Source organism: Mobula hypostoma, chromosome 2 (assembly GCF_963921235.1).
Source record: "Mobula hypostoma chromosome 2, sMobHyp1.1, whole genome shotgun sequence".
NCBI classification, from domain to species: Eukaryota; Metazoa; Chordata; class Chondrichthyes; order Myliobatiformes; family Myliobatidae; genus Mobula; species Mobula hypostoma.
In genome coordinates, this window is record NC_086098.1 from 164,210,622 (window position 1) to 164,738,569 (window position 527,948).

Consider the following 527,948-nt stretch of genomic DNA (forward strand, 5'->3'; position numbering starts at 1 on the left):
TTGCTTACACTCCATGGGCACCTCTTTTGTTCCCACCTGCCCACTCCTTCTTTCCCTTAACCAGGGCCTCAATATCTCTTCAAAACCAAGGTTCCCTACACTTGTTATCTTTGCCCTTTACTCTGACAGGCACATACAAGCTTTGTACTCTCAAAATTCCATTTTTCAAGGCCACCCACTTTCCAAGTACACCTTTGCCAGAAAACAGCCTGTCCCAATCCACACTTGCCAGATCTTTCTGATACTGTCAAAATTGTCTGTATTCCGATTTGGAATGTCAACCCACAGACCAGACCTATCTTTTTGCATATTTACTTTGAAACTAATGGCATTGTCGTCACTGGATGTGAAGTGTTTCCCTACACAAATGTTTGTCACCTGCCCTATCCCCTTTATAACAGATCCAGTATCACACACTCTCTCATTGGGACCTCTACATACTGATGAGGGAAACTTTCCCAAACACACTTGACAAACCCTGTCCCATCTAGACCTTTTACAGTATGGGATTCCCAGTCAATATTGGAAAGTTAAAATCACCTACTATAACAACCTCATGTTTCTTGCAACAGTCTACGCTTTCTTTACATACTTGTTCCTCTAAATCCCTCGGACTGTTGGGTGTCTATAATATAGCCTCATTAATGTGGTCATACCTTTCTTATTTCTCAGTTCCACCCATAACACCTCACTAGTTGAGTTTCCCATTCTGTCCCAATGAAGAACTGCCACGACATTTTCCCCAACTGGTAACACGACCCCTCCTGCTCCATCACATCTAAAACAATGGAACCCTGGAATACTGAGCTGCCTGTCCTACCCCTCCAGCAATGAAGTCTCACTAATGGCTGCAATATCATAATTAGATTAGATTAGATTAGTTTATGAGGACACACAGTCCTCTTTTATTGTCATTTAGTAATGCATGCATTAAGAAGTGATACAATATTCCTCCGGTATGTTATCAGAAACACAGGACAGACCAAGACTGAAAAACTAAAAAAAACCACATAATTATAACATATAGTTACAACAGTGCAACAATACCATAACTTGATGAAGAACAGGCCGTGACACAGTAAAAAAAGTTCAAAGTCTCTCGAATGTCCCACAGCTCACGCAGACGGGAGAAGGAAGAAAACTCTCCCTGCCTTGCCTGACCACAGTCCAACTCTGAGTCATCTGAAAACTTCGAGCCTCTGACCAGCCCTCCGACACCAAGTACCGAGCACCATCTCTATCCGAACGATTTTTTGGGCTGAAAGATGGCAGATGGAGTTTAATACAGACAAGTGTGAGGTATTGCACGTTGGAAGGACAAACCAAGGTAGAACATATAGGGTTAATGGTAAGGCACTGGGGAGTGCAGTAGAACAGAGGGATCTGAGAATACAGATACAAAATTCCCTAAAAGTGGCGTCACAGGTAGATAGGGTCGTAAAGAGAGCTTTTGGTACATTGGCCTTTATTAATCGAAGTATTGAGTATAAGAGCTGGAATGTTATGATGAGGTTGTATAAGGCATTCGTGAGGCCGAATCTGGAGTATTGTGTTCAGTTTTGGTCACCAAATTACAGGAAGGATATAAATAAGGTTGAAAGAGTGCAGAGAAGGTTTACAAGGATGTTGCCGGGACTTGAGAAACTCAGTTACGGAGAAAGGTTGAATAGGTTAGGACCTTATTCCCTGGAGCGTAGAAGAATGAGGGGAGATTTGATAGAGGTATATAAAATTATGATGGGTATAGATAGAGTGAATGCAAGCAGGCTTTTTCCACTGAGGCAAGGGGAGAAAAAAACCAGAGGACATGGGTTAAGGGTGAGGGGGGAAAAGTTTAAAGGGAATATTAGGGGGGGCTTCTTCACACAGAGTGGTGAGAGTATGGAATGAGCTGCCAGACGAGGTGGTAAATGCGGGTTCTTTTTTAACATTTAAGAATAAATTGGACAGATACATGGATGGGAGGGTGTATGGAGGGATATGGTCCATGTGCAGGTCAGTGGGACTAGGCAGAAAATGGTTCGGCACAGCCAAGAAGGGCCAAAAGGCCTGTTTCTGTGCTGTAGTTTTTCTATGGTTTCTATGGATTCGACATCAACCTTGGTCACCAGCAGCAGGTGAAGCCGGGGATTTTGGGGCCTTCCCTCCAGAAGATTCTCGATCGCCCAGTAACAGTGGCAGCGAACTGGGCATTTCGGAAATTTCTCCAGATGTTCCTCTGTGCTTTCACATCTGTCTCCATCAAATCAGAATTGTCCACGGCCCCTATTTAACAGAAACGATGCATGTGTTTATCCATGGCCTGAGCTGAGCTCATCTGCCTTTACTACAATAATTCTCACATTGAAATATATGCATCTCAGGACACTAGTCACACTACACTCAACCTTTTGATTCCTAACTTTGTCTTGAGGTCTTACCAACATCTGCCTCCACAACCTCACCACTAACTGCCCTGGCACTCTGATTCCCATCACCCTGCAACTCTAGTTTAAATCCCACCGTGCAGCATTAACAAACCTTCCCATCAGGATATTAGTCCCCCTCCAGTTCAGGTGCAAAACTGCCTCTTCTGTACAGGTCCCACATTCCCTGGAAGAGAGCCCAATGATCCAAAAATCTTCTGCCCTCCCTCCAACACCCTTATTAAGCTGTATGTATAATCTTCCAAGTTCTGGCCTCACTAGCACGTGACACGGGTAGCAACCCTGAGGTCACAACTCTGGAGGTCCTGCACTCCCTCGTCACTTGTGTTCTATGGACCACAACCTCTGGCTCTTCCACCCGGGAGGCAACACACCATCCGGGAATCTTGTTCTCACTCACAGAACTTCTTCTCTGTCCCTAACTAACAAATCCCCTATCACCACAGCATGTCTCTTCTCCCCCCTCCTTTCCTCCTGAGACACAGAGGCAGACTCAATGGGCTGTGGTACCCGTACTATTTTCAACAAATTTCAATTCAGCCAACATAAAGTTATCATCCATGGCAATCTCAAACACCTCTTGTTTCTCACAATCCTTCCCTTTGTCCATCAAAATAGGCTGTCATTAACATAATCATCCCTCAAATTGTCTAGTCTAGGTATTTTTGAAAACTTGTTTCCCAGACATTCAGCCTTTTCTTTGTCCATTGTAGCTAAATTTCCATAATCCACTAACACTGGAATCTGGTGATCAGCTCCGATACCATTCATTTTCTATAGCATTCTCCTCGCCACTCTCATGCACTTTCCATTAGACTAAAAACCATAAGGTATAGGAGCAGAATGAGGCTATTTGGCCCATCAAGACTGCTCCACTATTTAATCACAGCTGATCCTTTTTTTCTCTCCTCCTCAACTCCATTTCTTGGCCTCCCCATAACCTTTGATGGCATGTCCAAACAAGAACCTACCAATCTCTGCCTAAAATATACCCAACGACCTGGCCTCCACAACTGCATGTGGCAACAAATTCCACAAATTCACCACCATTTGGCTAGAGAAATTTTTCCGCATCTCTGTTTTAAATGGATTCCCCTCTATCCTGAGGCTGTTCTCTCTTGCCCTAGACTCTCCCATCATGGCAAACATCCTTTCCACATCTACTCTGTCTTGGCATTTCAACATTCGAAAGGTTTCAATGAGATCCCCCCCCCATCCTTCTAAATTCCAACGAGTACAGACCCAGAGCCATCAAATGTTCCTCGTATGATAACCCTTTCATTCCTGCAATCATCCTTGTGAATCTCCTCTGGACCTTCACCAATGCCAGCACATCTCTTCTAAGAAGAGGAGACCAAAACTGTACACAATACTCAAGGTGAGGCCTCACCCGTGCCTTATAAAGCCTCAGCATCACATCCCCGCTCTTGTATTCTAGACCAGGGGTCCCCACCTTTTTGCACTGCGGACCCGCCGACGGTGGGGGGGGGGGGGGCGGGGGCGGGTGGTGGTTAATCATGACCGGAATATAGGTGATAAGTCAACTATAAGTCACTTATCAGTGGCCAATACACTGAATTTCGTTTCTAAAAGGGTTTATCTAACAAATTTAATATTAAACACAGCGCATATTTTCCTCGCATGAATATAATGATAAGTCAATTATCAGGGGGTTCCTTATGTCCAGTCTATTCCGCAATTTAGTTTCCGTTGCATTCATTGCAGAAAACTCCGCTTCGCAGAGATATGAGGTTGGAAATGGAAGCAGCGTTTTCAGTGCTTTCGTGGCTATCTCAGGATATTCAGCCTTGACTTTGATCCAGAATGCCGGCAGACATGTTATGTCAAACATACTTTTCAGCCCGCCATCATTTGCAAGCTCGCGGAGTTGATCTTCTTCCTGCGCTGACATGGATGATTCACCGGGGACATTCACAAATGGATCACGGACCCATTCCTTTGCACGTCTTGGATCATTTGCAGTTAGGAAGTAACGCTCGCATTCTGTCAACAATGAAGATAGGTGATCGCCCACCAGCTGTGAGAAAGACGGTGCAGCCTCAGTCTCCCCCAAAATCCCAGCTAATGTTGGGAACATGTCAAATATGCCCCTGTCCACTCGCCATCCCCACAGTTCCAGTCTGGCTTTGAAAGCAGACACTTTATCTGCCAACCTGAAGACAGTTGTCATTCTCCCCTGAAGTGACAAATTGAGTTCATTGAGCAGGTTGAAGATGTCACACGGATAAGCCAGTTTTGCTATTCACTCCTCGTCACTGAAGTGTGCTGCCAGTGGTGACTTTTTTCCTGAAAGAAATCTCTGTAGCTGCTCTCTTATCTCAAAACTCCTAGCCAGGGCTCTCCCCCTTGATAGCCACCTGACTTCAGTGTGTAAGAGAAGCATTTGTGCTCTGCATCCAATTCCTCGCAAAGCTGCTCAAACAGACGTAAGTTCAGGGCTTTTGCTTTGATGTGATTGATAACTTCAACAATGTCACTCAATACGCTGTAAGTTCAGGTAACATTTTTTGGCTAGCCAGCATTTCCCTGGCATTTGACTGGCATTCAGGAGCTACCTCTCTGACTCGGGTAGTGAAACCAGACTCGTTAAACCGTTCCAACAGCTGTGCTTCGATGTCCTCCGCTATGTCATCAATTGTCCCTGAAACTCTGCTAGCTGAAAGAGAAACCTGTGCCATCTTGTTAGCTGCAGCTTCTCCCAACAGTTCACGGCACATGTCCTTGGCAGCAGGCAGAATCAATTCTTCACCAACGGTGAAGGGCTTCTTAGCCTTAGCATTACGGCTAGACACTAAGTACGACGCTCTCAGAGCAGCAGCATTTGTGGAGGTGGTGACTCTCAGCACTTGCTTCTGTCCCGCTTGCTCATGTTTTTTCCGCTCAGAAAACTCAACAGGTTTGTCTTTAAGTGCAGAGTGCTTGGGCTCAAGGTTCTGAAGCAGTTTTGAGGGCTTCATTGTCTCATTAGACAGCTTGTCTCCACATATCACACACAGGAGGCTTGGAGTGTGCGAGTCACCGGTCGCAATAAAGCCATATTTTATGTACGACTCGTCGTATTTTCTGTTAAAGGAAGCTTTCTTTTATTTTGCAGTCTCAGCCTCAGCTGCCTCTGAGTTATCATCATCGTTGGGCCTTTTATGTCCCCTACCATCTCTTCCAAAGAAACTCTCAAGCAACGTTTGTTTTTTACTCATCGAGTAATTGCAGGTTAATGACCGACTGATGACCTCGTGTGCATTCAAGTTCAACAGTGGGCGCAACTGGGAATGAGGAAAAGTGCAGCTGACTCATACCGTTTCATATCACCAAATCATATTGTTTCCTCGTGGCCTGGTAGCACATACTTTGCCGTCTGGTACTGGTCTGCGGCCTGGTGGTTGAAGACCATTGTTCTAGACCTCTTGAAATTAATGCTAACATTGCATTTGCTTTCCTCACCACCAATTCAACCTGCAAGTTAACCTTCAGGGTGTTCTGCACAAGGACTCCCAGATCCCTTTGCATTTCAGATTTTTGGATTTTCTCCCCGTTCAGAAAATAGTCCCCACATTTATTTCTACAACCAAAGTGCATGACCATGCATTTTCCAACATTCTATTTAATTTGCCACTTTCTTGGCCATTCTCCTAATCTGTCCAAGTCCTTCTGCATTCTACCTGTTTCCCCAATACTACCTGTCCCTCCACCAATCTTCGTATCATCTGCAAACTTGGCAACAAAGCCATCTATTCCATCTTCTAAATCATTTATATAAAAAGAAGTGGTCCCAACACCAACCCCTGCAGAACACCACTAGTCACAGGCAGCCAACCAGAAAAGGATCCTTTTATTCCCACTCGCTGCCTCCTACCAATCAGCCAGTGCTATAACCATGCCACTAACTTTCCTGTAATACCACGGGGTCTTAACTTGGTAAGCAGCCTCATGTGTGGCACCTTGTCAAAGGCCTTCTGAAAGTCCAAATATACAACATCCACTGCATCCCCTTTATCCATCTTGAGGACATGTCATCTCCTCAAAGAACTCTAGCAGGTTCGTCAGGCAGGATTTTCCCTTAAGGAAACAATGCTGACTTTGTCCTTTCTTGTCGTGTGTCACCAAGTACTCCATCACTTCATCCATAACAATTGACTCTAACATCTTCCCAACCATTGAGGTCAGACTAACTTGTCTATAATTTCCTTTCTGCTGCCTTCCTCCTTTCTTGAAGAGTGGAGTGACATTTGCAATTTTCCAGTTCTCTGGCACCATGCCAGAGTCCAATGTTTTTTGAAAGATCATTTCTAATGCCACCACAATCTCTTAACACTACCTCTTTCAGAAACCTAGAGTGCAGTTCTTCTGGTCTGGGTGACTTATTTACTTTCAAGTCTTTCAACTTTTTGAGCACCTTCTCCCTTGTAACTGCACCCACTTCTCTTCCTTCACACACTACAACATCTGGCACACTGCTGGTGTTTTCCACAGTGAAGACCGAGCAAAATACTCATTTAGTTCATCTGCTATCCCCTAGTCCCCCGTTATTATTTCACCTGCCTCATTTTCTAGCGGTCCTATATCCACTCTCATCTCTCTGTTATTTTTTACATACTTGAAGAAGGATTTACTATCCACTTTGATATTATTTGTTAGCTTGCTTTCATATTTCATCTTTTCCTCATTGCTCTCTGTAGGTTTCTAAAATCTTCCCAATCCACTGTCTTCCCACTAATTTTTGCTTTGTTGTATGCCCTCTCTTTTGTTTTGACATTAGCTTTGACTTCCCTTGTCAGCCACAGTTATACTATTTTCCCATTTGAGTATTTCTTCATTTTTGGAATACACGTGTCCTGCACCTTCCTCATTTTTCTCAGAAACACACGCCATTGCTGCTCTGCTGACATCCCTACCAGCAGCTCCTTCCAATTTACTTTGGCCAACTCCTGTCTCATACCACTGTAATTTCCCTTACTCCACTGAAATACTGCTACATCAGACCTTACTTTCTCCTTATCAAATTTCAAGTTTAACAAAATCATATTGTGATCACTGGTTCCTTTTATCTTAAGCTCCCTAATCGCCTCCGGTTCATTACATAACTAGCTGATCCCCTAGTAGTGACAAACTGCTCTGAAAAGCTATCTCTTAGGCATTCAACAAATTCACTCTCTTGACATCCATTACCAACCGAATTTTCATAATCTACCTGCATGTTAAAATCTCCCATGACTATCATAACATTGCCCTTTTCACACATCTTTTCTATTTCCTGCTGTAACCTGTGGTCCATCTCCCAGCCACTGTTGAGAGGCCTGTATATAACTGCCATCTGGGTCCTTTTACCCTTGCTGTTCCTTAACTCAAACCACAAGGATTCAACATCTCCCGATCCTATGTCACATCTTTCTACTGATTTGATGCCATTCTTCACCAGTAGAGCCATACCACCTCCTCTGCCTACCTTCCTATCCCTCTGATATAACATGTAACCTTGGACATTCCGCTCCCAACTACAATCGTCCTTCAGCTACGATTCAGTGATGGCCACAACATCATACCTGGCAATCTGTAATATTGCAACAAGATCATCCACCTTGTTTCTTATACTTTGCACACTGAGATACAGCACCCTCCCAATTGATGAGCAAAGTCCCCTCCAAGTCACCCTTTTAGCATTCCTCATAACTCACCTTGCTATTGCTCCTTTTTTTCCCTGAAAATTTAGCAAGCCTCTTCTGTTAACCTACGTCTCCAGTCTCTGCTGGCCTCTGTACATTCCTGTGTCCGCCAAGGAACACATTTCTTACCAACTCACCTAGACACCAAAGGAATGGCCTGATGGGTTGCCCCACACAAATCAGAAATTATACTCTCATAGTCGTCTTCCGTGGTACCACCTAGACAATTCATCAAATGACTTATCACACTCATCAGAACATTTTCTCCAGTTTGCCCTCTTAAAACACCATTTAGTACCAGAACTCAAATTCTGACAGTGAACTTTGTTCCCTAAAATAAACAGGACTGGGAAATGATCACTCCCAGTACAATCAGCCATTTCATGCCAGCTACTAAGTCAAGCAAGTGGAGCAGAGATAAGAGTGAAGTCCTGACAAGAGACCCCACCTTTAGCAGTGTCCACCCTTGTCTTTCTTCCATCATTCAAACAAACCAAATCATGTTCTTCCAGAAATTCCTCTACTGTGGCCCCATTAGCATCTGTAATCTTACTGCCACACTAACTACTATCTGCATTAAAGTCACCACGAAAAAACAATTTTACCAGAATAGGTTCCCACCATTCTCCCCAAACTTTCCACAGACAGTTCCCAACCTGGATTATAAAAGTTCACAATTTTGATCCCTCCCTGTGGATATAATAATTCAATAATTACACATTCAGTATTCTCTGGAGAAGCAGAATAAACCCTCCTTCACAAAGGTGGCACAGCCTCCCATTACAGCTGTACATCTATCATATCTCACAATCTCATAACCCAGAATCTGAAATGAAAGATCTCATCACAACCAAGTAACACTCAAACCTGAAACATATGCTTTAAGTTCTTGAATTGCTGGAACTCAGCAGACCAAGCAGCATCTATGGAAAAGAGTAATCAATCAGTCGACATTTCAGGCCCAGATCCTTCATCAGGACCGGACAGAAACAGAAGTCCGAGTAAGAAGGTAGGGCGAGGGGAGGACAAAGTACAAGGTGGGTAGGTAAGAGGTGAAACCGGGAGAGGTGAAGTAAAGAGCTGGTTGAAGAGATAAAGGGTTGGAGATGGGTGAATCTGATAGGAGAGGACCAAAAGTCTTATAAGAAAGGGAAGAGGGGGAGCACCAGAGGGAGGTGATGGGCAGGTGAGCAGATGTGGTGAGACAGGCAAACAGGAATGGGGAATGGTGAAGTGGGGGGTTGGTAATTACCTGAAGTTCAAGAAATCAATGTTCATGCCATCAGGTTGAAGGCTACCCAGACGGAATATAATGTGTTTCAATCTGAGTGTGGCCTCATCAGGGCCGTGGAGGAGGCCATGGACTGACATGTTGGAATAGGAATGGGAATAGGATTGAAGTCGGTGTCTACTGAGAAATCCCACTTTTTCTGGCCTATGGCTCAGCAAAGCTGTCTCCCAATCTATGTCGGGTCTCACCGATACAAAGGAGGCCACACTGGGAGCACCAAACACAGTAGATAACCCCAACAGACTCACAGGTGAAGTGTTGCCTCACCTGGTAGGACTGTTCGGGGCCCTGAATGGTAGTGAGGGAGGAGCTGTAGGAGCAGATTTGGCACTTGTCCCGTTTGCAAGGATAAGTACCAGGAGGGAGATCAGTGGGAAGGGACAAGTGAATAAAGGAGTGCTCCCTATAAAGTGTGGGGGGAGGGGGTGAAGGGAAAGATGTGTTTAGTGGTGGGATCCTATTGGAGATAGCGGAAGTTCCAGAGAATTATGTGCTGGGTGCAGAGGCTAGTGAGGTGGTAGGTGAGGACAAGAGGAACCCTATCCCTGGTGGAGAGGCGGGAGGATGGGGTGAGGGGAGTGTTGATAGCAGAGGAAGGGAAGCCCTATTCTTTGAAAAAGGAGGCCATCTCAGGATTTGTGGAATGAAAAGTCTCATTCTGAGAGCAGATGCAGCGGGAATAGAGGAAGTGAGATAAGGGGATGGCATTTTTACAGGTGACAGGGTGGGAAGAGGTACAGTCCAGGTAGCTGTGAAAATCAGTGGGTTTATAAAAGATATCAATAGATAGGTTGCCTCCAGAGATGGGACAGAGAAATTGAGAAAGAGGAGGGAGGTGTCAGAAATGGACCAGGTAAATTTGAGCGCGGAATGTGAGTTGGAGGCAAAGTTGATGAAGTCGATGAGCTCAGCATGGGTGCAGAATGCAGCACCAATGCAGTTGTCGATGAAGTGTAAGAAGAATTGGGGAGCGATACTGGTGTAGGCTTGGAACAGGGAATGAGCAGTATAGTGGACAAAAAAGCAGGCATAGCTGGGACCCGTGCAAGTACCCATTCCTGTCTGTTGGCTAACAGACTTCTCACGTTCCACTAAAGAACTGTAAGTTGAGTGGAAAAGATCAATGTGTAGCACCCTGTGTACAATCACTGTCCACCACCAGCCCGTTCCCTCCACTACCAATCCCCAAATCTACTCTCCGAATTTCTTCATGTACCTGTTCTGCAGTAATTCCCACTAATCCCACTGCATCCACCACTGTTCAGTCTATCAGATTTCTTTCCCACCTGTACTGTTCCATGAACCACAGCACATAAAAACACAAGAATTTTTGTTAATCGATGCCTTACTAGAAGCCTCATATCCCACACTTCACACCAGCACAACCTCACCTCCTGGTCTTCCTCCATTTGCATCCCTGTTTTAACCCAATTCCCATCAGATGGAGAGGAATTAAATCTTCAGTATAAAAATATTATTCACTATCTTCGCCTTCTGAATTCCCAAGACATTTGTAAAGCTGCACTTTGAGCACCCCCACAATTGCAGCGTCTTGCCTTAGTACCAACTTCACAATTCCCATATTCATGTTCACCACAATGTTTTGCACATCGCAATTTCCCCTGCAAGGATCAGCAACATGACCCATCCTGAGTCCCAACATCCCCCCACCCCCAAATTGGGTTCAGGTGCAACCCGCCATTTTGATCAGCTGATACCTCCCCCAGAAAAGATCCTAATGATCCAGGAACCTGAAGCCCTGACCCCTGCACCAGCTTCTCAGCTACGCATTAAACTGCAAAATCATCCTGTTTCCATCTTCACTGGTGCGCGGCACAGGCAGTAATCCAGATATTACTACCTGGGAGGTCCTGCTTCTCAGCTTTCTACCTGGACCTCTAAATTCTCTTTTCAGAACCTCTTTGCTTTTCCTTCCTATGTCATTGTACCTATATGTACCAAGACTCTCCCACCCCCTCCAAAATGTTGTGGACACGATCTGAGACAACCCTGACCCTGGCACCTGGGAGACAACATACCATCCAGGTGTCCCATTCACGTCCACAGAATCTCCTGTCTGTTCCCCTCACTATTTAGTCCCCTATCACTACCACTCCCCTCTTCTTCCTCTTTTCCTTTTGCACCACAGATTACGCTCAGTGCCAGTAACCTGGTCTCTGTGGCATTCCTCTGGGAGATCCTCCCCCACAACAGTATCCAAAACAGTATACTTATTTTTGAGGGGAATGGCCACAGGGGTGCTCTGTGCTAACTGCCTATTCACATTTCTATTCCTCCTGACAGTCACCCAGCTACTTGCATCCTGCAGCTTAGGTAAAAGCAAAAGAGAGGGCACACAACAAAGCAAAAATTAGCAGGAGGACAGAGGTTTGGGAAGCTTTTAAAAAAAACTACAGAGAGCAACTAAAAGAATCATTAGAAGGGAAAAAATGAAATATGAAAGCAAGCTAGAAAACAATATCAAAGTGGATAGTAAAAGCTTTTTCAAGTATGTAAAAAATAAAAGAGAGATGAGAGTGGATATAGGACCACTAGAAAATGAGGTGGGAGATGGACAAGGAGATGGCAGGTGAACTAAATGAGTATTTTACATCAGCCTTCACTGTGGAAGACGCTAGCAGTGTGGCAGATGTTGAAGGGTGTGAGGGAAGAGAAGTGAGTGCAGTTACTATTACAAGGGAGAAGGTGCTCAAAAAGCTGAAAGACTTAAGAGTACATAAGACACCGAACCAGATGAACTGCACCCCAGGGTTCTGAAAGAGGTAGCGGTAGAGATTGTGGAGGCATTAGTAATGAACTTTGAAAAATCATTGGATTCTGTCATAGCGCCAGAGGACTGGAAAATCGAAAAAGTCACTCTTTAAGAAAAGAGGAAGGCAGCACTGTGATCTTCTGGTACAAGACCATAAGTCATAGGAGCAGAATGAGGCCATTTGGCCCATCGAGTCTGCTCCACCATCCAATCATGGCTACACATCAAAGTTGCTGGTGAACGCAGCAGGCCAGGCAGCATCTCTAGGAAGAGGTACAGTCGACGTTTCAGGCCGAGGCCCTTCGTCAGGACTAACTGAAGGAAGAGCTAGTAAGAGATTTGAAAGTGGGAGGGGGAGGGGGAGATCCAAAATGATAGGAGAAGACAGGAGGGGGAGGGATGGAGCCAAGATTGGCAAAAGGGATATGAGAGGATCATGGGACAGGAGGCCCAGGGAGAAGGAAAAGGGGGAGGGGGGAAAAACCCAGAGGATGGGTAAGGGGTATAGTCAGAGGGGCAGAGGGAGAAAAAGGAGAGAGAAAGAGAAAGAATGCGTGTATATAAATAAATAAATAAATAAATAAATAACGGATGGGGTATGAGGGGAAGGTAGGGCATTAGCAGAAGTTAGAGGAGTCAATGTTCATGGATATAAGGTGTTGTTCCTCCAACCTGAGTGTGGCTTCATCTTTACAGTAGAGGAGGCCGTGGATAGACATATCAGACTGGGAATGGGATGTGGAATTAAAATGTGTGGCCACTGAGAGATCCTGCTTTCTCTGGCGGACAGAGCGTAGGTGTTCAGCAAAATGATCTCCCAGTCTGCGTCGAGTCTCGCCAATATATAGAAGGCCACATCGGGAGCACCGGACACAGTATATCACCCCAGCCGACTCACAGGTGAAGTGTCGCCTCACCTGGAAGGACTGTCTGGGGCCCTGAATGGTGGTAAGGGAGGAAGTGTAAGGGCATGTGTAGCACTTGTTCCGCTTACAGGGCTATGTACCAGGAGGGAGATCAGTGGGGAGGGATTGGGGGGGACGAATGGACAAGGGAGTCGCGTAGGGAGTGATCCCTGCGGAAAGCCGGGGGGAGGGAGGGAAAGATGTGCTTAGTGGTGGGATCCCGTTGGAGGTGGCGGAAGTTACGGAGAATAATATGTTGGACCCGGAGGCTGGTGGGGTGGTAGGTGAGGACCAGGGAAACCCTATTCCTAGTGGGGTGGCAGGAGGATGGAGTGAGAGCAGATATGCATGAAATGGGGGAGATGCTTTTGAGAGCAGAGTTGATGGTGGAGGAAGGGAAGCCCCTTTCTTTAAAAAAGGAGGACATCTCCCTCGTCCTGGAATGAAAAGTCTCATCCTGAGAGCAGATGCGGCGGAGACGGAGGAATTGCGAGAAAGGGATGGCATTTTTTCAAGAGACAGAGTGAGAAGAGGAATTATTCCGCTAATGCCCCACCTCCCCCTCGTACACCATCTGTTATTTATTGATATACACACATTCTTTCTCTCTCTCTCCTTTTTCTCCCTCTGTCCCTCTGACTATACCCCTTGCCCATCCTCTGGGTTTTTTCCCCCCTCCCTCTTTTCCTTTTCCCTGGGCCTCCTGTCCCATGATCCTCTCATATCCCTTTTGCCAATCACCTGTCCAGCTCTTGGCTCCATCCCTCCCCCTCCTGTCTTCTCCTATCATTTTGGATCTCCCCCTCCCCCTCCCACATTCAAATCTCTTACTAACCCTTCCTTCAGTTAGTCCTGATGAAGGATCTCGGCCCAAAACGTCGACTGTACCTCTTCCTAGAGATGCTACCTGGCCTGCTGCGTTCACCAGCAACTTTGATGTGTTGCTTGAATTTCCAGCACCTGCAGAATTCCTCGTGTTTACGCTTTTAAATCCAATCATGGCTGATCCTTTTTCTCTCCTCCTCAGCCCCACTCCACGGCCTTCTCCCTGTAACCTTTGATGCCATGTCCAATCAAGAACCTATCAATCTCTGCCTTAAATATACCCAACAACCTGGCCTCCACAGCTGCACGTGGTAACAAATTCCACAAATTCACCACCCTCTGGCTGAAGAAATTTTTCCATATCTCTGTTTTAAATTGACTCCCCTCTATCCTGAGGCTGTTCTCTCTTGTCCTAGACTCCCCCACCATGGGAAACATCCTTTCCACATCCACTCTGGGCATTTCAATATTTGAAAGGTTTCAATGAATTCCCCCCATCCTTCTAGATTTCAGCAAGTGCAGACCCAGAGCTATCAATGTTCCTCGTACAATAATCCTTCCATTTCCAGACTCATCCATGTGAACCGCCTCTGGACCTTCACAAGTGCCAGTACATCTCTTCTAAGATGAGGAGCCCAAAACTGTTCACTATACTCAAAGTGAGGCCTCACCAGTGCCTTATAAAGTCATTGTTTTCTTTGTTTTGTGTCTGTCTCCAGCACAATTGGCAACAGGAACACCAATACCCTCACACAAAAAAAAACAAATCACACGATCAGTAACAGGAAAGAATGAATGAAAACACAGAATGTAAAACACAAAATCGAAAGAATCCATATTCAGTTCAGCTCAGTGCTCATTTTCCGATTCAAAGTCGCCCACAATAGCAACAGAAAAAGGAGCGACCAGGAATCAGAGTCCAATCCACAAACCGCAGACCCAGAACTTTGGCAGCATCATCGGACAGCATTGAGGGAGAGAGTCGTATTCCCTCAGGAGCAGCGAGCGGAGAATCATACACAGACAGCTTCTGCCAATGGCAACAAGTGAGAGACTGCTAAACAACACTAAACACTCGCTCACTTTCCACACTCACCTCAATATTTTCAATCTTCCTCCCTGCTTTATTTGGCAAGAAATGTAGTTAATCTTAGGCTCACACCTGATCTTTAAGCCTCTTGACTTTGGGGCCGCTTGGCTCATGTAACCCTCTGGAAGACAGCAAAGTGCCAGATTGCTCAATCGGCCCAAAAACACACCATCAAACTGTCGATCGCAGGTTCCTGCAGTATTAGACTCACATCGGAAAGAAAAAGAAGTGAAAGAAACAGTTTTGTGGACCTTCTGAAGAACGTCGTCCGTGGTAGTGTCGTTCGTTGGTTCCACCATTGGGCGATGCTGGCAGCACTCACCAGAGCACCCATCTCACACAAGAAGTGTCGCACTGAAAGGGTGTCTGTAATGAACAGTAGACTAGCCACGGTATTCACAGACCTCTGATGACCCGGTGCACTGGTGAAGCTGCATAACGGTCATCACCTCTTGGCGTTTGTGCCAAAGTGTTCATGGTGAAAACATAGACCCAGCATTATCTGGTTTGGAGCCACGAGCGTGAGTCTGCTGGAGGCTCTGCTGACAGGGCTTATTGATTTTTTATTATATATTTATTTATTTGGCCTGTGCATCTGCGCGTGTGTGTCCGTGAGTGTGTGATGTTGGTGGGACGATGTCTTTTTCATGCCTTTACAAGGCGCAGAGCGAGAGAGAGAGAGAGACTGTGTGGTGCGCAACTCCTCAACAGACATTTAGCAGTTTTTTCCCCTTTATTTTACGAGGTCGAGTTGCGATCTCGACACTCAACCGGGCACGGATGGAAAACGTACTCGGGAGCAGCCCCGACTGGGTTTGAACCTGGGAAACTCCGTTTCAGAGTCCGGCGCTGATGTCATTGTGCCACCAGCTTACTGAGACAAGGAAAGGAGGAGGAACGATGCGCCTCTGCCTGTCTGAGTGTAGACTATCGGCCATTTTAGCAGACTCCCTATAGTTGGCATTAATGAAGGTTATATGAACTCGATTAGGCACTTGCAGCATGAAAAGTACTTTAAAAATAAAACATGGATAGTGATTTCCCAGGAGAGACATCATGTGGTTAACTAGTTCTGAAGCCCTAGTGTCAGCCAGGCTGGGAAAGGAGAGCAACTGTTTGGCATGCTCACACTCAGACAGCCCAAAGGAGTTTTCAGCGTTTATATATTTATCATATACAGGTGGGTCTGGGTCCTCCAGTAGGTTCACCACTCTGGCTGCGACTTAGTGGAATGACTTAATGATGCTACAACATAGAAAAACTAGGTATTATCCATGGTGATTTCTCACTGCACAGACTGGGCTTCTCCCTGCGCAAACCATGCGGGAACATGCTGCTACCTGTGTAAACCATGCGGGAACATGCTGCTCCCCACGCAAACCATGCGGGAACATGCTGCTCCCTGCGCAAACCATGCGGGAACATGCTGCTCCCTGCGCAAACCATGCGGGAACATGCGGCTCCCCACGCAAACCATGCGGGAACATGCTGCTCCCCGCGCAAACCATGCGGGAACATGCTGCTCCCTGCGCAAACCATGCGGGAACATGCTGCTCCCCGTGTAAACCATGCGGGAACATGCTGCTCCCCGTGTAAACCATGTGGGAACATGCGACTCCCCACACAAACCATGCGGGAACATGCCGTTCCCTGCGCAAACCATGTGGGAACATGCTGCTCCCCACGCAAACCATGCGGGAACATGCCGCTCCCCACGCAAACCATGCGGGAACATGCCGCTCCCCACGCAAACCATGCGGGAACATGCTGCTCCCCACGCAAACCATGCGGGAACATGCCGTTCCCTGCGCAAACCATGCGGGAACATGCTGCTCCCCACGCAAACCATGCGGGAACATGCTGCTCCCTGTGTAAACCATGTGGGAACATGCTGCTCCCCACGCAAACCATGCGGGAACATGCCGCTCCCCACGCAAACCATGCGGGAACATGCCGCTCCCCACGCAAACCATGCGGGAACATGCCGCTCCCCACGCAAACCATGCGGGAACATGCCGCTCCCCACGCAAACCATGCGGGAACATGCCGCTCCCCACACAAACCATGCGGGAACATGCCGCTCCCCACGCAAACCATGAGGGAACATGCCGCTCCCCACGCAAACCATGCGGGAACATGCCGCTCCCCACGCAAACCATGCGGGAACATGCTGCTCCCCACACAAACCATGCGGGAACATGCCGCTCCCCACGCAAACCATGCGGGAACATGCCGTTCCCTGCGCAAACCAAGTGGGAACATGCTGCTCCCTGTGTAAACCATGTGGGAACATGCTGCTCCCCACGCAAACCATGCGGGAACATGCTGCTCCCTGTGTAAACCATGAGGGAACATGCTGCTCCCAAAACTCTTGCAGCTTCAAAGTGACTGTGTTGGTTGAAATGTTGTTGAGTAACTCTGAATTGTCCAAGATTGCTGGAGTCACCAATACATGATTTTGTGAATAAAACATGTGAGAGTTGTTTCATGTGCTTAGACAATAGCCGTACCCTTTACTTCCATTACGAAGCAGTCACCTTCTCCTGTCCCTAATCGATGATGCAAAGATCATCGCCAGAGGCTCAGCAGTCTCCTTCCTTGCTTCTCACAGTAGCCTGGTATATTTTTACCATTCCCAGTGACTTATCTAAATGCTTTTCAAAAGCTCCAGCACATCCTCTTTCTTAAAGTCTATATGCTCAAGTGTTTCAATCTGCAGTAAGTCCTCCCCAGAATTACCAAGGTCCTTTTCCCTGGTGAATACAGAAGCACTTTGTAATAGCAATACTGCTCCCTGACACTTGTGAACCTCTGGAATACAGCTAGTGTCTTCCACTGTAAAGACTGAAGCAAAGTACTTATTAAGTTCATCTGCCATTTCTTTGTCCCCCATTGCTACCTCACCAGCATCATGTTCCAGTGGTCCAATATCAACTCTCACCTCCCTTTTATTCTTTATATAACTGAGAAAACTTTTAGTATCATGCTTTATATTTTTGGCTAGTTTGCCCTGATATTTCATCTTTTCCCTTCTTATAGCTTTTTTAGTTGCCTTTTGTTGGATTTTGAAAGCTTCCCAATAATCCAACTTCCCACTCACTCTTGCTAACTTATATGTCCTTTCCTTGGCTCTTATACAGTCTTTAACTTCCCTTGTCAGCCATGATTGCCTACCCCTGCCTTTTTGCGAACTTCTTCTGTGGAACATACCTACCCTGAGTCTGAACTATTCCCAGAAACTTCAGCCACCTCTCTTCTGTCATCATCCCTGCCAGTATCCTCCTCCAATCCACCTGGGCAAGCTCCTCTCTCATGGCTCTGTAATTTCCTTTATTCCATTGTGATACTGATACATGTGACTTATGCTTCTCCCTCTCAAATTGCAGTAATTCAATCATATTATGATCACTGCCTCTTAAGGGTTCCTTTACCTTAAGCTCCCTAATATGATCTAGGTTATTACACAACACTCAATCTAAGATAGTTTTTCCCTGAGTAGGCTCAAGCACAAGCTGCTCTAAAAAGTCATCTCGTAGGCATTCAACAAATTCCCTCTTTAATGATCTGACACCAACCTGATTTTCGCAATCTGATTTTGCATATTGGTCCCCCATTACAATTGGGTCATTACCCTTATTACATGGCTTTTCAAGCTCCCTTTGCAATCTCAACCCTACATCTTGACTACTATTTGGAGGCCTACATTTGATTCCCATAATGCTTTTTTCTACCCTTGTAGTTTCTTAACTTCACCCACAAAGATTCAAAATTCTTTGTCCCAATGTCATCTCTTTCTAAAGATGTAATTCCATCTCTTATCAACAGAGCCACACCACTGCCTCTGCCTTCCTGCCTGTCCTTTCGATACAAAGCACATCCTTTGATGTTAAGCTCCCAACAATGGTCTTCTTTCAGCCATGATTCAGTGATGCCCACAATACCATACCGACCAATCTGTAATTGCTCCATGAGTTCGTCCACCTTATTCCAAATGCTACACACATTTAAATACAACACCTTCAGTCCTGCATTCTTTGCCCTTTTGAATTTTGCCTCTGTGGTACAATCTAACTCCTTGCTCTGTCTGCATCTGTACCCAGTCATTGGCTTGTCCTTCCTTACATTCACATTACACCCATCATCTATTTGATGGGGTTGTAAAGAAGTTTTTGGTACGTTGGCCTTCAAAAATCAATGTATTGAGTACAAGAAAGAAAATGTATAAAGTTGTATAAGACGTTTCTGATCCCTAATTTGAAGTATTGTGTGCAGTTTTGTTCACCTACCTACAGGAAAGATGTAACCAAGGTTGAAAGAGTACAGAGAAAACTTACAAGGATGTTGCCCGGTCTGCAGAACCTGACTTATAAGGAAAGATCAAATAGGTTAGGACTGTATTCCTTGACACATCAAAGACTGAGGGGAGATTTGATAGAGGTATATAAAATTATGAGGAGTGTAGGGTAGATGCAAGCAGACTTTTTTCCCACTGAGATTGGGAGGGACTACAACCAGAGATTATGGGTTAAGGGTGGAAGATTAGAATTTTAAGGGGAACATGAGGGGAAATTTCTTCACTCAGAGGGTTGTGAGAGTGTAGAACAAGCTGCCAGCACAAGCGGTGCATGCGAGCAAGATTTCAACGTTTAAGAGAAATTTCGATAGATACATAAATGGTAGGGGTATGTAGGGCTATGGTCTGGTTGCAAATCAATGGGAGTAAGCAGTTTAAATGGTTTGGCATGGACTAGATGGGCCAAAGGACCCGTTTATCTGCTGTACTTTTCTATGGCGACACTTGCGGGCTGCTCCCAGCATATCCTCAGATTGATGCAAGTGACGCATTTCACTGTAGGTTTGATATACGTGTAAGAAACAAAGCTGATCTAATCTAATAACCAGTACTGACCACTGATGTAGGTGAAGTTGGACAAATTCTAGGGTGACATTGCCACTTTTCCTGTGAAAGACATCTAGACCATGGGATAAGCCGCCTCTGCTCGCAGGAAGAGGCTTTTCATTCTAGAATGAAGGAGATGTCCTCCTTCTTCAAAGAAAGGGGCTTCCCTTCCTCCACCATCAACGCTGCCCTCAACCGCATCTCTTCCATTTCACTCACGTTGGCCCTCACCCCATCCTCCCGTCACCCTACCAGGGATAGGGTTCCTGTCTCACCCTTCACCCCACCAGTCTCCACATCCAGCACGATTCTCCGTAATTTCTGCCACCTCCAACTGGAACTCACTATCAAACACATCTCCCCCCGCCCACACTTTCTGCTTTCCACAGGGATCGCTCCCCATGTGACTCCCTTGTCCATTCGTCCCTCCCACTGATCTCCCTCCTGGCACTTATCCTTGCAAGCGAAACAGGTGCCACACCTGCCCCTACACCTCCTCCCTCACTACCACAGGGCCCTAAACAGTCCTTCCAGGTGAGGCAACACATCACCTGTGAGTCTGTTGGAGTCATTTACAGTGTGCCGTGCGGTGTAGCCTCCTGTTTATTGGTGAGACCTGGCGTACATTGGGAGACCATTTCCCAGAGCACCTACACTCCGTTTGCCAGAAGATGTGGGATCTCCCAGTGGCCACCTATTTTAATTTCACTTCTCATTCCCATTCCAATATGTCCATCCACGGCCTCCTTCACTGTTGTGATGAGGCCACATTTAGGTTGGAGGAACAACACATTATGTTCCGTCTGAGTAGCCTCCAACCTGATGGCATGAACATCGACTTCTCGAACTTCTGGTAATGCTTCCACCTTCACCATTCCCCATCCTGTTTTCCCTCTCTCACCTTATCTCCTTGCCCGCCCATCACCTCCCTCTGGTGCTCCTCCCCCTTTTTCTTTCTTCCATGGCTTTCTGTCCCCTTCTATCAGACTCCCCCTTCTCCAGCCATATATCTCTTTCACTGGGGTGTATGGGGTGTCAGGGAGGGGTAGCACCTCCGGTGGGGGAACATGTCGCATCCTTCTCAAGGCAGTTAGTCCACCTCTGGTCCCCACCTGGCACTCAGCTCTCACCTGTGTCTCCCCGTAGCTGTTTGCATGCGACAGCGGCCACACCCCGGGCAACGGCTTCGACAAGCCGGCTAAACCAGGTGAGGGTAGCTGATGGGTCTCAAAACTTCGGTGAGATAGGGAGTTGTCTATCACAGCATGTGAACACAGATTCCAGCGGATTGAGCGGACGAGACCAATGGAAGGTCCAACGGTCAAGAAGGCGGTCTCTGCAAGCATCATGGAACGTGTAGAGCAGGACAAGACGCAGAAGCTGTCCTGGTCATGCACTGCGCCTAGTTCCATCTCCAGCCATCTTGACTCTTGACTTGCCACTGGATCCAGATGGAATTGCAAAGAGAGAGTGAGTCTGACGCTGTGCAACTCTCCCTCACTTAAATCCAAATCAAGCGCTAGTCTCAACACCATCATCATCACCATCATCACCCTCAACCTTTGAAGTCCTGTGGCGATGGGGGAGCGACGAAGCAGCAGGTGTGGATACACTGGGAGCTGTAGTCACGGACCTGCACACAGGCGGCTCAGGTCTAATGGTCGCTTTACGCTGACCGAAGCAGCAGTGAATCTCGGCTTCTACCTGGACGACTGAGCAGCCCTCTTTAGGAACGCACTGCTCACCCCTGTAGTATGAGGAAGCAGCTAGAAAAGTTGCCCTAAACATTGCCTGCTTCATTACACCCTGGCCAGTTTACCGCGGCTGGTGGGGATCCTGTCTTGGTGGTCGAACAAACACAACAAAACGCAAGGTGACACCATTCATCATTGGCACTTGGAATGTGCACACGCCATTGGACAACCCTAGAGTGACCAGACCAGACAGAAGAACAGCCTTCGTTGCCAGAGAGCTTGCAAGATACAACATTGACATTGCAGCCCAGAGTGAGACTCGTCTTGCCAACAAAGGTTAGCTGACTAAAACTGGAGGTGGATACACTTTTTTTCTGGAGCGGTCGTGGCAGCGATGAGCGTCGTGATGCTGGAGTTGGATTGGCCATCAGGAGTCACCTTGTTCAGAAACTTGCTAGTCTCCCCAAGGGTGTGAACGACCGGCTCATGAGACTGCAGCTTCCGCTACAGAATAGAAGTCAAGCCACCCTGATCAGCACCTATGCCCCCACGATGACCAGCCCGGATGAGATGAGAGGTTCTATGAAGAACTAGACGTCCTACTATCAGCAGTGAGCAGCACCAAAAAGCTGATCTTGCTCGGCAACTTCAATGCAAGAGTAGGGCGCGACTCTGCAGCCTGGCAGGGAGTCGTTGGGAGTTATGGAGTGGGCAAATGTAACAGTAATGGCCTACTCTTACTGAAGACCTGTGCAGCACATGACCTGCTCATCACCAACACAACTTTCCGCCTGCCTACCCGTAACAAGACCTCCTGGATGCACCTCCGCTCTAAGCATTGGCATCTTATTGACTATGTCATTTATCATGTGTGACGCCCAGCAGAGCTACCAGACGGATGATGCTAATGAGAGAGATAAGAAAGACAATGGAGAAACATTCAAAATGCTAATAAGAGTGAAGAGAGGGATTAACGCGAAAGAAACACAATTCAGATATTGACAGACCGGTTGCTTTGAACCTGAACTGTTTGAAGTTTGATGGACAGGTAATACCCCAGTGGGGGATAAAAGGAGCAGGTTTGCTAAGGCACGACACCACGAGACCCTGGAAAGAGCAGTGTGCCCCCACAAGTTGGTGCGAGTTTGGAAGACTGGTTTGCGGGAACCGATCAGAGGCTCACAGGGTGTAAAGGTACAATCGGTGGGAACCTGGGGTGTGTGTCCGCCCTTGCCTGGGTGCCGGGTTCACCGCGGAAGAACGATCGTATCCAGAACGGAGGAGTCACAGTCGGGGACCACAGCAGGATTAAAAGACATCAAAAGGTCTGCCCGAAACCATATTGCATCTCCCTCTCTCTCTCTCTCTCTCTCTCTCTCTCCCCAACGGTACAACAACAGCGATTACTGCGAACTGCACTAATCTGAACTGAACTCTGCTTCACTTAAGACTGATTATTTTACCCCTAGACTGCGATAGATCTTGGCTGATTCCTATTACCCTATTTCTGTGTATATGTGTGTATTATCATTTATATCCTTGCGATTAGTGTACTGTATTACTTATTTCTTTAATAAAACATTATTAATTCCTAGTAATCCAGACTCCAATGAGCGATCCATTTCTGCTGGTTTGGCAACCCAGTTACGGGGTACGTAACATAATTTGGGGATCTTGTCCGGGATTTTGAACACCAACTTTGGGACTGGGTAAATAGATTGGATTAAAATTCCTGAAAGAAAGAAAGGGCAAACAGCAGAAATAGAGATTGAGGAATTTCTAAAGGCGCCAATCTTGGAGGCATTGGAGGATGCCAGGAAATCAGAATTGGCGACTGTTGCAAAACGGTTGAATCGTTTTAAGGGGAAGCCGACAATGAGGAGAGCAGAGATGCACAGAGCTATCATTGAGCATTATGTATCTAAATGTAGCCCCCCTGGCCACCCTCAGGGTCGCTCGGCTCGCTGTCGTCTAGGGAAACAGCCTCGGCCCCGGTAAACTGGGTAATTCGTTTGTGTGGATGCTGTGTGAGGTACCCCACCCTGCCCAAATAACAGACAATACACCAGATGCAATTAAATGACATACAGTTTATAGAGGTGCAGTCGACGTTTCAGGCCGAGACCCTTCGTCAGGACTAACTGAAGGAAGAGTGAGTAAGGGATTTGAAAGTTGGAGGGGGAGGGGGAGATCCAAAATGATAGGAGAAGACAGGAGGGGGAGGGATAGAGCCAAGAGCTGGACAGGTGATAGGCAAAGGGGGATACGAGAGGATCAAGGGACAGGAGGTCCGGGAAGAAAGACAAGGGGGGGGACCCAGAGGATGGGCAAGAGGTATATTCAGAGGGACAGAGGGAGAAAAAGGAGAGTGAGAGAAAGAATGTGTGCATAAAAATAGGTAACAGATGGGGTACGAGGGGGAGGTGGGGCCTAGCGGAAGTTAGAGAAGTCAATGCTCATGCCATCAGGTTGGAGGCTACCCAGACGGAATATAAGGTGTTGTTCCTCCAACCTGAGTGTGGCTTCATCTTTACAGTGGACGAGGCCGTGGATAGACATGTCAGAATGGGAATGGGATGTGGAATTAAAATGTGTGGCCACTGGGAGATCCTGCTTTCTCTGGCGGACAGAGCGTAGATGTTCAACAAAGCGGTCTCCCAGTCTGCGTTGGGTCCCGCCAATATATAAAAGGCCACATCGGGAGCACCGGACGCAGTATATCACCCCAGTCGACTCACAGGTGAAGTGTTGCCTCACCTGGAAGGACTGTTTGGGGCCCTGAATGGTGGTAAGGGAGGACACGGATAAGTGCCAGGAGGGAGATCAGTGGGGAGGGATGGGGAGGACGAATGGACAAGGGAGTTGTGTAGGGAGCGATCCCTGCGGAATGCAGAGAGAGGGGGAGAGGGAAAGATGTGCTTAGTGGTGGGATCCCATTGGAGGTGGCGGAAGTTACGGAGAATAATATGTTGGACCCGGAGGCTGGTGGGGTGGTAGGTGAGGACCAGGGGAACCCTATTCCTAGTGAGGTGGCGGGAGGATGGAGTGAGAGCTGTTGTAGTCTGGCGTACTGACCTCTACCTTGCCGAGGCACAGCGACAACTCGCGGATACCTCCTCTTATTTACCCCTCGATCGTGACCCCACTAAGGAGCACCAGGCCATTGTCTCCCACACCATCACCGACTTTATCCGCTCAGGGGATCTCCCATCCACTGCTACCAACCTTATAGTTCCCACACCCCACACTTCCCGTTTCTACCTCCTACCCAAGATCCACAAACCTGCCTGTCCTGGCCGACCTATTGTCTCAGCTTGCTCCTGCCCTACCGAACTCACTTCTGCATACCTCGACACTGTTTTATCACCCCTTGTTCAATCCCTTTCGACCTATGTTCGTGACACTTCTCACGCTCTTAAACTTTTCGATGATTTTAAGTTCCCTGGCCCCCACCGCTTTATTTTCACCATGGATGTCCAGTCCTTATATATTTCCATCCCCCATCAGGAAGGTCTCAAAGCTCTATGCTTCTTTTTGGATTCCAGACCTAATCAGTTCCCCTCTACCACCACTCTGCTCCGTCTAGCGGAATTAATCCTTACTCTTAATAATTTCTCCTTTGGCTCCTCCCACTTCCTCCAAACTAAAGGTGTAGCTATGGGCACCCGTATGGGTCCTAGCTATGCCTGCCTTTTTGTTGGGTTTGTGGAACAATCTATGTTCCGTGCCTATTCTGGTATCTGTCCCCCACTTTTCCTTCGCTACATCGACAACTGCATTGGCGCTGCTTCCTGCACGCATGCAGAACTCATTGACTTTATTAACTTTGCTTCCAACTTTCACCCTGCCCTCAAGTTTACCTGGTCCATTTCCGACATCTCCCTCTCCTTTCTAGATCTTTCTGTCTCTGTCTCTGGAGACTGATGTCTACTATAAGCCTACTGACTCTCACAGCTATCTGGACTATTCCTCTTCTCACCCTGTCTCTTGCAAAAACGCCATCCCCTTCTTGCAATTCCTCCGTCTCTGCCGCATCTGCTCTCAGGATGAGGCTTTTCATTCTAGGACGAGGGAGCTGTCCTCCTTTTTTAAAGAAAGGGGCTTCCCTTCCTCCACTATCAACTCTGCTCTTAAACGCATCTCCCCCATTTCACGTACATCTGCTCTCACTCCATCCTCCCACCACCCCACTAGGAATAGGGTTCCCCTGGTCCTCACCTACCACCCCACCAGCCTCTGGGTCCAACATATTATTCTTCGTAACTTCCGCCACCTCCAACGGGATTCCACCACTAAGCACATCTTTTCCTCCCCCCATCTCTCTGCATTCCGCAGGGATCGCTCCCTACACAACTCCCTTGTCCATTCGTCCCCCCCATCCCTCCCCACTGATCTCCCTCCTGGCACTTATCCGTGTAAGCGGAACAAGTGCTACACATGCCCTTACACTTCCTCCCTTACCACCATTCAGGGCCCCAAACAGTCCTTCCAGGTGAGGCAACACTTCACCTGTGAGTCGACTGGGGTGATATACTGCGTCCGGTGCTCCCGATGTGGCCTTTTATATATTGGCGAGACCAGACGCAGACGGGGAGACCGCTTTGCTGAACATCTACGCTCTGTCCGCCAGAGAAAGCAGGATCTCCCAGTGGCCACACATTTTAATTCCACATCCCATTCCCATTCTGACATGTCTATCCACGGCCTCCTCTACTGTAAAGATGAAGCCACACTCAGGTTGGAGGAACAACACCTTATTTTCCGTCTGGGTAGCCTCCAACCTGATGGCATGAACATTGACTTCTCTAACTTCCGCTAGGCCCCACCTCTCCCTCGTACCCTATCTGTTACTTATTTTTATGCACACATTCCTTCTCTCACTCTCCTTTTTCTCCCTCTGTCCCTCTGAATATACCTCTTGCCCATCCTCTGGGTTACCACCCCCCCTTGTCTTTCTTCCCGGACCTCCTGTCCCATGATCCTCTCATATCCCCTTTTGCCAATCACCTGTCCAGCTCTTGGCTCCATCCCTCCCCCTCCTGTCTTCTCCTATCATTTTGGATCTCCCCCTCCCCCTCCAACTTTCAAATCCCTTACTCACTCTTCCTTCAGTTAGTCCTGACGAAGGGTCTCGGCCTGAAACGTTGACTGCACCTCTTCCTACAGATGCTGCCTGGCCTGCTGCGTTCACCAGCAACTTTTATGTGTCTTGCTTGAATTTCCAGCATCTGCAGAATTCCTGTTGTTTACAGTTTATAGATATTACTGGAATTATATAATTAAGAGAGAATAAAATATAAATGGAAAATAAAAGGTGCCACACTTATCAAAGTTCAATCTCTTCGTGCACAAAATCCGTTGGAGCTCAAGGACCTTCTTCTTCACCCTGCGACCCCTCGGACCACCTCGACCGGCAGATGGGACCAACAACGGTGGTCGACCAGACGATCCACACGAATCCGTCTCTGTCTCCTTGCCGAACGTCCCGCTCGGGGTCCGACCCCGTTAGCGGACTCACAGCACCTCGTCCATCCTCTGTCTCGCTCTCCCGCTTTCTGCCCCCAAAACCGCCTCGCAAACAGTATCTTCAAATACACCAAAACCATAACAACTATCCCAATTGGTTAATAATATATTTCTTATCACCCTCTAAACCACAACAAGCTGCTAGCGCAAACTTTCTCAGCGTTTAAGACAACAAAGCTGTATTCCCCAGATTAACATAACAAAGACGCCATTTTAATTAGCCTCCGCAGTAACATAAAAATCGAAACCCCCTTACATAAAGGTGTGTTTCCCCAAGGGGAGCTGGAGGTGGTGTCTATGAGCAAACCTGGTGGAGAAGCAGTACAGCTGCAGATGGAAAAATTAAGACTCGAGCATGAGTTCTGAGTCAAGCAATTAGAACGAGAAGAGAAGCAGTTAGAATGGGAGGAGAGAGTAAGGCTGTTAGAACGAGAAGAGAGAGAGAAGGAAAGGGAATTTGAGCTGGAGAAGTTAAGGATGACGCTAGAGAGGGGCCACATGCCAAACCAAGGTGGAGGGTTCAGGGCGACCCAGGAGGTTAGGCTGGTTCCCCCATTTGAGGAGGCCAATGTTGATCGGTACTTTCTGCATTTTGAAAAAGTCACTGCAAGTCAGGACTGGCCGAGGGATAAGTGGGCCGTTTTGCTTCAGAGCGTACTTAAGGGGAAGGCTCAGCAAGCTTACTCTGCTTTGTCCGCAGAAGATGCCCAGAGGTATGATATGGTGAAAGAGGCTATACTCAGGATTTATGATTTGGTCCCAGAGGCATACCGGCAGAGGTTCTGGAACGTGAGGAAGCAGTATTTAGAGTCTACCCTTAATAGGCTGATCTGATGTGACAACAACATCATGTACCGTCCCCTTGCATCGCCTCAGGACATCCGGACATACATCTGCATGCCGGTTAATTAACTTTATCAGCGGCTCACTCTGTTCAGGGTTTAAGTGAGAGACCTTATCAGCAAAGTTGGCCAAAACAACAGAGCTCTCCAATCTGGTCGGCACCATATTTATCAGTATTAAGCACGTATTTAGAGTTTGCCCGTGAGATGCAGATGTATTGTGAGCGTTGGTGCACCTCGAAAGGGATCCGTGGGGATTATGACAGACTGCTACAGCTAATACTGATTGAGCAGTTTAAAAGTTGTGTCCCTGAAGGTATGAGGCCCTATCTAGATGAGAAAGAGGCAGAAACCTTGGCCGCAACTGCTAAGTTAGCGGATGAATACACATTAACGCACAAAGCGAAGTTTACCCCGAGTAAAAGCTACCAGAAGGGTAGTCAAGAGGGCGAAGAAAGTCCGCCAGAAAAGCCAGAAAGTAAGCTGGGGACTAGTGAGAAGGATACGGAAGACCGGGAGCAGTTTGGTAGGAAGTCTCCTGGGGTCGTATGCTATAATTGTGGGAAAGCCGGTCACTTTGCGTCCAGGTGCTTTGCCCCAAAGAAGGAGACGGGGAAAGGAAAAACGACGAGCTGGTAAACAAACCGCTAGGGGAGAAGAGGTCTGATAGAGTTCAGGAAGGGCGCAAGAAGTTTATTTCAGCTGGATTGCTGTCGGTAAAGGAGGGGTCAAACCCAGTTCCAGTACGGATCTGGAGAGACACTGGGGCTTGTCAGTCATTGATCTTAAGGAGGATGTTAGACTTTAGTTCAGAGACCGAGACTGGGGAGGTCAGTGTGATAAAAGGCATTGGGAAAGGGACTGAAGCAGTACCTTTGCACCAGATACACCTAAAAAGCGACTTGGTCTCCGGACCGGTCACGATCGGGGTGAGGCCCGAATTACCGATGGAGGACGTGGAGGTCTTACTCGGTGATGACCTTGCAGGCGGAAATGTGTACCCAACAGTAAAGCTGACGAGCAAACTTGCCAGGACTGAGTACCCGCCCATGGACTCACAGGTTTATCCCATTTGCACAGTAACTCAACGCATGTCCAGAAAGGCTGCCGAAGTGAATATAGATTTAGCTGAGACGTTTTTACCAGCCTTGTACCAGGAGGGGTTAGAAAGTGAGAAGAAGGAGCATAGTGGAGCGGAAGGAAGTGAGGGAGTTGAGGTAGATTTATCATTAGCGAGGAAGGAATTTATACAGGCACAGGAACGAGATGAGGAGCTGATAGTTTTGAAGGAGACAGCTCTCTCTGAAGCAGAAATAAAAAGGGAACCATTGGGCTATTATGTGAAGGAGGGAGTACTGATGAGGAAATGGAGACCAAGTACCGTGCTTGCAGATGAGGAGTGGGGGGCGGTACACCAGGTGGTAGTGCCGAAAATTTACAGGGATGAGATTTTTAACCTGGCCCACAAGATACCCCTCGGTGGACATTTTGGGGTGAGGAAAGCAGTCGATAGAATTATGAAAGAGTTTTACTGGCCGAACATGAGGGAGGATATTATTGAGTATTTTAGACATGAGCGGACACAGTTAGAGCCTATTAATATGTTAAAAGCTTACCACGATCAGAAAGCAGATCTAGTCGGTGTTATCAGGAAAATTAATGAGGTTGGGGTGCCAAATGATAAGGGGAAAACCCATCTTGAAAAGATAAATATGGTGCCGACCAGATTGGAGAACTCTATTGTTTTGGCCAACTTTGCTGATAAGGTCTCTCACTTAAACCCCGAACAGAGTGAGCCGCTGATAAAGCTAATTAACCGGCATGCAGATGTGTGTCTGGATGTCCCGAGGCGATGCAAGGGGACGGTACATGGTGTTGTTGTCACATCAGATCAACCTATTAAGCAACATCCCTATAGGATGATTAATTCAGTGATTAAAAAGGTTAAAGAACGTAGAAGTGAATATTGACGATTTAGTGGTCTGGAGTAACACGTGGGAGGAGCACATTGTGGAACTGTTTAAACAGCTGTCTGAAGCCAACCTGACAGTGAACCTCGCGAAAAGTGAGTTCGGCCACGCGAAGGTCACTTGTCTGGGGTATGTGGTAGGACAGGGGCAGCTGGCACCGATCCAGGCTATCTCTGAAGTCCCCACCCCGACAGACAAGAGAGCCCTGAGAAGGTTCTTGGGGATGGTGGGGTACTATCGGAAGTTTTGCAAAAACTTTGCGGATATTTCCCCCCTTCTTACTAAGCTCTCGCCGAAGAATGCGAAGTTTGTGTGGAACGACCTTTGTCACCAAGCCTTCGAGAGTCTGAAGGCGATTCTGTGTCACCACCCTGTATTGAATGCGCCTGACTTTTCAAAGCCCTTCTCCCTAGCAACAGATGCTAGCGACGAAGTGGCAGGGGCGGTGCTGTTGCAGACAGACAAAGAGGAAATTGAACACCCAGTGGCTTATTTTTCTAAGAAGTTTAATGTGCACCAGAGAAGTTATTCCACTGTGGAGAAGGAATTACTGGCAATCATACTGGCATTACAACATTTTGAAGTTTATATTTGTCCGGCACGGAAACCACTGATAGTTTACACTGATCACAATCCATTAGTGTTTTTGGCCACAATGAAGGATAAAAACAAATGCTTACTAAGTTGGAGCCCGGTCTTACAGGAATTTGATATTAAGATAACACATATAAAAGGAACGGACAATGTGATTGCTGACTGTCTGTCAAGGTGTTAAAACTTAAAGTTCTCTGTAATAGCCGAATAGCTGATGACTACCTGTATATTAGTGTGTATCTAATAATGTGCATTCATGCCCATAATTTTTACCCCGGTAAAAATCCTTTTAAGGGTAGGGGTGTCATGTGTGACGCCCAGCAGAGCTACCGGACAGATGATGCTAATGAGAGAGATAAGAAAGACAATGGAGAAACATTCCACGAGACCCTGGAAAGAGCAGTGTGCCCCCACAAGTTGGTGAATGTTTGGAGGACCGGTTCGCGGGAACCGACCAGAGGCTCAAAGGGTGTAAAGGTACGATCGGTGGGAACCTGGGGTGTGTGTCCGTCCTTGCCTGGGTGCCGGGTTCACCGCGGAAGAACGGTCGTATCCGGAACGGAGGGGTCACAGTCGGGGACCACAGTGGGATTAGAAGACATCAAAAAGGTCTGCCTGAAACCAAATTGCATCTCTCTCTCTCTCTCCCCAACGGTACGACAACAGCGATTACTTCGAACTGCACTAAACTGAACTGAACTCTGCTTCACATAAGATTGATCATTTGACCTCTAGACTGCGATAGAGCTTCGTTGATTCCTATTACCCTGGTTCTGTGTATATGTGCGTATTATCATTGCTAACCTGTTACATTTATATCCTTACGATTAGTGTACTGTATTACTTATTTTTTTAATAAAACGTTATTAGCTCCTAGTAATCCAGACTCCAATGAGCGGTCCATTTCTGCTGGTTTGGCAACCCAGTTACGGGGTACGTAACACATTGTTAGGAGAAAAGACAGGCAGGATGTCAGTGACCAAAGCCATGTGGGGCGTTGATCGCTGGACAGACCACAGGCTCATTGTCTCCAAAATGAAGCTCCGCATCAGACCCAAGAGGCGACCACAAGGAAGCAAGGCTATGAAAAGAATCAATGTGGTCGGGCTGAAGAACCCCAGCATTGCTTCAGCACTGGCTGAAGATTTAGAAACCAAGCTTGCTGACCTACAGTTTGCAGGCAGCGCTGTGGACGACTGGGAACGCTTCAGGGATGCTGTCCGTTCATCTGCACTGAAGATGCCAGGTCTCTCTACCCACAAGCAGCATGACTGGTTCGATGAGAATGATGAGGAGATACAGGCTCTGCTTGTTGAAAGGCACTGCCTTCATCGTGTCCAGAACGACCCATCATCAGCTGCCAAGAAAAACGCCTTCACCAGTGCTCGCAGGACAGTCCCGAATAAACTGCGTATGATGCAAGATACCTGGCTGAGCGCCAAGGCAGATGAAATACAGGGATACGCTGACAGAGACGACTTGAAACGGTTCTATGAAGCCCTCAACACTCTCTACGGACCTCAGTCTCTCGGGAGTTCGCCCCTCCTGAGTATAGATGGTACAACTCTCATTACAGAGAAGGCGCAGATCCTGCAGAGATGGGCTGAACACTTTGAAGCCGTCCTCAACCGACCGTCATCTATTAATGATAAGGCGATAGACAGTATTCCACAGGTCGACATCAACAGCGGCATGGATGACCTACCGGTAGTAGCCGAAGTCACAGAAGCTGTCAGCCAGCTAACCAGCGGCAAAGCCCCAGGGGCAGGTGCCATACCTGCAGAGATCTACAAAGCCGGTGGTCCTGTACTTAAAGAGAAGCTCACCGAGTTTTCCAGTCTTTCTGGAAGCAAGGATCCATTCTTCAGGAACTTAAAGATGCATCCATCGTACACCTCTCCAAGAGGAAGGACAATCGACAAGTATGCGACAACCACCGAGGAATCTCGCTGCTCTCCATCGTAGGAAAAACCCTTGCAAGAGTGCTGATAGATCGTCTGGTCGCTCATCTGGAGCTGGGCCTGCTGCCAGAGTCAGAGTGTGGCTTTCGCAAAGGTCGTGGGACTATTGACATGATTTTTGCCGCGCACTAACTCCAGGAGAAGTGTCAGGAGCAGAATCGCGAACTCTGCACAACTTCTGTTGACCTCACGAAAGACTTCGACACTGTCTGCCGACAAGGCCTGAGGAGGATCATGTCAAAGTTCGGCTGCCCCGCCAAATTCATTCAGATGGTATGCCGTTTCCGTGATGGCACGATAGCCAGAGTGCTGGGTGGCGGAGGCGTTCCCAGTCACCAATGGCATCAAACAGGGCTGTGTGCTCGCACCCTCACTGTTCAGCATGATGTTTTCTGCCATGCTGAATGTTGCCTTCCAGGACAGTGATGCTGGAATCAGCCTCAAGTACAGAGTGGATGGGAAGCTCTTCAACCTGAGGAGACTTCAAGCTATTACCAAAGTGAAGGAGACTGTTCTGAGAGACTTCCTCTTTGCCGATGACTGCGCCCTGTGTGCTGGCTCGGAGCCAGAGATGCAAGTCAATATGGACAAATTCTCCGCGGCTTGTGACAACTCTAGACTCATCATCAACACCAAAAGAACCGAAATCATGCACCAGCCTGCCCCCCATGCACTGTACACAGAACCGGAAATCACAATCAAAGGACAGAAACTACGGGCAGTTGACCTTGGCAGCACCCTCTCCCGAGCAGTGACTATCTTTACAGAAGTTAACTGCAGAATAGCGAAGGCAAGTTCTGCTTTCGGTAGACTGCTCCCCACTGTATGGGAACACCGAGGAATCAGCCCAGCAGCAAAACTGAAGGTCTACAGAGCCGCGGTACTGTATGCCTGTGAAACGTGCACTGTGTATCGAAGGCACGTAAGACAGCTCAACCATTTCCACATGACTTGTTTTTGTTGAATATTAGGCATCAGATGGCAAGATGAAGTACCAGACCCTGAAGTTCTCTCTAGGGCAAGTCCACACACTACTGATGAGAGCACAGAGCCGCTGGGCAGGTCATGTCATCCGCATGCCGGACGAGCGTATACCCAAGCAGCTCCTTTTTGGGACCTCTCTACAGGAAGACGCTCGTATGGAGGGCAGAAGAAACGTTACAAAGACACACTAACGGACTCCCTGAAGTCACTTGACATAGACACGACCTCCTGGGAAACGCTGGCACAAAACCGCCCTACCTGGCACGGCCTCATCCACAAGGGCTGTCAAGCTTACGAGGCAAGGCGCATTGCTGAGGCACAATATAAGCGCGAGTTGCGTTAAGTCCAGAGCCACCAGCGCAACTACTGCAGTGCCTACAGACATCTGCCCAACATGTGCCACGACATTCCGTGCCCGATTGGCCTGACCAGTCATCTTCGGACACACCGCGTCCAGTCTCAAAGTGACTAATGGTGTCGAGGTCTTCATCGACGACGATGATGGATGAACAACAATCTCTTTTACCAATCAACTTCCCAGCTCTTTACTTCATCCCTCCCCCTCCCGGTTTATCCTATCACCTGGTGTTTCTCCCTCCTCTTCCCCCATCTTTCAAATCTATTCCTCATCTTTTTTTTCTCCAGTCTCGGCCCGAAACGTCAACTGTACTTTTTTCCATAGATGCTGCCTGGCCTGCTGAGTTCCTCCAGCACTTTGCGTGTGGATTTTCTCTTGTCATGGGAAAAGAAGCTGTTTAACCCGTGATCAGTGCTGGAGAGACAATCAATTGTACAGTCAACAAATGAATGAACACCCATCAACTGGATACAACCTGGATCACCTAATCAGCCCCTAGCCCCTGACATGATTATGGGATCCACTTGGACGATCTTCTCTGCCCTCTGGTGGACAAATCAGGAGCTACAGTAGGGTCTGTCCTGCGTCTCCATACAGCATGGCAGATCAGGAATTCAATTGCAGTCACCTCACCCACCTACAGCACAAGGTCACAACGAGGGAGAGGGGAGCAGTATATCTAATGTACACCACTCATGGACCTTCATACAGTTGAGAGGGGACTGGAAGTAAACAGACTGAGCTAGTGTTCAAGTTCCTGGGTGTCAAAATCTCTGAAGATTTATCCTGGGCCCATAATATTGATACAATTACGAAGAAGGCACGAGAGCAGGTATATTTTATGAGGAGTTTGAGGAGATTTGGTATGTCACTAAAGACACTTGCAAATTTATACCGATGTACTGTGGAGAGCATTCTAACTGGTTGCATCACTGTCTGGCATGGAGGGGTCACTGCACGGAATTGGAAAAAGCTGCATAAAGTTGTAAACTCTCTCAGCTCCATCATGGGCACTAGCCTCCCTCCTCCTCAAGGACACCATCAAATGGTGATGCCCCGAGAAGACAACATCCATCATTAAGGACCCCCATCACCCAGGACATGCCCTCTTCTCATTGCTACCATCAGGGAGGAGGTACAGGAGCCTAAAGGCACACACTCAATGATTCAGGAACAGCTTCTTCCCCTCTGCCATCTGATTTCTGAACAGACAATGCCCCTATGAACACCACCTCATCATTTTCCCCTCTCTTTTAGCAGTAATTTAATTTTTTGAAAAATATATTCTGCTTACAGTAATTTATAGTTTTGATGTATTGCACTGTACTGCTACCACAAAATAACAAATTTCATGACATTTGTGTGATATTAAACCTGATGCAGGTCCTGACCAGCTGCCCGTATCTGGAGAGATTTGGGAAGGATGGTGTGGACTGGGGGGAGGGGATTAGCAGAGGGGGTGTGCTGGACCATGATCACACTGTTATGTACCCCTAGGGGTCATATTTTTTTATGGACTATACCTTTAAAGAGAGAGAGAGAATTGTTCAACACAAGCACCTTGTTATTAAGAGAGAGAGAGAGAGGCAAAGACTGCTTTGAGATGGTGTTATCATTTCTCTGCAGCATGTTTACACTTTTGCAAGGACACTGCCAGCTTCTGATTTCCTGCAGAGCGAGAGAAAGGAGGCGCTACTTGATGGACGGCTGGTGTTCAGCGTGGTGAGATAAATAGAAGGTCAGCTGATAGACTGACAGACACATGGTTTTGGACACTGGATGAACTTTGTTGTGCCCGAAGAAAAGGGTAGGTTTTTGGAGGATCGATCAGTGGCTCTCACAGTGTGAAAAAGGATGTGACCGGTGGGGAGTTATTCTTGTGTTCAACCCTTGCCTGGGTTGATAATTCCACTAATTCCACCACAGAAGAATGGTCCCCTTTGTTGTGGTCATATTCGGTGACTTCTAAAGGATTTCGGAGGACAACAGGAAGATTGATGACATCAGCTCACCTGAAGACTCAAACCTACCTCTCTCTCTCTCTGTCCATCACTACCCAACTCAATACCATGAACTGAACTGAACTTTGCTCATCACCATAAGACTGTATCTATTTACCCCGAGGCTTGAAGAGGCTTGGTTTTTCTATTTCCACACTTATATACATATAGTCTCTGCTAACCTGTTTTAATATATCTGAATTTATATTACTGTATTGTGTAGTTACTAATAAATAATATTAGTTAATAGCAATACCAGACTCCAAAGTGTTTCCCATTTCTGCTGGTTCTTGAACCCGTCACGGGGTACGGGACAAAATTAACTACCATTGTGGATCAGCAGGTCACCCACATCACAACAGTACCCACACTCGCCAAAGAACTTCACAACATGACTTGATGGAGGTGTATAAGATGACCAGAGACTTTTTCCCAGAGTGGGAATGGCTAGTACCGGGGGCATAATTTTAAGGTAATTGGAGGGACATAAAGCAGGGGGTGGGGGGGGGGATATCAGAGCTAAGTTCTTTACAGAGAATGGTGGGTGTGTGCAACACCCTGCTGGGGAGGGGGGGAGGTGGTTACAGACAGATACACTGGGGACATTTAAGAGACTCTTAGATAGAAAAATGGAGGGTTATGTAGAAAGGAAGGGTTAGATTGATCTTAGAGTAGGTTAAAAGGTCGGCACAGCATTGCAGGCTGAAGATTCTGTACCGTGCTGTAATGTTCTATCTAGCAGCCTGTCTGAGAGTGGGGGTCTGTGCATTGAGCAAGAGTTGCCCCATTAAAGAAATTTGTATTTATAGACCTTCCTTACAACTCCAGGATATTTCAATGTGTTTTTCTGCCAATGAGTTGCTTTGGAAGAATAGTCAATGTGGCAAGGTGGGAGCAAAGTACTTCCTAGTGGTACACTGAAAGATCCCACAAGCAGTGACAATCCCACAAGCCTGTTGGAGGGAAGGTTTTGGCTAGCACACCCTCACTCCCATTTGTGGGCAAGTAAGACCCCAACGCCAGCAGATCCTTTCTTACATAAGGGGTCCAAAACTGTTCTCAATATTCCAAGTGTGGTCTGACCAATGCCTTATGATGCTTCAGTATTACATGCTTGCTCTTATGATAATGATCCTGAACTCTCTGCACACTCCCAGGTTACTGAATAGTGACAAGCAGAGTTTATGAAAAAAGCCAGCAGTGGGGAGGGTCACTGAAATCTCACTGCAGCCTGGTTCCTCCTGATGTTCAAAACTGATGAATGGGCCATGGAATGTGTCTGGCTTATGAGAACAGGAACACAGAGGCACTGTCAGTGTAGACAAGAGACTGCAAAGTAGAAGTTTTATTGGTGCAGAGTATAGGACAGTAGATTGAAGTACAGCAGAGAGGGAGATAGGTTACAGATGGCTTTGCCTCTGAACTGAGCCAACACCCTCACACCACACCATCATCTCATTCAGCTGGGGGACATTCCTTTTCAACAAGGATCGAAGGTGTAGTTACCGGCAGCTCAAAGGGCAGCACTCTTGAGTCAGAGGTCTGTCCCAGACTCCAGTATGACACAAAAGAGACTGCAGCAGTTTGATCTGGGCTGTTTTAAAGTGGGAAGGTGAGCTCTGCCATACTTTTCATAAAGCTAAAGTTATTTCTGTATAAAGCCTGTGTTGTCTCAAAAAATGCATTTAAATCTTGGACAACACTACTAATTGACAGAAGGAAATTTAACTAATTTTCCCATAACTATTCATTGTAGTCCTTCATAGAAACATAGAAAACCTACAGCACAATACAGGCCCATTGGCCCGCAAAGCTGTGCCGAACATGTCCCTACCTTAGAACTACCTAGGCTTACCTGTAGCCCTCTATTCTTCGAAGCTCCATGTATCTATCCAGGAGTCTCTTAAAAGACCCTATCACTTCCGCCTCCACCAATGTCACCAGCAGCCCATTCCACACACTCACCACTCTCTGCGTAAAAAAAACTTACCTCTGACATCTCCTCTGTACCTACTTCCAAGCACCCTTAAAACTATGCCTTCTCGTGCTAGCCATTTCAGCCCTGGGGAAAAGCCTCTGACTATCCACACAATCAAAGCCTCTCATTATCTTGTACACCTCTATCAGGTCACCTCTCATCCTCCATCACTCCAAGGAGAAAAGGCTGAATTCACTCAACCTATTCTCATAAGGCATGCTCCCCAATCCAGGCAACGACCCTGTAAATCTCCTCTGCACCCTTTCTATGGTTTCCAAGTCCTTCCTGTAGTGAGGTGAGCAGAACTGAGCACAGTACTCCAAGTGGGGTCTGACCAGGGTCCTATATAGCTGCAACATTACCTCTCAGTTTTTAAACTCAATCCCACGATTGATGAAAGCTAATGCACCATATGCCTTCTTAACCAGAGTCAACCTGTGCAGCAGCTTTGAGTGTCCTATGGACTCAGACCCCAAGATCCCTCTGATCCTCCACACTGCCAAGAGTCTTGCCATTAATGCTATATTCTGCCACCATATTTGACCTACCAAAATGAACCACCTCACACTTATCTGGGTTGAACTCCATCTGCCACTTCTCAGCCCAGTTTTGCATCCTATCAATGTCCCGCTGTAACCTCTGACAGTCCTCCACACTATCCACAACACCCCCAACCTTTGTGTCATCAGCAAATTTACTAACCCATCCCTCCATTTCCTCATCCAGGTCATTTATAAAGATCACAAAGAGTAGGGGTCCAAGAACAGATCCCTGAGGCACACCACTGGTCACCGGCCTCCATGCAGAATATGACCCATCTACAACCACTCTTTGCCTTCTGTGGGCAAGCTAGTTCTGGATCCACAAAGCAATGTCCCCTTCAATCCCATGCCTCCTTACTTTCTCAATTAGCCCTACATGGGGTACCTTGTCAAATGCCTTGCTGAAATCCATATACAGTACATCAACTGCTCTACCATCATCAATGTGTTTAGTCACATTCTCAAAAAATTCAATCAGGTTCATATGGCACGAGCTGCCCTTGACAAAGCCATGCTGACTATTCCTAATCATATTATACCTCTCCAAATGTTCAAAAATTGTGCCTCTCAGGATCTTCTCCATCAACTTACCAACCACTGAAGTAAGACTCACTGGTCTATAATTTCCTGGGCTATCTCTACTCCCTTTCTTGAATAAGGGAACAACATCCGCAACCCTCCAATCCTCTGGAACCTGTCCCGTCCCCATTGGTGATGCAAAAATCATTACCAGGGGCTCAGCAATCTCCTCCCTCGCTTCCTACAGTAGCCTGGGGTACATCTCATCTGGTCCTGGTGACTTATCCAACTTTATGCTTTCCAAAAGCTCCAGCACATCCTCTTCATCGATATCTACATGCTTAAGCTTTTCAGTCTGCTGCAAGTCATCCCCACAATCACCAAAATCCTTTTCCGTAGTGAATACTGAAGCAAAAGTATTCATTAAGTACCTCTGCCATCCTCTCCGGTTCCATACACACTTTTCTACTGTCATGTTTGATTGGTCCTATTCTCTCACATGTTATCCTCTTGCTCTTCACATACTTGTAGAATGCCTTGGGGTTTTCTTTAATCCTGTCCGCCAAGGCCTTCTCATGGTCCCTTCTGGCTCTCCTACTTTCATTCTTAAATTCCTTCCAGCTAGGCTTATAATCTTCTAGATCTCTATCAAGAGGACTACAACCCCGTTGTTGGATTTGGAGGCTTGCATGCTTCAATGACCCAGTCAGGGTTACCTATGCCAAACAGGTCAAAGGTCAGACTAAGTGTGGTTCTGATTTGGGGATTTAGCTCAGAGTTAATAACCATAACTGGTCAAACAAAACTGTTATGTAAACAGCTTCTACTGAGTGCAATGGTATTCTTGAGTCTCCATCCAAGACTTGCATGACTAACAGTAGTGAAAAACTGAGACGAAGCTTCTGACATAATGAAGGAAGACCTGAACACCGTCAGGGACGGAGGACCTTCATTGCTGCCCTAGATGCCAGTGGCTTAACAAGCAGTAAGTAATTCATTGTAGTCTTTAAGCTGTGAAATGGCTGAAATATGGTTAGATCATTTCAGTTAATTGACCCAGGGTAGACAGGTGGCAGATTCATCAAGGCAAGAGATTCCTCTCCAGCACAGGATGAGGATTTGGAGACGTAAAACTGCAATGCTCCCACGCACATAGCCTTCGTTGCCACACAGCTGGAATTTTCTTTTGCATAATGTTTTATTAAAGTGCCATGCAGTTTTCAGGTTGTGTAAAAACTTCCTGCTCAGAGTACAGCTGTAAAAAACAATTAGAGGGGACATTGATTGCAGTAGTCAGCTTTCAAAATAACATTTTTCTGTTCAGGCAATTGTAGATTCAGCTAAGAATCCTTAATAGGAATGTTTCAGGGAGAAGGTGGAACAGGGGAATAAATCAGCCATGATGGAATGGTGGAGCAGACTCTATGAGCTGACTGGCCCAATTCTGCTCCTATGATCTTGATCTCCAAGGTCCAGTGCTGAGCGAGTGCCCCACTGAGGGACAGTCACTTTATCAGAGGTACCATACCAAAGGAATATTTCACTGCATGTTTTGACGTACATGTGATAAACCTATCTGTATCAGAACTTGCCCTTCCAGTTTGCTGTTCAACGTCACCAGTCCACTGTGGTTTGAAATAGATTTCAGGACAAGTGAAATGGGAAGTAGCTGTACGTAAGACCATTGTTTGAGTGCGCTCCACCAATAGGTATGGTAAAATAAATACCTTGTGTGGACGATGCGGTAGTGTAGCGGTTAGCACAATTGCTTTACAGCACCAACAATCATCAACCAGGGTTCAATTCCCAAAGTAGTTCTGTAAGGAGTCTGAATGTTCTCACCGTGGCTGCGCGGGTTTCCTCCTGTAGTCCAAAGTCGTACGGGTTAGGGTCAGTGAGTTGTGGGCATGCTATGTTGGCACTTGTGAGCTGCCCCCAGCTCATCCTTGGTAGTTTGATATGATGCAAACAATGCATTCCACTGTATGTTCAGATGTACATGACAAATAACTTTCTAATCTTTAAAATCACTAACCATCGATGAAATCTGCATCAGTGCAGGATGTAGACTCTACACGTTAACTCTGGTTCTACGGTGAAACACCAGGACTTGAACTGCCTTGAGTTGTATTCCAGGAGGTGAAATGTTAACAGCACCAGTGCATATGGGTTATGAAGAGAAAATGGTATTGTTTCCAGATACAATGACTATGTTTATGAGGTATTTAGACAGAGGCTGAGCCTGGATGGAGCCAGGACAAATAGGTACAAGAACAGTTTCTTTCTGTATCCATCAGTCTTTATGAACACTTGAATTTTAGTCTATTATAAACCAAGTCCACCTGTACATACACAGGTATACCTCATTGTATATAGTTCATGGTTATTTGCACTATTGTTTTGTTTGCTTTTTTATTCTGTACAGCGAGAGCTCAGGGAAACGGGCATCAAATTCCCTGTATGCGTCCACATACCTGGGGATAATAAAGGATTCTGATTCTGAAATGGGATTAGCAGAGATGGGACACAAGATTAACATCGGGACGATGGGCCAAACAGCCTGTTTCTGTATTGGGCCTGTATGTGATGGAGTTCGGGGGAGGGAAGATCTCATCGAAACCTATGCAACACTGAAAGGATAGAGTGGGTGCGGAGAGGATGTTTTCATTAGCGGGAGAGTCATGTGCCAAAGGGCATGGTCTCAGAAGAGCAGGACATCCATTGGGAATGGAGATGGGGAGGAATTTCTTTAGCCAGAGGGTGTTGAATCTGTAGAATTCATTACCATGCGCAGCGGAGAGGCCAAGTCATTGGGTATATTTAAAGCTGAGGTTCGTGGGTTCTTGATTAGCAAGGGCGTCAAAGGTTACAGGGAGAAGGCGGGAGAATGGGGTTGAGAAAAGTCAGACATGACTAAACGGTAGAGCAGACTTTTGACAGGCTGAATGGCCTAATTCTGCTCCTGTACCTTATGATCTATAATTCTAAGTGAATTTCACATGGACATTCCCAGCCAGATATCACCAAGCTGGTTTTAATTAGAAATTATTTTTAAAAAACCACACACAAATACATTCACAACTAGAAGTGAAGAGACAATTGAACAATTACAATAGGCCAAAATGGAAACACCTTCCCTCAATCTCCCCCCACCCCCATGGGTCCAGCACAGTTCCAGAAATTTGGGAATGTCTGCCAGAAGGCATTGAACATCACATCTGATGGCCTGGACAGGGTGGAGTGCAACAGAATGGGGGCTGAAGAATTGAACAAAGATCTGACAGATTAACAAAGCCACCTTTGAGGGACAATGGGGCATCTGCCCCGTGGCTGGCCTGCTGGGGTTACAGACCTCGTGGTCACTGTCCCTCCTTTCCTCAGTCTTGCTGCTGGACAGCTGGAGATTCCAATCCTGCGGATCTTACACCCGCCTGCGCTTGGCACCGCTGGGGCTCGCTGGATTACTGTTCACACTCAGGAGGCTGGCTGTGGATCGGTTTCTCTTCCGCTTGTCGATCACTTCCTTGGTGCCTGCCTCGCCTGCCACGGACATCTTCTCTTTCACCATCAGCTTCTCTGCCACCTTGGCGTTACCTGTGTGGGGGAGAAAGAGTCTCAACAGATCACTAGTAAAGTGGGAAGGAATTCTCAGAGCTAACCTTGGGTTCAGGCATCACAGCACTGAACCAGACGCTGAATCCAGCCACACATTGGTTTGACTCCAGTCTCCAACTGGACTTCCCCACCTCCCCACTTTACACACTCCCACCCTGAGCTCTGCACTATAGGCACTCATGGTTCGACGGAAGACTCCATTGTTAAAGATGCTGTTTCAGGGTACTTGGAGACACATGATAAAACAGGTCAAAGTCAGCATAAGCCAAAGAAATAACAGGCAAGTCGGACAAAGGAGAGTCAGTGGATGTTGTTCACTTGATTTTCAGAAGGTGCTGCACATGAAGCTGCTTAACAAGCTACGAGCTCATGGTATCACAGGAAAGGTACCCGCAGGGATGGAAGATTCACAGGCAGGAGACAAAGAAGTTTCCTGCCAGGGTCGGTGTTGGGGCCGCTTCTTTTCATGTTACACAGCAACGATTTGGATGAGGAATTGATGGTGTTGTGGCCAAATTTGCAATAGACAATAGGTGCAGAAGGCTATTTGGCCTCTCGAGCCAGCACCGCCATTCACTGTGATCATGGCTGATCATCCACTATCAGTATCCAGTTCCTGCCTTATCCCCATAACCTTTGATTCCGCTATCTTTAAGAGCTCTATCCATCTCTTTCTTGAAAGCATCCAGAGAGTTGGCCTCCATAGCCTTCTGGGGCAGAGCATTCCACCACTCTCTGGGTGAAAAAGTTTTTCCTCAACTCCGTTCTAAATGGCCTACCCCTTATTCTTAAACTGTGGCCTCTGGCTCTGAACTCGCCCATCAGCGGGAACATGCTTCCTGCTCCAATCCCTTAATAATCTTATATGTTTCAATCAGATCCCCTCTCCACCTTCTAAAGTCCAGAGTATACAAGCCCATTCGCTCCAATCTTTCAACATATGACAGTCCCGCCATCCCAGGAATTAACTTTGTGAACTTACGCTGCACTCCCTCAACAGCAAGAATGTCCTTCCTCAAATTCGGAGACCAAAACTGCACACAGTACTCCAAGTGTGGTCTCACCAGGGCCCTGTACAGCTGCAGAAGGACCTCTTTGCTCTTATACTCAATTCCCCTTATTATGAAGGCCAGCATGCCATTAGCTTTCTTCACTGCCTGCTGTACTTGCATGCTTATTTTCAGTGACTGATGTACAAGAACACTTAGATCTTGTTGTACTTCCCCTTTCCCTAACTTGACTCCATTTAGATAATAATCTGCCTTCCTGTTCTTACCACGAAAGTGGATAACCTCACATTTATCCGCATTAAACTGCATCTGCCCACTCACCCAGCCTGTCCAAGTCACCCTGCATTCTCATAACATCCTCCTCACATTTCACACTGCCACCCAGTTTTGTGTCATCGGCAAATTTGCTAACGTTATTTTTAATTCCCTCATCTAAATCATTAATATATACTGTAAACAGCTGCGGTCCCAGCACTGAACCCTGTGGTACCCCACTGGTCACCACCTGCCATTCCGAAAGGGACCCGTTAATCACTACTCTTTGTTTTCTGTCAGCCAGCCAATTTTCAATCCATGTCAGTACTCTGCCCCCAATACCATGTGCCCTAATTTTGCCCACTAATCTCCTATGTGGGACTTTATCAAAGGCTTTCTGAAAGTCCAGGTACACTACATCCACTGGCTCTCCCTTGTCCATTTTCATAGTTACATCCTCAAAAAATTCCAGAAGATTAGTCAAGCACGCTTTCCCCTTCATAAATCCATGCTGACTCGGACCGATCCTGTTACTGCTATCCAGGTGTGTCGTAATTTCACCTTTTATAATTGACTCCAGCATCTTTCCCACCACCGACATCAGGCTAACCAGTCTATAATTTCCTGTTTTCTCTCTTCCTCCCTTCTTGAAGAGAGGGACAACATTAGCCACCCTCCAATCCACAGGAACTGATCCTGAATCTATAGAACATTGGAAAATGATTACCAATGCGTCCACAATTTCTAAAGCCACCTCCTTAAGTACCCTGGAATGCAGACCATCAGGTCCCGGGGACTTACCAGCCTTCAGACCCAACAGCCTATCCAACACCATTTCCTGCCTAATATAAATTTCCTTCAGTTCATCCATTACCCTAGGTCCTTTGGCCACTATTATATCTGGGAGATTGTTTGTGTCTTCCCTCGTGAAGACAGATCCAAAGCACCTGTTCAACTCGTCTGCCATTTCCTTGTTACCCATAATAAATTCACCCGATCCTGTCTTCAAGGGCCCAATTTTGGTCTTAACTATTTTTTGCAGACAATACGAAGACGGGAGGAGGAGCAGGTAGTGTTAAGGAAGCAGGACTGAGACAGATTGGGAAAATGGATAAAGTGACAGATGGCATATAGTGTAGGGAAGTGTATGGCCATGCAGTTTTGGTATAAAGAATAAAGGTGTATACTTTTTTTTATATAAACATGGAGAAAATTAAAAAACCAGAGGTACAAAGGGACTTTGGAATCCTTGTGCAGGATTTCCCAAGTGTGCAATGTTAGCATTCATTTCCAGAGGACTAGAATATAAGAGCAAGGATGTGATGCTGAGGCTTTATAAGGCATTGGTCAGATCACACTTGGAGTACTGAGAGCAGTTTTCTGCCCCTTATCCAAAAAAGAATGTGCTTGCATTGAAGGTCTAGTGGTTCATGAGAATCATCTCAGAAAGAAAAGGTTAATGTATTACGAGTGTTTGATGGCTCTGGGCCAGTACTCACCGGAGTTTAGAAGAATGAGGGGGAATCTCACTGAATCTTACCAAATATTGAAAGGCCAAGATAGAGTGGATGTGGAGAGTGTAGGACCAGAGGGCACAGTCTCGGAATAGGGGGATGTCCATTTAGAGCAGAGATTGGGAGGAACTTCTTTAGCTAGAGGGTGATGAATCTGTGGAATTCATTGTCACGGATGGTTGTGAAGGCCAAGTCACTGGGTATATTTAAAGCAGAGGTTGACAGGTTCTTGGTTAGCCAGGCCATCAAAGGCTACAGGAGAAGGCAGAAGAGTGGGGGTTGAGAGGGATAATCTATCAGCCATGATGGAATGACGAAGCAGATTTGATGGGCAGAATGGCCTAATTCTGCTCCTATGTCTTAAGATCTCCTGGGGTCTTGAAGGCAAAATCAATGAGAACAGCTGTAGCAAGGAGTGCCGCAGAGTCAGGAGTGAGGTGTTCAAGCAAAGAACCATCTACCAGCTCAGGTGCAGTTACAAGCTCACCCGTGTTTCACTCAGTGTCCAAGATGACATGTATTCCCTAACCAACTTCACCCGATCCAGAACACAACACATTCTCTAGATGCCGGAAATCCAGAGCAACACACAAAAAAAATGCTAGACAAACGTGGAACTATGATGTTGTGACCATTACAGAGACCTGATTGTGAGAGAGACAGGAATGAGTGCTTAATGTCCCAAGGTTTTGATGTTTTAGAAAGGATAGAGAGTGAGGTGGGGGGGGGGGGAGTTGCGTTACTAATCAGGAACCTTATCACAACTGCACTCAGAGGGGAAATAAAGCAGGGCTTATCCACGGAGTCTATATGGGTAGAACGGAAAAACAGGAAGGGTGGAATCACTCTGATGGGATTGTACTACAGATCCTCCCAAATGGCCACTGGGACATTGAGGAAAAGATACATGATTAAGAAAAGATATAAAAATAATAGGACTGTTGTTATGGGGGACTTCAAGTTACCTAATATAAACTGGGACCTTGTGAATACAAGAGATTTAGATAGGGCAGTTTGTTACGTGCATAGGTGCATCTGGGAGGGTTTATTAAATCATTACATTTTATTAATCTGTATTACATTAAATTAATTACATTTTATTTTATATAACATTTGTCTTTACTTATGATTTTTAATTGTCTTTTTATGACTATATTGATTTACCTTTACAATCTATGTATAGCACTTTGAGCCTGCATCATAATACATTGGTGCTAGAAAGTTTGTGAACCCTGTAGAATTTTCTCTATTTCTGCATAAATTTGACCTAAAATATGATTGGATCTTCATGCAAGTCTTAAAACTTGATAAAGAGAACCCAATTAAATAAAAAACATCATATCTGCTCATTTATTTATTCGGAAAAATGATCCAATATTATGTGTATTTGTTGGAAAAAGTATGTTAACCTTTGCTTTCAGTAACAGGTACAGCGATAACTTCAGCCAAACGTTTCCAGTAACTGTTGATCAGTCCTGCACATCGGCTTGGAGGAACTTTAGGCCATTCGTCCTTACAAAACTGCTTCAACTCTGGGATGCTGGCAGGCTTCCTTGCCCGAACTGCTTCCACAACATTGCTATAGGATTAAGGTCAGGACTTTGACTCGGCCATTCCAAAACATGAATTTTCTTCTTTTTAAACCATTCTGTTGTCGATTTACTCTTGTCTTTCAGATCGTCTTGTTGCATTATCCAACTTCTATTAAGCTTCAGGTTATGGACAGCTACCCTAACATTCTCCTGTCTTAATACAAGTTCGAATTAATTGTTCTCTCAACAATTGCAAGTTGTCCAGGCCCTGAGGCAGCAGAGCAGCCCCAAACCATGATGCTTCTTCCACCATGCTTCGCAGCTGGGATGAGGTTTTGGTGTTGGTGTGCAGTGTCCTTTTTCCTCCAAAAAGTTCAACTCTTGTCTCATCTGTCCACAGAACTTTGTCCCAGAAGTATTGTGGAACATGCGTGTGGTCTTTTGCAAACTTGAGATGCACAGCAATGTTGTTTTTTTTGGATAGCAGTGGTTTCTCCGTGGTGTCCTTCCATGAACACCATTCTTGTTCAGTGTTTTTCTTGTAGCAGACACATGAACAGAGACTTTAGCAATATCTAGAGATTTCTGCATGTCTTTTGCTGTTACCCTCAGGTTCTTTATCACCTCTTTCAGCATTGCACATTGGGCTCTTGGTCTGATCTTTGCAGGATGCCCACTCCTAGGCAGAGTTGCAACAATTTCCTCTGTTTGTAGACAATTTCTCTTACTGTGGAGTGATGAACACACAGGTTTTTAGAAATGCTTTTGTAGCCTTTTCCATCTTCATGCATCTCTACAATTCTTCCTCTAAGGCCCTCTGAAAGTTGTTTTGATTGAAGCATGGTGCACATAAACAGATCTTTCTTGAGAAGAGCAGGCTCTGTGAGTAACCTGACTTTGTGTGTCTTTTTTAATAGGCAGGGCACCTCTACAACCCACACCTCCAATCTCATCATCTCATTGATTGGAACACTTGACTCCAAATAGCTTTTGTAGAAGGTTCACATACTTTTTCCAACAAATACATGTAATATTGGATAGTTTTTCGTCAATAAATAAATGAACAAGTATAATGTTTGTTATTTATTTAATTGGGTTCTCTTTATCTAGTTTTAGGTCAATGTGAAGATCTGATCACATTTTAAATCACATTTATGCAGAAATAGAGAAAATTCTACAGTCAAGAAGAAAAAGGGAAAGTATGTAAAACTTAGGAAGCTAGAATCAATGACAGCCTTTGAGGATTATAAAGAAGCCAGAAAAAGAACCCAAAGAGAGAATTAGGAAATCAAGAGGAGCCATGAAAAGTCCTTGGCAAGTAGGATTAAGGTGAATCCCAAAGCATTTTATACATACATCAAGAGCAAATGGGTAACTGGGGAGAAGGCAGGAACACTCAAGGATAAAGGGGGGACCATTTACTTGGATGCAGAGAATGTGAGCAAGGTCCTTAATGAGTACTTTATGTCAGGATTTTGTGTGGTGCGGTCTCTACCAAAGGAGGTGTAAGGCACTCCTTCCCCCTGCTAGCCTTCAGGTCACCCTGGGCAAGGTGAAGCACCTGCTTAGCTCCCCGATCAGGGTCACGTGTAGCCATGGGAGCAGCTGGTGCAGATCACAAGTCCTGGTTATGTGACCACTGACACCAGGCAGACAGTCTCTGAAGGGTATTGATAATGGCAAACCACTTCTGTAGAATTTGTCAGGAACAATCATAGTCATAGACCATGTTCAACCATGGCACACAATGATGATGACAACGACAACATCAGTCTTTATCAAGGAGAAGGATGTGGAGAATAGGGATATGCAAGGGCAGTTCGAGGTAGTGTTGGGTCTCTTAAAGAGCACTGAGGTGCAAAGTCCCCAAGTCCTGATAGGATATACCCCAGGTTATTGATAGGCAAGAGAAAAGATCTTTGGGGTCTGTGCCAATATCTTTGTGTCCTCCCTAGCCCCAGGATAGATCCCCAAGGACTGGCAAATAGCTAATGCTGTTCCATTATTCAAGAAGGGAACTAGGGATAATCCTGGAAACTAATCCAGGTGAGTATCATGTCAGTGGTAAGGAAGTTATTGGACAGAATTCTTAGGGTTAGGATTTTTGAGCATTTGGAAACCATGGCCTAATTAGGGAGAGCAAGCATGGATTTGTGTGGGACAAGCTGAGTTTTACTAATTTAATTTTTTTGGTGAGGTGACAAGGTTTGTCCATCGAAGTCAAAGGGTAGTGATCGAAGAGACACTGTAACTAGTGATGTTCCGTAGGAACCTGCACTGGGACCTCTGCTGTTTGTGACGTATATAAAAGACCTGGATGTGTGGGTTAATAGGTTTGCAGATGATACAAAGGTTGGCGGTGTTGTGGATAGTGTAGAAGACTGACAAACAGTACAGTTGCAGATACTGGTGGAGAAATGGCAGAGGGACCTGGCCAAATGCAAGGAGACAGTACACTGTCATGGGCAAGATCCTTAACAGCGTTGCTGAGCAGAGGGACATTGGAATCCAAGTTCACAGCTCCCTGAGAGTGACTACACAGGTTGATAGGGTGCTGAAGATGGCTTATGCCATGCTTGTTTTTATTAGTTGAAGCAATGAGTTCAAAGTTATGTTGCAGCTTTATAAAGCTCTAGTTAGGCCACATCTGGAGTACTGCATACAGTTCTGATTGCCCCATTGTAGGAAGGATGTCGAGGCTCCAGAGAGGGTGCAGAAGAGGGATGCTGCCTGGATTAGAGAGCATCTTTTTCCCAGGGTTGAAATGTCTAATACCAGAGGGCATGCATTTAAGGTGAGAGGGGGTAATTTCATAGGAGAGGTGAGGGGCACGTTTTTTTACCACGCAGATTGGTGGGTGCCTGGAATGTGCTGACTAGGGTGGTGGTCAAGGCAGAAACATTAGAGACTTTGAAGAGTCACTTAGGTAGGCACATGGATGTGAGGGAAATGGAAAGATATGGACATTGTGTAGTCAGAAGAGAGAAGATTAGTTAGCTATTTGATTACTAATTTAATTGGTTCGGCACAACGTTGTGGACCGAAGAGCCTGCTGTGTGCTGTACTGTAGTGGGGGATTCCATGCACACACCTTCCTCAGTCACTGCCAGCTCCGGCAACTCCTCCTTCAGCTCGGCCTTCAGCTCCTCCTCTGCCCCAGCCTTGCCTGTGGTGGAAGAGTATCAAAGGTTACACGGGGGACTCACCCGACTCCAAGCCCACCGGTCAGAGAGACTGCAAGGCCAGTGAGTGACTGGACCCCTGGGGAACAGGCCACAACCGGGTCCAGAGACACTTTATTGCCTTACTGGGACAAGCTGGGTCACAGGCAGACAGGGTGGTGAATGTGGTCCTCGGTCAGGGAATTGAGTGCAGGTGGGATATTACACTGCACTGCGGGTGAAGCCAAGGCTGGAGGACTTTAGTTTATCTGGAGATACTGCACGGGAACAGGCTTCTCTGCCCCCAATGAACTCACTCTGCCCAATTACCCCCCATGTGACCAATTACCCTGCCAACCTGTACATCTTTGGAAGGTGGGAGGAAACCCGCGTGGTTGCGGGGAGAGCCTATAAACTCGCGCGGTCGCGGGGAGAGCGTACAAATCCGTGCGGTCGCGGGGAGAGCGTACAAACCCGTGCGGTCGCGGGGAGAGCGTACAAACCCGCGCGGTCGCGGGGAGAGCGTACAAACTCTTTACAGACAGTGATGGGAATTGACGCAGAGTTGCTGGCACTGTAAACTGTTACGCTGAGCCATTTAGATTGCATACAGTTCTGATCACCCTGTTATAGGAAAGGCATTATTAAGGGCAGAGAGTACTGCCAGGACTTGAACAACCTTAGATGTCTGCAAGGCAGAGGGAGGCAGAGTACAGATTCTCACTGAGGAAGGTTACAGGTGAAAATGTGTAGATGCGGTTACAATAAGGGATTGGATAAGACAGCGGGCACAACCTCCCCCTCCGGCGCCTGCGCAATCACAGCTCCACACCTTCCTTCACCTCGTGGATGATGTCTTCAGGTAGAACAAAATTCCGCTCACCGTTTGGAAAAGGCAGGATTTCTGACTCGTGCTGGAAAACAAGGAAGAGTTAGGGGACTCTGGACACATTAACAATTCCCCGGTCTTAGAACGCTGAAAGAATGGTGCACAGAGTTTGATTTGCGATGGCGGGGCAGGGGGGAATAAAGTGGAAAGCAGTGGGTTTAAGCAGCCAGCCTCAGAGATGCACAGGGAATGTAGGATGTGAGTGGCAGACTGTGGGACTGTGGAGGAGGTGGGGTCCGAGGGTGAGAGAAAACCAAAATGAGGTGTATATAATTGAAGGGCCTCCAATACATATTTATTGATGTACATTGGAGGATGTGACTAGAAAAACAATGGACAATCCAGGACAACAACGAAGTGTCAGCAATGTGTAGGTGGAGTTTATTGTCCAGCAGCGTTTTGTTTCACAAACAAGAGAAAATCTGCAGGTGCTGGAAATCAGAGCAACACACACAAAATACCACAGGAACTCAGCAGGGCAGGCAGCGTCTATGGAAAAATGTACAGACAATGTTTTGGGCCAAACCCCTTCCAATTTATTCGAGTGACAGTGTGTCTAAATATTTGAAATACCTGAATTTTCCAAATTACATAAAACAAAAAACCTCTCCAACCTGAATTGAATTGAAATTCAAAGTTCATGTTCTAGTAAGTGCTCCTACTGAGATACAATATGGCCAGGCAGCTCCGTAACGAGGTGGTTAGAGTAACACTTTACAGAGCCAACAACTCTGGTTCAATTCCGCCTCTGCCTGTGAGGAGTTGTACGTTCTCCCCATAACCGCATGGGTTTCCTCTGGGTGCTCCGGTTTTCTTCCACATTCCAAAGACGTATGGGTTAGAAGGTTAATTGGTCACAGTGTAACGTTGGGACAAAAGGGCTCTAAATAAAGTAAGATGCCAGGTTTAAATAAACAAAAAAATCCGTATACGCTGGAAATCCAAAGCAACACACAAAATGGTGGAGGAACTGGAAAGGGGGCAGAAGCCAGAATAAGGTGGTGGGAGAAGGGGAAGCTTGAAGATGAAGGTGAAACCAGGTGAGGGGAAGGTAGACGGTTGAGCAAGGCCCTTTCTAGTCCTGATTAAGGGTCTCCGCCTGAAACATCGACCGTTTATTTGCTCTCCGAGATGCGGCCTGACCTGCACAGTGGATATGATCAGCTTGAAGGAGTACACACCAAACTTACACTGTTAAATGGGAACCAGTGGACAATGGACTTTGCCACAATAGCACCCGTTCACCTGGAGATCAGTGATGGTTGTGTGTAGGCTGCGGTAGTGAATAGATCTGAGATTGTGACTATGTCCGTTATTACACCAGGTTGACGTGGTGCAGTGGGCTGAGATTACCAGGACTTTGCCTGGCCTGAGAAAAGCAAACAGTATCTAGAGAAATTGGGAAGACCGTTTATCTTATTTGCATTGCTTGAAATTCCAGCATCTGCAGATTTTCTCGTCATTTACAGAGCACCTCCTTTCGTGTTACAAACAGGAAGCTACAGTTATGTGTGGTTGTCTAGAGGTACTGTGGGTCATCAGATTCTCCACCGTAAGACTCAAGAGCAGAAACTGGCCATTCAGCCCATCGAGTCTACTCTGCCATTCCATCATGGCTGCTTTATTATCCCTCAACCCCATACTCTTGCCTTCTCCTTGTAACCTTTGACTCCAAATGATCAAGAACCTCTTTAAATACACCCAATGATACAGCCACTTGTGGCAATGAATTCCGCAGATTCACCATCAATGGATGTGTGCCTGGTTTCTTCAGCTGCTGAGAGTTTCAGAGAGAACTTTACATACTCTCACTGCCTTGGAATTGTTATCGTCAAACGCCACCTCAATTTCATCCAAACTCTTGATCCTGAGATTTTGTGGGGACCACGGTCCGGGATTTCGGATGCTGTGTACCTGCTGTTTTAGAGCTGATTAAGCGGTCTGTGTATTTAAGCCTGTGTTTTAAACTAGTGTCAGGGAAAGTGATAAAGATACTTTATGATGGACACAAGGTTTGGTGCGAGTCAAAGAGAATATCCACAAATAACGCTCAGGTTTTGAGCAGGCTAGATGTCTGAATTCCTGATGAAGAGTTACTCAGAATACTGAGTTCTGTAAAAGTTTTGGGGAAAGTTACACTGATTAAGCAGCATTTTGACCAATCGGTTGGTAAGGATGTCATGTTAGTCCAAGCTAGCAGTGATGTGAATTATTTCACACTACCTGATAGGCTGGGAGATCCTGGAGAGGCGAGGACATGGGCAGTCCCTTTTTTTTTAAAAAGAGAAGGAGGGAATGTAGCTGAGTGTGAAGACTTTAACGACAAGTTGTTGTTCCTGTGAAGTGAGGGAAAAGAGTTGTCTGATGTGAAAGGTCTAACGGGTCCTTCAGCAGTTGATTTAAATTCTGAGCTAGTTTCAGCAATTACATCACTGGTTGATAAATTAAGCAGCCAAAGTTACTGTGGGCTGGGGGTGTTCTCTGGAGTCAAGCCCCCACCCGATGAGAAAGAAGACCATGAGGTTTGGGCTGAGCAGACGTCTCAGTTACGGATGAATGGCAGTGCTCAGATAATATGAGAAAACAGAGCCTGGTAGGGAAATTAAAGGGTCCAGCAGCTGATAGGGTGAGGCTCCTAAAGGCAGAAAACCCAATTGCCCCCATTTTTCCTGCGGGATTAGTGTCCGGTTTTCAGGGAAACAGTCTCCCGGGTTGAAGATGTTGACATCAAAGTAATTCTGGTGACTCACTGATACCCGAGAAATGGAACTGAGAAGTTGTTGGAACGGGAAGACGTTTTTTCTACTGATGAGTCTGATGCTGGTTGCTCCAAGAGGACTTGCCACATTATTCGAGTAAATGAGGACACCCCTGAGAGAGGTCTCACCAGTTCGCACCCATGGAGGTTGAAGACGTTCAGCAGCATCTGCTTAAACTGAAGGAAGCCAAGTTCAGTAATGGGCAGGGGAACCTGAGCCACCGGAAGGTACAAGTGGTAGACAGGGGGAGGCATCCTCCCGTGGACAGGAAAGGTCACAAGGAGTGGCTGAAGATGAGATAAGGACATCTGAGACAGTCAGGAAACCCTTAGCTCAGCTGGCAGAGGATGCACCTGGGAAACAGTTATGTCCATTCCCATGGTGAGATGTGCTACTTCCATTTACAAATGGATTGGGGTCCTGAAGTCACGAAATTCATTTGAATACTGTGTTATTAATAATGGTTTAATAAATTACAAAGTCACAAGGACATGACTATTTTTGGTGGGTGGGAGAGCAGAATGCCCTGGTTAAGATTTATACTGCTATGTTGTAGGTATTTCATTTCAGCAGTTTTCTGTAAAAGCAGTGTGTCCTGCTGCTACAATGTTTTGGTTTCGGCTAAGATAAGAGCCCTGCTGTTCCACTTAGTAATGTTATGTCAGCCAATGAGGATGGTGAATCGGGCGAAAGATGTAGCGAGAGTGGGGCAGAGGAAGTTTTTGGCAACGGACAGTGTGTTTCGTGTTTTTTGGCGGGAGCTGCTGAGAAGACAGGAGGGAAGATGGCTGTGGCACGGTGCTATATGTGGCTCTACATACGAGGAAGGGCCAATACTCCCGACAGATGCAAACACGAGGAAATCTGCAGATGCTGGAAATTCAAGCAACACACACAAAAATTGCTGGTGGAATGCAGCATTTTTTGTGTGTGTTACTCCCCAGAGAGCCCGTTTGAGATTGATTTTGAGCAAAGTTTGGAATGTGGTGTGCTTCCACGCAGACTATGGGTCCAGCACAGGAATAACAAAACAACTCCAGGATGATCTCCAACCTTCTGTGCACATTTAACTGTAATGGGCCCTTTTTTTTCTCTTCACCGCTAACTGTTTGATAAAGCTGGAATTGGTAAATATACTTTCTTTATAATTTAATACGGTGTACGATCTGTTATTTCTTGCTGACCAACAATTGTGTATAGGCAGTATTTTTGCAGCATTCGCTCAAATCAAGGTTTCTATAATCAGAACATCACAATGTTCCTGTTTGGTTGAACCCCAATTCATACCGACCCTAGACATACATTGTTTACAAACGGTGGCCTCTCACCACCAGGACCCGCGGCCATGAGCAGAGCCTGGTGGTGGGGGGGGGGGTGACATGTGAGTTAGAATAAGCTTCCTAGTTTATTAGTTGTGAGAATTCTGATTGGCTGTAGAGCCCAGCTGATGATGACAAGATTGCATACGAGCCTGGTGGTGGGGGGGGGGGGTGACATGTGAGTTAGAATAAGCTTCCTAGTTTATTAGTTGTGAGAATTCTGATTGGCTGTAGAGCCCAGCTGATGATGACAAGATTGGTAACAACCAACCATGGGCAAAAGTGGGAGGTGATTGGCCCTTTGATCATGGTTATATTTCATTTAGAGATACAGCAAGGTAACAAGTCCTCAGCCCATTAACCTACCAACTTACAAGTCTTTGGAAAGTGTGAGGAAACCAATGCGGTCACGGAGAGCATATACAAACCCCTTGCAGACAGCAGAGGGAATTAAGCCTGGGATGCATCACACTGACCATTACACTACTGTGTCACCCTTAACTTATTTCACCACCAAGTTCAAAAAGTTCCAGGAGGCCTTGTGGGCGACTGAGAAGGAACCTCCTGGTCTGGAGAGGCAGGTAGTGACATCAGTGTGAGGGAGCAGACTTCTCCCCGAGGCAAGAGCCCAATCCAAGAGCAAATCTGAGGACCAGCGACATACCAGTGCTTGCATGTCGTACATGACGTTGAGGTGCTCCCAAACTATCTTGGAGGAGATTTGGCGGCCGATATTCTGGCTGAATTTGTCCCGGATACAGATCATGTGGAAGTGTCGGTTAACCCCTGTGGACAAACAGAGAGGGTATTTATTCACCATTACTCTGCTTGTTAGTATGGTACAGGAGCCTGAAAACACTCAATGTTTCAGGAACAGCTTCTTCCCTCCACCATCAGATCTCTGAACGCTTTGAAGTTCAAACTACATTTATTATCAAAGTATGTACCCTACACACAACTTTGAGATTCGCCTCCTCACAAACAACCACAAGACAAAGAAGCCCAACAGAACCCGTTAAAAAGACTATCAAACAGCCAATGTGCAGAAGAGAAACAAAGTGTCCAAACAACAAAAGCAGGCTAACAACTGAAGCTCACGAGTGGGTCGAGGGGAGAAGCCAGCCAGCTACAGGCCACAGCCTTGATTCATCGCAGAGATGAGTAAACCTTGAGAAGAGTGAGCTGAACACCTATTTGTCCCAGACACCCTTAAGTGAGAGGTACAGAAAGGGGTTTCTGTGGCAACAGGCGAGATTTAAGGATGATGTGTTGCCTCCCTGGTGCCGGGATCCAAGATGTCACAGACCGATTGCAGGGAATCCTCAAGAGTGAAGGTGAACATCCGGAAGTGGTGGTGCATGTCCGCACAAATGACGTGAGGAGGAAGAGGAAAGACATTCTACAGTGCGACTTCAGAGAACTCGGAAGAAGGCTGAAAAGCAGGACTTCCAGGGTGGTTATCTCCGGTTTGCTTCCAGTTCCTCGTGCTGGAGAGGGCAGGAACAGGGAGATAATGGATCTGAATGTGTGGCTGAGGAACTGGTGCAGGAAGCAAGGATTTACATTCTTGGACCACTGGGGTATGTTTTGTGGTAAGGATGAATTGTACAAAAGGGAGGGGTTGCACCTTAATAAGCGGGGGACCAGCATTCTGGCAGGCAGGTTTGCCTCTGCAACACGGGTGTGTTTAAACTAAGTAGTGCGGGGGAGGGGACAATCTGGAAACATACGGATAGAGATAAAGGGAAAGTGAGAATAAGAAAAGTTAAGAATGACAGCAGAATCAACAGAGCAGAATGCTCAAGAAGGGATCGTACAGTATGGCCAAGTGAAATAGGAATTGATATGGGAGGTGAGGGGAGTAATGAATTAACAGTATTGTATATGACTGCACGGAGTATAAGAAATAAAGTGGATGAGTTTGAGGCACAGTTGGAAATTGGTAAGTATGATGTTGTGGGAATAACAGAGACATGGTTTCAAGTGGACAGGGCCTGGGAAATGAATATTCAAGGGTATACGTCCCATTGAAAGGACAGACTGATGGGCAGAGAGGGTGGGGTGGCTCTGTTGGTGAGGAATGATATTCAGTCCCTTGAGAGGGGGGACATAGAATCAGGAGACGTAGAGTCAGTATGGATAGAACTGAGAAATTCTAAGGGTAGAAAGACCCTAATGAGAGTTATCTACAGGCCCCCAAACAGTAGTCTGGATGTAGGGTGTAAGTTGAAGCAAGAGTTAAAATTGGCATGTAGCAAAGGTAATGCTACAGTTGTTATGGGGGATTTCAACATACAGGTAGACTGGAGGAATCAGGTTGGTACTGGACCCCAAGAGAGGGAGTTTGCGGAGTCCCTCCGAGATGGATTCTTAGAACAGCTTGTACTGGAGCCTACCAGAGAGAAGGCAATTCTAAATTTAGTGTTGTGCAATAAACCAGATTTGATCAGGGACCTCGAGGTAAAGGAGCCATTAGGAGGTAGTGACCATAATATGACAAGTTTTAATCTACAAATTGAGAGGGAGAAGGGAAACTGGGAAGTGTCAGTATTACAGTTGAACAAAAGGAACCATGGTGCTATGAAGGAGGAGCTGGCCAAAGTTCAATGGAACAATACCCTAGCAGGGATGACAGTGGAACAGCAATGGCAAGTGTATCTGGGAATAATGCGGAAGGTGCAGGATCAGGTCATTCCAAAGAGAAAGAAAGATCCTAAGGGGAGTAAGGGGAGGCCGTGGTGACAAGGGAAGTAAAGGACAGTATAAAGATAAAAGAGAAGTATAACATAGCAAAGATGAGGGGGAAGCCAGAGAATTGGAAAACTTTTAAAGAGCAACAGAAGATAACTAAAAAGGTAATACGCGGAGAAAAAATGAGGTACGAAGGTAACCTAGCCAAGAACATAAAGGAGGATAGTAAAAGCTTCTTTAGGTATGTGAAAAGGAAAAAAATAGTTAAGACCAAAATTGGGCCCTTGAAGACAGAAAAGGATGAATTTATTATTAAGGAAATGGCAGACTAGTTGAACAGGTACTTTGGATCTGTCTTCACTAGGGAAGACACAAACAATCTCCCAGATATAACAGTGGTCAAAGGACCTAGGGTAATGGATGAACTGAAGGAAATTTATATTAGGCAGGAAATAGTGTTGGATAGACTGTCAGGTCTGAAGGTTGCTAAGTCCCCGGGACCTGATGGTCTGCATCCCAGGGTACTTAAGGAGGTTGCTTTAGAAATCGTGGACGCATTGGTAATCATTTTCCAATGTTCTATAGATTCAGGATCAGTTCCTGTGGATTGGGGGGTGGCTAATGTTGTCCCTCTCTTCAAAAGGGAGGAAAAGAGAAAACAGGGAATTATAGACCGGTTAGCCTGACGTCAGCGGTGGGAAAAATGCTGGAGTCAATTATAAAAGATGAAATTATGACACATTTGGATGGCAGTAACAGGATAGGTCCGAATCAGCATGGATTTACGAAGGGGAAAGCGTGCTTGACTAATCTTCTGGAATTTTTTGAGGATGTAACTATGAAAATGGACAAAGGAGAGCCAGTGGATGTAGTGTACCTGGACTTTCAGAAAGCCTTTGATAAAGTCCCACATAGGAGATTAGTGGGCAAAATTAGGGCACATGGTATTGGGGGCAGAGTACTGACATGGATTGAAAATTGGCTGGCTGACAAGAAACAAAGAGTAGCGATTAACAGGTTCCTTTTGGAATGGCAGGTAATGAGCAGTGGGGTACTGCAGGGTTCAGTGCTGGGGCCGTAGCTGTTTACGATATATATTAATGATTCAGATGAAGGGGTTAAAAGTAACATTAGCAAATTTGTAGATGACACAAAGCTGGGTGGCAGTGTGAAATGTGAGGAGGATGTTATGAGAATGCAGGGTAACTTGGACAGGCTGGGTGAGTGGGCAGATGCAGTTTAATGTGGATAAATGTGAGGTTATCCATTTTGGTGATAAGAACAGGAAGGCAGATTATTATCTAAATGGAGTCAAGTTAGGAAAAGGGGAAGCACAACAAGATCTAGGTGTTCTTGTACATCAGTCACTGAAAGCAAGCATGCAAGTACAGCAGGCAGTGAAGAAAGCTAATGGCATGCTGGCCTTCATAACAAGGGGAATTGAGTACAAGAGCAAAGAGGTCCTTCTGCAGCTGTACAGGGCCCTGGTGAGACCACACCTGGAGTATTGTGTGCAGTTTTGGTCTCCAAATTTGAGGAAGGACATTCTTGCTATTGAGGGAGTGCAGCGTAGGTTCACAAGGTTAATTCCTGGGATGGCGGGACTGTCATATGTTGAAAGATTGGAGCGACTGGGCTTGTATACTCTGGACTTTAGAAGGATGAGAGGGGATCTGATTGAAACATATAAGATTATTAAGGGATTGGACACGCTGGAGGCAGGAAGCATGTTCCCACGGATGGGCAAGTCCAGAACCAGAGGGCACAGTTTAAGAATAAGGGGTAGGCCATTTAGAATGGAGTTGAGGAAAAACTTTTTCACCCAGAGAGTGGTGGATATGTAGAATGCTCTGCCCCAGAAGGCTGTGGAGGCCAAGTCTCTGGATGTTTTCAAGAAAGAGATGGATAGAGCTCTTAAAGATAGCAGAATCAGAGGTTATGGGGATAAGGCAGGAACTGGATACTGATTGTGGATGATCAGCCATGATCACAGTGAATGGCGGTGCTGGCTCGAGGGGCCGAATGGCCTACTCCTGCACGTATTGTCTATTGTTTACAACCTGGCCCAGATTAAATCGTCCATCCTTGGGTTGCTCCTTGCTCTTCAACCTGGGTCCAGCTGCTTCAATTTGGTGTGGCACTTAAATCAGTCAAAGCCAGAGTCAATGCGTGCTCTCGGACCTGGGCACAATCTCATTACTTCGCACCATTTATTTTTATACATGCTCATTTCCACTTACAGCATTTTTATGTATTGTTTTACCACTGCCACAAAAGAAATTTCACAGTCAACAGTGGGTCAGTGATTCTGAAACAAGTCAGGAAGGTCATGCTGGTCTTTACAGAGAGTCTTTGCCCCCGGCTCCCTGAAGTGGTATCTGAGGAGGCAATGTCCCTCCTTCTGTAACACTGGGTAAACCATGCTGAAAAAAGGGTTCCACATTGGAGTGCCAGTGGTGGCTGGGTGGTGGGGACAGGGGAAGAGACAGAATTGTTGACTGAGACATCAGGAAATGTTGATTTGGAGAGTAAGGTCACTGGCCTATGAGTCTGCTCTGCCATTTAATGAGAACACGGTTGATCTGACTGTTCATTATTGATTTGGTTTATTATTGTCACACGTACCAGGATGCAGTGGAAACCTTGTCGTGCATACTGTTCATACAGATCAGACCATTACACAGTGCATTCCACCCAGGCAGTTCAGATTGGCAACAACATCTTCTCCACAATCTCCTTCAGCACCACAAGGCATTGTGCTTAGCCCCCAGCTCCACACTGATGACTGTGAGGCCAAGCACAGCTCCAGTGTCATATTTAAGTTTGCTGAGAACACCACTGTCAATGGCCGAATCAACGTACAAGAGGGAGACTGAGAATCTGGCTGAGTAGTGTCACAACAACCTCTCACTCAATGTCAGTGAGACAGAGGAGCTGATTATAGACTTCAGGAGGAGGAAACTGGACAGCCATGAGCCAGTCCCCAGTGGAGGGTCAGCAACTTTAAATTCCTCAGTGTTATCATTTCAGAGGACCTGCCTGGGCCCCGCACAATGCAATTACAAAGAAAGCCCAGCAATGCCTCTACTTTCTTCGAGGTTTGCAAAGATTTGGCATGTCATCTAAAACTCTGACAAACTTCTATAGATGCAGAGTGGAGAGTGTATCGATTGGGTGCATCATAGCCTGGTATGGAAACACCAATGCCCCAAATGGAAAATCCTACAAAAAGTAGTGGATACAGCCCAGTCCATCACAGGTAAAAACCCTCCCCACTATTGAGCATGTCTACATGGAATGTTGTCACAGGAAAGCAGCATCCATCAAGGACCCCCACCATCCCACCCACACTCTCTTCTCACCCCTGCCATCAGGAAAGAGGTACAGGAGCCTCAGGACTCACACCACCAGGTTCAGGAACAGTTATTACCCCTCAACCATCAGGCTCTTGCACCTAAAGGGATATCTTCACTCATCCTAACAGCGAACTGATTCCACAACTCACTTTCAAGAACTTCATAAATCAAGTTCTTGACTTTTTAATTATTGTTTTGTATGTGCACAATTTCCACTGCAGTTGTTTGCCCATAGTCTTTCATTGATTCTATTGTCTATTTTTGTATTTACTATGAATGCTTGCAAGAAAATGAATCTCAGGGTTGTATACAGAGAAATTTACTTTGAGCTACAATAAGGTTACAATATAATAAATAACAATGCGGAATAAAGTGTAAAAATCTAGCAAAAAAGTGCAGTGCAGGTAAAAGATAAAGCACAGATCATAATGAGGTAAATTTTTAGGCCAAGAGTCCGTCTTGTTGCACAAGAGTCTGATGACAGTTCATGGGCTCATGAAGTTTTGGGACAAGAGCAAAGTTGACAAGGCTGGTATTTAGTGTGGTTCTTGAACTCCTCTCCAGACTGAAGCAGTGAGCCCATCCACACACTAAGGGCTGCAGTCCTTGTGTAGAAGGTGAGCACCCCACCCAGTGTTGACTGGGAGGGATTTACACCCACAAATTAGGGTGTGCACGGGTGGGGGTGGGGGTGGGAGGGGGGAGCCTGTAGGTGCTGGTGCTCACAGCTACCGCTCACGTATCTGCTGGTGGGTAAAGCTCTGGAGCATTCTGGGGAGAAATGTGTACAAGGAGGACACTTTGTGTTCGGTACACACCACAATGCGTGTGTCTGTGTGAGACAGTGTCTCTCTCTCTCTGTCTCCGGTCCTGTTCACTTGCAAGTCAATTAGTCCACCCCAGGACATCGGTGGAGACGATGATGACACCAGGGAGTGTCAACAGTAGGCATATTTGAGAATATTTGTGCCTTGCACCAGATCTGGCTGCTGGGAGCCATGGTCCACATCGTGCGCTGGAGACTGAAAGTTGTGCACGGGAACAAGACCCAGGAGTAGAAATAGGCCGTTTGGGAGTCTGTTCCGTTATTCCATCATGACTGCTTAATTCCTCTCAATCCCATTCTGTCTTCTGCCTGACATCCTGACTAATCAAGAACCTACCAACCTCCGCTTTAAATATACCGAGTGAAACATCTCAAATCCGCTGACGGAGGGAGGGTCGCGGGGCCGAGGACATTCCCCCGAGCAGGGGCTCCCAACCTGACCCCTCGGTTAACAGCAGGGGTCCATAGCATAAACAAGTTAGGTAACCCAGTCCCCAGTCTGACCCCTCGCTGTCACATCCAGTCGGTGTGGGAGAGGGGAGAGGGGAGAGGCCTCGGCTAGTGCAGAGAGACAGAAGCGGAAGAAGGGCCTAAGCCCCCCGTTCATCGCCTCAGACTCACCTACGGGCTTGTGACCTAGCATGGCGTGAAAGAGGCAGACCTCGACCTCGGGAGTCCACGACACCGACTCCTCCTCACGCTCCTTCTCCGCCGGACCCGCCGCCACCTGAACCTCGGCCATTGCCGCCGGGATCCAACGATGGCGGCGCAGCCGCGGTCCTCCTTACTCCCGCCAGGAATACCATCATTCTCCGCGCCGCCAAAGGCCCTCCACAGTTCTGCCAAGAATCCCATCACTCCCCGCGCCTCATGCACCGGCTCCTGACCATAAGGAGGCAGAGTTTCTACTTTGTAAAGTTAAGTGGCCGGTTGGCAGACTAACACAGGTGCGCTACCGAGTTGTAATATGGAGCAAAGAGACAGGCATTATTCCTACTAAATCCCCCTAAAAAGCTCAAATACTATCAAAAATGTAATGCTTTGTAGGGAGTCAAATACATATTGGAGGAGAAAGTCTCCTCCATTTCCCAGCCATCCACACTCACCCCATCTTCCCACAGCTTTAGTGAATCAGATTTAATATCACCAGCATGTGTCGTGAAATTTGTTAACTTTATGGTAGTAGTACAATGTAATACATGATAAATGAAGAGAAAAATGACCGAATTATATTTTATATAAATATAAATATTAAGTTAAACAAGCAGTGCAAAAATAACTAAAAAAGTAGTGAGGTAGTGCCCAACAGTCCAAAGATTCAATGGCCGTTTAGGAATCAGATGGCGGAGTGGAAGGAGCTGTTCCTGAATTGCTGAGTGTGCGCCTTCAGGTACCTGCTTCCTGATGGTAACAGTGTGAAGAGGGCACGTCCTGGGTGGTGGGGATCCTTAATCATGGACACCACCTTCTGCAGGGACCACTCCTTGAAGATGTCTTAGATACTACAGAGGCTAATACCCAAGCTAGAGCTCCTCTTGTCTTTACCTTACCATCCCATTAGCCTCCACATCATTCTCCCCAGCTTCTGCCACCTCTAAAGGGATGCGACAACCAAACACATCTTCTCCCTCCCCCCAACCCCCACTATCTGCAGGGATCGCTCTCTCTGTGATTCCATTGTTCATTCACAAAGGGATCCTACCACTGAAGAGATCTTTACCTCCCCACCCCCACTATCTGCAGGGATCACTCCCTCTAGGATTCCATTGTTCATTCATCCTTTGCCATTAATCTCCCTCCTGGCACAACCCTGCAAGTGGACAAAGTGCTACACTTGTCCATTGAGGGCCCTAAACAGTCCTTCCAGGTGAGGCAACACTATCTGGGATTGTCTGTTGTATCTGGTGCACTGTGTTCTACAGTGGAGAGACCCATAGTGTGTATATATACACACACACACACACACACACACAGTGCATTACCCTGGCAGTGATATCCTTACAAACTTTCCATGTTAAGCTGTGTCTGTCCCAAAGATCACAATTTCGCAATTAGATGTTCCCTTCACACCTCATGCTGCATCGTTTCTTGTTAAATAAAAGGTCCACATCATACACATTTCATTCTGAACTGGTAGTTATTCAGCCTAGTACATTCAATCCATAAATGTGTAAGTAATAACCTCTTCCCTCCTTTTGTACTCACCTCAACAACCTCTGAATTTTCCCTAATCCCAGCTTTGGCTCAAAGGTTCATTATTAAAGTATGCAACTCAAATTCTTCTCCGGATCATCACGAAACTAAAAGAACAGCAGCACAATCCTCAACCCCCCAAATCCCTCTCCCTGCACCAAGAAAATGAGAAAGGTTGGGCAAAAACACAACATAAAAGACGAAGACTGGAAAAATTCTACAGTCTAAGTCCATCTCCAAAACACCAAAAACCTGGGTAAAAATTTCCAGGCCTTTCCCTCTGCCGTACAGAGCAATCCCACCAGTGATCAGAAGGCAGTCTGTCATAGCGGGGGCACTAGGAGCAGACCCAAATGCAAGACACAGACACTGAAGTACTAGGAACAGGACTAGGTGAGTCAAGCAAGCAAGGGAAGTGGAGAAGAAAGGACACTGGACAAGACACAGGCCCTGGACGAGGCTAGGATTCAGGGCCTGGGCTAGGACTAGACTAGGAAAGCAGGACCTGGACAAGGAACTAGGAGCCTGGACAAGGACTCCAAGCCAGAGACTGGACAGGGACCCAGAACCTGGGTCTTGACTCGGGCTTGGACTCCAGATCTAGGCGAGGACAAGACATGGCAAGGCAACAGGTCTGGACATGGGGGCAGGATGAAGTACAAGAACAGGGCAAGACCCCAAAGCCTTGACTTGGTCTTGAAAGAACAGGAAACACAGAGACTCAGTCTTGGCAGGACTAGAACACAGAACCTTTGTCTTGGGAGACAGGACATAGGGCCAGGACTCATACACAGAATGCTGAACACAACAAGACAGTTCCCAGCACAAGGTAGCAGCAAAACAGCTAGACCTACCTAGCAAAGGCATGGACACAGAGAGAGTTCCAAACAACAAAAGACAGTTCCAATCTAGACACAGCAAGGCTCTGGTCTTGCTCCAGCAGAAGAACTTGACAGCAAGAATAGGTGAGGTTGCAGGCAAGGCTTCAGGAGGCAGGGGCAGAGAAGGGTTTCAACAGGAATAATCCAGCAGCCAAGCACTGGTCTCCGGAGGTATTTATGTGTCTGCCCAAACAAGAATCATGTGCCTCAATTAGAGCACCCAACAGAACAATGGAAAACCTGGAATACGGATTGACGGACCAGACCGTGAACCGGAATGCGAACCTCACAGACCGGACCATGACACAGTCTCTCCTCTCTCTCCGGTTTCAGAGCAATCCCATAGTCATCAAAAGGCAATCTCCTCTCTCCGGTTTCAGAGCGATCCCAACAGTGATAAAAGGCAGGCAGCCAGTGTTCATCTTCTGCATTCGCCTCAATGTTTCAATCTCCCTTGTCACTTCAATCAGCAAAATGGAGTCGCACATCAGCTCATGCCTTCTCACCACAAGGTTCCTGCATGCTGCTTCTGCCTCCAGGAATCCTGTTGGAAACTGCAGAGCTGGAATACCCAAACGATCTCCAAACAGCAAATCTCAGGGTCCAACAGCTCCAAAATCACATCCATGTTGGAAATCAAACGTAAAGACACAGTTAAATATGTGGTTTCATGATTTATCCAGATGTCAACCAAAGGAGAATTGTATGCAGGCACCATCTTACCAGTGATCGAATAGACCTTAATTACGGACATCTCAACGTCTCCGATGGAAGAGCTTGTCAGTTTCCTCTTGCGTCCTGGAAGATTGTCCCTTTCAAACATTTTTCAGTTCCTCATCTCCGTTTACCTGCTTTTAAGAATCCTGTTTACACCAGAGGAATGTCTTGGTCAACAATCAGACAGCCCCTCTTGTGTTAGCCATTTCAGCCCTGGGAAAAAGCCTCTGACTATCCACACAATCAATGCCCCCGGTCATCTTATACACCTCTATCAGGTCACCTCTCATCCTCCATCGCTCCAAGGAGAAAAGGCTGAGTTCACTCAACCTATTCTCATAGGGCATGCTCCCCAATCCAGGCAACATCCTTGTAAATCTCCTCTGCACCCTTTCTATAGTTTCCACATCCTTCCTGTAGTGAGGTGAGCAGAACTGAGCACAGTACTCCGAGTAAAACTCATCAGCCTCTCTTTGAAAAAGTTGTTCCCATACAGGCAATTTTGGCTGATAACAACCTACAAAGTTACATGCAACATGCGTTCACCAGCAACTTTTATGTGTGTTGCTTGAATTTCCAGCATCTGCAGAATTCCTGTTGTCCACAGACTAAGAGATTAGGTTTTCAAAATGGTGACCATGAGACCATTGCATATGCATCAAGCAAACGTTAAGCTAATGGGGATGTGCTAATTGGCCTGCATCAATCCAGGCAACTACAGTATAGGTTTAAGCAATTTGGGCCATTGTTAATAAATTCAAATTAGCTTGCAAACCAGACTTCCTATCACTTAGCACATTAAATAGCTGATCTATTGTGTACTTACCCACCACCCAGGCTATGCTCTCTTCTCACTGGTGCCATCAGGAAGGAGGTACAGGAGTCTCAGAACTCACACCACCAGGTTCAACAAACAACAGGAATTCTGCAGATGCTGGAAATTCAAGCAACACACATCAAAGTTACTGGTGAACGCAGCAGGCCAGGCAGCATCTGTAGGAAGAGGTGCAGTCGATGTTTCAGGTCGAGACCCTTCATCAGGACTAACTGAAGGAAGAGTGAGTAATGGATTTGAAAGTTGGAGGGGGAGGGGGAGGGATAGAGCCAAGAGCTGGACAGGTGATAGGCAAAAGGGGATACGAGAGGATCATGGGACAGGAGGTCCGGGAAGAAAGACGGGGGGGCGGGGGGGGGACCCAGAGGATGGGCAAGAGGTATGTTCAGAGGGACAGAGGGAGAAAAAGGAGAGTGAGAGAAAGAATGTGTGCATAAAAATAAGTAACAGATGGGGTACGAGGGGGAGTTGGGGCCTTAGCGGAAGTTAGAGAAGTCGATGTTCATGCCATCAGGTTGGAGGCTACCCAGACGGAATATAAGGTGTTGTTCCTCCAACCTGAGTGTGTCTTCATCTTTACAGTAGAGGAGGCCATGGATAGACATGTCAGAATGGGAATGGGATGTGGAATTAAAATGTGTGGCCACTGGGAGATCCTGCTTTCTCTGGTGGACAGAGCGTAGATGTTCAGCAAAGCGGTCTCCCAGTCTGCGTCGGGTCTCGCCAATATATAAAAGGCCACATCGGGAGCACCGGACGCAGTATATCACCCCAGTCGACTCACAGGTGAAGTGTTGCCTCACCTGGAAGGACTGTTTGGGGCCCTGAATGGTGGTAAGGGAGGAAGTGTAAGGGCATGTGTAGCACTTATTCCGCTTACACGGATAAGTGCCAGGAGGGAGATCAGTGGGGAGGGATGGGGGGGGACAAATGGACAAGGGAGTTGCGTAGGGAGCGATCCCTGCGGAATGCAGAGAGATGGGGGGAGGGAAAGATGTGCTTAGTGGTGGGATCCCGTTGGAGGTGGCGGAAGTTACGGAGAATAATATGTTGGACCCGGAGTCTGGTGGGGTGGTAGGTGAGGACCAGGGGAACCCTATTTCTAGTGGGGTGGTGGGAGGATGGAGTGAGAGCAGATGTACGTGAAATGGGGGAGATGCGTTTAAGAGCAGAGTTGATAGTGGAGGATGGGAAGCCCCTTTCTTTAAAAAAGGAGGACATCTCCCTTGTCCTGGAATGAAAAGCCTCATCCTGAGAGCAGATATGGTGGAGACGGAGGAATTGCGAGAAGGGGATGGCGTTTTTGCAAGAATTGCGAGAAGGGGATGGCGTTTTTGCAAGAATTGCGAGAAGGGGATGGCGTTTCAGGAACAGTTATTACCCCTCAACCATCAGACTCTTGAATGAAGGGGATAACTTGATTCAATTTCACCTGCCCCATCATTGAAATGTTCCCAGAATCAATGGATTCACTTTCAAGGACTCTTCATCTCATGTTCTCAATATTTATTGCTTATTTATTTACTATTAATTTTTTTGTATTTGCGCAGTTTGTTGACTTTTGCACATTGGTTGTTTGTCCTGTTGAGTGAGGTCTTTCAATGATTGATTGTGCTTCTTTGTATTTACTGTGAATGCCTGCAAGAAAACGAATCTCAGGGTGCTTGATGGCAACATTTATGTTTATTTATTTGTTTGTTATGTGCTGCTTCGAATAATGTGGGCGATCATGGTCTTTCCATGACCATAATTGTTCTTGGCAAATCTTTCCACAGAACTAGTTTGCCGAATTCAGTGTGCCCGGGGTGGGGACAAATCTCCCTAGCAAGGCGAGGGAACGGGTTGTCGAGTACCCAGGTTGGTGGTGGTCTGTGAGTCCCTTCGGGAATATTCAGAGGGTTCAGCAAGTGCATGTTCGGCCTGTCGTGATGCCAAAGTATTATGAGTATTATGAGGACAAAGAGGAGGACGGTGCACCTTGTTCGGGGGTGGAGGAAGACCTGAGGTCTTGGTTACTGGGACTCGGCTGTGTGCTCAAGGAAGGAAAGACACCAAAGCAGTGCATGAAAGAAGGACATTGGCAGGCTTTACAGCTAACTTTCTTTGAATGTAAGAAGTCAATGCTGGTTAACAGAACTCGTTTCAGAGGAAAAACAGGATATTAGCAATCCAACTCTAATGGAGCAATGATACAGAACTTGCATATACTGCAGAAATAATGACAATACATACACCTTAGAAAATTAGTGTGGTATCAAATATTTATTAAGTGATAAATGAAGAGGTTTTAAAAAATTTAATTTTACTTGTGTGCAATGTCTTGTTTGATCCTTTTACCTTCTGAAATCATTTTGCAGTTAAAGAGGTTCTGTGGGCACCAGGCGAAGATAAAGTTTCCAGATATTTTCACATCAATTTTGAGAAATTAATTTTATTTAAGGGTATTTACAATACAAGGATTTGTGTTGTTACAGAATTTAACAATTGGGGAAGTGTCTTTCATTGTGTACAAGACACACTAATGAAGTTCACATTGATGGTGTAATTCAATAAAATAATAATAGGCATGTTATGAAAATAAGTAAATGTATTTCAAGTTTTGTTTAAAAAAAGTGGTTTGCCATTGCCTTCTTCTTGTCAGTGTCTTTAACAGACAGGTGACCCCAGCCATTATCAATACTCTTCAGAGATTGTCTGCCTGGTGTCAGTGGTTGCATAACCAGGACTTGTGATCTGCACCAGCTGCTCATGTAATCATCCACCACCAGCTCCCATGGCTTAATGTGACCCTGATCAGGGGCTAAGCAGGTGCCACACCTTGTCTAAGGGTGACCTACAGGTTAGTGGAGGGAAGGAGCACCTTACACCTCCTTTGGTATCTCCACCCAGACATATTGGTATTTTAGTAATAATTTTACTTTGAACGTTTGGCTCATCAAATTGGCAGCTTTAAGCCACTTAAGATATGATTCTCTTTAATATCTGCTTTAATTCATGGTCAAATCTCTTTTCCTGATGAGGAAAGTATATTCGTTGTAGCCTCTGTAACTCAGATTCTGCCAACACCTGTCCTCCATCAATGGAGGTTCCCAACATGTGTCCCTCACACCCTCATACCTTCCCTGGGGTCAGACTCAGCAACGTGTTGCTGTCAGCCTTTCCTAGTGTCCCTTTCAACAGTCCAGCCAGCCTCCTTCTGGCATTGAATGGAGTCTGGTCCACAACACACTGATCCACAAATCCATCCCGGGAGACTGCAACAACTCACCCTTGTTGGCATCTGGGTCAATGCTGGTGTTCTGCCCACCATTTTTCTCGACATCCTGACTGAGTCCAGGATAGAGAATTCCAATGATTCATCACCCTCCAAAGATATTCCTCTTCTCTATCTGGGGGACCCTATATTCTAAGGAGGTGATTCCCAAGTCAAGACTCAGCTTTGAAACATCCCGTCACTCCTCCTCATCTTTTTGTTAATGAGGTTTCATTCCCTGCCCTCTCAACGGCCAGAACCTCTCTAGGACCTGCAGACCCATGGGAGATAACCAGACATTTAAAAGCCACGGGAAGGGACAACTCATCATTGGTACTTCAGATTTGACCCACATGGGATTCAGTCATGGTTGTCTTTTTGCCCTCCTGTTTATTTTCTTGAGAATTCTCTTGCAATTCTTGTACTCCATAAGCACTTCATTTGTTCCTATCTGCCTATATATGCTATGCACCTCCTTTTTATTTCTTAACCAGGGCCTCAATATCTCTTGAAAACAAGGTTCCCTACACCTGTTATATTTATCTTTTATTCTGAGAGGTGAAGCCTTCCACTTACCAAGCACACTTTTGCCAGAAAGCAGTTGGTCCCAATCCATACTTGTCAGATCCTTTCTGATACCACCAAAACTGGTCTTTCTCCAAATTAGAATCTCAACCCTTGGAGCAGACCTACCTTTTTCCGTATTTTCTTTGAAACTCATGGCATAATGATTACTAGATGCAAAATGTTTCCCTACACAAACTTCTGTTACCTGCCCTGCCTCACTCCCTAAATACAAATCAAGTCACACACCCTTTCTTTGGGACTTATATGACTGATGAAGGAAACTTTCCTGAGTTCATTTGACAACCTCCATCCCATCTAGTCTTCCTACAGTATGGGAGACCCAGTCAATATGTACTACCTGAGTCAAAAGTCTTCAGCACATGACTGAGGGAACGATGTTCTGTAATAGACAATAGAACAGCTATTTGACACTAACACACACAGTGAAGACTGTTCCTCAATATAATCACAGTATGCATAGGGGCTGCTATGCACTAAATCAGTTAGTTCCCACAATGTTCACAGAGCCTGCTGTACTCAGTGACATGTACAGAGGGCGCTCTCCTCTCTAACACCCATGGAGCAACACTCCCACAGTGAACAGAGACCAATATTCCCAGTGGGATTCACAGGGATTGCTATTCTTAGAATAAGCATGGAATTTGCCAATCCCTGTGGGATACACTGCAGTTCCCAAGAAGAATTTGCAGTTGCCTGTTGTACAGACATGGTGAAAAAGATTCTGGTAATGTACACAAGGGTTTGGAGGACAAGTCTTTATGTATATTTAAGACAGAGGTTGATAGATTTTGATTGATCAGAGCATGAAGGCATACAGGGAGAAGGCAGGAGACACCGGCTGAGAGGAAAATTGGATCAGCCATGTGGAATTGGCAGAGCAGACACAATGGGACAAAAGGCCCAATTCAACACCTAATATAGTTTCAGTGTAACTGTACAACATGGGCACTATGTTAAACAGTAATGTATATTTCCAGGATGCAGTGCTGTATACTACAGTGGAGATAAAGTCTATAGAATCTGTGTACATACATCTATTGATGCTTCTGGACACATCTTCAGTGATGTTCCTGGAATCATCGGGTGTTTCGGGTCTTTCAACATCATACAACCTCCTCCAGGTGACCCAGCCGGGGCTGATCAGACCCCAGCTTGTGTCCAGATGGCTAGCTACTTATGAATCCATGGCTCCCCTCTTTTGAGCCACAGCCATCTTGAGGCCCTCTCTGCCGCATTGGTGGTACTGCGGATGGCTCTCCTCTTCCTCTCTCCCTCGATGCCCAAACTGCTGAAGGCCCTAACTAAAGAACGGGCTATGAATCCCCTACAACCAACCTCCACTGGGAGACACCTCGCTCTCCATCCAGCCTGCTGACAGTTGCTGACCAGTCCTGCGTACATGGACAGCTTCCTTTCAAAGGCCTCTTCCAAGCTATCTTCCCATGGGACTGTCAGCTCCAGCAGCACCACTTGCTTAGTAGACTCAGACACTAGGACAATGTCTGATAGCAGGGTGGTGGCTGCGATATGGTTGGGGAACTTCAGCTGCCCTTCGAGGTCCACCAACAGCTGCCAGTTCCTTGCAGAGGTCAGAATGCCTGCAGATGTTCTTTTGGCAGGTATTGGCTGCTCCCCAGCTCTGACAAAGGCAATGGTCTGCTTGGAGGGTTGGGACCGCTTCGCCCACTCAACTCCTGCACTGACGGCTTCAGCAATGGTCTTCAGGACCTGATCATGCCTCCACCTGTACCGTCCTCACCAAGTGCCCTTGCACAGCCGCTGAGGATGTGCTCCAGAGTTCCTCACTTGGAGCACAGTGGGCACACAGATGACTCTGCCTTGCCCCATGTGTGCAGGTTTGATGGGTTGGAAGCACATCATACACTGCCTGGATGAGAAATTGGATGCGGTGTGGTTCGGCTTTCCAAAGATCAGCCCAGGTCACTTTCCTCTCAACTGCATTCTCCCATCTTGTCCAAGCTCCCTGTTGCTTCATTCCCACCGCCTTGCAGGCTATCTCCTCCACTACTGCTCTCACCTCCTCCTGAACTAGACGACACCTTTCCTACAGACTGTAGATGATATAGGGGTTACAGTCTGTAGATTATGCAGGGGACAGTCTGTAGATTATGCAGGAGTTACAGTCTGTAGATCATACAGGGGATACAGACTGTAGATTACACAGGGGTTACAGTCTGTAGATTATACAGGGGTTACAGTCTGTAGATTATACAGAGGATACAGACTGTAGATTATACAGGGGTTACAATCTGTAGATTAAGGAGGGACAGTCTGTAGATTATACAGGGGTTACAGTCTGTAGATTAAGGAGGGACAGTCTGTAGATTATACAGGGGTCAGTCTGTAGATTATACAGGGGTTACAGACTGTAGATTATACAAGGGTTACAGACTGTAGATTATATAGGGGTTACAGTCTGTAGATTATACAGGGGTCATTTTGTAATGGACTAAAACAACTGTGGTGTTCCAAAGAGTGCTATTTGTGGTCATTCTTACCTTGGCCATTGGGCTTCATAATGAGTCAACCGGTAGCTGGGGAAGTGATGACACCCTCCTGTTAAGACTAGTTGAGGTAATTTATTTATTTATTTTTTCTTACTTCTCTTTTGTGCACATATAATGCTATTGTGACACAGCAATTACTTTTGGGATCAATAAATTATTTATCTATAAATGACAATATCTGGGGTTACTACGAAGTTTTTGTCAATCATTTGCCGCTATGTCCTGTAATAAACAGCAGCCGATTATCTGCAATAACAGGGGCTTCTAACATGAAGGTTACACTGCCACCTTTTAACTGCAGTGCTCCACACCTCTTGTTCAATCCCTCTGTTCCCCTCCCTCGCCTGTCTGCTCTCTGCTCCTCCTCCCCTTCCCAACTCCATCTCTCTCCTGTTCCCCCTTCATTCCTCATTCATTTCCCCTACTCCTTCACCCTCTCTCCCTCCCCTGTTCTTCTTCCACCCCCCACTTCCTTTCCCCTTGCCCCTCACATCCCTCTTCCCCCTCCCTCCACCATTTCCCCTTTATCCCTCCACATCTTCCCTACTCCCCCTCACCCCTCCTCCCTTTCCCCTCCCCACTCTTCTCTCACTTCCACCCATGGCTTCCCTCTAACCCCCTCCCCCATCTGCTCACTTTCCCCTATTTTGCCCTCTGCCAAGCACCTATCTCCTCTTCTCCCTCCTCCACTTTCCCCTCTTCCCACCTCTCCCCATTTCCACTTTCCATTCTCTCTTTGCTATTCCATTCTCCTTCCTCATTCTCTTCCTCGTCTCCCCGAACCCTATTTCCTCTCCCCGTTCCTCTTTCCCACTTCGCCCACCGCATTGTTTCCCTCTCCACTGACTTCCCCTGTCCCTTTCACTCCCCTCACTCTCCACATTTCCCCTTCCCCATTTGCTCCTTACTCTCCCCATTCCCATCTCCCCCTCTCTCTGATCCCCCTCCCCAACTTCACCCTCTCCCTCTCCTGATCACCCACCCTCCTGCTCTCTCTCCCCCACCCACCTCTCACCCCTCCCTTCTACTCTCTCCCCTTCACCCCTTCATCTCCCATTCCCATCTCCCTGTTCCCCCTTATCCCGTCCCTTTCTCCCAGTTTCCCTCTCCCCATTCCCCTCTTCCCTTCACCCCTCTCCCCCAACCCCCTCTCCCCTTCACCCCCTCCCTCTCCCCGATCCCCTGTCACTCCTCATTCCCCTCTCCCCTTCACCCCTCCCTCTCCCCAATCCCCTCCCACCCTTCAATCCCCACTCCCCTTCTCTCCCTAATCCCCTCACACTCCTCATTCCCCATTCCCCTCTCCCCTTCACCCCTCCCACTCATTCCCCATTCCCCTCCCCTTCACCCACTCCCTCTCCCCAATCCCCTCCCACTCTTCAATCCCCTCTCACCTTCACTCCCTCTCTCCCTGATCCCCTCCCACACATTCCCCATTCCCCTCTCCCCTTCACCCCTCCCACTCTTTATTCCCCTCTCCCCTTCACCCCCTCCCTCTCCCCAATCCCCTCCCACTCCTCATTCCCCATCCCCCTCCCCTTCACCCCCTCCCTCTCCTCAATCCCCTCTCCCCTTCACCCCTTCTCTCCCTGATCCCCTCCCACTCTTCATTCCCCTCTCTCCAATCCCCACACACTCCTCATTCCCCATTCCCCTCTCCCCTTCAGCCCCTCCCTCTCCCCAATCCCTCCCACTCCTCATTCCCCATTCCCCTTCACCCTCTCCCTCTCCCTGATCCCCTTCCACTCATTCCCCTCTCCCCTTCACCCCCCCACTCCTCATTCCCCTCTCCCCTTCACCCCCTCCCACTCATCATTCCCCTCTCCCCTTAACCCCTTCCTCTCCCCAATCCCCTCCCACTTCTCATTCCCCATTCCCCTCTCCCCTTCACCCCCTCCCTCTCCCCAATCCCCTCCCACTCTTCAATCACCCCTTATCTCCCTGATCCCCTCCCACTCTTCATTCCCCTCTCCCCAATCCCCACACACTCCTCATTCCCCATTCCCCTCTCCCCTTCAGCCCCTCATTCTCCCCAATCCCTCCCACTCCTCATTCCCCATTCCCCTTCACCCTCTCCCTGATCCCCTTCCAATCATTCCCCTCTCCCCTTCACCCCTCCCTTTCCCCAATCCCCTCCCACTCCTCATTCCCCTCTCCCCTTCACCCCCTCCCACTCATCATTCCCCTCTCCCCTTAACCCCTTCCTCTCCCCAATCCACTCCCACTTCTCATTACCCATACCCCTCTCCCCTTCAACCCCTCCCGCTCCCCAATCCCCTCCCACTCTTCAATCCCCTCTCCCCTTCACCCCCTCTCTCCCTGATCCTCTCCCACTCCTCATTCCCCATTCCCATCTCCACCCCCTCCCACTCTTTATTCCCCTCTCCCCTTCACCTCCTCCCTCTCCCCAATCCCCTCACACTCCTCATTCCCCATTCCCCTCTCCCCTTCACCCCCCCACTCCTCATTCCCCATTCCCCTCTCCACCTCCTCCCACTCTTCATTCTCCTCTCCCCTTCACCCCCTCCCTCTCCCCAATCCCCTAACACTCATTCCCCATTCCCCTCTCCTCTTCACCCCTCCCTCCCCGATCCCTGCCCACTCCTCATTCCCCATTCCCCTCTCCCCTTCACACTCTCCCACTCATTATTCCCCTCTCCCCTTCACCCCTCCCACTCCTCATTCCCCATTCCCCTCTCCCCTTCACCCCCTCCCACTCTTTATTCCCCACTCCCCTTCACCCCTTCCTCTCCCCAATCCCTTCACACTCCTCATTCCCCATTCCCCTCTCCCCTTCACCCCTCCCACTCCTCATTCCCCATTCCCATCCCCTTCACCCCCTCCCTCTCCCCAATCCCCTCCCACTCTTCAATCCCCTCTCCCCTTCACCCCTCTCTCCCTGATCCCCTCCCACTCCTCATTCCCCCTTCCCCTCTCCACCCCCCCACTCATTCCCCTCTCCCCAATCCCCTCACACTCCTCATTCCCCATTCCCATCTCCCCTTTACCCCCTCCCTCTCCACAATCCCCTCCCAGCCTTCAATCCCCTCTCCCCTTCACCCCCTCTCCCTGATCCCCTCCCACTCATTTCCCATTCCCCTCTCACCTTCACCCCCTTACACTCTTTATTCCCCTCTCCCCAATCCCCTCACACTCATTCCCCATTCCCCTCTCCCCTTCACCCCTCCCACTCCTCATTCCCCATTCCCCTGCCCTTCACCCTCTCCCTCTCCCCAATTCCCTCACACTCCTCATTCCCCATTCCCTTCTCCCCTTCATCCCTCCTAGTCCTCATTCCCCATTCCCCTCCCCTTCACCCCCTCCCTCTCCCCAATCCCCTCCCACTCTTCAATCCCCTCTCTCCTTCACCCCCTCTCTCCCTGATCCCCTCCCACACCTCATTCCCCATTCCCCTCTCCACCCCCTCACACTCTTCATTCCCCTCTCCCCAATCCCCTCACACTCCTCATTCCCAATTCCCCTCTCCCCTTCACCCCTCCCACTCCTCATTCCCCATTCCCACCCCCTTCACCCCCTCCCTCTCCCCAATCCCCTCCCACTCTTCAATCCCCTCTCCCCTTCACCCCCTCTCTCCCTGATCCCCTCCCACTCCTCATTCCCCCTTCCCCTCTCCACCCGCTACCACTCTTCATTCCCCTCTCCCCTTCACTCTCTCCCTCTCCCCAATCCCCTCACTCCTCATTCCCCATTCCCCTCTCCCGATCACCCCCCCCACTCCTCATTCCCCATTCCCCTCTCCCCTTCAGCCCCTCATTCTCCCCAATCCCTCCCACTCCTCATTCCCCATTCCCCTTCACCCTCTCCCTCTCCCTGATCCCCTTCCACTCATTCCCCTCTCCCCTTCACCCCTCCCTTTCCCCAATCCCCTCCCACTCCTCATTCCCCTCTCCCCTTCACCCCCTCCCACTCATCATTCCCTTCTCCCCTTAACCCCTTCCTCTCCGCAATCCACTCCCACTTCTCATTACCTATACCCCTCTCCCCTTCAACCCCTCCCTCTCCCCAATCCCCTCCCACTCTTCAATCCCCTCTCCCCTTCACCCCCTCTCTCCCTGATCCTCTCCCACTCCTCATTCCCCATTCCCATCTCCACCCCCTCCCACTCTTTATTCCCCTCTCCCCTACACCTCCTCCCTCTCCCCAATCCCCTCACACTCCTCATTCCCCATTCCCCTCTCCCCTTCACCCCCCCCACTCCTCATTCCCCATTCCCCTCTCCACCTCCTCCCACTCTTCATTCTCCTCTCCCCTTCACCCCCTCCCTCTCCCCAATCCCCTCACACGCATTCCCCATTCCCCTCTCCTCTTCACCCCTCCCTCCCCGATCCCTGCCCACTCCTCATTCCCCATTCCCCTCTCCCCTTCACACTCTCCCACTCATTATTCCCCTCTCCCCTTCACCCCTCCCACTCCTCATTCCCCATTCCCCTCTCCCCTTCACCCCCTCCCACTCTTTATTCCCCACTCCCTTTCACCCCTCCCTCTCCCCAATCCCTTCACACTCCTCATTCCCCATTCCCCTCTCCCCTTCACCCCTCCCACTCCTCATTCCCCATTCCCATCCCCTTCACCCCCTCCCTCTCCCCAATCCCCTCCCACTCTTCAATCCCCTCTCCCCTTCACCCCTCTCTCCCTGATCCCTCCCACTCCTCATTCCCCCTTCCCCTCTCCACCCCCCACTCATTCCCCTCTCCCCAATCCCCTCACACTCCTCATTCCCCATTCCCCTCTCCCCTTCACCCCTCCCATTCCTCATTCCCCATTATCATCTCCCCTTTACCCCCTCCCTCTCCACAATCCCCTCCCACCCTTCATTCCCCTCTCCCCTTCACCCCCTCTCCCTGATCCCCTCCCACTCATTTCCCATTCCCCTCTCACCTTCACCCCCTTACACTCTTTATTCCCCTCTCCCCAATCCCCTCACACTCATTCCCCATTCCCCTCTCCCCTTCACCCCTCCCACTCCTCATTCCCCATTCCCCTGCCCTTCACCCTCTCCCTCTCCCCAATTCCCTCACACTCCTCATTCCCCATTCCCTTCTCCCCTTCATCCCTCCGAGTCCTCATTCCCCATTCCCCTCCCCTTCACCCCCTCCCTCTCCCCAATCCCCTCCCACTCTTCAATCCCCTCTCTCCTTCACCCCCTCTCTCCCTGATCCCCTCCCACACCTCATTCCCCATTCCCCTCTCCACCCCCTCACACTCTTCATTCCCCTCTCCCCAATCCCCTCACACTCCTCATTCCCAATTCCCCTCTCCCCTTCACCCCTCCCACTCCTCATTCCCCATTCCCACCCCCTTCACCCCCTCCCTCTCCCCAATCCCCTCCCACTCTTCAATCCCCTCTCCCCTTCACCCCCTCTCTCCCTGATCCCCTCCCACTCCTCATTCCCCCTTCCCCTCTCCACCCCCTACCACTCTTCATTCCCCTCTCCCCTTCACTCTCTCCCTCTCCACAATCCCCTCACTCCTCATTCCCCATTCCCCTCTCCCGATCACCCCCCCACTCCTCATTCCCCATTCCCCTCTCCCCTTCACCCCCTCCCTCTCCCCAGTCCCCTCCCACCCTACAATCCCCTCTCCCCTTCACCCCCTCTCTCCCTGATCCCCTCCCACTCCTCATTTCCCATTCCCCTCTCCCCTTCACCCCCTTCCACTCTTTATTCCCCTCCCCCCAATCCCCTCACACTCATTCCCCATTCCCCTCTTCCCTTCAACCCTCCCACTCCTCATTCCCCATTCCCCTCCCCTTCACCCCCTCCCTCTCCCCAATCCCCTCCCACTCTTCAATCCCCTCTCCCCTTCACCCCCTCTCTCCCTGATCCCCTCCCACTCCTCATTCCCCATTCCCATCTCCACCCCCTCCCACTCTTCATTCCCCTCTCCCCAATCCCCTCACACTCCTCATTCCCCATTCCCCTCTCCCCTTCACCCCTCCCACTCCTTATTCCCCATTCCCCTCCCCTTCACCCCCTCCCTCTCCCCTCCCACTCTTCAATCCCCTCTCCCCTTCACCCCCTCCCTCTCCCCAATCCCCTCACACACCTCATTCCCCATTCCCCTCTCCCCTTCACCCCCCCACTCCTCATTCCCCATCCCCCTTCTCTCCCCAATCCCCTCCCACTCTTCAATAACCTCTCCCCTTCACCCCTTCTCTCCCTGATCCCCTCCCACTCTTCATTCCCCTCTCCCCAATCGCCACACACTCCTCATTCCCCATTCCCCTCTCCCCAATCCCTCCCACTCCTCATTCCCCATTCCCCTTCACCCTCTCCCTGATCCCCTTCCACTCATTCCCCTCTCCCCTTCACCCCTCCCTTTCCCCAATCCCCTCCCACTCATCATTCCCCTCTCCCCTTCACCCCCTCCCACTCATCATTCCCCTCTCCCCTTAACCCCTTCCTCTCCCCAATCCCCTCCCACTTCTCATTCCCCATTCCCCTCTCCCCTTCACCCCCTCCCTCTCCCCAATCCCCTCCCACTCTTCAATCCCCTCTCCCCTTCACCCCTCTCTCCCTGATCCTCTCCCACTCCTCATTCCTCATTCCCATCTCCACCCCCTCCCACTCTTTATTCCCCTCTCCCCTTCACCTCCTCCCTCTCCCCAATCCCCTCACACTCCTCATTCCCCATTCCCCTCTCCCCTTCACCCCTCCCACTCCTCATTACCCATCCCCCTCCCTCTCCTCAATCCCCTCCCACTCTTCAATCCCCTCTCCCCTTCACCCCTTCTCTCCCTGATCCCCCCACTCTTCATTCCCCTCTCACCTTCACCCCCTCCCTCTCCCCAATCCCCCCACACTCCTTTCCCCATTACCCTCTCCCCTTCACCCCTTCCTTCTTCCCAATCCCCTCCCACTCCTCATTACCCATTCCCCTTCACCCCCTCCCTCTCCCTGATCCCCTTCCACTCATTCCCCTCTCCCCTTCAACCCTCCCTTTCCCCAATCAACTCCCACTCCTCATTCCCCTCTCCCCTTCACCCCTCCCACTCTTCATTCCCCTCTTCCCTTAACCCCTTCCTCTCCCCAATCCCCTCCCTCTCCTCATTCCCCATCCCCCTCCCCTTCACCCCCTCCCTCTCCTCAATCCCCTCTCCCCTTCACCCCTTCTCTCCCTGATCCCCTCCCACTCTTCATTCCCCTCTCTCCAATCCCCACACACTCCTCATTCCCCATTCCCCTCTCCCCTTCAGCCCCTCCCTCTCCCCAATCCCTCCCACTCCTCATTCCCCATTCCCCTTCACCCTCTCCCTCTCCCTGATCCCCTTCCACTCATTCCCCTCTCCCCTTCACCCCCCACTCCTCATTCCCCTCTCCCCTTCACCCCCTCCCACTCATCATTCCCCTCTCCCCTTAACCCCTTCCTCTCCCCAATCCTCTCCCACTTCTCATTCCCCATTCCCCTCTCCCCTTCACCCCCTCCCTCTCCCCAATCCCCTCCCACTCTTCAATCCCCTCTCCCCTTCACCCCTTATCTCCCTGATCCCCTCCCACTCTTCATTCCCCTCTCCCCAATCCCCACACACTCCTCATTCCCCATTCCCCTCTCCCCTTCAGCCCCTCATTCTCCCCAATCCCTCCCACTCCTCATTCCCCATTCCCCTTCACCCTCTCCCTCTCCCTGATCCCCTTCCAATCATTCCCCTCTCCCCTTCACCCCTCCCTTTCCCCAATCCCCTCCCACTCCTCATTCCCCTCTCCCCTTCACCCCCTCCCACTCATCATTCCCCTCTCCCCTTAACCCCTTCCTCTCCCCAATCCACTCCCACTTCTCATTACCCATACCCCTCTCCCCTTCAACCCCTCCCTCTCCCCAATCCCCTCCCACTCTTCAATCCCCTCTCCCCTTCACCCCCTCTCTCCCTGATCCTCTCCCACTCCTCATTCCCCATTCCCATCTCCACCCCCTCCCACTCTTTATTCCCCTCTCCCCTTCACCTCCTCCCTCTCCCCAATCCCCTCACACTCCTCATTCCCCATTCCCCTCTCCCCTTCACCCCCCCACTCCTCATTCCCCATTCCCCTCTCCACCTCCTCCCACCCTTCATTCTCCTCTCCCCTTCACCCCCTCCCTCTCCCCAATCCCCTCACACTCATTCCCCATTCCCCTCTCCTCTTCACCCCTCCCTCCCCGATCCCTGCCCACTCCTCATTCCCCATTCCCATCTCCCCTTCACACTCTCCCACTCATTATTCCCCTCTCCCCTTCACCCCTCCCACTCCTCATTCCCCATTCCCCTCTCCCCTTCACCCCCTCCCACTCTTTATTCCCCACTCCCCTTCACCCCTTCCTCTCCCCAATCCCTTCACACTCCTCATTCCCCATTCCCCTCTCCCCTTCACCCCTCCCACTCCTCATTCCCCATTCCCATCCCCTTCACCCCCTCCCTCTCCCCAATCCCCTCCCACTCTTCAATCCCCTCTCCCCTTCACCCCTCTCTCCCTGATCCCCTCCCACTCCTCATTCCCCCTTCCCCTCTCCACACCCCCACTCATTCCCCTCTCCCCAATCCCCTCACACTCCTCATTCCCCATTCCCATCTCCCCTTTACCCCCTCCCTCTCCACAATCCCCTCCCACCCTTCAATCCCCTCTCCCCTTCACCCCCTCTCCCTGATCCCCTCCCACTCATTTCCCATTCCCCTCTCACCTTCACCCCCTTACACTCATAATTCCCCTCTCCCCAATCCCCTCACACTCATTCCCCATTCCCCTCTCCCCTTCACCCCTCCCACTCCTCATTCCCCATTCCCCTGCCCTTCACCCTCTCCCTCTCCCCAATTCCCTCACACTCCTCATTCCCCATTCCCTTCTCCCCTTCATCCCTCCTAGTCCTCATTCCCCATTCCCCTCCCCTTCACCCCCTCCCTCTCCCCAATCCCCTCCCACTCTTCAATCCCCTCTCTCCTTCACCCCCTCTCTCCCTGATCCCCTCCCACACCTCATTCCCCATTCCCCTCTCCACCCCCTCACACTCTTCATTCCCCTCTCCCCAATCCCCTCACACTCCTCATTCCCAATTCCCCTCTCCCCTTCACCCCTCCCACTCCTCATTCCCCATTCCCACCCCCTTCACCACCTCCCTCTCCCCAATCCCCTCCCACTCTTCAATCCCCTCTCCCCTTCACCCCCTCTCTCCCTGATCCCCTCCCACTCCTCATTCCCCCTTCCCCTCTCCACCCGCTACCACTCTTCATTCCCCTCTCCCCTTCACTCTCTCCCTCTCCCCAAACCCCTCACTCCTCATTCCCCATTCCCCTCTCCCGATCACACCCCCCACTCCTCATTCCCCATTTCCCTCTCCCCTTCAGCCCCTCATTCTCCCCAATCCCTCCCACTCCTCATTCCCCATTCCCCTTCACCCTCTCCCTCTCCCTGATCCCCTTCCACTCATTCCCCTCTCCCCTTCACCCCTCCCTTTCCCCAATCCCCTCCCACTCCTCATTCCCCTCTCCCCTTCACCCCTCCCACTCATTATTCCCTTCTCCCCTTAACCCCTTCCTCTCCCCAATCCACTCCCACTTCTCATTACCCATACCCCTCTCCCCTTCAACCCCTCCCTCTCCCCAATCCCCTCCCACTCTTCAATCCCCTCTCCGCTTCACCCCCTCTCTCCCTGATCCTCTCCCACTCCTCATTCCCCATTCCCATCTCCACCCCCTCCCACTCTTTATTCCCCTCTCCCCTTCACCTCCTCCCTCTCCCCAATCCCCTCACACTCCTCATTCCCCATTCCCCTCTCCCCTTCACCCCCCCACTCCTCATTCCCCATTCCCCTCTCCACCTCCTCCCACTCTTCATTCTCCTCTCCCCTTCACCCCCTCCCTCTCCCCAATCCCCTCACACGCATTCCCCATTCCCCTCTCCTCTTCACCCCTCCCTCCCCGATCCCTGCCCACTCCTCATTCCCCATTCCCCTCTCCCCTTCACACACTCCCACACAATATTCCCCGCACCCCTTCACCCCTCCCACTCCTCATTCCCCATTACCCTCTCCCCTTCACCCCCTCCCACTCTTTATTCCCCACTCCCCTTCACCCCTCCCTCACCCCAATCCCTTCACACTCCTCATTCCCCATTCCCCTCTCCCCTTCACCCCTCCCACTCCTCATTCCCCATTCCCATCCCCTTCACCCCCTCCCTCTCCCCAATCCCCTCCCACTCTTCAATCCCCTCTCCCCTTCACCCCTCTCTCCCTGATCCCTCCCACTCCTCATTCCCCCTTTCCCTCTCCACCCCCCACTCATTCCCCTCTCCCCTATCCCCTCACACTCCTCATTCCCCATTCCCCTCTCCCCTTCACCCCTCCCATTCCTCATTCCCCATTATCATCTCCCCTTTACCCCCTCCCTCTCCACAATCCCCTCCCACCCTTCAATCCCCTCTCCCCTTCACCCCCTCTCCCTGATCCCCTCCCACTCATTTCCCATTCCCCTCTCACCTTCACCCCCTTACACTCTTTATTCCCCTCTCCCCAATCCCCTCACACTCATTCCCCATTCCCCTCTCCCCTTCACCCCTCCCACTCCTCATTCCCCATTCCCCTGCCCTTCACCCTCTCCCTCTCCCCAATTCCCTCACACTCCTCATTCCCCATTCCCTTCTCCCCTTCATCCCTCCGAGTCCTCAGTCCCCATCCCCCTCCCCTTCTCCCCCTCCCTCTCCCCACTCACCTCCCACTCTTCAATCCCCTCTCTCCTTCACCCCCTCTCTCCCTGATCCCCTCCCACACCTCATTCCCCATTCCCCTCTCCACCCCCTCACACTCTTCATTCCCCTCTCCCCAATCCCCTCACACTCCTCATTCCCAATTCCCCTCTCCCCTTCACCCCACCCACTCCTCATTCCCCATTCCCACCCCCTTCACCACCTCCCTCTCCCCAATCCCCTCCCACTCTTCAATCCCCTCTCCCCTTCACCCCCTCTCTCCCTGATCCCCTCCCACTCCTCATTCCCCCTTCCCCTCTCCACCCGCTACCACTCTTCATTCCCCTCTCCCCTTCACTCTCTCCCTCTCCCCAAACCCCTCACTCCTCATTCCCCATTCCCCTCTCCCGATCACCCCCCCACTCCTCATTCCCCATTCCCCTCTCCCCTTCAGCCCCTCATTCTCCCCAATCCCTCCCACTCCTCATTCCCCATTCCCCTTCACCCTCTCTCTCTCCCTGATCCCCTTCCACTCATTCCCCTCTCCCCTTCACCCCTCCCTTTCCCCAATCCCCTCCCACTCCTCATTCCCCTCTCCCCTTCACCCCCTCCCACTCATTATTCCCTTCTCCCCTTAACCCCTTCCTCTCCCCAATCCACTCCCACTTCTCATTCCCCATTCCCCTCTCCCCTTCACCCCCTCCCTCTCCCCAATCCCCTCCCACTCTTCAATCCCCTCTCCGCTTCACCCCCTCTCTCCCTGATCCTCTCCCACTCCTCATTCCCCATTCCCATCTCCACCCCCTCCCACTCTTTATTCCCCTCTCCCCTTCACCTCCTCCCTCTCCCCAATCCCCTCACACTCCTCATTCCCCATTCCCCTCTCCCCTTCACCCCCCCACTCCTCATTCCCCATTCCCCTCTCCACCTCCTCCCACTCTTCATTCTCCTCTCCCCTTCACCCCCTCCCTCTCCCCAATCCCCTCACACGCATTCCCCATTCCCCTCTCCTCTTCACCCCTCCCTCCCCGATCCCTGCCCACTCCTCATTCCCCATTCCCCTCTCCCCTTCACACTCTCCCACTCATTATTCCCCTCTCCCCTTCACCCCTCCCACTCCTCATTCCCCATTCCCCTCTCCCCTTCACCCCCTCCCACTCTTTATTCCCCACTCCCCTTCACCCCTCCCTCTCCCCAATCCCTTCACACTCCTCATTCCCCATTCCCCTCTCCCCTTCACCCCTCCCACTCCTCATTCCCCATTCCCATCCCCTTCACCCCCTCCCTCTCCCCAATCCCCTCCCACTCTTCAATCCCCTCTCCCCTTCACCCCTCTCTCCCTGATCCCTCCCACTCCTCATTCCCCCTTTCCCTCTCCACCCCCCACTCATTCCCCTCTCCCCAATCCCCTCACACTCCTCATTCCCCATTCCCCTCTCCCCTTCACCCCTCCCATTCCTCATTCCCCATTATCATCTCCCCTTTACCCCCTCCCTCTCCACAATCCCCTCCCACCCTTCAATCCCCTCTCCACTTCACCCCCTCTCCCTGATCCCCTCCCACTCATTTCCCATTCCCCTCTCCCCTTCACCCCTCCCACTCCTCATTCCCCATTCCCCTGCCCTTCACCCTCTCCCTCTCCCCAATTCCCTCACACTCCTCATTCCCCATTCCCTTCTCCCCTTCATCCCTCCGAGTCCTCATTCCCCATTCCCCTCCCCTTCACCCCCTCCCTCTCCCCAATCCCCTCCCACTCTTCAATCCCCTCTCCCCTTCACCCCCTCTCTCCCTGATCCCCTCCCACACCTCATTCCCCATTCCCCTCTCCACCCCCTCACACTCTTCATTCCCCTCTCCCCAATCCCCTCACACTCCTCATTCCCAATTCCCCTCTCCCCTTCACCCCTCCCACTCCTCATTCCCCATTCCCACCCCCTTCACCACCTCCCTCTCCCCAATCCCCTCCCACTCTTCAATCCCCTCTCCCCTTCACCCCCTCTCTCCCTGATCCCCTCCCACTCCTCATTCCCCCTTCCCCTCTCCACCCGCTACCACTCTTCATTCCCCTCTCCCCTTCACTCTCTCCCTCTCCCCAAACCCCTCACTCCTCATTCCCCATTCCCCTCTCCCGATCACACCCCCCACTCCTCATTCCCCATTTCCCTCTCCCCTTCAGCCCCTCATTCTCCCCAATCCCTCCCACTCCTCATTCCCCATTCCCCTTCACCCTCTCCCTCTCCCTGATCCCCTTCCACTCATTCCCCTCTCCCCTTCACCCCTCCCTTTCCCCAATCCCCTCCCACTCCTCATTCCCCTCTCCCCTTCACCCCTCCCACTCATTATTCCCTTCTCCCCTTAACCCCTTCCTCTCCCCAATCCACTCCCACTTCTCATTACCCATACCCCTCTCCCCTTCAACCCCTCCCTCTCCCCAATCCCCTCCCACTCTTCAATCCCCTCTCCCCTTCACCCCCTCTCTCCCTGATCCTCTCCCACTCCTCATTCCCCATTCCCATCTCCACCCCCTCCCACTCTTTATTCCCCTCTCCCCTTCACCTCCTCCCTCTCCCCAATCCCCTCACACTCCTCATTCCCCATTCCCCTCTCCCCTTCACCCCCCCACTCCTCATTCCCCATTCCCCTCTCCACCTCCTCCCACTCTTCATTCTCCTCTCCCCTTCACCCCCTCCCTCTCCCCAATCCCCTCACACGCATTCCCCATTCCCCTCTCCTCTTCACCCCTCCCTCCCCGATCCCTGCCCACTCCTCATTCCCCATTCCCCTCTCCCCTTCACACTCTCCCACTCATTATTCCCCTCTCCCCTTCACCCCTCCCACTCCTCATTCCCCATTACCCTCTCCCCTTCACCCCCTCCCACTCTTTATTCCCCACTCCCCTTCACCCCTCCCTCACCCCAATCCCTTCACACTCCTCATTCCCCATTCCCCTCTCCCCTTCACCCCTCCCACTCCTCATTCCCCATTCCCATCCCCTTCACCCCCTCCCTCTCCCCAATCCCCTCCCACTCTTCAATCCCCTCTCCCCTTCACCCCTCTCTCCCTGATCCCTCCCACTCCTCATTCCCCCTTTCCCTCTCCACCCCCCACTCATTCCCCTCTCCCCTATCCCCTCACACTCCTCATTCCCCATTCCCCTCTCCCCTTCACCCCTCCCATTCCTCATTCCCCATTCCCATCTTCCCTTTACCCCCTCCCTCTCCACAATCCCCTCCCACCCTTCAATCCCCTCTCCCATTCACCCCCTCTCCCTGATCCCCTCCCACTCATTTCCCATTCCCCTCTCACCTTCACCCCCTTACACTCTTTATTCCTCTCTCCCCAATCACCTCACACTCATTCCCCATTCCCCGCTCCCATTCACCCCTCCCACTCCTCATTCCCCATTCCCCTCCCCTTCACCCTCTCCCTCTCCCCAATTCCCTCACACTCCTCATTCCCCATTCCCCTCTTCCCTTCATCCCTCCCAGTCCTCATTCCCCATTCCCCTCCCCTTCACCCCCTCCCTCTCCCCAACCCCTCCCACTCTTCAATCCCTTCTCCCCTTCACCCCCTCTCTCCCTGATCCCCTCCCACACCTCATTCCCCATTCCCCTCTCCACCCCCTCCCACTCTTCATTCCCCTCTCCCCAATCCCTTCACAGTCCTCATTCCCAATTCCCCTCTCCCCTTCACCCTTCCCACTCCTCATTCCCCATTCCCACCCCTTCACCCCCTCCCTCTTCCCAATCCCCTCCCACTCTTCAATCCCCTCTCCCCTTCACCCCCTCTCTCCCTGATCCCCTCCCACTCCTCATTCCCCCTTCCCCTCTCCACCCCCTACCACTCTTCATTCCCCTCTCCCCTTCACTCTCTCCCTCTCCACAATCCCCTCACTCCTCATTCCCCATTCCCCTCTCCCCTTCACCCCCCCCACTCCACATTCCCCACATTCCCCATTCCCCACCCCCTTCACCCCCTCCCTCTCCCCAATCCCCTCCCACTCTTCAATCCCCTCTCCCCTTCACCCCCTCTCTCCCTGATCCCCTCCCACTCCTCATTCCCCCTTCCCCTCTCCACCCCCTACCACTCTTCATTCCCCTCTCCCCTTCACTCTCTCCCTCACCCCAAACCCCTCACTCCTCATTCCCCATTCCCCTCTCCCGATCACCCCCCCCACTCCTCATTCCCCATTCCCCTCTCCCCTTCAGCCCCTCATTCTCCCCAATCCCTCCCACTCCTCATTCCCCATTCCCCTTCACCCTCTCCCTCTCCCTGATCCCCTTCCACTCATTCCCCTCTCCCCTTCACCCCTCCCTTTCCCCAATCCCCTCCCACTCCTCATTCCCCTCTCCCCTTCACCCCCTCCCACTCATTATTCCCTTCTCCCCTTAACCCCTTCCTCTCCCCAATCCACTCCCACTTCTCATTCCCCATTCCCCTCTCCCCTTCACCCCCTCCCTCTCCCCAATCCCCTCCCACTCTTCAATCCCCTCTCCCCTTCACCCCCTCTCTCCCTGATCCTCTCCCACTCCTCATTCCCCATTCCCATCTCCACCCCCTCCCACTCTTTATTCCCCTCTCCCCTTCACCTCCTCCCTCTCCCCAATCCCCTCACACTCCTCATTCCCCATTCCCCTCTCCCCTTCACCCCCCCACTCCTCATTCCCCATTCCCCTCTCCACCTCCTCCCACTCTTCATTCTCCTCTCCCCTTCACCCCCTCCCTCTCCCCAATCCCCTCACACGCATTCCCCATTCCCCTCTCCTCTTCACCCCTCCCTCCCCGATCCCTGCCCACTCCTCATTCCCCATTCCCCTCTCCCCTTCACACTCTCCCACTCATTATTCCCCTCTCCCCTTCACCCCTCCCACTCCTCATTCCCCATTCCCCTCTCCCCTTCACCCCCTCCCACTCTTTATTCCCCACTCCCCTTCACCCCTCCCTCTCCCCAATCCCTTCACACTCCTCATTCCCCATTCCCCTCTCCCCTTCACCCCTCCCACTCCTCATTCCCCATTCCCATCCCCTTCACCCCCTCCCTCTCCCCAATCCCCTCCCACTCTTCAATCCCCTCTCCCCTTCACCCCTCTCTCCCTGATCCCTCCCACTCCTCATTCCCCCTTTCCCTCTCCACCCCCCACTCATTCCCCTCTCCCCAATCCCCTCACACTCCTCATTCCCCATTCCCCTCTCCCCTTCACCCCTCCCATTCCTCATTCCCCATTCCCATCTCCCCTTTACCCCCTCCCTCTCCACAATCCCCTCCCACCCTTCAATCCCCTCTCCCCTTCACCCCCTCTCCCTGATCCCCTCCCACTCATTTCCCATTCCCCTCTCCCCTTCACCCCTCCCACTCCTCATTCCCCATTCCCCTGCCCTTCACCCTCTCCCTCTCCCCAATTCCCTCACACTCCTCATTCCCCATTCCCTTCTCCCCTTCATCCCTCCGAGTCCTCATTCCCCATTCCCCTCCCCTTCACCCCCTCCCTCTCCCCAATCCCCTCCCACTCTTCAATCCCCTCTCCCCTTCACCCCCTCTCTACCCGATCCCCTCCCACTCCTCATTCCCCATTCCCCTTCACCCCCTCCTTCTCCCCAATCCCCTCCCACACCTCATTCCCCTCTCCCACACTTCTCATTCCCAATTCCCCTCTCCCCTTCACCCCTCCCACTTCTCATTCCCCATTCCCCTCTCCCCTTCACCCCCTCCCTCTCCCCAATCCCCTCCCACTCTTCAATCCCCTCTCCCCTTCACCCCCTCTCTCCCTGATCCCCTCCCACTCCTCATTCCCCATTCCCCTCTCCACCCCCTCCCACTCTTCATTCCCCTCTCCCCTTCACTCTCTCCCTCTCCACAATCCCCTCACTCCTCATTCCCCATTCCCCTCTCCCTCACTCCCGATCACCCCCCCACTCCTCATTCCCCATTCCCCTCTCCCCTTCAGCCCCTCATTCTCCCCAATCCCTCCCACTCCTCATTCCCCATTCCCCTTCACCCTCTCCCTCTCCCTGATCCCCTTCCACTCATTCCCCTCTCCCCTTCACCCCTCCCTCTCCCCAATCCCCTCCCACTCCTCATTCCCCATTCCCCTCTCCCCTTCACCTCCTCCCACTCATCATTCCCCTCTCCCCTTCACCCCTCCCACTCCTCATTCCCCATTCCCCTCTCCCCTTCACCTCCTCCCACTCTTTATTCCCCACTCCCCTTCACCCCTCCCTCTCCCCAATCCCCTCACACTCCTCATTCCCCATTCCCCTTCACCCCCTCCCTCTACCCGATCCCCTCCCACTCCTCATTCCCCATTCCCCTTCACCCCCTCCCTCTCCCCAATCCCCTCCCACTCCTCATTCCCCTCTCCCCTTAAACCCTCCCTCTCCCCAATCCTCTCACACTCCTCATTCCCCATTCCCTCTCTCCTCATTCCCATTCCCCTCTCCCCTTCACCCCCCCACTCCTCATTCCCCATTCCCCTCTCCACCTCCTCCCACTCTTCATTCTCCTCTCCCCTTCACCCCCTCCCTCTCCCCAATCCCCTCACACGCATTCCCCATTCCCCTCTCCTCTTCACCCCTCCCTCCCCGATCCCTGCCCACTCCTCATTCCCCATTCCCCTCTCCCCTTCACACTCTCCCACTCATTATTCTCCTCTCCCCTTCACCCCTCCCACTCCTCATTCCCCTCTCCCCTTCACCCCCTCCCACTCTTTATTCCCCACTCCCCTTCACCCCTCCCTCTCCCCAATCCCCTCACACTCCTCATTCCCCATTCCCCTCTCCCCTTCACCCCTCCCACTCCTCATTCCCCATTCCCATCCCCTTCACCCCCTCCCTCTCCCCAATCCCCTCCCACTCTTCAATCCCCTCTCCCCTTCACCCCTCTCTCCCTGATCCCCTCCCACTCCTCATTCCCCCTTCCCCTCTCCACCCCCCCACTCATTCCCCTCTCCCCAATCCCCTCACACTCCTCATTCCCCATTCCCCTCTCCCCTTCACCCCTCCCATTCCTCATTCCCCATTCCCATCTCCCCTTTACCCCCTCCCTCTCCACAATCCCCTCCCACCCTTCAATCCCCTCTCCCCTTCACCCCCTCTCCCTGATCCCCTCCCACTCATTTCCCATTCCCCTCTCACCTTCACCCCCTTACACTCTTTATTCCCCTCTCCCCAATCCCCTCACACTCATTCCCCATTCCCCTCTCCCCTTCACCCCTCCCACTCCTCATTCCCCATTCCCCTGCCCTTCACCCTCTCCCTCTCCCCAATTCCCTCACACTCCTCATTCCCCATTCCCCTCTTCCCTTCATCCCTCCCAGTCCTCATTCCCCATTCCCCTCCCCTTCACCCCCTCCCTCTCCCCAATCCCCTCCCACTCTTCAATCCCCTCTCTCCTTCACCCCCTCTCTCCCTGATCCCCTCCCACACCTCATTCTCCATTCCCCTCTCCACCCCCTCACACTCTTCATTCCCCTCTCCCCAATCCCCTCACACTCCTCATTCCCAATTCCCCTCTCCCCTTCACCCCTCCCACTCCTCATTCCCCATTCCCACCCCCTTCACCCCCTCCCTCTCCCCAATCCCCTCCCACTCTTCAATCTCCTCTCCCCTTCACCCCCTCTCTCCCTGATCCCCTCCCACTCCTCATTCCCCCTTCCCCTCTCCACCCCCTACCACTCTTCATTCCCCTCTCCCCTTCACTCTCTCCCTCTCCCCAATCCCCTCACACTCCTCATTCCCCATTCCCCTCTCCCGATCACCCCCCACTCCTCATTCCCCATTCCCCTCTCCCCTTCACCCCCTCCCTCTCCCCAGTCCCCTCCCACCCTACAATCCCCTCTCCCCTTCACCCCCTCTCTCCCTGATCCCCTCCCACTCCTCAATCCCCATTCCCCTCTCCCCAACACCCCCTTCCACTCTTTATTCCCCTCCCCCCAATCCCCTCACACTCATTCCCCATTCCCCTCTTCCCTTCAACCCTCCCACTCCTCATTCCCCATTCCCCTCCCCTTCACCCCCTCCCTCTCCCCAATCCCCTCCCACTCTTCAATCCCCTCTCCTCTTCACCCCCTCTCTCCCTGATCCCCTCCCACTCCTCATTCCCCATTCCCCTCTCCCCTTCACCCCCTCCCACTCTTTATTCCCCACTCCCCTTCACCCCTCCCTCTCCCCAATCCCTTCACACTCCTCATTCCCCATTCCCCTCCCCTTCACCCCCTCCCTCTCCCCTCCCACTCTTCAATCCCCTCTCCCCTTCACCCCCTCCCTCTCCCCAATCCCCTCACACACCTCATTCCCCATTCCCCTCTCCCCTTCACCCCCCCACTCCTCATTCCCCATCCCCCTTCTCTCCCCAATCCCCTCCCACTCTTCAATAACCTCTCCCCTTCACCCCTTCTCTCCCTGATCCCCACCCACTCTTCATTCCCCTCTCCCCAATCGCCACACACTCCTCATTCCCCATTCCCCTCTCCCCAATCCCTCCCAGTCCTCATTCCCCATTCCCCTTCACCCTCTCCCTGATCCCCTTCCACTCATTCCCCTCTCCCCTTCACCCCTCCCTTTCCCCAATCCCCTCCCACTCATCATTCCCCTCTCCCCTTCACCCCCTCCCACTCATCATTCCCCTCTCCCCTTAACCCCTTCCTCTCCCCAATCCCCTCCCACTTCTCATTACCCATTCCCCTCTCCCCTTCACCCCCTCCCTCTCCCCAATCCCCTCCCACTCTTCAATCCCCTCTCCCCTTCACCCCCTCTCTCCCTGATCCTCTCCCACTCCTCATTCCTCATTCCCATCTCCACCCCCTCCCACTCTTTATTCCCCTCTCCCCTTCACCTCCTCCCTCTCCCCAATCCCCTCACACTCCTCATTCCCCATTCCCCTCTCCCCTTCACCCCTCCCACTCCTCATTACCCATCCCCCTCCCTCTCCTCAATCCCCTCCCACTCTTCAATCCCCTCTCCCCTTCACCCCTTCTCTCCCTGATCCCCCCACTCTTCATTCCCCTCTCACCTTCACCCCCTCCCTCTCCCCAATCCCCCCACACTCCTTTCCCCATTACCCTCTCCCCTTCACCCCTTCCTTCTTCCCAATCCCCTCCCACTCCTCATTCCCCATTCCCCTTCACCCCCTCCCTCTCCCTGATCCCCTTCCACTCATTCCCCTCTCCCCTTCAACCCTCCCTTTCCCCAATCCTCTCACACTCCTCATTCCCCTCTCCCCTTCACCCCTCCCACTCTTCATTCCCCTCTTCCCTTAACCCCTTCCTCTCCCCAATCCCCTCCCCTCTCCTCATTCCCCATCCCCCTCCCCTTCACCCCCTCCCTCTCCTCAATCCCCTCTCCCCTTCACCCCTTCTCTCCCTGATCCCCTCCCACTCTTCATTCCCCTCTCTCCCCAATCCCCACACACTCCTCATTCCCCATTCCCCTCTCCCCTTCAGCCCCTCCCTCTCCCCATTCCCCTCTCCACCTCCTCCCACTCTTCATTCCCCTCTCCCCTTCACCCCCTCCTTCTCCCCAATCCCCTCATACTCATTCCCCATTCCCCTCTCCTCTTCACCCCTCCCTCCCCGATCCCAGCCCACTCCTCATTCCCCATTCCCCTCACCCCTTCACACTCTCCCACTCATTAATCCCCTCTCCCCTTCACCCCTCCCACTCCTCAGTCCCCATTCCCCTCTCCCCTTCACCCCCTCCCACTCATCATTCCCCTCTCCCCTTCAACCCCTCCCTCTCCCCAATCCCCTCCCACTCTTCAATCCCCTCTCCCCTTCACCCCCTCTCTCCCTGATCCTCTCCCACTCCTCATTCCCCATTCCCCTCTCCACCTCCTCCCACTCTTCATTCCCCTCTCCCCTTCACCCCCTCCCTCTCCCCAATCCCCTCACACTCATTCCCCATTCCCCTCTCCTCTTCACCCCTCCCTCCCCGATCCCTGCCCACTCCTCATTCCCCATTCCCCTCTCCCCTTCACACTCTCCCACTCATTAATCCCCTCTCCCCTTCACCCCTCCCACTCCTCATTCCCCATTCCCCTCTCCCCTTCACCTCCTCCCACTCTTTATTCCCCACTCCCCTTCACCCCTCCCTCTCCCCAATCCCCTCACACTCCTCATTCCCCATTCCCCTCTCCCCTTCACCCCTCCCACTCCTCATTCCCCATTCCCATCCCCTTCACCCCCTCCCTCTCCCCAATCCCCTCCCACTCTTCAATCCCCTCTCCCCTTCACCCCTCTCTCCCTGATCCCTCCCACTCCTCATTCCCCCTTTCCCTCTCCACCCCCCACTCATTCCCCTCTCCCCAATCCCCTCACACTCCTCATTCCCCATTCCCCTCTCCCCTTCACCCCTCCCATTCCTCATTCCCCATTATCATCTCCCCTTTACCCCCTCCCTCTCCACAATCCCCTCCCACCCTTCAATCCCCTCTCCCCTTCACCCCCTCTCCCTGATCCCCTCCCACTCATTTCCCATTCCCCTCTCACCTTCACCCCCTTACACTCTTTATTCCCCTCTCCCCAATCCCCTCACACTCATTCCCCATTCCCCTCTCCCCTTCACCCCTCCCACTCCTCATTCCCCATTCCCCTGCCCTTCACCCTCTCCCTCTCCCCAATTCCCTCACACTCCTCATTCCCCATTCCCTTCTCCCCTTCATCCCTCCCAGTCCTCATTCCCCATTCCCCTCCCCTTCACCCCCTCCCTCTCCCCAATCCCCTCCCACTCTTCAATCCCCTCTCCCCTTCACCCCCTCTCTCCCTGATCCCCTCCCACACCTCATTCCCCATTCCCCTCTCCACCCCCTCACACTCTCATTCACCCTCTCCCTCTCCCCAATCCCCTCACACTCCTCATTCCCCATTCCCCTCTCCCTTTCACCCCCCCACTCCTCATTCCCCATTCCCCTCTCCCCTTCACCCCCTCCCTCTCCCCAGTCCCCTCCCACCCTTCAATCCCGTCTCCCCTTCACCCCCTCTCTCCCTGATCCCTCCCACTCCTCATTCCCCTTCATTCCCCCTTCCCCTCTCCACCCCCTACCACTCTTCATTCCCCTCTCCCCTTCACTCTCTCCCTCTCCCCAATCCCCTCACTCCTCATTCCCCATTCCCCTCTCCCCTTCAACCCTCCCACTGCTCAGTCCCCATTCCCCTCTCCCCTTCACCCCCTCCCTCTCCCCAGTCCCCTCCCACCCTTCAATCCCCTCTCCCCTTCACCCCCTCTCTCCCTGATCCCCTCCCACTCATTTCCCATTCCCCTCTCCCCTTCACCCCCTTCCACTCTTTATTCCCCTCCCCCCAATCCCCTCACACTCATTCCCCATTCCCCTCTTCCCTTCAACCCTCCCACTCCTCATTCCCCATTCCCCTCCCCTTCACCCCCTCCCTCTCCCCAATCCCCTCCCACTCTTCAATCCCCTCTCCCCTTCACCCCCTCTCTCCCTGATCCCCTCACACTCCTCATTCCCCATTCCAATCTCCACCCCCTCCCACTCTTCATTCCCCTCTCCCCAATCCCCGCACACTCCTCATTCCCCATTCCCCTCTCCCCTTCACCCCTCCCACTCCTCATTCCCCATTCCCCTCCCCTTCACCCCCTCCCTCTCCCCAATCCCCTCCCACTCTTCAATCCCCTCTCCCCTTCACCCCCTCCCTCTCCCCAATCCCCTCACACTCCTCATTCCCCATTCCCCTCTCCCCTTCACCCCCCCACTCCTCATTCCCCATCCCCCTCCCTAATCTGCTCCCACTCTTCAATCCCCTCTCCCCTTCACCCCTTCTCTCCCTGAACCCCTCCCACTCTTCATTCCCCTCTCCCCAATCCCCACACACTCATTCCCCATTCCCCTCTCCCCTTCAGCCCCTCCCTCTCCCCAATCCCTCCCACTCCTCATTCCCCATTCCCCTTCACCCTCTCCCTCTCCCTGATCCCCTTCCACTCATTCCCCTCTCCCCTTCACCCCTCCCTTTCCCCAATCCCCTCCCACTCATCATTCCCCTCTCCCCTTCAGCCCCTCCCACTCATCATTCCCCTCTCCCCTTAACCCCTTCCTCTCCCCAATCCCCTCCCACTTCTCATTCCCCATTCCCCTCTCCCCTTCACCCCCTCCCTCTTCCCAATCCCCTCCCACTCTTCAATCCCCTCTCCCCTTCACCCCTCTCTCCCTGATCATCTCCCACTTCTCATTCCTCATTCCCATCTCCACCCCCTCCCACTCTTTATTCCCCTCTCCCCTTCACCTCCTCCCTCTCCCTAATCCCCGCACACTCCTCATTCCCCATTCCCCTCTCTCCTTCACCCCTCCCACTCCTCATTACCCATCCCCCTCCCTCTCCTCAATCCCCTCCCACTCTTCAATCCCCTCTCCCCTTCAACCCTTCTCTCCCTGATCCCCCCCACTCTTCATTCCCCTCTCCCCTTCACCCCCTCCCTCTCCCCAATCCCCTCACACTCCTTTCCCCATTACCCTCTCCCCTTCACCCCTTCCTTCTCCCCAATCCCCTCCCACTCCTCATTCCCCATTCCCCCTCACCCCCTCCCTCTCCCTGATCCCCTTCCACTCATTCCCCTCTCCCCTTCAACCCTCCCTTTCCCCAATCCCCTCCCACTCCTCATTCCCCTCTCCCCTTCACCCCCTCCCACTCTGCATTCCCCTCTTCCCTTAACCCCTTCCTCTCCCCAATCCCCTCCCACTCTTCATTCCCCTCTCCCCTTCACCCCCTCCCACTCTTCATTCCCCTCTCTTCTTCACCCCTCCCTCTTCCCAATCCCCTCACACTCCTCATTCCCCATTCCCCTCTCCCCTTCACCCCCTCCCTCTCCCCAATCCCCTCACACTCATTCCCCATTCCCCTCTCCACTTCACCCCTCCCTCCCCGATCCCTGCCCACTCCTCATTCCCCATTCCCCTCTCCCCTTCACACTCTCCCACTCATTAATCCCCTCTCCCCTTCACCCCTCCCACTCCTCATTCCCCATTCCCCTCTCCCCTTCACCCCCTCCCACTCTTTATTCCCCACTCCCCTTCACCCCTTCCTCTCCCCAATCCCTTCACACTCCTCATTCCCCATTCCCCTCTCCCCTTCACCCCTCCCACTCCTCATTCCCCATTCCCATCCCCTTCACCCCCTCCCTCTCCCCAATCCCCTCCCACTCTTCAATCCCCTCTCCCCTTCACCCCTCTCTCCCTGATCCCCTCCCACTCCTCATTCCCCCTTCCCCTCTCCACCCCCCCACTCATTCCCCTCTCCCCAATCCCCTCACACTCATTCCCCATTCCCATCTCCCCTTTACCCCCTCCCTCTCCACAATCCCCTCCCAGCCTTCAATCCCCTCTCCCCTTCACCCCCTCTCCCTGATCCCCTCCCACTCATTTCACATTCCCCTCTCACCTTCACCCCCTTACACTCTTCATTCCCCTCTCCCCAATCCCCACACACTCATTCCCCATTCCCCTCTCCCCTTCAGCCCCTCCCTCTCCCCAATCCCTCCCACTCCTCATTCCCCATTCCCCTTCACCCTCTCCCTCTCCCTGATCCCCTTCCACTCATTCCCCTCTCCCCTTCACCCCTCCCTTTCCCCAATCCCCTCCCACTCCTCATTCCCCTCTCCCCTTCACCCCCTCCCACTCATCATTCCCCTCTCCCCTTAACCCCTTCCTCTCCCCAATCCCCTCCCACTTCTCATTCCCCATTCCCCTCTCCCCTTCACCCCCTCCCTCTTCTCAATCCCCTCCCACTCTTTATTCCCCTCTCCCCTTCACCTCCTCCCTCTCCCCAATCCCCTCACACTCCTCATTCCCCATTCCCCTCTCTCCTTCACCCCTCCCACTCCTCATTACCCATCCCCCTCCCTCTCCTCAATCCCCTCCCACTCTTCAATCCCCTCTCCCCTTCACCCCTTCTCTCCCTGATCCCCCCCACTCTTCATTCCCCTCTCACCTTCACCCCCTCCCTCTCCCCAATCCCCTCACACTCCTTTCCCCATTACCTTCTCCCCTTCACCCCTTCCTTCTCCCCAATCCCCTCCCACTCCTCATTCCCCATTCCCCTTCACCCCCTCCCTCTCCCTGATCCCCTTCCACTCATTCCCCTCTCCCTTCAACCCTCCCTTTCCCCAATCCCCTCCCACTCATTCCCCTCTCCCCTTCACCCCCTCCCACTCTTCATTCCCCTCTTCCCTTAACCCCTTCCTCTCCCCAATCCCCTCCCACTCTTTATTCCCCTCTCCCCTTCACTCCCTGCCTCTCCCCAAACCCCTCCCACTCCTCATTCCCCATCCCGCTCCCCTTCACCCCCTCCATCTCCCCAATCCCCTCTCCCCTTCACCCCTTCTCTCCCTGATCCTCTCCCACTCTTCATTCCCTTCTCCCCTTCATCCCCTCCCTCTCCCCAATCCCCTCACACTCTTCAATCCCCTCTCCCCTTCACCCCTTCTCTCCCTGATCCCCTCCCACTCTGCATTCCCCTCTCCACTTTACCCCCTCCCTCTCCCCAATCCCCTCACACTCTTTTCCCCATTCCCCTCTCCCCTTCACCCCTTCCCTCTCCCCAATCTCCGCACACTCCTCATTCCCCATTCCCCTTCACACCCTCCCTCTCCCTGATCCCCTTCCACTCATTCCCCTCTCCCCTTCACACCTCCCTTTCCCCAATCCCCTCCCACTCCTCATTCCCCTCTCCCCTTCACCCCCTCCAACTCTTCATTCCCCTCTCCCCTTAACCTCTTCCTCTCCTCAATCCCCTCCCACTCTTCAATCCCCTCTCCCCTTCACCCCCTCTCTCCCTGATCCCCTCCCACTCCTCATTCCCCATTCCCCTTCACCCCCTCCCTCTCCCTGATCCCCTTCCACTCATTCCCCTCTCCCCTTCAACCCTCCCTTTCCCCAATCCCCTCCCACTCATTCCCCTCTCCCCGTCACCCCCTCCCACTCTTCATTCCTCTCTTCCCTTAATACCTTCCTCTCCCCAATCCCCTCCCACTCTTCAATCCCCTCTCCCTGATCCCCTCCCACTCCTCATTCCCCATTCCCATCTCCACCCCCTCCCACTCATTAATCCCCTCTCCCCTTCACCCCTCCCACTCCTCATTCCCCATTCCCCTCACCCCTTCACCTCCTCCCACTCTTTATTCCACACTCCCCTTCACCCCTCCCTCTCCCCAATCCCCTCACACTCCTCATTCCCCATTCCCCTCTCCCCTTCACCCCTCCCACTCCTCATTCCCCATTCCCATCCCCTTCACCCCCCACTCCCCAATCCCCTCCCACTCTTCAATCCCCTCTCCCCTTCACCCATCTCTCCCTGATCCCCTCCCACTCCTCATTCCCCCTTCCCGTCTCCACCCCCTCCCACTCTTCATTCCCCTCTCCCCTTCACCCTCTCCCTCTCCCCAATCCCCTCTCACTCCTCTTTCCCCATTCCCCTCTTCCCTTCACCTCTCCCACTCCTCATTCCCCATTCCCCTCTCCCCAGTCCCCTCCCACCCTTCAATCCCCTCTCCCCTTCACCCCCTCTCTCCCTGATCCCCTCCCACTCATTTCCCATTTCCTTCTCCCCTTCACCCTCTTCCACTCTTTATTCCCCTCTCCCCAATCCCCTCACACTCATTCCCCTCTCCCGTTCACCCCTCCCACTCCTCATTACCCATCCCCCTCCCTCTCCCCAATCCCCTCTCCCTTTCACCCCTTCTCTCCCTGATCCCCTCCCACTCTTCATTCCCCTCTCCCCTTCACCCCTTCCCTCTCCCCAATCCCCTCCCACTCCTCATTCCCCATTCCCCTCCCCTTCACCCCCTCCCTCTCTCCAATGCCATACCACTCTTCAATCCCCTCTCCCCTTCACCCCCTCTCTCCCTGATCCCCTCCCACACCTCATTCCCCATTCCCATCTCCACCCCCTCCCACTCTTTATTCCTCTCTCCCCTTCACCCCCTCCCTCTCCCCATCCCCTCACACTCCTCATTCCCCATTCCCATCTCCCCTTCACCCCTCCGACTCCTCATTCCCCATCCCCCTCCCCAATCCCCTCCCACTCTTCAATCCCTTCTCCCCTTCACTCCTTCTCTCCCTGATCCCCTCCCACTCTTCATTCCCCTCTCCCCTTCACCCCCTCCCTCCCCCCAATCACCTCACACTCCTTTCCCCGTTCCCCTCTCCCCTTCACCCCTTCCCTCTCCCCAATCCCCTCCCACTCCTCATTCCCCATTCCCCTTCACCCCCTCCCTCTCCCTGATCCCCTTCCACTCATTCCCCTCTCCCCTTCACCCCTCCCTTTCCCCAATCCCCTCCCACTCCTCATTCCCCTCTCCCCTTCACCCCCTCCCACTCGTCATTCCCCTCTCCCCAATCCCCTCCCACTCTTCAATCTCCTCCCACTCTTCAATCCCCTCTCCCCTTCACCCCCTGTCTCCCTGATCCCCTCCCACTCCTCATTCCCCATTCCCATCTCCACCTCCTCCCACTCTTTATTATCCTCTCCCCTTCACCCCCTCCCTCTCCCCAATCCCCACACACTCCTCATTCCCCATTCCCCTCTCCTCTTCACCCCCTCCCTCTCCCCAATCCCCTCCCACTCCTCATTCCCCATTCCCCTTCACCTCCCTGATCCCCTTCCACTCATTCCCCTCTCCCCTTCACCCCTCCCTTTCCCCAATCCCCTCCCTCTCCTCATTCCCCTCTCCCCTTCACCCCCTCCCACTCTTCATTCCCCTCTTCCCTTAACCCCTTCCTCTCCCCAATCCCCTCCCACTCTTCATTCCCCTCTCCCCTTCACCCCCTCCCACTCTTCATTCCCCTCTCCCCTTAACCCCTTCCTCTCCCCAATCCCCTCCCACTTCTCATTCCCCATTCCCCTCTCCCCTTCACCCCCTCCCTCTCCCCAATCCCCTCCCATTCTTCAATCCCATCTCCCCTTCACCCCTCTCTCCCTGTTTCCTTCCCACTCATTCCCCTCTCCCCTTCACCCCCCCACTCTTCATTCCACTGTCCTCTTCACCCCTCCCTCTTTCCAATCTCCTCCCACTCCTCATTCCCCATTCCCCTCTCCCCTTCACCCCTCCCACTCCTCATTCCCCATTCCCCTCTCCCCTTCACCCCCTCCCTCTCCCCAATCCCCTCCCACCCTTCAATTCCCTCTCCCCTTCACCCCCTCTCTCCCTGATCCCCTCCCACTCCTCATTCCCCATTCCCCTCTCCCCTTCACCCCTCTCAGTCCTCATTCCCCATTCCCCTCTCCCCTTCACCCCCTCCCTCTCCCCAATCCCCTCCCACCCTTCAATTCCCTCCTCATTCCCCTCTCCCCTTCACCCCCTCCCACTCTTCATTCCCCCTCCCCTTCACCCCTCCCTCTCCCCAATCCCCTCACACTCCTCATTTCCCATTCCCCTCTCCCCTTAACCCCCCCACTCCTCATTCCCCATCCCCCTCCCTCTCCCCAATCCCCTCCCACTCTTCAATCCCCTCTCCCCTTCACCCCTTCTCTCCCTGATCCCCTCCCACTTTTCATTCCCCTCTTCCCAATCCCCACACACTCCTCATTCCCCTCTCCCCTTCAGCCCCTCCCTCTCCCCAATCCCTCCCACTCCTCATTCCCCATTCCCCTTCACCCTCTCCCTCTCCCTGATCCCCTTCCACTCATTCCCCTCTCCCCTTCACCCCTCCCTTTCCCCAATCCCCTCCCACTCATCATTCCCCTCTCCCCTTCACCCCTTCCCACTCATCATTCCCCTCTCCCCTTAACCCCTTCCTCTCCCCAATCCCCTCCCACTTCTCATTCCCCATTCCCCTCTCCCCTTCACCCCCTCCCTCTCCCCAATCCCCTCCCACTCTTCAATCCCCTCTCCCCTTCACCCCTCTCTCCCTGATCCTCTCCCACTCCTCATTCCTCATTCCCATCCCTCATTCCTCATTCCCATCTCCACCCCCTCCCACTCTTTATTCCCCTCTCCCCTTCACCTCCTCCCTCTTCCCAATCCCCTCACACTCCTCATTCCCCATTCCCCTCTCCCCATCACCCCTCCCACTCCTCATTCCCCATTCCCCTTCTCCCCCCACTCTTTATTCCCCTCTCCCCTTCACCCCTCCCTCTCCCCAATCCCCTCCCACCCTTCAATCCCCTCTTCCCTTCACCCCCTCTCTCCCTGATCCCCTCCCACTCATTCCCCATTCCGCTCTCCCCTTCACCCCTCCCTCTCCCCAATCCCCTCAGACTCCTTATTCCCCATTCCCCTTTCACCTTCACCCCCCACTCCTCATTCCCCATTCCCCTCACCCCTTCTCCCCCCCACTCTTTATTTCCCTCTCCCCTTCACCCCTCCCTCTCCCTCTCCCTGATCCCCCACACTCCTCATTCCCCATTCCCCTTCACCCCTCCCTCTCCCTGATCCCTTCCCACTCCCCATTCCCCTCTCCCCTTCACCAGCTCCCTCTCCCCAATTCCCTCCCAGTCCTCATTCCCCATTCCCCTTCACCCCTCCCTCTCCCCATTACCCCTTCCCTCTGCCTTTTCACCCCACCTGTCTCCCTCTTCCAATTCCCCCTCCCCTTTTACCCTCTCCCTCTCCCCTTCACCTCATCCTCGTTCCACCTCTTCCCCCTCCACCATTTCCCCCTCCCCTCTTTCCCCTCCCCCTCCGCTCCCGTCCCGCCCTCTCCGCAGTCCCGGCGCTCTCACCAGCCGCTTTACCGCATTGCTGTAGAGGCGGAGGGCGGGTCGCGGTTGCGCAGCGCCGGCGCTCTGACACCGCCCCCACCCCGGCGATAAAAAGCGGCGAGAGGCAGCGCCGTCTCCCCGGCACCAGCGCCAGGTGAGCCGCTGTGTGCGGTCCCGGTCGGAGCGCTCAGCGAGAAGGAGGGAAGGAGGAAGGAGGAAGGAGTGAAGGAAGGAAGGAAGGAAGGAAGGTGGAAGGGACTGAGGGATGAAGGGTGAAGGGGGAGGAGAAGAGGCTCAGGGAGGAGAGAGGTGGTGGAGGCTTAAAGAGAGAGAGAGGGAGACGGTAGGAGAGGAGGAGGATAAGGGAGGGAGAGGGAGGGAGACGGGATGAGACGGGGAGATGAATGGGGAGGGATCGGAGATGGGAAAGTGAATCGTAAGGTTAATGGAGAATGGGATAGACAGATAGTGATAGCGACAGGTGGAGAGAGAGAGGGGGAGGGGTGCGGGCGGAGATATATCGGGAAGATACGAGTCTGAGATGGTTCTGGTGGGGTGTTGGGGCGGTTTGTTTTTGAACGCGTTAATATTTCGCAATGACCCCTTGACCGGGCACTGGGGGTTCTGGATGTGTCCGGCGCTACCCCGCCCGTTTCTGCCCACAGACTGCTGCAGCCTCCCACCATGGGCAAGGAGAAGATCCACATCAACATCGTGGTGATCGGCCACGTCGACTCTGGCAAGTCCACCACCACCGGCCACCTCATCTACAAATGCGGCGGCATCGACAAGCGAACCATCGAGAAGTTTGAGAAGGAGGCGGCAGAGGTAATCGAGAGTTCTGGGCGGGTTCCAGCCAAGTGACGTCAATCCCAGCACAGTAATGTAAATCCCAGCACAACAACCGTAGTCCCAGCATGGTAACCACATTCTCAGCACAGTAACTATAATCCCAGCAGGATCCCAACAGAGTATCGTTAATCCCAGCAGCATCCTAGCACAGTAACAACCGTTCCAGCACAGTGGCTATGGTCCCAGCACGTTAATAATTCTCACAGAATCCCAGCAGAACATTGTCTGCTCAGTATACGTGTGAAAGTAGGTCAAGCTTCTGAGGGGGGTTACACGCAACAGCGGACCAGGATTATTTCCCATCAGCAGGAGGTGTGGGCTTCTGGAATGACTTGGACTGCCACCACTCCAGGATTTCCGGAATGATCTCAGGGATTACTGGGATCCTGGGAATAATGGATCAGCTCTGGTATTATTGGGATCCTGGGAATGATGGATTGACTTTGCGATTGCTGGTATCCTGGGGATGGTGGATGTCTGTGGGATTCCAGGGATCTCAGGAATGGTGGGTCAGTCTCTGGGCTTACTGGGATCCTGGGAAGGGTGGGTCAGTCTCTAGGATCAGGAACCTGAGTGAGTGGCATTGCAGTGCCAGGGAACACTGTAATGGGAGCAGAAGCTGCTCTGGTGGGCATGGTGGTCAGTGCCTCTTCAGGAGGGGTCCCCCACCGCTGGGGAGCCACTGACAAACTTGACATTGATTAGGTAGTGATGGGCAGCTGGTGGGTGCCATGGTTTGGAATTGGCCACTGGTGGTGATTTGACCCCCCCGCCCCCAACACCTTCCCTTTGCCTTCCACCCTCCAAGTGCTGGCTGGTCTGCCTCCTACCACTGACCCCTGACCCATGCCCTCTCACATCCTGGCAACTTTAAAACTCTCAGCCTTCTTTTCAACCCCTGCCCCCCCCAAACCTCCCTGTAACCTGCCAACCAACCACACTTCAGTTTCCAGCCGCCTGCTCCCATCTCTCACTCCTCATTCAATCTTCTCAGTATCTCCTCTGTCGACAGAAGGTTTGGCTGCTTGCCCTCATTTCACTTCCATTGGCTCAGAGCCAAGCTTGATTCTGAGAAATCTCCCAAGGTAGCTTATCACGTTAAGAAAGAGCCATATAAATGCAGGTTGCTGCTGTCCTTGGTTTCAATGGTGACTCTTTCCTGGGCTCATCTCTCTGCTGAACCTATGGTTTATCAGGCCACCCCCAGTTCCTGACCTGCAGACCTAGTAAAATCCTTCAGCAATGTTCTGGAGGGGTTTACGGTGAATTTATACCCCTGCGCCCACTGTTGAGGGCAACGTTGCCTCTGGTTGCTGGGAAGGCTGAGAAGACATTCCTTTTGGATATGGCGGTATCTACTCAGAATGATCAGTTTTGTTGTGTCTGGAAACCCTCAGCACTCCATACTCTCTGTCTCCCTGTACTGGTCAGGGTTTAGTCACTTGCACTCCGAGGGATGGCCTCAAACTCTCTTTGAGAGCTGAAATTCTCCTGGGCCACACAGAGAGAGTGCTGAAAGGTAAAGATTAGCTTTAATTGTCAGATAGATAGCAAGACACACAGTGAAATGCATCATTTGCATCAATGACAATCACAGTCTGGGGGCAGCCCGCAAGTGTCACCATGTTCACGGCACCAACATAGCATGCCCACAACTTACTAACCCTAATCTTTGGAATGTGGGAGGAAACCAGAGCTCCCAGAGGAAACCCACATGGCCATGGGGAGAACATACAAACTCCTTACAGACAATGGTGAGAATCGGAGACTGCTGGTCTGTAAAGCAATCTGCTACCTGAGCTAATATTAAAGGTGTGGCGTTAATTACCAGGACCTTAATTTTCACAGACTGATCCAACCAACTTGGAAAAGAGGGCCCAGAGGATTGATAGAGTATATTCTGGTACTGGTATTGGTATTAGTTTATTCATGTCACTGGAAATACGGTGTTCATGCAGATCAAATCAGCACACAGTGCACCGAGGTAAAACGCTCACAGTGCAGAACAAACTGTAGCAGCTACAGACAAGATGCAGTGCAGGTGAACAATAAAGTGCAAGATTGTAACGAGGTAGATGGTGAGGCCAAGAGTCCATCTTATCACAGAAGAGGTTTGTTCAGGAACTTGATAACTGGGGTAGCAGCTGTCCTTGAGCCTGGTGGTACGAACGTTCAGACTGCCCAATGTGAGAGGGGAGGAGAGAGAATTTCTGGGATGGGTAGGGTCTTTGACTATGCTGGCAGTTTCACCGAGGCAATGGAAAATACAAAACTGTATTGTCTCGTAGAGCTATAGGTCTGACTGGCCGTCCATGGTTAATATGGAACCCAGCAAGTCGGGCAGCATCTGCAGAGAGGGAGCAGGTCAAAACCGAGGCTCAGCTGGGGAAGAGTGATCATAATGTGAACGATTGCTGTCTGCTCCCTTTCAGATGGGTAAAGGTTCCTTCAAGTACGCCTGGGTCCTGGACAAACTGAAGGCAGAGCGAGAGAGAGGGATCACCATCGACATCTCTCTGTGGAAGTTTGAAACACCAAAGTACTACATCACCATCATCGATGCTCCAGGGCACAGAGATTTCATCAAGAACATGATCACTGGGACCTCACAGGTCAGTGGAATTTCCAGGCGAGGTACTTCATGATCTAACCTCTCCTGCTCCCTCCCAAACAATTCCCAGGGCATGTTGAGGGAATGTGATCCAACAAAGCCTGCCAAAGGAGGGGATTGGATGAGAGGGAGTTCCATAGGTTGATACATACAATGTATTCTTCACTTGAAGATTGATTCTCTCTACGTTGGGGAGATGATGAATCTATGTCAAATGCTGTCTGTCTCTGCCCCAGAAATGAGCAATGAAGCTGATGTATTTTATTTAGTGGGTAAACTGGTGTGTAGAATTGACAGTTCAATCCTTTTGTTCTGCATTGTTCTGATCAAATGCCTTCCTGGTCCATTCAACAGAGTGGAGCAACAGAGGGATTTTGGGCTCCATGTCCAGAAAACCCACAAAGTTTCCATGCAGGTTGCTAGGGTGTTTAAGAAGATGTATGGTGTGTTGGCCTTCATTCGTCAGGGGACTAAGTTCAAGAGGCACAAGAACCCTGGTTAGACCAAACTTGGAATTTTGTGTTTAGTTCTGGTTGCCTCATTAAGAAAGGATGTGAAAGCTTTAGAGAGGATGCGGAGGAGATTTACCAGGATGCTGCCTGGGTTAGAGAGTGTGTCTTATGAGAAAAGGTCGAGTGAGCTAGGGCTTTTCTCTCTGGAGCGAAGGAGGATGAAAGGTGACTTGATAGAGGTGTACAAGATGATAAGAGGCATAGATCGAGTGGACAGCCTGTGAGGGGGTGGGAATTGTCTAATACAAGGACATAATTGGATTGGAGGAAAATATAGGTGGGTATCAGAGTGTGTGGAATGCCCTGCCAGGGGTGGTGGTAGAGGCAGACACATTAGGGATATTTAAGAGACTCTTAGATAGGCACATTAGATAGAAAACTGGAGGAAGGAATGGGTTGATTGATCTTGTTAAAGATAGTATAACACCATGAGCCACAGGCACTGTATTGCACTGTGTTGTAGTGTTCTCTGTTCTAAAGCAGAGTTTTCCGTAAATTCTGTAGAACCTGGAGAGGTTGAGTGTGGGAATTCCAGAGGGAGCTGAAGGCACGGTCGCTGGTGACGGGGCAGGAAGTGGTGGAGGGGGTGGATGTGGAGGGGTTCGGGGATGATGGACAGCTGAGGGCTGGGGCCTGTCTGTGGATTATACACACACGTCAGTGCGGTGATGGAACAAGACCGCGTCCTCCTGTGGAACCAGAGTGAACTTCAGCTGACCCTTCCCACCTCCTGACTCAGGGATGTCCTGTTGTTAGTGAGCCTCATTCCTTACAATTGATGAGGTGACACTGACACTGACGTTCCACTCCCAGGCTAACTAAATCCAGCTTCAAAATCTGGCAGTGAACGCCCAGAGGTGGTAAAGTATGAGATTGTTCTGGTGACAGCTCCCTTACTGCAGTGTTGACCCAGCCTGACCAATACCTGTCTTACACAAGCAGTTCTACGGATGCTGGAAATCCAGAGCAACGTGCACATGTATACACAGACAGACGAAGTGCTGGAGCAGGTCAGAGGTCAGGCAGCATCTATGGAGGGGAATAGACTGTCAACGTTTCAGGCTCAGGACCTAATGAAGGGTCTTGGCCCAAAACACGGGCTGTAGACCCCTCACCATAGATGTTGCCTGACCTGCTGAATTCCTCTGCAGTTCGTGTGTGTGTTATTCTACCCATGTTGACACAGTTCTGGAGGATGCAGAGGTCCCTCGGTGTGTCAGTCTGTGTTTGGACAGAACGAGTGGGTACTGAAGTGAAGTTCTGGGATGGTAATGGCTGTGAGGTGTGGAGCAGTGTGGATCTTCCACCTCTGCTCTGTCCCTCGATTCCCTGAATACACAACGTCTCCCAGTCTCTCCAACACCTCCCTGGTTAGAGAATCCCAATGGTTCACAAGCCGCTCTGACCCCTGATTCTGATTGAGAGGCTCCGGGTTGCAGAGACCCAGAGATCCCCAACCTGCGGAAACATCTCACTCGGTCATTCAGAAACTCCAGAAGGAGGGGGTGAAAGCATAGATCACACGAAAGGGAATAGGGGGAGTGAAGTGAGGGAGGTGGACAGGCAGATTGCGAGCCTAGGATGGAGGGGTTAAGTTGTGGGGTTAGAGGTTGGGGGTCAGTTGGGGTTATGGTGTGGGGGTTGGAGTGTGAAGGCAGAGGAGATCAGAGGGTGTAGGATTGGTGAGTCGGTGTGTCAGAGGTGGAGGGTCAGCACAGAGGTCAGAGGGTGTCAGAAAGGGAAGAGTTTGAGGGTGTGGAGTCATGGGATGAAGGTTAGAAAGGAGGTTGTTGGAAGGGTAACAGAGCATAGGTGGAAGTCAGAGGAGAGGGGTGAAGGGGTGTGGAGGTCAGAGATCATAAGTTAGTGAGGAGAAGTGGGGGATGTGGGGGTTGGAGTGAGGGTTCAGAGGGGTTAGGGCAAGGCATTGGAGTGCGTGGAGGTCAGAGACTGTGCTTCCCACTGTTGAATCCCTTTTCCCTCTTCACAGGCGGACTGCGCAGTGCTGATCGTGGCAGCGGGTGTGGGTGAGTTTGAGGCGGGCATCTCCAAGAACGGGCAGACGAGGGAGCACGCTCTCCTGGCCTACACGCTGGGCGTGAAGCAGCTCATTGTGGGCATCAACAAGATGGACTCCACCGAGCCCCCCTACAGCGAGAAGCGCTATGATGAGATCGTGAAGGAAGTCAGTGCCTACATCAAGAAGATCGGTTACAACCCAGCTACCGTCCCCTTTGTCCCCGTCTCCGGTTGGCATGGTGACAACATGCTGGAGGCCTCACCCAACGTGAGTATAACTACCTGTTACCAGGCAATGGCACCTGCCCTGTCCGCAGTGAGAGGGTGTCCTGCCTGTCCCTGGAGGGCAGCTCCCAAATTCACCCCACCGTCTGCCAAGGTCAGGGTGGACATGAGGCAGACGGTTAGTGATACAGCTCTATTGACCCAGACGGTGTGAGGATGGGGCAGACAGTCCTGCTAAGTCCACAAGATGCAGAGCTCGGGCAAAAGGTGCTGAAGGCGGGCAGGTGCCTGGGGGCAGACGGGTCTGCTCTGCTGACCCAGTCAGTGCAGAGGGTGTGCCGATAGTGTAGGAGTGGGCTGAATGGTTGTGCTGACCTGACGGCCAGGATCCAGCGGGTTGGGGTCCCAGTGACCCAGGGATCAGATGATGAGAGAGGCGGAAGCATCTCCTGGTCGTTGGGGAGGGTGGTGAGGTGTTGAAGACCCCAGCCCCTGTCTCCTGGAGATGGGAGGGTCACCCCCGAGTCTGGTAAACTAGTGGTCCCAGTGTGAAGGGGGGTTCTTAGTGACAGGAATTGGTGGAATGATGGTTGGGTCATGGGGGACAGTGAATTGGGGGGTTGAAGTCGTGTGACTGACTAAGCACCACACAGGAACCACTCAGCCCATCGGGTCTCTGCCAGCTCCCAGTAGAGCATTCCCATCACTCCCATCCCCCTACACTCCTGCAACGCTTCCTCTCCCACACCTGGCCCCTTCTTACACTGGGGGCAATTTACAGTGGCCAGTTATATAACCCGGGTGTCAGTGCGATGTGGAGGAAACCAGAGCCCCAGGGAAAACATGTAAACTCCACCCAGAGGAGGGAATTGAACTCGGGTCACTGGAACAGCACTAATTTACTGCCCCTCTGTCCCAACAAATGATCAAGTTTCACGGCAAAGTGAGATGGTTGGCTGGTGCATGCATGTGTGTGTACACATGTGTGCCTGTGCATGCATGTCTGTGTGTGTTGACTTCCAAAGGCCATAATTGGAATCACTGTTTTATATGATGTCAAATTTGTTGCCATTATAAAATTACTATAAATAATAAAATAAGTAAATAGTGTAAATTAAAATAACTCAGTAACGTACGCAGAATGCTGGAGGAACTCAGTGGATCAGGGAGAATCTAAGGGGAGGAATAAGCGGTCGATGTTTCAAGCCAAGACCTTTCATCAGGACGGGAAAGGAAGGGGGAAGATGCTGGAATAAGAAGGTGGGTGGAGGACTCGCTATACAGTGATAGGTGGAGGTAAAGGGCAGGAGAAGAAGGAATCTAATGGGGGGGGAGAGTGGACCATAGGAGAAGGGGAAGGAGGAGGGGCAGCTGAGGAGAAGATGTAAGAGGCCTGAGTGAGGAACAGGAGGAGGAAGAGGAATGGAAAGGAACTGGAAGCAGAAATTGATGTTCATGCCATCAGGTTGGAGGGTCCTTCGATGGAATATGAGGTGTTGCTCCTCCACCCTGAGAGTGGCCTCATCGTGGCAAAAGAAGAGGCTATGGACCAACATGTCGGATGGGAGTGGGATTTGGAATTAAAATGGTTGTCCACCAGGAAATTCTGCTTTTGGTGGATGGGATGCCTGATGATGCAGTCCCCCAATCTACGCCAGGTAGTAACGCATACAACAGACAATCCCAACAGATCTGCAGGTGAAGCGTTGTCTCTCTTGGAAGGACTGTTTGTTAAAACCTCTACCCCTTTAAACTCTTTCCTCTCACTTTAAACCACGCCCTCTCTTCCACAGCGAAGAGTCGAACTGTTTACCTTTTCGATGCCTTTTCCAATTTTGTGAACCTCTCTCAGGTCACCCCTCTGCAGGTACAGCAATCCCAACCTATCCAATCTCTCCCGATAACCAAACACTTCCAATCCAGGCAACGTGGATCTCCTCCGCCCCCTCCCCAGTGTAGCCATATCCCACAGTGAGGTGGCCAGAATCGTACACAATACGCCAAGTGTAGTCCAACCAGTGTTTTGGGAAACTGCAACATGAAGTCCCAAGGTTAATATTGATTTAAGCAGCTGAAGAGGGAGCCGGCAGTCACTGGAGCGTGATTGTTGAAGAAAAGGGATCAGGGACGTGAAGGGAGAGCAGCAGGAGGGAAGGGCTGAATGGCCTCTCTCCAGGAGTGTGTTGCCTGATGGTGTGGCGATGGACTGAGTTGCCAGAGGAAGTGGTTGAGGCAGGTACATTGAAACCTATTGAAAGGCCTCGATAAAGTGGATGTGGAGAGGATGATTCCGATAGTGGGGTGTGTAGAACCCGAGGGCACAGCCTCAGAACAGAGGGACAGCCATTTAGAACAGAGATGAGGAGCAATTTCTTTGGCCAGAGGATGGTGAACCTGTGGAATACATTGCCACAAACGGCTGTGGAGACCGTCATTGGGTATATTTGCAGCAGAGGTTGATAGATTCTTGGTTAATCAGGCTATCAAAGGCTACGGAGAGAAGGCAGGAGAATGGGATTGAGAGGGATAATAGATCAGCCATGATGGAATGGCAGAGCCTAATTCTGCTGCTGCGTCTTATGGTGTTATAAACAACATTTAAAAGGTGTGCAGATGGGTACGTGCATCGGAAAGGAGAGGAACGTGGGTCAAACACGGCGAGGTGGGGCTGGTTCGAAGCCCTCTGAGCCGGCAGGGATGGGTTGGGCAGATTCATGCTGTCTGACGGTTTGACTCTGTGACAGGTTGCAGGGGTATTTTTATCCACAAGACTGTGGTGAAGGTTCACCCTCGATCCTTACATGGGGCGGCTCCAGCATGGGTTATTTTTATCCGCTCAGGAATCTGCCATCACCGGGCCCCTGGGAATCTGGCCCACCGTCCCAGGGGTTATTTCTGTCTTCAGATTGTCAGAGGCTGCTGCTGTGCGGAGTGACACAGTGGGGTGGGGGAGGAGGAGAGTGAGGTGTGAGTGTGTGTGGGGGTGTGAGTGTGTTTTTTCTCTTTGGTGAATGTGGGGGTGTGTATAGGAGATGAGGTGTGTGTTGTGTGTGTGTCATGAGGGATGTGTATGTGAAATCTCAGTCCTCACAAGGAGACCCTCCACGCTCCCGGGACACTCCATTCCCCTCCCCAGTGCTATAAACAGACAGGCTGTGCTTGGTCATGCGGGAGAGGGAATGTTCTAGAAGCCTGGCTGGTGACTGGAGTGGCAGCATGCCAGACTCAGCACGATGGTGATGGTCCTGCGATCAGGAAGGACCACGTTACCACAGCAGAGTCAGGTTTATCAGCCCAGACCAACAAGTTGAAATTTGTTGTTTTTGCAGCAACTATCCAGTGCACAGACATAGAATCACTAAAATAAAAATCACCTATCAGGTCAGTACGGCTCAAATCTGCTGATGACACTGCTACTGCTGCCAGACTTTCAGATGGGGACGAGGAGGGTCAGAGGAGTGAAATCAGGTTTAATATCACTGGTATATGAAATGAAATTTGTTGTGGCAACAGCAAGTGCAATACATAATAACAAACTGTAAATTACAGTAAGAAATATATTAAAAAATCAAATTAGGTAAGTAGTGCAAAAAGTGGGTGGCGAGAGGGAAGGTGCTCATTCCGTCTGTTAGCCTGCAGGGCACCGTTCTCATTCTGCCTGTTAGCCTGCAGGTCACCCTTCTAATTCCGCCTGTTAGCCTGCAGGTCACCCTTCTAATTCCGCCTGTTAGCCTGCAGGTCACCCTTCTCATTCCGTCTGTTAGCCTGCAGGTCACCCTTCTAATTCCGCCTGTTAGCCTGCAGGTCACCCTTCTAATTCCGCCTGTTAGCCTGCAGGTCACCCTTCTCATTCCGTCTGTTAGCCTGCAGGTCACCGTTCTCATTCGGTCTGTTAGCCTGCAGGTCACCGTTTTCATTCTGCCTGTTAGCCTGCAGGTCACCGTTCTCATTACGTCTGTTAGCCTGCAGGTCACCGTTTTCATTCCGTCTGTTAGCCTGCAGGTCACCCATCTCATTCGGTCTGTTAGCCTGCAGGTCACCGTTCTCATTACGTCTGTTAGCCTGCAGGTCACTGTTTTCATTCCGTCTGTTAGCCTGCAGGTCTCCGTTCTCATCCTGTCTGTTAGCCTGCAGGTCACCCATCTCATTCCGTCTGTTAGCCTGCAGGTCACCATTCTAATTCCGTCTGTTAGCCTGCAGGTCACCCTTCTCATTCCGTCTGTTAGCCTGCAGGACACCGTTCTCATTCCGTCTGTTAGCCTGCAGGACACCGTTCTCATTCTGTCCAATAGGCTGCAGGTCACCCTTCTCATTCTGTCTGTTAGCCTGCAGGTCACCCTTCTCATTCCGTCTGTTAGCCTGCAGGTCACCGTTCTCATTCTGTCTGTTAGCCTGCAGGTCACCATTCTAATTCCGTCTGTTAGCCTGCAGGTTACCATTCTCATTATGTCTAATAGCCTGCAGGTCACCCTTCTCATTCCGTCTGTTAGCCTGCAGGACACCGTTCTCATTCCGTCTGTTAGCCTGCAGGTTACCGTTCTCATTCTGTCCAATAGCCTGCAGGTCACCCTTCTCATTCTGTCTGTTAGCCTGCAGGTCACCATTCTAATACCGTCTGTTAGCCTGCAGGTTACCGTTCTCATTCTGTCTGTTAGCCTGCAGGTCACCCTTCTCATTCTGTCTGTTAGCCTGCAGGACACCGTTCTCATTCCGTCTGTTAGCCTGCAGGTTACCGTTCTCATTCTGTCCAATAGCCTGCAGGTCACCCTTCTCATTCTGTCTGTTAGCCTGCAGGACACCGTTCTCATTCCGTCTGTTAGCCTGCAGGTCACCGTTCTCATTCTGTCCACCAGCCTGCAGGTCACCCTTCTCACTCCGCCTGTTAGCCTGTAGGTCACCCTTCTCACTCCGCCTGTTAGCCTGTAGGTCACCCTTCTCATTCCGTCCACTGGCCTGCAGGTCACCATTCGCATTCCATCCGTTAGCCTGTAGGTCACCGTTCTCATTCCGTCTGTTAACCTGCAAGTCTCCGTTCTCATTCAATCCGCTAGCCTGCAGGTCACCCTTCTCATTCCGTCCGTTAGCCTGGAGGACATCGTTCTCATTCTGTCTGTTAGCCTGCAGGTCACCCTTCTCATTCCGTCTGTTAGCCTGCAGGTCACCCTTCTCATTCCGTCTGTTAGCCTGCAGCTCACCCTTCTCATTCTGTCTGTTAGCCTGCTGGTCACACCTCTCATTCCGTCTGTTAGCCTGCAGGTCACCCTTCTCATTCCGTCCACTAGCCTGCAGGTCACCCTTCTCATTCCGTCTGTTAGCCTGCAGGTCACCCTTCTCATTCCGTCCACTAGCCTGCAGGTCACCGTTCTCATTCCGTCCACTAGCCTGCAGGTCACCCTTCTCATTCCATCCACCAGCCTGCAGGTCACCCTTCTCATTCCGTCTGTTAGCCTGCAGGTCACCCTTCTCATTCCGTCTGTTAGCCTGCAGCTCACCCTTCTCATTCCGTCTGTTAGCCTGCAGCTCACCCTTCTCATTCCGTCTGTTAGCCTGCAGGTCACCGTTCTCATTCTGTCCACTAGCCTGTAGGTCACCGTTCTCATTCCATCCACTAGCCTTCAGGTCATCGTTCTTACTCCGTCTGTTAGCCTGCAGGTCACCCTTCTCATTCCGCCTGTTAGCCTGCAGGTCACCCTTCTCATTCTGTCTGTTAGCCTGCAGGTCTCCCTTCTCATTCCATCCACGAGATTGCAGGTCACCGTTCTCATTCCGTCCACTAGCCTGCAGGTCACCCTTCTCATTCCATCCACTAGCCTGCAGGTCACAGTTCTCATTCCATCCACTAGCCTGTAGGTCACCGTTCTCATTCCATCTCTTAGCCTGCAGGTCTCCATTCTGATTCAATCTGCTAGCCTGCAGGTCAGCCTTCTCCTTCTGTCTGTTAGCCTGTAGGTCACCGTTCTCATTCTGTCTGTTAGCCTGCAGGTCACCCTTCTCATTCCGTCTGTTAGCCTGCAGGTCACCCTTCTCATTCCGTCTGTTAGCCTGCAGCTCACCCTTCTCATTCCGTCTGTTAGCCTGCAGGTCACTCTTCTCATTCCATCTGTTAGCCTGCAGGTTACCGTTCTCATTCTGTCTGTTAGCCTGCAGGTTACCGTTCTCATTCCGTCTGTTAGCCTTCAGGTTACGGTTCTCATTCCGTCTGTTGGCCTGCAGGTCACCCTTCTCATTCCGTCTGTTAGCCTGCAGGTTACCGTTCTCATTCCGTCTGTTGGCCTGCAGGTCACCCTTCTCATTCCGTCTGTTAGCCTGCAGCTCACCCTTCTCATTCCGTCTGTTAGCCTGCAGGTCACTCTTCTCATTCCATCTGTTAGCTTGCAGGTTACCGTTCTCATTCTGTCTGTTAGCCTGCAGGTTACCGTTCTCATTCCGTCTGTTAGCCTGCAGGTTACCGTTCTCATTCCGTCTGTTGGCCTGCAGGTCACCCTTGTCATTCCGTCTGTTAGCCTGCAGGTTACCGTTCTCATTCCGTCTGTTGACCTGCAGGTCACCCTTCTCATTCCGTCTGTTAGCCTGCAGGTTACCGTTCTCATTCCGTCTGTTAGCCTGGAGATCCCTATTCGCATTCCTTCCGTTAGCCTTCAGGTCACCCTTCTCATTCCGTCTGTTAGCCTGCAGGTCACCCTTCTCATTACGTCTGTTAGCCTGCAGGTCACCCTTCTCATTACGTCTGTTAGCCTGCAGATCACCCTTCTCATTTCGTCTGTTAGCCTGCAGGTCACCCTTCTCGTTCCGTCTGTTAGCCTGCAGATCACCCTTCTCATTTCGTCTGTTAGCCTGCAGGTCACCCTTCTCGTTCCGTCTGTTAGCCTGCTGGTCACACCTCTCATTCCGTCTGATAGCCTGCAGGTCACCCTTCTCATTACGTACACTAGCCTGCAGGTCACCCTTCTCATTCCGTCCACTAGCCTGCAGGTCACCGTTCTCATTCCGTCCACTGGCCTGCAGGTCACCGTTCTCATTCCGTCCACTAGCCTGCAGGTCACCGTTCTCATTCCGTCCACTAGCCTGCAGGTCACCCTTCTCATTCCATCCACTAGCCTGCAGGTCACCGTTCTCATTCCGTCTCTTAGCCTGCAGGTCTCCATTCTCTTTCAATCTGCTAGCCTGCAGGTCACCCTTCTCATTCCGTCTGTTAGCCTGCAGCTCACCCTTCTCATTCCATCTGTTAGCCTGTAGGTCACCGTTCTCATTCCGTCTGTTAGCCTGCAGCTCACCCTTCTCATTCCATCTGTTAGCCTGCAGGTTACCCTTCTCATTCCGTCTGTTAGCCTGCAGGTTACCCTTCTCATTCCGTCTGTTAGCCTGCAGGTCACCCTTCTCATTCCGTCTGTTAGCCTGCAGCTCACCCTTCTCATTCCGTCTGTTAGCCTGAAGGTCACCCTTCTCATTCTGTCTGTTAGCCTGAGGTCACCCTTCTCATTACGTCTGTTAGCCTGCAGGTCACCCTTCTCATTCTGTCTGTTAGCCTTCAGGTCACCCTTCTCATTCTGTCTGTTAGCCTTCAGGTCACCCCTCTCATTCCGTCTGTTAGCCTGCAGGTCACCCTTTTCATTCCGTCTGTTAACCTGCAGGTCACCATTCTCATTCCGTCTGTTAACCTGCAGGTCACCGTTCTCATTCTGTCCACTAGCCTGTAGGTCACCGTTCTCATTCCATCCACTAGCCTTCAGGTCATCGTTCTCACTCCATCTGTTAGCCTGCAGGTCACCCTTCTCATTCCGCCTGTTAGCCTGTAGGTCACCCTTCTCATTCCGTCTGTTAGCCTGTAGGTCACCCTGCTCATTCTGTCCGTTAGCCTGTAGGTCACTGTTCTCATTCTGTCTGTTAGCCTGCAGGTCACCCTTCTCATTCCGTCTGTTAGCCTGCAGGTCACCCTTCTCATTCTGTCTGTTAGCCTGCAGGTCACTGTTCTCAGTCTGCCCACTGGCCTGCAGGTCTCCCTTCTCATTCCATCCACGAGATTGCAGGTCACTGTTCTCATTCCGTCCACTAGCCTGCAGGTCACCCTTCTCATTCCATCCACTAGCCTGCAGGTCACAGTTCTCATTCCATCCATTAGCCTGTAGGTCACCATTCTCATTCCATCTCTTAGCCTGCAGGTCTCCATTCTCATTCAATCTGCTCGCCTGCAGGTCACCCTTCTCATTCTGTCTGTTAGCCTGTAGGTCACCGTTCTCATTCTGTCTGTTAGCCTGCAGGTCACCCTTCTCATTCCGTCTGTTAGCCTGCAGGTCACCCTTCTCATTCCGTCTGTTAGCCTGCAGGTCACCGTTCTCACTCCGTCTGTTGGCCTGCAGGTCACCCTTCTTATTCCGTCTGTTCACCTGCAGGTCACCCTTCTCATTCCGTCTGTTAGCCTGCAGGTCATCCCTCTCATTCCGTCTGTTAACCTGCAGGTCACCCTTCTCATTCTGTCTGTTAGCCTGCAGGTCACCCTTCTCATTCCGCCTGTTACCCTGCAGGTCTCCCTTCTCATTCCATCCACGAGATTGCCGTTCACCGTTCTCATTCTGTCTGTTAGCCTGCAGGTCACCGTTCTCATTCTGTCCACTAGTCTGCAGGTCACCCTTCTCATTCCGCCTGTTAGCCTGCAGGTCACCCTTCTCATTCCATCTGTTAGCCTGCAGGTCACCCTTCTCATTCTGTCTGTTAGCCTGCAGGTCTCCCTTCTCATTCCATCCACGAGATTGCAGGTCACCGTTCTCATTCCGTCCACTAGCCTGTAGGTCACTGTTCTCATCCATCTCTTAGCCTGCAGGTCTCCATTCTCATTCAATCTGCTAGCCTGCAGGTCACCCTTCTCATTCTGTCTGTTAGCCTGTAGGTCACCGTTCTCTTTCTGTCTGTTAGCCTGCAGGTCACCCTTCTCATTCCGTCTGTTAGCCTGCAGGTCACCCTTCTCGTTCCGTCTGTTAGCCTGCAGCTCACCCTTCTCATTCCGTCTGTTAGACTGCAGGTCACTCTTCTCATTCCATCTGTTAGCCTGCAGGTTACCGTTCTCATTCTGTCTGTTAGCCTGCAGGTTGCCGTTCTCATTCCGTCTGTTAGCCTGCAGGTTACCGTTCTCATTCCGTCTGTTGGCCTGCAGGTCACCCTTCTCATTCCGTCTGTTAGCCTGCAGGTCACCCTTCTCATTCCGTCTGTTAGCCTGCAGGTTACCGTTCTCACTCTGTCTGTTGGCCTGCAGGTCACCCTTCTCATTACGTCTGTTAGCCTGCAGGTCACCCTTCTCATTCCGTCTGTTAGCCTGCAGGTTACCGTTCTCATTCCGTCTGTTAGCCTGCAGGTTACCGTTCTCATTCCGTTTGTTAGCCTGCAGCTCACCCTTCTCATTCCGTCTGTTAGCCTGCAGGTTACCGTTCTCATTCCGTCTGTTAGCCTGTAGGTCACCGTTCTCATTCTGTCTGTTAGCCTGCAGGTCACCCTTCTCATTACGTCTGTTAGCCTGCAGGTCACCCTTCTCATTACGTCTGTTAGCCTGCAGATCACCCTTCTCATTTCGTCTGTTAGCCTGCAGGTCACCCTTCTCATTCCGTCTGTTAGCCTGCTGGTCACACCTCTCATTCCGTCTGTTAGCCTGCAGGTCACCCTTCTCATTCCGTACACTAGCCTGCAGGTCACCCTTCTCATTCCGTCCACTAGCCTGCAGGTCACCCTTCTCATTCCGTCTGTTAGCCTGCAGGTCACCCTTCTCATTCCGTCCACCAGCCTGCAGGTCACCGTTCTCATTCCGTCCACTGGCCTGCAGGTCACCGTTCTCATTCCGTCCACTAGCCTGCAGGTCACCCTTCTCATTCCATCCACTAGCCTGCAGGTTACCCTTCTCATTCTGTCTGTTAGCCTGCAGGTCACCATTCTCATTCCGTCTGTTAGCCTGCAGGTCACCCTTCTCATTCCGTCTGTTAGCCTGCAGGTCACCCTTCTCATTCCGTCTGTTAGCCTTCAGGTCACCCCTCTCATTCCATCTGTTAGCTTGCAGGTCACCCTTTTCATTCTGTCTGTTAACCTGCAGGTCACCATTCTCATTCCGTCTGTTAGCCTGCAGGTCACCCTTTTCATTCCGTCTGTTAACCTGCAGGTCACCATTCTCATTCCGTCTGTTAACCTGCAGGTCACCGTTCTCATTCTGTCCACTATCCTGTAGATCACCGTTCTCATTCCATCCACTAGCCTTCAGGTCATCGTTCTCACTCCATCTGTTAGCCTGCAGGTCACCCTTCTCATTCTGTCCGTTAGCCTGTAGGTCACTGTTCTCATTCCGTTTGTTAGCCTGCAGGTCACCCTTCTCATTCCGTCTGTTAGCCTGCAAGTCACCCTTCTCATTCTGTCTGTTAGCCTGCAGGTCACTGTTCTCAGTCTGCCCACTAGCCTGCAGGTCTCCCTTCTCATTCCATCCACGAGATTGCAGGTCACTGTTCTCATTCCGTCCACTAGCCTGCAGGTCACCCTTCTCATTCCATCCACTCGCCTGCAGGTCACAGTTCTCATTCCATCCATTAGCCTGTAGGTCACCATTCTCATTCCATCTCTTAGCCTGCAGGTCTCCATTCTCATTCAATCTGCTAGCCTGCAGGTCACCCTTCTCATTCTGTCTGTTAGCCTGTAGGTCACCGTTCTCAATCTGTTTGTTAGCCTGCAGGTCACCCTTCTCATTCCGTCTGTTAGCCTGCAGGTCACCCTTCTCATTCCGTCTGTTAGCCTGCAGCTCACCCTTCTCATTCCGTCTGTTAACCTGCAGGTCACTGTTCTCATTCTGTCCACTAGCCTGTAGGTCACCGTTCTCATTCCATCCACTAGCCTGCAGGTCACCCTTCTCATTCCGTCTGTTAGCCTGCAGGTCACCCTTCTCATTCCGTCTGTTAGCCTGCAGGTCACCGTTCTCACTCCGTCTGTTGGCCTGCAGGTCACCCTTCTCATTCCGTCTGTTCACCTGCAGGTCACCCTTCTCATTCCGTCTGTTACCCTGCAGGTCATCCCTCTCATTCCGTCTGTTAACCTGCAGGTCACCCTTCTCATTCCGTCTGTTAGCCTGCAGGTCACCCTTCTCATTCCGCCTGTTACCCTGCAGGTCTCCCTTCTCATTCCATCCACGAGATTGCAGGTCACTGTTCTCATTCTGTCTGTTAGCCTGCAGCTCACCCTTCTCATTCTGTCCACTAGTCTGCAGGTCACCGATCTCATTCTGTCTGTTAGTCTGCAGGTCACCCTTCTCATTCCGTCTGTTAGCCTGCAGCTCACCCTTCTCATTCCGTCTGTTAGCCTGCAGGTCACCCTTCTCATTACGCCTGTTAGCCTGCAGGTCACCCATCTCATTCCGTCAGTTAGCCTGCAGGTCACCGTTCTCATTCCGTCTGTTAGCCTGCAGGTTACCCTTCTCATTCCCTTTGTTAGCCTGCAGGTCACCCCTCTTATTCCATCTGTTAGCCTGCAGGTCACCCCTCTTATTCCGTCTGTTAGCCTGCAGGTCACCCTTCTCATTCCGTTTGTTAGCCTGCAGGTCACCCCTCTTATTCCGTCTGTTAGCCTGCAGGTCACCGTTCTCATTCTGTCTGTTAGCCTGCAGGTCACCGTTCTCATTCTGTCTGTTAGCCTGCAGGTCACCTTTCTCATTCAATTCACTAGCCTGCAGGTCACCGTTCTCATTCCGTCCACTAGCCTGCAGGTCACCTTTCTCATTCCGTCCACTAGCCTGCAGGTCACCCATCTCATTCCGTCAGTTCCCCTGCAGGTCACCCTTCTCATTCCGTCAGTTAGCCTGCAGGTCACTCTTCTTATCCTGTCTGTTAGCCTGCAGGTCACCCTTCTCATTCCGTCTGTTAGCCTGCAGGTCACCCATCTCATTCCGTCCACTAGCCTGCAGGTCACCCTTCTCACCCTGTCTTTTACCCTGCAGGTCACCGTTCTCATTCCGTCTGTTAGCCTGCAGGTCACCCTTCTCATTCTGTCTGTTAGCCTGCAGGTCACCCTTCTCATTCCATCCACTGGTCTGCAGGTCACCCTTCTCATTCCATCCACTAGCCCGCAGGTCACCCTTCTCATTCCATCCACTAGCCTGCAGGTCACCCTTCTCATTCCGTCCACAAGCCTGCAGGTCACCGTTCTCATTCCATCCACTAGCCTGCAGGTCACCCTTCTCATTCCAACCACTAGCCTGCAGGTCACCCTTCTCATTCTGTCTGTTAGCCTGCAGGTCACCCTTCTCATTCTGTCTGTTAGCCTGCAGGTCACCCTTCTCATTCAATTCACTAGCCTGCAGGTCACCCTTCTCATTCTGTCTGTTAGCCTGCAGGTCACCCTGCTCATTCCGTCCACTAGCCTGCAGGTCGCCTTTCTGATTCCGTCCACTAGCCTGCAGGTCACCCATCTCATTCCGTCTGTTAGCCTGCAGGTCACCCTTCTCATTCCATCTGTTAGCCTGCAGGTCACCCCGCTCATTCCGTCTGTTAGCCTGCAGGTCACTGTTCTCATTCTGCCCACTAGCCTGCAGGTCACCGTTCTCACTCCGTCTGTTAGCCTGCAGGTCACCCTTCTCATTCCGCCTGTTACCCTGCAGGTCTCCCTTCTCATTCCATCCACAAGATTGCAGGTCACCGTTCTCATTCCGTCCACTAGCCTGCAGGTCACCCTTCTCATTCTGTCTGTTAGCCTGCAGGTCACCCTTCTCATTCCGTCCACTAGCCTGCAGGTCACCCTTCACATTCCATCCACTAGCTGCAGGTCACCCATCTCATTCCGTCCACTAGCCTGCAGGTCACCCATCTCATTCCGTCCACTGGCCTGCAGGTCACCCTTCTCATTCCGTCCACTAGCCTGCAGGTCACCCTTCTCATTCCATCCACCAGCCTGCAGGTCACCCTTCTCATTCCGTCTGTTAGCCTGCAGGTCACCCTTCTCATTCTGTCTTAGCCTGCAGGTCACCGTTCTCATTCCAACCACTAGCCTACAGGTCACCCTTCTCATTCCGACCACTAGCCTGCATGTAACCCTCGGGCAGGCATAGCTGTTGCTAAGCCCCCCCTCCCCCCACTGAGCAGGGTCACATGAAGCCATCGAGCAGGTGGTGGATGGCCATGTGAGCAGCCGGTGCATGTCACAAGTCCTGGTTATGCAACCACTGACACCAGGCCGACAATCTCTGAAAGGTATTGATAATGGCTGGCGTCACCCGTCTTATAAAGACACTGCCCCGAAGAAGGCACTTCATTGATAGACCATGATCGCCCACTTAATACAACACGGCACATAATAACGATGAGTGGAAAAAGGGAGCAAAAGGAAAAATAGTGAGGTGGTGTTCATGGGTTCCTTGTCCATTCAGAAATCTGACGGTGGAGGGGAAGAAGCCGTTTCTAAAACATTGAGTGTATGTCTTCAGGCTCCTGTACTTTCTCCCTGACAGAGGGATCCTTACTGATGGATGCTGTGTTTTTGAGCAATGTTCCTTCTAATTTAGTTTACAGCTGGGTGACACAACCAGTGCTCTGAGCCTAAATTTTTACACGGTCTGAAAACTGCTTGGCACTTTGAATTAACATAATGCAAAATAAAATTTACAACTGCATGGCAACAAAGGCTGTGTGCGCGGGAGCATTTCCGTTACTGCGCCGCCGTGCACCCACGCAGCTTAGAGGGAACAGAGGTTGTGACGCATCACCTTTTGAAGGTGTTTTCAAAACTGGCATCACAGCCAACTGCTGAGCTGACTTCTGACCTGCGCCCTGTTCCGACAGATGCCATGGTTCAAGGGTTGGAAGGTCGAGCGTAAGGAGGGAAATGCCAATGGGGTGAGCTTGCTGGAGGCACTGGACACCATCTTGCCCCCTACCCGGCCCATCAGCAAACCCCTGCGGCTGCCCCTGCAGGACGTCTACAAGATCGGAGGTGGGTATGGCTGGGGTTGGGAATGGGGATAGGTTGGGGATAGGTCTTTGGGTTTGGGCGATGAGTGTCACTCTGCAGGGTTGGGAGGAGCGGGTGGAGGTGTCATTGCCAAAAGTAGATTAACTAAAATAACTGACACAGTACATATGCACTCTCGACTCAGACAAACTTTATTTTACTTGTACACAAGAGAACAGCATGGGCCTGACACTCACACTGTTCTGATGTCAGAACAGAGAACTGCTATTTTTAAACAGAATTGGCCTATCCATTACAGATATTAACCCTTCGGTAAATTGTGTATGTTTGAATTAGAAACAACGAAACACACTGTCTCAGTCTCCCTTGTCCGGGTTTGACCCCGCACGGTCACAGTCTCCCTCGTCCGGGACCGACCCCGCACGGTCACGGTCTCCCTCGTCCGGGACCGACCCCGCACGGTCACGGTCTCCCTCGTCCGGGACCGACCCCGCACGGTCACGGTCTCCCTCGTCCGGGACCGACCCCGCACGGTCACGGTCTCCCTCGTCCGGGACCAACCCCGCACGGTCACAGTCTCCCTTGTCGGGGCTTGACCCCGCACGGTCACAGACTCCCTTGTCTGGGTGTCACCGCGGTCCCAGTCTCCCTTGTCCTGGTTTGACTCCGCACGGTCACGGTCTCCCTTGTCCGGACTTGACCCCGCGCGGTCACGGTCTCCCTTGTCCGGGTGTCACCCCGCACGGTCACAGTCTCCCTTCTCCGGAACCGACGCCGCGTGGTCACGGTCTCCCTTGTCTAGGACCGACCCCGCGCGGTCACGGTCTCCCTTGTCCGGGCTTGACCCCGCACGGTCACAGACTCCCTTGTCTGGGTGTCACCGCGATCCCAGTCTCCCTTATCCGGGACTGACCCCGCGGGGTCCCAGTCTCCCATGTCCGGGTGTCACCGCGCACGGTCACATCCTCCCTTATCTGGGTGTCACCCCGCACGGTCACAGCCTCCCTTGTACGGGTGTCACCACGCACGGTCACAGCCTCCCTTGTCCGGGTGTCACCCCGCACGGTCACAGTCTCCCTTGCCCGGGAGTGACCCCGCACGTTCACACAGTCTCCCTTGTCCGGGTGTCACCCCGCACGGTCACAATCTCCCTTGTCCGGGACTGACCCCGCACGGTCACAGCCTCCCTTGCCCGGGACTGTCCCCGCACGGTCACAGCCTCCCTTGTCCGGGTGTCACCACGCACAGTCACAGCCTCCCTTGTCCGGGTGTCACCCCGCACGGTCACAGTCTCCCTTGCCCGGGACTGACCCCGCACGGTCACAGCCTCCCTTGTCCGGGTGTCACCCCGCACGGTCACAGTCTACCTTGCCCGGGACTGACCCCGCACGGTCACAGTCTCCCTTGTCCGGGTGTCACCCCGCACGGTCACAGTCTCCCTTGTCCGGGACTGACCCCGCACGGTCACAGCCTCCCTTGTCCGGGTGTCACCCCACGGTCACAGCCTCCCTTGTCCGGGTTTCACCCCACGGTCACAGCCTCCCTTGTCCCGGTGTCACCCCGCACGGTCACAGCCTCCATTGTCCGGGTGTCACCCCGCACGGTCACAGCCTCCCTTGCCCGGGAATGACCCCGCACGGTCACAGCTTCCCTTGTCCGGGTGTCACCCCGCACGGTCACAGCCTCCCTTGTCCGGGTGTCACCCCGCACGGTCACAGCCTCCCTTGTCCGGGTGTCACCCCGCACGGTCACAGTCTCCCTTGTCCGGGTGTCACCCCGCACGGTCACAGCCTCCCTTGCCCGGGACTGACCCCGCACGGTCCCAGTCTCCCTTGTCCGGGACTGACCCCGCACGGTCACAGCCTCCCTTGCCCGGGACTGACCCCGCACGGTCACAGCCTCCCTTGCCTGGGACTGACCCCGCACGGTCACAGCCTCCCTTGCCCGGGACTGACCCCGCATGGTCACAGCCTCCCTTGTCCGGGTGTCACCCCGCACGGTCACAGCCTCCCTTGTCCGGGTGTCACCCCGCACGGTCACAGTCTCCCTTGTCCGGGTGTCACCCCGCACGGTCACAGCCTCCCTTGCCCGGGACTGACCCCGCACGGTCCCAGTCTCCCTTGTCCGGGACTGACCCCGCACGGTCACAGCCTCCCTTGCCCGGGACTGACCCCGCACGGTCACAGCCTCCCTTGCCTGGGACTGACCCCGCACGGTCACAGCCTCCCTTGCCCGGGACTGACCCCGCATGGTCACAGCCTCCCTTGTCCGGGTGTCACCCCGCACGGTCACAGCCTCCCTTGTCCGGGTGTCACCCCGCACGGTCACAGCCTCCCTTGCCCGGAACTGACACCGCACGGTCACAGCCTCCCTTGTCCGGGTGTCACCCCGCACGGTCCGAGTCTCCCTTGCCCGGGACTGACCCCGCTCGGTCCGAGTCTCCCTTGCCCGGGACTGACCCCGCACGGTCCGAGTCTCCCTTGCCCGGGACTGACCCCGCACGATCCGAGTCTCCCTTGCCCGGGACTGACCCCGCACGGTCCCAGTCTCCCTTGCCCGGGACTGACCCCGCACGGTCCCAGTCTCCCTTGCCCGGGACTGACCCCGCACGGTCCCAGTCTCCCTTGCCCGGGACTGACCCCGCACGGTCACAGCTTCCCTTGTCCGGGTGTCACCCCGCACGGTCACAGACTCCCTTGTCTGGGTGTCACCGCGATCCCAGTCTCCCTTATCCTGGACTGACCCCGCGGGGTCCCAATCTCCCATGTCCGGGTGTCACCGCGCACGGTCACAGCCTCCCTTGTCTGGGTGTCACCCCACGGTCACAGCCTCCCTTGTCCGGGTGTCACCCCGCACGGTCACAGCCTCCCTTGTCCGGGACTGACCCCGCACGGTCACAGCCTCCCTTGCCCGGGACTGACCCCGCACGGTCACAGCCTCCCTTGTCCGGGTGTCACCCCGCACGGTCACAGCCTCCCTTGCCCGGGACTGACACCGCACGGTCACAGCCTCCCTTGCCCGGGACTGACCCCGCACGGTCACAGCCTCCCTTGTCCGGGTGACACCCCACGGTCACAGCCTCCCTTGTCCGGGTGTCACCCCGCACGGTCACAGCCTCCCTTGCCCGGGAATGACCCCGCACAGTCACATCTTCCCTTGTCTGGGTGTCACCCCAGACGGTCACAGCCTCCCTTGTCCGGGAATGACCCCGCACGGTCACAGCCTCCCTTGCCCGGGACTGACCCCGCACGGTCACAGCCTCCCTTGTCCAGGTGTCACCCCACACGGTCACAGCCTCCCTTGTCCGGGTGTCACCCCGCACCATCACAGCCTCCCTTGTCCGGGTGTCACCCCACGGTCACAGCCTCCCTTGCCCGGGACTGACCCCGCACGGTCACAGCCTCCCTTGTCCGGGACTGACCCCGCACGGTCACAGCCTCCCTTGTCCAGGTGTCACCCCACGGTCACAGCCTCCCTTGTCCGGGTGTCACCCCGCACCGTCACAGCCTCCCTTGCCCGGGACTGACCCCGCACGGTCACAGTCTCCCTTGTCCGGGTGTCACCCTGCACGGTCACAGCCTCCCTTGCCCGGGACCGACCCCGCACGGTCACAGCCTTCCTTGCCCGGGACTGACCCCGCATGGTCACAGCCTCCCTTGTCCGGGTGTCACCCCGCATGGTCACAGCCTCCCTTGCCCGGGACTGACCCCGCACGGTCACAGCCTCCCTTGCCCGGGACTGACCCCACACGGTCACAGCCTCCCTTGCCCGGGACTGACACCGCACGGTCACAGCCTCCCTTGTCCGGGTGTCACCCCGCACGGTCCCAGTCTCCCTTGCCCGGGACTGACCCCGCACGGTCCCAGTCTCCCTTGCCCGGGACTGACCCCGCACGGTCCCAGTCTCCCTTGCCCGGGACTGACCCCGCACGGTCCCAGTCTCCCTTGCCCGGGACTGACCTCGCATGGTCACAGCCTCCCTTGTCCGGGACTGTCCCCGCACGGTCACAGCCTCCCTTGTCCGGGACTGACCCCGCACGGTCACAGTCTCCTTTGTCCGGGACTGACCCCGCACGGTCACAGCCTCCCTTGTCCGGGTGTCACCCCGCACGGTCACAGCCTCCCTTGCCCGGGACTGACCCCGCACGGTCACAGCCTCCCTTGTCCAGGTGTCACCCCGCACGGTCACAACCTCCATTGTCCGGGTGTTACCCCACGGTCACAGCCTCCCTTGTCCGGGTGTCACCCCGCACCGTCACAGCCTCCCTTGCCCGGGCATGACCCCGCACGGTCACAGCTTCCCTTGTCCGGGTGTCACCCCGCATGGTCACAGCCTCCCTTGTCCGGGACTGACCCCGCACGGTCACAGCCTCCCTTGTCCGGGACTGACCCCGCACGGTCACAGTCTCCTTTGACCGGGACTGACCCCGCCCGGTCACAGCCTCCCTTATCCGGGTGTCACCCCGCACGGTCACAGCCTCCCTTGCCCGGGACTGACCCCGCACGGTCACCGTCTCCCTTGTCCGGGACTGACCCCGCACGGTCACCGTCTCCCTTGCCCGGGACTAACCCCGCACGGTCACCGTCTCCCTTGCCCGGGACTGACCCCGCACGGTCACAGTCTCCCTCGTCCTGGTTTCTCCCCACACGGTCACAGTCTCCCTTGCCCGGGACCGACCCCACACTGTCACAGTCTCCCTTGCCCGGGACTGACCCCACACGGTCACTGTCTCCCTTGTCCGGGTGTCACCCCGCACGGTCACAGCCTCCCTTGCCCGGGACTGACCCCGCACGGTCACAGCCTCCCTTGTCCGGGTGTCACCCCGCACGGTCACAGCCTCCCTTGTCCGGGTGTCACCCCGCACGGTCACAGCCTCCCTTGTCCGGGTGTCACCCCGCACGGTCACAGCCTCCCTTGTCCGGGTGTCACCCCGCACGGTCACAGCCTCCCTTGTCCGGGTGTCACCCCGCACGGTCACAGCCTCCCTTGCCCGGGAATGACCTCGCACGGTCACAGCTTCCCTTGTCCATGTGTCACCCCGCACGGTCACAGCTTCCGTTGTCCGGGTGTCACCCTGCACTGTCACAGCTTCCCTTGTCCGGGTGTCACCCCGCACGGTCACAGTCTCCCTTGTCCGGTTGTCACCCCGCACGGTCACAGCCTCCCTTGCCCGGTACTGACCCCGCACGGTCACAGCCTCCCTTGCCCGGGACTGACCCCGCACGGTCACAGCCTCCCTTGTCCGGGTGTCACCCCACGGTCACAGCCTCCCTTGTCCGGGTGTCACCCCGCACGGTCACAGCCTCCCTTGCCCGGGAATGACCCCGCACAGTCACAGCTTCCCTTGTCCGGGTGTCACCCCAGACGGTCACAGCCTCCCTTGTCCTGGTGTCACCCCGCACGGTCATAGTCTCCCTTGTGCGGGTGTCACCCCGCACGGTCACAGCCTCCCTTGCCCGGGACCGACCCCGCACGGTCACAGCCTTCCTTGCCCGGGACTGACCCCGCATGGTCACAGCCTCCCTTGTCCGGGTGTCACCCCGCATGGTCACAGCCTCCCTTGCCCGGGACTGACCCCGCACGGTCACAGCCTCCCTTGCCCGGGACTGACCCCGCACGGTCACAGCCTCCCTTGCCCGGGACTGACACCGCACGGTCACAGCCTCCCTTGTCCGGGTGTCACCCCGCACGGTCCTAGTCTCCCTTGCCCGGGACTGACCCCGCACGGTCCCAGTCTCCCTTGCCCGGGACTGACCCCGCACGGTCCCAGTCTCCCTTGCCCGGGACTGACCCCGCACGGTCCCAGTCTCCTTTGCCCGGGACTGACCCCGCACGGTCCCAGTCTCCCTTGCCCGGGACTGACCCCGCACGGTCACAGCCTCCCTTGTCCGGGACTGTCCCCGCACGGTCACAGCCTCCCTTGTCCGGGACTGACCCCGCACGGTCACAGTCTCCTTTGTCCGGGACTGACCCCGCACGGTCACAGCCTCCCTTGTCCGGGTGTCACCCCGCACGGTCACAGCCTCCCTTGCCCGGGACTGACCCCGCACGGTCACAGCCTCCCTTGTCCAGGTGTCACCCCGCACGGTCACAACCTCCCTTGTCCGGGTGTTACCCCACGGTCACAGCCTCCCTTGTCCGGGTGTCACCCCGCACCGTCACAGCCTCCCTTGCCCGGGAATGACCCCGCACGGTCACAGCCTCCCTTGCCCGGGAATGACCCCGCACGGTCACAGCCTCCCTCTCCTGGGACTGACCCCGCACGGTCACAGCCTCCCTTGTCCGGGAGTCACCCCGCACTGTCACAGCCTCCCTTGTCTGGGTGTCACCCCGCACCGTCACAGCCTCCCTTGCCCGGGACTGACCCCGCACGGTCACAGCCTCCCTTGCCCGTGACTGACCCCACACGGTCACAGCCTCCCTTGCCCGTGACTGACCCCGCACGGTCACAGCCTCCCTTGCCCGGGACTGACCCCGCACGGTCACAGCCTCCCTTGCCCGGGACTGACACCGCACGGTCACAGCCTCCCTTGTCCGGGTGTCACCCCGCATGGTCCCAGTCTCCCTTGCCCGGGACTGACCCCGCACGGTCCCAGTCTCCCTTGCCCAGGACTGACCCCGCACGGTCACAGCCTCCCTTGCCCGGGACTGACACCGCACGGTCACAGCCTCACTTATCCGGGTGTCACCCCGCATGGTCCCAGTCTCCCTTGCCCGGGACTGACCCCGCACGGTCACAGCCTCCATTGTCCGTGACTGTCCCCGCACGGTCACAGCCTCCCTTGTCCGGGACTGACCCCGCACGGTCACAGTCTCCTTTGTCCGGGACTGACCCCGCACGGTCACAGCCTCCCTTGTCTGGGTGTCACCCCGCACGGTCACAGCCTCCCTTGCCCGGGACTGACCCCGCACGGTCACAGTCTCCCTTGTCCAGGTGTCACCCCGCACGGTCACAACCTCCCTTGTCCGGGTGTTACCCCACGGTCACAGCCTCCCTTGTCCGGGTGTCACCCCGCACGTTCACAGCCTCCCTTACCCGGGACTGACCCCGCACGGTCACAGCCTCCCTTGCCCGGGACTGACCCCGCACTGTCACAGCCTCCCTTGCCCGGGACTGACCCCGCACGGTCACAGCCTCCCTTGCCCGGGACTGACACCGCACGGTCACAGCCTCCCTTGTCCGGGTGTCACCCTGCACGGTCCCAGTCTCCCTTACCCGGGTGTCACCCCGCACGGTCACAGCCTCCCTTGCCTGGGACTGACCCCGCACGGTCACAGCCTCCCTTGCCCGGGACTGACCCCGCACGGTCACAGCCTCCCTTGTCCGGATGTCACCCCGCACGGTCACAGCCTCCCTTGTACGGGTGTCACCCCGCACCGTCACAGCCTCCCTTGCCCGGGACTGACCCCGCATGGTCACAGCCTCCCTTGTCCGGGTGTCACCCCGCACGGTCACAGCCTCCTTTGCCCAGGACTGACCCCGCACGGTCACAGCCTCCCTTGCTCGGGACTGACCCCGCACGGTCAAAGTCTCCCTTGTGCGGGTGTCACCCCGCATGGTCACAGCCTCCCTTGACCGGGACTGACCCCGCACGGTCACAGCCTCCCTTGTCAGGGTGTCACTCCGCATGGTCACAGCCTCCCTTGTCCAGGTGTCACCCCGCACGGTCACAGCCTCCGTTGCCCGGGACTGACCCCGCACGGTCACAGCCTCCCTTGCCCGGGACTCACCCCGCACGGTCACAGCCTCCCTTGACCGGGACTGACCCCGCACGGTCCCAGTCTCCCTTGCCCGGGACTGACCCCGTACGGTCACAGCCTCCCTTGTCCGGGACTGTCCCCGCACGGTCACAGCCTCCCTTGTCCGGGACTGACCCCGCACGGTCACAGTCTCCTTTGTCCGGGACTAACCCCGCACGGTCACAGCCTCCCTTGTCCGGGTGTCACCCCGCACGGTCACAGCCTCCCTTGCCCGGGACTGACCCCGCACGGTCACAGCCTCCCTTGTCCAGGTGTCACCCCGCACGGTCACAGCCTCCCCTGTCCGGGTGTCACCCCGCAAGGTCACAGCCTCCCTTGTCCGGGTGTCACCCCGCACCGTCACAGCCTCCCTTGTCCGGGTGTCACCCCACGGTCACAGCCTCCCTTGCCCGGGACCGACCCCGCACGGTCACAGTCTTCCTTGCCCGGGTATCACCTCGCATGGTCACAGCCTCCCTTGCCCAGGACTGACCCCGCACGGTCACAGCCTCCCTTGCTCGGGACTGACCCCGCACGGTCACAGTCTCCCTTGTGCGGGTGTCACCCCGCATGGTCACAGCCTCCCTTGACCGGGACTGACCCCGCACGGTCACAGCCTCCCTTGTCAGGGTGTCACTCCGCATGGTCACAGCCTCCCTTGCCCGGGACTGACCCCGCACGGTCACAGCCTCCCTTGCCCGGGACTGACCCCGCACGGTCACAGCCTCCCTTGCCCGGGACTGACCCCGCACGGTCACAGCCTCCCTTGCCCGGGACTGTCCCCGCACGGTCACAGCCTCCCTTGTCCGGGACTGACCCCGCACGGTCACAGTCTCCTTTGTCCGGGACTAACCCCGCACTGTCACAGCCTCCCTTGCCCGGGACTGACCCCGCACGGTCACAGCCTCCCTTGCCCGGGACTGACACCGCACGGTCACAGCCTCCCTTGTCCGGGTGTCACCCTGCACGGTCCCAGTCTCCCTTGCCCGGGTGTCACCCCGCACGGTCACAGCCTCCCTTGCCTGGGAGTGACCCCGCACGGTCACAGCCTCCCTTGCCCGGGACTGACCCCGCACGGTAACAGCCTCCCTTGTCCGGGTGTCACCCCGCACGGTCACAGCCTCCCTTGTCCGGGTGTCACCCCGCACCGTCACAGCCTCCCTTGCCCGGGACTGACCCCGCATGGTCACAGCCTCCCTTGTCCGGGTGTCACCCCGCACGGTCACAGCCTCCCTTGCCCAGGACTGACCCTGCACGGTCACAGCCTCCCTTGCTCGGGACTGACCCCGCACGGTCACAGTCTCCCTTGTGCGGGTGTCACCCCGCATGGTCACAGCCTCCCTTGACCGGGACTGACCCCGCACGGTCACAGCCTCCCTTGTCAGGGTGTCACTCCGCATGGTCACAGCCTCCCTTGTCCAGGTGTCACCCCGCACGGTCACAGCCTCCCTTGCCCGGGACTGACCCCGCACGGTCACAGCCTCCCTTGCCCGGGACTGACCCCGCACGGTCACAGCCTCCCTTGCCCGGACTGACCCCGCACGGTCCCAGTCTCCCTTGCCCGGGACTGACCCCGTACGGTCACAGCCTCCCTTGTCCGGGACTGTCCCCGCACGGTCACAGCCTCCCTTGTCCGGGACTGACCCCGCACGGTCACAGTCTCCTTTGTCCGGGACTAACCCCGCACGGTCACAGCCTCCCTTGTCCGGGTGTCACCCCGCACGGTCACAGCCTCCCTTGCCCGGGACTGACCCCGCACGGTCACAGCCTCCCTTGTCCAGGTGTCACCCCGCACGGTCACAGCCTCCCTTGTCCGGGTGTCACCCCGCAAGGTCACAGCCTCCCTTGTCCGGGTGTCACCCCGCACCGTCACAGCCTCCCTTGTCCGGGTGTCACCCCACGGTCACAGCCTCCCTTGCCCGGGACCGACCCCGCACGGTCACAGTCTTCCTTGCCCGGGTATCACCTCGCATGGTCACAGCCTCCCTTGCCCGGGACTGTCCCCGCACGGTCACAGCCTCCCTTGCCCGGGACTGACCCCGCACGGTCACAGCCTCCCTTGCCCGGGACTGACCCCGCACGGTCACAGCCTCCCTTGTCCGGGACTGACCCCGCACGGTCACAGCCTCCCTTGCCCGGGAATGACCCCGCACGGTCACAGCCTCCCTTGCCCGGGACTGACCCCGCACGGTCACAGCCTCCCTTGTCCGGGTGTCACCCCGCACGGTCACAGCCTCCCTTGCCCAGGACTGACCCCGCACGGTCACAGCCTCCCTTGCCCGGGACTGACCCCGCACGGTCACAACCTCCCTTGTCCGGGTGTCACCCCGCACGGTCACAGCCTCCCTTGCCTGGGACTGACCCCGCACGGTCACAGCCTCCCTTGTTAGGGTGTCACCCCGCATGGTCACAGCCTCCCTTGTCCAGGTGTCACCCCGCACGGTCACAGCCTCCCTTGTTCGGGTGTCACCCCGCACAGTCACAGCCTCCCTTGTCCGGGTGTCACCCCGCACGGTCACAGCCTCCCTTGCCTGGGACTGACCCCGCACGGTCACAGCCTCCCTTGCCCGGGACTGACCCCGCACGGTCACAGCCTTCCTTGCCCGGGACTGACCCCGCATGGTCACAGCCTCCCTTGTCCGGGTGTCACCCCGCATGGTCACAGCCTCCCTTGCCCGGGACTGACCCCGCACGGTCACAGCCTCCCTTGCCCGGGACTGACCCCGCACGGTCACAGCCTCCCTTGCCCGGGACTGACACCGCACGGTCACAGCCTCCCTTGTCCGGGTGTCACCCCGCACGGTCCTAGTCTCCCTTGCCCGGGACTGACCCCGCACGGTCCCAGTCTCCCTTGCCCGGGACTGACCCCGCACGGTCCCAGTCTCCCTTGCCCGGGACTGACCCCGCACGGTCCCAGTCTCCTTTGCCCGGGACTGACCCCGCACGGTCCCAGTCTCCCTTGCCCGGGACTGACCCCGCACGGTCACAGCCTCCCTTGTCCGGGACTGTCTCCGCACGGTCACAGCCTCCCTTGTCCGGGACTGACCCCGCACGGTCACAGTCTCCTTTGTCCGGGACTGACCCCGCACGGTCACAGCCTCCCTTGTCCGGGTGTCACCCCGCACGGTCACAGCCTCCCTTGCCCGGGACTGACCCCGCACGGTCACAGCCTCCCTTGTCCAGGTGTCACCCCGCACGGTCACAACCTCCCTTGTCCGGGTGTTACCCCACGGTCACAGCCTCCCTTGTCCGGGTGTCACCCCGCACCGTCACAGCCTCCCTTGCCCGGGAATGACCCCGCACGGTCACAGCCTCCCTTGCCCGGGAATGACCCCGCACGGTCACAGCCTCCCTCTCCTGGGACTGACCCCGCACGGTCACAGCCTCCCTTGTCCGGGAGTCACCCCGCACTGTCACAGCCTCCCTTGTCTGGGTGTCACCCCGCACCGTCACAGCCTCCCTTGCCCGGGACTGACCCCGCACGGTCACAGCCTCCCTTGCCCGTGACTGACCCCACACGGTCACAGCCTCCCTTGCCCGTGACTGACCCCGCACGGTCACAGCCTCCCTTGCCCGGGACTGACCCCGCACGGTCACAGCCTCCCTTGCCCGGGACTGACACCGCACGGTCACAGCCTCCCTTGTCCGGGTGTCACCCCGCATGGTCCCAGTCTCCCTTGCCCGGGACTGACCCCGCACGGTCCCAGTCTCCCTTGCCCAGGACTGACCCCGCACGGTCACAGCCTCCCTTGCCCGGGACTGACACCGCACGGTCACAGCCTCACTTATCCGGGTGTCACCCCGCATGGTCCCAGTCTCCCTTGCCCGGGACTGACCCCGCACGGTCACAGCCTCCATTGTCCGTGACTGTCCCCGCATGGTCACAGCCTCCCTTGTCCGGGTGTCACCCCGCACGGTCACAGCCTCCTTTGCCCAGGACTGACCCCGCACGGTCACAGCCTCCCTTGCTCGGGACTGACCCCGCACGGTCAAAGTCTCCCTTGTGCGGGTGTCACCCCGCATGGTCACAGCCTCCCTTGACCGGGACTGACCCCGCACGGTCACAGCCTCCCTTGTCAGGGTGTCACTCCGCATGGTCACAGCCTCCCTTGTCCAGGTGTCACCCCGCACGGTCACAGCCTCCGTTGCCCGGGACTGACCCCGCACGGTCACAGCCTCCCTTGCCCGGGACTGACCCCGCACGGTCACAGCCTCCCTTGCCCGGGACTGACCCCGCACGGTCCCAGTCTCCCTTGCCCGGGACTGACCCCGTACGGTCACAGCCTCCCTTGTCCGGGACTGTCCCCGCACGGTCACAGCCTCCCTTGTCCGGGACTGACCCCGCACGGTCACAGTCTCCTTTGTCCGGGACTAACCCCGCACGGTCACAGCCTCCCTTGTCCGGGTGTCACCCCGCACGGTCACAGCCTCCCTTGCCCGGGACTGACCCCGCACGGTCACAGCCTCCCTTGTCCAGGTGTCACCCCGCACGGTCACAGCCTCCCTTGTCCGGGTGTCACCCCGCAAGGTCACAGCCTCCCTTGTCCGGGTGTCACCCCGCACCGTCACAGCCTCCCTTGTCCGGGTGTCACCCCACGGTCACAGCCTCCCTTGCCCGGGACCGACCCCGCACGGTCACAGTCTTCCTTGCCCGGGTATCACCTCGCATGGTCACAGCCTCCCTTGCCCAGGACTGACCCCGCACGGTCACAGCCTCCCTTGCTCGGGACTGACCCCGCACGGTCACAGTCTCCCTTGTGCGGGTGTCACCCCGCATGGTCACAGCCTCCCTTGACCGGGACTGACCCCGCACGGTCACAGCCTCCCTTGTCAGGGTGTCACTCCGCATGGTCACAGCCTCCCTTGCCCGGGACTGACCCCGCACGGTCACAGCCTCCCTTGCCCGGGACTGACCCCGCACGGTCACAGCCTCCCTTGCCCGGGACTGACCCCGCACGGTCACAGCCTCCCTTGCCCGGGACTGTCCCCGCACGGTCACAGCCTCCCTTGTCCGGGACTGACCCCGCACGGTCACAGTCTCCTTTGTCCGGGACTAACCCCGCACTGTCACAGCCTCCCTTGCCCGGGACTGACCCCGCACGGTCACAGCCTCCCTTGCCCGGGACTGACACCGCACGGTCACAGCCTCCCTTGTCCGGGTGTCACCCTGCACGGTCCCAGTCTCCCTTGCCCGGGTGTCACCCCGCACGGTCACAGCCTCCCTTGCCTGGGAGTGACCCCGCACGGTCACAGCCTCCCTTGCCCGGGACTGACCCCGCACGGTAACAGCCTCCCTTGTCCGGGTGTCACCCCGCACGGTCACAGCCTCCCTTGTCCGGGTGTCACCCCGCACCGTCACAGCCTCCCTTGCCCGGGACTGACCCCGCATGGTCACAGCCTCCCTTGTCCGGGTGTCACCCCGCACGGTCACAGCCTCCCTTGCCCAGGACTGACCCTGCACGGTCACAGCCTCCCTTGCTCGGGACTGACCCCGCACGGTCACAGTCTCCCTTGTGCGGGTGTCACCCCGCATGGTCACAGCCTCCCTTGACCGGGACTGACCCCGCACGGTCACAGCCTCCCTTGTCAGGGTGTCACTCCGCATGGTCACAGCCTCCCTTGTCCAGGTGTCACCCCGCACGGTCACAGCCTCCCTTGCCCGGGACTGACCCCGCACGGTCACAGCCTCCCTTGCCCGGGACTGACCCCGCACGGTCACAGCCTCCCTTGCCCGGACTGACCCCGCACGGTCCCAGTCTCCCTTGCCCGGGACTGACCCCGTACGGTCACAGCCTCCCTTGTCCGGGACTGTCCCCGCACGGTCACAGCCTCCCTTGTCCGGGACTGACCCCGCACGGTCACAGTCTCCTTTGTCCGGGACTAACCCCGCACGGTCACAGCCTCCCTTGTCCGGGTGTCACCCCGCACGGTCACAGCCTCCCTTGCCCGGGACTGACCCCGCACGGTCACAGCCTCCCTTGTCCAGGTGTCACCCCGCACGGTCACAGCCTCCCTTGTCCGGGTGTCACCCCGCAAGGTCACAGCCTCCCTTGTCCGGGTGTCACCCCGCACCGTCACAGCCTCCCTTGTCCGGGTGTCACCCCACGGTCACAGCCTCCCTTGCCCGGGACCGACCCCGCACGGTCACAGTCTTCCTTGCCCGGGTATCACCTCGCATGGTCACAGCCTCCCTTGCCCGGGACTGTCCCCGCACGGTCACAGCCTCCCTTGCCCGGGACTGACCCCGCACGGTCACAGCCTCCCTTGCCCGGGACTGACCCCGCACGGTCACAGCCTCCCTTGTCCGGGACTGACCCCGCACGGTCACAGCCTCCCTTGCCCGGGAATGACCCCGCACGGTCACAGCCTCCCTTGCCCGGGACTGACCCCGCACGGTCACAGCCTCCCTTGTCCGGGTGTCACCCCGCACGGTCACAGCCTCCCTTGCCCAGGACTGACCCCGCACGGTCACAGCCTCCCTTGCCCGGGACTGACCCCGCACGGTCACAACCTCCCTTGTCCGGGTGTCACCCCGCACGGTCACAGCCTCCCTTGCCTGGGACTGACCCCGCACGGTCACAGCCTCCCTTGTTAGGGTGTCACCCCGCATGGTCACAGCCTCCCTTGTCCAGGTGTCACCCCGCACGGTCACAGCCTCCCTTGTTCGGGTGTCACCCCGCACAGTCACAGCCTCCCTTGTCCGGGTGTCACCCCGCACGGTCACAGCCTCCCTTGCCTGGGACTGACCCCGCACGGTCACAGCCTCCCTTGCCCGGGACTGACCCCGCACGGTCACAGCCTTCCTTGCCCGGGACTGACCCCGCATGGTCACAGCCTCCCTTGTCCGGGTGTCACCCCGCATGGTCACAGCCTCCCTTGCCCGGGACTGACCCCGCACGGTCACAGCCTCCCTTGCCCGGGACTGACCCCGCACGGTCACAGCCTCCCTTGCCCGGGACTGACACCGCACGGTCACAGCCTCCCTTGTCCGGGTGTCACCCCGCACGGTCCTAGTCTCCCTTGCCCGGGACTGACCCCGCACGGTCCCAGTCTCCCTTGCCCGGGACTGACCCCGCACGGTCCCAGTCTCCCTTGCCCGGGACTGACCCCGCACGGTCCCAGTCTCCTTTGCCCGGGACTGACCCCGCACGGTCCCAGTCTCCCTTGCCCGGGACTGACCCCGCACGGTCACAGCCTCCCTTGTCCGGGACTGTCTCCGCACGGTCACAGCCTCCCTTGTCCGGGACTGACCCCGCACGGTCACAGTCTCCTTTGTCCGGGACTGACCCCGCACGGTCACAGCCTCCCTTGTCCGGGTGTCACCCCGCACGGTCACAGCCTCCCTTGCCCGGGACTGACCCCGCACGGTCACAGCCTCCCTTGTCCAGGTGTCACCCCGCACGGTCACAACCTCCCTTGTCCGGGTGTTACCCCACGGTCACAGCCTCCCTTGTCCGGGTGTCACCCCGCACCGTCACAGCCTCCCTTGCCCGGGAATGACCCCGCACGGTCACAGCCTCCCTTGCCCGGGAATGACCCCGCACGGTCACAGCCTCCCTCTCCTGGGACTGACCCCGCACGGTCACAGCCTCCCTTGTCCGGGAGTCACCCCGCACTGTCACAGCCTCCCTTGTCTGGGTGTCACCCCGCACCGTCACAGCCTCCCTTGCCCGGGACTGACCCCGCACGGTCACAGCCTCCCTTGCCCGTGACTGACCCCACACGGTCACAGCCTCCCTTGCCCGTGACTGACCCCGCACGGTCACAGCCTCCCTTGCCCGGGACTGACCCCGCACGGTCACAGCCTCCCTTGCCCGGGACTGACACCGCACGGTCACAGCCTCCCTTGTCCGGGTGTCACCCCGCATGGTCCCAGTCTCCCTTGCCCGGGACTGACCCCGCACGGTCCCAGTCTCCCTTGCCCAGGACTGACCCCGCACGGTCACAGCCTCCCTTGCCCGGGACTGACACCGCACGGTCACAGCCTCACTTATCCGGGTGTCACCCCGCATGGTCCCAGTCTCCCTTGCCCGGGACTGACCCCGCACGGTCACAGCCTCCATTGTCCGTGACTGTCCCCGCACGGTCACAGCCTCCCTTGTCCGGGACTGACCCCGCACGGTCACAGTCTCCTTTGTCCGGGACTGACCCCGCACGGTCACAGCCTCCCTTGTCTGGGTGTCACCCCGCACGGTCACAGACTCCCTTGTCTGGGTGTCACCGCGATCCCAGTCTCCCTTATCCTGGACTGACCCCGCGGGGTCCCAATCTCCCATGTCCGGGTGTCACCGCGCACGGTCACAGCCTCCCTTGTCTGGGTGTCACCCCACGGTCACAGCCTCCCTTGTCCGGGTGTCACCCCGCACGGTCACAGCCTCCCTTGTCCGGGACTGACCCCGCACGGTCACAGCCTCCCTTGCCCGGGACTGACCCCGCACGGTCACAGCCTCCCTTGTCCGGGTGTCACCCCGCACGGTCACAGCCTCCCTTGCCCGGGACTGACACCGCACGGTCACAGCCTCCCTTGCCCGGGACTGACCCCGCACGGTCACAGCCTCCCTTGTCCGGGTGACACCCCACGGTCACAGCCTCCCTTGTCCGGGTGTCACCCCGCACGGTCACAGCCTCCCTTGCCCGGGAATGACCCCGCACAGTCACATCTTCCCTTGTCTGGGTGTCACCCCAGACGGTCACAGCCTCCCTTGTCCGGGAATGACCCCGCACGGTCACAGCCTCCCTTGCCCGGGACTGACCCCGCACGGTCACAGCCTCCCTTGTCCAGGTGTCACCCCGCACGGTCACAGCCTCCCTTGTCCGGGTGTCACCCCGCACCATCACAGCCTCCCTTGTCCGGGTGTCACCCCACGGTCACAGCCTCCCTTGCCCGGGACTGACCCCGCACGGTCACAGCCTCCCTTGTCCGGGACTGACCCCGCACGGTCACAGCCTCCCTTGTCCAGGTGTCACCCCACGGTCACAGCCTCCCTTGTCCGGGTGTCACCCCGCACCGTCACAGCCTCCCTTGCCCGGGACTGACCCCGCACGGTCACCGTCTCCCTTGTCCGGGTGTCACCCTGCACGGTCACAGCCTCCCTTGCCCGGGACCGACCCCGCACGGTCACAGCCTTCCTTGCCCGGGACTGACCCCGCATGGTCACAGCCTCCCTTGTCCGGGTGTCACCCCGCATGGTCACAGCCTCCCTTGCCCGGGACTGACCCCGCACGGTCACAGCCTCCCTTGCCCGGGACTGACCCCACACGGTCACAGCCTCCCTTGCCCGGGACTGACACCGCACGGTCACAGCCTCCCTTGTCCGGGTGTCACCCCGCACGGTCCCAGTCTCCCTTGCCCGGGACTGACCCCGCACGGTCCCAGTCTCCCTTGCCCGGGACTGACCCCGCACGGTCCCAGTCTCCCTTGCCCGGGACTGACCCCGCACGGTCCCAGTCTCCCTTGCCCGGGACTGACCTCGCATGGTCACAGCCTCCCTTGTCCGGGACTGTCCCCGCACGGTCACAGCCTCCCTTGTCCGGGACTGACCCCGCACGGTCACAGTCTCCTTTGTCCGGGACTGACCCCGCACGGTCACAGCCTCCCTTGTCCGGGTGTCACCCCGCACGGTCACAGCCTCCCTTGCCCGGGACTGACCCCGCACGGTCACAGCCTCCCTTGTCCAGGTGTCACCCCGCACGGTCACAACCTCCATTGTCCGGGTGTTACCCCACGGTCACAGCCTCCCTTGTCCGGGTGTCACCCCGCACCGTCACAGCCTCCCTTGCCCGGGCATGACCCCGCACGGTCACAGCTTCCCTTGTCCGGGTGTCACCCCGCATGGTCACAGCCTCCCTTGTCCGGGACTGACCCCGCACGGTCACAGCCTCCCTTGTCCGGGACTGACCCCGCACGGTCACAGTCTCCTTTGACCGGGACTGACCCCGCCCGGTCACAGCCTCCCTTATCCGGGTGTCACCCCGCACGGTCACAGCCTCCCTTGCCCGGGACTGACCCCGCACGGTCACCGTCTCCCTTGCCCGGGACTGACCCCGCACGGTCACCGTCTCCCTTGCCCGGGACTCACCCCGCACGGTCACAGTCTCCCTTGCCCGGGACTGACCCCGCACGGTCACAGTCTCCCTCGTCCTGGTTTCACCCCACACGGTCACAGTCTCCCTTGCCCGGGACCGACCCCACACTGTCACAGTCTCCCTTGCCCGGGACTGACCCCACACGGTCACTGTCTCCCTTGTCCGGGTGTCACCCCGCACGGTCACAGCCTCCCTTGCCCGGGACTGACCCCGCACGGTCACAGCCTCCCTTGTCCGGGTGTCACCCCGCACGGTCACAGCCTTCCTTGCCCGGGAATGACCCCGCACGGTCACAGCCTCCCTTGCCCGGGAATGACCCCGCACGGTCACAGCCTCCCTCTCCTGGGACTGACCCCGCACGGTCACAGCCTCCCTTGTCCGGGAGTCACCCCGCACTGTCACAGCCTCCCTTGTCTGGGTGTCACCCCGCACCGTCACAGCCTCCCTTGCCCGGGACTGACCCCGCACGGTCACAGCCTCCCTTGCCCGTGACTGACCCCACACGGTCACAGCCTCCCTTGCCCGTGACTGACCCCGCACGGTCACAGCCTCCCTTGCCCGGGACTGACCCCGCACGGTCACAGCCTCCCTTGCCCGGGACTGACACCGCACGGTCACAGCCTCCCTTGTCCGGGTGTCACCCCGCATGGTCCCAGTCTCCCTTGCCCGGGACTGACCCCGCACGGTCCCAGTCTCCCTTGCCCAGGACTGACCCCGCACGGTCACAGCCTCCCTTGCCCGGGACTGACACCGCACGGTCACAGCCTCACTTATCCGGGTGTCACCCCGCATGGTCCCAGTCTCCCTTGCCCGGGACTGACCCCGCACGGTCACAGCCTCCATTGTCCGTGACTGTCCCCGCACGGTCACAGCCTCCCTTGTCCGGGACTGACCCCGCACGGTCACAGTCTCCTTTGTCCGGGACTGACCCCGCACGGTCACAGCCTCCCTTGTCTGGGTGTCACCCCGCACGGTCACAGACTCCCTTGTCTGGGTGTCACCGCGATCCCAGTCTCCCTTATCCTGGACTGACCCCGCGGGGTCCCAATCTCCCATGTCCGGGTGTCACCGCGCACGGTCACAGCCTCCCTTGTCTGGGTGTCACCCCACGGTCACAGCCTCCCTTGTCCGGGTGTCACCCCGCACGGTCACAGCCTCCCTTGTCCGGGACTGACCCCGCACGGTCACAGCCTCCCTTGCCCGGGACTGACCCCGCACGGTCACAGCCTCCCTTGTCCGGGTGTCACCCCGCACGGTCACAGCCTCCCTTGCCCGGGACTGACACCGCACGGTCACAGCCTCCCTTGCCCGGGACTGACCCCGCACGGTCACAGCCTCCCTTGTCCGGGTGACACCCCACGGTCACAGCCTCCCTTGTCCGGGTGTCACCCCGCACGGTCACAGCCTCCCTTGCCCGGGAATGACCCCGCACAGTCACATCTTCCCTTGTCTGGGTGTCACCCCAGACGGTCACAGCCTCCCTTGTCCGGGAATGACCCCGCACGGTCACAGCCTCCCTTGCCCGGGACTGACCCCGCACGGTCACAGCCTCCCTTGTCCAGGTGTCACCCCGCACGGTCACAGCCTCCCTTGTCCGGGTGTCACCCCGCACCATCACAGCCTCCCTTGTCCGGGTGTCACCCCACGGTCACAGCCTCCCTTGCCCGGGACTGACCCCGCACGGTCACAGCCTCCCTTGTCCGGGACTGACCCCGCACGGTCACAGCCTCCCTTGTCCAGGTGTCACCCCACGGTCACAGCCTCCCTTGTCCGGGTGTCACCCCGCACCGTCACAGCCTCCCTTGCCCGGGACTGACCCCGCACGGTCACCGTCTCCCTTGTCCGGGTGTCACCCTGCACGGTCACAGCCTCCCTTGCCCGGGACCGACCCCGCACGGTCACAGCCTTCCTTGCCCGGGACTGACCCCGCATGGTCACAGCCTCCCTTGTCCGGGTGTCACCCCGCATGGTCACAGCCTCCCTTGCCCGGGACTGACCCCGCACGGTCACAGCCTCCCTTGCCCGGGACTGACCCCACACGGTCACAGCCTCCCTTGCCCGGGACTGACACCGCACGGTCACAGCCTCCCTTGTCCGGGTGTCACCCCGCACGGTCCCAGTCTCCCTTGCCCGGGACTGACCCCGCACGGTCCCAGTCTCCCTTGCCCGGGACTGACCCCGCACGGTCCCAGTCTCCCTTGCCCGGGACTGACCCCGCACGGTCCCAGTCTCCCTTGCCCGGGACTGACCTCGCATGGTCACAGCCTCCCTTGTCCGGGACTGTCCCCGCACGGTCACAGCCTCCCTTGTCCGGGACTGACCCCGCACGGTCACAGTCTCCTTTGTCCGGGACTGACCCCGCACGGTCACAGCCTCCCTTGTCCGGGTGTCACCCCGCACGGTCACAGCCTCCCTTGCCCGGGACTGACCCCGCACGGTCACAGCCTCCCTTGTCCAGGTGTCACCCCGCACGGTCACAACCTCCATTGTCCGGGTGTTACCCCACGGTCACAGCCTCCCTTGTCCGGGTGTCACCCCGCACCGTCACAGCCTCCCTTGCCCGGGCATGACCCCGCACGGTCACAGCTTCCCTTGTCCGGGTGTCACCCCGCATGGTCACAGCCTCCCTTGTCCGGGACTGACCCCGCACGGTCACAGCCTCCCTTGTCCGGGACTGACCCCGCACGGTCACAGTCTCCTTTGACCGGGACTGACCCCGCCCGGTCACAGCCTCCCTTATCCGGGTGTCACCCCGCACGGTCACAGCCTCCCTTGCCCGGGACTGACCCCGCACGGTCACCGTCTCCCTTGCCCGGGACTGACCCCGCACGGTCACCGTCTCCCTTGCCCGGGACTAACCCCGCACGGTCACCGTCTCCCTTGCCCGGGACTGACCCCGCACGGTCACAGTCTCCCTCGTCCTGGTTTCACCCCACACGGTCACAGTCTCCCTTGCCCGGGACCGACCCCACACTGTCACAGTCTCCCTTGCCCGGGACTGACCCCACACGGTCACTGTCTCCCTTGTCCGGGTGTCACCCCGCACGGTCACAGCCTCCCTTGCCCGGGACTGACCCCGCACGGTCACAGCCTCCCTTGTCCGGGTGTCACCCCGCACGGTCACAGCCTCCCTTGTCCGGGTGTCACCCCGCACGGTCACAGCCTCCCTTGTCCGGGTGTCACCCCGCACGGTCACAGCCTCCCTTGTCCGGGTGTCACCCCGCACGGTCACAGCCTCCCTTGCCCGGGAATGACCTCGCACGGTCACAGCTTCCCTTGTCCATGTGTCACCCCGCACGGTCACAGCTTCCGTTGTCCGGGTGTCACCCTGCACTGTCACAGCTTCCCTTGTCCGGGTGTCACCCCGCACGGTCACAGTCTCCCTTGTCCGGTTGTCACCCCGCACGGTCACAGCCTCCCTTGCCCGGTACTGACCCCGCACGGTCACAGCCTCCCTTGCCCGGGACTGACCCCGCACGGTCACAGCCTCCCTTGTCCGGGTGTCACCCCACGGTCACAGCCTCCCTTGTCCGGGTGTCACCCCGCACGGTCACAGCCTCCCTTGCCCGGGAATGACCCCGCACAGTCACAGCTTCCCTTGTCCGGGTGTCACCCCAGACGGTCACAGCCTCCCTTGTCCTGGTGTCACCCCGCACGGTCATAGTCTCCCTTGTGCGGGTGTCACCCCGCACGGTCACAGCCTCCCTTGCCCGGGACCGACCCCGCACGGTCACAGCCTTCCTTGCCCGGGACTGACCCCGCATGGTCACAGCCTCCCTTGTCCGGGTGTCACCCCGCATGGTCACAGCCTCCCTTGCCCGGGACTGACCCCGCACGGTCACAGCCTCCCTTGCCCGGGACTGACCCCGCACGGTCACAGCCTCCCTTGCCCGGGACTGACACCGCACGGTCACAGCCTCCCTTGTCCGGGTGTCACCCCGCACGGTCCTAGTCTCCCTTGCCCGGGACTGACCCCGCACGGTCCCAGTCTCCCTTGCCCGGGACTGACCCCGCACGGTCACAGTCTCCCTTGCCCGGGACTGACCCCGCACGGTCCCAGACTCCTTTGCCCGGGACTGACCCCGCACGGTCCCAGTCTCCCTTGCCCGGGACTGACCCCGCACGGTCACAGCCTCCCTTGTCCGGGACTGTCCCCGCACGGTCACAGCCTCCCTTGTCCGGGACTGACCCCGCACGGTCACAGTCTCCTTTGTCCGGGACTGACCCCGCACGGTCACAGCCTCCCTTGTCCGGGTGTCACCCCGCACGGTCACAGCCTCCCTTGCCCGGGACTGACCCCGCACGGTCACAGCCTCCCTTGTCCGGGTGTCACCCCGCACGGTCACAACCTCCCTTGTCCGGGTGTTACCCCACGGTCACAGCCTCCCTTGTCCGGGTGTCACCCCGCACCGTCACAGCCTCCCTTGCCCGGGAATGACCCCGCACGGTCACAGCCTCCCTTGCCCGGGAATGACCCCGCACGGTCACAGCCTCCCTCTCCTGGGACTGACCCCGCACGGTCACAGCCTCCCTTGTCCGGGAGTCACCCCGCACTGTCACAGCCTCCCTTGTCTGGGTGTCACCCCGCACCGTCACAGCCTCCCTTGCCCGGGACTGACCCCGCACGGTCACAGCCTCCCTTGCCCGTGACTGACCCCACACGGTCACAGCCTCCCTTGCCCGTGACTGACCCCGCACGGTCACAGCCTCCCTTGCCCGGGACTGACCCCGCACGGTCACAGCCTCCCTTGCCCGGGACTGACACCGCACGGTCACAGCCTCCCTTGTCCGGGTGTCACCCCGCATGGTCCCAGTCTCCCTTGCCCGGGACTGACCCCGCACGGTCCCAGTCTCCCTTGCCCAGGACTGACCCCGCACGGTCACAGCCTCCCTTGCCCGGGACTGACACCGCACGGTCACAGCCTCACTTATCCGGGTGTCACCCCGCATGGTCCCAGTCTCCCTTGCCCGGGACTGACCCCGCACGGTCACAGCCTCCATTGTCCGTGACTGTCCCCGCACGGTCACAGCCTCCCTTGTCCGGGACTGACCCCGCACGGTCACAGTCTCCTTTGTCCGGGACTGACCCCGCACGGTCACAGCCTCCCTTGTCTGGGTGTCACCCCGCACGGTCACAGCCTCCCTTGCCCGGGACTGACCCCGCACGGTCACAGTCTCCCTTGTCCAGGTGTCACCCCGCACGGTCACAACCTCCCTTGTCCGGGTGTTACCCCACGGTCACAGCCTCCCTTGTCCGGGTGTCACCCCGCACGTTCACAGCCTCCCTTACCCGGGACTGACCCCGCACGGTCACAGCCTCCCTTGCCCGGGACTGACCCCGCACTGTCACAGCCTCCCTTGCCCGGGACTGACCCCGCACGGTCACAGCCTCCCTTGCCCGGGACTGACACCGCACGGTCACAGCCTCCCTTGTCCGGGTGTCACCCTGCACGGTCCCAGTCTCCCTTACCCGGGTGTCACCCCGCACGGTCACAGCCTCCCTTGCCTGGGACTGACCCCGCACGGTCACAGCCTCCCTTGCCCGGGACTGACCCCGCACGGTCACAGCCTCCCTTGTCCGGGTGTCACCCCGCACGGTCACAGCCTCCCTTGTACGGGTGTCACCCCGCACCGTCACAGCCTCCCTTGCCCGGGACTGACCCCGCATGGTCACAGCCTCCCTTGTCCGGGTGTCACCCCGCACGGTCACAGCCTCCTTTGCCCAGGACTGACCCCGCACGGTCACAGCCTCCCTTGCTCGGGACTGACCCCGCACGGTCAAAGTCTCCCTTGTGCGGGTGTCACCCCGCATGGTCACAGCCTCCCTTGACCGGGACTGACCCCGCACGGTCACAGCCTCCCTTGTCAGGGTGTCACTCCGCATGGTCACAGCCTCCCTTGTCCAGGTGTCACCCCGCACGGTCACAGCCTCCGTTGCCCGGGACTGACCCCGCACGGTCACAGCCTCCCTTGCCCGGGACTGACCCCGCACGGTCACAGCCTCCCTTGCCCGGGACTGACCCCGCACGGTCCCAGTCTCCCTTGCCCGGGACTGACCCCGTACGGTCACAGCCTCCCTTGTCCGGGACTGTCCCCGCACGGTCACAGCCTCCCTTGTCCGGGACTGACCCCGCACGGTCACAGTCTCCTTTGTCCGGGACTAACCCCGCACGGTCACAGCCTCCCTTGTCCGGGTGTCACCCCGCACGGTCACAGCCTCCCTTGCCCGGGACTGACCCCGCACGGTCACAGCCTCCCTTGTCCAGGTGTCACCCCGCACGGTCACAGCCTCCCTTGTCCGGGTGTCACCCCGCAAGGTCACAGCCTCCCTTGTCCGGGTGTCACCCCGCACCGTCACAGCCTCCCTTGTCCGGGTGTCACCCCACGGTCACAGCCTCCCTTGCCCGGGACCGACCCCGCACGGTCACAGTCTTCCTTGCCCGGGTATCACCTCGCATGGTCACAGCCTCCCTTGCCCAGGACTGACCCCGCACGGTCACAGCCTCCCTTGCTCGGGACTGACCCCGCACGGTCACAGTCTCCCTTGTGCGGGTGTCACCCCGCATGGTCACAGCCTCCCTTGACCGGGACTGACCCCGCACGGTCACAGCCTCCCTTGTCAGGGTGTCACTCCGCATGGTCACAGCCTCCCTTGCCCGGGACTGACCCCGCACGGTCACAGCCTCCCTTGCCCGGGACTGACCCCGCACGGTCACAGCCTCCCTTGCCCGGGACTGACCCCGCACGGTCACAGCCTCCCTTGCCCGGGACTGTCCCCGCACGGTCACAGCCTCCCTTGTCCGGGACTGACCCCGCACGGTCACAGTCTCCTTTGTCCGGGACTAACCCCGCACTGTCACAGCCTCCCTTGCCCGGGACTGACCCCGCACGGTCACAGCCTCCCTTGCCCGGGACTGACACCGCACGGTCACAGCCTCCCTTGTCCGGGTGTCACCCTGCACGGTCCCAGTCTCCCTTGCCCGGGTGTCACCCCGCACGGTCACAGCCTCCCTTGCCTGGGAGTGACCCCGCACGGTCACAGCCTCCCTTGCCCGGGACTGACCCCGCACGGTAACAGCCTCCCTTGTCCGGGTGTCACCCCGCACGGTCACAGCCTCCCTTGTCCGGGTGTCACCCCGCACCGTCACAGCCTCCCTTGCCCGGGACTGACCCCGCATGGTCACAGCCTCCCTTGTCCGGGTGTCACCCCGCACGGTCACAGCCTCCCTTGCCCAGGACTGACCCTGCACGGTCACAGCCTCCCTTGCTCGGGACTGACCCCGCACGGTCACAGTCTCCCTTGTGCGGGTGTCACCCCGCATGGTCACAGCCTCCCTTGACCGGGACTGACCCCGCACGGTCACAGCCTCCCTTGTCAGGGTGTCACTCCGCATGGTCACAGCCTCCCTTGTCCAGGTGTCACCCCGCACGGTCACAGCCTCCCTTGCCCGGGACTGACCCCGCACGGTCACAGCCTCCCTTGCCCGGGACTGACCCCGCACGGTCACAGCCTCCCTTGCCCGGACTGACCCCGCACGGTCCCAGTCTCCCTTGCCCGGGACTGACCCCGTACGGTCACAGCCTCCCTTGTCCGGGACTGTCCCCGCACGGTCACAGCCTCCCTTGTCCGGGACTGACCCCGCACGGTCACAGTCTCCTTTGTCCGGGACTAACCCCGCACGGTCACAGCCTCCCTTGTCCGGGTGTCACCCCGCACGGTCACAGCCTCCCTTGCCCGGGACTGACCCCGCACGGTCACAGCCTCCCTTGTCCAGGTGTCACCCCGCACGGTCACAGCCTCCCTTGTCCGGGTGTCACCCCGCAAGGTCACAGCCTCCCTTGTCCGGGTGTCACCCCGCACCGTCACAGCCTCCCTTGTCCGGGTGTCACCCCACGGTCACAGCCTCCCTTGCCCGGGACCGACCCCGCACGGTCACAGTCTTCCTTGCCCGGGTCTCACCTCGCATGGTCACAGCCTCCCTTGCCCGGGACTGTCCCCGCACGGTCACAGCCTCCCTTGCCCGGGACTGACCCCGCACGGTCACAGCCTCCCTTGCCCGGGACTGACCCCGCACGGTCACAGCCTCCCTTGTCCGGGACTGACCCCGCACGGTCACAGCTTCCCTTGCCCGGGAATGACCCCGCACGGTCACAGCCTCCCTTGCCCGGGACTGACCCCGCACGGTCACAGCCTCCCTTGTCCGGGTGTCACCCCGCACGGTCACAGCCTCCCTTGCCCAGGACTGACCCCGCACGGTCACAGCCTCCCTTGCCCGGGACTGACCCCGCACGGTCACAACCTCCCTTGTCCGGGTGTCACCCCGCACGGTCACAGCCTCCCTTGCCTGGGACTGACCCCGCACGGTCACAGCCTCCCTTGTTAGGGTGTCACCCCGCATGGTCACAGCCTCCCTTGTCCAGGTGTCACCCCGCACGGTCACAGCCTCCCTTGTTCGGGTGTCACCCCGCACAGTCACAGCCTCCCTTGTCCGGGTGTCACCCCGCACGGTCACAGCCTCCCTTGCCTGGGACTGACCCCGCACGGTCACAGCCTCCCTTGCCCGGGACTGACCCCGCACGGTCACAGCCTTCCTTGCCCGGGACTGACCCCGCATGGTCACAGCCTCCCTTGTCCGGGTGTCACCCCGCATGGTCACAGCCTCCCTTGCCCGGGACTGACCCCGCACGGTCACAGCCTCCCTTGCCCGGGACTGACCCCGCACGGTCACAGCCTCCCTTGCCCGGGACTGACACCGCACGGTCACAGCCTCCCTTGTCCGGGTGTCACCCCGCACGGTCCTAGTCTCCCTTGCCCGGGACTGACCCCGCACGGTCCCAGTCTCCCTTGCCCGGGACTGACCCCGCACGGTCCCAGTCTCCCTTGCCCGGGACTGACCCCGCACGGTCCCAGTCTCCTTTGCCCGGGACTGACCCCGCACGGTCCCAGTCTCCCTTGCCCGGGACTGACCCCGCACGGTCACAGCCTCCCTTGTCCGGGACTGTCCCCGCACGGTCACAGCCTCCCTTGTCCGGGACTGACCCCGCACGGTCACAGTCTCCTTTGTCCGGGACTGACCCCGCACGGTCACAGCCTCCCTTGTCCGGGTGTCACCCCGCACGGTCACAGCCTCCCTTGCCCGGGACTGACCCCGCACGGTCACAGCCTCCCTTGTCCAGGTGTCACCCCGCACGGTCACAACCTCCCTTGTCCGGGTGTTACCCCACGGTCACAGCCTCCCTTGTCCGGGTGTCACCCCGCACCGTCACAGCCTCCCTTGCCCGGGAATGACCCCGCACGGTCACAGCCTCCCTTGCCCGGGAATGACCCCGCACGGTCACAGCCTCCCTCTCCTGGGACTGACCCCGCACGGTCACAGCCTCCCTTGTCCGGGAGTCACCCCGCACTGTCACAGCCTCCCTTGTCTGGGTGTCACCCCGCACCGTCACAGCCTCCCTTGCCCGGGACTGACCCCGCACGGTCACAGCCTCCCTTGCCCGTGACTGACCCCACACGGTCACAGCCTCCCTTGCCCGTGACTGACCCCGCACGGTCACAGCCTCCCTTGCCCGGGACTGACCCCGCACGGTCACAGCCTCCCTTGCCCGGGACTGACACCGCACGGTCACAGCCTCCCTTGTCCGGGTGTCACCCCGCATGGTCCCAGTCTCCCTTGCCCGGGACTGACCCCGCACGGTCCCAGTCTCCCTTGCCCAGGACTGACCCCGCACGGTCACAGCCTCCCTTGCCCGGGACTGACACCGCACGGTCACAGCCTCACTTATCCGGGTGTCACCCCGCATGGTCCCAGTCTCCCTTGCCCGGGACTGACCCCGCACGGTCACAGCCTCCATTGTCCGTGACTGTCCCCGCACGGTCACAGCCTCCCTTGTCCGGGACTGACCCCGCACGGTCACAGTCTCCTTTGTCCGGGACTGACCCCGCACGGTCACAGCCTCCCTTGTCTGGGTGTCACCCCGCACGGTCACAGCCTCCCTTGCCCGGGACTGACCCCGCACGGTCACAGTCTCCCTTGTCCAGGTGTCACCCCGCACGGTCACAACCTCCCTTGTCCGGGTGTTACCCCACGGTCACAGCCTCCCTTGTCCGGGTGTCACCCCGCACGTTCACAGCCTCCCTTACCCGGGACTGACCCCGCACGGTCACAGCCTCCCTTGCCCGGGACTGACCCCGCACTGTCACAGCCTCCCTTGCCCGGGACTGACCCCGCACGGTCACAGCCTCCCTTGCCCGGGACTGACACCGCACGGTCACAGCCTCCCTTGTCCGGGTGTCACCCTGCACGGTCCCAGTCTCCCTTACCCGGGTGTCACCCCGCACGGTCACAGCCTCCCTTGCCTGGGACTGACCCCGCACGGTCACAGCCTCCCTTGTCAGGGTGTCACCCCGCACGGTCACAGCCTCCCTTGTACGGGTGTCACCCCGCACCGTCACAGCCTCCCTTGCCCGGGACTGACCCCGCATGGTCACAGCCTCCCTTGTCCGGGTGTCACCCCGCACGGTCACAGCCTCCTTTGCCCAGGACTGACCCCGCACGGTCACAGCCTCCCTTGCTCGGGACTGACCCCGCACGGTCAAAGTCTCCCTTGTGCGGGTGTCACCCCGCATGGTCACAGCCTCCCTTGACCGGGACTGACCCCGCACGGTCACAGCCTCCCTTGTCAGGGTGTCACTCCGCATGGTCACAGCCTCCCTTGTCCAGGTGTCACCCCGCACGGTCACAGCCTCCCTTGCCCGGGACTGACCCCGCACGGTCACAGCCTCCCTTGCCCGGGACTGACCCCGCACGGTCACAGCCTCCCTTGCCCGGGACTGACCCCGCACGGTCCCAGTCTCCCTTGCCCGGGACTGACCCCGTACGGTCACAGCCTCCCTTGTCCGGGACTGTCCCCGCACGGTCACAGCCTCCCTTGTCCGGGACTGACCCCGCACGGTCACAGTCTCCTTTGTCCGGGACTAACCCCGCACGGTCACAGCCTCCCTTGTCCGGGTGTCACCCCGCACGGTCACAGCCTCCCTTGCCCGGGACTGACCCCGCACGGTCACAGCCTCCCTTGTCCAGGTGTCACCCCGCACGGTCACAGCCTCCCTTGTCCGGGTGTCACCCCGCAAGGTCACAGCCTCCCTTGTCCGGGTGTCACCCCGCACCGTCACAGCCTCCCTTGTCCGGGTGTCACCCCACGGTCACAGCCTCCCTTGCCCGGGACCGACCCCGCACGGTCACAGTCTTCCTTGCCCGGGTATCACCTCGCATGGTCACAGCCTCCCTTGCCCAGGACTGACCCCGCACGGTCACAGCCTCCCTTGCTCGGGACTGACCCCGCACGGTCACAGTCTCCCTTGTGCGGGTGTCACCCCGCATGGTCACAGCCTCCCTTGACCGGGACTGACCCCGCACGGTCACAGCCTCCCTTGTCAGGGTGTCACTCCGCATGGTCACAGCCTCCCTTGCCCGGGACTGACCCCGCACGGTCACAGCCTCCCTTGCCCGGGACTGACCCCGCACGGTCACAGCCTCCCTTGCCCGGGACTGACCCCGCACGGTCACAGCCTCCCTTGCCCGGGACTGTCCCCGCACGGTCACAGCCTCCCTTGTCCGGGACTGACCCCGCACGGTCACAGTCTCCTTTGTCCGGGACTAACCCCGCACTGTCACAGCCTCCCTTGCCCGGGACTGACCCCGCACGGTCACAGCCTCCCTTGCCCGGGACTGACACCGCACGGTCACAGCCTCCCTTGTCCGGGTGTCACCCTGCACGGTCCCAGTCTCCCTTGCCCGGGTGTCACCCCGCACGGTCACAGCCTCCCTTGCCTGGGAGTGACCCCGCACGGTCACAGCCTCCCTTGCCCGGGACTGACCCCGCACGGTAACAGCCTCCCTTGTCCGGGTGTCACCCCGCACGGTCACAGCCTCCCTTGTCCGGGTGTCACCCCGCACCGTCACAGCCTCCCTTGCCCGGGACTGACCCCGCATGGTCACAGCCTCCCTTGTCCGGGTGTCACCCCGCACGGTCACAGCCTCCCTTGCCCAGGACTGACCCTGCACGGTCACAGCCTCCCTTGCTCGGGACTGACCCCGCACGGTCACAGTCTCCCTTGTGCGGGTGTCACCCCGCATGGTCACAGCCTCCCTTGACCGGGACTGACCCCGCACGGTCACAGCCTCCCTTGTCAGGGTGTCACTCCGCATGGTCACAGCCTCCCTTGTCCAGGTGTCACCCCGCACGGTCACAGCCTCCCTTGCCCGGGACTGACCCCGCACGGTCACAGCCTCCCTTGCCCGGGACTGACCCCGCACGGTCACAGCCTCCCTTGCCCGGACTGACCCCGCACGGTCCCAGTCTCCCTTGCCCGGGACTGACCCCGTACGGTCACAGCCTCCCTTGTCCGGGACTGTCCCCGCACGGTCACAGCCTCCCTTGTCCGGGACTGACCCCGCACGGTCACAGTCTCCTTTGTCCGGGACTAACCCCGCACGGTCACAGCCTCCCTTGTCCGGGTGTCACCCCGCACGGTCACAGCCTCCCTTGCCCGGGACTGACCCCGCACGGTCACAGCCTCCCTTGTCCAGGTGTCACCCCGCACGGTCACAGCCTCCCTTGTCCGGGTGTCACCCCGCAAGGTCACAGCCTCCCTTGTCCGGGTGTCACCCCGCACCGTCACAGCCTCCCTTGTCCGGGTGTCACCCCACGGTCACAGCCTCCCTTGCCCGGGACCGACCCCGCACGGTCACAGTCTTCCTTGCCCGGGTATCACCTCGCATGGTCACAGCCTCCCTTGCCCGGGACTGTCCCCGCACGGTCACAGCCTCCCTTGTCCAGGTGTCACCCCGCACGGTCACAGCCTCCCTTGTCCGGGTGTCACCCCGCAAGGTCACAGCCTCCCTTGTCCGGGTGTCACCCCGCACCGTCACAGCCTCCCTTGTCCGGGTGTCACCCCACGGTCACAGCCTCCCTTGCCCGGGACCGACCCCGCACGGTCACAGTCTTCCTTGCCCGGGTATCACCTCGCATGGTCACAGCCTCCCTTGCCCAGGACTGACCCCGCACGGTCACAGCCTCCCTTGCTCGGGACTGACCCCGCACGGTCACAGTCTCCCTTGTGCGGGTGTCACCCCGCATGGTCACAGCCTCCCTTGACCGGGACTGACCCCGCACGGTCACAGCCTCCCTTGTCAGGGTGTCACTCCGCATGGTCACAGCCTCCCTTGCCCGGGACTGACCCCGCACGGTCACAGCCTCCCTTGCCCGGGACTGACCCCGCACGGTCACAGCCTCCCTTGCCCGGGACTGACCCCGCACGGTCACAGCCTCCCTTGCCCGGGACTGTCCCCGCACGGTCACAGCCTCCCTTGTCCGGGACTGACCCCGCACGGTCACAGTCTCCTTTGTCCGGGACTAACCCCGCACTGTCACAGCCTCCCTTGCCCGGGACTGACCCCGCACGGTCACAGCCTCCCTTGCCCGGGACTGACACCGCACGGTCACAGCCTCCCTTGTCCGGGTGTCACCCTGCACGGTCCCAGTCTCCCTTGCCCGGGTGTCACCCCGCACGGTCACAGCCTCCCTTGCCTGGGAGTGACCCCGCACGGTCACAGCCTCCCTTGCCCGGGACTGACCCCGCACGGTAACAGCCTCCCTTGTCCGGGTGTCACCCCGCACGGTCACAGCCTCCCTTGTCCGGGTGTCACCCCGCACCGTCACAGCCTCCCTTGCCCGGGACTGACCCCGCATGGTCACAGCCTCCCTTGTCCGGGTGTCACCCCGCACGGTCACAGCCTCCCTTGCCCAGGACTGACCCTGCACGGTCACAGCCTCCCTTGCTCGGGACTGACCCCGCACGGTCACAGTCTCCCTTGTGCGGGTGTCACCCCGCATGGTCACAGCCTCCCTTGACCGGGACTGACCCCGCACGGTCACAGCCTCCCTTGTCAGGGTGTCACTCCGCATGGTCACAGCCTCCCTTGTCCAGGTGTCACCCCGCACGGTCACAGCCTCCCTTGCCCGGGACTGACCCCGCACGGTCACAGCCTCCCTTGCCCGGGACTGACCCCGCACGGTCACAGCCTCCCTTGCCCGGACTGACCCCGCACGGTCCCAGTCTCCCTTGCCCGGGACTGACCCCGTACGGTCACAGCCTCCCTTGTCCGGGACTGTCCCCGCACGGTCACAGCCTCCCTTGTCCGGGACTGACCCCGCACGGTCACAGTCTCCTTTGTCCGGGACTAACCCCGCACGGTCACAGCCTCCCTTGTCCGGGTGTCACCCCGCACGGTCACAGCCTCCCTTGCCCGGGACTGACCCCGCACGGTCACAGCCTCCCTTGTCCAGGTGTCACCCCGCACGGTCACAGCCTCCCTTGTCCGGGTGTCACCCCGCAAGGTCACAGCCTCCCTTGTCCGGGTGTCACCCCGCACCGTCACAGCCTCCCTTGTCCGGGTGTCACCCCACGGTCACAGCCTCCCTTGCCCGGGACCGACCCCGCACGGTCACAGTCTTCCTTGCCCGGGTATCACCTCGCATGGTCACAGCCTCCCTTGCCCGGGACTGTCCCCGCACGGTCACAGCCTCCCTTGCCCGGGACTGACCCCGCACGGTCACAGCCTCCCTTGCCCGGGACTGACCCCGCACGGTCACAGCCTCCCTTGTCCGGGACTGACCCCGCACGGTCACAGCCTCCCTTGCCCGGGAATGACCCCGCACGGTCACAGCCTCCCTTGCCCGGGACTGACCCCGCACGGTCACAGCCTCCCTTGTCCGGGTGTCACCCCGCACGGTCACAGCCTCCCTTGCCCAGGACTGACCCCGCACGGTCACAGCCTCCCTTGCCCGGGACTGACCCCGCACGGTCACAACCTCCCTTGTCCGGGTGTCACCCCGCACGGTCACAGCCTCCCTTGCCTGGGACTGACCCCGCACGGTCACAGCCTCCCTTGTTAGGGTGTCACCCCGCATGGTCACAGCCTCCCTTGTCCAGGTGTCACCCCGCACGGTCACAGCCTCCCTTGTTCGGGTGTCACCCCGCACAGTCACAGCCTCCCTTGTCCGGGTGTCACCCCGCACGGTCACAGCCTCCCTTGCCTGGGACTGACCCCGCACGGTCACAGCCTCCCTTGCCCGGGACTGACCCCGCACGGTCACAGCCTCCCTTGTCCGGGTGTCACCCCGCACGGTCACAGCCTCCCTTGTCCGGGTGTCACCCCGCACCGTCACAGCCTCCCTTGCCCGGGACTGACCCGGCATGGTCACAGCCTCCCTTGTCCGGGTGTCACCCCGCACGGTCACAGCCTCCCTTGCCCAGGACTGACCCCGCACGGTCACAGCCTCCCTTGCTCGGGACTGACCCGGCACGGTCACAGTCTCCCTTGTGCGGGTGTCACCCCGCATGGTCACAGCCTCCCTTGCCCGGGACTGACCCCGCACGGTCACAGCCTCCCTTGTCAGGGTGTCACCCCGCATGGTCACAGCCTCCCTTGTCCAGGTGTCACCCCGCACGGTCACAGTCTCCCTTGCCCGGGACTGACCCCGCACGGTCCCAGTCTCCCTTGCCCGGGACTGACCCCGCACGGTCCCAGTCTCCCTTGCCCGGGACTGACCCCGCACGGTCCCAGTCTCCCTTGCCCGGGACTGACCCCGCACGGTCACAGCTTCCCTTGTCCGGGTGTCACCCCGCACGGTCACAGCCTCCCTTGTCCGGGACTGTCCCCGCACGGTCACAGCCTCCCTTGTCCGGGACTGACCCCGCACGGTCACAGTCTCCTTTGTCCGGGACTGACCCCGCACGGTCACAGCCTCCCTTGTCCGGGTGTCACCCCGCACGGTCACAGCCTCCCTTGCCCGGGACTGACCCCGCACGGTCACAGCCTGCCTTGCCCGGGACTGACCCCGCACGGTCACAGCCTCCCTTGTCCAGGTGTCACCCCACACGGTCACAACCTCCCTTGTCCGGGTGTTACCCCACGGTCACAGCCTCCCTTGTCCGGGACTGACCCCGCACGGTCACAGCCTCCCTTGTCCGGGACTGACCCCGCACGGTCACAGCCTCCCTTGCCCGGGACTGACCCCGCACGGTCACAGCCTCCCTTGCCCGGGAATGACCCCGCACAGTCACAGCCTCCCTTGTCCGGGTGTCACCCCGCACGGTCACAGTCTCCCTTGCCCGGGACTGACCCTGCACAGTCACAGCCTCCCTTGTCCGGGTGTCACCCCGCAAGGTCACAGCCTCCCTTGCCCGGGACTGACCCCGCACGGTGACAGCCTCCCTTGTCAGGGTGTCACCCCGCACGGTCACAGCCTCCCTTGTCCATGTGTCACTCCGCACGGTCACAGCCTCCCTTGCCCGGGCATGACCCCGCACGGTCACAGCTTCCCTTGTCCGGGTGTCACCCCGCATGGTCACAGCCTCCCTTGTCCGGGACTGACCCCGCACGGTCACAGCCTCCCTTGTCCGGGACTGACCCCGCACGGTCACAGTCTCCTTTGACCGGGACTGACCCCGCCCGGTCACAACCTCCCTTATCCGGGTGTCACCCCGCACGGTCACAGCCTCCCTTGCCCGGGACTGACCCCGCACGGTCACAGGCTCCCTTGCCCGGGACTGACCCCGCACGGTCACCGTCTCCCTTGCCCGGGACTAACCCCGCACGGTCACCGTCTCCCTTGCCCGGGACTGACCCCGCACGGTCACAGTCTCCCTTGTCCTGGTTTCACCCCACACGGTCACAGTCTCCCTTGCCCGGGACCGACCCCACACTGTCACAGTCTCCCTTGCCCGGGACTGACCCCACACGGTCACTGTCTCCCTTGTCCGGGTGTCACCCCGCACGGTCACAGCCTCCCTTGCCCGTGACTGACCCCGCACGGTCACAGCCTCCCTTGTCCGGGTGTCACCCCGCACGGTCACAGCCTCCCTTGTCCGGGTGTCACCCCGCACGGTCACAGCCTCCCTTGTCCGGGTGTCACCCCGCACGGTCACAGCCTCCCTTGCCGGGAATGACCTCGCACGGTCACAGCTTCCCTTGTCCATGTGTCACCCCGCACGGTCACAGCTTCCGTTGTCCGGGTGTCACCCTGCACTGTCACAGCTTCCCTTGTCTGGGTGTCACCCCGCACGGTCACAGTCTCCCTTGTCCGGTTGTCACCCCGCACGGTCACAGCCTCCCTTGCCCGGGACTGACCCCGCACGGTCACAGCCTCCCTTGCCCGGGACTGACCCCGCACGGTCACAGCCTCCCTTGTCCGGGTGTCACCCCACGGTCACAGCCTCCCTTGTCCGGGTGTCACCCCGCACGGTCACAGCCTCCCTTGCCCGGGAATGACCCCGCACAGTCACAGCTTCCCTTGTCCGGGTGTCACCCCAGACGGTCACAGGCTCCCTTGTCCTGGTGTCACCCCGCACGGTCACAGTCTCCCTTGTGCGGGTGTCACCCCGCCCGGTCACAGCCTCCCTTGTCCGGGACTGACCCCGCACGGTCACAGCCTCCCTTGCCCGGGACTGACCCCGCACGGTCACAGCCTCCCTTGTCCGGGTGTCACCCCGCACGGTCACAGCCTCCCTTGCCCGGGACTGACACCGCACGGTCACAGCCTCCCTTGCCCGGGACTGACCCCGCACGGTCACAGCCTCCCTTGTCCGGGTGACACCCCACGGTCACAGCCTCCCTTGTCCGGGTGTCACCCCGCACGGTCACAGCCTCCCTTGCCCGGGAATGACCCCGCACAGTCACATCTTCCCTTGTCTGGGTGTCACCCCAGACGGTCACAGCCTCCCTTGTCCGGGAATGACCCCGCACGGTCACAGCCTCCCTTGCCCGGGACTGACCCCGCACGGTCACAGCCTCCCTTGTCCAGGTGTCACCCCGCACGGTCACAGCCTCCCTTGTCCGGGTGTCACCCCGCACCATCACAGCCTCCCTTGTCCGGGTGTCACCCCACGGTCACAGCCTCCCTTGCCCGGGACTGACCCCGCACGGTCACAGCCTCCCTTGTCCGGGACTGACCCCGCACGGTCACAGCCTCCCTTGTCCAGGTGTCACCCCACGGTCACAGCCTCCCTTGTCCGGGTGTCACCCCGCACCGTCACAGCCTCCCTTGCCCGGGACTGACCCCGCACGGTCACAGTCTCCCTTGTCCGGGTGTCACCCTGCACGGTCACAGCCTCCCTTGCCCGGGACCGACCCCGCACGGTCACAGACTTCCTTGCCCGGGACTGACCCCGCATGGTCACAGCCTCCCTTGTCCGGGTGTCACCCCGCATGGTCACAGCCTCCCTTGCCCGGGACTGACCCCGCACGGTCACAGCCTCCCTTGCCCGGGACTGACCCCACACGGTCACAGCCTCCCTTGCCCGGGACTGACACCGCACGGTCACAGCCTCCCTTGTCCGGGTGTCACCCCGCACGGTCCTAGTCTCCCTTGCCCGGGACTGACCCCGCACGGTCCCAGTCTCCCTTGCCCGGGACTGACCCCGCACGGTCCCAGTCTCCCTTGCCCGGGACTGACCCCGCACGGTCCCAGTCTCCTTTGCCCGGGACTGACCCCGCACGGTCCCAGTCTCCCTTGCCCGGGACTGACCTCGCATGGTCACAGCCTCCCTTGTCCGGGACTGTCCCCGCACGGTCACAGCCTCCCTTGTCCGGGACTGACCCCGCACGGTCACAGTCTCCTTTGTCCGGGACTGACCCCGCACGGTCACAGCCTCCCTTGTCCGGGTGTCACCCCGCACGGTCACAGCCTCCCTTGCCCGGGACTGACCCCGCACGGTCACAGCCTCCCTTGTCCAGGTGTCACCCCGCACGGTCACAACCTCCATTGTCCGGGTGTTACCCCACGGTCACAGCCTCCCTTGTCCGGGTGTCACCCCGCACCGTCACAGCCTCCCTTGCCCGGGCAAGACCCCGCACGGTCACAGCTTCCCTTGTCCGGGTGTCACCCCGCATGGTCACAGCCTCCCTTGTCCGGGACTGACCCCGCACGGTCACAGCCTCCCTTGTCCGGGACTGACCCCGCACGGTCACAGTCTCCTTTGACCGGGACTGACCCCGCCCGGTCACAGCCTCCCTTCTCCGGGTGTCACCCCGCACGGTCACAGCCTCCCTTGCCCGGGACTGACCCCGCACGGTCACCGTCTCCCTTGCCCGGGACTGACCCCGCACGGTCACCGTCTCCCTTGCCCGGGACTAACCCCGCACGGTCACCGTCTCCCTTGCCCGGGACTGACCCCGCACGGTCACAGTCTCCCTCGTCCTGGTTTCACCCCACACGGTCACAGTCTCCCTTGCCCGGGACCGACCCCACACTGTCACAGTCTCCCTTGCCCGGGACTGACCCCACACGGTCACTGTCTCCCTTGTCCGGGTGTCACCCCGCACGGTCACAGCCTCCCTTGCCCGGGACTGACCCCGCACGGTCACAGCCTCCCTTGTCCGGGTGTCACCCCGCACGGTCACAGCCTCCCTTGTCCGGGTGTCACCCCGCACGGTCACAGCCTCCCTTGTCCGGGTGTCACCCCGCACGGTCACAGCCTCCCTTGTCCGGGTGTCACCCCGCACGGTCACAGCCTCCCTTGCCCGGGAATGACCTCGCACGGTCACAGCTTCCCTTGTCCATGTGTCACCCCGCACGGTCACAGCTTCCGTTGTCCGGGTGTCACCCTGCACTGTCACAGCTTCCCTTGTCCGGGTGTCACCCCGCACGGTCACAGTCTCCCTTGTCCGGTTGTCACCCCGCACGGTCACAGCCTCCCTTGCCCGGTACTGACCCCGCACGGTCACAGCCTCCCTTGCCCGGGACTGACCCCGCACGGTCACAGCCTCCCTTGTCCGGGTGTCACCCCACGGTCACAGCCTCCCTTGTCCGGGTGTCACCCCGCACGGTCACAGCCTCCCTTGCCCGGGAATGACCCCGCACAGTCACAGCTTCCCTTGTCCGGGTGTCACCCCAGACGGTCACAGCCTCCCTTGTCCTGGTGTCACCCCGCACGGTCATAGTCTCCCTTGTGCGGGTGTCACCCCGCACGGTCACAGCCTCCCTTGCCCGGGACCGACCCCGCACGGTCACAGCCTTCCTTGCCCGGGACTGACCCCGCATGGTCACAGCCTCCCTTGTCCGGGTGTCACCCCGCAAGGTCACAGCCTCCCTTGCCCGGGACTGACCCCGCACGGTCACAGCCTCCCTTGCCCGGGACTGACCCCGCACGGTCACAGCCTCCCTTGCCCGGGACTGACCCCGCACGGTCACAGCCTCCCTTGTCCGGGTGTCACCCCGCACGGTCCTAGTCTCCCTTGCCCGGGACTGACCCCGCACGGTCCCAGTCTCCCTTGCCCGGGACTGACCCCGCACGGTCCCAGTCTCCCTTGCCCGGGACTGACCCCGCACGGTCCCAGTCTCCTTTGCCCGGGACTGACCCCGCACGGTCCCAGTCTCCCTTGCCCTGGACTGACCCCGCACGGTCACAGCCTCCCTTGTCCGGGACTGTCCCCGCACGGTCACAGCCTCCCTTGTCCGGGACTGACCCCGCACGGTCACAGTCTCCTTTGTCCGGGACTGACCCCGCACGGTCACAGCCTCCCTTGTCCGGGTGTCACCCCGCACGGTCACAGCCTCCCTTGCCCGGGACTGACCCCGCACGGTCACAGCCTCCCTTGTCCAGGTGTCACCCCGCACGGTCACAACCTCCCTTGTCCGGGTGTTACCCCACGGTCACAGCCTCCCTTGTCCGGGTGTCACCCCGCACCGTCACAGCCTCCCTTGCCCGGGAATGACCCCGCACGGTCACAGCCTCCCTTGCCCGGGAATGACCCCGCACGGTCACAGCCTCCCTCTCCTGGGACTGACCCCGCACGGTCACAGCCTCCCTTGTCCGGGAGTCACCCCGCACTGTCACAGCCTCCCTTGTCTGGGTGTCACCCCGCACCGTCACAGCCTCCCTTGCCCGGGACTGACCCCGCACGGTCACAGCCTCCCTTGCCCGTGACTGACCCCACACGGTCACAGCCTCCCTTGCCCGTGACTGACCCCGCACGGTCACAGCCTCCCTTGCCCGGGACTGACCCCGCACGGTCACAGCCTCCCTTGCCCGGGACTGACACCGCACGGTCACAGCCTCCCTTGTCCGGGTGTCACCCCGCATGGTCCCAGTCTCCCTTGCCCGGGACTGACCCCGCACGGTCCCAGTCTCCCTTGCCCAGGACTGACCCCGCACGGTCACAGCCTCCCTTGCCCGGGACTGACACCGCACGGTCACAGCCTCCCTTATCCGGGTGTCACCCCGCATGGTCCCAGTCTCCCTTGCCCGGGACTGACCCCGCACGGTCACAGCCTCCATTGTCCGTGACTGTCCCCGCACGGTCACAGCCTCCCTTGTCCGGGACTGACCCCGCACGGTCACAGTCTCCTTTGTCCGGGACTGACCCCGCACGGTCACAGCCTCCCTTGTCTGGGTGTCACCCCGCACGGTCACAGCCTCCCTTGCCCGGGACTGACCCCGCACGGTCACAGTCTCCCTTGTCCAGGTGTCACCCCGCACGGTCACAACCTCCCTTGTCCGGGTGTTACCCCACGGTCACAGCCTCCCTTGTCCGGGTGTCACCCCGCACGTTCACAGCCTCCCTTACCCGGGACTGACCCCGCACGGTCACAGCCTCCCTTGCCCGGGACTGACCCCGCACGGTCACAGCCTCCCTTGCCCGGGACTGACCCCGCACGGTCACAGCCTCCCTTGCCCGGGACTGACACCGCACGGTCACAGCCTCCCTTGTCCGGGTGTCACCCTGCACGGTCCCAGTCTCCCTTACCCGGGTGTCACCCCGCACGGTCACAGCCTCCCTTGCCTGGGACTGACCCCGCACGGTCACAGCCTCCCTTGCCCGGGACTGACCCCGCACGGTCACAGCCTCCCTTGTCCGGGTGTCACCCCGCACGGTCACAGCCTCCCTTGTACGGGTGTCACCCCGCACCGTCACAGCCTCCCTTGCCCGGGACTGACCCCGCATGGTCACAGCCTCCCTTGTCCGGGTGTCACCCCGCACGGTCACAGCCTCCCTTGCCCGGGACTGACCCCGCACGGTCACAGCCTCCCTTGCTCGGGACTGACCCCGCACGGTCAAAGTCTCCCTTGTGCGGGTGTCACCCCGCATGGTCACAGCCTCCCTTGACCGGGACTGACCCCGCACGGTCACAGCCTCCCTTGTCAGGGTGTCACTCCGCATGGTCACAGCCTCCCTTGTCCAGGTGTCACCCCGCACGGTCACAGCCTCCGTTGCCCGGGACTGACCCCGCACGGTCACAGCCTCCCTTGCCCGGGACTGACCCCGCACGGTCACAGCCTCCCTTGCCCGGGACTGACCCCGCACGGTCCCAGTCTGCCTTGCCCGGGACTGACCCCGTACGGTCACAGCCTCCCTTGTCCGGGACTGTCCCCGCACGGTCACAGCCTCCCTTGTCCGGGACTGACCCCGCACGGTCACAGTCTCCTTTGTCCGGGACTAACCCCGCACGGTCACAGCCTCCCTTGTCCGGGTGTCACCCCGCACGGTCACAGCCTCCCTTGCCCGGGACTGACCCCGCACGGTCACAGCCTCCCTTGTCCAGGTGTCACCCCGCACGGTCACAGCCTCCCTTGTCCGGGTGTCACCCCGCAAGGTCACAGCCTCCCTTGTCCGGGTGTCACCCCGCACCGTCACAGCCTCCCTTGTCCGGGTGTCACCCCACGGTCACAGCCTCCCTTGCCCGGGACCGACCCCGCACGGTCACAGTCTTCCTTGCCCGGGTATCACCTCGCATGGTCACAGCCTCCCTTGACCGGGACTGACCCCGCACGGTCACAGCCTCCCTTGCTCGGGACTGACCCCGCACGGTCACAGTCTCCCTTGTGCGGGTGTCACCCCGCATGGTCACAGCCTCCCTTGACCGGGACTGACCCCGCACGGTCACAGCCTCCCTTGTCAGGGTGTCACGCCGCACGGTCACAGCCTCCCTTGCCCGGGACTGACCCCGCACGGTCACAGCCTCCCTTGCCCGGGACTGACCCCGCACGGTCACAGCCTCCCTTGCCCGGGACTGACCCCGCACGGTCACAGCCTCCCTTGCCCGGGACTGTCCCCGCACGGTCACAGCCTCCCTTGTCCGGGACTGACCCCGCACGGTCACAGTCTCCTTTGTCCGGGACTAACCCCGCACTGTCACAGCCTCCCTTGCCCGGGACTGACCCCGCACGGTCACAGCCTCCCTTGCCCGGGACTGACACCGCACGGTCACAGCCTCCCTTGTCCGGGTGTCACCCTGCACGGTCCCAGTCTCCCTTGCCCGGGTGTCACCCCGCACGGTCACAGCCTCCCTTGCCTGGGAATGACCCCGCACGGTCACAGCCTCCCTTGCCCGGGACTGACCCCGCACGGTAACAGCCTCCCTTGTCCGGGTGTCACCCCGCACGGTCACAGCCTCCCTTGTCCGGGTGTCACCCCGCACCGTCACAGCCTCCCTTGCCCGGGACTGACCCCGCATGGTCACAGCCTCCCTTGTCCGGGTGTCACCCCGCACGGTCACAGCCTCCCTTGCCCAGGACTGACCCCGCACGGTCACAGCCTCCCTTGCTCGGGACTGACCCCGCACGGTCACAGTCTCCCTTGTGCGGGTGTCACCCCGCATGGTCACAGCCTCCCTTGACCGGGACTGACCCCGCACGGTCACAGCCTCCCTTGTCAGGGTGTCACTCCGCATGGTCACAGCCTCCCTTGTCCAGGTGTCACCCCGCACGGTCACAGCCTCCCTTGCCCGGGACTGACCCCGCACGGTCACAGCCTCCCTTGCCCGGGACTGACCCCGCACGGTCACAGCCTCCCTTGCCCGGACTGACCCCGCACGGTCCCAGTCTCCCTTGCCCGGGACTGACCCCGTACGGTCACAGCCTCCCTTGTCCGGGACTGTCCCCGCACGGTCACAGCCTCCCTTGTCCGGGACTGACCCCGCACGGTCACAGTCTCCTTTGTCCGGGACTAACCCCGCACGGTCACAGCCTCCCTTGTCCGGGTGTCACCCCGCACGGTCACAGCCTCCCTTGCCCGGGACTGACCCCGCACGGTCACAGCCTCCCTTGTCCAGGTGTCACCCCGCACGGTCACAGCCTCCCTTGTCCGGGTGTCACCCCGCAAGGTCACAGCCTCCCTTGTCCGGGTGTCACCCCGCACCGTCACAGCCTCCCTTGTCCGGGTGTCACCCCACGGTCACAGCCTCCCTTGCCCGGGACCGACCCCGCACGGTCACAGTCTTCCTTGCCCGGGTATCACCTCGCATGGTCACAGCCTCCCTTGCCCGGGACTGTCCCCGCACGGTCACAGCCTCCCTTGCCCGGGACTGACCCCGCACGGTCACAGCCTCCCTTGCCCGGGACTGACCCCGCACGGTCACAGCCTCCCTTGTCCGGGACTGACCCCGCACGGTCACAGCCTCCCTTGCCCGGGACTGACCCCGCACGGTCACAGCCTCCCTTGCCCGGGACTGACCCCGCACGGTCACAGCCTCCCTTGTCCGGGTGTCACCCCGCACGGTCACAGCCTCCCTTGCCCGGGACTGACCCCGCACGGTCACAGCCTCCCTTGCCCGGGACTGACCCCGCACGGTCACAACCTCCCTTGTCCGGGTGTCACCCCGCACGGTCACAGCCTCCCTTGCCTGGGACTGACCCCGCACGGTCACAGCCTCCCTTGTTAGGGTGTCACCCCGCATGGTCACAGCCTCCCTTGTCCAGGTGTCACCCCGCACGGTCACAGCCTCCCTTGTTCGGGTGTCACCCCGCACAGTCACAGCCTCCCTTGTCCGGGTGTCACCCCGCACGGTCACAGCCTCCCTTGCCTGGGACTGACCCCGCACGGTCACAGCCTCCCTTGCCCGGGACTGACCCCGCACGGTCACAGCCTCCCTTGTCCGGGTGTCACCCCGCACGGTCATAGCCTCCCTTGTCCGGGTGTCACCCCGCACCGTCACAGCCTCCCTTGCCCGGGACTGACCCGGCATGGTCACAGCCTCCCTTGTCCGGGTGTCACCCCGCACGGTCACAGCCTCCCTTGCCCAGGACTGACCCCGCACGGTCACAGCCTCCCTTGCTCGGGACTGACCCGGCACGGTCACAGTCTCCCTTGTGCGGGTGTCACCCCGCATGGTCACAGCCTCCCTTGCCCGGGACTGACCCCGCACGGTCACAGCCTCCCTTGTCAGGGTGTCACCCCGCATGGTCACAGCCTCCCTTGTCCAGGTGTCACCCCGCACGGTCACAGTCTCCCTTGCCCGGGACTGACCCCGCACGGTCCCAGTCTCCCTTGCCCGGGACTGACCCCGCACGGTCCCAGGCTCCCTTGCCCGGGACTGACCCCGCACGGTCCCAGTCTCCCTTGCCCGGGACTGACCCCGCACGGTCACAGCTTCCCTTGTCCGGGTGTCACCCCGCACGGTCACAGCCTCCCTTGTCCGGGACTGTCCCCGCACGGTCACAGCCTCCCTTGTCCGGGACTGACCCCGCACGGTCACAGTCTCCTTTGTCCGGGACTGACCCCGCACGGTCACAGCCTCCCTTGTCCGGGTGTCACCCCGCACGGTCACAGCCTCCCTTGCCCGGGACTGACCCCGCACGGTCACAGCCTGCCTTGCCCGGGACTGACCCCGCACGGTCACAGCCTCCCTTGTCCAGGTGTCACCCCACACGGTCACAACCTCCCTTGTCCGGGTGTTACCCCACGGTCACAGCCTCCCTTGTCCGGGTGTCACCCCGCACGGTCACAGCCTCCCTTGTCCGGGACTGACCCCGCACGGTCACAGCCTCCCTTGCCCGGGACTGACCCCGCACGGTCACAGCCTCCCTTGCCCGGGAATGACCCCGCACAGTCACAGCCTCCCTTGTCCGGGTGTCACCCCGCACGGTCACAGTCTCCCTTGCCCGGGACTGACCCTGCACAGTCACAGCCTCCCTTGTCCGGGTGTCACCCCGCAAGGTCACAGCCTCCCTTGCCCGGGACTGACCCCGCACGGTGACAGCCTCCCTTGTCAGGGTGTCACCCCGCACGGTCACAGCCTCCCTTGTCCAGGTGTCACTCCGCACGGTCACAGCCTCCCTTGCCCGGGCATGACCCCGCACGGTCACAGCTTCCCTTGTCCGGGTGTCACCCCGCATGGTCACAGCCTCCCTTGTCCGGGACTGACCCCGCACGGTCACAGCCTCCCTTGTCCGGGACTGACCCCGCACGGTCACAGTCTCCTTTGACCGGGACTGACCCCGCCCGGTCACAACCTCCCTTATCCGGGTGTCACCCCGCACGGTCACAGCCTCCCTTGCCCGGGACTGACCCCGCACGGTCACAGTCTCCCTTGCCCGGGACTGACCCCGCACGGTCACCGTCTCCCTTGCCCGGGACTAACCCCGCACGGTCACCGTCTCCCTTGCCCGGGACTGACCCCGCACGGTCACAGTCTCCCTTGTCCTGGTTTCACCCCACACGGTCACAGTCTCCCTTGCCCGGGACCGACCCCACACTGTCACAGTCTCCCTTGCCCGGGACTGACCCCACACGGTCACTGTCTCCCTTGTCCGGGTGTCACCCCGCACGTTCACAGCCTCCCTTGCCCGTGACTGACCCCGCACGGTCACAGCCTCCCTTGTCCGGGTGTCACCCCGCACGGTCACAGCCTCCCTTGTCCGGGTGTCACCCCGCACGGTCACAGCCTCCCTTGTCCGGGTGTCACCCCGCACGGTCACAGCCTCCCTTGCCGGGAATGACCTCGCACGGTCACAGCTTCCCTTGTCCATGTGTCACCCCGCACGGTCACAGCTTCCGTTGTCCGGGTGTCACCCTGCACTGTCACAGCTTCCCTTGTCTGGGTGTCACCCCGCACGGTCACAGTCTCCCTTGTCCGGTTGTCACCCCGCACGGTCACAGCCTCCCTTGCCCGGGACTGACCCCGCACGGTCACAGCCTCCCTTGCCCGGGACTGACCCCGCACGGTCACAGCCTCCCTTGTCCGGGTGTCACCCCACGGTCACAGCCTCCCTTGTCCGGGTGTCACCCCGCACGGTCACAGCCTCCCTTGCCCGGGAATGACCCCGCACAGTCACAGCTTCCCTTGTCCGGGTGTCACCCCAGACGGTCACAGGCTCCCTTGTCCTGGTGTCACCCCGCACGGTCACAGTCTCCCTTGTGCGGGTGTCACCCCGCACGGTCACAGCCTCCCTTGCCCGGGACCGACCCCGCACGGTCACAGCCTTCCTTGCCCGGGACTGACCCCGCATGGTCACAGCCTCCCTTGTCCGGGTGTCACCCCGCATGGTCACAGCCTCCCTTGCCCGGGACTGAACCCGCACAGTCACAGCCTCCCTTGCCCGGGAATGACCCCGCACAGTCACAGCCTCCCTTGTCCGGGTGTCACCCCGCACGGTCACAGTCTCCCTTGCCCGGGACTGACCCTGCACAGTCACAGCCTCCCTTGTCCGGGTGTCACCCCGCAAGGTCACAGCCTCCCTTGCCCGGGACTGACCCCGCACGGTCACAGCCTCCCTTGTCAGGGTGTCACCCCGCACGGTCACAGCCTCCCTTGTCCAGGTGTCACCCCGCACGGTCACAGCCTCCCTTGTCCGGGACTGACCCCGCACGGTCACAGCCTCCCTTGTCCGGGACTGACCCCGCACGGTCACAGTCTCCTTTGACCGGGACTGACCCCGCCCGGTCACAGCATCCCTTGCCCGGGACTGACCCCGCACGGTCACAGACTCCCTTGCCCGGGACTGACCCCGCACGGTCACAGTCTCCCTTGCCCGGGACTGACCCCGCACGGTCACCGTCTCCCTTGCCCGGGACTAACCCCGCACGGTCACCGTCTCCCTTGCCCGGGACTGACCCCGCACGGTCACAGTCTCCCTTGTCCTGGTTTCACCCCACACGGTCACAGTCTCCCTTGCCCGGGACCGACCCCACACTGTCACAGTCTCCCTTGCCCGGACTGACCCCGCACGGTCCCAGTCTCCCTTGCCCGGGACTGACCCCGTACGTTCACAGCCTCCCTTGCCCGGACTGACCCCGCACGGTCCCAGTCTCCCTTGCCCGGGACTGACCCCGTACGGTCACAGCCTCCCTTGTCCGGGACTGTCCCCGCACGGTCACAGCCTCCCTTGTCCTGGACTGACCCCGCACGGTCACAGTCTCCCTTGTCCTGGTTTCACCCCACACGGTCACAGTCTCCCTTGCCCGGGACCGACCCCACACTGTCACAGTCTCCCTTGCCCGGGACTGACCCCACACGGTCACTGTCTCCCTTGTCCGGGTGTCCCCCCGCACGGTCACAGCCTCCCTTGCCCGTGACTGACCCCGCACGGTCACAGCCTCCCTTGTCCGGGTGTCACCCCGCACGGTCACAGCCTCCCTTGTCCGGGTGTCACCCCGCACGGTCACAGCCTCCCTTGTCCGGGTGTCACCCCGCACGGTCACAGCCTCCCTTGCCGGGAATGACCTCGCACGGTCACAGCTTCCCTTGTCCATGTGTCACCCCGCACGGTCACAGCTTCCGTTGTCCGGGTGTCACCCTGCACTGTCACAGCTTCCCTTGTCTGGGTGTCACCCCGCACGGTCACAGTCTCCCTTGTCCGGTTGTCACCCCGCACGGTCACAGCCTCCCTTGCCCGGGACTGACCCCGCACGGTCACAGCCTCCCTTGCCCGGGACTGACCCCGCACGGTCACAGCCTCCCTTGTCCGGGTGTCACCCCACGGTCACAGCCTCCCTTGTCCGGGTGTCACCCCGCACGGTCACAGCCTCCCTTGCCCGGGAATGACCCCGCACAGTCACAGCTTCCCTTGTCCGGGTGTCACCCCAGACGGTCACAGGCTCCCTTGTCCTGGTGTCACCCCGCACGGTCACAGTCTCCCTTGTGCGGGTGTCACCCCGCACGGTCACAGCCTCCCTTGCCCGGGACCGACCCCGCACGGTCACAGCCTTCCTTGCCCGGGACTTGACCCCGCATGGTCACAGCCTCCCTTGTCCGGGTGTCACCCCGCATGGTCACAGCCTCCCTTGCCCGGGACTGAACCCGCACGGTCACAGCTTCCCTTGCCCGGGACTGAACCCGCACAGTCACAGCCTCCCTTGCCCGGGAATGACCCCGCACAGTCACAGCCTCCCTTGTCCGGGTGTCACCCCGCACGGTCACAGTCTCCCTTGCCCGGGACTGACCCTGCACAGTCACAGCCTCCCTTGTCCGGGTGTCACCCCGCAAGGTCACAGCCTCCCTTGCCCGGGACTGACCCCGCACGGTCACAGCCTCCCTTGTCAGGGTGTCACCCCGCACGGTCACAGCCTCCCTTGTCCAGGTGTCACCCCGCACGGTCACAGCCTCCCTTGTCCGGGACTGACCCCGCACGGTCACAGCCTCCCTTGTCCGGGACTGACCCCGCACGGTCACAGTCTCCTTTGACCGGGACTGACCCCGCCCGGTCACAGCCTCCCTTGCCCGGGACAGACCCCGCACGGTCACAGACTCCCTTGCCCGGGACTGACCCCGCACGGTCACAGTCTCCCTTGCCCGGGACTGACCCCGCACGGTCACCGTCTCCCTTGCCCGGGACTAACCCCGCACGGTCACCGTCTCCCTTGCCCGGGACTGACCCCGCACGGTCACAGTCTCCCTTGTCCTGGTTTCACCCCACACGGTCACAGTCTCCCTTGCCCGGGACCGACCCCACACTGTCACAGTCTCCCTTGCCCGGACTGACCCCGCACGGTCCCAGTCTCCCTTGCCCGGGACTGACCCCGTACGTTCACAGCCTCCCTTGCCCGGACTGACCCCGCACGGTCCCAGTCTCCCTTGCCCGGGACTGACCCCGTACGGTCACAGCCTCCCTTGTCCGGGACTGTCCCCGCACGGTCACAGCCTCCCTTGTCCTGGACTGACCCCGCACGGTCACAGTCTCCTTTGTCCGGGACTAACCCCGCACGGTCACAGCCTCCCTTGTCCGGGTGTCACCCCGCACGGTCACAGCCTCCCTTGCCCGGGACTGACCCCGCACGGTCACAGCCTCCCTTGTCCGGGTGTCACCCCGCACGGTCACAGCCTCCCTTGTCCGGGTGTCACCCCGCAAGGTCACAGCCTCCCTTGTCCGGGTGTCACCCCGCACCGTCACAGCCTCCCTTGTCCGGGTGTCACCCCACGGTTACAGCCTCCCTTGCCCGGGACCGACCCCGCACGGTCACAGTCTTCCTTGCCCGGGTATCACCTCGCACGGTCACAGCCTCCCTTGCCCGGGACTGTCCCCGCACGGTCACAGCCTCCCTTGCCCGGGACTGACCCCGCACGGTCACAGCCTCCCTTGCCCGGGACTGACCCCGCACGGTCACAGCCTCCCTTGTCCGGGACTGACCCCGCACGGTCACAGCCTCCCTTGCCCGGGAATGACCCCGCACGGTCACAGCCTCCCTTGCCCGGGACTGACCCCGCACGGTCACAGCCTCCCTTGTCCGGGTGTCACCCCGCACGGTCACAGCCTCCCTTGCCCGGGTCTGACCCCGCACGGTCACAGCCTCCCTTGCCCGGGACTGACCCCGCACGGTCTCAACCTCCCTTGTCCGGGTGTCACCCCGCACGGTCACAGCCTCCCTTGCCTGGGACTGACCCCGCACGGTCACAGCCTCCCTTGTTAGGGTGTCACCCCGCATGGTCACAGCCTCCCTTGTCCAGGTGTCACCCCGCACGGTCACAGCCTCCCTTGTTCGGGTGTCACCCCGCACAGTCACAGCCTCCCTTGTCCGGGTGTCACCCCGCACGGTCACAGCCTCCCTTGCCTGGGACTGACCCCGCACGGTCACAGCCTCCCTTGCCCGGGACTGACCCCGCACGGTCACAGCCTCCCTTGTCCGGGTGTCACCCCGCACGGTCACAGCCTCCCTTGTCCGGGTGTCACCCCGCACCGTCACAGCCTCCCTTGCCCGGGACTGACCCGGCATGGTCACAGCCTCCCTTGTCCGGGTGTCACCCCGCACGGTCACAGCCTCCCTTGCCCAGGACTGACCCCGCACGGTCACAGCCTCCCTTGCTCGGGACTGACCCCGCACGGTCACAGTCTCCCTTGTGCGGGTGTCACCCCGCATGGTCACAGCCTCCCTTGCCCGGGACTGACCCCGCACGGTCACAGCCTCCCTTGTCAGGGTGTCACCCCGCATGGTCACAGCCTCCCTTGTCCAGGTGTCACCCCGCACGGTCACAGTCTCCCTTGCCCGGGACTGACCCCGCACGGTCCCAGTCTCCCTTGCCCGGGACTGACCCCGCACGGTCCCAGTCTCCCTTGCCCGGGACTGACCCCGCACGGTCCCAGTCTCCCTTGCCCGGGACTGACCCCGCACGGTCCCAGTCTCCCTTGCCCGGGACTGACCCCGCACGGTCACAGCTTCCCTTGTCCGGGTGTCACCCCGCACGGTCACAGCCTCCCTTGTCCGGGACTGTCCCCGCACGGTCACAGCCTCCCTTGTCCGGGACTGACCCCGCACGGTCACAGTCTCCTTTGTCCGGGACTGACCCCGCACGGTCACAGCCTCCCTTGTCCGGGTGTCACCCCGCACGGTCACAGCCTCCCTTGCCCGGGACTGACCCCGCACGGTCACAGCCTGCCTTGCCCGGGACTGACCCCGCACGGTCACAGCCTCCCTTGTCCAGGTGTCACCCCGCACGGTCACAACCTCCCTTGTCCGGGTGTTACCCCACGGTCACAGCCTCCCTTGTCCGGGTGTCACCCCGCACGGTCACAGCCTCCCTTGTCCGGGACTGACCCCGCACGGTCACAGCCTCCCTTGCCCGGGACTGACCCCGCACGGTCACAGCCTCCCTTGCCCGGGAATGACCCCGCACAGTCACAGCCTCCCTTGTCCGGGTGTCACCCCGCACGGTCACAGTCTCCCTTGCCCGGGACTGACCCTGCACAGTCACAGCCTCCCTTGTCCGGGTGTCACCCCGCAAGGTCACAGCCTCCCTTGCCCGGGACTGACCCCGCACGGTGACAGCCTCCCTTGTCAGGGTGTCACCCCGCACGGTCACAGCCTCCCTTGTCCAGGTGTCACCCCGCACGGTCACAGCCTCCCTTGCCCGGGCATGACCCCGCACGGTCACAGCTTCCCTTGTCCGGGTGTCACCCCGCATGGTCACAGCCTCCCTTGTCCGGGACTGACCCCGCACGGTCACAGCCTCCCTTGTCCGGGACTGACCCCGCACGGTCACAGTCTCCTTTGACCGGGACTGACCCCGCCCGGTCACAGCCTCCCTTATCCGGGTGTCACCCCGCACGGTCACAGCCTCCCTTGCCCGGGACTGACCCCGCACGGTCACAGTCTCCCTTGCCCGGGACTGACCCCGCACGGTCACCGTCTCCCTTGCCCGGGACTAACCCCGCACGGTCACCGTCTCCCTTGCCCGGGACTGACCCCGCACGGTCACAGTCTCCCTTGTCCTGGTTTCACCCCACACGGTCACAGTCTCCCTTGCCCGGGACCGACCCCACACTGTCACAGTCTCCCTTGCCCGGGACTGACCCCACACGGTCACTGTCTCCCTTGTCCGGGTGTCACCCCGCACGGTCACAGCCTCCCTTGCCCGTGACTGACCCCGCACGGTCACAGCCTCCCTTGTCCGGGTGTCACCCCGCACGGTCACAGCCTCCCTTGTCCGGGTGTCACCCCGCACGGTCACAGCCTCCCTTGCCGGGAATGACCCCGCACGGTCACAGCTTCCCTTGTCCATGTGTCACCCCGCACGGTCACAGCTTCCGTTGTCCGGGTGTCACCCTGCACTGTCACAGCTTCCCTTGTCTGGGTGTCACCCCGCACGGTCACAGTCTCCCTTGTCCGGTTGTCACCCCGCACGGTCACAGCCTCCCTTGCCCGGGACTGACCCCGCACGGTCACAGCCTCCCTTGCCCGGGACTGACCCCGCACGGTCACAGCCTCCCTTGTCCGGGTGTCACCCCACGGTCACAGCCTCCCTTGTCCGGGTGTCACCCCGCACGGTCACAGCCTCCCTTGCCCGGGAATGACCCCGCACAGTCACAGCTTCCCTTGTCCGGGTGTCACCCCAGACGGTCACAGGCTCCCTTGTCCTGGTGTCACCCCGCACGGTCACAGTCTCCCTTGTGCGGGTGTCACCCCGCACGGTCACAGCCTCCCTTGCCCGGGACCGACCCCGCACGGTCACAGCCTTCCTTGCCCGGGACTGACCCCGCATGGTCACAGCCTCCCTTGTCCGGGTGTCACCCCGCATGGTCACAGCCTCCCTTGCCCGGGACTGAACCCGCACGGTCACAGCCTCCCTTGCCCGGGACTGAACCCGCACAGTCACAGCCTCCCTTGCCCGGGAATGACCCCGCACAGTCACAGCCTCCCTTGTCCGGGTGTCACCCCGCACGGTCACAGTCTCCCTTGCCCGGGACTGACCCTGCACAGTCACAGCCTCCCTTGTCCGGGTGTCACCCCGCAAGGTCACAGCCTCCCTTGCCCGGGACTGACCCCGCACGGTCACAGCCTCCCTTGTCAGGGTGTCACCCCGCACGGTCACAGCCTCCCTTGTCCAGGTGTCACCCCGCACGGTCACAGCCTCCCTTGTCCGGGACTGACCCCGCACGGTCACAGCCTCCCTTGTCCGGGACTGACCCCGCACGGTCACAGTCTCCTTTGACCGGGACTGACCCCGCCCGGTCACAGCCTCCCTTGCCCGGGACTGACCCCGCACGGTCACAGCCTCCCTTGCCCGGGACTGACCCCGCACGGTCACAGTCTCCCTTGCCCGGGACTGACCCCGCACGGTCACCGTCTCCCTTGCCCGGGACTGACCCCGCACGGTCACAGTCTCCCTTGTCCTGGTTTCACCCCACACGGTCACAGTCTCCCTTGCCCGGGACCGACCCCACACTGTCACAGTCTCCCTTGCCAGGGACTGACCCCACACCGTCACTGTCTCCCTTGTCCGGGTGTCACCCCGCACGGTCACAGCCTCCCTTGTCCGGGTGTCACCCCGCACGGTCACAGCCTCCCTTGTCCGGGTGTCACCCCGCACGGTCACAGCCTCCCTTGCCCGGGAATGACCTCGCACGGTCACAGCTTCCCTTGTCCATGTGTCACCCCGCACGGTCACAGCTTCCGTTGTCCGGGTGTCACCCTGCACTGTCACATCTTCCGTTGTCTGGGTGTCACCCCGCACGGTCACAGTCTCCCTTGTCCGGTTGTCACCCCGCACGGTCACAGCCTCCCTTGCCCGGGACTGACCCCGCACGGTCACAGCCTCCCTTGCCCGGGACTGACCCCGCACGGTCACAGCCTCCCTTGTCCGGGTGTCACCCCACGGTCACAGCCTCCCTTGTCCGGGTGTCACCCCGCACGGTCACAGCCTCCCTTGCCCGGGAATGACCCCGCACAGTCACAGCTTCCCTTGTCCGGGTGTCACCCCAGACGGTCACAGCCTCCCTTGTCCTGGTGTCACCCCGCACGGTCACAGTCTCCCTTGTGCGGGTGTCACCCCGCACGGTCACAGCATCCCTTGCCCGGGACCGACCCCGCACGGTCACAGCCTTCCTTGCCCGGGACTGACCCTGCATGGTCACAGCCTCCCTTGTCCGGGTGTCACCCCGCATGGTCACAGCCTCCCTTGCCCGGGACTGAACCCGCACGGTCACAGCCTCCCTTGCCCGGGACTGAACCCGCACGGTCACAGCCACCCTTGCCCGGGACTGACCCCGCACGGTCACAGCCTCCCTTGCCCGGGACTGACCCCGCACGGTCACAGCCTCCCTTGCCCGGGACTGACCCCGCACGGTCCCAGTCTCCCTTGCCCGGGACTGACCCCGCACGGTCCCAGTCTCCCTTGCCCGGGACTGACCCCGCACGGTCCCAGTCTCCCTTGCCCGGGACTGACCCCGCACGGTCACAGCTTCCCTTGTCCGGGTGTCACCCCGCACGGTCACAGACTCCCTTGTCCGGGACTGTCCCCGCACGGTCACAGTCTCCTTTGTCCGGGACTGACCCCGCACGGTCACAGCCTCCCTTGTCCGGGTGTCACCCCGCACGGTCACAGCCTCCCTTGCCCGGGACTGACCCTGCACCGTCACAGCCTCCCTTGTCCAGGTGTCACCCCGCACGGTCACAGCCTCCCTTGTCCGGGACTGTCCCCGCACGGTCACAGCCTCCCTTGTCCGGGACTGACCCCGCACGGTCACAGTCTCCTTTGTCCGGGACTGACCCCGCACGGTCACAGCCTCCCTTGTCCGGGTGTCACCCCGCACGGTCACAGCCTCCCTTGCCCGGGACTGACCCCGCACGGTCACAGCCTCCCTTGTCCAGGTGTCACCCCGCACGGTCACAACCTCCCTTGTCCGGGTGTTACCCCACGGTCACAGCCTCCCTTGTCCGGGTGTCACCCCGCACGGTCACAGCCTCCCTTGTCCGGGACTGACCCCGCACGGTCACAGCCTCCCTTGCCCGGGACTGACCCCGCACGGTCACAGCCTCCCTTGCCCGGGAATGACCCCGCACAGTAACAGCCTCCCTTGTCCGGGTGTCACCCCGCACGGTCACAGTCTCCCTTGCCCGGGACTGACCCTGCACAGTCACAGCCTCCCTTGTCCGGGTGTCACCCCACGGTCACAGACTCCCTTGTCCGGGTGTCACCCCGCACGGTCACAGTCTCCCTTGTCCGGGTGTCACCCCGCACGGTCACAGCCTCCCTTGCCCGGGACTGACCCCGCATGGTCACAGCCTCCCTTGTCCGGGTGTCACCCCGTACGGTCACAGCCTCCCTTGCCCAGGACTGACCCCGCACGGTCACAGCCTCCCTTGCTCGGGACTGACCCCGCACGGTCACAGCCTCCCTTGTGCGGGTGTCACCCCGCATGGTCACAGCCTCCCTTGCCCGGGACTGACCCCGCACGGTCACAGCCTCCCTTGTCAGGGTGTCACCCCGCATGGTCACAGCCTCCCTTGTCCAGGTGTCACCCCGCACGGTCACAGCCTCCCTTGCCCGGGACTGACCCCGCACGGTCCCAGTCTCCCTTGCCCGGGACTGACCCCGCACGGTCACAGCTTCCCTTGTCCGGGTGTCACCCCGCACGGTCACAGCCTCCCTTGTCCGGGACTGACCCCGCACGGTCACAGCCTCCCTTGTCCGGGACTGACCCCGCACGGTCACAGCCTCCCTTGTCCGGGACTGACCCCGCACGGTCACAGTCTCCTTTGACCGGGACTGACCCCGCACGGTCACAGCCTCCCTTGTCCGGGTGTCACCCCGCACGGTCACAGCCTCCCTTGCCCGGGACTGACCCCGCACGGTCACAGTCTCCCTTGCCCGGGACTGACCCCGCACGGTCACCGTCTCCCTTGCCCGGGACTAACCCCGCACGGTCACCGTCTCCCTTGCCCGGGACTGACCCCGCACGGTCACAGTCTCCCTTGTCCTGGTTTCACCACACACGGTCACAGTCTCCCTAGTCCGGGTGTCACCCCGCATGGTCACAGCCTCCCTTGCCCGGGACTGACCCCGCACGGTCACAGCCTCCCTTGTCAGGGTGTCACCCCGCATGGTCACAGCCTCCCTTGTCCAGGTGTCACCCCGCACGGTCACAGCCTCCCTTGCCCGGGACTGACCCCGCACGGTCCCAGTCTCCCTTGCCCGGGACTGACCCCGCACGGTCACAGCTTCCCTTGTCCGGGTGTCACCCCGCACGGTCACAGCCTCCCTTGTCCGGGACTGACCCCGCACGGTCACAGCCTCCCTTGTCCGGGACTGACCCCGCACGGTCACAGCCTCCCTTGTCCGGGACTGACCCCGCACGGTCACAGCCTCCCTTGTCCGGGACTGACCCCGCACGGTCACAGTCTCCTTTGACCGGGACTGACCCCGCACGGTCACAGCCTCCCTTGTCCGGGTGTCACCCCGCACGGTCACAGCCTCCCTTGCCCGGGACTGACCCCGCACGGTCACAGTCTCCCTTGCCCGGGACTGACCCCGCACGGTCACCGTCTCCCTTGCCCGGGACTGACCCCGCACGGTCACCGTCTCCCTTGCCCGGGACTGACCCCGCACGGTCACAGTCTCCCTTGTCCTGGTTTCACCCCACACGGTCACAGTCTCCCTTGCCCGGGACCGACCCCACACCGTCACAGTCTCCCTTGCCCAGGACTGACCCCACACGGTCACTGTCTCCCTTGTCCGGGTGTCACCCCGCACGGTCACAGCCTCCCTTGCCCGGGACTGACCCCGCACGGTCACAGCCTCCCTTGTCCGGGTGTCACCCCGCACGGTCACAGCCTCCCTTGTCCGGGTGTCACCCCGCACGTTCACAGCCTCCCTTGTCCGGGTGTCACCCCGCACGGTCACAGCCTCCCTTGCCCGGGAATGACCTCGCACGGTCACAGCTTCCCTTGTCCGTGTGTCACCCCGCACGGTCACAGCTTCCGTTGTCCGGGTGTCACCCTGCACTGTCACAGCTTCCCTTGTCTGGGTGTCACCCCGCATGGTCACAGTCTCCCTTGTCCGGTTGTCACCCCGCACGGTCACAGCCTCCCTTGCCCGGGACTGATCCCGCACGGTCACAGCCTCCCTTGCCCGGGACTGACCCCACACGGTCACAGCCTCCTTTGTCCGGGTGTCACCCCACGGTCACAGCCTCCCTTGTCCGGGTGTCACCCCGCACGGTCACAGCCTCCCTTGCCCGGGAATGACCCCGCACAGTCACAGCTTCCCTTGTCCGGGTGTCACCCCAGACGGTCACAGCCTCCCTTGTCCTGGTGTCACCCCGCACGGTCACAGTCTCCCTTGTCCGGGTGTCACCCCGCACGGTCACAGCCTCCCTTGCCCGGGACCGACCCCGCACGGTCACAGCCTTCCTTGCCCGGGACTGACCCCGCACGGTCGCAGCCTCCCTTGTCCGGGTGTCACCCCGCATGGTCACAGTCTCCCTTGCCCGGGACTGAACCCGCACGGTCACAGCCTCCCTTGCCCGGGACTGACCCCGCACGGTCACAGCCTCCCTTGTCCGGGTGTCACCCCGCACGGTCACAGCCTCCCTTGCCCGGGAATGACCCCGCACGGTCACAGCTTCCCTTGTCCGGGTGTCACCCCGCACTGTCACAGTCTCCCTTGTCCGGGTGTCACCCCGCACGGTCACAGCCTCCCTTGCCCGGGAATGACCCCGCACGGTCACAGCTTCCCTTGTCTGGGTGTCACCCCGCACTGTCACAGTCTCCCTTGTCCGGGTGTCACCCCGCACGGTCACAGTCTCCCTTGTCCGGTTGTCACCCCGCACGGTCACAGCCTCCCTTGCCCGGGACTGACACCGTACGGTCACATCCTCGCTTGCCCGGGACTGACCCCGCACGGTCACAGCCTCCCTTGTCCGGGTGTCACCCCACGGTCACAGCCTCCCTTGTCCGGGTGTCACCCCACGGTCACAGCCTCCCTTGCCCGGGTGTCACCACGCACGGTCACAGCCTCCCTTGCCCAGGACTGACCCCGCACGGTCACAGCCTCCCTTGCTCGGGACTGACCCCGCATGGTCACAGCCTCCCTTGCCCGGGACTGACCCTGCACGGTCACAGCCTCCCTTGTCAGGGTGTCACCCCGCATGGTCACAGCCTCCCTTGTCCAGGTGTCACCCCGCACGGTCACAGCCTCCCTTGCCCGGGACTGACCCCGCACGGTCCCAGTCTCCCTTGCCCGGGACTGACCCCGCACGGTCACAGCTTCCCTTGTCCGGGTGTCACCCCGCACGGTCACAGCCTCCCTTGTCCGGGACTGACCCCGCACGGTCACAGCCTCCCTTGTCCGGGACTGACCCCGCACGGTCACAGCCTCCCTTGTCCGGGACTGACCCCGCACGGTCACAGTCTCCTTTGACCGGGACTGACCCCGCACGGTCACAGCCTCCCTTGTCCGGGTGTCACCCCGCCCGGTCACAGCCTCCCTTGCCCGGGACTGACCCCGCACGGTCACAGTCTCCCTTGCCCGGGACTGACCCCGCACGGTCACCGTCTCCCTTGCCCGGGACTGACCCCGCACGGTCACAGTCTCCCTTGTCCTGGTTTCACCACACACGGTCACAGTCTCCCTAGTCCGGGTTTCACCCCACACGGTCACAGTCTCCCTTGCCCGGGACCGACCCCACACCGTCACAGTCTCCCTTGCCCGGGACTGACCCCACACGGTCACTGTCTCCCTTGTCCGGGTGTCACCCCGCACGGTCACAGCCTCCCTTGCCCGGGACTGACCCCGCACGGTCACAGCCTCCCTTGTCCGGGTGTCACCCCGCACGGTCACAGCCTCCCTTGTCCGGGTGTCACCCCGCACGTTCACAGCCTCCCTTGTCCGGGTGTCACCCCGCACGGTCACAGCCTCCCTTGCCCGGGAATGACCTCGCACGGTCACAGCTTCCCTTGTCCGTGTGTCACCCCGCACGGTCACAGCTTCCGTTGTCCGGGTGTCACCCTGCACTGTCACAGCTTCCCTTGTCTGGGTGTCACCCCGCATGGTCACAGTCTCCCTTGTCCGGTTGTCACCCCGCACGGTCACAGCCTCCCTTGCCCGGGACTGACCCCGCACGGTCACAGCCTCCCTTGCCCGGGACTGACCCCGCACGGTCACAGCCTCCCTTGTCCGGGTGTCACCCCACGGTCACAGCCTCCCTTGTCCGGGTGTCACCCCGCACGGTCACAGCCTCCCTTGCCCGGGAATGACCCCGCACAGTCACAGCTTCCCTTGTCCGGGTGTCACCCCAGACGGTCACAGCCTCCCTTGTCCTGGTGTCACCCCGCACGGTCGCAGTCTCCCTTGTCCGGGACCGACCCCGCACGGTCACAGCCTTCCTTGCCCGGGACTGACCCCGCATGGTCACAGCCTCCCTTGTCCGGGTGTCACCCCGCATGGTCACAGCCTCCCTTGCCCGGGACTGAACCCGCACGGTCACAGCCTCCCTTGCCCGGGACTGACCCCGCACGGTCACAGCCTCCCTTGTCCGGGTGTCACCCCGCACGGTCACAGCCTCCCTTGCCCGGGAATGACCCCGCACGGTCACAGCTTCCCTTGTCCGGGTGTCACCCCGCACTGTCACAGTCTCCCTTGTCCGGGTGTCACCCCGCACGGTCACAGTCTCCCTTGTCCGGTTGTCACCCCGCACGGTCACAGCCTCCCTTGCCTGGGACTGACCCCGCACGGTCACATCCTCGCTTGCCCGGGACTGACCCCGCACGGTCACAGCCTCCCTTGTCCGGGTGTCACCCCACGGTCACAGCCTCCCTTGTCCGGGTGTCACCCCGCACGTTCACAGCCTCCCTTGTCCGGGTGTCACCCCACGGTCACAGCCTCCCTTGCCCGGGTGTCACCACGCACGGTCACAGCCTCCGTTGCCCGGGTGTCACCCCACGGTCACAGCCTACCTTGCCCGGGTGTCACCCCGCACGGTCACAGCCTCCCTTGCCCGGGTGTCACCCCGCACGGTCACAGCTTCCCTTGTCCGGGTGTCACCACACACGGTCACAGTCTCCCTTGCCCGGGACTGACCCCGCACGGTCACAGCCTCCCTTGTCTGGGTGTCACCCCACACGGTCACAGTCTCCCTTGCTCGTGACTGACCCCGCACGGTCCCAGGCTCTCTTGCCCGGGACTGACCCCGCACGGTCCCAGCCTCTCTTGCCCGGGACTGGCCCCGCACGGTCCCAGCCTCTCTTGCCCGGGACTGACCCCGCACGGTCCCAGCCTCCCTTGCCCGGGACTGACCCCGTACGGTCCCAGCCTCCCTTGCCCGGGACTGACCCCGCACGGTCACAGCCTCCCTTGTCCGGGTGTCACCACGCACGGTCACAGCCTCCCTTGTCCGGGTGTCACCTCGCACGGTCACAGTCTCCCTTGCCTGGGACTGACCCCGCACGGTCACAGTCTCCTTTGCCCGGGACTGACCCCGCACGGTCACAGTCTCCCTTGCCCGGGACTGACCCCGCACGGTCACAGTCTCCCTTGTCCTGGTTTCACCACACACGGTCACAGTCTCCCTAGTCCGGGTTTCACCCCACACGGTCACAGTCTCCCTTGCCCGGGACTGACCCCGCACTGTTACAGTCTCCCTTGCCCGGGACTGACCTCACATGGTCACAGTCTCCCTTGTCCGGGACCGACCCCGCACGGTCACAGTCTCCCTTGTCCAGTTTTCACCACACACGGTCACAGTCTCCCTTGTCCGGGTTTCACTCCGCACGGTCACAGTCTCCCTTGTCCGGGTTTGACCCCACACCGTCAGTCTCTCTGTCTGGGTTTGACTACAACCCTTGCCCTGCAGTCTCCCCCTGTGTCCTGATCCCATGACCTTTACTCCTTGACCCCTTGTTTTTGCAACTTGAACCATGACCTTTGCCGCTGCTACGCTTGCCCCTCTGACCTGACCCCTTACCTTTGCGTCTGAGATCCTTCTGTGACCCCTGCCCCACTGTGTGACCCTGACCCTTGCCATGCGACCCTCAGTTGGCGTGTGTGTGCTCACCGGCAGGGATTGGCACGGTGCCAGTGGGCCGGGTGGAGACGGGTGTGCTGAAGCCTGGGATGGTGGTCACCTTTGCCCCGGTCAACATCACCACGGAGGTGAAGTCTGTGGAGATGCACCACGAGGCCTTGTCTGAGGCCCTGCCTGGAGACAATGTCGGCTTCAACGTGAAGAACGTCTCTGTCAAGGACGTCCGCCGTGGCAACGTGTGTGGGGACAGCAAGAACGACCCCCCCATGGAGGCCTGTACCTTCACCGCCCAGGTATGCGGGCAGGCAGAGAAATGCTGAGGACAGGAAACGGGGGAAGGTTTAATGAGGGGGAGCGAGTGGAGTGTGGGAGGAGGGGAGTGAGGGGAGGGGGTGGGGTGGCGAGGAGTAAGGGAAGAGATGGAGGGCTTGGTGACGGGGACAGAGGTGTGTGAGGAGTGAGTCTTGTGACTAGTTTTGGAGCATCACCTGGGAACTGCGGTCAGGGGTCAGGGTCTCATGCACATACTGGGAGAGTTCCCCACCGAGGAATTTGAGGGTGAAGATGTCATTGTCGTTAACCCTGGGGGGAGGTGGATGTCTCATTCCTCCTGGGGTGATGAGGTGTGGTGGGATGAGGAGGATGTGAGCATGAGATGTAGGGACAGCAACAGTTTGATAATGGCAGAGTATTCCAGCAGACTAACTCTGACACCGTACATCAACAAAACTGAACCCAATCAAGGGTCTCTCACCAGACCTGAAAATGTTTGAAGAGATGTAGACTCCATTTCTTTCCCCACAGATACTGACCGATGTGTTGACTGAAATAGGGGTTTTGGTCTTGGGCTGGGATCCAGAGAGGGGTCAGGCTAATGCAGGCAGCAGGAGAACCAGGAATGGTCGTAGTTATAGAGCACGACAGAACAGGGACAGGCTCTTGGGTCATCTAGTCCGTCCTGCATTGTTAATCTGCCCAGTCCCTCTGGCCCATACCTGGACCACGTCCCTCCATACCGTCCTATCCACATACCTATCCAAACTTCTCCCTAGTCCCATCGACCCACACCCGGACCATATCCCTCCATACCCTCCCATCCATGTACCTATCCAAACTTCTCCCTAGTCCCATCGACCCACACCCGGACGATATCCCTCCATACCCTCCCATCCATGTACCTATCCAAACTTCTCCTTAATCCCATCGACCCACACCCAGACCATAGTCCTCCATACCCCTCCCATCCATGTACCTATCCAAACTTCTCCCTAGTCCCATCGATCCACACCCAGACCATAGTCCTCCATACCCCTCCATTCCATGTACCTATCCAAACTTCTCCCGAGTCCCATTGACTCACACCCAGACCATAGGCCTCCATACCCCTCCCATCCATGTACCTATCCAAACTTCTCCCGAGTCCCATTGACTCACACCCAGACCATATCCTTCCATACTCTCCATTCCATGTACCTATCCAAACTTCTCCCTAGTGAAGTGCCTCGATCACTGGGCGTGGGACACGAGGGTGAAGCTTCCTCAGTCAATATCCATGCTGGAATCTCAACCTGCAGAAAGCCAGCGGGCAATGGCCATCTGACATGGGAATCTCACCTGGGTGGGTGGTTGAGAAACTATTCCAACGTGGAAATCAGGAGCTGGAAAAGCTGTGACCATTGATGGATGCAATCGGGAATCCAGTGGAAATGCCCAGGGAGGGTGTGGGATGCTCTCTGAGGGAGGAGCTCAAGGTGTGATGGGACAGTGGTCCAACGTGGAGATCAGGAGCTAGATACACTATGAATACAAATGAATCTGATGGGAAATCAGTGGGACTGTCTCTCAGGGAGAGGGTTGATGTGTGGTGGATGACCGACTGTGTTTGGGGGGTGGTCCTCCCACATCCACAGGTTATCATCCTGAACCACCCGGGGCAGATCAGTGCTGGCTACTCCCCGGTCATCGATTGCCACACCGCCCACATCGCCTGCAAGTTCGCTGAACTGAAGGAGAAGATCGACAGGCGTTCTGGCAAGAAGCTTGAGGATAATCCCAAGACCCTGAAGTCCGGTGATGCCGCCATTGTGGAGATGACTCCAGGGAAGCCCATGTGTGTGGAGAGCTTCTCCAAGTACCCACCCTTGGGTGAGTACCTCCTCATGTCCCCAGACCACAGCTGGGGGGTGGGGTAGGGTGGGGGAAGAAAATGGGCAGAGTGAAGTCCATTGCAAAACAGCAGGTGTGTGCGCAGCAAGTCCCACAAAATGCTTGGGAACTCAGCAGGTCAGGCAGCATCTATGGAGAGGAATAAACAGACGCTGTCTCAGAACTGCAAAGGATGGGGGTGGGGGGGATGCCATATGAGGCCAAAGTCAGGTTGGAAGAGCAAAACCTTTATTGCATTTGGATGGTCTCCAAACTCTTCCCATTCCTCACTCTGGTTCCCGTCACCACTTAGTTCTCCTCGCCTACCCATCACCTCCCTCTGCTGCCCCTCCTCTTTCCCTTTCTCCCATGATTCACTCTGTTCTCCAATCAAATTGCTTCTTCTTCAGCCCTTTACCTTTTCCACCTATCACCTCCCAGCTTCTTATTCCATCCTACCTTCCCCTCCACCCCCACTTGGTCTCATTTATACCAGCCAGCTTGTACTCACCGCCCCCCAACCCCAAACTCCTTGTTCTTCTGCTCCCTTTCCAGTCCTGACAAAGGGTCTCGGCACGCAACGTTGACTGTCCTGGGATCCCCTGTGTTCCCTTCCAAGGGCAGACTGGGGCCTGAGAAGACCCTTGTTTGACAAGCGACGCCTCAGGTCCCTCACCATGGTGGGTGGGTGGGTGAGAGTAGATCCCTCTCCCTGGCCACTGCCTCCTTCTAATGGGCCCTCCACCGTCTGGTTCCAGGTCGATTCGCCGTGCGTGACATGCGTCAGACCGTGGCCGTGGGCGTCATCAAAAACGTGGAGAAAAAAGCCAGCACCACCGGGAAGATCACCAAGTCTGCGCAGAAGGCCCAGAAGGCTCAGGGCAAGTGAATGGGATGTCCTGGGGAGGTCAGCACCAAGCCAAGCCCCCTCAACCTCTACCCTGTGGCCAAGGGGCACGTGTGCGCATGTGCCGGTCAGAGCTCGCTGGTCAACGACTGGATGTTAACTATTAAAGTCCAATGGAAGTTTTTTAAAAGGAAAAGTGTGTTGGTGGGGGTCTTGGTTTTCTCAATAAACAAAAGCAGAGACGTGGAGCTGGTGTCAGTGTCTTCCTCAGGTCACACGACATGTCGCCGTCATTTTTTATAAAAATATGTTTATTACAAATTACAGTACCAGCAAACAAATTTAACATAATCCCATCCCTATTAAGGATAATATTTGTATCCAAACAATCCTGGAACACCTCCGTGGACATTGCATCTTCCTTCTCCATGGTAACTCAGGGACGGACATACCCCAACAACGTTGCCAGCAGTCAGGCTGGGTGGAGCCTCTTCCATCTGCCCCCTTCCCTTCCAGTCCCGAAGAAGGATCTCCACCTGAAACCTTGACAGCAGGTCAGGCAGCATCTATAAATTGAGTTCCTCCAGCATTGTGTGTGTGTGTGTGTGTGTGTGTGTGTGTGTTACCCTGGATTTCCAGCACCTGCACTATCTCACACCTTCTGCTTTATTGCAGGTTTCTGGCATCTGCAGTGCTTTATTTGCCTATACCCTTGACTCTTGACCCTGGTGGAATGGGGCTGCCCCTGTTCTGCCGGGCTGTTGGTATGGGGCTCGATCAGTCAAGGCTCTGGGCCTGCCCAGCTGACAGCAGGCCCAGGAAGTGTATGCTCCCGCTCGGGATCAGACTGTGTGCTGAGGGAGAGGGATAAGGTGAGGGGGAGGGTGGACCAGCAGCTGGTGAGGGGCAGTGACAGCTGCCTTGAACAGGCGCCAGGAGTCACACACCCTCTCTGTGCCCCGGGACAGTAATAACTCAGTGACGCCAGAGTCAGGAGTTAACTGTGAGTCTGTGTCCCCACCCTCCGGCCAAGCCGTCCTGCTGACTACCTGCCCCGGTGCTGGCAGCTGCCCTCTAGTCTGTCCTCCCACACCCCCCCCCCCCACAGCATGTTCCTCCTGCCCTCCTGCTGTCATTTCCCCCCCACCATCTCTCATGTCCATGCTCCAGTGGGGGCCTCACTCCTGTGATCTTGGAGAGAGGCTGGAGGTTGAACATAGACTGTCAATCCCAGCATGGGGTAGATGGGATGAAGGGCCTGTCCTTAGCTCTGTGTCTGTCCCACAATCCAGGATCCTTTCTTTTACTGAGACACAGTGTGGAACAGGCTCTTGGTCCTCTGAGCACCACTGGTAGTTAACCACCTATTTAACACTGACCTAGTCAGCAGACAATTTATAATGACCAATTAACCTACATCTTTGGCCTGTGGGAGGAGACCGGAGCCCCCAGAGGAAACCTGCAGTTCACGGGGAGGACATACAGAGTCCAAACTCCGAGTGGCCCGATCTGTAACAGTGTCATGCCAGCCAGGACCCTACCCTGGCACCCATGTGGGAGGGCTGCAGAGGACAATCCCGGGCCCACTGTCAGCTCGGAGCCGTGACTGTCCTGAGCCGAGCCCCACCCCACCCACTGGGTTCAGAGCTGAAGGGAAACCAAATCACCGTACGTGCTGGAATCCTGAAATGAATGCAGGAGACACGGGATTCAGGGGATGCTGGAAATCCAGAGGACGTGGCAGCACTCCAGAGAGAGTTCTTGGATACAGGGATGTACAAGATGGGGAGAGGGCAGTTCAGACAGTGTGGGCTGGTGGCAATCTCCCCCACCCTGTCACTGCATGTGCTGAGTGGGCCTGGCACCGTTCGCTGATCCCCACCCACAGGAGTTTTCAGACAGCCTGCTCTCACAACAAGCACTCTCATTGAAGGCCAGCACATCATCATGGGCCAAAGGGCCTGTACCGTGCAGTACCGCTCCAACTATCCCGCGTTCTCACTGTGAAACAGGACACATGAAATGAGGGCCTGAATGCAGAGGAAAGCATTGTACGGCGTGCCCTGTCACACACTCTGGGGAAGAGGGTTAGATCAGACTGTCTCTGGGCCTAGGGAGAGAGAGCGAGGCTGTCAGCAGGAGGGAGGTAATGATTCAGGCCTGTGTCAGTATTGAGGTTGGGGAGGGAGGCAGGAGGGAAGGAGATGTGGAGTACATTCACTCCCAGTTGCTGTTTCATTGGTGGGGGGGGGAGTAGAGGGGGTTTCTAAGGTAGTGAAGTAGTGTAGTGACCCCCTCTGTGTGTTGCTGGTTCACTGGGGGGGAGGAGATGGACCAGAGGGGTTAGAGGCAGGCTTGGGGGGGGGGGGTTTAAATGAGAGAAGGAACCTTCCTGTGTGTTGCTGGTGTGAGGGGTGTGGTTAGAGAGGTTATTCACAGTGTGGAGTACATGCCTAGTTCATCTCTGGAACTGATTGGTCCCCAATCCGGCATTCCCCTTCCAATACGCTGAGAATGTGATTCGTGTGATGTGGTTCTCAGCTCCGTTGACCTTCCTATAGACACTGTGCGAACCCCATCTCCACCACTCCCTGCATCTGCTGAGCAACCCCTCAGGGTCTCGCTCCGCACATAGGATCTGCGGTGACCTGGTAGCCTCCTCGTGGGTGACTGAGGGCAGCGCTGGAGACCGGAGACCTGTGACCGGTGGTGTTCCACAGGGATCTGCGTTCAGGGATGTAAAGGACCGGGCAAAAGTCTGAGGCACATACATATAGTTAGTTAGAGTGCCTAAGCTTTTGCACAGTACTCTATCGACTAAATATTTATTAATATTAACAATAACTTATTGATATTGCAGTGTCAAGGGTGGAGATCATAGTCTTTACACTGTGTGCTCCAAATCAAATCAGAATTAAACCACGCAGGAAATAAAGTGAAAAACAGCCTACAGGACTGTGAAGAGGTCTTAGCCACCTGAGCTATATATACAGTACATCCGTGAACTGGACACTGGTCTGATTAGGAACGTGTGAAAAGTAGACTTGTGGATAGGGAGGACATTTGTCAGTGGGTAGGTCGGCTGGTGAAAGAGCAGTCGGAGGTTAAGTGGAAGGTCGACTGTAAGAGGAGACCAGACAGTGAACAGTGGGACCTCAGGGGCACTGATGTACACAGCGATGGTGGAATCCAAGTCCACAGATCCCTGGAAGTGGTAACACAAGCAGGCAGGAGGGTAAAGAAAGCGGGCCTTCATTGGTACAAAAGACGGGAGGTCATATTGTATAGATATCGATTTAGCTGCACTTGGAGTATAAATTGAGTTCCTGTCACCCTATTACAGGGAGGATTTTGAGAGACAGCAGAAGAGATTCACCTGAATTAGAGGGTTTGAGATTTGAGGTTGACCAGGATTAGAGAGTTTGAGAGTTGAGGCTGACCAGGATTAGTACGTCTGAGATTTGAGTCTGACCAGGACAGTTGCTGTGGGACAGAGGAGAGTGATAGGAGGTGGTTCCTTCCCTGTGATCCCACCCGGCGAGGGTGGTGGCCGACACAATGGACTCCTCGGCCCAGAGGCAGTGAGTGGGGCTGTCCGCAGGGGGTGATGGCTCTGTAGGCCTCAGCACCCGCATCTTCAGTCCACCTTCCAGATGATGGTCTTGCTGTCCTCAGTGGCGCTAAGCACGTAGCGGTCCTCGGCCGGACACAGTGCCCTGACTGGGCCGCAGGTCACCTCCAGCTCCTTCTGTAGCGAGTGGGTCTCCGTACTGATGATGTATATCCGGCCTCTGCTGCCGTCCGCCGTCCCCCCACCAACCCACACCTGGGGACCAGCAAACAGATACATCACAGCAAGGGGAGCTGGGAGTCACAGCTCCGGTTGGGGCAAGGGCCAGGTTGGGATGAGGGTCAGATTTCGGGATGGAGTGAGTAGGAGGTGGGGTTGGGGATGAAGGTCAGAGGTTGAGTGGGGCAAAATCAGGGTGATGGTCAGAGGTCGGGTCATTGGGGTGAGGGAGAGGGTTGGAGGTTGGATTGGGACGAGAGTTAAGGGTCAGGTGGGTGAGGTCAGGTCGGGGTTAGGGTCAGGGGTCAGGTGGAGTGAGAGCAGAGGTCGAGTGGGGTGAAAGTCAGGGTGATGCTCAGATGTTGGGCTGAGGGTGAGGGTTGGAGGTTGGATTGGGACGAGAGTTAAGGGTCAGGTGGGTGAGGTCAGGTCAGGGGTCAGGTGGGGTGAGGGCCCAGGGTCGAGTGGGGTGAGGGTCAGAGTCAGGGTTAAATTCAGATAACACTTGGGAAGAGGATTTGATGCCTGCAGCCTCCTTACCTGCTTCTTGACGTGGATCATGCAGCTGAGGTGTATGCCAGCCGGGAGGGGGATCTCTCTGACCAGATCACTCAGGGTGTCGGTGCGATACACGTACAGGCTGCACCCCTGTGCACACAGCATCCACACCTCCCCCTGCGGAGCCAGCAGGCAGAAGCAGCATTAACCAGCCATCCCCCGACCTGGCCCATGGCCCCTAGCCCGGCTCTACCAGCAGCTGGCAGAGAAGAGCCTGCACGCGTATCAAGCCCTTCACACCCCTCTGTGGCAGGAAGAACGAGCTGCCGAGACACCAGGCCTGCGGCTCAGCTGGCCCATGCCGACCAAAACTGCTGTCTGAGCTCGCCCCTAACGCCTGACTTGCTGCTAACCCTCTCTACCAGGGGTGGTGGTACAGGCAGATATATTAGGGGCATTTGAGAAACTCTCAGGCAGATGTGGGGTTGAAATTAGAGTAGGTTAAAGGGTCAGCACAACATCGTGGGCTGAAGGGTCTGTACTGAGCTGTAATGTTCCATGTTCAACCTTCCCTGTCCAATGTTGTTACTGCACCAGACATCCCACCTCTCCCGGAAGTTCCGGGAGTCTCCCGCATATTAATAGTGGCTCCCTGATGCCTGTAAATTATATACAATGTCCCAGAAATCAATTTGTTTGAGAGTGAGCGAGAGAGAGAGACAGAGCGAGAGCGCGCCATGGCAGAGTGTTCCAAAAAAAGAAAATATAAAATGTACGTCACCCCAGACTACCCTAAAGTGTACCTCTGCCTAATAGGGGTCAAAAATAATGACAGTGTTGCTCGCTGCACTGTTTGCAACAGTGACTTTTCTATTGCCCATGGTGGGTTAAGACTGTAAAAGACGTGTTGAGGTGAGTTTAACAGGTGTCATTTGTTCATTAGCATAGCTAACATTATTTAAACTGGCTGGCTAGCTGCTAAGGAGCTACTCTATTGCAGACATCCCACCTCTCCCGGAAGTTCTGGGAGTCTCCCGCAAATTGATGGTGCTACCTCCCCGAAGTGAGTTTTTGCGGGGTGGGATGTCTGCTGTACTTTGGCAGCTTGATCCAAATACAAGCTGTTTTCCCTCTGGTTTCACCAAAACATACTTTATACTTGTCCCTCAGGTCAACCTCTCCCCTCTCACCTTCAACCTGTGCCCTCTGGTTCCAGTTTCCCTGACCCCGGAAACTGTCCCCTGTCACCTTCGGCCTGTGCCCTCTGATTCGAGATTCCTCCACCCTGGGAACTAAACTATCCATTCACCCTGTCTGCAGCCCTCTTGCGCTCCGCAGAGTAAAGAAACAGCCTGTCCAAATGGTCAAGAGCGCATCAGCAACGTGAAAAGTAATGGGAGAAACCCACTGACCCTTGATCTCTGAACCCTGAACCCCTCGCACCGCACCCCCAAGCCTAGCCTGACCCTGACAGGACCTACCTGAGGAAGAATGAGGAAGTAACTCAGCAGAATAGAGCCTCCTTGGGGAGTGAATGTTCGAGTCACCTTCCGCAGCTGGTTCCCGTCCCGAGCCACAATCACCAGACTGTTCTCCACACCTGAGTAGTAGGGGGTTTGCACGTTAACTATCAGTGACTCGGATAAAAGAACTGATGGCTTTGTGCCGAGTTTGCTGACGATACGAAGGTGGGTGGAGGGACAGGTAGTGTTGAGGAAGCAGGGAGATTGCAGAAGGATTGGAACAGATTTGGAGATTGGGCAAAGAAGCGGCAGATGGAACTTTCTGTAGGGAAGTGTATGGTCATGCACTTTGGCAGAAGGAGTTAAAGTGTAGAAAGTGGAGAGAAAATTCAGAAATCAGAGGTACAAAGGGACCTGAGTCCTCGGGCAGGATTCAGAGCCACTGGAGTAGCCAAGCCCCATAGCTAATGAGGCGCTTATGGTGGGGATAGTGTACAGAACGGCAGCTGGGGTGGCCAACGCATTATGAGGATTTGAACAGGTTGGGACGACACTCAAAATTTAAAGGAATGGGTTGGGGGCAGCCCGGCTGAGACAGGTTGTGAGGCAGGGTGGGAAGGTAACGGCGAGAATGTAGAGGCATGATTCTCCCGGATGGGGGGGGCGCAGACCCTGGGGCAGAGTTTCTGCACACAGGGTGGCCTACCCTAGAAGTGGGGAGGGGTTTCTGCTCTTGGGGGATGGTTGTTACGTCTGGAATTCCATCCCCTTGAGAGTGGAGAAGGTGGACACACTGAATTTTGAGTGAAGGTTGACGGATATCTAAATGTGGGAGGGAGGGGCTGCGATCTGTGCCGTTGGAAAGTGTCCTGAGGTCAAGACTGGATCAGCCATAACCTCGCTGGGCGGTGGGAGACTCGGAAAATGGAGCAGCCTTTGACACATCTGGCTTCACCGGGGAAGGACTGCAGGCAGTATCCACGGGCGCATGGGCTGTTGACAGAGGTTCGGACCCACGTACAGCCCCCACCCCACGCTCCCCCCCACACTCACAGCACCAGACGTGGTTGCGGTGCAGGGCGATGGACGTCAGCTGCCAACACTGCTCTAGCTGGAACTGACTCTTCATCTCCATGGAGACCGGGTCCCACACAATGATGGTCCCATCCAGACTGCACGAGTACACCTGGCTGGGACAGCGAGAGCCACAGTTACTCACCTGTCACTACACAACCGTAACTCAACTGTCACCTACTGGTAAATGCACACCAGTCATCGCAAACCCATCACACACCCGTTACCACACACCTGTCACACACCTGTTACCACACACCCATTACTACACACCCATACACCTCTGTTACCACACACCCAAATACACCTGTCAGTGCAAACCCATCAACACACCTGTTACCACACACTCATCACTTACCTGTTACCACACCTGTTTCCATACCCGTCGCACACCCGTACACACCTGTTACCACACAGCTGTCTGCCTGTCACACCTGTCAAACACCTGCCCACACATGTCACTGCACAACTTCACATACCTGTCAAAGCGTGCCATCACACACTCTTCTCACCTAACTATACACGCGTCACACAGGCTGTGCCCGGCCACTGGATGCAGACACTCACCTGGCACCCCCCTCGCCACCGGGCAGTATCTCTTGGCGCATCCCTGTCACCTGGTTGCGATGTGCGACCAGGCGTCGGTGACAGGTGAGGTGTCGGGCGCTGACGATGTAGATGAAAGAATCTTCGGAGCCAATCCACACCTGTTCCCGGCCAACCCCGATCATACAGTTCTGGTGGTGGGGAGAGACAGAAGGTATCAGCAGGTAGCAGCCAAGGCTAGAGCTGGGTAGCCCAGGCTGAAGACCGTCCCCACCAGCTCTTCTCCCATCATGGCAGCAGACAGAGCCAGTATTGGCCACAGCGGTCAGCAAACTCACCAATGGTCTCTCACAGGGAGCCAGGGGTGTCTGGGGATGGTCAGATTCAAGAGCAGTCACGTCTGTCTCTTCCCCTGGGAGGGAAGGGCGCAGGGGTGTGGGTGAGTTAGGGAAATGGCAGTGGCTTCTGTCAACACTGCCTCAGGGACAGTGCTGATGGGACTCAGGGAGACAGTCAGAGGCAGCTGAAGTTCTGGTGGGTAGGAGAGACATTGGGACAAAGTTGGGGGTAGGAGGGGCAGGAGGGGGGAGATAGAGGTTTGGGGACGTAAGGAGAAGGGGGGAGAGACAGGTTTGGGGGTCATAAGGAGAAGAGGAGAGATAGAGATTTGGTGATGTAAGGAGAAGGGGGGAGATAGAGGTTTGGGGACGTAAGGAGAAGGGGAGAGATAGCGGTTTGGGGACGTAAGGAGAAGGGGAGATAGAGGTTTGGGGAAGTAAGGAGAAGGGAGGAGATAGAGATTTGGGGAAGTAAGGAGAAGGGAGGAGATAGCGGTTTGGGGACATAAGGAGAAGGGGAGAGATAGAGGTTTGGGGACGTAAGGAGAAGGGGGGAGATAGAGGTTTGGGGGATGTAAGGAGAAGGGGGAGATAGAGGTTTGGGGATGTAAGGAGAGGGGGAGAGATAGAGGTTTGGGGACGTAAGGAGAGGGGGGAGATAGAGGTTTGGGGATGTAAGGAGAGGGAGGAGATAGCGGTTTGGGGACATAAGGAGAAGGGGAGATAGAGGTTTGGGGATGTAAGGAGAAGGGGGAGATAGAGGTTTGGGGATGTAAGGAGAAGGGGGGAGATAGAGGTCTGGGACGTAAGGGGAAGGGGAGATAGAAGTTTGGGGACATAAGGAGAAGGAGAGAGATAGAGGTTTGGGGACATAAGGAGAAGGGGGAGAGAGAGGTTTTGGGGTTGTAAGGAGAAGTGGGGAGATAGAGGTTTGGGGATGTAAGGAGAAGGGGAGATAGAGGTTTGGGGATGTAAGGAGAGGGGGAGATAGAGGTTTGGGGACGTAAGGGGAAGGGGAGATAGAAGTTTGGGGACATAAGGAGAAGGGGAGAGATAGAGGTTTGGGGACATAAGGAGAAGGGGGGAGAGAGAGGTTTTGGGGTTGTAAGGAGAAGTGGGGAGATAGAGGTTTGGGGATGTAAGGAGAAGGGGAGAGATAGAGGTTTGGGGACATAAGGAGAAGGGGGGAGAGAGAGGTTTTGGGGTTGTAAGGAGAAGGGGAGAGATAGAGGTTTGGGGTTGCAAGGAGAAGGGGAGAGATAGAGGTTTGGGGACGTAAGGAGAAGGGGAGATAGAGGTTTGGGGACATAAGGAGAAGGGGGGAGAGAGAGGTTTTGGGGTCGTAAGGAGAAGTGGGGAGATAGAGGTTTGGGGATGTAAGCAGAAGGGGAGATAGAGGTTTGGGGTTGCAAGGAGAAGGGGAGAGATAGAGGTTTGGGGACGTAAGGAGAAGGGGAGAGATAGAGGTTTGGGGACATAAGGAGAAGAGGGAGAGATAGAGGTTTGGGGACGTAAGGAGAAGGGGAGATAGAGGTTTGGGGATGTAAGGAGAAGGGGTAGATAGAGGTTTGGGGACATAAGGACAAGGGGGGAGATAGAGGTTTGGGGACGTAAGGAGAAGGGGAGAGATAGAGGTTTGGGGACATAAGGAGAAGGGGAGATAGAGGTTTGGGGACGTAAGGAGAAGGGGGGAGATAGAGGTTTGGGGACATAAGGAGAAGAGGGAGAGATAGAGGTTTGGGGACGTAAGGAGAAGGGGGGAGGAGGTGAAGGGTGAGGAAAGGGGTGTAGATGTGTGAGGAGAGGGGGGAGATGGGAGTGTGGAAATTAAGGGAGAAGAGATGTGTGCTGTGCAGACTGTAGCTGGTCTGATCTGCCTCAGTGGGTATGGAGGTGGGGAACAGTGAGAGCTGAACACATGGTGACCCTCTAAACCCAGATCAGTATTGCGTCTCATTGGTGAGGAGTTTCCCCTGTGAGGCTCCCAACTGCCTCAGATGTGGTTGGAGTTGTCCGGAAGTCCCCAGTAACTTTACACCCCTCTGCGGCCTGCACCACCCAACCATCACCACTCACCAGCCTGGAGCGTCCGGCCTGGATGGGCGGCTGTTCCTGGAGCCAGGAGGCAGCATTGTAGATGAGGAGCCTTCCATCAGTCAGAGCACACCACAGTGCTGGGGGGGTGTCTACACTCTCGCACGGGTCCAGGCTTCCTGTCACAGACAGACAACGGGTCAGTCACTGGGTCTTTCAGTTGGTCTATCTGTCTCTCTCTCTCTCTCTCACACACAGACACACACACACACACACACACACACACGCACACACACACACACACGCGCACACACACACACACACACACACCCACATACACACCCACACACCCCCACACACACACACCCCCACATACACACCCACACACACACACACCCACACACACCCACACCCACACACACACACCCACATACACACACACACATACACACACACACACACCCACACACCCACACACACCCACCCCCACATACACACCCACACACACACACACACACACACACACACACACACATCCACATACACACACACACCCACACACACACCCCCCCACACACACACACACCCACCCACACACACACACCCACACACACACACACACACACCCACATACACACATAAGACACACATAAGACCATAAGACATAGGAGCAGAATCAGGCCACCTGGCTCATCGAGTCTGCTCCGCCATTCAATCATAGCTGATCCTTTTTTTTCCTCCTCTTCAACCCCAGTTCCCAGCCTTCTCCCTGTAACTTTTGATGCCATGACCAATCGAGAACCTATCAATTTCTGCCTTAAATACGCCCAACGACCTAGCCTCCACAGCTGCATGTGGCAAGAAATTCCACAAGTTCACCATCCTCTGGCTAGAGAAATATTTCCGCATCTCTGTTTTCAAAGGGTGCCCCCCTATCCTGAGGCTGTTCCCTCTTGTCCTAGACTCTCCCATCATGGCAAACATCTTTTCCACATCTACTCTGTCTGGGCCCTTCAACATTCGAAAAGTTTCAATGAGATCCCCCCTCCGCATCCTTCTAAATTCTAGCGAGTAGCAACTCAGAGCCATCAAATATTCCTTGTATGATAACCCTTTCATTCCTGGAATCACCCTTGTGAACCTCCTCTGACTCCTCTCCAATGCCAGCACATCTTTTCTAAGATGAGGAGCCCAAAACTGTTCACAATACTCAAGGTGAGGCCTTACCAGTGCCTTATAAAGCCTCAGCACCATCTCCTTGCCTTGTATTCTAGACCTCTTGAATTGGATGCTAACATAGCATTTGCCTTCCTCACCACTGACTCAACCTGCAAGATAACCTTCAGGGTGTTCTGCACATGGACTTCCAAGTCCCTCTGCATCTCAGATTCCTAGATTTTCTCCCCGTTTGGAAAATAGTCCGCACCTTTATTCCTATAACCAAAATGCATAACCATGCAATTTTCAACATTGTATCTCATTTGCCACTTTCTTGCCCATTCTCCTAATCTGTCCAAGTCCTTCTGCATTCTACCTGTTTCCCCAACACTACCTGTCCCTCCACCAATCTTCGTATCATCTGCAAACTTGGCAACAAAGCTATCTATTCCATCTCCTAAATCATTTATATAAAAAGAAGTGGTCCCAACACCAACCCCTGCAGAACACCACTAGTCACTGGCAGCCAACCAGAAAAGGATCCTTTTATTCCCACTCGCTGCCTCCTACCAATCAGCCAATGCTCCAACCATGTAAGTAACTTTTCTGTAATACCATGGGCTCTTAACTTGCTAAGCAGCTTCATCTGTGGCAACTTGTCAAAGGCCTTCTGAAAGTCCAATACAACATCCACTCCATTCCCTTTATCTATCCTACTTGTAATCTCCTCAAAGAACTCCAACAGATTCGTCAGGCGGGATTTTCCCTTAAAGAAAACCATACTGACTTTGTACTATCTTGTCCTGTGTCATGAAGTACTCCAACACCTCATCCTTAACAATTTACTCTAACATCTTCCCAACTACTGATGTCAGGCTAACTGGTCTATAATTTCCTTTCTGCTGCCTTCCTCCTTTCTTAAAGAGTGGAGTGACATTTGCAATTTTCCAGTCCTCTGGCACCATGCCAGAGTCCAATGAATTTTGAAAGATCATTTCTAATGCCACCACATACACACACACACACACACACACACATGAACACAGATACAAACACACCTACCCACACAGACACACCACATATATATATATATATATATATACACACACACACACACAAACACTATACACATCCACCCACAAAGACACATATACACCCAGTCACACACACAGGCTCAGGCACAGGCACAGACAGAGAGACACACACAAAGTTTAAAAGCATCAGTCACTGGACAACAACCTTGCCAAACCCTCCCCTGATCGGGACAGAGGACGGAACAATGTCTAAAGGTCTGAGGTGCCACAACTTCTGAGTGGGCACACAGATCATGGGGGAGAGGGTGTGGGGGTGTAGTGAGAGGTGAGGGAAGGATCAGAGGGCAAATTGCATTGGCTTGTAGGGTGGGAGGAGGGGAGAGAGGGATGAGGAGATGGGGAGGGAAAGGGGCTGAGGGGAGATGGAGAGAAGGATGGCAGAGTGGAAGGGAGATGAGTGAATGGAGGGTGATGGGAAGGGACATGGAGCTGATGGGTGAGGAAGAGGAGAGGGTTGAGGAGATGGTGAGGGTGAAGGAAGGAGTGGAGAAGGAAGTGGGTTGGGGTGGGGGGAGGGAGAGTGAGGGTGGGGAACATTTGGAATTCTCTTTCTTGGACAGAGGTGGTGACCTGAGGTCGAGGTAGAGAGAATTTCAGAGTCTGAGAGAGGCGAGGGGGTCAGGGAAAATGCAGGAATGGAGGGGTCAGGCACAGACGTAAACCATAAGACCATAAGACAAAGTAGCAGAAGTAGGCCATTCGGCCCATCGAGTCTGCTCCGCCATTTTATCATGAGCTGATCCATTCTCCTATTTAGTCCCACTCCCCCGCCTTCTCACCATAACCTTTGATGCCCTGGCTACTCAGATACCTATCAATCTCTGCCTTAAATACACCCAGTGACTTGGCCTCCACTGTTGCCTGTGGCAACAAATTCCATTGATTCACCACCCTCTGACTAAAAAAATTTCTTCGCATCTCTGTTCTGAATGGGCACCCTTCAATCCTTAAGTCATGCCCTCTCGTACTAGACTCCCCCACCATGGGAAACAACTTTGCCACATCCACTCTGTCCATGCCTTTTAACATTCAAAATGTTTCTATGAGGTCTCCTCTCATTCTTCTAAACTCCAAGGAATACAGTCCAAGAGCGGACAAACGTTCCTCTTATGTTAACCCTCTCATTCCCGGAATCATTCTCGTGAATCTTCTCTGTACCGTCTCCAACGTCAGCACATCCTTTCTTAAATAAGGAGACCAAAACTGCCCACAGTACTCCAAGTGAGGTCTCACCAGCACCTTATAGAGCCTCAACATCACATCCCTGCTCCTATACTCTATTCCTCTAGAAATGAATGCCAACATTGCATTCACCTTCTTCACCACCGACTCAACCTGGAGGTTAACTTTAAGGGAATCCTGTACGAGGACTCCCAAGTCCCGTTGCATCTCAGAACTTTGAATTCTTTCCCCATTTAAATAATAGTCTGCCCATTTATTTTTTCTGCCAAAGTGCATAACCATACACTTTCCAACATTGTACTTCATTTGCCACTTCTCTGCCCATTCTTCCAATCTATCCAAGTCTCTCTGCAGACTCTCCGTTTCCTCAGCACTACCAGTCCTTCCACCTATCTTCGTATCGTCAGCAAACTTAGCCATAAAGCCATCTATTCCATAATCCAAATCGTTGATGTACAATGTAAAAAGAAGCGGCCCCAACACTGATCCCTGTGGAACACCACTGGTAACCGGCAGACAACCAGAATAGGATCCCTTTATTCCCACTCTCTGTTTCCTGCCAATCAGCCAATGCTCTATCCACGTATGTAACTTTCCCATAATTCCATGGGCTCTTATCTTGTTAAGTAGCCTCATGTGTGGCACCTTGTCAAAGGCCTTCCGAAAATCCAAATATACAACATCCACTGCATCTCCCTTGTCTAGCCTACTAGCCCATAGGAACAGTGTTTCCAGGGAAAACGTCGGTGACTTACCGGGCAGGTACAGCAAGACAGTAACAGAACAGGGGGAAGATGCGGAGTCCGAGAGGTGCAGGGTATGCTTCAGGGCGTCCATGGTCACCTTCGGGACGTTGGGCGACACTGAGGGGAGAGAGTATGAATGGTCACTGTCCATGAACGTCAGCCCTCGGTCCGCACACTGAACTCACCACAGCTGTGACAACTGCAGGTCATCGCTCTGTGCGAATGGCAGTACTGAGGGAAGGTCACACTCTGCCAGGGGCGCTGCCTGCAGAAGGACACGCAGATCCCAGCGGACAGCGTCGGCCCTGCCGCTCTGAGGGATCTACCCTGCTTCTGTTGGGAACTGTGGAGGGTTTGGGGTCTGGCCTCGTCAGGGCAAGGTGCTCCTGCGCCGTTGGGGCATGATGCCCTGGTTGCTGGGTGACTGGTCCTGTTCACAGTACGGTGGGTGTCGGGAGGGTGCGGGGTGGTGGAGGGGCTCCAGCTGCACCACCGCTTGATGTGCGCGTCGGACCCAGGCTTCGGGAGACCACGAGGGAGAGGGTCCCGCACAGCGTGAGCCGTCTCACTGGGATGCCCATCGTGCTGTTCCGCAGTGCTTCTTGTGTGGTTGCTCCTGCGCACCTTCCACTTCCTCGCCTTGGTCTGCCAACCGGACACGCCAACTGACAGCGGAGGAGGTCCCCGGTGCAAGTCTCTTTATGCAGGGGTGCTTCCCCTGTACGTTGGGGACCTGGGCTGGAAGGTGTTGCATTGGGCAGTCCCGTACAACAGATTCCTGAGCAGGTTCAATGACACCCCTTCCAGCTTTTCCATTCTGCGGGCGGGAGGAGTCGGGTACCACGTGTACACGGAATGTAAGAGGTTGCAGCCGCTCTTTGAGTTTCTCATGGAGCTGCTTCTGAGGTTCTGGCTGCACTTTAGTCCCGCACTCTTCATCTACGGGCACCCAGTTCGGCAGGGGACGGGTGAGAGGAGGATCTCCTGGTGGGCTTGGTCCTGGGCCTGGCCAAGATGGACATTCACGGGTCTAGGCGGCAGAAGGAGGAGGGTGTAGCCGGGCCGACTGCCTGGCCCTTTTCCAAGGATATGTTTATGCCCAGCTGTCCTGGAGAGGAAGCACATGGTCGCGGCAGGCACTTTGGGGGATTTCCGGGAGCGGTGGACCCCCTGTGCTATAGATGGTAGTAACCATATTTTATTTTTTATTTTTAATTTGAGTGTACTCACTTGTCTGGCAAATACTGAATGTTTGTACCTTGTGTATTTGTGATATAAATAAACTTGTATAGTTTTGTAAAAAATATGGGGATGGGTCAGAGTCAGGCCAGGCTGTGACAGGCAGCATGTAAATGAAGCCGTTTGCTGTGCTCAGTCAGTGGTGAGGGGGAGTTTGGGGTCTCAGAAACTCACCCTCGGAAATGGTGCGGTCAAGCTGGGCCAGCATGTGGATGGCGTGGCTGGTTCGCGTGTGGAGGTCGCACTTGGACAGAGCGTGGATCAGCCGGATGTTACTGAGAGCTTGTTGGTCATACTGAGGGTCCTGAGGGAGAGAGGGAGAGAGTCTGTCAGACAGCACAACACAACATCCCCCCTGCCCTCAGCATTCCCCTCCTCAAAAAGCCCCTCGGCCTCACCTTGTGCCGCTCAGCCAGCAGCTTGCCAGCGTGCAGCTCACGGATCAGGACCTTCCAGAGGTCGCGCTCTGACTTCAGGTTTACCACAAACGGCTCCTTCTTGCCCCGGGCCTTAATCCTCAGGCTGGTCATCTTGCGGGGGAGGCCGGTCGTGGGCAGAACTGGCTCCACCTCCTGAGGACACACACACATCAGGGGAGGGGTCACCCAGACAACAACCCTCACCCTGTATATGTATGAACGGGGAAACGTGTGCACATCTGTGTATGTGTACATCTGTGAGTGTACGTGTACACATCTGTGTATATGCACGTATGTGTATAAGTACATATGTTGGCCCATATACACAAACATATATATATATATATATATATATGTATGCATGTGCATGGCTATGTCTGTCTGTGTATAGCACTTAACCACCTTCTTTCAGGGTATAAATGTGTTAGAAACAGTGTGGAGGAAACTTATTAGACTAATCCATGGGGTTAGTCTAATAAGGAATGGTCAGACCGCATTTGGAGCAGCTCTAGGCCCCTCATCTTAGAAGGGACGTGTTGGCATTGGAGACGGTTCAGAGGAGGTTCACAAGGATGACCTCAGGATTGAACAGGTTAACATAGGAGGAGCATTTGAGGGCTCTAGGCCTGTGCTCACTGGAGTTTAGAAGAATGAGGGGGGATCTCATTGAAACCTATTGAGTATTGAAAGGCCTGGATAGAATGGATGTAAAGAGGCTGTTTTCTATAGTGTGGAAGTCTTGGACCAGCGGAAACAACTTCAGAATAGAGGGAAATCCATTTAGAACAAAGATGAGGAGGAATTTCCTCAACCAGAGGGTGGTGTATCTGTGGAATTAACTGCCATAGACGGCTGTGGATGCCAGGTCATTGGGTATGCAGTATTTAGAGCAGAGGTTGACGGGTTCCTGATTAGCCAGGGCATCCATAGTTACAGGGAGAAGGCTGGAAAATGGGGTTGAGAGGGATAATAAATCAGCCATGATGGAATGGCAGAGCAGACTCGATGGGCCGAATGGCCTAACTCTGTTCCCATGTCTACAGTCTTATACAGTCCCGGCAACATTGCTGTCAATTGTTCCCATACCTTTCCAAGTCAAGGTGCCACCTAGCTGAGATGTGCATTGTGTCGGGTCTGAGAGTCTGGGGCGAAGGACTCTTGGATCTGGTGTGTGCGTGTGTTCACGTGCCCGCGTGTGTGCAAGACAGAGAGAGAAAGAGAGAGAGAAGGGCTTGTTTTGCTGTTGTTTGTGTTGTTCTGACAAACATTGTGAACACGCTTTGTTGGTGATGGAATGTGTGACACTTGTGGGCTGCCCCCAACACATCCCCAGACTGAGCAGAAGGCAGCACCGAGCGAACACCGGAGAGCAGCACCGAGCGAACACGGGAGAGCAGCACCGAGCGAACACGGGAGAGCAGCACCGAGTGAACACCAGAGAGCAGCACCGAGCCAACGCCGGAGAGCAGCACCAAGCCAACGCCGGAGAGCAGCACCGAGCGAGCACGGGAGAGCAGCACCGAGCGAGCACCGGAGAGCAGCACCGAGCGAGCACCGGAGAGCAGCACCGAGCGAGCACGGGAGAGCAGCACCGAGCGAGCACCGGAGAGCAGCACCGAGCGAGCACCGGAGAGCAGCACCGAGCGAGCACGGGAGAGCAGCACCGAGCGAGCACCGGAGAGCAGCACCGAGCGAGCACCGGAGAGCAGCGCCGAGCGAACACCGGACAGCAGCACCGAGCGAGCACCGGAGAGCAGCACCGAGCGAGCACCGGAGAGCAGCACCGAGCGAGCACCGGAGAGCAGCACCGAGCGAACACCGGAGAGCAGCACCGAGCGAGCACCGGAGAGCAGCACCGAGCGAGCACCGGAGAGCAGCACCGAGCGAGCACCGGAGAGCAGCACCGAGCGAGCACGGGAGAGCAGCACCGAGCCAACGCCGGAGAGCAGCACCGAGCCAACGCCGGAGAGCAGCACCGAGCGAGCACCGGAGAGCAGCACCGAGCGAACGCCGGAGAAAAGCACCGAGCGAACGCCGGAGAGCAGCACCGAGCGAGCACCGGAGAGCAGCACCGAGCGAGCACCGGAGAGCAGCACCGAGCCAACGCCGGAGAGCAGCACCGAGCGAACACCGGAGAGCAGCATCGAGCGAGCACCGGAGAGCAGCACCGAGCGAACACCGGAGAGCAGCACTGAAAGGTAATCACTCGCTCCATTTGTCAGATTGTCACCACAAGTCCCGGGAACAACACAACAATGACACAATAAGATGAGCTGCATTGCTGATGATCACTCCTGCAGTACCAGCAGTGAAAAAACACTTGCAACACAACAAAATGCACCTTTGATCGGACCCCGAGTGGCTGCTGTGCCTGAGCATGGCGCCATCCTGTTGGAAGATTCATGAACAACAATCTCTAGAGATTATAGGGGAAGGTGTGAAAAACAGAAACTATCCAGTGAGTGGCAGTTCGGTGGGTGAAAATGCCTTGTTCATGAGAGAGGTCAGAGGAGAATGGCCAGACTGGTTTAAACTGTCAGGAACTCAAATATCCATGACTTTCAACAGCGGTGTGCAGAACAGCATCTCTGAATGCACAACACGCTGAACCTTGGTGAATAATGTACAGCAGCAGAAGGTCACCAATATACACTCTACCTAATAAACTGGCCACAGAGAGTACATGGGATATATAAATAGGAACCGGAAACTTGTAACTGCTCCGCAGTCTGGGGTCTGAGGCTCCAGCTTCACCCTGAGTCCTACCTCAATATCCCGTAAACGCACAATCTCCTTGAAATGGGGTTCTGCATCCTTCAGGAAGCCGAGCCGTTTCTGACTCAGTACCAGGCGACCCTGCCCATATTTGGTCTTCACCGGGTTGGACACCAGAGACACCTGCTCACTCTCCAGCAGCTCCATGGCTACATCAGGATCCAGCATGATGCTGTCCACCTCTGACTTCATCTTATTCCAGTGTGAGTACAGCTCGTTGAACACCTTTGGCTCCACCGTCTTCGGCTGCCCTGCAGAGCAAGCAAGGAGATGTCTCAGAAGAATGGGTCGAATTGGACATCACTCGGCCCCTGGGGCCCAAGGATCAGGGATCAACTTTGCTCACTATATACATTTACATGCATTGGAAACACAAAATAATCTACAGATGCTAGGGTTAAAGCAACACTCACAACACGCTGGAGGAACTCAGCAGGTCGGGCAGCATCCGTGGAAACGATCGGTTGACATTTCGGGCCGGAACCCTTCGTCAGGACTGAAGAGGGAAGGGGCAGAGGCCCTATAAAGAAGGTGGGGGGAGGGTGGGAAGGAGAAGACTGGTAGGTTCCAGGTGAAAAACCAGTAAGGGGAAAGATAAAGGGGTGGGGGAAAGGAAGCAGGGAGGTGATAGGCAGGAAAGGTGAAGAGAGAATAAGGGAAAACACAATGGGTAGTAGAAGGAGGCGGAACCATGAGGGAGGTGATAGACAGCTGGGGGAGGGGGCAGAGTGAAATAAGGATAGGGGAAGGGAGGGGGAGGGAATTACCGGAAGTTGGAAAATTCGATGTTCATACCAAGGGGCTGGAGACTACCCAAACGGTATATGGTGTGCTTAGTGGTGGGGTCCTGTTGAAGGTAGTGGAAGTTGTGGAGGATAATGTGCTGGATCCGGAGGCTGGTGGGGTGCTTCCGCCACCTACAACAAGACCCCACCACTAAGAACATCTTTCCCTCTCCACCCCTCTCCGCTTTCCGCAGGGATCATTCCCTCCGCGATCCCTGTAAGCGCAAGTGCTACACCTGTCCTTACACCTCCTCTCTTGCCACCATTCAGGGCCCCAAACAGTCCTTCCAGGTGAGGCAACACTTCACTTGTGAGTCTGTTGGGGTCATCTATTGCATCTGGTGCTCCCAGTGCGGACTCCTCTACATCGGTGAAACACGACGCAGATTGGGGGACCGCGTCGTCGAGCACCTCCACTCCGTCCGCCACAACAGACAGGATCTCCCGGTAGCCACCCACTTCAACTCTGCTTCCCATTCCCATTCAGATATGTCCATACATGGCCTCCTCTACTGCCATGATGAGGCTAAACTCAGGTTGGAGGAGCAACACCTCATATACCGTCTGGGTAGTCTCCAGCCCCTTGGTATAAACATTGAATTCTCCAACTTCCGGTAATTCCCTCCCCCATCCCAGTTTCACTCTGTCCCCTCCTCCAGCTGCCTATCACCTCCCTCATGGTTCCGCCTCCTTCTACTACCCATTGTGTTTTCCCCTATTCCTTCTTCACCTTTCCTGCCTAACCCCTCCCTGTTTCCCCTCCCCCACCCCTTTATCTTTCCCCTTACTGGTTTTTCACCTGGAACCTACCAGCCTTCTCCTTCCCACCCTCCCCCCTCCTTCTTTATAGGGCCTCTGCCCCTTCCCTCTTCAATCCTGACGAAGGGTTCTGGCCCGAAACGTTGACTGATCGTTTCCACGGATGCTGCCCGACCTGCTGAGTTCCTCCAGCGTGTTGTGAGTGTTGCTTGCATTGGAAATGTGCTGTGATGCATTCGCACAAAGAACAACATTCAACAATCACAAAGGTTCAAGGATGGATATGGAATACAATGTGCAAAGATACATCAATACCAACAAGTACTTACAACGGAAACAGCATGAAAAATTCCACCGAGATGCAACACAGAGCGTCATAGGAAGTCATTCCTGCCTGTGGCCATCAAACTTTACAACTCCTCCCTTGGAGGGTCAGACACCCTGAGCCAATAGGCTGGTCCTGGACTTATTTCCTGGCATAATTTACATATCACTATTTTAATTATTTATGGTTTTATTACTATTTATTATTTATGGTGCAACTGTAACGAAAACCAATTTCCCCCGGGATCAATAAAGTACGACTATAACTATGACTATAAACAGTGCTTTAAAGTGCTTACAGTGAAGTGATGGGGGAATAGAAAGGGGAGATTGGGGGGTATTAACTGGAATGGTTGAGCAGATTAACTTGTTAGGAAGGAAACTTTTAAGATGGTGTGAAGTTTTTGCTTTAATAACCCGATAGCACTTTGCAGAAGGGAGCTTTTGGAAAGGGTGGTCTGCAGGGTGGGTAGTGTCCACAGTGGTTTTTCCTGGTCACCTCTTTCTCAGACACATACAAGTCCTGAAGTGACGGTAGACTGCAGCCGGTGACCTTTTCAGCTGACCTGACTGTTCACTGTCGTTTCCGTAGCTTGTGAGAGGATGCTGCACCAAACCAGATGGTAATGACTGATGTGAGGATGCCAGTGTAGAATTGCACCAGGATGTTCTGGGGAAGGTGGAATCAGTAACCAGACGGTGCTGGTTGAGGTGAGGATGCTCCCTGTGATGCCAGTGTAGAATTGCACCAGGATGTGCAGTAAAATACAGAAGCAGTAAGAGCTCATTCACTCACTTGTCTATTAGTCAAGGCACTGAGTTCAAGAGTCACCTTGGGAGGTCAAATGCAAAGAGACAGTACACTGTTACAGTGTTGATGAGGAGAGGGATCTTGGATTCCAGGTGCGTAGCTCCCTGAAAGTGGCTCCACAGGTCCACAGGGTGGTTAAGATGGCATATGCTATGCTTGCTTTTATTAATCAAGGCATTGAGTTCAGTTGTATTGCAGCTTCATAAGACTTCAGTTAGGCCTCATCTGGAGTGTTGCAAACAGATCTGGTTGTCCCACTACAGGAAGGATGTTGAGGCTTTGGAGAGGGTGCAGAAGAGATTTACCAAGATGCTGCCTGGATTAGAGAGCATGTGTTCTCATGAGAGGTTGGACAAATTGGATTGTAGTTTCTGGAGCAATGGCAGCTGAGGGGAGATCTGATAGAGGTTTATCAGTATGACAGACAAACAGAGTGGACAGCTGTCATCTTTAACCCAGGGCTGGAATGTTTCGTACCAGGGGAATGCATTTAAGGTGAGAGGGGGTAATTTCAAAGGAGATGTGAGGGGGTAGTGGAGGCAGATACTATCGAGGTGTTTAAGAGGCTCTTAGACAGACACATGGAGGTGCTGAGAGTGGAGGGATATGGACACTGGGTAGGCAGAAGAGATGAGGTATCATTAGCTTAGTTAGATCAGGACATTGTGGGCCAAGTGGCCATTTTCTATGCTGTAAGTGCATGTTGTAAGCTCTAACAGAGGAGAAAGAAGCCATTCAGTTCCCCCGGGTCTTCAGAACTTTCCACTCTGGGTCACAGGGACACAGGAGGACACTGCCCCTCAAACCTGTTACACAGGAACAGGGCTAGGTCATTCGGCTCAATCATGAATGTACCTTAAAATTGTTTCTTCCACAATTTCCTGTCCCCACCTCCATGGGAGAACTTGTGTTCCCCAATATCCACAGCATTTTCGGGGTGAGGGATCTAACCACCTCCCCCTTTATCTGTGAGAGCCAGCTTCTTTGACCACATGGACAGACTGTGCTTGGAGGCTAATCTTCAGCCCCGGATCTATGATCCTTCATCACTCAGCACAGGAGACAGCTCCTCTCTCTCCAGCCAATCCTCCATTGAAGAAGACAGCTGAAATAAAAATAGGAAGTGCGAGGAATTGCCAACAGGTCCGAGAGCAGCAACGGGGAAAGGACCAACTTCTCACTCTTCCACTGCTGAAGGAGTCACCAACATGGAAAGTAAGCTCTGCTTCTTTCCCCAAGGATGCTGCTTGACCTGCTGAGTATCACCTCCACCTTCTGCTTTCAGTGCCTGACTGTTTGACAGCAGTAAGCAGCATCATTCACCAGACACAGGAGACATTCCCCAATCCTTTACAGAGCAGAAATTGAGAGCAAGCTCTGCTTGGTTTGAGGGGAAACTTTTCCACCTTGTGGAACAGGCTACTAAAGGAAATGGCTGAGGCAGACATAGTACATTAACAGGTATATGGATAGGAAAGGTTTAGAGGGATACTGGCCAAGTAGGACTAGAATATAGAACATTCCAGCACAATACAGGCCCTTTGGCCCACAGTGTTGTGCCAGGCCTTTAGCAAACACTAGGATCAATCTAGCTCTTTCCTCCCACAAGGTTTCCATCTTTCTATCATCCACGTGCCTATTTAAGTTTCTTAAATGCCCTGAATGTATCTGCAAGCTGGGGTGGGAATCTTGGTCAGTATGGACCAGTTGGGCCGAACTGTCTCTTTCCCCACTGTATGACTCTGGGACGGTAAGGCTGGTGTGTGTGGAGTGGTGCTCTGTGAGAGAGGCAGCTCTAACAGTGACTCGGGCAGTTGAGGGCACAACCACCAGTGGTGGTGTGGAGGGAATCTGTAACACATAACTGGCACGGCTGGTGGTATTAGACCATAAAATACAGCAGCAGAGTTAGGCCACTTGGCCCATCGAGTCTACTCTGCCCTTCCGCCTTGGCTGATTTATTATCCATTTCAACCTCACTCTTCTGCCTTCGCCCCGTAACCTTTGACACCCTGATTAATCAGGAACCTATCAACCTTCACTTTAAATATATCCAATGACTTGGCCTCCACTGCCAACTTTGGCAATGAATTTCACAAATTCACCACCCCCTGGCAAAAGACATTCCTCCACATCTTTGTTCTAAAGAGACATCCCTGTGTTCTGAAGCTCTGTCCTCTAATACGAGACTCCATCGGCCTCCCTGGTATTGGGGGAAAATGGTGGACACCAACCACAAGCCCTGACAGCTCTCTCCCTGCTTGGAACAGGCTGCCACTCTGGATGCATCCAACGCTTTTTGATTATCAAGTGCCAGCAGGACATTTACAGTGAATGGCAACACAGACACAAACTCAGCAGGTCAGGCAGCATTGGTGAAATGAATGAACAGTCAACGTTTCAGGCCGAGACCCTTTGGAGTGGGGCGTGTGGCAGAAATTACCAGAAGTTGCAGAGATCAATGTAAATCCTCTCAGGTTGGAGGCTACCCAGATGGAATGAGGTGTGGCCTCCCCCCAACCCAGCCCACCCACTTCCTTTCCAATCCTTGGCCCAAAAAGTTGACTGTTTATTCATAGATGCTGCCTGACGTGCAGGGTTCCTCCAGCATTTTGTGTGTGTTTCCATGATTAGGGTCAGGGTGTGTGGACGGACACAGGGACCCAGTTTATGGTCCCTGACACAGGTCGGTCGGGCAGCGAAGGGTTTTCTGCACGATCGCCCTCATAGTCCAAGGTACTGAGGCTGGGAGGTGACAGCCCTGTTGACATTGTACAAAGCACTCGTCAGACTGCACTGGGGGCACAGTGTGGTTCCAGTGAGGGACGGGCTCAGGAATTACGCTGACAGCATCTGTGCCTGAGCCCTGGTTCCGTCAGTAGTCCTGGACGACCTAGCTAGTCTCCAAACTGATGGCATGAACATTGATTCCTCCAACTTCTGGTAATTTTTTCCTCTCCCCCTTCCCCCTTTTCATTTCCCCACTCTGGGCTCTTACCTTTGCCCCTTATCTGTGATCATCTCCCCCTGGTGTGCTCCTTTTTGGCTTTCTCCCATGGTCAACCCTCCTCTGCTGATTCCTCCTTCTCCAGTTTTACCTTTTCCACCCATCACCTCCCAGCATTTTACTTCACCGCGCCCCCCCCCCCCATCCATCTGGCTTCACCTATCAACCTATCACCATCCAGCTTGTTCTCCTCCCCCCTCACCTTCTTATTTGGGCATCTTCCCCCTTCCTTTCCATTACGGAGAACGTCTCTGCTTGAAGTGCTGGCAGTTTACTCCTCCCCATAGATGCTGCCTGACCTTCTGAGTTCCTCCAGCGCTCTGTGTGTGTTGCTCTGGATTTCCGGCAAACGCAGAATCTCTTGTGCTGGAACTGTGAGAGAGACCTCCGTCTGTCCTGAGGCTCAAACCCCATCAACAGCACTGGCCTTCAGGTGAGGTGAGAGACACTTTTCTGCCCACACCAGCCGGGACATCCCCTCCCTGCCCAGTGACACTTCCTCCCTACACGCACTGCTGATGTGCTGTAGTGTGCATAGCAGGATCCTACGAACATCAATGATTGGTGGCTGGTAGCAGGAAAGAGTAGGGGGAGGGGATTGGGAAGGAATCTTGGAGTAGAGGCAATGGAGGGAGAGGAAGGGGCACCAGGAGCAAGGATGGAGGGGCAAACGGACAAGGAAGGGGGGCATAGTGGAGGAGAGCGGAGGGACAATGGAGGTGAGGGAGAGAAATATGGGGGAGGACCTCAAGGGGGCAGAAGGAAGGGGCAAGTAGAGGGAGGGGCTGCACCCTGATTCAGGACATCAGATGTGTTCCTGGGGAACAATCTTCATGGAGAGTGAGGAGAGGTCACACGGACAGGGAGGAGGGGAGGGAGAGGTTATAAGGAGAGGGAGGGAGAGAAAGGAGAAGGAGGAGAGGAGGGAGAGGTCACATTGAGTGGGAGCAGAGGAAGGAGAGGAAAGAGAGGTCACATGGAGATGGAGTAGTAGAGGCGGATGGAGGGACAGGTCACACGGAGAGTGAGGAGAGAAGGGAGAGGTCACACAGAGAGTGAGGAGAGGAGGTCAAATGGAGCGGGTGCAGGGTGAGGTCACAGGGAGAGGGAGGAAGGGAAGGAGAGGTCACACAGAGAAGGATTGGAGGGACAGGTCACATGGAGAGTGAGGAAGGAAGGGAGAGGTCACTCAGAGAGGAGGGAGAGATCACATGGAGAAGGAGGTTCAGACCACACACAGAGGCACAGAGAGGTCGGCAGCTCTGGCTTTACAGAAGTTTGCTGACACTTTATTTTATTTATTTTTTCTCTTTTCCTTCGTGGATTTTCCCCGTTTGGGTGTCTCTGCACAGAGTGAAAGAACAGATGGCCAATCAGTGCTGAGTCCATCTTTAGCATGTCCTGCTTCTGGTGACTGAGGCATATTGCTCTCGAGTATCCCCCACCCACCCCCTGTGATCGAGGCACCCTCACCCTCGAGTGTTACATCCCTCGTGATTGAGGCAGATCACCCTCGAGTGTCATGTCCCCAGTGACCGAGGTACATCGTCCTTAAGTGTCCTATTCCTGGTGATCGAGGCACTGTCACCCTCAAGTGTTACGCCCTCCCCCCACGGTGATCGAGGCACCTCACTCTCAAATGTCCGGCCTGGTGATTGAGGCAACCTCGCCCTCGAGTGACCCCTCTAGAGACAGCCTGTGATCAGGCTACACCTGCACCCCTAGCCCTCCCCCACCAAATGGAGTGAATACAGAGCAAAAGGACAAACAGACACGCCCCTGACTATATTGAGATGTTATAAGACCATAAAGCATTGGAGCAGAATTGGGCCACTGGGTCGATCGAGTTCATTATCCCTCTAAACCCCATTCTTCTGCCTTCTCCCCAAAAAGTGGCTCACCTGAGGACTGGGAGAAATTCAGAGTTCAGCAGAGGAAGACAAAGGGCTTAATTAGGAAGGGAAAAAAGTTTATGAGAGAAAACTGGCAGGGAAAATAAAAACTGACTGTAAAAGTTTTTATAGAAATGTGAAAAGAAAAAGATTGGTTAAGACAAATGTAGGTCCCCTACAGACAGAAACAGGTGAATTGATTATGGGGAGCAAGGACATGGCAGACCAATTGAATAATTACTTTGGTTCTGTCTTCACTAAGGAGGACATAAATAATCTTCCAGAAATAGTAGGGGACAGAGGGTCCAGTGAGATGGAGGAACTGAGGGAAATACGTGTTAGTAGGGAAGTGGTGTTAGGTGAATTGAAGGGATTAAAGGCAGATAAATCCCCAGGGCCAGATGGTCTGCATCCCAGAGTGCTTAAGGAAGTAGCCCAAGAAATAGTGGATGCATTAGTGATAATTTTTCAAAACTCTATAGATTCTGGACTAGTTCCTGAGGATTGGAGGGTGGCTAATGTAACCCCACTTTTTAAAAAAGGAGGGAGAGAGAAACCAGGGAATTATAGACCGGTTAGCCTAACATCGGTGGTGGGGAAACTATAGAGTCAGTTATCAAAGATGTGATAACAGCACATTTGGAAAGCGGTGAAATGATCGGACAAAGTCAGCATGGATTTGTGAAAGGAAAATCATGTCTTACGAATCTCATAGAATTTTTTGAGGATGTAACTAGTAGAGTGGATAGGGGAGAACCAGTGGATGTGGTATATTTGGATTTTCAAAAGGCTTTTGACAAGGTCCCACACAGGAGATTAGTGTGCAAACTTAAAGCACACGGTATTGGGGGTAAGGTATTGGTGTGGGTGGAGAATTGGTTAGCAGACAGGAAGCAAAGAGTGGGAATAAACGGGACCTTTTCAGAATGGCAGGCGGTGACTAGTGGGGTACCGCAAGGCTCAGTGCTGGGACCCCAGTTGTTTACAATATATATTAATGACTTGGATGAGGGAATTAAATGCAGCATCTCCAAGTTTGCGGATGACACGAAGCTGGGTGGCAGTGTTAGCAGTGAGGAGGACGCTAAGAGGATGCAGGGTGACTTGGATAGGTTGGGTGAGTGGGCAAACTCATGGCAGATGCAATTTAATGTGGATAAATGTGAAGTTATCCACTTTGGTGGCAAAAATAGGAAAACAGATTATTATCTGAATGGTGGCCGATTAGGAAAAGGGGAGGTGCAACGAGACCTGGGTGTCATTATACACCAGTCATTGAAAGTGGGCATGCAGGTACAGCAGGCGGTGAAAAAGGCGAACGGTATGCTGGCATTTATAGCGAGAGGATTCGAGTACAGGAGCAGGGAGGTACTACTGCAGTTGTACAAGGCCTTGGTGAGACCACACCTGGAGTATTGTGTGCAATTTTGGTCCCCTAATCTGAGGAAAGACATCTTTCCCATAGAGGGAGTACAAAGAAGGTTCACCAGATTGATTCCTGGGATGGCAGGTCTTTCATATGATGAAAGACTGGATGAACTGGGCTTGTACTCGTTGGAATTTAGAAGATTGAGGGGGGATCTGATTGAAACGTATAAGATCCTAAAGGGATTGGACAGGCTAGATGCAGGAAGATTGTTCCTGATGTTAGGGAAGTCCAGAACGAGGGGCCACAGTTTGAGGATAGAGGGGAAGCCTTTTAGGACCGAGATTAGGAAAAACTTCTTCACACAGAGAGTGGTGAATCTGTGGAATTCTCTGCCACAGGAAACAGTTGAGGCCAGTTCATTGGCTCTATTTAAGAGGGAGTTAGATATGGTCCTTGTGGCTAAAGGGATCAGAGGGTATGGAGGGTAGGCTGGGGCGGGGTTCTGAGTTGGATGATCAGCCATGATCATACTGAATGGCGGTGCAAGTTCGAAGGGCCGAATGGCCTACTCCTGCACCTATTTTCTATGTTTCTATGTTTCTATGTAACCCTTGAACACCCTTATTAATCAGGAACCTATCAACCTCTACTTCAAATAGTCTCACTGACTTGGCCTCCCCAGTTGCCTGTGGCAATGAATTCCACAGATTCAATACCCTCTGGTTGAAGAAATTCCTTCTCATCTCTGTTCTAAATGGACGTCCCTCTATACCAGAGTTCCGAACCTTTTTTATGCCACGAACTCCCACCATTAACCAAGGGGTCCTTGAACGCCAGGTCGAGATCCCCTGATCTGTTCTGAGGTTGTGGTCCTGGACACTCTCCACATCCACCCTATCTTGGCTTTTCAATATTTTATAGGTTTCAGTGAGATCCACCCCCCCCCACCACCTTAATTTTCTAAATTCCAGCAGACCCAGAGCCATCAAACACTCCTCATATGTTAACCCTTTCATTCCTGGAATTACTCTCATAGAAACATAGACATAGAAAACCTACAGCACAATATAGGCCCTTCAGCCCACAATGCTGTGCCAAACATGTACTTTAGAAATTACCTAGGGTTCCCATAGCCCTCTATTTTTCTGAGCTCCATGTACCTATCCAGGAGTCTCTTAAAAGACCCTATCGTATCTGCTTCCACCACCATCACCAGCAGCCCATTCCATGCACTCACCACTCTCTGCGTAAAAAACTTACCCCTGACATCTCCTCTGTACCTACTTCCAAGCACCTTAAAACTGTGCCCTCCCGTGTTAGCTATTCCAACCCTGGGAGAAAGCCTCTGACTATCCACATGATCAATGCCTCTCATTATCTTATACACCTCTATCAGGTCACCTCTCATCCTCCGTCGCTCCAAGGAGAAAAGGCCAAGTTCACTCAACCTATTCTCGTAAGACATGCTCTCCAATCCAGGCAACATCATTGTAAATCTCCTCTGCACCCTTTCTATGGTTTCCACATTCTTCCTGTAGTGAGGTGACCAGAACTGAGCACAGTACTCCAAGTGGGACCTGACCAGGGTCCTATAAAGCTGTAACGTTACCTTTCAGCTCTTAAACTCAATTCCACGGTTGATGAAGGCCAATACACCATATGCCTTCTTAACCACAGAGTCAACCTGCACAGCAGCTTTTAGTGTCCTACGGACTTGGACCCCAAGATCCTTCCGATCCTCCGCACTGCCAAGAGTCTGACCATTAATGTTATATTCTGCCATCATATTTGACCTACCAAAATGAACCACCTCACACTTATCTGGGTTGAACTCCTTCTGCCACTTCTCAGTCCATTTTTACATCCTGTCGATGCCCGCTGTAACCTCTGACAGCCCTCCACACTATCCACAACACCCCAAATCTCGAAACATCTTCTGGATCCTCTCCAACACCAGTACATTTTTCTTAAATAAGGGGCCCAAAACTGCTCACAATACTGGTCTGACCAATGCCTTATAAAGCCTCAGCATCTCATCGCTATTCTTACATTCTAGTCTACTTGAAATGAATTTAATACTTCATTTGCCTTCATCACCATTCAAACTGCAAGTTAACTTCTTGGGAAACCTGCAAGAAGGATTCCCAAGTCCCTTTACACCTCCGAATTTTGAATTTTCTGTGTTCAAAAAATAGAGTTGATGTGGAGAGGATGTTTCCCATGGTGGGAAAGTCTAAGACAAGCAGACACAGCCTCAGAATGGAGGGGCGTCCTTTTAGAATGGAGATGGGGAGGAATTTCTTTAGCCAGAGAGTGGTGAATCTATGGAATTCTTTGCCACAAGCAGCTGTGGAGGCCAAATATTTATGTATATTTAAGGCAGAGTTTGATAGACTCTTGATTGGTCAGGGCATGAAGGGATACGTGGAGAAGGCAAGAGGTTAGGGCTGAGATAAGCCCTGATGAAATGGCAGAGTAGACTCGATGGGCTAAATGGCCCTATTCTGTTCCTATATCTTACGGTCTTGTCTGCCACTTCTTTGCTCATTTTCTCAATCTGTCTGAGTTCTGTTTCCTTAACACCACCTGCCCCTCCACCTATCTTCACATCATCCGCAAACTTGGCCACAAAGCCATCAATTCTTTCATCCAAATCTTTGACATACAATGTGAAAAGAATCAATCCCAACGCCAACCCCTGCAGCACACCATTAGTCACCAGCCTACACCTTTGGCTTACTTTATCATGTGCCTCCAAGTCCCGTGAAACCTCATCCTTAATAAGGAACTCCAACATCTTCCCAACATATATCAGCTAACTGGCCTATAATTTCCCCTCTTCTGCTTCCTTCCCTTCTGAAGAGTGGACTGACATTTGCAATTTTCCAGTCCTCCGGAACTATTCCAGAACCTAGTGATTCTTGAAAGATCATTACTAACCTCTTCAGCCAACTCTAGGGTATAGTCCATCTCATCCAGGTAACTTACCTACCTTCAGACCTTTCAATGTTCCAAGCACCTTCTCTTTATGAATAGCAACTACACTCACTTTTGTCCCCTGACACTCTTGAATATCTGGCACCCTGCTAGTGTCTTCCACAGTGAAGACTGAGGTAAAATACTTACCTAGTTTGTCTGTTATTTCTTTGTTCCACAACACTATGTCTCCAGTGACTTACCATCAGAAAGGATGTCAAAGAGCGTGTCAATGGTGCTGGGGTTGCTGACGAGACCAGCGGCCTGGATGTGGACAGCGAAGTCCTGCTCGTTGAGGGGGACGCGGGGCAGCTCAAAGTCCTTGACGCTCTGCTCAGGCTGCGCCTGGTCCCAGTGTTTCTCCATGATGTCGTGAAGCAGACCCTGCAGTTTCTCGGTCTCCTGCACGCCACGCAGCTCCTCCGCACTCATCTGCTCCAGTGTCTGTTTTACCAGCTCCAGTGGGAAGGCGTTCATGTCGATCTTCTCCAGGTTCTGGAAGTCCAACAGGGCCTGGAAACACTGCCCCTGAGCCAGCCGGACGATGCCCCTCAGGTACAGGCAGACGGCCAGCGTCTCCGTGTCCTCACTGGCCGTCTGCTCCATGTATCTGGTGATCTGGACAACCAGCTTGGTGTAGTACAGTGACACACTGAGGGGTTCCAGTGGGTCACTGGGGAAGGAAGGCAGCTGAAGACTCTGGAGTGACAGCTTCTCCTTGACTTTTCCTCCTGTGAGGTAGTGAAAGGACAATTAGAAAGCAAGATTCTGACTTCCACCCCCTTCCTTTCCAGTCCTGGTGAATGTTTTGACAAAGATGCTGCCTGGCCTACTGAGTTCCTCCAGCATTTTGTGTGTGTTGCTCTGGATTTCCAGCATCTGCAGAATCTCTTGTGTTTATTAAGGATCAACTTTACTTGTCACATGTACATCGAAAGATACACAGAAATGGGTCAACATCAACACTATTTGACGGCGTGCTGGGGGCAGCCACAAGCGTCAACACAGCTTGTCCACAACTGGCCAACCCGTAATCCAACGCCTTTGGCATCCGGAGCATGCAGAGGAGAGCCGTGCGATCCCGGGGAAATCAAACAAACTCCCTGTAGACATCGGAGGAACTGACCCTGGGTCACTGCTGCTGTGACAGGCTACGTTGGTGCCGGAAGCCTGGCAACACTTGCCGATGCCCGCAGCATAATCCTTGGACTGTGTTGGTCGTTCATACAAAAGATACATTTCATTGTAAGCTTCAATATTCTAGTGTACATGTGGCAAATAAAATTGATCTTTAAAGCCTTACTCTGACCACTATCCTACTACACTATTAAAAAAACAGAATCAGGTTTATTATCACCGGCATGTGACGTGAAATTCATTAACTTATCAGCAGCAGTTCAATGCAATGCATAATTCAGAAGAGAAAAAAATAATAATAATAAATAAATAAATCACAGTATACGTGTATTAAATTTATTTATTTATTATTTGGGAATGCTTCCCGAATCTGCGCATTATCCTTTCATGGCATTACCAACACAGCGAGGATCAGAGACAACCAGACCAGCCTCTGACAGGCCATTCAGTCCATCGAATGCGCTGAAACAAGAAACTGCAGAGAGTGAAGTGCTCAGCCCATCACCAGCACTTCCCTTCCCACTATCAGTCAAACCTACAGGAGGCGCTACCTCAAGTGGGCCACGTCCATCATCAAAGATCCCACCATTAGGGCCACACCACCTTCTGGCACCTCCCATCGGGCAGGAGGTACAGAATCCTGAAGTCCCACACCACCAGGTTCAGGAACAGCTGCTTCCCTTCAACCATTCGGTTCTTGAACCAAACAGCACAACCCTAATCACCACCTCAGCACAGCAACACTCTTTAACAACTATGCATTAAAGGACAGGTACATGGAGCTTAGGAAAATAAAGGGCTATGGGTAACCCCAGGTAATTTCTAAGTTACAGCTTTGTGGGCCGAAGGGCCTGTATTGTGTTGTAGGTTTTCTATGTTTCTATGATATCTTGTTTGAATCAAATTTTGTCCCTTCTTGAAAATCGTGTGTATAGTTTATATTTTAATTTTTTATTCAATTTTCAAATTTAATTACATAGAATAATATCTATCTCCCCCCTTAACCCTTCCCCCGTAACAAACCCCTACCTAAAAAAAAAACAGAAAAAAAAGAAAGAAAGAAAGAAAGACTGCCTGGATATTCACAAACATGAGGAATTCTGCAGATGCTGGAAATTCAAGCAACACACATCAAAGTTGCTGGTGAACGCAGCAGGCCAGGCAGCATCTCTAGGAAGAGGTACAGTCGACGTTTTGGGCCCAGACCCTTCGTCAGGACTAACTGAAGGAAGAGCTAGTAAGAGATTTGAATCTCTTATCTCTTAATAGCCCTTCCTTCAGTTAGTCCCGACGAAGGGTCTCAGCCTGAAACGTCGACTGTACCCCTTCCTCGAGATGCTGCCTGGCCTACTGCGTTCACCAGCAACTTTGATGTGTGCTGCCTGGATATTGGAAGGTCTCCACAAGCTCCATGGGATTCAAAATAAATTTAATATATGTTTATGAAATGAGAAAGCCAGGGGTGGGTCTATGAAATGGGAAAGTCGGGGGGTGGGGTTACTTGGCAAGTAAGATTAAGGTGAATCCCAAGGCATTCTATACAAACATCAAGAGCAAAAGATAACTAGAGAGATAGTGGGGCCACTCAAGGATAAAGGGGGGAACATCTGCTTTGATGCAAAGAATGTGAGTGAGGTACTTAATCAGTACAGTGCTTCAGTATTTGCCAATTAAATGGAAGACCAGGAGATCAGTGTTGAGTGTATAACTATGTTAGGATGTTTAGTGGTCAATGAGGAGCAAGTTTTGGGGCTCCTAATGAATGTAAGGTGGATAAGACCTCAGGGCTTGATGGACTTACCCCAAGTTATTGAAGGAGGCAAGAGAAGAGATTGCTGGGCCCTTTCTAGCCATAGGCCTTCATCAATCGTGGGATTGAGTTTAGGAGCCGAGAGGTAATGTTGCAGTTATATAGGACCCTGGTCATACCACACTTGGAGTACTGTGCTCAGTTCTGATCGCCTCACTACAGGAATGATGTGGAAACCATAGAAAGAGTGCATAGGAGATTTACGGGGATGTTGTCTGGATTGGGGGGCATGCCTTATGAGAATAGGTTGAGTGAACTCGGCCTTTTCTCCTTGGAGCGTCAGAGGATGAGAGGTGACCTGATATAGGTGTATAAGATGATGAGAGGCATTGTTCGTGTGGATAGACAGAGGCTTTTTCCCAGGGCTGAAATGGCTAACACAAGAGGGCCCAGTTTTAAGGTGCTTGGAGGTAGGTACAGAGGAGATGTCAGGGAAGTTTTTTATGCAGAGAGTGGTGAGTGCATGGAATGGGCTGCCAGCGATGGTGGAGGCGGATACGATAGGGTCTTTTAAGAGACTCCTGGATAGGTACATGGAGCTTAGAAAAACAGAGGGCTATGGGTAACCCTCGGTAATTTCTAAGGTAAGGACATGTTCGGCACAGCTTTGTGGGCCGAAGGGCCTGTATTGTGCTGTAGGTTTTCTATGTTTCTATAATAATAAAAGCTATAAATTATGGTAAGTATATATTAAAAAAATAAACTAAAGAAGTATAGCAAAGAGAAAGGCCAGGAACACTGGGGTAGTGTTCGTGGGTTCATTTCCCATTCAGAAATATGATGTTGGAAGGAAGAGGCTGTGTCTGAATCGTTGAGCGTATCTTCAGGCTTTTGTACCTCCTCCTTGAAGGTAGCAATGGTAAGAGGGCATATCCTGGGTGTTGGGGCCCTTAATCATGGATGCTGTGTTTTTGAGGCATTGTGTTTAGAAAGTGCCCTGGATGCTGAGCCGGCTAGTGCTCATGATGGAGCAAGCTGAGCTGCCAAAATTCTGCAGCTTTCTCCAGTCCTGTGCATTGGCCTCTCTATACTAGACAGTGATGCAACCGGTTACAATGCCCTCAACAGTACATCTGTCAAAATCTGCGAGTGCTTTTGGTGGCATACCAGATCTCCTCAAAATTGTGATGAAACAAGACCGCAGTCGTGCCTTCCATGTAACTGCACCAATATGTTGTGCCCAGGATGGACCTTCAGAAATGTTGACACCTGGGAACTTGAAACTGCTCACACTTTCCACTGGTGACCATGCTAACATCCTTCAAGATGTGTAGGAGCCTTTAGTCTAATCATTTCGGTTTTGGTAGCTGTTTCCTTGGCCACAGGGACTAAGTTCTGGAATTCCCTTTCCAAATTTTGCTGTTTATGTTTTGTTTTCTTCTACAACGCACACAAATGGTGACAAATCAGCATACAGGAGGGAGATTGAGAATCTGGCTGAGTGGTGCCATAACACCAACCTCTCACTCAATGCCAGCAAGACCAAGGAGCCGATTATTGACTTCAGGAGGAGGAAACCAGAGGTCCTTGAGCCAGTTCTCATTGGATCAGAGGTGGACAGGGTTAGCAACATGAAATTCCTCCGTGTTATCATTGCAGAGAATGAGTCCTGGCCCAGCCCATAAGTGCAATTATGGAGAAAGCATGGCAGTGCCTCTACTTCCTTAGGAGCTTACGAAGATTCTATAACTTTGATCAACGTCTATAGCTGTGAGTTGGAGACTATACTGACTGGCTGGAACAGAAGCACCAATGCTCTTGAATGGAAAATCCCACAAAAATAGTGGATATGGCCCAGTCTATCATGGGTAAAGCCCTCCCAATCATTGAGCACAGCTGCACAGAGCACTGTCGCAGGAAAGCAGCATCCATCATCAGGGATTCCCACCACCCAGGTCATGCTCGTTTCTTACTGCTGCCTTCAGGAAGGAGGTACAGGAGCCTCAGGATTCACACCACCAGGTTCAGAAACCTCAATCATCAGGATCTCGAACCAGAGGGAATAACTTCATTTAACTTCACTTGCCCCATCATTGAAATGTTCCCACAATGGGCTCACTTTCTAAGACACTTCATCTCATGTTTTCGATATTAATTGCTTATCTATTTATTAATTATTTCTTTCTTTTTGTATTTGCACAGTTTTTTGTCTTTTGCACACTGGTTGAACACCCAAGTGGTCTTTCATCAATTCTATTATGGCTGTTAGTGTATTATGGATTTATTGAGTATGTCTGCAGGAAAATGACTCTCAGGGTTATCATGGAGACATGTATGTACTTTGATAATAAATTTATGTTGGACTTTGAAAGTGCTGGAGAAACTCTGCAAGTCAGGCAGCTTCGAAAGAGGAGAATAAACAGTCAAGATTTTGGGCTGAAAGGAGGTATTTTGATGTCATTTGAACAATTAAAGAATAAACATAAAATATCAAATAACACTTTTTTTTGTTTTTTTCAATTAAGGGCTTACTTAAGAGATAAACTGGGTCAAACAATGTTATTGCCAAAACCTGATGAAATTGAAACTTTAATTTAAAAAGAAAAAATTTAAAAAATTACTTCTTTTATGTATAATCTGATTCAAAAACAGACACTTAAACAAGGAATCCATAAGTCAAGACAAAAATAGGAAACAGATTTGAATATTAATATTGATGAAACAAGTTGGTCAAGACTATGTCTTGACAGTATGACAAATACAATAAATGTTCAACTCAGATTAGTACAATATAATTTTTTACATCAATTATATATTACATGGCAAAAAATAAATAGATTATTTATTTATAAATAAATAGATTATTTATCTGCAGTGCAGCGCGGCAGATTTAAAAGGGCAGACATCTTGCTTCGGGTTTGATTCGAAGAAGGAGTCTGAGAGTCTGAGTGGGAGTGCCGAGAAAGAGATTTTTGAAATTTTCGTTATTTTTTTTCTCCAACGGCTTTCTGAGAGGCGGGACTGCGCAGGCGTGTGACGTCGGGCAGTGCAGCGCGGCAGATTTAAAAGGAACAGAGCCTCATAGAGCGGGCAGCGTAGTTTGCGGGCGGCGGAGTGAGCCGGGAGCAGAGTGAAGACTTAAGGGCTTCGGCTCACCGGGCTTAGGCGGAAGCGGGCGAGGCGAGGAAGGTTTGACATTCATTTTCTGTTGCTATTTGAGGAGAGGGGCATTATGACTGTGAGGGCAGTTTGCTGTTCTTGGTGTCGAATGTGGGAGGCCCTGGAGTCTCCAAGCCTCCCGGACGTCTACATCTGCGCCAAGTGCATTGAGATGCAGCTCCTAAGGGACCGCGTTACGGAACTGGAGCTGCAGCTCGATGACCTTCGTCTGGTCAGGGAGAGCGAGGAGGTGATAGAGAGGAGTGGAAGGCAGGTGGTCACGCCGGGGCCACGGGAGGCAGACAAGTGGGTCACAGTTAGGAAGGGGAAGGGGAAAAGGCAGGTGATGGGGAGTACCCCGGTGGCTGTGCCCCTTAACAACAGGTACTCCTGTTTGAGTACTGTTGGAGGGGACAGCTTACCCGGGGGAAGCGACAGTGGCCGTGCCTCCGGCACAGAGTCTGGCCCTGTAGCTCAGAAGGGTAGGGCAAGGAAGAGGAGGGGACTCGATAGTAAGGGGGTCAGATAGACGATTCTGTGGACGCAGTCCAGAGACCCGGATGGTAGTTTGCCTCCCTGGTGCCAGGGTCCGGGATATTTCTGATCGTGTCCAAGATATCCTGAAGTGGGAGGGTGAGGAGCCAGAGGTCGTGGTACATATAGGTACCAATGACATAGGTAGGAAAAGGGATGAGGTCCTGAAAGAAGAATATAGGGAGCTAGGAAGGGAGTTGAGAAAAAGGACCGCAAAGGTAGTAATCTCGGGATTACTGCCTGTGCCACGCGACAGTGAGAGTAGGAATGCGATGAGGTGGAGGATAAATGCGTGGCTGAGGGATTGGAGCAGGGGGCAGGGATTCAAGTTTTTGGATCATTGGGACCTCTATTGGTGCAGGCGTGACCTGTACAAAAAGGACGGGTTACACTTGAATCCTAGGGGGACCAATATCCTGGCAGGGAGATTAGCGGGGGCTACTGAGGTGACTTTAAACTAGAATGGTTGGGGGGTGGGAATCAAATTAAAGAGGCTAGGCGTGAGGAGGTTAGTTCACAACAGAGGGATGGGAACCAGTGCAGAGAGACAGAGGGGTGTAAAGTGAGCGTAGAAGCAAAAAGTACAAAGGAGAAAAGTAAAAGTGGCAGGCCGACAAATCCAGGGCAAGCATTAAAAAGGGCTAAGAGAGTTGTAAAAGAGCGCCTGAAGGCTTTATGTGTCAATGCAAGGAGCATTCGTAATAAGGTGGATGAATTGAAAGTGCAGATTGTTATTAATGATTATGATATAGTTGGGATCACAGAGACATGGCTCCAGGGTGACCAGGGATGGGAGCTCAACGTTCAGGGATATTCAATATTCAGGAGGGAGAGACATGAAGGAAGGGGAGGTGGGGTGGCGTTGCTGGTTAAAAAAGAGATTAACGCAATAGAAAGGAAGGACATAAGCCGGGAAGATGTGGAATCGATATGGGTAGAGCTGCGTAACACTAAGGGGCAGAAGACGCTGGTGGGAGTTGTGTACAGGCCACCTAACAGTAGTAGTGAGGTCGGAGATGGTATTAAACTGGAAATTAGAAATGTGTGCAATAAAGGAACAGCAGTTATAATGGGTGACTTCAATCTACATGTAGACTGGGTGAACCAAATTGGTAAAGGTGCTGAGGAAGAGGATTTCTTGGAATGTATGCGGGATGGTTTTTTGAACCAACATGTCGAGGAACCGACTAGAGAGCAGGCTATTCTGGACTGGGTTTTGAGCAATGAGGAAGGGTTAATTAGCGATCTTGTCGTGAGAGGCCCCTTGGGAAAGAGTGACCATAATATGGTGGAATTCTTCATTAACATGGAGAGTGACATAGTTAATTCAGAAACAAAGGTTCTGAACTTAAAGAGGGGTAACTTTGAAGGTATGAGACGTGAATTAGCTAAGATAGACTGGCAAATGACACTTAAAGGATTGACGGTGGATATGCAATGGCAAGCATTTAAAGGTTGCATGGATGAACTACAACAATTGTTCATCCCAGTTTGGCAAAAGAATAAATCAAGGAAGGTAGTGCACCCGTGGCTGACAAGAGAAATTAGGGATAGTATCAATTCCAAAGAAGTAGCATACAAATTATCCAGAGAAAGTGGCTCACCTGAGGACTGGGAGAAATTCAGAGTTCAGCAGAGGAGGACAAAGGGCTTAATTAGGAAGGGGAAAAAAGATTATGAGAGAAAACTGGCAGAGAACATAAAAACGGACTGTAAAAGCTTTTATAGATATGTAAAAAGGAAAAGACTGATAAAGACAAATGTAGGTCCCCTGCAGACAGAAACAGGTGAATTGATTATGGGGAGCAAGGACATGGCAGACCAATTGAATAATTACTTTGGTTCTGTCTTCACTAAGGAGGACATAAATAATCTTCCAGAAATAGTAAGGGACAGAGGGTCCAGTGAGATGGAGGAACTGAGTGAAATACATGTTAGTAGGGAAGTGGTGTTAGGTAAATTGAAGGGATTGAAGGCAGATAAATCCCCAGGGCCAGATGGTCTGCATCCCAGAGTGCTTAAGGAAGTAGCCCAAGAAATAGTGGATGCATTAGTGATAATTTTTCAAAACTCGTTAGATTCTGGACTAGTTCCTGAGGATTGGAGGGTGGCTAATGTAACCCCACTTTTTAAAAAAGGAAGGAGAGAGAAACCGGGGAATTATAGGCCGGTTAGCCTAACATCGGTGGTGGGGAAACTGCTGGAGTCAGTTATCAAGGATGTGATAACAGCACATTTGGAAAGCGGTGAAATGATCGGACAAAGTCAGCATGGATTTGTGAAAGGAAAATCATGTCTGACGAATCTCATAGAATTTTTTGAGGATGTAACTAGTAGAGTGGATAGGGGAGAACCAGTGGATGTGGTATATTTGGATTTTCAAAAGGCTTTTGACAAGGTCCCACACAGGAGATTAGTGTGCAAACTTAAAGCACACGGTATTGGGGGTAAGGTATTGGTGTGGGTGGAGAATTGGTTAGCAGACAGGAAGCAAAGAGTGGGAATAAACGGGACCTTTTCAGAATGGCAGGCGGTGACTAGTGGGGTACCGCAAGGCTCAGTGCTGGGACCCCAGTTGTTTACAATATATATTAATGACTTGGATGAGGGAATTAAATGCAGCATCTCCAAGTTTGCGGATGACACGAAGCTGGGTGGCAGTGTTAGCAGTGAGGAGGACGCTAAGAGGATGCAGGGTGACTTGGATAGGTTGGGTGAGTGGGCAAACTCATGGCAGATGCAATTTAATGTGGATAAATGTGAAGTTATCCACTTTGGTGGCAAAAATAGGAAAACAGATTATTATCTGAATGGTGGCCGATTAGGAAAAGGGGAGGTGCAACGAGACCTGGGTGTCATTATACACCAGTCATTGAAAGTGGGCATGCAGGTACAGCAGGCGGTGAAAAAGGCGAACGGTATGCTGGCATTTATAGCGAGAGGATTCGAGTACAGGAGCAGGGAGGTACTACTGCAGTTGTACAAGGCCTTGGTGAGACCACACCTGGAGTATTGTGTTCAATTTTGGTCCCCTAATCTGAGGAAAGACATCTTTCCCATAGAGGGAGTACAAAGAAGGTTCACCAGATTGATTCCTGGGATGGCAGGTCTTTCATATGATGAAAGACTGGATGAACTGGGCTTGTACTCGTTGGAATTTAGAAGATTGAGGGGGGATCTGATTGAAACGTATAAGATCCTAAAGGGATTGGACAGGCTAGATGCAGGAAGATTGTTCCTGATGTTAGGGAAGTCCAGAACGAGGGGCCACAGTTTGAGGATAGAGGGGAAGCCTTTTAGGACCGAGATTAGGAAAAACTTCTTCACACAGAGAGTGGTGAATCTGTGGAATTCTCTGCCACAGGAAACAGTTGAGGCCAGTTCATTGGCTCTATTTAAGAGGGAGTTAGATATGGTCCTTGTGGCTAAAGGGATCAGAGGGTATGGAGGGTAGGCTGGGGCGGGGTTCTGAGTTGGATGATCAGCCATGATCATAATAAATGGCGGTGCAGGCTCGAAGGGCCGAATGGCCTACTCCTGCACCTATTTTCTATGTTTCTATGTTTCTATTAAACCCAAACTTATCTGATCAATGTTTTCGGTGTAATCAAGAAATTGATACTTTCTTACATTCTACTTGGTCTTGTTTTAAAATTCAACCTTTTTGGATAAATTTAAGAGTTTTATTGGAACAAATTATTGGAACACAACTTCCACATAATCTAAGATTATTTTTATTTGGTGACATGGAAGGGATAAAACCAAAACTTAAATTGAATAAATATCAGAAAGAATTTATAAAAATTGCTTTGGCAGTAGCCAAAAAGGCTATTGCAGTTACTTGGAAATCGGATTCGTATTTAAGTATGGATCGTTGGAATAATGAACTCTTTAGCTGTATTCCACTTGAAAAAATTACTTATAATTTAAGGAATAAATCTGATCGTGTGTATAGTTGATGTTTCTCTTGTGGGTGTTGCTTCTCTGATGCTCTGTGCCCGTGACGCTGCTCATGACAGTGACCTCACTCGCACAGTGACCCGTTTACATGCACCATGACACTTCACTCCACTCCACTGCCAGTTAACTTCTTTAGCAATACACCGCAGAGTAGACCCTTCAGGCCCTTCGGGTCATTCTGTCCCAGCAAAGACACTACACCGATTAACCCGAACAAGTTACAGTGACCTATTAACCTACCCCGTATGTCTTTGGTGTGAGCATCTTTTGTCTCTGCCCACGATCTAGGCAGGCATACAACATCATCCCTCTGGGAAACTGCATATCCTCCAAATTTCCAATGCATGATGGGACAGTGTGGAGGGAGCTTAACTCTGTGTCTGACCCTCGGAGTGGGTGATGGGATGGTGTAGAGGGAGCTTCCCCCTGTGTCTGACCCTCGGAGTGGGTGATGGGATGGTGTAGAGGGAGCTTAACTCTGTGTCTGACCCTCGGAGTGGGTGATGGGATGGTGTAGAGGGAGCTTAACTCTGTGTCTGATCCTCGGAGTGGGTGATGGGATGGTGTAGAGGAAGCTTCCCCCTGTGTCTGACCCTCGGAGTGGGTGATGGGATGGTGTAGAGGAAGCTTCCCCCTGTGTCTGACCCTCGGAGTGGGTGATGGGATGGTGTAGAGGGAGCTTCCCCCTGTGTCTGACCCTCGGAGTGGGTGATGGGATGGTGTAGAGGGAGCTTCCCCCTGTGTCTGACCCTCGGAGTGGGTGATGGGATGGTGTAGAGGGAGCTTAACTCTGTGTCTGACCCTCGGAGTGGGTGATGGGATGGTGTAGAGGGAGCTTCCCCCTGTGTCTGACCCTCGGAGTGGGTGATGGGATGGTGTAGAGGGAGCTTCCCCCTGTGTCTGACCCTCGGAGTGGGTGATGGGATGGTGTAGAGGGAGCTTCCCCCTGTGTCTGACCCTCGGAGTGGGTGATGGGATGGTGTAGAGGGAGCTTCCCCCTGTGTCTGACACTCGGAGTGAGTGATGGGATGGTGTAGAGGGAGCTTCTCCATGTGTCTGACCCTCGGAGTGGGTGATGGGATGGTGTAGAGGGAGCTTAACTCTGTGTCTGACCCTCGGAGTGGTTAATGGGATGGTGTAGAGGGAGCTTCCCCCTGTGTCTGACCCTCGGAGTGGGTGATGGGATGGTGTAGAGGGAGCTTCCCCCTGTGTCTGACCCTCGGAGTGGGTGATGGGATGGTGTAGAGGGAGCTTCCCCCTGTGTCTGACCCTCGGAGTGGGTGATGGGATGGTGTAGAGGGAGCTTCCCCCTGTGTCTGACCCTCGGAGTGGGTGATGGGATGGTGTAGAGGGAGCTTCCCCCTGTGTCTGACCCTCGGAGTGGGTGATGGGATGGTGTAGAGGGAGCTTCCCCCTGTGTCTGACCCTCGGAGTGGGTGATGGGATGGTGTAGAGGGAGCTTCCCCCTGTGTCTGACCCTCGGAGTGGGTGATGGGATGGTGTAGAGGGAGCTTAACTCTGTGTCTGACCCTCGGAGTGGGTGATGGGATGGTGTAGAGGGAGCTGAACTCTGTGTCTGACCCTCGGAGTGGGTGATGGGATGGTGTAGAGGAAGCTTCCCCCTGTGTCTGACCCTCGGAGTGGGTGATGGGATGGTGTAGAGGGAGCTTCCCCCTGTGTCTGACCCTCGGAGTGGGTGATGGGATGGTGTAGAGGGAGCTTCCCCCTGTGTCTGACCCTCGGAGTGGGTGATGGGATGGTGTAGAGGGAGCTTCCCCCTGTGTCTGACCCTCGGAGTGGGTGATGGGATGGTGTAGAGGGAGCTTAACTCTGTGTCTGACCCTCGGAGTGGGTGATGGGATGGTGTAGAGGGAGCTTCCCCCTGTGTCTGACCCTCGGAGTGGGTGATGGGATGGTGTAGAGGGAGCTTCCCCCTGTGTCTGACACTCGGAGTGAGTGATGGGATGGTGTAGAGGGAGCTTCTCCATGTGTCTGACCCTCGGAGTGGGTGATGGGATGGTGTAGAGGGAGCTTAACTCTGTGTCTGACCCTCGGAGTGGTTAATGGGATGGTGTAGAGGGAGCTTCCCCCTGTGTCTGACCCTCGGAGTGGGTGATGGGATGGTGTAGAGGGAGCTTCCCCCTGTGTCTGACCCTCGGAGTGGGTGATGGGATGGTGTAGAGGGAGCTTCCCCCTGTGTCTGACCCTCGGAGTGGGTGATGGGATGGTGTAGAGGGAGTTTCCCCCTGTGTCTGACCCTCGGAGTGGGTGATGGGATGGTGTAGAGGGAGCTTAACTCTGTGTCTGACCCTCGGAGTGGGTGATGGGATGGTGTAGAGGGAGCTTCCCCCTGTGTCTGACCCTCGGAGTGGGTGATGGGATGGTGTAGAGGGAGCTTCCCCCTGTGTCTGACCCTCGGAGTGGGTGATGGGATGGTGTAGAGGGAGCTGAACTCTGTGTCTGACCCTCGGAGTGGGTGATGGGATGGTGTAGAGGAAGCTTCCCCCTGTGTCTGACCCTCGGAGTGGGTGATGGGATGGTGTAGAGGGAGCTTCCCCCTGTGTCTGACCCTCGGAGTGGGTGATGGGATGGTGTAGAGGGAGCTTCCCCCTGTGTCTGACCCTCGGAGTGGGTGATGGGATGGTGTAGAGGGAGCTTCCCCCTGTGTCTGACCCTCGGAGTGGGTGATGGGATGGTGTAGAGGGAGCTTCCCCCTGTGTCTGACCCTCGGAGTGGGTGATGGGATGGTGTAGAGGGAGCTTCCCCCTGTGTCTGACCCTCGGAGTGGGTGATGGGATGGTGTAGAGGGAGCTTCCGCCTGTGTCTGACCCTCGGAGTGGGTGATGGGATGGTGTAGAGGGAGCTTCCCCCTGTGTCTGACCCTCGGAGTGGGTGATGGGATGGTGTAGAGGGAGCTTAACTCTGTGTCTGACCCTCGGAGTGGGTGATGGGATGGTGTAGAGGGAGCTTCCCCCTGTGTCTGACCCTCGGAGTGGGTGATGGGATGGTGTAGAGGGAGCTTCCCCCTGTGTCTGACACTCGGAGTGAGTGATGGGATGGTGTAGAGGGAGCTTCTCCATGTGTCTGACCCTCGGAGTGGGTGATGGGATGGTGTAGAGGGAGCTTAACTCTGTGTCTGACCCTCGGAGTGGTTAATGGGATGGTGTAGAGGGAGCTTCCCCCTGTGTCTGACCCTCGGAGTGGGTGATGGGATGGTGTAGAGGGAGCTTCCCCCTGTGTCTGACCCTCGGAGTGGGTGATGGGATGGTGTAGAGGAAGCTTCCCCCTGTGTCTGACCCTCGGAGTGGGTGATGGGATGGTGTAGAGGGAGCTTCCCCCTGTGTCTGACCCTCGGAGTGGGTGATGGGATGGTGTAGAGGGAGCTTCCCCCTGTGTCTGACCCTCGGAGTGGGTGATGGGATGGTGTAGAGGGAGCTTCCCCCTGTGTCTGACCCTCGGAGTGGGTGATGGGATGGTGTAGAGGGAGCTTAACTCTGTGTCTGACCCTCGGAGTGGGTGATGGGATGGTGTAGAGGGAGCTTCCCCCTGTGTCTGACCCTCGGAGTGGGTGATGGGATAGTGTAGAGGGAGCTTCCCCCTGTGTCTGACCCTCGGAGTGGGTGATGGGATGGTGTAGAGGGAGCTTCCCCCTGTGTCTGACACTCGGAGTGAGTGATGGGATGGTGTAGAGGGAGCTTCTCCATGTGTCTGACCCTCGGAGTGGGTGATGGGATGGTGTAGAGGGAGCTTAACTCTGTGTCTGACCCTCGGAGTGGTTAATGGGATGGTGTAGAGGGAGCTTCCCCCTGTGTCTGACCCTCGGAGTGGGTGATGGGATGGTGTAGAGGGAGCTTCCCCCTGTGTCTGACCCTCGGAGTGGGTGATGGGATGGTGTAGAGGGAGCTTAACTCTGTGTCTGACCCTCGGAGTGGGTGATGGGATGGTGTAGAGGGAGCTTCCCCCTGTGTCTGACCCTCGGAGTGGGTGATGGGATGGTGTAGAGGGAGCTTCCCCCTGTGTCTGACCCTCGGAGTGGGTGATGGGATGGTGTAGAGGGAGCTTAACTCTGTGTCTGACCCTCGGAGTGGGTGATGGGATGGTGTAGAGGGAGCTTCCCCCTGTGTCTGACCCTCGGAGTGGGTGATGGGATGGTGTAGAGGGAGCTTAACTCTGTGTCTGACCCTCGGAGTGGGTGATGGGATGGTGTAGAGGAAGCTTCCCCCTGTGTCTGACCCTCGGAGTGGGTGATGGGATGGTGTAGAGGGAGCTTCCCCCTGTGTCTGACCCTCGGAGTGGGTGATGGGATGGTGTAGAGGGAGCTTCCCCCTGTGTCTGACCCTCGGAGTGGGTGATGGGATGGTGTAGAGGGAGCTTCCCCCTGTGTCTGACCCTCGGAGTGGGTGATGGGATGGTGTAGAGGGAGCTTCCCCCTGTGTCTGACCCTCGGAGTGGGTGATGGGATGGTGTAGAGGGAGCTTAACTCTGTGTCTGACCCTCGGAGTGGGTGATGGGATGGTGTAGAGGGAGCTTCCCCCTGTGTCTGACCCTCGGAGTGGGTGATGGGATGGTGTAGAGGGAGCTTCCCCCTGTGTCTGACCCTCGGAGTGGGTGATGGGATGGTGTAGAGGGAGCTTCCCCCTGTGTCTGACCCTCGGAGTGGGTGATGGGATGGTGTAGAGGGAGCTTCCCCCTGTGTCTGACCCTCGGAGTGGGTGATGGGATGGTGTAGAGGGAGCTTCCCCCTGTGTCTGACCCTCGGAGTGGGTGTTGAGATGGTGTAGAGGGAGCTTCCCCCTGTGTCTGACCCTCGGAGTGAGTGATGGGATGGTGTAGAGGGAGTTTCCCCCTGTGTCTGACCCTCGGAGTGGGTGATGGGATGGTGTAGAGGGAGCTTCCCCCTGTGTCTGACCCTCGGAGTGGGTGATGGGATGGTGTAGAGGGAGCTTCCCCCTGTGTCTGACCCTCGGAGTGAGTGATGGGATGGTGTAGAGGGAGTTTCCCCCTGTGTCTGACCCTCGGAGTGGGTGATGGGATGGTGTAGAGGGAGCTTCACCCTGTGTCTGACCCTCGGAGTGGGTGATGGGATGGTGTAGAGGGAGCTTAACTCTGTGTCTGACCCTCGGAGTGGGTGATGGGATGGTGAGAGGGAGCTTCCCCCTGTGTCTGACCCTCGGAGTGGGTGATGGGATGGTGTAGAGGGAGTTTCCCCCTGTGTCTGACCCTCGGAGTGGGTGATGGGATGGTGTAGAGGGAGCTTCCCCCTGTGTCTGACCCTCGGAGTGGGTGATGGGATGGTGTAGAGGGAGCTTAACTGTGTCTGAACCTCGGAGTGGGTGATGGGATGGTGTAGAGGGAGCTTCCCCCTGTGTCTGACCCTCGGAGTGGGTGATGGGATGGTGTAGAGGGAGCTTCCCCCTGTGTCTGACCCTCGGAGTGGGTGATGGGATGGTGTAGAGGGAGCTTAACTCTGTGTCTGATCCTCGGAGTGGGTGATGGGATGGTGTAGAGGGAGCTTAACTCTGTGTCTGACCCTCGGAGTGGGTGATGGGATGGTGTAGAGGGAGCTTCCCCCTGTGTCTGACCCTCGGAGTGGGTGATGGGATGGTGTAGAGGGAGCTTCCCCCTGTATCTGACCCTCGGAGTGGGTGATGGGATGGTGTAGAGGGAGCTTCCCCCTGTGTCTGACCCTCGGAGTGGGTGATGGGATGGTGTAGAGGGAGCTTCCCCCTGTGTCTGACCCTCGGAGTGGGTGTTGGGATGGTGTAGAGGGAGTTTCCCCCTGTGTCTGACCCTCGGAGTGGGTGATGGGATGGTGTAGAGGGAGCTTCCCCCTGTGTCTGACCCTCGGAGTGGGTGATGGGATGGTGTAGAGGGAGCTTCCCCCTGTCTGACCCTCGGAGTGGGTGATGGGATGGTGTAGAGGGAGCTTCCCCCTGTGTCTGACCCTCGGAGTGAGTGATGGGATGGTGTAGAGGGAGTTTCCCCCTGTGTCTGACCCTCGGAGTGGGTGATGGGATGGTGTAGAGGGAGCTTAACTCTGTGTCTGACCCTCGGAGTGGGTGATGGGATGGTGTAGAGGGAGCTTCCCCCTGTGTCTGACCCTCGGAGTGGGTGATGGGATGGTGTAGAGGGAGCTTCCCCCTGTGTCTGACCCTCGGAGTGGGTGATGGGATGGTGTAGAGGGAGCTTAACTCTGTGTCTGACCCTCGGAGTGGGTGATGGGATGGTGTAGAGGGAGCTTCCCCCTGTGTCTGACCCTCGGAGTGGGTGATGGGATGGTGTAGGGGGAGTTTCCCCCTGTGTCTGATCCTCGGAGTGGGTGATGGGATGGTGTAGAGGGAGCTTCCCCCTGTGTCTGACCCTCGGAGTGGGTGATGGGACGGTGCAGAGGGAGCTTAACTCTGTGTCTGACCCTGGGAGTGGGTGATGGGATGGTGTAGAGGGAGCTTAACTCTGTGTCTGTCCACAGGAGTGCGAGATTGGATAGTGTGGAGGGAGCTTCACTTTGTGTCTGACGCCAGGTATGTGTGAAGGATGGTGCATTAAGCACAATTAGGTTAATTAGGGAAGGACCCTAAGTTAATGGAGCAGAATTAGGCCATTCAGCCCATCAAGTCTGCTCCACCATTCCATCATGGCTGATCCCAGATCCCACTCAATCCCTTACATCTGCCTTCTCGCCGTACCCTTTGATGCCCTGACCAATCAGGAAACAATCAACTTCCACCTTAAATGTACTCACAGACTTGGCCTCCACCGCAGTCGAGAAACATAGAAAACCTGCAGCACAATACAGGCCCTTCAGCCCACAAAGCTGTGCCGAACATGTCCCTACATTAGAACTACCTAGGCTTTACCCATAGCCCTCTATCTTTCTAAGCTCCATGTATTCATCCAGGAGTCTATTAAAAGACCCTATCGTTTCCGCCTCCACCACCGCCGCCGGCAGCCCGTTCCACGCACTCACCACTCTCTGAGTAAAAAACTTACCCCTGACATCTCCTCTGTACCTACTTCCAAGCACCTTAAATCTATGCGCTCTCATGCTAGCCATTTCAGCCTTGGGTAAAAGCCTCTGACTATCCACGTGATCAATGCTTCTCATTATTTTATACACCTCTATCAGGGAACCTCTCATCCTCCATCTCTCCAAGGAGAAAAGGCCGAGTTTACTCAACCTATTCTCATAAGGCATGCTCCCCAATCCAGACAACATCCCTGTAAATCTCCTCTGCACCCTTTCTATGGTTTCCACGTCCTTCCTGTAGTGAGGCGACTAGATCTGAGCACAGTACTCCAAGTGGGGTTTGACCAGGGTCCTATATAGCTGCAACATTACCTCTCGGCTCTTAAGCTCAATCCCATGATTGATGAAGGCCAATTCTTAACCACAGAGTCAACCTGCTTTGAGTGTCCTATGGACTCAGACCCCGAGATCCCACTGATCCTCCACACTGCCAAGAGTCTTGCCATTAATGCTATATTTTGCCATCATATTTGACCACCAAAATGAACCACCTCACACTTATCTGGGTTGAACTCATCTGCCACTTCTCAGCCCAGTTTTGCATCCTATCAAAGTCCCGCTGTAACCTCTGACGGCCCTCCACACTATCCACAACATCCCCAACCTCTGTGTCATCAGCAAATTTACTAACCCATCCCTCCACTTCCTCATCCAAGTCATTCATAAAAATCACAAAGAGAAGGGGTCCTAGAACAGATCCCTGAGGCACACCACTGGTCACCGACCTCCATGCAGAATATGACCCATCTACAACCACTCTTTGCCTTCTGTGGGCAAGCCAGTTCTGGATCCACAAAGCGATGTCCACTTGGATCTCATGCCTCCTTACTTTCTCAATAAGCCTTGCGTGGGGTACCTTGTCAAATGTCCTGCTGAAATCCATATACACTACATCTACTGCTCTACCTTCATCAATGTGTTTAGTCACATCCTCAAAAAATTCAATCAGGCTCGTAAGGCACAACCTGCCTTTGACAAAGCTATGCTGACTATTCCTAATCATATTATGTCTCTCCAAATGTTCATAAATCCTGCCTCTCAGGATCTTCTCCTATGGCAGAACATTCCACAGATTTGCTACACTCTGGCTAAAAAAATTCCTCCTTACCTCGTTTCTAAAAGGTCGCCTCTCAATTTTGAGGCTGTGCCCTCTAGTTCTGGATAACCCCACTCTCCATGTCCACCCTATCTAGACCTTTCAGCATTCGGTAGGTTTCAATGAAATACCCCTGCATTCTACGAAATTCCAGCTCCTCATACGTTAACCCCTCCATTCCTGGAACCAGCCTCGTGAACCTCCTGTGGACTCTTTTTGATGGCAACACACCCATTCTGAGAAATGGGGCCCAAAACTGTCGACAATACTCCCAAGTGCAACCTGATTAGAGTCTTATAAAGCCATTACTCTATCAATGCCAGTCTCTTTCCTGTAACAGGACGGTGTGGATGGAGCTTCACTCTGTGTCTGCCCCGGGAGTGTATGATGGAACGGTGTGGAGGGAGCTTCACTCTGTGTCTGACCCCGGGGTGTGTAACGGGACGGTGTGGAGGGAGCTTTACTGTGTGTCTGACCCTGGGAGTGTATGATGGAACGGTGTGGAGGGAGCTTCACTCTGTGTCTGACCCTGGGAGTGTATGATGGAACGGTGTGGAGGGAGCTTCACTCTGTGTCTGACCCTGGGAGTGTATGATGGTACGGTGTGGAGGGAGCTTCACTCTGTGTCTGACCCTGGGAGTGTATGATGGTACGGTGTGGAGGGAGCCTCACTCTGTGTCTGACCCTGGGAGTGTATGATGGAACGGTGTGGAGGGAGCCTCACTCTGTGTCTGACCCTGGGAGTGTATGATGGTACGGTGTGGAGGGAGCTTCACTCTGTGTCTGACCCTGGGAGTGTATGATGGAACGGTGTGGAGGGAGCTTCACTCTGTGTCTGACCCTGGGAGTGTATGATGGAACGGTGTGGAGGGAGCTTCACTCTGTGTCTGACCCCGGGGTGTGTAACGGGACGGTGTGGAGGGAGCTTCACTCTGTGTCTGACCCTGGGAGTGTATGATGGAACGGTGTGGAGGGAGCTTCACTCTGTGTCTGACCCCGGGGTGTGTAACGGGACGGTGTGGAGGGAGCTTTACTGTGTGTCTGACCCTGGGAGTGTATGATGGAACGGTGTGGAGGGAGCTTCACTCTGTGTCTGACCCTGGGAGTGTATGATGGAACGGTGTGGAGGGAGCTTCACTCTGTGTCTGACCCTGGGAGTGTATGATGGTACGGTGTGGAGGGAGCTTCACTGTGTCTGACCCTGGGAGTGTATGATGGAACGGTGTGGAGGGAGCTTCACTGTGTCTGACCCTGGGAGTGTATGATGGAACGGTGTGGAGGGAGCTTCACTGTGTCAGACCCTGGGAGTGTATGATGGAACGGTGTGGAGGGAGCTTCACTCTGTGTCTGACCCTGGGAGTGTATGATGGAACGGTGTGGAGGGAGCTTCACTCAGTGTCTGACCCCTGGGAGTGTATGATGGAACGGTGTGGAGGGAGCTTCACTCTGTGTCTGACCCTGGGAGTGTATGATGGTACGGTGTGGAGGGAGCTTCACTCTGTGTCTGACCCTGGGAGTGTATGATGGAACGGTGTGGAGGGAGCTTCACTCTGTGTCTGACCCTGGGAGTGTATGATGGAACGGTGTGGAGGGAGCTTCACTGTGTCTGACCCTGGGAGTGTATGATGGAACGGTGTGGAGGGAGCTTCACTGTGTCTGACCCTGGGAGTGTATGATGGAACGGTGTGGAGGGAGCTTCACTCTGTGTCTGACCCTGGGAGTGTATGATGGAACGGTGTGGAGGGAGCTTCACTCTGTGTCTGACCCTGGGAGTGTATGATGGAACGGTGTGGAGGGAGCTTCACTGTGTCTGACCCTGGGAGTGTATGATGGAACGATGTGGAGGGAGCCTCACTCTGTGTCTGACCCTGGGAGTGTATGATGGAACGGTGTGGAGGGAGCTTCACTCTGTGTCTGACCCTGGGAGTGTATGATGGAACGGTGTGGATGGAGCTTCACTGTGTCTGACCCCTGGCGTGTATGATGGAACTGTGTGGAGGGAGCTTCACTCTGTGTCTGACCCTGGGAGTGTATGATGGAACGGTGTGGAGGGAGCTTCACTCTGTGTCTGACCCTGGGAGTGTATGATGGAACGGTGTGGAGGGAGCATCACTCTGTGTCTGACCCTGGGAGTGTATGATGGAACAGTGTGGAGGGAGCTTCACTGTGTCTGACCCCTGGAGCGGGAGTGTGTGATGGGACAGTGTAGACTGAGATTCACTCTATGTCTGACTCTGGGAATGTGTGATGGGATGACATAGAGGGAGATTCTTTCAGTATCTGACCATGAGAACGTGTGATGGAATGGTGTGGTGGGAGTTTCATTTTGTGTCTGACCCTGGGAGCGTGTGATGGGATGGCACATAGGGAGCTTCTCTCAGTGTCTGACCGTGAGAGTGTGCAGTGGGATGATGTGGTAGCAGTTTCACTTTGTGTCTGATCCTGGGGGTGGGAGAGAGAGAGAGAGAGAGAGAGATATTAAGATTGAACAGTGCGGAGGTAGCTTCACTCTGTGTCTGACTCCTCAGTTGTGTGCAATGGGACAGTGCGGAGTGAGATTCAATCTTTGTTTGACATCGGGAATATGCGATGGGATGGTGTGGAGGGACTATCACTCCGAGTCTGACCCCTTTGTTTTAACAAAATATCTTTACTATAAATTCAGTGCTACAATATATACAAACTAGTGACTAACACAATTGCTAGACTAACAACATTAAGCTAAAATGTTTGTATTTCTGTCAATGATGGTAATGACCCCTGTGGAGCCTCTAATGGTCCCAGAACACCTCTATGGTCACCATAGGAGCAGTCTGCCCAGACAGATCCCTCTGATACCAGCTTCCAAGACCCAGCAATGGCTGTTATCGCCATCCCCAAGAGCAAGTTGACAAAGACTTCCTCATCCCTCCATTACCCCCTCCTTACTGGATGACCATATATAGATAGGGTAGGACTAAAGTATAACCAGAAGGTGAGGATATAAGTGAAAAGGGGATGTAGCCCTCGTACACTCCATGAACACAGGGTACACTGTCTCCTCCAGCCCGCAGAAGTGACATACTGGGGAGGTCTGAGGAACTTGTTACAGGGCACTGCTCTATGAAGCAGCCTCCATCCCAGATCCCCAAGGTACATGGGAAGAACTCCCTTGTAAAGGGACTTCCAGTGGGGATCCCCCTCATCTCAGCCTGGAACGATATCTTAGACTTTTACGATTTCTGGCTGGAAGTTTGGGCCAACAGGATCACCACCCAACTAGCATTGGAGCTAAGGTGGCTCCTGTAGACCCCTCCCTGCCACCCCAGGAACTAAGTGGACTCATCTCCTGGGATGGTATGGGTTTCCTGTAGGAAACTCATCGTATACCTGCCATCCCCAAGGACTGAGGTATTATTAAACCCCTTTAGGGGTAGAGAGAACCCCTGCTACCATTCACATTTAGACCAGCTATGGTAAGCTTCATATCTTCATATCTGCAGTACTCTAGGTCTCTGCACCAGCACCCTTCCCAGTGAGAGCAGAGGCACCTAAAACCACACTTTCCCGAAAAAAAAAAGCAAGAATGCCCTTTGCTCTCCAGGCTCAAGTGGTACCAACATCACCCTGTGACCTGCCATTTCCCCAAAGGAGTGTGGCTGCTTCCCTCTCTGATGTCCCTCAGCAGGTCATCCAGGAAGGATTTAAGTTGTCGCCTATCATTCCCAGACACAGCATTCTTCTTCCCCTTCTCTTTCCATCTGAGGATGACACACAAGGACTTAACCCGTCCTAAGCATTTTAGACTAGAGTAGGGAGGCTAGTTTCAGCCAATGCTTTGCACCCTCAGAGGTGAGAATAAACTCTCTGATTTCCTCAACAGGGATCAACAGGGACTTCTCAGGAGGGGTGAGGATGTCCACCGTCTCACTATCAAATGAGTCTCCCTCCACCCTACACAAAGACCCCATCTTCTTCCCCGTGTGTACTAGCAGAAGGCAACACTTCTAACCCACGCTTGACAGCGGGTGCCTCACTCATATCCGCTGACTCCACTTTCTCATCAGCCCTACCCCCCACCCTGCCCCAAGAACAAGGGAGGGGTCATCCCTCTCCTCAGGAGGCAGGCATGAGGTGGACCTGACAACGCCGGATGTAGGGGTCCGCCGGGAGCCTGATCCTGAGATCAAAGAGGCTAGCCAGTGCTTTGCCAACGTTAATCTAGTGCACTTGCCTCTAGGGAGGCACTAACTAGTAAGTCCTGGTTGGAGGGCTCCAGGGCTATCACAGGGGCAACACCACCTTCGACCACATCTTTCTGCACACACACTCTACCTACCACAGGGCTGGAGGCTACATCTGGGGATTCGGGTTTAGGACTGACCCCTAGCTGAATTCCCGCCGCCCCCCAGTGACCTCCCCCGCCCCAGTACATCCTCAGCCCTTTCTGAGAAGAGCTGCTTCTCCTCTTTAGGATGGAGGAGCACACGGATGCAGGGTCCCGGGTCACTGATGCAGCGACTCTCTCCGCTTCCATCACCCTGTCTGCCTGTGCACTTCCCTGAGTCCCCCGCTCAACATCAGGACAGTAGGCTCCTAAGGAACAGGACAGAGGAGTGGCTGTGAGCTCTGCGCTCTCAGGGGCCTTCTTCCTAGGATGTTTGGATTTCTTCTTCGCCTTCCTGTCCTGCAGAGGCTCCTCTCCATTCCCTGTCATATCTTCTCTGCATGTAGCCTCAAGTTTCCTCATTGAACCACAGGGACAGGGGCAGGGGCAGCTGGGGGCACTGGTGCCAGAGGTGGCCTTCTTGGGCCCTGTATTGGGACAGTCCTTCCAGAATGCCCCACCTCCTGGCACACATTGCACTGTGGCAGTCCTCAGCACTCACTGTGAAGAGATGGCACTGGAAAGAGGATGCATCTCTTAAATTTGTGTTTTATGGCAGCATTCTCTGACCTTACTTGTCTCAAGACATGGGGAGAGAGGGTGAGACGAGGAGGGAGGGCGAGATGGGGAGGGAGAGACAGGAAGGGAGAGAGGGCGAGACGAGGAGGGAGGGCGAGACGAGGAGGGAGGGCGAGACGGGGAGGGAGGGCGAGACGGGGAGGGAGGGCGAGACGAGGAGGGAGGGAGAGATGGGGAGGGAGGGCGAGACAAGGAGGGAGGGCGAGATGGGGAGGGAGGGCGAGACGAGGAGGGAGGGAGGGTGAGACGGGGAGAGAGAGAGGGCGAGACGGGGAGGGAGAGAGGGTGAGATGGGGAGAGAGAGAGAGGGCGAGACGGGGAAGGGCGAGACGGGGAGGGAGAGAGGGCAAGACGAGGAGGGAGGGCGAGATGGGGAGGGAGGGTGAGACGAGGAGGGAGGGAGGGTGAGGCGGGGAGAGAGAGAGGGCAAGACGGGGAGGGAGGGCGAGACGGGGAGGGAGAGAGGGCGAGACGAGGAGGGAGGGCGAGACGGGGAGGGAGGGCCTCATTGGGAATGAAAGGCTTGACGTGCTCGAGGATGATTCATTGCCTGTAAAAAGATGTCTTTGACCAAGATCCATCTACTGAGAGCCTGGTGAACCAGCTCGTCATTACGCAGATAAAACATCCATTCCTGAACTCTTTCAAAACACTGCCCTCCCCAACCAAGTCATCCATGGCCTCTGTGCACTGTTTAAGAATTATTCAAGGGCACAAAATACATTGCACCACGTGTTTATTCTCTACCAATTGAAACAGGGTGTTGTCCAAGGGTGGAGAAGTAGCCACCTTTGCATAACTCCAAGGTCTGCGACTCCCAGGAGACTGGTCCAGCACGGTGCTGGTGGTAAAGAACTGGAGAAAGTCGAGTTCACGGATGGAAAGTTTGGAACTTCCCAGAGTTCGCCCGGTTCCGTGGCGTTAGCAAATCCCATTGGTACGGCCACCCAACATTCTAGGTCTCAAGAAGCCGAAACACATTAGAGGGTTCAGACTCCCTTAAACAGCTGGAATGGAGAGGGATTGTCTATTGCTGGGGCAGTAGAAGGGTGGCCAGCAACCGACAGTACCTTTTTGGCACGATGCCAGAAATTCCAATGCCAGGAAAGGCTTTGTCAGTCCTGAAGAATTCCCAGACCATGAAAGGTCAAGACATCCAAAGCACTCTGACACTGAATGGGAAACACGACAACACAGGAAGAAGTGATGCAGTCCCAATATTAGTTGGGGAACAGCGGTATTTCTCTCCCTGCCCTGCTTTCAAAGCAAAACAGCCAGCTGCCACAGCAAGAAGCTGTGGAGTTAACAGCCACCAACTAACACAGACGAAGTTGGGAGTAAACCTCTGAAAGGAGCCTCCACATAAAACAGCCACTAACAAGAGACTCTCCATCTCTCTTCCAAAGTATCTCACAAACTTTATGTTTCTTCAATTTCCTGTGATGGGATAGGGTCTTTTAAGAGACTCTTAGATAGGTACATGGAGCTTAGGGAAAAAGAGGGCTATGCGATAGGGAAATTCTAGGCAGTTCTAGAGTACATGGTCAGCACAACATTGTGGGCTGAAGGGCCTGTACCGTGCTGTAGGTTTTCTATGTTTCTCCCAGCTCGATCAGAACAAATTCACTCTTTGTCTGATCTAGGGCGTGTATGATAGGATTGTGTGCAGAGAGCTTCACTCAGTACCTGACCCCAGGAGTGTGTGATGGGTCTGTGTGGAGGGAGCTTCACTCTGTATCTGACCCTGGGAACTGGTAATGGGAGTGTGTGGAGAGAGATTTACTCCCTGTCTGGCCCTGGAAATGTGTGATGGGGGTCTGTGGAGGGAGATTTAGTCCATGTCTGACCTTGGGAATGTGTGGATGGAGATTTACGCCCTGCCTGACCCTGGAAATGCGTGATGGGGGTCTGTGGAGGGAGATTTACGCCCTGTCTGACCCTGGGAATATGTGATGGGGGTCTGTGGAGGGAGATTTACTGCCTGCTTGACCCTGGGAATGTGTGATGGGGGTCTCTGGAGGGAGATTTACTCCATGTCTGACCTTGGGAATGTGTGGAGGGAGATTTACGCCCTGCCTGACCCTGGGAATGTGTGATGGGGGTCTCTGGAGAAGACCCCTGTGTCTATGCCATGTTCCCGTAATCAACAGCCTGTGGTGCTGTTGCCTCAGCAAGATTACAGTACATACCTGTAGTCCGGTTGGGTTTGTTGGGGCTGATTAGTGTCAGCGGTTCAGTTAAGTTTGTGTTTTGCAAACTCTTGCTCCGAGTCTCGTCTCTGCGCTTCCTCAGGGAGTTGAGGGTATTTGATGAGCGAGGCACTGTTGCTGCCCTTGAGGTTATCCTGAGAACATTTGGACAGGTTGGTTAGTGGAATGGATTTCTCAGGTGCTGCTTCACACTTCACTTGTGGGGTAACAGGGAACTCAACTGTTCAAAACTTAGAGTTCCTCCGAGATTGTGTGTGTGTGTGTGTGTGTGTGTGGTGTATGTGTGCGTGAGTGAGTGTGAGGTGTGTGTGTGTGAGTGAGTGTGAGGTGTGTGTGTGTGAGTGACTGAGAGTGTGAGGTGTGTGTGTGTGTGAGAGTGAGAGTGTGAGGTGTGTGTGTGTGTGAGAGTGAGAGTGTGAGGTGTGTGTGAGAGTGAGAGTGTGAGGTGTGTGTGTGTGTGAGAGTGAGAGTGTGAGGTGTGTGAGTGTGAGGCGTGTGTGAGTGTGAGTGTATGTGAGTGAGTGTACTGAGTGTGTGGTGTGTGTGTACGTTTGTGTATATGTGTGTGTGTATGTTTGTGTATGTGTGCGTGTCTGTGTGTGTGTATGTGTGCGTGTATATGTGCATGTGTGTCTGTGTGTATATGTGTGTGTCTGTGTGTCTGTGTGTATGTGTGTGTCTGTCTGTGTGTATGTGTGCGTGTCTTAGTCATAGTCATAGTCATACTTTATTGATCCCGGGGGAAATTGGTTTTCGTTACAGTTGCACCATAAATAATAAATAGTAATAGAACCATAAATAGTTAAATAGTAATATGTAAATTATGCCAGTAAATTATGAAATAAATCCAGGATCAGCCTATCGGCTCAGGGTGTCTGACCCTCCAAGGGAGGAGTTGTAAAGTTTGATGGCCACAGGCAGGAATGACTTCCTATGACGCTCTGTGTTGCATCTCGGTGGAATGAGTCTCTGGCTGAATGTACTCCTGTGCCCACCCAGTACATTATGTAGTGGATGGGAGACATTGTCCAAGATGGCATGCAACTTAGACAGCATCCTCTTTTCAGACACCACCGTCAGAGAGTCCAGTTCCATCCCCACAACATCACTGGCCTTACGGATGAGTTTATTGATTCTGTTGGTGTCTGCTACCCTCAGCCTGCTGCCCCAACACACAACAGCAAACATGATAGCACTGGCCACCACAGACTCGTAGAACATCCTCAGCATCGTCCGGCAGATGTTAAAGGACCTCAGTCTCCTCAGGAAATAGAGACGGCTCTGACCCTTCTTGTAGACAGCTTCAGTGTTCTTTGACCAGTTCAGTTTATTGTCAATTCGTATCCCCAGGTATTTGTAATCCTCCCCAGGTATTTGTAATCACCGGTACCTTAGCTCTCCTCAGGTCTACCACCAGCTCCTTAGTCTTTTTCACATTAAGCTGCAGATAATTCTGCTCACACCATGTGACAAAGTTTCCTACCGTAGCCCTGTACTCAGCCTCATCTCCCTCCCTTGTGCGTGTATATGTGTGTGTGTGTATGTGTGTGTGTCTGTGTGCGTATGTGTGTGCGTGCATGTGTATGTGTGTCTGTGCGTGTCTGCGTGTATGTGTGTGTATGTGTGTGTATGCGTGTGCGTGTCTGTGTGTATATGTGTATGTGTGCATGTCTGTGTGCGTGTATGTGTGCGTGTGTGTCTGTGTGTGTGTATGTGTGTGCGTGCATGTGTGTGTATGTGTGTGCGTGTCTGCGTGTGTGTACGTGTATGTGTGTGTGTGTGTGTGTGTGTGTGTGTGTGTGTGTGTGTGTGTGTGTGTGTATGTGTTGTGACAAGAATACACATAGATTAAGATGTAGCTGTCCTGGGCTGGCACCAGTGGGATCAGCAGTTGGTCTGCCACCTGTCTTCAGGAGAGAGAGAGATAAGGAAAACAATGGAGCAGCATTTGGAGATGTTAATGAAGGAAGGAGAGCTGTCAAGAGCGGCTCCCCCTTTGAACCCTGAACTGTTTGAAGTGATGGACAGGCGATACCCCAGCAGGGGAATAAAAAGGGAGAGGTTCGCTAAGGCAGGTCACACACGACACCCGAGGTAACAAGACCCTGGAAGCGGTGCGTCTCTCACAAGTCGGTGGGAAGTATCGGGCCATTGACACACAGGGTGGAAAGGCACGATCGGCAGGAACCTGGTGTGTGTCCACCCTTGCCTGGATGCTGGGTTCACCGCAGAGAAACGATCGTATCTGGAAACGGAGGGGTCACGGTCGGTGACCTCAGATGACATCACAAAGGACTCGCCCGAAAGCTGACTGCGAAGGTCTGTGTGTGGAAGCCGTTTTGAATATTCATTCGTTTTGCTCTCTCTCTCCTTCCCCCCACTGTCCATCGCCACGGCAGCGATTACTGCGAACTGAACTGAACTAAATTGAACTGAACTTTGCGTCACTTTGAAACTGGTCATTTACCCCTAGACAACGATAGAGCTTGATTGATGCTGTTATCTGAATTCTGTGTACCTGTGTGTTTATCATTGCTGAACTGTTGCATTCATTATCCTTTTGATTAGAGTACTGTGTTGCTTGTTTCTTTAATAAAACTTTCTTAGTTCTAGTAATCCAGACTCCAACTGAGTGATCCATTTCTGCTGGTTTGGCAACCCAGTTACGGGGTACGTAACAGTGTGTATGTTTGTGTATGCGTGTGCGTGTCTGTGTGTATGTATGTGTGCGTGTCTGTGTGTGCGTGTCTGCATGTGTGTGTGTGTGTGTGTCTGTGTGTATGTGCGTGTCTGTATGTTTGTGTATGTATGTGCGTGTCTCTGTGTGTGTGTGTATGTGTGCGTGTCTGTGTGTCTGTATGTGTGTGTGTGTGTGTATGTGAGTCTGTGTGTGTGTGTGTGTGTGTGTCGGCGCGTGTTTATGTGTGTGCGTGTGTATGTGTGTCTGTGTGTGGGTATGTGTATGTGTATGTGTGTGTGCGTGTCTGTGCGTCTGTGTGGGTATATGTGTGTGTGTGCATGTGTGCGTATCTGTGTGTGTCTGTGTACATCTGTGTGTATGTGTGTGTGTGTGCGTGTATGTGTGCATGTCTGTGTGTGTGTGCACATGCGTGTGTGCGTGTCTGTGTGTGTGTTTATGTGTCTGTGTGTATATGTGTCTGTATCTATGTGTGTGTGAGAGAGAGGATAGGTGGGAGGAACAGGTTTTGTTTTGCTGTGTTGTTGCCTGTCATGTTCCATGTTGTTGTGTCAAACACTGTGGGCATGGTATGTTGGCACTGGAATCTGTGATGACACATGCAGACTGCCCCCAGCACATCCCTGGGTATGTTGGTTGTTGACACAAATGACATATTTGACTGCATGTTTCCATGTGCTGGTGATAAATAGATCTGAACCAAAGATTTAAGGGTTAACAGTTTAACTGGTCACGTGAGTAACTGAGTGACATGCGCTCGTTGGGCTGGAAATGCCTGCTAAGGTGCTGTATCTCAAAATAAAAAAACAACATAAAGTGTAGGCCATTTGGCCCATTGATTCCATGCTGGTTCTGTCCCTCAGTTCTGAATATCCTTTCCTTTCTGATATATACCCAGAAGTGAATCAGTCTCCACATCTGTCTCCAGGGTACAACCAAACATTGCAGTATCAACAGCAAACACTGCCTGTCTCAGAATTCTTCCAGCCCAGTCACGTCCACTCTCCACACCAACCTCACCGCCCCCCCCCCATCATTTCTTGCCCCCTCCTCCATCAAGGGAATCATCTCTGGGACGATCTCAACCCTCCTCTCAGACCCTCCCCCTCCCCACCATACTTACTGCTCCATTCCAAGGGGTAGCTGAACCTGCCTCATCACTGACTTCAGTGTGTCTGACAATGGAAGTCCCTGTGATTTGTTACACACTTTCTCTGCCCATCTAAATGACTTAGACCATGAAACATTGACACACACGGTGCCTATAAAAAGTATTCAGTCCCACCCTGGAAGTTTACATGTTTTACATCATTGAATCACAGTGGTTGAATTTGGCTCTTTTTGACACTGATCAATAGAAAAAGACTCTTTCTTGTCAAAGTGAAAGCAGATCTCTACAAATTGATCTAAATTAGTCAAAAATATAAAACATGAAATAATTGGTTGCACAAGTATTCGCTCCCCTTTAATACGACACACCAAATCATCACTGGTGCAGCCAATTGGTTTCAGAAGTCACATAATTAGTTAAATGGAGATCCCCTGTGTGCAGTCAAGGTGTTTCAATTGATTGTAGTAAAAATACATCTGTATCTGGAAGGTCCAACTACTGACTGGTAGGGAATAGGGAGCAAGTTGTTCAGCTTTGAAGAGAATGTATGTGGCTTTAGTAAGGTCTGTATTGGACTATGGAAATATAGTATATGGATCAGCAGCTAGGTCTCTTATAAGGAAACTGGATGTGATTCAGGCTCAGGCCTTGAGAGTGTGCAGTGGGGCTTTTAAAACGTCACCAGTGTCAGCCCTACAGGTAGAAATGGGAATAATGCCTTTGGAACTAAGAAGGATGCAACTGATGGCAAACTACTGGGCTAATTTGCAGGGGCACAATGATTGTCACCCTACTAAAGGAGTGTTGCAGGAGTGCTGGGAAAATGGGAGGTTTCAGAGATACCTTTGGTCGGGTAGGGAATGATATCGCGAAAGAATGTGGAGTGTTTGATCTGAGGATAAGTCCTTCAGTAGTTTATCCGGTTGTAGCTCCATGGAAGCTTGTATGGCCTGACATAGACTGGCATTTGTTAGAGGTAAAAAGGAAAGAAAGATATAAAACAGATTTGGTAAATGCATTTAACTGTCATGTGATGGAAAAGTATAGTGAGTATACTCACATTTATACAGATGGTGCAAAGGAACCTGAAACAGGAGTGACAGGGTTTGGGGAGGTAATACCAGCAAAAGAAATTGGAATCAGCAGAAGAACATCTAATAAGTTAGGGGTGTTTACAGTGGAGATGCTGGCGGTGTTGGTTGTGTTGCAATGGGTGCAGAAAGCCAGACCATCCAAAGCATTAATATGTTCAGATTCATCCTCAGTTCTAGCAAGTTTAAGGTCTTTTCACACAAACAGTCGGCAAGATGTACTTTATGAAGTCCTTCAGTTAGTTACAAGAATTGCAAATCAGGGAGGTCGGGTAAAATTTCTATGGGTTCTAGCACATGTAGGGGTGAAGGGGAATGAGAGGGTGGATGAGTTGGCAAAGAGGGCGTTAAAGAAAGAAAATGTGGAAATGCACATTAGTATCAGTAAAGCAGAGGTTAAGTGCATAATCTGGGAAAAAGTCAACCGAATGTGGCAAGAAAGATGGGACAGGGAGGGGAAAGGGAGGCATTTATATCAAATACAAAAGAGTATTGCAGTTACTAGGGTAGGTAATGGAAACAGAAGAGAGGAAATTGTGTGGACTAGGTTAAGGCTGGGGCACTGTGCATTAAACAAAACATTGAAAATGATAGGGAAACACCAGACAGGATTGTGTGAGGAATGTCAGGAAGAGGAGTCAGTAGAACATGTAGTTCTGAGTTGCAGGAAGTATGGGATACAGAGAGAGATGATGAGAAATAAATTAAGGGAGTTGGGGATGCAGGAATTCACATTAAAAGGGTTGCTGGGCATGGGTGAGGGAGCACAAGTCCGGGTATTTTTAGCGTTTTTAAGGGGTACAGGGGTTTTTTATAGAATATGACGAATAAACAGGAATAGGATACTAGGATGGTCAAAGATGGGAGGGTGAAGTGTAGGTGTGTGTGTGTGAAGGGATTTAGAATGTATGTCTAGTGCACATTCTGGAGCAGAGGGTGGCGGTAATGCACCATTAAGCTGGATGCCAACCGCCGTAAAACAAGATACAGACAGACAGACAGACAGGTCCAACTACTGGTGAGTCAGTATCCTGGCAAAAACTACACCATGAAGACAAAAGAACACTCCAACCAACTCCATGAAAAGGTTTTTGTAAAGCACAAGTCAGAAGATGGATACAAGAAAATTTCCAAGTCACTGAATATCCCTTGGAGTATAATTGGAGTCAATCATCAAGAAGTGGAAAGAATATGTCACAGCTGTAAATCTGCCTAGAGCAGCCCATCCTCAAAGACTGAGTGACCGTGCAAGAAGGGGACTAGTGAGGGAGGCCACCAGGAGACCTATGACAACTCTGGAGAAGTTACAAACTTCGGTGGCTGAGATGGAAGAGACTGTGCAGACAACTACTGTTACCCAGGTGCTTCACCAGTCACAGCCTTATGGGAGAGTGGCAAAGAGAAAGCCACTGTTGAAATCTTGGCTAGAGTTTGCCAGAAGATATGTGGGAGGCTCTGAAGTCAGCTAGAAGAAGGTATGGTTTGATAGAACAAAAATTGAACTTTTTGGCCATCAGACTAAGCACTATGTTTGGTGTAAGCCAAACACTGCATATCATCAAAAACACACCATCCCTACCGTGAAGCATGGTGGTGGCTGCATCATGCTGTGGAGATGCTTCACTGCAGCAGGCCCTCAAAGGCTTGTAAATGTAGAGGGTAAAATGAATGCAGCAAAATACAGGGATATCTTGGAGGAAAACCTGATGCAGTCTGCAAGAGAACTGTGACTTGGGAGATTTGTTTTCGAGCAAGACAATGACCCTAGGCATAAAGCCAAAGTTACACAGGAATGGCTTAAAAACAAACGTAATGTTCTGGAGTGGCCAAGTCAGAGTCCAGACCTCAACTCAATTGAGAATTTGTGACTGGACTTGAAAAGGGCTGTTCACTTATGATCCCCATGCAATCTGATGAGCTTCAACAGTTTTTGTGAAGAAGAATGGGGAAAAATTGTAGTGTCCAGGTGTGCAAAGCTCACGGACTCAAGGTTGTAATTGTTGCCAAAGGTGCATCTCCTAAATACTGACTTGAAACGGGTGAATATACTCGTGCAACCAATTATTTTGTGAATTGTATTTGTAATTAATTTAGATCACTTTGCAGAGGTCTGTTTTCAATTTGGCATGAAAGTCTTTTTCTGCTGATCAGTGTGAAAAAAGCCAAATTGAATCCACTGTGATTCAATGTTGTAAAACAATAAAACATTAGAACCTCCAGGGGTATACATTTTATTGGTACTGTTGGAGCAGAATCCAGCCCTTCTGCCCATCCAGTCTGCTCTGCCATTCCATCATGGCTAGTTTATTATCCCTCTTAACCCCATTCTCCTGCTTTCTCTCTGTAACCTTTAACACCCAGACTAACCAAGAACCTATCAACCTTCACTTTACAACAGGAATTCTGCAGATGCTGGAAATTCAAGCAACACACATCAAAGTTGCTGGTGAACGCAGCAGGCCAGGCAGCATCTCTAGGAAGAGGTACAGTCGATGTTTCAGGACCTGACGAAGGGTCTTGGCCTGAAACGTCGACTGTACCTCTTCCTAGAGATGCTGCCTGGCCTGCTGCGTTCACCAGCAACTTTGATGTGTGTTGCTTGAACCTTCACTTTAAATGTACTCATTGACTTGGCCTGTACAGCCATCTGTGGGAATGAATTCCACAAATTCACCACATTCTGGCTCAGAAAATTCCTAATTTCTGCTCTAAAGGGATGTTCCTCTATTCTGAGACTGTTCCTCTGGTCTGGGACTTCCCTACTATAGGAAACATCCTCTCCACTTCCACTCTATCTAGGCCTTTCAATATTCGATAGGTTTCACTGAGATCTCCTCTCATTTTTCTAAACTCCACTGAGTACAGGCTCGGAGCCATCAAATGCTCCTCATATGTTAATGCTTTCATTCCCTACCTAATTCTTGTCAATGTCCGCTGGACCCTCTCCAATGGCAACACATCTTTTCTGTGATAAGGGGCCCAAAACTGCTCACGGTATTCCAAGTGAGGCCTCACCACTGCTTTGTAATGTCTCAATGTTACTTCCTTGCTTTTATATTCTCGTCCTCTTGAAATGAATGCTAACATTGCATTTGCCTTCTGCACCCAACCTGCAAGTTAACCTTTAGAGAATCCTGCAGGACGATTCCTTGGTCTTTTTGCACCTCTGATTTTTGAATTTTCTCCCCATTTAGAAAAAAGTCTATGCCTTTATTCCTTCTTTTAATAATTTCTCCTCAAATATGTCTGAAGGGACATCCTTGTTTTCTGAGGCAGTGTCCTTTGCTCCTAGACTCTCCACACCTTGGGACAACCTCTCAAAGTCCACTTGACCCAGATCTCTGCACCCTAAGCCCTAGATCTCTCCCTTTTCAGGATGGTGCCCCCTGTGTTTATAGAGGGACTCCGTGTTGCAGCTGCTGCTCCCATCCTTCCCTCTGCACCGCTGGACACGTCCTGTCTGGGCCAGGTGATGACTCCAGTTTATTGAGGTAGCTCCTGCCTACCAGTTCCTGTCCTTTCCACCGTCTGCATCTGTTGCCTTTGCGTTCTTACTTCCAGTTCCACGTAAACATAGCATGAATCTGCAACCCCTCTCTGTGCCTGCGAGGACAGGCACTCTTTCCGTCTGCCCTTTCTCAGAGAAGGAGATGCCCTCTGCTTGCTGTGACTCTGACCTCTCTCTTCCACTAAGTGACCGCATCCGTGCGCAACACTCCAGCTCTGACTGAAGATGACTTCCTGTTATGAGGTAATAGCTCATCAAGCGCTGGGCCAACACTGGCCCTGTGTCTCTGTGCTGGAGTCTGGAAGCCCACGCTCCCAGCCACACCTCACTCTATCCCCAGCCTAAGGCACATGAGCAAGAGTTGATCATACCCACTCCCCTTCCCTCCTCACCAACCGGGTACCTGGCTGCCTGGGATCGTGTCGACAGTTCCCACCGGCTGAAAGTGTCCACCCTCTGGTTTAGCCGGGCCTTCAGGAAGCAGTGGAAGAGGTCAGTCTTCAGAAGCTGCCCAGGGTGAGAGGAGAGATCAGTGACACCAATCAGAGGAGCAGGACTGTTGGGCACACTCCCTGGCAGCAGGTCGCCAGTACACCCATACACACACCCACCCCATCTGGAGCAAACTAAAGGAAAGTCCATGAAGATCACAGGAACCTGACCCTAGTTCACCCAACCCAACCCTCAACTCCAAACCCAAAACTAACCTCTAACTCCGTCCTAATCGCAGCCCAAACACAATCTGCAAACTACACTCACCCCAAATATTAAACCAAACTGCAGTGACATCAACACCTAACTCCAATCTCAAACCACACTCACTCAACCCTGAACCCCAAACCCAACACTAACCTCTAACCCCTTCCTAATCCCAGTCTAACCACAATCTGCAAACTACACTCACCCCAAATATTAAACCAAACTACAGTGACGTCAACACCTAACTCCAATCCCAAGCCACACTCACCTAACCAACCCTCAACCCTGAACCCCAAACCCAACACTAACCTCTAACCCCTTCCTAATCCCAGCCTAAGCACAATCTGCAAACTACACTCACCACAAATATTAAACCAAACTACAGTGACCTCAACACAAAACTCCAATCTCAAACCACACTCACCCAACCCAACACTAACAACACTCAAAGCCAAGATACCCACAAGGCGAGAGAGAACCAGTAAGTTAAACCCAAGCTGTGTGCACAGAAAACAAGTCACTACAAAAATCAGTGACAGGGTGGAATGATACTAAATCTTCAGTAAACACTGTCAATTTAACCCATGCAATCCCAGGCATACAGATGCAAAATTAAGACGGGTGTAAATTTAAAGTAGGGAAGTTGAACCTTCCTTTGAGATAAAGCCTGAATACTAGCCCTCAGAACAACCTACTCCCCAAATGGTCAAGATAAAGCCAAGTAATGAGGTCTAAAATACCCATAACACGCAGAATTACATGCCTCTCATTATTTTGGTCCATGGGATAAACACAAGCCGGTCCCGATCAACCCTGGCTTGGTCGCCTGGGAGAGGGTGTCTGATGATTAAAGACCCGAAACACTCAGTGACCTGAGGTTGCATTACTGATGATGTGTCCCAGTGCACATCTGATTTGTTAAACCAAGTGGTGTCAAACTATGATAACGACAGGCATAGGCCAGATTAAAGTCCGCCATATCCGCCGTAGCACCTCATACCTCACCACACCAAACTCCACAACCTTGTCCCTCCCAGTCCCACTTATACATCCGCCATTCCTACCCTCAAACCTAATCCTAAAATCCAAGGCGGCAAACACCCCACTAAACTGAGGCACACCCAGATTAACCCTGGCACGCCCCCACAAACCTTCAGCCACTACACTACCCTATCCGCCAAAGCCCCACATATCTTACCACACTAAACTCCACAACCTTATCTCTCCCAGCCACACTTGTACATCCACCAGCCCTACCCTCAAACCTCTCCTAAAGTCCCAGGGGGCAAACACCCCCACTAACCCTAGGCACACCCCGATTAACCTAGCCGCACCCCCACAAACCCGATGACTTGTGTAAGGAGGAGCGAGATCCAATAAAGGCAAGTGTTGGACCTGGTTAATGAAGGTGTGGGCCAGATCAAAGTGGCAGGGTTGTGTGACACTGAATCTCGAGTCACTGATTCTCCCACTCCTCGCATGCTCTCAAACTAACCTCTAACCCCGTACTAATCCCAGCCCAACACAATCTGCAAACTAAACTCACCCAAACCCGACCCAATCTCAAACCCCAGCCCACACTAAACCCCGACATTCAACCAAACCACTGTGACCCCAACACTGAACTCCAATCCCAAATCACACTCACCCCAAACAGTATCTCTAATCCCCACAATCTCAAACCCCAGCCCACACTAAACCCCGACATTCAACCAAACCACTGTGACCCCAACACTGAACTCCAATCCCAAATCACACTCACCCCAAACAGTATCTCTAATCCCCACCACAATCTCAAACCCCAGCCCACACTAAACCCCAACATTCAACCAAACCACACTCACCCCAACCAAACCCCACCTCTAATGCCAGTCGTTAACACAGTCCATATCACAGCCCAAACCCAAACTGCAAACCACACTCACCCAAACCCCAGCCAATGTTAAACCCCAGCCCACACTAAACCCAAACATTCAACGAAACCACAGTGTCCCCAACCTCTAACCCAATCCCAAGTCACACTCACTCCAATCGAATCACCAGACCCAAACCACAATCACCCCAATCCAATCCCCAAACCACACTCACCCCAAACTGCACTCACCCAACCAAACCCCACCCCTAATGTCAACCCCTAAACCAGTCATAATCCCAGCCCAAACCCAACCACACTCTCCTCAACCCACACCCCACTCTCCTTGGCTCCCGAGGGATAATTCAGTCCACATGAGGCTTCGCAGATGACAGAGGCACCTTGGTCCCCTTATGGGGAAGACATTACTCACACTGATATAGAAGGGTTGGGCGGCTGGCTGCCTTGTATCCAGGAACTCCTTCTTGATAAACACACGATGCTTGAGGTTCAGGTGTTTTGGGACGTCCCTGGGCCAAGACAGACAGAGATCTTCAATAAACCTTGGTCAGTGGAGCAGAAAGTTGGAGTTGGATGGCGAGTTGGAATTGAGACAACGGGTGGTGGGGGCAGGGAGACGGATGGGGCGGGGTGGGGGCAGGGAGACGGACGGGGGGTGGGGGCAGGGAGACAACGGGTGGTGGGGGCAGGGAGACGAACGGGGGGCAGGGAGACGGATGGGATGGGGGCAGGGAGACGGGGTGGGGGCAGGGAGATGGATGGGGGGTGGGGGCAAGGAGTCGGGTTGGGGAGTGAGGGCAGGGAGATGGACGGGGTTGGGGGCAGGGAGACGGGTTGGGGGTGGGGGCAGGGAAACGGACGGGGTGCAGGAGATGGACATGGGATGGCGGCAGGGAGATGGACAGAGGTGGGGACAGGGAGACGGACTTGGGGTGGGGGCAGGGAGTCGGACCGGGGGTGGGGGCAGGGAGACGGGGTGGGGGGTGAGGGCAGGGAGACAGGGTGGGGGCAGGGAGATGGACGGAGGGCAGGGAGACAGACAGGAGGTGGGGGCAGGGAGACGGGTTGGGGAGTGAGGGCAGGGAGATGGATGGGGGGTGGGGGCAGGGAGACGGGTTGGGGGTGGGGCAGGGAAACGGACTGGGGGGGCAGGGAGACGGACATGGGATGGTGGCAGGGAGATGGACGGGGGTGGGGACAGGGAGATGGACGTGGGGTGGGGGCAGGGAGTTGGACCAGGGGGTGGGGGCAGAGAGATGGACGGGGGCAGGGAGACGGATGGGGGGTGGGGCAGGGAGACGGACGGGGGTAGGGAGACGGATGGGGGTGGGGGCAGAGAGACGGACGGGGGGGCAGGGAGATGGGGGTGGGGGCAGGGAGACAGACGGAGAGCAGGGAGACGGGGGAGCAGGGAGACGGACGGGGAGGGGCAGGGAGATGGTGTAAGAAATTTTCCGATGGATTGGGGGTTTCACAGTGGGACACAAGTACTGCAGTTGTTGATTTGGAAGTGATGGTCTGCACAGGGGTCATTCAGGGGTAAGTCCACACATTCACACCGAAGGACCTGGTGCTGACTACTGCAGTTCATAAACACTAAACACAGGAGATTCTGCAGACACTAGAAATCCAGAGCAACACACACAAAATGCTGGAGGAACTCAGCAGGTCAGGCAGCATTGATGGAGGGGAATAAACAATTAACGTTTCGAGCTGGGACCCTTCGTCAGGTTGTGGTGAAGGGACTTGGCTTATTCCCCTTCATGAGGGCTGCTGGCTGATGAAGCAGCTGAGATGAGCTAGCCCGGCCATTCTCTCTGGGACTTGCAGATACCTGGATGAGACTGTGCCTTTCCTCCTGTCCCCACTCATCTCTTCACTCTCCCTCTGCCACTCGCCACCCTCCCAGGACAGGGTCTCACCTCAGCAGGCTCCCGATGAGCTGCAGAAAGATGCGGTGGGTGGCCTGGTTCAGCCGGTGTCGGCGGAGTTGCTCCCTCTCTCGGGCAGACGCCAGGCTGGTGCAGGAAGCCAGGTGTGACAGTGCGAGTTCCGACTTCACCGGGAGCTCTCGGGCGCTGCGACACGGACACAGGGCAAAAGTCAGCAGGCAGCAGGGAGGGCAAAGGCCAGCTGAGCCCAATTGTGAAGTGCGGGGATCAGCGGGCAGCAAAACAAACTGAGGTCATGTGTTCGGGCCCAGCACCCTGTCGTGGGGTGAAGGTGGGAGGGAGGAAAGGAGCTTGTTTTGCTGCTGTTGTGTTCTGTGTTGTTTTGCCAAGCACTGTGGACATGCTCTGTTGGTACAGGAATGTGTGGTGACATGGGCTACCCCCAGCACCCCAAGGTTGTGTTTGTTGTTGGTTGCATTTCACCATTCGTTTTTAATGGACGTGATAAATACATGAATCGGGTTCTGAATCGAGGGTGGAGATGAGTGGCTCAGCAATTCCCCAGTGTGATAGCTCCAGAACCAGCTCCCCATCTCAAACCGGTGAGCTTGTAGGTGCTCTGAACTTCCAGCCCTAACTGTTTTTGAGTCTGGTGGTCCTGGCATGGATGCTACACCCCAACGACGTGCTGAATCAGTGGGTTAATAGTTCTCTGGGCGATTGAGGGATTAGTAGTTCTCAGTGATTGAGGGGTAGGGTCTGGGGGGAGTTGACGGACAGTGACAAGAATAAAGTGATCCACTTAGGTGGTTGAGGGTCTACATGAACTCGATGGGCCGAGGGGCCAGTCTCTGCTGTCTGACTCTCTGAATACAATAGTGATGGGGAACAACACTGAGGTGCCTCTGGGTCACAGAAAGGCTCCAGAGGTCTGAGCACAGGGAACCAGGTGGAAAGGTGCCAATTCAGGATTCAAGACAGTTTAATGTCATTTCCAGTACACACGTGTAGGGAGAATGAAGTAATTGTTACTCCAGATCCAATCAGCACAAACTATAACACAATAATAAAAAACACAATCAATATAAATACATTATATGCCCATAAAGTGACACGAGGCACAGGAGTGTCTGTACATAAGGTGACTGACAGAAAATGATAAAGTTGTGGTGGCTGGGGTGTTGTGATGGTGGGTTAGAGGGTGGAGGTATTGATCAGTCTTACTACTTGGGGGAAAGGAACTGTTTTTGAGACTGGTTGTCCTGGTGTGGATGCTATATAACCTCCTCCCTGATGGGAGTGGGATCAGTCCATGAGCAGGGTGGGTGGGATCCTTCATGGTGTACTGGCCCGTTTCTGGCACCTATTTGCACATACTGTACGTCTGTGATGGCAGGTAAGCTGGACCTCTTACCTGGTGAGGAACTGGTCTACGACGGCGGTGGGTAGCGGGGGAGTTTCCACCTCCTTGTACTGGGAGGTCAGTATCCTGCCATTGTCAATGTCCACCACAACCAGCTCCTCCACCTACAGCAGGGAGGAGAGAGGAGACAGTGATGCAAGGTGGGAGGAGATGAGGAACAGAGGGCACAGCCTCAGAATAGAAGGACGTCCATTTACAACACAGATCAGGAGGAATTTCTTTAGACCAAGGGTGGTGAATCTGTGAAATACATTGTCACAGACAACTGGGAAGGCCAAGTCATTGGATATATTTAAAGTAGAGGTTGACAGGTTCCTGATTAGTAATGGTGTCAAAGTTTATAGGGAGAAATCAGGAGAATGGGGCTGAGAGGGATAATAAATCAGCCATGATGGAATGGTGGAGCAGACTCAATGGGCAAAATGGCAAAATTCAGCTCCTATGTGTTATGGTCAAACAGCAGCCAGTGTCACACTCTCAGCCCCAGGCACCTCTCCACGTGGAAAGGAAGGATTGGGAATGTCAGGGGGGAAATTCCCGAGACCCGGTGTCCTGGGGAGCAGTAGGCGATGATGGGAGCAGGGAGGCCATTTTGCCCCTTGACCACAAGGGTTAGTGATCTGCAGCTCAGCTCCCTGTACGGTCACTCTCTCCAAGTGGCCATGGCCTGTGAAGGCATTAACAGGAAGGGAAACCAGGGTCAAACAACTCGAATTAGGAGCAGGAATCAGAATGGAATGGTGGTGAAAGAGAGAGAGGGAGAGGGGGAGGGGGAAGAGAGGGGGAGAGGGAGAGGGGGAGGGTGAGAGGGGGAGGGGGAGAGGGGAAGAGGGGAGGGGAAGAGGGGAGGGTGAGAGGGGAGGAGGAGAGGGGAGGAGGAGAGGGGAGGGGAGAGGGGAGGAGGAGAGGGGAGGGGGAGAGGGGAGGGGGAGAGGGGAGAGGGAGAGAGGGAGAGGGGAGGGGGAGAGAGGGAGAGGAGGAGGGGAGAGGGGGGAGGAGGAGGGGGAGAGGGGAGGAGGAGGAGGGGGAGAGGGGAGGAGGAGGAGGGGGAGAGGGGAGGAGGAGGGGGAGAGGGTAGGAGGAGGGGAGAGGGGAGGAGGAGGGGGAGAGAGGGGAGGAGGAGGGGGAGAGAGGGGAGAGGGGGAGAAGGGGAAAGGAAGAGAAGGGGAGGGGAGAGAGGGGAGGGGGAGAGGGGGAGAAGGGGAGGGGGAGAGGGAGAAGGTAGGGGAGAGAGTGAGTAAAAGACATTGAGATAGGGAGGAAAAGAGAGGGTGAGGGAGAGAGAAGAAGAGGGAGTGAGAGAGAGAGAGAAAGAGAGCAACAGGAAGGGAGAGGGAGAGACAAAGAGGGGCGGGGAGGAGGTGAGAGGGAGATTGGAGAGGGGGTGGAAGAGGGGGAGGGAGGGAGAGGGGTAGTGGGAGAGTGGGGGAGAGATTTCCTCCGAAATGGAAATAGGGGACCGGATGAGGGGAGAGTGGGGGAGAGAGTGTGACTTCACATGGCCTGGCGACTGTGCTGCTGAGCGGCAAGTGTGGGTCTTGTTCAATCACTGTGGTCAGGACAGGCCGGCACTGAGTCGGAGCTGAGAAACGGGCTGAGTGAGAGGTCACCGCTGGCCAGCTGGCCTCCCAGATCATCTCTCCATCCACAGTGTGCCCAACAGAAGCCCCATCACACACACATCCTCACCCCCAGTCCCAGGGAGCTGTACCGAGGGAGAGTCACGCTGGAACGGATCTCGGAAAAAGTTATTTATTCAGGGAATAATCCCCGAAGAATGGTGATAAAGATAGAAGAAGGTGTAGGAGAGAGGTGAATCAACTTCGGCAGAGGACTGCAGCAGTCTTCTTCACGAAAGAAAGCTGTTGTGCCGAATTTGTTGAGTCTGTGCTTGGGCCGTGACAGTGACAGTGTTCGGGCAGCCAAAATTCGTGTCTCCGACTTTACTAGGAGCTGGGGCGAATTTCTCCGGCTGTTAATATCCGAACCCCACCCCCACCCCAGAGCACTCGGCCCGGGATGACCGGGTGAATCCTTGGACTCTCTCTCGGACGGAGGGCATCGGAGGGTACCGGGTGACAGACAGCAACGGGAGGGTCAGTGCTGGCGTTTCATCGCACAGACTCCCTGCGACCATCCTTCCAGCCTTCTCGGACCTGTTAACTGATAAGTGTTGCCAATGTCAGCCGCGTCTGATTTCTGACTGCGTGGGGCTTTAATGTGGCAGGCTGCAGCTCTAAAATGGTGGTGGGGGGGCGGGGGGAACCTAATTCCTCACACAAAGTGCTGAAGGAACTCAGCAGGCCGGGCACCAGCTATGGAAAAAAGTACAACATCTACTTATTCCCACAGATGCTGCCTGGCCTGCTGAGTTCCTCCAGCAGTTTGTGTGTGTTGCTCGGATTTCCAGCATCTGCAGATTTTCTCGTTTGTGGAACCTAGTTCTAACAGAAGCCGTAGCTTGTGGCCAAAGAACTCCCAAAAAGCTACCATCTTTCAGACCAGAAAAGGTGCTTTGTGCCATCAGGAGACCCCACCCCCGAGTGCAAGGCAGAAGTCACCTGTGTCTGTGGGTGGGGTTGAGGGTGTTACTGGGCTCAGTGAAACACACCAAGAGTCCCTTTTCTACTCACGGTTCACCAGAGAGGTGCCCCTGGCCCGGAGCACAGGCCTAACGTGGAAAGGGTCTCCGTGCCGAGTGAACCAGCCCTGTACAGAAAGCCGCCCCCTATAACTGCACCTTTGCCTCCCTCACCTGTGTTTATTGGGTGAGGTGATGTTGCTGGCCCCTGGATACCACTCTAGCTAGACAGAGGTGGCTTTGGGCATACGAATACCTCCATCGTGAGCTATTCCCGGAGCTGGGATGGCCGGGACATGCTCAGGGGGCTTCCATGTGTGGCAGGAAAGCAGCTTTACCAGATCTGCCTGGCCACGGTGCCATGTCTGCAGGGGATTGGGCACACCGGCCCAATTGCTCCGGCACTCTTTGTCCCCCTCCCCCCGTTGTCCCTCCTGACCCTGTGGCAGAGGGTGGCAGGGATGAATGCAGTAAGGCTGAGGTAAAGGGCAGGAGGAAGAAAAGTCTCCAGGCCTCTCCGCCACAGAGGAGGAGCCAGGGCCTTGCATTCGTCCCTGTAGCTCAGCAAGGGCACGGAGCAGCCGGGAGGGATGATGTGGTGCTGACGGCCGAGATTTCCTCCGAAATGGAAATAGGGGACCGGGTGAGGGGGAAGCTTTACCTCAGCAAAAGGCTACATGCTCGGGGCACATCTCCCTGGAGCAGGAGAATGGTCCCATCACTCAGGGGCCATCGGTGGAGAGAGACTCAGTCTCTGCCGGGACTGTCTGATGGGTGACCCTGCCAAACAGGGGTGTCTAAAGCGGATGATTAGTGGCATGCTGGGAGTGCGCGTCCGCCGATGGGGGGTGGGGGGAAGCTGTTGCAGGTGAATGGGAATTACTTTTGGTGGGGTCGACTGTGCTGTCAGACCATAAGATGTAGGAGCAGAAGTAGGCCATTCGGCTCATCGACTCTTCTCTACCATTCAATCGTGGGCTGATCCAATTCTTCCAGTTATCCCCACTCCCCTGCCTTCTCCCTGTACCCTTTGATGCCCTGGCTAATCAAGAACCTATTTCTGCCTTAAATACACCCAATGACTTGGCCTCCACAGCCACTTCTGGCAACAAATTCCATAGACTTACCATCCTCAGACTAAAGTAATTTTATCCGCGTCTCTGTTGTAAATGGACGTCTTTCAATCCTGAAGTCGTACCCTCTTGTCCTAGACTCCCCTACCATTGGAAATAACTTTGCCATATCTAATCTGTTCAGGCGTTTTAACATTCAGAATGTTTCTATGAGATCCCCCCTCATTCTCCTGAACTCCAGGGAATACAGCCCGAGTTGCCAGACGTTCCTCATATGGTAACACTTTCATTCCTGGAATCATTCTTGTGAATCTTCTCTGAACCTTCTCCAAAGTGTGTATATCCTTTCTAAAATAAGGAGCCCAAAAACTGCACACAATACTCCAAGTGTGGTCTCACAAGTGCCTTACAGAGCCTCAACATCACATCCCAGCTCTTACATTTTATACCTCTAGAAATGAATGTCAACATTGCATTCGCCTTCTTCACCACCGACTCAACCTGGAGGTTAACCTTTAGGGTATCCTGCACAAGGACTCCCAAGTCCCTTTGTATCTCTGCATTTTGAATTGTCTTCCCATCTAAATAATAGTCTGTCCATTTATTTCTTCCACCAAAGTGCATGGCTATACCATGAGGCGGGAGGAGAAGATGGCAGGACAATGCAGCGTGCGCAGCTCTCCGGTGAAATTATATTGTATCTGTTAAACAGGGGCCGTGGACAATTCTGATTTGATGAAGACAGACGTGAAAGCACAGAGGAACATCTGGAGAAATTTCTGTATTGCCTGGTTCGCTGCTGCTGCTACTGTGCGATCCAAAATCTGCGGAGGGAAGGCCCGAAAATCCCCGACTTTGCCTGCTGCTGGCGACCGAGGCTGAGGTCGAATCGTTCAGATAGAGATGGTGCTCGGTACTCGGTGTCGGAGGGCTGGTCGGAGGCTCGAAGTTTTTAGACGACTCAGAGTCGGACTGTGGTCGGGCATGGCAGGGAGAGTTTTCTTCCTTCTCCCGTCTGCGTGAGATGTGGGGCTTTCGAGAGACTTTGAACTTTTTTACTGTGCCATGACCTGTTCTTCATCAAGTTATGGTATTGTTGCACTGTTGTAACTATATGTTATAATTATGTGGTTTTTGTTAGTTTTTCAGTCTTGGTCTGTCCTGTGTTTCTGTGATATCACACCGGAGGAATATTGTATCATTTCTTAATGCATGCATTACTAAATGACAATAAAAGAGGACTGCGTGTCCTCATAATCTAGTACACTTTCCAACATTGTATTTCATTTGCCACTTCTTTGGCCATTCCCCTAAACTATCTAAGTCTCTCTGCAGGCTCTCTGTTTCCTCAACACTACCCGCTCCTCCACCTATCTTTGTATCATCGGCAAATTTAGCCACGAATCCATTAATACTGTGTTCCAAGTCATCGACATACATCGTAAAAAGCAGCGGTCCCAACACCGACCCCTGTGGAACTCCACTGGTAACCAGCAGCCAGTCAGAATAGGATCCCTTTATTCCCACTCTCTGTTTTCTGCCGACCAGCCAATGCTCCAACCATGTTAGTAACTTCCCTGTTATTCCATGGGCTCTTATCTCGCTAAGCAGCCTCATGTGCGGCACCTTGTCAAAGGCCTTCTGAAAATCCAAGTACAGCACATCTACTGCATCTCCTCTGTCTATCCTGCTTGTAATTTCCTCAAAGAATTGCAGTAGGTTTGTCAGGCAGGATTTTCCTCTCAGGAAACCATGCTGGCTTTGGCCTATCTTGTCACGTGCCTCCAGGTATTCTGTAATCTCACCCCTAACAATCAATTCCAACAGCTTCCCAGCCACTGATGTCAGGCTAACAGGTCTATAGTTTCCTTTCTGCTGCCACCCATCCTTCTTTGAATAACAGAGTAACATTTGAAAATTTTCCGGTCATTCAGTACAATGCCAGAATCTATCGATTATTGAAAGATCATTAATGCCTCCACAATCTCCCCAGCTACTTCCTTCAGAGCCTGAAGGTGCATTCCATCAGGTCTGGGAGATTTATCCACCCTCAGACATCTCTCAGAATGTAGACTCCATAGAAGTAAAACTCCCTCTGGAGGTCGACGCGACCCAGGGTCTGATGAGACGCTGAGTAACCTGGGTCACAGTCCTCACCGAATGAGCAGAGTGCCAGGGTGGTGATAAGTGTGGTGTTTGCCACTCCTACACGTGTTACCCCAGGGGCGGCTCACCATGGAGACCTTGGTGCGAAGATGGACAAGGCCAGGTGGCTCAACCCCTTCTGGGATTTGCGGAGGCCGACACGATGTCCATTCCGGGGCCGCCAGACTCATTAAAGAGCAGTTTCGGTGAGCAGGGTCACGTCCTGCCCCACAACACAAACAGGCAGCGGGTCTTGTTGAGGATCTGGCGAGTGGAGTCTACCCCGGCTCCGATCCTGATGTAGGTGCCAAGCCTGTAGTGGGGTCACTCTAACGGACCATTTCAGGTAGTGGGGTGAGTGTGGGAACGGGACACTGAGGGTGGGGACTGGGACAGTGAGGGTGGGGACTGGGACACTGAGGGTGGGGACTGGGACAGTGAGGGTGGGGACTGACACACTGAGGGTGGGGACTGGGGTGAGTGTGGGAACGGGACAGTGAGGGTGAGGACTGGGGTGAGAGTGGTAATGGGACAGTGAGGGTGGGGACTGGGGTGAGTGTGGGAACGGGACAGTGAGGGTGGGGACTGGGGTGAGTGTGGGAACGGGACAGTGAGGGTGAGGACTGGGGTGAGAGTGGTAATGGGACAATGAGGGTGGGCACTGGGGTGAGTGTGTGGGAACGGGATAGTGAGGGTGAGGACTGGGGTGAGTGTGGGAACAGGACAATGAGGGTGAGGACTGGGGTGAGTGTGGGAACAGGACAATTAGGGTGAGGACTGGGGTGAGTGTGGGAACGGGACTGTGAGGGTGAGGAACGGGGTGAGTGTGAGAATTGGACATTGAGGGAGAGGACTAGGGTGAGTGTGGTAACGGGAAAGTGACGGTGGGGACTGGGGGGAGTGTGGGAACGGGACAGTGAGGGTGAGGATTGGGGTGAGTGTGGAAACGGGACATCGAGGGTGAGGACTGGGGTGATTGTGGGAACGGGACAGTGAGGGTGGGGACTGGAGTGAGTGTGGGAACGGGACAGTGAGGGTGGGGACTGGAGTGAGTGTGGGAATGGGACAGTGAGGGTGAGGATTGGGGTGAGTGTGGAAACGGGACAGTGAGGGTGGGGACTGGGGTGATTGTGGAAACGGGACATCGAGGGTGAGGACTGGGGTGAGTGTGGGAATGGGACAGTGAGGGTGGGGACTGGGGTGAGTCTGGGAACGGGACAGGGAGGGTGAGGACTGGGGTGAGTGTGGGAACGGGACAGTGAGGGTGGGGACTGGGGTGAGTGTGGGAACGGGACACTGAGGGTGGGGACTGGGGTGAGTGTGGGAACGGGACAGTGAGGGTGAGGAACGGGGTGAGTGTGGGAATTGGACACTCGGAGAGGACCAGGGTGAGTGTGGTAACGGGAAAGTGAGGGTGGGGAGTGGGGGGAGTGTGGGAACGGGACAGTGAGGGTGGGGATTGGGGAGAGTGTGGGAACGGGACAGCAAGGGTGAGGACTGGGGTGAGTGTGGGAACGGGACAGTGAGGGTGAGGACTGGGGTGAGTGTGGGAACGGGACAGTGAGGGTGAGGACTGGGGTGAGTGTGGGAACAGGACAGTGAGGGTGGGGACTGGGGTGAGTGTGGGAATGGGACAGTGAGGGTTAGGGCTGGGGAGAGTGTGTGGCACTGGGACAGTGAGGGTGAGGAATGGCGTGAGTGTGGGAACGGGACAGTGAGGGTGAGGACTGGGGTGAGTGTGGGAACGGGACAGTGAGGGTGAGGACTGGGGTGAGTGTGGGAACGGGACAGCAAGGGTGAGGACTGGGGTGAGTGTGGGAATGGGACATTGAGGGAGAGGACCAGGGTGAGTGTGGTAACGGGAAAGTGAGGGTGGGGAGTGGGGGGAGTGTGGGAATGGGACAGTGAGGTTGAGGACTGGGGTGAGTGTGGGAATTGGACAGTGGGGGTGAGGACTGGGGTGAGTGTGGGAATTGGACAGTGGGGGTGAGGACTGGGGTGAGTGTGGGATCGGGATAGTGAGAGTGAGGACTGGGGTGAATGTGGGAACGGGACAGTGAGGGTGAGGACTGGGGTGAGTGCGGGAACGGGACAGTGACGGTGAGGACTGGGGTGTCTGTGGGAACGGGACAGTGAGGGTGGGGACTGGGGAGAGTGTGGGAATTGGACACTGAGGGAGAGGACCAGGGTGAGTGTGGTAACGGGAAAGTGAGGGTGGGGACTGGGGTGAGTGTGGGAATGGGACACTGAGGGTGAGGACTCGGGTGAGTGTGGGAACGGGACACCGAGGGTGAGGACTGGGGTGAGTGTGGGAAGGGGACAGCGAGGGTGAGGACTAGGTTTCGTGTGGGAACGGGACAGTGAGGGAGGGGACTGGGGTGAGTGTGGGAACGGGACAGTGAGGGTGGGGACTGGGGTGAGTGTGGGAACGGGACAGTGAGGGTGGGGACTGGGGTGTGTGTGGGAGCGGGGCAGTGAGGATGAGGACTGTGGTGAGTGTGGGAGCGGGATAGTGAGGGTGAGGAGTGGGCTGAGTGTGGGAACGGGACAGTGAGGGTGAGGACTGGGGTGAGTGTGGGAACGGGACAGTGAGGGTGGGGACTGGGGTGAGTGTGGGAACGGGACAGTGGGGGTGAGGACTGTGGTGAATGTGGGAACGGGACAGTGAGGATGAGGACTGGGGTGAGTGTGGGAACGGGACAGTGAGGGTGAGGACTGGGGTGAGTGTGGGAACGGGACAGTGGGGGTGAGGACTGTGGTGAATGTGGGAACGGGACAGTGAGGATGAGGACTGGGGTGAGTGTGGGAACGGGACAGTGAGGGTGAGGACTGGGGTGAGTGTGGGAACGGGACAGTGAGGATGAGGACTGGGGTGAGTGGGAGATCGGGACAGTGAGGGTGAGGAACGGGGTGAGTGTGGGAATTGGACACTGAGGGAGAGGACGAGGGTGAGTGTGTGGGAATGGGACCCTGAGGGTGGGGACTGGGGTGAGTGTGGGAACGGGACAGCGAGGGTGAGGACTGTGGTGAGTGTGGGAACAGGACAGCGAGGATGAACACTTGGGTGAGTGTGTGGGAACGGGACCCTGAGGGTGGGGACTGGGGTGAGTGTGGGAACGGGACAGCGAGGGTGAGGACTGTGGTGAGTGTGGGAACAGGACAGCGAGGGTGAGGACTCGGGTGAGTGTGGGAACGGGACAGCGAGGGTGAGGACTGGGGTGAGTGTGGGAACGGGACAGCGAGGGTGAGGACTGTGGTGAGTGTGGGAACAGGACAGCGAGGGTGAGGACTCGGGTGAGTGTGGGAACGGGACAGTGAGTGTGAGGACTGGGGTGAGTGGGGGATCGGGACAGTGAGGGTGAGGACTGGGGTGAGTGTGGGAATGGGAGATTGAGGGTGGGGACTGGGGTGAGTGTGGGAACGGGCCAGTGAGGGTGAGGACTGGGGTGAGTGTGGGAACGGGACAGTGAGGGTGAGGACTGGGGTGAGTGTGGGAATGGGACAGTGAGGGTGAGGACTGGGGTCAGTGGGGGATCGGGACAGTGAGTGTGAGGACTGGGGTGAGTGGGGGATCGGGACAGTGAGGGTGAGGACTGGGGTGAGTGTGGGAATGGGAGAGTGAGGGTGGGGACTGGGGTGAGTGTGGGAATGGGACAGTGAGGGTGAGGACTGGGGTTCGTGTGGGAACGGGACAGTGAGTGTAGGGACTGGGGTGAGTGTGGGAATGGGACAGTGAGGGTGGGGACTGGGGTGTGTGTGGGAGCGGGGCAGTGAGGATGAGGACTGGGGTGAGTGTGGGAATGGGAGAGTGAGGGTGGGGACTGGGGTGAGTGTGGGAATGGGACAGTGAGGGTGAGGACTGGGGTGAGTGTGGGAACGGGACAGCGAGGGTGAGGACTGGGGTGAGTGTGGGAAGGGGACAGTGAGTGTGAGGACTGGGCTGAGTGGGGGATTGGGCCAGTGAGGGTGAGGACTGGGGTGAGTGTGGGAATGGGAGATTGAGGGTGGGGACTGGGGTGAGTGTGGGAACGGAACAGTGAGGGTGAGGACTGGGGTGATTGTGGGAACGGGACAGCGAACGTGAGGACTCGGGTGAGTGTGGGAACGGGACAGCGAGGGTGAGGACTGGGGTGAGTGTGGGAACGGGACAGTGAGGGTGAGGACTGGGCTGAGTGGGGGATCGGGCCAGTGAGGGTGAGGACTGGGGTGAGTGTGGGAACGGGACAGTGAGGGTGAGGACTGGGGTGAGTGTGGGAACGGAACAGTGAGGGTGAGGACTGGGGTGATTGTGGGAACGGGACAGCGAACGTGAGGACTCGGGTGAGTGTGGGAACGGGACAGCGAGGGTGAGGACTGGGGTGAGTGTGGGAAGGGGACAGCGAACGTGAGGACTGGGTTTCGTGTGGGAACGGGACAGTGAGGATGAGGACTGGGGTGAGTGTGGGAATGGGACAGTGAGGGTGAGGACTGGGGTGATTGTGGGAACGGGACAGCGAACGTGAGGACTCGGGTGAGTGTGGGAACGGGACAGCGAGGGTGAGGACTGGGGTGAGTGTGGGAAGGGGACAGCGAACGTGAGGACTGGGTTTCGTGTGGGAACGGGACAGTGAGGATGAGGACTGGGTTTCGTGTGGGAACGGGACAGTGAGGATGAGGACTGGGGAGAGTGTGGGAGCGGGACAGTGAGGGTGAGGACTGGGGTCAGTGGGGGATCGGGACATTGAGGGTGAGGACTGGGGTGAGTGTGGGAACGGGCCAGTGAGGGTGAGGACTGGGGTGAGTGTGGGAACGGGACAGTGAGTGTGAGGACTGGGGTGAGTGGGGGATCGGGACAGTGAGGGTGAGGACTGGGGTGAGTGTGGGAATGGGACAGTGAGGGTGGGGACTGGGGTTCGTGTGGGAACGGGACAGTGAGTGTAGGGACTGGGGTGAGTGTGGGAATGGGACAGTGAGGGTGGGGACTGGGGTGTGTGTGGGAGCGGGGCAGTGAGGATGAGGACTGGTGTGAGTGTGGGAGCGTGATAGTGAGGGTGAGGAGTGGGCTGAGTGTGGGAGCGGGACAGTGAGGGTGAGGACTGGGGTGAGTGTGGGATCGGGACAGTGGGGGTGAGGACTGTGGTGAGTGGGGGAACGGGACAGGGAGGGTGAGGACTGGGGTGAGTGTGGGAACGGGACAGTGGGGGTGAGGACTGTGGTGAGTGGGGGAACGGGACAGTGAGGGTGAGGACTGTGGTGAGTGGGGGAATGGGACAGTGAGGGTGAGGACTGGGGTGAGTGTGGGAACGGGACAGTGAGGGTGAGGACTGGGGTGAGTGTGGGAATGGGACAGTGAGGGTGGGGACTGGGGTTCGTGTGGGAACGGGACAGTGAGTGTAGGGACTGGGGTGAGTGTGGGAACGGGACAGTGAGGGTGAGGACTGGGGTCAATGGGGGATCGGGACAGTGAGGGTGAGGACTGGGGTGAGTGTGGGAATGGGACAGTGAGGGTGGGGACTGGGGTTCGTGTGGGAACGGGACAGTGAGTGTAGGGACTGGGGTGAGTGTGGGAACGGGACAATGAGGGTGAGGAGTGGGCTGAGTGTGGGAGCGGGACAGTGAGGGTGAGGACTGGGGTGAGTGGGGGATCGGGACAGTGAGGGTGAGGACTGGGGTGAGTGGGGGATCGGGACAGTGAGGGTGAGGACTGGGGTGAGTGGGGGATCGGGACAGTGAGGGTGAGGACTGGGGTGAGTGTGGGAACGGGACAGTGAGGGTGAGGACTGGGGTGAGTGTGGGAACGGGACAGTGAGGGTGGGGACTGGGGTGAGTGTGGGAACGGGACAGTGAGGGTGAGGACTGGGGTGAGTGTGGGAACGGGACAGTGAGGGTGAGGACTGGGGTGAGTGTGGGATCGGGACAGTGAGGGTGGGGACTGGGGTGAGTGTGGGAACGGGACAGTGAGGGTGAGGACTGGGGTGAGTGGGGGATCGGGACAGTGAGGGTGAGGACTGGGGTGAGTGTGGGAACGGGACAGTGAGGGTGGGGACTGGGGTGAGTGTGGGAACGGGACAGTGAGTGTAGGGACTGGGGTGAGTGTGGGAACGGGACAGTGAGGGTGGGGACTGGGGTGTGTGTGGGAGCGGGGCAGTGAGGATGAGGACTGGTGTGAGTGTGGGAGCGTGATAGTGAGGGTGAGGAGTGGGCTGAGTGTGGGAGCGGGGCAGTGAGGGTGAGGACTGGGGTGAGTGTGGGATCGGGACAGTGAGGGTGTGGACTGGGGTGAGTGTGGGAACGGGACAGTGAGGGTGAGGACTTGGGTGAGTGTGGGAACAGGACAGTGGGGGTGAGGACTGGGGTTCGTGTGGGAACGGGACACTGAGGGTGGGGACTGGCGTGAGTGTGGGAATGGGACAGTGAGGGTGGGGACTGGGGTGTGTGTGGGAGCGGGGCAGTGAGGATGAGGACTGGTGTGAGTGTGGGAGCGTGATAGTGAGGGTGAGGAGTGGGCTGAGTGTGGGAGCGGGGCAGTGAGGGTGAGGACTGGGGTGAGTGTGGGAACGGGACAGTGAGTGTAGGGACTGGGGTGAGTGTGGGAATGGGACAGTGAGGGTGGGGACTGGGGTGTGTGTGGGAGCGGGGCAGTGAGGATGAGGACTGGGGTGAGTGTGGGAGCGTGATAGTGAGGGTGAGGAGTGGGCTGAGTGTGGGAGCGGGGCAGTGAGGGTGAGGACTGGGGTGAGTGTGGGAACGGGACAGTGAGGGTGAGGACTTGGGTGAGTGTGGGAACGGGACAGTGAGTGTAGGGACTGGGGTGAGTGTGGGAATGGGACAGTGAGGGTGGGGACTGGGGTGTGTGTGGGAGCGGAGCAGTGAGGATGAGGACTGGTGTGAGTGTGGGAGCGTGATAGTGAGGGTGAGGAGTGGGCTGAGTGTGGGAGCGGGGCAGTGAGGGTGAGGACTGGGGTGAGTGTGGGATCGGGACAGTGAGGGTGAGGACTGGGGTGAGTGTGGGAACGGGACAGTGAGGGTGAGGACTGGGGTGAGTGTGGGAACGGGACAGTGAGGGTGAGGACTGGGGTGAGTGTGGGAACGGGACACTGTATTAACTGTATTGTAACCCCTGACCTTCGTGTGTGTCTCTGTATTTGAATAAAGTTTGGTACATTTGTTAAATTGGGGCAGTATGGATGGAGGGTCACACTGTGACTATGGTACTGATGTGAGTTCTCGGTTATTTGCGGCTGACCCTGGACAGTGACACTTACCTCGCTGACAATGTCCATGTGGCGGGAGTGGCAGCCCATCAGGAAGACGGTGGGAGCCATGAGCAAGTCAAGCATCTGGCTGCCCAGCACCGGGATGTAGGTGTGTCTCCACGGCAACGGGTGCAGGAAATAGACAAAGCACTCGGTGACCAGCGTCAGCAGCGGCTTGTGACTGGACAGGAACACCATGCGCCGCTCCATCAGGATGTTGGTCAGGATCTGCCGAGCAGAGGGAGGCGATGAGAGAACATTGAACAACATCTCCATCAACTCGATCAGCAACACCCACAACAGCAGGAGCTACAACACAACAATATCGCCATGAACTGGATCAGCAACACCCACAACAGGAGCTACAACGACAGTTCCTGTCAGGATGACAACAACAGGAATTTGACACTCACACCCAGCTATAGCACTGTACCCTCTTCCCCACCCCTCAGCCCAGAATGGAAAGGGGATTCGGGAGCTGGGTAAGAATGGCCTGAGTGACATAAGCTGTGGGCGGTGGTCCGAGGGTTGGGGTGGCCTTCCCCAGAGTTCAGCACTGCGCCCATTGCGCTGGCGCTAAACACAATGCACAGTTGGAATGATAGAAGCACAAGTTATAGCAGCAGAATTTTGCCATTCAGTCCATCGAGTCTGCTCTGCTCTTTGATCTTGGCTGACCCATTTCCCTCTCAACACCATTCTCCTGCCTTCACAACGTAACCTTTCTAGGCGGCATTACCATATTGCATCAGCCACCTTTTTCCCCATTCTCCTAATCCGTCTAAATCATTCTGCAGACTCCCTGATTCTCAAACTATCCGCCACTCCACCTAATTTCATAGTGTCTGCAAACTTGGCTACAAAACCATTAATTTCATCATCCAAATCAGTGACAAACAACGTTAAAAGAAGTGGTCCCAACACTGACTGCTCCAAAACACCACTCGTCACCAGCAGCCAACCAGAAAAGGTCCCCTTTATTCCCACTCGTTGCCTCCTGTCAATCATGGATAATGCTCTATCCATGATATTATCCTTCCTGTAATACTGTAGGCTCTTGGCAGCCTCTTGTCAAAAGCATTCTGAAAATCCAAGTGCACACCACCCACCAATTCTCCTTTGTCTATCTTGCCTGTTATGTTCTCAAAGAATTCCAACAGATTTGTCAGGCAAGATTTCCCCTCAAGGAAACCATACTAACTTTGGCCTACTTTATTATTTGCCTCCAAGTACACCAAAACTCCAACATCTTCCCAAACACTGATGTCAGACTAACTAGCCTACAAATTCCTTTCTTCTGTCTCCCTCCCTTCTTGAAGACTGGAGTGATATTTGCAATTTTCCAGTCCTCAGGAACCATGCCAGAATCTAGTTATTCTTGAAAGATCGTTACTAATGCCTCCACAATCTCTTCAGCCACCTCCTTCTGAACCATGGGCTGTAGTCCATCTGGTCCTGGTCACTTCTCTACCTTCAGACCTTTCAGCTTCCCAAACACTTTCTCCCTCGTAATAGTCACTGTACTCACTTCTGCTCCTGACACTCTTGAACTTTGGGCACACTGCTAGTACCTTCCACAGTGAAGACTGATGCAAAATACTTATTAAGTTCATGTCCTTTCTTTATCTACCCTACTACCTCTCCAGCATTATTTTCCAGTGGTCTAATGCATACTTTTGCCTCTCTTTTACCCTTTATATACCTGAAAAACTTTTGGTATCCTCTTTGATAATATTGGCTCACTTACCTTCATATTTCACCTCTTCCCTCCTATCATTTCTAGCTGCCTTCTGTTGGGTTTTAAATTATCCTAATCCTCTAACTTCCCACTAACTTTTGCTCTATTTTCTGCTCTCTCTTTTGCTTTTATGTTGCTGTGTCATCCTGTCTTTAGAATACTACTACTTCTTTGGGATATCTTTATCCTGTGTCTTTAGAATTGTTCCCAGAAACTCCACCCATTGCCTCTCTGCCATCATCCCTGCTAGTGTCCCCTTCCAATCAATTTTGGCCAGCTCCTTTCTCATGCCTCTATAATTCCCTTTACTCCACTGTAATGCTGATACACCTGACTTTGTCTTATCCCTTGCAAATTGCAGGGTGAATTCTATCATATTACAATCACTGTCTCCTAAAGGTTCTTTTACCTTAAGCTCTCTAATCAAATCTGGTCATTATAGATCACCCTATCCAGAACAGCTGATCCCCTAATGGGTTCAACTAGAAACTGCTCTAAAAAGTCATCTCGTAGGCATTCTGCAAATTCTCTCTCTTGGCATGCAGCACCAACCTGATTTTTCAATCTGCCTGCATATTGAAATCCACTATGACTGATGTTACTCCTCCCATTTTACATGCCTTTTCGTCTCCTGTTGTAATTTGTAGTCCACATCTTTGCCAATGTGCAGAAGCCTGTACAGAGTTCCCATCAGGGTCTTGTTACACAAGGTTAACTGTACCCACAAGGATTCTACATTTTTTGATCCTATGTCACCATTGTCTAAGGATCGGATTTTTTTTTTTACCAACAGAGCCACGCCGCCCCCTCTGCCTACCTGCCTGTCTGTTCAATGGTGCCCACAACGTCATACACGCCAATCTCTAAATGCACTACAAGATAATCTACCTTATTTCATACACTGCATGCATTCAAATATAACACTTTCAGTCCTGCATTTGTCACCCTTTTCGTATTTGTCCCCATGTTACACTTCAGCTCATCCTACTGACTGTAATTTTGCCCTACCATCAGCCTATTCTCCTGACAGTCTCACTGCCTCTGCTTGTAAAACAACAGCCCCATTCACAGCCCTGTCATGCTTGTTCCCATTCCCCAGACAAATTACCTTAAACCCTCCCTAAAAGTTCTAGTGGTCCCATCAGGTTCAGGGGCAACCCATCCTTTTTGTACGGGACATACCTTTGCCAGAAGAGATCCCAATGATCCAGAAATCTGAAACCCTGCTCCCTGCACCAGTTTGTTAGCCGCAAATTCACCTGCCAAATCATCCTATTCTTATCCTCACTGGCACATGGCACAGGCAGCAATCCAGAGATTACTATCCTGGAGGTCCTGCTTTTTAGTTTTCAACCTGTTTCCCTAAACTCTCTCTTCAGGACCTTCTCCCATTTCTAACCTATGGCATTGGTGGGTTCTGGATGCTCACTGTCCTCCTTTAATATGCTGTGGATATGATCAGAGATGTCCCTGACCCTGGTACGTGGAGGGAACATACCATCGGGGGTCTCTGTCGTGTCCACAGAATCCCTTGTTCACTTCTCTCACTATGAAAACTCCTGTCGTTATTGCAGTTTTTCCCCTTCCCTTCTGGGCCTCAGTGCCAGAGACCTGGTCATCGTGGCTTCTCCCTGGCAGGTCGATGCCCTCAATGGTATCCAAAGCAGTATACTGATTATTAAGAGGGCACTATGCAGTGTCTAAGATTAAGACATTTTTCTAGCCATGCCTCATGGTCATAGAGCCATAGAGAAGTACAGCAAAAAACAGGCCCTTCAGCCCATCTAGTCCATGATGAAACTATTTAAACTACCTACTCCCATCGACCTGCACCCAGACCATAGCTCTCCATACCCCTACCATCCATGTACTATCCAAACTCCTCTTAAATGTTGAAATCAAGCTAGCATGTACCACCTGTGCTGGCAGCTCATTCCGCACTCTCACCACCCTGAATGAAGAAGTTTCTCCTCATGTTCCCCTTAAAACTTCAGCCTTCACCCCTAACCCATGACCTTGGGTTGTAGTCCCTCCTAACCTTAGTGGTAAAAGCCTGCTTGCATTTACCCTATCTATACCCCTCATAATTTTGTATACCTCTATCAAATCTCTTCTCAATCTTCTACATTCTAATGAATACAGCTCTAACCTATTCAATCTTTCCTTATAACTCAGGTCCACCAAACACAGCAATATTCTTGTAAATTTTCTCTGCACTCTTTCAATCTTGTTTACATCTTTCCTATAAGTAGGTGACCAAAACCATAAGACCATAAGATATAGGAACAGAATTAAGCCATTTGGCTCATCGAGTCTGCTCCTCCAATTCATCATAGCAGATCCAATTTTCCTTTCAGCTCCATCTCCTGCTTTCTCTCTGCATCCCTTCTTGCCCTGACCAATCAAGAATCTATCAACCTCTGCCTTAAATATACATAAAGACTTGGCCTCCACAGCCATCTTTGGCAATGAATTCCAAAGATTCACCACTCTCTGGCTAAAGAAATTCCTCCTCATCTCCATTCTAAAAGGATGTCCCTGTATTCCGTGGTTGTGTCCTCTGGTTTTAAGACTCTCCCACCATAGGAAACATCCTCCACGTCCACTCTGTCAAGGCCTTCCACCATTTGATAGGTTTCAATGAGGTCATCCCTCATTCTTCTGAATTCTAGTGAATACAGGCCCAGAGCCATCAAATGCTCTTCATATGACAAGCCATTCAATCCTGGAATCATTTTCGTGAACCTCCTTTAAATCCTCTCCGGTTTCAGCACACCCTTTCTCAGATAAGGAGCCCAAAACTGCTCACAAAACTCCAAGTGAGGTCTCACCAGTGCTTTATAAAGTCTCAACATTACATCCTTGATGACACACAATGCTCCAAATTAGACCTCACCAACGTCTTATACAACTTCAACGTCCCATCTTCTGTACTCAACAGTTTGATTTATGAAGGCCAATGTACCAAAAGCTTTCTTTGTGACCCCATCTACCTATGATGCCACTGTCAATGAATTATGGACCTGTATTCCCAGATCCCTTTGTTCTACCACATTCCTCGGTGCCCTACTGCTCACTGTGTAAGACTTCCCCTGGCTGGTCCTACTGAAGTGCAACATCTCACACTTGTCGGACTAAAATTCCATCTGCCATTTTTCCAGCTGGTCCAGATCCCTCTGCAAGCCATGATAGCCTTCCTTGTTGTCCACTACACCCCCGATCTTGGTGTCATCCGCAAAATTGCTGATCCAGTTAACCACATCATAACCCAGATCACTGATAGAGATGAGAAACAGCAAAGAATCCAGCACTGATCTCTGTGGCACTCCACTAGTCACAGGCCTCCAGTCAGGGAGGGAACCATCTACTACCACTCTCTGGCTTGGCCCACAAAGCCAATGTCTAATCCAATTTACTACCTCATCTTTAATGCCGATGACTGAACTTTCTCAACCAGCCACCAATGTGGGACTTTGCCAAATGTCTTACTAAAATCCATGTAGACAACATCCACAGCCTTGCCTTCACCCACTTTCCTGGTAACCTCCTCGAAAAACTCTGTAAGATTGGTTAGACACTACTTACCACACACAAAGCCATGCTGACCATTCCTAATCAGTCCCTCTCTATCCAAATACTCATATATCTGGTTCCCTAGAATACCTTCCAAAAACTTTCCCACTTTCTCATCAGCCTATAATTTCCTAGTTTACATTGGAGATTTTTAAAAACAGTGGAACATCATTAGCTATCCTCCAATCCTTGGCAGCTTCCCTGTCACTCAGGATTTCTGCACTTGCCTCCCATAGGGTCCAAGTGGTGGGAAGGAACATTCTGGAATGCAGAATGATGTCAATAGGCAGGGTGGAAATAGAAAACCTGCTGTGGTTCTGGAGAAGGGTGGGGTGATGAGTAGTTGTGGAGGGGGAGGAAACATGGGGAGTGGGCGATGAGCCAGCACACAGCCCCGTGCCAGAACGCCTTGTGAGTGGCTGCAGAAGGGAGAATCTGCATCCGGCCCAGTGGTGGCTCAGAGGTACAGAGGGCCAGCAGTTTCACGTTCCTGGGTGTTAACATCTCGGATGGCCTGTCCTGCATCCACGTGACCACCTCTCTCCTCTGAGGAGCTGAAGCCACTGAATGCACAGCAAACTTCCACAGACAGGGAGACAGAGAGACACCAGGGATCGTGGGGCAACACACAATCTGCCATGGGAACTCAGGGGCTCCAGCAGCATCGGGGGAGGGGGGGGAATGTAAACAGAACCGTACGGCAAAGAGAGATCTTTCAGCCCACAATACCGTGCTGAATTTGATGCCGGGGCAGAGGCATGACTTGAAATATCGACAGTTCCTTCCCTCCCTCTGATGACGAGGGAGGGGGGAAAGGGGATGCGGTGAGGGGTGGTGGAATAGAGAGGGTCAGAGCAGAGATGAGGGGGATGAGAGGGGTGGAGGGGTTGAGGGGAGGTGGAATAGAGAGGAGTTGGAGTGATGGGGGAGAGGAAAGGGGAGGGAGCGAGGAGAGGGGTAGGAGGGAGGGACAAGATGGGTTGAGGAGGTCAGTGTGGGTCAGGAACAACACAATTAACTGTCTGACTGCATGCTCAACCCCATATAAAACAAAACAAGGACACAAAACATGCACACAGCCACACACTTAATGTACCATTACCTGCAGGATGGTCTCAGGGCTGAAGCAGAGGAATGGGAGGTGCAGACCGATGTCGATGACCGGACAGCCCACATTCTCAGGAGGTGGAAGCATGATGTTCAAAGGCCCCAGTTCAAAACTCTGAGTGCACAGGGGTCCAGTCATGTGGAGAGAGGGAAATATCAGTGGTCTGGGGCAGCCTGGGGCAGGGGGAAGGGGAAGGGCAAGGGAGTGGAGTGGGGAGGGGGAGGAGGGGAGAGGAGGAGGTGGTTGGTACAAATAGAACCCACAATACACATTTTCACAGTCACATGCACGCCACGTATACACACACCCGATACACACAACACAGACACACAGCTCTCCTGTCCACACCACTAATATTCATACTCACACTTCCTGTCCCAGACATCCCACCCTGCAAGAATTCACTTCAGGGAGGTAGCACCATCAATTTGCAGGAGACTCCCAGAACTTCCGGGAGAGGTGGGATGTCTGCAATAGAGTAGCTGCTTTGCAGCTAGCCAGCCAGTTTAAATAATGTTAGCTATGCTAATGAACGAATGACACCTGTTAAACTCACCTCAACATGTCTTTTCCAGTCTTAACCCACCATGGGCAATAGAAAAGTCACTGTTACAAACAGTGCAGCGAGCAACACTGTCATTATTTTTGACCCCTATTAGGCAGGGGTACACTTTAGTGTAGTCTGGGGTGACGTACGTTTTATATTTTCTCTTTTTGGAACACTCTGCCATGGCGCACTTGCTCTCTTGCTCTCTCTTGCTCTCAAAAAAATTGATTTCTGGGATATTGTATATAATTTGTGGGCATCAGGGAGCCACTATTAACATGCGGGAGACTCCCGGAACTTCTGGGAGAGATGGGATGTCTGCTGTCCACAAACACCCACACAATACACACCCCTATACAGACACACACACACACACACACTCACTCCCTTTACACACAGCTATGCACAATCTATATACAGACAGACACAAAACACACACACACACACACCAGTTTTGGAATGTCAATCTTACCAGATGGAGAGATCCAGGTGGGGGGCAGGGAACCAGGGCGAGTTGGGCAGCAAACTCCTTCACCTTTTTCGGAAACTCTGCCTCGCTGCAGGCCGTGAGTTCGGAGAGTAGGCTGGCAAGGAAGGGTCCAATGTTACTGGGGTAGGGATTCATCCTGCACAGTCACCCAGCAACCCAGGGCTGAAAAATGAGGCCCTGTGCTAGGATCACTGCACAGCTCAGGCCACAATTGTTCCACAGCACCACCATTCAGCAACAATACCAGCCACTGCCGTAAGGAGTTTGTACATTCTCGCCGTGACTACATGGGTTTCCTATGGATACTCTGGTTTTCTCCCACTGTCCAAAGACGTACAGGTCCTTGTAAATAGTCCTCAGAGTAGGCTATGGTTACATCAGGAGTTGCTGGGCCATTGGGCTTGAAGGGTCAAAAGTACCAACGAAGCACTGTACCCAGATCAATAAATAAAACCCATCCCCTTCACAGCAAACCATACGCCAAAAAAAAACCCGTCCCCTTCACAGCACAGTGCACACCAATAAATAAATAAAACCCATCCCCTTAACAGTACAGTGTACCCTGATAAAAAATTAAACCCAGCCCCTTCACAGCACAGTGTACCTCGATAAATAAATAAAACCCATCCCCTTCACAGCACAGTGCACCCCAATAAATAAATAAACCCATCCCCTTCACAGCACACCGTATCCCAATAAATAAATAAAACCCATCCCCTTCGCAGCACACCCTACTCCGATAAATAAATAAAACCCCCATCCCCTTCACAGCACAGTGCACACCAATAAATAAATAAACCCATCCCCTTCACAGCACAGTGTACCCCGATAAATAAAACCTGCCCCCTTCACAGCATAGTGTACCCCGATAAATAAATAAAACCCATCCCCTTCACAGCACAGTGTACACAGAAAAATAATAAAAACCCATCCCCTTCACAGCACAGTGCACCCCAATAAATAAATAAAACCCATCCCCTTCACAGCACAGTGTACCCCGATAAATAAAACCCAACCTCTTCACAGCACAGTGTACCCCGATAAATAAATAAAACATATCCCCTTCACAGCACACGGTACCCCGATGAATAAATAAAACCCCTCCCCTTCACAGCACAGTGTACCCCGATAAATAAATAAAACCTGTCCCCTTCACAGCACAGCGTAACCCGATAATTAAATAAAACCCATCCCCTTCACAGCACAGTGTACCCCGATAAATAAAGAAAACCTGTCCCCTTCACAGCACAGTGTACTCTGATAAATAAATAAAACACATCTCCTGCACAGCACACCGTACCCCAATAAATAAATAAACCTGTCCCCTTCGATGCACACCATACCCCGATAAATAAATAAAACCCATCCCCTTCACAGCACAGTGTACCCCGATAAATAAATAAAATCCGTCCCCTTCACAGCACAGTGTACCCCGATAAATAAACAAAATCCATCCCCTTCAGAACAGTATACCCCGAGAAATAAATAAAACCCATCCCCTTCACAGAACAGTGTACCCCGAGAAATAGATAAAACCCATCCCCTTCACAGCACACTTTACCCCGAGAAATAAATAAAACCCATCCCCTTCACAGAACAGTGTACCCCGATAAATAAATAATACCCGTCCCTTCACAGCACAGTGCACCCCGATAAATAAATAAACCCATCCCCTTCACAGCACAGTGTACCCCGATAAATAAATAATACCCGTCCCTTTCACAGCACAGTGTACCCCGATAAATAAATAAACCCATCCTCTTCACAGCACAGTGTACCCCGATAAATAAATAAAATCCGTCCCCGTTACAGCTCAGTGTACCCCGAGAAATAAACAAAACCCATCCCCTTCACAGAACAGTGTACCCCTATAAATAAATAAAAACTGTCGCCTTCACAGCACAGTGTACCCCGATAAATAAATAATACCCGTCCCTTCACAGCACAGTGCACCCCGATAAATAAATAATACCCGTCCCCTTCACAGCACAGTGTACCCCGATAAATAAATAATACCCGTCCCTTTCACAGCACAGTGTACCCCGATAAATAAATAAAGCCATCCCCTTCACAGCACAGTGTACCCCGATAAATAAATAAAATCCGTCCCCGTTACAGCTCAGTGTACCCCGAGAAATAAACAAAATCCATCCCCTTCACAACAGTGTACCCTGATAAATAAATAAAACCCATTCCCTTCACAGCACACCTTACCATGAGAAATAAATAAAACCCGTCCCCTTCACAGCACTCCGTATCCTGAGAAATAAATAAAACCCATCCCCTTCACAGAACAGTGTACCCCTATAAATAAATAAAAACTGTCGCCTTCACAGCACAGTGTACCACGATAAATAAATAATACCCGTCCCTTCACAGCACAGTGCACCCCGATAAATAAATAAACCCATCCCCTTCACAGCACAGTGTACCCCGATAAATAAATAATACCCGTCCCTTTCACAGCACAGTGTACCCCGATAAATAAATAAACCCATCCCCTTCACAGCACAGTGTACCCCGATAAATAAATAAAATCCGTCCCCGTTACAGCTCAGTGTACCCCGAGAAATAAACAAAATCCATCCCCTTCACAACAGTGTACCCTGATAAATAAATAAAACCCATTCCCTTCACAGCACACCTTACCATGAGAAATAAATAAAACCCGTCCCCTTCAGAGCAAACCGTACCCCGATAAATAAATATAACCCGTCCCTTTCACAGCACAGTGTACCCCGATAAATAAATAAAACCCATCCACTTCACAGCATTGTGCACCCCGATAAATAAACAAAATCCATCCCCGTCACAACGGTGTACCCTGATAAATAAATAAAACCCATTCCCTTCACAGCACACCTTACCATGAGAAATAAATAAAACCCGTCCCCTTCACAGCACTCCGTAACCCAATAAATAAATAAAACCCATCCCCTTCACAGCACAGTGTACCCCGATAAATAAATAATACCCGTCCCTTTCACAGCACAGTGTACCCCGATAAATAAATAAACCCATCCCCTTCACAGCACAGTGTACCCCGATAAATAAATAAAATCCGTCCCCGTTACAGCTCAGTGTACCCCGAGAAATAAACAAAACCCATCCCCTTCACAGAACAGTGTACCCCTATAAATAAATAAAAACTGTCGCCTTCACAGCACAGTGTACCCCGATAAATAAATAATACCCATCCCTTCACAGCACAGTGCACCCCGATAAATAAATAAACCCATCCCCTTCACAGCACAGTGTACCCCGATAAATAAATAATACCCGTCCCTTTCACAGCACAGTGTACCCCGATAAATAAATAAAGCCATCCCCTTCACAGCACAGTGTACCCCGATAAATAAATAAAATCCGTCCCCGTTACAGCTCAGTGTACCCCGAGAAATAAACAAAATCCATCCCCTTCACAACAGTGTACCCTGATAAATAAATAAAACCCATTCCCTTCACAGCACACCTTACCATGAGAAATAAATAAAACCCGTCCCCTTCACAGCACTCCGTATCCTGAGAAATAAATAAAACCCATCCCCTTCACAGAACAGTGTACCCCTATAAATAAATAAAAACTGTCGCCTTCACAGCACAGTGTACCACGATAAATAAATAATACCCGTCCCTTCACAGCACAGTGCACCCCGATAAATAAATAAACCCATCCCCTTCACAGCACAGTGTACCCCGATAAATAAATAATACCCGTCCCTTTCACAGCACAGTGTACCCCGATAAATAAATAAACCCATCCCCTTCACAGCACAGTGTACCCCGATAAATAAATAAAATCCGTCCCCGTTACAGCTCAGTGTACCCCGAGAAATAAACAAAATCCATCCCCTTCACAACAGTGTACCCTGATAAATAAATAAAACCCATTCCCTTCACAGCACACCTTACCATGAGAAATAAATAAAACCCGTCCCCTTCAGAGCAAACCGTACCCCGATAAATAAATATAACCCGTCCCTTTCACAGCACAGTGTACCCCGATAAATAAATAAAACCCATCCACTTCACAGCATTGTGCACCCCGATAAATAAACAAAATCCATCCCCGTCACAACGGTGTACCCTGATAAATAAATAAAACCCATTCCCTTCACAGCACACCTTACCATGAGAAATAAATAAAACCCGTCCCCTTCACAGCACTCCGTAACCCAATAAATAAATAAAACCCATCCCCTTCACAGAACAGTGTACCCCAATAAATAAAACCCGTCCCCTTCACAGCACAGTGTACCTCGATAAATAAATAAAACCCGTCCCCTTCACAGCACAGTGTACCCCGATAAATAAATAAAACCCGACCCCTTCAGAGCAAACAGTACCCTGATAAATAAATATAACCCATCCCCTTCACAGCACAGTGTACCCCCATAAATAAAACCCATCCACTTCACAGCACAGTGCACCCCGATAAATAAAGAAATCCTGTTCCCTTCATAGCACAGTATACCCCGATAAATAAATAAAACCCGTCCCCTGCACAGTACACCGTACCCCAATAAATAAATGAAACCCATCCCCTTCACAGCACAGCGTACCCCAATAAATAAGTAAAGCCCTTTCCCTACACAGCACAACGTACCCCAATAAATAAATAACACATGTGCCCTTCACACACAGTGTAACCCAATAAATAAATAAAAGCAGTCCCCTTCACAGCACAGTGTACCCCGATAAATAAACAAAATCCATTCCCTTCACAACAGTGTACCCCGATAAATAAATAAAACCCATCCCCTGCACAGCACACCGTACCCCAATAAATAAATAAAGCCCATCCCCTACAGAGCACACAGTACCCCAATAAATAAATAAAACCCATCGCCTTCACAGCACAGTGTACCCCGATAAATAAACTAAACCTGTCCCCTTCACAGCACAGTGTACCCCGATAAATAAACAAAACCTGTCCCCTTCACAGTACAGTGTACCCCGATAAATAAATAAAACCCGTCCGCCTCACAGCACAGTGTACCCCGATAAATAAATAAATCCTGTCCCCTTCATAGCACAGTGTACCCCGATAAATAAATAAAACCTGTCCCCTTCACAGTACAGTGTACCCCAATAAATAAAACCTGTCCCCTTCACAGCACAGTCTACCCTGATAAATAAATAAAATACATCCCCTGCACAGCACACCGTACCCCAATAGATAAATAAAACCTGTCCCCTTCACAGCACAGTGCACCCCGATAAATAAAGAAATCCTGTTCCCTTCATAGCACAGTGTACCCCGATAAATAAATAAAACCCGTCCCCTGCACAGTACACCGTACCCCAATAAATAAATGAAACCCATCCCCTTCACAGCACAGCGTACCCCAATAAATAAGTAAAGCCCTTTCCCTACACAGCACAACGTACCCCAATAAATAAATAACACATGTGCCCTTCACACACAGTGTAACCCAATAAATAAATAAAAGCAGTCCCCTTCACAGCACAGTGTACCCCGATAAATAAACAAAATCCATTCCCTTCACAACAGTGTACCCCGATAAATAAATAAAACCCATCCCCTGCACAGCACACCGTACCCCAATAAATAAATAAAGCCCATCCCCTACAGAGCACACAGTACCCCAATAAATAAACAAAATCCATCCCCTTCAGAACAGTATACCCCGAGAAATAAATAAAACCCATCCCCTTCACAGAACAGTGTACCCCGAGAAATAGATAAAACCCATCCCCTTCACAGCACACTTTACCCCGAGAAATAAATAAAACCCATCCCCTTCACAGAACAGTGTACCCCGATAAATAAATAATACCCGTCCCTTTCACAGCACAGTGTACCCCGATAAATAAATAAACCCATCCCCTTCACAGCACAGTGTACCCCGATAAATAAATAAAATCCGTCCCCGTTACAGCTCAGTGTACCCCGAGAAATAAACAAAACCCATCCCCTTCACAGCACAGTGTACCCCGATAAATAAATAAAATCCGTCCCCGTTACAGCTCAGTGTACCCCGAGAAATAAACAAAATCCATCCCCTTCACAACAGTGTACCCTGATAAATAAATAAAACCCATTCCCTTCACAGCACACCTTACCATGAGAAATAAATAAAACCCGTCCCCTTCAGAGCAAACCGTACCCCGATAAATAAATATAACCCGTCCCTTTCACAGCACAGTGTACCCCGATAAATAAATAAAACCCATCCACTTCACAGCATTGTGCACCCCGATAAATAAACAAAATCCATCCCCGTCACAACGGTGTACCCTGATAAATAAATAAAACCCATTCCCTTCACAGCACACCTTACCATGAGAAATAAATAAAACCCGTCCCCTTCACAGCACTCCGTAACCCAATAAATAAATAAAACCCATCCCCTTCACAGAACAGTGTACCCCAATAAATAAAACCCGTCCCCTTCACAGCACAGTGTACCTCGATAAATAAATAAAACCCGTCCCCTTCACAGCACAGTGTACCCCGATAAATAAATAAAACCCGACCCCTTCAGAGCAAACAGTACCCTGATAAATAAATATAACCCATCCCCTTCACAGCACAGTGTACCCCCATAAATAAAACCCATCCACTTCACAGCACAGTGCACCCCGATAAATAAAGAAATCCTGTTCCCTTCATAGCACAGTGTACCCCGATAAATAAATAAAACCCGTCCCCTGCACAGTACACCGTACCCCAATAAATAAATGAAACCCATCCCCTTCACAGCACAGCGTACCCCAATAAATAAGTAAAGCCCTTTCCCTACACAGCACAACGTACCCCAATAAATAAATAACACATGTGCCCTTCACACACAGTGTAACCCAATAAATAAATAAAAGCAGTCCCCTTCACAGCACAGTGTACCCCGATAAATAAACAAAATCCATTCCCTTCACAACAGTGTACCCCGATAAATAAATAAAACCCATCCCCTGCACAGCACACCGTACCCCAATAAATAAATAAAGCCCATCCCCTACAGAGCACACAGTACCCCAATAAATAAATAAAACCCATCGCCTTCACAGCACAGTGTACCCCGATAAATAAACTAAACCTGTCCCCTTCACAGCACAGTGTACCCCGATAAATAAACAAAACCTGTCCCCTTCACAGTACAGTGTACCCCGATAAATAAATAAAACCCGTCCGCCTCACAGCACAGTGTACCCCGATAAATAAATAAATCCTGTCCCCTTCATAGCACAGTGTACCCCGATAAATAAATAAAACCTGTCCCCTTCACAGTACAGTGTACCCCAATAAATAAAACCTGTCCCCTTCACAGCACAGTCTACCCTGATAAATAAATAAAATACATCCCCTGCACAGCACACCGTACCCCAATAGATAAATAAAACCTGTCCCCTTCACAGCACAGTGCACCCCGATAAATAAAGAAATCCTGTTCCCTTCATAGCACAGTGTACCCCGATAAATAAATAAAACCCGTCCCCTGCACAGTACACCGTACCCCAATAAATAAATGAAACCCATCCCCTTCACAGCACAGCGTACCCCAATAAATAAGTAAAGCCCTTTCCCTACACAGCACAACGTACCCCAATAAATAAATAACACATGTGCCCTTCACACACAGTGTAACCCAATAAATAAATAAAAGCAGTCCCCTTCACAGCACAGTGTACCCCGATAAATAAACAAAATCCATTCCCTTCACAACAGTGTACCCCGATAAATAAATAAAACCCATCCCCTGCACAGCACACCGTACCCCAATAAATAAATAAAGCCCATCCCCTACAGAGCACACAGTACCCCAATAAATAAATAAAACCCATCGCCTTCACAGCACAGTGTACCCCGATAAATAAACTAAACCTGTCCCCTTCACAGCACAGTGTACCCCGATAAATAAACAAAACCTGTCCCCTTCACAGTACAGTGTACCCCGATAAATAAATAAAACCCGTCCGCCTCACAGCACAGTGTACCCCGATAAATAAATAAATCCTGTCCCCTTCATAGCACAGTGTACCCCGATAAATAAATAAAACCTGTCCCCTTCACAGTACAATGTACCCCAATAAATAAAACCTGTCCCCTTCACAGCACAGTCTACCCTGATAAATAAATAAAATACATCCCCTGCACAGCACACCGTACCCCAATAGATAAATAAAACCTGTCCCCTTCACAGCACAGTGTACCCCGATAAATAAATAAAACCTGTCCCCTTCACAGCACAGTGTACCCCGATAAATAAATAAAATCCGTCCCCGTTACAGCTCAGTGTACCCCGATAAATAAACAAAATCCATCCCTTCACACCAGTGTACCCTGATAAATAAATAAAACCCATTCCCTTCACAGCACACCTTACCCTGAGAAATAAATAAAACCTATCCCCTTCACAGAACAGTGTACCCCTATAAATAAATAAAAACTGTCGCCTTCACAGCACAATGTACCCTGATAAATAAAACCCATCCCCTTCTCAGCACAGTGTACTCCAATAAATAAATAAAACCCGTCCTTTTCACAGCTCAGTGTACCCCGAAAAATAAAACCCATCCCCTTCACAACACAGTGTACCCCGATAAATAAGTAAAACCCATCCCCTTCACAGTACAGTATACCTCGATAAATAAAGAAATCCTGTCCCCTTCATAGCACAGTGTACCCGATAAATAAATAAAACCCATCCCCTGCACAGTACACCGTACCCCAATAAATAAATGAAACCCGTCCCCTTCACAGCACAGCGTACCCCAATAAATAAAAAAAATCCGTCCCCTTCACAGCACACCGTACCCCGATAAATAAACAAAATCCATCACCTTCACAACAGTGTATCCTGATAAATAAATAAAACCCATCCCCTTCACAGCACAGTGTACCCCGATAAATAAATAAATCCTGTCCCCTTCATAGCGCAGTGTACCCCGATAAATAAATAAAACCCATTCCCTTCACAGCACACCTTACCATGAGAAATAAATAAAACCCATCCCCTTCACAGCACTCCATACCCCGAGAAATAAATAAAACCCATCCCCTTCACAGAACAGTGCACCCCAATAAATAAATAACACCTGTCACCTTCACACACAGTGTATCCCGATAAATAAATAAAACCCGTCCCCTTCACAGCACAGGGTACCCCGATAAATAAATAAAACCTGTCCCCTTCACAGCACAGTGTACCCCGATAAAAAATAAAACACACCTGCACAGCACACCGTACCCCAAGAAATAAATAAACCCGTCCCCTTCACAGCCCAGTGTACCCCGATAAATAAACAAAATCCATTCCCTTCACAACAGTGTACCCCGATAAATAAATAAACCCCGCCCCCTTCACATCACAGTGTACCCCGATAAATAAATAAAACACATCGCCTTCACAGCACAGTGTACCCAGAAAATAATAAAAACCCGTCCCCTTTACTGCACAGTGCACCCCGATAAATAAATAAAACCCGTCCCCTTCACAGCACAGTGTACCCCGATAAATAATTAAAACCCGTCCCCTTCACAGTACACTGTACCCCAATAAATAAAAAAATCCGTCCCCTTCACAGCACACCGTACCCCGATAAATAAACAAAATCCATCCCCGTCACAACAGTGTACCCTGATAAATAAATAAAACCCATTCCCTTCACAGCACACCTTACCATGAGAAATAAATAAAACCGGTCCCCTTCACAGCACTCTGTACCCCAATAAATAAATAACACCTGTCACCTTCACACAGTGTGTACCCCGATAAATAAATAAAACTAGTCCCCCTCACAGCATAGTGTACCCCATAAATAAATAAAACCCCTCCCCTCACAGCACAGTGAACCCTGATAAATAAATAAAACCTGTCCCCTTCACAGCACAGTGTACCCCGATAAATAAATAAAACCCCTCCACAGTACAGTGTACCCCGATAAATAAATAAAACACATCCCCTGCACAGCACACCGTACCCCAATAAATAAATAAACCCGTCCCCTTCGATGCACACCGTACCCCGATAAATAAATAAAACCCATCCCCTTCACAGCACAGTGCACCCCGATAAATAAATAAACCCATCCCCTTCACAGCACAGTGTACCCCAATAAATAAATAATACCCATCCCCTTCACAGCACAGTGCACCCCGATAAATAAACCCATCCCCTTCACAGCACAGTGTACCCTGATAAATAAATCAAATCTGTCCCCTTCACAGCACAGTGTACCCCGATAAATAAACAAAATCCAACCCCTTCAGAACAGTATACCCCGATAAATAAATAAAACAGATCGCCTTCACAGCACACTTTACCCCGAGAAATAAATAAAACACATCCCTTCGCAGAACAGTGCACCCCGATAAATAAATAAAACCTGTCCCCTTCACAGCACAGTGTACCCTAATAAAACCCGTCCCCTGTACAGAACAGTGTACCTCGATAAATAATTAAAACTCGTCCCCATCACAGCACAGTGTGCCCCGATAAATAAATAAATCCTGTCCCCTTCATAGTACAGTGTACCCCGATAAATAAATAAAACCCGTCCCCTGCACAGTACACTGCACCACAATAAATAAATGAAAACCATCCCCTTCACAGCACAGCATACCCCAATAAATAAGTAAAGCCCTTTCCCTACACAGCACACCGTACCCCAATAAATAAATAACACATGTGCCCTTCACACACAGTGTACCCCAATAAATAAATAAAAGCAGTCCCCTTCACAGCACAGTATACCCCGATAAATAATTAAAACCCCTCCCCTTCACAGCATAGTGTACCCCAATAAATAAATAAACCCATCCCCTTCACAGCACAGTGTACCCCGATAAATAAACAAAATCCATTCCCTTCACAACAGTGTACCCCGATAAATAAATAAAACCCATCCCCTTCACAGCGCAGTGCACCCCAATAAATAAACCCATCCCCTTCACAGCACAGTGTACCCCGATAAATAAATACAACCAGTCACCTTCACAGCACACCATACCCCGATAAATAAATAAAACCCATCCCCTTCACAGCACAGTGTACCACTAGAAATAAAGAAATCCTGTCCCCTTCATAGCACAGTGTACCCCAATAAATAAATAAAACCCGTCCCCTGCACAGTACACCGTACCCCAATAAATAAATAAAACCTGTCCCCTTCACAGCACAGTGTACCCCGATAAATAAATAAAACCTGTCCCCTTCACAGCACACCATACCCCGATAAATAAATAAAACCCATCCACTTCACAGCACAGTGTACCCCGAAAAATAAATACAACCTGTCCCCTTCACAGCAAAGTCTACCCTAATAAATAAAATACATCCCCTGCACAGCACACTGTACCCCAATAAATAAACAAAACCCATCCCATTCACAGCACAGTGCACCCCGATAAATAAATAACCCCATCCCCTTCACAGCACAGTGCACCCCGATAAATAAATTAAACCTGTCCCCTTCACAGCCACTGTACCACAATAAATAAATAAAGCCCATCCCCTTCACAGAACAGTGCACCCCGATAAATAAATAAAAACTGTCGCCTTCACAGCACAGTGTACCCTGATAAATAAATAAAACCCGTCCCCTTTACAGCACAGTGTACCCTGATAAATAAATAAAACTGCCCTCTTCACAGCACAGTGTACCCCGATAAATAAATAAAACCCATCCCCTTCACAGCACAGTGCACCCCAATAAATAAACCCATCCCCTTCACAGCACAGTGTACCCCGAAAAACAAATAAAAATACATCCCCTGCACAGCACACTGTACCCCAATAAATAAACAAAACCCATCCCCTTCATAGCACTGTGTACCCCGATAAATAAATAAAACCTGTCCCCTTCACAGCACAGTGTACCTCGATAAATAAATAAAACCCGTCCCCTTCAGAGGAAACCATACCCCGATAAATAAATATAACCCGTCCCTTTCACAGCACAGTGTACCCCGATAAATAAAACCCATCCCCTTCACAGCACAGTGTACCCCGATAAATAAATAAAACCCCTCCCCTTCACAGCACAGAGTACCCTGATAAAAAAATAAAAGACCCCCGCACAGCACACAGTACCCCAATAAATAAATAAACCTGTCCCCTTCACAGCACAGTGTACCCCGATAAATAAACAAAATCCATTCCCTTCACAAGTGTACCCCGATAAATAAATAAAACCCATCCCCTTCACAGCACAGTGCACCCCAATAACTAAACCCATCCCCTTCACAGCACAGTGTACCCCGAAAAACAAATAAAAATCCGTCCCCTTCACAGCACAGTGTACCCCGATAAATAAATGAAACACATCCCCTTCACAGCACAGTGTACCCCTATAAAGAAATCCTGTCCCCTTCATAGCACAGTGTACCTTGATATATAAATAAAACCAGTCCCCTGCACAGTAAACCGTACCCCAATAAATAAATGAAACCCGTCCCCTTCACGCACACAGTACCCCGATAAATAAATAAAACCTGTCCCCTTCACAGCACAGAGTACCCCGATAAATAAATAAAACCCGCCCCCTTCACAGCACAGTGTACCCCGATAAATAAATAAAACTTGTCCCCTTCACAGCACAGTGTACCCCGATAAATAAATAAAACCTGTCTCCTTCACAGCACAGTGTACCCCGATAAATAATAAAAACCCGTCCCCTTCACAGCACAGTGTACCCCGATAAATAATAAAAACCCGTCCCCTTCATAGCACAGCGTACCCCGATAAATAAATAAAACCTGTCCCCTTCACAGTACAGTGTACCCCGATAAATAAATAAAACCCGTTAACTTCACAGCACAGTGTACCCCGAAAAATAAATAAAACCTGTCCCTTTCACAGCACAGTCTACCCTGATAAATAAATAAAATACATCCCCTGCACAGCACACCGTACCCCAATAAATAAATAAAACCCATCCCATTCACAGCACAGTGCACCCCGATAAATCAATAACCCCATCCCCTTCACAGCACAGTGCACCCCGATAAATAAATTAAACCTGTCCCCTTCACAGCCACCATACCCCAATAAATAAAGCACATCCTCTACACAGCACACCGTACCCCAATAATTAAATAAAACCTGTCCCCTTCACAACACAGTGTACCCCGATAAATAAATAAACCCATCCCCTTCACAGCACAGTGTACCCCGATAAACAAATAAAAATCCGTCCCCTTCACAGCACAGTGTAGCCCGATAAATAAATATAACCAGTCACCTTCACAGCACACCATACCCCAATAAATAAATAAAACCCATCCACTTCACAGCACAGTGTACCCCGATAAATAAATAAAACCTGTCCCCTTCACAGCACAGTGTACCCCGAGAAATAAACAAAATCCATTCCCTTCACAACCGTGTACCCCGATAAATAAATAAAACCCATCCCGTTCACAGCACAGTGCACCCCAATAAATAAACCCATCCCCTTCACAGCACAGTGTACCCCGATAAAAATTTAAACTAGTCCCCTTCACAGCACAGTGTACCCTGATAAATAAATAAAACCCATCCCCTTCACAGCGCACCGTACCCCAATAAATAAATAAAACACGTCCCCTTCACAGCACAGTGTACCCCGATAAATAGATAAAACCCATCCCCTTCACAAATTGCTCAAGAGATAAGTGAAATTGATATTCGGTTTATTGTTGTCACATGTATTGAACTGCACTGAAAAACTTTGCATTCAGCATACATATCATTTCACCATTTCAGTACACTGAGGTAGTTTGATTCCACACGTATAAAGGAGATGAAATAATTGTTACGCCAGATCCAATACAGTGCAAAAAAAGCACAATCAATCAATCACATTGATTGATTGCAAGTCCAAAAGTGACACTTGGCTGTACATAAGGTGACTGATAGGAAACAATAAAGTAGTGGTAGATGGGAGAGGGACAAATACTCCATGAGCAGGGTGGGTGGGATCCTTCATGATTTTACTGATCTGTTTCTGGTACCTTTCTGTATATATGCCCCTGATGCTGGGTCGGCTGATGCCAGTGATACATTGGGTAATTTTGAGTACCCGTTGTAGTAGAAGGGAAAAGAGTAACAGAATGCAGAATGAAGTGTTACTGTTACAGAGAAAATGCAGTGAAGCAGGAAGTACAGAGCAAGACTATAATGAGGTAGATTCAGAGGCCAGACGTCCGTCTATTATACCAGGGGACCATTCAATAGCTTTGACAGTGGGCCCTTGAAACTAGTGTGATGTGCTTTTGTATCTTCTGTCTGATGACAGGGAGCGGAGAAGGGAGAATGTTCAAAGTGCAAAGTAAAATTTATTATCAGAGTGCATCCATGTCACCACAATTAACCTGAGATTCTTTTCCTGCGGGCATACTCAGCAAATCTATACAAAAGCAACAGTAAACAGGATCAACGGACAACAACCTGTGCAAATACAGATGGAAATATAAATAAATAATGAGAGCATAAGGTAACCAGATAAAGGGTCCTGAAGTGAGACCTTTGGTTGTGGGAACACCTCAAATAGTATGAGTGTTGTTATCTACTTTGATTCGAGAGCCTGATGGTTGAGGGATAGTAGCTGTTCCTGATCCTGGTGGTGCGAGTCCTGAGGCACCTGTACCTTCTACCTGATGGCACTGGTGAGAAAAGAGCACGGCCTGGGTGGTGAGGACCCTTGCTGATGGATGCTGCTCTTCTATAACAACATTTCATGCAGATGTGCTCATGGCTGGGAGGGTTTTACCCTTGATTTCCTGGGCTAAATCCACTACCTTTTGTAGGATTTTCTGCTCAAAGGCATTGGTGTTCCCGTACCGGGCCACAATGCAGCCAGTCAGCACACTTTCCACCACACATCTATAGAAGTTTGCCAAGGTTTCTGATGACATGCCGAATCTCTGCAGACTCCTGAGGAAGTAGAGGTGTTGTTGTGCTTAATTCACAATAATATTTATATGGTGGGTCTAGGACAGGTCCTCTGAGATAGTGACACCCAGGAATTTAAAGTTACTGACCCTCTCCACCTCTGCTTCTCTGATGAATACTGGCTCAAGGACCTCTAGTTTCCCTCTCCTGAAGTCTACAATTAGTTCCTTCCTCTCACATTGAGTGAGAGGTTGTTGTTATCACACGACTCAGCCAAGTTTTCAACCTCCCTCCTGTATGCTGATTCATCACCCCTTTTGATACAGCCCACAACAGTGGTGTCATCAGCAAACTTGAATATTGTCCGAGCTGTACTTAGCCACACAGCCACAGGTGTAAAGCGAGTAAAGCAGGGGCTAAGCACACAGCCCCGTGGTGCTCCTGTGCTGATGGAGATTGTGGAACTGTTTTTGCCAATCCAAACTGATTGGGGTCTACAAGAGAGCAAATTAAGGATCCAATTGCACAGGGGGTACTGAGGCCCAGATCCTGGAGTTTACTGATTAATTTTGAGGAGATGATAGTATTGAATGCCAAGCTGTAATCGATAAAGAACATCCTGATGTATGCAGCTTTGCTATCCAGATATTCCAGGGTTGTGTGAAGAGCCAGCGAGATGACATCTGCTGTGAACTTGTTGCTTCGGTAGGGAAACTGGAGCGGATCCAAGTCATCTCTCAGACAGGAGCTGATATGCTTCAACACCTGCTTCTCAAAACACTTCATCACTGTGGATGCAAGTGCACTGGACAATAGTCATTGAAGGAGGTCACCATGCTCTTCTTGGGCTCTGGTATGACCCAAGTCTCTTGAAGCAGGTGGGTACCACACATTGCTGGAGCGAGAGGTTGAAGATATCCGTGAACACAACAACCAGTTGGTCAGCACAGGTCTTCAAGTACTCGGCCAGGTACCCCGTCAGGACTGGATGCTTTTCTTGGATTCACTCTCTTGAAGGAAGGAAGCTGAAAAGTGAGTGAGGGAGGTTGGAGGCATGAGCAAACTGAAGCTGGAGAAGAAACCGAGAATTTGGGGTTCAGTTCACAGCGCTGGGGAATCCAAATGCAAACTTTCCCAAGTGCCACTCTGTGTTTCTGAGTTCAGAAGACTGAGATGCCAAAACCAGACTGGGTTCACTCTGCCTCCTGCCCTTTTGTGTGCCCTCAGCACCCTCCTGCCCACCCGTCAATGGTTCCCCAATACAACGGTATGCGTGACCCTACGATCTACCTTGTTATGACCCTGTGCTGCACTTCCTCGCATTCCGTTATTGCTTTCTCAATGTCAAGATGACTTGATAGAGGTATACAATATGAAACATAGATTGAGTGGACAGTCAGAGACCAGGTAGAAAAGGCTAATACAAGAGGGCAAAACTTTAAGGTGATTGGAAGAACATTTAGGGGGTAATGTCAGAGGTAAGTTCTTTTACACAGAGAGTGGTGGGTGTGTGGAATGCACTGCTAGAGGCAGATACATTAGACATTTAAGACAGGCATATGGATGACAGATAAATGGAGGGTTATGTAGGAGGCAAGGGTTAGATTGATCTTAGAGTAGGCTAAAGGGTCAGCACAACACTGTGGGCTGAAGGGTCTGTCCTGTGCTGTAGTGTCTATGTTTTTCCTTGTACTACCTTAATGTATAGTTGTTATGAAATTATCTGAATGGATGATGTGTAAGACAAGTGTTTCACCGTATCTCAATACATGCGACATTACTCAACCAAATGACCACATTTCAGAGGTGAGAGGTCAACGCTCTTGTCTGCCAGACAAGCTGGTACAAACATTCGTATATTGTATCTTATTTAGGGACATAGCAGGGTAACAGGTCCAACAAGCCTGCGCTGCCCAATTACACCCTGTGTCAAATGGAAAAAGCCGCTGAAAGTTATAAACTCAGCTAGCTCCATCACAGGCACTAGCCTCCCCAGCATCAAGAACATCTTCAAAAGGCCATGCCTCAACAATACAGCATCTAATGTTGAGGACATCATCACCCAGGACATGCCCTCTTCTCATTACCACCACCAGGGAGGACACTCCCAAGTATCAGGAACTGCTTCATCCCCTCCACCATCAGATTTCTGAAAGTACAACGAGCCCATGAAAACTACCTCACTACTTTTTTTCTTTTTTTACCTCTATTTTTGCACAACTTATTTAATATACAGTGCCTGTAAAAAGTATTCACCTATAATAAGTTTTCATGTTTTATTGTTTTACAACATTGAATCACAGTGGATTTTATTTGGCTTTTTTGACCCTGCTCAACCGAAAAGATTCCTTGTATACCAATGACTGTGGCACCACCCACAGGTCTATTCTGCTAATTAAATTTGCTGATGACACTGCAATGATTGGCCTTATCTCAAACAATAATGAGGTGGCCTACAGGGAGGAAGTCTTGTCAAGTCTGACACAGTCTTGTCAAGAAAACAATCTCTCCCTCAATGTTGCAAAAACAAAGGAACTGGTTGTGGATTACAAAAAGACTAAGGAGCTGGTGGTAGACCTGAGGAGAGCTAAGGTACCGGTGACCCCTGTTTCCATCCAGGGGGTCAGTGTGGACATGGTGGAGGATTACAAATACCTGGGGATACGTATTGACAATAAACTGGACTGGTCAAAGAACACTGAGGCTGTCTACAAGAAGGGTCAGAGCCGTCTGTATTTCCTGAGGAGACTGAGGTCCTTTAACATCTGCCAGATGATGCTGAGGATGTTCTACGAGTCTGTGGTGGCCAGTGCTATCATGTTTGCTGTTGTGTGTTGGGGCAGCAGGCTGAGGGTAGCAGACACCAACAGAATCAACAAACTCATTTGTAAGGCCAGTGATGTTGTGGGGATGGAACTGGACTCTCTGACGGTGGTGTCTGAAAAGAGGATGCTGTCTAAGTTGCATGCCATCTTGGTCAATGTCTCCCATCCACTACATAATGTACTGGGTGGGCACAGGAGTACATTCAGCCAGAGACTCATTCCACCGAGATGCAACACAGAGCGTCATAGGAAGTCATTCCTGCCTGTGGCCATCAAACTTTACAACTCCTCCCTTGGAGGGTTAGATACCCTGTGCCGATAGGCTGGTCCTGGACTTATTTCATAATTTACTAGCATAAATTTACATATTCCTATTTAACTATTTATGGTTCTATTACTATTTATTATTTATGGTGCAACGGTAACGAAAACCAATTTCCCCCTGGGATCAATAAAGTATGACTATGACTATGACTATGACTATGAATGGAGACAGGCTAACCCCTATTGACATCAATGGATCTGGGGCTGAGAGGGTGAGCAGCTTCAAGTTCCTCGGCATCCACCTCATGTGGTCTGTAATTACTGGCTGTGTAGTGAAAAAGCCACAACAGCGCATCTTTCATCTCAGACGGTTAAAGAAGTTTGGTATGGGCCCCCAAATCCTAACAACTTTCTACAAGGGCACAATTGACAGCATCCTGACTGGCTGCATCACTGCCTGGTATGGGAACTGTACCTCCCTTAATCACAGGACTCTGCAGAGAGTGGTGTAGACAGCCCAGCACATCTGTAGTTGTGAACTTCCCACTATTCAGGACATTTACAGAGACAGGTGTGTAAAAAGGGCATGTAGGATCTTTGGGGACCCAAGCTATCCCAACCACAATCTATTCCAGCTGCTACCATCCGGGAAACGGTACCGCAGCATAAAAGCCAGGACCAACAGGCTCCAGGACAGTTTCTTTCACCAGGCCATCAGACTGCTCACACTGATTTAAGTACACTCTATATTATATTGACTGTTCTATTTATTATAAATTACTATGATTGCACATTGCACATTCAGACGAAGATGTAATGTAAAGATTTTTACTCCTCATGTACGTGAAGGATGTAAGAAATAAAGTCAATTCAATTCAATACTTTTGTGTCAAAGTGAAAACAAATTTCTACTAATTGGTCTAAGTTTATTACAATTATTAAACACAAAATAATTGATTACATAAGTATTTATCCCCTTCAAATCAGTATTTAGTAGAAGCACTTTTGGCAGCAATTACAGCTTAGAGTCTGTGTGGATAGGTCTCTATCAGCTTTGCACATCTGGACATTGCAATTTTTCCCAATTCTTCTTTACAAAACTGCTCAAGTTCTGTCAGATTGCATGGAGATCGTGACTTAACAGCCCCGTTTAAGTCCAGCCACAAACTTTCAATAAGATTGCGGTCTGGACTCTGACTTAGCCACTCCATGATATTAACTTTGTTGTTTTTAAGACAGTCCTGTATAGCTTTGGCTTTAAACTTGGGGTCATTGTCTTGCTGGGAAAAAAAAACTTCTCTCACGTTCTCTTGCAGATTGCGTCAGGATTTTTCTGTATTTTGCTGCATTCATTTTACCCTCTACCTTCACAAGCCTCCCAGGACCTGCTGCAGTGAAGCATCCCCACAGCATGATGTAGCCACCACCATGCTTCACGACAGGGATAGTGTGTTTTTGATGATGTGCAGTGTTCGGCTTACACCAAACATAGCATTTAGTCTGATGGCCAAAAAGCTCATTTTGGTTTCATCAGAACATAGAATCTTCTTCCAGCTGACTTCAGAGTCTCCCACATGCCTTCTGGCAAACTCTAGCTAAGATTTCATGTGAGCTTTTTTCCCAACAGTGGCTCTCTCTTTGCCACTCTCTCATAAAGCTGCGACTGCTGAAGCACCTGGGTAACAGTTGTCTCCCATCTCAACCACTGAAGCTTGTAAGGCTTTGTGTGTCAATGCAAGGAGCATTCGTAATAAGGTGGATGAATTAAAAGTGCAGATTGTTATTAATGAATATGATATAGTTGGGATCACAGAGACATGGTTCCAGGGTGACCAAGGATGGGAGCTCAACATTCAGGGATATTCAATATTCACGAGGGATAGACACGAAAGAAAAGGAGGTGGGGTAGCATTGCTGGTTAGAGAGGAGATTAACGCAATAGAAAGGAAGGACATTAGCCGGGAAGATGCGGAATCGATATGGGTAGAGCTGCATAACACTAAGGGGCTGGTGGGAGTTGTGTACAGGCCATCTAACAGTAGTAGTGAGGTTGGGGATGGTATTAAACAGGAAATTAGAAATGCGTGCAATAAAGGAACAGCAGTTATAATGGGTGACTTCAGTCTACATATAGATTGGGTGAACCAAATTGGTAAGGGTGCTGAGGAAGAGGATTTCTTGGAATGTATGCAGGATGGTTTTTTGAACCAACATGTCGAGGAACCAACTAGAGAGCAGGCTATTCTAGACTGGGTTTTGAGCAATGAGGAAGGGTTAATTAGCAATCTTGTCGTGAGAGGCCCCTTGGGTAAGAGTGACCATAATATGGTGGAATTCTTTATTAAGGTGGAGAGTGACATAGTTAATTCAGAAACAAAGATTCTGAACTTAAAGAAGGGTAACTTTGAAGGAATGAGATGTGAATTAGCTAAGAGAGACTGGCAAATGACACTTAAAGGATTGACGGTGGATATGCGATGGCAAGCATTTAAAGATCGCATGGATGAACTACAACAATTGTTCATCCCAGTTTGGCAAAAGAATAAATCAAGGAAGGTAGTACACCCGTGGCTGACAAGGGAAATTAGGGATAGTATCAATTCCAACGAAGAAGCATACAAATTAGCCAGAAAAAGTGGCTCACCTGAGGACCGGGAGAAATTCAGAGTCCAGCAGAGGAGGACAAAGGCCTTAATTAGGAAGGGGAAAAAAGATTATGAGAGAAAACTGGCAGGGAACATAAAAACTGACTGTAAAAGCTTTTATAGAAATGTGAAAAGAAAAAGATTGGTTAAGACAAATGTAGGTTCCCTACAGACAGAAACAGGTGAATTGATTATGGGGAGCAAGGACATGGCAGACCAATTGAATAACTACTTTGGTTCTGTCTTCACTAAGGAGGACATAAATAATCTTCCGGAAATAGTAGGGGACAGAGGGTCCAGTGAGATGGAGGAACTGAGGGAAATACATGTTAGTAGGGAAGTGGTGTTAGGTAAATTGAAGGGATTAAAGGCAGATAAATCCCCAGGGCCAGATGGTCTGCATCCCAGAGTGCTTAAGGAATTAGCCCAAGAAATAGTGGATGCATTAGTGATAATTTTTCAAAACTCTTTAGATTCTGGACTAGTTCCTGAGGATTAGAGGGTGGCTAATGTAACCCCACTTTTTAAAAAAGGAGGGAGAGAGAAACCGGGGAATTATAGACCGGTTAGCCTGACATCGGTGGTGGGGAAAATGCTCGAGTCAGTTATCAAAGATGTGATAACAGCACAGTTGGAACGCGGTGAAATCATCGGACAAAGTCAGCATGGATCTGTGAAAGGAAAATCATGTCTGATGAATCTCATAGAATTTCTTGAGGATGTAACTAGTAGAGTGGATAGGGGAGAACCAGTGGATGTGGTATATTTGGATTTTCAAAAGGCTTTTGACAAGGTCCCATACAAGAGATTAGTGTGCAAACTTAAAGCACACAGTATTGGGGGTATGGTACTGATGTGGGTAGAGAATTGGTTGGCAGACAGGAAGCAAAGAGTGGGAATAAACGGGATCTTTCCAGAATGGCTGGCAGTGACTAGTGGGGTACCGCAAGGCTCAGTGCTGGGACCCCAGTTGTTTACAATTTATATATTAATGACTTAGATGAGGGAATTAAATGCAGCATCTCCAAGTTTACGGATGACACGAAGCAGGGCGGCAGAGTTTGCTGTGAGTAGGATGCTAAGAGGATGCAGAGTGACTTGGATAGGTTAGGTGAGTGGGCAAATTCATGGCAGATGCAATTTAATGTGGATACATGTGAGGTTATCCACTTTGGTGGCAAAAACAGGAAAACAGATTATTATCTGAATGGTGGCCGATTAGGAAAAGGGGAGGTGCAACGAGACCTAAGTGTCATTGTACACCAGTCATTGAAAGTGGGCATGCAGGTACAGCAGGCGGTGAAAAAGGCGAATGGTATGCTGGCATTCATAGCAAGAGGATTCGAGTACAGGAGCAGGGAGGTACTACTGCAGTTGTACAAGGCCTTAGTGAGACCACACCTGGAGTATTGTGTGCAGTTTTGGTCCCCTAATCTGAGGAAAGACATCCTTGCCATAGAGGGAGTACAAAGAAGGTTCACCAGATTGATAACGCAAACAACAGGAATTCTGCAGATGCTGGAATTTCAAGCAACACACATAAAAGTTGCTGGTGAACGCAGCAGGCCAGGCAGCATCTCTAGGAAGAGGTGCAGTCGACGTTTCAGGCCGAGACCCTTCGTCAGGACTAACTGAAGGAAGAGTGAGTAAGGGATTTGAAAGTTGGAGGGGGAGGGGGAGATCCAAAATGATAGGAGAAGACAGGAGGGAGAGGGATGGCCAAGAAAGGATATATGGCTGTGATAGTGAGTCTGAGTCAAAGTGTGGTCGAAAAGTTGAAGAGCCGAAGAAATTACAGATGGGGAGCAGTGAGAGATGGTTTCACTGAACTCCCGTCGAAGAGAGGATCTAAACTTCTTCAGTGTAGGCATCACCAGAAGAAGCTTCTCAGTAGTGAATTTAAAAACGCAAACAACAGGAATTCTGCAGATGCTGGAAATTCAAGCAACACACATAAAAGTTGCTGGTGAACGCAGCAGGCCAGGCAGCTTCTCTAGGAAGAGGTGCAGTTGACGTTTCAGGCCGAGACCCTTCGTCAGGACTAACTGAAGGAAGATTGAGTAAGGGATTTGACAGGAGGGATGTCCCACTGAATATACCCCTTGCCCATCCTCTGGGTTCCCCCCCCCTTGTCTTTCTTCCCGGACCTCCTGTCCCATGATCCTCTCGTATCCCCTTTTGCCTATCACCTGTCCAGCTCTTGGCTCTATCCCTCCCCCTCCTGTCTTCTCCTATCATTTTGGATCTCCCCCTCCCCCTCCAACTTTCAAATCCCTTACTCACTCTTCCTTCAGTTAGTCCTGACGAAGGGTCTTGGCCTGAAACGTCGACTGTACCTCTTCCTAGAGATGCTGCCTGGCCTGCTGCGTTCACCAGCAACTTTGATGTGTGTCACCAGATTGATTCCAGGGATGGCAGGACTTGCATATGATGAAAGACTAGATCGACTAGGCTTATACTCGTTGGAATTTAGAAGATTGAGGGAGGATCTTATTGAAACATATAAAATCCTAAAGGGATTGGACAGGCTAGATGCAGGAAGATTTTTCCCGATGTTGGGGAAGTCCAGAACGAGGGGTCACAGTTTGAGGATAAAGGGGAAGCCTTTTAGGACCGAGATTAGGAAAAACTTCTTCACACAGAGAGTGGTGAATCTGTGGAATTCTCTGCCATAGGAAATAGTTGAGGCCAGTTCATTGGCTATATTTAAGAGGGAGTTAGATTTGGCCCTTGTGGCTAAAGGGATCAGGGGGTATCGGGGGGAGGCTGGTACAGGGTTCTGAGTTGGATGATCAGTCATGATCATACTGAATGGCGGTGCAGGCTCGAAGGGCCGAATGGCCTACTCCTGCACCTATTTTCTATGTTTCTATGTAACTCCTCCAGGGTTGTCATAGGTATCTTAGTGGCCTCCCTCACTAGTCTGCTTCTTGCATGGTCACTCAGTTTTTGGGGATGGTCTGTTCCAGGCAGATTTACAGTTAACTGTATTCCAAAGGATTTTCAGTGACTTGGAAATTTTCTCGTATCCATCTCCTGACTTGTACTTTTCAATAACCTTTTCACAGAGTCGCTTGGAGTGTTCTTTTGTCTTCATGGTGTAGTTTTTGCCAGGATACTGACTCACCAGCATAGACTTTCCAGATACAGGTGTATTTTTACTATAATCAATTGAAACACCCTGACTGCACATGCTGATCTCCATTTCACTAATTATGTGACTTCTAAAACCAACTGGCTGCACCAGTGTTATATTAAAGAGGGTGAATACTTATGCTATCAATTATTTTGTGTTTTATATTTGTAACTAACTTAGATCACTTTGTAGAGATCTGTTTTCACTTGGACACGAGAGTATTTTTCTGTTGATCATTGTAAAAAAAAAGCCAAAATTAAATCCACTGTGTTTCCATATTGTAAAACAATAAAAGATGAAAACTTCCAAGGAGGGGGGTGAATAGTTTTTATAGGCACTGCACTCTATGTATTTCTTATTGTAATACAGTTTTTTATCGCGTATTGGAATGTATTGCTGCTGCAAATCAACTAATTTCATGACATTTACCAGAGATATTAGGCCTTATTCTAGCCTGTATGTGTTTGGAATGTGGGAGGAAATGCACGGAGTCACAGGTGAAAGTACAAACTCCTTCAGACGGTGGTGGGTATTGAACCTGGGTCGCTGGCACTGTAATAGCATGCTACCATGCTGTTTCTGTGTGTATCTTCTGTTCACTTACCAGGAGAGGCAGTCCTTGAGCGCAGTGTAATACGGGAACTTGGTAATCACACAGATGGCGTAGGGGACCCGCAGACAGACAGCTTCTGCTGCCGGCTCCGATTCCGGGGTTTCTGCAGGATGCAGGTTGCTCTCCTACAGGGCAAAATCATTTCATCAGACAGTGGCAGTTGCCCCTCCTCTTCCTGAAAACTAACCACCCCCTGCCCCCTCCCAAGGAGGGTGAGGTCACTCCGCCAGACGAGAGTACCACACAAATCACAGGAAAACTCTGCCTGTTGCTTTCGGTAGACTAACAGGCAAAATGTTCAAAGTAAATTTACAGTCAAAGTACATACATGTCACCATATACAGTCCTGAGATTCTGTTTTGTGGGCACTCATGGTAAATTCTCCAACACTGTGCGCTAACTAGCGAACTGAAAGTTGTCTACACAAGGATTTTCCCACAGCAGCATCCGTCCTTCCAAATGAATTCTGTTCTTCTCTGACGTTCATTTACCATTTCTTTTTCCCTTCTACAATCCCCCGCTCTCTAGAAAATGGCATCCTATTCTTTTACCTGTTCTGTAGCTAGAATGTTCCTAAGACAAAGCCTATTGGCTAATTCAACCATTTAATTCAACTTAATCAACTGAATTTTTATTTTAAACAGCAAAAATGAGATACTCAATTGTATACAACAGGAATTCTGCAGATGCTGGAAATTCAAGCAACATACATCAAAGTTGCTGGTGAACGCAGCAGGCCAAGCAGCATCTATAGGAAGAGGCGCAGTCGACGTTTCAGGCCTGACGAAGGGTCTCGGCCTGAAACGTCGACTGCGCCTCTTCCTATAGATGCTGCTTGGCCTGCTGCGTTCACCAGCAACTTTGATGTATGTTACTCAATTGTATAATGTAATTAAAGGAACAGATAATGCATTTTGAGAAAATCTGAAGAAAATAAAGTACCCAACAATGTAACTGGATCAATAAAAGAAAGCATGGTCTTAAACCCAGGTATTACATGTGTATGACAAATACAACCTTGAGATTCATTTCCTTGCAGGGATCCACAGGAGAGCAAGGAAACTTAATAGAACCCACAATAAACCAAAGACCAACGAATATCCAATGTGGAAATAATAAAAAAGTAAGCAAATAATATTGAGAACAAGAACTGCAGAGTCCTTGAAATTCAGTCCACAGGCTGCTGAGTCAGTTCGGTACTGATGCAAGTGAAGTTGGTTCAGGAGCCCAATGGTTGTAGGGCAAAAACTGCTCCTTAACATAGCAATGTGGGGCCCGATGCTCCTCCAACTCAACCTGGCAACGTGGGGCCAACATTCTGACACCTCAACCTAGCAACATGGGGCCCAATGCTCTGACATCTCAACCTGGCAACGTGGGGCCCAACACTCCGACACCTCAATCTGGCAACGTGGGGCCAACATTCTGACATCTCAACCTGGCAACGTGAGGGCCAATGGCCCTATAGATCCCAGCCAATGGTAGCTGCAAGAACAGAGGGAGAATACCAGGTTCCAATCCCACAAAGTACCCAATCCCCCACCTTGCTCTGGGCTCCCCACCCTCATCATCACTAGATTCAGGAACAATTATGAACCCTCAACCATCAGGCTCTTGAACGAGAGGAGATAACATCACTCAATTTCACTCACCCCATCACTGAAATGTCCCCACAACCTATAGATTCACTTTCAAGGACTCTTCATCTCATGTTCTTAATATTTATTGCTTATTTATTCATCATTATCAATTGGTTTGCTTTTTAAATATGTTGTATATACTGTGAATGCCATTAGACACTACGCATCAGGCTGGTATATGATGACAGATATGTACCTTGATAATAAATTTAAACCATAAGACATAGGAGCACAACTAGGCCATTCGGCCCATCATGGCAGGTTTATTATTCCTCTCAACTCCATTCTCCTGCCTCTGGTTTTCTTTCCATTTAGAAAGTATTCTACCTCTTTATTCTTTCTACCAAAGTTCAAATTCCCTGCACAGTTCAGTAACAGCAAGTTCTATCCCAATTTCCCTTCCTCTGTCTCTGAACATTCCCAAACTGATTTCAGAAATCCCGACCTCGAGAGGAACGGCTCACTGTCTTTGAGCATCGCAAAGGGACCAGTGTCCGAAGAAACGGTGACATTGCAGTCCTCACCTTGATCTCTCGGTACACCTGAAGCACCACACCGTGCTGTCGGTCACCCAGAATATCCGTCAGCACGAGGAAGTGGAAGGAATCCTCTCTTCCATCAGTGTCCAGCTGAAATCCATCTGGGAAGGTGCAGCAGTGGAGGGAGGGAGAGGCAGAGGGGGAGAGGGAGCGAGGGAGAGGGGGCAGAGGGGGGACAGGGGGGACAGGGGAGAGGGGGAGAGGGGAGAGAGGGGAGAGGGAGAGGGAGAGAGGGGGGAGGGAGGGAGAGGGAGGGAGAGGGAGAGGGGGAGAGGGGGAGAGGGAGAGGGAGAGAGGGGGAGAGGGGGAGAGAGAGGGAGGGAGAGGGAGGGAGAGGGAGAGGGGGAGAGGGGAGAGAGGGGAGTGAGAGGGAGGGAGAGAGGGAGAGGGGGAGAGAGGGAGGGAGAGGGAGGGAGGGGAGAGAGGGGAGAGAGGGGAGGGAGGGGAGAGAGGGGAGAGAGGGGAGAGAGGGGAGAGGGAGGAATAGAGTGGGAAGGGAGGGGGAGGGGGAGAATGAGAATGAATCACATTCAAATAGACCAAAGTTAGAAAGGGAAGCACAGAGAGAGAGAATGAGAGAAGAGAGAAAGAGGGGTGAGGGAGAGAAAGAAAAAGGGGTGGGTGGGAAGAGTGAACGATAGATTGACAGAGAGATTTGGAGACACATATAAAGGCAGAGGGAAGCAGAAGAGCAACAGGCAACAGATTAATAGAAATATCGACAAGAAGATGGAGGGAAAGCGAGAGTCAGAATTAGACGCAGGAGAAGGGTGGGGAGGGACAGAAAGAATAAAAAAAAGGAGTGGGAAACACAGAGAAAGTGAAAAAGGAAGAACATGAGGGAGAGAGTGAATAAGCGAGGGTGAAAGGGAGAGACAGAGAGAGTCAGATTGAAGCAGGGACAGAGAGCGGAGGAGAGAGATGAAGAGTGGAGGTTGCGATGGGGGTGAGATGGACACAGAGAAATTAGAGAGATGATGAGGGGCAGGTATGAAGAGAGGGGAGACAAATGAATAATCCAGATTCTTCTTATTTGATGTCTGGTTTCCCAAGTTCCCACAGCTACAGAGATTCATCAACTTTGGACAGGTACTAGTGTCAACAAATCTCACCCTCCATCCTACCCACATAACACAGCACCAGGGTCAGAGTTCTCTGTCCATCTGTAATAAGACCATAAGACCACCATCTTTCCACCACCCGATTACTGTGGCTCCAGAAACATTGTCCAAATGAAGACAGCAGGGACAGCAGACACTGGAATCTGGATCAATCCACAAGCCACTGGATTGAGCAGCATCTGGTGGGAGTGAGGACAAGGAATTGTCTAGGGACAAGGGAGTGAGCAGTCCTCTCCTTCCACCAATGTTGAGGCCCTCCTGCAGGTTGTTAGTTGTCCAAACTCTCCCTCTGTAAGTGATGAGGGTTGGAAGCAAGAAACGGGGGAGGGGGACCTATGGGAACATGAAGGGGCATTCAATACCTTAAGCCCACGCTGTGACTCCACAGCTCTCTGCCCCGCTTCTCAAAAACAGATCCACCTACCCTGCCTTTGAGGATCACAGCCTCAGAATACAAGGATGTCCATTTAGAACAGAGATGAAGAGGAATTTTTTTAGCCAGAGGATGGCGAATTTATGGAATTCATTGCCACAGATAGCTGTGGAGGCCAGGTCATTGAGTATATTTAAAGTGGAGGTCGAGAGGTTCTTGAATATTAAGGGTGTTAAAGGCTACAGGAGAAGGCAGGAGAAAGGGAAAATAAATCAGCCATGATGGAATCGTTGCAAAGACTTGATGGGCCGAATGGCCTAATTCTGTCACTATGTCTGATGGTCTTCTCAGCAGACCCACAGACCCTTGTGGCCTTTGAGGGAGAGAGTGCAGGTTTGTAACAGCTGTTTCTCATTACCTGTTAACCCTTTCAGTTCCAGTGCCATTCTGTGACACTGAACCCTGGTGGTCCCTTCAACCAGAGCTGTGGTGGGCAGGCTGCAAACATTTGCTCCTGAGGTGGGAGTTCTCAACAGAGGCTCTACACTGTCCTCTTGGGTCAACATCCAGTCTGAAACCTGACAACGTACTGTTCAAGGACATTAACCTACTGCCCTCTACTGTGCCTATTGTCTTGTTTATTATTTATTGTAATGCCGGCACTGTTTTGTGCACTTTATGCAGTCCTGGGTAGGTCTGTAGTCTAGTGTAGTTTTTGTGTTGTTTTACGTAGTTCAGTGTAGTTTTTGTATTGTTTCATGTAGCATCATGGTCCTGAAAAACATTGCCTCGTTTTTACTGTGTACTGTAGCAGCAGTTATGGTCGAAATGACAATAAACAGTGACTTGACTTGACTCAACTTGACTTGACTCGACTCGACTCTTGATGGGCAAGGGACAAATCGTGAGGTGTTAAACCCTGGTGGGTGGGGGTGGGTGGGCTTTATCAGGTGAATGTTGGGAACACACAGTTTTCTCCCTGGTCAGTTTCCCCACACAAATCGGTGCCAGCTAACCTAATTACGTCTCTATAGAGACAGCTTCAGGGAAGTTCCCATCGTGGCCCAGTATGGGGTGGGGTTGTTAGCTGTCCTGTGGTCATGGCTTGGGGGGAGGGTCTGAAACTGGCCTGACAAGCATGGACAATGGAGAGGGCCTTCATCCTGTCCACCCCTTCCTTGGGTCGGCCTACGTACAGGACAAGCCATTCCCACCACCTGTCGGCGCCAGCAGACCGTGGGGCTGTGTTAATGCTGGGCCAATTTCAAAAGGGTCAAGTTCAAAGTAGGGCTGATGGGTGTGAGGTTTAGTGATCTGACAGAGGTGTATAAAGTCAGGAGGAGTGTAGGTGGGGTAAATACACACAGACCTTTTCCCCAGGGAAAGCGAATCAAAAATTAGAGGGCACACGTTTAAGATGAGGGGTTAAAGATTGACAAGGGACGCAAGGGACAGCTTTTCCATTCTGAGGGTGGTCCATATATGGAACAAGGTTCTAGAGAAGAGATTGAAGCAGTGACCTTACCAACACTTACACCGGGATGTGGATAGAAAAGGTTTAGACCAGGGGTTCCCAACCTGGGCCCACGGACCCTCGGTTTATGGTAGGGGGTCCATAAAAAAGGTTGAGAACTCTTGATTTAGAGGGATTTGGGGAAAATGTGAGCAAAAGGGATAACTTAGATGGGAACTTTGGTTGACATGGAGCAGATGGGCTGAAGGGCCTGTGAATGTTGTTTTATCCTATGACGCCCATTCCTTTAATGCACAACACTCTGAGGGGAAAGGGACTGAGGGAAGGTGGGTGAGTTGCAGCAAACAGCTAATTAATATAGGCCAAGCCCCTCTGACTGCTTCCTGCAACCCCCAGACCCCCATTCGTCCTGTCCTATATAACCATACAACAATTACAGCACGGAAACAGGCCATCTCGTGACAAGACTAGGTGAACTCTTACTCTCACCTAGTCCCACCGATCTGCACTCAGCCCATAACCCTCCATTCCTTCCCTGTCCATATAGCTGTCCAATTTAACTTCAAATGACAACATCGAATCTGCCTCAACCACTTCTGCTGGAAGCTCGTTCCACACAGCTATCACTCTCTGAGTAAAGAAGTTCCCCTTCATGTTACCACTAAACTTTTGCCCTTTAACTCTCAACTCATGTCCTCTTGTTTGAATCTCCCCCCTTTCAATGGAAAAAGCCTATCCGTGTTAACTCTATCTATCCCCCTCATAATTTTAAATACTACACCTCTATCAAGTACCCCCTCAACCTTCTACGTTCCAAAGAATAAAGAACTAACTTGTTCAACCTTTCTTTGTAACTTAGGTGATGAAACCCAGGCAGCATTCTAGTAAATCTTCTCTGTACTCTCTCTATTTTGTTGACATCTTTCCTATAATTCAGTGACCAAAACTGTACACAATACTCCAAATTTGGACTCACCAACGCCTTGTACAATTTCAACATTACATCCCAACTCCTATACTCAATGCTCTGATTTATAAAGGCCAGCATACCAAAAGCTTTCTTCACAACCCTATCCACATGAGATTCCACCTTCAGGGAACTATGCACCATTATTCCTAGATCCCTCTGTTCTACTGCATTCTTCAATGCCCTGCCATTTACCATGTATGTTCTATTTTGATTATTTTGAGTCCTCTGCACTCTGCCTGCCCGTCCCATTTGACCTAGACCGATGGTTTTGAACTCCCTCACCTGGGAAACACAGCTCTGGCAGCCCACACAGGTCGATTCCCTTTGGAATTCTGAGGTGCTCCTTCGGGAGTTCCACGCTGCTGAAGGGTTGGCCCGATGGGAGATCTGGCCCAGTGGTACCCTCTGTATTGTTCCTGCAGGTCTCGGAACTGGACTGAGCGCTGATGAAGGGTGGTGTGTAAATGGACAGCACCTCAGGTGACGCATCAGAGGCTTCAGAGCCATTGTGTTGTATATCCTTCAAAAGATAAAACATCAGGAAGTAAGAAACCATAGTTTGTGGCAGAACATGTCAATTCAACGATACGACACGGAGCACTCTTCTGGCCCTTTGAGCAGTGCTGTCCCAGCAGCCCCCAACACTCTGTTTAACCCTAACCTAATCACCGGACAATTCACAATGACCAGTACCTACCCAGTACGTCTGTGGCCAGTGGGAGAAAACCAGGGCACCCGTTCCATGAGGAGGGTGCCCTGGACTGAACTCTGAACTCTGACATCCTGAGCTGGAACAGCGTCGTGCTAACCACTATGCCACCATGTTAGTCTTGTCGAGGCCAGGAGAGGCACAAGAAGAGACCTCGGCAGGTAGGACAGGAAGACTCGAGCAGAGACCTTGGCAGGTGGGGCAGGAAGACTCGAGGAGAGACCTTGGCGGGAAGGACAGGAAGACTCGAGGAGAGACCTCAGCAGGTAGGACAGGAAGACTCGAGGAGAGACCTTGGCAGGTGGGGCAGGAAGACTCGAGGAGAGACCTCGGCAGGTTGGACAGGAAGTCTCGAGGAGAGACCTCGGCAGGGAGGACAGGAAGACTCAAGGAGAGACCTTGGCAGGTAGGACAGGAAGTCTCGAGGAGAGACCTCGGCAGGTAGGACAGGAAGACTCGAGGAGAGACCTCAGCAGGTAGGACAGGAAGACTCGACGAGAGACCTCGGCAGGTAGGACAGGAAGACTCGAGGAGAGACCTCAGCAGGTAGGACAGGAAGACTCGAAAAGAGACCTTGGCAGATGGGGCAGGAAGACTTGAGGAGAGACCTCGGTAGGTAGGACAGGAAGACTCGAGAAGAGTCCTCAGCAGGGAGGACAGGAAGTCTCGAGGAGAGGCCTCAGCAGGTTGGACAGGAAGACTCGAGGAGAAACCTTGGCAGGTGGGGATTGAAGACTCGAGGAGAAACCTTGGCAGGTGGGGCAGGAAGTCTCGAGGAGAGACCTCGGCAGGTAGGACAGGAAGACTCAAGAAGAGACCTTGGCAGACGGAGCAGGAAGACTCAAGGAGAGACCCCGGCAGGTAGGACAGGAAGTCTCGAGAAGAGACCTCGGCAGGTAGGACAGGAAGTCTCGAGGAGAGGCCTCAGCAGGTTGGACAGGAAGACTCGAGGAGAGACCTCGGCAGGTAGGACAGGAAGACTCGAGAAGAGACCTCGGCAGATGGGGCAGGAAAACTCAAGGAGAGACCCCGGCAGGTAGGACAGGAAGTCTCGAGGAGAGGCCTCAGCAGGCAGGACAGGAAGACTCGAGGAGAAACCTTGGCAGGTGGGGCAGGAAGTCTCAAGGAGAGACCTCGGCAGGTAGGACAGGAAGACTCGAGGAGAAACCTGGGCAGGTGGGGCAGGAAGTCTCGAGGAGAGACCTCGGCAGGTAGGACAGGAAGACTCGAGGAGAGACCTCGGCAGGTTGGACAGGAAGACTCGAGGAGAGACCTCGGCAGGTAGGACAGGAAGACTCAAGGAGAGGCCTCAGCAGGTTAGACAGGAAGAATCGAGGAGAAACCTTGGCAGGTGGGGATTGAAGACTCAAGGAGAAACCTTGGCAGGTGTGGCAGGAAGTCTCGAGGAGAGGCCTCAGCAGGCAGGACAGGAAGACTCGAGGAGAAACCTGGGCAGGTGGGGCAGGAAGTCTCGAGGAGAGACCTCGGCAGGTAGGACAGGAAGACTCGAGGAGAAACCTGGGCAGGTGGGGCAGGAAGTCTCGAGGAAAGACCTCGGCAGGTAGGACAGGAAGACTCGAGGAGAGACCTCAGCAGGTTGGACAGGAAGACTCGAGGAGAGACCTCGGCAGGTAGGACAGGAAGACTCGAGAAGAGACCTCGGCAGATGGGGCAGGAAGACTCGAGGAGAGACCTCGGCAGGTAGGACAGGAAAACTCGAGAAGAGACCTCGGCAGATGGGGCAGGAAGACTCGAGAAGAGACCTCGGCAGATGGGGCAGCAAGACTCGAGGAGACACCTCGGCAGATGGGGCAGGAAAACTCGAGGAGAGACCTCGGCAGGTAGGGCAGGAAGTCTCGAGAAGAGACCTCGGCAGGTAGGACAGGAAGTCTTGAGGAGAGGCCTCAGCAGGTTGGACAGGAAGACTCGAGGAGAGACCTCGGCAGATGGGGCAGGAAGACTCAAGGAGAGACCTCGGCAGGTAGGACAGGAAGACTCGAGGAGAAACCTGGGCAGGTGGGGCAGGAAGTCTCGAGGAAAGACCTCGGCAGGTAGGACAGGAAGACTCGAGGAGAGACCTCGGCAGGTTGGACAGGAAGACTCGAGGAGAGACCTCGGCAGGTAGGACAGGAAGACTCGAGAAGAGACCTCGGCAGATGGGGCAGGAAGACTCGAGGAGAGACCTCGGCAGGTAGGACAGGAAGACTCGAGAAGAGACCTCGGCAGATGGGGCAGGAAGACTCGAGAAGAGACCTCGGCAGATGGGACAGGAAGACTCAAGGAGAGACCTCGGCAGATGGGGCAGGAAAACTCGAGGAGAGACCTCGGCAGATTGGGCAGGAAAACTTGAGGAGAGACCTCGGCAGGTAGGGCAGGAAGTCTCGAGAAGAGACCTCGGCAGGTAGGACAGGAAGTCTTGAGGAGAGGCCTCAGCAGGTAGGACAGGAAGACTCGAGGAGAGACCTCGGCAGATGGGGCAGGAAGACTCGAGGAGAGACCTCGGCAGATGGGGCAGGAAGACTCGAGGAGAGACCTCGGCAGGTAGGACAGGAAGACTCGAGAAGAGACCTCGGCAGATGGGGCAGGAAGACTCGAGGAGAGGCCTCAGCAGGCAGGACAGGAAAACTCGAGGAGAGACCTCGGCAGGTAGGACAGGAAGTCTCGAGGAGAGGCCTCAGCAGGTTGGACAGGAAGACTCGAGGAGAGGCCTCAGCAGATGGGGCAGGAAGACTCGAGTAGAGACCTCGGCAGATGGGGCAGGAAGACTCGAGGAGAGACCTCAGCAGGTAGGACAGGAAGACTCGAGGAGAGACCACAGCAGATGGGGCAGGGAGTCTCGAGGAGAGACCTCGGCAGGTTGGACAGGAAGTCTCGAGGAGAGACCTCGGCAGGGAGGACAGGAAGACTCAAGGAGAGACCTTGGCAGGTAGGACAGGAAGTCTCGAGGAGAGACCTCGGCAGGTAGGACAGGAAGACTCGAGGAGAGACCTCAGCAGGTAGGACAGGAAGACTCGACGAGAGACCTCGGCAGGTAGGACAGGAAGACTCGAGGAGAGACCTCAGCAGGTAGGACAGGAAGACTCGAAAAGAGACCTTGGCAGATGCGGCAGGAAGACTTGAGGAGAGACCTCGGTAGGTAGGACAGGAAGACTCGAGAAGAGTCCTCAGCAGGTAGGACAGGAAGTCTCGAGGAGAGGCCTCAGCAGGTTGGACAGGAAGACTCGAGGAGAAACCTTGGCAGGTGGGGATTGAAGACTCGAGGAGAAACCTTGGCAGGTGGGGCAGGAAGTCTCGAGGAGAGACCTCGGCAGGTAGGACAGGAAGACTCAAGAAGAGACCTTGGCAGATGGAGCAGGAAGACTCAAGGACAGACCCCGGCAGGTAGGACAGGAAGACTCGAGAAGAGACCTCGGCAGATGGGGCAGGAAAACTCAAGGAGAGACCCCGGCAGGTAGGACAGGAAGTCTCGAGGAGAGGCCTCAGCAGGCAGGACAGGAAGACTCGAGGAGAAACCTTGGCAGGTGGGGCAGGAAGTCTCAAGGAGAGACCTCGGCAGGTAGGACAGGAAGACTCGAGGAGAAACCTGGGCAGGTGGGGCAGGAAGTCTCGAGGAGAGACCTCGGCAGGTAGGACAGGAAGACTCGAGGAGAGACCTCGGCAGGTTGGACAGGAAGACTCGAGGAGAGACCTCGGCAGGTAGGACAGGAAGACTCGAGGAGAGGCCTCAGCAGGTTAGACAGGAAGACTCGAGGAGAAACCTTGGCAGGTGGGGATTGAAGACTCAAGGAGAAACCTTGGCAGGTGTGGCAGGAAGTCTCGAGGAGAGGCCTCAGCAGGCAGGACAGGAAGACTCGAGGAGAAACCTGGGCAGGTGGGGCAGGAAGTCTCGAGGAGAGACCTCGGCAGGTAGGACAGGAAGACTCGAGGAGAAACCTGGGCAGGTGGGGCAGGAAGTCTCGAGGAAAGACCTCGGCAGGTAGGACAGGAAGACTCGAGGAGAGACCTCAGCAGGTTGGACAGGAAGACTCGAGGAGAGACCTCGGCAGGTAGGACAGGAAGACTCGAGAAGAGACCTCGGCAGATGGGGCAGGAAGACTCGAGGAGAGACCTCGGCAGGTAGGACAGGAAAACTCGAGAAGAGACCTCGGCAGATGGGGCAGGAAGACTCGAGAAGAGACCTCGGCAGATGGGGCAGCAAGACTCGAGGAGACACCTCGGCAGATGGGGCAGGAAAACTCGAGGAGAGACCTCGGCAGGTAGGGCAGGAAGACTCGAGAAGAGACCTCGGCAGGTAGGACAGGAAGTCTTGAGGAGAGGCCTCAGCAGGTTGGACAGGAAGACTCGAGGAGAGACCTCGGCAGATGGGGCAGGAAGACTCAAGGAGAGACCTCGGCAGGTAGGACAGGAAGACTCGAGGAGAAACCTGGGCAGGTGGGGCAGGAAGTCTCGAGGAAAGACCTCGGCAGGTAGGACAGGAAGACTCGAGGAGAGACCTCGGCAGGTTGGACAGGAAGACTCGAGGAGAGACCTCGGCAGGTAGGACAGGAAGACTCGAGAAGAGACCTCGGCAGATGGGGCAGGAAGACTCGAGGATAGACCTCGGCAGGTAGGACAGGAAGACTCGAGAAGAGACCTCGGCAGATGGGGCAGGAAGACTCGAGGAGAGACCTCGGCAGATGGGGCAGGAAGACTCAAGGAGAGACCTCGGCAGATGGGGCAGGAAAACTCGAGGAGAGACCTCGGCAGATTGGGCAGGAAAACTTGAGGAGAGACCTCGGCAGGTAGGGCAGGAAGTCTCGAGAAGAGACCTCGGCAGGTAGGACAGGAAGTCTTGTGGAGAGGCCTCAGCAGGTTGGATAGGAAGACTCGAGGAGAGACCTCGGCAGATGGGGCAGGAAGACTCGAGGAGAGACCTCGGCAGATGGGGCAGGAAGACTCGAGGAGAGACCTCGGCAGGTAGGACAGGAAGACTCGAGAAGAGACCTCGGCAGATGGGGCAGGAAGACTCGAGGAGAGGCCTCAGCAGGCAGGACAGGAAAACTCGAGGAGAGACCTCGGCAGGTAGGACAGGAAGTCTCGAGGAGAGGCCTCAGCAGGTTGGACAGGAAGACTCGAGGAGAGGCCTCAGCAGATGGGGCAGGAAGACTCGAGGAGAGACCTCGGCAGATGGGGCAGGAAGACTCGAGGAGAGACCTCGGCAGATGGGGTAGGAAGTCTCGAGAAGAGGCCTCAGCAGGCAGGACAGGAAGACTCGAGAAGAGACCTCGGCAGATGGGGCAGGAAAACTCGAGGAGAGACCTTGGCAGGTAGGACAGGAAGTCTCGAGGAGAGGCCTCAGCAGGCAGGACAGGAAGACTCGAGGAGAAACCTTGGCAGGTGGGGAAGGAAGTCTCGAGAAGAGACCTCGGCAGGTAGGACAGGAAGACTTGAGGAGAGACCTCGGCAGGTTGGACAGGAAGACTTGAGGAGAGACCTCGGCAGGTAGGACGGGAAGACTCAAGAAGAGACCTCGGCAGATGGGGCAGGAAGACTCGAGGAGAGACCTCGGCAGGTAGGACAGGAAGACTCGAGAAGAGACCTCGGCAGGTAGGACGGGAAGACTCGAGAAGAGACCTCGGCAAATGGGGCAGGAAGACTCGAGGTGAGACCTCGGCAGATGGGGCAGGAAGACTCGAGGAGAGACCTCGGCAGGTAGGACAGGAAGACCGAGGAGAAACCTGGGCAGGTGGGGCAGGAAGTCTCGAGGAGAGACCTCGGCAGGTAGGACAGGAAGACTCGAGGAGAGACCTCGGCAGGTTGGACAGGAAGACTCGAGGAGAGACCTCGGCAGGTAGGACAGGAAGACTCGAGGAGAGGCCTCAGCAGGTTAGACAGGAAGACTCGAGGAGAAACCTTGGCAGGTGGGGATTGAAGACTCAAGGAGAAACCTTGGCAGGTGTGGCAGGAAGTCTCGAGGAGAGGCCTCAGCAGGCAGGACAGGAAGACTCGAGGAGAAACCTGGGCAGGTGGGGCAGGAAGTCTCGAGGAGAGACCTCGGCAGGTAGGACAGGAAGACTCGAGGAGAAACCTGGGCAGGTGGGGCAGGAAGTCTCGAGGAAAGACCTCGGCAGGTAGGACAGGAAGACTCGAGGAGAGACCTCAGCAGGTTGGACAGGAAGACTCGAGGAGAGACCTCGGCAGGTAGGACAGGAAGACTCGAGAAGAGACCTCGGCAGATGGGGCAGGAAGACTCGAGGAGAGACCTCGGCAGGTAGGACAGGAAAACTCGAGAAGAGACCTCGGCAGATGGGGCAGGAAGACTCGAGAAGAGACCTCGGCAGATGGGGCAGCAAGACTCGAGGAGACACCTCGGCAGATGGGGCAGGAAAACTCGAGGAGAGACCTCGGCAGGTAGGGCAGGAAGTCTCGAGAAGAGACCTCGGCAGGTAGGACAGGAAGTCTTGAGGAGAGGCCTCAGCAGGTTGGACAGGAAGACTCGAGGAGAGACCTTGGCAGATGGGGCAGGAAGACTCAAGGAGAGACCTCGGCAGGTAGGACAGGAAGACTCGAGGAGAAACCTGGGCAGGTGGGGCAGGAAGTCTCGAGGAAAGACCTCGGCAGGTAGGACAGGAAGACTCGAGGAGAGACCTCGGCAGGTTGGACAGGAAGACTCGAGGAGAGACCTCGGCAGGTAAGACAGGAAGACTCGAGAAGAGACCTCGGCAGATGGGGCAGGAAGACTCGAGGAGAGACCTCGGCAGGTAGGACAGGAAGACTCGAGAAGAGACCTCGGCAGATGGGGCAGGAAGACTCGAGAAGAGACCTCGGCAGATGGGGCAGGAAGACTCAAGGAGAGACCTCGGCAGATGGGGCAGGAAAACTCGAGGAGAGACCTCGGCAGATTGGGCAGGAAAACTTGAGGAGAGACCTCGGCAGGTAGGGCAGGAAGTCTCGAGAAGAGACCTCGGCAGGTAGGACAGGAAGTCTTGAGGAGAGGCCTCAGCAGGTTGGACAGGAAGACTCGAGGAGAGACCTCGGCAGATGGGGCAGGAAGACTCGAGGAGAGACCTCGGCAGATGGGGCAGGAAGACTCGAGGAGAGACCTCGGCAGGTAGGACAGGAAGACTCGAGAAGAGACCTCGGCAGATGGGGCAGGAAGACTCGAGGAGAGGGCTCAGCAGGCAGGACAGGAAAACTCGAGGAGAGACCTCGGCAGGTAGGACAGGAAGTCTCGAGGAGAGGCCTCAGCAGGTTGGACAGGAAGACTCGAGGAGAGACCTCAGCAGATGGGGCAGGAAGACTCGAGGAGAGACCTCGGCAGATGGGGCAGGAAGACTCGAGGAGAGACCTCAGCAGGTAGGACAGGAAGACTCGAGGAGAGACCTCAGCAGATGGGGCAGGGAGTCTCGAGGAGAGACCTCGGCAGGTTGGACAGGAAGTCTCGAGGAGAGACCTCGGCAGGGAGGACAGGAAGACTCAAGGAGAGACCTTGGCAGGTAGGACAGGAAGTCTCGAGGAGAGACCTCGGCAGGTAGGACAGGAAGACTCGAGGAGAGACCTCAGCAGGTAGGACAGGAAGACTCGACGAGAGACCTCGGCAGGTAGGACAGGAAGACTCGAAAAGAGACCTTGGCAGATGGGGCAGGAAGACTTGAGGAGAGACCTCGGTAGGTAGGACAGGAAGACTCGAGAAGAGTCCTCAGCAGGTAGGACAGGAAGTCTCGAGGAGAGGCCTCAGCAGGTTGGACAGGAAGACTCGAGGAGAAACCTCGGCAGGTAGGACAGGAAGACTCGAGAAGAGACCTCGGCAGATGGGGCAGGAAGACTCGAGAAGAGACCTCGGCAGATGGGGCAGGAAGACTCAAGGAGAGACCTCGGCAGATGGGGCAGGAAAACTCGAGGAGAGACCTCGGCAGATTGGGCAGGAAAACTTGAGGAGAGACCTCGGCAGGTAGGGCAGGAAGTCTCGAGAAGAGACCTCGGCAGGTAGGACAGGAAGTCTTGAGGAGAGGCCTCAGCAGGTTGGACAGGAAGACACGAGGAGAGACCTCGGCAGATGGGGCAGGAAGACTCGAGGAGAGACCTCGGCAGATGGGGCAGGAAGACTCGAGGAGAGACCTCGGCAGGTAGGACAGGAAGACTCGAGAAGAGACCTCGGCAGATGGGGCAGGAAGACTCGAGGAGAGGCCTCAGCAGGCAGGACAGGAAAACTCGAGGAGAGACCTCGGCAGGTAGGACAGGAAGTCTCGAGGAGAGGCCTCAGCAGGTTGGACAGGAAGACTCGAGGAGAGGCCTCAGCAGATGGGGCAGGAAGACTCGAGGAGAGACCTCGGCAGATGGGGCAGGAAGACTCGAGGAGAGACCTCGGCAGATGGGGTAGGAAGTCTCGAGAAGAGGCCTCAGCAGGCAGGACAGGAAGACTCGAGAAGAGACCTCGGCAGATGGGGCAGGAAAACTCGAGGAGAGACCTTGGCAGGTAGGACAGGAAGTCTCGAGGAGAGGCCTCAGCAGGCAGGACAGGAAGACTCGAGGAGAAACCTTGGCAGGTGGGGAAGGAAGTCTCGAGAAGAGACCTCGGCAGGTAGGACAGGAAGACTTGAGGAGAGACCTCGGCAGGTTGGACAGGAAGACTTGAGGAGAGACCTCGGCAGGTAGGACGGGAAGACTCAAGAAGAGACCTCGGCAGATGGGGCAGGAAGACTCGAGGAGAGACCTCGGCAGGTAGGACAGGAAGACTCGAGAAGAGACCTCGGCAGGTAGGACGGGAAGACTCGAGAAGAGACCTCGGCAAATGGGGCAGGAAGACTCGAGGAGAGACCTCGGCAGATGGGGCAGGAAGACTCGAGGAGAGACCTCGGCAGGTAGGACAGGAAGACTCGAGGAGAAACCTGGGCAGGTGGGGCAGGAAGTCTCGAGGAGAGACCTCGGCAGGTAGGACAGGAAGACTCGAGGAGAGACCTCGGCAGGTTGGACAGGAAGACTCGAGGAGAGACCTCGGCAGGTAGGACAGGAAGACTCGAGGAGAGGCCTCAGCAGGTTAGACAGGAAGACTCGAGGAGAAACCTTGGCAGGTGGGGATTGAAGACTCAAGGAGAAACCTTGGCAGGTGTGGCAGGAAGTCTCGAGGAGAGGCCTCAGCAGGCAGGACAGGAAGACTCGAGGAGAAACCTGGGCAGGTGGGGCAGGAAGTCTCGAGGAGAGACCTCGGCAGGTAGGACAGGAAGACTCGAGGAGAAACCTGGGCAGGTGGGGCAGGAAGTCTCGAGGACAGACCTCGGCAGGTAGGACAGGAAGACTCGAGGAGAGACCTCAGCAGGTTGGACAGGAAGACTCGAGGAGAGACCTCGGCAGGTAGGACAGGAAGACTCGAGAAGAGACCTCGGCAGATGGGGCAGGAAGACTCGAGGAGAGACCTCGGCAGGTAGGACAGGAAAACTCGAGAAGAGACCTCGGCAGATGGGGCAGGAAGACTCGAGAAGAGACCTCGGCAGATGGGGCAGCAAGACTCGAGGAGACACCTCGGCAGATGGGGCAGGAAAACTCGAGGAGAGACCTCGGCAGGTAGGGCAGGAAGTCTCGAGAAGAGACCTCGGCAGGTAGGACAGGAAGTCTTGAGGAGAGGCCTCAGCAGGTTGGACAGGAAGACTCGAGGAGAGACCTCGGCAGATGGGGCAGGAAGACTCAAGGAGAGACCTCGGCAGGTAGGACAGGAAGACTCGAGGAGAAACCTGGGCAGGTGGGGCAGGAAGTCTCGAGGAAAGACCTCGGCAGGTAGGACAGGAAGACTCGAGGAGAGACCTCGGCAGGTTGGACAGGAAGACTCGAGGAGAGACCTCGGCAGGTAGGACAGGAAGACTCGAGAAGAGACCTCGGCAGATGGGGCAGGAAGACTCGAGGAGAGACCTCGGCAGGTAGGACAGGAAGACTCGAGAAGAGACCTCGGCAGATGGGGCAGGAAGACTCGAGAAGAGACCTCGGCAGATGGGGCAGGAAGACTCAAGGAGAGACCTCGGCAGATGGGGCAGGAAAACTCGAGGAGAGACCTCGGCAGATTGGGCAGGAAAACTTGAGGAGAGACCTCGGCAGGTAGGGCAGGAAGTCTCGAGAAGAGACCTCGGCAGGTAGGACAGGAAGTCTTGAGGAGAGGCCTCAGCAGGTTGGACAGGAAGACTCGAGGAGAGACCTCGGCAGATGGGGCAGGAAGACTCGAGGAGAGACCTCGGCAGATGGGGCAGGAAGACTCGAGGAGAGACCTCGGCAGGTAGGACAGGAAGACTCGAGAAGAGACCTCGGCAGATGGGGCAGGAAGACTCGAGGAGAGACCTCGGCAGGCAGGACAGGAAAACTCGAGGAGAGACCTCGGCAGGTAGGACAGGAAGTCTCGAGGAGAGGCCTCAGCAGGTTGGACAGGAAGACTCGAGGAGAGGCCTCAGCAGATGGGGCAGGAAGACTCGAGGAGAGACCTCGGCAGATGGGGCAGGAAGACTCGAGGAGAGACCTCAGCAGGTAGGACAGGAAGACTCGAGGAGAGACCTCAGCAGATGGGGCAGGGAGTCTCGAGGAGAGACCTCGGCAGGTTGGACAGGAAGTCTCGAGGAGAGACCTCGGCAGGGAGGACAGGAAGACTCAAGGAGAGACCTTGGCAGGTAGGACAGGAAGTCTCGAGGAGAGACCTCGGCAGGTAGGACAGGAAGACTCGAGGAGAGACCTCAGCAGGTAGGACAGGAAGACTCGACGAGAGACCTCGGCAGGTAGGACAGGAAGACTCGAGGAGAGACCTCAGCAGGTAGGACAGGAAGACTCGAAAAGAGACCTTGGCAGATGGGGCAGGAAGACTTGAGGAGAGACCTCGGTAGGTAGGACAGGAAGACTCGAGAAGAGTCCTCAGCAGGTAGGACAGGAAGTCTCGAGGAGAGGCCTCAGCAGGTTGGACAGGAAGACTCGAGGAGAAACCTTGGCAGGTGGGGATTGAAGACTCGAGGAGAAACCTTGGCAGGTGGGGCAGGAAGTCTCGAGGAGAGACCTCGGCAGGTAGGACAGGAAGACTCAAGAAGAGACCTTGGCAGATGGAGCAGGAAGACTCAAGGAGAGACCCCGGCAGGTAGGACAGGAAGTCTCGAGAAGAGACCTCGGCAGGTAGGACAGGAAGTCTTGAGGAGAGGCCTCAGCAGGTTGGACAGGAAGACACGAGGAGAGACCTCGGCAGATGGGGCAGGAAGACTCGAGGAGAGACCTCGGCAGATGGGGCAGGAAGACTCGAGGAGAGACCTCGGCAGGTAGGACAGGAAGACTCGAGAAGAGACCTTGGCAGATGGAGCAGGAAGACTCAAGGAGAGACCCCGGCAGGTAGGACAGGAAGTCTCGAGAAGAGACCTCGGCAGGTAGGACAGGAAGTCTCGAGGAGAGGCCTCAGCAGGTTGGACAGGAAGACTCGAGGAGAGACCTCGGCCGGTAGGACAGGAAGACTCGAGAAGAGACCTCGGCAGATGGGGCAGGAAAACTCAAGGAGAGACCCCGGCAGGTAGGACAGGAAGTCTCGAGGAGAGGCCTCAGCAGGCAGGACAGGAAGACTCGAGGAGAAACCTGGGCAGGTGGGGCAGGAAGTCTCGAGGAGAGACCTCGGCAGGTAGGACAGGAAGACTCGAGGAGAAACCTGGGCAGGTGGGGCAGGAAGTCTCGAGGAGAGACCTCGGCAGGTAGGACAGGAAGACTCGAGGAGAGACCTCAGCAGGTAGGACAGGAAGACTCGAGGAGAGACCTCGGCAGGTAGGACAGGAAGACTCGAGGAGAGACCTCAGCAGGTAGGACAGGAAGACTCGAAAAGAGACCTTGGCAGATGGGGCAGGAAGACTGAGGAGAGACCTCGGTAGGTAGGACAGGAAGACTCGAGAAGAGTCCTCAGCAGGTAGGACAGGAAGTCTCGAGGAGAGGCCTCAGTAGGTTGGACAGGAAGACTCGAGGAGAAACCTTGGCAGGTGGGGATTGAAGACTCGAGGAGAAACCTTGGCAGGTGGGGCAGGAAGTCTCGAGGAGAGACCTCGGCAGGTAGGACAGGAAGACTCAAGAAGAGACCTTGGCAGATGGAGCAGGAAGACTCAAGGAGAGACCCCGGCAGGTAGGACAGGAAGTCTCGAGAAGAGACCTCGGCAGGTAGGACAGGAAGTCTCGAGGAGAGGCCTCAGCAGGTTAGGCAGGAAGACTCGAGGAGAGACCTCGGCAGGTAGGACAGGAAGACTCGAGAAGAGACCTCGGCAGATGGGGCAGGAAAACTCAAGGAGAGACCCCGGCAGGTAGGACAGGAAGTCTCGAGGAGAGGCCTCAGCAGGCAGGACAGGAAGACTAGGACAGGAAGACTCGAGAGAGAAACCTTGGCAGGTGGGGCAGGAATCTCAAGGAGAGACCTCGGCAGGTAGGACAGGAAGACTCGAGGAGAAACCTGGGCAGGTGGGGCAGGAACTCAGGAGAGACCTCGGCAGGTAGGGAAGTCTCGAGGAAGACCTCGGCAGGTCAGGAAGACTCGAGGAGAGACCTCGGCAGATGGGGCAGGAAGACTCGAGGAGAGACCTCGGCAGGTAGGACAGGAAGACTCGAGGAGAGACCTCGGCAGATGGGGCAGGAAGACTCGAGGAGAGACCTCGGCAGATGGGGCAGGAAGACTCGAGGAGAGACCTCGGCAGATGGGTCAGGAAAACTCGAGGAGAGACCCCGGCAGGTAGGGCAGGAAGTCTCGACAAGAGACCTCGGCAGGTAGGACAGGAAGTCTTGAGGAGAGGCCTCAGCAGGTTGGACAGGAAGACTCGAGGAGAGACCTCGGCAGATGGGGCAGGAAGACTCGAGGAGAGACCTCGGCAGGTAGGACAGGAAGACTCGAGGAGAAACCTGGGCAGGTGGGGCAGGAAGTCTCGAGGAAAGACCTCGGCAGGTAGGACAGGAAGACTCGAGGAGAGACCTCGGCAGGTTGGACAGGAAGACTCGAGGAGAGACCTCGGCAGGTAGGACAGGAAGACTCGAGAAGAGACCTCGGCAGATGGGGCAGGAAGACTCGAGGAGAGACCTCGGCAGGTAGGACAGGAAGACTCGAGAAGAGACCTCGGCAGATGGGGCAGGAAGACTCGAGGAGAGACCTCGGCAGATGGGGCAGGAAGACTCGAGGAGAGACCTCGGCAGATGGGGCAGGAAAACTCGAGGAGAGACCTCGGCAGATTGGGCAGGAAAACTTGAGGAGAGACCTCGGCAGGTAGGGCAGGAAGTCTCGAGAAGAGACCTCGGCAGGTAGGACAGGAAGTCTTGAGGAGAGGCCTCAGCAGGTTGGACAGGAAGACTCGAGGAGAGACCTCGGCAGATGGGGCAGGAAGACTCGAGGAGAGACCTCGGCAGGTAGGACAGGAAGACTCGAGAAGAGACCTCGGCAGATGGGGCAGGAAGACTCGAGGAGAGGCCTCAGCAGGCAGGACAGGAAAACTCGAGGAGAGACCTCGGCAGGTAGGACAGGAAGTCTCGAGGAGAGGCCTCAGCAGGTTGGACAGGAAGACTCGAGGAGAGGCCTCAGCAGATGGGGCAGGAAGACTCGAGGAGAGACCTCGGCAGATGGGGTAGGAAGTCTCGAGAAGAGGCCTCAGCAGGCAGGACAGGAAGACTCGAGAAGAGACCTCGGTAGATGGGGCAGGAAAACTCGAGGAGAGACCTTGGCAGGTAGGACAGGAAGTCTCGAGGAGAGGCCTCAGCAGGCAGGACAGGAAGACTCGAGGAGAAACCTTGGCAGGTGGGGAAGGAAGTCTCGAGAAGAGACCTCGGCAGGTAGGACAGGAAGACTTGAGGAGAGACCTCGGCAGGTAGGACAGGAAGACTTGAGGAGAGACCTCGGCAGGTAGGACGGGAAGACTCAAGAAGAGACCTCGGCAGATGGGGCAGGAAGACTCGAGGAGAGACCTCGGCAGGTAGGACAGGAAGACTCGAGAAGAGACCTCGGCAGGTAGGACGGGAAGACTCGAGAAGAGACCTCGGCAAATGGGGCAGGAAGACTCGAGGAGAGACCTCGGCAGATGGGGCAGGAAGACTCGAGGAGAGACCTCGGCAGGTAGGACAGGAAGACTCGAGGAGAAACCTGGGCAGGTGGGGCAGGAAGTCTCGAGGAGAGACCTCGGCAGGTAGGACAGGAAGACTCGAGGAGAGACCTCGGCAGGTTGGACAGGAAGACTCGAGGAGAGACCTCGGCAGGTAGGACAGGAAGACTCGAGGAGAGGCCTCAGCAGGTTAGACAGGAAGACTCGAGGAGAAACCTTGGCAGGTGGGGATTGAAGACTCGAGGAGAGACCTCGGCAGGTAGAACAGGAAGTCTCGAGGAGAGGCCTCAGCAGGTTGGACAGGAAGACTCGAGGAGAGGCCTCAGCAGATGGGGCAGGAAGACTCGAGGAGAGACCTCGGCAGATGGGGCAGGAAGACTCGAGGAGAGACCTCGGCAGGTAGGACAGGAAGACTCGAGGAGAGGCCTCAGCAGGCAGGACAGGCGGACTCAGAAAAAGTTCAAGAGAGCCAAAGTCTTGAGGAAGGGTCAGCCAAGCAAAGCCAAAGCCAAATGAGAGTCTGAGATGAGCCACGGGCACAGGCTGGAGGAGGGAACACAAGGCTTCAAGGAAACGGGAATTGCAAGGACTTGCACAGTCACAGCATGGTGAAGAGAACAAGGATACTGGCAGATGGAAGGAGAAAGCAAGTCCCAGCATTGCTGAGAAAATTGTGATTGCTCTGTTCTAAAGCCTGATAATAGGAATATGAAATATTGGAGATGTTTCATTCCATGGGATCAAGAGAGCAAACTTCAGTAGAAACGATGATTATCGGGAGGAGGTGATAGAACAAGTGAAACTGTTCCATCTCTCCTCACTGACCCCGAGTCCAGATCCCGAGCACGGACCCATCCTCCCTGGACTACCTGTACTTTCCCACTGCTGGCTGAGAACTCCGCGGAGCTGGGAACACCTCTGTACCAGAGGTTCCTGGTGTATGGAATAGTAAACTCATAGCAGGGAACACTGAGTTCCCATTTCTGCAACACAGCAGAGACAGATGGTGGGGATGAGTGTGCACTGGAGAAATAAAGTGGGGGGGCCTACCAGGCACTGAAAATCTGCAACAGGTTCAACCGGCCTGAGCCTCAAATTGTAGGCTCAAGTGAACTGCAAACTAAAACTGTACAAGCTGTAGGCTAACATGAACTAGAGTGAACTCACGTCTGTTTACTAGCCGAGCGATAGCTTCATAAAACTCCAGGATAGGAGCTTCCTATTGTGGACATCAGATAAACAAGGAACTGCACACAACTCACATTGAGCCTCAGTAGTGAAGGCTGACACCACAGACGGCTTACCTCACTCTATGTACACACTGCGTAGGCCGGGTAGAGATAGTGGAGCAAAAGGTAGATAAGGAACGGCGCAAGAATAATGACAGAGCATTCATTCTAGCTCACGTAACTCCCGTTTTTATCAGCTTGTAATAAGGAGACAGTTTGTTCTGAAGGTGAGGCTCAGACTGTGTGTGAATTCTTTCTGTCCACACTGGAAGCTGGGACCGCCACCCACCCCATCCACCATGGTGAGACAGCAATCACGGACCATGAATGACTGGATAAGCTGCTCTTAACCAGAAGTGGCAGGGTTGGAGTCATGGAAACATAGAAAACCTACAGCATAATACAGGCCCTTCGGCCCACAAAGCTGTGCCAAACATGTCCTTACCTGAGAAATTACCTAGGGTTACCCATAGCCCTCTATTTTTCTGAGCTCCAAATACCTATCCAGGAGTCTCTTAAAAGACCCTATTGTATCCATCTCCACCACTGTTGCCAGCAGCCCATTCCATGCACTCACCACTCTCTGCATAAAAAACTTACCCCAATATCTGTTTTGTACCTACTTCCAAGCACATTAAAACTGTGCCCTCTCGTGCTAGCAATTTCATCCCTGGGAAAAAGCCTCTGACTATCCACATGATCAATGCCTCTCATCATCTTTCCACCTTTACAAGTTACATCTCATCCTTCATCGTTCCAAGGAGAAAAGGCCGAGTTCACTCAACCTATTCTCATAAGGCATGCTCCCCAATCCAGGCAACATCCTTGTAAATCTCCTCTGCACCCTTTCTATGGTTTCCATGTCCTTCCTGTAGTGAGGCGAAAAGAACTGAGCACAGTACTCCAAGTGGGGTTTGACCAGGTCCCTACATAGCTGCAACATTACCTCTCGGCCTCCTAAACTCAATCCCACGATTGATGAAGGCCAATGCACCAAATGCTTTCTTAACCACAGAGTCAACCTGCACAGCAGCTTTGAGTGTCCTATGGACTCGGACCCCAAGATCCCTCTGATCTTCCACACTGCCAAGATTCTTACCATTAATACTATATTCTGTCAAAATATTTGACCTACCAAAATGAACCACCTCACACTTATCTGAGTTGAACTCCATCTGCCACTTCTCAGCCTATCAATGTCCTACTGTAACCTCTGACAGCCCTCCACACTGTCCACAACACCTCCAACCTTTGTGTCATCAGCAAATTTACTAACCCATCCCTCCATTTCTTCATCCAGGTCATTTATAAAAATTATGAAGAGTAGAGGTCCCAGAACAGATCCCTGAGGCACTCCACTGGTGACCGACCTCCATGCAGAATATGACCCGTCTACAACCACTCTTTGCTTTCTGTGGGCAAGCCAATTCTGGATCCACAAAGCAATTTCCTCTTGGATCCCATGCCTCCTTACTTTCTCAATAAGCCTTGCATGGGGTACTTTGTCAAATGCCTTGCTGAAATCCATAACACTACATCTACTGCTCTACCATTACTGTGTTTGGTCACATCCTCAAAAAAATTCAATCAAGCTCATAAGGCACAACCTGCCTTTCACAAAGTATTGCTGACTATTCCTAATCATACAATACCTCTCCAAACGTTCAAAAATCCTGCCTCTCAGGATCTTCTCCATCAACTTACCAACCACTAAAGTAAGACCTACTGCTCTATAATTTCCTGGGCTATCTCTACTCCCTTTCTTGAATAATGGAACAACATCCGCAACCCTCCAATCCTCCGGAACCTCTCCAGTCCCCACTGATGATGCAAAGATCATCGCCAGAGGCTCAGCAATCTCCTCCCTTGCCTTCCACAGTAGCCTGGGGGACATCTTGTCTGGTCCCAGTGACTTATCCAACTTGATGCTTTCCAAAAGCTCCTGCACATCCTCTTTCTTAATATCTAAGCTCTTAAGCTTTTCAGTCCGCTGTAAGTCATCCCTCCAATCGCCAAGATCCTTTTCCGCAGTGAATACTGAAGCAAAGTACTCATTAAGTACCTCTGCTGTCTCCTCCAGTTCCATACACACTTTTCCACTGTCACACTTGATTGGTCCTATTTTCTCACGTCTTATCCTCTTGCTCTTCACATACTTGTAGAATGCCTTGGGGTTTTCCTTAATCCTGCTCGCCAAGGCCTTCTCATGGTCCCTTCTAGCTCTCCTAATTTTTTTCTTGAGCTCCTTACTGCTAGCCTTATAAACTTCTAGATTTCTATCATTACCTAGCTTTTTGAACCTTTCGTAAGCTCTTCTTTTCTTCTTGACTAGATTTACAACAGCCTTTGTACACCATGGTTCCTGTACCCTACCATCCTTTCCCTGTCTCATTGGAACGTATCTATGCAGAACTCCATGCAAATATCCCCTGAACATTTGCCACATTTCTTCCGTAGATTTCTCTGATAACATCTGTTTCCAATTTATGCATCCAAGTTCCTGCCTGATAGCCTCATATTTCCCCTTATTCCAATTAAACGCTTTCCTAACTTGCCTGTTCCTATCCCTCTCCAATGCTATGGTAAAGGAGATAGAATTGTGATCACTATCTCCAAAATGCTCTCCCACTGAGAGATCTGATACCTGACCAGGTTCATTTCCCAATACCAGATCAAGTACAGCCTCTCCTCTAGTAGGCTTATCTACATATTGTGTCAAGAAACCTTCCTGAACACACCTAACAAACTCCACCCCATCTAAACTCCTCGCTCTAGGGGCATGCCAATCAACATTTGAGAAGTTAAAATCTCCCACCACAACAACCCTGTTATTGTTACACCTTTGCAGAATCTGTCTCCCTATCTGCTCCTTGATGTCCCTGTTACTATTGGGTGGTCTATAAAAAACAGCCAGTGGAGTTACTGACCCCTTCCTGTTCCTAACTTCCACCCACAGAGACTCAGTAGACAATCCCTCCATGACTTCCTCCTTTTCTGCAGCCATGACACTATCTCTGATCAGCAATACCACGCCCCCATCTCTTTTGCCTCCCTCCCTGTCCTTTCTGAAACATCTAAAACCCGGCACTTTAAGTAACCATTTCTGTCCCTGAGCCATCCAATGTAATGGCCACAACATCATAGCTCCAAGTGCTGATCTATGCTCTAAGCTCATCCACTTTGTTCATAATACTCTTTGCATTAAAATAAACACATCTCAAACCATCGGTCTGAGTGCGTCCTTTCTCTATCACCTGCCTATTCCCCCTCTCGCACTGTCTCCAAGCTTTCTCTATTTGTGAGCCAACTGCCTCTTCCTCCGTCTCTTCAGTTTGGTTCCCAGCCCCCAGCAATCCTAGTTTAAACTCTCCCCAACAGCCTTTGCAAACCTCCCCACCAGGATATTGGTCCCCCTGGGATTCATGTGCAACCCGTCCTTTTTGTACAGGTCACTCCTGGCCCAAAAGGGGTCCCAATGATCCAGAAATTTGAATCCCTGCCCCCTGCACGTCACTCTATTCCTATACTCACTGTCACGTGGCACAGGCTGTAATCCCGAGATGACTACCTACGTGGTCCTGCTTCTCAATTTCCTTCCTAACTTCCTGTAGTCTGCTTTCAGGATCTCCTCCCTTTTCCTGCCTATGTCATTGGTACCAATATGTACCATGACCTCTGGCTGTTCACCTTCCCACTTCAGGATATTATGGATACGATCAGAAACATCCCGGACCCTGGCACCTGGGAGGCAAACTACCATCTGTGCTTCTTTCCTGCATCCACAGAATTGCCTGTCTGACCCCCTAACTATCAAGTCCCCTATTACTGCTGCCTTCTTCCTTTCCCTACCCTTCTGAGCCACAGGGCCAGACTCTGCGCCAGAGGCGTGGCCTCTGTTGCTTCCCCCGGTCCTGCAGAAACTGGAGGTTCCACACCCCCAACTCCCCGGGGTAGAAAGGCAACATCCCAGGGCGCAACACCACCTCAACAGCCGAGGAGAGGCCCCACGGTGAAACATTGCCCCGGTCAGGAACGGCTTCCTGTTTACACTGACACAGGAAGAACAACCACAACTGAGTCCAACCACTCCATCCAAAGCCATTCAACCCCCCTCCCCCCCAGAACTAAACCCAGAAGGCAGCACCCACTGTCTGTGCACCACCTTCAGCACCCAGGGGTGAGGTAGAGTAATGGAGGGGGAGGGGTAAGTTAGAACGATAGAGGGAGGGGAGAGGGTGAGATGGAGGGATGGAGGTAGGGGAGGGGTGGCGGAGGGATGGAGGGAGGGGAGGGGTGAGGTGGAGGGATGGAGGGAGGGGAGGGATAGAGAGAGGGGGGTGAGGTGGAGGGATGGAGGGGTGAGGTGGAGGGATGGAGGGAGGGGAAGGTGAGGTGGAGGGATGGAGGGAGGGGAGGGGTGAGGTGGAGGGATGGAGGGAGGGGAAGGTGAGGTGGAGGGATGGAGGGAGGGGAGGGGTAGAGAGAGGGGAGGGGTGAGTTGGAGGGATGGAGGGAGGAGAGGGGTGAGGTGGAGGGATGGAGGGAGGGGAAGGTGAGGTGGAGGGATGGAGGGGGGGAGGGGTGGAGGGAGGGGAGGGGTAGAGAGAGGGGGGTGAGGTGGAGGTTGAGGGGGCAGTGAGTGGGAGGGGAGGTGGGGTGTGTTCTGGTCCACCTGTGAGAGACCCCGATGACAGACCCTACCTGCACCATCTGTCGGAGAGCCTGTGGCCGCAGCCCGACCACGAGGCACGTGTCGAGCAGTCGGTGGCTGTGCAGCCGGGCGCCAGCATCTCCTGCCACCAGCTCACTCGCCTCTGTCATCCTCCGGAATGTCTGTGCCGTAGCTGGAGACAGGAAGGGAGACCGATCAGTGTTCACCCTGACCCAGAGTGACCCCAACCACCTCTCCGGGTCAGTCCTGGGCTGTGGGTCCCAGCACCCCACCACCTCAGGATGCCAGTTAGAAAGTTGGACAGTACCACGATGCTCACATGGTAGAGGACAGACAGGACGTCTCTACAATGGGTCGTCAAAACTGTCCAACACATCACCCGCACCAGACTATCCACCATCAAATGCATACTGTTTATACAGAAAGGTGCCAGAAGGGGCCAGTAACATCATGAAGGATCCCACCCACCCTGCTCATGGACTGTCTGTCCCACTCCCATCAGGGAGGAGGCTATGTAGCATCGACACCAGGACCACCAGATTCAAAAACAGTCACTTTCCCCAAGCAGTGAGGCTGATCAACACCTCCACCCACTAACCCTCCCCTTCACACCCCCGAGCACCACTACTTTATCACCTCCTGTCAGTCGCCTTATGTACAGTCTGGTGTCACATTATGGACATACAATCAATTTATACAGCTTTCTTATGTATTTATATTTATTGTTTTTTTAAAATTATTATTGTGTTCATTATTGGTGGTGTTTTTATGCTGCTTTGGATCCGGAGTGACAATGGTTTTGTTTTCCTTTACACTTGTGTACTGGAAATGACATTAAACAATCTCAAATCTGGAATTCAGGCTGATCTCATGTCACCCCATCCTCGCTGTCTCGTCAGAAACAAGAGAGATTTTGCAGATGCTGGAAATCCAGAGCAACACGCACACAATGTTGGAGGAGCTCAGCAGGCCAGGCGGCAGCTATGGAAAAGAGTACAGTCGACATTTCGGTCCGAGACCCCTCGGCAGCCCTGCATTAGCCCTGGGTTGGGCTGGGAGTCACTCCCCACAGGAGGCTGCAACAGGCCGGAGGTTGCTCTCAGTGGATGAAGGCCCCACACAAGGACTGAGTTCGAGCTGTCGCTCTCCTCGGTGCTGATGAAAGATGTTTTCAAAATTCCAAGACATATGTGATTATTAGTCTGGACTGTGTTTTCTTCCTTGTTGCCGACTGGGGGATTGGTGATATGTAATGAAGGAGGGTTTGGGTGTTTGATATTATTGTTGCTGTTTTTTTTTGCTTGGGAGGGGCTTGGGGGATAGGGGTGCGATGGCGATGTTTCAGCTGCTGTGTCCGGCTCTGGCTGGGCCATCTGTTTTAGTGTAAGGAAGAGGTTGGGGGGTCTGGGGTTTTGTTTCTTTTTCTTTTTCGTGGGGGGGGGCTTCAATGACTTCCATGGTTTTTCTGTATTCTATGGCTATCTGTAGAAGATGAATCTCAGAGTGGTATTCTGCGCACATACTTTGATAATAAAATGAAGCTTTGAACCTGTGAAGTTTGCGGACAATTCAACAATAGTTAGAGGGGCAGGTAGTATTGAGGAAGGAGAGAGGCTACAGAAGGATTTAGACAGATTAGCAGAATGGGCAAAGAAGTGACAGATAGAATATATTGTACAGAAGAGAATGGTTATGCACTTAACGAGGGGTGATTGATAAGTTCGTGGCCTAAGGTAGAAGGAGTCAATTTTAGAAAACCTAACACATTTATTTTTCAACTTAGTCCCCTCCTACATTTACACACTTAGTCCAGCGGTCGTGGAGCATACGGATCTTGGACCTCCAGAAAGCCTCCACGGCAGGGGTGATTGATAAGTTTGTGGCCTAAGGTAGAAGGAGATGAGTTAATAACTTTAAACTTTCTGCATTTTCACTCAAAGAGTTGAACTGCATGTGCATGTAACGAGAGCTGTATAACTCATCTCCTTCTACCTTAGGCCACGAACTTACCAATCACCCATCTGTGGGCACTTTCTGGAGGTCCAAGATCCGTATGCTCCACGACCCGCTGGACTAAGTGTGTAAATGTAGGAGGGGACTATGTTGAAAAATAAATGTGCTAGGTTTTCTAAATTTTACTCCTTCTAACTTAGGCCATGAACTTATCAATGGCCCTCGTCGGTAGAAGAAACAAAGGCGTGGACTATTTTCCAAATGAGAAGTGAATTCAGAAATCGGAGGTGCAGAGGGATTTGGGAGTCCTCATGCAATAGTCCCTAAAGGTTAACTTGCAGGTTAGTCAGTGGTGAGAAAGACAAATGTGATTATAACATTCATTTCGAGAGTATGAGAATACCACAGCAAGGATACAGCGCTCAAACTTTATAAGGCATTGGTCAGGCCACACTCGGAGTATTATGAGCAGTTTTGGGTCCTCATCGAAGAAAGGATTTGCTAGCATTGGAAAGGGTTTAGAGGAGGTTCACAAGAATGATCCAAGGAATGAAGAGGTTAACATATGAGGAGTGCTTGATGGCTCAGGGCCTGTACTTGCTGGAATTTAGAAGAATGGGGGGGGCAGAAATCTCATTGAATCTTTGAAATCTAGTGAATATCCTAAGGCCAAGATAGAGTAGATGTGGAGAGGATGTTTCCAGTGGTGGGTGAGTCTAGGACCAGAGGGAACAGCCTCAGAATAGAGGGTCGTCCATTTAGAACAGAGATCAGGAGGAATTTCTTTACCCAGAGAGTGCTGAATTGCCACAGATGGCTGAGGACGCTAAGTCATTGAGTACATCTAAAGCAGAGGTTAATAGGTTCTTAATTAATCGTGGTGTCAAAGGTTACGGGGAGGAAGTGGGAGAATGGGGTTGACAGGGATAATAAAAGGGGGAAATGCCTAATTCTGGTCTGTTGAACACTGGGGCCAGGATGGCAAGGATTAACACTTTAGGTTTTGGCTGGTTATTCCTGACACTTCCTGTTCCCACTTCAGAGACTGTGGCTGTGACCACTTCCCCTCCACTCTCACAGAGTGTAACCCTATCTCCCAGCACGAGCCAAGCCTGGTTCAGGGAGTGGCCTGTGAGCTGGGACGTGTGTGTGTGTGTGTGTGTGTGTGAGAGAGTGAGTGTGAGAGTGTGAGTGTGTGTGTATGTACAGCAATGAACAGTGATCTGCAGTCCCATAGCAGAGGCATGGCAGCGTTTCAAAATTCTGCAGCGCTTCCTTCCTCGGTCCCCAGTGGTAATCAGACACCTGACAGGAGGAGGAACTTCCAGAGCATCTGTATCCTTAGTGACTAGCACCTCACAGCCTCGCACAAGACACATGCAGCCAGAATTAACAAGCAGATGATTCGTTAGTCTTCAGTCAAACGGATTTTCAGTTCAGTGATATTGGCCGACAGCAGTGGATATTGCCAAGGCCGCGGGCCCAGACAATGTCCCAGTTCTGCCACTGAAGGCATGCAACAGAACCAGCTGTGCCTCCAGCCAAGGTGTTCCCGTACAGGTACGTAGAGCTTAGGAAAATAGAGGGCTATGGGTAACCCGAGGTAATGTCTAAAGTAAGTACGTGTTCAGCACAGCTTTGTGGGCCGAAGGGCCTGTATCGTGCTGTAGGTTTTCTATGTATCTACCTGACAAAGGTGGAAAATTGCACATGTACATCCTGCTCACTGACACAGGACCAATCCTCGCAACCATCAGGCTCTTGAACCAGAGGGGATAACTTCACTGACCCCAACACTGAACCTATGCGCTCTTCACCTCACATCCTCAATATTAATTGCTTATTTATTTATTATCATTTTGTTCATTTCCTTGTATCTACTGTGAATGCCCCAAGAAAAAGAATTTTGAGGTCTTATATGCTGATTATAAGCACTTTGCTAATAAAATTACTTTGAACCTTTGAACTCTGAATCCAATCTGGCTAATCACTAGCAGTCCCAAACAGTGTGCTCTCCATCAGAGGAGGGTGATGGGAGCTGACAGCAATGGTTTCACTCAATAATGCTCACCTTAACTACTCAGATCCATTTTCATTCTCTCTCTGACTCTCCCTCCGCCCCCCCCCCCCATCTTCACTGGTAATCTGGTCACCCATGACCAGTTTGGGCTCCCAAGCCTTCGTCCAAACACGGACCGACAGATTGAACTCTGGACATTAGGAGAGCGTGACTCAGTGGAGGGAATAAAGCATGCATGTTTCGGGCCGAGACACTTCATCCGCACTCACAATAAACAAACAAACAGTGCAGGAAAGCAACAGTGAGGTAATGTTCATTGTCCATTCAGAAATCGGATGGCAGAGGGGAAGAAGCTGTTTCTGAATTGTTGAGTGCGTGTCTTCACAGGTTTCTGTAGCACCATTGAGGAGAGGGCATGTCCTGGGTGGAAAGGCTACGTAGTGATGGATGCCAGCTTCTCGAGCCAGCTTTTGAAGATGTCCTCGATGATCATAGAGTCTTAGAGAAATACAGCACAGAAGCAGGCCTTTTGGCCCACCTAGCCCATCCCAAAGCCATTTAAATTACCTACTCCCAATGGAAACATAGTCCTCCATACCCCTACCATCCACGTACTACCCAAACTTCTCTTAAACGTTGAAATCGAGCTCACATGCACCACTTGTGCTGGCATCTCATTCCACACTCTCACAACCCTCTGAGTGAAGAAGTTTCTCCTCATGTCCCCTTAAACTTCTTACCTTTCACTCTCAACCCATGACCTCTGGTTGTAGTCCCACCCAACCTCAGTGAAAAATGCCTGCTTTCATTTACCTTATCTATACCCCTCATAATTTTGTATACCGCTATCAAATTTCCTCTCAATCTTCCACATTCTAAAGAATACAGTCCTAACTATTTCAATCTTTCCTTATAACTCAGGTCCATTTGACCCGGCAACATTCTTGTAATTTTTTTCTGCACTCTTTCAACCTTATTTACGTCTTTCCTGTAGGTAGGTGCGACCAAAACTGCACACGATACTCCAAATTAGGCCTCACCAACGTCTTATACAACTTCAACATAACAGCCCATCTCCTGTACTCAATACATTGATTTATGAAAGCCAATGTGCCAAAAGCTTTCTTTACTACCCTATTTACCTGTGACAGCACTTTCAATGAAATATGGACCTGTATTCCAAGATCCCTTTGTTCTACCACACTCCTCAGTGCCCTTCTGTCACTGCATAAGACCTACCCTGCTTGGTCCTACTAAGGCGCAACACCTCACACTTGTCAGCATTAAATTCCATCTGCCATTTTTCCAGCTGGTCCAGATCCCTCTGCAAGCCATGATAGTCTTCCTCGCTGGTCCAGATTCCTCTGCAAGCCATGATAGTCTTCCTCGCTGGTCCAGATCCCTCTGCAAGGCATGATAGCCTTCCTCGCTATCCAGTCTTGGTGGGGGGGGGGGTGGACTGCCCATGATGAAGCTGGCTGAGTCTACAACCCTCTACATCCTCCTGCGATTCTGTGTTTTGGAGGCTCCCTTGTAAGGACCGCAGACCATAGAACCATAGAACCATAGAACATTACAGCACAGAAACAGGCCTTTTGGTCCTTCTTGGCTGTGCCGAACCATTTTCTGCCTAGTCCCACTGACCTGCACCTGGACCATATCCCTCCATATCCCTCTCATCCATGTACCTGTCCAAGTTTTTCTTAAATGTTAAAAGTGAGCCCGCATTTACCACTTTATCTGGCAGTTCATTCCACACTCCCACCACTCTCTGTGTGAAGAAGCCCCCCCTAATGTTCCCTTTAAACTTTCCCCCCCTCACCCTTAACCCATGTCCTCTGGTTCTTTTCTCCCCTTGCCTCAGTGGAAAAAGCCTGCTTGCATTCACTCTATCTATACCCATCATAATTTTATATACCTCTATCAAATCTCTCCTCATTCTTCTACGCTCCAGGGAATAAAGTCCTAACCTATTCAACCTTTCTCTGTAACTGAGTTTCTCAAGTCCTGGCAACATCCTTGTAAACCTTCTCTACACTCTTTTAACCTTATTAATATCCTTCCTGTAATTTGGTGACCAAAACTGAACACAATACTCCAAATTTGGCCTCACCAATGTCTTATACAACCTCACCATAACATTCCAAATCTAATACTCAATACTTTGACTTATAAAGGCCAATGTACCAAAAGCTCTCTTTACGACCCTATCTACCTGTGACGCCACTTCTAGGGAATTTTGTATCTGTATTCCCAGATCCCTCTGGTCTATTGCACTCCTCAGTGCCTTACCATTTACCCTATATGTTCTACCTTGGTTTGTCCTTCCAAAGTGCAATATCACACACTTGTCTGTATTAAACTCCATCTGCCATTTTTCAGCCCATTTTTCCAGCTGGTCCAAATCCCTCTGCAAGCTTACCAGTGGAACATTGACTCCTGGTGTGGGGAGGGGAGCATGAAGCACTCTACCAACCACCACAGGAGTGACACTGGTACTCATTGACCCCAGGCAAGAGGTGCCACAGGAGTGACACTGGTACTCATTGACCCCGGGCAAGAGGTGCCACAGGAGTGACACTGGTACTCAGAGACCCCGGGCAAGAGGTGCCACAGGAGTGACACTGGTACTCAGAGACCCCGGGCAAGAGGTGCCACAGGACTGACACTGGTACTCATTGACCCCAGGCAAGAGGTGCCACAGGACTGACACTGGTACTCATTGACCCCGGGCAAGAGGTGCCACAGGAGTGACACTGGTACTCAGAGACCCTGGGCAAGAGGTGCCACAGGAGTGACACTGGCACTCAGAGACCCCGGGCAAGAGGTGCCACAGGACTGACACTGGTACTCATTGACCCCAGGCAAGAGGTGCCACAGGACTGACACTGGTACTCATTGACCCCGGGCAAGAGGTGCCACAGGAGTGACACTGGTACTCAGAGACCCTGGGCAAGAGGTGCCACAGGACTGACACTGGTACTCAGAGACCCCGGGCAAGAGGTGCCACAGGACTGACACTGGTACTCAGAGACCCCGGGCAAGAGGTGCCACAGGACTGACACAGGTTCTCAGAGACCCCGGGCAAGAGGTGCCACAGGACTGACACTGGTACTCATTGACCCCAGGCAAGAGGTGCCACAGGAGTGACACTGGTACTCAGAGACCCCGGGCAAGAGGTGCCACAGGACTGACACTGGTACTCATTGACCCCAGGCAAGAGGTGCCACAGGACTGACACTGGTACTCATTGACCCCGGGCAAGAGGTGCCACAGGACTGACACTGGTACTCATTGACCCCGGGCAAGAGGTGCCACAGGAGTGACACTGGTACTCATTGACCCCGGACAGGAGGTGCCACAGGACTGACACTGGTACTCATTGACCCCGGGCAAGAGGTGCCACAGGAGTGACACTGGTACTCAGAGACCCTGGGCAAGAGGTGCCACAGGACTGACACTGGTACTCATTGACCCCGGACAAGAGGTGCCACAGGAGTGACACTGGTACTCAGAGACCCCGGGCAAGAGGTGCCACAGGACTGACACTGGTACTCATTGACCCCGGGCAAGAGGTGCCACAGGAGTGACACTGGTACTCAGAGACCCTGGGCAAGAGGTGCCACAGGACTGACACTGGTACTCAGAGACCCCGGGAAAGAGGTCTCCACCTCTCAGGGGGTCTCTCCCAGGACCCACCCACCAGCTGTGAAGAGCTGGTCCTCTGATTGGTCAGCTCCATCCAGCAATGCAGACCATTGGCAGGAGAATTGGCTGGTGCCAGAGTGAGGATCTGAGGGCACAGTGCAACCCCAGACATGGAATGAAGATTGGACCTTAACCCGAAGATGGTCTTATTGTGTGCGAGGGTCACTGACAAAACAGGCTTATGGTGCGATGCCTGTCGGTGAATCTAGGACCAAAGGACACAGCTTCAGAATAGAGGGATGACCATTTATAATGGAGATGAGGAGGAATTTCTTTAGCCAGAGGGTGGTGAATCTGTGGAATTCATTGCCTGGGGAGGGCCAATTCACTAAAGTGGATGATGTTAGGTCTTTAATTAGTTATGGTGTCAAAGGTTACAGAGAGAAGGCAGGAGAATGGGGTTGAGGGGGAAAATAAATCAGCAGGTCAGGCAGCATCTGTGGAGATGAATAAAGCTGAGACAGGAAGGGAGCATCAGGAAGGGGGCAGAAACCAGAATACGAGAGTTGGTGAGGGTGGGGGTGGTGGGAGCTCGGCCATGGACTACCAAGGCTCCTGCAAAAGGAAGAAGGTTAGACGTGGGGCTAGCAACCACATCAAATAAAATCTCAGAGCTACAGGAACACCACGGGTCTCATTCCCGGGAGAGGAAGGATCTCCGAAGATGGGCTACACCTGGGAATAATGTGAATGACTGGCCCAGGACAGAGGACTCTGGCGAGCCACTCTCTGCAGCCTGTGCCCCAGTAGGATGATGGGCTTCAGAAGGGGGTGAGGGGGAAGGAGTACACGCTGCACGTACCGGATTACTGAGTTTTTGCTTTGGTTTGTGTGGTCCTCTAATCCAAATCATTGACACTAATTGTGAGAAGGAGGAGTGGCTCTGATTCCTGGTCCTTGTCTCCCATCTCGAAAACACCCCATTACCCCTCCTGTTTCCCATCTGTGAGCCCATCAGGTGGCCTGGGAGACATTTTGCCCCAAGACTCACGTGCTTGTGTTGAACAACACTTTGTGTGGCACACTTCTGCAAATCTAAAGGTCCCACATCCACTGCAATCCCCCATCCTTTCTGCACATGACAGCCTTCAAAGACTCTGATAGACCTGTCAAATGCGATTTCTCGGTGATAAATTCAGTCGACTGCACCCTGTACGTTACTACATTCTTATCACTAGTTAAATCTCTACCCCTCAGCACTGTCATGCTCTGTGACCTGTAGCTCCCCAGTCTCTCTTTCCTTTCCCAGTCAGTTTACATTTGCCTCCTCGTGCAGTTGTTCCAGAATCCAGGGAATCTGGAAAGTGTCAACTAGGCATCTGGCATCTCCACAGCTATCCTTCAAAGACCCGGACACAAGCCACGGGTCCTGGCAATTCACCACCTTTCAACCCCTCTTCATTTCTCCAGTGAGGATGACAGGTGACTTAACAGAGGTGCACGAATGATGAAAGGTATAGATTGGGTTAACTCCGCCATAGACGGTTGGCTGCAAATGGAGGATGGTTGGGAAAGGGGCTAGCAACCCTATCCCATAAAATTCCAGAGCTACAGAAACACCAACGCAAGCTCCAGGGACCTCATCACTGGGAGGAGAAGGATATGAAGTCACAGGGTCTATCAACCTTCCATCGACCCAGGACACAGGACTCTGGTGAGCTGTCAGTGGTCTATGTCCCAACAGGGGTCAAAGAAGCACAGAGACATAGACTATAGCACAGAAATCTGATCTTTGACCCACCTAATCTGTACTGAACCATCAATCTGCCTCGTCCCATCAACATGCACTTCAGCCATAACCATCCATACTCCTTCCATCACGTACCTATCCAAATTTATCCTCACTGTTGAAATTACCCCTGCATCCAGCACGCGCTGGCAGCTCCTTCCACACTCTCACCAATCTCTGAGTGAGGAAGTTTCCCCTCATGTTCCCCTTAAACATTTCACCTTTCACTCTTAACCCATGATCTCTAGTTGCAGTCTCACCCAAACTTAGTGGAAAAAGCCTGCTTGCATTTACCTTATCTATATCCCTCAATTTTGTATACCTCTATCAAATCTCTTCTCTATCTTCTACATTCCAGGGATAAAGTCCTAACCTATTCAACCTTTTCCTATAAGTCAGGTCTTCAAGTCCTGGCAACATCCTTGTAAACTTCCTCTGTACTCTTTCAACTTTGTTCACATCTTTCCTGTAAGTAGGTGACCAAAACTGCACACGATACTCCAAGCTAGGCCTCACTAATGTCTTATACAATTTCAACATAACATCCCATCTCCTGCACTCAATATGTTGGTCTGTGAAGGCCAATGTGCCAAAAACTTTCTTTATGAACCTATCTACTTGTGGCACCACTTTCAATGAAATATGTATCTATATTCCCAGGCCCCTCTATTCTACCACACTCCTCGGTGCCCTGCAAGTCACTATACAAGATCGACCTGGGTTGGTCCAACCAAACTCCAACACTTGCACTTGTTTGCATTTAATTCCATCTGTCATTTTTCAGCCTATCTCACCAGCTGGTCTAGATCCCTCTTCAAGCCATGATAGTCTTCCTTGCTGTCCACTGTACCCCCAGTCCTGGTATCATCAGCAAAACTGCTGATCTGGTAAACTGCATTACCATCCAGATCGTTAATATCGATGACAAACAACGGACCCAACACTGATCCCTGTGGCACACCACCAGTCACAGGCTTCCAGTCAGAGAGGCAACCGTCTATTACCACTGCCTGGCTTCTCATACAAAGCTAATGTCCAATCCAATTTAGTACCTTATCTTGAATGCCAAGTGACTAAATCTCCTTGACCAAGCTCCCATACAGAACCTTCTCAAATGCCTTACTAAAGTCCATGTAGACAACATCCACTGCCTTGCCTTCATCCACTTTCTTGGTAACTTCCTCAAAAAACTCTGTAAGATGGATGGATACGACTTGCGCACACAGAGCCATGTTGACTATCTCTAATCAGTCCACGTCTATCCAAATACTTATATATTCAGTCCCCTAGAACAAGGGTCCCCGCCCTTTTTAGCACCGCAGACTGGTTTAATATTGACGATATCCTTGTGGACTGGCCGACCGGGGGGCGGGGTGTTCAAGTTCAATAGTGTGTGACAGGGAATGAAGAAAGGTGCAGCTGACTCATATCGCCAAATCATATCGTTTCCTCACGGCCGGTAGCACATGCTTTGTGGCCTGGTGGTTGAAGACCACTGCTTAGAATACCTTCCAATAACTTTCCCACTACTGATGTCAGGCTTATCAGTCTATAATTTCCTGGCCTTTTCTTAGAGCCCTTCTTAAACAACAGAACAACATTAGCTAGCACTTCAGCCTTGGCTAAAGATGATTTAAATATCGCTGCTCGGGTCCTTGCAGTTTATGTACTGCCTCCCACAGGGTCCAAGGGAACAATTTTTCAGGCTCTGGGGATTTCTCCACCCTAATTTGCCTCAAGACAGCAAACATCTCCTCCTCTGTAATCTGTACAGACTCCATGAAGTCTACGTAACTACATAACTTGAAACTTTCAAGACAGATTTGACAATTTTTTTCCTATACAGCTCTTTGACAGTATAGGGACCCAGTCGATATGTATATGTCGATATATCCCAGTTCAGATCACCTACTGTCATAACTTTTTGTTTCTTGCAACAGTCTGTGATGTCTCTATAAATTTGTTCCTCTCAATCTTGCAGACTATTGGGTGGTCTGTAATATATCCCCAATGACATAGTCATACCTTTCTTATAGCTCAGTTCCACCCATAAACCCTGACTAGACGGGTTCCCCAGTCTGACCTGACGGAGCACTGCAGTGACATTTTCCCTGATTAGTAACGCAACATACCATACAGGAAACTTGTCCTTGCCGACAGAACCTCCCGTCTGTTCCCAAACCAACAAATCCCCAATCACCTCTTCTCCCCCCTTCCCTTCTGAGCCACAAGAATGGGCTTGAGAAGAAGATAGATTGAACAGATAGGCAGAGACCTTTTCAAAGGCCAGGAATGGCTAATATGAAAGGGCATCATTTTAATGTGATTGTGGGAGGGGGTGTGAGAGGTAGGTTTTTTTACACAGCGACTTTTGGGTGCATGGAATGCGCTGCCAGGTACGGTAGAAGAGGCAGATACATTAGGGACATTTAAGAGGCTCTTAGACAGGCCCATGGATGACAGAAAAATGGTGGTCTATGTGGGAGAGATGGGTTAGATTGATCTTACAGCTTGGCACATCGTGGTGCAGACGGCCTATACTGTGCTGTTCTGTGTTCCAAAGCTACTTCCCTTCCATTTCTGAATGGACCACGAACCCGTGAATACCTCAGTATTCCTCTTTTTCCAATGTTTGTTTACTGGTGATAGAAAAGTGGAGGTCTATGTGGGAGGCAAGGGTTAAATTGATCATCGAGGAGGTTAAATGGTCAGCACAGATTTGTGGGCTGAAAGGCTTGTACTGTGCTACATTCTGTGTTCTGTCTTTAAACTGAGGGTTAATTCCTGTCACCTCCTCGTTCACTGACATTATCTCATTTACAGGAAGTTGGTGCCTTAGGTGAAAACAGATACAGTGTTTCTTTCATTTCCATGTTCCCTGATACATTCCATTTTGTTTCTGTCTATAAGTGACCCACATTAAACTTCTACCAGATATTTTAGAAGCTGGTCTTCCAACTCTTTCTTTTCAATGCTTCAGTGAATTGTGAAGTTGTGCTGCTGTCTCTCCCAGCACTCAACACCACATCCTTTGACTTAATACAGTCCTTAACTTCACTCATTCGCCAAGTCTGCATCACCTTTCCTGTAGTGGGTTTGTGCTGCAGGCACACACAGTTGTCACAGACAGCAATTCTTTAAATGCAACCCAAAGCCTGCCAGCCTTCATACCTTGTCATGCCAACTCCTAATCCAGCACAACTAGTCCATGTTTCACAGCTTTCCTTGTTTGAACTAAATAACTTTTCAGTCTTAATCTAAAATTCTATCCATTATAACTTGACTTCTCCAAAGGCTCCTGAACAACAACAGCATTAATTAATGCTTTCTCACTGAACAATGCTACATGCCTGTCCCTTAGGTGACCCCATTTGAACTGTCTGGTGTGGGAATTCCGAGGCATCTGACTGCAAACCCCTACAAAGGATTGCGAGGTTTGCTGAGAGGGTCCTCGGGCTGGATGGTGCACTGACAACTATCTAGTCCTGAAACCCAGTAAAATTAAGGAAATGGTAGTGGACTTTAGCAAACAACCCTGGAAACAAGAGGCCAGTCGATAGAGCGTGTTGGAGAATACATGTACCTTGGCACAATTAGAGGGAACAAAATCACCTTTAAGACCAATGGTGGGTTGATGCTCTCCAAGTACCAACATGGCTATTTTTCCTTCAGAAGATGCAGAAACTTCAGGCCCAGCCATTGATTCTCCAGACATTTTATAAATGCTTCATTGAGTCAATATTAACCTACAACATCACAACATGGTTCAGAGCAGTGAGAACTATCAACCTCAGCCCACTCCAGAGAATTGTCAGAGTAAGTAGTAAAATCATTGGCCAGGAACAAGAATCTCTCAGCAGCGTCCATCAGAGATGGACAATAAAGAAGCTCAACAAATGGTAGAGAAAGTTACACATACACTTCACACAATCTACACTCTCATGCCATTTGGACACCGTTACAGGTCCCTGCCCAACAATACAAGAGCTTGGTCCAGTTTTGAGCCTTCCTCCACACCCAATTTTGAGTATATTGTATGCATAGTACCTTTGATGTTGGCGCGTGGCCAAGTGGTTAAGGCATTGGACTGGCGACCTGAAGGAAACATGTTGTGTCCTTGAGCAAGGCACTTAACCACACATTGCTCTGCGACGACACTGGTGCCAAGCTGTATGGATCCTCATCGGTGCCGTGGAGAGGGGAGACTTGCAGCATGGGCAACTGCTGGTCTTCCATACAACCTTGCCCAGGCCTGTGCCCTGGAGAGTGAAGACTTTCCAGGCACAGACCCATGGTCTCGCAAGACTAACGGATGCCTCCATGAGACTAACAGATGCCTTTGATAGTAAAAACACTCAGTTTTATGATGTGTATTTGTGTACGTGCACTGTACTTCTGCCACAGAACAGATCTCACGGTATTCAGCATGTCAGTGACAATACACCTGATTCTGAGTCGGAGACTTCACCAGACAGACAGACAGAATGCAGCTGCACGCTGACCTGCATCTGCAACGCCAGCCCTTTCTCCACCGTGTCTGAGGCCTTTTGGCCCATCGAGCCTCTGCTAACTCACTGCACAAGTTCCAACACAAGCTTGCCAACATCCTTTATCCAATGCCCTTCGCGGCGCTCCTTGTGGACCAGTGCCACCGCTTTTCCAGACGGCAAGCTCCTGATTGCGCCAACTCAGTGCAAACCGTCAGCCTCCCTCTGGGCTTTGAGCCTGTACCCACTGGGGTTCAGAAGAATGAAAGGGGATCTCATTGAAACTTATCGAATGTTGAAAGGCCTTGATAGAGTGGACGTGCAGAGGTTGTTTGTGATAGTGGGTAAGTCTAGGACCAGAGGACACAGCCTCAGAATAGAGGCTTCGTCCATTTAGAACAGAGATGGAGAGAAATGTCTTTAGCCGGAGGGCGCTACAGACAGCTGTGGAGGCCAAGTTATTAGGTATATTTAAAGCAGAGGTTGATAGATTCTTGACTCGTAAAGGTGTTAAAGATTATGGGGAGAAAGCAGGAGAAGGGGGGTTGAGTGAGAAAAAAAATAGGTCAACCATGATGGAATGGTGGAGCAGACTCAATGGGCTGAATAGCCTAATTCTGCTCCTATGTTTTATGGTCACCATCCAGGAAGAGCTACCATCAGAACAAAATTAAAGAAACTGAAACGTGGAAAGAAGAGAAAGAAGCATATGTCGGGAGAACTTAAAAATGATAGCATACTTCAGCAACAATTCAAAACAGCTGTAGAAGAACACCTCAACGAAAACTTAACAACACCTATTTGGGACAGATTTAAATATGCTATACAGCAATCATACAGCAATCGGCAGAGGGGATTAATCCCAGTACAAGAAGTCCAACACACCAACAAGGGGTGGATAACCCAAGAAATTCTAGATCTGATGGAACAAAGAAGGTTAGTGAAGAACAATACAGAGAGCTAGACAGACTGATCAGACAATTGTGCAATATTGCAAAGGAAGAAAGGCTGAATCAAAAATGCCATGAAGTAGAAGGCCATATTAACAACAGCAAAGAAATGCACAAGAAAATTAAGGAAATTACTGGAATCAAGAAAACCTCCTCTACAGGATGCATAAGATCAGAGATGGATCCATACTAACAGATCCAGATAAAGAATGTGAGAGGTGGATTCAGTATATAGAGCAGTTTTTTGAAGATAATAAAGGGGAACCCCCAGATATTAAACACCCTAATTCTGGCCCACCTATTACCAAAGAAGAAATAACTAAAGCAATGAAAAGCATGAAACATGGTAAAGCCACTGGACCTGATGAAATTTCAGTGGAAATGATACAAGCCCTAGATAACTAATGGCATAGTTATTCTTTTTGAACTGTTTAATGGCATATATGAGTCTGGTGTATTGCCTGACGATCTCTTGAAATCAGTATTTACAACTCTGCCAAAAATTCCTGGAACTATTGACTGCGAAAATTATAGAACAACCAGTCTTATGAGTTACATAATAAAGATTTTGTTGAGAGTTGTTCTGAGTCGAATTAAAAACAACTTGAGGCCAGAAACTTCTAAACTGCAATATGGATTAATTGAGGATAGAGGAACTAGGAACACAATTTTCATACTACAAATGCTTTCAGAAAGGGCAATTGAATATCAAATGATGTCTTTTTATGTTTTATTGATTTTACTAAAGCATTCGACAAAGTGCAGCATGACAAATTATTTCAAATTCTCGCTAAACTAAACATAGATGGAAGGGACCAACAACTGCTTCAAAATTTATATTGGAATCAAACGGCAGTGGTAAAAATTGATGATAATATAAGCAGTTGGACTAAAATTCAAAGAGGAGTTAGACAGGTATGCGTTGCCTATAGTGAAATGATTCTCAGAGAAATAGAAGACCTAGATGGGATAATAATTGGAGGTGTTAACATTAACAATATAAGATATACAGACAATACCACCCTAATAGCAAGTGCTGCAGAAGACCTACAAATCCTCCTAGACAAAGTAGTACAAACAAGTGCAGATTTTGGTCTAACCATCAACTGTAAAAAAACCAAATGTATGGTAATATCAAAACAGCAGGATACTCCCAACTGCCAATTGTACATCGGTAACCAAGTGATTGAACAAAAGACCAGCTTTAATTACCTAGGTAGCTTTATATCACAAGATACTAGAAGTAAAGTAGAAATAAAAAGAAAAATTGCCATTGCTAAAACCAACTTCCAAAAAATGAAACCCATTTTTGCCAACAGACACATATCTATGATAACAAGGCTTAGGCTACTGAAATGCTACATCTGGTTAATCTTGCTGTATGCTTCCGAAACACGGGCTATAACACCAGAACTCCAAAGAAACTTAGAAGCAACAGAAGTGTGGTTTCTTAGAAGAATGTTGAAAATATCATATAGAGATAGGGTAACTAATGAGACAGTACTCCAATGTGCCCATACAAAAAGATCTTTAATGAGAACATTAAATGAGAAGAAACTTAAATTCCCTGGGCCATGTCATCAGAAAGGGAGAAATAGAATGCCATTACAAGGCCGGATGCCTGGGAAATGTGGAAGAGGAAGGCAAAGAAGAAAATATATGGACACTGTGAAAGAACTAACAGATCTAAGTGTGCGAGATATCACTGACGCTGCGAGGGATCGTACGGTGTGGAGTGTACATCTTCCCAAACTGAAAATCTTCATGTCTGTCAGATTTCCTCAGTACCCTCTCCACATCCTTGTCATCTCTTTGGAACTTCCTAGACCGGCTCATCGGACTCCTCCTGAGAAACCGGCCTGAGAAATGTTCAATAAACATTTCACAGAACCTCCTCACCTTTACTGAAGCTGCCAAGTTTAGCCAAGATTCCTGATATTCCTTGTCAACAGCTCTCTCCACCTGTTCTGGCACTGTCACACCTCAGAGAATGACCCACCAGTCTTGGGGTGGTACCTGGGGTTACACTGCATCTCACACAGCAAAAGGCCATGGGCCCCTGTCACCCTGTTCTGACATTCAATGAGGTCGTGCCTGATGTCACCAAAGGCCTAGCTTGGACCAACAGAGAGCTGATCAGCTACTGGCTACTGAGTCCCAGGGCAGTAACATCCCCACATCTCAGGGGAACCACTGGACCAACAAAGTGAACACACATTTGGCTTCCCACCTGCTGTTCAGCTTCTGGGCCTATTCCACCTCCTCCCGCAGGGCCCGTCTGGGCTCAGCACATCTGACCCAATGCGCCGGTGAAAGGGGACTGCAAACCTCCCCCACCTCCCACCACGAGCTCCACCTCCCACTGCGACTACCCCACCCTCACCAACCTCCGCCACGATCTGCCTTCTTCTTCTCCGTTGTTTTACGGCAGTTGGCACCCAGCTTAATGGTGCATTACCGCCACCTTCTGCTCCAGAGTGTGCAATAGACTTACATTCTAAATCCCTTCACCCAATCACACACACATCCCTGTTTGAACACGGGGTTCCAGTCCGCAGTATTCCATTGCCAGGGTAACGGTGACAGACCGGACCCCATCAGGACCTAATGCCCCCTCACCCCATACTCTTTTCACTTGGAGATTTCAGATATCATTCAATCCCACTGAAAAGAGAAAATCTGAAGTTGCTGGAAATCCAAGCATCACACAGTGTCACGGCTGCAGAAAAGGAGGAAGTCATGGAGGGATTGTCTACGGAGTCTCTGTGGGTGGAAGTTAGGAACAGGAAGGGGTCAATAACTCTACTGGGTATTTTTTATAGACCACCCAATAGTAATAGGGACATCGAGGAGCAGATAGGGAGACAGATTCTGGAAAGGAGTAATAATAGCAGGGTTGTTGTGGTGGGAGATTTTAATTTCCCAAATATCGATTGGCATCTCCCTAGAGTGAGGGGTTTAGATAGGGTAGGGTCTGTCAGGTGTGTTCAGGAAGGTTTCTTGACACAATATGTAGATAAGCCTACAAGAGGAGAGGCTGTACTTAATCTGGTATTGGGAAATGAACCTGGTTAGGTGTCAAGTCTCTCAGTGGGAGAGCATTTTGGAGATAGTGATCACAATTCTATCTCCTTTACCATAGCACTGGAGAGGGATAGGAACAGACAAGTTAGGGAAACATTTGATTGGAGTAAGGGGAAATATGAGGCTATCAGGCAGGAACTTAGATGCATAAACTGGAAACAGATGTTCTTAGGGAAATATACGGAAGAAATGTGGCAAATGTTCGGGGGATATTTGTGTGGGGTTCTGAGTAGGTACGTTCCAATAGGACATGGAAAGGATGGTAGGGTACAAGATCCGTGGTGTACAAAGACTGTTGTAAATCTAGTCAAGAAGAAAAGAAGAGCTTAGGAAAGGTTCAAAAAACTAGGAAATGATAGGAATCTAGAAGATTACAAAGCTAGCAGGAAGGAGTTTAAGAATGAAATTAGGAGAGCCAGAAGGGGCCGTGAGAAGGCATTGGCGGACAGGATTAAGGAAAACCCCAAGGCATTCTACAAGTATGTGAAGAGAAAGAGGATAAGACGTGAGAGAATAGGACCAATCAAGTGTGACAGTGGAAAAGTGTGTATGGAACCAGAGGAAATAGCGGAGGTACTTAATGAATATTTTGCTTCAGTATTCACTACGGAAAGGGATCTTGGCGATTGTAGGGATGACTTGCAGTGGACTGAAAAGCTTGAGAATGTAGATATTAAGGAAGGGGATGTGCTGGAGCTTTTGGAAAGCATCAAGTTGGATAAGTCACTAGGACCGGACAGGATGTACCCCAGGCTACTGTGGGAAGCGAGGGAGGAGATTGTTGAGCCTCTGGCAATGACCTTTGCATCATCAATGAGGATGGGAGAGGTTCCGGAGGACTGGAAGGTTGTGGATGTTTTTCCCTTGTTCAAGAAAGGGAGTAGGGATAGCCCAGGAAATTATAGGCCAGTGAGTCTTACTTCAGTAGTTGGTAAGTTGATGGAGAAGATCCTGAGAGGCAGGCTTTATGAACATTTGGAGAGGCATAACATAATTAGGAATAGTCAGCATGGTTTTGTCAAAGGCAGGTCGTGCCTTACGAGCCTGATTGAATTTTTTGAGGATGTGACTAAACACCTTGATGAAGGTAGAGCAATAGATGTAGTGTATATGGATTTTAGCAAGGCATTTGAGAAGGTACCCCATGCAAGGCTCATTGAGAAAGTAAGGAGGCATGGGATCCAAGGGGATATTGCTTTGTGGATCCAGAACTGGCTTGCCCACAGAAGGCAAAGAGTGGTTGTAAACTGGTCATATTCTGCATGGAGGTTGTGACCAGTGGTGTGCCTCAGGGATCTGTTCTGGGACCCTTACTCTTTGTGATTTTTATAAATGACCTGGATGAGGAAGTGGAGGGATGGCTTAGTAAATTTGCTGATGACACAGTGGTCAGGGGTGTTGTGGATAGTGTGGAGGGCTGTCGGAGGTTACAACGGGACATTGATAGGATGCAAAAATGGGCTGAGAAATCCATAAACACTACATCTACTGATCTACCATCAACTGGGCTGAGACGTGGCAGGTGGAGTTCAACCCAGATAAGTGTGAGGTGGTTCATTCTGGTAGGTCACATATGATGGCAGAATATAGCATTAATGGTAAGACTCTTGGCAGTGTGGAGGAGCAGAGGGATCTTGGGGTCCGAGTCCATAGGACACTCAAAGCAGGTTGACTCTGTGGTTAAGGTGGCATATGGTACATTGGCCTTCATCAATCGTGGGATTGAGTTTAAGAGCCGAGAGGTAATGTTGCAGCTATATAGGACCCTGGTCAGACCCCACTTGGAGTACTGTGCTCAGTTCTGGTCACTTCACTACAGGAAGGACGTGGAAACCATAGAAAGGGTGCAGAGGAGACTTACAAGGATGTTGCCTGGATTGGGGAGCATGCCTTATGAGAATAGGTTGAGTGAACTCAGCCTTTTCTCCTTGGAGCAACGGAGGATGAGAGGTGACCTGATAGAGGTCAAGATAATGGGAGGCATTGATCGTGTGGATAGTCAGAGGCTTTTGCCCAGGGCTGAAATGGCTAGCACGAGAGGGCACAGTTTTAAGGTGCTTGGAAGTAGGTACAGAGGAGATGTCAGGGGTAAGTTTTTTTTTACACAGAGAGTGGTAAGTGCGTGGAATGGGCTGCTGGTGGCAGAAACAATAGGGTCTTTTAAGAGACTCCTGGATGGCTACATGGAGCTCAGAAAGATAAAGGGCTATGGGGAAGCCTAGGTAGTTCTAAGGTAGGGACATGTCCAGCACAGCTTTGTGGGCCGAAGGGCCTGTATTGTACTGTATGTTTTCTATGTTTCTAAAAGGGGGGAGGAGCATCAGATGGAGGTGATGGGCAGGCAAGGAGATGGAGTGAGAGGGAGAAAAGGGGATGGGGGTGGTGGGGGAGGGGCAGGGGCATTACCGGCTGTTTGAGAAATTGATGTTGTTCTTTCAACCTGAGTGTGGTCTCATTGCGACAGTACAGCAGGCCATTGATGGACATATTGGAATGCAAATGGGAACTGGAATTAAAATGGGTGCCACTGGGAGATCCCATTTCTTCCGGCGGATGGAGCATAGGTGCTCGGCGAAGCTGTCTCCCAATCTATGTCGGGTCTCACCGATTATACAGGAGGTCACACTGGGAGCACTGGACACAGTAGGTGACCCCAACAGACTCCCAGGTGAAGTGTCGCCTCACCTAGAAGGACTGTTTGGGGCCCTGAATGGTAGTGAGGGAGGGGATGTAGGGGCAGGTGCAGCACTTGTACAGTCCAGGTAGCTGTGGGAATCTGTGGGTTTACAATAGACATCAGTAGATAAGCTGTCCCAAGAGATAAAGACAAAGAGAGTGAGAAAGGGTTGAGAAAGGGTAGAGAGGTGTTGAAAATGGATCAGGTAAATTTGAGGGCAGGATAGAAGTTGGAGGCAAAATTGATGAAGTCGAAGAGCTTTGCATGGATGCCGGAAGCAGCACCAATGCAGTCATCGATGTAGCGTAGGAAAAGTGAGGAATGAACACCAGTGTAGGCTTGGATCATGGACTGTTCCATGTCGCCGATAAAAGGGCAGGGATAGCGGGGACCCATGTAGTACACTTGGCTACATCTTTTGTTTGAAGGAAGTGTGAGGAGCCAAAGGAGAAATTATTGAGAGCAAGGACAAGTTCCACTAGATGGAGGAGAATGATGGTGGAGAGGAACTGGTTGGGTCTGGTGTCCGGAAAGAAACAGAAAGCTTTGACCCCTTCCTGGTGGAGGATGGAGGTGCAAAGGGACTGGACATTCAATGTGAAAATAATGGGGGCCAGGGAAATTGAAAAGATCACGAGCATGTGAAGTGTCAGGAATATAGGTAGGAAGGGAACTGAACTGGGGGGATAAAACTGAGGCAAAGTATGTAGATATAAGTTCAGTGGGGCAGGAACAAGCAAAACAACAGGTCTACCTGGACAGGCAGGTTTGTGGATCATGACTTGGAATATTGTGTTCAGTTCTGGTTGCCTCATTATAGGAAGGATGTAGAAGCTTTGGAGAGGGTGCAGAGGAGATTCACCAGGATACTGCCTGGATGAGAGAGCACGTCTATAAGGATCGACTGAGCGAGCTAGGACTTTTCCATTTGGAGTGAAGGAGGATGAGAGGCGACTTGATAGAGGTGTGTAAGATGATGAGGCAGAGATAGAGTGGATACCCAGAGACCTTTTCCCAGGTCAGAAATGGCTAATACAAGGGGCATAACTTTAAAGGGATTGGAGGAAAGTGTACCAGGGGATGTCAAAGGTAGGCTTTTTTTAAACACAGAATGGTTGGGCGTATGGAATGCCCTGCTGTGGCTGCTGGTAGAGACAGATATATTAGGAACATTTAAGAGACTCTTAGATAAGGCACATGGATGATAGAAAATGGAGGGCTATGTGGGAGGGAAGGGTTACATTGATCTTAGAGCAGGTGGAAGGGTTGGCACAACATCATGGGCTGAATGGCCTGGACTGTTCCATGTTGTATGTTTACAGCCAGTGATGTAAAGCTTTACACGAAACACCACAGCTACCAAGCCTCCCTTAACTTTGTCCAACCTAAGGAGAGATTGGACAAACTTGGGTTGTTTTCTCTGGAATGGTGGAGGCTACAGGGAAAACTTACAGAGGTTTATAAAGTTATGAGAGGGATAGATAGGATCAACCAGAACCTTTCCCCAGGGTAGAAATACTAAATACTGGAAGACATACATTTAATACGAGAGAGATCTATGCCGACAGTAGAGGATCGATCACATTCCCACACCCACCCCACAGATCCATGCCGTCTTCCGGCCATTCTGGACCTCCCTGGACTTGCCTGGACTTGCCCGGACTCCTGCCTCTCGTCACAATCCTGCAGTTTTACACTTGAACTTCCTCCATCCAACCTGGGCCCGAATCATTCCAGAATTCAACCCTTCCGCCGATTCCCCTCCCCGAGCCTCTTCGAGTCTCCTCCCCGAAGCCAACCTCTCTGGCTCTAGGATAACATGCTCCCTCCCCCCCCTGTGGCCCCATCACACACACCTGCCATCACTCCTGTGTACCAGATCTTGTTACCTGACATGCTCTGGCTGGGTAGAATTACAAATTGCTACCCGACACAAAACTTTGAATTTTAATTTGCGGTTACAGAGACAGGCACAGAGACAACAATGTCAACCACACACTTACACTCTCTTTTTATTTTCCCCAAATTCCCATCAATTCCCCCTAGATTCTGCCATGTACCTACACATTTGCAGCAATTTCCAGCAGCCAGTTGACCCACTGATAGCTGGGATGAAGGATGAGGGACGAGGGGGGAAGGGAGGAAACCAGAGAACCCAGGAGAAAGTCACACGGTCACAGGCACACACAGACATTTCCCCAGGGTTGGGGAATCAAGAACCAGAGGGCATAGGTTTACAGTGAGATTTAGTAGAACCCAAGGGGCAACATTTTCACCCAGAGGGTGATCAAGTTCAAAGTAAATGTATTATCAAAGTATACTTTGATAATTTACAGAACAATGAAGAGATACAATTTATGAAAAACTATAAAGACTGACAAACAACCAATGTGCAAAAGAAGACTAATTGTACAAATAAAAAAATACTACTGAGAACACGGGTTGTAGAATCATTGACAAGTGAACCTGTAGGTTGTGGAATCAGTTCAGAGTTGAGGTGAGTGAAGTTACCCACGCTGGTTCAGGAGCCTGATAACTGTTCCTGAACCTGGAGGTGTGGGTCTTGAGGCTCCTGTACCTGCTGCCTGATGGTAGTCGTGAAAAGGGAGCATGGTCTGGATGGTTGGGGCCCTTGATGATGGATGCTGCTTTCCTGTGACAGCGCTCCACACAAATGTACTCAGTGGTGGGGAGAACTTCACCTGTGATGGACTAAGCCATATCCACCACTTTCTGTTGACTTTTCCATTCAAGGGCATTCGTGTTTTCTGATTGGGTCAGGGTGCCTCAGTTCAGATCCTCTCCACTGTGCATCTACAGAAGTTTGTCAAAGTCTTAGGTGAATGAGCTGTCAGAGAAAGTGGCTGAATAGGTACATTAAATATTTCAAAACTGCAGAGGGTGTAGAAAAGACTGAAGAGGATGTTAGCGAGACTGGGAGGCTTGAGTTACAAGGGGACACTGCACAAGCTGGGACTGTTCCCTCCAGAGCGGAAGGCTGAGGGGGACCTTATAAAGGTGTATAAAACCATGAGAGGTAGAGATAGGTTGGACTGTCACAATCTTTTCCCCACAGTTGGAGAGTCTAAGACTCAAGGGCATTGGTTTAAGGTGAGAAGGGAAAGATTTAAGGAGGTCCAGAGGGGCAACCTTTTCACACAGAAGCTGAAGAGTGTATGGAATGAGTTTACTGATGAATTGGTAAAGGTAGGTAGAATTGGACAGGAACACGGACAGGAAGTGCGACTACATTAGATAGGAATTGTGGCTGTCATGGAGTACATGGGCTGAAGGGCCTGTTTCTGTGCCGTGAGAACGTGCAAACTCCGCACAGTGAACACCCGAAGTGTCTGTGATGGAACATAGAGCTGGAAGTTTTATCACACTGTGTAGGCCCAGGTCTCTGTGTCGGATGCTTGTGGGGTCAAGCCGTCTCTGACACCATTCCTGCTGTCATCCCTGTACCAGAAATTATCAGGAAACAAAGAGAAGGCTTGGCCCAAATATAGTGAGTGATAACTTTAATAAGAGTCTGAAAAGACACAAGGGACTACAGTAGTGTAGTGGTTAGCACAACACTACTGCAACTCAGGGCATTCCAGAGTTCAAATCCAGCGCCATTCTGTAAGGCGTCTGTATGTCCTCCCCACAGAATGCGTGGGTTTTCCCTGGGTCCTGCGGTTTCCTCCCACAGTCCAAAGACGTACCGGATAGGTTAACTGGTCATTGTGAACTGTCCCGCGGCTAGGTACTTGGGTTTGTCCAAGGTTGCTGGGACAGCATGGCGTGAAGGGTCAAAGGGCCAAGTCTGTGCAGTATCATTCAATAAACAAAATGTTTACCATGGAGAGAGTTTCCACATCCTTGCCCTTTTGCCATCGAGTTCCAGACCGTGGCTGCTGAGTGATTGTGCACTTAGCTTTTATCTGTTGAAAGGCTGGCACAGCAGCATTGCGACTGCCATAGCACCTGCAGCCGAGGTTCAGTTCCTGCCGCTGTCTGTAACGTGGTTGTACATTCTCCCCGTGGTTTCCTCCAGGTGCTCTGGCTTCCTCCCACATTCTAAAGGTGAGTTAGTAGGTCGTGGGCATGCCAAGTTGGTGTACCAGTCAGAGATAGTAGGTCATGGGCATGCCATGTTGGTGTACCGGTTACAGTTTATAGGTTGTGGGCATGCCAAGTTGGTATACCAGTCAGAGTTAGTAGGTCGTGGGCATGCCAAGTTGGTGTTGGAAGCCCCTAGCACATCTTTGGTCTTTTCACAAACACAAGAGATTCTGCAGGTGCTGCAAATCCAGAGCAACACACAAAAGATGTTGGAGGAAACATCTATGGAAATTACTAAACAGTTGATGATTTGGGCTGAAACCCTTCATCAGGATTTGACGTTTCACTGTATGTTTCAATGTATATATGACAAATAATCTTTAATATCGTAAATATAGATATGGAGGTTACCTTCCATAATTAAACATCCCTTCACATTTTGTCCTACAGTTAACGAACTCCCACTCCTGTACGTTCTCTCTGCATCCTCTCTCTCTTACACGAGCTGTCCACAGCGCAAAAAGGGTGCGGTGGTGAGACAGTGGGGATTGACACTGTCCCAGTCTGCTCCAAGACAGGTTTGTATCCCAGGGGCATCCTGACCCACTGATCCGGCTCCACTAGAGCCTGACTCCCTCAACCCTTCTCATTCGACCCCCTTGACTTGTTGCCTTCAGGTCTACTTTGCACTGCTTTTGCCACAGTTGTGGCTTCCCACAGCTCAAATTTGCCCCTCAACAGCATTCCCCAAAATATATAAACACAAGAGATTCTGCAGATGCTGGAAATCCAGAGCAACCCATACAAAATGCTGGAGGAACTCAGCAGGTCAGGCAGCATCTACTGAGGGGAATAAACTATTGAAATTTCAGACTGAGACCCTTCAACAGGACACAGATTCTTTTTCTTCTATCACCTCTGGGAGCTTATAGAGTGTAAAATAGCCCCTCCCTTCCTCCCTCAGTGCATATGAGGGTTATCACCCTCACAAACGTTGACCGACTGTGATGAACTCAGCAACAACCCTGGAATTGCGAAAGAATCCTCACACTCGGTTCAACCTCTAGTCTGTGACCCTAGCTCACCAAGGCCTCTGTTCTTACAAAACAACAGCTTCTCTGCTCCAAGAGGAAATATTTCAAAGGAAACTCCCGATCTTCTGTGAAATCTTTCTAAAGTGAATGTGAAAGTAGATTTGTTCCTGACTGGATGGCTCTGTAAAGCCTTCTCCTTTTGTCCAGTTACAGTATTTGTGTCCAAAAACCAGTCAATGACAATTCCCAGCACACTTTCACAATCTTGGAATATCCAGTGCAATTCCACTGCCAAACTTTATCCCCAGTCACATTCCAGCTGAGATTAAAAACATAAGATGCCCAGAGCACAGCAGAAAAACAAAGCAAATGCTTCATCTGCCGACCCTTCAGATGCTGCCAGACGTAAAAGTAAAGATCAGCTTTGTCACTTGTACGTCGAAACATACGGTGATGTGTCATTTTGAGTGAACAACCGACACAGTCTGAGTATGTGCTGGGGGCTTCCTGCACCAACATAGCATACCCACAACTTACTAACGCCAACCCACACATTGTTGGAACATAGGAGGAAACCAGAGCACCTGCACAAAACGCACGCAGTTACGGGGAGTACATACAGATAGCGGCGGCAGCTGAACAAAGATCTCTGGCACTGTAATAGTGTTACCTTAATCACTACATGACAGTGCCACCTCTGCTGAGTGTTTCAAGCACTTGCTGATTCTATTTCAGAAATGTAGTGCCTTCCAATTTTTACTTTCCAGTAACGACACTGAGCAGTGGCCAGTGATGATGTACAGTTCCATCCTGAGCTGTAACTGTGACCACAAAGCGATAAGTTTCACTGTTAATGTCAGTGGCATTATTCTGATTCTGAGCAGACGAAAAGGCAGGTTCCCGCCCCCACCACAGCACCAACTGCGATGTGTGTACCCTCTACAAAACCCGGTGCAGTTATAGTCTCAGGTTACAGCCGCAGCATCTGCTGAACTTGCAGTCTCCACCACTTTGCAGGACAGGTCAACAGACAGAAGGTTCCCCTTCAAGTTACACACCACCCTCACTTGGCAATCCATCACTGTTGCCTTGGCAAAGCAGCCACAATAATCAAAGACTCCATTCACCCCGGGGATTCTTGCTTCTTCCATCTCCCATCGAGCAAAAGATACAAAAGCCTGAAAGCACTTACCACCAGGCTCCAGGATAACTACTAACCCACTGTAATCAAACTGCTGAGTACCACCACGCTCAGGGACATCTCCTATCCCACTGTTATCAGACTCCTGAGTACCACCAAAATCAGGGACAGCTTCTACCCCATGATTATCAAACTGCTGAGTACCACCAGGCTCAGGGACAGCTTCTATTCTACTGTTATCAAACTCCTGCCAGGCCCAGGGACAGCTTCTTTCCCACTGTTATCAAACTCCTGCCAGGCCCAGGGACAGCTTCTTTCCCACTGTTATCAAACTCCTGCCAGGCTCAGGGACAGCTTCTTTCCCACTGTTATCAAACTCCTGCCAGGCTCAGGGACAGCTTCTTTCCCACTGTTATCAAACTCCTGCCAGGCTCAGGGACAGCTTCTTTCCCACTGTTATCAAACTCCTGCCAGGCCCAGGGACAGCTTCTAGCCCACTGTTATCAAACTCCTGCCAGGCCCAGGGACAGCTTCTATCCCACTGTTATCAAACTCCTGAATGGACATTTGACCAATAAGATGGAATCTCGGTCTCACAAGCTAGTTCATTATGATCTTGCACTTTATCGTTTACCTTTTTTGCTTAAATATTACCATAGGTTAATAAAATATAATTCAAAATGTATGCAGTGCACAGTACTGGTAAACAGTACAGTAAATAGCTGACTGTCCTGGTGACAAAACCTCGATGGAGGCAGGGTATTCGGTAGTCCCATCTGAGGGAACCCGTTGCCCAGTCTGACAGCCCTAGTCCTGATGTTCCTGTATCTCCTTCCTGACGGTAGTGGGTCACAGAGATTGTGGTACGGGTGGTAGGGATCCTCAACCTTTGTGTCATCTGTAAACTTACTAACCTACCCTTCCATTTCCTCATCCAAGTCATTTATAAAAATCACAAAAAACCCTGGAATATAATAGCCAGGTCAGTTACCATCTCTAAAGTCACTTCCTTCAAAACTCAGGTCCCTGACCCTGAAGCTGAGGCTTTATAAGTGTAATATCCTGGCTTAGGACCATGATTCACTGTATTAATACAGTTATGCTTTTGGGTATTTTATTTTCAGTAGATTTTCTCAAAATGCAATCTGTTCCTTTAATTACATTATATAATTAGGCATTTCATTTTTTTTTGCTGTTTAAAATAATAATTTAGTTGATTAAGTTAGACTTGTTGTAATAGCCAATAGGATTTGTCTTGTTAACATTTTGTCTAATAAGATGCCCCGGAACATTCTAGAAGGATCAGGGGTAGCCATTTTCTAGAGAGAGTGCAGGAGTTTAGGGGGTAAGAAGGAAAATGGAAATGGACAACAAGCAAAGTAGATGAACATGAACTCATTTGGAAGGACAGATACTGCTGTCACTAAATCCTTACGCAGACTTTGATCTCACAGAGAAGGTGCAGATAACTTCCAGTTAGCTAGTTCTCACACAACCTTGGAGAAAGTTTGACACTTTGTTCTTGGACTTTGTGTGGTTTTTTAATGTTTCGTTTACAGTGGGCTTTCAGGCAGACTTGTTCAGTACTGTGTAAAGCTACCAGGACTTGATGTTTCAATCCCTATGGTAAGTCGGCACTCTCGATATTGGCAGTGGGCTTGGAGTGGTGATGAGGAGGGAGGGTAGGTACGTCATTGTGGTCATCAGGTGGGCACCCTCCTTCTTTGACATTTCGTTGATAAGCCCATGACGACTCCAGAGGGCTCGACGGTGCTACCTGGTGTCCCAGATACACCCCCCTCAGTTCCATACCCTCCTGTCTTCATCTTGCAGCCCAGTTGTTGTCTTTCTTTTTAATCCAAATCCAATTGCTGCTTTCTTCTGCTGCATTTGACAAGGACTTGATTGCTTGTTGGAGGGAGTGACCCCTTACCCCCATCTTCTTCAATAGACTGGTCGTAGATATAGCAACGAGTCCCCTGCATCCCACTTCTACAGGGAAAATCTTGGTCTTCCAGCCATTCTGGGCAGCTTCAGTTGCCAGTTCAGAGTACTTGGTCTTTTTCCTCTCATAAGCTTCTTCGATACCAGCTTCCCATGGTACTGTCAATTCCACAACATACGCCAGCTTGGCTGTTGTGGACCACAGGACCATGTCTGGCTGGAGTGTTGTAGCCACAATGTCTGGGGGAAACACAAGCTTTTTTTCCAAGTCCACATCCATTTTCCAATCCGAGCAACCTGCAGAATGCTTACATCTTTTGATGTTATATGGTGCTCTGGAGGTTGGCCTGCTGGTACAAATCGTGTGATGTGGACATTTCCCGCCAATGTTTGTGGGAGAGCATTTGTGGTGATTCGTCTCTGTTCCAAGATTGATGCCAGCTGTCTGAGAACTTGGTTATGCTGCCAAGTGTACCGCCCCGGGTGAGGCTTGTGGCGCATCCTGTTAAAATGTGCCTTAGTGATCCAGGTGCTTGACAAAGAAGGCAAGCGGGGTCTTCTCCCCACCACTGGTTTAGGTTCTGGGGTGTGGGTAGGAGGTCATAAGTGGCTCTGATGATAAAACTTAGCCGAGATCCCTCCATCTCCCAGATGTCATGCCAGCTAAGTTTCCTCTTTTCCAGGCTCTTCCAATCAGTAAATGAAGTGAAGCAAACCAGATTGACTGTGCAACAATGACCCCCCCAACACTTGGACTGATATACACTTTGTACATGTTTTCCTGTTTTTTGTTTTTTTGCCCTTTTGTTTGTTATCATTTGTCAATACAATTTTGATCTAAGTTTATACTGATGTGAATAAATGATTCCTTCCTGCGGAACAGTAAATTTGCATGGGTGTGTTGTATTCATACAATACTGCTTTCCCTTAAAGGACCATCCAAACGTTTATGTGTGTTGTGTTCACCTGAATCATATTTGCCCCAGGCAAGTTTATTTATTGGAAATGGCCTTCTCATCATTATTCCCCATGCTTTGTCGAGTGATGTTGCTGTTTGCTTGTATTCACAGTCATAGCTAACTCAATACAAGCTGACAGTAAGAGGGTTACGTAAGGCATCAGTCAGACTGCACTTGCAGCATTGTGAGCAGTTTTGGGTCCCTTAGCTAAGAAAAGATGTGCTGGCGTTGGAGAGGGTCCAGAGCAGGTTCACGAGAAAGATTCTGGGAATGAAAATGTTAATGTATGAGGAGTGTTTGATGATTCTTGGCCTGTATGTAGTTTGCTGGAGTTTAGAAGAATGGGGGGGGGGCGCGGGTGACAACTCATTGAAACCCACCAAATAGTGAAAGGGCTAAATAGAATGGTTATGGAGAGGATGTTTCCTGTAGTGGGGGAGTCTAGGAGCAGAGGGCACAGCCTCAGAATAGAGGGACAGATGAGGAGGAATTTCTTTAGCCTGTGGGTGGTGAATCTGTGGAATTCATTGCCACAGACTGCTGTATAGGCCAAGTCATCCAGTATATTTAAAGCAAAGGTCGACAGGTTCCTGATTAGTCAGGGTGTCAAAGGTTATGGGGAGAAGGCAGGAGAATGGGGTTGAGAAGAATGATCCCTCCTGGCACTTATCCGTGTAAGCGGAACAAGTGCTACACATGCCCTTACACTTCCTCCCTTACCACCATTTAGGGCCCCAAACAGTCCTTCCAGGTGAGGCAACACTTCACCTGTGAGTCGACTGGGGTGATATACTGCGACCGGTGCTCCCGATGTGGCCTTTTATATATTGGTGAGACCCGACGCAGACTGGGAGACCGCTTTGCTGAACATCTACGCTCTGTCCGCCAGAGAAAGCAGGATCTCCCAGTGGCCACACACCTTAATTCCACATCCCATTCCCATTCTGACATGTCTATCCACAGCCTCCTCTACTGTAAAGATGAAGCCACACTCAGGTTGGAGGAACAACACCTTATATTCCGTCTGGGTAGCCTCCAACCTGATGGCATGAACATCGACTTCTCTAACTTCCGCTAAGGCCCCACCTCCCCCTCGTACCCCATCTGTCACTCATTTTTATGCACACATTCTTTCTCTCACTCTCCTTTTTCTTCCTCTGTCCCTCTGAATATACCTCTTGCCCATCCTCTGGGTTACCCCCCCCGCCCCGTCTTTCTTCCCGGACCTCCTGTCCCATGATCCTCTCGTATCCCCTTTTGTCTATCACCTGTCCAGCTCTCAGCTCTATCCCTCCCCCTCCTGTCTTCTCCTATCATTTTGGATCTCCCCCTCCCCCTCCAACTTTCAAATCCCTTACTCACTCTTCCTTCAGTTAGTCCTGACGAAGGATCTCGGCCTGAAACGTCGACTGCACCTCTTCCTATAGATGCTGCTTGGCCTGCTGCGTTCACCAGCAACTTTGATGTATGTTGTTTGTTGAGAAGAATGATAAATGTTCTACCAAGGTAGGACATACAGGGTTAATGGTAAGGCACTGAGGAGTGCAGTAGAACAGAGGTATCTGGGAATACAGATACAAAATTCCCTAAAAGTGGCGTCACAGGTAGATAGGGTCATAAAGAGAGCTTTTGGTACATTGGCCTTTATTAATCAAAGTATTGAGTATAAGAGCTGGAATGTTATGATGAGGTTGTATAAGGCATTGGTGAGGCCAAATCTGGAGTATTGTGTTCAGTTTTGGTCACCAAATTACAGGAATGATATAAATAAGGTTGAAAGAGTGCAGAGAAGGTTTACAAGGATGTTGCCAGGACTTGAGAAACTCAGTTACAGAGAAAGGTTGAATAGGTTAGGACTTTATTCCCTGGAGCGTAGAAGAATGAGGGGAGATTTGATAGAGGTATATAAAATTATGATGGGTATAGATAGAGTGAATGCAAGCAAGTTTTTTCCACTGAGGCAAGGGGAGAAAAGAACCAGAGGACATGGGTTAAGGGTGAGGGGGGAAAAGTTTAAAGGGAACATTTGGGGGGGGCTTCTTCACATAGAGAGTGGTGGGAGTGTGGAATGAGCTGCCAGACGAGGTGGTAAATGCGGGTTCTTTTTTAACATTTAAGAGTAAGTTGGACAGATACATGGATGGGAGGTGTATGGAGGGATATGGTCCGTGTGCAGGTCAGTGGGACTAGGCAGAAAATGGTTCAGCACAGCCAAGAAGGGCCAAAAGGCCTGTTTCTGTGATGTAGTTTTTCTATGGTTTCTATGGTTTTCTAAATCATCCATCGTGGAATAGTGGAATAGTGGAGCAGACTAGAGGAGCTGAATGGCCTAATTCTGCTCCTACTCTACGTCACGTAGTATTATGGTCTACGCTCTCAAACTGACCAAGTTCTCCAGTACTACCAAGTAACACTTCGCTCCTCGGCTAATTAAACTGTTAACAGGATACACATGGGTGCTCTAGGCTGCTCAAACATTCCTGAACTCACACTTATTCTCACTGAAGTGAAGGTAATCTGAAATGTTCCAGAGTATAACTGCACCAATTATGTCCTTCAACAGAATAAGAAGTACTTTCATGGCCTGTAAGATCACCTTTCATATTTGTTTAGTTATCTACATTTGGCAATCCCCCTTGCCGTCTACCAGAAATCCCCATCAGCTGGGTGACTGGGAGAGACCTGTGTCCAACATCAGCTCCCAGTACACAACAAAGCTATGCTCCAGCATTGCTCTGGGCTCACATCTCCTCCGACAGTCTCGGGGCAGGAAGCCAGGCTAGAAAACTCACCCTACCTTAGGGAGCACTACAGCACAGAAACAGGCCTTCAGCCTATCCAGCCCCTTCTGAACCTCTAATGCACTTAGACCATCGCACTCCATATCCCTCCCGTCCATGTTCCTATCCAAACTTCTCCCTAGTCCCATCGACCCACACCAGACCATAGCCTCCATGTCCCTCCCATCCATGTACCTATCCAAACTTCTCCCTCGTCCCATAGACCCAGTCCCTCCCTTCCCCTCCCACACACACACACTCACCCACACCCTATCTACCCATTCCCTCCTTCACGCTCCCTCACTCTCACTCTATTTATCCACTCCCTTCTGCACTCTCTCCCTTGCCCTCCCACACACACTCACCCACACTCTCCCTCACTATCTACCCACTCCCTCCCTCCCCCTCCCACACTCTCTCTCTATTTACCCACTCCCTCCTTCACTTGCTCCCTCACACTCCCACACACACTCACCTACACTCTATTTACCAACTCCCTCCTTCACTCTCTCTATTTACTCACTCCCTCCTTCACTCTCTCCCTCACACTTCCACACACACTCACCTACACTCACTCTATTTACCCACTCCCTCCTTCACTCTCTCCCTCACACTCCCACACACTCACCTACACTCTATTTACCAACTCCCTCCTTCACTCTCTCTATTTACTCACTCCCTCCTTCACTCTCTCCCTCACACTTCCACACACACTCACCTACACTCACTCTATTTACCCACTCCCTCCTTCACTCTCTCCCTCACACTCCCACACACTCACCTACACTCTATTTACCAACTCCCTCCTTCACTCTCTCTATTTACTCACTCCCTCCTTCACTCTCTCCCTCACACTTCCACACACACTCACCTACACTCACTCTATTTACCCACTCCCTCCTTCACTCTATTTACCCACTCCCTCCTTCACTCTCTCCCTCTCCCCACACAGTCATCTACACTCACTCTATTTACCCACTCCCTCCTTCACTCTATTTACCCACTCCCTCCTTCACTCTCTCCCTCTCCCCACACAGTCATCTACACTCACTCTATTTACCCACTCCCTCCTTCACTCTCTCTATTTACTCACTCCCTCCTTCACTCTCTCCCTCACACTTCCACACACACTCACCTACACTCACTCTATTTACCCACTCCCTCCTTCACTCTCTCCCCCCTCCCACACACACTGACCTACACACTCTCTCTCTATTTACCCACTCCCTCCCTCCCCTCCCACACTCTCTCTCTATTTACTCACTCGCTCCTTCACTCTCTCCTCACACTCCCACACACACTCACCTACACTCTATTTACCCACTCCCTCCTTCACTCTCTCTATTTACCCACTCCCTCCTTCACTCTCTCCCTCACACTTCCACACACACTCACCTACACTCACTCTATTTACCCACTCCCTCCTTCACTCTCTCTATTTACCCACTCCCTCCTTCACTCTCTCCCTCACACTCCCACACACACTCACCTACACTCACTCTATATACCCACTCCCTCCTTCACTCTATTTACCCACTCCCTCCTTCACTCTCTCCCCCCTCCCACACACACTCACCTACACACTCTCTATTTACCCACTCCCTCCCTCACCTCCCACACTCTCTCTCTATTTACCCACTCCCTCCTTCACTCTCTCCCCCCTCCCACACACACTCACCTACACACTCTCTCTCTATTTACCCACTCCCTCACGCCCCCCGCACACTCTCTGTCTATTTACCCACTCCCTCCTTCACTCTCTCCCTCACACTCCCACACACACTCACCCACACTCTATCTCACTCCCCTTCCCACACTCTCTATTTACCCACTCCCTCCTTCACTCTCTCCCTCACACTCCCACACACTCACCTACACTCACTCTATTTACCCACTCCCTCCTTCACTCTCCCTCACACTCCCACACATACTCACCCACACTCTCCCTCACTATCTACCCACTCCCGCCCTCCCCCTCCCACACTCTCTCTCTATTTACCCACTCCCTCCTTCACTAGCTCCCTCACACTCACACACACACTCATCTACACTCACTCTATTTACCCATTCCCTCCTTCACTCTCTCCCCCTCCCGCACACACTCACCCACACACTGTCTCTATTTACCCACTCCCTCCCTCCCCCTCCCACACTCTCTGTCTATTTACCCACTCCCTCCTTCACTCTCTCCCTCACACTCCCACACACACTCACCTACACTCACTCTATTTACCCACTCCCTCCTTCACTCTCTCCCTCACACTCCCACACACACTCACCTACACTCACTCTATTTACCCACTCCCTCCATCACTCTCTCCCTCACACTCCCTCACACACTCACCCACACTCTCCCTCACTATCTACCCACTCCCTCCCTCCCCCTCCCACACTCTCTCTCTATTTACCCACTCCCTCCTTCACTCGCTCCCTCACACTTCCACACACACTCACCTACACTCACTCTATTTACCCACTCCCTCCTTCACTCTATTTACCCACTCCCTCCTTCACTCTCTCCCTCTCCCCACACAGTCATCTACACTCACTCTATTTACCCACTCCCTCCTTCACTCTCTCCCTCACACTTCCACACACACTCACCTACACTCACTCTATTTACCCACTCCCTCCTTCACTCTCTCCCTCACACTCCCACACACTCACCTACACTCTATTTACCAACTCCCTCCTTCACTCTCTCTATTTACCCACTCCCTCCTTCACTCTCTCCCTCACACTTCCACACACACTCACCTACACTCACTCTATTTACCCACTCCCTCCTTCACTCTATTTACCCACTCCCTCCTTCACTCTCTCCCTCTCCCCACACAGTCATCTACACTCACTCTATTTACCCACTCCCTCCTTCACTCTCTCTATTTACTCACTCCCTCCTTCACTCTCTCCCTCACACTTCCACACACACTCACCTACACTCACTCTATTTACTCACTCCCTCCTTCACTCTCTCCCTCACACTTCCACACACACTCACCTACACTCACTCTATTTACCCACTCCCTCCTTCACTCTATTTACCCACTCCCTCCTTCACTCTCTCCCTCTCCCCACACAGTCATCTACACTCACTCTATTTACCCACTCCCTCCTTCACTCTATTTACCCACTCCCTCCTTCACTCTCTCCCTCTCCCCACACAGTCATCTACACTCACTCTATTTACCCACTCCCTCCTTCACTCTCTCTATTTACTCACTCCCTCCTTCACTCTCTCCCTCACACTTCCACACACACTCACCTACACTCACTCTATTTACCCACTCCCTCCTTCACTCTCTCCCCCCTCCCACACACACTGACCTACACACTCTCTCTCTATTTACCCACTCCCTCCCTCCCCTCCCACACTCTCTCTCTATTTACTCACTCGCTCCTTCACTCTCTCCTCACACTCCCACACACACTCACCTACACTCTATTTACCCACTCCCTCCTTCACTCTCTCTATTTACCCACTCCCTCCTTCACTCTCTCCCTCACACTTCCACACACACTCACCTACACTCACTCTATTTACCCACTCCCTCCTTCACTCTCTCTATTTACCCACTCCCTCCTTCACTCTCTCCCTCACACTCCCACACACACTCACCTACACTCACTCTATATACCCACTCCCTCCTTCACTCTATTTACCCACTCCCTCCTTCACTCTCTCCCCCCTCCCACACACACTCACCTACACACTCTCTATTTACCCACTCCCTCCCTCACCTCCCACACTCTCTCTCTATTTACCCACTCCCTCCTTCACTCTCTCCCCCCTCCCACACACACTCACCTACACACTCTCTCTCTATTTACCCACTCCCTCACGCCCCCCGCACACTCTCTGTCTATTTACCCACTCCCTCCTTCACTCTCTCCCTCACACTCCCACACACACTCACCCACACTCTATCTCACTCCCCTTCCCACACTCTCTATTTACCCACTCCCTCCTTCACTCTCTCCCTCACACTCCCACACACTCACCTACACTCACTCTATTTACCCACTCCCTCCTTCACTCTCCCTCACACTCCCACACATACTCACCCACACTCTCCCTCACTATCTACCCACTCCCTCCCTCCCCCTCCCACACTCTCTCTCTATTTACCCACTCCCTCCTTCACTAGCTCCCTCACACTCACACACACACTCATCTACACTCACTCTATTTACCCATTCCCTCCTTCACTCTCTCCCCCTCCCGCACACACTCACCCACACACTGTCTCTATTTACCCACTCCCTCCCTCCCCCTCCCACACTCTCTGTCTATTTACCCACTCCCTCCTTCACTCTCTCCCTCACACTCCCACACACACTCACCTACACTCACTCTATTTACCCACTCCCTCCTTCACTCTCTCCCTCACACTCCCACACACACTCACCTACACTCACTCTATTTACCCACTCCCTCCATCACTCTCTCCCTCACACACTCACCCACACTCTCCCTCACTATCTACCCACTCCCTCCCTCCTCCTCCCACACTCTCTCTCTATTTACCCACTCCCTCCTTCACTCGCTCCCTCACACTCCCACACACACTCACCTACACTCTATTTATCCACTCCCTCCTTCACTCTATTTACCCACTCCCTCCTTCACTCTCTCCCTCACACTCCCACACACACTCACCTACACTCACTCTATTTACCCACTCCCTCCTTCACTCTATTTACCCACCCACACACACTCACCCACACTCTCCCTATCTACCCACTCCCTCCCTCCCCCTCCCACACTCTCTCTCTATTTACCCACTCCCTCCTTCACTTGCTCCCTCACACTCCCACACACACTCACCTACACTCACTCTATTTACCCACTCCCTCCATCACTCTCTCTATTCACCCACTCCCTTCTTCACTCTCTCCCCCCTCCCGCACACACTCACCCACACACTCTCTCTATTTACCCACTCCCTCCCTCCCCCTCCCACACTCTCTGTCTATTTACCCACTCCCTCCTTCACTCTCTCCCTCACACTCCCACACACACTCACCCACACTCTCCCTCACTATCTACCCACTCCCTCCCTCCCCCTCCCACACTCTCTCTCTATTTACCCACTCCCTCCATCACTCTCTCCCTCACACTCCCTCACACACTCACCTACACTCTCCCTCACTATCTACCCACTCCCTCCCTCCCCCTCCCACACTCTCTCTCTATTTACCCACTCCCTCCTTCACTCTCTCCCTCACACTCCCACACACACTCACCCACACTCTCCCTCACTATCTACCCACTCCCTCCCTCCCCCTCCCACACTCTCTCTCTATTTACCCACTCCCTCCTTCACTCTCTCCCTCACACTCCCACACACACTCACCTACACTCTATTTATCCACTCCCTCCTTCACTCTATTTACCCACTCCCTCCTTCACTCTCTCCCTCACACTCCCACACACACTCACCTACACTCACTCTATTTACCCACTCCCTCCTTCACTCTCTCCCCCCACCCACACACTCACCTACACTCTCCCTATCTACCCACTCCCTCCCTCCCCCTCCCACACTCTCTCTCTATTTACCCACTCCCTCCTTCACTTGCTCCCTCACACTCCCACACACACTCACCTACACTCACTCTATTTACCCACTCCCTCCTTCACTCTCTCCCCCCACCCACACACACTCACCCACACTCTCCCTATCTACCCACTCCCTCCCTCCCCCTCCCACACTCTCTCTCTATTTACCCACTCCCTCCTTCACTTGCTCCCTCACACTCCCACACACACTCACCTACACTCACTCTATTTACCCACTCCCTCCATCACTCTCTCTATTCACCCACTCCCTTCTTCACTCTCCCCCCTCCCGCACACACTCACCCACACACTCTCTCTATTTACCCACTCCCTCCCTCCCCCTCCCACACTCTCTGTCTATTTACCCACTCCCTCCTTCACTCTCTCCCTCACACTCCCACACACACTCACCCACACTCTCCCTTGCTCCCCTTCCCACACACTCTCTCTCTATTTACCCTCTCCCTCCTTCACTCTCTCCCTCACACTCCCACACACACTCACCCACACTCTCCCTCACTATCTACCCACTCCCTCCCTCCCCCTCCCACACTCTCTCTCTATTTACCCACTCCCTCCATCACTCTCTCCCTCACACTCCCTCACACACTCACCTACACTCTCCCTCACTATCTACCCACTGCCTCCCTCCCCCTCCCACACTCTCTCTCTATTTACCCACTCCCTCCTTCACTCTCTCCCTCACACTCCCTCACACACTCACCCACACTCTCCCTCACTATCTACCCACTCCCTCCCTCCCCCTCCCACACTCTCTCTCTATTTACCCACTCCCTCCTTCATTCGCTCCCTCACACTCCCACACACACTCACCTACACTCTATTTATCCACTCCCTCCTTCATTCGCTCCCTCACACTCCCACACACACTCACCTACACTCTATTTACCCACTCCCTCCTTCACTCTCTCTATTTACTCACTCCCTCCTTCACTCTCTCTCTCACACCCGCACACACTCACCTTCACTCTCTCTATTTACCCACTCCCTCCTTCACTCTCTCTATTTACTCACTCCCTCCTTCACTCTCTCCCTCACACTCCCACACACACTCACCTACACACTCGATTTACCCATTCCCTCCTTCACTCTATTTACCCACTCCCTCCTTCACTCTCTCTATTTACCCACTCCCTCCTTCACTCTCTCACACTCACACACACACTCACCTACACTCTCTCTATTTACCCACTCCCTCCTTCACTCTATTTACCCACTCCCTCCTTCACTCTCTCCCTCTCCCCACACACACTCATCTACACTCACTCTATTTACCCACTCCCTCCTTCACTCTCTCTCCCCTCCCACACACACACCTACACTCACTCTATTTACCCACTCCCTCCTTCACTCTCTCTATTTACCCACTCCCTCCTTCACTCTCTCCCTCAAACTTCCGCACACACTCACCTACACTCACTCTATTTACCCACTCCCTCCTTCACTCTCTCCCTCACTCCCACACACACTCACCCACACTCTCCCTCACTATCTACCCACTCCCTCCCTCCCCTCCCACACTCTCTCTCTATTTACCCACTCCCTCCTTCACTCTCTCTATTTACCCACTCCCTCCTTCACTCTCTCACACTCACACACACACTCACCTACACTCTCTCTATTTACCCACTCCCTCCTTCACTCTATTTACCCACTCCCTCCTTCACTCTCTCCCTCTCCCCACACACACTCATCTGCACTCACTCTATTTACCCACTCCCTCCTTCACTCTCTCTCCCCTCCCGCACACACTCACCTACACTCACTCTATTTACCCACTCCCTCCTTCACTCTCTCCCTCACTCCCACACACACTCACCCACACTCTCCCTCACTATCTACCCACTCCCTCCCTCCCCTCCCACACTCTCTCTCTATTTACCCACTCCCTCCTTCACTCTCTCCCCCCTCCCACACACACTCACCTACACACTCTCTCTCTATTTACCCACTCCCTCCTTCACTCTCTCCCTCACACTCCCACACACACTCATCTGCACTCACTCTATTTACCCACTCCCTCCTTCAATCTCTCTATTTACCCACTCCCTCCTTCACTCTCTCTCTCACACTCACACACACACTCACCTACACTCTCTCTATTTACCCACTCCCTCCTTCACTCTATTTACCCACTCCCTCCTTCACTCTCTCTCCCCTCCCGCACACACTCACCTACACTCACTCTATTTACCCACTCCCTCCTTCACTCTCTCCCTCACTCCCACACACACTCACCCACACTCTCCCTCACTATCTACCCACTCCCTCCCTCCCCTCCCACACTCTCTCTCTATTTACCCACTCCCTCCTTCACTCTCTCCCCCCTCCCACACACACTCACCTACACACTCTCTCTCTATTTACCCACTCCCTCCTTCACTCTCTCCCTCACACTCCCACACACACTCATCTGCACTCACTCTATTTACCCACTCCCTCCTTCAATCTCTCTATTTACCCACTCCCTCCTTCACTCTCTCTCTCACACTCACACACACACTCACCTACACTCTCTCTATTTACCCACTCCCTCCTTCACTCTATTTACCCACTCCCTCCTTCACTCTCTCCCTCTCCCCACACACACTCATCTGCACTCACTCTATTTACCCACTCCCTCCTTCAATCTCTCTATTTACCCACTCCCTCCTTCACTCTCACCCTCAAACTCCCACACACACTCATCTACACTCACTCTATTTACCCACTCCCTCGTTCACTCTCTCTCCCCTCCCACACACACTCACCTGCACACTCTCTCTCTATTTACCCACTCCCTCCCTCCCCCTCCCTCCCCCTCCCACACTCTCTCTCTCTATTTACCCACTCCCTCCTTCACTCTCTCCCACACACTCACCTACACTCCCTGTATTTACCCACTCCCTCCCTCCCCCTCCCACACTCTCTCTCTCTATTTACCCACTCCCCATACAGCCCCCGATATAGTTTACCCTCCCAGTAGGGGGCTCACTCCCCGTTCAGGTGGCGCGCCCCAGACCGGGAGCACCCGGTAGAGGAACCGTTATGAGTCCTCACCCCGGCCGGGGAGCCACCTTCCCCAACTCCCCGGGGACCGGCCCCAGCGTGTAAACCTCCCCGTCGGCCCGCAGCTCCCACCTCCTCTCAGCCCAGGGCGCCCTGCGGGGGTCCCGCCGCCTCTGGGTGGGGTTGGAACTGAGTGGCGCGGACAGAGCGGTGCGGATTGACACGCACCGACACCACCTCACACGCAAAGGCGGGGCGGAATTCAGCCCATCATCCCCTCTGCAAGCCCCTCTCCCCTCTGCCCGCTGCTGACCTGCCCGGTCGCAGAGATCCCACGCACTCTCATGGCTCATCGCCGGGCGGGCGAACGGGCGCCGGGCTCCTGTCACGACCGAAGCGCGGAAGCTCAAGGCCAGTTCCTGCTGCACCAGAAAAGCGAAAGCAAGAGACCAGGGCTCCGCCCAGGCTTCTCCCGTCAGTAGATCCAGCCGCTCCTGAAATCGGGGCTCCGAACCCTTCCTCACGGCCGGCAGACGCAGAACCAGCCGGTCTCCGCTGAACGTTGGCAGGGCGCGGTGCAGAGCTTTGCACCCGGGTCAGGAGGGACCTCTAAAAGTACAGTACAGGCCCTTCGGCCCACGATGTTGCGCTGAGATTTTAATCTACTTTGAGATCAATCCCTCCCATATAACCCTCCATTTTTCTATCATCCATGCGGCTAAACGTTTCTTAAATATCCACCACCACCCCGGCAGGTCATTTCACACACCCACCACTCTGTGTAAATAATTTACCTCTGACATCCCCCCATACATTCCTCCAATCACCTTAAAATTATGCCCCCGCCACCTGCTCTGTAGCTATTTCCACCCTGGGGAAAAGTCTCTGGCTAATTACTCGATCTATTCCTTTTATCATCTCCTACAGCTCTACCATGTCACCCCTCGTCCTCAATCACTCCAAAGAGAAATGGCCAATTCTCTCAGCCTTTCAGCAACTCTTCTTGTGCAGTTACTGTTCCTTATCCGCAGATGCTGCCTGACCCACTGGGTGTTTCCAGCTTAGATCAGATCAGAGCATGGATTCACTTGGAATGGATGAGTCCTCAGATAGGTGTGGGTGTCACCAACAGCCTGTCCTGCTCCAACTGCAAAAAATGCCACCGCCAGGGAAGCTCACCGAACATGTCAACTTCCTTATGAGGTTGAAGGGGGGAGGGAACTGTAGCATAGGAGTTAGCACAACGCATTATTCTCCCCGTGAGCACGCGAGTCTGCTGTCTATAGGGAGTGTACATTCTCCCTGTGACTACGTGAGTCTGTCTGTAGGGAGTGTATCTTCTCCCCGTGACCACACGAGTCTGTCTGTAGGGGGTTTACATTGTCCCCTTGACCACGCGAGTCTGCTGTCTATAGGGAGTGTACATTCTCCCTGTGACAACGCGAGTCTGTCTGTACGGAGTTTAAATTCTCCCCGTGACAATGTGAGTGTCTGTAGGAAGTGTACATTATCTCCATGACCACTTGAGTCTGTCTGTAGACAGTGTGCATTCCCCCCGTGACCATGCGAGTCTGTCTGTAGGGGGTTTACATTGTCCCAGTGACCACGCGAGTCTGCTGTCTATAGGGAGTGTACATTCTCCCTGTGACAACGCAAGTCTGTCTGTAGGGAGTGTACATTCTCCCTGTGACCACACGAGTCTGCTGTCTATAGGGAGTGTACATTCTGCCCATGACTACGCGAGTCTGCCGCCTGTTGGAAATGTACATTCTCCCCATAACCATGTGAGTCTGCCTGTAGGGAGAGTACATTCTCCCCGAGACCACGAGAGTCTGCTGCCTGTAGGGAGTGTACATTCTCCCTGTGACCACGTCAGTCTGTCTGTAGAGAGTGTACATTCTCCCCTTAAACACGCGACTCTGCTGTCTATACGGAGTGTACATTCTCCACGTGACCACGTGAGTCTGCTGTCTGTAGGGAGTGTACATTCTCCCTGTGACTACGTGAGTCTGTCTGTAGGGAGTGTATCTTCTCCCCGTGACCACATGAGTCTGTCTGTGGGAGTTTACATTCTCCCTGTGACCACCTCAGTCTGTCTGTAGGGAGTGTACATTCTCCCTGTGACTACGTGAGTCTGTCTGTAGGGAGTGTATCTTCTCCCCGTGACCACATGAGTCTGTCTGTGGGAGTTTACATTCTCCCTGTGACCACCTCAGTCTGTCTGTAGGGAGTGTACATTCTCCCTGTGACTACGTGAGTCTGTCTGTAGGGAGTGTATCTTCTCCCCGTGACCACATGAGTCTGTCTGTGGGAGTTTACATTCTCCCTGTGACCACCTCAGTCTGTCTGTAGGGAGTGTACATTCTACTCGTGACCACGCGCGTCTGCTGTCTATAGGGAGTGTACATTCTCTCCGTGACCATGCCAGTCTGCTGCCTGTTGGGAGTGTACATTCTCCCTGTGACAACGCGAGTCTGTCTGTAGTGAGTTTACATTCTCCCCGTGACCACGTGAGTGTCTGTAGGGAGTGTACATTCTCTCCATGACCACTTGAGTCTGTCTGTAGACAGTGTACATTCCCCCTGTGACCACGCGAGTCTGTCTGTAGGGACTGTACATTCTCCCTGTGACTACACAAGTCTGCTGTCTACAGGGAGTGTACATTCTGCCCATGACCACGCGAGTCTATATGTAGACAGTGTACATTCACCCCGTGACCACGCGAGTCTGTCTGTAGGGACTGTACATTCTCCTCGTGACCACGCGAGTCTGCTGTCCATAGGGAGTGTACATTCTGCCCATGACCACGCGAGCCTGCTGTCTATAGGGAGTGTACATTCTCTCCATGACCACTTGAGTCTGTCTGTAGACAGTGTACATTCTCCCTGTGACTACACGAGTCTGCTGCCTGTTGGGAATGTGCATTCTCCCCGTGACCACGCGAGTCGGCTGTCTATAGGGCGTGTACATTCTCCCCGTGACCACGCGAGTTAGTCTGTAGGGAGTTTACATTCTCCCCGTGACCACATTAGTCTGCTGCCTGGAGGGAGTTTACATTCTCCCGTTGACCACGTGAATCTGTCTGTAGGGAGTGTACATTCTCCGTGTGACAACGCGAGTCTGCTGCCGGTAGACAGTGTACATTCTGCCCGTGACCACAAGAGTCTGTCTGTAGGGAGTGTACATTCTCCCATTGTCCATGCAAGTCAGCCTGTACGGAGTATACATTCTCTCCGTGACCATGTGAGTCTGTCTGTAGGGAGTGTACATTCACCCCGTGACCACGTGACCCTGTCTGTAGGAAGTGTACATTCTCCCCCTTACCATGTGAGTCTGGCTGCAGGGAATGTACATTCTCCCCGTGAGCACGCGAGTCTGCTGTCTATTTGGAGGGTACATTCTGCCCGTGACCACGTGAGCCTGCTACCTGTAGGGAATGTACATACTCCACGTAACCACGTGAGTCTGCCTGTAGGGAGTGTACATTCTCCTCGAGGCCATGAGAGTCTGCCTGTAGGGAGTGTACATTCTGCCCGTAAGGACGATAATCTGCTAACTCTAGGGAGTGTACATTCTCCCCGTAACCACGTGAGTCTGCCTGTAGGGAATGTACATTCTCTCCGTAACCACGTGAGTCAGCCTGTAGGGAGTGTACATTCTCTCCGTGACCACGTGAGTCTGTCTGTAGGGGGTTTACATTCTCCCCGTGACCATGCGAGTCTATCTGTAGGGATTGTACATTCTCCACATGATTACACGAGTCTGCTGTCTATAGGGAGTGTACATCTCCCCGTGGCCTCGCAAGTCTGCTGTCTGTAGGGAGTGTATATTCTTCCCGTGACTACGTGAGTCTGCTATCTATAGAGAGTGTACATTCTCCCCGTGACCACGTGAGTCTGCCTTTAACGAATGTACATTCTCCCCGTGACCACGTGACTCTGGCTGTAGGGAGAGTACATTCTCTCCGTGACTACACGAGTCTGCTGTCTATAGGGAGAGTACATCCACCATGTGACCACGTGACCCTGTCTGTAGGAAGTGTACATTCTCCCCCTTACCATGTGAGTCTGGCTGCAGGGAATGTACATTCTCCCCGTGAGCACGCGAGTCTGCTGTCTATAGGGAGTGTACATTCTCCCTGTGACTACGTGAGTCTGTCTGTAGGGAGTGTATCTTCTCCCCGTGACCACACGAGTCTGTCTGTAGGGAGTTTACATTCTCCCTGTGACCATGTCAGTCTGTAGGGAGTGTGCATTCTCCCCGTGATCACGTGATCTGCTGTCTATAGGGAGGGTACATTCTGCCTGTGACCACGTGAGTCTGATGCCTGTAGGGAATGTACATTCTCCCCGTAACTATGTGAGTCTGCCTGTAGGGAGTGCACATTCTCCCCGTGACCACGATAGTCTGCTGTCTATAGGGACGGTACATTCTGCCCGTGACCACGTGAGTCTGCTGCCTGTAGGGAATGTACCTTCTCCCCGTAACCATGTGAGTCTGCCTGTAGGGAGTGTACATTCTCCCCGAGGCCGTGAGAGTCTGCCTGTAGGGAGTGTACATTCTCCCCATAAGGACGATAGTCTGCTAACTCTGGGGAGTGTACATTCTCCCCATGACCACGCGAGTCTGTGTCTATAGGGAGGGTACATTTTCCCCGTGACCATGAGAGTCTGCTGCCTGTAGGGAGTGTACATTCTCCCTGTGACCATGCAAGTTTGTCTGTTGAGAGTGTACATTCTCCCCATGACCACGCGAGTCTGTGTCTATAGGGAGGGTACATTTTCCCCGTGACCATGAGAGTCTGCTGCCTGTAGGGAGTGTACATTCTCCCTGTGACCATGCAAGTTTGTCTGTTGAGAGTGTACATTCTCCCCATGACCACGCGAGTCTGTGTCTATAGGGAGGGTACATTTTCCCCGTGACCATGAGAGTCTGCTGTCTGTAGGGAGTGTACATTCTCCCTGTGACTACGTGAGTCTGTCTGTAGGGAGTGTATCTACTCCCCGTGACCACACGAGTCTGTCTGTAGGGAGTTTACATTCTCCCTGTGACCATGTCAGTCTGTCTGTAGGGAGTGTACATTCTCCCTGTGACAACGCGAGTCTGCTGCCGGTAGACAGTGTACATTCTCCCTGTGACCACGAGAGTCTGTCTGTAGGGGGTTTACATCGTACCCGTGACCACGCGAGTCTGCTGTCTATAGGAACTGTACATTCTCCCTGTGACAACGCGAGTCTGTCTGTACGGAGTTTAAATTCTCCCCGTGACAATGTGAGTGTCTGTAGGGAGTGTACATTCTCTCCATGACTACTTGAGTCTGTCTGTAGACAGTGTACATTCCCCCCGGGACCACGCAAGTCTGTCTGTAGGGAGTGTACATTCTCCCTGTGACCACACGAGGCTGCTGTCTATAGGGAGTGTACATTCTCCCCGTGAGCACGCGAGTCTGTCTGTAGGGAGTTTACATTCTCCCCGTGACCATACTAGTCTGCTGCCTGGAGGGAATTCACATTCTCCCATTGACCACGTGAATTTGTCTGTAGGGAGTGTACATTCTCCCATTGACCACGTGAATCTGTCTGTAGGGAGTGTACATTCTCCCTGTGACAACGTGAGTCTGCTGACAGTAGACAGTGTACATTCTGCCCGTGACCACGAGAGTCTGTCTGTAGGGAGTGTACATTCTCGCCGTGACCACATGAGTCTGTCTGTAGGGAGTTTACATTCGCCCAGTGACCATGCGAGTCTATCTGCAGGGATTGTACATTCTCCACATGATCAGACGAGCCTGCTGTCCATAGGGAGTGTATATTCTCCCCGTGGCCTCACAAGTCTGCTGTCTGTAGGGAGTGTATATTCTTCCCGTGACTATGCGAGTCTGCTGTCTATAGAGAGTGTACATTCTCCCCGTGACCACGTGAGTCTGTCTGTAGCGAATTTACATTCTCCCCGTGACTACGCGAGTCTGCTGTCTATAGGGAGTGTACATTCACCCCGTGACCACGTGAGTCTGTCTGTAGCGAATTTACATTCTCCCCGTGACTACGCGAGTCTGCTGTCTATAGGGAGTGTACATTCACCCCGTGACCACGTGAGTCTGTCTGTAGCGAATTTACATTCTCCCCGTGACTACGCGAGTCTGCTGTCTATAGGGAGTGTACATTCTCCCCATGAGCACGCGAGTCTGCTGTCTATTTGGAGGGTACATTCTCCCCGTAACCATGTGAGTCTGCCTGTAGGGAGTGCACATTCTCCCCGTGGCCTCACAAGTCTGCTGTCTGTAGGGACGGTACATTCTGCCCGTGACCACAAGTGTCTGTCTGTAGGGAGTCTACATTCTCCCTGTGAGCATGCGAGTCAGTCTGCAGGGAGTGTACATTCGCTGCCTGAGCACGCGAGTCTGCTGCCTGTAGGGAGTTTCCGTTCTCCCCGTGATGACGCGAGTCTGTCTGTAGCGAGTTTACATTCTCCCCGTGACCACGTGGGTCTGCTAATGGTAGACAGTGTACATTCTCCCCTTATCCATGCAAGTCAGCCTGTAGGGAGTATACATTCTCTCCGTGACCACGTGAGTCTGTCTCTAGGGAGTTTACATTCGCCCCGTGACCATGCGAGTCTATCTGTAGGGATTGTACATTCTCCACATGACCACACAAGTCTGCTATCTGTAGGGAGAGTACATTCTCCCCGTGGCCTCGTGAGTCTACTGTCTGTAGGGAGTGTACATTCTCCCCATGACTACTCGAGTCTGCTGTCTATAGGGAGCGTACATTCTGCCCATGACCACGTGAGTTTGCCTGTAGGGAGTGTACATTCTCCCCGAGGCCACGAGAGTCTGCCTGTAGGGAGTTTACATTCTCCCTGTGACCATGTCAGTCTGTCTGTAGGGAGTGTACATTCTCCCTGTGACAACGCGAGTCTGCTGCCGGTAGACAGTGTACATTCTCCCTGTGACCACGAGAGTCTGTCTGTAGGGGGTTTACATTGTACCCGTGACCACGCGAGTCTGCTGTCTATAGGAACTGTACATTCTCCCTGTGACAACGCGAGTCTGTCTGTACGGAGTTTAAATTCTCCCCGTGACAATGTGAGTGTCTGTAGGGAGTGTACATTCTCTCCATGACTACTTGAGTCTGTCTGTAGACAGTGTACATTCCCCCCGGGACCACGCAAGTCTGTCTGTAGGGACTGTACATTCTCCCTGTGACCACACGAGGCTGCTGTCTATAGGGAGTGTACATTCTCCCCGTGAGCACGCGAGTCTGTCTGTAGGGAGTTCACATTCGCCAATTGACCACGTGAGTCTGCTGCCTGTAGAGAGTTTCCGTTCTCCCTGTGACCATGTGAGTCCATCTGTAGTGAGTTTACATTCTCCCTGTGACCACGTGTGTCTGCTAATGGCTGACAATGCACATTATCCCCTTGCCCATGCAAGTCAGGCTGTAGGGAGTGTAGATTCTCCCTGTGACTACATGAGTCTGTCTGTAGGGAGCGTACATTCTCCCCGTGACAACGCGAGTCTGCTGCCGGTAGACAGTGTACATTCTCCCCGTGACCACGAGAGTCTGTCTGTAGGGGGTTTACATTGTCCCGGTGACCATGCGAGTCTGCTGTCTATAGGGAGTGTACATTCTGCCCATGACCACGCGAGTCTATATGTAGACAGTGTACATTCACCCCGTGACCACGCGAGTCTGTCTGTAGGAAGTGTACATTCTCCCGCTTACCATGCGAGTCTGGCTGCAGGGAATGTACATTCTCCCCGTGAGCACACGAGTCTGCTGTCTATTTGGAGAGTACATTCTGCCTGTGACCACCATAGTCTGCTGTCTATAGGGAGGGTACATTCTGCCCGTGACCACGTGAGCCTGCTACCTGTAGGGAATGTACATACTCCACGTAACCACGTGAGTCTGCCTGTAGGGAGTGTACATTCTCCTCGAGGCCATGAGAGTCTGCCTGTAGGGAGTGTACATTCTGCCCGTAAGGACGATAATCTGCTAACTCTAGGGAGTGTACATTCTCCCCATGACCACGCGAGTCTGTTGTCTATAGGGAGCGTACATTCTGCCTGTGACCATGTGAGTCTGCTGCCTGTAGGAAATGTACATTCTCCCCGTAACCATGTGAGTATGCCTGTAGGGAGTGCACATTCTCCCCGTGACCACGATAGTCTGCTGTCTATAGGGACGGTACATTCTGCCCGTGACCACGTGAGTCTGCTGCCTGTAGGAAATGTACATTCTCCCCGTAACCATGTGAGTGTGCCTGTAGGGAGTGCACATTCTCCCCATGACCATGATAGTCTGTTTTCTATAGGCACAGTACATTCTGCCCGTGACCACATGAGTCTGCTGCCTGCAGGGAATGTACATTTTCCCCGTAACCACGTGAGTCTGCCTGTAGGGAGTGTACATTCTCCCCGTGACCATGATAGTCTGCCTGTAGGGAATGTACATTTTCCCCGTAACGACGTGAGTCTGCCTGTAGGGAGTGTACATTCTCCCTGAGGCCATGAGAGTCTGCCTGTAGGGAGTGTAGATTCTCCCTGAGACAACGCGAGTCTGCTGCCGGTAGACAGTGTACATTCTTCCTGTGACCGTGGGAGTCTGTAGGGAGTGTACATTCTCCTCGTGACAACGCGAGTCTATCTTTAGGGACTGTACATTCTCCCCGTGACCACTATAGTCTGCTGTCTATAGGGAGTGTACATTCTCCCTGTGACCATGCAAGTTTGTCTGTAGAGAGTTTACATTCTCCCCGTAACCACGCGTGTCTGTCTGCAGGGAGTTTACATTCTCCCCGTAACCACACTAGTCTGCTGCCTGTAGGGAGTTCACATTTGCCCATTGACCACGTGAGTCTGCTGCCTGTAGAGAGTTTCCGTTCTCCCTGTGACCATGTGAGTCCATCTGTAGCGAGTTTACATTCTCCCTGTGACCACGTGTGTCTGCTAATGGCAGACAATGCACATTATCCCCTTGCCCAAGCAAGTCAGGCTGTAGGGAGTGTACATTCTCCCTGAGGCCATGAGAGTCTGCCTGTAGGGAATGTACATCCTCCCTGTGACTTCATGAGTCTGTCTGTAGGGAGCGTACATTCTCCCCGTGACAACGCGAGTCTGCTGCTGGTAGACAGTGTACATTCTCCCTATGACCACGAGAGTCTGTCTGTAGAGGTATTACATTGTCCTGGTGACCACGCGAGTCTGCTCTCTATAGGGAGTGTAGATTCTCCCTGTGACAACGCGAGTCTGCCTGTAGGGAGTTTACATTCTCTCCATGACCACTTGAGTCTGTCTGTAGACAGTGTACATTCCCCCCGTGACCACGAGAGTCTGTCTGTAGGGACTGTACATTCTCCCTGTGACTACACGAGTTTGCTGTCTACAGGGAGTGTACATTCTGCCCATGACCACGCAAGTCTATATGCAGACAGTGTACATTCTCCCCGTGACCACGCGGGTCTGTCTGTAGGGAGTTTATATTCTGCCCGTGACCACACTAGTCTGCTGCCTGGAGGGAGTTCACATTCTCCCGTTGACCACGTGAATTTGTCTGTAGGGAGAGTACATTCTCCCGTTGACCACGTAAATCTGTCTGTAGGGAGTGTACATTCTCCCTGTGACAACGCGAGTCTGCTGCCGGTAGACAGTGTACATTCTGCCCGTGACCACAAGAGTCTGTCTGTAGGGAATGTACATTCTCCCATTGTCCATGCAAGTCAGCCTGTAGGGAGTGTACATTCACCCCGTGACCACGTGACCCTGTCTGTAGGAAGTGTACATTCTCCCTCTTACCATGCGAGTCTGGCTGCAGGGAATGTACGTTCTCCCCGTGAGCACGCGAGTCTGCTGTCTGTTTGGAGATTACATTCTGCCCGTGACTACCATAGTCTGCTGTCTATAGGGAGGGTACATTCTGCCCGTGACCACATGAGCCTGCTACCTGTAGGGAATGTACATACTCCACGTAACCACGTGAGTCTGCCTGTAGGGAGTGTACATTCTCCTTGAGGCCATGAGAGTCTGCCTGTAGGGAGTGTACATTCTGCCCGTAAGGACGATAATCTGCTAACTCTAGGGAGTGTACATTCTCCCCATGACCACGCGAGTCTGTTGTCTATAGGGACGGTACATTCTGCCCGTGACCACGTGAGTCTGCTGCCTGCAGGAAATGTACATTCTCCCCGTAACCGTGTGAGTCTGCCTGTAGGGAGTGTACATTCTCCTTGAGGCCATGAGAGTCTGCCTGTAGGGAGTGTACATTCTGCCCGTAAGGACGATAGTCTGTCTGTAAGAGACTAAATTCTCCCTGAGACAACGCGAGTCTGCTGCCGGTAGACAGTGTACATTCTTCCTGTGACCGTGGGAGTCTGTAGGGAGTGTACATTCTCCTCGTGACAACGCGAGTCTATCTTTAGGGACTGTACATTCTCCCCGTGACCACTATAGTCTGCTGTCTATAGGGAGTGTACATTCTCCCTGTGACCATGCAAGTTTGTCTGTAGAGAGTTTACATTCTCCCCGTAACCACGCGAGTCTGTCTGCAGGGAGTTTACATTCTCCCCGTAACCACACTAGTCTGCTGCCTGTAGGGAGTTCACATTTGCCCATTGACCACGTGAGTCTGCTGCCTGTAGAGAGTTTCCGTTCTCCCTGTGACCATGTGAGTCCATCTGTAGCGAGTTTACATTCTCCCTGTGACCACGTGTGTCTGCTAATGGCAGACAATGCACATTATCCCCTTGCCCAAGCAAGTCAGGCTGTAGGGAGTGTACATTCTCCCTGAGGCCATGAGAGTCTGCCTGTAGGGAATGTACATCCTCCCTGTGACTTCATGAGTCTGTCTGTAGGGAGCGTACATTCTCCCCGTGACAACGCGAGTCTGCTGCCGGTAGACAGTGTACATTCTCCCTGTGACCACGAGAGTCTGTCTGTAGAGGTTTTACATTGTCCTGGTGACCACGCGAGTCTGCTCTCTATAGGGAGTGTAGATTCTCCCTGTGACAACGCGAGTCTGCCTGTAGGGAGTTTACATTCTCCCCGTGACCACGTGAGTGTCTGTAGGGAGTGTACATTCTTTCCATGACCACTTGAGTCTGTCTGTAGACAGTGTACATTCCCCCCGTGACCACGAGAGTCTGTCTGTAGGGACTGTACATTCTCCCTGTGACTACACGAGTCTGCTGTCTACAGGGAGTGTACATTCTGCCCATGACCACGCGAGTCTATATGTAGGGAGTTTATATTCTGCCCGTGACCACACTAGTCTGCTGCCTGGAGGGAGTTCACATTCTCCCGCTGACCACGTGAATTTGTCTGTAGGGAGAGTACATTCTCCCGTTGACCACGTGAATCTGTCTGTAGGGAGTGTACATTCTCCCTGTGACAACGCGAGTCTGCTGCCGGTAGACAGTGTACATTCTCTCCATGACCACGAGAGTCTGTCTGTAGGGAATGTACATTCCCCCATTGTCCATGCAAGTCTGTCTGTAGGGAGTTTACATTCACCCCGTGACCATGCGAGTCTATCTGTAGGGATTGTACATTCTCCACATGACCACATGAGTCTGTCTGTAGGGAGTGTACATTCTCCCATTGTCCATGCAAGTCTGTCTGTAGGGACTGTACATTCTCCCTGTGACTACATGAGTCTGCTGTCTACAGGGAGTGTACATTCTGCCCATGACCACGCGAGTCTATATGTAGACAGTGTACATTCTCCCCGTGACCACGCGAGTCTGTCTGTAGGGAGTTTATATTCTGCCCGTGACCACGCGAGTCTATATGTCGACAGTGTACATTCTCCTCGTGACCATGATAGTCTGCTGTCTATAGGGTCGGTGCATTCTGCCCGTGACCACGTGAGTCTGCTGCCTGTAGGGAATGTATATTTTCCCCGTAACCACGTGAGTCTGCCTGTTGGGAGTGTACATTCTCCCTGAGGCCATGAGAGTCTGCCTGTAGGGAGTGTACATTCTGCCCGTAAGGACGATAGTCTGCTAACTCTAGGGAGTGTAGATTCTCCCTGAGACAACGCGAGTCTGCTGCCGGTAGACAGTGTACATTCTTCCTGTGACCGTGGGAGTCTGTAGGGAGTGTACATTCTCCCTGTGACCATGCAAGTTTGTCTGTAGAGAGTTTACATTCTCCCCGTGAACACGCGAGTCTGTCTGTAGGGAGTTTACATTCTCCCCGTAACCACACTAGTCTGCTGCCTGTAGGGAGTTCACATTCTCCTATTGACCACGTGAGTCTGCTGCCTGTAGGGAGTTTCCGTTCTCCCCGTTACCATGTGAGTCCGTCTGTAGCGAGTTTACATTCTCCCTGTGACCACGTGTGTCTGCTAATGGCAGACAATGCACATTATCCCCTTGTCCATGCAAGTCAGGCTGTAGGGAGTGTACATTCTCCCTGAGGCCATGAGAGTCTGCCTGTAGGGAATGTACATTCTCTCTGTGACTTCAGGAGTCTGTCTGTAGGGAGCGTACATTCTCCCCGTGACAACGCGAGTCTGCTGCCGGTAGACAGTGTACATTCTCCCCGTGACCACGAGAGTCTGTCTGTAGGGGGTTTACATTGTTCCGGTGACCATGCGTGTCTGCTGTCTATAGGGAGTGTAGATTCTCCCTGTGACAACGCGAGTCTGCCTGTAGGGAGTTTACATTCTCCCCGTGACCACGTGAGTGTCTGTAGGGAGTGTACATTCTCTCCATGACCACTTGAGTCTGTCTGTAGACAGTGTACATTCCCCCCGTGACCACGAGAGTCTGTCTGTAGGGACTGTACATTCTCCCTGTGACTACACGAGTCTGCTGTCTACAGGGAGTGTACATTCTGCCCATGACCACGCGAGTCTATATGTCGACAGTGTACATTCTCCTCGTGACCACGCGAGTCTATCTGTAGGGACTGTACATTCTCCCCGTGACCACTATAGTCTGCTGTCTATAGGGAGTGTACATTCTCCCCGTGACCATGCGAGTCTGTCTGTAGGGAGTTTATATTCTGCCCGTGACCTCACTAGTCTGCTGCCTGGAGGGAGTTCACATTCTCCCGTTGACCACGTGAATCTGTCTGTAGGGAGTGTACATTCTCCCGTTGACCACGTGAATCTTTCTGTAGGGAGCGTACATTCTCCCTGTGACAACGCGAGTCTGCTGCCGGTAGACAGTGTACATTCTGCCCGTGACCACAAGAGTCTGTCTGTAGGGAATGTACATTCTCCCATTGTCCATGCAAGTCAGCCTGTAGGGAGTGTACATTCACCCCGTGACCACGTGACCCTGTCTGTAGGAAGTGTACATTCTCCCTCTTACCATGCAAGTCTGGCTGCAGGGAATGTACATTCACCCCGTGAGCACACGAGTCTGCTGTCTATTTGGAGGGTACATTCTGCCCGTGACCACCATAGTCTGCTGTCTATAGGGAGGGTACATTCTGCCCGTGACCACGTGAGCCTGCTGCCTGTAGGGAATGTACATTCTCCCCGTTACCACGTGAGTCTGCCTGTAGGGAGTGTATATTCTGCCCGTAAGGACGATAGTCTGCTAACTCTAGGGAGTGTACATTCTCCCCATGACCACGCGAGTCTGTTGTCTATAGGGAGGGTACATTCTGCCTGTGACCATGTGAGTCTGCTGCCTGTAGGAAATGTACATTCTCCCCGTAACCATGTGAGTGCCTGTAGGGAGTGCACATTCTCCCCGTGACCACGATAGTCTGCTGTCTATAGGGACGGTACATTCTGCCTGTGACCACGTGAGTCTGCTGCCTGTAGGGAATGTACATTTTCCCCGTAACCACGTGAGTCTGCCTGTAGGGAGTGTACATTCTCCCCGAGGCCATGAGAGTCTGCCTGTAGGGAGTGTAGATACTCCCTGAGACAACGCGAGTCTGCTGCCGGTAGACAGTGTACATTCTTCCTGTGATCGTGGGAGTCTGTAGGGAGTGTACATTCTCCTCGTGACCACGCTAGTCTATCTGTAGGGACTGTACATTCCCCCGTGACCACTATAGTCTGCTGTCTATAGGGAGTGTACATTCTCCCTGTGACCATGCAAGTTTGTCTGTAGAGAGTTTACATTCTCCCCGTGACCACGCGAGTCTGTCTGTAGGGAGTTTCCGTTCTCCCCGTGACCATGTGAGTCCGTCTATAGCGAGTTTACATTCTCCCTGTGACCACGTGTGTCTGCTAATGGCAGACAATGCACATTATCCCCTTGTCCATGCAAGTCAGGCTGTAGGGTGTGTACATTCTCCCTGAGGCCATGAGAGTCTCCCTGTAGGGAATGTACATTCTCCCTGTGACTACATGAGTCTGTCTGTAGGGAGCGTACATTCTCCCCGTGACAACGAGAGTCTGTCTGTAGGGGGTTTACATTGTCCCGGTGACCATGCGAGTCTGCTGTCTATAGGGAGTGTAGAATCTCCCTGTGACAACGCGAGTCTGCCTGTAGGGAGTTTACATTCTCCCCGTGACCACGTGAGTGTCTGTAGGGAGTGTACATTCTCCCCGTGACAATGCGAGTCTGCTGCTGGTAGACAGTGTACATTCTGCCCGTGACCACGAGAGTCTGTCTGTAGGGAGTCTACATTCTCCCTGTGAGCATGCGAGTCAGTCTGTAGGGAGTGTACATTCGCTGCCTGAGCACACGAGTCTGCTGCCTGTAGAGAGTTTCCATTCTCCCCGTGACCACGTGTGTCTGCTAATGTTAGACAGTGTACATTCTCCCCTTGTCCATGCAAGTCAGCCTGCAGGGAGTATACATTCTCTCCGTGACCACGTGAGTCTGTCTCTAGGGAGTTTACATTCGCCCCGTGACCATGCGAGTCTATCTGTAGGGATTGTACATTCTCCACATGACCACACGAGTCTGCTATCTGTAGGGAGTGTACATTCTCCCCGTGGCCTCGTGAGTCTGCTGTCTGTAGGGAGTGTACATTCTCCCCATGACTACTCGAGTCTGCTGTCTATAGGGAGCGTACATTCTGCCCATGACCACGTGAGTCTGCTGCCTGTAGGGAATGTACATTCTCCCCATAACCACGTGAGTCTGCCTGTAGGGAGTGTACATTCTCCCCGAGGCCACGAGAGTCTGCCTGTAGAGAGTGTACATTCTCCCCGTAATGACGATAACCTGCTAACTCTAGCGAGTGTACATTCTTCCCATGACCACGCGAGTCTGCTGTCTATAGGGACTGTACATTCTACCCGTGACCATTCGAGTCTGCCTGTAGGGAGTGTCAGTTCTCACCATGAACACGTGAGTCTGCCTATAGACAGTGCACATTCTCCCCGTGACCACGGTAGTCTGCTGTCTATAGGGACTGTATATTTCACTGTGACCACATGAGTCTGTCTGTAGACAGTGTACATTTTCCCCGTAGCCACGTGAGTCTGTCTGTAGGAGAGTATATTCTCCCCGTGAACATGCGATTCTGCTGCCTGTAGGGGATGTACATTCTCCCCGTGTCCAAGTGAGTCTGCCTGCAGGAAGTGTACATTCTCCCTGTGACCACGATAGTTTTCTGTCTATAGTGATTGTACATGTCGCTGTGACCACGCGAGTCTGTCTGTAGACAGTGTATATTCTACCGGTAACCACGCGAGTCTGACTGTAGGAGATTACATTCTTCCCGTGACCACGTCAGTCTGTCTGTAGGGAGTATACATTCTCCCCGTGACCACGTCAGTCTGTCTGTAGGGAGTGTACATTCTCCCAATTACCACGCGAGTCTATCTGTAGAGAGTGTGCATTTTCCCCACGACCATGAGAGTCTGCTGCCTGTAGGGAGTGTACATTCTCCCCGTGACCACGTGAGTCTGTCTGTAGGGTGTTTACATTCTCCCCGTACCCACACTAGTCTACTGCCTGTAGGGAGTTCACATTCTCCCATTGACCACACGAGTCTGCTGCCTGTAGGTTGTCTCCGTTCTCCCCGTGACCATGTGAGTCCGTCTGTAGCGAGTTTACATTCTCCCTGTGACCACGTGAGTCTGCTAATGGTAGACACTGTACATTCTCCCATTGTCCATGCAAGTCAGGCTGTAGGGAGTGTACATTCTGCCCGAGACCATGGGATTCTGCTGCCTGTAGGGAAAGTACATTCTCCCCATGACCACGTGAGTCTGCTGCAGGGAGTGTACATCCTCCCTGTGACCACACGAGTCTATATGTAGACAGTGTACGTTCTCCCCGTGCCCACGTGAGTCTGTCTGTAGGGAGTTTACATTCGCCCCGTGACCATGCGAGTCTGTCTGTAGGGAGTTTACATTCGCCCCGTGACCATGCGAGTCTGTCTGTAGGGAGTTTACATTCGCCCCGTGACCACGCGAGTCTGTCTGTAGGGAGTTTACATTCTCCCTGTGACCACACTAATCTGCTGCCTGGAGGGAGTTCACATTCTCCTGTTGACCACGTGAATCTGTCTGTAGGGAGTGTACATTCTCCCTGTGACAACGTGAGTCTGCTGCCGGTAGACAGTGTACATTCTGCCCGTGACTACGAGATGCTGTCTGTAGGGAGTCTACATTCTCCCCGTGAGCACTCGAGTCAGTCTGTAGGGGGTGTACATTCACTGCCTGAGCATGCGAGTCTGCTACCTGTAGGGAGTTTCCGTTCTCCCTGTGACCATGCGAGTCTGTCTGTAGCGAGTTTACATTCTCCCCGTGACCACGTGAGTCTGCTAATGGTAGACAGTGTACATTCTCCCCTTGTCCATGCAAGTTAGCCTGTAAGGAGTGTACATTCTCTCCGTGACCACGCAAGTCTGTCTGTAGGGATTGTACATTCTCCACATGACCACACGAGTCTGCTGTCTACAGGGAGTGTACATTCTCCCCGTGACCTCGCGAGTCTGCTGTCTGTAGGGAGTGTACATTCTGCCCGTGACTACGCGAGTCTGCTGTCTATAGGGAGGGTACGTTCTGCCCGTGACCATGTGAGTCTGCTGCCTGTAGGGAATGTACATTCTCCCCATAACCATGTGAGTCTGCCTTTAGGGAGTGCACATTCTCCCCGTGACTACGCGAGTCTGCTGTCTATAGGGAGTGTAAATTCTCCCTGTGACCATGCGAGTCTGATGCCTGTAGGGAATGTACATTCTCCCCGTGACCATGACAGTCTGCCTGTAGGCAGTGTCAGTTCTCACCATGAACACGTGAGTCTGCCTGTAGACAGTGTACATTCTACCGGTAACCACGCGAGTCTGACTGTAGGAGAGTACATTCTGCCCGTGAGCACGCGAGTCAGTCTGTAGGGAGTGTACATTCGCTGCCTGAGCACACGAGTCTGCTGCCTGTAGGGAGTTTCCATTCTCCCTGTGACCACGCGAGTCTGTCTGTAGCGAGTTTACATTCTCCCCGTGACCACGTGTGTCTGCTAATGGTAGACAGTGTACATTCTCCCCTTGTCCATGCAAGTCAGCCTGTAGGGAGTATACATTCTCTTCGTGACCACGTGAGTCTGTCTCTAGGGAGTTTACATTCACCCCGTGACCATGCGAGTCTATCTGTAGGGATTGTACATTCTCCACATGACCACACGAGTCTGCTATCTGTAGGGAGTGTACATTCTCCCCATGACCACGCGAGTCTGTCTGTAGGGCGTGTACATTCTCCCCGTGTCCACGTCAGTCTGCCTGTAGGGAGTGTACATTCTCCCTGAGACAACGCGAGTTTGCTGCCGGTAGACAGTGTACATTCTCCCCATGACCACGCGAGTCTATCTGTAGGGGGTTTACATTCTCCCCATGACCACGCGAGTCTATCTGTAGGGGGTTTACATTCTCCCCATGACCACGCGAGTCTATCTGTAGGGAGTGTACATTTTCCCCGTGACCATGAGAGTCTGCTGCCTGTAGGGAGTGTACATTCTCCCGATGACCACGCGAGTCTGTCTGTAGGGAGTTTACATTCTCCCTGTAACCACACTAGTCTGCTGCCTGTAGGTAGTCTCCGTTCTCCCCGTGACCATGTGAGTCCGTCTGTAGCGAGTTTACATTCTCCCTGTGACCACGTGAGTCTGCTAATGGTAGACACTGTACATTCTCCCATTGTCCATTCAAGTCAGGCTGTAGGGATTGTACATTCTGCCCGAGACCATGGGAGTCTGCTGCCTGTAGGGAAAGTACGTTCTCCCCATGACCACGTGAGTCTGCTGCAGGGCGTGTACATTCTCCCTGTGACCACAGGAGTCTATATGTAGACAGTGTACGTTCTCCCCGTGCCCACGTGAGTCTGTCTGTAGGGAGTTTACATTCGCCCCGTGACCATGTGAGTCTATCTGTAGGGAGTTTACATTCTCCCCGTGACCACGTGAGTCTGTCTGTAGGGAGTTTACATTCTCCCTGTGACCACACTAATCTGCTGCCTGGAGGGAGTTCACATTCTCCCGTTGACCACGTGAATCTGTCTGTAGGGAGTGTACATTCTCTCTGTGACCACGCGAGTCTGTCTGTAGGGATCGTACATTCTCCACATGACCACATGAGTCTGCTGTCTACAGGGAGTGTACATTCTCCCCGTGGCCTCGCGAGTCTGCTGTCTGTAGGGAGTGTACATTCTGCCCGTGACCATGCGAGTCTGTCTGCAGAGAGTTTACATTCTCCCCGTGACCACGCAAGTCTCTCTGTAGGGAATGTACATTCTCCCCATAACCACGTGAGTCTGCCTGTAGGGAGTATACATGCTCCCCGATGCCACGAGAGTCTGCCTGTAGGGAGTGTACATTCTCCCTGAGACAACGCGAGTTTGCTGCCGGTAGACAGTGTGCATTTTCCCCGTGACCACGCGAGTCTGTCTGTAGGGAGTTTACATTCTCCCTGTAACCACACTAGTCTGCTGCCTGTAGGTTGTCTCCGTTCTCCCCGTGACCATGTGAGTCCGTCTGTAGCGAGTTTACATTCTCCCTGTGACCACGTGAGTCTGCTAATGGTAGACCCTGTACATTCTCCCATTGTCCATGCAAGTCAGGCTGTAGGGAGTTTACATTCTGCCCGAGACCATGGGAGTCTGCTGCCTGTAGGGAAAGTACGTTCTCCCCATGACCACGTGAGTCTGCTGCAGGGCGTGTACATTCTCCCTGTGACCACAGGAGTCTATATGTAGACAGTGTACGTTCTCCCCGTGCCCACGTGAGTCTGTCTGTAGGGAGTTTACATTCGCCCCGTGACCATGCGAGTCTATCTGTAGGGAGTTTACATTCTCCCCGTGACCACACGAGTCTGTCTGTAGCGAGTTTACATTCTCCCCGTGACCACGTGTGTCTGCTAATGGTAGACAGTGTACATTCTCCCCTTGTCGATGCAAGTCAGCCTGTAGGGAGTATACATTCTCTCCGTGACCACGTGAGTCTGTCTCTAGGGAGTTTACATTCTCCCCGTGACCATGCGAGTCTATCTGTAGGGATTGTACATTCTCCACATGATCACACGAGTCTGCTGTCTATAGGGAGTGTACATTCTCCCCGTGACTACGCGAGTCTGCTGTCTATAGGGAGGGTACATTCTGCCCATGACCACGTGAGTCTGCTGTCTACAGGGAGTGTACATTCTCCCCATGGCCTCGCGAGTCTGCTGTCTGCAGGGAGTGTACATTCTCCCCGTGACTACGCGAGTCTGCTGTCTATAGGGAGGGTACATTCTGCCCATGACCACGTGAGTCTGCTGCCTGTAGGGAATGTACATTCTCCCCGTAACCATGTGAGTCTGCCTGTAGGGAGTGCACATTCTCCCCGTGACTACGCGAGTCTGCTGCATGTAGGGAATGTACATTCTCCCCTGACTGCGTGAGTCTGCCTGTAGGGGATGTACATTCTCCCCGTGTCCAAGTGAGTCTGCCTGCAGGAAGTGTACATTCTCCCTGTGACCACGATAGTCTGTTGTCTATAGCGATTGTACATGTCGCTGTGACCACGCGAGTCTGTCTGTAGACAGTGTACATTCTACCGGTAACCACGCGAATCTGACTGTAGGAGAGTACATTCTCCCCGTAACCACACGAGTCTGTCTGTAGGGAGTGTTCATTCTCCCCGTGACCACGCGAGTCTGCTGTCTACAGGGAGTGTTCATTGTCCCCGTGACCACGTCAGTCTGTCTGCACGGAGTGTACATTCTGCCCGTGACTACGCCAGTCTGCTGCCAGTAGACATGGTTCATTCTCCCTGTGACCATTTGACTCTGTCTATAGGGAGTGTACATTCTCTCGGTGACCACGCGAGTCTGTCTGTAGCAGGTGGACATTCTCCCCGTGACCATGGGAGACTGTCTGTAGTGAGTGTACTTTCACCCCGTTACCACGCGAGTCTGTACGGTTTGTACATTCTCCCCGTGACCACACGAGTCTGCTGTCTATAGGGAGTGTACATTCTCCCCGTGACAACGCGAATCTGCTGTCTATAGGGAATGTACATTCTCTCCGTGACCATGAGCGTCTCTTTGTAGGGGGTTTACATTCTCCCCGTGACCACGTGACTCTGTATATAGGGAGTGTACATTCTCCCCATGACCACACGAGTCTATCTGTAGGGAGTGTACATTCTCTCCATGACCACGTGAGTCTGTCTGTAGCGAGTTTACATTCTCCCCGTGACCATGGGAGTCTGTCTGTGGAGAGTGTACATTCTCCCCGTGACAACGCGAGTCTGCTGTCTATAGGGAGTTTACATTCTGCCCATGACCACGCGAGTCTGCTGTATATAGGGAGTGTACATTCTCACCGTGACAACGCGAGTCTGCTGTCTATAGGGAGTTTACATTCTGCCCATGACCACGCGAGTCTGCTGTATATAGGGAGTGTACATTCTCCCCGTGACCACGCGAGTCTACTCTCTATAGGGAACGTACATTCTCCCCGTGACCACGAGTGTCTGTCTGTAGGGTTTGTACATTCTCCCACTGACCACAAGAGTCTGTCTGTAGGCAGAGTACTTTCTCTCCGTGATGAGCAAGTCTCCTACCTGTAGGAAGTTTACATTCTCTCGTGACCACATGAGTCTGTCTGCAGGGAGTGTACATTCTCCCCGTGACCACATGAGTCCGTCTGTAGGGAGTGTACATTCTCCCCGTGACCACACGAGTATGTCTGTAGGGAGTGTACATTCTCCCCCTGACCACGCAAGTCTCTCTTCAGGGAGTACATTCTCCCCGTGACCACGCGAGTCCGCTGTCTAATGGGAGTTTACATTGGCCATGTGACCATTCGAGTCTGTCTGTAGGGAGTGTACATTCTCCCCGTGACCACGCGGGTCTGCTGTCTAACGGGAGTTTACATTCGCCCCGTGACCATTCGAGTCTCTCTGTAGGGAGTGTACATTCCCCCCATGACCATGCAAGTCAGCCTGTAGGGAGTGTACATTCTCTCCGTGACTACGCGAGTCTGTCTGAAGCGAGTTTACATTCTCCCCATGGCCACGGGAGTCTGTCTGTAGAGAGTGTAATTTCACCCCGTTACCACGCGAGTCTGTCTGTAGGGCTTTTACATTCTCCCCCTGACCACACGAGTCTGCTGTCTATAGGGAGTGTACATACTCCCCGTGACTACACGAGTCTACTGTCTATAGGGAGTGTACATTCTCCACTGACCACGCGAGTCTGTCTTTGGAGAGTGTACGTTCTCCCCGTGACCACATGAGTCTGTCTGTAGGGAGTGAACTTTCTCCCCGTGACCACATGAGTATGTCTGTAGGGAGTGTACATTCTCCCCCTGACCACGCAAGTCTCTCTTCAGGGAGTGTACATTCTCCCCGTGACCACGTGAGTCTGCTGTCTAATGGGAGTTTACATTCGCCCCATGACCATTCGAGTCTCTCTGTAGGGAGTGTACATTCCCCCCATGACCATGCGAGTCTGTCTTTAGGGAGTCCACATTCTCCCTGTGGCCACGCGAGTCTGCTGTCTATAGGGAGTCTACATTCTCGCTGTGACGACACGAGTCTGTCTGTATACAGTGTAGATTCTCCATGTAACCACGTAAGTCTGCCTGTAGGGAGTGTACATTCTACCCATGACCACGTGTGTCTCTCTAGGGAATTTACATTTTCCCCGTGACCACGCGAGTCTTCTGCCTGTAAGGACTTTACATTCTCCCCGTGACTACGTGAGTCTTTCTGTAGGGAGTGTACATTCTCTCTGTTACCACGTGTGTCTGCCTGTAGGGCCTTTACATTCTCCCCGTGACCACGTGAGTCTGTCTGTAGGGAGTGTACATTCTCCCAGTGACCATGTGAGTCTACCTGTAGGGAGTGTACATTCTACCCGTGACCACAATAGTCTGCTGTCTATAGGGAGTGTATATTCTCCCCGTGACCACGTGAGTCTGTCTGTAGGGAGTGGACTTTCTCTCCGTGACCACGCAAGTCTCTCTGTAGGGAGTGTACATTCCCCCCGTGACCACGCGAGTCTGTCTTTAGGGAGTCCAGATTCTCCCCGTGACCACGCGAGTTGCTGTCTATTTGGAGTCTATATTCTTGCTGTGACGATGCGAGTCTGTCTGTTAACAGTATACATTCTCCGCGTAACCACGTGAGTCTGCCTGTAGCAAGTGTACATTCTACACGTGACCACACGATTCTGTCTGTAAGAAATTTACATTTTTCCCATGACCACGCGAGTCTTCTGCCTGTAAGGACTTTACATTCTCCCCGTGACTACGTGAGTCTCTCTATTGGGAGTGTACATTCACCCTGTGACCACGAGATTCTGCTGTCTATAGGGAGTGTACATTCTGCCCGTGACCACGCGAGTCTGTCTGTAGGCAGTGTACATTCTCTCCGTTACCACGTGTGTCTGCCTGTAGGGACTTTACATTCTCCACGTGACCACGTGAGTCTGTCTGTAGAGAGTGTACATTCTCCCAGAGACCATGTGAGTCTACCTGTAGGGAGTGTACATTCTCCCCATGACAACGAGAGTCTGTCTGCAGGCCGTGTACTATCTCCCCGTGACCACACGAGTCTGCTGTGTATAGGGAGTGTACATTTTAACCGTGACCAGGTGAATCTGCTGTCTATAGGGAGTGTACATTCACCCCATGACCACGCGAGTCTGGTGCCTGTAGGAAATGTACCTTTTCCCCGTGACCACGTGAGTCTGGCTGTAGGGAGAGTACATTCTCCCTGTAACCACACGAGTCTGTCTGTAGGGAGTGTTCATTCTCCCCGTGACAACGCGAGTCTGCTGTCTACAGGGAGTGTTCATTGTCCCCGTGACCACGTCAGTCTGTCTGCACGGAGTGTACATTCTGCCCGTGACAACGCCAGTCTGCTGCCAGTAGACATGGTACATTCTCCCTGTGACCATTTGACTCTGTCTATAGGGAGTGTACATTCTCTCGGTGACCACGCGAGTCTGTCTGTAGCAGGTGGACATTCTCCCCGTGACCACGGGAGTCTGTCTGTAGGGAGTGTTCATTCTCCCCGTGACCACGCGAGTCTGCTGTCTACAGGGAGTGTTCATTGTCCCCGTGACCACGTCAGTCTGTCTGCACGGAGTGTACATTCTGCCCGTGACTAAGCCAGTCTGCTGCCAGTAGACATGGTTCATTCTCCCTGTGACCATTTGACTCTGTCTATAGGGAGTGTACATTCTCTCGGTGACCACGCGAGTCTGTCTGTAGCAGGTGGACATTCTCCCCGTGACCATGGGAGACTGTCTGTAGTGAGTGTACTTTCACCCCGTTACCACACGAGTCTGTACGGTTTGTACATTCTCCTCGTGACCACACGAGTCTGCTGTCTATAGGGAGTGTACATTCTCCCCGTGACAACGCGAATCTGCTGTCTATAGGGAATGTACATTCTCTCCGTGACCACGAGCGTCTCTTTGTAGGGGGTTTACATTCTCCCCGCGACCACGTGACTCTGTATATAGGGAGTGTACATTCTCCCCATGACCACACGAGTCTATCTGTAGGGAGTGTACATTCTCTCCATGACCACGTGAGTCTGTCTGTAGCGAGTTTACATTCTCCCCGTGACCATGGGAGTCTGTCTGTGGAGAGTGTACATTCTCCCCGTGACAACGCGAGTCTGCTGTCTATAGGGAGTTTACATTCTGCCCATGACCACGCGAGTCTGCTGTATATAGGGAGTGTACATTCTCACCGTGACAACGCGAGTCTGCTGTCTATAGGGAGTTTACATTCTGCCCATGTCCACGCGAGTCTGCTGTATATAGGGAGTGTACATTCTCCCCGTGACCACGCGAGTCTACTCTCTATAGGGAACGTACATTCTCCCCGTGACCACGAGTGTCTGTCTGTAGGGTTTGTACATTCTCCCACTGACCACAAGAGTCTGTCTGTAGGCAGAGTACTTTCTCTCCGTGATGAGCAAGTCTCCTACCTGTAGGAAGTTTACATTCTCTCGTGACCACGTGAGTCTGTCTGCAGGGAGTGTACATTCTCCCCGTGACCACATGAGTCTGTCTGTAGGGAGTGAACATTCTCCCCCTGACCACGCAAGTCTCTCTTCAGGGAGTGTACATTCTCCCCGTGACCACGTGAGTCTGCCTGTAGGGAGAGTACATTCTCCCTGTAACCACGTGAGTCTCCCTGTAGGGAGTGTACATTCTACCCATGACCACGTGAGTCTGTCTTTAGGGAGTGTACATTCTCCCCATGACCACGCGTGTCTGCTGTCTATAAGGAGTGTACAGTCTCCCCATGACCTCGTGAGTCTGCTGTCTATAGGGAGTGTACATTCTCCCCATGACTACGCTACTCTGCTTCCTGTAGGAAATGTACATTTTCCCCGTGACCACACGACTCTGCCTGTAGGGAGCATACATTTCCCCCGTAACCACGTGAGTGTCCCTGTAGGGAGTGTGCATTCTTCCCGTGACCACCAGAGTCTGCCTGTAGGGTCTGTACATTCTCCCTGTGACCACGCGAGTCTGCTGCCTGTAGAGAGTATACATTCTCCCCGTGACCACAATAGTCTGCTGACTATAGGGAGTGTATATTATCCCCGTGACCACGCGAGTCTGTCTGTAGGTTGTTTTCACTCTCCCCGTCACTACATGAGTCTGTCTGTAGGGAGTGTACATTCTCCCCGTGGCCAAGCGAGACTGCTGTCTGTAGGGATTCTACATTCTCTCTGTGATGACCTGAGTCTGTCTGTTAACAGTGTACATTCTCCACGTAACCACGTGAGTCTGCCTGTAGGGAGTGTAATTTCTACCCGTGACCACATGTGTCTGTCTGTAGGGAATTTACATTCTCCCCGTAACTACGTGAGTCTCTCTATTGGGAGTGTACATTCTCCCCGTGACCACAAGATTCTGCTGTCTATAGGGAGTGTACATTCTGCCCGTGACCACAATAGACGGCTGTCTATAGGGAGTGTATATTCTCTCTGTGACCACATGAGTCTGTCTATAGGGAGTGGACTTTCTCTCCGTGACCACGTGAATCTGCCTGTAGGGAGTGTACATTCTCCCTGTGACCACGTGAGTCTGCCTGTAGGGAGTGTACATTCTACCCATGACCACGATAGACTGCTGTCTATAGGGAGTTTATATTCTCCCCGTAACCACGTGAGTCTGTCTGTAGGGAGTGTGCATTCTTCCCGTGACCGCGAGAGTCTGTCTTTAGGGAGGTTACATTCTCCCTGAAACGACACGAGTCTGCTGCCTGTAAGGACTTTACATTCTCCCCGTGACTACGTGAGTCTCTCTATTGGAAGTGTACATTCTTCCCGTGACCACGAGATTCTGCTGTCTATAGGGAGTGTACATTCTGCCCCTGACCACGCGTGTCTGTCTATAGGGAGTGTACCTTCTCCCCGTGACCATGTGAGTGTGTCTGTAGGGAGTGTACATTCTCTCCATGACCATGTGTGTCTGACTGTAGGGACTTTACATTCTCCCCGTGACCTCGTGAGACTGTCTGTAGTGAGTACATATTCTTCCCGTGAGCACAAGAGACTCTCTGTAGGGAGTGTACATTCTCCCCATGACACGCATATCTGTCTGTAGGGACTGTACATTCTCCCCGTAATCACGTGAGTCTGCCTGTAGGGAGTGTACATTCTACCCGTGACCACTTTAGTCTGCTGTGTATAGTGAGTGTACAGTCTCCCCGTGACCACGTGAGTCTACTGTCTGTAGGGAGTGTACATTCTCCCCATGACTACGCGAGTCTGCTGACTGTAGCAAATGTACATTTTCCCCGTGACCACATGAGTCTGCCTGTAGGGAGGTTACATTCTTCCCCTGACCACAAGAGTCTGTCTGCAGCGAAGTTACATTCTCTCGTGACCACGTGAGTCTGTCTGAAGGGAGTGTACATTCTCCCTGTGACCACGCGAGTCTGCTACCGGTAGACAGTATACATTCTCCCCGTGACCACGCGAGTCTATCTGTGTATAGGGAGTGTACATTTTACCCGTGACCACGTGACTCTGCCTGTAGGGAGCATACATTCTCCCCGTAACCATGAGAGTCTCCCTGTAGGGAGTGTACATTCTCCCCGTGACCACGTGAGTTTGCCTGTAGGGAGTGTACATTTTACCCGTGACCACGATAGACTGCTCTCTACAGCGAGTTTATATTCTCCCTATGACCATGTGAGTCTGTCTGTAGGGAGTGTACATTCTCCCCGTGACCACCCGTGTCTGCCTGTAGGGACTTCATATTCTCCCCGTGACACGTGAGTCTGTCTGTAGGGAGTGTGCATTCTTCCCGTGACCATGAGAGTCTGCCTGTAGGGATTGTACATTCTCCCTGTGACTACGCGAGTCGGCTGCCTGTAGGGAGTTTACATTCTCCTCGTGACCACAATAGTCTGCTTACTATACGGAATGTATATTATCCCCGTGACCACGTGAGTCTGTCTGTAGGTTGTTTTCACTCTCCCCGTCACTACGTGAGTCTCCCTGTAGGGAGTGTACATACTCCCCGTGACCTGGTGAGTCTGCCTGTAGGGAGTGTACATTCTACCCATGACCACAATAGACTGCTGTCCATAGGGAGTGTATATTTTCCCCGTGACCACATGAGTCTGTCTGTAGGGAGTGGACTTTCTCCCCATGACCACGTGAGTCTGCCTGTAGGGAGTGTACATTCTACCCGTGACCACGATAGACTGCTCTCTACAGTGAGTTTATATTCTCCCTGTGACCATGTGAGTCTGTCTGTAGGGAGTGTACATTCTCTCCGTGACCACCCGTGTCTGCCTGTAGGGACTTTATATTCTCCCCGTGACACGTGAGTCTGTCTGTAGGGAGTGTGCATTCTTCCCGTGACCATGAGAGTCTGCCTGTAGGGATTGTACATTCTCCCTGTGACTACGCGAGTCGGCTGCCTGTAGGGAGTTTACATTCTCCCCGTGACCACAATAGTCTGCTTACTATACGGAGTGTATATTATCCCCGTGACCACGTGAGTCTGTCTGTAGGTTGTTTTCACTCTCCCCATCACTACGTGAGTCTCCCTGTAGGGAGTGTACATTCTCCCCGTGACCTGGTGAGTCTGCCTGTAGGGAGTGTACATTCTACCCATGACCACAATAGACTGCTGTCCATAGGGAGTGTATATTCTCCCCGTGACCACATGAGTCTGTCTGTAGGGAGTGGACTTTCTCCCCATGACCACGTGAGTCTGCCTGTAGGGAGTGTACATTTTCCCTGTGACCACGTGAGTCTGCCTGTAACGAGTGTATATTCTCCCCGTGACCACATGAGTCTGTCTGTAAGGAGTGGACATTCTCCCCATGACCACTCGAGTCTGTCTGTAGGGAGTGTACATTCTGCCTGGGACCATGCGAGTCTGTCTGTAGAGAGTTTACATTCTCCGCGTGACCACGCAAGTCTCTCTGTAGGGAGTGTACATTCTCCCCGTGACCACGCAAGTCTCTCTGTAGGGAGTGTACATTCCCCCCGTGACCATGCGATTTGCTGTCAATAGGGAGTCTACATTCTTGCTGTGACAACGCAAGTCTGTCTGTTAACAGTGCACATTCTCCCCATAACCACGTGAGTCTCCCTGTAGTGCGTGTACATTCTCCCCGTGACTACGTGAGTCTGACTGTAGGGAGTGTACATTCTCCCCGTGACCACTTGAGTCTGCCTGTATGGAGTGCATATTCTCCCCGTGACCACATGAGTCTGTCTGTAAGGAGTGGACATTCTCCCCATGACCACTCGAGTCTGTCTGTAGGGAGTGTACATTCTGCCTGTGACTATGCGAGTCTATCTGTAGAGAGTTTACATTCTCCACGTGACCATGCAAGTCTCTCTGTAGGGAGTGTACATTCCCCCCGTGGCCACGCGAGTTGCTGTCTATAGGGAGTCTACGTTCTTGCTGTGACAATGCTAGTCTGTCTGTTAACAGTGTGCATTCTCTCCGTAACCACGTGAGTCTCCCTGCAGGGAGTGTACATTCTCCCTGTGACCTGGTGAGTCTGCCTGTAGGGAGTGTACATTCTACCCGTGACCACGATAGACTGCTGTCTATAGGGAGTTTATATTCTCCCCGTGACCACGAGAGTCTGCCTGTAGGGACTGTACATTCTCCCTGTGACTACGCGAGTCTGCTGCCTGTAGGGAGTTTAAATTCTCCCAGTGACCACAATAGTCTGCTGACTATAGGGAGTGTATATTCTCCCCTTTACCAAGCAAGTCTGTCAGTAGGGAGTGTACATTCTCCCCGTGACCACGCGAGTCTGTGGGGAGTTTTCATTCTCCTCGTAACAACACGAGTCTGTCTGTAGGGAGTGTACATTCTCCCCGTGACCACGCGAGTCTGTCTGCAGAGAGTTTTCATTCTCCCCGTGGCCACGTGAGTCTGTCTGTAGGGAGTGTACATTCTCCCTGTGACCACGATAGACTGCTCTCTACAGCGAGTTTATATTCTCCCTGTGACCATGTGAGTCTGTCTGTAGGGAGTGTACATTCTCTCCGTGACCACCCGTGTCTGCCTGTAGGGACTTTATATTCTCCCCGTGACACGTGAGTCTGTCTGTAGGGAGTGTGCATTCTTCCCGTGACCATGAGAGTCTGCCTGTAGGGATTGTACATTCTCCCTGTGACTACGTGAGTCGGCTGCCTGTAGGGAGTTTACATTCTCCCCGTGACCACAATAGTCTGCTTACTATACGGAATGTATATTATCCCCGTGACCACGTGAGTCTGTCTGTAGGTTGTTTTCACTCTCCCCGTCACTACGTGAGTCTCCCTGTAGGGAGTGTACATTCTCCCCGTGACCTGGTGAGTCTGCCTGTAGGGAGTGTACATTCTACCCATGACCACAATAGACTGCTGTCCATAGGGAGTGTATATTTTCCCCGTGACCACATGAGTCTGTCTGTAGGGAGTGGAATTTCTCCCCATGACCACGTGAGTCTGCCTGTAGGGAGTGTACATTCTACCCGTGACCACGATAGACTGCTCTCTACAGCGAGTTTATATTCTCCCTGTGACCATGTGAGTCTGTCTGTAGGGAGTGTACATTCTCTCCGTGACCACCCGTGTCTGCCTGTAGGGACTTTATATTCTCCCCGTGACACGTGAGTCTGTCTGTAGGGAGTGTGCATTCTTCCCGTGACCATGAGAGTCTGCCTGTAGGGATTGTACATTCTCCCTGTGACTACGCGAGTCGGCTGCCTGTAGGGAGTTTACATTCTCCCCGTGACCACAATAGTCTGCTTACTATACGGAGTGTATATTATCCCCGTGACCACGTGAGTCTGTCTGTAGGTTGTTTTCACTCTCCCCGTCACTACGTGAGTCTCCCTGTACGGAGTGTACATTCTCCCCGTGACCTGGTGAGTCTGCCTGTAGGGAGTGTACATTCTACCCATGACCACAATAGACTGCTGTCCATAGGGAGTGTATATTCTCCCCGTGACCACATGAGTCTGTCTGTAGGGAGTGGACTTTCTCCCCATGACCACGTGAGTCTGCCTGTAGGGAGTGTACATTTTCCCTGTGACCACGTGAGTCTGCCTGTAACGAGTGTATATTCTCCCCGTGACCACATGAGTCTGTCTGTAAGGAGTGGACATTCTCCACATGACCATGTGAGTCTGTCTGTAGGGAGTGTACATTCTCCCCGTGACCACCCGTGTCTGCCTGTAGAGACTTTACATTCTCATCGTGACCACGTGAGTCTGTCTGTAGGGAGTGTACATTCTCCCCGTGACCACGTGAGTCTGCCTGTAGGGAGTGTACATTCTCCCTGTGACGACGAGATTCTGCTGTCTACAGGGAGTGTACATTCTTCCCGTGACCACGCGAGTCTGTCTGTAGGCAGTGTACATTCTCCACGTGACCGCACGAGTCTGCTGTCTTTAGGGAGTGTACATTCTCCCCATGACCACGCGAGTCTGCTGTGTATAGGGAGTGTACATTTTAACCGTGACCACGTGAATCTTCTGTCCATAGGGAGTGTACAGTCTCCCCGTGACCTTGTGAGTCTGTGATGTATAGGGAGTGTATATTCTCCCAATGACCACTTGAGTCTGTCTGTAGCGAGTGTACATTCTCTCCATGACTACGTGAGTCTGCTGCCTGTGGGAAATGTACATTTTCCCCGTGACCACGTCTGTCTGTCTTTAGGGAGTGTACATTCTCCCCATGACCACGCGAGTCTGCTCTCTATAGGGAGTGTACAGTCTCCCCGTGACCTTGTGAGTCTGTGATGTATAGGGAGTGTATATTCTCCCAATGACCACTTGAGTCTGTCTGTAGCGAGTGTACATTCTCCCCATGGCCACGCAAGACTGCTGTCTGTAGGGATTCTACATTCTCTCTGTGATGACCTGAGTCTGTCTGTTAACAGTGTACATTTTCCACGTAACCACGCGAGTCTGCCTGTAGGGAGTGTTCTTTCTACCCGTGACCACGCGTGTCTGCCTGTAGGGACTTTACATTCTCCCCGTGACCAGGTGAGTCTGTCTGTAGGGAGTGTACATTCTACCAGTGACCACGTGAGTCTACCTGTAGGGAGTGTACATTCTACCCATGACCACAATAGACTGCTGTCTATAGGGAGTGTATATTCTCCCCGTGACCACATGAGTCTGTCTGTAGGGAGTGGACTTTCACCCCGTGACCACGTGAGTTTCCCTGTAGGGAGTGTACATTCTCCCTGTGACCACGATAGACTGCTCTCTACAGCGAGTTTATATTCTCCCTGTGACCATGTGAGTCTGTCTGTAGGGAGTGTACATTCTCTCCGTGACCACCCGTGTCTGCCTGTAGGGACTTTATATTCTCCCTGTGACACGTGAGTCTGTCTGTAGGGAGTGTGCATTCTTCCCGTGACCATGAGAGTCTGCCTGTAGGGATTGTACATTCTCCCTGTGACTACGCGAGTCGGCTGCCTGTAGGGAGTTTACATTCTCCCCGTGACCACAATAGTCTGCTTACTATACGGAATGTATATTATCCCCGTGACCACGTGAGTCTGTCTGTAGGTTGTTTTCACTCTCCCCGTCACTACGTGAGTCTCCCTGTAGGGAGTGTTCATTCTCCCCGTGACCTGGTGAGTCTGCCTGTAGGGAGTGTACATTCTACCCATGACCACAATAGACTGCTGTCCATAGGGAGTGTATATTTACCCCGTGACCACATGAGTCTGTCTGTAGGGAGTGGACTTTCTCCCCATGACCACGTGAGTCTGCCTGTAGGGAGTGTACATTCTACCCGTGACTACGATAGACTGCTCTCTACAGCGAGTTTATATTCTCCCTGTGACCATGTGAGTCTGTCTGTAGGGAGTGTACATTCTCTCCGTGACCACCCGTGTCTGCCTGTAGGGACTTTATATTCTCCCCGTGACACGTGAGTCTGTCTGTAGGGAGTGTACATTCTGCCTGGGACCATGCGAGTCTGTCTGTAGAGAGTTTACATTCTCCGCGTGACCACGCAAGTCTCTCTGTAGGGAGTGTACATTCTCCCCGTGACCACGCAAGTCTCTCTGTAGGGAGTGTACATTCCCCCCGTGACCATGCGAGTTGCTGTCAATAGGGAGTCTACATTCTTGCTGTGACAACGCAAGTCTGTCTGTTAACAGTGCACATTCTCCCCGTAACCACGTGAGTCTCCCTGTAGTGCGTGTACATTCTCCCCGTGACCACGTGAGTCTACCTGTAGGGAGTGTACATTCTACCTGTGACCACGATAGACTGCTGTCCATAGGGAGTGTATATTCTCCCCGTGACCACATGAATCTGTCTGTAGGGAGTGGACTTTCTCCCCGTGACTACGTGAGTCTGACTGTAGGGAGTGTACATTCTCCCCGTGACCACATGAGTCTGTCTGTAGGGAGTGGACATTCTCCCCATGACCACTCGAGTCTGTCTGTAGGGAGTGTACATTCTGCCTGTGACTATGCGAGTCTATCTGTAGAGAGTTTACATTCTCCACGTGACCATGCAAGTCTCTCTGTAGGGAGTGTACATTCCCCCCGTGGCCACGCGAGTTGCTGTCTATAGGGAGTCTACGTTCTTGCTGTGACAATGCTAGTCTGTCTGTTAACAGTGTGCATTCTCTCCGTAACCACGTGAGTCTCCCTGCAGGGAGTGTACATTCTCCCTGTGACCTGGTGAGTCTGCCTGTAGGGAGTGTACATTCTACCCGTGACCACGATAGACTGCTGTCTATAGGGAGTTTATATTCTCCCCGTGACCACGAGAGTCTGCCTGTAGGGACTGTACATTCTCCCTGTGACTACGTGAGTCTGCTGCCTGTAGGGAGTTTAAATTCTCCCAGTGACCACAATAGTCTGCTGACTATAGGGAGTGTATATTCTCCCCTTTACCAAGCAAGTCTGTCAGTAGGGAGTGTACATTCTCCCCGTGACCACGCGAGTCTGTGGGGAGTTTTCATTCTCCTCGTAACAACACGAGTCTGTCTGTAGGGAGTGTACATTCTCCCCATGACCACGCGAGTCTGTCTGCAGGGAGTTTTCATTCTCCCCGTGGCCACGTGAGTCTGTCTGTAGGGAGTGTACATTCTCCCTGTGACCACGAGATTCTGCTGTCTATAGGGAGTGTACATTCTTCCTGTGACCACGCGAGTCTGTCTGTAGGCAGTGTACATTCTCCCCGTGACCGCACGAGTCTGCTGTCTTTAGGGAGTGTACATTCTCCCCATGACCACACGAGTCTGCTGTGTATAGGGAGTGTACATTTTAACCGTGACCACGTGAATCTTCTGTCTATAGGAAGTGTACATTCTCTCCATGACTACGTGAGTCTGCTGCCTGTAGGAAATGTACATTTTCCCCGTGACCACGTCTGTCTGCCTGTAGGGAGTGTACATTCTACCCGTGACCACGCGAGTCTGTCTTTAGGGAGTGTGCATTCTCCCCATGACCACGCGAGTCTGTCTTTAGGGAGTGTACATTCTCCCCATGACCACGCGAGTCTGCTCTCTATAGGGAGTGTACAGTCTCCCCGTGACCTTGTGAGTCTGTGGTGTATAGGGAGTGTATATTCTCCCAATGACCACTTGAGTCTGCCTGTAGGGACTGTACATTCTCCCTGTGACCACGCGAGTCTGTTGCCTGTAGAGAGTATACATTCTCCCCGTGACCACAATAGTCTGCTTACTATACAGAGTGTATATTATCCCCGTGACCACGCGAGTCTGTCTGTAGGTTGTTTTCACTCTCCCCGTCACTACGTGAGTCTGTCTGTAGCGAGTGTACATTCTCCCTGTGACGACGAGATTCTGCTGTCTATAGGGAGTGTACATTCTTCCCGTGACCACGCGAGTCTGTCTGTAGGCAGTGTACATTCTCCACGTGACCGCACGAGTCTGCTGTCTTTAGGGAGTGTACATTCTCCCCATGACCACGCGAGTCTGCTGTGTATAGGGAGTGTACATTTTAACCGTGACCACGTGAATCTTCTGTCCATAGGAAGTGTACATTCTCTCCATGACTACGTGAGTCTGCTGCCTGTGGGAAATGTACATTTTCCCCGTGACCACGTCTTCTGTCTTTAGGGAGTGTACATTCTCCCCATGACCACGTGAGTCTGCTCTCTATAGGGAGTGTACAGTCTCCCCGTGACCTTGTGAGTCTGTGATGTATAGGGAGTGTATATTCTCCCAATGACCACTTGAGTCTGTCTGTAGCGAGTGTACATTCTCCCCGTGGCCACGCAAGACTGCTGTCTGTAGGGATTCTACATTCTCTCTGTGATGACCTGAGTCTGTCTGTTAACAGTGTACATTTTCCACGTAACCACGCGAGTCTGCCTGTAGGGAGTGTTCTTTCTACCCGTGACCACGCGTGTCTGCCTGTAGGGACTTTACATTCTCCCCGTGACCAGGTGAGCTGTCTGTAGGGAGTGTACATTCTACCAGTGACCACGTGAGTCTACCTGTAGGGAGTGTACATTCTACCCATGACCACAATAGACTGCTGTCTATAGGGAGTGTATATTCTCCCCGTGACCACATGAGTCTGTCTGTAGGGAGTGGACTTTCACACCGTGACCACGTGAGTTTCCCTGTAGGGACTGTACATTCTCCCCGTAATCACGTGAGTCTGCCTGTAGGGAGTGTACATTCTACCCGTGACCACTTTAGTCTGCTGTGTATAGTGAGTGTACAGTCTCCCCGTGACCACGTGAGTCTACTGTCTGTAGGGAGTGTACATTCTCCCCATGACTACGCGAGTCTGCTGACTGTAGCAAATGTACATTTTCCCCGTGACCACATGAGTCTGCCTGTAGGCAGAGTAGTTTCTCTCCGTGATGACGCGAGTCTCCTACATGTAGGAAGTTTACATTCTCTCCATGACCACGCGAGTCTGTCTGTAGCGAAGTTACATTCTCTCATGACCACGTGAGTCTGTCTGAAGGGAGTGTACATTCTCCCTGTGACCACGCGAGTCTGTCTGTAGGTTGTTTTCACTCTCCCCGTCACTACATGAGTCTGTCTGTAGGGAGTGTACATTCTCCCCGTGGCCAAGCGAGACTGCTGTCTGTAGGGATTCTACATTCTCTCTGTGATGACCTGAGTCTGTCTGTTAACAGTGTACATTCTCCACGTAACCACGTGAGTCTGCCTGTAGGGAGTGTAATTTCTACCCGTGACCACACGTGTCTGTCTGTAGGGAATTTACATTCTCCCCGTAACTACGTGAGTCTCTCTATTGGGAGTGTACATTCTCCCCGTGACCACAAGATTCTGCTGTCTATAGGGAGTGTACATTCTGCCCGTGACCACAATAGACGGCTGTCTATAGGGAGTGTATATTCTCTCCGTGACCACATGAGTCTGTCTATAGGGAGTGGACTTTCTCTCCGTGACCACGTGAATCTGCCTGTAGGGAGTGTACATTCTCCCTGTGACCACGTGAGTCTGCCTGTAGGGAGTGTACATTCTACCCATGACCACGATAGACTGCTGTCTATAGGGAGTTTATATTCTCCCCGTAACCACGTGAGTCTGTCTGTAGGGAGTGTGCATTCTTCCCGTGACCGCGAGAGTCTGTCTTTAGGGAGGTTACATTCTCCCTGAAACGACACGAGTCTGCTGCCTGTAAGGACTTTACATTCTCCCCGTGACTACGTGAGTCTCTCTATTGGAAGTGTACATTCTTCCCGTGACCACGAGATTCTGCTGTCTATAGGGAGTGTACATTCTGCCCCTGACCACGCGTGTCTGTCTATAGGGAGTGTACCTTCTCCCCGTGACCATGTGAGTGTGTCTGTAGGGAGTATACATTCTCTCCATGACCATGTGTGTCTGACTGTAGGGACTTTACATTCTCCCCGTGACCTCGTGAGACTGTCTGTAGTGAGTACATATTCTTCCCGTGAGCACAAGAGACTCTCTGTAGGGAGTGTACATTCTCCCCATGACACGCATATCTGTCTGTAGGGACTGTACATTCTCCCCTTAATCACGTGAGTCTGCCTGTAGGGAGTGTACATTCTACCCGTGACCACTTTAGTCTGCTGTGTATAGTGAGTGTACAGTCTCCCCGTGACCACGTGAGTCTACTGTCTGTAGGGAGTGTACATTCTCCCCATGACTACGCGAGTCTGCTGACTGTAGCAAATGTACATTTTCCCCGTGACCACATGAGTCTGCCTGTAGGGAGGTTACATTCTTCCCCTGACCACAAGAGTCTGTCTGTAGGCAGAGTAGTTTCTCTCCGTGATGACGCGAGTCTCCTACATGTAGGAAGTTTACATTCTCTCCATGACCACGCGAGTCTGTCTGTAGCGAAGTTACATTCTCTCATGACCACGTGAGTCTGTCTGAAGGGAGTGTACATTCTCCCTGTGACCACGCGAGTCTGCTACCGGTAGACAGTATACATTCTCCCCGTGACCACGCGAGTCTATCTGTGTATAGGGAGTGTACATTTTACCCGTGACCACGTGACTCTGCCTGTAGGGAGCATACATTCTCCCCGTAACCATGAGAGTCTCCCTGTAGGGAGTGTACATTCTCCCCGTGACCACGTGAGTTTGCCTGTAGGGAGTGTACATTCTACCCGTGACCACGATAGACTGCTCTCTACAGCGAGTTTATATTCTCCCTGTGACCATGTGAGTCTGTCTGTAGGGAGTGTACATTCTCCCCGTGACCACCCGTGTCTGCCTGTAGGGACTTCATATTCTCCCCGTGACACGTGAGTCTGTCTGTAGGGAGTGTGCATTCTTCCCGTGACCATGAGAGTCTGCCTGTAGGGATTGTACATTCTCCCTGTGACTACGCGAGTTGGCTGCCTGTAGGGAGTTTACATTCTCCCCGTGACCACAATAGTCTGCTTACTATACGGAATGTATATTATCCCCGTGACCACGTGAGTCTGTCTGTAGGTTGTTTTCACTCTCCCCGTCACTACGTGAGTCTCCCTGTAGGGAGTGTACATTCTCCCCGTGACCTGGTGAGTCTGCCTGTAGGGAGTGTACATTTTCCCTGTGACCACGTGAGTCTGCCTGTAACGAGTGTATATTCTCCCCGTGACCACATGAGTCTGTCTGTAAGGAGTGGACATTCTCCCCATGACCACTCGAGTCTGTCTGTAGGGAGTGTACATTCTGCCTGGGACCATGCGAGTCTGTCTGTAGAGAGTTTACATTCTCCGCGTGACCACGCAAGTCTCTCTGTAGGGAGTGTACATTCTCCCCGTGACCACGCAAGTCTGCCTGTAGGGAGTGTACATTCTCCCCGTGACCACGCAAGTCTGCCTGTAGGGAGTGTACATTTTCCCTGTGACCACGTGAGTCTGCCTGTAACGAGTGTATATTCTCCCCGTGACCACATGAGTCTGTCTGTAAGGAGTGGACATTCTCCCCATGACCAATCGAGTCTGTCTGTAGGGAGTGTACATTCTTCCCGTGACCACGCGAGTCTGTCTGTAGGCAGTGTACATTCTCCACGTGACCGCACGAGTCTGCTGTCTTTAGGGAGTGTACATTCTCCCCATGACCACGCGAGTCTGCTGTGTATAGGGAGTGTACATTTTAACCGTGACCACGTGAATCTTCTGTCCATAGGAAGTGTACATTCTCTCCATGACTACGTGAGTCTGCTGCCTGTGGGAAATGTACATTTTCCCCGTGACCACGTCTGTCTGTCTTTAGGGAGTGTACATTCTCCCCATGACCATGCGAGTCTGCTCTCTATAGGGAGTGTACAGTCTCCCCGTGACCTTGTGAGTCTGTGATGTATAGGGAGTGTATATTCTCCCAATGACCACTTGAGTCTGTCTGTAGCGAGTGTACATTCTACCCATGACCACAATAGACTGCTGTCCATAGGGAGTGTATATTCTCCCCGTGACCACATGAGTCTGTCTGTAGGGAGTGGACTTTCTCCCCATGACCACGTGAGTCTGCCTGTAGGGAGTGTACATTTTCCCTGTGACCACGTGAGTCTGCCTGTAACGAGTGTATATTCTCCCCGTGACCACATGAGTCTGTCTGTAAGGAGTGGACATTCTCCCCATGACCACTCGAGTCTGTCTGTAGGGAGTGTACATTCTCTCTGTGATGACCTGAGTCTGTCTGTTAACAGTGTACATTTTCCACGTAACCACGCGAGTCTGCCTGTAGGGAGTGTTCTTTCTACCCGTGACCACGCGAGTCTGTCTTTAGGGAGTGTGCATTCTCCCCATGACCACGCGAGTCTGTCTTTAGGGAGTGTACATTCTCCCCATGACCACGCGAGTCTGCTCTCTATAGGGAGTGTACAGTCTCCCCGTGACCTTGTGAGTCTGTGGTGTATAGGGAGTGTATATTCTCCCAATGACCACTTGAGTCTGCCTGTAGGGACTGTACATTCTCCCTGTGACCACGCGAGTCTGTTGCCTGTAGAGAGTATACATTCTCCCCGTGACCACAATAGTCTGCTTACTATACAGAGTGTATATTATCCCCGTGACCACGCGAGTCTGTCTGTAGGTTGTTTTCACTCTCCCCGTCACTACGTGAGTCTGTCTGTAGCGAGTGTACATTCTCCCTGTGACGACGAGATTCTGCTGTCTATAGGGAGTGTACATTCTTCCCGTGACCACGCGAGTCTGTCTGTAGGCAGTGTACATTCTCCACGTGACCGCACGAGTCTGCTGTCTTTAGGGAGTGTACATTCTCCCCATGACCACGCGAGTCTGCTGTGTATAGGGAGTGTACATTTTAACCGTGACCACGTGAATCTTCTGTCCATAGGAAGTGAACATTCTCTCCATGACTACGTGAGTCTGCTGCCTGTGGGAAATGTACATTTTCCCCGTGACCACGTCTTCTGTCTTTAGGGAGTGTACATTCTCCCCATGACCACGTGAGTCTGCTCTCTATAGGGAGTGTACAGTCTCCCCGTGACCTTGTGAGTCTGTGATGTATAGGGAGTGTATATTCTCCCAATGACCACTTGAGTCTGTCTGTAGCGAGTGTACATTCTCCCCGTGGCCACGCAAGACTGCTGTCTGTAGGGATTCTACATTCTCTCTGTGATGACCTGAGTCTGTCTGTTAACAGTGTACATTTTCCACGTAACCACGCGAGTCTGCCTGTAGGGAGTGTTCTTTCTACCCGTGACCACGCGTGTCTGCCTGTAGGGACTTTACATTCTCCCCGTGACCAGGTGAGCTGTCTGTAGGGAGTGTACATTCTACCAGTGACCACGTGAGTCTACCTGTAGGGAGTGTACATTCTACCCATGACCACAATAGACTGCTGTCTATAGGGAGTGTATATTCTCCCCGTGACCACATGAGTCTGTCTGTAGGGAGTGGACTTTCACACCGTGACCACGTGAGTTTCCCTGTAGGGACTGTACATTCTCCCCGTAATCACGTGAGTCTGCCTGTAGGGAGTGTACATTCTACCCGTGACCACTTTAGTCTGCTGTGTATAGTGAGTGTACAGTCTCCCCGTGACCACGTGAGTCTACTGTCTGTAGGGAGTGTACATTCTCCCCATGACTACACGAGTCTGCTGACTGTAGCAAATGTACATTTTCCCCGTGACCACATGAGTCTGCCTGTAGGCAGAGTAGTTTCTCTCCGTGATGACGCGAGTCTCCTACATGTAGGAAGTTTACATTCTCTCCATGACCACGCGAGTCTGTCTGTAGCGAAGTTACATTCTCTCATGACCACGTGAGTCTGTCTGAAGGGAGTGTACATTCTCCCTGTGACCACGCGAGTCTGCTACCGGTAGACAGTATACATTCTCCCCGTGACCACGCGAGTCTATCTGTGTATAGGGAGTGTACATTTTACCCGTGACCACGTGACTCTGCCTGTAGGGAGCATACATTCTCCCCGTAACCATGAGAGTCTCCCTGTAGGGAGTGTACATTCTCCCCGTGACCACGTGAGTTTGCCTGTAGGGAGTGTACATTCTACCCGTGACCACGATAGACTGCTCTCTACAGCGAGTTTATATTCTCCCTGTGACCATGTGAGTCTGTCTGTAGGGAGTGTACATTCTCCCCGTGACCACCCGTGTCTGCCTGTAGGGACTTCATATTCTCCCCGTGACACATGAGTCTGTCTGTAGGGAGTGTGCATTCTTCCCGTGACCATGAGAGTCTGCCTGTAGGGATTGTACATTCTCCCTGTGACTACGCGAGTTGGCTGCCTGTAGGGCGTTTACATTCTCCCCGTGACCACAATAGTCTGCTTACTATACGGAATGTATATTATCCCCGTGACCACGTGAGTCTGTCTGTAGGTTGTTTTCACTCTCCCCGTCACTACGTGAGTCTCCCTGTAGGGAGTGTACATTCTCCCCGTGACCTGGTGAGTCTGCCTGTAGGGAGTGTACATTTTCCCTGTGACCACGTGAGTCTGCCTGTAACGAGTGTATATTCTCCCCGTGACCACATGAGTCTGTCTGTAAGGAGTGGACATTCTCCCCATGACCACTCGAGTCTGTCTGTAGGGAGTGTACATTCTGCCTGGGACCATGCGAGTCTGTCTGTAGAGAGTTTACATTCTCCGCGTGACCACGCAAGTCTCTCTGTAGGGAGTGTACATTCTCCCCGTGACCACGCAAGTCTGCCTGTAGGGAGTGTACATTCTCCCCGTGACCACGCAAGTCTGCCTGTAGGGAGTGTACATTTTCCCTGTGACCACGTGAGTCTGCCTGTAACGAGTGTATATTCTCCCCGTGACCACATGAGTCTGTCTGTAAGGAGTGGACATTCTCCCCATGACCAATCGAGTCTGTCTGTAGGGAGTGTACATTCTTCCCATGACCACGCGAGTCTGTCTGTAGGCAGTGTACATTCTCCACGTGACCGCACGAGTCTGCTGTCTTTAGGGAGTGTACATTCTCCCCATGACCACGCGAGTCTGCTGTGTATAGGGAGTGTACATTTTAACCGTGACCACGTGAATCTTCTGTCCATAGGAAGTGTACATTCTCTCCATGACTACGTGAGTCTGCTGCCTGTGGGAAATGTACATTTTCCCCGTGACCACGTCTGTCTGTCTTTAGGGAGTGTACATTCTCCCCATGACCATGCGAGTCTGCTCTCTATAGGGAGTGTACAGTCTCCCCGTGACCTTGTGAGTCTGTGATGTATAGGGAGTGTATATTCTCCCAATGACCACTTGAGTCTGTCTGTAGCGAGTGTACATTCTACCCATGACCACAATAGACTGCTGTCCATAGGGAGTGTATATTCTCCCCGTGACCACATGAGTCTGTCTGTAGGGAGTGGATTTCTCCCCATGACCACGTGAGTCTGCCTGTAGGGAGTGTACATTTTCCCTGTGACCACGTGAGTCTGCCTGTAACGAGTGTATATTCTCCCCGTGACCACATGAGTCTGTCTGTAAGGAGTGGACATTCTCCCCATGACCACTCGAGTCTGTCTGTAGGGAGTGTACATTCTCTCTGTGATGACCTGAGTCTGTCTGTTAACAGTGTACATTTTCCACGTAACCACGCGAGTCTGCCTGTAGGGAGTGTTCTTTCTACCCGTGACCACGCGAGTCTGTCTTTAGGGAGTGTGCATTCTCCCCATGACCACGCGAGTCTGTCTTTAGGGAGTGTACATTCTCCCCATGACCACGCGAGTCTGCTCTCTATAGGGAGTGTACAGTCTCCCCGTGACCTTGTGAGTCTGTGGTGTATAGGGAGTGTATATTCTCCCAATGACCACTTGAGTCTGCCTGTAGGGACTGTACATTCTCCCTGTGACCACGCGAGTCTGTTGCCTGTAGAGAGTATACATTCTCCCCGTGACCACAATAGTCTGCTTACTATACAGAGTGTATATTATCCCCGTGACCACGCGAGTCTGTCTGTAGGTTGTTTTCACTCTCCCCGTCACTACGTGAGTCTGTCTGTAGCGAGTGTACATTCTCCCTGTGACGACGAGATTCTGCTGTCTATAGGGAGTGTACATTCTTCCCGTGACCACGCGAGTCTGTCTATAGGCAGTGTACATTCTCCACGTGACCGCACGAGTCTGCTGTCTTTAGGGAGTGTACATTCTCCCCATGACCACGCGAGTCTGCTGTGTATAGGGAGTGTACATTTTAACCGTGACCACGTGAATCTTCTGTCCATAGGAAGTGTACATTCTCTCCATGACTACGTGAGTCTGCTGCCTGTGGGAAATGTACATTTTCCCCGTGACCACGTCTTCTGTCTTTAGGGAGTGTACATTCTCCCCATGACCACGTGAGTCTGCTCTCTATAGGGAGTGTACAGTCTCCCCGTGACCTTGTGAGTCTGTGATGTATAGGGAGTGTATATTCTCCCAATGACCACTTGAGTCTGTCTGTAGCGAGTGTACATTCTCCCCGTGGCCACGCAAGACTGCTGTCTGTAGGGATTCTACATTCTCTCTGTGATGACCTGAGTCTGTCTGTTAACAGTGTACATTTTCCACGTAACCACGCGAGTCTGCCTGTAGGGAGTGTTCTTTCTACCCGTGACCACGCGTGTCTGCCTGTAGGGACTTTACATTCTCCCCGTGACCAGGTGAGTCTGTCTGTAGGGAGTGTACATTCTACCAGTGACCACGTGAGTCTACCTGTAGGGAGTGTACATTCTACCCATGACCACAATAGACTGCTGTCTATAGGGAGTGTATATTCTCCCCGTGACCACATGAGTCTGTCTGTAGGGAGTGGACTTTCACCCCGTGACCACGTGAGTTTCCCTGTAGGGAGTGTACATTCTCCCTGTGACCACGATAGACTGCTCTCTACAGCGAGTTTATATTCTCCCTGTGACCATGTGAGTCTGTCTGTAGGGAGTGTACATTCTCTCCGTGACCACCCGTGTCTGCCTGTAGGGACTTTATATTCTCCCCGTGACACGTGAGTCTGTCTGTAGGGAGTGTGCATTCTTCCCGTGACCATGAGAGTCTGCCTGTAGGGAGTTTACATTCTCCCCGTGACCACAATAGTCTGCTTACTATACGGAATGTATATTATCCCCGTGACCACGTGAGTCTGTCTGTAGGTTGTTTTCACTCTCCCCGTCACTACGTGAGTCTCCCTGTAGGGAGTGTACATTCTCCCCGTGACCTGGTGAGTCTGCCTGTAGGGAGTGTACATTCTACCCATGACCACAATAGACTGCTGTCCATAGGGAGTGTATATTTTCCCCGTGACCACATGAGTCTGTCTGTAGGGAGTGGACTTTCTCCCCATGACCACGTGAGTCTGCCTGTAGGGAGTGTACATTCTACCCGTGACCACGATAGACTGCTCTCTACAGCGAGTTTATATTCTCCCTGTGACCATGTGAGTCTGTCTGTAGGGAGTGTACATTCTCTCCGTGACCACCCGTGTCTGCCTGTAGGGACTTTATATTCTCCCCGTGACACGTGAGTCTGTCTGTAGGGAGTGTACATTCTGCCTGGGACCATGCGAGTCTGTCTGTAGAGAGTTTACATTCTCCGCGTGACCACGCAAGTCTCTCTGTAGGGAGTGTACATTCTCCCCGTGACCACGCAAGTCTCTCTGTAGGGAGTGTACATTCCCCCCGTGACCATGCGAGTTGCTGTCAATAGGGAGTCTACATTCTTGCTGTGACAACGCAAGTCTGTCTGTTAACAGTGCACATTCTCCCCGTAACCACGTGAGTCTCCCTGTAGTGCGTGTACATTCTCCCCGTGACCACGTGAGTCTACCTGTAGGGAGTGTACATTCTACCTGTGACCACGATAGACTGCTGTCCATAGGGAGTGTATATTCTCCCCGTGACCACATGAATCTGTCTGTAGGGAGTGGACTTTCTCCCCGTGACTACGTGAGTCTGACTGTAGGGAGTGTACATTCTCCCCGTGACCACATGAGTCTGTCTGTAGGGAGTGGACATTCTCCCCATGACCACTCGAGTCTGTCTGTAGGGAGTGTACATTCTGCCTGTGACTATGCGAGTCTATCTGTAGAGAGTTTACATTCTCCACGTGACCATGCAAGTCTCTCTGTAGGGAGTGTACATTCCCCCCGTGGCCACGCGAGTTGCTGTCTATAGGGAGTCTACGTTCTTGCTGTGACAATGCTAGTCTGTCTGTTAACAGTGTGCATTCTCTCCGTAACCACGTGAGTCTCCCTGCAGGGAGTGTACATTCTCCCTGTGACCTGGTGAGTCTGCCTGTAGGGAGTGTACATTCTACCCGTGACCACAATAGACTGCTGTCTATAGGGAGTTTATATTCTCCCCGTGACCATGAGAGTCTGCCTGTAGGGACTGTACATTTTAATCGGATCTTAAGTTCCGATTCGTGGAAGATTTCAGTAAACCAATCTGGGACCAACGGGTCCGTTACAGATCCGTGATGTCGGAATTCTATAAGATGGATTTAAGACCAGCGCTGCTGTACCCTGCACGTCTAAGGATTCGCATGTTAGATGGAGCTCTTCGTTTTTTTGATTCTCCATCGGATGCCCAGAGTTATCTGGATCAACTTTCATCTTCAACATCTTAATTGCCTTTTTTTTAATTTTCTCCGTTGATCGGAGGCTGTGAATTGGTTGGTTTTAACTTTTCTGTGCCCTATTTGGGCAGAAAAGTTTACTTTCGATTTCTTAATATGGCTGCTAAACTTTCTTTTTAACTGCGTCATTTCTTTCTTTTTCCAGGGGATTCTGGGTGGTTACTTCCCTTTTGTCATCTTACGTATTTCCTGTGCGGCCTTAAATTTTGTAGTTTTTTTTAAATTTTATTCTGTTTTGTTTTTTATAATCATTTTATGTTAATAATCCTATTTTTTTTGTTGCTGTGTCTATTCATGAGTTTGAGGTTTATTGTGGTTTTTTTTTAATATATACTTTCCGGCTTTTGTTCTGTTCTGTGTGTATTTTAATTGAGCTAACTTTTTTTTACTTATTTTTTTTACTGTTTTACAATTAGCTGATCCTTTTCATATTTATACCTTTTTTTTAGGGAGCGTATACCGGAAGTCATGGGGGTAGTTTTAGCGCTTGCTTCTTTCTGGCGGGTCTGCTTTAGATTTCGCCTTGGGGTCCTGGGGTGGGGGGCGGTGGGAGGGGCTTCACGTTTTAGTTTGTTTCTCTTTGGGCTATATACATTATTGAAGTATTGGTTACGTCCTTTTCCCCGGTATCTTTTGTATGTTCTGTTTCCTCTCCGGGTCTGTGGGTCGCGCCTATTGTCAATCCTCTTTGTTATGGGTTGACTTTAGGATTTATGGAGTCTATTATTAATTTTGTCTCCTGGAATACTAATGGTCTTAATCATCCTATTAAAAGGAAAAAAGTTTTTAAAGTGTTCCGGAGACTTAAAGCACAAATTTTATTTTTACAAGAGACCCATGTACGGAGGGGGGACAGACTACGTTTTTTCAAATTTTGGAAGGGACAACAATTTCATTCGAACTCCAATGCTAAGATTCGAGGCGTCTCTATTTTTATAGACTCCTCAGTTACTTTTATACAACAGGATATTATCTCTGATCCGAATGGTAGATTTTTATTGGTTAGTGGTTTATTATTTAATAAAAAAGTAGTTTTGGTTAATGTTTATGCTCCTAATATGGATTGTCCGGAATTTTATAAATCATTGTTTGATCAGTTTCCGAATTTGAACGAGTTTTCATTGATTTGGGGCGGAGATCTTAATACCTGTTTATCTCCAGCTTTGGACCGTTCGGCTCCTTTACGGACTTTACCTAATAAATCTGCAAATTTGATTAATTTTTTCCTTTCTGATTCTGGGTTGACGGACATTTGGCGTTTTCTGCATCCTCAGGAAAAAGATTTTTCCTTCTTTTCACATGTTCATCATTCCTATTCAAGAATTGATTATTTTTTCATTGATTCTCGTCTCATTCCTTCAGTGATTAAATGTGATTATGATTCTATAACCATTTCGGATCATGCTCCACTTAAGCTTTCTATTAAAATTATGGCCAATATACCAAACAATAGACAATGGCGTTTTAATTCGCTGTTGCTTCAGGACTCGGACTTTGTTAATTTTATGAATGAACAGATTGAGCTTTTTTTTACAATTAACCATACAGAAGATATTTCGGTTAACACTCTTTGGGACACTTTTAAAGCCTATATTCGGGGTCAGATTATTTCGTATTCCGTTGCTTTGAGGAAGAAACAGAAGCAGGAGGAGATGGTAATTGTGGACAAGATTAAAGAAATTGATAAGAAATATGTTATGGCTCCTTCTGAGGAGCTATACAAACAAAGAACTGAACTTCAAATGGAACACAGTTTACTACTCTCGTCCTCGATTGTAAACCAATTAAAGAAAACAAGAAGTGATTTTTATGTTCACAGTGATAAAATTGGCAAGCTGCTGGCTAATCAATTGAAATCTAATTATGTTAAATCTCAAATCAATCAGATTTATAACCAAAATGATCGATTGATATTGGATCATGTGGGGATTAATCAAACCTTTTGTGATTTTTATTCTTCTTTATACCAATCAGAGTCTCCTCGAGATTCTAAATATATGAATGATTTTTTAGATAAGTTAGACTTCCCTCTGATTTCACAGGATATGTCTTCTTTATTAGATACTTCCATTACAATGGATGAGATTAAGAATGTTATTTTTTCTATGAATCTGGGGAAAGCTCCTGGCCCTGATGGGTTTACCGTTGAATTTTATAAATGTTTTGCTTCTTTATTGATTCCTTGGCTCTATAAGGTTTTTGAGGCTTCTTTGAAACTTGGTAAACTTCCGGAATCTTTTAATAGAGCATCAATTTCTTTAATACTAAAGAAGGATAAAGACCCTGCTCAATGTGCATCTTATAGACCAATATCTTTATTAAATGTTGATTCTAAAGTTTTTTCTAAGTTATTAGCAAATAGACTAGAAAAAGTACTTCCTTCTATTATTTCGGAAGACCAAACGGGTTTTATTAAAGGTCGTTACTCTTTTTATAATATTCGTACATTGTTAAATATCGTTTATACTCCCTCACAAAATGTTCCTGAGTGTGTTATTTCTTTAGATGCCGAGAAAGCTTTTGATAGAGTAGAATGGCCTTATTTATTTAAGGTGCTTGAAATGTTTAATTTTAGCTTGAAATTTATATCCTGGATTAAACTGTTATATTACTCCCCTGTAGCCTCGGTTCGTACTAACTCCTTAAACTCACCTTTTTTTCCTCTCTTTCGTGGTACTCGACAAGGCTGTCCTCTTAGTCCCCTATTATTTGATATTGCATTAGAACCTCTTGCAATTGCTATTCGAGAATCTTTAAATATTACTGGGATAACTCGGGGATTAAAGTCCCATAAATTATCACTCTATGCTGATGATTTACTTTTATATATTTCTAATCCTGAGAGATCCATTCCTGCTGTTTTAGAGTTATTAGCACAATTTGGTCTTTTCTCAGGTTATAAATTAAATCTTAGTAAGAGTGAACTTTTTCCGATTAATAAACATCTTCCCTTATATTATAAATTTCCATTTAAATTGATTAATAATTACTTTTCATATCTTGGGATTAAAATTACTTGTAAACATAAAGATTTATTTAAGACTAACTTTTTACCATTAATAGACCATATTACTCAACTTTCATCTAAATGGTTTCCCTTATATTTAACTTTGATTGGTCGTATTAATGCAGTTAAGATGTTTTTTTTGCCAAAATTTTTATATGTGTTTCAGGCATTACCAATTTTCGTTCCTAAATCTTTTTTCGATAAAGTTGACTCTAAAATTTCTTCATTTATTTGGCAGAACAAGAATCCGAGACTGGGTAAAATACATTTACAGAAAGCTAAGAGAGATGGAGGTTTAGCATTACCTAACTTTAGATTTTATTATTGGGCTATTAATATTCGACATATGAAATTTTGGTTACTTGACCGGGACATACTATTTATTCCTAAATGGGTAGCATTGGAATTACAATCTGTTCAGGGTTATACACTTGGTTCTATTTTAGGTTCCTCTCTTCCTTTTGATTCGAAACGTCTTAAGCAGGTCTCTAACCCGATAGTTAAATATGCTTTGCGCATTTGGTTTCAATTCAGAAAATTTTTTGATCTTAATCAATTCGGGTTAGCGATTCCTATTTTAGGTAACATATTTTTTCCTCCCTCTTTTACGGATCGCGCTTTTCAAACTTGGAAGACTAAGGGTATTTTACGGTTTTTGGATTTATTTTTAGATGGTTCCCTTATGTCTTTTGAACAATTATCTAATAAATATAACTTATCAAGAATACATTTTTTTAGATATTTACAAGTTAGAAATTTCCTAAGTACTATACTTACTTCCTTTCCAATGCTTCCTCCTATATATATTTTAGATTCGATAATTAACCTTAATCCATGTCAGAAAGGTGCATCGGTTATGATTTATAATATTATTATGAAACTTAGGAAAGCTCCATTTGATAAGATTAGGGTAGATTGGGAACAGGAATTGGGGCTTACCATCTCTGTGGATGATTGGGGGCAGATTTTACAATTAGTTAATACTTCCTCTATTTGTGCTAAACATTCCCTAATTCAATTTAAAGTGGTTCATAGAGCACATATGTCCAAAGATAAGTTAGCGCGTTTTTACTCGCATATTAATCCTTTCTGTGATAGATGTTCGGGGCAGATAGCCTCTTTAACTCATATGTTTTGGTCTTGCCCTACTTTGGAAACTTTTTGGAGAGATATTTTCAATATTATTTCTAAGGTATTAAATATAGATATCTCTCCTCACCCTATTACTGCTATCTTTGGACTACCTAAAATTTCTAGTAATCTTTCCCCTTCAGCCCGTAGAATGATTGCATTTCTTACTTTAATGGCGAAAAGATGTATTTTACAACATTGGAAAGAGCTTAATGCTCCAACTACCTTTTTTTGGTTTTCTCAGACGATTTTATGTTTGAATCTGGAGAAAATTAGAAGTAACCTTTATGATTCTTCATTTAAATTTGAACAGATTTGGGGACCTTTTATTCGATATTTTCATTTAATGTAATATTTACCCTTCTTGTTTTTTCTTCACTGTTTTAATGGAGGTCGGGATTGAGGACGTGATTTTAAGTTTAACTCTGTTTGGTTTCAAGTTAGCCCATTGCTTTGCTTTGCTTTTAGTTAGTTGCACGGTGGGTTTTTTTTTTGGGGTTTTTTTTTTCTTTTTTTTCCATTGATATATATAAAATCTAGTATACTATTATGTTATCTTGGTTTCTTATGCTTAAATTACATTGTTTGTAGTATTTTCTTTTTGGTATTGTTATCTTTTGGAATTTTATTATACTTTAACATTGTATTAATGTTTATATGGCTTACCTTTTTTGTATACTTACTCAATAAAAAGATTTAAAAAGAAAGAGAGTCTGTCTTTAGGGAGGTTACATTCTCCCTGTGACGACACGAGTCTGCTGCCTGTAAGGACTTTACATTCTCCCCGTGACTACGTGAGTCTCTCTATTGGGAGTGTACATTCTCCCCGTGACCACGAGATTCTGCTGTCTATAGGGAGTGTACATTCTGCCCCTGACCACGCGTGTCTGTCTATAGGGAGTGTACAGTCTCCCTGTGACCATGTGAGTGTGTCTGTAGGGAGTGTACATTCTCTCCATGACCACGCGTGTCTGCCTGTAGGGACTTTACATTCTCCCCGTGACCACGTGAGACTGTCTGTAGTGAGTACATATTCTTCCCGTGAGCACAAGAGTCTCTCTGTAGGGAGTGTACATTCTCCCCGTGACACGCATATCTGTCTTTAGGGACTGTACATTCTCCCTGTAATCACGTGAGTCTGCCTGTAGGGAGTGTACATTCTACCCGTGACCACTTTAGTCTGCTGTGTATAGTGAGTTTACAGTCTCCCCGTGACCACGTGAGTCTGCTATCTATAGGGAGTGTACATTCTCCGCATGACTACGCGAGTCTGCTGACTGTAGCAAATGTACGTTTTCCCCGTGACCACGTGAGTCTGCCTGTAGGGAGGTTACATTCTTCCCCTGACCACAAGAGTCTGTCTGTAATCAGAGTAGTTTCTCTCCGTGATGACGCGAGTCTCCTACCTGTAGGGAGTTTACATTCCTCCGTGACCACGCGAGTCTGTCTGTAGCGAAGTTACATTCTCTCGTGACCATGTGAGTCTGTCTGCAGGGAGTGTACGTTCTCCCTGTGACCACGCGAGTCTGCTACCGGTAGACAGTGTACATTCTCCCCGTGACCAGACGAGTCTGCTCTCTGTAGGGTGTGTATATTCCCCCCGTGACAAAGCAAGTCTGTCAGTAGGGAGTGTACATTCTCCCCGTGACCACACGAGTCTGTCTGTGTATAGGGAGTGTACATTTTACCCGTGACCATGTAACTCTGCCTGTAGGGAGCATACATTTCCCCCGTAACCACGTGAGTGTCCCTGTAGGGAGTGTGCATTCTTCCTGTGACCACCAGAGTCTGCCTGTAGAGAGTATACATTCTCCCCGTGACCACAATAGTCTGCTGACTATAGGGAGTGTATATTATCCCCGTGACCACGCGAGTCTGTCTGTAGGTTGTTTTCACTCTCCCCGTCACTACATGAGTCTGTCTGTAGGGAGTGTACATTCTCCCCGTGGCCAAGCGAGACTGCTGTCTGTAGGGATTCTACATTCTCTCTGTGATGACCTGAGTCTGTCTGTTAACAGTGTACATTCTCCACGTAACCACGTGAGTCTGCCTGTAGGGAGTGTAATTTCTACCCGTGACCACACGTGTCTGTCTGTAGGGAATTTACATTCTCCCCGTAACTACGTGAGTCTCTCTATTGGGAGTGTACATTCTCCCCGTGACCACAAGATTCTGCTGTCTATAGGGAGTGTACATTCTGCCCGTGACCACAATAGACGGCTGTCTATAGGGAGTGTATATTCTCTCCGTGACCACATGAGTCTGTCTATAGGGAGTGGACTTTCTCTCCGTGACCACGTGAATCTGCCTGTAGGGAGTGTACATTCTCCCTGTGACCACGTGAGTCTGCCTGTAGGGAGTGTACATTCTACCCATGACCACGATAGACTGCTGTCTATAGGGAGTTTATATTCTCCCCGTAACCACGTGAGTCTGTCTGTAGGGAGTGTGCATTCTACCCGTGACCGCGAGAGTCTGTCTTTAGGGAGGTTACATTCTCCCTGAAACGACACGAGTCTGCTGCCTGTAAGGACTTTACATTCTCCCCGTGACTACGTGAGTCTCTCTATTGGAAGTGTACATTCTTCCCGTGACCACGAGATTCTGCTGTCTATAGGGAGTGTACATTCTGCCCCTGACCACGCGTGTCTGTCTATAGGGAGTGTACCTTCTCCCCGTGACCATGTGAGTGTGTCTGTAGGGAGTATACATTCTCTCCATGACCATGTGTGTCTGACTGTAGGGACTTTACATTCTCCCCGTGACCTCGTGAGACTGTCTGTAGTGAGTACATATTCTTCCCGTGAGCACAAGAGACTCTCTGTAGGGAGTGTACATTCTCCCCATGACACGCATATCTGTCTGTAGGGACTGTACATTCTCCCCTTAATCACGTGAGTCTGTCTGTAGGGAGTGTACATTCTCCCCGTGACCACGTGAGTCTGCCTGTAGGGAGTGTACATTCTCCCTGTGACCACGAGATTTTGCTGTCTACAGTGAGTGTACATTCTTCCCGTGACCACGCGAGTCTGTCTGTAGGCAGTGTACATTCTCCCCGTGACCGCACGAGTCTGCTGTCTTTAGGGAGTGTACATTCTCCCCATGACCACGCGAGTCTGCTGTGTATAGGGAGTGTACATTTTAACCGTGAACACGTGAATCTTCTGTCCATAGGAAGTGTACATTCTCTCCATGACTACGTGAGTCTGCTGCCTGTGGGAAATGTACATTTTCCCCGTGACCACGTCTGTCTGTCTTTAGGGAGTGTACATTCTCCCCATGACCACGCGAGTCTGCTCTCTATAGGGAGTGTACAGTCTCCCCGTGACCTTGTGAGTCTGTGATGTATAGGGAGTGTATATTCTCCCAATGACCACTTGAGTCTGTCTGTAGCGAGTGTACATTCTCCCCATGGCCACGCAAGACTGCTGTCTGTAGGGATTCTACATTCTCTCTGTGATGACCTGAGTCTGTCTGTTAACAGTGTACATTTTCCACGTAACCACGCGAGTCTGCCTGTAGGGAGTGTTCTTTCTACCCGTGACCACGCGTGTCTGCCTGTAGGGACTTTACATTCTCCCCGTGACCAGGTGAGTCTGTCTGTAGGGAGTGTACATTCTACCAGTGACCACGTGAGTCTACCTGTAGGGAGTGTACATTCTACCCATGACCACAATAGACTGCTGTCTATAGGGAGTGTATATTCTCCCCGTGACCACATGAGTCTGTCTGTAGGGAGTGTACATTCTCCCTGTGACCACGTGAGTCTGCCTGTAGGGAGTGTACATTCTACCCATGACCACGATAGACTGCTGTCTATAGGGAGTTTATATTCTCCCCATGACCATGTGAGTCTGTCTGTAGGGAGTGTACATTCTCCCCGTGACCACCCGTGTCTGCCTGTAGAGACTTTACATTCTCATCGTGACTACGTGAGTCTGTCTGTAGGGAGTGTACATTCTCCCCGTGACCACGTGAGTCTGCCTGTAGGGAGTGTACATTCTCCCTGTGACCACGAGATCCTGCTGTCTATAGGGAGTGTACATTCTTCCCGTGACCACGCGAGTCTGTCTGTAGGCAGTGTACATTCTCCCCGTGACCGCACGAGTCTGCTGTCTTTAGGGAGTGTACATTTTCCCCATGACCACGCGAGTCTGCTGTGTATAGGGAGTGTACATTTTAACCGTGACCACGTGAATCTTCTGTCTATAGGAAGTGTACATTCTCTCCATGACTACGTGAGTCTGCTGCCTGTAGGAAATGTACATTTTCCCCGTGACCACGTCTGTCTGCCTGTAGGGAGTGTACATTCTACCCGTGACCACGCGAGTCTGTCTTTAGGGAGTGTACATTCTCCCCATGACCACGCGAGTCTGTCTTTAGGGAGTGTACATTCTCCCCATGACCACGCGAGTCTGCTCTCTAAAGGGAGTGTACAGTCTCCCCGTGACCTTGTGAGTCTGTGGTGTATAGGGAGTGTATATTCTCCCAATGACCACTTGAGTCTGCCTGTAGGGACTGTACATTCTCCCTGTGACCATGCGAGTCTGTTGCCTGTAGAGAGTATACATTCTCCCTGTGACCACAATAGTCTGCTTACTATACAGAGTGTATATTATCCCCGTGACCATGCGAGTCTGTCTGTAGGTTGTTTTCACTCTCCCCGTCACTACGTGAGTCTGTCTGTAGCGAGTGTACATTCTCCCTGTGACGACGAGATTCTGCTGTCTATAGGGAGTGTACATTCTTCCCGTGACCACGCGAGTCTGCTCTCTATAGGGAGTGTACAGTCTCCCCGTGACCTTGTGAGTCTGTGATGTATAGGGAGTGTATATTCTCCCAATGACCACTTGAGTCTGTCTGTAGCGAGTGTACATTCTCCCCATGGCCACGCAAGACTGCTGTCTGTAGGGATTCTACATTCTCTCTGTGATGACCTGAGTCTGTCTGTTAACAGTGTACATTTTCCACGTAACCACGCGAGTCTGCCTGTAGGGAGTGTTCTTTCTACCCGTGACCACGCGTGTCTGCCTGTAGGGACTTTACATTCTCCCCGTGACCAGGTGAGTCTGTCTGTAGGGAGTGTACATTCTACCAGTGACCACGTGAGTCTACCTGTAGGGAGTGTACATTCTACCCATGACCACAATAGACTGCTGTCTATAGGGAGTGTATATTCTCCCCGTGACCACATGAGTCTGTCTGTAGGGAGTGTACATTCTCCCTGTGACCACGTGAGTCTGCCTGTAGGGAGTGTACATTCTACCCATGACCACGATAGACTGCTGTCTATAGGGAGTTTATATTCTCCCCATGACCATGTGAGTCTGTCTGTAGGGAGTGTACATTCTCCCCGTGACCACCCGTGTCTGCCTGTAGAGACTTTACATTCTCATCGTGACTACGTGAGTCTGTCTGTAGGGAGTGTACATTCTCCCCGTGACCACGTGAGTCTGCCTGTAGGGAGTGTACATTCTCCCTGTGACCACGAGATCCTGCTGTCTATAGGGAGTGTACATTCTTCCCGTGACCACGCGAGTCTGTCTGTAGGCAGTGTACATTCTCCCCGTGACCGCACGAGTCTGCTGTCTTTAGGGAGTGTACATTTTCCCCATGACCACGCGAGTCTGCTGTGTATAGGGAGTGTACATTTTAACCGTGACCACGTGAATCTTCTGTCTATAGGAAGTGTACATTCTCTCCATGACTACGTGAGTCTGCTGCCTGTAGGAAATGTACATTTTCCCCGTGACCACGTCTGTCTGCCTGTAGGGAGTGTACATTCTACCCGTGACCACGCGAGTCTGTCTTTAGGGAGTGTACATTCTCCCCATGACCACGCGAGTCTGTCTTTAGGGAGTGTACATTCTCCCCATGACCACGCGAGTCTGCTCTCTAAAGGGAGTGTACAGTCTCCCCGTGACCTTGTGAGTCTGTGGTGTATAGGGAGTGTATATTCTCCCAATGACCACTTGAGTCTGCCTGTAGGGACTGTACATTCTCCCTGTGACCATGCGAGTCTGCTGCCTGTAGAGAGTATACATTCTCCCTGTGACCACAATAGTCTGCTTACTATACAGAGTGTATATTATCCCCGTGACCATGCGAGTCTGTCTGTAGGTTGTTTTCACTCTCCCCGTCACTACGTGAGTCTGTCTGTAGCGAGTGTACATTCTCCCTGTGACGACGAGATTCTGCTGTCTATAGGGAGTGTACATTCTTCCCGTGACCACGCGAGTCTGTCTGTAGGCAGTGTACATTCTCCCCGTGACCGCACGAGTCTGCTGTGTATAGGGAGTGTACATTTTAATCGTGACCACGTGAATCTTCTGTCCATAGGAAGTGTACATTCTCTCCATGACTACGTGAGTCTGCTGCCTGTAGGAAATGTACATTTTCCCCGTGACCACGTCTGTCTGTCTTTAGCGAGTGTACATTCTCCCCGTGGCCACGCGAGACTGCTGTCTGTAGCGATTGTACATTCTCTCTGTGATGACCTGAGTCTGTCTGTTAACAGTGTACATTTTCCACGTAACCACGTGAGTCTGCCTGTAGGGAGTGTTCTTTCTACCCGTGACCACGCGTGTCTGCCTGTAAGGACTTTACATTCTCCCCGTGACCAGGTGAGTCTGTCTGTAGGGAGTGTACATTCTACCAGTGACCACGTGAGTCTACCTGTGGGGAGTGTACATTCTACCCATGACCACAATAGACTGCTGTCTATAGGGAGTGTATATTCTCCCCGTGACCACATGAGTCTGTCTGTAGGGAGTGGACTTTCACCCCGTGACCACGTGAGTTTCCCTGTAGGGAGTGTACATTCTACCCATGACCACGATAGACTGCTGTCTATAGGGAGTTTATATTCTCCCCATGACCATGTGAGTCTGTCTGTAGGGAGTGTACATTCTCCCCGTGACCACCCGTGTCTGCCTGTAGAGACTTTACATTCTCCCCGTGACCACGTGAGTCTGTCTGTAGGGTGTGTGCATTCTTCCCGTGACCGCGAGAGTCTGTCTTTAGGGAGGTTACATTCTCCCTGTGACGACACGAGTCTGCTGCCTGTAAGGACTTTACATTCTCCCCGTGACTACGTGAGTCTCTCTATTGGGAGTGTACATTCTCCCCGTGACCACGAGATTCTGCTGTCTATAGGGAGTGTACATTCTGCCCCTGACCACGCGTGTCTGTCTATAGGGAGTGTACAGTCTCCCTGTGACCATGTGAGTGTGTCTGTAGGGAGTGTACATTCTCTCCATGACCACGCGTGTCTGCCTGTAGGGACTTTACATTCTCCCCGTGACCACGTGAGACTGTCTGTAGTGAGTACATATTCTTCCCGTGAGCACAAGAGTCTCTCTGTAGGGAGTGTACATTCTCCCCGTGACACGCATATCTGTCTTTAGGGACTGTACATTCTCCCTGTAATCACGTGAGTCTGCCTGTAGGGAGTGTACATTCTACCCGTGACCACTTTAGTCTGCTGTGTATAGTGAGTTTACAGTCTCCCCGTGACCACGTGAGTCTGCTATCTATAGGGAGTGTACATTCTCCGCATGACTACGCGAGTCTGCTGACTGTAGCAAATGTACGTTTTCCCCGTGACCACGTGAGTCTGCCTGTAGGGAGGTTACATTCTTCCCCTGACCACAAGAGTCTGTCTGTAATCAGAGTAGTTTCTCTCCGTGATGACGCGAGTCTCCTACCTGTAGGGAGTTTACATTCCCTCCGTGACCACGCGAGTCTGTCTGTAGCGAATTTACATTCTCTCGTGACCATGTGAGTCTGTCTGCAGGGAGTGTACGTTCTCCCTGTGACCACGCGAGTCTGCTACCGGTAGACAGTGTACATTCTCCCCATGACCAGACGAGTCTGCTCTCTGTAGGGTGTGTATATTCTCCCCGTGACCAAGCAAGTCTGTCAGTAGGGAGTGTACATTCTCCCCGTGACCACACGAGTCTGTCTGTGTATAGGGAGTGTACATTTTACCCGTGACCATGTGACTCTGCCTGTAGGGAGCATACATTCTCCCCGTAACCATGTGAGTCTCCCTGTAGGGAGCGTATATTCTCCCCGTGACCACGTGAGTCTGCCTGTAGGGAGTATACATTCTACCCGTGACCACGATAGACTGCTGTCTACTGGGAGTTTATATTCTCCCTGTGACCATGTGAGTCTGTCTGTAGGGAGTGTGCATTCTTCCCGTGACCATGAGAGTCTGCCTGTAGGGACTGTACATTCTCCCTGTGACTACGTGAGTCTACTGCCTGTAGGGAGTTTACGTTCCCCCAGTGACCACAATAGTCTGCTGACTATAGGGAGTGTATATTCTCCTAGTGACCAAGCAAGTCTGTCAGTAGGGAGTGTACATTCTCAGTGAGACCACACGAGTCTGCTGTCTCTAGGGAGTGTACATTCTCCCCGTGACCACGCGAGTCTGTCTGTAGGGAGTGTACATTCTCCCCGTGACCACGCGAGTCTGTCTGCTGGGAGCTTTCATTCTCCCCGTAACCACATGACTCTCCCTGTAGGGAGTGTACATTCTACTCATGACCACGCGAGTCTGTCTGTAGGGAGTGTACATTCTCTCCGTTACCATGCGTGTCTGCCTGTAGGGACTTTACATTCTCCCCGTAACCAGGTGAGTCTGTCTGTATGGAGTGCACATTCTCTCTGTTACCACGCATGTCTGCCTGTAGGGACTTTACATTCTCCCCGTGACCAGGTGAGTCTGTCTGTAGGGAGTGGACTTTCTCCCCGTGACCACGTGAGTCTGCCTGTAGGGAGTGTACATTTTCCCCATGACCACGTGAGTCTGCCTGTATCGAGTGTATATTCTCCCCGTGACCACATGAGTCTGTCTGTAAGGAGTGGACATTCTCCCCATGACCACTCGAGTCTGTCTGTAGGGAGTGTACATTCTGCCTGGGGACATGCGAGTCTGTCTGTAGAGAGTTTACATTCTCCCCGTGACCACGCAAGTCTCTCTGTAGGGAGTGTACATTCCCCCTGTGGCCACGCGAGTTGCTGTCTATAGGGAGTCTACATTCTTACTGTGACAACACAAGTCTGTCTGTTAACAGTGTACATTCTCCACGTAACCACGTGAGTCTCCGTGTAGGGAGTGTACATTCTCCCCGTGACCACGATAGACTGCTGTCTATAGGAGGTTTATATTCTCCCCGTGACCATGTGAGTCTGTCTGTAGGGAGTGTACATTCTCCCCGTGACCACCCGTGTCTGCCTGTAGGGACTTTACATTCTCCTCGTGACCACGTGAGTCTGTCCGTAGGGAGTGTGCATTCTTCCCGTGACCACGAGAGTCTGCCTATAGGGACTGTACATTCTCCCTGTGACTACGCGAGTCTGCTGCCTGTAGGGAGTTTAAATTCTCCCAGTGACCACAATAGTCTACTGACTATAGGGAGCGTATATTTTCCCCGTTACCAAGCAAGTCTGTCAGTAGGGAGTGTACATTCTCCCCGTGACCACGCGAGTCTGTGGGGAGTTTTCATTCTCCCCGTAACCACGCGAGTCTGTCTGTAGGGAGTGTACATTCTCCCCGTGACCACGTGAGTCTATCTGTAGGGAGTGTACATTCTCCCTGTGACCACGAGATTCTGCTGTCTATAGGGAGTGTACATTCTCCCCATTTCCACGCGAGTCTGTCTATAGGGAATGTGCGTTCTCCCCTTGGCCACATGAGTCTGCTGTCTATAGGGAGTCTACATTCTCGCTGTGACGACGCGAGTCTGTCTGTATACAGTGTACATTCTCCCTGTAACCACTTAAGTCTGCCTTTAGGGAGTGTACATTCTACCTGTGACCATGATAGTCTGTCGTCTATAGGTAATGTATATTCTCCCCGTGACCACGTGAGTCTGTCTGTAGAGAGTGTACATTCTCCCCATGATCACGTGAGTCTGTCTGTACGGAGTGTACATTCTCCCTGTGACCACAAGATTCTGCTGTCTATAGGGAGTGTACATTCTTCCCGTGACCACGCGAGTCTGTCTGTAGGGAGTGTACATTCTCCCCGTGACCATGCAAGTCTGCTGTGTATAGGGAGTGTACATTTTAACCATGACCATGTGAATCTGCTGTCTATAGGAAGTGTACATTCTCTCCATGACTACGCGAGTCTGGTGCCCGTAGGAAATGTACATTTTCCCCGTGACCACGTAAGTCTGCCTGTAAGGAGCATACATTCTCCCCATAACCACGTGAGTCTCCCTGTAGGGAGTGTACATTCCACCCATGACCACGCGAGGCTGTCTTTAGGGAGTGTACATTCTCCCCATGACCACGCGAGTCTGCTGTCTATAGGGAGTGTACAGTCTCCCCGTGACCTCATGAGTCTGCTGTGTATAGGAGGTGTACATTCTCCCAGTGACCACGTGAGTCTGCTTGTAGGGAGTGGACATTCTACCCGTGACCACGATAGACTGCTGTCTATAGGGAGTGTATATTCTCCTCGTCACCATGTGAGTCTGCCTGTAGGGAGTGGACTTTCTCCCCGTGACCACGCGAGTCCGTCTGTAGGGAGTGTACATTCTCCCCGTAACCACATCAGACTGTCTGTAGGGAGTATGCATTCTTCCTGTGACCATGACAGTCTGCCTGTAGGGACTGTACATTCTCCCCGTGACCACAATAGTCTGCTGACTATAGGGACTGTATATTCTCCCCGTGACCACGTGAGTCTGTCTGTAGGTTGTTTTCACTCTCCCCGTCACTATGTGAGTCTCTCTATTGGGAGTGTAAATTCTCCCCGTGACCAAGCAAGTCTGTCAGTAGGGAGTGTACATTCTCCCCGTAACCACACGAGTCTGTCTGTAGGGAGTGTACATTCTCCCCGTGACCATGCGAGTCTGCTGTGTATAGGGAGTGTATATTCTCCCAGTGACCACGTGAGTCTGCCTGTTGGGAGTGTACATTCTACCCGTGACCACGATAGACTGCTGTCTACAGGGTGTGTATATTCTCCCCGTCACCATGTGGGTCTGTCTGTAGAAAATGTACATTTTCCCCGTGACCACGCGACTCTGCCTGTAGGGAGCATACATTTTCCCCGTAACCACGTGAGTCTTCCTGTAGGGAGTGTGCATTCTTCCCGTGACCACCAGAGTCTGCCTGTAGGGACTGTACATTCTCCCTGTGACCACGCCAGTCTGCTGCCTGTAGAGAGTATACATTCTCCCCGTGACCACAATAGTCTGCTGACTATAGGGAGTGTATATTATCCCCGTGACCACGCTAGTATGTCTGTAGGTTGGTTTCACTCTCCCCGTCACTACGTGAGTCTGTCTGTAGGGAGTGTACATTCTCCCCGTGGCCACGCAAGACTGCTGTCTGTAGGGATTCTACATTCTCTCTGTGCTGACCTGAGTCTGTCTGTTAACAGTGTACATTCTCCGCGTAACCACTTGAGTCTGCCTGTAGGGAGTGTACTTTCTACCCTTGACCAAGCGTGTCTGTCTGTAGGGAATTTACATTTTCCCCATGACCACCTGAATGTGCTGCCTGTAAGACTTTACATTCTCCCCGTGACTACGTGAGTCTCTCTATAGGGAGTGTACAGTCTCCCCGTGACCACGAGATTCTGCTGTCTATAGGGAGTGTACATTCTGCCCGTGACCACGCGAGTCTGTCTGTAGGGAGTGTACATTCTCTCCGTTACCACGCGTGTCTGCCTGTAGGGACTTTACATTCTCCCCGTGACCAGGTGAGTCTGTCTGTAGGGAGTGTACATTCTACCAGTGACCAGGTGAGTCTGTCTGTAGGGAGTGTACATTCTACCAGTGACCACGTGAGTCTACCTGTAGGGAGTGTACATTCTACCCATGACCACAATAGACTGCTGTCTATAGGGAGTGTATATTCTCCCCGTGACCACATGAGTCTGTCTGTAGGGAGTGGACTTTCACCCCGTGACCACATGAGTTTCCCTGTAGGGAGTGTACATTCTCCCTGTGACCACATGAGTCTGCCTGTAGGGAGTGTACATTCTACCCATGACCACGATAGACTGCTGTCTATAGGGAGTTTATATTCTCCCCATGACCATGTGAGTCTGTCTGTAGGGAGTGTACATTCTCCCCGTGACCACCCATGTCTGCCTGTAGAGACTTTACATTCTCATCGTGACCACGTGAGTCTGTCTGTAGGGTGTGTGCATTCTTCCCGTGACCGCGAGAGTCTGTCTTTAGGGAGGTTACATTCTCCCTGTGACGACACGAGTCTGCTGCCTGTAAGGACTTTACATTCTCCCCGTGACTACGTGAGTCTCTCTATTGGGAGTGTACATTCTCCCCGTGACCACGAGATTCTGCTGTCTATAGGGAGTGTACATTCTGCCCCTGACCACGCGTGTCTGTCTATAGGGACTGTACATTCTCCCCGTGACCATGTGAGTGTGTCTGTAGGGAGTGTACATTCTCTCCATGACCACGCGTGTCTGCCTGTAGGGACTTTACATTCTCCCCGTGACTACGTGAGACTGTCTGTAGTGAGTGCATATTCTTCCCGTGAGCACAAGAGTCTGTCTGTAAGCAGAGTAGTTTCTCTCCGTGATGACGCGAGTGTCTTACCTGTAGGGAGTTTACATTCTCTCCGTGACCACGCGAATCTGTCTGTAGCGAAGTTACATTCTCTCATGACCACGTGAGTCTGTCTGCAGGGAGTGTACATTCTCCCTGTGACCACGCGAGGTTTCTACCGGTAGACAGTGTGCATTCTCCCCGTGACCAGACGAGTCTGCTCTCTGTAGGGTGTGTATATTCTCCCCGTGACCAAGCAAGTCTGTCAGTAGGGAGTGTTATATAATTATATTATATAATTGCTACAGCACTTTTCTGAGAGAGATTTAAATCTAAGATTTTTCCCAAAGTGTCCATTGGATATGGATGTGTCAAATTAGGAGAGACAGTAATTAAAAATTTTCTAATCTGTAGATATCTAAAACAGTGAGATCTGGGTAAATTATATTTATTAGAGAGTTGATCAAAAGACATAAAACAGTTATCCAAGAAATAATGGCGAAAAGATATTATACCTTTGGTTTTCCAATCAAAGTAAGCTTGATCCATCGTAGAAGGTTGAAAAAGAAAATTTGATATAATAGGACTTGCTAGAATAAATTGATTAAACCCAAAAAATCTTCGGAATTGAAACCATATACGTAAAGTATGCTTAACTATTGGGTTGTTCATTTGTTTATATGATTTAAAAGAAGTAAAAGGAAGTAAAGTTCCTAAAACCGAACCCAAGGAGAACCCTTGTAATGAATTAGATTCAAGATTTACCCAATGAGGGTTTAAAGATGTGTCCAAATCTTGTAACCAAAATTTTAAATATCGAATATTAATTGCCTAATAATAGAATCTAAAATTCGGGAGTGCGAGCCCCCCCTCCTTTTTAGATTTCTGTAGATACCTTTTACCTAACCTAGGATTTTTATTCTGCCAAATATAAGAGGAAATTTTTGAATCTACGTTATCAAAAAAAAGATTTTGGGATAAAAATTGGAACCGATTGGAATATATACAAAAATTTAGGCAAAATGATCATCTTAATAGCATTAATCCGACCAATCAAAAACAAAGAGATTGGGGACCATTTGGTAAATAAAAGTTTAATCTGATCAATTAAAGGTAAAAAATTAGCTTTAAATAAATCTTTATACTTTTTCGTAATTGTTATCCCTAAATATATAAATGAATCAGTAACCAATTTAAATGGTAAACGTCCATAAATAAGTACATGCTTATTTAAAGGGAATAATTCACTCTTATTAAGGTTCAATTTGTAACCAGAGAAGTTACTAAATTGAGCTAACAGATCTAGGATAGCAGGAATTGACTTCTCTGGGTTAGAGATGTATAACAACAAATCATCTGCATATAATGATAATTTATGTATTTCGTTTCCACGGGTAATACCAACAATATTTGGCGAGTCACGAATAGCAATTGCTAAAAGTTCAAAAGCAATATTAAATAGTAAAGGACTAAGAGGGCAACCTTGCCTAGTGCCACGAAAAAGAGGAAAAAAAGGAGATCTATAATTATTTGTACAAACCGAGGCTACTGGCGAGTAATATAACAATTTAATCCAAAATATAAATGTCAAATTAAAATTAAATTTCTCAAGAACATTAAATAAATAAGGCCATTCAACTCTGTCAAAGGCTTTCTCGGCATCTAATGAGATAATACACTCCGGGGTAGTAAATGAGGGGGTATAAACAATATTCATTAACCTCCTAATATTAAAGGATGAATAGCGATTTTTAATAAATCCGGTTTGATCCATAGAAATAATTTGAGGTAACACCTTCTCCAGTCTATTTGCTAGAATTTTTGAAAAAATTTTAGAGTCTACATTCAGAAGAGATATCGGTCTGTATGATGCACAATCAGTAGGATCTTTATTCTTTTTAAGAATTAAGGAAATAGAGGCTTCATAAAATGATTGTGGTAATTTACCTAAGCTGATTGCTTCCTTGAATATTCTAGACAACTTAGAAGAAAGAATGGAGGAAACAATTTTAAAAATTCCACTGTAAACCCATCCGGACCGGGTGCTTTACCGCAATTCAGTGATGAGATTGCAGTTATTATTTCTTCCTCTGAAATGGAAGTTTCTAATGATAGGCAATCTTCGGGTGATAGTTTCGGAAAACTCAATTTACTTAAAAAATCATGCATGAAATTAGAATCATGAGGAAAATCAGAGTGATATAAAGAGGTATAAAATTCTTGAAAGGTTTGGTTTATCCCAACATGATCAACTGTGAAAGTATCATCCTGTTTACGAATCTTAGTAATTTGACGTTTAGCCGAATCAAATTTCAATTGGTTGGCCAGTAATTTACCCGATTTATCGCTATGAATATAAAAATCACTTCTAGTTCTCATTAATTGATTTTCGATGGAGGATGTTAATAATAAGCTATGTTCCAATTGGAGTTCAACTCTGTGTTTGTACAGCTCCTTACTGGGAGAAATAGCATATTTTTTATCGCCTTCTTTAATTCTATCAACCAACAGAAGTATTTCATTGTTAATACGTCTTTTCAAACCAGCCGAATAGGAAATAATTTGACCACGGATATAAGCTTTAAAGGCATCCCAAACAGTTCCATTGGAAACTTCTTCCGTAGTATTAGTTGAAAAGAAGAAATCAATCTGCTCCTTTATAAATTTGACAAAGTCCTGATCTTGAAGCAAAATAGGGTTAAATCGCCATTGTCTGCTAGTACAAAAGGTATCCATTAGCTTGATGGAAAGTTTCATTGGAGCATGATCTGAAATAGCAATAATGTCATAATTACAATCAACTACATGTGGAATCAAACGAGAGTCAATCAGAAAATAATCAATACGGGAAAAAGAATGATGTACATGTGAAAAAAAGGAGAATTCCTTATCATTTGGATATAGAAATCTCCAAATTTCTGAAATCCCAGAATCCAACATAAAAGAGTTAATAATAGTAGCCGACTTATTCGGTAAAGCCGGACTACCTATGGATCTGTCCAACATGGGATTCAAACATAAATTAAAATCGCCGCCCATTATCAACATATACTCGTTTAAATTAGGAAAGGAAGTGAGTAAGTGTTTAAAGAATTCAGGATAATCCACATTCGGAGCGTAAACATTAACCATAGCAACCTTTTTATTAAAAAGTACCCCAGTAATTAACAGAAATCTGCCGTTAGGATCTGAAATAATGTCTTGATGAATAAATGTAATTGAGGGATCAATAAAAATTGAAACGCCTTTAATTTTGGCTTGAGCATGCTCAAGACAGCAGAATCTCGTGGTCACGGGGAGAATGTAGACTCTCTACAGACAGATTCACGTGGTCATGGGGGGAATATACACTCCCTACAGGCAGACTTGCCTGGTCACGAGGAGAGAGAAAACTCCGTACAGACAGAATCGCGTGGTCACAGGGAAAATATACACTCCCTATAGTCAGCAGACTATTGTGGTCACGGGGAGAATGTATGCTCCCGACAGGCAGAGTCACGTGGTCACGGGGAAAATGTACACTCCCTATAGACAGCAGACTCACATGGTCTCAGGGAGAATGTACACTCCCTATAGACAGCAGACTCACGTGGTCACGGAGAGAATGTACACTCCCTACAGACAGACTCACCTGGTCATGGGTAGAATGTATACTCCCTACAGGCAGACTCACGTGGTCACGGGGGGAATGTACACTCCCTACTGACAGACTTGCTTGGTCGTGGGGAGAATACACACTCCCTACAGAGAGCAGACTCGCATGGTCACAGGGAGAATGTACACTCCCTGCAGGTAGGAGACTCGCGTCGTCACGGAGAGAAACTACTCTGCCTACAGACAGACTCTTGTGGTCAGTGGGAGAATGTAACCTCCCTACAGGCAGACTCATGTGGTCACGGGGAAAATGTACATTTGCTATAGGCAGCAGACTCGCGTAGTCACGGGGAGACTGTACACTCCTTATAGAGAGCAGACTCGCATGGTCATGGGGAGAATGTACACTCCCTAAAGACAGACTTACGTGCTCATGGGTAGAATGTATACTCCCTACAGGGAGACTCACATGGTTACGGGGAGAATGTACACTCCCTATACACAGCAGACTCAAGTGGTCATGGGGAGAATATACACTCCCTATAGACAGCAGACTCATGTGGCCACGGGGGAATATACACTACCTAGAGACAGCAGACTCATGTAGTCACGGGGAGAATGTACACTCCCTATACACAGGAGACTCACGTGGTTACGAGGAGAATGTACACTCCCTACAGACAGACTCGCGTCGTCACGGGGAGAATGTACACTCCCTACAGACAGAATCATGCGGTCACGGGGAGAATGTAAAGTCCCTACAGGCGGACACACACGGTCACAGAGAATGTACACTCCCTACAGACGGACTCGCGTGGTCACGGGGAGAATGTACACTCCCTACAGACAGACTCGCGTGGTCACGGGGAGAATGTACACTCCCAATAGAGAGACTCACATAGTGACGGGGAGAGTGAAAACAACCTACAGACAGACTCGCGTGGTCACGGGGAGAATATACAGTCTCTATAGTCAGCAGACGATTGTGGTCACGGAGAGAATGTCCAGTCCCTACAGGCAGACTCTCTTGGTCACGGGAAGAATGCACACTGCCTACAGACAGTCTGATGTGGTCACGGGGAGAATGTAAAGTCCCTACAGGCAGCAGACTCGTGTCATCATGGGGAAAATGTACACTCCCTACAAACAGAATCACGCAGTCACGGGGAGAATGTAAAGTTCCTACAGGCCGACACGCGTGGTCATGGAGAGAATGTACACTCCCTACAGGGAGACTCACATGGTTACGGGGAGAATGTATGCTCCCTACAGGCAGAGTCACATGGTCACGGGTAAAATGTACACTCCCTATACACAGACAGATTCGCGTGGTCACGGGGGGAATGTACACTCCCTGCAGACAGACTCATGTTGTCATGAGAGGATGTAACCTCGCTACAGACAGACTCACGTGGTCACGAGAGAATGTAAACTCCCTACAGTTAGGAGACTCGCATCGTCATGGAGAGAAAGTACTCTGCCTACAGACAGACTCTTGTGGTCAGGCAGAGAATGTGACCTCCCTACAGGCAGACTCATGTGGTCATGGGGAAAATGTACATTTGCTACAGGCAGCAGACTCGCGTGGTCACAGGGAGAATGTACACTCCCTGCAGACAGACTCACGTGGTCATGGGGAGAGTCTCCCTGTAGGGACTATACATTCTACCCATGAGCACCCAGTATACATTCTACCCATGAACACGCGAGTCTGTCTTTAGGGAGTGTACATTCTCCCCATGACCATGCGAGTCTACTGTCTAAAAGGAGTGTACAGTCTCCCCGTGACTACGTGAATCTGCTGCCTGTAGCAAATGTACATTTTCCCCGTGACCACATGAGTCTGCCTGTAGGGAGGTTACATTCTCCCACTGACCACAAGAGTCTGTCTGTAGGCAGAGTAGTTTCTCTCCGTGACGACGCGAGTCTCCTACCTGTAGGGAGTTTACATTCTCCCCGTGATGACGCGAGTCTGTCTGTAGCGAGGTTACATTCTCTCGTGACCACGTGAGTCTGTCTGCAGGGAGTGTACATTCTCCCTGTGACCATGCGAGTCTGTTCTCTGTAGGGAGTATATATTCATTCCCCCCCCGTGACCATGCGAGTCTGTCTGTAAGGAATGTACATTCTCCCCGTAACCACGTGAGTCTGCTGTCTATAGGGAGTGTAAATTCTCCCCGTGACCATGTGAGTCTGTCTGTAAACAGTGTACATTCTCCCCGTGACCATGATAGTCTGTCATCTATCGGTAACGTATATTCTCCCCATGACCACGTGAGTCTGTCTGTAGAGAGTCTACATTCTCCCCGTGACCATGTGAGTCTGTCTGTAGGGAATGTATATTCTCCCCATGACCACGCGAGTCTGTCTGTAGGGAGTGTACATTCTCTCCATGACCATGCGTGTCTGCCTGTAGGGACTTTACATTAACCCCGTGACCACGTGAGTCTTTCTGTAGGGAGTGTGCATTCTCCCCGTGACCACGAGAGTCTGCCTATAGGGACTGTACATTCTCCCTGTGACCACGCGAGTCTGCTGCCTGTAGGGAGTTTACATTCTCCCCGTGACCAGGCGAGTCTGTCTGTAGGGAGTGTGCGTTCTCCCTGTGGCCACACGAGTCTGCTGTCTATACGGAGTCTACATTCTCGCTGTGATGACACGAGTCTGTCTGTAAACAGTGTACATTCTCCCCGTAACCACTTAAGTCTGCCTTTAGGGAGTGTACATTCTACCCTTGACCATGATAGTCTGTCGTCTATAGGCAATGTACATTCTCCCCGTGACCACGTGAGTCTGTCTGTAGAGAGTGTACATTCTCCCCATGACCACGTGAGTCTGTCTGTAGGGAGTGTACATTCTCCCCATGACCACGTGAGTCTGCCTATAGGGAGTGTACATTCTTCCCGTGACCACGAGAGTCTGGCTTAAGGGAGGTTACATTCTCCCCATGCCCACACGAGTCTGCTGTCTATAGGGAGTGTACATTCTCGCTGTAACGACGCGAGCCTGTCTGTAGACAGTGTAAATTCTCCCCGTAACCACGTGAGTCTGCCCGTTGGGAGTGTGCATTCCTTACCGTGACCAGGCGAGTCTGCTGTGTATATGGAGAGTACATTTTCCCTGTGACCACGCAAGTCTGCTGTCTATAGGGATTATACATTCTCCCCGTGACCACATGAGTCTGCCTGTAGGGAGCATACATTCTCCCCGTAACCACGCGAGTCTGCCTGTAGGGAGTATATATTCTCCCCGTGACCACGTGATTGGGTCTGTAGGGAGTATACATTCTCCCTGTAACCACGTGAGTCTCCCTGTAGGGAGTGTACATTCTTCCTGTGACCACGTGAGTCTGCCTGTAGGGAGTGTACATACTACCCGTGACCACGATAGACTGCTGTCTATAGGGAGTTTACATTCTCACTGTGACCACGTGAGTCTTCTTGTAGGGAGTTTACATTCTCCCCGTGACCACATGAGTCTGCTGTCTATAGGGAGTGTACATTCTCGCTGTGACGATGCGAGTCTGTCTGTAGACAGTGTACATTCTCCCCGTAAACACTTAAGTCTGCCTTTAGGGAGTGTACATTCTACCCTTGACCATGATAGTCTGTCATCTATAGGCAATGTACATTCTCCCCGTGACCACGTGAGTCTGTCTGTAGGGAGTGTACATTCTCCCCATGACCACGTGAGTCTGCCTATAGGGAGTGTACATTCTTCCCGTGACCACGAGAGTCTGGCTTTAGGGAGGTTACATTCTCCCCATGCCCACACGAGTCTGCTGTCTATAGGGAGTGTACATTCTCGCTGTGACGACGCGAGCCTGTCTGTAGAGAGTGTACATTCTCCCCGTAACCACGTGAGTCTGCCCATTGGGAGTGTGCATTCTCCCCGTGACCAGGCGAGTCTGCTGTGTATATGGAGAGTACATTTTCCCTGTGACCACGCAAGTCTGCTGTCTATAGGGATTATACATTCTCCCCGTGACCACGTGAGTCTGTCTGTAGAGAGTGTACATTCTCCCCGTGACCACATGAGTCTGCCTGTAGGGAGCATACATTCTCCCCGTAACCACGCGAGTCTGCCTGTAGGGAGTATATATTCTCCCCGTGACCACGTGATTGGGTCTGTAGGGAGTATACATTCTCCCTGTAACCACGTGAGTCTCCCTGTAGGGAGTGTACATTCTTCCTGTGACCACGTGAGTCTGCCTGTAGGGAGTGTACATTCTACCCGTGACCACGATAGACTGCTGTCTATAGGGAGTTTACATTCTCACTGTGACCACGTGAGTCTTCTTGTAGGGAGTTTACATTCTCCCCGTGACCACATGAGTCTGCTGTCTATAGGGAGTGTACATTCTCGCTGTGACGACGCGAGTCTGTCTGTAGACAGTGTACATTCTCCCTGTAACCACGTGAGTCTGCCTGTAGGGAGCATACATTCTCCCCGTGACCACGCGAGTCTGTAGACAGTGTACATTCTTCCCGTGACTACACCAGTCTGTCTGTAGGGAGTGTACGTTCTCCCCTTGACCACGCGAGTCTGCCTGTAGGGAGTGTACATTCTCCCCGTGACCACGCGAGTCTGTCTGTAGGGAGTGTACATTCTCCCCGTGACCACACATGTCTGTCTGTAGGGAGTGTAATTCTCCCATGGCCACTTAATTCTGCTGCCTGTAGGGAGTGTACATTATTCCCATGACCACAATAGTCTGCTGTCTATAGGGGGTGTACATTTTCCCCATGACAACAAGAGTCTGTCTGCAGGGAGTGTACATTCTCCATGTGACCACGTGAGTCTGCTGTGTATAGGGAGTGTACATTTTAACCGTGACTACGTGAATCTGCTGTCTATAGGGAGTGTACATTCTCCCCATGACCACGTGAGTCTGTCTGTAGGGAGTGTACATTCTCCCCGTAACCACGTGAGTCTGCCTATAGGGAGTGTGCATTCTCCCCGTAACCACGCGAGTCTGCCTGTAGGGAGTATATATTCTCCCCGTGACCACGTGATTGGGTCTGTAGGGAGTATACATTCTCCCTGTAACCACGTGAGTCTCCCTGTAGGGAGTGTACATTCTTCCTGTGACCACGTGAGTCTGCCTGTAGGGAGTGTACATACTACCCGTGACCACGATAGACTGCTGTCTATAGGGAGTTTACATTCTCACTGTGACCACGTGAGTCTTCTTGTAGGGAGTTTACATTCTCCCCGTGACCACATGAGTCTGCTGTCTATAGGGAGTGTACATTCTCGCTGTGACGACGCGAGTCTGTCTGTAGACAGTGTACATTCTCCCCGTAACCACTTAAGTCTGCCTTTAGGGAGTGTACATTCTACCCTTGACCATGATAGTCTGTCATCTATAGGCAATGTACATTCTCCCCGTGACCACGTGAGTCTGTCTGTAGAGAGTGTACATTCTCCCCATGACACGTGAGTCTGTCTGTAGGGAGTGTACATTCTCCCCATGACCACGTGAGTCTGCCTATAGGGAGTGTACATTCTTCCCGTGACCACGAGAGTCTGGCTTTAGGGAGGTTACATTCTCCCCATGCCCACACGAGTCTGCTGTCTATAGGGAGTGTACATTCTCGCTGTGACGACGCGAGCCTGTCTGTAGAGAGTGTACATTCTCCCCGTAACCACGTGAGTCTGCCCATTGGGAGTGTGCATTCTCTCCGTGACCAGGCGAGTCTGCTGTGTATATGGAGAGTACATTTTCCCTGTGACCACGCAAGTCTGCTGTCTATAGGGATTATACATTCTCCCCGTGACCACGTGAGTCTGTCTGTAGAGAGTGTACATTCTCCCCGTGACCACATGAGTCTGCCTGTAGGGAGCATACATTCTCCCCGTAACCACGCGAGTCTGCCTGTAGGGAGTATATATTCTCCCCGTGACCACGTGATTGGGTCTGTAGGGAGTATACATTCTCCCTGTAGCCACGTGAGTCTCCCTGTAGGGAGTGTACATTCTTCCTGTGACCACGTGAGTCTGCCTGTAGGGAGTGTACATTCTACCCGTGACCACGATAGACTGCTGTCTATAGGGAGTTTACATTCTCACTGTGACCACGTGAGTCTTCTTGTAGGGAGTTTACATTCTCCCCGTGACCACATGAGTCTGCTGTCTATAGGGAGTGTACATTCTCGCTGTGACGACGCGAGTCTGTCTGTAGACAGTGTACATTACGCGAGTCTGTCTGTAGACAGTGTACATTCTCCCCGTAACCACGTGAGTCTGCCTGTAGGGAGCATACATTCTCCCCGTGACCACGCGAGTCTGTAGACAGTGTACATTCTTCCCGTGACTACACCAGTCTGTCTGTAGGGAGTGTACGTTCTCCCCTTGACCACGCGAGTCTGCCTGTAGGGAGTGTACATTCTCCCCGTGACCACGCGAGTCTGTCTGTAGGGAGTGTACATTCTCCCCGTGACCACACATGTCTGTCTGTAGGGAGTGTAATTCTCCCATGGCCACTTAATTCTGCTGCCTGTAGGGAGTGTACATTATTCCCATGACCACAATAGTCTGCTGTCTATAGGGGGTGTACATTTTCCCCATGACAACAAGAGTCTGTCTGCAGGGAGTGTACATTCTCCATGTGACCACGTGAGTCTGCTGTGTATAGGGAGTGTACATTTTAACCGTGACTACGTGAATCTGCTGTCTATAGGGAGTGTACATTCTCCCCATGACCACGTGAGTCTGTCTGTAGGGAGTGTACATTCTCCCCGTAACCACGTGAGTCTGCCTATAGGGAGTGTGCATTCTCCCCGTAACCACGCGAGTCTGCCTGTAGGGAGTATATATTCTCCCCGTGACCACGTGATTGGGTCTGTAGGGAGTATACATTCTCCCTGTAACCACGTGAGTCTCCCTGTAGGGAGTGTACATTCTTCCTGTGACCACGTGAGTCTGTCTGTAGGGAGTGTACATTCTCCCCGTAACCACGTGAGTCTGCCTATAGGGAGTGTGCATTCTTCCCATGACCACGAGAGTCTGGCTTTAGGGAGGTTACATTCTCCCCATGCCCACGCGAGTCTGCTGTCTATAGGGAGTGTACATTCTCGCTGTGACGACGCGAGCCTGTCTGTAGACAGTGTTAATTCTCCCCGTAACCACGTGAGTCTGCCCGTTGGGAGTGTGCATTCTCCCCGTGACCAGGCGAGTCTGCTGTGTATATGGAGAGTACATTTTCCCTGTAACCATGCAAGTCTGCTGTCTATAGAGAGTATACATTCTCCCAGTGACCACATGAGTCTGTCTGTAGGGAGTGTGCATTCTCCCCGTGACCACATGAGTCTGCCTGTAGGGAGCATACATTCTCCCCGTAACCACGTGATTCTGTCTGTAGGGAGTATACATTCTCCCCATGACCACGCAAGTCTGCTTTCTATAGGAAGTGTACATTTCGTTGTGACCACGTGAGTCTGTAGACAGTGTACATTCTTCCCGTGACTACACCAGTCTGTCTGTAGGGAGTGTACATTCTCGCCGTGACCACGTGAGTCTCCCTGTAGGGAGTGTACATTCTCCCTGTGACCACGTGAGTCTGCCTGTAGGGAGTGTACATTCTACCCGTGACCACGACAGACTGCTGTCTATAGGGAGTTTACATTCTCACTGTGACCACGTGAGTCTGTCTGTATGGAGTTTACATTCTCCCTGTGACCACGCGAGTCTTCTTGTAGGGAGTTTACATTCTCCCCGTGACCACACGAGTCTGCTGTCTATAGGGAGTGTACATTCTCGCTGAGACGACGCGAGTCTGCCTGTAGGGAGTGTATATTCTCCCCGTGACCATGTAATTCTGTGTGTAGGGAGTATACATTCTCCCCGTGACCACGCGATTCTGTCTGTAGGGATTTTACATTCTCCCCATGACCACGCATGTCTGCTTTCTATAGGAAGTGTACATTTCGTTGTGACCACGCGAGTCTGTAGACAGTGTACATTCTTGCCGTGACCACGATAGACTGCTATCTATAGGGAGTTCACATTCTCACTGTGACCAGGTGAGTCTGTCTGTATGGAATTTACATTCTCCCCGTGACCACACGAGTCTGCTGTCTATAAGAGTGTACATTCTCGCTGTGACGACGCGAGTCTGTAGACAGTGCACGTTCTCCCCTTGACCAATAATCCCGTAACCACGTGAGTCTGCCTGTAGGGAACATACATTCTCCCCGTAACCACATGAGTCTGCCTGTAGGGAGAGTACATTCTCCCCGTGACCACACATGACTGTCTGTAGGGGTGTACATTCTCCCATGGCCACTTGATTCTGCTGCCTGTAGGGAGTGTACATTATTCCCGTGACCACAATAGTCTGCTGTCTATAGGGGGTGTACATTTTCCCCATGACAACGAGAGTCTGTCTGCTGGAGTGTACATTCTCCATGTGATCACGTGAGTCTGCTGTGTATAGGGAGTGTACATTTTAACCGTGACTACGTGAATCTGCTGTCTATAGGGAGTGTACATTCTCCCCATGACTACGCGAGTCTGGTGCCTGTAGGAAATGTACATTTTCCCCGTGACCACATGAGGCTGCCTGTAGGGAGTGTGCATTCATCCCGTGACCATGAGCGTCTGCTGTGTATAGGGAGTGTACATTCTCCCCGTGACCACATGACTCTGCCTGTAGGGAGCATACATTTTCCCCTTGACCACGTGAGTCTGTCTGTAGGGAGTGTACATTCCCCCCGTGACCACATGACTCTGCCTGTAGGGAGCATACATTTTCCCCTTGACCACGTGAGTCTGCCTGTAGGGAGTGTACATTCTACCTGTGACCACGATAGACTGCAGTCTATAGGGAGTTTACATTCTCACTGTGACCACGTGAGTCTCCCTGTAGGGAGTGTACATTCTCCCTGTGACCACGTGAGTCTGCCTGTAGGGAGTGTACATTCTACCCGTGACCACGATAGACTGCTGTCTATAGGGAGTTTACATTCTCACTGTGACCACGTGAATCTGTCTGTATGGAGTTTACATTCTCCCCGTGACCACATGAGTCTGCCTGTAGGGAGCATACATTCTCCCCGTAACCACGTGAGTCTGCCTGTAGGGTGTGTATATTCTCCCCGTGACCACGTGATTGGGTCTGTAGGGAGTATACATTCTCCCCGTGACCACGCGAGTCTGTCTGTAGGGATTTTACATTCTCCCCGTGACCACGCAAGTCTGCTTTCTATAGGAAGTGTACATTTCGATGTGAACACCTGAGTCTGTAGACAGTGTACATTCTCCCCGTGACCATGTGAATCTCCCTGTAGGGAGTGTACATTCTCCCTGTGACCACGTGAGTCTGCCTGTAGGGAGTGTACATTCTACCCGTGACCACGATAGACTGCTGTCTATAGGGAGTTTACATTCTCACTGTGACCACCTGAGTCTGTCTGTATGGAGTTTACATTCTCCCTGTGACCACGCGAGTCTTCTTGTAGGGAGTTTACATTCTCCCCGTGACGACACGAGTCTGCTGTCTATAGGGAGTGTACATTCTCGCTGTGACGACGTGAGTCTGTCTGTAGACAGTGTATATTCTCCCCATAACCACGTGAGTCTGCCTGTAGGGAACATACATTCTACCCGTAACCATGTGAGTCTGCCTGTAGCGAGCATACATTCTCCCCGTGACCACATGAGTCTGCTGTCTATAGGGAGTGTACATTCTCGCTGTGACGACGTGAGTCTGTCTGTAGGGATTTTACATTCACCCCGTGACCACGCAAGTCTGATTTCTATAGGAAGTGTACATTTCGATGTGAACACCTGAGTCTGTAGACAGTGTACAGTCTCCCCGTGACTATGTGAGTCTGCCTGTAGGGAGTGTACATTCTACCCGTGACCACGATAGACTGCTGTCTATTGGGAGTTTACATTCTCACTGTGACCACGTGAATCTGTCTGTATGGAGTTTACATTCTCCCCGTGACCACGTGAGTCTGTCTGTAGGGAGTGTACATTCGCCCCGTGACCACATGAGTCTGCCTGTAGGGAGCATACATTCTCCCCGTAACCACGTGAGTCTGCCTGTAGGGTGTGTATATTCTCCCCGTGACCACGTGACTGGGTCTGTAGGGAGTGTACATTCTCCCTGTGACCACGTGAGTCTGCCTGTAGGGAGTGTACATTCTACCCATGACCACGATAGACTGCTGTCTATAGGGAGTTTACATTCTCACTGTGACCACCTGAGTCTGTCTTTATGGAGTTTACATTCTCCCTGTGACCACGCGAGTCTTCTTGTAGGGAGTTTACATTCTCCCCGTGACGACACGAGTCTGCTGTCTATAGGGAGTGTACATTCTCGCTGTGACGACGCGAGTCTGTCTGTAGACAGTGTATATTCTCCACATAACCACGTGAGTCTGCCTGTAGGGAACATACATTCTACCCGTAACCATGTGAGTCTGCCTGTAGCGAGCATACATTCTCCCCGTGACCACGCGAGTCTTCTTGTAGGGAGTTTATATTCTCCCCGTGACCACACGACTCTGCTGTTTATAGGGAGTGTACATTCTCACTTGGATGACGCGAGTCTGCCTGTAGGGAGTGTATATTCTCCCCGTGACCACGAGATTCTGCCTGTAGGGAGTGTACGTTCTCCCCGTGACCACACATGTCTGTCTGTAGGGAGTGTACATTCTCCCATGGCCACTTGATTCTGCTGCCTGTAGGGAGTGTACATTATTCCCATGACCACAATATTCTGCTGTCTATAGGGGATGTACATTCTCCCCATGACAACGAGAGTCTGTCTGTATGGAGCGTACATTCTCCATGTGACCACGTGAGTCTGCTGTGTATAGGGAGTGTACATTTTAACCGTGACTACATGAATCTGCTGTCTATAGGGAGTGTACATTCTCCCCATGACTCCGCGAGTCTGGTGCCTGTAGGAAATGTACATTTTCCCCGTGACCACGTGAGTCTGCCTGTAGGTAGTGTGCATTCATCCCCTGACCACGAGAGTCTGTCTTTAGGGAGGTTACATTCTCCCCATGCCCACGCGAGTCTGCTGTGTATAGGGAGTGTACATTCCCCCCCCTGACCACATGAGTCTGCCTGTAGGGAGTGTACATTCTCACACGTGTACACGTGAGGCTGCCTATAGGGAGTGTGCGTTCTTCCCGTGACCACGAGAGTCTGTCTTTAGGGAGGTTACATTCTCCCCGTGCCCACGCGAGTCTGCTGTGTAAAGGGAGTGTACATTCCCCCCCTGACCACATGAGTCTGCCTGTAGGGAGCATACATTCTCCTCTTGACCACGTGAGTCTGCCTGTAGGGAGTGTACATTCTACCTGTGACCACGATAGACTGCTGTCTATAGGGAGTTTACATTCTCACTGTGACCACATGAGTCTGTCTGTATGGAGTTTACATTCTCCCTGTGACCACGCCATTCTTTCTGTAGGGAGTTTACATTCTCCCCGTGACCACACGAGTCTGCTGTCTATAAGGAGTGTACATTCTCGCTGTGATGACGCGAGTCTGTCTGTAGACACTGTACATTCTCCCTGTAACCACGTGAGTCTGCCTGTAGGGAGCAAACATTCTCACCGTGACTACACCAGTCTGTCTCTAGGGAGTGTACGTTCTCCCCTTGACCACGTGAGTCTGCCTGTAGGCAGTGTACATTCTTCCCATGACCACAATAGACTGCTGTCTATAGGGATTTTACATTCTCAGTGTGACCACGTGAGTCTGTCTGTATGGAGTGTACATTCTCCGCGTGACCACAGGAGTCTGCTGTCTATAGGGAGTGTACATTCTCCCTGTGACCACGTGAGTCTCTCTGTAGGGAATGTATATTCTCCCCAGGTCTGCGCGAGACTGTCTATAGGGAGTGTGTGTTCTGCCCGTGGCCACAAAGTCTGCTGTCTATAGGGAGTCTACATTCTCGCTGTGACGACGCGAGTCTGTCTGTAAACAGTGTACATTCTCCCTGTAACCACTTAAGTCTGCCTTTAGGGAGTGTACATTCTACTTGTGACCATGATAGTCTGTCGTCTATAGGTAATGTACATATTCCCCATGACCACATGAGTCTGTCTGTAGGGAGTGTACATTCTCCCCGTGACCACGTGAGTCTGTCTGTACGGAGTGTCCATTCTCCCCGTGACCACACGAGTCTGCTGTCTATAGGGAGTGTACATTCTCCCCATGTCCACGCGAGTCTGTCTTTAGGGAGTGTGTGTTCTCCCGGTGGCCACACAAGTCTGCTGTCTATAGGGAGTCTACATTCTCGCTGTGACGACGCGAGTCTGTCTGTAGGCAGTGTACATTCTCCCCGTAACCACGTGAGTCTGCCCATTGGGAGTGTAAATTCTCCCCGTGACCAGGCGAGTCTGCTGTGTATATGGAGAGTACATTACCCTGTGACCATGCAAGTCTGCTGTCTATAGGGAGTATACATTCTCCCCGTGACCACGTGAGTCTGTCTGTAGGGAGTGTACATTCTCCCCATGACCACATGAGTCTGCCTGTAGGGAGCATACATTCTCCCCGTAACCACGTGAGTCTGCCTGTAGGGAGTGTATATTCTCCCCGTGACCACGTGAGTCTACCTGTAGGGAGTGTACATTCTCCCCGTAATAACGCGAGTCTGCTGCCGGTAGACAGTGTACATTCTCCCCGTCACCACGAGAGTCTGTCTGTAGGGAGTGTATATTCTCCCCGTGACCACGTGAGTCTACCTGTAGGGAGTGTACATTCTCCCCGTGATAACGCGAGTCTGCTGCCGGTAGACAGTGTACATTCTCCCCGTCACCACGAGAGTCTGTCTGTAGGGGGTTTACATTGTCCTGGTGACCATGCGAGTCTGCTGTCTATAGGGAGTGTACATTTTCTCCATGACCACTTGAGTCTGTCTGTAGACAGTGTACATTCCCCCGTGACCATGCGAGTCTGTCTGTAGGGACTGTACATTCTCCCTGTGACCACACGAGTCTGCTGTCTATAGGGAGTGTACATTCTGCCCATGACCACGCGAGCCTGCTGTCTATAGGGAGTGTACATTCTCTCCATGACCACTTGAGTCTGTCTGTAGACAGTGTACATTCTTCCTGTGACGACACGAGTCTGCTGTCTATAGGGCGTGTACATTCTCCCCGTGACCTCGCGAGTCTGCTGCCTGTTGGGAATGTACATTCTCCCCGTGACCACGCGAGTCGGCTGTCTATAGGGCGTGTACATTCTCCCCGTGACCACGCGAGTCAGTCTGTAGGGAGTTATATTCTCCCTGTGACCACACTAGTCTGCTGCCTGGAGGGAGTTTACATTCTCCCGTTGACCATGTGAATCTGTCTGTAGGGAGTGTACATTCTCCCTGTGACAACGCGAGTCTGCTGCCGGTAGACAGTGTACATTCTGCCCGTGACCACGAGAGTCTGTCTGTAGGGAGTGCACATTCTCTCCGTGACCACTCGAGTCTGTCTGTAGGGAGTTTACATTCTCCCCATGACCACGTGTGTCTGCTAATGGTAGACAGTGTACATTCTCCCCTTGTCTATGCAAGTCAGCCTGTAGGGAGTATACATTCTCTCCGTGACCACGTGAGTCTGTCTGTAGCGAGTTTACATTCTCCCCATGACCATGCAAGTCTATCTGTAGGGATTGTACATTCTCCACATGATCTCACGAGTCTGCTGTCTATAGGGAGTGTACATTCTCCCCGTTGCCTCGCGAGTCTGCTGTCTGTAGGGAGTGTATATTCTTCCCGTGACTACGTGAGTCTGCTATCTATAGAGAGTGTACATTCTCCCCGTGACCACGTGAGTCTGCCTTTAACGAATGTACATTCTCCCTGTGACCACGTGACTCTGGCTGTAGGGAGAGTACATTCTCTCCGTGACCATGTGAGATTGCTGCCTGTAGGGAGTTTACATTCTGCCCATGACCACGCGAGTCTGTCTGTAGCGAGTTTACATTCTCCCCGTGACTACGCGAGTCTGCTGTCTATAGGGAGAGTACATTCACCATGTGACCACGTGACCCTGTCTGTAGGAAGTGTACATTCTCCCCCATACCATGTGAGTCTGGCTGCAGGGAATGTACATTCTTCCCGTGACTACGCGAGTCTGCTGTCGATAGAGAGTGTACATTCACCCGTGACCATGTGAGTCTGGCTGTAGGGAGAGTACATTCTCTCCGTGACCATGTGAGATTGCTGCCTGTAGGGAGATTACATTCTCCCCATGTCCACGCGAGTCTGTCTGTAGCGAGTTTACATTCTCCCCATGAGCACGCGAGTCTGCTGTCTATAGGGAGGGTACATTCTGCCTGTGACCACGTGAGTCTGCTGCCTGTAGGGAAGGTACATTCTCCCTGTAACTATGTGAGTCTGTCTGTAGGGAGTGCACATTCTCCCCGTGACCACCATAGTCTGCTGTCTATAGAGACCGTACATTCTGCCCGTGACCACATGAGTCTGCTGCCTGTAGGGAATGTACATTCTCCCCGTAACCACGTGAGTCTGCCTGTAGAGTGTGTATATTCTCCCCGAGGCCATGAGATTCTGCCTGTAGGGAGTGTACATTCTCCCCCTAAGGACGATAGTCTGCTAACTCTAGAGAGTGTACATTCTCCCCATGACCACGCGAGCCTGCTGTCTATAGGGAGGGTACATTTTCCCCGTGACCATGAGAGTCTGCTGTCTGTAGAGAGTGTACATTCTCCCCTTGACCACACGAGTCTGCTGTCTATACGGAGTGTACATTCTCCACGTGACCACGTGAGTCTGCTGTCTGTAGGGAGTGTACATTCTCCCTGTGACTACGTGAGTCTGTCTGTAGGGAGTGTATCTTCTCCCTGTGACCACACGAGTCTGTCTGTAGGGAGTTTACATTCTCCCTGTGACCATGTCAGTCTGTAGGGAGTGTGCATTCTCCCCATGAGCACCAGAGTCTGCTGTCTTTAGGGAGGGTACATTTTCTCCTTGACCATGAGAGTCTGCTGTCTGTAGAGAGTGTACATTCTCCCCTTGACCACACGAGTCTGCTGTCTATACGGAGTGTACATTCTCCCTGTGACCACGTGAGTCTGCCTGTAGGGAGTATACATTCTACCCATGACCAGGTGAGTCTGTCTGTAGGGAGTGTACATTCTCTCCGTGACCACGCGAGTCTGCTGTCTATAGGGAGAGTACATTTTCCCTGTGACCATGCAAGTCTGCTGTCTATAGGGAGTGTACATTCTCCCCGTGACCACGAGTCTGCCTGTAGGGAGCATACATTCTCCCCGTGACCACGCGAGTCTGTCTGTAGGGATTTTACATTCTCCCCATGACCACGCAAGTCTGCTTTCTATAGGAAGTGTACATTTCTTTGCGACCACGCAAGTCTGTAGACAGTGTACATTCTTCCCGTGACTACACCAGTCTGTCTCTAGGGAGTGTACGTTCTCCGCTTGCCACGTGACTCTGCCTGTAGGCAGTGTACATTCTACCCGTGACCACGATAGACTGCTGTCTATAGGGAGTTTACATTCTCACTGTGACCACGTGAGTCTGTCTGTATGGAGTGTACATTCTCCCTGTGACCACACGAGTCTGTAGGGAGTGTACATTCTCCCCATGTCCACGCGAGACTGTCTATAGGGAGTGTGTGTTCTCCCCGTGGCCACACAAATCTGCTGTCTATAGGGAGTCTACATTCTCGCTGTGACGACGCGAGTCTGTCTGTAAACAGTGTACATTCTCCCCGTGCCCACGTGAGTCTCCCTGTAGGGAGTGTACATTCTCCCTGTAACCACTTAGGTCTGCCTTTAGGGAGTGTACATTCTACCTGTGACCACGATAGACTGCTGTCTATAGGGAGTTTACATTCTCACTGTGACCAGGTGAGTTTGTCTGTATGGAATTTACATTCTCCCTGTGACCACACGAGTCTGCTGTCTATAGGGAGTGTACATTCTCGCTGTGACGACGCGAGTCTGGCTGTAGACACTGTACATTTTCCCCATAACCATGTGAGTCTGCCTGTAGGGAGCATACATTCTCCACGTGACCACACGAGTCTGTAGGGATTTTACATTCTCCCCATGACCACGCGAGTCTGTAGACAGTGTACATTCTTCCCATGACTACACCAGTCTGTCTGTAGGGAGTGTACGTTCTCCCCTTGACCACGTGAGTCTGCCTGTAAGCAGTGTATCTACCCGTGACCACGATAGACTGCTGTCTATAGGAATTTTACATTCTCACTGTGACCACGTGAGTCTGTCTGTAGGGAGTGTATATTCTCCCCAGGTCCACGCGAGACTGTCTATAGGGAGTGTGTGTTCTCCCCGTGGCCACACAAGTCTGCTGTCTATAGGGAGTCTACATTCTCGCTGTGACGATGCGAGTCTGTCTGTAAACAGTGTACATTCTCCCTGTAACCACTTAAGTCTGCCTTTAGGGAGTGTACGTTCTACCCGTGACCATGATAGTCTGTCATCTATAGGTAATGTACATACTCCCCATGACCACATGAGTCTGTCTGTAGAGAGTGTACATTCTCCCCATGACCACGTGAGTCTGTCTGTACGGCGTGTACATTCTCCCCATGACCACGTGAGTCTGTCTGTAGGGAGTGTACATTCTCCACGTGACCACACATGTCTCTCTGTAAGGAGTGTACATTCTCCCCAAGGCCATGAGAGTCTGCCTGTAGGGAGTGTACATTCTCCCCGTAAGGACGATAGTCTGCTAACTCTGGGGAGTGTACATTCTCCCCATGACCACGCGAGTCTGTGTCTATAGGGAGGGTACATATTCCCCGTGACCATGAGAGTCTGCTGCCTGTAGGGAGTGTACATTCTCCCTGTGACCATGCAAGTTTGTCTGTAGAGAGTGTACATTCTCCCCATGACCATGCGAGTCTATCTGTAGGGATTGTACATTCTCCACATGATCACACGAGTCTGATGTCTATAGGGAGTGTACATTCTCCCCGTGGCCTCGCGAGTCTGCCGTCTGTAGGGAGTGTATATTCTTCCGGTGACTACGTGAGTCTGCTATCTATAGAGAGTGTACATTCTCCCCGTGACCACGTGAGTCTGCTGCCTGTAGGGAATGTACATTCTCCCCGTAACCACGTGAGTCTGCCTGCAGGGTGTGTACATTCTCCCCGAGGCCATGAGAGTCTGCCTGTAGGGAGTGTACATTCTCCCCGTAAGGACGATAGTCTACTAACTCTGGGGAGTGTACATTCTCCCCATGACCACGCGAGTCTGTTGTCTATAGGGAGGGTACATTTTCCCCGTGACCATGAGAGTCTGCTGCCTGTAGAGAGTGTACATTCTCCACGTGACCACGTGAGTCTGCTGTCTGTAGGGAGTGTACATTCTCCCTGTGACTACATGAGTCTGTCTTTAGGGAGTTTACATTCTCCCTGTGACTACACGAGTCTGCTGTCTACAGGGAGTGTACATTCTCCCCGTGACCACGCGAGTCTGTCTGTAGGGAGTTTAAATTCTGCCCGTGACCACACTAGTCTGCTGCCTGGAGGGAGTTCACATTCTCCCAGTGACCACGTGAATCTGTCTGTAGGGAGTGTACATTCTCCCATTGACCACGTAAATCTGTCTGTAGGGAGTGTACATTCTCCCTGTGACAACGCGAGTCTGCTGCCGGTAGACAGTATACATTCTGCCTGTGACTACAAGAGTCTGTCTGTAGGGAGTGTACATTCTCCCATTGTCCATGAAAGTCAGCCTGTAGGGAGTATACATTCTCTCCGTGACCATGTGAGTCTGTCTGTAGGGAGTTTACATTCGCCCTGTGACCATACAAGTCTATCTGTAGGGATTGTACACTCTCCACATGACCACATGAGTCTGCTGTCTATAGGGAGTGTACATTCTCCCCGTGGCCTCGCGAGTCTGCTGTCTGTAGGGAGTGTATATTCTTCCCATGACTACGCGAGTCTGCTGTCTACAGAGAGTGTACATTCTCCCCATGACCACGCGAGTCTGTCTGTAACGAGTTTACATTCTCCCCGTGAGTGCGTGAGTCTGCTGTCTATAGGGAGTGTACATTCTCCCCGTGGCCTTGCAAGTCTGCTGTTTGTAGGGAGTGTACATTCACCCCGTGACCACGTGACCCTGTCTGTAGGAAGTGTACATTCTCCCCCTTACCATGCGAGTCTGGCTGCAGGGAATGTACATTCTCCCCGTGAGCACGCGAGTCTGCTGTCTATTTGGAGGGTACATTCTGCCCGTAACCACATGAGTCTACTGCCTGTAGGGAATGTACATTCTCCCCGTAACCACGTGAGTCTGCCTGTAGGGAGTGCACATTCTCCCCGTGACCACGATAGTCTGCTGTCTATAGGGAGGGTACATTCTGCCCGTGACCACGTGAGTCTGCTGCCTGTAGGGAATGTACATTCTCCCCGTAACCACGTGAGTCTGCCTGTAGGGAGTGTACATTCTCCCTGAGGCCATGAGAGTCTGCCTGTAGGGAATGTACATTCTCCCTGTGACTACATGAGTCTGTCTGTAGGGAGCGTACATTCTCCCCGTGACAACGCGAGTCTGCTGCCGGTAGACAGTGTACATTCTCTCCGTGACCACGAGAGTCTGTCTGTAGGGGGTTTACATTGTCCCTGTGACAACGCAAGTCTGCCTGTAGGGAGTTTACATTCTCCCCGTGACCATGTGAGTGTCTGTAGGGAGTGTACATTCTCTCCATGACCACTTGAGTCTGTCTGTAGACAGTGTACATTCCCCCCGTGACCACGAGAGTCTGTCTGTAGGGACTGTACATTCTCCCTGTGACTACACGAGTCTGCTGTCTACAGTGAGTGTACATTCTGCCCATGACCACGCGAGTCTATATGCAGACAGTGTACATTCTCCCTGTGACCACGCGAGTCTTTCTGTAGGGAGTTTATATTCTGCCCGTGACCACACTAGTCTGCTGCCTGGAGGGAGTTCACATTCTCCCGTTGACCACGTGAATCTGTCTGTAGGAAGTGTACATTCTCCCGTTGACCACGTGAATCTGTCTGTAGGGAGTGTACATTCTCCCTGTGACAACGTGAGTCTGCTGCTGGTAGACAGTGTACATTCTGCCCGTGACCACGAGAGTCTGTCTGTAGGGAGTGTACATTCTCCCATTGTCCATGCAAGTCAGCCTGTACGGAGTATACATTCTCTCCGTGACCATGTGAGTCTGTCTGTAGGGAGTGTACATTCACCCCGTGACCACGTGACCCTGTCTGTAGGAAGTGTACATTCTCCCCCTTACCATGTGAGTCTGGTTGCGGGAAATGTACATTCTCCCCGTGAGCACGCGAGTCTGCTGTCTATTTGGAGGGTACATTCTACCCGTGACCACGTGAGTCTGCTGCCTGTAGGGAATGTACATTCTCCCCGTAACCACGTGAGTCTGCCTGTAGGGTGTGCACATTCTCCCCATGACCATGATAGTCTGCTGTCTATAGGGACGGTACATTTTCCCCGTGACCATGAGAGTCTGCTGCCTGTAGGGAGTGTACATTCTCCCTGTGACCATGCAAGTTTGTCTGTAGAGAGTGTACATTCTCCCCTTGACCACACGAGTCTGCTGTCTATACGGAGTGTACATTCTCCACGTGACTACGTGAGTCTGCTGTCTTTAGGGAGTGTACATTCTCCACGTGACCACGTGAGTCTGCTGTCTGTAGGGAGTGTACATTCTCCCTGTGACTACGTGAGTCTGTCTGTAGGGAGTATATCTTCTCCCTGTGACCACACGAGTCTGTCTGTAGGGAGTTTACATTCTCCCTGTGACCATGTCAGTCTGTAGGGAGTGTGCATTCTCCCCATGAGCACCAGAGTCTGCTGTCTTTAGGGAGGGTACATTCTGCCTGTGACCACGTGAGTCTGATGCCTGTAGGGAATGTACATTCTCTCCGTAACTATGTGAGTCTGCCTGTAGGGAGTGCACATTCTCCCCGTGACCACGATAGTCTGCTGTGTATAGGGACGGTACATTCTGCCCGTGACCACTTGAGTCTGCTGCCTGTAGGGAGTTTACATTCTCCCCGTGACTACGCGAGTCTGCTGTCTATAGGGAGAGTACGTTCACCATGTGACCACATGACCCTGTCTGTAGGAAGTGTACATTCTCCCCCTTACCATGTGAGTCTGGCTGCAGGAAATGTACATTCTCCCCGTGACCACGATAGTCTGCTGTCTTTAGGGAGGGTACATTCTGCCTGTGACCACGTGAGTCTGCTGTCTGTAGGGAGTGTACATTCTCCCTGTGATCTCGTGAGTCTGTCTGTAGGGAGTGTATCTTCTCCCTGTGACCACACGAGTCTGTCTGTAGGGAGTTTACATTCTCCCTGTGACCATGTCAGTCTGTAGGGAGTGTGCATTCTCCCCATGAGCACCAGAGTCTGCTGTCTTTAGGGAGGGTACATTCTGCCTGTGACCACGTGAGTCTGCTGCCTGTAGGGAGTGTACATTCTCCCTGTGACCATGTGAGTCTGCCTGTAGGGAGTATACATTCTACCCATGACCAGGTGAGTCTGTCTGTAGGGAGTGTACATTCTCTCCGTGACCACGCGAGTCTGCTGTCTACAGGGAGAGTACATTTTCCCTGTGACCATGCAAGTCTGCTGTCTATAGGGAGTGTACATTCTCCCCGTGACCACGAGTCTGCCTGTAGGGAGCATACATTCTCCCCGTGACCACGCGAGTCTGTCTGTAGGGATTTTACATTCTCCCCATGACCACGCAAGTCTGCTTTCTATAGGAAGTGTACATTTCTTTGCGACCACGCAAGTCTGTAGACAGTGTACATTCTTCCCGTGACTACACCAGTCTGTCTCTAGGGAGTGTACGTTCTCCGCTTGCCACGTGACTCTGCCTGTAGGCAGTGTACATTCTACCCGTGACCACGATAGACTGCTGTCTATAGGGAGTTTACATTCTCACTGTGACCACGTGAGTCTGTCTGTATGGAGTGTACATTCTCCCTGTGACCACACGAGTCTGTAGGGAGTGTACATTCTCCCCATGTCCACGCGAGACTGTCTATAGGGAGTGTGTGTTCTCCCCGTGGCCACACAAGTCTGCTGTCTATAGGGAGTGTACATTCTCCCTGTGACCACACGAGTCTGTAGGGAGTGTACATTCTCCCCATGTCCACGCGAGACTGTCTATAGGGAGTGTGTGTTCTCCCCGCGGCCACACAAGTCTGCTGTCTATAGGGAGTCTACATTCTCGCTGTGACAACGCGAGTCTGTCTGTAAACAGTGTACATTCTCCCTGTGACCACGTGAGTCTCCCTGTAGGGAGTGTACATTCTCCCTGTAACCAGTTAAATCTGCCTTTAGGGAGTGTACATTCTACCTGTGACCACGATAGACTGCTGTCTATAGGGAGTATACATTCTACCCATGACCAGGTGAGTCTGTCTGTAGGGAGTGTACATTCTCTCCGTGACCACGCGAGTCTGCTGTGTATAGGGAGAGTACATTTTCCCTGTGACCATGCAAGTCTGCTGTCTATAGGGAGTGTACATTCTCGCTGTGACGACGCGAGTCTGTCTGTAGACACTGTACATTCTCCCCGTAACCACGTGAGTCTGCCTGTAGGGAGCATACATTCTCCCCGTAACTACGCGAGTCTGTCTGTAGGGATTTTACATTCTCCCCATGACCACGCGAGTCTGCTTTCTTTAGGAAGTGTACATTTCATTGTGACCACGCGAGTCTGTAGACAGTGTACATTCTTCCCGTGACTACACCAGTCTGTCTGTAGGGAATGTACGTTCTCCCCTTGACCACGTGAGTCTGCCTGTAGGCAGTGTACATTCTACCCGTGACCACGATAGACTGCTGTCTATAGGGATTTTACATTCTCAGTGTGATACGTGAGTCTGTCTGTATGGAGTATACATTCTCTGCGTGACCACAGGAGTCTGCTGTCTATAGGGAGTGTACATTCTCCCTGTGACCACGTGAGTCTGTCTGTAGGGAATGTATATTCTCCCCAGGTCCACGCGAGACTGTCTATAGGGAATGTGTGTTCTGCCCGTGGCCACACAAGTCTGCTGTCTATAGGGAGTATACATTCTCCCCGTAACCACGTGAGTCTGTCTGTAGGGAGTGTACATTCTCCCCGTAACCACATGAGTCTTCCTGTAGGGAGTGTATATTCTCCCCGTGACCACATGAGTCTACCTGTAGGGAGTGTACATTCTCCCCGTGATAACGCGAGTCTGCTGCCGGTAGACAGTGTACATTCTCCCCGTCACCACGAGAGTCTGTCTGTAGGGGGTTTACATTGTCCTGGTGACCATGCGAGTCTGCTGTCTATAGGGAGTGTACATTTTCTCCATGACCACTTGAGTCTGTCTGTAGACAGTGTACATTCCCCCCGTGACCACGCGAGTCTGTCTGTAGGGACTGTACATTCTCCCGGTGCCCACGCGAGTCTGTCTGTAGGGAGTTTACATTCTCCCTGTGACCACACTAATCTGCTGCCTGGAGGGAGTTTACATTCTCCCGTTGACCATGTGAATCTGTCTGTAGGGAGTGTACATTCTCCCTGTGACAACGCGAGTCTGCTGCCGGTAGACAGTGTACATTCTGCCCGTGACCGCGAGAGTCTGTCTGTAGGGAGTTTACATTCTCCCCGTGATCACGTGTGTCTGCTAATGGTAGACACTGTACATTCTCCCCTTGTCCATGCAAGTCAGCCTGTAGGGAGTATACATTCTCTCCGTGACCACGTGAGTCTGTCTGTAGCGAGTTTACATTCTCCCCATGATCATGCGAGTCTATCTGTAGGGAGTGTACATTCTCCCCGTGGCCTCGCGAGTCTGCTGTCTGTAGGGAGTGTATATTCTTCCGGTGACTACGTGAGTCTGCTATCTATAGAGAGTTTACATTCTCCCCGTGACTACGCGAGTCTGCTGTCTATAGGGAGAGTACATTCACCATGTGACCACGTGACCCTGTCTGTAGGAAGTGTACATTCTCCCCCTTACCATGTGAGTCTGGCTGCAGGGAATGTACGTTCTCCCCGTGACCACCATAGTCTGCTGTCTATAGGGAGGGTACATTCTGCCCGTGACCACATGAGCCTGCTACCTGTAGGGAATGTACATACTCCACGTAACCACGTGAGTCTGCCTGTAGGGAGTGTACATTCTCCTCGAGGCCATGAGAGTCTGCCTGTAGGGAGTGTACATTCTCCCCGTAAGGACGATAGTCTGCTAACTCTAGAGAGTGTACATTCTCCCCATGACCACGTGAGCCTGCTATCTATAGGGAGGGTACATTTTCCCCGTGACCATGAGAGTCTGCTGCCTTTAGGGAGTGTACATTCTCCCTGTGACCATGCAAGTTTGTCTGTAGAGAGTGTACATTCTCCCCTTGACCACACGAGTCTGCTGTCTATACGGAGTGTACATTCTCCACGTGACCACGTGAGTCTGCTGTCTGTAGGGAGTGTACATTCTCCCTGTGACTACGCGAGTCTGTCTGTAGGGACTGTACATTCTCCCTGTGACAACGTGAGTCTGCTGCCGGTAGACAGTGTACATTCTCCCCGTGACCACGAGAGTCTGTCTGTAGGGAGTGCACATTCTCTCCGTGACCACTCGAGTCTGTCTGTAGGGAGTTTACATTCTCCCCGTGATCACGTGTGTCTGCTAATGGTAGACACTGTACATTCTCCCCTTGTCCATGCAAGTCAGCCTGTAGGGAGTATACATTCTCTCCGTGACCACGTGAGTCTGTCTGTAGCGAGTTTACATTCTCCCCATGACCATGCAAGTCTATCTGTAGGGATTGTACATTCTCCACATGATCACACGAGTCTGCTGTCTATAGGGAGTGTACATTCTCCCCGTTGCCTCGCGAGTCTGCTGTCTGTAGGGAGTGTATATTCTTCCCGTGACTACGTGAGTCTGCTATCTATAGAGAGTGTACATTCTCCCCGTGACCACGTGAGTCTGCCTTTAACGAATGTACATTCTCCCTGTGACCACGTGACTCTGGCTGTAGGGAGAGTACATTCTCTCCGTGACCATGTGAGATTGCTGCCTGTAGGGAGTTTACATTCTGCCCATGACCACGCGAGTCTGTCTGTAGCGAGTTTACATTCTCCCCGTGACTACGCGAGTCTGCTGTCTATAGGGAGAGTACATTTTCCCTGTGACCATGCAAGTCTGCTGTCTATAGGGAGTGTACATTCTCCCCGTGACCACGAGTCTGCCTGTAGGGAGCATACATTCTCCCCGTAACCATGTGTCTGCCTGTAGGGAGCATACATTCTCCCCGTGACCACGCGAGTCTGTCTGTAGGGATTTTACATTCTCCCCATGACCACGCGAGTCTGCTTTCTATAGGAAGTGTACATTTCTTTGCGACCACACGAGTCTGTAGACAGTGTACATTCTTCCCGTGACTACACCAGTCTGTCTCTAGGGAGTGTACGTTCTCCGCTTGACCACGTGAGTCTGCCTGTAGGCAGTGTACATTCTACCCGTGACCACGATAGACTGCTGTCTATAGGGAGTTTACATTCTCACTGTGACCACGTGAGTCTGTCTGTATGGAGTGTACATTCTCCGCGTGACCACAGGAGTCTGCTGTCTATAGGGAGTATACATTCTCCCTGTGACCACGCGAGTCTGTAGGGAGTGTACATTCTCCCCATGTCCATGCGAGACTGTCTATAGGGAGTGTGTGTTCTCCCCGTGGCCACACAAGTCTGCTGTCTATAGGGAGTGTACATTCTCGCTGTGACGACGTGAGTCTGTCTGTAAACAGTGTACATTCTCCCTGTAACCACTTAAGTCTGCCTTTAGGGAGTGTACATTCTACCTGTGACCACGATAGACTGCTGTCTATAGGGAGTTTACATTCTCACTGTGACCACGTGAGTCTGTCTGGATGGAGTTTACATTCTCCCTGTGACCACACGAGTCTGCTGTCTATAGGGAGTGTACATTCTCGCTGTGACGACGCGAGTCTGTCTGTAGGGAGTGTACATTCTCCCCTTGACCACCTGAGTCTGCCTGTAGGGATTTTACATTCTCCCCATGACCACGCGAGTCTGCTTTCCATAGGGAGTGTACATTTCGTTGTGACCACGCGAGTCTGTAGACAGTGTACATTCTTCCCGTGACTACTCCAGTCTGTCTCTAGGGAGTGTACGTTCTCCCCTTGACCACGTGAGTCTGCCTGTAGGGAGTGTACGTTCTCCTCTTGACCACATGAGTCTCCCTGTAGGGAGTGTACATTCTACCCGTGACCACGATAGACTGCTGTCTATAGGGAGTTTACATTCTCACTGTGACCACGTGAGTCTGTCTGGATGGAGTTTACATTCTCCCTGTGACCACGCGAGTCTTCTTGTAGAGAGTTTACATTCTCCCTGTGACCACACGAGTCTGCTGTCTATAGGGAGTGTACATTCTCGCTGTGACGATGCGAGTCTGTCTGTAGGGAGTGTACATTCTCCCCGTAACCATGTGAGTCTGCCTGTAGGGAGCATACATTCTCCCTGTGACCACGCGAGTCTGCTTTCTATAGGGAGTGTACGTTCTCCCCTTGACCACGTGAGTCTGCCTGTAGGGATTTTACATTCTCCCCGTGATGACGTGAGTCTGCTTTGTATAGGGAGTGGACATTTCGTTGTGACCACGCGAGTCTGTAGACAGTGTACATTCTTCCCGTGACTACACCAGTCTGTCTGTAGGGAGTGTACGTTCTCCCCTTGACCACGTGAGTCTGCCTGTAGGGAGTGTACATTCTACCCGTGACCACGATAGACTGCTGTCTATAGGGATTTTACATTCTCACTGTGACCACGTGAGTCTGTCTGTAGGGAGTGTGTCTTCTCCCCTTGACCACGTGAGTCTGCCTGTAGGGAGTGTACATTCTACCCGTGGCCACACAAGTCTACTGTCTATAGGGAGTCTACATTCTCGCGGTGACGACGCGAGTCTGTCTTTAAACAGTGTACATTCTCCCTGTAACCACTTAAGTCTGCCTTTAGGGAGTGTACATTCTACCTGTGACCATGATAGTCTGTCGTCTATAGGTAATGTACATACTCCCCGTGACCACATGAGTCTGTATGTAGAGAGTGTACATTCTCCACGTGACCACACATGTCTCTCTGTAGGGAGTGTACATTCCCCCATGACCACTTGAGTCTGCTGCCTGTAGGGAATGTACATTCTCCCGGTAACCACGTGAGTCTGCCTGTAGGGAGTGTATCTTCTCCCCGTGACCACACGAGTCTGTCTGTAGGGAGTGTACATTCTCCCTGTGACAACACATGTCTGCTGCCGGTAGACAGTGTACATTCTCCCTGTGGCCACATGAGTCCGTCTGTTGGGGGTTTACATTGTACCCGTGACCACGCGAGTCTGCTGTCTATAGGAAGTGTACATTCTCCCTGTGACAACGCGAGTCTGTCTGTAGGGAGTTTAAATTCTCCCCGTGACAATGTGAGTGTCTGCAAGGAGTGTACATTCTCTCCATGACCACTTAAGTCTGTCTGTAGACAGTGTACATTCCCCCCGGGACCACGCGAGTCTGTCTGTAGGGAGCGTACATTCTCTCTGTGAACACACGAGTCTGCTGTCTATAGGGAGTTTACATTCTCCCCGTGACCATACTAGTCTGCTGCCTGGAGGGAGTTCACATTCTCCCATTGACCACGTGAATCTGTCTGTAGGGAGTGTACATTCTCCCATTGACCACGTGAATCTGTCTGTAGGGAATGTACATTCTCCCTGTGACAACGTGAGTCTGCTGACAGTAGACAGTGTACATTCTGCCCGTGACCACGAGAGTCTGTCTGTAGGTAGTTTACGTTCGCCCAGTGACCATGCGAGTCTATCTGCAGGGATTGTACATTCTCCACATGATCACACGAGTCTGCTGTCCATAGGGAGTGTATATTCTCCCCGTGGCCTCGCGAGTCTGCTGTCTGTAGGGAGTGTATATTCTTCCCGTGACCATGTGAGTCTGGCTGTAGGGAGAGTACATTCTCTCCATGACCATGTGAGATTGCTGCCAGTAGGGAGTTTACATTTTCCCCATGACCACGTGAGTCTGTCTGTAGCGAGTTTACATTCTCCCCGTGACTACGCAAGTCTGCTGTCTATAGGGATAGTACATTCACCCTGTGACCTCGTGACCCTGTCTGTAGGAAGTGTACATTCTCCCCCATACCATGCAAGTCTGGCTGCAGGGAATGTACATTCTCCCCGTGAGCACGCGAGTCTGCTGTCTATAGGGAGGGTACATTCAGCTCGTGACCCCGTGAGTCTGCTGCCTGTAGGGAATGCACATTCTCCCCGTAACCATGTGAGTCTGCCTGTAGGGAGTGCACATTCTCCCCATGACCATGGTAGTCTGCTGTCTATAGGGACGGTACATTCTGCCCATGACCACGTGAGTCTGCTGCCTGTAGGGAATGTACATTCTCCCCGTAACCACGTGAGTCTGCCTGTAGGGAGTGTACATTCTCCCCGAGGCCATGAGAGTCTGCCTGTAGGGAGTGTACATTCTCCCCGTAAGGACGATAGTCTACTAACTCTGGGGAGTGTACATTCTCCCCATGACCACGCGAGTCTGTTGTCTATAGGGAGGGTACATTTTCCCCGTGACCATGAGAGTCTGCTGCCTGTAGAGAGTGTACATTCTCCCCGTAACCACGTGAGTCTGCTGTCTGTAGGGAGTGTACATTCTCCCTGTGACTACATGAGTCTGTCTTTAGGGAGTTTACATTCTCCCTGTGACTACACGAGTCTGCTGTCTACAGGGAGTGTACATTCTCCCCGTGACCACGCGAGTCTGTCTGTAGGGAGTTTAAATTCTGCCCGTGACCACACTAGTCTGCTGCCTGGAGGGAGTTCACATTCTCCCAGTGACCACGTGAATCTGTCTGTAGGGAGTGTACATTCTCCCATTGACCACGTAAATCTGTCTGTAGGGAGTGTACATTCTCCCTGTGACAACGCGAGTCTGCTGCCGGTAGACAGTATACATTCTGCCTGTGACTACAAGAGTCTGTCTGTAGGGAGTGTACATTCTCCCATTGTCCATGAAAGTCAGCCTGTAGGGAGTATACATTCTCTCCGTGACCATGTGAGTCTGTCTGTAGGGAGTTTACATTCGCCCTGTGACCATACAAGTCTATCTGTAGGGATTGTACACTCTCCACATGACCACATGAGTCTGCTGTCTATAGGGAGTGTACATTCTCCCCGTGGCCTCGCGAGTCTGCTGTCTGTAGGGAGTGTATATTCTTCCCATGACTACGCGAGTCTGCTGTCTACAGAGAGTGTACATTCTCCCCATGACCACGCGAGTCTGTCTGTAACGAGTTTACATTCTCCCCGTGAGTGCGTGAGTCTGCTGTCTATAGGGAGTGTACATTCTCCCCGTGGCCTTGCAAGTCTGCTGTTTGTAGGGAGTGTACATTCTCCCCGTGAGCACGCGAGTCTGCTGTCTATTTGGAGGGTACATTCTGCCCGTAACCACATGAGTCTACTGCCTGTAGGGAATGTACATTCTCCCCGTAACCACGTGAGTCTGCCTGTAGGGAGTGTACATTCTCCCCGTGACCACGATAGTCTGCTGTCTATAGGGAGGGTACATTCTGCCCGTGACCACGTGAGTCTGCTGCCTGTAGGGAATGTACATTCTCCCCGTAACCACGTGAGTCTGCCTGTAGGGAGTGTACATTCTCCCTGAGGCCATGAGAGTCTGCCTGTAGGGAATGTACATTCTCCCTGTGACTACATGAGTCTGTCTGTAGGGAGCGTACATTCTCCCCGTGACAACGCGAGTCTGCTGCCGGTAGACAGTGTACATTCTCTCCGTGACCATGAGAGTCTGTCTGTAGGGGGTTTACATTGTCCCTGTGACAACGCAAGTCTGCCTGTAGGGAGTTTACATTCTCCCCGTGACCATGTGAGTGTCTGTAGGGAGTGTACATTCTCTCCATGACCACTTGAGTCTGTCTGTAGACAGTGTACATTCCCCCCGTGACCACGAGAGTCTGTCTGTAGGGACTGTACATTCTCCCTGTGACTACACGAGTCTGCTGTCTACAGTGAGTGTACATTCTGCCCATGACCACGCGAGTCTATATGCAGACAGTGTACATTCTCCCTGTGACCACGCGAGTCTTTCTGTAGGGAGTTTATATTCTGCCCGTGACCACACTAGTCTGCTGCCTGGAGGGAGTTCACATTCTCCCGTTGACCACGTGAATCTGTCTGTAGGAAGTGTACATTCTCCCGTTGACCACGTGAATCTGTCTGTAGGGAGTGTACATTCTCCCTGTGACAACGCGAGTCTGCTGCCGGTAGACAGTGTACATTCTGCCCGTGACCACGAGAGTCTGTCTGTAGGGAGTGTACATTCTCCCATTGTCCATGCAAGTCAGCCTGTACGGAGTATACATTCTCTCCGTGACCATGTGAGTCTGTCTGTAGGGAGTGTACATTCACCCCGTGACCACGTGACCCTGTCTGTAGGAAGTGTACATTCTCCCCCTTACCATGTGAGTCTGGTTGCGGGAAATGTACATTCTCCCCGTGAGCACGCGAGTCTGCTGTCTATTTGGAGGGTACATTCTGCCCGTGACCACGTGAGTCTGCTGCCTGTAGGGAATGTACATTCTCCCCGTAACCACGTGAGTCTGCCTGTAGGGTGTGCACATTCTCCCCATGACCATGATAGTCTGCTGTCTATAGGGACAGTACATTCTGCCCGTGACCACATGAGTCTGCTGCCTGTAGGGAATGTACATTTTCCCTGTAACCACGTGAGTCTGCCTGTAGGGAGTGTACATTCTCCCCGAGGCCATGAGAGTCTGCCTGTAGGGAGTGTAGATTCTCCCTGAGACAACGCGAGTCTGCTGCCGGCAGACAGTGTACATTCTTCCCGTGACCGTGGGAGTCTGTAGGGAGTGTACATTCTCCTCGTGACCACGCGAGTCTATCTGTAGGGACTGTACATTCTCCCCGTGACCACAAGAGTCTGCTGTCTATAGGGAGTGTACATTCTCCCTGTGACCATGCAAGTTTGTCTGTAGAGAGTGTACATTCTCCCCTTGACAACACGAGTCTGCTGTCTATACAGAGTGTACATTCTCCACGTGACCACGTGAGTCTGTCTGTAGGGAGTGTATCCTCTCCCCGTGACCACACAAGTCTGTCTATAGGGACTGTACATTCTCCCCGTGACCACGCAAGTCTGTCTGCAGAGAGTTTACATTCTCCCCGTGACCACGCGAGTCTGTCTGTAGGGAGTTTACATTCTGCCCGTAACCACACTAGTCTGCTGCCTGTATGGAGTTCACATTCTCCCATTGACCACGTGAGTCTGCTGCCTGTAGGGAGTTTCCGTTCTCCCCGTGACCATGTGAGTCCGTCTGTAGCGAGTTTACATTCTCCCTGTGACCACGTGTGTCTGCTAATGGCAGACAATGCACATTATCCCCTTGTCCATTCAAGTGAGGCTGCAGGGAGTGTACATTCTGCCCAAGACCACGGGAGTCTGCTGCCTGTAGGGAAAGTACATTCTCCATGTGACCACGTGAGTCTGCCTGTAGTGAGTGTAAATTCTCCCCATGACCACATGAGTCTGCTGCAGGGAGTGTACATTCTCCCCGTGACCACAATAGTCTGCTGTCTATAGGGAGTGTACATTCTCCCCGTGACTACACGAGTCTATGTGTAGACAGTGTACATTCTCCCGGTGCCCACGCGAGTCTGTCTGTAGGGAGTTTACATTCTCCCCGTGACCACATTAGTCTGCTGCCTGGAGGGTGTTCACATTCTCCCATTGACCACGTGAATCTGTCTGTAGGGAGTGTACATTCTCCCTGTGACAACGCGAGTCTGCTGCCGGTAGACAGTGTACATTCTGCCCGTGACCACGAGAGTCTGTCTGTAGCGAGTTTACATTCTCCCCGTGACCACGTGTGTCTGCTAATGGTAGAAAGTGTACATTCTCCCCTTGTCCATGCAAGTCAGCCTGTAGGGAGTATACATTCTCTCCATGACCACGTGAGTCTGTCTGTAGGGAGTTTACATTCGCCCCGTGACCATGCGAGTCTATCTGTAGGGATTGTACATTCTCCACATGACCACACGAGTCTGCTGCCTGTAGGGAGTGTACATTCTCACCGAGGCCACGAGAGTCTGCCTGTAGGGAGTGTACATTCTCCCCGTAAGGACGATAGCCTGCTAACTCTAGGGAGTGTACATTCTCCCCATGACCACGCGAGTCTGCTGTCTATAGGGAGTGTACATTCTCCCCGTGACCATGCGTGTCTGCCTGTAGGGAGTGTCAGTTCTCACCATGAACACGTGAGTCTGCCTGTAGACAGTGCACATTCTCCCTGTGACCACGATAGTCTGTTGTCTATAGCGATTGTACATGTCGCTGTGACCACGCGAGTCTGTCTGTAGACAGTGTACATTCTACCGGTAACCACGCGAGTCTGACTGTAGGAGAGTACATTCTCCCCGTGACCACACGAGTCTGTCTGTAGGGATTGTACATTCTCTCCGTTACCACGTGACCCTGTCCGTATCGAGCATACATACACCCTGTGACCACGCGAGTCTGTCTGTAGGAGACTAAATTCTCCCCGTGACCACGCGAGTCTGCTGCTGGTAGACAGTGTACGTTTTGTCCGTGACCACATGAGTCTATTTGTAGGGAGTTTACCTTCTCCCTGTGACCACGCGAGTCTGTCTGCAGCTAGTGTACATTCTCTCCATGAGCATGCGAGTCTGTCTGTAGGGTGTGTACATTCTCCCCGTGACCACGTCAGTCTGTCTGTAGGGAGTGTACATTCTCCCTGAGACAACGCGAGTTTGCTGCCGGTAGACAGTGTACATTCTTCCCGTGACCATGAGAGTCTGTAGGGAGTGTACATTCTCCCCATGACCACGCGAGTCTATCTGTAGGGAGTGTACATTCTCCCCATGACCACGCGAGTCTATCTGTAGGGAGTGTACATTTTCCCCATGACCACGCGAGTCTGTCTGTAGGGAGTTTACATTCTCCCCGTAACCACACTAGTCTGCTGTCTGTAGGGAGTTCACATTCTCCCATTGACCACACGAGTCTGCTGCCTGTAGGTAGTCTCCGTTCTCTCCGTGACCATGTGAGTCCGTCTGTAGCGAGTTTACATTCTCCCTGTGACTACGTGAGTCTGCTAATGGTAGACCCTGTACATTCTCCCATTGTCCATACAAGTCAGGCTGTAGGGAGTGTACATTCTGCCCGAGACCATGGGAGTCTGCTGCCTGTAGGGAAAGTACATTCTCCCCATGACCACGTGAGTCTGCTGCAGGGAGTGTACATTCTCCCTGTGACCACAGGAGTCTATATGTAGACAGTGTACGTTCTCCCCGTGCCCACGTGAGTCTGTCTGTAGGGAGTTTACATTCGCCCCGTGACCATGCGAGTCTATCTGTAGGGAATTTACATTCTCCTGTTGACCACGTGAATCTGTCTGTAGGGAGTGTACATTCTCCCTGTGACAACGTGAGTCTGCTGCCAGTAGACAGTGTACATTCTGCCCATGACTACGAGAGGCTGTCTGTAGGGAGTCTACATTCTCCCTGTGAGCACGCGAGTCAGTCTGTAGGGAGTGTACGTTCGCTGCCTGAGCATGCGAGTCTGCTACCTGTAGGGAGTTTCCGTTCTCCCTGTGACCACGCGAGTCTGTCTGTAGCGAGTTTACATTCTCCCCGTGACCACGTGAGTCTGCTAATGGTAGACAGTGTACATTTTCCCCTTGTCCATGCAAGTCAGCCTGTAGGGAGTGTACATTCTCTCCGTGACCACGCGAGTCTGTCTGTAGGGATTGTACATTCTCCACATGACCACATGAGTCTGCTGTCTACAGGGAGTGTTCATTCTCCCCGTGGCCTCGCGAGTCTGCTGTCTGTAGGGAGTGTACATTCTCCCCGTGACTACGCGAGTCTGCTGTCTATAGGGAGGGTACATTCTCCCCGTGGCCTCGCGAGTCTGCTGCCTGTAGGGAGTGCACATTCTCCCCGTGACTACGTGAGTCTGCTGTCTATAGGGAGTGTACATTCTCCCCATGACCATGCGAGTCTGATGCCTGTAGGGAATGTACATTCTCCCCATGACCATGACAGTCTGCCTGTAGGCAGTGTCAGTTCTCACCATGAACACGTGAGTCTGCCTGTAGACAGTGCACATTCTCCCCGTGACCACGATAGTCTGCTGTCTATAGGGACTGTACATTTTGCTGTGACCACATGAGTCTGTCTGTAGACAGTGTACATTTTCCCCGTAACCACGCGAGTCTGTCTGTAGGAGAGTATATTCTCTCCGTGAACATGTGCGTCTGCTGCATGTAGGGAATGTACATTCTCCCCGTGACTGCGTGAGTCTGCCTGTAGGGGATGTACATTCTCCCCGTGTCCAAGTGAGTCTGCCTGCAGGAAGTGTACATTCTCCCTGTGACCACGATAGTCTGTTGTCTATAGCGATTGTACATGTCGCTGTGACCACACGAGTCTGTCTGTAGACAGTGTACATTCTACCGGTAACCATGCGAGTCTGACTGTAGGAGAGTACATTCTCCCCGTGACGACGTGAGTCTGTCTGTAGGGAGTGTACATTCTCTCCATGACCACGGGAGTCTGTCTGTAGGGAGTTTATATTCTCCCCGAGACCACGGGAGTCTGTCTGTAGCAGGTGGACATTCTCCCCGTGACCACGCGAGTCTGCTGTCTACAGGGAGTGTTCATTGTCCCCGTGACCACGTCAGTCTGTCTGCACGGAGTGTACATTCTGCCCGTGACTACGCCAGTCTGCTGCCAGTAGACATGGTTCATTCTCCCTGTGACCATTTGACTCTGTCTATAGGGAGTGTACATTCTCTCGGTGACCACGCGAGTCTGTCTGTAGCAGGTGGACATTCTCCCCGTGACCACGGGAGACTGTCTGTAGTGAGTGTACTTTCACCCCGTTACCACGCGAGTCTGTACGGTTTGTACATTCTCCTCGTGACCACACGAGTCTGCTGTCTATAGGGAGTGTACATTCTCCCCGTGACAACGCGAATCTGCTGTCTATAGGGAATGTACATTCTCTCCGTGACCATGAGCGTCTCTTTGTAGGGGGTTTACATTCTCCCCGTGACCACGTGACTCTGTATATAGGGAGTGTACATTCTCCCCATGACCACATGAGTCTGTCTGTAGGGAGTGTACATTCCCACGTGACCACGCGAGTCTGCTGTATATAGGGAGTGTACATTCTCCCCGTGACCACGCGAGTCTGCTGTCTATAGGGAAAGTACATTCTCCCTGTGACCACGAGAGTCTGTCTGTAGGGGGTTTACATTGTCCACTTGACCACGCGAGTCTGTCTGTAGGGAGTGGACATTCTCCCCATCTCCACGCGAGTCTGTGTGGAGGGAGCGTACATTCTCCCCGTGACCAAACGAGTCTGCCTGTATGGAGTGTACATTCCCATGTGACCACACGAGTCTATCTGTAGGGAGGGTACATTCTCTGCGTGATCACGTGAGTCTGCTGCATGCAGGGAGTTTCCATTCCCCCTGTGACCACACGAGTCCATCTGTAGCGAGTTTACATTCTCCCTGTGACCACGTGAATCTGCTAATGGTAGACACTGTACATTCTCCCATTGTCCATGCAAGTCAGCCCGTAGAGAGTGTACATTCTCTCCGTGACCACCCAAGTCTGTCTGAAGCGAGTTTAAATTCTCCCTGTGACCACAGGAGTCTGTCTGTAGTGAGTTTACATTCTCCCCGTGACCACAGAAGTCTGTCTGTAGAGAGTGTACTTTCGCCCCATAACCATGCAAGTCTATCTGTAGGCTTTGTACATTCTTCCCGTGACCACACGAGTCTGCTGTCTATAGGGAGTGAACTTTCTCCCCATGACCACGCGAGTCTGTCTACAGGGAGTGTACATTCTCCCCGTGACCACACGAGTCTGTCTGTAGGGAGTGTACATTCTCCCCGGGACCATGTGACTCTGTCTATAGGGAGTGTACATTCTCTCCGTGACCATGCGAGTCCGCTGCCTGTGGGGAGTTTACATTCTCCCCGTGACCACGTGAGTTTGTCTGTAGGGAGTTAACATTCTCCCCATCTCCATGTGAGTCTGTGTATAGGGAGTGTACATTCTCCCCGTGACCACGCGAGTCTGTCTATAGGAAGTATACATTCCCACGTGACCACGCGAGTCTGTCTGTAGGGAGTGTACATTCTCTGCGTGACCACGCGAGTCTGCTGCCTGTAGGGAGTTTCCATTCTCCCTGTGACCATGTGAGTCTGCTAATGGTAGACACTGTACATTCTCCCATTGTCCATGCAAGTCAGCCTGTAGGGAATGTACATTCTCTCCGTGACCACGGGAGTCTGTCTGAAGCAAGTTTAAATTCTCCCCATGACCACGGGAGTCTGTCTGTAGAGAGTGTACTTTTGCCCCGTAACCACGCGAGTCTGTCTGTAGGGAGTGTACATTCACCCCGTGACCACACGAGTCTGCTGTCTGCAGGGAGTGTACATTGCCCCATGACCACGTGAGTCTATCTGTAGGGAGTGTACATTCTCTCCATGACCACGGGAGTTTGTTTGTAGTGAGTTTACATTCTGCCCATAACCACAGGACTCTGTCTGTAGAGAGTGTACTTTCATTCCGTGACCACTCGAGTCTCTCTTTAGGGAGTGTACATTCTCCCCGTGACAATGGAAGTCTGCTGTTTATAGGGAGTTTACATTCTCCCCGTGACCACGTGAGTCTGTCTGTAAGAGACTAAATTCTCCCTGTGACGACGCGAGTCTGCTGCCAGTAGACAGTGTACATTCTCCCCATGACCACGAGAGTCTGACTGTAGGGAGTGTACATTTTCCCCATGACCACGCGAGTCTACTCTCTATAGGGAACGTACATTCTCCCCGTGACAACGCGAGTCTGTCTGTAGGGAGTGTACATTCTCTCCGTGACCACGCGAGTCTGTCTGTAGGGAGTGTACATTGCCCCATGACCACATGAGTCTGTCTGTAGGGAGTGTACATTCTCTCCGTGACCATGCGAGTCCGCTGCCTGTAGGGAGTTTACATTCTCCCTGTGACCCCGCGAATCTGTCTATAGGGAGTGGACATTCTCCCCGTCAACACGCGAGTCTGTGTATAGGGAGAGTACATTCTCCCCATGACCACGAGAGTCTGTCTGTAGGGAGTGTACATTCTCCCCGTGACCACGAGAGTCTGTCTGTAGGGAGTGTACATTCTCCCTGTGACCATGAGAGTCTGCCTGTAGGGAGTGTACATTCTCCCTGTGACCACAAGAGTCTGGCTGTATGGAGAGTACATTCTCTCTGTGACCATGCGAGGTTGCAGCCACTAGAGAGTTTACATTCTCCCCGTGAATACGCGAATCTGTCTGTAGGGAGTGTACATTCTATCAATCTCCACGCGAGTCTGTGTGTAGGGAGCGTACGTTCTCCCCGTGACCACGTGAGTCTGTCTGTATGGAGTGTACATTCCCACGTGACCACGCGAGTCTGTCTGTAGGGAGTGTACATTCTCTGCGTGACCACGCGAGTCTGCTGCATGCAGGGAGTTTCCATTCTCCCTGTGACCACACGAGTCCATCTGTAGCGAGTTTACATTCTCCCTGTGACCACTTGAGTTTGCTAATGGTAGACACTGTACATTCTCCCCTTGTCCATGCAAGTCAGCCTGTAGGGAGTGTACATTCTCCCCGTGACCACGAGAGTCTGGCTGTATGGACTTTACATTCTCTCCATGACCACTCAAGTCTATCTGTAGGAGTGTACATTCTCTCCATGACCACGGGAGTCTGTCTGTAGAGAGTGTACTTTCGGCCCATAACCACGCGAGTCAATCTGTAGGGTTTGTACATTCTAACCATGTCCACACGAGTCTGCTCTCTACAGAGAGTGTACATTCTCACCATGTCCACACGAGTCTGCTGTCTATAGAGAGTGTACATTCTTCCCGTGACCACACGAGTCTGCTGTCTATAAAGAGTGGATGTTCTCCCCGTGACCACGCGAGTCTGTCTACAGGGAGTGTACATTCTCCCCGTGACCACGCGAGTCTGCAGTCTATAGGGAGTGTACATTCTCCCCGTGACTACACGTGTCTGTCTACAGGGAGTGTACATTCTCCCCATGACCACGCGAGTCTGTCTGTAGGGAGTGTACATTTTCCCCGTGACAACGCGAGTCTGCTGCCGGTAGACAGTGTACACTCTCCCCGTGACCATGTGACTCTGTCTATAGGGAGTGGACATTCTCTCTGTGACCATGTGAGTGTATCTGTAGGGAGTGGACATTGTTCCCATCTCCACGCGAGTCTGTGTATGGGGAGAGTACATTCTCCCCGCGACCACGCGAGTCTGTCTGTATGAAGTGTACATTCTCCCCATGACCACGCGAGTCTGTCTGTAGGGAGTGTACATTCTCGCCGTGACCAACACGAGTCTGTCTGTAGGAGAGTAATTCTCCGTGTGAGCACACGAGTCTGCTGTCTGCAGGGAGTGTACATTGCCCCATGACCACGTGAGTCTGTCTGTAGGGAGTTTACATTCTCTCGGTGACCACGCGAGTCTATCTGTAGGGAGTGTATATTCTCTCCATGACCACCTTAGTCTGTCTGAAGCGAGTTTACATTCTCCCCGTGACCACGGGAGTCTGTCTGTAGAGAGTGTACTTTTGCCCCATAACCATGCGAGTCTATCTGTAGGGTTTGTACATTCTCCCCGTGACTACGCATGTCTGTCTACAGTGAGTGTACATTCTCTCCTTGACCACGCGAGTCTGTCTGCAGGGAGTGTACATTCTCCCCGTGACCATGTGACTCTGTCTATAGGGAGTGTACATTCTCTACGTGACCATGTGAGCCGCTGCCTGTAGGGAGTTTACATTCTCCCCGTGACCACGCGAGTCTGTCTGTAGGGAGTTAACATTCTCCCCATCTCCACGTGAGTCTGTGTATAGGGAGAGTACATTCTCCCCATGACCATGCGAGTCTGTCTGTATGAAGTTTACATTCTCCCCATGACCACGCGAGTCTGTCTGTAGGGAGTGTACATTCTCGCCGTGACCAACGCGAGTCTGTCTGTAGGAGAGTAATTCTCCGTGTGAGCACACGAGTCTGCTGTCTGCAGGGAGTGTACATTGCCCCATGACCACGTGAGTCTGTCTGTAGGGAGTTTACATTCTCTCGGTGACCACGCGAGTCTATCTGTAGGGAGTGTATATTCTCTCCATGACCACCTTAGTCTGTCTGAAGCGAGTTTACATTCTCCCCGTGATCACGGGAGTCTGTCTGTAGAGAGTGTACTTTTGCCCCATAACCATGCGAGTCTATCTGTAGGGTTTGTACATTCTCCCCGTGACTACGCATGTCTGTCTACAGTGAGTGTACATTCTCTCCTTGACCACGCGAGTCTGTCTGCAGGGAGTGTACATTCTCCCCGTGACCATGTGACTCTGTCTATAGGGAGTGTACATTCTTTCCGTGACCATGCGAGTCCGCTGCCTGTAGGGAGTTTACATTCTCCCCGTGACCACACGAGTCTGTCTGTAGGAAGTATACATTCCCACGTGACCACACGAGTCTGTCTGTAGGGAGTGTACATTCTCTGCGTGACCACGCGAGTTTGTCTGTAGGGAGTGAACATTCTCTCCGTGACCATGCGAGTCTATCTGTAGGGTTTGTACATTCTCCCCATGACCACACGAGTCTGCTGTCTATAGAGAGTGTACATTCTTCCCGTGACCAGGTGAGTCTATCTGTAGGGAGTGTACATTCACCCCGTGACCACACGAGTCTGTCTACAGGGAGTGTACATTCACCCCATGACCACACGAGTCTGCTGTCTGCAGGGAGTGTACATTGCCCCATGACCACGTGAGTCTATCTGTAGGGAGTGTACATTCTCTCCATGACCACGCGAGTTTGTCTGTAGTGAGTTTACATTCTGCCCATAACCACAGGACTCTGTCTGTAGAGAGTGTACTTTCATTCCGTGACCACTCGAGTCTCTCTTTAGGGAGTGTACATTCTCCCCATGACAATGGAAGTCTGCTGTCTATAGGGAGTTTACATTCTCCCCGTGACCACGTGAGTCTGTCTGTAAGAGACTAAATTCTCCCTGTGACGACGCGAGTCTGCTGCCGGTAGACAGTGTACATTCTCCCCGTGACCACGAGAGTCTGACTGTAGGGAGTGTACATTTTCCCCGTGACCATGCGAGTCTACTCTCTATAGGGAACGTACATTCTCCCCGTGACAACGCGAGTCTGTCTGTATGGAGTGTACATTCCCACGTGACCACGCGAGTCTGTCTGTAGGGAGTGTACATTCTCCCAATCTCCACGCGAGTCTGTGTGTAGGGAGCGTACATTCTCTCCGTGACCACGCGAGTCTGTCTGTAGGAAGTATACATTCCCACGTGACCACACAAGTCTGTCTGTAGGGACTTTACATTCTCTCCATGACCACGGGAGTCTGTCTGTAGAGAGTGTACTTTCGGCCCATAACCACGCGAGTCTATCTGTAGGGTTTGTACATTCTCACCATGTCCACACGAGTCTGCTGTCTATAGAGAGTGTACATTCTTCCCGTGACCACACGAGTCTGCTGTCTATAAAGAGTGGATATTCTCCCCGTGACCACGCGAGTCTGTCTACAGGGAGTGTACATTCTCCCCGTGACCACGCGAGTCTGCAGTCTATAGGGAGTGTACATTCTCCCCATGACTACACGTGTCTGTCTGCAGGGAGTGTACATTCTCCCCGTGACCACGTGAGTCTGTCTGTAAGAGACTAAATTCTCCCTGTGACGACGCGAGTCTGCTGCCGGTAGACAGTGTACATTCTCCCTGTGACCACGAGAGTCTGACTGTAGGGCGTGTACATTCTCCCCGTGACCACGCGTGTCTACTCTCTATAGGGAACGTACATTCTCCCTGTGACCACGAGAGTCTGTCTGTAGGGGGTTTACATTGTCCACTTGACCACGCGAGTCTGTCTGTAGGGAGTGGACATTCTCCCCATCTCCACGCGAGTCTGTGTGGAGGGAGCGTACATTCTCCCCGTGACCTAACGAGTCTGCCTGTATGGAGTGTACATTCTCTGCGTGACCACGCGAGTCTGTCTGTAGGGAGTGTACATTCTCCCCATGAATACGCGAGTCTGTCTGTAGGGAGTGTACATTCTCCCAATCTCGACGCGAGTCTGTGTGTAGGGAACGTACATTCTCCCTGTGACCACGCGAGTCTGTCTGTAGGAAGTATACATTCCCACGTGACCATGAGAGTCTGTCTGTAGGGAGTGTACATTCTCTGCGTGACCACGCGAGTCTGCTGCTTGTAGGGAGTTTCCATTCTCCCTGTGACCACGTGAGTCTGCTAATGGTAGACACTGTACATTCTCCCATTGTCCATGCAAGTCAGCCTGTAGGGAGTGTACATTCTCTCCGTGACCACGCGAGTCTGTCTGAAGCGAGTTTAAATTCTCCCCGTGACCACGGGAGTCTGTCTGTAGAGAGTGTACTTTTGCCCCATGACCACGTGAGTCTGTCTGTAGGGAGTTTACATTCTCTCGGTGACCACGCGAGTCTATCTGTAGGGAGTGTACATTCTCTCCATGACCACCTGAGTCTGTCTGAAGCGAGTTTACATTCTCCCCGTGACCACGGGAGTGTGTCTGTAGAGAGTGTACTTTCGCCTCGTTACCACATCAGTCTATCTGTAGGGTTTGTACATTCTCCCCGTGACAACACGAGTCTGCTGTATATAGGGAGTTTACATTTTCCCCGTGACAACGCGACTCTACTCTCTATAGGGAACGTACATTCTCCCCGTGACCACGCGAGACTGTCTGTAGGGAGTGTACATTCCAACATGACCACACGGGTCTGTGTGTAGGGGGCGTACATTCTCCTTGTGACCACGCGAGTCCGTCTGTAGGGAGTGTACATTCCCACGTGAGCACGCGAGTCTGTCTGTATGGAGTGTACATTCCCACGTGATCACGCGAGTCTGTCTGTAGGGAGTGTACATTCTCTCCATGACCACGTGAGTCTGTCTGTAGGGAGTTTACATTCTCCCCGTGACCACGGGAGTCTGTCTGTAGAGAGTGTACTTTCAGCCCATAACCACGCGAGTCTATCTGTAGGGTTTGTACATTCTCACCATGTCCACATGAGTCTGCTGTCTATAGAGAGTGTACATTCTCCCCGTGACCACGCGAGTCTGTCTACAGGGAGTGTACATTCTCCCCGTGACCACGTGAGTCCGTCTGCAGGGACTTTACATTCTCTCCGTGACCACGCAAGTCTATCTGTAGGAGTGGACATTCTCCCCGTGACCACGTCAGTCTGTCTGTAGGGAGAGTACATTCTCCTCGTGACCATGCGAGTCTGCTGTTTATAGAGAGTGTACATTCTCACCATGTCCACACGAGTCTGCTGTCTATAAAAAGTGGATATTCTCCCCGTGACCACGCGAGTCTGTCTACAAGGAGTGTACATTCTCCCCGTGACCACGCGAGTCTGCTGTCTATAGGGAGTGTACATTCTCCCCGTGACCACGTGAGTCTGCTGTCTATAGGGAGTGTACATTCTCCCCGTGACCATGCGAGTCTACTCTCTATAGGGAACGTACATTCTCCCCGTGACAACGCGAGTCTGTCTGTATGGAGTGTACATTCCCACGTGACCACGCGAGTCTGTCTGTAGGGAGTGTACATTCTCCCAATCTCCACGCGAGTCTGTGTGTAGGGAGCGTACATTCTCTCCGTGACCACGCGAGTCTGTCTGTAGGAAGTATACATTCCCACGTGACCACACGAGTCTGTCTGTAGGGACTTTACATTCTCTCCATGACCACGGGAGTCTGTCTGTAGAGAGTGTACTTTCGGCCCATAACCACGCGAGTCTATCTGTAGGGTTTGTACATTCTCACCATGTCCACACGAGTCTGCTGTCTATAGAGAGAGTACATTCTTCCCGTTACCACACGAGTCTGCTGTCTATAAAGAGTGGATATTCTCCCCGTGACCACGCGAGTCTGTCTACAGGGAGTGTACATTCTCCCCGTGACCACGCGAGTCTGCAGTCTATAGGGAGTGTACATTCTCCCCATGACTACACGTGTCTGTCTGCAGGGAGTGTACATTCTCCCCGTGACCACATGAGTCTGTCTGTAAGAGACTAAATTCTCCCTGTGACGACGCGAGTCTGCTGCCGGTAGACAGTGTACATTCTCCCCGTGACCACGAGAGTCTGACTGTAGGGCGTGTACATTCTCCCCGTGACCACGCGTGTCTACTCTCTATAGGGAACGTACATTCTCCCTGTGACCACGAGAGTCTGTCTGTAGGGGGTTTACATTGTCCACTTGACCACGCGAGTCTGTCTGTAGGGAGTGGACATTCTCCCCATCTCCACGCGAGTCTGTGTGGAGGGAGCGTACATTCTCCCCGTGACCTAACGAGTCTGCCTGTATGGAGTGTACATTCTCTGCGTGACCACGCGAGTCTGTCTGTAGGGAGTGTACATTCTCCCCATGAATACGCGAGTCTGTCTGTAGGGAGTGTACATTCTCCCAATCTCGACGCGAGTCTGTGTGTAGGGAACGTACATTCTCCCTGTGACCACACGAGTCTGTCTGTAGGAAGTATACATTCCCACGTGACCACGAGAGTCTGTCTGTAGGGAGTGTACATTCTCTGCGTGACCACGCGAGTCTGCTGCCTGTAGGGAGTTTCCATTCTCCCTGTGACCATGTGAGTCTGCTAATGGTAGACACTGTACATTCTCCCATTGTCCATGCAAGTCAGCCTGTAGGGAGTGTACATTCTCTCCGTGACCACGGGAGTCTGTCTGTAGAGAGTGTACTTTTGCCCCGTGACCACGGGAGTTTGTCTGCAGGGAGTGTACATTCTCCCCGTGACCACGCGAGTCTGTCTGTAGAGAGTGTACATTCTTCCCGTGACCACGCGAGTCTGTCTGTAGAGAGTGTACATTCTCCCCGTGACCACGCGAGTCTACTCTCTATAGGGAACGTACATTCTCCCCGTGACCACGCAAGTCTATCTGTAGGAGTGTACATTCTCTCCATGACCACGGGAGTCTGTCTGTAGAGAGTGTACTTTCGGCCCATAACCACGCGAGTCTATCTGTAGGGTTTGTACATTCTCACCATGTCCACACGAGTCTGCTCTCTATAGAGAGTGTACATTCTCACCATGTCCACACGAGTCTGCTGTCTATAGAGAGTGTACATTCTTCCCGTGACCACACGAGTCTGCTGTCTATAAAGAGTGGATATTCTCCCCGTGACAACGCGAGTCTGTCTACAGGGAGTGTACATTCTCCTGTGACCACGCGAGTCTGCTGTCTATAGGGAGTGTACATTCTCCCCGTGAACACGTGCATCTGTCTATAGGGAGTGTACATTCTCTCCGTGACCATGTGAGTCCGCTTCCTGTAAGGAGTTTCCATTCTCCCTGTGACCACGCGAGTCTGCTAATGGTAGACACTGTACATTCTCCCATTGTCCATGCAAGTCAGCCTGTAGGGAGTGTACATTCTCTCCGTGACCACGTGAGTCTGTCGGTAGCGAGTTTACATTCTCCCTGTGACCACGGGAGTCTGTCTGTAGAGAGTGTACTTTCGGCCCATAACCACGCTAGTCTATTTGTAGGGTTTGTACATTCTCACCATGTCCACACAAGTCTGCTGTCTATAAAGAGTGGATATTCTCCCCGTGACCACGCGAGTCTGTCTACAGGGAGTGTACATTCTCCCCGTGACCACGCGAGTCTGCTGTCTATAGGGAGTGTACATTCTCCCCGTGACTACGCGTGTCTGTCTACAGAGAGTGTACATTCTCCCCATGAACACGTGAGTCTGTGTATAGGGAGAGTACATTCTCCCCGTGACCACGCGAGTCTGTCTGTATGAAGTGTACATTCTCCCCATGAACACGTGCTTCTGTCTGTAGGGAGTGTACATTCTCGCCGTGACCAACGCGAGTCTGTCTGTAGGAGAGTAATTCTCCCTGTGAGCACACGAGTCTGCTGTCTTCAGGGAGTGTACATTGCCCCATGACCACGTGAGTCTGTCTGTAGGGAGTTTACATTCTCTCGGTGACCACGCGAGTCTATCTGTAGGGAGTGTATATTCTCTCCATGACCACCTGAGTCTGTCTGAAGCGAGTTTAAATTCTCCCCGTTACCACGCGAGTCTGTCTGTAGCGAGTTTACATTCTCCCCGTGACCACGGGAGTCTGTCTGTAGAGAGTGTACATTCTCCCCGTGACCACGTGAGTCTGCTGTCTATAGGGAGTTTACATTCTCCCCGTGACAACACGGGTCTGCTGTCTATAGGGAGTTTACATTCTCCCCATGACCACGCGAGTCTGCTGTATATAGGGAGTGTACATTCTCCCCGTGACCACGCGAGTCTACTCTCTATAGGGAACGTACATTCTCCCTGTGACCACGTGAGTCTGTCTGAAGAGAGTGTACATTCTCCTCGTGACCACGCGAGTCTGTCTGTAGGAGAGTATATTCTCCCCGTGACCACACGAGTCTGTATGGAGTGTACGTTCTCACGTGACCACGTGAGTCTGTCTGTAGGGAGTGTACATTCTCTGCGTGACCACGCGAGTCTGTAGGAGAGTACATTCCCATGTGACCACGCAAGTCTGCTGTATATAGGGAGTGTACATTCTCCCCATGACCACACGAGTCTACTCTCTATAGGGAACGTACATTCTCCCTGTGACCACGTGAGTCTGTCTGTAGAGAGTGTACATTCTCCTCGTGACCACGCGAGTCTGTCTGTATGGAGTGTACATTCCCATGTGACCACGCAAGTCTGCTGTATATAGGGAGTGTACATTCTCCCCGTGACCACGCGAGTCTACTCTCTATAGGGAACGTACATTCTCCCCGTGACCACGTGAGTCTGTCTGTAGGGGGTTTACATTGTCCACTTGTCCACGCGAGTCTGTCTGTAGGGAGTGGACATTCTCCCCATCTCCACGCGAGTCTGTGTGGAGGGAGCGTACATTCTCCCCGTGACCTAACGAGTCTGCCTGTATGGAGTGTACATTCTCTGCGTGACCACGTGAGTCTGTCTGTAGGGAGTGTACATTCTCCCCGTGAATACGCGAGTCTGTCTGTAGGGAGTGTACATTCTCCCAATCTCCACGCGAGTCTGTGTGTAGGGAACGTACACTCTCCCTGTGACCACGCGAGTCTGTCTGTAGGAAGTATACATTCCCACGTGACCACGAGAGTCTGTCTGTAGGGAGTGTACATTCTCTGCGTGACCACGCGAGTCTGCTGCCTGTAGGGAGTTTCCATTCTCCCTGTGACCATGTGAGTCTGCTAATGGTAGACACTGTACATTCTCCCATTGTCCATGCAAGTCAGCCTGTAGGGAGTGTACATTCTCTCCGTGACCACGCGAGTCTGTCTGAAGCGAGTTTAAATTCTCCCCGTGACCATGGGAGTCTGTCTGTAGAGAGTGTACATTCTCCCCGTGACCACGCGAGTTTGTAGGGAGTGAACATTCTCCCCGTGACCACACGAGTCTGCTGTCTATAGAGAGTGTACATTCTCCCCCTGACCACGCGAGTCTGTCTATAGAGAGTGTACATTCTTCCCCTAACCACGCGAGTCTGTCTATAGGGAGTGTACATTCTCTCCGTGACCACGCGAGTCTGTCTGAAGCGAGTTTAAATTCTCCCCGTGACCACGGGAGTCTGTCTGTAGTGAGTGTACTTTTGCCCCGTGACCACGTGAGTCTGTCTGTAGGGAGTGAACATTCTCTCCGTGACCACGCGAGTTTGTCTGCAGGGACTTTACATTCTCCCCGTGACCACGCGAGTCTACTCTCTATAGGGAACGTACATTCTCCCCGTGACCACGCAAGTCTGTCTGTAGAGAGTGTACATTCTCCTCGTGACCACGTGAGTCTGTCTATAAGGCATTACATTCTCCCCCTGACCACGCGAGCCTGTCTATAGGGAGTGTACATTCTCCCCGTGACCACGCGAGTCTACTCTCTATAGGGAACGTACATTCTCCCCGTGACCACGAGTGTCTGTCTGTAGGGAGAGTACATTCTCTCTGTGACCACGCGAGTCTACTGTCTATAGGGAACGTACATTCTCCCCGTAACCACGCGAGTCTGTCTGAAGCGAGTTTACATTCTCCCCGTGGCCACGGGAGTCTGTCTGTCGGCAGATTACTTTCTCTCCGTGATGACGCAAGTCTCCTACCTGTAGGGAGTTTACATTCTCTCGTGACCACGTGAGTCTGTCTGCAGGGAGTGTACATTCTCCCCGTGACCACATGAGTATGTCTGTAGGGAGTGTACATTCTCCCCCTGACCACGCAAGTCTCTCTTCAGGGAGTGTACATTCTCCCCGTGACCACACGAGTCTGCTGTCTAACGGGAGTTTACATTCGCCCCGTGACCATTCGAGTCTGTCTTTAGGGAGTCCACATTCTCCCCGTGGCCACGCGAGTCTGTTGTCTATAGGGAGTCTACATTCTCGCTGTGACGACGCGAGTCTGTCTGTTAACAGTGTAGATTCTCCACGTAACCACGTGAGTCTGCCTGTAGGGAGTGTACATTCTACCCATGACCACGCGTGTCTCTCTAGGGAATTTACATTTTCCCCATGACCACGCGAGTCTTCTGCCTGTAAGGACTTTACATTCTCCCCGTGACTACATGAGTCTCTCTATTGGGAGTGTACATTCACCCCGTGACCACGAGATTCTGCTGTCTATAGGGAGTGTACATTCTCCCCATGACCACGTGAGTCTGTCTGTAGGGAGTGTACATTCTCCCCGTGACCACGCAAGTTTGTCTGTAGGGAGTGTACAATCCCCCCGTGACCACGCGAGTCTGTCTTTAGGGAGTCCAGATTCTCCCCGTGACCACGCGAGTTGCTGTCTATAGGGAGTCTATATTCTTGCTGTGACGATGCGAGTCTGTCTGTTAACAGTATACATTCTCTGCATAACCACGTGAGTCTGCCTGTAGGGAGTGTACATTCTACACGTGACCACAAGTGTCTGTCTGTAAGGAATTTACATTTTCCCCGTGACCACACGAGTCTGCTGCCTGTAAGGAATTTACATTTTCCCGGTGACTACGTGAGTGTATCTATTGGGAGTGTACATTCTGCCCGTGACCACGAGATTCTGCTGTCTATAGGGAGTGTACATTCTGCCCGTGACCACGTGAGGCTGTCTGTAGGGAGTGCATATTCTTCCCGTGAGCACAAGAGTTTCTCTGTAGGGAGTGTACATTCTCCCCGTGACACACATATCTATTTGTAGGGACTGTACATTCTCCCCGTGACCACGTGATTCTGTCTGTAGGGAGTGTATATTCTCCCTGTGACCATGCAAGTCTGCTGTCTATAGGGAGTGTACATTCTCCCCGTAACCACGTGAGTCTGCCTGTAAGGAGTGTACAGTCTCCCTGTGACCACGTGAGTCTGCCTGTAAGGAGTGTACAGTCTCCGCGTGACCAGACGTGTCTGCTCTCTGTAGGGAGTGTATATTCTCCCTGTGACCAAGCAAGTCTGTCAGTAGGGAGTGTACATTCCCCCCATGACCATGCGAGCCTGTCTGTAGGGAATGTACATTCTCCCCGTAACCACGTGAGTCTGTTGTCTATAGGGAGTGTACATTCTCCCCGAGACCACGCGAGTCTGCTGTGCATAGGAAGTGTACGGTCTCCTCATGACCACGTGAGTCTGGTGTCTATAGTGAGTGTACATTTTCCCCGTGACCACGTGACTCTGCCTGTCGGGAGCATACATTCTCCCCGTAACCACGTGAGTCTCCCTGTAGGGAGTGTACATTCTACCCATGACCACGATAGACTGCTGTCTATAAGGAGTTTACATTCTCACTGTAACCACACGTGTCTGCCTGTAGGGACTTTACATTCTCCCCGTGACCACATGAGTCTGTCTGTAGGGAGTGTGCATTCTTCCCGTAACCACGTGAGTCTGTCTGTAGGGAGTGTACATTCTCCCCGTGACCACGCGAGTCTGCTGTGCATAGGGAGTGTACAGTCTCCCCATGACCACGTGAGTCTGCTGTCTATAGGGAGTGTACATTTTCCCCGTGACCACGTGACTCTGCCTGTCAGGAGCATACATTCTCCCCGTAACCACATGAGTCTCCCTGTAGGGAGTGTACATTCTACCCATGACCACGATAGACTGCTGTCTATAGGGAGTTTATATTCTCCTCGTGACCATGTGAGTCTGTCTGTAAGGAGTTTATATTCTCCCCGTGACCACGTGTGTCTGCCTGTAGGGACTTTACATTCTCCCCGTGACCACATGAGTCTGCCTGTAGGGAGTGTGCATTCTTCCCGTGACCGCAAGAGTCTGTCTTTAGGGAGGTTACATTCTCCCTGTGACGACACGAGTCTGCTGCCTGTAGGGACTTTACATTCTCCCCATGACCACATCAGACTGTCTGTAGGGAGTGTGCATTCTTCCCATGACCACGAGAGTCTGCCTATAGGGACTGTACATTCTCCCTGTGACCACGCGAGTCTGCTGCCTGTAGGGAGTTTACATTCTCCCCATGACCACAATAGTCTGCTGACTATAGGGAGTGTATATTCTCCCCATGACCAAGCAAGTCTGTCAGTAGGGATTGTACATTCTCCCCGTGACCATGCGAGTCTGTCTGTAGGGAATGTACAGTCTCGCCGTAACCACGTGAGTCTGTTGTCTATAGGGAGTGTACATTCTCCCCGAGACCACGCAAGTCTGTCTGTGGGGAGTTTTCATTCTCCCCATGACCACGCGAGTCTGTCTATAGGCAGTGTGTGTTCTCCCCGTCGCCACAGAAGTCTGCTGTCTATAGGAAGTCTACATTCTCACTGTGACGACGTGAGTCTGTCTGTAAACAGTGTACATTCTCCCCGTAACCACTTAAGTCTGCCTTTAGGGAGTGTACATTCTACCCGTGACCATGATAGTCTGTCGTCTATAGGTAATGAATATTCTCCCCGTGACCACGTGAATCTGTGTGTACGGAGTGTACATTCTACCCGTGACCACGCGAGTCTGTCTGTAGGGAGTGTACATTGCCCCATGACCACGCATGTCTTTCTGTAGGGACTGTACATTCTCCCCGTGACCACGCGAGTCTGCTGCCTGTAGGGAGTGTACATTATTCCCGTGACCACAATAGTCTGCTGTCTATAGGGAGTATACATTCTCCCCATTACAACGAGAGACTGTCTGCAGGGCGTGTACATTCTCCCCATGACCACGCGAGTCTGATGCCTGTAGGGAGTTTACATTCTCCCCGTGACCATGCGTATCTGTCTGTAGCGAGTTTTCATTCTCACTATGACGACGAGAGTCTGTCTGTAGGGGTGTACATTCTCCCACGACCACTTGATTCTGCTGCCTGCAGGGAGTGTACATTATTCCCGTGACCACAATAGTCTGCTGTCTATAGGGAGTGTACATTCTCCCCATTACAACGAGAGTCTGTCTGCAGGGCGTGTACATTCTCCTCGTGACCACGCGAGTCTGCTGTATATAGGGAGTGTACATTTTAACCGTGACAACGTGAATCTGCTGTCTATAGGGAGTGTACATTCTCCCCATGACTACGCGAGTCTGGTGCCTGTAGGAAATGTACATTTTCCCCGTGACCACGTGAGTCTGCCTGTAGGGAGCATACGTTCTCCCCGTAACCATGTGAGTCTCCCTGTAGGGAGTGTACATTCTACCCGTGACCACGCGAGTCTGTCTTTAGGGAGTGTACATTCTCCCTGTGACTACGCGAGTCGGCTCCCTGTAGGGAGTTTACATTCTCCCCATGACCACAATAGTCTGCTGACTATAGGGAGTGTATATTCTCCTAGTGACCAAGCAAATCTGTCAGTAGGGAGTGTACATTCTCAGCGAGACCACACGAGTCTGCTGTCTTTAGGGAGTGTACATTCTCCCCGTGACCACGCAAGTCAGTCTGTGGGGAGTTTTCACTCTCCCCGTAACCACGCGAGTCTGTCTGTAGGGAGTGTACATTCTCCCCGTGACCACGTGAGTCTGTCTGTAGGGAGCGTACATTCTCTCCGTTACCACGCGTGTCTGCCTGTAGGGATTTTACATTCTCCCGTGACCAGGTGAGTCTGTCTGTAGGGAGTGTACATTCTCCCAGTGACCACGTGAGTCTACCTGTAGGGAGTGTACATTCTCCCCGTGACCACATGAGTCTGTCTGTAGGGAGTGTACATTCTGCCTGTGACCATACGAGTCTGTCTGTAGAGAGTTTACATTCTCCCCATGAGCACGCAAGTCTCTCTGTAGGGAGTGTACGTTTTCCCGTGGCCACGTGAGTTGCTGTCTATAGGGAGTCTACATTCTTGCTGTGACAACGCAAGTCTGTCTGTTAACAGTGTACATTCTCCCTGTAACCACGTGCGTCTCCCTGTAGGGAGTGTACATTCTCACCGTGACCACGTGAGTCTGCCTGTAGGGAGTGTACATTCTACCTGTGACCACGATAGACTGCTGTCTATAGGGAGTTTATATTCTCCCCGTGACCATGTGAGTCTGTCTGTAGGGAGTGTACATTCTCCCCGTGACCACCCGTGTCTGCCTGTAGAGACTTTACATTCTCCTCGTGACCACGTGAGTCTGTCTGTAGGGAGTGTGCATTCTTCCCGTGACCACGAGAGTCTGCCTGTACGGACTGTACATTATCCCTGTGACTACGCGAGTCTGCTGCCTGTAGGGAGTTTACATTCTCCCAGTGACCACAATAGTCTGCTGACTATAGGGAGTGTATATTCTCCCCATTACTAAGCAAGTCTGTCAGTAGGGAGTGTACATTCTCCCCGTGACCACGCGAGTCTGTGGGGAGTTTTCATTCTCCCTGTAACCACACGAGTCTGTCTGTAGGGAGTGTACATTCTCCCTGTGACCACGCGAGTCTGTCTGCAGGGAGTTTTCATTCTCCCCGTGGCCACGTGAGTCTGTCTGTAGGGAGTGTACATTCTCCCTGTGACCACGAGATTCTGCTGTCTATAGGGAGTGTACGTTCTTCCCGTGACCACGCGAGTCTGTCTGTAAGGAGTGTTCATTCTCCTCGTGACCGCACGAGTCAGCTGTCTTTAGGGAGTGTACATTCTCCCCATGACCACGCGAGTCTGCTGTGTAGAGGGAGTGTACATTTTAACCGTGACCACGTGAATCTGCTGTCTATAGGAAGTATACTTTCTCTCCATGACTACGTGAGTCTGCTGCCTGTAGGAAATGTACATTTTCCCCGTGACCACGTGAGTCTGCCTTTAGAGAGTGTACTTTCTACCCTTGACCAAGCGTCTCTGTCTGTAGGGAACTTAGATTTTCCCCGTGACCACGTGAGTGTGCTGCCTGTAAGACTTTACATTCTCCCCGTGACTACGTGAGTCTCTCTATAGGGAGTGTACAGTCTCCCCGTGACCACGAGATTCTGCTGTCTATAGGGAGTGTACATTCTGCCCGTGACCACGCGAGTCTGTCTGTAGGGAATTTACATTCTCCCCGTGACCAGGTGAGTCTGTCTGTAGGGAGTGTACATTCTACCAGTGACCACGTGAGTCTACCTGTAGGGAGTGTACATTCTACCCATGACCACAATAGACTGCTGTCTATAGGGAGTGTATATTCTCCCCGTGACCACATGAGTCTGTCTGTAGGGGGTGGACTTTCACCCCGTGACCACGTGAGTTTCCCTGTAGGGAGTGTACATTCTCCCTGTGACCACGTGAGTCTGCCTGTAGGGAGTGTACATTCTCCCCGTGACCACCCGTGTCTGCCTGTAGAGACTTTACATTCTCATCGTGACCACGTGAGTCTGTCTGTAGGGTGTGTGCATTCTTCCCTTGACCGCGAGAGTCTGTCTTTAGGGAGGTTACATTCTCCCTGTGACGACACGAGTCTGCTGCCTGTAAGGACTTTACATTCTCCCCGTGACTACGTGAGTCTCTCTATTGGGAGTGTACATTCTCCCCGTGACCACGAGATTCTGCTGTCTATAGGGAGTGTACATTCTCCCCGTGACCATGTGAGTGTGTCTGTAGGGAGTGTACATTCTCTCCATGACCACGCGTGTCGGCCTGTAGGGACTTTACATTCTCCCCGTTACCACGTGAGACTGTCTGTAGTGAGTGCATATTCTTCCCGTGAGCACAAGAGTCTCTCTGTAGGGAGTGTACATTCTACCCGTGACACGCATATCTGTCTGCAGGGACTGTCTGTACATTCTCCCCGTAATCACGTGAGTCTGCCTGTAGGGAGTGTACATTCTACCCGTGACCACTTTAGTCTGCTGTGTATAGTGAGTGTACAGTCTCCCTGTGACCATGTGAGTCTGCTGTCTGTAGGGAGTGTACATTCTCCCCATGACTACGCGAGTCTGCTGACTGTAGCAAATGTACATTTTCCCTGTGACCACGTGAGTCTGCCTGTAGGGAGGTTACATTCTTCCCCTGACCACAAGAGTCTGTCTGAAAGCAGAGTAGTTTCTCTCCGTGATGACGCTAGTCTCCTACCTGTAGGGAGTTTACATTCTCTCCGTGACCACGCGAGTCTGTCTGTAGCGAAGTTACATTCTCTCGTGACCACGTGAGTCTGTCTGCAGGGAGTGTACGTTCTCCCTGTGACCACGCGAGTCTGCTTACGGTAGACAGTGTACATTCTCCCCGTGACCAGACGAGTCTGCTCTCTGTAGGGTGTGTATATTCCCCCCGTGACAAAGCAAGTCTGTCAGTAGGGAGTGTACATCCTCCTCGTGACCTCGCGAGTCTGTCTGTGTATAGGGAGTGTACATTTTACCCGTGACCACGTGACTCTGCCTGTAGGGAGCATACATTCTCCCCGTAACCATGTGAGTCTCCCTGTAGGGAGTTTACATTCTATTCGTGACCACGATAGACTGCTGTCTACTGGGAGTTTATATTCTCCCTGTGACCACAATAGTCTGCTGACTATAGGGAGTGTATATTCTCCTAGTGACCAAGCAAGTCTGTCAGTAGGGAATGTACATTCTCAGCGAGACCACACGAGTCTGCTGTCTTTAGGGAGTGTACATTCTCCCCGTGACCACGTGAGTCAGTCTGTGGGGAGTTTTCATTCTCCCCGTAACCATGCGAGTCTGTCTGTAGGGAGTGTACATTCTCCCTGTATCACGCGAGTCTGTCTGCAGGGAGTTTTCATTCTCCCCGTAACCACGTGAGTCTCCCTGTAGGGAGTGTACATTCTCCCCGTGACCACGTGAGTCTGCCTGTATCGAGTGTATATTCCCCCCGTCACCACGTGAGTCTGTCTGTAGGGAGTGGACATTCTCCCCATGACCACTCGAGTCTGTCTGTAGGGAGTGTACATTCTGCCTGTGACCATGCGAGTCTGTCTGTAGAGAGTTTACATTCTCCCCGTGACCACGCAAGTCTCTCTGTAGGGAGTGTACATTCTCCCCGTGACCACGCAAGTCTCTCTGTAGGGAGTGTACATTCCCCCCGTGGCCATGCGAGTTGCTGTCTATCGGGAGTCTATATTCTTGCTGTGACAACGCAAGTCTGTCTGTTAACAGTGTACATTCTCCCCGTAACCACGTGAGTCTCCCTGTAGGGAGTGTACATTCTACCCGTGACCATGTGAGTCTGTCTGTAGGGAGTGGACATTCTACCCGTGACCACTCGTGTCTGCCTGTAGGGACTTTACATTCTCCTCGTGACCACGTGAGTCTGTCTGTAGGGAGTGTGCATTCTTCCCGTGACCACGAGAGTCTGCCTGTAGGGACTGTACGTTCTCCCTGTGACTACGCAAGTCTACTGCCTGTAGGGAGTTTAAATTCTCCCAGTGACCACAATAGTCTGCTGACTATAGGGAGTGTATATTCTCCCCGTTACCAAGCAAGTCTGTCAGTAGGGAGTGTACATTCTCCCCGTGACCACGTGAGTCTGTGGGGAGTTTTCATTCTCCCCGTAACCACGCGAGTCTGTCTGTAGGGAGTGTACATTCTCCCCGTGACCATGCGAGTCTGTCTGTAGGGAGTGTACATTCTCCCCGTGGCCACGCGAGTCTGTCTGTAGGGAGTGTACATTCTCCCCATTTCCACGCGAGTCTGTCTATAGGGAGTGCGCGTTCTCCCCTTGGCCACACGAGTCTACTGTCTATAGGGAGTCTACATTCTCGCTGTGACGACACGAGTCTGTCTGTATACAGTGTACATTCTCCCCGTAACCACTTAAGTCTGCCTTTAGGGAGTGTACATTCCACCCGTGACCATGATAGTCTGTCGTCTATAGGTAATATATATTCTCCCCGTGACCACGTGAGTCTGTCTGTAGAGAGTGTACATTCTCCCCATGACCACATGAGTCTGTCTGTACGGAGTGTGCATTCTTCCTGTGACCACGAGATTCTGCTGTCTGTAGGGAGTGTACATTCTTCCCGTGACCACGCGAGTCTGTCTGTAGGGAGTGTACATTCTCCCCGTGACCATGCGAGTCTGCTGTGTATAGGGAGTGTACATTTTAACCGTGACCACGTGAATCTGCTGTCTATAGGAAGTATACATTCTCTCCATGACTACGCGAGTCTGGTGCCCGTAGGATATGTACATTTTCCTCGTGACCACGTAAGTCTGCCTGTAAGGAGCATACATTCTCCCCGTAACCACGTGAGTCTCCCTGTAGGGAGTGTACATTCTACCCGCGACCACGCGAGTCTGTCTTTAGGGAGTGTACATTCTCCCCATGACCACTTGAGTCTGCTGTCTATAGGGAGTGTACAGTTTCCCCGTGACCTTATGAGTCTGCTGTGTATAGGGAGTGTATATTCTCCGCGTCTCCATGTGAGTCAGCCTGTAGGGAGTGGACTTTCTCCCCGTGACCACGCGAGTCCGTCTGTAGGGAGTGTACATTCTCTCCGTGACCACGCATGTCCGCCTGTAGGGACTTTACATTCTTCCCGTGACCGCGTGATTCTGTCTGTAGGGAGTGTACATTCTCCTCGTGATGACACGAACCTGCTGCCTGTAGTGACTTTACATTCTCCCCGTGACCACATCAGACTGTCTGTAGGGAGTATGCATTCTTCCCGTGACCACGAGAGTCTGCCTGTAGGGACTGTACATTCTCCCCGTGACCACAATAGTCTGCTGACTAAAGGGACTGTATATTCTCCCCGTGACCACGTGAGTCTGTCTGTAGGTTGTTTTCACTCTCCCTGTCACTATGTAAGTCTCTCTATTGGGAGTGTACATTCTCCCCGTGACCACGCAAGTCTGTCTGTAGGGGGTGTACATTCTCCCCGTAACCACGCAAGTCCATCTGTAGGGAGTGTACATTCTCTCCATGACCACGCGTGTCCGCCTGTAGGGACTTTACATTCTCCCCATGACCGCGTGATTCTGTCCGTAGGGAGTGTACATTCTCCCCGTGACGACGCGAGTCTGTCTGTATGGAGTGTACATTCTCCCCGTGACCACGCGATTCATAGAAACATAGAAACATAGAAAATAGGTGCAGGAGTAGGCCATTCGGCCCTTCGAGCCTGCACCGCCATTTATTATGATCATGGCTGATCATCCAACGCAGAACCCAGCCTTCCCTCCATACCCCCTGACCCCTGTAGCCACAAGGGCCATATCTAACTTCCTTTTAAACATAGCTAATGAACTGGCCTCAACAGTTTGCTGTGGCAGAGAATTCCACAGATTCACCACTCTCTGTGTGAAGAAGTTTTTCCTAACCTCGGTCCTAAAAGGCTTCCCCTCTATCCTCAAACTGTGACCCCTCGTTCTAGACCTCCCCAACATCGGGAACAATCTTCCCGCATCTAGCCTGTCCAATCCCTTTAGGATCTTATACGTTTCAATCAGATCCCCCCTCAATCTTCTAAATTCCAACGAGTACAAGCCCAGTTCATCCAGTCTTTCTTCATATGAAAGACCTGCCATCCCAGGAATCAATCTGGTGAACCTTCTTTGTACTCCCTCTATGGCAAAGATGTCTTTCCTCAGATTAGGGGACCAAAACTGCACACAATACTCCAGGTGTGGTCTCACCAAGGCCTTGTACAACTGCAGTAGTACCTCCCTGCTCCTGTACTCGAATCCTCTCGCTATAAATGCCAGCATACCGTTCGCCTTTTTCACCGCCTGCTGTACCTGCATGCCCACTTTCAATGACTGGTGTATAATGACACCCAGGTCTCGTTGCACCTCCCCTTTTCCTAATCGGCCACCATTCAGATAATAATCTGTTTTCCTATTTTTGCCACCAAAGTGGATAACTTCACATTTATCCACATTAAATTGCATCTGCCATGAGTTTGCCCACTCACCCAACCTATCCAAGTCACCCTGCATCCTCTTAGCATCCTCCTCACTGCTAACACTGCCACCCAGCTTTGTGTCATCCGCAAACTTGGAGATGCTGCATTTAATTCCCTCATCCAAGTCATTAATATATATTGTAAACAACTGGGTTCCCAGCACTGAGCCTTGCGGTACCCCACTAGTCACCGCCTGCCATTCTGAAAAGGTCCCGTTTATTCCCACTCTTTGCTTCCTGTCTGCTAACCAATTCTCCACCCACACCAATACCTTACCCCCAATACCGTGTGCTTTAAGTTTGCACACTAATCTCCTATGTGGGACCTTGTCAAAAGCCTTTTGAAAATCCAAATATACCACATCCACTGGTTCTCCCCTATCCACTCTACTAGTTACATCCTCAAAAAATTCTATGAGATTCGTCAGACATGATTTTCCTGTGTATTCTGCTGTGTATAGGGAGTATACATTCTCCCCGTGACCACGTGAGTCTGCTGTCTATAGGGAGTGTACATTCTCCCCGTGACCACGTGAGTCTGCCTGTAGGGAGCATACATTCTCCCCATAACCACGTGAGAGTCCCTGAAGAGAGTGTACATTCTACCCATGACCACGCGAGTCTGTCTTCAGGGAGTGTACATTCTCCCCATGACCATGTTAGTCTGCTGTCTATAAGGAGTGTACAGTCTCCCCATGACCATGTGAGTCTGCTGTCTATAAGGGATGTACAGTCTCCCCGTGACCACGAGATTCTGCTGTCTATAAGGAGTGTACATTCTGCCCATGACCACGCGAGTCTGTCTGTAGGGAGTGTACATTCTCTCCGTTACCACGCGTATCTGCCTGTAGGGACTTTACATTCTCCCCGTGACCAGGTGAGTCTGTAGGGAGTGTACATTCTCCCCGTGACCACCTGAGACTACCTGTAGGAAGTGTACATTCTACCCATGACCACGTGAGTTTCCCTGTAGCGAATGTACATTCTCCCCATGACCACGAGAGTCTGCCTGTATGGAGTGTATATTCTCCTCGTGACCACATGAGTCTGTCTATAGGGAGTGTACATTCTGCCTGTGACCATGCGAGTCTGTCTGTAGAGAGTTTGCATTCTCCCCGTGACCACGCAAGTCTCTCTGTAGGGAGTGTACATTCCCCCGTGACCACGCGAGGCTGTCTTTAGGGAGTCCACGTTCTCCCCGTGGCCACGCGAGTTGCTGTCAATAGGGAGTCTACATTCTTGCTGTGACAACGCAAGTCTGTCTGTTAACAGTGTACATTCTCCCCGTGACCACGCGAGTCTGTCTGCAGGGAGTTTTCATTCTCCCTGTGACCACGTGAGTCTGTCTGTAGGGAGTGTACATTCTCCCTGTGACCATGAGATTCTGCTGTCTATAGGGAGTGTACATTCTCCCCGTGACCACGCGAGTCTGTCTGTAGGGAGTGTACATTCTCCCCGTAACCACGCGAGTCTGTCTGTAGGGAGTGTACATTCTCCCCGTGACCACGCGAGTCTGTCTGCAGGGAGTTTTCATTCTCCCCATGACCACGTGAGTCTGTTTGTAAGGAGTGTACATTCTCCCTGTGACCATGAGATTCTGCTGTCTATAGGGAGTGTACATTCTCCCCGTGACCACGCGAGTCTGTCTGTAGGGAGTGTACGTTCTCCCCATTTCCACGCGAGTCTGTCTATAGGGAGTGTGCGTTCTCCCCTTGGCACACGAGTCTGCTGTCTATAGGGAGTCTACATTCTCGCTGTGACGACACGAGTCTGTCTGTATACAGTGTACATTCTCCCCGTAACCACTTAAGTCTGCCTTTAGGGAGTGTACATTCTACCCGTGACCATGATAGTCTGTCGTCTATAGGTAATATATATTCTCCCCGTGACCACATGAGTCTGTCTGTAGAGAGTGTACATTCTCCCCATGACCACGTGAGTCTGTCTGTACGGAGTGTACATTCTCCCTGTGACCATGAGATTCTGCTGTCTATAGGGAGTGTACATTCTTCCCGTGACCACGCGAGTCTGTCTGTAGGGAGTGTACATTCTCCCCATGACCATGCGAGTCTGCTGTGTATAGGGAGTGTACATTTTAACCGTGACCACGTGAATCTGCTGTCTATAGGAATTGTACATTCTCTCCATGACTACGCGAGTCTGGTGCCCGTAGGAAATGTACATTTTCCCCGTGACCACGTAAGTCTGCCTGTAAGGAGCATACATTCTCCCCGTAACCACGTGAGTCTCCCTGTAGGGAGTGTACATTCTACCCGTGACCACGATAGACTGCTGTTTATAGGGACTGTATATTCTCCCCGTGACCACGCGAGTCTGTCTGTAGGTTGTTTTCATTCTCCCCGTCACTATGTGAGTCTCTCTATTGGGAGTGTACATTCTCCCCGTGACCACGCGAGTCTGTCTGTAGGGAGTGTACATTCTCCCCGTGACCACGAAGAGTCTGCCTGTAGGGACTGTACATTCTCCCCGTGACCACAATAGTCTGCTGATTATAGGGACTGTATATTCTCCCCGTGACCACGCGAGTCCGTCTGTAGGTTGTTTTCACTCTCTCCGTCACTATGTGAGTCTCTCTATTGGGAGTGTACATTCTCCCCTTGACGACGCGAGTCTGTCTTTATGGAGTGTACATTCTCCCCGTGACCATGCGTGTCTGCTGTGTATAGGGAGTGTACATTCTCCCCATGACCACGCGAGTCTGCTGTGTATAGGGAGTATACATTTTCCTCGTGACCACGTGAGTCTGCTGTCTATAGGGAGTGTACAGTCTCCCCGTGACCACGAGATTCTGCTGTCTATAAGTATACATTCGACCCATGACCATGTGAGTCTGTCTATAGGGAGTGTACATTCTCCCCGTGACCACATGAGTCTGTCTATAGGGAGTGTACATTCTCCCCGTGACCACGTGAGTCTGTCTATAGGGAGTGTACATTCTGCCTGTGACCATGCGTGTCTGTCTGTATAGAGTTTACATTCTCCCCATGACTACGCAAGTCTCTCTGTAGGGAGTGTACATTCTCCCCGTGACCACGTGAGTCTACCTGTAGGAAGTGTACATTCTACCCATGACCACGTGAGTTTCCCTGTAGCGAATGTACATTCTCCCCATGACCACGAGAGTCTGCCTGTATGGAGTGTATATTCTCCTCGTGACCACATGAGTCTGTCTATAGGGAGTGGACTTTCTCCCCGTTACCACTCGAGTCTGTCTGTAGGGAGTGTACATTCTGCCTGTGACCATGCGAGTCTGTCTGTAGAGAGTTTGCATTCTCCCCGTGACCACGCAAGTCTCTCTGTAGGGAGTGTACATTCCCCCGTGACCATGCGAGGCTGTCTTTAGGGAGTCCACATTCTCCCCGTGGCCACGAGAGTTGCTGTCAATAGGGAGTCTACATTCTTGCTGTGACAACGCAAGTCTGTCTGTTAACAGTGTACATTCCCCCGTAACCACGTGAGTCTCCCTGTATGGAGTGTACATTCTACCCGTGACCACGTGAGTCTGCCTGTAGGGAGTGTACATTCCCCCGTAACCACGTGAGTCTCCCTGTATGGAGTGTACATTCTCCCCGTGACCACGTGAGTCTGCCTGTAGGGAGCATACATTCTCCCCGTAACCACGTGAGTCTCCCTGTAGAGAGTGTACATTCTACCCATGACCACACGATTCTGTCTTTAGGGAGTGTACATTCTCCCCATGACCATGTGAGCTGCTGTCTATAAGGAGTATACAGTCTCCCCGTGACCACGAGATTCTGCTGTCTATAAGGAGTGTACATTCTGCCCATGACCACGCGAGTCCGTCTGTAGGGAGTATACATTCTCCCCATGACCACGAGAGTCTGCCTATAGGGACTGTACATTCTCCCTGTGACCACGCGAGTCTGCTGCCTATAGGGAGTTTACATTCTCCCCGTTACCACGCGAGTCTGTCTGTAGGGAGTGTGCGTTCTCCCCGTGGCCACACGAGTCTGCTGTCTATAGGGAGTCTACATTCTCGCTATGACGACGCGAGTCTGTCTGTAAACAGTGGACATTCTCCCCGTAACCACTTAAGTCTGCCTTTAGGGAGTGTACATTCTACCCTTGACCATGATAGTCTGTCGTCTATAGGCAATGTACATTCTCCCCGTGACCACGTGAGTCTGTCTGTAGAGAGTGTACATTCTCCCCATAACCACGTGAGTCTGCCTACAGGGAGTGTGCATTCTTTCTGTGACCACGAGAGTCTGTCTTTAGGGAGGTTACATTCTCCCCATGCCCACGCGAGTCTGCTGTCTATAGGGAGTGTACATTCTTGCTGTGACGACGCGAGTCTGCCTGTAGGGAGTGTACTTTCTCCCCGTAACCACGTGAGTCTGCCCATTGGGAGTGTACATTCTCCCCGTGACCAGGCGAGTCTGCTGTGTATATGGAGAGTACATTTTCCCTGTGACCATGCAAGTCTGCTGTCTATAGGGAGTATACATTCTCCCCGTGACCACGTGAGTCTGCCTGTAAGGAGTGTATATTCTCCCCGTGACCACGTGATTCTGTCTGTAGGGAGTATACATTGTCCCCGTGACCATGCGAGTCTGTCTGTAGGGATTTTACATTCTCCCCATGACCACGCGAGTCTACTTTCTATAGGGAGTGTACATTTCATTGTGACCACGCGAGTCTGTAGACAGTGTACATTCTTCCCGTGACGACACCAGTCTGTCTGTAGGGAGTGTACGTTCTCCGCGTGACCACGTGAGTCTGTCTATAGGGAGTGGAATTGCTCCCCGTGACCACTCGAGTCTGTCTGTAGGGAGTGTACATTCTGCTTGTGACCATGCGTGTCTGTCTGTAGAGAGTTTACATTCTCCCCATGACCACGCAAGTCTCTCTGTAGGGAGTGTACATTCCCCCATGACCACGCGAGGCTGTCTTTAGGGAGTCCACATTCTCCCCGTGGCCACGAAAGTTGCTGTCAATAGGGAGTCTACATTCTTGCTGTGACAACGCAAGTCTGTCTGTTAACAGTGTACATTCTCCCCGTAACCACGTGAGTCTCCCTGTAGGGAGTGTACATTCTACCCGTGACCACGTGAGTCTGCCTGTAGGGAGTGTACATTCTACCCGTGACCACGATAGACTGCTGTCTATAGGGAGTGTACATTCTCCCCGTGACCACGTGAGTCTGCCTGTAGGGAGCATACATTCTCCCCGTGACGACGCGAGTCTGTCTGTATGGAGTGTACATTCTCCTCGTAACCACGCGAGTCTCCTGTGTATAGGGAATGTACATTCTCCCCGTGACCACATGAGTCTGCTGTCTATAAGGAGTGTACATTCTGCCCATGACCACGCGAGTCTGTCTGTAGGGAGTATACATTCTCTCCGTTACCACGCGTATCTGCCTGTAGGGACTTTACATTCTCCCCGTGACCACGAAGAGTCTGCCTGTAGGGACTGTACATTCTCCCCGTGACCACAATAGTCTGCTGATTATAGGGACTGTATATTCTCCCCGTGACCACGCGAGTCTGTCTGTAGGTTGTTTTCACTCTCCCCGTCACTATGTGAGTCTCTCTATTAGGAGTGTACATTCTCCCCGTGACCACGCGAGTCTGTCTGTAGGGAGTATACATTCTCCCCGTGACCACGTGAGTCCGTCTGTAGGGAGTGTACATTCTTTTCGTGACCACGTGTGTCCGCCTGTAGGGACTTTACATTCTCCCCGTAACCGTGTGATTCTGTCTGTAGGGACTGTACATTCTCCCCGTGACGACGCGAGTCTGTCTGTATGGAGTGTACATTCTCCTCGTAACCACGCGAGTCTCCTGTGTATAGGGAGTGTACATTCTCCCCGTGACCACATGAGTCTGCTGTCTATAGGTAGTGTACATTCTCCCCATGACCACGCGAGTCTGCTGTGTATAGGGAGTGTACATTCTCCCCACGACCACGTGAGTCTGCTGTGTATAGGGAGTGTACATTCTCCCCGTAACCACGTGAGTCTCCCTGTAGGGAGTATACATTCTACCCATGACCACGCGAGTCTGTCTTTAGGGAGTGTACATTCTCCCCATGACCATGCGAGTCTGCTGTCTATAAGGAGTGTACAGTCTCCCCGTGACTACGCGAGTCTACTGCCTGTAGCAAATGTACATTTTCCCCGTGACCACATGAGTCTGCCTGTAGGGAGGTTACATTCTCCCACTGACCACAAGAGTCTGTCTGTAGGCAGAGTAGTTTCTCTCCGTGACGATGCGAGTCTCCTACCTGTAGGGAGTTTACATTCTCCCCGTGATGACGCGAGTCTGTCTGTAGCGAGGTTACATTCTCTCGTGACCACGTGAGTCTGTCTGCAGGGAGTGTACATTCTCCCTGTGACCAAGCGAGTCTGCTCTCTGTAGGGAGTGTATATTCTCCCCCTGACCAAGCAAGTCTGTCAGTAGGGAGTGTACATTCCCCCCCGTGACCATGCGAGTCTGTCTGTAGGGAATGTACATTCTCCCCGTAAACATGTGAGTCTGCTGTCTATAGGGAGTGTACATTCTCCCTGAGACCATGTGAGTCTGCTGTATATAGGGAGTGTACATTTTCCCCGTGACCACGTGACTCTGCCTGTCGGGAGCATACATTCTCCCCGTGACCACAATAGTCTGCTGACTATAGGGAGTGTATATTTTCCCTGTGACCACGCGATTTTGTCTGTACGGAGTTTTCTCTCTCCTCGTGACCAGGCAAGTCTGTCTGTACGGAGTGTATATTCCCCCGATGACCACGTGAATCTGTCTGTAGAGAGTCTACATTCTCCCCGTGACCACGTGAGTCTGTCTGTATGGAGTGTACATTCTCCCCGTGTCCACGAGATTCTGCTGTCTATAGGGAGTATACATTCTCCCCGTGACCATGATAGTCTGTCGTCTATCGGTTATTGTATATTCTCCCCATGACCACGTGAGTCTGTCTGTAGAGAGTCTACATACTCCCCGTGATCATGTGAGTCTGTCTGTAGGGAATGTATATTCTCCCCATGACCACGCGAGTCTGTCTGTAGGAAGTGTACATTCTCTCCGTGACCATGCGTGTCTGCATGTAGGGACTTTACATTCTCCCCGTGACCGCGTGAGTCTGTCTGTAGGGAGTGTAAATTCTTCCCGTGACCACGCGTGTCTGCCTGTAGGGACTTTACATTAACCCCGTGATCGCGTGAGTCTGTCTGTAGGGAGTGTGCATTCTCCCCATGACCACGAGAGTCTGCCTATAGGGACTGTACATTCTCCCTGTGACCACGCGAGTCTGCTGCCTGTAGGGAGTTTACATTCTCCCCGTTACCAGGCGAATCTGTCTGTAGGGAGTTTTCATTCTCCCCGTGACCACGCGAGTCTGTCTGTAGGGAGTGTGCGTTCTCTCCGTGGCCACACGAGTCTGCTGTCTATAGGGAGTCTACATTCTCGCTGTGACGACACGAGTCTGTCTGTAAACAGTGGACATTCTCCCTGTAACCACTTAAGTCTGCCTTTAGGGAGTGTACATTCTACCCTTGACCATGATAGTCTGTCGTCTAGAGGCAATGTACATTCTCCCCGTGACCACGTGAGTCTGTCTGTACGGAGTGTACATTCTCCCCGTAACCACTTAAGTCTGCCTTTAGGGAGTGTACATTCTACTTCTGACCATGATAGTCTGTTGTCTATAGGTAATGTACATTCTCCCCGTGACCACGTTAGTCTGTCTGTAGAGAGCGTACATTCTCCCCGTGACCACGTGATTCTGCTATCTATATGGAGTGTACATTCTCCCCATGACCACGTGAGTCTTTCTGTAGGGAGTGTACATTCTCCCCGTGACCACACATGTCTGTCTGTAGGGAGTGTACATTCTCCCATGGCCACTTGATTCTGCTGCCTGTAGGGAGTGTACATTCTCCCTGTGACCACATGAGTCTGCCTGTAGGGAGTGTACATTCTACCCGTGACCATGATAGACTGCTGGCTATAGGGAGTTTACATTCTCCCCGTGCCCACGCGAGTCTGCTGTGTATAGGGAGTGTACATTCTCGCTGTGACAACACGAGTCTCTCTGTAGACAATGTACATTCTCCCCGTAACCACGTGAGCCTGCCCATTGGGAGTGTACATTCTCCCCATGACCAGGCGAGTCTGCTGTGTATATTGAGAGTACATTTTCCCTGTGACCACGCAAGTCTGCTGTCTATAGGGATTATACATTTTCCCGTGACCACGTGAGTCTGTCTGTAGGGTGTGTGCATTCTTCCCGTGACCGCGAGAGTCTGTCTTTAGGGAGGTTACATTCTCCCTGTGACGACACGAGTCTGCTGCCTGTAAGGACTTTACATTCTCCCCGTGACTACGTGAGTCTCTCTATTGGGAGTGTACATTCTCCCCGTGACCATGTGAGTGTGTCTGTAGGGAGTGTACATTCTCTCCATGACCACGCGTGTCTGCCTGTAGGGACTTTACATTCTCCATGTGACCACGTGAGACTGCCTGTAGTGAGTGCATATTCTTCCCGTGAGCACAAGAGTCTCTCTGTAGGGAGTGTACATTCTCCCCGTGACACGCATATCTGTCTGTAGGGACTGTACATTCTCTCTGTAATCACGTGAGTCTGCCTGTAGGGAGTGTACATTCTACCCGTGACCACTTTAGTCTGCTGTGTATAGTGAGTGTACATTCTCCCCATGACTACGCGAGTCTGCTGACTGTAGCAAATGTACATTTTCCCTGTGACCACGTGAGTCTGCCTGTAGGGAGGTTACATTCTCCCCCTGACCACAAGAGTCTGTCTGTAGGCAGAGTAGTTACTCTCCGTGACGACGCGAGTCTCCTACCTGTAGGGAATTTACATTCTCCCCGTGATGACGCGAGTCTGTCTGTAGCGAGGTTACATTCTCTCGTGACCATGTGAGTCTGTCTGCAGGGAGTGTACATTCTCCCTGTGACCATGTGAGTCTGCTCTCTGTAGGGAGTGTATATTCTCCCCGTGACCAAGCAAGTCTGTCAGTAGGGAGTGTACATTCCCCCCGTGACCATGCGAGTCTGTCTGCAGGGAGTGTACATTCTCCCCGTGACAACACGAGTCTGCTGCCTGTAGGGACTTTACATTCTCCCCATGACCACGAGAGTCTGCCTGTAGGGACTGGACATTCTCCCCGTGACCACAATAGTCTGCTGACTATAGGGACTGTATATTCTCCCCATGACCACGCGAGTCCGTCTGTAGGGAGTGTACATTCTCTCTGTGACCACGTGTGTTCACCTGTAGGGACTTTACATTCTCCCCGTGACTGCGTGATTCTGTCTGTAGGGAGTGTACATTCTCCCCGTGACGACGCGAGTCTGTCTGTAAGGAGTGTACATTCTCCCCGTGACCACATGAGTCTGCTGTCTATAGGTAGTGTATATTCCCCCGTGACCACATGAGTCTGCTGTCTACAGGGAGTGTACATTCTCCCCATGACCACGTGAGTCTGCTGTGTATAGGGAGTGTACATTCTCCCCGTAACCACGTGAGTCTCCCTGTAGGGAGTATACATTCTACCCATGAGCACGCAAGTCTGTCTTTAGGGAGTGTACATTCTCCCCATGACCATGCGAGTCTGCTGTCTATAAGAAGTGGACAGTCTCCCCGTGACTACGCGAGTCTGCTGCCTGTAGCAAATGTACATTTTCCCCGTGACCACATGAGTCTGCCTGTAGGGAGGTTACATTCTCCCACTGACCACAAGAGTCTGTCTGTAGGCAGAGTAGTTTCTCTCCGTGACGACGCGAGTCTCCTACCTGTAGGGAGTTTACATTCTCCCCGTGATGACGCGAGTCTGTCTGTAGCGAGGTTACATTCTCTCGTGACCATGTGAGTCTGTCTGCAGGGAGTGTACATTCTCCCTGTGACCATGCGAGTCTGCTCTCTGTAGGGAGTATATATTCATTCCCCCCCCGTGACCATGCGAGTCTGTCTGTAAGGAATGTACATTCTCCCCGTAACCACGTGAGTCTGCTGTCTATAGGGAGTGTACATTCTCCCCGAGACCATGTGAGTCTGCTGTCTATAGGGAGTGTACATTTTCCCCATGACCACGTGACTCTGCCTGTCGGGAGCATACATTCTCCCCGTGACCACAATAGTCTGCTGACTATAGGGAGTGTATATTTTCCACGTGACCACGCGAGTCTGTCTGCAGGGAGTTTTCATTCTCCCCATGACCACGTGAGTCTGTTTGTAAGGAGTGTACATTCTCCCTGTGACCATGAGATTCTGCTGTCTATAGGGAGTGTACATTCTCCCCGTGACCACGCGAGTCTGTCTGTAGGGAGTGTACGTTCTCCCCATTTCCACGCGAGTCTGTCTATAGGGAGTGTGCGTTCTCCCCTTGGCCACACGAGTCTGCTGTCTATAGGGAGTCTACATTCTCGCTGTGACGACACGAGTCTGTCTGTATACAGTGTACATTCTCCCCGTAACCACTTAAGTCTGCCTTTAGGGAGTGTACATTCTACCCGTGACCATGATAGTCTGTCGTCTATAGGTAATATATATTCTCCCCGTGACCACATGAGTCTGTCTGTAGAGAGTGTACATTCTCCCCATGACCACGTGAGTCTGTCTGTACGGAGTGTACATTCTCCCTGTGACCACGAGATTCTGCTGTCTGTAGGGAGTGTACATTCTTCCCGTGACCACGCGAGTCTGTCTGTAGGGAGTGTACGTTCTACCCGTGACCACGCGATTCTGCTGTCTATAGGGAGTGCATATACTCTCCATGACTACAAGAGTCTACTGTCTGTAGGAAGTGTACATTCTCCCCGTGACAATGAGAGTCTGTCTGTTTGGAGTGTACATTCTCCCCGTGACCACGTCAGTCTGTCTGTAGGGAGTTTACATTCTCCCCGTGACCACGCGAGTCTGCTGTCTATAGGGAGTGTACATTATCCCCGTGACTACGAGAGTCTGCTGTCTGTAGGAAGTGTACATTCTCCCCATGACAATGAGAGTCTGTCTGTTTGGAGTGTACATTCTACCCGTGACCACGATAGACTGCTGTCTATAGGGAGTGTACATTCTCCCCGTGACCACGCTAGTCTGCCTGTACGGAGTGTACATTCTACCCGTGACCACGATAGACTGCTGTCTATAGGGAGTTTACATTCTCACTATGACCACGCGAGTCTTTCTGCAGAGAGTGTACATTCTCCCCGTGCCCACACGAGTCTGTCTGTAGGGTGTGTACATTCTCACTGTGACCACGCGAGTCTTTCTGCAGGGAGTTTACATTCTCCCCGTGACCATGCGTGTCTGTCAGTAGGGAGTGTACATTCTCCCCGTAACCACATGAGTCAGCCTGTAGGGAGTGTACATTCTCCCCGTGACCAGGCGACTCTGTCTGTATGGAGTGTACATTCTCCCCGTGACCACGAGATTCTGCTGTCAGAAGGGAGTGTACATTCTCCCCGTGACCACGCGAGTCTGTCTGTAGGGAGTGTACATTCTCTCCGTGACCACGCGAGTCTGTTGTGTGTAGGGAGAGTACATTTTCCCTGTTTCCATGCAAGTCTGCTGTCTATAGGGAGTGTACATTCTCCCCGTGACCACATGAGTCTGCCTGTGGGGAGCATACATTCTCCCTATAACCACGTGTGTCTGCCTGTAGGGAGTGTACATTCTCCCCGTGACCACGTCAGTCTGTCTGTAGGGAGTTTACATTCTCCCCGTGACCACGTCAGTCTGTCTGTAGGGAGTTTACATTCTCCCCGTGACCACGCGAGTCTGTCTGTAGGGAGTGCACTTTCTCCCCGTCATGACGCGAGTCTCCTGGCTATAGGGAGTGTACATTCTCCCCGTGACTACACCAGTCTGTCTGTAGGGAGTGTACGTTCTCCCCTTGACCACGTGAATCTGCCTGTAGGGAGTGTACATTCTACCCGTGACCACGATAGACTGCTGTCTATAGGGAGTGTACATTCTCGCCGTGACCACATGAGTCTGCCTGTAGGGAGCATACATTCTCCCCGTAACCACGTGAGTCTGCCTGTAGGGAGTGTACATTCTACCCATGACCACGATAGACTGCTGTCTGTAGGGAGTGTACATTCTCCCCGTGCCCACGCGAGTCTGCTGTCTATAGGGAGTGTACATTCTTGCTGTGACGACACGAGTCTATCTGTAGACAGTGTACATTCTCCCCGTAACCACATGAGTCTGCCTGTAGGGAGTGTACATTCTACCCGTGACCACGATAGTCTGCCGTCTATAGGGAGTGTATATTCTCCCTGCGACCACGTGATTCTTTTTGTAGGGTGTGTACATTCTCCCCGTGACCACGCGAGTCTGTCAGTAGGGAGTGTACATTCTCCCACTGACCACGCGAGTCTGCCAGTAGGGAGTGTACATTCTCCCCGTGATGACGTGAGTCTGCCTGTAGGGAGTGTACATTCTCCCCTTGACCACGTGAGTCTGCCTGTAGGGAGAGTACATTCTACCCATGACCACGATAGACTGCTGTCTGTAGGGAGTGTACATTCTCCCCGTGCCCACGCGAGTCTGCTGTCTATAGGGAGTGTACATTCTTGCTGTGACGACACGAGTCTATCTGTAGACAGTGTACATTCTCCCCGTAACCACATGAGTCTGCCTGTAGGGAGTGTACATTCTACCCGTGACCACGATAGTCTGCCGTCTATAGGGAGTTTACATTCTCACTGTGACCACGCGAGTCTTTCTGTAGGGAGTTTACATTCTCCCCGTGACCATGCGAGTCTGTCAGTAGGGAGTATACATTCTACCCGTGACCACGTGAGTCTGTCTGTAGAGAGTGTACATTCTCCCCATGACCACGTGAGTCTGTCTGTACGGAGTGTACATTCTTCCTGTGACCACGAGATTCTGCTGTCTATAGGGAGTGTGCATTCTCCCCGTGACCACGTGAGTCTGTCTGTAGGGAGTGTACATTCTACCCATGACCACGAGATTCTGCTGTCTATAGGGAGTGTACATTCTCCCTGTGACCACGCGAGTCTGTCTGTAGGGAGTGTACATTCTCTCCGTTACCATGAGATTCTGCTGTCTACAGGGAGTGTTCATTCCCCCCGTGACCACATGAGTCTGCCTGTAGGGAGCATACAATCTCCCCGTCACCACGAGAGTCTGCCTGTAGGGAGTGTACATTCTACCCGTGACCACAATAGACTGCTGTCTATAGGGAGTGTATATTCTCCCCCTGACCACATGATTCTGACTGTAGGGAGTGTACATTCTCCCCGTGCCCACGCGAGTCTGTCTGTAGGGAGTGTACATTCTCCCCGTACCCACGCGAGTCTGCCTTCAGGGAGTATACATTCTTCCCGTGACCACGCGAGTCTGTCTGTAGGGAGTTTACATTCTCCCCGTGACCACGCGAGTCTGTCTGTAGGGAGTGTACATTCTACCCATGACCCCGATAGACTGCTGTCTATAGGGAGTGTATATTCTCCCTGCGACCACGTGATTCTGTCTGCAGGGAGTGCACTTTCTCCCCGCGACCACACAAGTCTGCTGTCTGTATGGAGTGTACATTCTCCCCGTGACCACATGATTCTGACTGTAGGGAGTGTACATTCTCCCCGTGCCCACGCGAGTCTGTCTGTAGGGAGTGTACATTCTCCCCGTACCCACGCGAGTCTGTCTGTAGGGAGTGTACATTCTCCCCGTGACCACACGAGTCTGCTTTCTATAGGGAATGTACATTTCGTTGTGACAACGCGAGTCTGTAGACAGTGTACATTCTCCCCGTGACTACACCAGTCTGTCTGTAGGGAGTGTACGTTCTACCCGTGACCATGATAGACTGCTGTCTATAGGGAGTGCATATTCTCCGCGTGACCACGTGATACTCTCTGTAGGGAGTGTACATTCTCCCCGTGCCCACGCGAGTCTGTCTGTAGGGAGTGTACATTCTCCCCGTACCCACGTGAGTCTGTCTGTAGGGAGTGTACATTCTCCCCGTGACCACGCGAGTCTGCTTTCTATAGGGAGTGTACATTTCGTTGTGACAACGCGAGTCTGTAGACAGTGTACATTCTCCTCGTGACTACACCAGTCTGTCTGTAGGGAGTGTACGTTCTCCCCTTGACCACGTGAGTCTGCCTGTAGGGAGTGTACATTCTACCCGTGACCACGATAGACTGCTGTCTATAGGGAGTGCATATTCTCCGCGTGACCACGTGATTCTGTCTGTAGGGAGTGTACATTCTCCCCGTGCCCACGCGAGTCTGTCTGTAGGGAGTGTACATTCTCCCCGTGACCACGCGAGTCTGCTTTCTATAGGGAGTGTACATTTCGTTGTGACAACGCGAGTGTGTAGACAGTGTACATTCTCCCCGTACCCACGCGAGTCTGTCTGTAGGGAGTGTACATTCTCCCCGTACCCACGCGAGTCTGTCTGTAGGGAGTGTACATTCTCCCCGTGACCACGCGAGTCTGCTTTCTATAGGGAGTGTACATTTCGTTGTGACAACGCGAGTCTGTAGACAGTGTACATTCTCCCCGTGACTATACCAGTCTGTCTGTAGGGAGTGTACGTTCTCCTCTTGACCACGTGAGTCTGCCTGTAGGGAGTGTACATTCACCCCGTGACCACACGAGTCTGCTGTCTGCAGGGAGTGTACATTGCCCCATGACCACGTGAGTCTATCTGTAGGGAGTGTACATTCTCTCCATGACCACGCGAGTTTGTCTGTAGTGAGTTTACATTCTGCCCATAACCACAGGACTCTGTCTGTAGAGAGTGTACTTTCATTCCGTGACCACTCGAGTCTCTCTTTAGGGAGTGTACATTCTCCCCATGACAATGGAAGTCTGCTGTTTATAGGGAGTTTACATTCTCCCCGTGACCACGTGAGTCTGTCTGTAGGGAGTTTACATTCTCCCCGTGACCACGTGAGTCTGCCTGTAGGGAGTGTACATTCTCCCCGTTACCACGTCAGTCTGTCTGTAGGGAGTTTACATTCTCCCCATGACCACGCGAGTCTGTCTGTAGGGAGTGCACTTTCTCCCCGTCACGTTGCAAGTCTCCTGGCTGTAGGGAGTGTACATTCTCCTGGTGTCCACACGAGTCTCCTGTCGGCAGGGAGTGTACATTCTACCCGTGACCACGATAGACTGCTGTCTATAGGGAGTGTATATACTCTCCGTGACCACGCGAGTCTGTCTGTAGGGAGTTTACATTCTCCCCATGACCACGCGAGTCTGTCTGTAGGGAGTGTACATTCTACCCATGACCCCGATAGACTGCTGTCTATAGGGAGTGTATATTCTCCCCGCGACCACGTGATTCTGTCTGTAGGGAGTGTACATTCTCCCCATTACCACGTCAGTCTGTCTGTAGGGAGTTTACATTCTCCCCGTGACCACATGAGTCTGTCTGTAGGGAGTTTACATTCTCCCCGTGACCACGTGAGTCTGCCTGTAGGGAGTGTACATTCTCCCCGTTACCACGTCAGTCTGTCTGTAGGGAGTTTACATTCTCCCCGTGACCACGCGAGTCTGTCTGTAGGGAGTTTACATTCTCCCCGTGACCACGCAAGTCTGTCTGTAGGGAGTTTACATTCTCCCCGTGACCACGCGAGTCTGTCTGTAGGGAGTGCACTTTCTCCCCGTCACGTCGCGAGTCTCCTGGCTGTAGGGAGTGTACATTCCCCTCGTGTCCACACGAGTCTCCTGTCGGCAGGGAGTGTACATTCTACCCGTGACCACGATAGACTGCTGTCTATAGGGAGTGTATTTTCTCCGCGTGACCACGTGATTCTGTCTGTAGGGAGTTTACATTCTCCCTGTGACCACGCATGTCTGTCTGTAGGGAGTTTACATTCTCCCCGTGACCACGCGAGTCTGTCTGTAGGGAGTGCACTTTCTCCCCGTCATGTCGCGAGTCTCCTGGCTGTAGGGAGTGTACGTTCTCCTCGTGTCCACACGAGTCTCCTGTCGGCAGGGAGTGTACATTCTACCTGTGACCACGATAGACTGCTGTCTATAGGGAGTGTATTTTCTCCGCGTGACCACGTGATTCTGTCTGTAAGGAGTGTACATTTTCCCCGTGACCACGCGAGTCTGCTGTCTATAGGGAGTGTATATACTCTCCGTGACCACACGAGTCTGTCTGTAGGGAGTTTACATTGTCCCCGTGACCATGCGAGTCTGCTGTCTATAGGGAGTGTATATACTCTCCGTGACCACGCGAGTCTGTCTGTAGGGAGTGTATATACTCTCCGTGACCACGCGAGTCTGTCTGTAGGGAGTTTACATTCTCCCCGTGACCACGCGAGTCTGTCTGTAGGGAGTGTACATTCTACCCATGACCCCGATAGACTGCTGTCTATAGGGAGTGTATATTCTCCCTGCGACCACGTGATTCTGTCTGCAGGGAGTGCACTTTCTCCCCGCGACCACACAAGTCTGCTGTCTGTAGGGAGTGTACATTCTCCCCGTGACCACATGATTCTGACTGTAGGGAGTGTACATTCTCCCCGTGCCCAGGCGAGTCTGTCTGTAGGGAGTGTACATTCTCCCCGTACCCACGCGAGTCTGTCTGTAGGGAGTGTACATTCTCCCCGTGACCACACGAGTCTGCTTTCTATAGGGAATGTACATTTCGTTGTGACAACGCGAGTCTGTAGACAGTGTACATTCTCCCCGTGACTACACCAGTCTGTCTGTAGGGAGTGTACGTTCTCCCCTTCACCACGTGAGTCTGCCTGTAGGGAGTGTACATTCTACCCGTGACCACGATAGACTGCTGTCGAAAGGGAGTGCATATTCTCCGCGTGACCACGTGATTCTGTCTGTAGGGAGTGTACATTCTCCCCGTGCCCACGCGAGTCTGTCTGTAGGGAGTGTACATTCTCCCCGTACCCACGCGAGTCTGTCTGTAGGGAGTGTACATTCTCCCCGTGACCACGCGAGTCTGCTTTCTATAGGGAGTGTACATTTCGTTGTGACAACGCGAGTCTGTAGACAGTGTACATTCTCCCCGTGACTACACCAGTCTGTCTGTAGGGAGTGTACATTCTCCCCGTGACCACGTGAGTCTGTCTGTAGGGAGTGTACATTCTACCCGTGACCACGAGATTATGCTGTCTATAGGGAGTGTACATTCTCCCTGTGACCACGCGAGTCTGTCTGTAGGGAGTGTACATTCTCTCCGTTACCATGAGATTCTGCTGTCTATAGGGAGTGTACATTCCCCCCGTGACCACATGAGTCTGCCTGTAGGGAGCATACATTCTCCCCGTCACCACGAGAGTCTGCCTGTAGGGAGTGTACATTCTACCCGTGGCCACAATAGACTGCTGTCTATAGGGAGTGTACATTCTCCCTGTGACCACGCGAGTCTGTCTGTAGGGAGTTTACATTCTCCCCGTGACCACGCGAGTCTGTCAGTAGGGAGTGTACATTCTCCCCGTGTCCATGCGAGTCTGTCTGTAGGGAGTGTACATTCTCCCCCTGACCACGCGAGTCTTTCTGTAGGGAGTGTACATTCTCCCCGTGACCACGCGAGTCTGCTTTCTATAGGGGGTGGACATTTCGTTGTGACCACGCAAGTCTGTAGACAGTGCACATTCTTCCCGTGACTACACTAGTCTGTCTGTAGCGAGTGTACGTTCTCCCCTTGACCACGTGAGTCTGCCTGTAGGGAGAGTACATTCTACCCGTGACCACGCGAGTCTGCTGTCTATAGAGAGTGTATATACTCTCCGTGACCACGCGAGTCTGCCTGTAGGGAGTTTACATTCTCCCCGTGACCATGCGAGTCTGTCTGTAGGGAGTGTACATTCTACCCATGACCCCGATAGACTGCTGTCTATAGGGAGTGTATATTCTCCTCGCGACCACGTGATTCTGTCTGCAGGGAGTGCACTTTCTCCCCGTGACCACATGATTCTGTCTGTAGGGAGTGTTCATTCTCCCCGTGCCCACGCGAGTCTGTCTGTAGGGAGTGTACATTCTCCCCGTACCCACGCGAGTCTGTCTGTAGGGAGTGTACATTCTCCCCGTGACCACGAGAGTCTGCTTTCTATAGGGAGTGTACATTTCGTTGTGACAACGCGAGTCTGTAGACAGTGTACATTCTCCCCGTACCCAGGCGAGTCTGTCTGTAGGGAGTGTACATTCTCCCCGTGACCACGCGAGTCTGCTTTCTATAGGGAGTGTACATTTCGTTGTGACAATGCGAGTCTGTAGACAGTGTACATTCTCCCCGTGACTATACCAGTCTGTCTGTAGGGAGTGTACGTTCTCCTCTTGACCACGTGAGTCTGCCTGTAGGGAGTGTACATTCACCCCGTGACCACACGAGTCTGCTGTCTGCAGGGAGTGTACATTGCCCCATGACCACGTGAGTCTATCTGTAGGGAGTGTACATTCTCTCCATGACCACGCGAGTTTGTCTGTAGTGAGTTTACATTCTGCCCATAACCACAGGACTCTGTCTGTAGAGAGTGTACTTTCATTCCGTGACCACTCGAGTCTCTCTTTAGGGAGTGTACATTCTCCCCGTGACAATGGAAGTCTGCTGTTTATAGGGAGTTTACATTCTCCCCGTGACCACGTGAGTCTGTCTGTAGGGAGTTTACATTCTCCCCGTGACCACGTGAGTCTGCCTGTAGGGAGTGTACATTCTCCCCGTTACCACGTCAGTCTGTCTGTAGGGAGTTTACATTCTCCCCATGACCACGCGAGTCTGTCTGTAGGGAGTGCACTTTCTCCCCGTCACGTTGCGAGTCTCCTGGCTGTAGGGAGTGTACATTCTCCTCGTGTCCACACGAGTCTCCTGTCGGCAGGGAGTGTACATTCTACCCGTGACCACGATAGACTGCTGTCTATAGGGAGTGTATATACTCTCCGTGACCACGCGAGTCTGTCTGTAGGGAGTTTACATTCTCCCCATGACCACGCGAGTCTGTCTGTAGGGAGTGTACATTCTACCCATGACCCCGATAGACTGCTGTCTATAGGGAGTGTATATTCTCCCCACGACCACGTGATTCTGTCTGTAGGGAGTGTACATTCTCCCCATTACCACGTCAGTCTGTCTGTAGGGAGTTTACATTCTCCCCATGACCACGTGAGTCTATCTGTAGGGAGTGTACATTCTCTCCATGACCACGCGAGTTTGTCTGTAGTGAGTTTACATTCTGCCCATAACCACAGGACTCTGTCTGTAGAGAGTGTACTTTCATTCCGTGACCACTCGAGTCTCTCTTTAGGGAGTGTACATTCTCCCCGTGACAATGGAAGTCTGCTGTTTATAGGGAGTTTACATTCTCCCCGTGACCACGTGAGTCTGTCTGTAGGGAGTTTACATTCTCCCCGTGACCACGTGAGTCTGCCTGTAGGGAGTGTACATTCTCCCCGTTACCACGTCAGTCTGTCTGTAGGGAGTTTACATTCTCCCCATGACCACGCGAGTCTGTCTGTAGGGAGTGCACTTTCTCCCCGTCACGTTGCGAGTCTCCTGGCTGTAGGGAGTGTACATTCTCCTCGTGTCCACACGAGTCTCCTGTCGGCAGGGAGTGTACATTCTACCCGTGACCACGATAGACTGCTGTCTATAGGGAGTGCATATTCTACCCGTGACCACGATAGGCTGCTGTCTATAGGGAGTTTACATTCTCACTATGACCACGCGAGTCTTTCTGTAGGGAGTGTACATTCTCCCCGTGCCCACGTGAGTCTGTCTGTAGGCAGTGTACATTCTACCTGTGACCACGAGATTCTGCTGTCTATAGGGAGTGTACATTCTCCCTGTGACCACGCGAGTCTGTCTGTAGGGAGTGTACATTCTCTCCTTTACCATGAGATTCTGCTGTCTATAGGGAGTGTACATTCCCCCCGTGACCACATGAGTCTGCCTGTAGGGAGTTTACATTCTCCCCATGATCACGCGAGTCTGTCAGTAGGGAGTGTACACTCTCCCCCTGACCACGCGAGTCTGCCTTCAGGGAGTGTACATTCTCCCCGTGCCCACGCGAGTCTGCTGTCTATAGGGAGTGTACATTCTCGCTGTGACGACGTGAGTCTGTCTGTAGACAGTGTACATTCTCCCTGTAACCATGTGAGTCGGCCTGTAGGGGTCGTACATTCTCCCCGTGACCAGGCGAGTCTGCTGTGTATATGGAGAGTACATTTTCCCCGTGACCACGCAAGTCTGCTTTCTATAGGAAGTGTACATTTCGTTGTGACCACGTGAGTCTGTAGACAGTGCACATTCTTCCCGTGACTACACTAGTCTGCCTGTAGGGAGTGTACGTTCTCCCCTTGACCACGTGAGTCTGCCTGTAGGGAGTGTACATTCTACCCGTGACCACGATAGACTGCTGTCTATAGGGAGTTTACATTCTCCCGTGACCATGCGAGTCTGTCAGTAGGGAGTGTACATTCTCCCCGTAACCACGAGAGTCAACTTGTAGGGAGTGTACATTCTCCCCGTGACCAGGCGAGTCTGTCTGTATGGTGTGTACATTCTCCCCGTGACCACGAGATTCTGCTGTCAGAAGGGAGTGTACATTCTCCCCGTAACCACGAGAGTCAACTTGTAGGGAGTGTACATTCTCCCCGTGACCAGGCGAATCTGTCTGTAGGGAGTGTACATTCTCTCCGTGACCATGCGAGTCTGCTGTGTGTAGGGAGAGTACATTTTCCCTGTTTCCATGCAAGTCTGCTGTCTATAGGGAGTGTACATTCTCCCCGTGACCACATGAGTCTGCCTGTGGGGAGCATACATTCTCCCTATAACCACGTGTGTCTGCCTGTAGGGAGTGTACATTCTCCCCGTGACCACGTCAGTCTGTCTGTAGGGAGTTTACATTCTTCCCGTGACCACGCGAGTCTGTCTGTAGGGAGTGTATATTCTACCCATGGCCACGATAGACTGCTGTCTATAGGGAGTGTATATTCTCCCCGTGACCAAGTGATTCTGTCTGTAGGGAGCATACATTCTCCCCGTGACCACGCGAGTCTGTCTGTAGGGATTTTACATTCTCCCCGTGATGACGTGAGTCTGCTTTCTATAGGGAGTGGACATTTCGTTGTGACCACGCGAGTCTGTAGACAGTGTACATTCTTCCCGTGACTACACCAGTCTGTCTGTAGGGAGTGTACGTTCTCCCCTTGACCACGTGAGTCTGCCTGTAGGGAGTGTACGTTCTCCCCTTGACCTCTTGAGTCTGCCCGTAGGGAGTGTACATTCGACCCGTTTACATGATAGACTGCTGAAAAGGGAGTTTACATTCTCCTGTGACCATGCGAGTCTGTCAGTAGGGAGTGTACATTCTCCCCGTAACCACGTGAGTCAACCTGTAGGGAGTGTACATTCTCCCCGTGACCAGGCGAGTCTGTCTGTATGGAGTGTACATTCTCCCCGTGACCACGAGATTCTGCTGTCAGAAGGGAGTGTACATTCTCCCCGTGACCACGCGAGTCTGCTGTGTGTAGGGAGAGTACATTTTCCCTGTTTCCATGCAAGTCTGCTGTCTATAGGGAGTGTACATTCTCCCCGTGACCACATGAGTCTGCCTGTGGGGAGCATACATTCTCCCTATAACCACGTGCGTCTGCCTGTAGGGAGTGTACATTCTCCCCGTGACCACGTCAGTCTGTCTGTAGGGAGTTTACATTCTCCCCGTGACCACGTCAGTCTGTCTGTAGGGAGTGTACATTCTCCCCGTCACCACGAGAGTCTGCCTGTAGGGAGTGCACTTTCTCTCCGTCATGACGCGAGTCTCCTGGCTGTAGGGAGTGTACATTCTCCCCGTGACCACATGAGTCTGCCTGTAGGGAGCATACATTCTCCCCGTCACCACGAGAGTCTGCCTGTAGGGAGTGTACATTCTACCCATGACCACGATAGACTGCTGTCTATAGGGAGTGTATATTCTCCCCGTGACCATGTGATCCTGTCTGTAGGGAGCATACATTCTCCCCGTGACCACACGAGTCTGTCTGTAGGGATTTTACATTCTCCCCGTGACGACGTGAGTCTGCTTTCTATAGGGAGTGTACATTTCGTTGTGACCACGCGAGTCTGTATGGAGTGTACATTCTTCCTGTGACTACACCAGTCTGTCTGTAGGGAATGTACATTCTCCCCGTGACCACTCGAGTCTGCTACCGGTAGACAGTGTACATTCTCCCCGTGACCACGCGAGTCTGCTCGCACTGTCCAAAGAGTATGGTATGGGTTAGTAGGTTAATTGCTGACGTGTGTGTAAGTGTGCTTGCTGAGATGGAAGGGCTTGTTGCTCTGCTATATCTCGAAATGGTTAACATATGAGGAATGTTTATCCGCTCTTGGACTGTTTTCCTTGGAGATTAGAAGAATGTGGGGGGATCTCATAGAAATGTTTTAATTTTGAAAAGCATGGACAGAGCGGATGTGGCAAAGTTGTTTCCCATGATGGGGGATAGTACCAGAGGGCATGACTTAAGGACTGAAGGGCACCCAAACTGAACAGAAATGTGAAGAAATTTTTTTAGTCAGAGGGTGGTGAATCTATGGAATTTGTTGCCATGGGCAGCAGTGGATGTCAAGTCATTGGGTGTATTCCAGGCAGAGATTCATAGGTATCTGAGTAGCCAGGGCATCAAAGGTTATGGTGAGAAGGCGGGGAGTGGGACTAAATGGGGGAATTGATCAGCTCATGGTAAAATTTGTTTGAGGATAGAGGGGAAGCCTTTTAGGACTCAGATTAGGAAAAACTTCTTCACACAGAGAGTGGTGAATCTGTGGAATTCTCTGCCACAGGAAACAGTTGAGGCCAGTTCATTGGCTATATTTAAGAGGGAGTTAGATATGGCCCTTGTGGCTACGGGGGTCAGGGGGTATGGAGGGAAGGCTGGGGTGGGGTTCTGAGTTGGATGATCAGCCATGATCATAATAAATGGCGGTGCAGGCTCGAAGGGCCGAATGGCCGACTTCTGCTCCTTTGTCTTATGGTCTTATGGAATAGATATAATACATTCTTAAAACTCGTCATGTCCCCATTGACCCTCACCAGATTCTGCCGATGCACAATTGAAACCATCCTATCTGGATGCGTCGTGATAATTGCTCTGCCCAAGGCTGTGAGAAACTGCAGAGAACTGTCAGCACAGCAAATATCCAGCATCCTTGCTGTGGACTCTGTCCACATTTTCCACCAAAGTAGCTCATGTAGTCCAAGACCCCACCCACCTGCGACATCCTCTTTCTCTGCCCTCCCATTCAGGAGGGGATACAAAAGCCTGAAAGCACAAACACAGCACTTGCTGTGACAGAATGATCCGTACACTCAGCAACGATTTTCATTCTGCCTCAGGACATGTGACAATCATAAACCAATTTGCCAATTCTCTGACAGCAGCACATTTTGTAGGCAGGACATTGCATGGACAACATGTACTGGTGGGAGTAGTGGCTGGGGTCTCGGTATAGACTGTATCCCTATAAAGCATCTAATGTCGACCTTCACTCTCCTGTATCAGCTGGATGGGTTCCTTAAAACACTGAGTGTGGGTCTTCACCCTGCTATACCAGCTGGACAGGAAAATTGGAGAGCTATGTAGAGGGAAAGGTTAGATTAATCTTAGAGTAGGATAAAGTTTGACACAACACTGTGGGCGAAGGGCCTGTACTATGCATGTTCTGTCGTCAGTCACGGCTGAAGTTCCGAAGACTGGAAGGTGGTGAATGTTTTGCCTTTATTTAAAAAGGACAGCAAAGCTAATTCTTATCTTTACTCAGTACGATTTTGTGTGTGGGAGACCATGTCTGATAAACTTGACTGAGTTTTCTGATGCAGTGACCAAAAAGGTCAATAAGGACAAGATGGTGAGAGAGGTGTCAGCTGCAGGCTGCTCTGGGAGGTTAAGTTGCATAGACTCCAGGGAGTGTCGATCCATTGGATACTCAACTGGCTTGTGGTAGGAAATGGAGGGTGAGGAATGGATATTGTTTCTCAGATCGGAGTTGGTATGCCTCAAGGCTCAATACCGTGTCTGTTGTTGCTCGAGGTATAGTTTGCAGATGACACCAAAACGGGTAGGATCATTGACAGTGAAGACTGGTATAAGGGATCACCGACAGATCCTGATTGGCTGGGTAAGTGGGCCAAGCAATGGCAAATGGAGTTTAATTCAGAGAAGTGAAAGCTGTTGCATTTTGGAAAGCGAAGTCAAGTCAAGTTTATTGGCATTTGACTATATACATGTTTATAACATATATAACTACAGAAATGAGACACCGTTTCTCCAAACCGAGGCACTGTAGTACACACAACACACATTACATACAATATTTTATATAGATAAAGATAAAATCTACAGATAAATCACACGTAAATAACCAACTAAAATGCATTAATATTAAATATTATAAGATACGGAACAAATTAACCAGTGACACTTATAATACAACGCTGCAGGGAGTTCAGAAGGAACTATTTCGCATCCTGATCTTTCTTGTTTTTATATATTGAAGTCTCCTGCCTGATGGTAGAGAGTCAGAGGATACTGGATGGATGGGTGGGATCCTTAATAAAGCCCTGCCTATGTAGTGCTCCCGATAAATATCTCCACTGGATGGTAGGGAGACCCTAGTGCTCTTCTGAGCTATTTCAGTCCTTTGTCGGGACGTACCAGGTGGAGATGCAACCTGTCAGGATGCTCTCAATGGTGCTCCTGTGAAACACAGTTAAGATGCAAGGGGGTGAGGGGTAGGGGGATGGTGGGAGCCTTCTTTGGGACTGGAGGCACTGCTGTGCCTTCTTGTTCAGGGAGGTGATATTAAGGAACCAGGTGAAGTCATCCGGGATGTGAACTCCCAGGAACTTGATGCACGAACTCTCTCGATGGAGGAGCCATGTATTCGCAGAGGGGATGGTTTGTCTGTACCTTCCTGAAGTCCACAATGATTTCCTTTGTCTTCCCCACATTCATTCTTCTCACACCAATCCACCAGCCACTCCACTTCCTCTCTATACTCCATCTCATCATTGTTCTTGATGAGACCAACCTCTGTTGTATCAGCTGCAAACATGATGAGACGGTTTGAGTTGAATCTTGTGACACAGTCACACTTCAGCAGTCTGAACAGCTGTAGGCTGAGCACATAGCCCTGGGGAACGCCAGTGCCCAGTGTAATGGGACAAGAGATATTGCTGCCTGCACAGACTGACTGTGGCCTTACTGTTAAGAAGTTCAGTATCCAGTTGCAGAGGGAGGTGTTGAGACCCAGCAAGGACAGTTTCCCCACCACTTTCTGGGGCATGATAGTGTTGTATGCTGAACTGAAGTCTATAAACAGCAGTCTGGTGTATGAGACCCCATTTTCTAGCTGGGACAGGGCAGAGTGGATGGCAGAGGTTATTGCATCATCAGTTGATTGATTTGAGCGATAAGCGAACTGGGAAGGGTCCGGTGTAGTCAGAAGAAAGGCTTTAATGTGCTCAATGACCAGCTGCTCAAAGCATTTCATAATGGTTGATGTTAGTGCCACCAGTGATAGTCATTTAGGCAGGTTACTGTCAGCTCCTTTGGCACTGGAATGATGGTTGAACAATGGGCTGTTCCAGAGAGATGTTGAATATATCCATTAGCACCTCCGTCAGCTGGGCTGTGCAGTCTTTTGGAACGCGACCTGGTATGTTATTGAGCTCTGCAGCTTCGCGTGGGTTGGCTCTGACCAACGTCTTCTTCATCTCAGCTTCAGCTAGACAGTGTCTGCTCCCCTGGGGGGGAGGGGTAAGAATGCTCACAATGAACGTGAGGGCCTTGGGGAGAGATCTAGAACAGAGGGGCCTTGGAGTTCAATGAAAGGGTTCCCTGAGAGTGCAGTCACAGGTAGGCAGGGTGGTGAATGCAGCTTTTGGCATGCTGGCCTTCATCAGTCAGCACACTGAGGACAGAAGCTGGGAGGTGAGGTTGCTGTTTTTACAAGACTTTGGTGAGGCTGTACTTGGAGTATTGTGTTCAGGTTTGGTAACACTGCTGTGGTAAAGATGTTAATCAACCAGAAAGAATACAGAAGTGATTTACCAAGACTCAAGGAACTAGGGGATTCAAGAACTAGAGGGTACGGTAATGCGAGAGGGGAGAGATTTAATACGAACTTGAGAGGCAACCTTTTTTTAAACACACACAGTGTGGTACACATGTGAAACAAGCTGCTAGAGGAAGTGGTTAAAAGACAGTTCGATGGGTTCATAAGACCAGAAGACATAGGAGCAGAAGTAGGCCATTTGTCCCATCGGGTCTGCTCCGCCATTTCATTGCGGCTGATTCAATTTTCCTCTCAACCCCAATCTCCCGCCTTCTCCCCGTATTGTTTCATACCCTGACCAATCAAAAATCTATCAACCTCTGCCTTATATACACAAAAACTTGGCCCACACAGCTGCCTGTAGCAATTCCACAAACTCACCACTCTCTGGCTAAAGAAATTCCTCCTCATCTCCATTCTAAAAGGACACCCCTCTATTCTGAGGCTGTGTCCTCTGGTCTTAGACTCTCCCACCATAGGAAACATCCTTTCCACATCCACTCTATCAAGGCCTTTCACCATTCAATAGGTTTCAATGAGGTCACCCCTCATTCTCTGAATTCTAGTGAATACAGGCCCAGAGCCATCAAATGCTCTTCATATGCCTGCATTATGACAGAGTCTACACGATACACAAGCCAGGGCCGTAGAAATGGGGAGCAAGCTGTTGCCCGTGTAGCAGGCTCCCTCTCTTCACACAGCTGATGAATCCAGAGGGACAGCAGAGACCAATATAGTTTGGCACCAGTGGCATCACAGGAGTTGCCAGTCAGCGTTGAACTCAGTGTTAGCACTGCCTTAGGGACTCCAGCTCGAATTTTTACTTCAGGGTTAGTCCTCAAAGCCTTCCCCATGTGTGGGTGTAGCCGCAAGGCAGCGGAGGTTTGAGTTCAGTTTTCCTTCTCCTAGATGAGCTGCCAATCATGGCTAATGAGCCCCATCTGCCTGGACCCATTTAAAATAGTTCATACAGAGCGAGATGCAGGCTGGCTTCCTGTTTTCGCTCTGAGGAAACTCAAGTGGTGACTCTGTAACTGGCCATCTGCCTGGAGAGATATTGAGCACGAAAGTTGTCGGAATTTATTGCTGAGGAAGCCAGCAGCTCACCCACAGTCCTTTAAAAAATGGTTGACTCTAAAGAAAGAAGGAAAGAAGCTTTATTTGTCACATGGACATCAAAACATCAAAAATACAGTGAAATGCGTCGTTTGCATCAGTGACCAACACAGTCCGGAAGCTGGCTGGCTTCCAGTGCCAACTCAGCATGTCCACACTTAATTTCCTTTCAAATCTTTTTGTTGTCATATTATACAGGAAAAATAACATGAGTACATTGAAGTAACAACACTTACAATGTCTCAAAAAGACATTATCTTAAAGATTGAAAAAAAAATTTGTGATAACAAAGAAACCCCACTAAGCAGAAAAGTGAGAAAGGTGTACAACCCCGGAGCCACGCGTCACACAAAAAGCTTCTAAAAATAAACATCAAACCGCCAGCAAGAAAAGAAAATATACTGAAAAATTTACAATTAGACCATGGAAAAATTATATCAATTAGCTCAAATGGTAATAACGAGCAAATGAGCCCCATCTTTTCTTGAAATCAAATGCCCACACTTACTATCTCGAACCCATAAAGCTTTGGGATGTGGGAGGAAACTGATGGAAACCTACGTTGTCATGGGGAGAACACACAAACTCCTTATAAACAGCACTAGAATTGAAGCCAAGTCACTGGCATTACACTAACCACTGCAACCATGCCACTCTGCAAAGGCCAACAACACCCCCCACTGTGAGAAATGATAAGCAGGTGGAACGTTAGCCTTGTCCACATTGTACACTCCCTGAGAAACAAACTTCATCACAGGGGTGACGAGGGCCGCAGGTACTCAGTGACCACAGGTTCCTCCACATCACACACCATCCTGACCGGGAAATACATTGCTGGTCCCTTGAAACTTGCCCAGAGCTGAAGGCTGATCTGGATGTCTCAACAAAGCTAGCATTGTACAGGCAGCAAGTAATGAGGAAGACCACAGAATGGGTCTTACACACTCCATCTGCAGATGAACAATCTACCAATGCAGTTTGCTTCACCACGCTCCCCTCCAACAGGAAACATTCACCTAAGAGACAACGGAAACATGGACCACTTCCTTTATCTCCGAGGTCCCTCCCGGTGAAGTGTTATAGGACACTGAGCAAATCTCTTTGATTGATAAAGATGAACTCTTGCTCTTTCAGTCTACTTTGTCACAACCCTTGCAACATATCGTCTTCCTGTATTTCACTTTCTCTGTAACTGTATTCTGCATTCTGTTATGCAAGAGATTCTGCAGACACTGGAAATACAGAGCAACACACACAAAATACTGTAGGAACTCAGCAGGTTGGGCAGCACCTATAGAGGGGGATAAATGGGGAACGGTTTGGTCTGAGACCTTTAATCAGGATTGCTAAGGAGTCTCAGCCTGAATTGTCAACAGTTTATTTGTTTCCATGGATGCTGCCTGACCTGTTGAATTCCTCTGGCATTTTGTGTGTGGAGCTTTGCATTTTGTTATCACTTTTCCCTTTTCACTATCTCAATATGAACTTAAGATTACAAGAAATAAGAGGTGAATCTTGAAGAAAGGCAACATCCCCACCAACTCATGGAATCTCATGATACTCAAAGCGGAGAATGTGCTGTTAGCGATGGTATTGAGAAGACCCAAACCATGCGACAGAGCAGTGAAGGAAGTGCATGGAGTAAAGCCAGATCTAACATATAGAGAGGCTTTGAGGAAAGAGAAGCAGAATAAACGGTGTAAAGGTAGTAAGGTAGAAGGGCTAAAGTGCGTGTACTTCAATGCAAGAAGCATCAAGAACAAAGGTGATGAACTGAGTGCTTGGATACATACATGGAATTATGATGTAGTGACCATTACAGAGACTTGGCTGGCACCAGGGCAGGAATGGATTCTCAATATTCCTGGATTCAGTGCTTTAAAAGCAATGGAGAGGGAGGAAAAGGGGAGGAGGGGTGGCATTACTGGTCAGGGATACTATTACCACTACAGAAAGGGTGGGTAATGTAGCAGGATACTCTTTTGAGTCAGTATGGGTGGAAGTCAGGAACAGGAAGGGAGCAGTTAATCTATAGGCCCCCTGGTAGCAGCAGAGATACAGAGGAGCAGATTGGGAGGCAGATTTTGGAAGGGTGCAAAAATAACAGGGTTGTTATCATGGGTGACTTTAACTTCCCTAATATTGATTGGCACCTGATTAGTTCCAAGGGTTTAGATGGGGCAGAGTTTGTTAAGTGTGTCCAGGATGGATTCCTGTCACAGTATGTGGACAGGCTGACCAGGGGGAATGCCATACTAGATCTAGTACTAGGTAATGAACCGGGTCAGGTCACAGATCTCTCAGTGGGTGAGCATCTGGGGGGCAGTGACCACCGGTCCCTGGCCTTCAGCATTATCATGGAAAAGGATAGAATCAGAGAGGACAGGAAAATTTTTAATTGGGGAAAGGCAAATTATGAAGCTATAAGGCTAGAACTTGCGGGTGTGAATTGGGATGATGTTTTTGCAGGGAAATGTACTATGGACATGTGGTCGATGTTTAGAGATCTCTTGCAGGATGTTAGGGATAAATTTGTCCCGGTGAGGAAGATAAAGAATGGTAGGGTGAAGGAACCATGGGTGACAAGTGAGGTGGAAAATCTAGTCAGGTGGAAGAAGACAGCATATATGAGGTTTAGGAAGCAAGGATCAGATGGGTCTATTGAGGAATATAGGGAAGCAAGAAAGCAGCTTAAGAAGGTTCTGAGAAGAGCAAGAAGGGGGCATGAGAAGACCTTGGCGAGTAGGGTAAAGGAAAACCTCAAGGCATTCTTCAATTATGTGAAGAACAAAAGGATGACAGGAGTGAAGATAGGACCGATTAGAGATAAAGGTGGGAAGATGTGCCTGGAGGCTGTGGAAGTGAGCGAGGTCCTCAGTGAATATCTCTCTTCAGTATTCATCAATGAGAGGGAACTTGATGACGGTGAGGACAATATGAGTGAGGTTGATGTTTTGGAGCATGTTGATATTAAGGGAGAGGAGGTGTTGGAGTTGTTAAAATACATTAGGACGGATAAGTCCCCAGGCCCTGACGGAATATTCCCCAGGCTGCTCCATGAGGCGAGGGAAGAGATTGCTGAGACTCTGGCTAGGATCTTTATGTCCTTGTTGTCTATGGGAATGGTACCGGAGGATTGGAGGGAGGTGAATGTTGTCCCCTTGTTCAAAACAGGTAGTAGGGATAGTCCGGGTAATTATAGACCAGTGAGCCTTAGGTCTGTGGTGGGAGAGCTGTTGGAAATGATTCTTAGAGATAGGATCTATGGGAATTTAGAGAATCATGGTCTGATCAGGGACAGTCAGCATGGCTTTGTGAAGGGCAAATCATGTCTAACAAGCCTGATAGAGTTCTTTGAGGAGGTGACCAGGTATATAGATGAGGGTAGTGCAGTGGGTGTGATCTATATGGATTTTAGTAAGGCATTTGACAAGGATCCACATGGCAGGCTTATTCAGAAAATTAGAAGGCATGGGATCCAGGGAAGTTTGGCCAGGTGGATTCAGAATTGGCTTGCCTGCAGAAGGCAGAGGGTCATGGTGGAGGGGGTACATTTAGATTGGAGGGTTGTGACTAGTGGTGTCCCACAAGGATCGGTTCTGGGACCTCTACTTTTCACGATTTTTATTAATGACCTGGATGTGGGGGTAGAAGGGTGGATTGGCAAGTTTGCAGACGACACAAAGGTTGGTGGTGTTGTAGATAGTGTAGAGGATTGTTGAAGATTGCAGGGAGACATTGATAGGATGCAGAAGTGGGCTGAGAAGTGGCAGATGGAATTCAACCCAGAGAAGTGTGAGGTGGTACACTTTGGAAGGACAAACTCCAAGGCAGAGTACAAAGATAATGTCAGGATATTTGGTAGGAGCAAAGGGATCTGGGGGTACATGTCCACAATCCCTGAAAGTTGCCTCACAGGTAGATAGGGTAGTTAAGAAAGCTTATGGGGTGTTAGCTTTCATAAATCGAGGGATAGAGTTTAAGAGTCACGAGGTAATGATGCAGCTCTATAAAACTCTGGTTAGGCCACACTTGGAGTACTGTGTCCAGTTCTGGTCACCTCACTATAGGAAGGATGTGGAAGCATTGGAAAGGGTACAGAGGAGATTTACCAGGATGCTGCCTGGTTTAGAGAGTATGCATTATGATCAGAGATTAAGGGAGCTAGGGCTTTACTCTTTGGAGAGAAGGAGGATGAGAGGAGACATGATAGAGATATACAAGATATTAAGAGGAGTAGATAGAGTGGATAGCCAGCGCCTGTTCCCCAGGGCACCACTGCTCAATACAAGAGGATATGGCTTTAAGGTAAGGGGTGGGAAGTTCAAGGGGGATATTAGAGGAAGGTTTTTTACTCAAAGAGTGGTTGGTGTGGGAATGCACTGCCCGAGTCAGTGGTGGAGGCAGATACACTAGTGAAATTTATGAGACTACTAGACAGGTATATGGAGGAATTTAAGGTGGGGGTTTATATGGAAGGCAGGGTTTGAGGGTCAGCACAACAATGTGGGCCGAAGGGCCTGTACTGTGCTGTACTATTCTATGTTCTATGTTCTATGCACTGGGAGCTCACGGAGGAAGGACTGTAAATAATTGATCCCACAGTGATCTCTCCTGCCACCACAGCAACCACAAACCAGGGTGGGTCTGCCTGAGGAAGAGGAGGAAGGAAAACATATGATGGCTTTTACTGAAAGAGATGTGACTAAAATATCAAAGTTGTATTTGTACAGGGCACTGGTGAGATGACATCTGGAGAAGTTGCACAGTTTTGTTCCCCTCTATTTTAGCAAAGCTACTCAGAGATAGTAATTATTCTATCATTGTCTCATCTGTCCATAAGACATAGGAGCAGAACTAGACCATTTGGCCCATCAATCCTGCTGTACCATTCCATCATAGTTAATTTGTTATTCCTTCTCAACCCCATTCTCGTGCCTTCTTCTCTTGAGCTTTGACACCCTTACTAATCAAGAACATATCAACCTCTGCTTTAAATACACTCAATGGCTTGGCTTGTGGCAATGAATTCCACAGATTCACCACCTCATCTCTCTCCTAAATGGACATCTCTCCATTCTGAGGCTGTGCCCTCTGGTCCTAGACTCACCTAGGAGATATCCTGTCCACATCCACTGTATCCAGGCCAGGAGTTCTCAACCTTTTTTATGCCATGGACCAATGCCATCAACAAAGGGTTTGTGGCTGACAAGTGAAGTCAAAGCTAATGTAAAAACAAAAGAGAGGGCATACAACAAATTAAAAATTAGAGGGAAGACAGAGGATTGGGAAACTTTTAAAAACCTGCTGAGAGCAACTAAAATAATCAATAGGAGGGAAAAGGCGAAATATGAAAGCAAACAATATCAAAGTGGATCGTAAAAGCTTTTTCAAGTATGTTAAAAATAAAAGAGATGAGAGTGCATATGGGACCATTAGAAAATGAGGCCCGAGAAATAATAACAGGGGACAAGAAGATGCAGATGAACTAAGTGAGTGCTTTGCATCGGTCTTCACTGTGGAAGACACTAGCAGTGTGCCAGATGTTGAAGGGTGTGAGGGCAGAGAAGTGGGTGCAGTTACTATTACAAGGGAGAAGGTGCTCAAAAAGTTGAAAGACCTAAGGGTACATAAGTCACCCAGACCAGATGAACTGCACCCTAGGGTTCTGAAAGAGGTAGCTGGAGAGATTGTGGAGGCATTACTAATGATCTTCCAAAAATCCTTGGACTCTGGCATGGTGCCAGAGGACTAGAAAGTTGCAAATGTCACTCCACTCTTAAAGAAAGGAGAAAAGTAGCAGAAAGGAAATTATAGGCCAGTTAGCCTGACTTCAGTGGTTGGGAAGATGTTAGAGTCAATTGTTGAGGATGAGGTGATGATACAGGACAAGATAAGACAAAGTCAGCATGGTTTCCTTGTGGGAAAATCTTGCCTCTTGACCCTGTTGGAATTCTTTGAGGAGATTACAAGTAAGATAGATAAAGGGGATGCAGTGGATGTTGTATATTTGGATTTTCAGAAAGCCTTGACAAGCTGACACACATGAGGCTGCTTACCAAGTTAAGAGCCCATGGTGTTACAGGAAAGTTACAGGCATGGTTAGAGCATTGGCTGATAGGTAGGAGGGAGCAAGTGGGAATAAAAGACAGATTAGGAGAATGGGGAAGAGAGTGGCAAATGAAATACAATGTTGGAAAATGTATGGTCATGCACTTTGGTAGTAGAAATAAATGTGCAGACTATTTTCTAATCGGGGAGAAAATCCAAAAATATGAGATGCAAAGGGACGGGATTCCTTATGTATAACACCCAAAAGGTTAACTTGCAAGTAGAGTCTGTGGTGAGGAAGGCAAAAGCCATGTTAACATTTATTTCAAGAGGGCCAGAATGTAAGAGCAAGGATGTGATACTGAGGTTTTTAAGGCACTGGTGAGGCTTCACCTTGAGTACTGTGAACATTTGGAATTGGAGAATGTTCAGAGGGGGTTCACAAGGATAATTCCAGGAATGAAAAGGTTATCATTCAAGGAACGTTTGATATCGTTGGGTATATACTCACTGGAATTCAGAAGGATGAGGAGGGATCTCATTGAAATCTTTTGAATGTTGAGAGGTCTAGACAGAGTAGATGTGGAAAGGATGATTCCCATGGTGGGGGTGTCCAGGAAGAGAGGGCACAGCCTCAGGATAGAGGATTATCTATTTAAAGCAGAGATGTGGAGAAATTTCTTTAGCCAAAGGGTGGTGAATTTGTGGAATTTGTTGCCACATGCAGCTGTGGAGGACAGTTCATTGGGTGTATTTAAGGCAGAGCTTGATAGGTTCTTGACTAGACACGGCATCAAAGGTTACAGGGAGAAGGCTAGGGAATGGGGCTAAGTAGGGAAAAATGATCAGCCATGATTGAATGGTGGAGCAGACTCGATGGGCCAAATGGCCTAATTCTGCTCCTGAATCTTATGGACCCCAGGCTGAACTCCTGATCTAGGCTTTTCAGTATTTGGTAGGTACAGAATCGATCATTCATCCACAGATCTGTATGCATCCTGTACGTGTCATTAGGGATTGATACGCATCCTTAGGGATCCTCTTGGAAAGAGCGATCACAGTATGGTTGAGTTTCTCATACAAATGTAGGGCACAAAAGTTTGATCGAAAACCAGTGTATTATACCTAAACAATGGAGACTACAATGGGATGAGGGAGGATTTGGCTAGTGTACACTGGGAACACAGGCTATATGGTGAAACGGTTGAAGAACAGTGGAAGACTTTCAACGAGATTTTCCACGGTGCTCAACAGAAGTACATTCCAATTAAAAGCAAGGACAGTAAGGGTGGGGAGAGCCAATTAAGGAAATAAAAGAAGGCATCAAATGAAAAGCTTGTGGATACAAAGTCACAAAGAGTAGTGGGAAACTGCAAAAATTAGGAGAACTTTAAAAAGCGGCAAAGAACCACTAAACGATCATTAAAGAAAGGGAAGATGGATTATGAAAATAAACTAGCGCAAAATAGAAAACCAGATGGTAAAAGTTTTTATAATTATATAAAGCGGAGAAGGGTGGCTAAAGTGAACAGAGCTCTCTTGGAGAATGAGAAGGAGAAATTGATATTGGTAAAGAAATGGCAGAGGCTTTGAATAACTATTTTGTGTTGGTCTTCACGGTGGACACGTCTTACATGCCAAAGAGAGATGTTATGGATGTGATGGGAGGTGAGGATCTCGATACAATAGCTATCACTAAAGAGGTATTGCTGAGCAAACTAGTGGGCTTGAAGATAGACAAGTCCCCTGGTCCTGATGGAATGCATCCCAGGGTACTGAAAGAAATGGCAGAAGCTATCATAGAGGCTTTGGTGATAATTTACAAAAAATCTCTGTACTCTGGGCAATTCTTAGCAGATTGGAAGATTGCAAATGTCACGTCACTATTCAAAAAAAGGATGTAGGCAAAAGGCAGGTAACTATAGGCCAGTCAGCTTAACATCTGTAGTTGGGTAAATGCTTGAAGCTATCATTAAAGAAGAAATAGTGAGGCTTCTGGAAAGAAATGGATCCATCAGGCAGATGCAGCATGGATTCAACAAAGGCAGGGCCTGTTTGACAAACTTTCTGGAGTTCTTTGAGGATATAATGAGCACAGTGGATAGAAGGGAACAGATGGACATTATTTACTTGGATTTCCAAGCGTTCGATAAGGTGCCGCATCAAAGATTTATCCATAAGATAAGCATGCATAGAGTTGGGGGTGATGTATTAGCATGGATAGAGGATTGGTTAACTAATAGAAAGCAGAGAGTTGGGAATCATGGGTGATACTCTGGTTGGTAATCAGTGGTGAGTGGTGTGTCGCAGGGGTCGGTGCTGGGCCTGCAACTGTTCATGATATTCATTGATGATCTGGAAGAGGGGACCGAGTATAGTGTATCTAAGTTTGCTGATGACACTAAATTGAGTGGAAAAGCAAATTGTGCAGAAAATATGGAGAGTCTGAAGAGAGATATAGATAGGTAAGGGTCTGGCAGATGGAGTACAACGTTGGTCAATGCAACGTCATCCACTTTGGAAGGAAAAATGAAAGAGCAGATTATTATTTAAATGGTAAAAAATTGCATCACGCTGCTGTGCAGAGGGAGTTGGTTGTGCTTGTGCATGAGTCACAAAAGGTTAGTTTGCAGGTGCAGCAGTTTATCAAGAAGGCAAACTGAATGTTGGCCTTCATTGCTAGAGAGATTGAATTCAAGAGCAGGGAAGTTATGCTGCAATTGTATAGGGTACTGGTGAGACCGCACCTGGAGTACTGTGTGCAGTTCTGGTCTCCTTACTTGAGGAAGGATATACTGGCTTTGGAGATGGTGCAGAAGAGGTTCACCAGGTTGATTCCAAAGATCAGAGGGTTAGACTATGAGGAGAGATTTGAGTTGCCTGGGACTGTACTCACTGGAATTCAGAAGAATGGGAGGAGATCTGATAGAAACATACAAAATCATGAAAGGGATAGAGGTAGGAAAATCGCTTCCACTGGTAGGTGAGACTAGAACTAGAACATAGCCTCAATATTCAGGGGAGTAGATTTAGGACGGAAATGAGGAGGATTGGCTTTTCCCAGAGAATGGTGAATCTGTGGAATTCTCTGCCCAATGAAGCAGTGGAGGCTACCTCAGTAAATATACTTAAGACAAGGTTGGATAGATTTTTGCATTGTAGGGGGATTAAGGGTTACGGGGAAAAGGCAGGTAGGTGGAGATGAGTCCATGGCCAGATCAGCCGTGATCTTCTTGAATGGCAGAGCAGGCTCAAAGGGTGAGATGGCCGACTCCTGATCCTATTTCTGACGTTCTTATGTAACAGTAACACAAGTACATGTACATCAAGGCAATTCTTTGAGGAAATAACAAGCGGGAGGGACAAAGGAGAATTGGTGAATGTTGTGTACTTAGAATTTCAGAAGGCCTTAGACAAGGTGACGCACATGAGGCTGCTTAACAAGGGAATAAAGTGAGTCTTTTCTGATTGGCTGCCAGTGAACTGGGGTGTTCCGCAGGTGTTAGCATTGGGATCACTTCTTTTCGCATTGTATATCAAAGATTTGCATATGGAAATGATAGCTTTGTGGGCAAGTTTACAGATGATATGAAGATAGATGGAGGGGTGGGCAGTGTTAAAGAAGCAGAGAGGATGCAAGACAGATTTAGAGAAAGGGTAAAGAAGTGGCAGATAGAATACAGTGCGGGGAAGTGTACGGTCATACACTTTGGTAGAAGGAATAGAGGCTTAGACTATTTTGTAAAAAAGGAGAAAATTTAAAAATCAGAGGTGCAAAGTGATTTGTGAGTCCTCGTGCAGGGTTCCCAAAAGGTTAACTTGCAGGTTGAGTTCGTGGTAAGGAAGGCAAATGCAATGTTAGCATTTATTTCAAGAGGACAAGAATACACATACACAAGCAAGTATGTAAAACTGAGACTTTATAGGGCATTGGTCAGACCTCACTTGGAATATTGTGAATAGTTTTGGACCTCTTATCTCAGAGAAAATGTGCTGGCATCAGAGAAGGTCCAGAGGAGGTTCACAAAAATTATCTGGGGAATGAAAGGGTTAACATGTAAGGAGTGCTTGATGGCTCCGGGCCTGTACTCGCTGAAGATTTAAAAATGCGGGTGGGATCTCATTGAAACCTATCTACTATTGAAAGGCCAAATATTGTGAGTGGAAAGGATGTTTCCTCTAGTGGGGGAATCTAGGACTAGAAGGCACAGCCTCAGAATTGATGTCCATTTAGAACAGAGATGAGGAGAACTTTCTTTAGCCAGAAGATGGTGAATTTGAGGAATTCATTGCCACCGGAGGCTGTGCAGACCAAGTCAATGGGTATATTTAAAGTGGAGGTTGATTGGTTCTTGATTTATCAGGGTGTCAAATGTTACAGGGAGAAGGCAGAAGAATAGGGTTGAGAGGGATAATAAATCAACCATAATGGAATGATGGAGCAGACTTGATGGGCCAACTGGGCTGATTCTGCTCCTATGTCTTATGGTCTTGAGCCTAAGATCATATCAGCCATGACCTTGTCCAGTGTGGGCATGGGGTTCGGAGCTGAGCCCTGTCCTGATCCGCTGTCGCACGCTTCTTGTAGGTGCGTGGCAGCAGTGAAGACAACTCTGGCAGGTAGGGCTGTGCAGTCAATAACAGTGATGTTTGTGCCTTGGTAATGGGGAATGTGAAGAATAGTCGTCAATACAGACAACTTTTAGTTTTGATGAACCGGTGAACAGCTAATGCTTGCAAACATGATGGAGGGAGAGGGAGAGAATCCAGAATTAACCATCTCTGTTTAACAACACATGATTGAAACCAGACTATCTTTAGCACCCCACATTTAACCGTAAAGCATTTTCTCAGCTGCTTTTGCCAACTTCTCTTTACAAATTTTAGCAATGGTAAAGAAAAACTGGGAAGCTAACTGCAGTTGTTTCGGATTTCACAACAAGGTTACTGTCCCCCCAGACCACAATGCTTCCACTGCGGTACCTTGTATACACATCAGCATATATGTTGAAATGGGTGGTGATGGTGGTAATCCTGGGATATTCTCCTGAATTTGTTTCCAATTACCTCACCATACTGACACAGATCCTTTTATTGTATGAACTCCAATCGTAATGACAAACCTATAATGTGGCATTTTAAGACTGTAAGACACAGGAGCAGAATTAGGCCATTTGGCCCGTCGAGTCTGATCTATCATTGCATCATGGCTGATTTATTTTCCCTCTCAACTGCATTCTCCTGCCTTCTCCCCATAACTGTTGATCACCTGATTAATCAAGAACCTATTATCTTCCACTTTAAATATACCCAATGACCTGGCCTACACAGCCATTCATGGAAATGAATTCCACAGATTCACTACCCTTTGGCTAAAGAAATTCCTCTTCATCTCTGTTCTAAAGGAATGTCCTTATGTTCTGAGGCTGAGCCTTCTGGTCCTGGGCTCTCACACTATAGGAAACATCCTCTCCACGTCTGCTTCTCCTCGGCCTTTCAACATTAAGTGTGTTTCAATAAGATCGCTCCCCCCCCCCCCACCCACAATCTTCTAAACTCCAGTGAGTACAGGCAGAGAACCAAACGCTATGGTTTGGGTCTCGTATGTTAACCCTTTCATTCCTGGAATCATTCTTGTAAACCTCCTCTGGATCCTCTGCAAAGCGAAACACTTTGTAGAAATCCACCTATACCACTGCATATATCAACTGCATTTTCTTCTTTCAATTCAGTTGGACATAATTGAATACATCATTGCCATCATTGTTCAACCCAGAAGCCTTGGAAAGGATGAAAGCAGAAATGCACCAGTATACACGCCAAGACAGGATGAAGACTGCCCTGTCCTCTTAACCCCATCTCTTCTCCTCACCTGCTCATCACTTTCCTCTGCTACTCTTTCTCTTCCCTTTTCCCCAGGTCCACTGCTCTTTCCCATCAGGTTCCTTCTTCTTTATCCCTTTACCACTTCCACCTGTCACCTCTCAGCTTATCGTCACACCCACCC

At 52.1% G+C, this 527,948-nt stretch overlaps 4 protein-coding genes and 1 long non-coding RNA gene across 5 annotated transcripts; 2 read left to right on the forward strand and 3 right to left on the reverse strand.

Annotated features, from left to right (window-relative positions):
- Positions 1–41,115: 41,115 nt before the first annotated feature.
- Positions 41,116–62,577, reverse strand: mrgbp (MRG/MORF4L binding protein). Its single transcript, XM_063040993.1, has 5 exons — positions 62,408–62,577; positions 55,578–55,699; positions 50,779–50,860; positions 49,877–49,951; positions 41,116–42,453 (listed from the first exon to the last, which is right to left on the reverse strand). The coding sequence occupies exons 1-5, from the start codon at positions 62,526–62,528 to the stop codon at positions 42,281–42,283; spliced, it is 573 nt and encodes a 190-aa protein (XP_062897063.1). The 5' UTR covers positions 62,529–62,577; the 3' UTR covers positions 41,116–42,280.
- A 3,865-nt stretch (positions 62,578–66,442) lies between these two features.
- Positions 66,443–102,228, reverse strand: LOC134342638 (uncharacterized). Its single transcript, XR_010017063.1, has 3 exons — positions 102,117–102,228; positions 72,773–72,808; positions 66,443–66,511 (listed from the first exon to the last, which is right to left on the reverse strand). It is a non-coding gene; the product is annotated as an uncharacterized LOC134342638 (long non-coding RNA).
- LOC134359879 (cytochrome c oxidase assembly factor 5-like) lies at positions 68,341–68,577 on the forward strand. Its single transcript, XM_063073673.1, has one exon. The coding sequence runs from the start codon at positions 68,341–68,343 to the stop codon at positions 68,575–68,577; it is 237 nt and encodes a 78-aa protein (XP_062929743.1).
- Positions 102,119–184,816, forward strand: LOC134342637 (elongation factor 1-alpha 2). The gene is made up of 8 exons (XM_063040995.1): positions 102,119–102,249; positions 102,761–102,923; positions 105,380–105,559; positions 108,061–108,357; positions 122,105–122,255; positions 181,612–181,868; positions 183,486–183,720; positions 184,479–184,816. The coding sequence occupies exons 2-8, from the start codon at positions 102,780–102,782 to the stop codon at positions 184,607–184,609; spliced, it is 1,395 nt and encodes a 464-aa protein (XP_062897065.1). The 5' UTR covers positions 102,119–102,249; positions 102,761–102,779; the 3' UTR covers positions 184,610–184,816.
- An 853-nt stretch (positions 184,817–185,669) lies between these two features.
- Positions 185,670–368,129, reverse strand: LOC134342635 (DENN domain-containing protein 3-like). The gene is made up of 24 exons (XM_063040994.1): positions 367,937–368,129; positions 326,568–326,710; positions 306,169–306,406; positions 301,934–302,049; positions 299,761–299,894; positions 275,432–275,543; positions 274,407–274,526; positions 268,003–268,221; positions 254,951–255,063; positions 253,567–253,722; positions 252,057–252,153; positions 249,476–249,579; positions 240,644–240,798; positions 215,050–215,577; positions 202,915–203,174; positions 200,128–200,301; positions 199,904–200,033; positions 198,500–198,607; positions 194,353–194,489; positions 191,960–192,129; positions 191,372–191,508; positions 190,337–190,455; positions 188,898–189,032; positions 185,670–188,393 (listed from the first exon to the last, which is right to left on the reverse strand). The coding sequence occupies exons 1-24, from the start codon at positions 367,974–367,976 to the stop codon at positions 188,205–188,207; spliced, it is 3,834 nt and encodes a 1,277-aa protein (XP_062897064.1). The 5' UTR covers positions 367,977–368,129; the 3' UTR covers positions 185,670–188,204.
- Positions 368,130–527,948: the final 159,819 nt, after the last annotated feature.

Bases quoted from the DNA above. Each gene is read 5' to 3' on its own strand.
- LOC134342637 (XM_063040995.1), top strand. From the start codon at position 102,780: ATGGGCAAGGAGAAGATCCACATCAACATCGTGGTGATCGGCCACGTC. The intron at 102,924-105,379 runs GTAATCGAGAGT...GCTCCCTTTCAG, and splicing joins TTGAGAAGGAGGCGGCAGAG to ATGGGTAAAGGTTCCTTCAA. The intron at 181,869-183,485 runs GTATGCGGGCAG...CCACATCCACAG, and splicing joins CCTGTACCTTCACCGCCCAG to GTTATCATCCTGAACCACCC.
- LOC134359879 (XM_063073673.1), top strand. From the start codon at position 68,341: ATGCCAAAGTATTATGAGTATTATGAGGACAAAGAGGAGGACGGTGCA.
- mrgbp (XM_063040993.1), bottom strand. From the start codon at position 62,528: ATGGCCGAGGTTCAGGTGGCGGCGGGTCCGGCGGAGAAGGAGCGTGAG. The intron at 50,861-55,577 runs GTATGTCGCTGG...CTTGTTTTCCAG, and splicing joins TGTACGACATGCAAGCACTG to CACGAGTCAGAAATCCTGCC. The intron at 42,454-49,876 runs GTGTGTGCATGG...TCCCCCACACAG, and splicing joins GCTGGCAGTGACTGAGGAAG to GTAACGCCAAGGTGGCAGAG.
- LOC134342635 (XM_063040994.1), bottom strand. From the start codon at position 367,976: ATGAGCCATGAGAGTGCGTGGGATCTCTGCGACCGGGCAG. The intron at 255,064-268,002 runs GTAAGTGTCACT...TCCCTGCTGTAG, and splicing joins ACATGGACATTGTCAGCGAG to GTGGAGGAGCTGGTTGTGGT. The intron at 253,723-254,950 runs GTAAGAGGTCCA...TCCGTGTCGCAG, and splicing joins GTAGACCAGTTCCTCACCAG to CGCCCGAGAGCTCCCGGTGA.